The sequence below is a fragment of the Ochlerotatus camptorhynchus genome, unplaced genomic scaffold (genome assembly GCF_037179485.1).
Source record: "Ochlerotatus camptorhynchus isolate MF236.1 unplaced genomic scaffold, CSIRO-AGI_Acam_v1.1 ptg000530l, whole genome shotgun sequence".
Taxonomy (NCBI): domain Eukaryota; kingdom Metazoa; phylum Arthropoda; class Insecta; order Diptera; family Culicidae; genus Ochlerotatus; species Ochlerotatus camptorhynchus.
In genome coordinates, this window is record NW_027041014.1 from 4,918,114 (window position 1) to 5,436,830 (window position 518,717).

Consider the following 518,717-nt stretch of genomic DNA (forward strand, 5'->3'; position numbering starts at 1 on the left):
ACAGACAAGCATACACAACACATTGAAAATTTATAATTGTAAACCCTACCGCCATCTGTCGTATATACTTTAATGGGCAATACACTCAACAGATGGTTGTAGTGTGTAAACGTCAAACGCTAGGGAATTGATTATGTGCACCACAAATGGCAGTACTACCAACTAAGAAACATTTAAATTGACCGTTAAAAACGATTTTTATGCACGTTTTAAGAGTGTTATGTCTGCTTTTCTGTGATCATACCTTCACTATCGCAACTTCGGGTAATCTGCGGAAGTACTTGCATTTTTCTCAGGCACTTTTGAGCTAACTGCAATTACTCTCTCATACTCGAAATGTGCCACGACCAAATTGGCACAACGACGCCCTATACGCTCTCTGACCGAAGCGCAGGGTGAAAAACTATGTTTTTAAGGTACACCATAATTCAATTCTGCTAAACAAAATTTACGATGTTAAGAGATACAAAATAAAATTTCATCATCAACGTTGTTTGAAATCAACTCAGAGACAACATTGTTCAAGAACAATTGTTTTTATTAATATTTATTATTTATAAATTAATTTGAGGATCACCCTTCTGCTAACAACTAGAGAAGACATACTTTCAGACAATTTGCACAGTAGTGGATTACTCCGTATTTTAAAGAATTAGCAACATGGGCCTACCCCAAGTTTCATTACTTTATAATTTATATGTCAAAGATATTGATAACTGCATAGATAATCGATGTACGCTTAGACAGTTTGCAGACGATGCCGTGGTTTCCCTGAGAGTTCCACGTGCAAAATTCCCTAAATAATCTGTCTTTTTGGGCAAGAAACTTAGGGATCGAGTTTTCACCGCACAAAACTGAATTGGTAGTGCTTACAAAGAAGCGGTTTTCAGGCCAACTGCGTTTGAATCTTTTGGGCAGAGACATTACTAAATCATTAACCTTCAAATACCTTGGAGTCTGGTTTGATTTAAAATGCACTTGAAACAAACAAAAGTGTCAACAAAGGATCAAATTTTTACGATCAATTTACGGGACATGGTGGGGTGCTCACCCGGAAGACCTAATTAAACTGTATAAAACGACTATTCTTTCAGTTCTTGAGTTTAGCTCTTTTTGCTTCCTCTCAGCAAAGAAAAGCCATCTAATTAAATTGGGACGCATGCAATATCGTTGTTTACGTATTGCCCTTTTTTTTTTTTCCTCTGTTCGGGGCATAAAACTTCTGCGAACAGTAATTTGATCTATTTTAGTATATCCCGTGTCTTTAGTTTAGTGCATGTCGTATTACTCCATCACTATTAAGAAATGATGAAGTATTCGATTTTGATACAGTTGTCATTCTTGCCTTCATCGCAAGGAATCGATTCTAATTGAAAGGTCCCGCTATTTATAACCATCGGAGTGTTGGAATACCCTCCAAAGGCGCACCCCTTTGTCAGTCAAAATTGAATTCCTTAACAACAAAAACAAGCTATGAAACCGATAGTGACCATGCATGAGAACCCTAGTCTTAACCACTTCAAACTAGGGAACAACGAATAGAAGATTAGGAATCACATAGATGAAGACTAACTAACTCATTTTTTCCTTGTTTCAAGATCATCCTCGGTCCAGGCAACCCGAGGACTTATCACTATCAACAAGGCATAAAAAGTAAAAAGGACTAAGATGTGTTCCTTTGATTACTGAAAAATCCTGTTCCCCTAGTTTGAAGTAGTCAAGACTAGGAATCGGTGGAAGATCTGCCCAGATCCGCTATCCCGTAACGTACCACGAAAAGGTGATCTACCCACGTTACGGGGCACGTATTGCCCTTGGTTGTATGCATTCAACACACAATATGAGTCTAGAGGTTCTAGCGGGAGTAAAACCTCTGCAGAACCGTTTCTGGGAGCTCTCATTAAGAATATTCATTAAATGTAACAACCTGGCGATTTAAAACTTCGAAGAAATGCTCGAATTGAGCATCCAATCTAGATTCGTGCGAATCTATCTTAATTATATGTCATCGGATATTAGCCTTCCGTGCTATAACTCCCCGAGTTCAGATTGACGGTGACGAAGTCGAGGTGGTCGATGAGTTCGTGTATTTGGACTCACTGGTGACCGCCGAAAATGATACCAGCAGAGAAATTCAAAGACGCATTATGGCAGGGAATCGTGCCTACTTTGGACTCCGGAGGACGCTCCGGACCAATAAAATTCGCCGCCGCACGAAGTTGACTGTCTACAAGACGCTGATTAGACCGGTTGTCCTATACGGCCACGAGACGTGGACTATGCTCGTGAAGGACCAACGCGCCCTTGGTCTTTTCGAACGGAAGGTGTTGCGTACCAACTACGGTGGAGTGCAGATAGATGACGGAACGTGGAGGAGGCGAATGAACCACGAATTGCACCAGCTGCTGAGAGAACCATCCATCGTCCACATTGCAAAAATTGGGCGACTACGGTGGGCTGGGCACGTCGTAAGAATGCCGCCCGACGACCTAGTGAAAATGGTTCTAGAAAGCGACCCAACAGGAACAAGAAGAAGAGGCGCGCAGCGGGCAAGGTGGATCGACCAAGTAGAAGGCGACCTGCGGACCCTTCGCAGACTGCGAGGCTGGCGAAGTGTAGCCATGGATCGAGTAGAGTGGAGACGACTTCTTCGGACAGCAGTTGACAACAAGGCCTTAGCGTGATTGGTAAGGCAAGTAAACTATAAGCCCCTCGTGTATGCTTTACTAACTACAGATCCCCCATTGGCTATGATCTCTCCATGAAACAGGCTATTCAAGGAGTTCCAGATCAACTTCGACCCATCTCAATTCCCCGTATTTTTGCTGAAAAGTACCAACAAGTCAATTGCAATAGAAGATTTTTCACTGATGGATCACACATTGGCACACTGGCTTCGGTGTCTTCAATGAATACTCAACCGCCTTCCGGAAACTTCAGGAACCTTGTTCCGTTTATGTTGCTGAGCTAGCAGCAATCCACAATATTTAGGTGTAGAACCGGTTAGGATGACATCGATTACGCAGTTTGGTATTGCCCGGGTAATGACGCCTCCAGAGCACGACTGTTTGATACCCTAGTGGCCCGAGGTAGACAACCCTTCCGTGAAGTAAGAGATGTAATGTATTGTTATTGAGATGTAAAACAGTATTGATTCCGGCCTTAGTATGTTTACTTAGAGCAAGCTTTTTGCTCAGATATAAAGGGTGATCGGTCAAAATTTGGTCAAGGGAAAACGCGTGTAAATCGGTGAAATCGTTTATTTAAAAAATCAAATTAAATTTCTTTTTCAAGTTCAATTAGTATAAAATTCAGGAAAAATATTCAGTTAGGCTTCCGCTTTTCCAAATCCGAATTGCCGGGCCTTACGCTTGACCCCTGCCATCAGATTTTGTACAGCCACCTTGTCCACCTTCTTCGCCGCAGAAAGCCAGTTTGCCTTGAACTGCTGCTCGCCCTTAGCAGTTTTTTTTTTTTGGTCTTCTTTAGGTTCCGCTTGACAATAGCCCAGTATTTCTCAATTGGGCGGAGCTCTGGCGTGTTGGGAGGGTTCTTGTCCTTGGGAACCACCTGCACGTTGTTGGCGGCGTACCACTCCATGGCCTTTTTACCGTAATGGCAAGATGCCAAATCCGGCCAAAACAGTACGGAACAACCGTGTTTCTTCAGGAAAGGCAGCAGACGTTTATTCAAACACTCTTTCACGTAAATTTCTTGGTTGACAGTCCCGGAAGCTATGAAAATGCTGCTTTTCAAGCCACAGGTACAGATGGCTTGCCAAACCAGATATTTCTTTGCGAACTTTGACAGTTACATGTGCTTGAAAACATCTGCTACCTTTCCCCTTCCTTTTGCCGTATAAAACTCCTGTCCCGGAAGCTGCTTGTAGTCGGCTTTGACGTAGGTTTCGTCGTCCATTACCACGCAGTCAAACTTCGTCAGCATCGTCGTGTACAGCCTCCGGGATCGCGCTTTGGCCGTCGTATTTTGTTTATCATCGCGATTTGGAGTCACTACCTTCTTGTAAGTCGATAGTCCGGCTCGTTTTTTGGCTCGATGCACGGTTGTAGACGATACACCCAGCTTATTTGCGGCATCTCGGAGAGAGAGGTTAGGGTTTCGCTTGAAACTACCGGCAACTCTCTTTGTCGTCTCAGCGGCTTCCGGTTTTCGATTTCCCCCCGATCCAGACTTCCTGGCTGTCGACAAACGTTCCCCAAACACTTTAATTACATTTGTAACGGTTGATTTGGCAACTTTTAGCGATTTTGCCAACTTTGCGTGCGAGTAGCTCGGATTTTCGCGATGCGCGAGCAAAATTTTGATACGCTGCTCTTCTTGCTTGGACGGCATTTTGACAACTGAAGAGTGAATTCCAAAATCAAAATAGGAGCAACATTCTACACACACACACCTTCAAAATGAGGGGTGTTCAGGTTTTTTAAATGCAAAATTGAAAGAAATACGTCAAGTTGATATTGACCAAATTTTGACCGTATCACCCTTTATTCCTACAACGTGGCGACAAGTTCGAGTTGTATTCATACCAAAGGCTAATAAAAAAGACAAGTCTTCTCCCAAATCATTCAGACCTATCAGTTTGTCGTCAATTTTCCTTAAATTAATGGAAAAGACAAAAGATGAACATATCAAATCTGAAATTCTTCCAAAAATACCAATATAATAAATACCCGAGGGGCACGCAATAACCTTTAACTCCTACGCAAGCCTTTTTTAAGTACAATAATTACAGTTAACTACATGATTAAATACTTTAATTACGAGCGTCGGAGATTTTTTGATTTAATTACTTTTAAGTACAAATTTCAGCTTTAATTTCAAGTCGCATAAATTAAGTACATTAACTCCATTAATGTACAACGAGAAATGTACTTAAATTTCCCCCAGCGTATCGTTAGACCCTTTCGTTTATTAGCCCATGAAACAAAAATTTCACAGGCCCTTTTGATACGTTAAGGATAATGTCAGCTCTGATAAATTGTATCGCTACCGCTGCTATGACTTCAGAATAGACCCTATAAACATACATCTCCTGGGACCTACGAGGAAATCTACGTTGGATGATTGGTGCCAATTCACATGCAACAATCGGTTCGTGATTGGAAATGTAGTCGGATTTCAATACTGCCGAGGTGTTGGCAGGGCAATGAACTATATCCTGGATCACGCCCCTGTCAAAGCACCGGAGAATGCGACAATGAAAGGAATGTTTGTTTGTGCTACCTAGTTCAACCTAAGAAATAACGAATTTAATTTAGTGGATGCGAACGAAAACAGAATTACAAAAAATATGTTAACCTTTGCGCCTAACATCTAAATTTGCATAGATTTCAAAATTCAATTAGCTCTAAAAACATAATTTCTCAATATTTTTCTTTACAACAAATTGAATTTTGTCTTGAATCTATTGAAGTTTCTGAATACATCTGAAAATATTTTGATCAATTCATGGTTCCTGAGTTATATCGGTTCCCGTTGGGGTCACTTTTGGTCGGCATTCGGCTTTATTGTTCTGTAATAAGTATACACACGATGAACATCATGCTTTTTTTTCTCTCAAACTGTAATTGGACCAGTGGCAGCTATTTCGATGGTTCACAATCACATTGGGCATCCCGGAAATGTTCCGGTGCCCTGGGGAAGTGGCCAATTCTCAACAAGAACCAAAACCCATCATGCGACATATCAAACTTCATGATTTTACTAATCTTGGCCAGTAATGGTCTTATTGAGAGTCCATGGTCACACTAGCCCTCCCAGACATGTTCCGGTGCCCCCGGAGAAGTGGCCAATTCTCAACAAGAACCAAAAACCCATCGTGCGACATCAAAATTCATGATTTTCCAAACTTTGGCTGGTAATGGCCTTAATGAGACTCGACGGTCACACTAGCCTTTTCTGGCGTGTTCCTGTGTCCCCGGGATAACTTCAAACTTCATGATTCTGCACGGCTAATAATGGTCTTAGACAGTCCACAGTCCCATTTAATTGTCCCCCCCCCCCCCCCGGGTAAATATCCAACTCCCAATAAGAACCAGAAACCCTCGTGTGACATATCAAACTTCTTTATTTTACGAAACTCCATCGGTAATGACCATATTAAGAGTTCAAATTTGCTATCCCAGACAGCTGAACGGACACTGGAGCTGATGAATACTTTGGACATTCACACGCTGCGCTACTTCCGGGAAAAAATCGCAGCTGGTATGCAATTGTCTTCCCAGCACGGGTAACTTGAGTGTGTCAAGTTGATCGGTAACGATCATTTCGTGTCCTGTGCACATGGGACTCATCGTTTCCTATCGGTTTGGAGTTCTGCCCATAGTATTGTTTGGTTGACCCATGGAAAGACGAATAATGGGGAGGCGGATTTCACAAGTGCTATCGCGTCAATTGTGAATACGGATGTGATCATATAATGGCGATAATACAAATAAAAGCACACAATTGGTTTGAATCATCTTAGTGTCTGCAACCAAAACCTGATTATATTTTTTTTTTGGTAATGAACTCTGCCTTAAATCTGTTAATTATTATTAGTATAATAATATTAAGTTTGAAAGAAATATTGAAATAATCGAAGAATTCACGCGTAACATCAGAAAATTAAAGCAAATGCAAACACATCTTCCATTGAATCTGTTAATTCAGGCACAAGCTAATATCATCATCTGTCGAACTGTGCTGGAGCATGGCTTAAAATTCGAACATTTTTTGATCGGGAGTAAATTTGCCCGAGGAATTGCTTGAATTTAAGGAAATGTAAAATTTGAAGACTTGTCGTCACAACTAAGTGATTCCCATTTCATTTGTATGGCAATCACGGCCCTCATTATGAGTATCACTTCCTTTTCACTGTATATTGTCGCTAGAGTTGTAAACCGATATAACCCACTCGTGACAATCGATTTTATTCTAGTTCTGCATTAAAGCGCATTATTCAACGAATACAGTGCACTAGATACGACATTATGTTGAACGTACAAAACGAAAGTGAAATCGATTGTCGCGAGTGGATTATTTCAGTTTCCATCTCTAGCATGGTGCTCCAGGAAATTAAGTATAAGTATTCAGTATTCGCAGAATTGGACATGTTTGTAATCTAGTAAAACATTAATATGCGTATTTCAGGGTGTAAGAAGAGTTTTTGAATAAATTAATTCATTCGAGTATCTGTTAAGGGTTTTCTTCATTTTTTTTAAATAGTTCAAGAATGAGGATTTCGGTACGTTTTTAATAACATTTGTGTAGCTTTAATTACATTTATTACAGAAAATTAATTTTTAATTACATTAATTACGTAAGCAAATTGAAGTACGTGTTTTAATTACAGTAATTACACTGGCACTGCTTTGATTACGCGAAATTAATTTTAATTACATGACATACTTAATTTTCGTTTTTAATTACTTAATTACATAGTTAAACACCTTGTACTTTAAATCCAACGCAGTCAAAAAGGTTATTACGTGCCCCTCGTAAATACCCAATTTGCTTATCAACCAGGCAAATCAACAATTACAGCATTACACACTCTTGTCTCAAAAATCGAAAAATCCTTCGAAGCAAAGGATGTATTAATGGCTGCCTTTCTTGATATCGAAGGAGAATTTGATAATGCATCTTTTAAATCAATAGAAAGTGCCATGAAAAAAACGTGGGTTTAATGAAAGCGTAATATATTGGATAGTAGAAATGTTATTGAATCGTGAAATATCATCAAATCTTAGAGAGTCAACCATAAAGGTAACAGCTGCTAAAGGCTGTCCTAAAGGAAGCATTCTCTCTCCTCTTCTATGGACGCTAGTAGAAGATGAGCTTCTTATTAGTCTTGAATCGCTAGGGTTTGAAATTATTGGGTTGGCGGATGATATAGTGATAATAGTCCGCGGAAAATTTGATGAAATCATTTCAAGCAGAATGCAGATGGCATTCAATGTAACTACACTGTGGTGCAAAAATGAAGGATTGAAAATAAATCCTTCAAAAACAACTATTGTACCCTTCATCAAAAATACGAAAAGTCTTATTTTCAAAACTTTCTTTGGAAGGAACAGAATTGAAGTATTCTTCGGAAGTTAAATACTTAGGAGTAACTTTAGATAGCAAGCTCTATTGGACTGTACATTTAGAACAGATAATAAAAAACCAACCAATTCTCTTTGGATTAGTAGAAGGACGTTTGGTAATAAATGGGGGCTCAAACCTAAAATGTTACATTGGATTTATTTGGCTATAGTAAAACCAAGAATAATCTATGCACACTACGAAAAAGACATGTAAATTTCAGTGCCCTGAAACCGACACATGCAAGCGGCCCTTTTGACATAAGAATCAGTTGAAAAGGACGATTCAATTCAATCAAACGCACTTTTCGTCGAGTTGCGTACGCTTCGGTGTTGGAACACTTAATTTTACATGAAATGTTTGTTTACGTTCCATGATTTACATCAAATATGGATTACGTCACGTGTAAAAATAGTTATTTCTAAGCGTGTGCATCACTAGTTTGGCGGCCAAAAACAGTGCAAAAAACAGCTCAACAAAGACTTGAAAAACTGCAGAGGTTGACCACTACCTCCATAACTGGCCATAAAGCCTTAGAAGCTTTGCGTAATCTTCTTCCTTTACATCAATTCATTCAACTGGATGCAATGAAGAATGCTCTCAGACTCAGACGAACAAAAGAGCTCTTTGAAGGAGATCTTAAAAATCATATGAGCATTTTGAAAGAGATTCAATCAAGTCCACTAATATTAAAGAATGAAGATTTTATGGCAAAAACACATGAATTCAACCATCTATTGAATGTATTTGATACAAAACGCAACGACTGGGAAACTGGAGGGCCGTTGATTCGTCCTGGGTCTATAACATTCTACACGGATGGCTCAAAATAGGATAACAGGGTAGGGGCAGGATTAACAGGTCCCGGAATTAACTGTTCTGTAGCAATGGGCCAATGGCCAACAGTATTCCAAGCAGAGATATTTTCAATTCTAGAATGTGTACAAATATGTTTAAAAAGAAATTATAGGAATGCAAACATATGCATTTTTTCGGACAGTCAAGCAGCTTTGAATGCCCTTTAAATCAATGATCTACACTTCAAAGTTAGTGTGGGAATGCTATAATCAACTTCAGAAATTGTCCTGTCGTAACAAGGTAAATCTATATTGGGTTCCTGGTCATTGCGGCATTGAAGGAAATGAAAAAAGCTGATCAATTAGCAAAGCTTGGCTCATCCCAGCAATTTATTGGTCCCGAACCGTTTTTGGTCTATCGCCTTCTAATCCGAAAATGGAATTGAAGAACTGGGAAAAATAAGGTACATTCCAATTGGAATAATACCTCAACAGCTTCAACAGGCAATCTAAACGATTCATTAAGCCCAACGTTTTGAGAACGCAAAGGTTACTCAATCTTTCCAAAAAGGATTTAAGCACCTACACGGGACTAATAACAGGACATTGTCCTAGTAAATATCATTTAAAAAAATTGGAAAACTTAGCGACGAAAATGTCGCTTTTGTAATTTGGAGAGCAAAAGCTCTGAACATTTATTGTGTGATTGCGCTGCACTATTTAATAAACGATGCAGATTTCTTGATAAAGGCTCACCGTACCTGCAGAAATTTGGACCAGTATACCCAATAAAGTTGTAAACTTCATTCGAAGTGCAATTCCATATTGGGATAATGCCGATGATCAATGATGAAGACCACTCTACATAGTGGTTGATTATCAAAACACACGGCAAACAGTAAAAACAGGATACACCACAATAGATCAAAACACTGGTCGCAGTGATAAATGTCCACGACACGGGAAAAAAAAGAGATGTATTGGGAACCCGTGATCTTCCCTACATGCAGGCGATATACGAAGTCCTTTTTTTCTGATGTTAGAGTCTGATGTGACCATCCCCTCCTTTCCAAACAACTTCCATCCATTGTGTCCCAGTCTTAATATCCTCCTGTTTCTGTGCTACTTGCCCCTGCCCAGCCAGGATTTGGTCAACCGTCCGAGAGTAGTATCTGAAGGAGACTTCAGAAACCAGTTTCCTACCTAGCTCCCTCCAAACGAAATTGTTACCCATTAACCTCGAGCCCGCCACGAGTAATTGGTACCCAATACTAACCTAGAACTACTGCTGTTTAAAATGTAAATTCAAACATAACTGATTTTCGGCTGCGCAAAGTGTCACACACGACTGAGCCTAGTAAATAAACGAACTAGTTAAAAAAAAGGTTTAAAGTCGTGATGTCAATACTCGCCATCTCCAACCGGATTTAGTTACTAGTTAAGAAAACTAAAGAGGGTCTAGTACATGAGTGGAGCGGACTGGTAGGTTTTGAGCCAAACAAAATGTGAAAGACAAAGCCAACTGAGCAGCGCCTATTTTGATTGCATTGGCAGTGTTGTTAGAAATTACCAAGGCATAGATTGCCAAGACAGTTTTTTTAGCGGCGCCGGTAGTGATGAAACCAAAGGTCCTGACTTCAATCCCAGCAGGCGCCGGCGGGATTTTCTGAGGCATACAATCTCTGATCACACCAAGAAAAGTAAAGCCGTTGGTCCCCGGTCCATGAGTTTGATGGGTCGATAGGTAGGGTTCAGGTTTGGGAGCTGCCTCCCTGGCGTCGGTAACATTGGTGCTCAGCACGGAAATCAAGATCGACGAAAAACGAAATCAAGGAAAAAAAAACCCACTCTTTTCTTATACTCGACCTTCTCTACTCACAACAACCAAAAGGAAAAGATATTACAAGGGCAAAAACCACAAATCCTTTATAATAAATAATAATATAAATAATAAATCAAAAGCTCCTGGACCACTATACACAAAGTCCTGCCGTTTAACAACAATTTAAAAACCTCCATCCTCTTTTACTAACATTCGAAATGATAAGTTTAAGTAAAACCTTTCCTAAAACCCTTAAAAGTAAAAACCAGTTTATCCGATTCAAGCCTTACCAGAGTCTGCTGAAACATTTCCGGTACAGATTTGATTGAATGATGCTCAAACGGTGCAGTTTTGGAGTATGTTAAGTTAGCAATCAAATTCAAGCAAATTAATCGAAACATAATAAAAGACAATGGAAATACAGGAACTTCAGTCCCTCCGAATAGATAACTGAAAGTAAAATCATTCAGATCTGTTCTGACAAGCACTCTCACTTCACCACCCCCGCTGGCTGATAAATGATCAAGCGATGTCAGTTCCGCTACTCCGACAACAACCATTAATTCTGACAATTTCCTTTTACTTTCAACACCCGAGAACACGTGTTGCGCAGCTTCATTACATAATTTACTCCATCATTGCATCATCAGCGCTGCCCTCTGCCGCCATCGAAAGCTTCTCGTTTATGCAAATTGCGACCGACTCATCCGTCCCACTGCAAGCAATTGAACTTCATTTTCACCCTGTGTCAGTATCAAGTGCCTATACCGCTCCACTCGTTGAAACAAAGTGATCTGAGTGATCAACAGCAACGACAACGAGATATTGAGTGTTTACGCCCCGGAGGGAAAAATAATCCTAGTTCAGAGACAATGTAGACAGAAGCCTATGTTGATCGATATTCGCAGATTTTTTTTACTAATCGCAATCATCAGATCGATTACTCACTTGACCCCCCCTGTGAGTCATTTCGTTAGTCCTACAAAGCGTTTTTATTACACTAAGCTCGAGCCACGCTGCTACCGGTGTCACGTAGGCCTATACTTTTTTGTTCGCGCTCACTCACAAACAATACAGATCTCATTTATAATTACATTAACTGGCTGTTAACAGCTCTGCTTTTTGTTTAATGTTCTGGCTTATTCGGCAATCGAGATCTGAAACAATAGCGGCCCAAACAAACCAAGAGTGCGACGAACGGTGGAACAGGCAATCGAATGGAAAAGTTGCTCCAAAACGTAAAATGGAAGCCTTTTTTTAGAAACTGAGCCTATATAAATGGATTGTGGGTGAAGGGTGTAGAGAACGCGGGGAGGGTGATCATTTCTGTCAAACAAAGCCCATCAAGAACGATCTAACCGACTTTAGCGAGCGTTTCATGCGAATAAAGAAAAGGGGTTTTTAAAAAAAGTAGGAGAGATTTGTCATCATGGAAAAGTTTCCCTGCAGAACTCCAAACTTGTAGCTTGAATATTCCGCATCAAAGCACTCCATCAAATTTTGCCTTCCGGTAAATGTACTGTCAAATTAGTAAATCCTTGTGATCGCATTGGATTCCGAATCCATCAGCAAGCCCAGTTACAATGGATCGTACCCGAACCGGCCCGGTAGCCGCTCCAACGAACCGTGAGCTCACCGTGGGCCTCGTAGGAGCCGTCATCTCGCTCGCCATCACCATGTTGCACAACATGACCGATGAAATGAACGAAACTGCTTTGCTGCAAGCTATGGAACCCATTCAGCAATTGCTGTTGCGACTCGTGCGAAGAATTCAGATACTGTCCACGCCAGGGCTAGCGAACAGAACTCGCCCTGTTAGGCATCTACCATCGACAACTCCGAGGCGCACAGTACCCATTGCTCAGCCTCGCAAGCTTCCTAATGTTACCCGAACCAGGACCAGCGCGCCAAGCACGGGGTCATTTGCAATTCCACCTGGATGGCGTGAAATTTCCAACCTCGACAGCTACCTGGACGAGTCATCCGAAGTGGGTCTGGGAATGGGCAGTGAAGGTACTTTAGACCAAACACCAATGATGAGCGACTTCGAATACTCGCACGATCAAGACTACCATCCGTCGTTCAATCGAGATGTTGCTGCACTGGAAGACAGCGGTCGGTTTTTGCCTGTCCATCGAAGCACCCCTCGGGATCTGGAACAAACATACAGCAGAGCTGCGACATCGTCAGCTCAAGCGCTCCCGAGACGAGTTGAACTACTGCGGAGACCTGCACCCGACAGGAGGACCTTCCGCAAGGGTGATGGAACGTACGCTGTGAGAGAAACCATCAATACCACCAACCCGGATGGAAGCTTCCAACGGATCACGAAAACCGTTAGCGGACCGGATGTATCCATCATTCAAAACCTGAGCGAGAACCCAGCTGAGCTACCCTCTCTTAATCGGACCAGAACGGAACCGTCTTCGGATGTTGATGGTCCGAACAGAACTTTCGGCGTCAATCCAGCATCGTAAAATGAACAGTTGTTTGTTGATTTGGCAATTTTTGAATTATATTTTATATTTTTCTTCTGTTTCGACCGAAAGCTGAATAAATTGTTGGTGGGACTTTAACACTAATCTGGAACGTGAAGCGAAAAAAATAATAGTTTTTTCTAGTTCCGACTGGAAAACGTTGGAGACGACTTATGCCGTTTGGAGACAACTTTGCTACACTTTGACAACGTTGTACGGGACACGGGGAATAAATTCAAAGACCTTAAACAAATGGATGGCAATTTCACGCTAGAGCTAATTCGAGCAACACTGGATCTGAATTCTGCCTATTGGAGGCACATGGCCCAAGAGCAACGACCAAAATTTAATAATGGTGAATTTTCTAAGCATACATATCTAGAGTAACTTTTCTAGTGGTCGTATAGTAGTAATGATCATTGGAAAGTCCCAGGCAAAGTCAGCGGTGGTTTATCCAATCGTGTGCGATTTAGTTTCTAATAAGTCAAAGTCTATGATTAAGTTTGGCATGGAGCCAACCACACTGGTGAGATCAGTTAAACTGATTCCTCACGCAAATCAAACTTTCCATAGAAGAATATTTCTACGCCAAACGACGAATCGATCAGACTCGACCCCGCCGATTGCCATGATGTGTGCATGAATATTTGACTTATGTTTTCTTATAATTTTGGTTAACAAAGTCAAAATTGTGATGAAATCTTAAATAACAGCCAATATTATATGTAGTTATTTTCCGAATGCGTTCCATTAAAAAGCTTACTGAAAGCATGACAATTCCAAAAGAGGTAGTATTTTTAATATACATTCAAAATAAAAATATTTAATAATAAGGGTGAATGTGCCACATTTGGCACTAGTGTGTTAGCCATTGGACTATAATTTGAAATACACTGAAGTCTTTTTACGCGGTTTTTAAAAAAAACTTTTTACACGTTTAGTGCCGCTGAATCGCATTTTACGCGGTACATTTTCTCGACAACGATACAACCTATCGACTTGATTCCAATCACATTATCCGTTTCAAGGTATAGGTAATCGAATGGCATACTTTTAAAAAAATCACAATTTTTGGTATAAATATAGAAATTTTTAAAATATGTTTATATGGACCATAGCATGCTATAATTAAGAATGGCAACAAAATCCGATTTATAAAAAAATATTTAAGCATGTGAAAAATCAAAATCTCGGTAGTTTTTTTACGCGGTTTTTTTTTTACGCAGCACGTATCCCCCGCGTAAAAAGCGACTCCAGTGTACAGTACTTTCCCGCTTTTGTCAGCCCCATTTGAAATTTTAGGCTGACAAAAACGGGAAGCTGCCAAAAGCGAGTAATTTTCTTTTTCAATATTTTAACCATCAAAATGCTTTTGAAATCAAGTTAAACCACTATTTACCCTCCCCTTGGCTAGTTTTTGCACCTTGTTGCTGGTGGGTGGGCTTAATTTCATGCTTTTTAGTGGAGTGTTAGAGATGGTAGGTTTATGGCCGGCGTTGCTGGCTTATGCCGCGATAGAATGGCGCCATGGGCAGGCAATAGGGATTACTAAACTTCCCCTCTCTGATAAACCACTGCATGAGAGAACCAAAGATCTAGTCTAGCAGTGATAGTATCACACTTGTTACTCCTGAGAGCCGCGTCGTACTACGCTTATGTATAGGCACTGACGTTGGGTGCGATACTGGCGGGTTTTGCCGCAAATCACTCTAAATTTTTTTACGCAGATAGATTTATTTCAAAAAGTGCCCAATAGTGCTCCTTCTAAATACTTGCGTGACAAGCTTTCATTGTTGTTTTAATTGAGGTATTACTCAGGGAACAGTGTAAAACACCATTTTTGCACATGGTATTGTAACTAATCTTACATGTGCTTCATTTTGATTTGGGATAAGTGTTTGAACTATGACTCGGGATTTCCACTGTGGTGTGATTCTATTGTGACATATCTACCCATATGTATTTTTGTGGTGCGACATATGTAGTGGAAACGTGAGAGCGTAATTGGAACATTTACCCTATACAATATACAATTTAAAATTAGCTTGGAAACTAACTTCAAAGTGAAGCATTTTAGTCACTTGAAGGTGTCACCTGGGACGAACAAAGATATAATTAATATATGTCAAAGCCAGAAGTACTTGAAACACGTTAAATTTAAGTTTAAAAGCATGGGTTATGATTGTGTACGTAGATTAGAGATTTCAGTTATTTATTAAATAAACTTCAATTAGATGATTCAGAAAGTTCATTAACATAAGAGATAGGATGCGGGGGGTCCGCTTAGGGAGGCGACTAGCCTTTGAAGTTGTATAATAAATCTTCCTATTTAGTGTATTTGTTAATTGCAGGCAATGTCAATAGCGAAAGTCATATCTTCAACCAGGCGCTTACGAACAAGTGAAGTTGTAGGAAAGATGTGTTAAATATGTTTATAGGTTTGAAATAATAATTAGGATTGTTGTGCTTTAGTTTTCGGTAAGGTATGATGTGTCAACAAAACCCTTTTGACCAAATTTTTAAACATCAAATTGATTGAGTGATTTATTGAAAGACATTGCGTTGCAAATATTGACAAGTCATACATCTAACATAGTAGTAGCAAAACTAACATAACTACTAACACTAAAATGATCCCGAAACTAACACTTATCCATTGCAATTTTAGTTATATATTAGTTTTATTTTCCTACTAAGTTATCTATGCTTCTTTCTAATGTTTGGATCAAGTACAACTAATACTAATCTACCTTTATGTATGTTTTACTCCCTTTTAACCCATTATCTTTATGAATGGCGAATCATATGACGTGAGACACGTACAAGCTGGAACTCGAAGAAATAACGGGATTTCAATTGACTAAGGAGGAGGAAAAGAATTACTTCGAACAGGATATCAAACAAATTCAGGACCAATCCAAATGAGACCAGAAACCAACAAGGCCTCAGGGCGTTATATACTCGGAGAGGTATTTGATAAATAAATAAAAAAGTGGTAAGTTAAATCATAGGGGAGCCAAGGATCATGAGAGGTAATTGTCAATAATTCATTAATTAGTAGAAATCTCGATAACTTTTTCAAGGGAGCGTATCGGATTTTGTAGGCGGTGCGTTTGGTCGTCGATTTGGCGTAACTAGTGGCTCGCCCACGCATGCTAGCACTATCATCAGATATGGGAAATTTTCCTCTACCTGCTAGTGGTGTTGGTAGGCGTGTGCGAGCTGCCGGTTGCGCCGGATCGACGATCGGATGCATTGTTTGCAGGAGCTGGTGCTTCCCTTTGAGAAAGTAATCGTAACAACTTCTCAGCGGTAAATAATAGAGACCTAGAAATTGTCTCCTGGGCCTGGTGATGGCCAGATCAGCAACCGATTATAGATAAAAAAAAAACACCACGGAAAAAAACAAACGTCAGTTTCAAGCACACGCACAGCCTACTCTCCTTTTCGAAATTTTCTTGACTCTGAAGCTTGAAAATGTTCAAAATTATATATTGTATTGTACTGTAGATAAATGATTCATAAACATGGTATTGTCTCTTGCATCACAGTTTGATTTAAATTGATGCAATATCTACCACATCAGCAATGAATGTTGTAGCCAAGAAAATATTACAAATTAACTTAAAAGAAACACGCACGTCAGCCAAACACTATCACACTTACCCGCTCAATTCTATTAAATATCAGGCATAACATTTGAAAACGGCACAAAAGCTTTTGTAAACAAACTTTTTAAGGCCCTTTACACGCGAACCGAAGTACGCTCACGCAAACCAACAACATCATCGGATAGGGGCAACTCTCAACTTTCCGAAAGTGGTATTGGTTTGCGTAGGCGTACTTTGGTTCGCGTGTAAAGGGCCTTAGAAAGTTTGTTTACAAAAGCTTTTGTGCCGTTATCAAATGTTATGCCTGATATAATACCTACTAACCTAACACACCGTGCACTGCATACAATCTATGGAAGCAATAAATCATTTACCGACAACTTACCACACAGTAAGGACGTGTTTCGCTTTGATCCGAAAGATATTTGTTAACCGCCTTAGCCCATCGCAGTTATTTTCATCGTCGTTAAACCCGCCGTAAAATCGTCGCCAAGCTGACCAAATACTGGCACTATTCTCAAACAGTGAGGAAATTTACAATTTACGAAAAGTTCCACCCTCTTTAACCTACCTGTACTCTAGGTTCAGAAGAAACGTGCTCAACTTTCCACGAAATCCACGAACCCCTCATTTTATCTGTCAAACTTTCATATCGAATCAAAACAAACATAGTGTAGTACTAGAATTTTGACTTGAATGGGGTACGCTTATAGTCAAGTAGTGAGTCAATTTAAAATCGTTCGTTTCCACTGGTTGCTTGAACCCTCTTTTCGTAACAAGATGTCAGAATGACAGACAGGTGACACTGCCAAACAAGAAGCACAGCTTTCAAAAGCATAATTCAAGCGTAACTATTCAAATCGACGTATCTGCTTTTGTAAACAATCACTTCAACCGTCGATTTGTCTTAACTGCTAATTCACCAACGCAAACAAAAACCATCATCAGGTAGGGGAATCTTTCCCTTACTAGCTGATGTTGTTAGTTTCTGTGAATGAGCTAGCAGTTGCCACAAATCGTTGATTGAAGTAATTGTTTACAAAATCAGATACGTTGATTTGAAGAGTTGCGCTTGAATTAGAAACCAAATTTTTATATTCTTCGGAGATTTTTCCTTCTTATGACCATGAGTAGTTAATTTCGTTTATTCATTTATTTGATATGGCTCAATCAAATTAACTTTACAGAGCCGAGGATTCTTGTTCACTATACAAAACATTTAAAAACTATAGTCAAAAGGTACCACACATTACTTTCCCCTATCCAATAAGCCTCCTCCATCAGAACGGTAGCCGCTTCCAGTAGATTCATTGTATGGCCATATCGCTAAAGGGGACGCAGAGTGCTTCCATTGCAGCAATGGACGCAAAACGTGGTCAGCACTTACACACTAATCACTAAACGGTTGCTTCCCAAAGTCGACGACGCATCGACCGAAAGAACTGCTGATGAAGAACTATGAGGAGGACCGCACAATAGTTGCTTCCGAGTAAACAGACGATCGTGTGACACACATCGAGAGAGGCCTGCTTTTTTCGACAGCCGATCGAACACTGATGAGCAGTTCTTTCGCGTTTAACTAATTGAGCAGTTCCAAAAAAATCGCGAAGAATTTTTTTTATATTTGAAGTGATCTTTTCCGATTTGCATGAAACTTTGCGAAATTATTTGTTATGGAAAATGACCACCCTTTTTGCTAAAATTCAGCCATATAAAATCTTGTAAAGTTTTCAAAATGGCATCCTTGAAATATTTATTAAAATTGTTGTTTGGAAACGGCATTTCTGATCGAAATGCCGTCTGAGATAAAGTTGCAGAGAAAAATAGTGTCTTTCTGAGAAAAAATATTTAAATTGTTTCCTGAGCATGAACAAATATCTCAACAAAAAGCTCAAAACTTTAACCAAAAGATCTTGTTCTACGATTTTTGTCAATTTCAAGTGTCCATAGTTTTGAACATGTCAATAGTTGCACAATTTAAAAATTTTTCGAGATATTTAGGTTATTAACATTTGTTTTAATTTTTTACCTGTAATTTTTAAGAAAAAAATCACTTTTTATTTGTATTATTTTCCAAGAAAAATAACATTATTCTCAAAAAATTTATTACAGTCGTCATATAATTCAGAAGTGCCGTTTCGTGCTGTTTGTAAAATTTCAAAGACGTCATTTTGAAAATTTTCCTCGACATCCAAAATGGACGAATTTCAGCAAAAATGTTAATCATTGCCCATAACAAACATATGCAAAGTTTCATGCAAACCTGAAAATGTCGAATTTTTTTCCGATTCATCATTTAGGGTGGAACTATTGTCATTTGTTTTGACACTGTACCAGGAATTGGAAAATATGGAATTAAGTATTCAAACGTAAGGGTAGAAGCTTAAATTTAATTCTTTATGGATACTTTCCTTCTTTTAAACATGAGCACTCATTTGGAGTTTAACTGAGCTACGTAGTTTTACCGCTATCAAAACAACACACTTAAAAATAACTACTTTTACACGAGACGTAATCCATAAGGAAGGTAAATCATGGAATGTGAACCATCATTTCATGTAAAATTAAATGTTCTCAAACCATATATATATAACCAATATATACGCAAGTCGACCAAGAGAACGTTTGATCGAATTGATTTTCTCGTTTCTTTCAACTGATTATTATGTCAAAAAGGCCGCTTACATGTGTCGGTCTCAGGGAACCAAAATTTACATGACATTTTCGTAGTGTGAAGTCATCAAATTTTTGAAGCCTTAGCTCCGATTTTTAAAATTTGATGCCGAACTAAAATGTAATAATTTCATGATTGTATCCTTCTTTAAGTCATATGATTGCGCATTTTTCATTCGTTTACTCATAAGAAGTTCTTCTGAAGTGAATCAGTATTCGACCGACCGGCATTCGGCCTAATGTTGATTACGTTACAAGTGTTCAGATCTTTTTTTTTTAATGATGAAGCACAAGGAATAATAAATATCTATCAATGACCAAATGGCAAGCGATCAACAAAACCGAATGATAACGCTCTGTCAGAAATGGAAAGCAGTAATGATATATCTTCCATTTTTCATAACAAAACTGTGGTTGACATATAGCTCGATCGGATCGGTAGAAGGACTGTGTCCGCAACTGTGTATATTACAACAAAGCAGATAAGCAATATATCATTATCTTTCTACAACTCCGATCAAGCTATATTACAGAAAGAGAGTTTATCGGGGTAGAAGAGGCAAGAGTTTTGTCTGTTTCGTTGCTTGCTTTATGTGTTTGGATTCACTGGCGTCATATGATCGAGCATTTAGATAATTTATATAACAGAAGCGGTGACCCACTTGGTGATGGCACGGTCTATGCTAAATGAGGCGAAAATAGCTGCAGCAAAATAGTGACATGAGCTGAAGGATTCTACGGTGTGTGGTGTTCGGACATCGTTGACTTTAACTCAGATGAGCGTTTTTACTATTCCAATTATTAGTATCACCTAGTTTACCGATTCAGGACCATTCGTTTCCTTCCTTCAAAATCGCATTCTGGTTGGCACGGTACGGTCTAAGTCTAAGTCTAAGCCTTGCCTTTGTATACCAACAGTGTCAGAAGGAAGCGCCTGAGTATCGGGACCCATTCCACAAATTCACCACCAAGTACCACCATCTCGCTACAACAAATGTTTGACCAGACAGTCGTACAGACATCGCCTATCAAATCCCCATGTTGCCACCAGGATCGGCGCATCATCGTCTGCCAGCGCCGGAATATTATTCAGAATCCCGTCGCCTACGCTCATCGGATTGCAGTCATCGCTTGCGTGAAGTTACGAGACAGTCAGATCCACACCACGCTACTCACACCAGAGTATATGTTTTAAATTTGGCAAATACAGTGTTGAAAGTCAATTTGAAAAATCATGTCATGTCATGATGTCATCATGTCAAAAATCATCAAATCACACATTCTTAAATCTTCCTTTTTTTTTAGCGATTCGTTAATGAATCAGAAGAATATCATCCAATGCTAACCTTTTAAATACTTCCTGCTTTCTAGGGAGGAAATCTGAGAGAATATTACTAAAACTTACTGATGCAACGTTTCCTGAACATCTATAAAATTCCCTTAAGTTTAAGAAAATTTCCTCAACTGCTACAAACGAAGTGGTGCCAATGGTGTAGTGGTAAGCATGATAACTTCTCACCCCAGCAGGCCAGGATTCAAAACTGCTATGAATTTCCCTAAACTGAAAGGAAGATGCCAGATGTTCTAAAAAAAAATCTGATCATTTGCGAAATTCTTTGATCTTCTACAAAATTCCCTGAACTTTTTCAACATGCCCTGAACTTCTATGAAGTGTAAGTTCCTCTACTTGCTACGCAATCCACAAAACTTCTGCAATTTAGCTGCACGTCTACGCTTCTCGTTGGTTTTCCACGAAGTTAGACGCACGACATTTCCTCAACTTGTACGGAATTCTCTGAACTATTTCAAGCCCATAAGATTGCATCAAATAGCCCTGAAGTTATAAGAAGATCTCTGAATGTTAATGGGTTCCCTGGCATTAAGCAATGCTCCCTTAACTTCTTCGAAGATCTCCAAACTTGTATAAAGTTCCCAATTCCTCAAAGTTTTCTGAACGTTTCCAAAGATTCATGAGTTTCTACAAATTTATATTAAGCTCTACGGAGCTTCCTCTCCCATGAGGAGGTAGTAAAAATTGACTTGGCGTTCTAGGATACCGGAGCCCAACAGACGGCACTCGAACTGACGGTAGAACATTGTGTGGATTTTTCGGCACCCAAAGCGATGAAGAAGAAAAGGAAGAGAAGAAATCCAGCTAAAAGAGACAATGAGCCTACCAAATAAATAGTATGCATTAAGAACTGATGAAATAAATACAAGTTTTCCTCAATTTCACGTGACATAATTAATGCATGACTGTTCACTAAACTGACCCTGCGGAGTTGGGTCTCGGCATGAACACAGATGTGCGAAGTGTTCACATGGGCGTGAAAAAGGAGATTTCTTCCTCACTCAACTTCCTCAATCGAAAAAAGAACACAGGTTTACTAGACCTGTCAATTTTAACAGAAATGTTCGGAATGCAACGGGTCAATCGAGATTACTGTTTGTCATGGTGATTTGAAATTCTGTGCAAGTTTTCAGCAAAATCAGTAGACGTGTTTTTTTTATCAAAGACAAGTAAACTCGAGCCATCCAAAATGTTCGTTATTTTATAAATTGCTGTTATGGCTCAAGTTAACTTGCCTTTGATAAAAAAAACACGTCTACTGAAGATTCATATTTCTAAAAAAAAAGTCATCTATCAATGAAACAGTCATCGGTCGTCATTGAAAAGCAATGCAACTATGTTCTGTCTATCTAAAAGAAACTTTTATTGACTCTGTTGTATTGTGAATTTTAGCTATCACGGCCTCTTTTATGATTTTTATCTCGCAATCTATGGAATCCACACGAAAACTATGTATGAACGAAATTTTTAAAACAGTATGAGGAACATTATGCCGCAGACTACACATTTTTATATCATATGGGTGGAAAGTTCGTAGAACAAATACTTTAAAATTCTTCACTTTTTAAGATATCTTCGAGCATGAAACTATGTCAAACTTCAATCAAACCATTTTGAATAGTCAACCTGTGGTCAGATTGGTAGATAACACATTAAGCTTTGCTATGAAAGTTGTTACAGCAGTTTTCGTTGTTTCAGTCTCGAGATAGAAATATTATAAACCGTAAATTACCTTAAAAACATAAAATTAACTTGAAGCACCTCTAAATCATCACCGATTTTGCTGAAAATTTGCACAGAAGTTCAAATTAACATGACGAACAGTAATCTCGGTTGACCCGTTGCATTCCGAACATTTCTGTTAAAATGAACAGGTCTAAGGTATACCTTGACATAACGTAGTTTTCAATTTTGATTTCCATCGTCGATAGCTCAAAAATAACAATTCAATCATATAAATTGGCATGACCAATAGGTGGAGGATTGTCTCATATATCCGATGGTTGTTTACTTTACTTTGTTTGATTTAATGATTGTTAGCTCAGCGATGGAAGTCAAAATTGACAGTTACGTTATATCGAGGTATATCTGTATATTCTATGACGGGAATAAAAATAAATGCTTCTAATGCAAGATGACGTCTGTAGGAAAACAAAGTGAACGGAAATCAAATCAAGGAAAAAAAGGTGTCCACATAATGAGACAAATAACAGACTCACCTCTAATCAAAAACTGGCATTCGGAAATTTGGTGCCCAAAAAAAAACCCGAAAGTTAAAATATGACAAACGATTGAAGTTTATTCGATCCAATAGCATAGAAAAAGACGATGTGATATTTTTAAATTGAGAGTTTTGTTTTCATCGAAAGTTTTAGTGGAAATATATTCAATATAGGACACACGAATCATGTAAAAAATTAGACTGATCAATTCCTTTGCATCGGACATATTTTAACAGACATGAATTATTGACATTTATTTTGTTGGGAGCGAACTGATAGTTAATGAGATTTATGACAACATATATTTAAATATGAGCTAAAAAATCGACTAAGCCTTCGAAAGTTAATAACAATATTCGACAATGTAAGGTTCACCGGGGGAAGTGGATACAAGAAAATGCATAGTTCAACTTCAACTTGATGTGCAACTCTTAAAAATGCATCGATTTTTATTCTGTTGATTGTAAAATAAATGTGGAAGTGTTGTGCATAACACAATATAAAAATAAAATCATTAAGATTACTCGCTAGTGCTCACCAAAGATTTAAAAAAATTGACTCGATGGTCCACTTACCCCGATGGTTCGGAGTAAGTGGAACAGCGATATGTTTGTAATCATAATTGAGAAATAACGATTGTGATTGATATAAAATGCATTCAGAATATCTCAAACACGCTTAAATGACTTATTTCTTATGAAATCATTTATAAGTACGTAAGAAAAATTAAAATAAAGAAAGACAACCCAGTTCTAAAGATTTTTTTTTTAGACTTTATTAACGAGATTTTTAGCCCTTAGTTCTTAAGAAGTACACCGATGAAAATGGAAAAAAAATACAATACAAAGTTTGACTTCTACTTGATGTGCAACCTTCAAAATTGCAATATTTTAGGTTTCTTTACTGTAAAATTAATGTGTGACTGTTACATATAACATACACACAATATCTCATTGATTGCATTAGGGTCTGCTCACATATTACGTAACGCAAGAGGGTGTAGCTGTAGAAGGGTATCTGACAACGGGGTATATGTCATGAATTAGCTGATATGAAAAAAGTGACGAGCGAGTATGGGGAGTATTCAAAATCTAACCTTTCAACGTTAAATAGTTTATGAACAAGCCTTTATACACAAAAAATACGAGATTTTTAAAAGCTGACTTGCTCATGCATTTACATTGCCGATATGGGGTAATTGGTTCATCGGGAGTTTGTTATCATTGAGATTGTGGAAGAAATAATATACAATTAGAATTAAAATATCTCCAAACACCTTTATAGACTTTTAGCAAATCAAATTATTTTTCTAGTCGATAAGCAACTAATCCTATCCTTAAATCAAATGTTCTTCAAAGGGAGACCGCAATAGTGTGCCGATTATTATTTGAACGTTCCAATACGCTTCTTCGCAGAATCTTTGATAGTCTTTTTTGAGTTTTTCAATGTCTCCAAAGCATCTGATGAGGTGATTACTTCGGCTCCCGCGCAGATCTTTCGTCGTTTTTCTTTCGAGGCTGATGAACTCTGGTTAACATATTCCAATAAAACTTTTTCAAAAGATCCATCAGCTGCAGATGCGTTTTCTACCTGCACACTGGCATGTTGTATGTTTACTTGGCATGTTAATTCGTTCGTAGCAGATGTTGTGGCACGTTGAAGTCGATTAAACCTTTCAAGTGCTCCTGGTTCGTACTTCTCATCAGGAATGACTTTGTCAGAGAAGGGGAAAATCCCTGCTTTCTTGAACCCGCTGATAATGTTCGTCTTATCGAATTGGTTCCACGCTTGAGAAATAAGTGTAGAAAATACTGATTTTGAAGCCTTGACTCCGTAGTTTTTGCGCTACCAAGCAATTAAGAGTTCGTCATACCTTTGCTTAAGGGATTTGAAAACGGAAAAATCCATGGGTTGAAGCCAATGGCTTGTGTGAGGTGGAAGTTTCAATATCACCACTTGCTCTTGCAACGCTTTTTCCATCAGCCTGAGACTGGTGTGGGACGAATGGCCGTCATAGATTAGAACAACGGGTCGTTCTTTCGGGATCGCATTTAAAAATTAACGCTCGAAGTAATTGTTAAATGTCTCAGTATCCATCCATCCGTTCGGCGTAGATGCGTAACTTAGGCCGGGAAACTCGTCCTTTTTCGAGGCCATCCAGCTGGTCCAAACGTTTTTCGCTTTAAATATGATCAGCGGAGGCAGTTTTCCACCTACTGCATTAGCACCCATCAATACAGAAATATTCTCCTTAGCAGGTCCTGCTGTAACGCGATGTGCTGTTGTCCCCTTTGCTCCAACAACTTTCACGCGCGTTGGGTCAAGACAGAAGCTTGAATCATCCAAATTGTAAATACGATCGGGAGGCACTCCCCGAGTTATCTTCTGGAGCAATTGAAAATAATCAGCCATGATAAAAGGATCAATGCATCTCTTGCGGGCGACCTCGACAGCTTGAGGCTTCTTTTGAGACAAACCATGGCGTTTCTTGAAGCTGTAAAAGTATTCGTCTCCAGGCATCGAATTCTTAAAGGGGTTTGGAACATCATTTTCTTTTAAGTACCGTGCAATAGCCTGCAGTACTTCAGACTTGGATAAGCCAAACCCCCGTTTTAATGCATGAGGTAATTTTGGCTTCTTCGTCTATGGGAATCGCAGTGGATCTCCCGTAGTACTTTTTACGCCTCTTTGGCCATTCACTCGCTTGTATAGGGTTGATCTTAGGATTCCATAGCATCTTGCAGCATGTGACAAAGTCATTTGTTTATTTTTCACAGATTGAATGGCAGCATCTAACGTAACTTTAAAATATGTAGACACTGGCCTTTTTCTAACGTATGTCCGGGTCATTGTCGCTGAAATAAGATAAACAATAAAATAAATAATCAATTACAACAATTAGAATGAGAAAAACCCACAGACAATGGTCCATTTTTATGTAAACACAGCATGTCCCACTTCCCCCAGGGCTATCAAACATTGGGGGAAGTGTATCATTGCAAATTTAATTTCTTTGATAGTTTGAAGCATTGAATATTTGTAGTGATCCCAACAACCACATCATAATAGTTACCAGCAATACGAAACAACTGCAAAAACTGGTGGTTGAAAACTATACGAAGCTTTTTATTACGATGTGAGCCAACTTTTTGCGGAACTGAGAATGGCGTATCAAGGAATTAGCTACGTTAGTGTACGTATGCTCTCGATATCATCGTAGTGTTGGTGTTAGTAGGTCACTAGGATCCAATACATCTTTATTATGCAATTATTAGTACAAAATTTCAACAGTAGAATTTTATAAAATGAAATGTTCCACTTACCCCGATGGTACACTTCCCCCGGTGTACCTTATAAGTATAAGCATTTAAGATGAACAGGACGAAATCAATTTTAAATTGAATTGTAGATGCAATTCGCAGGTAGATTAATATCAATAAATGTTGCAAAATATAACCGTTAAAAATCATAATTGTATTTCTGATCATTGGCGTAGCTACTGGGGATGCCAGGAGGGCCAGGCCCCCTCCAGAATGATCTAGGCCCCCTCCAGAATTATCAAGGTCCCCTCCAGAATTATCTAGGCCCCATCCAGATAAATTGTCTAGCTGCGCCAATGTTTGTGATGTTCTTAAAGAAAACAACAAGCATCCTGATTGGCTCGTAAGAAATAAAATAGATTTCACAAATTTTTATAAACTATCATATTTTGTTTTTAATTATATTTTTTAGATAGATCAAAATAATATCAAAATAATATCAAAATATGAATTATTCTTCTTCTTGTTCGCATTTCAAGATTATTGCTTAGCGCATATTAGCATAATGCGTGCTCTCAACTTAGTGTTCTAAATGCACTTCCACAGTTATTAATTGAGAGCTTTCGATGCCAATACCAATGCATGAATTTGTATATTGTGCGGCAAGCACAATGATACTCTATGCCCAGGGAAGTCGAGAAAATTTCCAACCCGAAAGATTCCCTCGACCGGACCGGGAATCGAACCCGCCGCCTCCGGCTTGGTAATGCCGTGCCTTTACTGACTAGGCTATGAGGCCCCTTTATCAAAATATGAATTCTACCGAAATTTAAAAAAAAGCATATCCAAATATGTTATGAACATGATGGAAGTTTTACTCAATGTTACTATATTTCTTCCATAAAAAAATAAGTGTTTCTTTACAACTTTTTCTCACACGTCATTTCGATCAGAAGTGTCGTTTTCGTGCTACAATTGACAAAAAGTCGATTTTGAAACAAAATTAAGTGCCACATTTTAGCAAAACTGTGAATGCCCATAACACACATTTATGAAAAGTTTTATGCAATTCGGAAAAAGGTCGAGTTTAACCGATTCGTAATTTGGCGTGGAACTGCTCCAATTCACAATGCTTCCATAGTCATCCCCATACAAATTTCAAACCATTTGAGCAACCTTAATCTAATCTAATCTAATCTAATCTAATCTAATACAAACGCAGCCAGTACGAGAAAGCATCCTGGAAAATGATTAGGTTAGATGAGGTCAAATCATTTTTCTTGTCTAATTGATGTTTACAGCATATGTGAGATATCCGGAGTGATTTGAGATTTGGGCGTAATTGCATTTGTAAACAAACACGTCAATCATCGATATCTCGTGAATAAAAGCTCAATCTCGAAAACTAATAACGCTATGAGATAGAAGAATGATTCCGCTATCATTTGATATAGTTTGTTTATGAGATTGAGCTTTAATTCAAGAGAAATCGCAATCGACGTCTTTGTTCACATTAGCAATTACGCCCAAATCTCAAATCACTCCGGATATGATATAAACATCAATACGGCCAGGCCTACTGCGCTGTATTTGCCGCAAAGATGATTCTTGGAAATGAAGGGGAACATTTCTTGAATCTACAGGGGTAGAAGGATGCGTGGACATACCTTACCAAACGCTCCGAGTTACTATGTGTAGTTGTGTGTAATGTGTAAATATTTGTACAATATTGAATAATCATAGAATAATGCAATGGAAGGATCTTTCCGAATTTTCTCCTATGTACCACAACACATTGCTTGTTGAGCAGAAATACGAACCACTGTTTGATTCACCGATTTGTTTGCACTTTCCCTTCTGTTCTGTGATTCGTGCGGCAATTTCCTTTCGTAGATCGTCCTTGGCCGGTTTTGAACTTTTCTTTAGTATGTCCTGATTATGGCACTTTTTGCTCGTTTTCACGCTGTAAAACGACAATAATCAGATTCAGATTCAGATCCTCCACATTTCTGGTCTACCAGATTCTCTCGAACTTCTACCAGTGATCGATGTTGTCTAAAACACCGGAGGGAAAACACGACACCCGAATTATTCGCAAACTTTATCAATTTAATGAGAACACCGCTAAAAATCTTGATTTTTCAAGTATTACACAACCGAAAAAGAGTTTTAAGACGGAAAACAAGCTAGTAAAAATCGTGACAGGAGCGCAAGAAACTCTCAAACCATTTGAGCAACCTTAAGGAAAACAATTTAACACTGTTTTAAAGCTGAAGTACTCTTATGAACATACATGCAAAAAGGTATGATTCTACACATTATGTGCAGTCATATTCACGAGTTGTCTAAGAAGCGATTAATTTTACATAAGCTGTAATAATGAAGTTATTAAATGGAAACTAAATTTTCGATTTAACCTCCTTGCTACTTTGATCCATTCACAGGGTATTATCCCATAAATCAATTGATTATCTAGAAAATAATTCAATTTAAAGTCAATCATAAAGCGAAATGAGAAAAGTTCTTTTTCCAACTCAACTTAGTTATCAGAATGTGTACAGAAATTTAATCTCATCCGAAACAAGTTCCAGCTCAAGATGATGCCGCAAGACGCTCAAGAAGGCAAATCCAAAACAGCTTATAGTATATTAAATTAGCGCGCTAGGGAATGATTATTCGCTTGATCGATTGCACTGACATTGTCCGTCGCATGGATTAGCCGATATGCCGGGCAGCTCAATCGATCGAACCACATGGCCGTATTATGGATTTTTTTTATTTATTGCTTCGATCTCCCAGCGGTTGAACCTGACAGCACTACTCCGGCTTCCGAAGATTGTCGCCAAAGCTATAAAGCATTGATCACGTTTGACCTTTCCTGTCAAACAGCCAAATTGATTCACAAATGTAGCATTCCAATATCCCTTCTTGCGCATAAGAGTCGTATCGGCGGGTGGTGACGTTCGCAAGAAAGCAGCCCTCGGGGCTAATTGTTCCCGAAACACCAGATTTCAGTGCCGATTTTGATGAACGACTCAACAAAAGAATCGCGATCGAATGCCTTCCTACACGGTCGGTCAGCCTGACCGATGTTTGAGTTCCGTTAACTCAATTTGAAAAAAAAAACGTCCCTCATGGACTGAGTTAAATTTGAGTTATATCACTCATATTTGGGTAAATATTTACTCAGTCTATGAGTGAGCTACGTTTTTTACGAATTTGAGTAAACGAGACGCAGATACGGTTAAGTTTCAACGGCCGTGTGGCACGATCGGTACCAATCTAACCGTCGCGGCGGCCAGAAAGCTATTTTTCAACCTCGAACTAATGGATTCTCGAAAACTAAAATCGTGATTCCATCGTTTGCCCTTGTCCCGCCGCCCAGGACAAGGGCGACGGCGATGCCGTTTTCAAGCATGCTGAAAACGGAGGGATCTTTTGTTTCCTGATGAGGGCATGTATCTGACAGGTCCCGCTGACGCAAGTCGGTGAATTTTCTTTTAGCAAGCAAACTAGCACCGGGGACAAAGACTCCCGATCGCGGGGTGTTTCGCAAGGGGGCGGAGCTGATCGCTGATCTCACAGGTAATTGCTATTATCGAATTGTATGGGCTTTTCGCTGGGAATCGATCGATACCTTTCGACAGGCTGATGACTTATTCCGACTACGTCGCATTCGATGATTTCGTAGTTTTCATATGAATAAATCCGAAATTTCATCATTGACGCAAATTACAAACTTCATAATTGGAATGTAATCTACGGCACCCCCCGGAATGAGTTCTAACTCCGACAACCTTTGTATCGGAAGAACAATCGATTGATTGTTATGACACTCACCACTCACTCATCAAGCTTGAAGAAAATGCAGTACCAGATCAGTTGGAACCTTTCTCCGATCGAAGGACACACTTTCCAAATTACTTTATCGCAGTTCATCAAAAAGTACAGACGTAGTTTTTTGGTTGAAGTGTCGTTCGTGTGTAGCTTCCAGCTGGTTCTTGTGTGTGCTGCCTTTGATCGGTCTTTGTCCAAACTGTTTCCGCGTTCAAAAGCAGCTGCTTTCTGTGTGATTTTTTTCCGTTAGTAATTTGTTCAGAACCAGAAGAAAACCCACCCTTTTTCACCATGTACAACAAGTTCATGAAGGCTCTCGATCTGGCCATTGAGATGCGCAACTCGCCACAGAAAGCCATGAAGTGCCTGCTGGAGGAATTCTGCCGCGTGGTAAGTGAACATTTGATTTATCCTTTCTTATCCACTTTCTTGCATGCCGGGAACAATAGACGACGAGCGTTCATGATGGGAGAGTTTTTTTTCCTGAATTGGTGCGCCAAAATGTGCCATTTGCACTGAAATTTCTTCGTTGGCGGAAAGCTTCTAAGCGGATGCTTCGTTTGGAAATTGATAGTATTCATTGCAAATCACGTAATCTTCTATTGGTTTTTTGAGAGGCTCAGAATTCATGCAAATAAGAGAGGAAGCTAATATTTGTAACCAATTGCCTGTCAGCATTTGTTGCAATCTATTTCTCGTTCACGGATGAAATTCACCTAAGTTTTCGGCAGAAATTTTGTAAAGAAAGTGATTGTTTCATTTGTTAGAGGTATCATAATAATTTGAATAAAAGAAACTTTGAAGCCATTTTGATTTCCTCAAAATGAAGTCCGTCTTTGCTTTTCGGTAGAACAAAGGAACGAAGTTTTCCGAACAGTGGTGCGGATTAATAATAAAACTTAACTTTAACGGTTAAAAACCAATAATTTTCGCTTTTCTTAGTAAGAGGTACAGAAGAATCTGTTTCTGTCCATATTTCTTCTATTAAACTTTATTTTTAAAAAGTGCATTAGGGAAAACAAAAAATTGTTCGATACACTTTTCACTCATTTGATGAAATTTATGATCATAATAATAAAATGCCCCTTGTCCTCTGATTTCTATAAAATTCATCAAACCTAAAATAAAATCATTAAGTGTACTTACCACTCCCCTTGGGATCAAAAATGGCTGATCATCGATGGAAAACTATGCAAAGAAATGAGTGATGGAGTCGTGGTGCCAAAAACGCAAAGTCACAGTACCACGAGGTTAAATTCTAGCAATGGCTTGAATTGCCCAAAAAATATCTTTCATATATGACCTTCATTGATTGCAAATACATTGTCTTTGTCATCATTATTTGACTTTCGATGATGAGCGCTTCTTGGAATAATTTAAAACAAAATGTCTTCGACAAAACCATTTTAAACTATCGTTGCTCAATCACCAAACAGCCATTTTTTCTCCTTCCATACAAAATTTCTTTGTAATCGAAGCTGTAAAGTGAACAATGTAATTAAGAAGTTTACTTGTTTGTTGGAAAAATGTGATTGCTGAATAACAATACAGTTTTGTGGCATTTTAAACTACTGTCACAATAAGTGTCTTGCGTGTTTGGCTACAGGTCTAAAAATTTCAAATTCTAATAGTTAAGACAAAAAAATAGATCAAATTCCCGGATTAATTTAAAGTTAGATGTATTGCAACAAGAGCTCCGAAGCTTTTCTGCTTTCATTCAAGAAGAACTCACCAATATGTTATAGGATTGGATTAGATAGATTACTTTATTAAAGATACTTTCAGCCGTAGGCTGGTTCGCCTATGATAGAAGGGTTTTTGTTTTAGCTAAAATAGTGTCCCACTAAACAAAGTTTTTCCTCGAGAATAATGATCATATTTGTTCTATAAAAAATAACAGATGAAACTGGTCAAAAGATTTAAGAGTAGTTTAGATGAGAAGAGTTTTCATCTTTATAGTAGATGCTCCAGTCTCGGTCACAGATTTCTATTGAAAAGGTAATCAGGCGGGAACGCAAAATGCAACTTATCCACATTCTAGGCATCAATATGGCTGATAGAAATGTCGTTCATTAGGTCTAATCTACCGAGTGAAACGTGAAATGCAGGCACTAAATGACCGAAGATGCAATTTGCTCTCGTTTAGGGTTATGTCATCATCGGTACTTGAGACAAGTCAGCTCTATTTTCACTAAGACTTCCTCTCAGCGTTGTCACGTCAGTTTCAGGGAAATCTGGTCCTGTTGAAAGATAACATCTGTAAAAATGTAATTATATATTGCATTAATGTCGTTTTTGCTATTATTCGATTTCTTAATCATGAAAGATATGTAACTGACGAATAGAATACATAAAAGGGGTCCTAAATGTAAACCTTGAGGTACTTCCAAAGTGAAATCAAAGGAATTTGATATCTGTCCGTCATATTTTACTATTTGATGGCGATTAGTTGAATAAGATTCAAGCCATTTGAGGAGTGCGGAATGAATTCCATTTTTTTAAGTTTAAAGACAATCATGGGTATGTCAATTTGATCAAACGCTTTGCTGAATTCTGTATAAAAAACTTCTAAATGGTTTCCGTTATCCATTGCATTCAAGGAATAATTAATTATTCCGAGCAAATTCTGAGTTGTTGAAAGCCGTCTTGCATAGTAGTTATTCTGTTTTTAATTTGAAGAAAAAGTTTTTCATGTACAATCGTTTTTCAAATACAAGAGATAATAGTTATACCACGATATGTACTAAAAACGAGTTTTCCCAAATTTTGAGAAGTTTCCGGATTCCAATTACATATTTGAAATCCAAAATAACGAAGCAGTAAGTTCATTTGTTGAAGATTTCATAAAAACAGAAGAAACCCCGTCAGGATCAGGACCTTTAGATGCATTTATTTTTTTAAACCAATTACCAATTTAATTTATAAATATATAACAATATTTTTCAAATCTTTTTTGCTAATATTGCTATTGAAATACAATTTGTATTCCAATATCTCTAGGAAAAAAAGTTCAGTGTATTCATTTATTTTTGTAATCATCAGAATTGTTTCAAATACCGTCGGACTTTGTCTGTAAATTTCTGAGTGTTTAAAATATTTAAAGAACATCTGTTAACAACGTAAAATTTTCCCAAAGTTCATTCATTATTGTTTCTTGAATGCCCCACATTATCAAAATAATGTTCACAAGCCTATGAGCAATAAGGCTGATGCAAATATTAAATTTGTTTTATGTCCGACATCTTTCAAATTGGTCGAGGGGGAGGGCAAAAAAAATAAAGAGGGACAAAAAAAAATACGTCAAATTTTATTTTTATTTTTCGAAACCAAAATGAAAAGCACATCTGAAGTAACAATTTATTTACACCTTCTTCGGTCTGCCCCTAGCTCGACGAGTAACGGTAGCTGATCCACAGTTCTTCTTCTCGTAGCAAACTTTGCACAACAAAACTTTACTGTCGGAAGTAACAGTGTTCTGATCAGCGCATTCAGCGCATAAATCATAATATCCTGGAAGAGATGGCCCTGTTTGGTAGTAGTGAAGTGAAACTGCATCGTGACAAACCAGTTTTGGATTTTGAAACACTTCTGGGAACGAGTCCAAACTAGAGCCGCATACATAAAGCTTTTCTTCAAAGAAATTCTCTAGCTTTGAGAGCGTTTCTCTATCAAGCGCGTATTTTGAATACAGCAAACGTGGAAAGTTGCATTCAGTGCAGAATACGATCATTCGTGCTCTAGTGTGTGTCAATGGAAACGGTGCTTTCGGAAGATCATTGACTTGGTCTTGCCGGGCTGCATTCTTACTAGGAACATCTGCATCAGTTGGTTATTGTCCATAAACCAAATGGAATTCGGCAAACTTATCTCCGATCCCCGCCGGTGTTGGAAGCCACGCAATCCTGTCGAAAGTCGCTTCATCCAGCCTTACTGGCGCATGAGCTTTACAATTTACGTCCTTGCATTTCTTCACCTGCATTGCATAAGTAGTGCACCGTACGTGCTTTTCAAAAAAGTCCTTCACAGAATTAACTTTTAGTACATCCGCTTTGGTTAGCTTTTTGTCCATGTCTATCTCGGGCCAGACGTCTGATATTTTTCGCTTCAAACGATCGATCTCTTGATCCGTGGCCGCATCACCAACCACAACATTTTCACCTTTGTACACTAATGCCTCAAAACGTTTTGTCAAAAGTTCCCTCGCATCTTTGGTTCCGTCCAGCGCCATCTGACGGTAGTCGATATTAGGATGCTTGCTTTGTGCATCTCTCCATTGCTTTTTGGACAACAGAGACCGTACTTTTGGTTCATTTTGACCTAGATGGTTTCTGGCCAAAGAGACACCCATCAAAGCAATGTTAGCAACGTTCATAAAACGTTCCGCTGGGTTGATGACCGAAAAATTGGGAGGAGTTCGAACTGCACACAAAAAATCAAGATCCAATTCGAAGAATAAAGCTAAATAGCTTAAGATCACTTGAATACTTGTGACGTTGTGATCCGGACCACCATCGGTGCCGATAAACATCATTGGTCGGTCATCAACGTCCTCATCCGAATGATCCGAAAAGATGCCTGCGTTAATGATAAGATTAAGTAATAAAAATTTAACAGATATTTAAAAGATATTACCCGCCATAACTTTCAAAAACTTGAATTGCTTAGCACCGTAATGTTGATCTACATGAGCTTTGTGTAGTGTTCGTTTTTGCAATCCAAACTTCACGTTGAATCGACCATAATATCTGCTCCCTACTACTGATTTGCTGTTTCGAGGAACAAACTGGATTCGAAAATATTCATACGATGGAATAAAATTGTTGTCGGAATCCGGGAAAAGCTCTTCTATTCTTCTCTCACATTGTGACATCAAATCACGTAGAGAAACACACAATGGTGATATCCAAGTTGTTTCTCCGTTACGTCGTTCGTCAGCAACGGTGTAATCGTTTTCAGCTAGCACGTTTTCCACCGCTTTCCAGAAATGCTCAAATTTTTCTGCTTTCGACTCTTGAGCCTGTTCGACCAATGTCAAAGCATCAGAGAGCTCATACCCTTCGTCCAATAAAAGTTTAAATTCAGCCACAGTATCATCTGTGTCGTCCTGTGAGAGATGATCATCATCTAAAATTAACAAAGCATGAAGCATAAAGGTAAAAAACAGTAACATGTTACAGTCTGATAGTACAAACTAACCTGCTATAAACGATATCAGCTTGCTGACGTTTTCCATGGACCATTGTGCTGTATTGACGTGTTTAACACGTTCTTCAATATTTTTCTCGATGCGAGCGATCGTGTTTGCCAGAGCAGTTTGATCGTCGTCTGGGGATTTCCATACAAACGTTGCGCCAGGTTTGAAGGATCGATAAACGTAGATGGTGAACTCAAACGCCAAGCCAGCAATATAGTTGTATTTAGCGCGACGTTCGGTAGGTGCAAAAAAAACTACGTTATGCTCAACGTAAGGGGGTGCCGACTCTAGTTCCGTTTCCAGCGCTGCGTAAAGAATCTTGCTCATGTTTTTCCGGTCCGGTTTCGCTGGTACCTTCTTAAGCGAACGATTATCCCGATGAGAAATGGTTTCCTCTTCCACTTTCCCACGTACTTCCGCCCGATTGATATGGGCAATATATTCTGCGATACAAACTTTCAGTTGACACACGTTATCTAAAACTGATCTCCATGCTGCTGCCTGGATGAATGATTTTGAAGAAAGGAACTCAAGTTTGTTGAAGTGCTCAATCAAGTCAAGTTTCTTGAGCCGCGGTAAAGTTTTCTTTTTTTGATCTCCATGATGCAGCTTCCGAAATGTGTCTTGATTTTCAGGAGCAAAATGCAGCCTCTGTGGCATTTTTGATACACCTGGCGCTGACGAAAACTTTTCCCAATGGCCGTCGAGGTACTAAAGTACCGAAACTACGGTGGACATAAAAAGTTCCATTTCAACCTTTTGGAACGTTCGGAATCCCAAGTCCAGATCCTGAAGATAATCAACTGTGTGGTTATAAATACCGTCTTGACCACGATTTTCCGATCGTTTATCCGGCAGTTTGAGGATGGATGCATTGTTCATCAACGTATCAAAAGCACTAGGAAGTGGCTTCTTCACAAGAGGGATCATGGATTTTAAGATGCACAGTACTTTTGTGCAAGAGCCAATAGCAAGAATAGCATCATCCATTGTGGTAGTCAGTGAAAGTTCGAAGAGATGTTCCTTTTCCAGTGACTTTGATCCGGCGTAGATAGTTTCAATTTTGACAGACCCCATCACCTGACTGATCAAGTCGGAGAAAGATTTATCTGCCGTGGTCGAAACGATCGATTGATTGACCAATTTCCCGTCTCTTTCGATCCGGATGGCCATCGGGAGCTTTTTTTCCTAGAAAGAAACATTGATGTCAGTTTTTAGGCTATAAAAAGTACACACAGCTTACCATATTGTGATACACGGGCACGCAATATCATTTGTGAACGAAGATTGAACTGAAACACAACTTTTGATCTACGAAAAGCAATTTGGTCCGAAAGAGTACACTTTTTTACTGCGTTTATCAAAGCAAAATGCAGCGGAGTGCTTACTATAGATCAGTGCACCGTGTCTAACCTCTCATTTTGCTTCAGAGTAAAAGAGATAGCGAAAAGAAACCACCTAAAAACGACAGCACTTATGCGTGAGAGAAGCGTCCTGCGAATTTTCGTGCATTGACATAACGAAAACGTCATTTTTAGTCACGGTTGCTGTTGATGACGGGTAAACGATAAAAACGGGCAGTTTAGCGTAAAACACGGCAAACCAAAACAACTCAACAGTCGAATTTTTTCAACACGGCAGACCAAAACTAGGACAGTTTTCGTCAAAATACTTAAACCAATTTTTTTTTGCCCCCTCAATATTTTGACATTTTGAAAGGGGGGGGGGGGGGTGACATAAATAAAAATAAAAATTTGCATCAGCCTAATGATTTATTAGCTTTATGTTTTATTCTTTTTAAGTTATGATAAGAAAATCCATCTGAAGTCAACTACAAATATCATTCTAAATCAATTTGTCCTTTCTTTTTGAGCATGAGCATTGAAGACCATACAGTTCAGTAGTTGTTACTTTGCTACGCCGTGTTTCACCAGAATCATGTGAATGAGGCTTGGGATTAGCAATCCATTCTCAGTGTGTACAATCGGTGAATCCTTATTTTTAAGGTCAATAATGGCACCGGCCACGCCTTCACGGTCATCGGGGAGGGCAAGGATTGTTATTTCGACACCCGTTGCTTGTAGGGACCGAGTTTACCTCTGCATCTCCACGGTTGACACGGGAAGGTCGTTTTTGTTAGTAGGAAGGGTGGATTAGATCTGGATTCACATTGGAAAGAGATACGACCCTTTAAAGCCTGGTAAGCAAATGATGCGACCCTATCACCTAAGTAATGTAAAGAGGCTTGGGTTCTAACCCACGATCTTCTGCTGAGTAAGCAAAAACGGTCGCTCTAAGGCCACCCTTTCCCTTACTTCCCAATAAACTACGACCGAAGACCGTTCATTATCGGTTCCAGGAGGCTATTAAAATCAAATTACATCCCCGAAAGCAGTTAACAATGTCTTCCGAACCGGATCAAGTGCACGTCACTTTTATCTGAACATATGTGTCCTTTGTTTAGTGCATGTTGTAGTACCTCATTACAATGGAAAAGTAATGAGGTTTTCGTTTTCGATACAGTTAAATCATGCATACTTGCTCATTAGACTGATGAAAAGTTTCAAACGTTTACAAATCAGGTCCTGATTAGCCGCCCCCAAAATTAAAACTCATTTGGTAAGAAACTGACTTGGCACAAACTATTCGAAGTTTATATGGAAATTACTATGGGAAAACCAAACTTTTTGTTCATTGTCTTCTAGCCTTTTTCCATATTATACTGTTAAAAATTTCTATTGCTATTCTTACGGAAATTTTTATCAGCTACAACTTTGCAGAAAATCGTTTTTCAGCCAAACGTCAAATTGAATAGTTATTAATTGCTTAAGAGATTGATAATCTTATGGCAAGATTAAGCAACTGTATTGTGAACAACACTGTATTCTGCTGTGTGACATAGTAGCCATGATTTTTGTCCTCTATTCTACGCGCTATAAACACCAATGTTGCCTGCTGAACAGTTGAATGAGCATAATCATAAGACATCAGTGACTTGAATCAATAATAACTTTTGTTCCTTACATTTGATTGAAAAGTGGTTTTCAACAAAGTTGTAGCTGAGAAAATTTGCTACAACAACTGCTATCATTTGTAAAAGCATAGTGATGTGGTGAACTGTTCGATAGATATGAACAAATACATAAGCTTTCCCATAGTAATTCCCACATAAACTTGAAATGGTTTGTGCCAAGTCAGTTTCTCACTAAAGTAGTTCAAATTTTGAGAGGCAAAGCAGGACCCAATTTGGAACCATTTAAGCACTGTGGAGCGAAAATTTCAAATTTTGCACCAGTCTATTGCTCATCCCACAAGAAGCTTTATTCAATTGTGATGTTTTGCCCTCTTATCAATCAAAAAGGCTCCTACATGAATTGTGATGTTCGGCATCATTTGAAAAAATTATGTGATCTCTTCAAATATGCAACTTCTCAGCAATCAAAATAGGTCTTCTTGGCGAGAAAAACAAGCGATGATATTGATATTTGACCATGCATCGGAACCCTGCTCCGAACTTTTTCTTGTATCCATTCTCAAAACCGACGTTCACAACAGTCAACAAGATGAGCATCAGGCGTACCACGAAAACTTAATTTATTCTCCCAGAAATACCATGGAATTTATTCCATAATTCTTAAGGACCAGTGTTGGAAAAAATATAAGAAATTCAAATCTCACCAAAGACGTAGACAAAAATTAACAAGCAAACAACTGCGGTTGACATTGCAAACTGTGATATCGCAGCTCGGAATATCAAGCTAACAAAACTCACCAGCTTCAAAGATCACCAAGCTGTAATGAGATTAAGTTTCATGATTTTGGCTTTACACCCGAACGCAACCGAAACTTCCATAACGGCTAGTTGCAGTCACTTCGTGTCTGCCATCGGGGCAGAGGTAGCATTATTATACCTTCTCTTTCAAAAATAAAAAAAAGAAGGTGCAACGGAATCATTTTTGCGTCTATTCAACTCTCAGCACGATGTGAATAGCCTCGCAATATCAAAGGAGCTTGTAAAATCAATATCAAGCACGATATTTTGCTCCAACATCACGCTTGATATTGAGAGCGTATAAGAGCGGAAAAAATCAATTTGCTGATGATTATGCCATAACTGCTAAGGACTTTATCTCAGAATTATGTTGGATTTCTAGTCAAAACATCTCACAATTTTTCCAAAAAATTTGTAGATATTCACGATAGAATTTCATGTTTTAAAATTAACGCTAAAATTCTTTTTTATATTTTCTTCTTAAGTTCATAGGTATTCGCGTCAGAATTCTATGCAATATTCTTTAATCTGTTTGAAACCTGAAAATTCCCGAGCATCGAAAATTGTCCAGAATCGACTATAGTGATGTTTGTCTCTTCAAATCTTAGATCTTGAAAACATTATAAAATCCATCTTGTTGAGTATTTGTCTCGATTCCTTTAATTTATTCTAAATCTAAGATCACAACATATTTGAAAAGCATAAAATATTTAAAAAAAAAACTTATTTCCTATGACTCTAAACAAGTGTCAAATCCTCAGAATCATAGAAAGTTTCTTAAATCTAATGTTTTTTTTTATTTTTGTCAGTACAGACTACGGAGTGTTAAAACGTTTTGTAGCTCTGAGATTCGCAACAATTTTTCCAAGCTCTCATTTGTATCAAGTTCAAGATTTATTTAGAGAACAATTACAAGAAAACACAACAAAATGGGTCGAAGGTTTTAAAGTTTTATGAAAAGTTGCCCACAGGTTGATAGTTTTACAGGAGTTAGTAATTTAAACTGTGGTTTTGAACTGCTGCAAAAGTCGGTATAAATTCGTAAACATTCGTTCGAAGAAGACAGTAGAACAGGGATCGGGTGCTACTCAATTTTTTGCGAGTAAAACACACGCTGTTGCGAGACTGCACTTTCATTTCCAAAGAGACGTGAAAGAGCAGTTTAAATCGTGCAGCACATTTCATTCTTCTTGTGTTGGAGAGCTGCCGCTCCAACGGTGTGAAGTCTCTTTCTCTCTCTCTTTGTTTCTCCGACAGTGTACTTTTTCAATAACTGTAGCGTTGTAGGATAGCTAGCATCAGTGCTGTTAATTTTCATATCATTTGATTGAAGATGAACCAATACAACTATTAGATCGATTCAGAGAAAAAAATCTCTCGTGCCCATCATTTGAAGAGCCCCTTTCTCATTCGAAGCTCATTGTCACTGTCAATTGAGTCCCCCACTATCATTTGATATACGACAGTGGAGTGTGGAAGAAACCCAGCAAAATGGTCCCAAACAGACAAGTCAGCCCGATGTCGGATCAATGTAAAGCTAATTTAGGGTCGATGTCGTGTTGTTGTTGGATCAGTTTGGGGTTTATGTCGGGTCAATGTCAGGTCAACATCGGGTTGGGGTTTGCTAGAAGTCAGGTTGGTGTCGGGTTGGCTTAGATTTAACCAGAGCTAACCCCCTTGTAAAGAAAATTACACGTCGATCTTAAAAACATCTCTTTGGAAAAGCATAAAAATTTGCATTTTGCAAAATATTCTGCACCCAGCCTAAAATAAGCAGCCATTCTTGTAAATCTCTAAGCCACGTCTCTCCCGATTGAAAAGTGCTACTCCCGTCATAACACCGTGCACAACTCGATTGTGCTATACGCAAGTAGCACCTGAGCTTTCCAACTGCTCTCTCCTAAATATGAAATCTCTCTCTCTCTTTAGTCTCTTTCTTCTTCCAAATATAAGGGACGTGCTCCCTTATTTTAGAGAAGCACCAGTGTTTTTTGCACCACTCTGAGTTTTTAGTCGATCCCTGAGTAGAAGAGTGCTCAGTAGACCGAAAATCTAAGCCCTATGTCTTTCAGCGAAAATTTCTGCACAATCCTTTTTATGGTTCTTCTATTCAACACCAAAGGCCTTAAAATTACTTAAATTAAATTAATAATACAGATGGAAAGCTTACAAAACAAAGTTGAATACCACTCACTACCTTCATGATAAATTAAGAGCTGGTTACTCACTGATGTGCGCCCGACCATCTCACATTTAAGGAGCCACTATAATTGTAATTTAGAAATCCACACGCAATATCGCTCCCTCTAACTAAAACTAGGCTACGGATAAAACTTGTAAGACAATCTAAATGCTAATCAAAACTCTACGACGTTTCAGTCTTAAGATTTAACCTTTCTCAGGGGTCATAAAGTTATGCCGTGTTTCGTTCAGCTCAAATAGTTTTACGATCCCAATCTTAAACTAGCCCTGATAAAGATCTCATCCCCTGGATCGACACGTTGACGATGATAACTCAGTTGTGTCATTATTGTCGAGATTTTCAGCCGCAGGCTGGTTTAACTTCGAGATACGACGATGACCTACCGATGATAAAGTTGTAATCAACTCTTTTCTTGTAGTCTGAAAACCGAATCAAATTCTACGAGTTTCGAAATACCCCGTATGTCTATACTACTCTGAAGATTTCGGTGCTTTCCCGAAGGTAGTGGAATGGTTCTAAAGGTCTCTTATATTCAATAGACTTCAATAGCTTCCCTGATATTCTCAGAACTTTTTAAAATTATCGCAATTTTTTTGAAGTTTATTGAACAGCCTTCAAATTATTAGGTCTATGCTGCAGCTTCCGAAATTTACCAGCAGTTTTTGATACATACTTTCTTGAAGCTAATGAAATTTCCTTTAAAAGCTATAAAATTCTTTGGATTTGCCTGGAGTTTTCATTCCTTCATGAATTTCTCGGAACTTAACTTACCTACCAAAAATTTCCCTGATATTCATGGAACTTCTAAGAAAAACCCCCAGATTTCTCCAGATTTTTTTAGAAAATTTCTGGAATTCTCGGAACAGGGAAAATTAATTTAATGTCGGCCCAAATGCCCCTAATTTCAAGAACAACATGTGAAAAGGACACACAAGCTTTTTGTAAACACACCTTCTTGTGTCCTTTTCTCGCCACCCACTTGACACTCACGCAAAATATCAACATCACTGGGTAAAGGAAACATTCCCCTTTTTGATGATGTTGTTGGTTTGCGGTTGGCGATAAAATGGCCTACAAAGGCGTGTATGCCCTTTTCACACGTGACTCTTGATTTGGGCCCATATATAAATTCAGCATTCAACTAAATTTTCAATAGCGACCAAAAATATCCATTAGTACCGTCCCAATGACGCGTTCATCTAGATAAAATTCATAAATAGCTGATTTTTAGCGATGGGCCCAATCTTAGATCCATAGGCCAACATTACAGCCATTTCCCCTTCTCTATAATTATTCGGCAACTAATTAACGGAGTTCTTCGCAATGCTCGGAACATCCCTGAAAATTACGAAATTGCAGTTCTCTGGACTTTCCTGAAATTTCCGGCAATTCAATGTTTACCTAAAGCATAAATCCTGAATTTATTGAATTTTACATTTACAGGTCTTAGTACTACTTACACACTAAAATTTTGTTTCCGTGTTCGGTAAATTTTAAAGAAATCAGAACAGCTGAACGTTCGGTAAAACTTTGACCTTCATTTTAAAGGCTATTGTATTTTAAAATAATATCAAAACATGTTCAACCTTGTTTAAATGATCGAATCCTGTCATTTTAGTGGATATTTAGTTTTAAAGTTGCTGAAAAGCAATTGAATTGAATGGTATAAATTTTAACGAAAATTTCAACTGTTCAGATTTCGGTAAAAATTACAAAAGTCGACGATAATTGCTAAGTGTTCAGTATCCTCTCTCAAAAACTACAGATCTTTAAGCTTCCCCGACAGCATGAACTTAAGATCTTTACATCTCTGAGCTTCGCTGGAGATTATTGAATATTACTCTATCATTACTAAAGTTCTGCAGACTTCTCTTCATATGCTTTTTTGACATCTCAGAAGTGAGGTCATAGAACTTCCTTAAAGTTACTGCAGTTGTTTTGAAGCTGGTGGCTCCACCTTGAAGTTGAAGCTGATATGCTCAAATTTTGACTTATTATCCCGACGTTCATGAAACTTTCCCAAAATCCTCGGTATTTTCTTCCATTAATCGAAAGTTCTTTCTAAAATGTATGTGAACCCTCTTGAAGTTCTCGTTACTCTTCTGATGAATTTCTCTAAAAGTTATCAAACTGGCCTAAAGACCTCTGAACTTCTCGACGTGAATTTCTCGCAACTTTGGTGAAGTTTTCGAAATTTTTCTAAGGTACTCTAATCTGCCCATAAATGCATAAAAGTACTATGTGGAAACACAGCAAGCCGAGAAAAACGCGGTTTATTTATTTTTCCAATAAATCTTATGCCTGGGACAACCAATTTCGGTGTTTTTTTTTTCGATATGTTCAGAACAAAACAGTTAATTTTATGGGCATATAATCAAACTCATGTACAGGCATGGAAAATCATTTGCATTCATTTCATACATTCATTTACATTCATTTACCTCTAACTTTTTTCATCAACAGTATTCCGCAAAATGATGTATAGATCTTTTATAGGTTTTGTTATCAGCTACAAGTTTTGCTCATAACTCAAATCTGTATCTCTTATGCATCACGAACTAGAGCGGGCAGAACTTGTTACTGTTTTTCAGTGAATGTAAAATACATTCACTGAAAAACAGTAGTGGCTTCTGTTCGCTCTGCTTCGTCATGCATAAGAGATACGGATTTGACTTAATAACAAAAGTTGTAGCTAATAACAAAATCTACAAAAGCTTTTTACATCATTTTGCGGAAAGCTGTTGAAGAAAAAAGTTAGAGGCAAATGAATGTAAATGAATGCACGAAATGAATGCAAATGATTTTCCATGCCTGCTTATGTAGTTAATTATCGATTCCAGAAGATAACTAATTGCCGGCGCTGGTTGTGTAGTGCTCTCTCACCCCAATGGGTCTGGGTTCAATCCCAGCCGAGGTTGGTGGGATTTTTCTGAGGCATAAAAATCTCTGGTCACGTCCTTCGGAAGGGAAGTAAAGCCGTTGGTCCCGGTCCATGTGTGTGTTGAATGGGTGCGATATCCTACGCAGGTGTGGAAGCTGCCTTCCTGCATATTCGATTGCCGTCAATCGATGGCAATCGATGTCCGTCGATGATTGGCACTACAGAGATCGACGTTAAATAAAAGAATGAAGAAGATGATAACTATTTGTTTTCCAAAAAGTCACATGGGACTGTTATGCATCTATGGGCAGTAAACTTCCCTGATGTTTTCAGTAATTTTTTAAACTTCAAAGTTCCGCAATTTTCCTGATAATCATGTTCTTAGAACTGCTCGACGCTACGTAACTCCCTTAAAGATCTTTCAACTCAACGTAAGTTTCTGCAACTTTCCTGAAGTTAATGACACTGCCCTGAAGCTATTGGATTTTTGTAGAGTTTTTAAAAATTTTCCTGAAATCTATTGAACTGCCCTGAACGATCGTAAAACTTGCCATTAGTTTTGGACGTTCTTGAAGTTTTCGGGAGTATCATCAAGTTTTCGAAACTCCCTCTTAATTCTTAGAAATTCCAAGAAATTGTCATCCTTGAAGGTTTCCGCATTTTTTTCTGACGCTAACATAAAGTTTCAAAAAATGTCCTAAAGTTTTCAGAACCTCAATAAAAATCCCCACACTTTTCCTGACTTTCATGGGACTTCCAACTTATTTCAATATTTACGAGCTTTGTTGTTGGAAAATCTGTAAAGTTCCTGCATTTTTTTTCTGAAGTTAATTGAACACTCTTAAAATTCTTAACTTTTCCTGAAGTTTAAGAACTTCTCTAAAAATTCAAATTTCAAAAGTTCCTGCAATTTTCTTGAAGTTAATAAAACTGTCGCAAATTTCTTTGTTCTTCATCTTAGTTCACGAGACTATCTTGAAGTACATATAACTGCCCTGTAATTTTAGGAATATGCCCTTAAAGATCTCAAAATTCAGTACTTTTCTGTAATTCTTACCTGAAGTTTTTTTTTTAAATTATATGAATGTTTTGGATATTCTCTAAGTTTTTTGGAAAATCCCAGAAGTTTTCGAAATTACTCTAATAAGTTCCTACTTCCCTGATTTTTTTCTGGACTTCCGCAAATTTCTCAGAGCTACAAAATTTCTGATATATTCCTCTAATAAGATAAACTGTCCTGAAGTTACACGTAAATTAAAAATGATTAAAACCCAACCAGCTATTATACATTCACAGACCAGGACTTATATTTAGAAATGTTTGGATTATATTATTTTCAGCAGGCTAGAGGCTATACAATTTTTTTATTCGAGCGGCTGTTTTTATCACTAGAGTCTGACCAATATGTTCACACTTTGAGAGCGCCTATTGTAATTTGGCATTCAAACATTCCTTAATGCCTTTGTAAATTTAGGTACCTTTCTTCACAAGAGCACATGGGCATTGCGCATAAGGCGGCTCAAAGAAAATATTTTTTCTCAGATGAGGGCACACATAAAGAAAAAGGGTGTCCATAGTTTTCCTTAACCATTTCGGAGCACTACTTTTATAAATTAGCATCGATCAAGTTGCACAATATCGTAGGTGGTACGAATTCAAAACTATTAAGAACAAGACGGATATCTATCACTGGACAGATAGTAAATAGGAAATAATTACTATCTTCCAGATAGAGACATATCCCTATCCAACAGCTAAGGATTGTCCTGGCCACGTCCTTGAAACTGGTAGGGATAGGAAAGGTATGTTAGTCCAACATTTACTTAAGAGCGATGCAGAGAACTATACGACCCCTCATAAATGGCCCGTGAATTTACGAATTATGTTAGTAGGGAAGGTAAGCCTTAGGATACACCCAGTCAGTGTTGCTGGCAAATGTAGATTTTTGTTTTATAAATGGTGAAAACTTACTTACTCATCCTCTCTCACAAACCACCCACACCATCCAAAACCACCATCATATAGGGGAATGCTCCACCTATCCGACAGAGCCGTCATTTTATTAAAAAAAAGTCGTAGGCATTTGATTGTTGTAAATAAAATGGGAGCACTGCTGGTCACGGAAGTTGTTCACAACATTACGGGCTGTTAGACTGTATATTCAGGAATATAGAGACCGATTTATCCTTGCGATTTCAAACCAAACAAGGTGTAAGAAATACCGGGTTGCCGGGACGGGTATTTTACAAACAATCGCAGCTTGCTCTATGACCGGCACAATTGGCACACCTGCTGCACACTGAAAAAGATGACCCAAGATTGGAGCGCGGAGTCACGAACTCTTTGGGATTTCCCATAGTAATTTCCATATAAACTTCAAATGGTCTGTGCCAAGTCAGTTTCTTACCAAATGAGGTCAAATTTTAGGAGGCTAAGCAGGACCCGATTTGGGACCGTTTGAGCAGTGTGGAGATAAAATATCAAATTTTGCATAAGTCTAGTGTTCATGTGAGTTGATTTTGAGTGACCTGCAAAATTGGGACGATTTTCATATTATTCGATATTACCGCTATTTGACTGACAAGGTTGTTTCAAATAAAATTACTGATTGAAATGACTGACAAGGTTCTGTTGAACCAACGGCGCCGGTGGTGTAGTGGTAAGCGTGATTACCTCTCACCCCAGCAGGCCTGGGTTCAATCCCAGTCGGCGCCGCCGGGATGTTCTGAGGCATAACATCTCTGATCACGCCTTCCTTCGGATGGGAAGTAAAGCCGTTGGTCCCCGGTTCATGAGTTGATGGGTCGATAGGTAGGGTCCAGGTGTGGGAGCTGCCTTCCTGGCACGTCGGTAGCATTGGTGCTCAGCACGGAAAACAAGATCGACGGAAAACAAATCAATGGAAAAAAATATATCGATGTAATATTTACTGTTGATTTTAACACCAGGTGCAATGGAATGGAACTTTCAATGTTTTGGAGAAACATCCCCAAACCATCACCATGGAAACATTCTGGAACCTTTGAACAGCCAGTTTGTCTCGAAGAATATCAGCAAGATATGCAGCATATACCCGGCCATTTTGCTGGTTGTGATGATCCTGTAGCAGGAACATTTTCTCATCCAAAAACAGAATCTCGCAATCATCGTGCCGTTTGAGCAGTTTCCGACATCTTTCGACTCTAGCTATATTTTGCCATGCACACGCTGTTTTTTGTAAGCATTCAATCCGAGATCATCTTTCAAAATACTCCTGATCGTTGGCTGGAGTCCTGACACTGCGTTTTCGGCCTGGTCTGGGAGAGATTTTCCACGAACCGGTTTCCTTGTACCGTTTAATGGTGCGAAAAATGAATCTTTCGTTTATTTCGAGTGGTTTCAGCGTCTTTAAAATAGAATACGGTCTATGATGCTTCAAAAACAGGCTTATCACGAGTTCCCTTTTCGCGTCCATGATTATCACGAGTATCAAACGAATGGAAATTCAAAACAAACATGCATGCCGTGTTGACATTTGAACACACTCTAAAAGAAAAATATGCAGACATGTTAACCCATTTGATACTACAATTGCTTAAAAAACACTGACAGGAATTACCTTTCACCCTGTACATTCAGTGACAACTTTCATAATTTGTACATTCCAGAAAGAGCTACTGTCAGTTTTTTTTCAAGCAGAGAGGTATAAACTTCATTCATCGAAGTTACCATCTTTTAACGCCCATTTATCAGTATATCTTGCATAGCAGATTTAGTCCAAGTATACAATTCCATAAACATTCATCAATTCGTTAACGGTTCCCATATTTTACGGAAATGTTGATTCATTAACATAAAATCAACACCGTTGATTAACGGTTAACGGTTAAACAAATATTTGCCCATCTCTATAAATTTGTATATTGTGTAGCAATTATACTCCATGTCCACACTTTATCAAGGCTTTAAAGCATTCTGTAAGTCTAGGTCATGGTCTAAAATAATGTAATCAAACCAAAATTGTTACATAGGTAGACAACCAATGAAGTTATTGCAGACAATAAGGACGAAATCGACGCTTCATTAATGAGATCAATTGCGGTATTCAAGAACCTTTTATGTACAACCTTTCATTTTTCGAATGGGTGAACTTGTAACAGAAGTCTTGAAATAATTTCGATGTTTGCTCAAGATTTTCATTCGCAATTTTTGTTCAACTGCTTAGTGAAAATCGTTAAAATATTAATTTGTTGTGCACCAATCGATCATTTTAATCATCGAATAAATAGGTAGAAATCTATGATTTCATTTTAATAATTTTAATTATTTCCTGTATTTACTAATAACGGGACAAATTAGCTCGATCCTACCCACTGAAAACTGACGATATCGTTCGGTTGATGCACAGTACCCCAATAGTGTACAATCCACTACACACTCTTCGAACAAAGATCTAGAGCGTCAATTAAGTCTTAAAACAAAACATATCGAACTCAATCACGTAGAAAAAGCTATCAATCAACAAAGTTGTTCGCACCGCTTCCTTGCTAAATTAATTCATCCGATTCCAGTAATAACACATTTGAACAGGTTCCCCCCCACAGCCCGCTCGGTGTTTACCAACACAACGCTTCCTTCGCAGCACTTCGCCATTAATTAGCCTTAGCAGACTTGACCAATAATAAATCGGCACTGACCGAGTCCTTAGCGTCCATTCCCAAGGAGAGAAGGGTACAATCGCGTGGCTCGATCATCGCCATCGCTTCACATTATAGCCCATATCTTGACGATCGCCACCAGCCGAGAATGATTAATATTCAATTTGATGACCAACCACAACCGATCGTTTGAATCGAACGAAGGGAAGTACGATGGCCCCCGACCGTCCGACACGGTGAGAAGCATCAATCGTGTGGTCACTGTTGCGTAAAGTTGTAGCTTCTTCTGGGCAGAATCACAGTGCCATTGTGTACAGTTTACTTTATGCACTTCTTGATTTCGACCCAGATGGTCCATTTCAGAACTTGGGACTTCCAGTCGAATGATAGTTTTTTTTTCTGATTTGAGTCATAGTCAAGAGATAAAAAACAAACGACCATAGAACACCACCGGCCTATGCACGGGCAGTGGTGGAAGCAAGGAGGTAACCGTTTTTCGCAGTTTTCCATTATATAATCGACCCCCGGCGCTGCTGACTCTGACTGACTGGCTGAGTGGTCCGCTAGCTATAGCTTCAGGTTCAGGTTCACCGTGTGCGCTTGAGTCGGCGGGCGACTGAGATTTTCCGCAAAGTTGCGCACGGCCAACAGCGCAGCCAGCGGTTGGACAATCAGTCGGGCAAAATGTACGGCACTGTGTTTTGAGGTTAAGTTCATTGCAAGCTCAGTTGTTGGTTGTGGTGGTTTTGTAGTCGCACCGTTTCTTGGTTGGTTGCCGGCTTGGTGCGGTGCGAAGTAACAATTGCGGTTTTATGAGGGTTCTGATCTAGACTCAAAGAATGCTTTAAAACATCCATACTAATTACAAACAAATGTTTGGGGATCCAAAAACCTCTTAAACGATCTACGTAGTTTATGAACAGCACCTAAGATGTATTGGATTATCATCATTAGCAGCAAATCTGTCAGTCAAGTCCTGAAATAAACGTTTTGGATCTGGAATAATTTTCTACAACAGCGGCATCATCGTTATATTGCAGAATATATTTTAGGAATTCACATTTCATTGAGTTGCAAAAGCAGTATTAACATGTTCTGAAAAATGTGGAATTTTTTTTTCCATAAAAAAAAAACTAGATATCTGTATGGTGAAGCCAAACATGTTGTCGCATAAGAGCAGCTTGACCAGGAATTCACCGTTTTTCCACAGCTGAATCGACTTTGGAAATCACCGTTCACCATTCGCCCTCTAGAGAGAGAGCCGCGGGATTTTCCCATAATTTTGTACAGACCGCTCCGAAGACATGATTCCATCGCAATTATTCCCTTGAAGAGGTAATTTGGATAATCGGATAGATCGCACCAAATGCGTGACAATATCCTGGATTTCCCCAAAACACGCTTATAAACGCCAGAGGAATGGCCACGTTAGTCACGTCAAAGTTCCCGTGTCTTCCTCCAGTCTTTGAGTGCAGAAGCTTCTGCGATGTCACAACGGAAAAATAAAGCAAAACATGGCCATCAGCATCATGCTTTTTCGAGTAGGGGAACTGTGGGTAAGACGAACGATGGTTTGGTGGCCAAATTATTGAATTATTGGTATTTAAGTGGGGAACAAATTGGTTGGTGGTAGGATCAATATCATAATGATGTTGAACCTACTACCAGTTGATTTGTTTCATCCAGCTGGAGATCCATAGCCAAAGTGCGGGATGCTCACTATGTCCCACCTGTTTACTATGCCCTTCCTTCCCCTACTCTTAATTTAAAGCATTTAATGCATTTACACAATATGAGACTTCATACATGTAAAAAGATTGAATACAGTGCCTTCCCGTTTGTGGCGCTCATCAGCTAATTCTATCCTCAAATTTGTTCTAGTGCTTTCAGGACAATTTTTCATGAAATTCAATAAAAGGCCTAGTTGACGTTTGGCTTCGTATTGTTTTATTAAGACACTTGAGCCTATCTAAACAAACGATGTGAAAAAACAAGAATGGTCGAGTGCCGTTTTTCTCAATCTGTACAGGAAGCCCTCAGGTGGGTCACAGACATTCACACCTCCTGGTCATACGTTTTTTTTTTTTTTTCGTGCAATATAAAGCGTGTACCGTTAAAAATTCGCACACACAAGATTCATAATCAGAATTTGAGTTTTTATCCGATTATCACCAAATTTTATTTTGGCATTTTGGACACCTGAAAACTTTTTCAATAATTTCGCGTGTGTTTATTAGTGCTGTGTTTGGTTATTTAAAAAAAAATAGGATCGAAAGAGTCTTTAAGATTACCGCGAGTGAACATACCGGGCTTTTTCTTCCCTCGCCGCTGCCGTGAAACGTTGCGAAAAAGCAGATCTCCGATGAATTTTCTAATGTACGCTGTTGAATCGTGTCCGTTTGGGTTTAGTTACAAGTGCACAACGATCCGGAAGCCGGAAGCTGCAAAATAAGTCCAGGAGGTAACGGTGATATCCAGTGGAAGTAGGTTATAATCGAACTTGCAAATTTTCTCCTGCAAAGTGCTGCTGCCTGCAAGCCAAAATGGGCGCGTATCTATCGGAACCACTCACAATGAAGGATTCGAGCGCTTGAAACACTGTTGGACAATATCCCATCGATACTGAAATATTTGTCCCAGGGCCAAATATTCCTGCACCTGTTTGTGTTCTAATTTTTGAGCCATCTGTGAAGAATATGATTGAGCCTTGACGAACGCTAGGACCACCGACTTCCCAATCCGAACGCAACATTTCACATACGTTGAAGGGAGTGTCATAATTGTCCTCTGGTTTCATCCAGCCTCCATTCATACTCATCACTGGTCCTCTTTGGAAGTATTGTAAAATGCTTATGTGATCAACCAGGTCACCAGGCATGACTTTTTTTTAGACCTTTTGAGTCTTAGAGCACTTTTTTCCGCTTCTAGTTGCACGTATTCATGCAAGGACAGTAGATTGAGAGTTGCATCTAACGCTTTTGATGGGTTGCTGCGCATCGCACCCGTTCTAGCAATACATGCTAGACGTTGTAGTTTTGCCAGCTTCCTCTGTGCAGTAGCCTCTTTCGTTTTTGGCCACCACACTAACGAAGCATAAGTTACTTTTGGACGGATTAGTGATGTGTAAGTCCACATTGTCATTGTTGGTTTCAAACCCCATTTCTACCAACAGTTTTGGAGCATAACCACAGGGCACTGGTTGCTTTGTTGATCACAGAATCAATCTGAGCATTCCAATTCAACTTGGCATCCAATATAACTCCTAGGTATTTGACATGTTCACTAAGCTGGATCTGTTCTTTTCCAAGCTTGAACTCCTTTAGGTTGAACTTCCTCTTTCTAGTAAAATGAACGATTACTACTTTTGACGGATTAATGTTTAGACCCTTCTTAATACACCAAGATTGGGTAAACTTTAGAGCTTGTTGCATTCTTTCTGAAATGGTAACGTCAAACTTTCCTCTAACTACGATGACTATATCATCCGCAAAGCCCACAACTTCGAAACCTTTCGCCTCTAGGCTTCTTAGAAGATCATCTACAGCTAAAGACCACATTAGTGGTGAGAGGACTCCTCCTTGAGGACAGACTTTCGTTGCCTTTACTGTTATAAATGAGCTTCACAGCCCAGAAGTGACTTTTCTTTTTCAAGCATAGTATGAATCCAGTTGACGATGTGCGTGTCGAAGTTCCTTTTCTTCATGGCGTCAACCATAGAAGAATAGGATGCGTTGTCAAAAGCTCCTTCAATATCAAAGAAAGAACAAAGTGCGATTTCTTTAACTGAAAGTGATTTTTCGATTTTAGTTACCAAAGTATGGAGAGCAGTAACTGTTGGTTTTCCAGATTGATACGCAAACTGAAAATTAGATATTGGATGCGTTAACATGTAAGTTGATTTTATGAAGTCATTCAACACTAAATGCTATTGGCTGCGTTTTATCACGCCTCCCGTTTTTTGGTATGAATATAACTCTTACCAATCTCCATTTTGATGGAATGTAGTTTAATCTTAAACTCGCCTTATGCATCTTAGTTAGAAACGGAATCAGCATTGCTTCACCGTTTTGAAGTAGTGCCGGGAATATGCCATTCACACCCGCAGATTTAAAAGGCTGAAAAGATCTCACAGCATTCTCTCTGGCAATTGTGAAAATTTCATCAGCTATATCTGGTATGGTGTTTTCTGTTGTCTGAGACATTGGCGAGGTCTCTATAGAACACATTTCACCATCAGAATCAGAAATATCTGATTCCACACACAATACCGAACCTGGAAAACGTGTTTCCATCATTAAAATTAATGTTTCAGAGGGAGATTTGGTAAAACCTCAATCATGACATTTAAGATTACCAAGTTCAATCGTATGGTCTTTCGCAAGAGTTTTCTGTAATTTCGCGACTATAGGAGTACTGTTTATATTTTCACACATTTGAAATCTAAGAGGCGATTTCCGTATTTCATTAGGTATATGCAGAAATTGAAATTTCTGCCCGTAATTCAGCTGCTGGAGTGCAAATTTTTGACAATATAGCTAAATCACCAAGGTACGGAACTTCCCTATAGACAATGTACAAATATGACCATAAAATCAAGATTCATCATTCAAGATTCCATCTGATTTCATTAGCCGTAAACCTTTTGAATGCTTCCTGATCAACCAACAACCTACCAAATATCCAGTGAACTTTACTATACGGAGATCTTTCAAATATTTCCTGCTGTCTGAAAGAATATCCTGTAACTTATGGAAGGTTTCCTGAACATCTACAAAACTTAAGTTTTACAAAATTTCCTCAACTTCTACGAAGTTCCCTGAATTTATTCCAAATTCCATATTTTTTTCAATCTCTCTAATTCTACAAAGATCTCCGAACATCTTTGCACTTCTGAAAAGACACCTAAAATATCTACAAATATTCTTGAGCACCTAGAAAGTTCCCTGAAATTTAGCGAAGTTCCCAAAACCTCCAAGAGGTTCATGGAGCTTTTTTGAAGTAAGATTTCTGACAAACTTCAACGAAGTTCCCTAAACTGAAGCGAAAATCTCTGAAGTTCTTAGAAGTTTATTGAACTATTTTTAGATCTTTTACAAAATTCCAGAGGCGTCGTGTGCCTCATTTGTTAACCTGTGCTCCAAACTTTGTTCGTTATAGCTTACCACCACATATTAGTTTTTGTTTTATTTTTCAATGCTCTATGAATTCGAGGAACATATTCTCAATTATTATATTAATCATTACCTAACGTAACGTTTGAAGGACCTATCATCTTGTGTAAACAAAACTTGTATGGCCCTTTTCACGCTAACCGAAGTAGCAGGAATTTCAAAACTTAACTAATTCTTGTTTTTATCACAAGGCTAACTCTTTCGACTGAAGTGTAATGAAGAATATCCGTCTAACACTTCCGAAAACATTGTTTTATACAAAACAGTGTTAAAATCTAGAGAAATTTCATGAAGTTTACTGAGTAGCAAACTTGTATTAATCAACTCTTTATTCATTAGAACAACACTATCAGAATGAAACAGGGAAAGCTAATAAGTTTTGACAGGCGCACCGGCGCAACCATCGGTAATTGAGAGATTTACAACTGACAAGAGAATGAGAGCGAGATTTTGCGTTCTCATTCTTCATTACTCTCTTTGCCTGCAATGAGATATCCAAGTGCACAGCGAGAAATGCACGCTTTAGGCACCCATACATCACAAATGTTCTTCTAATTTAAACTCACACATTCAAACCGGTCTGCAAGTATGATAACGTCCAAAGCGTACCAGGCTGCTGTTTCCGTGTTGCTCCCGTTTGACGCGTGACTGCTGAAAGTTTCAATTACAACTAGCAGTGTTGGAAAAGTTTGCGATATTTCACGAAGTTCACCAAGGGAAAAGGTCACGAGTCATAGTGAGTTTTCGCGAACATTCCCATCACTGACAACTAGTGGTGCAAACCGCCATGTATTGCGGAAAATATGTGGTGTGTTTCAAGCAGTGATAAAAGGTCTGCTTGGCTTACATCAGGCATTTGACCATTCACAAACATACCACCGCCTCCCAAAAAATCTCGCTTTTAGGTGCAATATTTAATGAGTTTTGTCATGGTAGTGATATCGACATGCTTAGAAATCAATGGATTAGGGATTTGGCAGACCATCCGAACTGAATTCAATCCTTTTTGAAGCAAACCAAGGTCGAAGATTTAATTGATCCACATTATAAAATAGTGTATTCATGGTCACTTGTGGTCTGGAGTAAAGAAGTACAGCTATAATGTGACCATAAAATCTATACAAATCTAAGCGCTTTTCATTAAATCATTTACACAGGTTACACAGGTTGCACATGGGGACGCGACGCCAATGCAAAATTCCCTGAAATTTTTAAAAATTCCTTACGCTTATATGAAGTTGGCCGCAGCTCCTCAAAATGCTACGAAATTCGAAATTTGTTTACAAAGTTTGCAGCACTTCTACGTTTCTTGTTGATTTTCTGCGAACATGAACAAAATTTCTTGAACTTGTACGTAATTTCCACAATTATTCCAAGTCCGTGAGGCCAAAAAAAACCTTAAATTATGTAGAGGCAAGGTTGCTGATACTTGCATCGTACGACTCAAAAGCGCTTACCGTCTCTGAACGCGTTTGCAATAACGAAAGCAAAGCATACATTCCTGAACGAACCGAATGATGCCATCGATGTGAGTCTTCGTGAGTGACCTGTGTGCGAAGAGTGTTCGTGCTGCCTTCCATTCACTCTCGTTCCATTCTCATCGTTCCTTACGAACTGGTGTGATCGGATAAGAGTGCAGGCCTCAATGAACGTTCACGGTGAGTCAGTTTAATACTCGCGGCGAGTGCTACGAGTTGCAGATATCAGCAAGACGAATCATGGAAATTAAAAAAAAGGAAGATAAGTGACGCGGACACCACTAGGGGTGGTGTGTTCCTGGGTACGTTGCAAATGGGAACGGAGCACAACCTTCCCATATGGTATCCCGAATGGGAAGGTGTCTATTTGCTTTTGGACCATCTGTGGAAGGCGTGCGGTCTGAAAATTTCCCGGAATACTCTGCCTCCGTTAATCCAGAGAAGCGCTGAAATAATGCGGCAAATTGTGTCTGCAAAATATTTGCAGAAGGTAATTTGCCTAAAAGTTGATGAAGTTTTTGAGTAATCACCGAAAAACTAATGGTCAGTCAAAAATACCACTCTCAAACTTTCACCATGGAAGAGTAAGAAGTTTTCTTCCATGACAAAAATCATTTGACAAATTTTCTTTAATTTTCTTGCCATTCTCCTATACTGTGAAAATGTTCGTGGATATATTTTTTCTGATTATATTTGTTTTATGGATTGCTGAGATAACTTCTCTATATTTTTACATAACTTTTATCTACGCAAAGGCTAATGACGTTTCCTAACTCAAAGTTAGGTTCTCGCGCATACACCTGATCTGTACCCACAGTAGTGTGCTTGCTGAATGAAAAAAATGATTCACTCCAGCGCAGCGTCAAGCGTCCAGCTCAGTACATTGCATCGCCGTGAACGCTCGTGGCGAGTGGAATCTTGCATTCTTTGTGAATATTACCCAGAAACGAATAGTAATCGAATTGAATGGACCCCGGTATACTCGTTCAGTAACGAACAAGCGGATGAGTGGCAATTGTTGTTTTGCCTAAAGTCGTAACTCAGCGACCCACGACAGAATGTAAAAGAAGCGCAAAACCGAATTATTTTACATCATTCGTGGGAGATATATTCTCGTGCACCAGAAGAGAGCCGCTCTACTGTAGCACTACTTCAGCAACAGCGAGAGAGATCAATAATGGGCTTTGGGAGACGAACCAGCCCAGGGCTAAAAGTCTCCTTAATAAAATTATAAAATAAAAATATAAAATAATGGGCTTTCCTGAAATAAAATAATGTTCCTTTAACTTCTACGAAGATCCTCAAATTTAAATGAATTCTCTACTTCTACGCAGTTTTCAGAAATTTTCCAAGTTCCTTTTTTCTACGAATGTTTCTGAAGGTCAATGAAGCTCCTACAATTTATACCAAGTTTACTTAATTTCTACGATCTTCCTTGAACTTCTTTTTGAAGTTTTATGAAGTTCCATTAAGTTTAAGAAAAATCCCTGAGCTCACGGTCAATTTGTAGAGCCTGAAGACGATTTATTGCCATCGATTTGATAAAATATAATTTCTCAAAATTGTTTCTTCTAGTCCAGAACATAACAAAAATAATTATGATAAAGGACTTTTAAAAAATCTTTGTTGGCCGGCACCAAAAATTCTGGAGGGGGCCTGGCCCTCCTGGCACCCCCATTAGCTACGCCAAATAACAAATAAACACAAATTTTCAAGACGCTAGAAACACATTAAAAAAGCCAGATTTAAAGATGTCGTACACGCTTGTAGTGTCATATATAATTATCAATTTCCAAGCGCCTTACCTTAACAATGTAAAAGAATCAAAGATTTGACTTCCATTGGAATAAGATCAAAAAAATTTCAGCCTTGATGGTAAGGTTCAACAATTAAGCAACATTTCTTCACTGATTGATCAGTCCCAGTGGACATTCAGAGCAGATTAGAGCCACCGATTAAACTAGTTCCGGACGCATCACACACAAACCAACCTGCTTTTCGAGCAAGTTTGATGCAACCTTGAAACCACTAAATTTACGACAATACCTCTCTGGGTTATACAACCGTTGCAAACTAGCAATGCCAACTAGCAAAGCACATGTTTACCGTTAAAACTCGCCACACCCGGCAGATTCATTCACTCCAAATTGATTGTTTACGAGGAGATCCGGTCCTGCTGATAGCATTGTACTGGTTCCAATTTCATTCATAACATCGCAGAAATCTAATTGAATCAAAGTGCTCTTTTTGTTCTGTTCATTCACAACAAATCAGGACCGCCGAATCGTTCTCACACATCTCCGTCGTGTATCTATATAGTTAAACGAAGTGGTGATGAAGGATGATACCGGCCAGCTGGAGAGGCACACCGTCTGTCCCTCGCTTGTAATAATTGGAAATAAATTAGTTACCCATTAGAATAATTACGCTTTGTTACTTTTCATTCACTTGCAATTTCACGCGACCACCACCGGCGCTGAAAGTGCTGAACGAGAGTAAGTACAAATCAGTTCAGGGGAAGAGCGCTAATTGCATTCCACTGTTAGGTTCTCTCAATGGAAAATATTATTCTAGAACAGGGAGAAATGTTCCTTCATTATAGCGTGCGCAAGGTTGATAGGACGACTTTCAAACGCATTTACTTTTTTTTTTTTCTTTTGCGCTTTGCATCGAGTGATACAATTTGCGTCGCACTCTAATAGGACTGCGTGGTCTTGAGAATACCCACTTAAAACCCACCCCGGGGGGTTTTTTGGGAAGGAGGCGAGCGCGTAGGAGAAGTTGATTGCTGCCAAATCGGTTCGCAGCTGGATGACATTGTTTTGGAGGAAATTGAGATCCCGAGCGAGAAGAGGAAAAAAACGGCACCGCTGAAAGGTGTCTCAGATAGAATGGGCACAGCAAAAATTGGTTAGAGCCAAAGTGGTCCTATGTTTTTTTATGAACTCACTCTAACATTATGTTTATCATCAAATGAAGGTTTCGATGTAAAAACATGTCAAACATGTCAAAAATATGTTTTGCAGTCATGAAAGTTTTTCAAATTTAATTTTTTGTTATGTTCAGGGCTGGAAAGTACCTCAGAGCGTTAGCAAATCAACTTTGTGCATGCATCTCACAACACTCGACAAAGAGTGTGTGTGGTTCTCTCATTTACTTCGCACACTCTTTTCCAACTAATCTGTGAGAAAGCGATCCACACAATGAGCGGTACACTCCGTGCGGCGCAGGGAGCGAATATAATACAACAAGCGATAATGTCTTCTTTGAATTCTTTGCTGGCTTTGCTCACCACGACGCAGAGATGCCAGATTTTTTTCTATGCAATTCCGTAGATTTATTCAAATCTACGGATTTCTACGGATTTTTTTTAGTCGAAGGTGATAATTTTTTAGTTTTAAGGTGTTATTTTACGTTAAATGATAAATCGATGAGAGAACTTTTGAAAAACTACTAGGGCAGCCCTCTGGGGATAATAAATGTTATTTGTTAACTGCAGCATGGCTTGTGTTTTGTGTAGGAATAGGAATTTGAGCGAGGTTCTCTCTGTTTATGCTCTTTAGTATGACTATGATTGCCCTGAAAAGAAGCTTTTGATATGAATTTTAGTTGGGACATGTTCAGAAATTTAACTCTTTTGGAAAATCTTGGTGGCCCTGAAAAGGGCCGATGGTAGTACAGGCATGCAGCTGTAGTTTTTGGCATACTTTCACTGATTGCTTCCCGGGGATCCTTGTTAAGCCATAGCAAGATGTGCGCGTGAGGACGTCCACGGTGCTGAAATTCAATCGTGTCAACCAGCTTGATGAAGTACACACAGCACGTGACTGGATCATCATTGACCAGAGTTGTTCTTTGTAGTACAGTTAATTCCTGGATTGGATCTGCTAAGTCATTGCCATTGTGTCCTTCTGACAATCGATGTGGCCATTTCATCTCATTTGCACTGAGTGTGAGAAACATCGTAGGCTTTCCCAATTGTCGCATCATGGTGAACAAATTTATCTTCCTTTGTTACCAATACTGTACTGAATTCGGTATTGATTTGAGGAAGGATAAATTTCGCTCAATGCACTGCTCCATGAATAAGGCGGTCCTTAAGGTTGACACGTGTGATTTTTACGGTCCCTGGGAACTTAAAAATGCATTGCAAGCCTTCGGAAACTCTAAGGCGAATAACTTTCATTGTCATATACAACAAATGTTGTCGTTTGGCCACACGCCTGTCTTGACGATGAGTTTCACTGGATGCAATCATGAAATATGTCACCCGAACCCCTGGCTTGAATTACAGTAGATGGCCGAAACATATGGCAGGAAAAGCCGTGTTCGTCATATATTAATGACAAAGGAACCCTGTTTTGCGCGGGAGCGATCTCCAGGCATTTGGCCTCATTCCAAAGGAGCGTTTCCTGTTGCCCAAGCAGCAATTCTGTCTCATTATCCACGGCAATGGTTTCCAGCTCAATTTGAGGATCCACTACAGGGGTTTCAAGACCATGGCGATCTGATCAATTGTGATCCCGTAGCGGTGGTACAGTGGTGTCGTAATCTAATAAGAAAGCCACGCTTTAACCGTAGTTTCCTTTATAAAGCCGGACAAGTACGACGACTTATGGATTCCCAAGTAACAATTCAAGCTGGAACATTAAGAACAGAAGCTGATTATTGGTTGATTTAAGGTGTACAAAGCTGATTAACATCAGGCTGAATATATAGTTGGTTAATAGTGCATGAAGCGAATTGTATCCCCATAATCCAACCTCAATAGGTTAGCTGATCCAAAGCTTGAACAAGCCTTATTTAAGCTTAACACAACTCCACAAATCAGCAATGCGTAACACATATTTTGATAGCTTGATTTGTTAAATGTCGTCAGTGTCTGTGTCACTCGTTACATGTCCGGCATTTTAATTCTACTAAATTCACTGCCTACCTTTCTATTAACAGGCAGTGGCAGCAGTAGAGACAAGAAAAAGGAGATTTTTAGGAATAGCTCCAGGTAGATGTAGGCTGCGACGACGTCGGAAGTATACATTTATAATCCTGTATTTTGTCTGTTATATTGCACTGAAGTTTCAGACCGCATTCCAAAAATATTACTCAATTATGGTACTAAATTAGCATCCAAATGACCATCAACATAAATCACGCACTTCTGTCCACATTGTGTTAACTGCACTTGAAAATGAGAGGAATGTTTAACTGTCATCAGTTGTTGCTTACAATTCTGCATTGCTGTATAATACTCTTTCGGTTGCTGTTATTCAACTTAAATTTGACATGCTTCAAGTTAATGATCATATCTTTTACCTCACATATGCCTAAATGGCCCAGTAGGTATGGTTGACGCCTATGAATCAGCGACTGCCGGTTCGAATCCCGAAATGCAAAGGTAATTTTTAGACTTATATTAACAAATATGTTAATTCAATTAGTCAGCAACAAGTTAAAGCAGTTCCCATATAAATGCATAAGATAAGATATGAAGCGGTCCGCCATTATTATTTTTGAAATAAAACTAGAAGGCTTAACAAGGGTTGGAAAAGACTGTTCTTTAATGCCTTAAAAAGCTTATAATGTATTTTACTGTTAAGATTTTGGCTGATTTAAATCACCAGATTTAGATGTTTAAAAGTTGGACAAAGGTTAACGTGGTCTATGTACAGCAATTATTCAATCTAAGGCTGAATTGAAATCGATGAACCAACACTTGTTAAGCATCAAATTGTTACCTGGGTTACGTGCTTTTTGATGAACACGCTGAAGGCCTGATCATCATCGTCCTGACGGGGAAGAGAGCGTCGTCTCTCTTACATAACACAAACGGTTGAACAACATTCGAGCAAAAAGAAAATTATCTTATAACTATCGTATGACATATGTGATTTCATTTTAATTCTTCAATTTGGTGTAAATTAAACCATTTCTGATCTGCTATTGCTCGTTGCTTGCTATTTTCAGAATTCACACAAGCACAACAGTAGCAGTTCTTATGAGAAAAACTAAAATACAAACATTCGTGACGGACTTCAGCGACAGTGTCGTATGACAGAACCTATCGTATGACATTTTAGTTTTGTACTGTAATTTGAATGCTTGTTTTGCAAGTGTCAGAAGCAAAGGCAGTCGATTATCACAGAAAATGTGTCGACTGCGGTGATCGCTTACAAGACTGGTCTCGACACGACTTTTATTCGCCTTCACACGGCACCGTAGAAAACATTTCAAGCTGAACATTGCATTAGGTCCTAAGTAACATTGATCGATTCTCTTCGTCGACTTTCTCTTTCGTTAATAACATGAGCACATAACCGTTTCTTGTTGTGTTTGTAGTATTAGATGCTAGATAAAAGCTTCTTTTATCGATCTGTGTGCTGAAAATACCTGTAAATGTCTTTAAATGGCCGTGGGGATACAAAGAGAAAGTCGACAAAGAGAATCTGTGAATGTTACTTAGGACCTAATGCAATGTTCAGCTTGATTTCTCTTCAAGCAAAGATTGACAGTATATTATGGGAACTTTCGGCGGAGTGAAGAGATGCCATGTTTCACGCACAGTCTGACGTTTGCTTACGGGATATTTCATAGGAGGGAAGAGCTACAGAGTCGCCGTCAATGCCAAACTATTCTATCAAAAAGCGGATAAGTGAGCAAGAAAACGGTTGACAAGCTGCAGGGATGTATTTTACTTTATGCTTCTTTCCCTTCAGAATCAGATTATACTCTATAGATTGTAAAATTCGATTCTGAAGAGAGACGTACACTGAAGAAAAAAATCCGTAGAAACTGTACCGAATTCCGTAGATTCTGCCTACGGATCCGTATTTCCGCAAAAAATTGTAAAATCCGTAGATCTACGGAGATTTCCGTAGATCTGGCATCTTTGCCACGACGGCATGCATAGGAGATGAAGAAGAGCATAACGAATAAGAATTTTGATTTTTTTTTTTCTGGGTGTCCCATTTGCAATCCTACACTGAGTGACGCTCTTTGCGTTGGAGCCGTAGGAGCGATGGCCACGCATTGAGCTTTCGTTATTTCTGGGTGTGTGTCTGTCTTCTCTTCTCCGCTGCTTTCCACATGCGCAGAGTGAAAGACAAACAAACGTTGTATTTGTGTGATTCTCACTTTGTTTATTTTAGAAAATCAGTACATTGCGCGCATTGAGTGATCAGAAGACAGCCCTGGTTGCATTTGCACTATTGTAACCGATCATCAGTATTTTGGTTTGGGGTTACTTTGATTATGCTCGATGAATGTAGAAAAACATGCGTGAAACTCAAACAATTTAGTTCAAGAAACATGAAATTTTGAATGAGTATATAATCAGAAAACATCGTGAGCAATAAGAAAGCAACATTGAATTTGAAATGTGAAAATCCGCCGATATTAATTATGGGCAAATCACCCACGACGCAGCTTATCAATGTCCAACTTACCCTTGCAGCAGCTTGAATCCAAAATGACCTTTCACCAACTGTCAGGTAATGTGTATGAAAGGTCATGACCTACCTAGTTATTATCCATCTCATATCTTCCCTCTCCTTCGGTATAAAAGTTATAAAAGTTTTTTTTGTGCAACATTCATTCCTCTTGCTTTAACGATGATAAGATTGGTAAGCGCGAGATCGTCGGCCACTGCTGGAACTGTTATCCAGTATATGCTGACCGTTGCCAACCATTAAGTTCAACTCCCCCATTAGAAGGAGAAGGGTGAGTAATGGCAGAAGCTAAAATTCCTACTGACGATAGTAGAAGCATCAATAGACCTTCAGTTACTTCCTAGTGTTAGCCTTAGCTTTTGGGTACTGAATTCATCTATGTTTGCTAAACATGTTTGGGAGAGTCAATCGACTGCGTCCATGGTTTTGAACTTTTGAACAGTATTAGGCTGTATAAACAGGAGATCCTGGAAATCACTGAGATTGTTTAATAACAACACAAAAATAAATAGTGCTGCTCTTCTTCATTCCGTTTATCCTCATCGTCCATCAAATAATTTCCAGCAGCATGCAAATGCGTATCTAAAATCTAACGGTTGTCAACGTTAGATTACTACCTCCTCTTTGCATGCACTCAAAAAATTCCACACGTTTGATCGATGTGTTTAAACACTTGATTTTTCAAATGCACAATCACATTTACTTTAAGTGTATTTCACCTTACTTCAATGTGTTATACACGGTAATTTCTAGTGTTTCAAACTTTGAAATATTGAAAATCTTTCACTATCGATTCAAGTGTATTGCATATTGAATCACACTACTGTTCTAAACAGATGGATTTAAATTTTTTTGCATTTCAATGCGATGTGAATTGCTTGCTCAGAAAGGTAAACATCGAAAACAAGAGTTATGACTTTATCCTATCAACCCGCTTCATATATGAGAACAACCGTGGCACAGTGGGGTCGAACGAAGAATCCGGCAGCAGCACACCCCAACGGTCCATGATCGAATCCCTAATCAGACACATTAAAAAGATATGTGAAAGCTCTGGCTTCTGGCAGGTTTGTTTATATATTTGTCGATTCATTTTTAGAGTCGGCAAAGTAGAAGTCGATAAAGTAGAATATTGTAGAACATTGAACTATGATGTGCAAAGCTATTGATATCATCATGTGAGGTACATAGACTCCAAGTGTGTCACGATTCAAATCCATTTGTTCAGGCATGATTCATAGCATAAGATTCACACATGAAATGGATGTGTTTCACAATAAGCGCAAAATTAAGTGTGAGACACATCATGATGACGTGTAGAATTTTTTGAGTGTGTGCTTGTTGTTCCTTCATAACTTTCCTCATTACTTGGTTTTGCCGGAATTGCATACTTATCCCCTGCTGGCGGTTCCGATCGCGTTTATAAATACTGCGATTCAGATTGACTCCGTCGAGGGCTTCGTTACCTCCGGTGTGGTTACCTTCATAATTCTGTTAGCAGCATTAAGAAGGACTTACTCGTTTTCTCAGAACTGGCGTCCCGGTCGCGTTCTCACGTGTGGCTTTGCCACGGCGAGGAGACGATTTTTGCAAATCCGTCCTCACTCGCATTCAGAACGGCGTTCAGAAGTCGCGTTCTTATCCTATTTTCCTTGCAAGTGGGTGATTTGCCCTTTTATTACCTATCGGGTCTCCAAAATTCCAGGTTCGTCTCCTAGCAGGATTGCCAGAAATGTGAAAATCCGCCAATATTAATTATGGACAAATCACCCACGACGCAGCTTATCCAACTTACCCTTGCAGCAGCTTGAATTCAAAATGACCGTTCACCAACTGTCAGGAAATGTGTATGAAAGGTCATGACCTACCTTGTTATTATCCATCTCATAGGAAATACATTTCGTAAGTAGTGGATTAAAAAAAATGATTTTGATATGTTTGGAAAATATGTAACACATGCCATATAAAAACTCTATACCACAGACAAACAGACATAACACATTGAATATTTCTCATTGTAAAACATCGTCGCTAAAACATTACCGCCATCTGTTGAGTACACTGTGGTGGGTAGTACGCTGAACAGATGGCGGTAGTGTGTAAACGTCAAACGCAAGGGAATTGACTATGCGCGCCACTGGTGGCAGTACTACCAACTGAGATACTTTTAAATTGACCGTTAAATGCTTGTTCGATGAACAACTTGTGAGTGTTATGTCTGTTCGTCTGTGTCTATACAATATCAAGGGAAATACTCTAAGTTAAAATATGGAACCAATCTTTCCCATTAGGAAAAAGTTCAGAGAGTAAATTTAATCACTATATTCTACTATCAAAGCTACCCGCATTATCAAAGATACCCTGTTTTACGGTAAACAAAATTATAGAATTCAATTGATTTTCTTGTGAAATGGCGTCAAAAAAAACAAAAGGCTGATTATTTTTGCTAATGATGCTCAGTTTTGCAGATTAGGCCTTCAAAAGTGCCTTAAAATCAGACGAAAATAGTCACACAATGCAGAAAAATGTGCGTTTTTCAAGATTTTTTTTAATGGCCATATCTCTCAACCTTTGGTTGAAGGAATATTTGATTCGTGATTCAAGCAAATATGATGTAACAACATGATCCATTCATGTCTTTTACATACATTGCTATGTCGACTCGAAAAATATTGCTTGACGCACCATCTAGCGTTGAAAAAGGTCAGCAACCACATTGTGCCGGAATTATATTCTTCACAGCTTGGGCACATCCATCGGCATACCTTCGGCACAATCTCGTATGCATTAGATTATTTTAAATAAAATGAGGGTAATGCTGAACAACTGTCATTGAAGTTGTTCAGAACATTACGTGCTGTTTGACTGTATGTTCAGGAACATCTTCTAATTGAATATACCAGAGAAACTCAGACCAGCAGTTCACTTATAGATCTGGACTCAAGAGGAAGAGGCAGTTAATCAGACCTCATTAGTACCCTTAATTCAAATAATGCTGCAACTCTCACAAAACAAACTAAAGAAGTCTATTCATTACCCTCTATAGTTGGTCTCCAACAATACTCCCCACCGGTTCCAACTATTTCCGGCCGAAAGGCTAGGGTTATGGTCTGCGTTTGAGGGCATTATAAAACACTAAAACTGAGGACGGGGCCTATTACGGATGTCACTTCATGGTTAAAACTTGTCACTTGTCGTCACGGTGAAGTGATTCCCATTTGATTCCCAAAATTTTGCACACCCGCCACTTCCCGCGTCATCCTCAATCCGATTTATCCTTGCGATTTCAAACCAAAACATTCAAGGTGTCAGAAATACCGGGTTGCCGGGATGAGTATTTTACAAACAATCGCAGCTTGCTCTATGACCGGCACAATCAGCATACTTGCGGTACACTGACAAAAAAGATGACCCAAAATTGGTGTGCGGAGTGACCTACCCCTTGTCAGGAACAATCATGCAATTTCATTCGAGGGGCACGACAAATAACTAATGTAAAAGTCAAATTGTTTTCATTAATTACATTTTGTATATTACATTAAAATTTGTCAGACGTATCCGAGGGGGGCAACACATTGGGACCTTAAGTCTAGATGCCCAATAAATCTCACACTAGCGAATCAATCTTCGAAAAATCTTCTTTCATTTCTCGCATCTACTTGCATCGCGCATCATCTTTTTGTAGGAAATCTTCAGAATCGTCATCAACCTTCTTTCTATCTACTCAGCGTGTGCGCAGCTAGCCACAGCAAAATACAATCTTTTCTGCATCGTAGATAGAGTCGTCCCCCTCGGACGTGTCACTGTTGTCAACAAATAAAATAATATGCTGAAATATATTCATTTAAAATATAATACAAATTTTCATTAGGTTTACCCCTCGAGAAGGCAACTACATTGGTAGCAATTTGGTCACAGCGGCGCATTCATTGCTAAAAATTAGCTTCGCCAGCAAAGCGAAATTCCACTCCAAAATACTGTGAAGAACACAAAAAAAAGGCAAATTTCTGAAACAAAGGTTTCGTGCAAAACAAGTCAAATAACCACTCAATTGGGTTCTTTAGTTTTAAAAAATATATCGGTTTTTATATTTCATCTGAAAGAGCTTCGTTTTCTGAGCAGAGCGATATTTTTTTCGAACCCACACGCTTTCATCTCGTTTATTAAATCAAAATTTAAGGAAAAAATAACTTCACTGTTTGACACTAAACTGACAAACTGACAGCTCACTCCCATACAAAGTGACACGCGCTAATAAGGTGATTTTCGCAAATGTAATCGTACTTATTTAAAATAGTTCCAGTGTACCAAAGTTGATGAAATTCTGGGTTTGGGTTCCATTTTGAATGCAGTTACAAATATGAATTTACCTCAATACCTTTAAAGAACCCAATTGAAAATGAAGCCTAGAAAGGATGATACAAAGCTGGCTATATATCGTCAACATGATACCCATCGAGATATAGAAGCATTATTTTTTAAACGATTTTTCCCGCGTCCAACTTTTGGTGTGTACATTCTTTACTGCCATGCGAATAATCAGAGATCGTTCTTAATACGCTGCAATGCCACACGACGACGAACGGGTTCAAGTTCAGTCGCCGCAAGTGTGTGAAAACCGAACATGAGTCGTTAGTTTGCATGCAAAGCAAAACCTGCAACTCACGGTGATTTCGTGGTTCGTTGCATCAAATCCAAAGTGCACAGACAAGCCTCTTTTGGCTCTAGGAAGTTTGTTCGTTCGGTTGATTGGATTTGGTGTAATTTCACCCTCTTGAATCCTGACTTCGAAGATCAACTTTAAGGACCAATTCGAGCCAGCTTACCGACTGATAAATGTCGAAACACCTGACAGAAGACCCACTTGACCGGAATCCCTATCGGCCAGTTCTTCCCCGGTAGAACCCAAACAACATTGTTTTGGAACCAGCTGAGCTGCGAACATCCCGATGAAGTCATCTTGTGCTGCGCCATCACAATCGCATTCGAGAGGCCAGTCATCATCAGTGTGACGCCGAGTGCCTGGCCTGCCTACTCTGCTGACTGCTGCTGTTATGTGAATGGTCATCAATTATGGGACCGGTGTTTGACATAAGTCGGGCTTCGTACAGTACCTACCTACATTTGTGCAGCGCCCTGTGGGGGTAAACAACACAACGCACGGAACACGTGAAGCGTGAGGTCAAGTGTCATTCCGGATATCGATTTTCATTTCGCCCCTCCGGGGAACAGGAGGGTTGCATTGTTTGGACGAGACCGTATCCGGGCCCCTGCCCTGTGCGGTCGATTCAATATGGAGAATCCACCCGTCTGGTGGTGACAGCAGGTAGAATGGGTGGCGTTTTGAGTTTGCGAAAGCGGTTATTCGGTTTGGCAGAGACTGCAGACTGGTATCGATGAAAAACGGATGAAAATGTTCGATTGTTAAAGCCTTGATTTGATGAAATGTGTTTAGTAGGTTCAAGATTATTTAAATTTTATGTTGCAAATATTTTTGCTACCATGAGTTTGAGCTGAAATGGGTGATCCCAAAATGTTACTTTTATGTTTGACACAATTGTTATTTGCTCAATCCCTTTGAAATCTTCACGGAGCCGAGGGACTTACAATTTTATAACTCAGTTCTTGATTCTCGCCTGCAACGCTTACTTACTCCTTGTCTTTATTAAGGAGATTTTCAGCCAGACGCTGGTTTATCTCCGAACAATACCGTTATAGGGGAAAAGGTGGTAAAATGAACATGTTAAGCATTTCCTACCATTTTTCCCAAATTAAGAAATGAAACACTTAGCTAATTGCTTCTGATCAATTCGTCATACATGTTTGTTGATATCGTTGGTAGTAAATTGCCAAATTCAATATTTCATTAGTATTTTTTCGTATTTTTGAATTCAGTTAAAATGAACATATGGGAGTGGTAACAACCGGTGGAAACTAAAGATGTTAATATGGCTCACACTTGACTAGCACATAGGTTCCAAGTACATCGATTAACGTACCCCATTCTAGTCGAAATTCTAGTACTACACTATGTTTGTTTTGATTAGCAATGAAAGATTGACAGCTGATTGAAATAGCTGAGCACGTTTCTTCGGGACCTTCTGGTCTTAGAGTTACCTCTATGGGGGTAATATTAACAGCTTGTGAGAGTAAAATGATCATTATCTTCATTTGACATCATTTGCTGGAGATCAAGCAACGAAAATTGTTTGTTTGATTTAAAACAATATTAATATATCTGAAGAAACAAATCCACATCGGAGTTTGGTTTGGTTTTACGGCCACATTTATTTTATAAGTTTAAAAAGAAACATTTATGATTTCATTACCAGTTTTGAACAAAGGAAAATCAAATTCTAGAAATCGGACCGTACTGTTCTTTGATCCACGGAAGAACATACTTACTTAAGATCCTGATGTAGACCTCCAGGTTGACCTTGTCGCCTTCTGGAATGAACACCGGGTCCATTTTTTGCCATCGGAAGCCACAAATCCAAACACCATAACGCTAGCCGGATGCTCTCGTCGGTGAACAGGAAGTTCAAGATTTTCTTGCATCTTTGACTAGTAGCTCCCGGATGCGGTTGGTAATCAAGTGAGTTTTTTCCGTGCCCTCGCAATCTTCCTTTACGATCTTCCGTGCCGTAAAGTCACTGATCCCGTGTTCCTTTGCCATTTTCCTTATTGAACGCACTGGATTCACCCGAATCTTCCTTTTGACAGCAGCGATAACGCTCGGAACCCGAGCTGACCTCGGACGACCAGTGGCCACCTTCGCGGATAGTTGTCCTTTCTTTTCTCGGGCTAAAACCCTTTTGACGGTCCACCGGGACACTGCCACGGTGATTGAAATGTCTTTTTGCGACATTTGCGCGTGGGACAAATCACGAATACGCTGCCACTTTGTCATGGTTCAACTGTCAAACTACGTAAATCTTTTTCTTTTATACACAGCCTACTACGGTATGAGCTATAGGTTACGTGAATGCAGAGAAAACCAAGGCATTGTATGCACAGGTGAAACGGGAACCTTATTTGTACGCATACGGTATTTCATTAATTTGTATTTTTTTTCCATTCAAATCTTAGAAATGATTCGCTTTATTTTCGATACAATTTCTAAACAAATGCAACATGTTTTCTCTACATATAAATAAGAAACATAACCAAAAACCAAACGTGACTCAACGCTTGACTGGACAAACCCACAAGAACTGCATCGACGGCAGTGAACGGAGCCAACCAGCCCCAGCATTCACCATGTGGTCAATCTCGGGCTGCTTGTAGACGGCTCACAGACAACTTTTGACACTGACCTTCCACCATATCTTTACTGCTAAAGCTAGCAGCAGTGCAACCCGCCCGCCGCGCATGCCCCTTCTTCTTGCTGATCGACTCAATGTGACGTGTGTCACCATTCGCTCGTTGCGTTGCCCACTGTCCAATCAGACAACTGACCGTATAAATCGTTTTTTCCGCAAAAACTGCGACTTGACCTGATCGTGCTTTGTCAGCGCACCTGTTTGTAGTGCATTCGGTCAGCACCTACCGCTTCCTACTCGCAGACTCATCGGCAACACACTCACAATCATGAGCCATTACGGACGCTTTAAAAATTGCGGTGGTCATTCATTATGTTTGACTTCTTCCTGATTTCGGCCCCTCCCTTCCGCTTCACCCCAGCCCCAATTCTCGTGTGTGACTTGTGTTCTAAATGATGCTGGTAATCGAACTACTTTGAACCAATTTAGAGGCTAATGAGAATTGAGCAGCTGACAGTTTCAATTAAATCTATCTTGTACCACCTTTTTTATGAATTCTGAAGATGATCTGTTCTGCGTCTCTCACATGGTTTACAACTCTTCTTCAGTGGTTGTGGTGGTGGTGAGAAAAAGAAACGGAATCAATTTTCCAAAATTTGATGGCGGCAGTCCGGTGTGCGGAATTGCTTTCAAAACATCCCAAATCGCGATATGCTTTGATCAAAAGTCTTCCCACTGAAGTGCCGTTGAACTGTGCAACCGCGAAAAAGCGTAAACATCAAACCGCGCAGCAGTGTCTTCATTCCGTTGCTCACGTGAATTGACTTGGTAATTTTGACATGCTGTTGTGCGGACTTCGACATTTGTACCCTGACGAGTGTGAAGGTCTTACCGGCGATCATCCATTATCATCATCATCACCATCATCATCGTCATCGCCATCATCATTGACATGATCCAAATGAGTGTCGTTTCAGAGTTTTTCCTTTGGCGATATGTGTATTGCATTACATCTATTGGTAGAGAATCGGATGGCGATGAAACTGGTATTTTTTGCTAAAATTTTCCACTTTTCAGCATGAGTCTGCTGAATTCTGTAAATCTTTTTACTAGGTCCGGTGGATGAGTTGCTCTTAGCAAATAAATGTTTGGTGCATTGTCTTTTATTTTGTTCTTAGATTGCTGTAAAGGAGACAATATTTGGTGGAATCGGTAGGCTTACGAAATGTGTTGATATGGCTTAACTTCCAGTTACACTAGCAGAGCAATATCACTCGAAAAGCCACTTATCATGAACAGTTCGGTCCAGTTCAAACGATTTAGCTGTGGAAGACATTCAATGGAAAACCTCATTGAGACTAGGATTGGATTAATTGTGGGAACTTCCCACAAGACCACTAATGACATATCAACAGCATGTTTCTCCTGATGAACGGGTTTCCAACTGGAATGGTAGTGAATACATGCGATTTCTTATGAAATGGGTCTACACACTTAAAAATTTCACCGACTTCGGTAACTTTTTCTGAAAGCTCAAACAGCTGAACTGCTCGGTAAAATTAGGCAACGAAATGTAATTGTTTTAAAGCGAATTTAAAGCAAAAACTCCTCTCAAATTACAAGATTTGATCATTTGACCCCGGCCAACGTTTTTGAAATTATTTTCGGCCAAAATGAAGGTCAAAGTTTAACCGAACGTTCAGCTAATAACACTTAAATTGTTTTGCCCAGTTTCCAACAGCCGAGAAGTTCTGCAATTTATGTTGCTGAGTTCAGTAAAACAGCTGCCGAGACTCAGCTAACAAGTAAAAAGTAAACGTCGAGTTAATCGGCTGTTGGAGATTTTACCGAGCAAGATTTAGTGAGTTGATATTTCGGTAAAAAAAAAAAACGGCGCCGGTGGTGTAGTGGTAAGCGTGATTACCTCTCATCCCAGCAGGCCTGGATTCAATCCCAGTCGGCGCCACCGGAATGTTCTGAGGCATAACATCTCTGATCACGGGAAGTAAAGCCGTTGGTCCCCGGTTCATGAGTTGATGGGTCGATAGGTAGGGTCCAGGTGTGGGAGCTGCCTTCCTGGCACGTCGGTAGCATTGGTGCTCAGCACGGAAAACAAGATCGACGGAAAAAACAAACCAAAGGAAAAAAAAACATCGGTAAAAAATACCGTAGGGTGTGCAGTTTCCTGAATCCAACGATTTGACACGAAAAGATTAAAAACCGCTTTCTGTTTCTTTTTCGGGTGTTTTGCTTTTCGATTTTTCAGAAGAAAATTCAAAGGAAACTATATTGAGGTGTCGTTGAAATTTCTATTGAATTTTTCAATTGAATTTTGAGGACAATTCCAAGGGAGTTCTGTAGTGAAAACTTGAAATCCTAAGATGTTCTGAAGAAAAAAAAATGCCTTAGGAATTTTAAGGAGAATTTCAAGTAATATCTAAGGATTGCTTCTAGAATAATTCTGAGTAGAATTCCAAAGTAATTTTGAGGACCTTCTGTTTCCAAGGGAATCCTAATAAGAACTGCGCATTCAGAATGGTTCTGGGAGAAATTACATGGGAGCCCTGACTAGAATTCTTGAGTAGTTCTTAGGTAAATTGCAAGCAAGAGAACTTCTAGTGAATTCTGTTATGAACTCCATCGAGAATAATATGCGATTTAATCCAGATTTAAAGAATTAAATGTTGATACTCCGTTTTGTACACACCAATAGAGGACAAAACTTAGTAAGCACGCCATTTTCTCTCGCATAGTACACTGTACCAAACCACCGTCCTCTGTTCGAATGAAACCTCAGGCCATTCAAATCGAAACATCGAAATCGCCTTTTCGAATGATAGCTGCAACCGGATGACGGTTGTTTTGAAATCGGATGATTTTCCTCTTGAATACAGGATGAACATTGTTATGAAAAGGGATACGGCCTTCAGTTGGGATGCGTAATGCTCTCTGCAGAAAGGTAGTAGTCTTAAATTTAAAATTGATTTGGTATTGGTTCAACCCCTTAACGCAAATCATTCAAAGAACTTAATTTTGGGTAATTTTTTTGGTTCCGTGTGGATGTGGCACTATCGCCTTGAGGGTGTGCTGTAGATTCTCAAAATCAATTGAACATTTTTCTGCTTTCATGTTCTCTGTAGAATGATTGTCGTCCCAAATTGAAAAGCATTTGGCATTGTTGGTTCATCCCCTTAGCGAAAATCATTCAAAACGATGATGCAAATAATTAAATCGTACGTCATTTGCTGATCTGGGTCAGCGCACGAGGTGAAAGCACAGCCATCGCCTATCAGCGCTGGTACAAGCCTGAGCAAAGCGTGAAAACCGAAGGCTATCAATGACGTGAACTACAGAAGATTTTAGTACTCATGATGCAATAGCTGTTTATGGCTTTTCATTGTGGTATTGTATGCCAGAATAAACAGACGATTTATAAATCAAATATGTACCTCTTGCATGTCATACTATTCGTAAAAAATTCGTCCTCTGAGCGCTGTATGTTGTACAGCCAAATGTCAAATAGCCATCGTCCTTTATTAGGATGGCAGTCTTTTATGGATACTCATCAGCTGACGACAAATTCAAACACAAGGCTGAAACTTAAAAGCATATTGTTAAAGGGCTCGAGTAATGCAATAATCATTCGAAGTATTGCCGATGTTTTCGTTCGGTGTAGTCCTCGGTTGTCTACACTCCATTTCTAAACCACGGGTAGAATCCACCCAGTTTGGTCAAAACTGAACATATCGATCCATTTGCCGCCTTGCATACATGACACTTGATACTTGGTATATCTCCGAACTTAGTTTACCCATTTTTCCAGTAGGTTCAGTTTTCAGTTCAGTGGGTATATTCTACCCAAAATTCAAAATTGTTCAATTGTATATACCGTAGATTCACCTTCGAGAGTTCATTTGCTACTAATGAAGTCGTCATTAGTCTTCCGTAAAGTATTCAATAAGAACGCTTCCAACTATACCTTCTTGATCTTGTCGCTTCGACCGCCACACACTGTCCGTACTTTGATCGACAAAGCATGGTTTGGCATATGTCGGTCTGTCAACCCCTTTCACCGATGCCAGGCGAACCAACAAATCAAAGACATAATAATAACCATATTGGGAGGTGACTGACCTCCCGGGTCACCTCGTGTACGCACTGCTCCGGCTCTGCGGTGCGTGTGCAAGTGCAAACGAGTGCCCACACAGTTACCAACGGCCAATATACGGAATTCGGTGACCGTCATTAAATGTGCAAATTTCGTACGAGCCGCATTGCATCGACCAGCAGTGTGTAAACAAGTTACTATTTCCGGGCACGAGTAGTGTTGTTATACTTATAAGCTGTTGGCTGTTGATGGTCACCTCGAAGGCAGTGAGTGCGGGCGTCATTTGCTCGGTCGATCGCCAGAATCTACGCATATGCGCGAGAATGCAAATTTTGGGATAGCACTTGATTACGTTTGATTTGTTGCATAGGAACAGGTGTCTTGTCAGTGCGACAGCCGGTTATATTTCAATATCAATTAGATCAGATCTCGTTTGCGCAAACCACTTGTTGATGCGAATAATCACTCGATTGAGTCTTAAATAAGAACGAAGCAGAGTGGAATGGTACCGACCAGGAGGCAGCGTATGTATCTATATTCAACCGAGACACCAGCTGGACTTGTTTTCGTACGAAGGAAAGAGGATCACACAACATCCAAACAAACTTTCCACTCTGGTGGGATTCCCAGCGAATAGCCCCTTTCCGAAGAGTGCAGTTAGTCATACCGGGGATGCCGCTCGCATTGAACGGTGAACGCACTGTAGCGGTGGGATATTTCTGTCATAAAATTGTCCCGTGTGCTTCATAATTACTGAAATCAATTCTCGCTAAAATTAGCCCCCAAACAGGTTCAGTCCGTCGTATTTCAATTTTTGAAACCTATAAAACTTGGCCAAAAAATAGCACATTCTCGCCCGACGCTGCCGGGAACCGGAGAGACATCAACAAATCAAACGACGAACCCGCCTGTGGCGTACATAAAACCCGGCTTCAAAAAACCCGTTCCGCTCTCTCAGCTACGGCACTCCTTCTTCTGTATCTCTAAGATAAGACCATCTTGGAATGCCTGCTAATAAACTGTGGCCGGCCTCTCTTCGCAGCAACCGTTCCTCCTCAGAAAAACACACGAGCCATGATCTCAAATGAATCTGCGATAAAGCCGATCATCGACGACCGACGGAAAACGTCTAGACCTTTCCAGCTGTAGGAGTAACCTCAGCTAAGTCCTACCTGCCATAGTCGAAAACCGACGACGTGCCTTGGGTTTAAAATGGAAACTTTTGGCAACCGATGAGACGCCACCGATAAGCTGGATGATGCGCACACGTTATAGGAACGTTATGTAATTCATTCGCGTGACTGAATTTCGAGAAGTTCCCCGATTGGGGAACGAACGAAAGAATCATGTGACCGAAATTACCGATACAATTGCACCTTTGGTTGGATGGTTGAATTTCTCCCAGCACCCAACCAGTCAGCTGGTGACGTCAATGGTTTTTGACGAAACTGACTTTGCAGAAGAGAGCGTGCAAGCCAAGTTCGAAAAACCACCTTTGGGCTGGAATCCCCCGGCAATCGAGGCTGCCATATGCACGGCAGAAGTGCGTAGTTTCAACGACAACGATGGAAGAAAATACTGGTTTTAGACGTATTTGCACATTTGGCAGCGCAGGTGGAGAGCAAGCGCGTGGAGGAGGTGGAGGAAAAGGAGAACATCACACTAATTAGCGCCATGTTTTAGTTACTTTATTGGATGGCTTGTGGGCGTTAGGCAGTGCAATGCATTGCAGTGCACTGGACGATGATTCATTTTGTTTTGTACTGTTTGTTATTTACTTGTAGAAAATACAAGCGTAGCCTGGTTTTGAAATAGTGATGAGCACAATATTGGATGAACTCTCGATTAATTTTTGAATAGGTCCCATCTCCATTTGTTGATAAAAAAAAAGTGGTTAACTTGATTCGCTTTCTACCGCAACTTGAGTGGTAGGGTTGCAGTGATGATGCATACAAGTTCAGCAATTAAATTAGATATGGTAAGCAGTGTTGGGAAAATATCAACAAATCAAATCTCACCAATGCCCAAGATCACGCTTGATTTTCGTAGACAAAAATCAACAAGCAAGCAACTGCGAATGATATTGCAGCTACGCTGGGTGGGAGATACCCCTCAGCATCCCTCTCCAATTGGGGAGTTTGGTAAAGAGAGGTGATCAACCCGATTCGTACCTTCCTCAAAGTTGTCCTTGCTCGCTTTCCACTCTATATATATACAATTTTCACACTGTCGAACTCTAACGGAATTATCAACTCTATACTTTCATCTCCTCATCTATCGTATAAAATGACAACTCTAACTCTGTGATTTGATACTTAGCTCTTGAACTGTGTGAAATCGTTAACTCCACGCTGAAGTACAAACAAAATAGTAAAAGAAAAAAAAAACACTCATTATTAGAAGAGAAAAAAAAACACTGGAATAACATTCTGCCGAATTCAAAAAATGGTGAACATTGCCCAAGGAATTTTTCAAGAGCTTTATAGAAATCTGGCAAGTTCTAAAAAATCATGTTAGTTCAGAGCTCTTTATGGCAATTTACAAAACTTCAGGAAAGCTCCGAATACAGATATTTCAAGACCTTTAGGTAATTTCTATAATATTCAGAGAAGTTTCAAAAACATCAGGCAAGTTTCGTGAACTACAAGAAAGTACAGAACTTCTGAAAACTTTAAAGAACATAAGGGTTAGTTGAGAACTTCAGAGCAGTTCCAAGAACTTCACAAAAAATTCATGATCTTTGATGAAGCAAGATGAAGATCAAAACCTTCATGACGGGTTCATGACTTCAAAAAACATATTCAGGTGCTTATCAAGATCTTCAAGAAACTCCAGGAAACTTCAGGTAAATTTAAAGATGCTTAGAAAGAGAGCTTCGGGAAAGATCTGAAAGCTTCACGGCAGTTCCATTAACATCTGAAAAAACTACAAGGGACAGCCCTACGGGGTTGTACCAACAATCAATACGAAACTAACGATTTCAAATTGGCTCACTACTTGACTAGCATATTGGTCACAAGCAAATCGACTAACGTATCCCATTCTAGTATAAATTCCAGTACTACACTAAGTTTGTTTTGATTCGCTATGAAAATTTGAAAGATAAAATGAGGGGTTAGTGGATTTTCCTGAATTTCGAGGGGTGAATCGATTAGCTTGGGACCAGAGCTGAGCCAAAAAGTTGAGCTTGTTTCTTCGGGACCTCCTGGTCTTAGAGTTACCTCTTTGGTTGTACGGAATGGTGACGTAGGACTACGTGGTCTTATATAATAAATCTTATTTGTTAACTGCAGCAGGATCTTGTGTTTTATGTAGGAGTAGGAATTTGAGCGGGGTTCTCTCTGTGTATACTCTTTAGTATAACGCGCTTGGCATAGATGGCCCACAGCGACTCACGAAGAGCTACTGATTCCGATCAATAGCGGTGCGGCTTCTTCCTTCTTCTATGGATGCTCATGTAGGTTCCAGCTCGCTGCTTGCAGGCAGCATTTCGTTGTGTACTGGAGAACAATGTTCAACGCCACGTGCCGAAAGCACTGCTGCTGCTTTTGCTGATGCTGACGACCGGAAACCACCACACACGGTGACTGGAACTGAATCTGATCAATGGTTGAGGCCAGTCTTGACAGCTAGCTGCTTGCGGGGAGCCTTTCGTTCTATACTGGAGAACTCCACCACTCACCACACGGTTTTTGAATATACACCGTTTGGTGAGACCGGATGAAATTCAACTTTGAAATCTGTGTTAGGGAAATCGATATTCGCAGGCAATCGGTGATAATTGTAACTATCATAGCAACAGTTTTACATTCGTGCAATTTTCAATTGACATTTTGAACAATGATAAGAACTTAACTTTAACAGATGTGTAGAAATATTTCTAATCGAGTGGTGATAAAATTAATGAAACTGGTCCAGGGGCAGCTGAGTTATTAACGTTCAAAATCTTTCATAATTTCGTTAAATGTTCCATTTTTGGTTTTCACAAAGTGTACCCCCATATAGAAATCACAGACGTAGTCCTACATCAAAATTTGTCATCTTTAGGAATGCTCCGAGAACATCAGGAAAATTTTTAAAACTTCAGGGCCGTTCGATTGACTTCAAAAAAAGTTACAGAATATTATAAATTTAGCAACCAAAAAGTCCAGAAATGTCATAGCAGTTGGCAAATCCAAGAATGTCAGGAAAATTGTGGGGGCTTTAATGTAAATGTCAGGACAATTTTAAGCACTTCATGTTCGTTCCATTAACCAAAGAAAAATAACGGTAACTTTCAAGAAATTCTGATAATTTTTAGGGAATTCCAAAAAATTAAAGGAAGTTCCAAAAACTTCAGAACAGTTCTGAGAATGTCCAGAACTACGGGGAAGCTTTAAAGTCCTTTATGCTAGGTTCCGACATCTTCAGGGTGGCTTCATAGATTTCATGCAAATTATGAAAACTTTAGTGAAGATCAAGGGGCAGGACAGTTCCATTAAATTCAGGGCAATTACAGGAGTTTTTCAGAAGTTGTGAAAACTTCATTTGAGTTTGAGTATCTTGACGCAAAGATTACCGCAACGAAACTTTTTTTTTTCAGGATTTGATTTTTGAAAAATTATTGCAAATATCAAAAATCGCGTTAAGGGAAGTTAATTTTTACGTTGAGGCAGTTCTGAAAACTTCAGTACAGTTGCAGGAAAATTGCGGAAACTTCAGAGAAATTCCGAAAAATTAAAGGCTGCTCCATTAAATTCAAAAAAATCGCTAGAACCATCAAGATGTTCCAAAAATTATGGATATCGCAGAGATCGTAAGGACAATTAAGAGAACTTAAGAAAAAAGTTCGGAAACTTCACAGAAACTTCGATAAATTCACGGAACAGCAAAGAGCCTCGGGAAGTTAAGAGAGGTTTAACGTAAAAGGGGACGTCGTTAATTTCCAAAAATTTAAAATTAGATCATTCGTTCAAACCCAAAATTACGGTCTTGAAAATGGTTTCATTGCATTGCAATTGCATTGCGCAACACAGTGAGCACATTTTCATTAACAGAATTTCGGTTTTAAACGATAAAACTGCTTTTGACATCAGAAGAGTAACGAGAGCTTCAAGGTTTTTTTCCTTTATTGTAGAGACTTTCAGCCGTGGTCTAGTATTTTTCTGTCTTCAGGGATGGCTCAAGAACTTCAAGGTGGTGCACAAATTTTTTGAAACTATAAAGAAGTTCCAATGAATGAAAGCAAATATCGAGGTTTTCGGGGAAGTTTCATCAACAGACGGCGGAATGATAAGAAGAGTTCCTAAAACTTCTAAATATTTTGGGAACTTTTAGGAAGCTGTTAGCACTACAATGCGATTCCAACAGGTTCAGGGAAACTGCTGGAGTTCGGAAGAACTTCTAAGAAGTTCAGGAATATCCAGAGGGAAGTTAAATAAAACTTCAAACAAGTTCAGAGAACTTGAGCAAAGTTGAGCAAATATTTAATAAATTCCAATACCTCCAATACCTCCTTGATTAGTTTTCCGTCGATCTTGTTTTCCGTACTGAGTACCAATGCTACCAACGCCAGGGATGCAGCTCCCACACCTGGATCCTACCTATCGACCCATCAACTCATGGACCAGGGACCAACCAGAGGCCTTAAAAGCTGTGATAAAACTTCTGGATGGAGCAGACTTTTCTGAAATTTAAAGTTGAGCTCCGGAAATTTCAGGAAAGTCCAGAGATTTTCCAAGAAGTTTAAAGATATTTAGGACCATTTCAATTATTTCTGGACAGATACAATGACTTCAGAAGAATCAGGGTGGATTAAAGATCCTCAGGGCAGTACAATTAAGTTCAAGTAAATTACGGGTGTTTTACAGAAGTACCGAGAGACTCAGGGAATTTCCGAAAACTTCAGTAAAGTTTCAAAGAATGTCCAATGAACCTAAGAAAAATGATGATAGTTTTAGACAGTTTCATTTTTTACAGAGAAGTTTCGAGTGCTTAATGGAAAATCATAGAACTTCAGAGCAGTTCAAGATGTTCCGAAGAATCATGAAAAATGCAAGAATTTCAGAAATGTTAAAAAACAGGCAAATTGCGGAGTCTTCAGGGCAGACCATGAATATCAGGAAAACTGTGAGAATAATAGACAAAATCTGAGAAGTTTTAGAAAATTTAGAGAACAAACTGAAGAAACAAATTTACATTATATTGCGAGAAATTCAGAGATGTTTAGAGTTCCGTGAGTTCCAAATAATTTTCGAAAACTACGGGATAAAATAACTTCATAGTCGTTCAATTAACTTCAGGAAAGTTGCGAGAACTTTTAAAAATTTCTAAGAAATTCGAAGAACATTCGGACTGTTCCAATAACTTGAGAGAAGCACCGAAAGCTTCAGAAAAGTCTTAAATGTCTTGAAGAATTAGTGATTTGTTTCTTCTTAAATTCATTATTCAAGATTGCAGTTTTATCATCGCCAACGTTTCGATTCCTCCCTTAGCTCAGTCAGTAAAGGCGCAGGACCTCCCTTAGCTCAGTCGGTAAAGGCGCAGCTACAAAGCAAGACCATGCTGGAGGTGGCTGGGTTCAATTCCCAGTCCGGTCTAGAAATTTTTCGGGATGGAAAATTTCTCGACTTCCCTGGACATAGAAGTTATGATTGGACTTGCCACACAATTATACCAATGCAAAAATGGTACAGGCATCGAAAGCTCTCAATTGATAACTGTGGAAGTGCATCTAGAACACTAAGTTGAGAGCACGCAATAAGCTAATATGCGATATGCAATAAGCTTAAAATGCAAAGAAGAAGAAAAAGAAGAAGAAGTAGAACGTTTCGATTCACGGATTGGAATCAGTATGAGCTATATCAAGTGATCTTGATCAGCTGGAAAGTGGCTGTCTTTACCAAAGTTGTTCAGATAACCAACGTATTTTCAATGGTGAGAAGATTAGTTCAGCATTCTGCAGCTACACGGCAGTAGTGTGCATGTCAAATTTTAAAATTGGTGGGTATGGGAAATTGCTGACTTCAGCAAAGTTTAAACAGCCTTCTACATGGTGGACAGATCAGTTGAAAATTGACTCGCTACTTGGCACTAAAGTGTACGTGAACTTCCAAAACGGGCTATAACTCGAGATTTTGACCACCTGGCAAGTTTCTGTCTTCGGAAAGTTGTTCAAGTAACCCGTTTGAATGGCGAATAGATTAGTTCAGAAGATAAAGGTATAGCAGGTACTGGAGCTTCCCATGTACACAAGTGCCACGTAGTATGATCTAATCTGTTCAAGGCTTGAAATGATCTGGTTACTTTAAAAACTTTCTAGATGGTTAGAATTTCAAGATATAGCACTTATTTAAAAATCGCAAGTGCATTAGCTCCACTTAATGGAAGAATTTTAAACTAAAATCAATTTGAAATGCTTTCCCGAGAAACAAATTGATCCGATTGAATACTGAATGTCGAAAATAAATCTTAATAATTTGTCAAATCTTAAGGATTTTCCAAAAAAAATATCCCAATTCGAGAGCTCAATAATTTATCAAAATCTTGAAACATTGTCATAGTTCTTGAAATTTTTAGCAAGTGAACATTTTTCTATGTTCGAAATAATGTTAAAATTCCACAGAATAAGTGTACACGTAAACTGTCAGATTTTTTCCCAGATTTTTTTTTTTTTTAATTCCAGTCCAGGAAAATTAAAACAAAATCTTAGTCTCAGGTCTCAATTGTTTTCCTAGTTCTGAGAACATAGACATATTGCTGAGTTTTAGGATTCATAAATTTCCTGAAAACCTTCCATTGATTTTGTGTCTCGAAAAGTGTATCTTTTCTATCTCTGAAATCTGCAAACACAACAATTTTCAAATGTCATGAGAAACTTAAAACTTAAGTTAACACAAATCTTAAGCACCAGTCGTACGGGTCTTGATTCAGCGTTAATCCGCAGTTCCAAATAAATCGGATCGAGCCTCCGATCATGAATACAAGCAAGAATAACCTGTCGCCGTTCACCCAGTTTCAAGAACCATTCATCTACATTCTTTATAATAGGGGAAATGCAGGTAATGTCGGCCTAAGTGTCCCTAATTTGGGCCCATACATAAATTCAACAATCAACTAAATTTTCAATAGCAACCAAAAATATCCATTAGTAACGTCCCAATAACGCGTTCATCTAGATAAAATTGATAAATAGCAGACTTTAAGCGATGGGCCCAAATTAGGGACATGTAGGCCGACATTACCTACATTTCCCCTATTTCAAGGAGAACCTCAACTGAGCAACGTCGCTTAAAAGGATTTGTTTTTGTTTCACGAATTACTTCTTACGGGTGCGCACATCCAGATCAATTACCTACTGCATCGAATATTTCACCACTTCTACAGACAGTTTAACTCTTCACACCCCTCCTAGAAATCGATTCACTTTCGAAATTGTCATGCCCCAACAACAAACAAAAAAAAACCCCCTCCAAATCAGGTGAGAGGAACAGAACGCATTCTGAAAGCCATTTTTCAATCAAGTTCTTAATACCCTCACTTGTCACGCTCCAGTTAAGCCGCCGCGCAGCGCTCTCGAATGCATTCGCCGGGCCAGGTGACAAGGACTCCAAATCCTTGAAAGACTCGTCAATGCCAAGTCCATATCCCGCTCGGGCACGACCACCGACCTGTTTTACCCGCACGCATTACTTCCACATCACGATCAATCTTTGTATGCTCTCCGGCTCCGGACGCCAGTCGACATTCCTTCCCCCCCATTCTCGAAGAACGCTAACAACGATATTATGTCACACCGCATCTGAGATGGAAAACCACCGCCCGAGAAGATGCATCCCATTTTATTCGTTCGTTGACTCACACACCGGAACGCATAACACTTAGCACCACAAATCCAGACGGTCAATCAGACACCACCACCAGCGGGAAAATCCCCTCGCCAGGAAGATTCCATTCCCGACACTCTAAGTTCGATGGTGGGCATTTTCCTATTTCCTAGGAATCCATTGGACCGAAATCCGAGCGCTGAACTTTACGTTGACGCATCTACCTACACCTGAGTACAGCTAGTATAGAAATCCTTCTGGTAGTCGCAGAATTACCAGTGGCAAATCATCCAACGAAGCAAAATGTTTCAAGAAAGCGGTGTTTCCCCGGTGAACTTGTTCCCCAAAATGAAACGACGGAGAGACGCGCACTCTAGAGAGAACCCGCCGTCGACCAGGCCGAGCTGAGAGCGTCAGTATTTTGTTGCAGAGCGTGACGCACAACGTGTTTGACTGCGGCGATGGTGACTTCAATGAGCGAATGGTGCTACACACACCTCCATCCAACCCGTCCGACCGGGGGAGTTCGATGTGCGATGACGTCGCGACGGTGGGTGTTTTGTGTTGATACACTTTTTTTTTTTGGTGATTTGCGATCGGAGGATTAGTGCGACCGTATCAGCTATGGGACCGGACTGGACTACAGCTGCCTACAGAAGGGGCCCCAACCGGGAAGCGAGAGGGAAATTTGGAGCTCTAGAGCACCACCACCGGTGGCGAAGAGGTGCGAATGTACACGATAAAGTGTAATCGAAGGGGAATGTGGGGTGTGACGATTTGGATGGCTTCACGCAGAGCATTTTTGAATAATGTGGATCGCAACTAATGTGTTCTATAAGCTAGGGTGCAGCACGGCTTTCTAGGACAGATTTTTTGACGTAGGACTACGTCTGTGATATGTATATGGGGGTACACTTTGTGAAAACCAAAAATGGAACATGTAACGAAATTATGAAAGATTTTGAACGTTAATAACTCAGTTGCCCCTGGACCAATTTCAATAATTTTATCACCAATCGATCAGAAATGTTTCCACGCATCACAATGCTTCCGACTGTTGATTTTCAACATGCAACTATTGAAAATTGGTAAATGTCAAGCATTGTCCAAAAGCGTCGAAATAACTAACTGCTTCCCCAACACAGTCATCAAAGAATCGTTTCTAGACGAAACATTCATCAGAGAGTCGTTAGTAGACGAAACAAGTCGAATTGGCATCGCCAAATTCAGAACCAAACGCCCCCAACGACCTCACAAAATGCTCTCCAGAGAAGCAACATACCAAAATCACGATGCATACTTTACTTTCAATCTTAACTGATTGACGTTTGCCAAAACTAATCATTATCGGATGCATAACTTAGTGACTACCGATGTAACTGCCCACCTATGAACATGTGCCATGAAACTTGAGTTTTTCTCCCCTGTACCCAGGTATAACAAGCAACAACGTAACTACTACTATACCACCATTTATTCCAATCCGAAGGATGGCCTATGTCATCGAAAATAAATCTCCAAGAAATATCAACTGACGCCTTTGGGCTGGTTTTACCATTCATTTTCTGAATTAGGTGATTTCTAATACCTGCATTTCTTGATTCTGTCAGGACGGAAATCCCCACATCCACAACTTTATACTGCCCGGTAATGGCAGTTAGGTAGCAGAAGAGTTGACCCGTCATTTATTCTTGTCATGCGATGCTTAAGTGACACACAACTATCCGGTAGCCATTTCTGCTCTAGAGAGGTAACCACTTCAATTCACTCATGAAAACGAGCACAGAGAATATTCGGCAACACGCCTACTAGGATTCATTTTTAAGTGATTTCGGTTTTCCCTATTGGTTATTTTTGTACTGATGAGTGGGACGAGACTGGATTATGGTTAACGTTTCTTAAGAACTACCTGATTAGAAATTTTGTTCTATGGAAGCTACCGGTCACGTTGCAAAATTTCATTAAATATGTAAAATTGAAAACGAATTACTGAATTACTTTTAATTTGGAAAAAAAACATCGTGAGAGTACTTCAATGTGGATTGGCAGAGCCGAACTCCTGTTTTTTTTTCTTGGTTGGTGGCATTTTTGTGCGCCCCCATTCCAAAATGAGAGCGGATACATTGGGTTGATATTTTACCATTTTATGATATTTGGATGCTGAACATTCGGAAGCTAGTTTGTCATATTTCAGATAGCATTTATAGCACTGTTTATCGAAGTTTCATGGTCCATAGAACTCTCATAAATCCAAAAGTATTCTTTGGCTACAGAGGGCAGCCACAATCACTCAAACAACTCATTTTCAGACAATTATGAGCTATCACATTTATTAACCTTTGCGTATCCAACGTCTGGTTTTGGAAATTTGATTCACAAATGACATAGGGAATAGGGGGTCTAAAATTGGTCAAAAATATGTCAAAAATCATCATGATCAATAGACTGATGCAGCATTTGAAATGTACGCTCCAGCGTTCTCAAACAGTTCCAAAATCGGGTCCTGACTAGCGTCTTAAAATTTGAACTCATTTGATAAGAAACTGCCTTGGCACAAACCATTCGAAGTTTATATTGAAATTGCTAAGGAAGAATTTAACTAATTGTTCATTGTCTTCTAGCCTTTTTCCATATTCCACAGTTAAAACGTTTTAAAGCTATTCTTATGAGAGTTTTCCTGTGCAGAAGATCGTTGTTCAGTCAAACGTCAAATTCAATAGTTATCAATTGTTTAAGAGATTGGTAATCTTATGGCATGATCATGCAATTGTTTTGTGGGCAACACCGTATCCAGCAGCTATGATTATTGTACTCTATTCTACGCGCCAAAAACAACAATGTTGCCTGCTGAGCAGTTGATTGAACAGAGTCATAAGACGGCAGTGACTTGAATCATTAATAACTTTTGTTCCTTACCTTTTATCGAAAAGCAGGCTTGAACAAAGTTGTAGCTTCCTACAAACACAGCTTATCATTTTTGAAGCAAACAGATATGATAATGTAATCTAGATATGAACAAAAAATATGTTTCCCCCATAGTAGTAATGGTATTTCCCAAGTCAGTTTTTTACTAAATGAGTTCAAGTTTGACGTGACAAAATTCCCGCATTTTCAAAACTCGACCAGTGATTTTGAGCTGTTTTGAGAGTCCACGACCACATTGACCATCCCGACCTTGTTATGGCCGTTTCTCCACATTAATCAAAACCTACTGTGTGACATATCAGACTTCATAATTTTATTTAATCTCGACCAGTGGTCACAGTAGCATGTCCAAAGTGAGTTCCAATCAACTAAAACAATAGTCATTATATTAATTTCGTTCACCATAATTGGGAATTCGTGTATTTTATTGGCTTAGGAGTAATCAGCTGCGAGTTTGCCCCCAGCCTTATCTATTGTAAGCATTCACAAGAATTTCTTTAAAATAATCGAGGAAGTCCATCTTGGGACTCCCGATCTCTATCCCAAGTAACAAAAAGTTCTGATAAAAGTCTATTTGTGGCTTAAGCAGCTTGGTTGAAGGTGGTCTATAGAATTCTAAGCAGCCTCATTTTTAGGCCTCTTATAAGAACTTGAAAGTTCCGGTACCATGATTGAAGAGCATTCTAAGCAGCTTCTGGCGGAACATGAACGGAACTTTTAGAAAATAAATTTAAAAATATTGTTGTCCTCTACACCAATTCTAAATTTAGTTCGCACTTTTATGAAAGTTATTTCTAAAGGCAGATATTTATGTGTTTTTGATTCATCAGCATTAGTAGTAGAATTGGAACTGTTTGAAGAATTAAACCCAGTCCCTTCTGCACACGAACCGCTACGTCATCTGAGATATATTGAAGTGAGCTGTTGTTCCACCTACTATTGGAGTTTTCAGTGCCAGCTGACTACTTGAATATGAAACACACCACCTTGATGAATTTTAAATTGGTGTTTGCCCGCATGGTATTCCAACACACTTGTGGCGCAGTGGTTAGCAATCGTAGATCGCATACCGAATACACGGGTTCGAATCCAGGAAATTACTCTTTAATTTTTTTAAGGTTGGAAATAATATTGATGCACTGCATAAATAAAAGAATTATGATTTATTCGGACCACTGATCATTCTATATTTACGTACATTAAATTTTGAAACTAATAAAGACTTGTGCGGTTTGCTTCACGGGGCTTTAAAGTTCTGTCGGAACTTTATTTGAACTTTACGGAACTTGAAAGTTCTGTCGGAACTTTATTTAAAATTTATGGAACTTGAAAGTTCTGTCGGACTTTGTTTGAACTTTATGAAACTTGAAAGTTCTGTCGGAACATAGAGAATCAATAGTTGGAGGTCAATTTTAAGCTACCATTTATAATAAGTAAGAACTGGAACTTTGTCTGTTATCTCAATATATGTTGCTCTACTGAAATACAGTCGGCCAGAGCTCAATTCATCCATGTTATATTATTATTGGCTACTATTCCAACTAGTGAAAAAATAACTGGTGTTAAGGCCAAAACTGGTTCACTTACCCTACACCATAAATTTAATTTGGATTTATCATAAGAACTTCCATCGAATTTTCCTCATAATTCTCCTGAAAATAGAGGCAGAACTCTTTTGTAATTATCTTCCAAATTTATTTAAAATTCATCTAAAAGTTCACTTGTAACTCTCCTCACAATTTCGAGTTGATATTTCTCGACATTGATTAAGTTTTCGCCTCTTCTCTTATGCTTCGATCTCCCTTTGAGTTATTCCCACATTTGCTTAGTAATTATGTTAAATTAATCTTTAGAATTTTCATCTCACTTTGAAATTCATCTTAGAATTCAACTGAAGCTCTTCTGGAAATCTCCTTAGCATTTACCAGGGATCAAAAGTTCTTCAGAATTACCATGGAAGCATTACATAGATTTCACATGAAGTTTTTCTCATAACTAAAATGGATTTCCTGTCAGATATCCCTTAGAATAAGGCTTGTTCGCGACAAAATCTGAACGCGTTAATTTTGGAATAAAACAAATACTGCAGTCAGTTTGTTTAATTTATTTTTTAGCATCGTTAATCATTTAAAAAAAAAAAAACAACTTGTCATTACCTAATAAGGCTGCATCAAACATTGACGAACTTTCAAGTTTACTCCAGCCATGAGAGTCAGTGCAGACCTTTTTGTAACTTATTTTGCTGCTTTTGTCCAAGATTTTCAAAATATTTCTTTAGTTGTTGCTTGTTGTATGCACTGGGAGAGCTCGCTCTTCACGAGAGCCCAATATCGCTCGATAAGACGTAACTCCGGGCAGTTATGTGGACTAGCCTTCTTCGGTACAACATTGACTCCGTTTGCTTTATTTCGTCAAATATTCATTCTCGTCAAATATTCGCTTTGCAACGTGTTTTGGCCGTCACATTCTGCCGACTTCATTCCTTGTCAATGCTTCGAAATATGTATGAAAGTTGCTGACATTTTTATTTTTCGAGCAACAGTACGTACCGAAAGATCTGGCTTCCTCCGTAATATTTGTATCACCTTCACGTCCTTCTCGTGGTTCCTCAAATCCGTTTTTGTTCTGCTAGTTGTTGTCAAACGAGTATCGAACGATTTTTAAACGCTATGAACAGTGCTTGTAGGAAAACCAAGCTTTTTGGCAAGTTTTCTGATCGACAGATCCGGATTATCATTGCGGCTCTTCTTTCGACGCCATTTTCGACTGAGCTCTTCTAATGTAAACAAAGGATGTATTTTCAGAAAGAACAGACATATGTAGGTCCACCACTCCACCGCACGAAATCTTTCACTAGTTGATGAGATATTTGAGGAGATGTATGTGCAAGGGGTGTCCAGATTTTGTCGCGAACAAGCCTCAGTCCTTGAAATTTCTCTCTAACGATCGCTTCTACATATTGAAAGCCCTCCTCTCACACTCCAACTTGAAAAAGTGGTGTAGGCATGTCAAAACATTTATTCGATCTCGTTGAAGACTTTTTCTTAAAACATCTGGCACCCCTGCCCTGAGTACTCAAGTGTGATTTGTATTGGTATGAATTAAAGATGCAGACCCTTTTTCCCAAGAACACCAGAAACATGTTCTAATGTGGCCGATGGGTTTGGTTATTCAGTTAGCATGTTTTTAATGTATCTTTGATTATAACATCAAAATCACAGAATTTAGACGCTCTGCCTTTGACATATCGATGTATAGAATCATAATAACACTACATCGACCAAAAGAGTCATCGACTTGTGGAAATATCGACTTCTGGAGATGGTAAAACAATATTATCGTGTCAGAGATCATATATCATACCGTATGCGTGATATTGTTTGCACCATCGTACAAATAAGGTTCCCGTTTCACCTGTGCATACAATGCCTTGGTTTTCTTTGCATGCACGTAACCTATAGCTCATACCGTAGTAGGCTGTGTATAAAAGAAAATGATTTACTCAGTTTGACAGTTGCACCATGACGAAGTGGCAGCGTATTCGTGATTTGTTCCACGCGCAAATTTCGCAAAAAAAAAACATTTCAATCGCCGTGGGAGTGTCCCGGTGGACCGTCAAAAAGGTTTTAGACTGAGAAAAGAAAAGACAACTATCCGCGAAGGTGGCCACAGGTCGTCCGAGGTCAGCTCGGGTTCCGAGGGTTATCGCTGCTATCGAAAGGAAGATTCGTGTGAATCCAGTGCGTTCAATAAGGAAAATGGCAAAGGAACACGAGATCAGTGACTTTAGATCGTAAAGGAAGATTGCGGGGCAAAGTCGAGAGCACGGAAAAAAAAAACTCATATGATTACCAACCACATCCGGGAGCTACGAGTCGAACGATGCAAGAAAATCTTGAACTTCCTTACGCGAAAAAATCCGGTAATCCTGTTCACCGACGAGAGCATGTTAACCGTCGATCCCGTATCAAATTCCAGATCCGACCGGTATATTTGTTCTCTTTCGGTAAAAGGCGTGGCTGACGAGCACAAAAACGTGTATCTGACCAAGCATTCTGCTAGCGTTATGGTGTTTGGATTGGTGGCTTCCGATGGCAAAAAAAAATGGACCCGGTGTTCATTCCAGAAAACGACAAGGTCAACACGGAGGTCTACATCGGGATTTTTAGTAAGTATGTTCTTCCGTGGATCAAAGAACAGTGCGGTCCAAAGCCAAATGTTGTATTTCAACAAGATGGGGCTCCGTGCCACACCTCGAACCGCACTCAGAAGTGGTTGCAGGAACATCTTCCGTTCTGGGCGTAGGATATGTGGCCGCCATCCAGCCCCGATCTTAATCCGCTGGATTACTCAATATGGCGCGTCATGAAGGCCAAGGCCTGTTCTAAACGCCACCCGAGTACAGCAAGCCTCAGACAAACATTGACCCGTACCTGGAGAGAAACGGATCCAGACTACATTATTAGAACCTGCCGTGCATTCCGGAAACGCGTGGGGAGGCTGTAATTGCAGCAAGTGGACACTCGATCGATGATTAACATAGTTTAACACTCTGAGAAACATCCCCCTGTGACTAAATAAAAAAAACTCGAAAACGAAATTTTTGAGAATTTTTTTAATTTTGACATTGAGTAATTGTGCAAACATTATCACGCATATGGTATATTATCATGTCAAAGAAGCGGTTTGTGGACTAAACTGGGCTACAAATAAAAAAAAATAGTGCGACGAAATATTGTCAGGTTTTGATTGCCTTTTACATGGAAATTTTGTAATGTAATTCAACTTTAAGTACACCATTTTATTCAGATTGAATGTAAACTTTGTTAAGTACAAAGATGATAGTTGTTTATGAATAGTTAACTATAGAAAATTGATCAAAGTTTAGCCGTAATAAACCAATCACGTGCGCGCTTGCTATGACTATCGAGAGAACAGAGAGACAATTTGGAACCACTCAATACTCAATGTTTTTTCTATTCATTGACCTACATCAGCAAGAATAAGAAAAAAGCTGGGGCTTTTCTAAATGCTTAAGTAACATAGAAAATTTGACTGCAGTTTGACACTGCACGGTTTGACTGCAGAATTTGATGAAATTTGCTAGCTGAGCTTGACCATCCCATAGAGATTTTTGAGTGCTAATGAAAATCCGAGGAAAATACATAACAAACCGCTGTCAAACCTATGATGACAGATCAAATTTCATACATTTTTTAGTTTAGTCAGAAAACAATAATCAACAACTTTATACGGCGAGACCCGCTAGTGTACTGTACATGCGTTGAACGTCACTAATCTCTAGATTGATATATTGATTTACTCAATTACAACGTTTGCCCCTTTATAGATTTTTAATTGAGCAGAAGTAAAGATACAGTGCATTAGATTTAGTTGAAACTGTTGAAAGTCACTTTTCCGTCATAGTTCTACAACATAAAGATTTGGGATGTCAGTTTCACTCTGATTTCTAAAGTTGTTTTGCCATGACTAACATTAGCAAGTTTCCGAAAGTTGGGTGAACATGTTTGGAACCTAATTATGAATAATAAAGGAACTGATTTTCTAATTTCAAAAATTAAATCTTAACTTTAGGATTTTCTCAAAAACCGCCCAATTTAAATGAAAATTGATAGTGAACTGTTCATTTTAGAGTAAAATGCCTTAACCAATTATTAAATTTTATTATCGTTAATATATTACTGAATGCAGCAAATATAATCTCGTAGTCTTACGATAGCAATCCGGTCGTGCTGTGGACAAAACCCTTTTTTTTTTGCTTTCTACAAGTCCTCAACACACACAAAAATGCTGAAAATTGTATCAAGTTTTATATTTCGGAATATGTCCAGGGTTCCAATATCTGATATTAAGACAAATTCTCCGAAATATTATATTCTTGATATTCTTTCCAAGTGCTAGAGCCTTGAAAATGCAAAAGGCTCAGAATCGAAATAATGAAAAACTTTCAAATTTTGAAATATTACACATTCATTTTTGTCCCAGAAATTTTAAAAGTTCACCAATTTTTAAAATGTATTTAGTATGTTCAATATCTCACACAACTTTCATAGACCTAGCATTAAAATGTGTGTGACCATGTCTCCCTAGAAAAATTATCTAACGACGGCAATGTTCACCGAGTTGGCAGAAGCATGCAAAATCAAACTAAAGCCAAAATAGCTTGAATATAATTAAATATATAAACACCCATCGATCCCCCGCATTCCCCTTTTTGGCGTGTTTTCCCATCGCTTGTTGCTGCTGCTGTTGATTCTCCAACAACGCCAACGGCCTGCTTGTCGTGCGGCATCCTAAGAGCACGGTGTTGATGTGTTATTGTCGAATTTGGTCAATAAGCAAAGCGAACAAAAAAATAATAATTCCATAACAAGAATCTCAGCTTGTAGACTGTCAAATTTGCAACACTACCTGTTCTGCTGCTGGGCGCTAGTCCGAGTTTGTAGCATGAGAGAAGCATGGACGGAAACCGCGAGAGAGCGAGTGCGAGCGAACGAAGCCAGTCACGTGCTTGCTTCTCGGCTCCGTGCGGGTTCTCTCTCCCTCTCCGTCTCCGTCGTGCAACATCGCCGCTCGTCGCAGGCGGCGGCAGCGGTTGTAGCACGTCCGGGTAGGGGGGTCAACCCGTCGACGACGTCGGCTCGCGCCTCGTCGGTCGGTTAGGTATTTAAACTGATAGCAACCTAAACGTATCATGCATTCATTGGTTTGCTTGCTTTTTGCAAAGTAACAGAAGAAGAATTGTTCGTAATTTTCGCTAACTCGAGTCCCTTCAACAAAAGGAAGCAGTTTTGCTTGAAATCAACAAGTGAATATAAAAGTGAAAAAGTTTTTCAAGTTCAACGATAGACAAACGAGTGCCAGTCACAACTCGTGGTCAAAGCGGAGGATAAAACAAATCGGCAAGGATTATTCTACCGACGAGCCTAGCAGCATTAGACGTAACAATTCCAACAATTCGACAGCAATTTCGCGCTGAAAATCACCTTACAAGTGTTTGAAAGTGAAAGGCACCTACTTTGCAAAAGTTTCAGCGATTAACTCAAGCAAGAGAACATTTTGCGGAAAAAGTGATCAAAGCAGAAAAATAACAGCAGCTTAAACAGCTCAGTTCTTCAAATCTTATACAACAGTCAACTAGTAAAACAAAAATAACACATACCAAAATGATGGCCGTTGCTGCTGCCCAGAAGAACCGCGAAATGTTCGCCATCAAGAAGTCCTACAGCATCGAGGTAAATATAGTGAATTTCGATCCTTTCAGAGGGGGCACAAGTGAGTGATCTGAAAAATTCCAAGTTCTTCGGGGGAAAAAAAGAAGTGATTTGTGTGGTAAATTAGTGATTTCCGTTCCTTGGAAAATTTTGCTCAATAGTAGTAACACGCACATTGCGTGATTAGGAAAAAATCCCCTCTCGTGCCTGGTGTAACAAAAGATTGTCTTGACCGCAGCTACTTCCTACTTTGAACCGGACAACTCAGCTCATTAATCAGCACGGCTGCTCGGAACTCCCTTCCCCTTCTCCCTCGCCACACCACTCAGAACTAACTAGCGAAACTATTTCCTTTGTTCTCCACACCTGTTTCACGTCGTGTGGAGCGATCGATCGATCATTTATTAATCTCAATGATCATAATCTTCCGTACTACAAAGTTTTCCCTCTCACATACCGATGGCTGGTGGGTTGTTGATTTTATATAACCGCACTCAGGCTCGCACGAAACCGCAATTACAACATTACCGGAGACTGCTTGGATCTCAGAATGTTAGAATTAGCACGCCAGGTTCTACCACCGCCCGCCGTAGCTCGATCTAGATCAATGGTGATCGTTTGGAGTGGTAATTAAGAAACATCAATGTAGCGATGATGGCATAACCAATCACGGTGCCCCTCACGGTCATCCAGATCGCGATCGCCATCACGAGAGTACGAAATAATTGTAAATAATAAAATCTCATTTAAGCCACCGCCACCACCGCTACGTTCTAGGCCTTTGATGCTGGTGGCAGAGGTAGATCCGATTCACTTTCATTCGAACGGTGATCTCCACGCTGAGAATTGCCCCGCTTATTGGTGCGATCAACATTGGTGCAGTTTCGAACTCAGAACTCAAGTCGAAACCTAAATCCATCCCTGATCGATCGGTAGCATTCTGCACGCGATCGCTAATGTATGGAAATGAGATGCCAATTGAACAGCCACCCCCCAATTGATGGTGCTACCGAATGGGCTACCGCCGCTGCACCACGGCGATCACACTCGATCGAGCGCTGTTCACGCGGTGAACGGATAATTGGAAACCAGTTAAACGCCGCAGATTTGACATCGTACACTGCCAAACCCCATAAGCCAGCGCGCTCCGTTTGGCCCAGTGATCGTGATCTTCGGAGAAGGCCGAAACTGAACGATCATTGCAACAATGTTCTAGAAGTTTATTTTTTTTTATTTTTGCGCAAACTTTGAAGAGGTCAACAAGTCCATTAATCCATCTTGGAGACCATGATCGTTCCAGGGCCTGGAAGTGCAATCTCCTGTACGGTAGCTGACCAGCTCTGGACAAACAGTGCCGCACTTGCATAAGCATACTTTTCGGTTACGTCCATTTAGCACTGTTTGTTCCTGTGTCGTCCAGACGGCGATCGGTGGCCGCCCAACAGGTAGTAAGACGATCAGCCAATCAGACTTGTTCTTCTTATGCTGTTGCTTTTTCGTGGTGGCACTCCTCCGGCACTGGAACCTTTCACCACAGCCGGTGGCGATTATCCAAAATTGGCACAGAGCAAGGTCTCCCGTTGCCACCGCCAACCTGTTACACCACAGCAAATACTCGTTTGCGAGCGCGATCGGTTTTGCACCACATTGGCATTGAATTCGTGAAATGTGATCAAACAGGTTGACCCCTCGATTGCCAAGTCCGACGAACTTCTAGAAGTCTAGAACCGCCCTTGCGCGCGCCAGCAGTTAGAACGAATGATGTGGCATAATTATAGCTGACGATCAATGGTGATGATGAAGCATCCTTGAGCTTCCGCGTCCTGGGCACACACACACACACACACACACACACAAACAACTGCTTACATGGCTCATTACATCGGAAAGTGCCTTATTTTGCCAACGATCATTACCATAGAATGCGGTGCTAGTTTTGCAGTAACGACAGGTAATTCGTTGTTGTTGTCGGTTGTCGCTACCTGTGTTATGCACACTCGATCGTTCCGATTTCAATGTCAATAACACTGCAACTGCACCTGGTGGAGCGCCGGCGGGGATTTTTACAACGTTGTTATTTTTACACACACACACACACACACACACACACACACACACACACACACACACACACACGCTCTCTTTCAATCATGCTGGACGACGACGACAACGGCGAAGGCAGCGTTGATTGATGGGTTGTCACTTGGGACGAAGTCCAGTCCTTTGGCAGGCAGCGGCATGCGCCGGGTGGGTTTTCAATAGAATGCTAACACGCACCGGTCATTGAGATGTGCCTACTCCGAACCACGTCGACGAAGAAACGGACGGTGTGTGGCCTTAGAAAGGTGTTAGAATTTGCATAACTGGGTACCAAAGCCGTTTGAAGGTGATTCTTCAATGGTCTGGGGTGGATGCGCTGGGATGTGCCCAAATGCTACAACAGGGCATACAGTTGCTCGAACTGAGGCTCTTTTTTTGACAGTTCAAAGCAATATTTTGGTTTGGATCCGAGTAGTAATTTTCGATTCACCGATAAAGCTCAATTTTGTCCACTCATAGGAATCAATTTTGTTGTGGTCAACAGTAAAGGCCCAAGCGTAATGACAGTGGAAGCGCAACGGCAGCGGCAGCGAAAAAGCCCAATCTGAGTAAGCCTACTTGTCGGATGTAAAACTGGTTTGAACCTAATGGACTTCGGTTAGGCATCTTGATGTAATTTGTGACCGCAGACAAATTTGTCGTTTCCGATCCGCTACCGCCTACATTGCGTTTGGGCCTTAAGGAGCTACGACAAAACCAGCTTGCTTGGATCGTTTTTTTATTCCAATATTAAAATGAAACTAAAATAAAGATTACCTTCGAGTATACAATTCTAGTGACAGGATATCTTCTAAAGCAATTTTGTTGCAAAGATGTTTCCGTACTGTTAGTATTGGGCGATATTTTATAAAAAAAATCATTAGAATTGAATAGTTTACCTTCATGGTTTGACTATATCAAACAGCTTTTTATCTGTTATTCAAACAAAAATATGCAATCTATTTAGTTAAGAAGAAGTACTAGATGCTTTATGCCCATTATTATGCTATCAAAAAAATGCATCTAGCGTCTCTGTTTACAAACTACTCTAGACAAACATTTGAAAAGGTCCAATCTTCTTTGATCGATTCTCTTCATCGACATTCTCTTTATATAAACACGGCTATGCAAACAGATTTTCCACACAGTTCGATGAAGGAGGTTCTCGTTTAGCCTCCAGAACGACATAGACAACAGAGCAACTCGATGAAGGGACTCGATCAATGCAAATAGGACCTTTTGAAGTGTTCATCAAAAGTTGTTCGAAATGGTTGCGTCTCGCCATTGCCTTCAGAAAATAGCTTATCACGCTCACTGATTGAAGGCAAGTCATCACGTGAGTTGCTCATTTATGTGACGCTTCACTGATCGTTTGTTATCGTTGTTTGACTGCGAGCAAGCAGATCTAATCGCTCAAAACGAAATTAGCGCTGGATTTCAATTTCTGAATTTATCAAAATGAAAAGGACTTGAGAACAGAACACTTTACAGTTAAAGTGATCGCTTTATTACCTGTAACCCATCCGCGATGGAGCTTCTGATTTAAATCAAAGAAATGTTCAATTCTAGATTTTAATCAAAGCTTATTCAAACATATCTCCTTATGAATATAGTTTCCCATTCACAAGAAGACTTAACTTGTGCAATTGTTGAGTTCGTTTCCTGTATGGTTTGAATAATAAAATCTTCGTTCAAAGTTCAGCAAAACTGTTGTGAAAATTTCAAAAACCGATTTCGAAAGCTTTATTCGGGATCGCCCAATGCTAATGGAAATGAATCAGCATTAAATTGTATCCTGAAAAGTTTACTACAAGCTCCATTTCCATCTAAAAAGGTCTCTGTTGACTTAATCCATGAACATTTATGATGTGAAATAATCATTCTTTTTTCCTCAATTATGGGCTGTTTACACTAACGCTCAGCCAGTTCAACCAACTAGCACGAATTTCAGTTGTTCTTGAATTCTCATGCTGGTAGACGCTGACGATCTGTTTACATTACTCTGGTGACTTTTTAGTACAGTTTTTACAAACAGTCAGTGTTGGCAATATCAACAATCATATGGTATTTTTACACTCTCATACGCTCTCAATATCACGCGCGATATTGGAACAAAATATCATGATTGATATTGATTTTACAAGCTCCATTGATACTGCGAGATTATTCACAACATTTACAAATAAAACTGAGAGTTGACTCGACACAGAAATGATTCCATTGCACATCGTTCTGTTGGAAAGAGAATGCATAGTTTGCTATCTCTCTTTACTCTTCCCCGACACGAAGCTACAGCCGCCAGCAGTGACGGTAGTTTCGGGTCGCATTCGGGTGTAGAGCAAAAATCATGAAACTCAAACTAACCACGGTTTGGTTAGAATTGTAGCTGGTTTGTTTTGTTAGCTTGATATTCGTAGCTACGATATCACAGCTTGTAATATCACAGACAAACAGACGTAACTCTTTGAAAAACTTGTTCTTGAAAACATAGTATCTCAAAACATATAACCTCAGTAACGACATCTCTCTGGCTTCTCGCGGAAAACAAGCTTGCTCGCTAACTCGTAAATAATATTGCATCAAAGTTCTATAGAATATATAGAAACGTCAAAGTGATCCGATGCCAGCGCTGCGGCGAGTAGTTCGCGGAACTGATAATATTCAAATCAACCGTTAAATGCATGAACGAAGATACACAATGAAGAGTTACGTCTGTTTGTCTGTGGTAATATCAACAATCAATACGAAACTAACGATTTTAAATTGGCTCACTACTTTAGTAGCCTATTGGTCCCAAGCAAACGATTAACGTACCCTATTCTAGTTGAAATTCTATTACTACACTATGTTTGTTTTGATTCGCTATGAAAGTTTGACAGATAACATCAGGGGTGTGTGGATTCATGCAGAACATGCAGGGGTGAGTGAAATAGCTTGGGACTGGTTGGGACCGTTGTTCTGGTACTGAGTGAGCCAAAAATAATAATGATTTTCTTCGGGACCCAGTGGTCTTAGAGTTACCTCTATGGTAATATCATCCGCAGTTGTTTGCTAGTTCTCATTTGAGATCGCCCAATTCTATTCGAATCTTTTAAAATACGGTGATCAGTAGTTGCTAAATTTTGCCATCATATCTTCAATCAAATCAACAATAATTCATCCCTAGAGTCGTTTTCAAATCCACTCGTGTCATTTCATCGAAAATCGAAAGTCGCCCAATCTTGCTTGGAGAAATGTATTTTTCGATGTATGTATCAAGATACATTATAAGCCAATTCAATATTTAATCACATCCAACTTTTTTAGTTATTGGGGGAACGAAACTACTGCGTACATGGCTTAGAACTTTTGTAGTAACCGACTAAAATTAAAACATCATCGCTATCTCGGTAGCTGATGTAAGTGATTGCATGAAATACCAAAGATCGATTATAGATCGCCCAATCCTTATTGAGGCGAATAAAATGTTTACAGGAAAATGATGTTGGAACTCATCAAGATGCAAAGTTTATAGATTTTCTCAGATTGATTTGTAGCACGAGATCTTTTTTAAAGGATCGCCCATTGCTAATAAATAACCCACTGACTCTACAATGAAATCTATTATTTTTTTTATGATTTCTTGAAATCTAATAGATGAGATTGTCATTGTGGCACTAGATTAAAGGAGTACAACGTTACTACAATAACTTCTTTGATATACTTGATTCAAATTCAACACTCACTAATCGATTAAAAACCATCGATTTAAATCCTTGTGTCGCCCACTTTTACTTCAAATCTGAAATAAAACTCATCAACAGTTTAAACGTAAGAAAAATAACATCTACCACACGATATTCCTCTCGCACCACTAATCCGGTGTCGTGAGTTAGCTGCGAAATTATGCTTGCGATTGTGATGCAAGAGAAAGCGCGCTGCCAGCCAAAGCTGTGCATCTGTTTTCAGTCGAACGGGCAACATTTTTGCAGATCACTTATGGCGGTAAGCTCCAACTCGGATTAACCTGGGACGGGACTTGACAATCGGGCAGCGATTTCGAGCCAATTTGCTGTCAAATCCGAGCCAGTTGCTGATTGGTCGATTTGACAGTAGCAATCGAGGAAAAAAGGACAGAGGGATCACATAAATCTGACTGGCAGTGATGTCGGAATCAATGTTGACGTCAAAGACGTTTGTTTGGTTATATTTGCGAAAGTAAAGTTGGTAAATAGGATCCACGGTGTGCTTTAAGCGATGGATATTCTTGTTTGTTTGTGGTTGTTTTTATTGTGTTAAGCTAAAATGATGTGCAAGATGCTAAGCTGCGGTAGAAAGTCCAAATAAAATTAAAATAGAAGAATCATTCTGCAATCCTGGCATCATTGGTCAACTCCGTCTAACACCATGCACTAATTTTCGACGCGCATTCATTAAAAACATGAAGAAGAGTGAGAAGCTGGATTGTCAAGTCACGGGGATTAACTTTTAATACCGACCCTGACTGGATGATCTGCAAAGTGTTTGCTTAGAATCGTGTTGATTAACTCTGATGTCGACTTCAAAGCAGCCGGACATTCTTGAACGGAATTTAATCCGAGGTTGGAGCTTACCACTATTAATCCACTTGGATTACCCGCTAATCTGGCTCTCTTTAATCCGACGACTCGGTAATCCAACATCACGGACTCTTATTGAGCTTTTTTTACATTGTGAGGCTGGTAACATTGCTTTGTATGGATTTCACTATCGGATTATTGGATCGTCGTACATTTTCATTCAATTCTAGACCATTCAGTCCGTAAAGATAACTTAATCGATCGAATAATAACAAAACAAGAGTGATGTTTTCGCCGCACAAATGGAACAATCAACAAAGTTTCTGAGCATGCATAAGGGCGTATAGCTAAGCGAAACAATTTTCTAGAATTTGTTCAAAAGCAACAGCAAGCGGACCGAGAAACGTTAAATCTAGCGAGTTATTAGCAAAAGAGAAAACCGACGAAGAGAATTGATCCTCGCGTTTACACCCTTATGCATGCTCACTGTCGAATTGTTCGAGATTTCTCGCTCAAATGACCATGATCGATTATCTTCATCGACTTTCTCTTCCGATCACCATGGCCGTGTAAAAGACATTTTTGGACAAGCTGACATTTTTGGGCATTCTGAAATTGTCCGAATACGACAGGACAAAATCGCTTACTCTTTCACACTTGAATCGCAGTGCTGAATGCTAGAAAAAGTAGTCTATAGCAGTCATCCTAACCTCTATTTTCATCACATTGATGTGAACTACGCAGAAATTCTTGATTGCTGCCCCCGAGTCCACCATCGAATACGAACAATACGTCAGGCAACGGTAAAGTAATCAAGTTATTAACGACACCCGGTTCCCTCTGTCAGTCAGACCTTAAAATTAAACTAAATCATTCAAAAAGTTATTTCATTCTCCAGATTGGGGCATCAAATTAACGATATCCAAAAAATTCAATTAGCACTCCAACCGAGACAATCCAATTTCCCGCAGTGCAAAAGGAACGGACCACCGATCGGAATCAATAATCCGTGAATAAAATCCACCATTCCAAAACTATATGATACGTGAAAAAGCTTCCTTCGCTTCGATGAAGTCGAACGCTATCCTTTGCTGACTTAATCCCATCAGTTCCGGCTTGTTCAAATGCCATTAGCCCGATAAGCTTCGGATTACATCAGCCAAGTTCGCTAAGTAAACAAAAAATCATCCAATTAGCAATCGGAAAATTTCCTGCTCGACTTGAGTGCAAAAGGTGATTACCCTTACAATCTCCTTCGGTTTTCGCACCATCGATCTGCAGTGAACCCAATCATGACCCACTGGAGGACTGGCTGGGGGTGACCTACAGCAAAATTCCAAATCAGAGCAGAGCTCGGCTTCGCTCGATCGACCGCTCGCTTGCGTTCAACCCTTAGCTCAGTTCTAAGGCAGCTCATAAATCGCGCTCCTATAAATAGTAATTGCTTTTTTGAAGGTGAATGTCAATTCCGCCTCATCCAGCCAGTCAATCCCCGGTGAGTGGGCTCATGACTCATGAGATTTTTTTTATTATTATTATTTTCAAGTTGAGCTACTTGCGCTCATTTAATCTACCTGCTCCGCAGGGCTGCGGTGGTGTTCCGGTTGTGGTGTTTTTAGCACGCAATTATCGCTCAACAAACTGCCGCCACTTCCGCATTTGCACATTCTGTTCTAGCCTAGATCTAGGTTCATTGCAATTCGATCTAGATCCAGCTGATTTCGTCATTGTCGGATCTCGATCCAATTGGTCGGTTGTGCAATGCGTCGCACTGCAGCGACGGCGATTATTTCGCAACACTAGTTTGCTATTGACCACTCCTAGAGTTTGGTTTTCAACAGCCATAAAATGCACCGCGACACACAACTGGAAATGACCATTTTCGAGGATATGCGGTGCAATAGAAAATCACATATGCTTAGGTGAATTGCAACGGACGATCAGTCGATCGATGACAGTTGGTGGCACGTGCTGTGTGCATCATGCAAGCTTATCCATCAAGGATCCAAGAAGATCGGGTTCGTCGCTTGTTGTTGTTTGTTTCCGAACACTGTCACTTTCAATTTTGCCAATCCTACCACCTTGAACTCCAGTGGACTAACCTCGATCTTTTCCGGTTTCTCTTTTTTTCCAGAATGGTTACCCATCGCGTCGCCGTTCCCTAGTTGATGACGCCCGCTTTGAGACTATTGTAGTCAAGCAAACCAAGCAAACGGTTTTGGACGAGGCCCGCACTAAGGCCAACGGTAAGTGGATATGCCTTTCACCTGGTTCTAGACTGCACGGTCTCCCCGCTTTATCATTGTCATTAACGTTCATTTGGCCGATTGGCCATCGATTGCACTATGTTCTCATTATTTATCCTGTTTCTTTATTATTTTTCCGCTGTTTTTTATTTTGCTTTTGGTTCCTGATTTTCTGTTCCATTTGTTTGTGTGTGACACCCACCGCTCCTGGCACGAGTAGAAGATCCCAGCTTGGAAGATACCGTCGCCCAGGCCGAAGAACAGCAGCCACAAGGTAATTTGAAAGTTGTTCCCAACTATATTGCCACCGACCTTAATTCCCTCGACCCTTCCTGATTCCGTCGCGCACCGCCGCTCACCTTCAACGATTCTCGGTTCAAGCGCCAAAAGGACTTGCCCGTTTCCAATATACGTAGAAGCAGTAGCCGTTGTATTTTGCCTCCTCCATTTCTTGATCACGGTTGATCGCATCTAAGGTCAGCTCGCACCGGACTGCGGACCACGGAAACCGTACGCGCCACGCTCTGAAGCGGAAAACATCGTGAACCGCGCAATTGACACCGGTACCGTCACCGCTTTTCGGCTGTAATTTAATGTTTATGGTGGCCGCTGCCGTTGTTTTTAAATCTCCGGATCGTGATCGCGCTCAAACCCCTGGCATTCCGCTTCCTTATTAGATGGCGTTTCCACCGTTTGAACTTTTCGAACGCATCGGTTTTGTTTTGATTCCATCCATTCGGGCTTCTTGTGTAGGATCCAACTTGATCGAAACGAGCGAGCTTTACCTTTCCCCATTCATTTCCACGTAAAAAAAAAAACCTACCCCATTCTTTTGTTTATTGGATTCAGATTTTGATTTTGTTTTCTTTCTTTTCGTTTTATTTTACTTTCATTTCCCCCACCACACTTCCGATGCACGTGGATGTTGCTTGTTGCTTTCTGTGTAATTAGCTGACGATCTTCCGTACAAATCGGAAGAGACCGAGTCCAACGACAATCAGGATGAAATTGACGGTAAGTGTTTGTAAAATTGTGGCTTGACTTTAGTTGGGAAATCGCTAGAAATCCATCCCAGAAAAATCGCTTATTATTTTGAATTGTTAAACGGTCCTTTTTAGCACAAATCGCCCAATGTTTAAACGACGAAGCATTGTTTAACAAATCATGGTGGTTCAAAGAGTACTGAGTTCCAAAAATTAAGCTCTAAAAACCTACCGATTTTCAGCAAGTGATTTGCATTCTGAGTTCCCTCGAATCTTTCATTGAATTCTTGTGTCAGTTCTAGTTTTCCAAAATTAAATCGTTCAACCAATTTTCGATGTATGGCTAAATTAACTTTTCATTAAAAATATCAATAATGGTGCAGTGTGTTCACGGTATTATTTCTATAAAGTTCCACTTTTACTGAAAAGAACAAAATGTAGGAATTACCTCACCGCAAGAACCAATGTTTGACGAGAAATTGACGATTTTTTGAAAATCTCTATACTGCACGGTGCACTCTCTGACGTTTATAACATTCAAACTTGCGTAATCCCATTTCTAAGTGCGAAGTTTGCTATCCTCACTTCCACTTCAGCCAAACATTTTGTTTTGTTATTGTTATCCTCACTTTCGGACCATCAAAAAGGCTTTCCACGAGACAGTTGCGATCAGCTGACTTTTTTGTTTACCAAGAAATTTTGATAGATCACAGTAGAACTGACAGCTTATTGTCATATGAATTTCTGCTTTGTTTATGCATTCAGCATCATTAACACCAGATTTCTAGCTGTCAGTTCCACTGAAAAACGTGTCTTTGATTACCTTATACTCGTGCGCATAGAATGGACTATAGTACTCGTTTATCCATCACTGGCGGGGCGACATCTGTCGACGATGGTGGAAATTATAACTCAATCCTCAAGTGACAATTTGTGAGAACTAAATGCATTATTAGGATCGAACGTCGAAGATCGCTCAACATAGTGCACTTACAATAGCAACTAAGAAGATAGAGTTGGAATCTTGCCGTTCAAGGTTCCACTGGATGTGGTTTTCTAATGCCTTGTTGCATGGGAGAGAAAGGGTTGAACTCATATAGGTCGCCCAATTCTATGAGCTTTTTAGCAATAGTTTAAAACAAATCACGAGACAATTGACGGATGCACGGCGAATTATGTGTTCACTCTCTCGAGAAAAAAGCTGCGGGCAATGTTGAACAGTCACTTTTCTCGAGTGAGTGAACGAAAAATTCACCGTGCACTCGTCCATGCTGGCAGTTTTAATGCAACGCTGCAAAATTTGAAGTCTTTCCAAGTAACATGCAGAGAATTATCACATCGTCAAAAAACATATTTTTGAGCAAAATAAGTGATGAATCTTTTGCAAAATTGTGCTTTTTTGCCCTCATAATATTGAGCTTATCACAACAAAATATCACGCTTGATATTGATTCTACAAGCCCTTTGATACTGCGAGACTACTCATCACATATGAAATTGCAGCTAAGAGTTGACTCAACGCAAAATTGATTCCGTTGCACATAGGTTTGACGTAGGACTACGTCTGTGATTTCTATATGGGAGTACACTTTGTGAAAACCGAAAATTGAATATGTAACAAAATTGTGAAAGATTTTGAGCGTTAATAACTCAGCTGCCCTTGAACCAATTTGAATAATTTTATCACCAATCGATTAGAAATATTTCTACGCATCTGTTAAATTTAAGAGTTGTGCAACTGTTGCTATGATAATCAAAATTATCACAGATTGTCTGTTTTCCCTAACACAGATTTCAAAGTTGAATTCCATCTGGTCTCACCAAATGGTGTTTATTCAATCACCGCATGGTGAGTGGTGGTGTTCTCCAGTACAAAACGAAAGGCTGCCTGCAAGCAGCGAGCTGCAGCCCACATGAGCATCCATAGAGGGGGAAGAAGCCGCACCGCTATTGATCGGAATCAGTAGCTCTTCGTGATTCGCTATGGGCCATTTATGTCAAGCGCGTCATACTAAAGAGTTAACTACTGTTGATAGATAGAACCCCGCTCAAATTCATATTCCTACTGCACAAAACATAAGCTTCTGCTGCAGTTAACACATAAGATTTATTATATAAGACCACGTAGTCCAACCAACAATCAATACGAAATTAACGATTTTAAATTGGCTCACTACTTGACTAGCCTATTGGTCCCAAGCAAATCGATTATTTACCCCATTCTAGTCGAAATTCTAGTACTACACTATGTTTGTTTTGATTCGCTATGAATGTTTGACAGATAAAATGAGGGGTTAGTGGATTTTCTTATGTTTCGAGGGTTGAATCGATTAGCTTCGGATAGTACCAGAGCTGAGACAAAAAGTTCAGCACGTTTCTTAGGGACCTACTAGTCTTAGAGTTACCTCTATGCTACAACCCCATAGGGCTATCCCCTGTGTTTTTTTGAAGATAGAAAATTTTGCTATCTCACTTTACTCTTCACCCATGCCAGACACGAAGCTACTGCTGCCAGAGGCGATGGAAGTTTCGAATTGCGTTCGGGTGTACAGTAAACATCTTGAAACTCAAACTCACCACACTTTGGTGATAATCGTAGCTGGTGAGTTATGTTAGCTTGATATTTGGAGCAACGAAATCACAGCTTGTAATATCATTTGCTGTTGTTGAAGTGTTGATATTTGTCCTCGACAATCAAGCGTGAACATCGTAGAGACTTAGATATTTTCTCAACACTGGGCAGAATTATTGTTTTTCATTAAATGATCGATCCATACATAGCCATTATCCACTTTAAGTTGGATCGAAAAGGCTGCACATAACTGAAGCTTGCCTTGTAGTAGGTATTCAATCGAAATCGACTCTTATAAAGAGCAAAGTCAGAGTAATTCCAATGAAATTCAATGAGGTCTAATAGACCTTTTTGACATTTAATCGCCTTTCTCTATCTTGCACACATCTAGCGCCTTTCTCTATCTAGGGTGAATGGACGGTTTGTTTTCCCACTGATCTGTTTCCCTTTTGATCGCACTCGTTCAATTTAAATGGTGCAGTAGTGTGCGCCGATTAAATGTCGAAAAACTCTAAAGGCCGGCGCGCAATAGATATGTTTTCAGGTTTTTTTGACAGTTAGCCCATGCTTTTTTTTTTTTTTTTCCTTTATTAGAGAGATTTTTAGCCTAAGGCTAGTTCATCTCTTACAGTTAGCCCATGCATTATCTGTCAAAAAACCCGAAAACGTATCTATTGTGCGCCGGCCTTAAAACTTCGAACTTGGAAGTTGAGTTTTGCTAGCCATTCGAATATTTTGTGAGGATTGCCCAATTCTAATCTGACTGATTATCTGCCAAAAATAGATCTCTTTGCATAAGGGCGTATAGACGTTTTTGACGTTCAATCATCTTTCTCTATCTAGCACACATGGATGAATGGACGGTTTGTTTTCCCACTAATCTGTTTCCCTCTTTAAATGGTACAGTAGTGTGCGCCGATTTAACGTCAAAAATCTCTATACGCGATGATCGATTGTCTTCATCGTACAACTACACTCCCGATCATAAGTTTAAGGACAACCCCCGAAAAACCATGCAAATATGTTTTGTTCAATGATCTCTCATTTTACGTTCAATTTTCGATCTCCAAAGGTTATTTGAATGGTATGAATGGAATAGCATAAGTGTTCTACTACTACTTTTATTTCAAAATTTGGTCAACCCAATTCTGAGAAAATCAGTCACGATTCTTCAGAGTAAATTTTGAAAAATATTGTAACTTTGGGTGAACTTTTAGCACACAAAATTTGAAAATAATATTGCACAATTTGCCAACGAGGAAAGTTCCATTCAATACCTTTCAAATGATCTAAAGAGAACGAAAATTGGACGTAACATGACAGAGATATGAACATAACAAATTTGTCATGTTTTTTTGGGGGTGTCCTTCAACTTATGATCAGGAGTGTAAGCGAAAAAAATTCTAGAATTTGTTCAACGCAGAGTTGTAACAGGTTGTATTGGCTATCAAAGGCAACAGCAAACGGACCGAGAAACGTCAAATCTAGCGAGTTATTAACAAAAGAGAAAATCGATCATCGCGTTTACGCCCTTATGCATGCTCACTGTCGAATTGTTTTATTAAAAAAAAAATCAAATCGACAGTGAACGTTCATGAGGGCCCAATAGCAATGATCGATCCTCTTCGTCGATATTCTCTTTTGTTAATTATTCGCTTAGATTAACATTTTTCGGTGCGTTTGCAGTTGCAAACAAGCTTATGCAGCACTGCATTGGACAATTTTAAGTCAATTGTTTCATGTAGCTGTAGAAATTTAAAGATAAAAATCGATGAAGAGAATCTATCACTGCGGTTAGGCGCTTATGAACGCTCACTGTAGAAATAAGCTTCACTTTGTTTAGCGCTAAAGGAAAATGTTCGAATGATTATGAATCGAATGAATTTCTAAACGAATTCTTCAAAAGTTCTACTTTGATCGATTCTCTTCATTGATTTTTTCTTAAGAAATCCTCGGCTAAACAAACACATCGACAGTGAGTATGCATAAGGGCGTATACGCGATGATCGATTCTCTTGATCGATTTTCGCTTTGCATTGCTACAGCTAAGCGAAACAATTTTGTAGAATTTTTTTTTCAATGCAGAACTGTAACAGGTTGTATTGGCTTTCAAAATCAACAGCAAACGCACCGAGAAACGTTCAATCTAGCGAGTTATTAACAAAAGAGAAAATCGACGAAGAGAATCGATCATGGCGTTTACGCTCTTATGCATGCTCACTGTCGACATTTTGTGCTATTTTCGTCACACAGTTTGATAAAAGAAATTCTATTCTAGCGTTCAGATCGTCAAATACAACAGAGAATGTTTTCAACGAAAGAGAAAGCCGATGAAGAAAATCAATTAAATCCGATAGGACCTATTGAAAAATTCTTTTAGATTGCCTAGAACTCAATCATCACTTGGACTTCATAGGAAAGCTAACTCGATTACTCGCTCATCTTTTCAAATAGACCCTTCATCGACTTTCTCTTTCGTTAATAACTTGGTTACAAAAACGTTTCCTGACGTAGTTTTCGCATTGGTTGTTGGATCGTTAGTTCTTTCAGTGTCGAAAATGTATCCGCAAATTCCACGGCCATGCCGATCCAAAGAGAAAGTCAACGAAGAGAATCGTCCGGTTCAGTTTGAAATCCCACGATCTTTAAGCATGCTTCTGAAAAATTATTCCGGTGCTATTTGCTTGGAATCGCCAATATGCCGATTGAAGACTTCAATTTTGATTCTGGAGCTGAAATTTTACCCTTCAGATCGCCCAATACTACTGATCTTTGTACGGCAAATTAATCTTACTCATATTTGAGTTTCGTTCACTCGAATTCGCAAAATTTTGGTCACTCATAAAATGAGTAAATGTCACTGATATATGTGAGTGATATTTACTCATATTTGAGTCAAAATTAACTCATTCTACGAGTTTTCTACATTTTTCGAGTTTGAGTGAACGGTTCTCAAATATGAGTCAGATTAGTTTACCCTGTTGAAATTTACTGTTTCTTAACGTTCAATTTGCTTTGATGCATTTTCAAAAATTCAAAAACAGTTTTATTTTATTTTCGGCTCATTATTTCAGATTGCACTTTGTGTAAAATAGCAAAAAGAATAGAACGACACGAGCCTTCTGCAATCTGAAATGATACGTCCAAAAGGAAAATGCTTTTGAATTTTTTAATTGAAAATGCATCAAAGTAAATTGAACCTTAACTTAAAATTTCACATCTATCAGAATCTATCCACGAAAGTCAATAATTTCGCCGGACTCTTCCCAATAGTTGGAGTGATTTTCCTATTCGCCAAAATAATAGTCATAATTTACGTTGGCGACTTGGTCTTTCATGACTGACCAGTTAAATTACCATTAAATTGCAGACTGGCAGCACTGCTGCTGAATGATGCAATCGACGCGCTAACTGCAATTTGATCTCAACTGAATTAGCAATTGATTTGACCATTGCTTCTAACTGCGGTCGAAAATCGCCGTCGCAATTGATTCTGAAGTTAATCCCCTAATCAGAAATTCCAAACACGCCGCAAGCCGTGATTCCACAAAGCAAAAAAAATCGCACTATTCTCGACGAGGACATTTTTCATTCCGTTCTCGAAACCCCCTTCAATTCCCGTAAGCTTGAAAGCTAGTCCATTGCTGGAAATCACCCCACATTTGCGCCTAATGGGTCGTGAAAATTATCACCCATATCTCTCTTTATGTCAGCTTTCCCACGGTGTCTACGACGTCATTCGTGACGACTCTCTCTCTCTCTCTCTCTAACTTCCCTCCCTCCCTCCCTCCAAGCTGCTTCAACAACCCCCATCAACTGATGATGTGTGATTTCATTCGCTCACTTTTCAGACGCTGGCCTAACGGAGGAGGAAGTCGTTCTGCAGAACGCCGCTTCCGAATCGCCCGAGGCCGAGAAGGAGTTGGTCCGTGCCGCCGTGGTGGTTCACCTACGTGACGGCATGGGCTCTCTGGGACGTATCCTGAAGGCCGTTGAGACCTACCACGGAACTGTGGTGCACCTGGAGTCGCGCCAATCGCGCAGCGACGGAGTCATGTTCGACGTCCTCATCAAGGTCGACATGGCCCGGTCCAATCTGCTGCAGTTGATCCGTTCGCTGCGTCAAACCGCCTCGTTCGGCAGCGTTAGCCTGCTGGCCGAGAACAACGTCAACGTCAAGGCCCCGTGGTTCCCGAGCCATGCCTCCGAGCTGGACAACTGCAACCACCTGATGACCAAGTACGAACCAGATCTTGACATGAACCACCCCGGTTTCGCTGATCAGGTCTACCGTGCCCGTAGGAAGGAGATTGCCGAAATCGCTTTCGGTTACAAGTAGTAAGTATCCGAGTTGGAGTTGGAGCTGAAGAACCCAAGGCCAATTATTCTAACGGAACGCTTTTTTTTTTTGTGCAATTACAGCGGAGACCCAATCCCACACATCAACTACACCGAAACCGAGAACAAGACCTGGTCGGCCGTGTTCATCCGCGTTAAGGAACTCATGACCAAGCACGCCTGCTCCGAGTACGTGACCGTGTTCAAAAAGCTCGAGGAAGAGAAGATCTTCGTCATGGAACGCATCCCACAACTGCAGGAGATGAGCGACTTCCTCCGCATGAACACCGGCTTCACACTGCGTCCGGCTGCTGGTCTCCTGACCGCCCGGGACTTCCTCGCCTCGCTGGCGTTCCGCATCTTCCAGAGCACCCAGTACGTCCGACACATCAACTCGCCATACCACACACCAGAACCGTAAGTATTGGACTGAGCAGCCTATCTGTTCTTGAGGTTGATCCTAGAATTTACCGGGGAAGGTCAAGAGAGTGAAAGAATGAACTGCTTCTAATCCCATCATCATGATCTCTACGGGACAGCGTCGTCAATTTATGACCGTATTGTGGTTGACGTCGCACAAGAGCTAATACATGTACTAAAACCCGCAGGATGTTGGCGGAAGGTGGCGGAAGGAGCAGCGGAACGACACAAATCTAGCACAAGAAAGCGCGTTATGATTGCTTGAGTGTTTCCATTCATCCATTCCTTTTGGCCACGAGTGAGTGGTGGCAGCAAAGGCGCAATTTTTCGCAGTCTTTCCGACTTGGTCTTCCGTTCCGTGTCTGACTCTCTCCCTCTCTTTCTCTTTCTTTCTGCGTCGCTCTGATGTAATGTCGGAAGTGGTTGCGGGAAGTACGTTTGAGCGATGGACCGTCGTGGGCGCGGATTGCGGATGGAACGAAGAATTTCAGTCGATTTCTAGTTTTGATACTCGAGATTCTTGATTTTGATTGTTGATACTTGAGACTTGACTCTCGATGCATCATATCAGACTTCGTCCCCAACAGTCCAGAAACCGGTCCCCGCACCGTAGATCACACAAAACACTTCTTCCATTTTTCCACCGGGGGACCACTTTCCCATAAAGCTCCCGAGCGCATACAAAGGAGTCTCATAGAGAAGTCAAAATAATAGAATAAAATGATTTTAACGGAAATCACCCGGCACACACACACACACTCCATTATGCCACCGTCTCACTTTGGCTTTTGATGTCCTCAAAGTCCTAAACTTTTTCCCTGTGAGCAACGTCGTAGCTGTGGAAATGATTTCCCCCTGGAGCGAAAGCTCTGCACTGGAGAGCACTTTCTTCCGTTCCAGCAGCGCCACAGCAACAAGTGTCGGCCAACAACTATAATGGAAGCGAAGGCGAATAATTGCCGCATCCCAACCGTTCCTGGTAATGGCGCAAGCGATACAAACTCAATTAGCTCTCGGTGCTGCTGCTGCTTCCAGGGTGAACTTTGACGAAAATCGATGTTCTACATAAATTGATTTGTGTCCCACCGTCGTCGTCGTCAATGACAGCATTCCCCCCATCGCTCTCTCTCTCTCTCTCTGGCAAATTCTCGTGGGGATCCATCCTCGGAACCGATGTAATTTCCCTTATCTTATCCGATTATCATTTTCCATTTTTTTTTATTACAGCGACTGCATCCACGAACTGCTGGGCCATATGCCACTGCTGGCCGATCCGAGCTTCGCTCAGTTCTCCCAGGAGATTGGTCTTGCCTCGCTGGGCGCGTCGGATGAGGAAATCGAGAAGCTATCTACGGTAAGTTCAGTTTCATCGAAAAGGGGAGGTTAGGAAACCAAAGCACCGCAAATCCGCTGGCAGCAATGAATTTGATTTTCAAAATTTGGCGTCGAAACGGTTTACGGATTTTTTTTGATTTAAACTCTTCAAGGGTTGAATTCATTTGGACTTGGATCACCAATCGGATGTTTGCTCGTGGCTAAAAACAGAAACGCTGAAAACACTTCCGTTCGTAGCTTCTGCCCGGAGAGCGGTGACAGTTTGGAATAATATTGGTATAATAATATACCATTTGGTGGATTATTTTAACTTTTGGTTAAAATTTGACAGATGGAAAGTTATCGATTAACCCTGCTATCCGAGCGTGGTTATTTCTGACAGACAAGAAGTTAAATTTTGACGACCGTGGCTCGAAAACCGGTCGATCGACAGCACGGGGATTTTCGAACATAAGAAATAACTTTCGAAATGTCACTTTTAACTGCGAGTTAAATTTAACTCGGCAAATGGTTCACAGCCTTAATAAATCAGTAATATCATGTCAAAAGGGCCTAGCCCGAAACGTCAACAACAGAGGGTTTTTGGAAACATTCTAATTTATGATCGAAGTGTCAAATTTAAGTGAAAATTCACCAAATGGAACACAACCTGAACGTCAGCTTCGCATGAATGACAACACACACCCAGGGAAATTAACAATGTTATCTGATGGAGCAGAATTTGGCTCGAAAAAACTGCTTTTGAATTTCCAAAAATTGATGATGTCATATTTGACCTAAAAATTACTGTTTACGATTTCAGTTAGGTAAATTTGAGTTGTTGTTACTGAAATTTAATTTTAGTCCACCATTCGACACTGCCAAAAATTATATTGTAGTTAAAGATGAAAATCTTTAAATTTTTCCCGCAAATTCCAAATTTAAGCTTCACACAAGATGACAGTTGGCAGTGTTGCCAATTTCAGTTCCGGTGAAATTTTCGAATTCAAACAGCGGATTGATGTAAATGGCCGTTTGTGCTCAATAATAAGATATACTATTCAAGATATTCGAGATTTAAAATCTCAACAAATTTCATGTCACTGCGGTGCATTCATTATTTTGAAATCACCTCTTAAGTGAGGAGGTTCTTACAAAAGCATAGTTCATCATCAAAACCAAATCAAAATTACCGTTTTGTTGACTATTGGAATCTTGAACAATCGAGCTCAAGATAAATCGATCCAATTTGAACTTTTTGAACCTAGCACTGGGTGATTTCCAAGCGATAAATTCGGTTCAGTTTAGTCAAATTTGAAAACATTTTTGATCTGAAATTGACAAGCTTATTAATTTAATGGCCAATACGCTTCATTTGCTGTTAAACTATTGGACACCATTTTTGACCAATTGAACTTACGATAAACCTATTTAAGTTGAACTTTTTACAGAAGCACTGGGCGATTTCGAAGTGATAAATTCAGTTCAGCTAGGTTAAATTCAAAAATGAGTTTGTTCTGAAACTGACAGCTCTATAAATTTGATGATCAATAAGCTTAATTTGCTATTGAACTATTGGAAACCATTTCTGACAAAGGTGAACATACGACAATGACTTCTATCGAAGATTTCTAGGAATTCAAAGCACGCCTACGCAATCCAATACAACTTTCGGGTAGGGGAAGTCTTCTTCTACTCGATGGTGATGTTGATTTGCGTGGGCGAGCCTTGATTTTGTAGAAATTATCGAGAGAAGTCATTGTTTTCAAAAGCTGTTACGCCCTAATTCCAGCTCTATCTAGATATCTGAACTGCTGAAGTAGTACTGGGCGATTTCGAAGTGATAAATCAAGTTCAGTTTGGTTAAAATTCTAAACATTTTTTCAACTGAAACTGACAGCATATTAATGTAATCGCCAATAAGCTACAATATGACAATTGACTATTGGACACCAGCTCTGGTCAATCGAAATTACGATAAATCCTTTTAATTTGGACATTCTGCACTAGTATTGGGTGCTTTTGGAATGACAATTTCACTTCAGATTGGTTCTATTGGGGACTCAGATAGGTTCGACTCCCAGTCCAGTCTAGAACATCTTTCGGGTTGTAAATGTTCTCGACTTTTCTGGGCGGAGACGGCCTCGGTGGAGTGGTTAACATTAATATCTCTCACATCGTCATATCCCATTCCCGAACGAATAACCCAAGAGTGTGGAAGTGACCTCCCTGTTCATAAGAGTATCATTGTGCTTGCCCCACAATATACAAATTCATGCATTGGTTGGCAACGAAAGCTCCAAATTTATAACTGAGGAAGAGCTTCAAGAACACTAAAGTTAAAGTAGGCAAAAACTCAAGTATGGGCGCCAAAACCAGGAAGAAGAAGTGGGTAAATTATTACATTTTTCAACAGAAACCATCCACTCATTAATTAATTTGGCAATAAGCTACGATTGCTATTAGACTCTGTTTACTATTGGAGACCGATCCCTTTTTATTTTAACTTTCTGCATAGACCTTCACCTCGATTTTAAAATCGTAGTGCCGCCAAGGGGCGCAAAAATTGATAAACTTTTGGATATCGACTTAATTTTTATGAAAACTGCGAATTTGTGTTTGCTTATAAACAGACCAATTGAGCGGAAACTAATTCTAGATTAATTTTTGAATATGCCCTATCTCCATTTGTCGATCAAAAAATTGATTAACTTGATTCGCATTCTATCGCGATCAGCGCGGTTTTTTGACCATTATGATAACTACGATCTTAAATTTAATATTTGAACTTTCGATTGCTTGCATCAATTTTGCAAATCCGCCGCTCAGTTCAAGGTAGGAAGAGAATCAAATTAATTGGATACTTTGATCGACAAATGAAGATAGGACCTATTCAAAAAATCGTTTACATTGGACGTTTCTAAATGAAAATCAACACATCGCTTGAAAATGTCCGGTTTGCAAGTTAGAAGACTAAACCATCCATAACTTCTTAAAACATTTATTTTCTACAAAAAAAATACGGATCGCCCAATGCTGAAATAGTTTTAAGAAAGTTGAAAAACTTAGATATTATCCCCTCAGCTGACCGCTACTTTAAAATGTAAATCGCGATGGCTTACTCCGAACGAACAGTTATTCCTCCAGATATGATTGTCAGAGATTGCTATTTTATCCACTAGAAGTGGGCGATCTTGGTTGAACATTATCATAATCAACCTTTTTATCACTTTCGGGATACTTCTCACATACATTTCCGTAGCCAAATTCAGTACGGTCGGATCTCGCTGCTTGAACGAACTACGATGAGTGAAAAAATTTCGTTAATCGCACTGAAACGTCAAAATCCTAGCTTTCATGAAGCGTATGGTTCAAACAAAATTATTGAACCAGGATACACATTCAGAATTGAGCTAAGCAAATCACCCAAACCTGATTTGTCGAGTCCTTTATGAATGGGTCCTATGTCCATTTGTCGATCAAAAAGCGATTTACTTGATTCGCTTGCTACCGCAACCTAAGGGGTGGATTTGCAGTATTGACAAACAATCAATAGTTAAGATATTAAATTGAAGATTGTTATTATTATTGTGCGGCCTCGGTAGAATGCGAATCAAGTTAACCGATTTTTTGATCGACAAATAGACATAGTACCTACTCAAAAAGGACTCCAGATTTGAACATGTTAAGACCTTTCAACAAGACTACAAGAAATACATTTACAGATCGCCCAATGATGTATTAAGTAATTCTTTGAAGTTTATACATCTCAAGAATCATCTTCAAATATGACTACTAAGCTTAAAGATGATACCAGCTTCGTTCCAACGATATATAAAAATGCACTAGAATCAGACATGACAGTCAGGGATTGCGAATTGTTCCACTAGGATTGGGCGATCTTCGATGAAAATTAAATCAATATTAATCGATTTTTTGTTCATCTTTGGGATATTCCTTACCTATATATTTCCACTGCCCATTCCGGAATATGATAATATGATACTAGAGTAGATCAGTCCACGAACATTTGCCACACTCTTCTCCCACCCGTAAATTGTGACAGTTTTGGGTGGTTTGTTTTGGCTCCCATTCATTGCCATCTCTTTTACTCAGAGGTTAAATTATAGGGAGCAAAAAGTGAGGTTAGGATCCGTGTAGTCATCCATGCCAACCACCAAATCGAGGCCGAATTTGAATCAACACGCACTGGAATTGTGTACGTTCGCCTTTACAATTGTTCACGATCGACATACCCTGTAATGAATATCTTTCCAACAGATGATTTAGCAATGTTGATGTGTAAAAGCTTTACCTCATGTTAAACAGAACGGGTTCAAGACAATGGCAAAATTAGTTCTTAAAGTGACAGCTGGCAGACTACAGTTACCTAACAACATCGAATAAAAATCGATCATTCCGCAGTCAAAGCGTCAAAGGTACATTGTATGCACGTTCGAAACCGTCTCCTCGATCAGAACGACGACCACCCACCCTGGAATCCAATGACCTGTTCAGTAGTCAAAACAACCTTGCTTCGCAAAACCCATTAGATTGATCCCACCTTGATTGCGATCAATTTGATCCAATGGCGATCACTGCGCGTCCTAATCGTTCATCCACTTCAAGTCCAATGACCTTTGCTCGATCTCTTCATCTCCGCACCCCGATGAAATTCGGTGGGCGGGCTGCCGAGCGGAGATCATCGAATTCGCCTTCAATGATCGGGCGGTGTTTGGTGGTGATTTTATCAAAACTTCCCACCGACCCCACCAACCGATTGGCTGACATTGAACGTGCGTGCTTGTGCTTGTGCACTTACACACACACACGGTACTAGGTTAATCGCGTATTCCGCCCAGGTCCGGTGATTTATGGTGCATACGCGTAGCAATTGAACCGTATACGAGCCGTGCATGCAAGATAGGGGGCACCCGGTGGCAATTATGATGGAATCGTTTTTTTTTTTATTAGTAGAGCAAAAATGCAACCTTTTGTGAGCCGTATAAGCCGTTGATCGCTGCTGGACCAGTTCAACGAGCTTGGTCAGGGGCTTTGTGCTAATTCGCTGCTATCGGTGACCGGATCATGCGCGTGGTTTCGGGGCTGGTTTTATTGCAACCGCGGTGACTTCCGTGATCGATCGATCGGTTGGTTGACCCAAATTGGTGACGTTCTATGTTTGGTTCTCTATTTGCAGGTCTACTGGTTCACCGTAGAGTTCGGTCTGTGCAAGGAGAATAACGAAATCAAGGCCTACGGTGCCGGTCTGCTGTCGGCTTACGGAGAACTGCTGCATGCCATCAGTGAGAAGCCAGAGCACCGCGCATTCGATCCGGCCAGCACCGCCGTCCAGCCCTACCAGGACCAAGAATACCAGCCAATCTACTACGTCGCCGAGAGCTTCGAGGATGCCAAGGAGAAGTTCCGCCGCTGGGTCTCGACCATGTCCCGGCCGTTCGAGGTCCGCTTCAACCCACACACCGAGCGCGTTGAAGTGCTCGACTCCGTCGACAAGCTCGAAACCCTCGTGTCACAGCTCAACACCGAAATCCTGCATCTGACGAATGCGATCGCCAAGCTGCGACAGCCGTTCTGCTAAAGACAGCTGCACTAAGAAACTATGCTGTGAATTCCCAGTCGTCCATCAAATGACATCATCAGAGTGCCATCGGGTGCCGTCGGCCTTCGAAAATTGCCGAACCCGTCCCGTCCCCTGGCACTCGAGACCAAAACCCCCCAACGAAGCAAATGACGAACGACAGGACATTCCAGAAGGTTTTACTTTAACTACTACACACGATCAACAGCCAAAAACTGCAACAGGTCAACAACAGTATTCTCACACCACTCTCTCTAATGGACCCATCCTGGGACGCCAGGATGGAGCAATACCCCTTTGATCCAACTCCCGAACCCCACCCGTGACGCAACAGATCAACACCCCAACAACCTCGAGGCAGCTTTCGTTCATATTTTCCGGAGAATATGGACGCACCAATGAAGCAGGAGATCAACCCTGGCCTTTCGGGGCCGGGGTGGACGAAACACTTTCAGGCCAAACTTTTGGAATTCGATCAAAATTTCGCGATCTGAGTGTTCAGCGAAATCATCACATCGCAAGTTCCAAAGAACTACCACGAAATTTCCAGACAGGCACTAGAACCCTTGTTGCGACCAACCCTTCCCCTCCCCTTGTAACGTCCTCTATTTTATATTTTCATAAAATATCCCTATTGTACATCGATCATTGTAGAGTAGAGATACTTTGTAGTAAACTATCTTTTATTTAAAGATTCGTAATTTAAGTATTATTTACTATTTAAATTAGAGGTAAATCTTAAATTATTTTATTTTTGAGCTAGAACGTGTTGCAGCTTCTTCTCTCAGACGACGCGGAGTGCCACTGCTCTGGTGTGGGCCCCTTGTGGCTCCGGGCTTCTTGACTAGGGGGATCCCCCGACGCGCGCCCGGCTGGAGTGCCTTGGACTCCTTGGAGCCAATCATGCAGTGGATCTTTCCACGCTCGCGAAAGAGTGACTGCTTTTGTGACCAAAAACCATCATCCGGGAAGGTCCACCCGCGGATTGTTCCTCGGAAGCCAACCATCCAGCCTCCGTCGCGACGTTGATCCTCGCAAAAGAGCGGTCCGGCTTTTCACACGAACACACATACGGCGATCACCGGAGCAAGCCTCCCACAAGATTAGCTAGCGGAACGTGCGCGTAAAACGTTAGATTAGTGAAAATGAACAACAGCAAACGAACAGCCAAGCCTGCAACCATCCTCGACTGTCATTAATCTCAAATGTTTGTTTGTTATTATTATTTTTATACGAAGCAAAAATTATATATTTATATTTTTTTTTACCTAAGCACCCACACATTCAAGCAAAACTCATGACAACAAAAATCCTTGCTATATACACACACACACACACACAACAGCAGCAAAACGCTATCAAAGCGGCAAAAACTATATATTTCAGTAGGTGTCAAAAAATAAAAACTTGTGTAAAATGTATTAAGTAAACTAAACTCACTATAAATCAGATAATAATACATAAAGAAAGGCAAAACATTCAAGCACGGAGAAAGTGAATCAAACAAACGAAAAACGTATGTGTCTGCGATATTGTATAAGATTTTAAGAAGAGCGCTTGTTTTTATCCCAACGCGCAAGCAAACAAAACGAATGATGATGCGAAGAATGAATCCGGTTGATGTGCAAAAACACACCGAATTTTAATTGTGAAGAATGAGATAAATAATCAGTGGAAAAGCAAAAAAAAAAATCACCCGTCTTTATTATTTCTCTTTTCCCTCTACCTTTAGTTCTCTCTGTTTTTTCTCTCTCTCTCTCCCCTGAATTGGAATGATCAAAATTAGACATTGCCAAAAGCAATGGTTTCAGCTTCGGTTCCGCCCCCACGTTTAAAAAAAAATACTCAATTTTTGATATTCTTGGACTGTCATTGACTAATTTTTGAAAACTTGCTCTGCCATTTTTTTTTTCATCGGTCATTTGTTTACAACATATTTTGGAGTTATGCACTAGTTTAGGCTTAGAAACTGCTCATGCAAATGAAAAATAAACCAGCATATACGAAAAACATACAAGGCAATTGTGGTTGACAAATAAAAATGCAGCATACCTACTGATAGATACACATATTTGGTGGTGTTTCATCATCGTGGTCGTCGTACGTAAATGGTGTTTTAGAATACGAGAAGAGAACATATTTACGCTGATCGTTGGAGCCATTGTAAGGAGGATATTTTAAGGCAGAAAATATATAATTGAATCAATAAAGGACGACAGCAGTTTTCATTCCACAATCATGTCCGGTTGGCCTGGCTCATTAGAGCGGTAGAGATGTTTTCACGTTCACATTTTCCATCAAAATAGACAATAGCTTGGCTCATTGAGAGCTCGAAACAGATCGCAACTATTTGCAAGTTCATTCTAGGCGTTCATTCCGCCGATCTAAGCTTCTGTGAGTTGCTTGTGACTCCCAGTAGCAGCATTGCCAGATTGATTTTAAACTTATCGGTATCGATGGTTTTAAAAAAATCGCGTAATTGGTATCGTACTATTCCAACAGATATTTAATTTTTTTTTTTAAGCTTTTGATGGTGAAACAAAGATTTCAGACTGCAAATGTCTCTTTACTTGGAAACCATTTGTTGAAATTCGTGAAAAAATAACTAGATATCTAAGAAAATTGTTTGTGGCACTCAGTGTTGGGAAAATATCAAAAAATCAGCTCGGAATATCAAGCAAACAAAACTCACCAGCTGCAAATCTCAACAAACTGTGATGATATTGAGTTTCATGATTTTTGCTTTACATCCGAACGCAACCGAAACATCCATAATGGCTGGCAGCAGTCACTTCGTGTGTGCCATCGGTGAACAGTAAAAAGAGATAGCAAACTATACTTTCTCTTTCTAAAAAAAAACGATGTGTAACGGAATCATTTTTGTGTCGAGTCAACTCTCAGCTTGATTTTTGCACGTTTTGAATAGTCTCGCAATATCAAAGGAGCTTGTAAATAAAATCAACCATGTTATTAACCAGAACAACCGCAGTTTGGATCTTTGTTTTGTAAGCGCCCAGGACATGGCTCCTTTCTTATGCGAGGCGCCCACTCCTCTGGTGAGACTGGATCGTCACCACCCGCCGCTACTGGTGACTTTAAGTACTAAGCTGATGCATGATTTTAATATCTCACCTGCCACCGTTTCCTACGATTTTCGCAACGCCGACCATGGTAGTATCGCCGAGTTACTCTCCAATTCAGATTGGGACGACTTATTGGACACCGTTGACATTGAGTCCGCCGCTCAAACTATTTCAAATGTCTTGGCATATATCATTGACAGACACGTTCCGAAAAAGATTCATCATCATACGACCCATCCACCATGGCATACGAGCGAATTTCGTTGACTGAAATCCAGAAAGAGAGCCGCTCTTAGGAAATTCACCAAGCACCACACACTATCCCTTCAACGTCACTATTCAGCATCAATCACGAATACAAACGAGTTGCGAAACGGTGCTTTCTTCAGTATCGACGTGGATTGCAGAGAAGGCTTAAGTCACGTCCCAAGCAGTTTTGGAAGTTTGTCAACGAACAACACCATGAAGCTGGTCTGCCGTCGTCTATGACACATAATGGTAACGTGGCCTCATCTACGCAAGATATCTATCAGCTGTTCTCTGAAAAATTTGCTAGTGTCTTCACGGACGAGAGACTGAGTGACTACCATACCCGACTGGCTGCCAGTTACGTACCACTCTCTGGCCAAACCATGAGCAGAATTGACATCAATCCCGAGATGTTTTTCAGGGCTTCCTCGAAACTCAAGTCGTCGTACAATCCGGGTCCTGACGGAATTCCATCGGCGTTCCTCAAAACGCACTTGGACAGTTTGTTGTCTCCACTGCTGCACGTTTTGCAACGGTCTGTGCACGTCGGAGTTTTCCCATCCTGATGGAAGCTAGCGCACATGTTTCCAGTACATAAAAAAGGCAACAAACAGGACGTTGGCAACTACCGTGGCATTCTTTTGCAATGGTTTCAGTCGTACCTCACCGATCGCTATCTTACTGTTGTCATTGGTGATCACCAGTCCCGTACGTTCGCTGCCACATCCGGCATACCTCAGGGTAGTCACCTGGGACCCCTGATTTTCCTGATTTATTTCAACGACGTGAATCTGGCAATTGAGGGCCACGATTATCTTACGCAGATGACCTTAAACTCTACCTCCGAATTCACTCAATTGAAGACTGTTGCTTCCTTCAACGTCAGCGGAATGCTTTTGCTGATTGGTGTATTCTGAATCGTATGGAGGTTAACCCGTCCAAATGCTCGGTTATCTCTTTTTCGCGCAAGAAAGAGACTATTATGTTCAAGTATGTTTTGTTAGGCACTGAAATTGAGCGCGTCAGCCAAATTAAGGACCTAGGCATAATTCTGGATACAAAACTCTCTTCCAAGCAGCACATCTCGTACGCCGTCGACAAAGCTTCCAGAATTCTAGGGTTTATCTTCAGGATTGCCAAAGACTTCACGGATATCTACTGCCTTAAATCGTTGTACTGCTCCTTGTCTCGCTCCATATTAGAATACTGCTCGGTTGTCTGGACTCCTCACTACAACAACGGTGTCGAAAGAGTTGAGTCTGTTCAGCGACGGTTCCTGAGATATGCGCTACGTAAACTGCCGTGGACGGATCCCTTCCGATTGCCTAGCTACGAAAGTCGTTTGCAACTGATCCATCTGGAGCGCCTGTCGGTCCGAAGAGATACAGCAAGGGCATTGCTAATTGCGGATATTTTGCAAGGACGCACCGATTGCCCTGCCCTCCTTGAGCAAATTGACATCAATGTTCAACCCCGAGCCCTACGGAATAATTCAATGCTGCGTCTGCCCATACAGCGAACTAATTATAGCATGTTTGGTGCAATCGGTGGTTTACAGAGACTCTTCAATAGGATCTCCGCACTGTTTGATTTTGACCTGACTCGCCAGCTGCTTAGCCGGAGGTTTAGTTCGTTTTTTTCTACCTCAGTTTAGTTTGTTTAGTAATGTTCCTTTTTTTACGAGATGACTATCTATGTACTTATTGATGGTTTGTTTTAGCACTTTTCATGTTTAGTTTAAGCTACATCATTGGGGCAAATAACGCCTGTTGATGTTCAGTCATATAAATAAATAAATAAATAAATAAATAAATAAATAAATAAATAAATATCAAGCATGCTTTTGTGTGCCAATATCATGCGTGATATTGAGAGCGTATGAGAGCGTAAAAATATCATTTTATTGATGATTTTGCCAACACTGGCTGGCACTTTAGTGCCACTTTACCAGAATCTGAGCGGCACACTGACAAAAGCGGAATTATTCGACGATAAATTAGTTTTCATCCGTTTCGGACTCGTCGAACGATTAACAATGGAAGAAAAAAGTGTTTTCACATTTTCCCTGTTACAAGATGTTAATTTACCAACAGAAAATGTGTAGCAGTGAGCACGGAGAGATCTTCAGGATGATTGGAAAGTGGAGTTAATGGTCATGATGCTGCCAATTGATGTAGATCGTCCTCAATCACCACATCAAGGTGGTTAAAGTGGAGACTTTTTTTCATTGATTTGTTTTCCGTCGATCTTATTTTCCGTACTGAGTACCAATGCTACCGACGCCAGGGAGGACTGGATTCATGGACCGGGGGACCAAAGGCTTTACTTCCCTTTCAAAGGAAGGCGTGATCAGAGATTGTATGAATTATAAAATTCCAACGGCGCCGACGGGGATTAAACCCAGGCCCTTTGGGATGAGAGGCAATCACGCTAACCACTACACCACCGGAAGCGGAGACTTGTAGCACAAACGAAGTGACAGACGACTAACTGGCGAAGAAATCCATTTAAATAATGTGGTTCACTGTAATAGAATTTTCTTGGAAGCTTATGCCATCATCCACCAGATGGGTTAGTTTTTTTGTTTTGATTTGTACAAAGTTGATTTTGTGTACAATGATTCTTTGACAGTGTGCAAAGAGTGTATCATTTTGTCATTTTTTTTATGCATTTCAGTTTTGAGTAGAGTGAAAGAGATAGAACCAAAACATTCTAGTACATTTGGTGAAAATGCTAGTTCAATCTAGTAGTAGTGTTGCCATGTGGTACAATCCAGTAGTAGTGGTGTTGCCATGTGGTACACTGAAAAATTGCAATAGCAGGTGCGTCACCAAAGTTTTCGAGCCGCTCCGTCTGTCACTTCGTTTGTGCTTGTAGTCTGCTTTTCGTAGAGCCAGAGATTCATAGAAGCAACAATCAATACGAAACTAACGATTTTAAATTGGCTCACCACTTTAGTAGCCTATTGGTCCCAAGCAAACGATTAACGTACCCTATTCTAGTTGAAATTCTATTACTACACTATGTTTGTTTTGATTCGCTATGAAAGTTTGACAGATAACATCAGGGGTGTGTGGATTCATGCAGAACATGCAGGGGTGAGTGAAATAGCTTGGGACTGCTTGGGACCGTTGTTCTGGTACTGAGTGAGCCAAAAATAATAATGATTTTCTTCGGGACCCAGTGGTCTTAGAGTTACCTCTATGATAGAAGTGCTTCTGTAAATATCGCAGTTCTAGATGGAAGGTTATTTTTTTTTAACAATCCGAATGATGTATTACAGGGCATCGTTGTACTCGATCCATGTTATCCGTCTAAAAGTTCAAGCACAAACGAATTGACAGATGCGCCTCAATATTTGATTTGACGCACTTATATTTGAAATTTTCGAGTGTACACTATCTACTCATATGTACAAGCTTAAAGTAGTTGACGCTATCGGGGTACCGCCTGTTATCTCTTTTTCTCGAACGAAAATTGAAAGGGAGAGACTGTTGTCAAACAACACCCAACAAACAATTCAAAGCCACAAATAAGCATACATATAAAATAAATGCTGTATAACAGTGCACAATGCTGCACAGCAAAAAATAAATTTTAATATTTCCATCAAGAGGATGCACTTCAATCAACAATCAATACGAAACTAACGATTTTAAATTGGCTCACCACTTTAGTAGCCTATTGGTCCCAAGCAAACGATTAACGTACCCTATTCTAGTTGAAATTCTATTACTACACTATGTTTGTTTTGATTCGCTATGAAAGTTTGACAGATAACATCAGGGGTGTGTGGATTCATGCAGAACATGCAGGGGTGAGTGAAATAGCTTGGGACTGCTTGGGACCGTTGTTCTGGTACTGAGTGAGCCAAAAATAATAATGATTTTCTTCGGGACCCAGTGGTCTTAGAGTTACCTCTATGCTTAACGTTTGTTGATATGCTGCGTGTAAACAGACATGTAGAAACTATTGGACTGTCATTTAACTTTGCACTATAGGAAAACATGAATATCTCATTTGAATAGTTTCCTTTGATTTTTGAGATTTAAAGATTGTAAACAGATTTATCCCAATCATTAAATAATCATATAGATTTGCCTTTTTAGAAATCCAACAGCAAACATTTGTTTTGGCATGTTTTTCTGGGATGAATATCGCTCCCAATAAAATACATCTTGCATGATAGTTCTTTATAAATTATTGAAACAATTTTCAACGATGTTATCCTACACTTTTTAAAATGATTAGTTGAACTAAATATTGCTAACAACAATGATACTGTATTGAAAAATCTTGGTTTGTTATTGTTTTATAAGATAAGGGGTTCCGGAAAAGAATGTATTGAGATTGAAAAAAAAAATGATTCTACTGCAATATTTACTTTGCTATGATTCTAAGTGTAAGCCTTCTACACGGCTAATTCAGATTCCAGCCCTAGTACTCGAACTTCATGAACCACTTCCATCAACTCATATAATTTAGTCATTATTTTATTGCACACAGGTGCATTAAGAAAGATCTGAACAAACGACACCACTGAAACGGAACATAAATTTGTCACTGTGATTTGTCTTCACTCTAGCAAAACGAGCATAAAGTTGCACTAAATTCCATGTCGGGAGAGCTGTCCTTACTTCATGCTATTTGAACGAGCTCAATCTTGAAGTCAGCCGTGGCCCAGTGGAATCGCGTGCAGACACCGAAAGCATCACACCTCAACAGTTGTTGATCGAATCCCAAATCAGCTACAATAAAAAAAAGAGACAACTGTGAAAGCTCCCACTGCCTGATGTTTATTTTTCGATTTATATTTAGAAATCGATTAAATATATGTGTCAAAAGAAGAAGTAAAATTTCATGTGATTTTCACATAAACTTTACTTCGATCGATTTATGACACATATATTATATTGTGGTGAAAAGTAAAGCTTATGCTTATGGGTTTCAAATCCATGTCAGTCAATTATTATAATTTGACCGATTTTCATTTATCATATGACAATCATATAAAAGTTATCAAATAATCAGCATTGTAAATGTATCAGATACTCATATAGAATTTACCTGACACATTTTCAATCATATCATTTTCAATGGATTATCTTATAGCGCAAATTTATTAGACTTCCACATAACAGGAATATGTCAAATTGGTTCAGTGTACGCGCCATAAACACCAATGTCGCCTGCTGAACAGTTGATTGAGCATAATCATAAGACATCAGTGACTTTAATCATTAATCATTTTTGTACCTTACATTTGAGGTAGATATGAACCGAAATTATGGTTTCTCCATAGTAATTCCGAAATTATGGTTCCCCCATAGTAAAACTTCAAATGGTTTGTGCCAAGTCAGTTTCTCACTAAATGAGCTCAAATTTTAGGAGGCTAATTAGGGCCCAATTTGGAACCGTTTGAGTACTGTGGAGCAAACATTTTGCATCATCTAAATCGTAGTAATCGATCATATCACTCACGACAACAAATTCATTGAATGATCCTTTCCTTGGAGATTGGAGAGGTGAAGGGGTAGAATTGGTCTCATGTAAAACAACGATGAATGAAATAATAAATCCCACTGAACCTTGGAACGATTGGGAGTGCCGATAGGTATTCAGTTTCAAGCAAGCTTATATTGAATGTAGAGCAGCTCATATGCTGTATTCTAGCACAGACAAACAGACGTAACTCTTTGAAAAACTTGTTCTTGAAAACATAGTATCTCAAAACATATAACCTCAGTAACGACATCTCTCTGGCTTCTCGCGGAAAACAAGCTTACTCGCTAACTCGTAAACAATATTGCATAAAAGTTCTATAGAATGTATAGAAACTTCAAAGTGATCCGATGCCAGCGCTGCGGCGAGTAGTTCGCGGAACTGATAATATTCAAATCAACCGTTAAATGCATAAACGAAGATACACAATGAACTGTTACGTCTGTTTGTCTGTGATTCTAGGATAGCTCAGATGGCAAGGCAAGCGGCTGGTCATCGGAAGGTACATGGTTTGAAACCCATGCAACGGACATGTATATGTATGTAATAAATCAAGAGCAAATTTTCATTACGTCGAATGTAACAAAGGTAAACAAAGTCGAGCTATCAGTGTCAATCGATGCTCCTGCTATTTCACTACTGTCCGAATATAGGATCACATCCCATTTTTAAATTTATTTACCAGTCGAATTGCTTTTTGACGTAATCACCTTCCGATCAAAATAGTTTTCGATGTTACTTAAGTCACCAGATTTCTATGGAGATGCCGTTTGCCTTAAGTAACAGCACTGGGAAACCCGTGAAAAGTGTACTTTCGTCGTTTCGCTTTCTCATTATTAAAGTGAATAAATCGAACTGTTTGTTGCTAAGATGATTTCGGTGGTCCTAAAATGATGAATGGGCTGCACGTAAGCAGACGTAATTGATAATTCTCCAGAATATCCTGGTAAATACACTTTGACTTAAGTAACAATAGGGGCCACCAAACGACGTATAATAACTTTTGACTCAAAAACCAGTATTTCTTAGCATGAAATCTAGCGATTTGCATTTGTATGATTAAAACCCGGCTAAATATGTTAAACATTGCTATCACTATGAGATTACATATATGTGTTTAATTGGAAATAGGAATAACTTTTCGGTCATCAAAACAAAACTTTATTTTTCTCGGATCGGTGCGAATGTTACTTACGACATAATGAAAATTTGCTCTTGAAATATTATATCTGTGTGGTGCGTGCTTCGCCAGAAATAATGAAAACAATCATTAGAAAAAATACAACTCTGTCTTGTCTCTACCGTTCCGTTCTTTATTTCGGGATAATTTTCCTGTAGTTAAATAATTGTTTAATAAATGTATATTATTATCATCGCTGATAATCGCTGTTTAATGAAGCAAAAATGTCCAATAAACGCTGATTAATAAAAAAAAAATTATCGAATAAGCTCTGTTACATCTCATGGAAGTCGAATAAAAGCTTCTCGACATACCTTAACCAACACCATATTGTGGTTGAATAAATTCTCCAGATTTGAGTGAACAAAGCCTTACCAGAAGTTATTATTAAGAAGTATAGATGAGCATGAGCATGATCATGATTGACCGCCTACGGTTCCTACTCTGTTATTGCCAGATCAGCGGTAATTACACAGAGAACCAATAGACGATGCTTTGGACTTGCAATCATCCTCAATGTATAAAAACTGGTGATCTCAAACTAGGCAATACCAGCGCCGGCCGCGCCCGAACGCAGGTCAAGAAAGGAATGGGTAGGAATGTGTTGACGTGACACTCGCTTTGATGGAAGCCAAGAAATCCTCTGCACTTCCACGAGGAATCACTGGTATGTTGGGTTAGTGGGTAGGGTTTGCCGCAGGGTTCGTTTTGGTAAACGATAAGCTGAATTGATGGCCTAACGATAGGGAGAGGTTACTGTATAAATAAATAAAAAGGAATGATCACCCAAATAACCAAGCTGAGACATCAACACGAACCTGTCAGGGCTATGGTGGAAGCTGCATGAAATATGAGCATGAGCATGATTGACCGCCCACGTCCGCTACTCTGCTATTGTTAGATCAGCGGTAATTACACAGAGAACCAACAGATGATGCTTGGGACCAGCATTCATTCTCAATGGGTAAAAACTGGTGATCCCATACTTTTAGAATGCAATACCAGCGCCAGCCACGTCCGAATGCAGGTCAATTAAGGAATGGGTAGGAATATGAAAAAGTGAATATTTATAATATAAATACAAAATTCAATGATTTATATTAATTATTATAATATAATTCTAGAGATGTTAAATCATCTAAGAGCTAAAAGCAATCTTAAATAATTTAAATTCATGCATCCATAAATGAAAACTAAAAAAAAGTGTATTGTTATTATTATGTAAATCTAATGTAATTCTAATGATGTCATATATTTATTATTAAAAATTGTGCATGTATTATTAAGCATGTAGTTGAATAAAATCGTCAAGAGGTCGTTTCTTCAATAGGCGATTGTTTGTTGGGAACGAAAGCACATTGGGGGAATTTCAAAATGATGATGAATTTGTTACCGTCATTTTACGGTGTTTTCAAGAGCATCAGTTCTCAGAAAGGCACGCCCACATAATCAAAAACCATTTGCAAAATAATGCTTACTATATGCAAGACTTATACCGTATCAGTACTACTTGTCTTATCGTCCATGAATAGTTATATCTTATACTCTCATCAATTGTATACGACCAATATTTATACATTGATGATGATATACGCCATAACGTTCATTAATAATTCTAAACGTTCCATGCGAGGGAATTCGTTCACGGAAAATGCTTAATAACTTAAGTCGAATCATCACACAAATGATTATGGTTTGATATAAACTCTAAATATAATCTTGTACAAAATCAAAACATTGGTCACCGAAGCGAGTCTAACTTGCGAAGATAAAAACCGTGCCCTTCCGAAACCGAAAGTGAAGATTCTGGATTGCATCCAAATGCAATCAGTGTCTCTCATTGGCACGAAAAAAACGTACTCTCTGTCAGACTCGTTCTGTATGACCTTTTCAGGATCGGCGCTACCTGACTACGTCGTAATTGGGAAGGTTCGACTGCCTGTACGCTTGTTTGTACCGCTGGTAATGAACTGCTCAATACGCAAGCAACTTGGTCTTCTGCTCCAACAAACCGAGCTGCGATCAATGTGGCGAGCTGCATGCAGATGGTCCTTGCCGGGCTACCCCAAAATATGTTTACTGGATACTCTGCATGCTTTGGTTGATTGCCCGAAGTACAAACAGCAGGGAGAAAAACTTAAGCGGTTTTTGCAAGCTCGCTCCAAGAGGTCACTTGCAGAAAAAACACCGCTTCATCTTCCCAAACCACCACAAAAACCAAAAACCAAACACTTTAAAGGCAACACGAGAAAGCGATTAAAAAAAAACATCACTCAAAATTCCCGTAAGACCCTCTCGTATGGACTCCCAACCTACCTTGACAAATTTAAGAGGTAGCGGAAATGTACCGAAACCCCCACCACCGGGATTTAAATCTTGTAATTTTAACAAGGACTTTCCGCCATCATCTAAAACCCCAGATATCCCAGTTTTTCAGCCAGAAAAACAGCTGTATAATCAGCAAGAACATGATGTCATGCTCACGTTTTCTGGGATTGTGGAGAGCATCTTCAATATATTAAACGTCTCTTACTCAACTAGGAACATTATTAATTTAGTGCTTCCATTCAGTGTTGGAAAAGTTCGCGATATTTCACGAAGATCACCAAGGGAAAAGTTCGCGAGTCATAGTGAGTTTTTGCGAACTTTTCCATCACTGCTTCCATTTGTGAAAACTCTTTTGAAGCAACTAGCTTCTAGGTGGTCCTTCCTTGCATCGATCATATCCTTTGATGGATAATTTTTCGAATGAGGTCGGGGATATGATCTTTGTTCTTCAGTGGAACTGTAGAAGTCTTATACCGAAACATGACACATTCAAATTTTTAGTTCACAACTCACTTTGTGATGCATTTGCTCTTTGTTAAACATGACTTTCTTCAGACACCGATCTCCCTTTCCACGATTTAAACATTATTCGCGTAAGGCGTCTAGCATCAAAGTTGAGGAAGTGAATCTATTACATCTCAAAACCAAACGCATTATCTTATTCTGCAAGCGCTGTAATCTCGATATTTGTGTTGCATTGGCCAGAAATAAAATGGAAGGGCAAAAGTCAAGATGACTAGAGATGATTGATTTGTATAGCTGTATTTTACTGGCAATAGTTAAATCTTTTTTCAGTCGACATAGAATTCCATACTTCTTGGAAATTTTCTTGATGACATTGTCAATGTGAGAGTTGAACTTAAGTGTGTCATCAATAATCACGCCAAGATATTTAATCTCCCGAACGCGATTAATAGTTGATAACAACAGAGACGTTCTCATTTACGCGATTCCGCGAAATTACCATAAATTTAGTTTTACTTGTATTCAGTTTTAACTGCTTATACTTCAACCATCTACTTAGACCACGCAAATCTTCATTCAAGTGTAAAACGGCATCATCTTAATCCTTAGCTGCAATGAATAATAAAGTATCATCTGCAAAAAGATTAATGTCGCAAAATCGTGAAACACGTCGTAAGTCATTAATATACATAATAAATAACAGGGGCCCTAATACACTTCCCTGGGGCACTCCAAGGTTATTCCCCACGGGACTGGAAACAGAATCATTAAAAACAGTCCGTTGAGTTCTGTCAGACAAATAGCTTTCAAACCATTTATATGCAGCACTCGGAATTCCAAAGCGCTTGATTGATCTTAACAATAAGGGCCTAGAAATTGTTTCAAAAGCGCGTTTAAGATCAAAAAAAAACAGCAACAATCGTATCTTTACACTTCAAGTTATGTTTCCACTTCGCTACTACCGAATTCAACGTGGTTTCACAAGAATGACCTTCCCGATATCCCTATTGTTCTGGTGTCAACAAACTGTTACTATTTAAATACTCCAACAGCTGGCCTTTAGCAACAAGTTCTAAAATTTTCTCTAACGTGTGCAACATGTTGATGGGACGAAACTCTTCGATTTTAATAGTTCCAGCAACTTTTTGAATAGGGACCACTAAGGATTCCTTCCAAATTAGTGGCACATGTCCAGTTTGTAATGATTCATTAATAAGGTCCAGCAAGATGTGGCCAATGACATGTAAGCAATCTTGAATAACCCTAGCATTAACATTATCTACTCCAGCTGATTTTCTTAATGAAAAACAAATAACTCTAAGTTCATCTAATGTAATTGGGTGAAAAACTTCAAATCTACAACTACTATTAACTGGCTGTTTTATTTCCTCTGGTTCATCGACCAATTCAATAGATTGATTAATCAATGAAACACTGTCTACGAAATAATCATTAAACTTAGCTACAATTACTTGTTCTGACTGTTCTAATGTGCCATTAAAAGTTATGGACCGCGGTTTGCAATTACTAGGTTATAACAAAGATTTCAAAATTTTCCATAACTCTTTGCTGTTGTGTTCAGTCTTCCTTTGAACATAGTCACAACGAGTTTTCTTTATCGATTGTAAATACTTATTACGCGCGATTGTGTACCTAGTCCAACGATTGTCATTATTTACTCTGCAAAACGTTTTGTACCATTTGTCGCTTCTCCGTTTAAGACGCAAATGATCCAAATTTACCAGCTGTTCGAGTTCTTCAAAGAAACAAACTTTTGCTCAACTAGTTGATTGGTACACGTTTTCAAAGCGTTATTAAGAACAGCTGTAGATTCATCTAAATTTCCGGCCACGAATGGAAAAATCCACGCTCCTCTCAACAAGATTCGAAACAGCTTGCTTCGAATATTTCCTCCAGCACTTCAATTTTACATAATTATGGTTTTCGTTAACATGGTCTAAGAAATTAATCACTAAGGCCTCATAATCGCTTATTTTCAAATCAGTATCCGTAACTGAACAAATGGAATAAAAATTGGAATAAACGTGGTCAATTAAAGTTCTACTGTGCCTGGAAATACACGTTTATTCATTTACCGTTTGCTTTAAATTAAAAAAACTCAGCTAAACGCTTCAAATGATTCAAATTATGGTTATCACGCCAATTAATATTAAAATCACCAGCCAATATATTTAACTTACTAGAATCAAGGAATGTCTCGAGCCAGTTCTCTAAAACTTCAACAAAACGCTGGTCACTAGAACTGGGAGAATGATACAAAACACCATAATTACCCATCTTCATGCCACGTACATCTGTAATGCCCAAGAACCAGTTGCCATCAATAACTTCGTTGGTACGAAGGTTGAATTGAACTGATTCTTTGACATAAATAGCAATAACACCAGTGGGTCTAGAATGTGATAAACAAGCAGCAACAATATATCCCGGAATACTATACTGATCAAAAGCTTCAGTTTCTATAATATGAGTTTCAGATAAGAAAACTAAAAGAGGACGTTTTTCCTCAACAATCTGACGTAATGCTACGTAGTTTGTTGACAACCCCGCAGTATTTAAATATAAAAAAAATGCATATCATCGGCATCCCCGGAATAAAGACAAAGCTGGGCAGGTACAAGTAATCCAGTAATCTATTTATGAATTTGACGGATGATTCAATACTTTGCGGCCGGAAGTTCTACGATGGAAACGGAGGTAGAGACCATGCGCTGGATTTGAAGCGGGGAACGATTTTAGTAGAAGTTATGCATGACATTCACAGCTACCAGGAGGATACGTACCTAATACAGATTATAAGATCGTTAAATAAAAATCAATACACATTAATACCTGCCTTTAGAAATAACTTTCATAAAGGTACGAACTAAATATAGAATTTGTGTAGAGGACAAAAACCTTTTTAATTTATTTTCTAAAATTTCCGTTCAAGTTCCGGCAGAAGCTGCTTAGAATGCTGTTCAATTATGATACCGGAACTTTCAAGTTCTTATAACGACTTAAAAATAAAGCTTCTTAGAATTCTATAGACCACTTTCAACCAGGCTGCTAAGGCCACAAATAGCCTTTAATCAGAACTTTTGGTTACTTGGGATGTCACGGTGAAATATAATTCCATTGGATTTTCGTTTCAAATTTCATTGACATCAAATAAAAACAAAACGTTCAGATAAGGGGTGCAATACAGCAGCTGCTTCTCTTTAATCATCCAACTTATATTCAATTATAAGGTAAATAGTTTTTCATACGGAAAATGGAACATAATCAAACTATTTCCTTTATCATTGGGCGAAAAAGTCTTCGTGATAATCTGCATTTTTGTAAAGTAACTATACCTAACCACCCTTTACCCATACGGTAGTTTTGTCTGCTGCCATATGTTAGATCATCAAAACAATGTGTTGTGCAGTACGTTTATAGTTTTTTGGGTGTTGTCATGAATCTTTTAATTGTGATTGGTTATCGTGTGATATGATTCTACAAATCTTCTATGTTCAGTGTATGATTATGCCGGCGTTGATCATGAAGAATTTAAATGATTTCCAGCTAATTATTAAGTATTATTCCATTAAAAAAAAACTGAGCTTGGTAACATTACTCATAATCAACATGTTCAAGACAGAACTTAAAATATAAAATAATATTATTTATTTCACCTGGAAAAATTACCACATGTATGCTTAAAATTTAAACGGATTGGTGAATTTCAAGTTGAGTACTCGAGAAACTTGGCATATCGGTATTTTTCCGGACGATTTGTTAGAGTAAAAATTGAGAAAATGTATTCTTGTTGTCGGGCAAACCAAACACTTTTATGTTTAATTTAATGCACAAAATGCTTAGGATTGAATTGGGCTTCTACACTAAAACAAATCGACATGTACCGTTTATTGGATCCATCGTATAACATAGCAATGTCAGCAGATGTATTCATTCTATGTGATGATTGATAGTTTCCATTGGATTATCACTTAAAAACTATGACTGCGATATGGAATGATTTCTATCGTAATTTCACATATTTAGTACTTGATAAAACTTTGCTTCGAACGTGGTTAGCGATAGGTAAGATGTATATGAATATTGTCTGAAATATTTCATGGTGAAAAACTGTTGATATGTCATGGGTGGGAACAGACATCTAGAAACTAATGGAAAATCATATAAGTTTGCACTATGAGAAAATTCAGTAAAATTTACCTGTTTTCATTATGAATACCCAACAAACATTGGATGCAGAATAAGAGTTTCTTCCAAGGGGTAAGTCACTCGGCACAGCTGCTATTGTATTAACGCTATTTACAGTTTACCGCATTCTAGCGGTACTGTGCCGAACGATTATATTTGTACCCTGATTTGTGCCTTTATGTATTTGAAGTGTATGAAATTGATCAAATTGATCTGGTATATCTGGCAACAGTGCTTCTGTAAGGAAGATTTTGACAGCTGTTTATTTACTAAGCACAAATTCGCTTCAAGATTCGCTCCCGCGGTGGAAATCGTCGGCCTTGAATCGCGTTAAGGAAGTGAACCAGTCTTTTTTCTATAATCGCAAACGCATTTGTTCATCCTCATCTGATAAGCTAATCCGTATATTTTAATCTAGATTTTCTCACGAATTTCTTCAATCAGCTGCAGCACACAAATACTATGTGAAGGAACGCCGGAGACAACGAAAGTAATCGGGCTTCGATCCGACCCATCCCAATTAACATTGCAAGTTTTATGGAGGTTTTAAAGCATGCTGCTAGTCTAAATCACGGTCTACAGAACCCTTATAAAACCGAAATTGTTACATGGGATCAGCACCGGATAAAACTGATCGGTTGAATGTCGCTGCTGGAAAATTTCCTCTCCATATCGAAAGGGGAAATGTGTGAATTATATCCGAGTGTTCGTTTTTCGATCAACCCCGCACCAAGACACCATATTCAAACCTCGAAAAAGTAATTCTTCTGCTATAACGACTACAACAAGATGGGATCGAGCACATCCTTATGGAGGACTCGCACACGCGCTACCGGATTCGGGACGATGTGAAGATGGCTCTGCAACGTGGCTTTCTGGACATTGACGAGGCTATGCTGAATGAACGGAAAGCCGGATCGACGGTGGTCACCGTTATGATAAAGAACGATAGGCTATACTGAGTGTGATAGGGATTCGCGGGCGATAAGCTTGATGTGCTTTCGATCGACCACAATCCGAAAAATACCAGTGAGTTGGAGAGGATAAAACGTGCTGGAGGTAACCTTGAGTATAAAAGGGGCTATCCATATACCACATTGACAGCTCATGGGGAGTGGGTGGTGGAGTTTATCTTATGTCCCGGTCCTTACAAATTTTAAAATTTTTAGATGGATGATTGTAGCAGGAGAGAGTGTCTAAAACCTGTCATAACGTGTCCACATGAAATATGGACAGCCTCTAGAGTGAATCAGGGCATTGTGGGCATATCTGAATGTGAAAAAACGAGTGGCTAGCGAGTGGTGGTTTTATTGTTCAATACTAATCATCCAACTTGGGATGTTAAGTAAAAATTTCCTAAGAGAAAGATTCCCCTTCGCTTCACATTCGTTGGGCAAACATGTGATATTATTTGAAGGTAACTATTTTTAGTCAGTTACTTACCACATCTATGTTGGAATGTTCCATTTTAATCAATAAATACCGTTTGCTTGGAAAAATGTGTCTAACGAAAAGAATTCGATTCACGTTTGTTTACGTACACGCAACATCAATGACCGTTGTCAATAGCAACCCAGCTAGTGCTCCCAGTTTATTTTAATTATAATCTGATACATGCGAAAACGTGCCGGTAATGTGCCCCAACTATGCAAAATCTATTTTCGGCACATTGTGCTGAGTGACTAACCCCTTGGTTTCTTCAGGAAAAAATATGCTTCTTCAGCTAAAAAATTGCTTATTCAGCCTTTGTTCAGCACAAATTGTTTGTTGAGTATTGCTCACTAAAAGATATTTCTGATTGCATCTGAAACTGGACTGTCCCAAAAATGCAAAGTGTGATAGAAGTGCAAATCGTTTTGATGTCTTGGGAGCACTTATTGCTTGCATCATAAGGAATAAGTGCACTGAAGACACCAAGACGATTAGACGTAAACTTGCAATTTTATCACACTTTTTAATAACCCTAATAAAAATAACCATAAAAGAGAGCTTAACGACGTGTTTGGGGTATCATCCAAATCATTTGTGGGATAGTTTACCAATTCGGGATACAATTCGTTTAAGGTATTTGTTTATTAGGGAAGTGAAAACGCGCTTATTAGTCCAATTTGGTGTGAAATGCGCAATATATATTATAAGATAATCATGTATATTTTATTGGAGTTGTTTTAAACGATTTTTGACGTTTGTTGATATGTCGTGTGTAAACAGACATGTAGAAACTATTGTACTGTCATTTAACTTTGCACTATAGGAAAACATGTATATCTCATTGGAATAGCTTCCTTTGATTTTTGAGGTTTAAAGATTGTAAACAGATCAATCCCAATCGTTATTCAGACACATAGATTTGCCTTTCAAGAAATCCAACAGCAAAAATTTGTTTTAGCGCTCCCAATAAAAAAACATCTTACATGATTGTTCTTTATAAATTATTGAAACAATTTTCAACGATGTTATCGTACACTCATTAAAATGATTAGTCGAACTAAATATTGCTAACAACAATTATACTGTATTGAATAATCTTTGTTAAGAGGTTTCGGAAAAGAATGACTTGAGATTGAAAAAATTGAATAGATCCATAGGCCAACATTAGAGCCATTTCCCCTATATGGAAAACGTTCACTTTAAACAGCCATCTTTCCTGCGCAGTTCTTCTACTCTCCTCGAGATGTCGCTACGATCCACCCGGCAAGGGATGATTCATAGCCGTGTACTTCGGCTCAATTCATCCATTTGGCAACACTTCCCCGCCGCTGTCATCGCGAGTGCAGTACTTGTCACTTGCGTATACGCGAAAAACAGAACCGTGAATGTCCGTGAGCTTAAATAATATTCCCCGAATGATAATGGTAGGTCGTAAAATTACCTAGGTAAATGGCGATTGTTTTGCTTTTCGATTCGCAACTTATCGAGACTATTTTCTACGCAGGCGAAACACAAACACTGCATCACGTAATGTCCGGTGCATCAACGCGCTTCCAGGGCTCGTCGTAGGTGGTTACCAAAAAGTTTAGTCAATTATGGTGTGTTGTGATTGTGCAAAAGTGAATTCGATCCAAGTGCCAACCAAAGAAGCGTTTTTTTCCTTTCTTTCTTCCGATCCTAATTGGTTGAAATTGTCTTACTAGTAGAAGAGCTGAAGTGCAAGTGTTTGAAAAGTGGGTGGTTGTGAAGGCGGATTCCGTTCGTAAAGGGGTACTATTCGGTTGTGAGTACCTGTAGGTAATAGTATTTACATTGGATCAGAGCAGACGTCGTCGCCAATTGCGGTGTTTGTTGGAAATGACGTTTCGCGATGTTCTCATCGACGTCGAGTGAGTGAGGAGATAGATAAACAGCTTAGCATCCAACGATGATGATCGATTGCCATGGGAATCGACAGTGGCGCGATTGTGACAAGTGTGTTTTGTTAACAGAATCCGGATCTTGCTCCCTTCAGCCAAAGAGTCGGTGGGCATGCTAGAAGAGTTTAGCAACGAAGGTTTGTTGTTGACGTTGACCGTGAGGGCACCAATGTTGCGTTCGTCTGGAGGAAGATATTTAGGAAGATTTGCATAATTTACGTCTCCTAAATTGTGGTTTAGTGCTTCTTGTCGTGTCTTCTCCCCCCTATGTATGTCATGCGATACAAGGGGATCCGTGTGTCGTCTGTGTCATCAGACCGAAATTGTGATGTTGGTGTTAGTGTGTAAGCGTTGTGCAAGGATTTCCACGTCGTTCAGGAAGGAAAATAATATTCGTCTACGGGTATAAGTTGCACAATTGAATGTCTAATTCACGTCTAAGCAAGATTTATGGCAGTTTTTTAACTAGTGAACAACGTGATACCTCAATTGATGTTTGAAAATTGTTTTACATAATGTTTATACTAAGGCCCGTACGCGATAAGTCTGTGCAGGGCAGTGCGTTGGTGTTGGTGTGCAAACGGGTAGTAGTGTAGTGCAGCGCCCCGTTCCAATCAATTATTGTTCTAAGCACATAAACAATGCACAGTTTCGGCACGGTCAGTGCTTAGAAGAAGGAGTGCTCTCCAAAGTGAGCCGGATTCCCGTCGCAGTGATAACAGCCAAGAACCCTAACCCGCAGTAAGGAACGATTACGGCGTAGACACATAATGTCAAACTAGAAGGCGATTGCAGTCATCTTCATCGTCGTCGTTGTCGTCGCATACACACATCATCTGGTTTTTGCTGCTTGTTCGGGTAGGTAGAGGGTTTTATAATACAGAACGGGAATGTGATATGTGACATGCAAACCTTTAGGCAGCGCTCACACACGGGGGAGCGAGCGAGAGGGCACGATAATCGCTGGGTTTCTTATTCCCGTGTTTGGCTCTCCCGTTTCGGTTTCGCATTTTATTGCCTATATGGGAATGGTCGTGTCTTTATTTCTAACCTATCTCAATATTTCGGAACGTTAGCGCGTATTCAAGAGTTTCATTCCGTGCAGTTTTATTTTTAGCCCTCGGGAAGGTTTTTTTAAATTTATTTTTTTTATTTATCTCACTACACATACACCAAAGCGCGATTGATTTCGACAGCAGTGTTTAAACTTTTCCGATTTTGTTGTTGTTGTATTTCTTAATCCTTTCTTTTCGGTGTTGGTGAATGCAGGATGATTGCATTGTAGAAAAATTCTTACCCGGTTTGTAGACGTGATATTTATTTTTCTACTATATACAAAGCAGGTGATTGCATAATCTGGGAGCAGGCCGGCCTAATAAATAGGTGGGACGCGGTCGCTACAAGGTGCAATTATTGACAAGAATGATTGAAGTGCCATGCTGGTAGGCTACTTCAGAATTGGATCATTTTTTTTTGTATTAGCCAAATAATTAACTAAAGCAATCAGTACATCATATTACATTACGTTACGTTTCTTGTCGAACAGTACATCTTTTTAACAAAACTTCATGATGGCAGTCAGATTTTGACGTTGAACTACGTCTTTGTCCACTATACTGGGGTGCAAATCAAAAAATATGTATGGTGAAGTAGTGTTAGGTTTTGAACGCTTATAACTTTGTCAATTATAGATGAAAATAAAATCTAAATACGCCAATAGATAGGATATTACATTACAAATATGCTGAAATAATTTTTTTTTTAATTTTCCATAAAAAAACATTTGAAAAATGTATTTGTTTTTTTTTATGAAACTTTTTTTTTTCAAACCCAGTCGTCATAATCGAGTACCACTTGGTGGTTGCATATCGTTCTGCTTGAACCTGAAAAGATATAAAACAGCGCTGCTGTCGTGCCTCTGCTCATTACCGCTTCGGACGGCGTGGCATTTGGTCCTGCAGCAAGCAGGAGCAAGTCAGCGGACAAAGGTGGATCACGGCGTGATCACCTTCTCACCGGAGTACTGCAAACTAACTCAAAATGCTTGTCATCTGGGAGCCAAGTCAAACTGTCAAACGGAAGCCAAACATTCAAAAGAGCTCAGAAGTCTCGTAGGTAGTTACTGTTTGAACCACAAGTAAACTGCCGATACTCGCATAATTGTCCCATCTTTGCTTGATTTCCTATTCATATGGGACAGTAATGCTTTTATGGGCAGTAAAGGTGTTGGCACCTACTGGAAACAAATTAAGAATTATAATTATGAAACGGTCGAAACATCAACCTTAGCAGGCAGATAATGTAAATCATCGAGCGTGATGCTCGAAAAAGTGTTTTTATTTGATATTAATAATGCCAAAACTGGGTTGCTGAAACAAGAATGTAATCAAACTTTATAAGAGTCATGTGAGCTTTGTGGTGATGGTGCACTCCCATCACCATGTATACGTTATTTCTGGGGCAGAGGAGGAGGAGCCAAGAGTTCATTTGACAGCATGTATATACAATTTCGTGAGCTGTTTTAGCAAAACAATTTGAAACTTCGGAAGATTTTCAAGATGTTTTCTAGCTCACTTGAAAAATAAAATCCGCTGAATTTGCAGTACTCAGCTTCTCACAACCAGCGATGGGCTGGAATGAGGCTTGATTCCCGTTTAACTAAAGTTTAACTTAGTTACTTTCAGGATTTCTTTCAATAATCTTATCCTAGTTTAATCCGGTGTTCTCTACAAATTTTCTACATGTCGAAATATTCTGCAGGACACTTTAAAATCTCGTGGTAAACCTTTTAGAATTTAGAAAAGTTCATCCCAAAATTTTCTTGGATTTCATCTCAGAATTCTATAGACATTTTCCTCACATTTTTCTTGAAATGCTTCTCAAAATGGAGGATCTCTTGGAATCCTTTTGAATCGCTCCATACAATTTCCTTGAAAATTTCTTCTGAATCTCCTGGGATTCTACTTAGAGTTTCTTTGGAAATATGCTCAAAATTTATAGCCTAACACTCTACATTTCTTCCAAATTCTCATAAATTCCTTTGAAAATTCTCTTGAAACCAACTTTAACTTTTGCAATTATTATTCATACTTCGTTACAACTCTTTTCTCTTGGATTTATCGATCGATCAATATTTAAGAGATTTTCAGCCTTTCCATCATTAAGTTTGTCTCATTGTTAATTCACTATGAATCCCCATCCAACTTTTCTTGAAATGCTCCTTTAAATTCCTTCCGAATTTCGTTTGAGTTCCTTTGAATAGATCTATCTTGGGTGAGGTGGTGTGGCTGACGACTGACAGCAAGCGCTGCCAAACATTATTAAGCGTAAAGCTCAATCGTGACTCTTCGATTGTTGGTTTACGTTCGTAAATTCTTGAATTATTAGACGCAAGCAAAATGAACCAATTTTTTATAAAAAAAAAAGTATAAAAACAGCTGCAACTATGTAAATCATTAACTTCACGCATGAAGTAATGCAAGCATGATTAGTTAAAGTACATAACTCTAGATGGGAACTTACCATCAATCATACTGTCATTGGTCGTAATGTACAGTAGCAACACTGTCCCTATCCGTGCCTCCTCGAGATCGTTTAGTTGACGATGACAGGAGCACATATAGCGGTAAAGGCAACAATAGCTGCAATTTCCAAACCTATCGACTAGATGCTTACGTCAGATGGCGACTTGAGTGTGAAACAATAGATAGAACAATAGTATGTTCTGTCCGTTCTAGTTCGTAATGTATAAGAGATACAGATTTGAGTTTTTGACAAAAGTTGTAGGTAATCGTAAAATCTACAAAAGCTTCATATATCATTTTACGGAATTCAGTTGATGAAACAAGTTAGAGGCAAATTAGTGTAACTGAATGCACGAATGCGCTACCCGCCGATTATCCAGTCGGGTGGCAATTACAGGTTTAAGTTCAGTGCATTCAGCGACAAGAACTATCTGCACTTTGGATCGATCATCTGTGCTCTGGGTCCTACTGCTCCAATTCTAATTTAAACAGAAATCTCACTTCAAATTTATAGACGCCTCATTGGTGGTAAGGCCACAGTTGTTTCCCTTCACCGCCATCGTTGCCCAGTAGTTGTACCAGGAGTTCTTATCATTTGAGTTTTCCGTATCCAACCGCCACCACTGCATGATCCAATCCATCCAAATTATTTTTGTATTTCGGTTCAGTAGTACACTCCATTTGCGTAGCAGCTGAAAGACTTGTGACCGGCATCGATAGCAATCGACAGCTCTCGGGAGCCTACAATTTCGAATTAAAATGTGAACCGAGACGTGAATTACTGGTCTGAGTTCCTTTACTATATTCAATCAAAGTATTTTTCTGAAATACACCGTCAAACAGTACGTAATATTGTCAACAAGTTCAATGACAGATTTCCAGCAGTGCTCCCATTTTATTTAATATTCAATCCAATGCCTACGAGATTGTGCCGATGAATGTGCCGAATCTGCTTTCGGCACACTGTAATAAGTGACTTACCCCTTGACTACAGCCCACTTTTAATACAGGGTTTTGACTACCTGAAAAAACTGGGAAAATCAGAGAATATCAGAGAATTCATTTTTAGACCTGAAAATTCAGGGAATATAATAATTTAGATGTAACACCTAATTGCGTCTGACAAAATTTTAACTTCGAGTAGATTAGTGCGTTGGATCGATCCAGCTGTGTCACACAAAAATCCATCCCTTGAGCACCTTTGAATAAATGCAAGAATGGTTGGGTTTAGACAAGGTAAGCCTTTGACCAACTCAGTTTAATTCAATTGGCTTGAAGAGTTGAGCCTGGTTCAACTTTTTTGAATTCAAGTGAGTTGAACAAGTCAGTTGAATGGACTTGACTTGCCTTGTCTAAACCCAGCTTTAAGAGAAAATGAGGATTTTTTCTGAATACTTCTAATTATTGTTCCTTATTGTGTTCTTAACAGCTTGTTTAGCTCAGACTATTTAGGATAATGGTCTTGCTTGGGATGATTTTTTTTTTGATTGCTTGGAGTAGCACTTTTATGATTGATTAATAATTCAAATATACGTAGACAAGCATTGCCTTGACAGCATAGACTGGCTTTATTGAGTATTCTAGGTCGTCATTGGAAACCTAGTTAGCTCGTAAAATTAGATTCACAGTGAAGTTTTAGTATTGTAATCTTGCTGCTACTGAAATTTTGATTAAATTAACTTACAGAAAACGCTGTTTTTACGATTTGCCACCGGAGGAATCTGCCCACGAATTAGCTTTTGGTTAAGCGTATTTTCCGGAATAATTTTCTTGTGGAACTGAATCTCAAAATGTGCTCAAGGCAAAACAAATATAAAGGAATTAGAAACAAGTGTTTCATATGTACAATGCAGTGTGACCAGTGAACTTGGAAAAACCGGAAAAAAGCTGGGAACTTGAAGTCGCCGTGAAAAAACCGAAAGATGACTAATCTGGAAAAATATACCTCGTCCTCTCTTCGAAAACAGTAAGATTTCAAGACCCGTCGCCTAGACTAGATTTTCAAAATGCAGTCACTTTGAAGAACTATTTAGAGAATTAAAAAATAAAATCCAAGACACATTTGGGCAGATTTTAGAAAGAATTCTAAACCCAGAATTCTGCCAAGGTATTGCAGAGAATATTTTCTATGGAGCTTCAGGAAAATCTCTAAGAGAGTTTTTACTAGAACTCCCAAGAGTGAAGAGGATTCCAGGTGAAAAATATCAAGGGAAGCCAAGGGGTAGGTCACTCCGCACACCAATCTTGGGTCATATTTTTTTATCAGTGTGCCGCAAGAGTGCCGATTGAACTGGTCATAGAGCAAGCTGCGATTGTTTTTAAAATACCCATCCCGGCAACCCGGTATTTCTGACACCTTGAATGTTTTGGAATTATAAGTCGGATTGAGGATGATGCGGGAAGCGGTGGGTGTGCGAAATTTTGGAGTTTTAAAATTGTGTTCATAGGATAATAAACCTAGCTTTTCGTGATGTGAAAAGCAACGGTCGGAAAGAGTTGGAGCCGGTGGGGAACATTGTTGGAGACCGACTATAGAAGATGATGTATAGACTTCTGTAGTTTGTTTTGTGTGATTTGCACCTGGATTTGCAGTATTATTTGAATTAAGGGTACTAATGGGGTCTCATCAACTGCCTCTTTTTCTTGAGTCCACTCTAGAACCTAAAATCCGTATTTAGATCTTTAAAAGAACCGAGAAGTGAACTGCTGGTCTGAGTTCCTCTGGTATTTTCAATTAGAGGATGTTCCTGATTATACAGTCAAGCAGAACGCAATGTTGTGAACAACTTGAATGATAGCTGTCTAGAAGTGCTCCCATTTTATTTACAACAATCCAATGCTTACGAGATTGTGACGAAGGTGTGACTTACCCTTGAGGGAAGCGAATTTTGAGGGTCCAATTCCAAAACAATTAGTCTGCGAAAATCCATAAGAAAATTCCGAGGATAATTCCAAGCGCATTTTGCATAGAATTTCTAGAGAATTTTAATGAGAATTCCATGTAATTTCCAGAAGAATTTAGAGGAGAACTCCAAGATAATTCTGAGCAAAATTTGAAGACAATTCTCGACGGGATATACTTCCCTCTTAGTTGTCTACCATTTTGTCTGGAAGGTTTCTCCCTGAACTCTCTCAGGTATCGCCAGGTAGTGTCTGTCTTTTGACATCCTTGCTGAAAATTATTCTGGCTCTTCCTAGAATTTTATTTTATTCGTCCCAAAACCATTCTGGTTTATGCTGAAAGATTATTCTGGATTTCTACTGAAGTATCAGTATATCAGTAGTATTCTTCTAGCTTCCGTTTTCTCAAGAAAGCTTATTCCTTTGAGTTCTCCCAGAAGTAGTTTTCGACTTCCTTTGAAAGTATCTCCAGACTTGCCCGAAGGTTTATCCCAATTTACACTGGAAGCTTCTTCTGAGATTCTAGGTAGGAAACACTAATGGAATGCTAAACTGATGGTTTACGGCTGCTCTGATTAATCCACTTATTCCACTTCGATCCTTGTCTGGACCCTACCCTGCTTGACCCCTCTGGACATCGTAGAATACCTTGGTTAGTCTGTAAAACATAAATATCTGAATCCATCGCACGCCAAAGTCAAAGTACTTAATTATCTTAGATATAAATAGTTCAGCCTAGGGGTAATCATCATTATAATGAGTTCAAATCTTACCGGGATAAGTCACGAATGATCCAAGAGTGTTAAAGTGGCCATTAAAAAAAAAAAAAACAATAAAGATCTGAACTCCAGGCATTCTGGGAATTCTCATAATCCAAACCAAAGATATTATGATGATTTACGAAGGTTTACCCATTCTATCATTAAGTCGAATCATCGTATACCTTGTTGTGTCTGCAGATCTTCAAGAACACATCTCCGGGATGATTTGGATAATCCAACAATGTTATTTTTAAACACAATTGATAATTTAAAATGATGCTATGAACGGAGACTCAAAATGCTCAAAAGTGGAAATCGAACTAGATTTCAATTAACCTGTAAAATATTTGGACAAATTGGAGAATGATAAATATTTTGGCAACACATCTTTGTATCCCACAAAATTTTGTGTGGATTAAAGAACTTTAAGATCCAATGTCAAGGAAGATCTGAAGAGCTTTCAATACTGCGTTCAGGTCTCTTGTATTGATATATGCTATTACCGACATATCAAAACAACAATTAGGCTCATTAAAGCTGTCGGTTACGAACTCTACAGTTCCACAGCATTCCGATGGATGACTGCTTGCCTTTTCCAATAATCACGTCCTCTTCAATCGATAGTGGAGGTTTGTAATGTGCAGTTGATTACGATTCCTTCAAGTGTGCTGGGTGGATCGCTGTCTAGTGTAGTCATTTCTGACTGTTTTGTTGGCATTTTGTTTGTTCCGAATACTTCACACGTTGAGCTTGATTTTCTGTAGTGGAACAAAGATAAACCAATGAGGATGTTCCGGAAGAGGTTTTGTCTGGAATCTTGCCTTACATGCTGATCCTGAAGAGAATTCCTAGGTGATTGTGAGAAAATGTCCAGGAGAATTTCAAAGAATCTCTGAGAAGCACTCAAAGAAAATTCAGACGATAGTTGCCAAAAGTATCCAAAACTCCCCAAATCCAAGTAAATTTTGACAATAGTCCCAAACCCAGTGTTGGCAAAATCATTCATCAAATGATATTTTGCCGCTCTCAGTATCACGCGTGATATTGAAACAAAATGTCATGATTGATTTTACAAGCGCCTTTGATATTTATTTATTTATTTATTAATTTATTTCTTCATCAACAGGCTTCTTGGCCCCAATGATGGATAAGTTGTTGCCAATGAACTAAATTAATATATATTATAACTACACATACGTTTCAAATTATCTAAAAACATTAGCACGTAGCACGTCACGCGAAACGTTAAAATCAAATTGACTGGCAGCCCGGTTGAAAACTCTGTGTATCCCAGTAATGACACTGTTCATTCCGTAATTGGTGCGGTGAGGTTGAGGTCGTAGCATCGCATTGTTCCGTAGAGATCTTGGTCGCACATACAAGTTGATTCGTTCTAGGATTTCAGGACAATCAACTCGACGCAGCAAGACATCAGAAACAAGCATAGCCTTAGCAACGTCTCTTCGTGTACTAAGTGTATCCAGGTGAATTAGCTGGCATCGGTGCTCGTAGTTTGGGAGACGAAATGGATCCCGCCTAATCTCTCAATTCCATTTTGGTAGTGAGGGCTCCAAACAGTCGAACAGTACTCCAATGTCGACCGAACTAATGCACAGTAGAGCGCCTTTAGACAGTAAATGTCCGTGAACTCTTTTGTTAACCGGAAGATACAGCCTAGAGATTTTGAAGCTGTATTCACTATGAACGACACGTGCTGCTTAAAGGTCAACTGGGAGTCGAGGATAATTCCCAAGTCCTTGATTTCGTTCACTCTTACCAGTGGTACTCCAGAAAATGAATAATCGTGGAGTTTTGGATCTTTGAGTCGAGAAAACGTAATAACTGAGCATTTTGCAGGATTTACGGTCAAGTTGTTGTTGTAGAAACTGAGCGTCAGCCTCACAACGAATCTTGAAATATAGCTTGAAGTCATCAGCAAACGAAAGCCTTGGTCCATCCAGCACTGCATTGACATCGTTGAAGTATAAAAGGAAGATGAGTAGTCCAAGATGACTTCCCTGCGGAATGAAATAAAGCTGAAGTGGATTCGCCGATGACTACTTGCGAGCGACGACCGTTCAAATAGGACTGGAACCAATCCAAAAGAGTTCCATGAATTCCAAGCTTTTCAAGCTTCGCTACAGCAATTTGATGGTTGACCTTATAGAATGCTGCGGATAAGTCCAAATATAGTACATCCGTTTGTGCTCGTTCAAGCATACTGTCTGTTACGTAAGAAGTGAGACATAAAAAATTTGACGCGGTTGAACGACCGGGAATGAAACCATGCTGGTCTGGGCTTAAACATTGCTTGCAATGAAAGAATAATTGGTCCGTCACAACAAGCTCAAAGAGTTTGGTAACAGCGCATAACGAGGATATTCCGCGATAATTATCAACATTCTTCCTATCGCCGTTTTTGTGTACAGGGAACATGTATGCACGTTTCCAGCAGGACGGAAACACCCCGGATGAAAGCGACAAGCTGAAGATCACTTGAAGTGGCTCGAGCAAGCTGTCAATGCAGTTCTTCAAAAACACCGACGGAATTATGCTATGCTATGCATCGTCCTCAATTAAGTGTACCTTTATGCCTCGACGAACAGCTAGGAGGACACCACCACCTCGAACTTTATTACTATTAAGCGGACCACGACGGCAACGGAATACTTCATATTGACGATCTAGAACTTGACTCGAAATAGTGTTCTGATTGAGCCACGCTTCAGTTAGTACAAGAATATCATAACAGCAATCTGAACTGGCTGTCAAGTAATCGTCACAACACGAATTTAAACCACCAACATTCTGATAATAAACGGTGAACACATCATCCCTGGGCTCGTTAGCGTTAGAAGAAAGTTGTTCTGCGAGAACATTGCTATCGTTACTCAGTTGTTCGGGACCCGATAGTGTAGCGGCAGCACTAGAAACCAAAATATTATCAGGCATAGTTGACGTCCAGGGTTGATTGTACTTACCTTCGATTGGAGTTTGGAAGACCCAATCGTCCATCTCAAACACAAGCCCGGGACGACTGTTGTACGCTGGCTGGAAGGGCGCGACTGCGTTGAGAGAACTAGGGGCTTCCATTGTACTTGTAGAAACCACGCGTCCCGGTGATGAATGAAGATGAATGATTCTCGAGTGACTTCCGTCTGTATGGCAAACTGGTGTAGAAGTAGCTGTAGTGCGATGCGATAGAGTAGTGCTGCAAACGGGATGGAATTCAGGGTTCGAAGAAGCTCTAAATAAATCGTACTTGCCTGAGTGAGCAAGCTGGATAGCCCCGTCACCAATTCCGAACACAGGAACGGAACGACTTGAAAGGCTGGAACAGGCTCCTAAAGATGTAGAACGGCAAAGCTCGACTGTGTCGGGTGGTTCGGGGGCTTCCATCATGCTGTTTGCGAGTCTATTCACATCATGTAAAAATGAAGCCGTGAGTTGACTCGGCGCAAAAATGATTCCTTTGCACATCGTTTTCTTAGAACGAGAAAGTATAGTTGGATATCTCTCTTTACTCTTCACCAATGGCAGAGACAAAGCTACTGCTGCCAGCAATGACGGTAGTTTCGGTTGGCGTCCGGGTGTAAATCAAAAATCATGAAACTCAAACTCACCACAGTTTGGTGAGATTTGCAAGCTTGATATTCGATATTCATATATTTCTGAAAAATTCGAGACCAATTTTGAAAAATTTGGAGGGAATTCAGAGAATGGAATGATAAAGTAAGAGCTTGTATCCTAGACACGACCGTAGATTTGACGTAGGATTACGTGCTCGGTATCAATATTCAGCGACTGTGTCAGGGATGCCAATTATTCCCATCACGAAAACGCCTTGTTTTCTGATGACAAAATCACGCGTTTTCGTGCTCACAACGCATGGAATTTTTGGTTTATTCAATAGATAATAAAAAAAAGCGAAAATTGGTTGGAGGAATTTCTTGCTAAAATTTTCCAATCGCAAATATAAATTCGAGATTTTTTTTTGCTGTTTTGCATCGTCCTGGAGAAACCTTAATTCGAAGTGCTTCTGGTTAATTGACAAGCTTATGTGGTATTCGGTCATTGCAAAAATTTCTACGAACCACTTTAATACTGTTACGCACTTGACCACAAATGTTTGGTTGCTGGGTACATTATCAAACAGCTTTGGGGGTGATGTGGCGTTCAATGAAATTAACTCTTAAACAACAATAGTTTATAGTGGTCCTGAAAAGGACCGTTCTGTTGTGATGGTTGAGTAATGCTGAGCTATTAGGGTGTTCAACACAGATCAGGCTGGCGAGCTGTATGTTGTTTGGAACGAGGGTGACACGCTTGGCATAGATGACGGCTAACGACCAGCAACTGAATCCGATCAGTAGCGGTGCGGCTTTTTACTCCTTCATTGGTGAATCGAGGGCTCTTGAGGGCAGTCTTGATAGCTAGCTGCTTGCGGGGAGCCTTTCGTTGTGTACTGGGGACAAATGTACAACGCCACGTGCCTTAAGCACTGCTGCTCCTGCTGCTGATGATGATGACTATCACCGCTCACCACACGCGGTGATTGAATTAACGCCGTTCGGCTAGACCGGATGGAATTCGGTTTTGTATTAGGGAAGCGGTTTTTTTTTCAGGCAATTGGTGATAATTTTGATCACCATTGCAGCAATTGGATATTAGTGTAATTTTCAATAATGACCTTTTGAAAATTGAAGTGTTCATTTTAGCAGATTCGTAGAAAAATTTCCAATCCTCACAATAAATCCAAGGGCATTCACACTGAAAAGAATTTCAAACGAGTTCTGATAAGACATCCAAAGGAATCTCAATCTGATAATAGTAACACAGAAATTCCAAGGCGAGGATAGCTTTTTGTGAATCATGAGGAAGACTCCTAGAGACTTTTAAGGAGAATATCAAAGAACTTCTGGAAACAATCTTTTGATACTTTTGAAAAGAAACTCATTGAAATGATTAAAACTGTCCAAGAAAACTTTTGAAGTGGATTTCACTCGAATTTAGACAGAATACTCGACAAATACTGGGGGTTTGTTCCATGGCAATCGACAGGAAAATTATTTGGGCAATTCATAGTTAATTCTGGGAATAATGGCTATTATGACATTACAAAACACATTAAAGGGTGATACGGTCAAAATTTGGTCAAGGGAAAACGCGTGTAAATCGGTGAAATCGTTTATTTAAAAAATCAAATTAAATTTCTTTTTCAAGTTCAATTAGTATAAAATTCAGGAAAAATATTCAGTTAGGCTTCCGCTTTTCCAAATCCGAATTGCCGGGCCTTACGCTTGACCCCTGCCATCAGATTTTGTACAGCCACCTTGTTCACCTTCTTCGCCGCAGAAAGCCAGTTTGCCTTGAACTGTTGCTCGCCCTTAGCAGTTTTTTTGGTCTTCTTTAGGTTCCGCTTGACAATAGCCCAGTATTTCTCAATTGGGCGGAGCTCTGGCGTATTGGGAGGGTTCTTGTCCTTGGGAACCACCTGCACGTTGTTGGCGGCGTACCACTCCATGGCCTTTTTACCGTAATGGCAAGATGCCAAATCCGGCCAAAACAGTACGGAACAACCGTGTTTCTTCAGGAAAGGCAGCAGACGTTTATTCAAACACTCTTTCACGTAAATTTCTTGGTTGACAGTCCCGGAAGCTATGAAAATGCTGCTTTTCAAGCCACAGGTACAGATGGCTTGCCAAACCAGATATTTCTTTGCGAACTTTGACAGTTTCATGTGCTTGAAAACATCTGCTACCTTTCCCCTTCCTTTTGCCGTATAAAACTCCTGTCCCGGAAGCTGCTTGTAGTCGGCTTTGACGTAGGTTTCGTCGTCCATTACCACGCAGTCAAACTTCGTCAGCATCGTCGTGTACAGCCTCCGGGATCGCGCTTTGGCCGTCGTATTTTGTTTATCATCGCGATTTGGAGTCACTACCTTCTTGTAAGTCGATAGTCCGGCTCGTTTTTTGGCTCGATGCACGGTTGTAGACGATACACCCAGCTTATTTGCGGCATCTCGGAGAGAGAGGTTAGGGTTTCGCTTGAAACTACCGGCAACTCTCTTTGTCGTCTCAGCGGCTTCCGGTTTTCGATTTCCCCCCGATCCAGACTTCCTGGCTGTCGACAAACGTTCCCCAAACACTTTAATTACATTTGTAACGGTTGATTTGGCAACTTTTAGCGATTGTGCCAACTTTGCGTGCGAGTAGCTCGGATTTTCGCGATGCGCGAGCAAAATTTTGATACGCTGCTCTTCTTGCTTGGACGGCATTTTGACAACTGAAGAGTGAATTCCAAAATCAAAATAGGAGCAACATTCTACACACACACATACCTTCAAAATGAGGGGTGTTCAGGTTTTTTAAATGCAAAATTGAAAGAAATACGTCAAGTTGATATTGACCAAATTTTGACCGTATCACCCTTTAAGTATCTTGGTCGTCCTGCGGGCATACATTCCACAGACTGATTAGATCGTCAGCAAAATAACTTGAATTTTGTCGATGCAAACTTTGTATTTTGCTGTATTTAATTAATTTGTATTCCCACGGTAGAACTTTTACACCTTCGGTGGGATTCTACGCGTCTGATGAATGGACATTTTTCTCAAGATCCGGTACATGGTACAGCCAAAACAGCCAAATGCACAATCATTACTCTCAGCCGTGGTCTCTCACCGATAAGATTTAAATACTCGATCAATCAATCGCCGCTTGAATGAGAATGGATTCATCTTAGATAGATAACTGAGGTTCAACAAGCACATATCTATGGCAATTGTAAAGGCGAATTCGATGCTCGGATGCCTCTGTTGCATGCTGCACAAATCGACGATGTGCACGTCAAGAATACGTTGTCCTGAGCTCTGGTTCGTATTTCTTTTATTATTCCGGACTGGTAGTCTTACAAAGAAGTCATCTCCACGCCACCAGCCCCGCTGTCTGCAGACTAATGCCACATAATGAGCTTATTTTGAACTATTCTCGCGTCACTTCTCAAATAGACCAATGTAACATATCCACCATTTTGAGAAAATCGAAGTTGAAGTTTGACAGATTATTATTTTAACTGTTCAGAAACAATACATTTTTCAATATTATTTTTAATGTAGTCAGTGAGTAATAACGTTGAAAGTTCAGTACAAACGGTAAAATCACAATTTTACTTTGAAGTTAGGGCGCTTTGACTATTCAAGTTGTTCATCGGACTTGCTACACATGTAACATTGGACGATTTTTCTCAATGGCATATTCAATGAGTGTTACATTGGACGTTTTGTTCTACATGATACTAGATTCTCTTTCACAGATTTCAGAGTAGAGTACCTAACTTTAGACTGGCCCCGCCTTTAGACGATGAGCACCAATCATGTTAGGCAATCCGAATGACCGAAGTAACAATCATGTACCCATCATTTCAAACTGTACATTAGACAATGTTTGAGCTATGATTATCTTAAATAAATGAAAGTTAATTTGGATGGATGTTTTTGTGATAGAAGAGCAATAGTTTGTATCGCTTAACTCGATTTGTTTACATTTGTTACTTAGGACCTTTTGAAAAGTGACGTGACTATTATCTACGCATGTACTCCAAGGTCTGTAGAATGTTATAACCAACACAAAAAAAAAATCTGAATTTGTATGTCTTTTCAAGTAAACTAGCAAATTGCAAGAAATGTTGCTTACAAAGATGGACGGTTGCAACCAAGATTTAGAATATTTCATGAATTGTCTCATAACGATCTACAATGTAAGCTTGAACGATACAATTGTGCATCATATTTAAAAGAAATTTACACAACTTTTTCGAACTGAGCAAAATATCCTACCCCAATTTAAATTTGCTGTCACGTATACCATCTGACAATTCCAGATTCATCGCACGTCAGTCACTATTGCAATTCACTAACCGGCATTCGTTGTACATAGAGGCCACCGTGAATTCCTCCCTATCGCCGCCCCCGGCCTGGAACGGATTGGTGTTGGTAATCGAATAGCTTCGGCAGCAAGTGTAGTAGCAGCAAGTACATAAAGCTCACCAGCAGCGGCACGATGTGAAATGATTTAATTCTAGGAGGTGGCTAGACCGCCGCCGCTTCACTTCTGGAACCTCCAAGTTCTTCTGCATCCACCGCTCTGGTTGCTCCACATCGCTATTTCCTATAGCTATGTGTGCATGTTTATTATTATTTTTACCAACTTTTTCTTCCTCCGTTGGTTGTTGTTAGTGCTGATGGTTGCTTGGGTGTGCAAATAATAAAAACAACGACGACGAACGACCCAGGATGATGATTGCGAAAAATGAAAAAAATGTGGCAGTGAAACTAATTCACTGTCAAGTGTCAATTTTTGAGTTGATTAGCCAACCGAGCTTAACGGGGCGGCGCTACACTGCCGCCACCTCGGTCGGGCCCGTTGCTAATAATTTAGCTCTTATCAGAAAATTGATCCGTTCTGCTAGGCGGAAAGTGGCTTACCTTGACTTTCAAATTTCCAATTCGCGTACATTTGCACTCACAGCGAGTAATTAGATACATATGATTTTGACCGCCGTCGTCACATGTCCAGCTCTCTCTCGCTGTCTTACTCTGTTTCAGCTTTAAGAAGACTCTCGTCAATACACGTTGCCGCGCCCGATGGTGACTGTATGGATTGTGGAAATGCACTATGCGGGTAAAATGCAAGTACGTGGTGCAAGTCCATGAAAAGTGCAGCAAACATTAATTAAAGTACCAAGGAAAAACAGAACAAACTTTTGCCGGTAGCCTACCCAGGCCCCTTGCTCACTCCTCCCTGGATGACAAATGGATGGATGGCCCCATCGACGACAGAAATTTTGCCGTCCGGACGATCGGTGATGGCGGTGGCCGTGGCTTTGGCGATGTTTGATTGTGAAATTGTTATTTCTTCGTTTGAGTTGGTTTTAATTTTCTACCAGAAGCGTGCTCAGGAGAAGGGACATGAACGCTAAAAAATGACATGAACATCAATCACAAGCAACATCTTTCACATAGCGGCGCCGGTGGTGTAGTGGTAAGCGTTATTGCCTATCATCCTGGATTCAATCCCAGTCGGCGCCGCCGGGATTTTCTGAGGGATAAAATCTCTGATCACGCCTTTATTCGGCGTGAGTAAAGCCGTTTGTTCCCGGTCCATGAGTTGATGGGTCGATAGGTAGGATCCAGGTGTGGGAGCTGCCTTCCTGGCGTCGGTAACGGTAAACAAATCAAGGGAAAAAATAAACTTCTCACACGAATGAAACGAAAATTTTAATCCCGCGATATCTTCTCGGGAAATCGATCCCGATAATGGAAACACTATTCTTCATGAAGCACCGAGCTTGGACGATCATCGGATGGAGTAGTTTTTTTGTGCTGTAATAGGTTCGTTGGCCTAGTGGCAACCCTTTTTGCCAGGAACATTGACATTGATTCGCTGCAAAGATCATTCACAAAAAGTACGAATAGAATACATCCGTTGTGTTTCTCTTGGAGGACTCCTGATTTAATGATAAACGGATCCGAAGGGGCCGCTCCTAGTCTCACAGACGCACTACGATTTTTAAGGTAAAAGAAGATACAATGCACAGTGGAGATTATAGAAGAAAAAAGAATTATTATTGGATTTAGCTGAAATCCCATTTACACGGCTGGTAGCAGGTCACTTTTTAGTGGCTTGGTCACTAATTTTAAGTCAGTCACTAAAAGTCACTTTTTATACCAAAAAGTCACTAAATACATTTCGACTACAATGTGCAGTCTTCATCAGTGTCTTTCCTACTTAAGAACTTATCTAAATCTATCAAAATATACGTATCTGTCATAGATACCAAAATTATTTAAGTGGAATTAAATGGAAGATAACCCTTTTTGCTGTTTTATTTATGCATTCCCCAAACAACCCAATTTCATTACTTCATTATGATGGCTACCAAGCCTTTGGGATTTTCCTTATTAGAGAGTTGTATAGAGTTTTTCTCCTTTAGTTTACTTAAATCTTTGGTTTTTATTAGTTAGGTAGGTTCCGATTCAACACATTGTAGTTTCATTTATATACCTGTGATCTTGACTTTTTTTACTTAGGAGATGAGTACTTAAGGGGGTTAGATTTTGATAAGTTCTTTAGTGGGAATGACACTGATGAAGACTGCACAGTGTAGTCGAAATACGTATCTGTCATGGATACCAAAATTATTTAAGTGGAATTAAATGGAAGATAACCCTTTTTACTGTTTTATTCCTTTTCTCGAAAATAAATTCTGCACCTTGGAAACTTTTCAAGGACATTGATCTGTGCTAGATCAATGCAAATTCCAAAGAAAATTTGAAGTGAGTATCAAAGGAATTCTACGGATGATACCAAGATATTTGAGAGAAGAATGCCAAACTACACACTAAGAAAGTCTCTAGTAAATTTAGATGCTCTGAGGATCGATTTGTTCACCTCCGCTTAAATCTTAAAACTGTTTAAGCAAGGGGCTGTTAAGCCAGCATTTTTCTGTTGCCTGCTATTTTTCACTCACACACTTATAGCCAACGCAAATCGAACACATGCGGTGTAAGCGACAGTTGTAAAATATGCAATACAGTCGCAAAGTTCGTTAGTGTTGCTCAAATTTATTACGGGCCATAAAATTATAGACCAGTTAAAAGGGTACTGTCAAATTTGTGAAATCCCATAGTGGAAACATTTGATGTCAGTCCCGTGGTTTTAAGGCTTAAGCGGAGGTGAAAAAATCGGCCTTGAAACTGACACATACGAGCTTCACTTTTGATATTAAATGATTAAAAACGCAAAATTCAGCTCCCAAACAACTATTGGAAGAATTTTAAGATAATTGAGAGACGAGCTCCAGGTGGATTGTAACGAGAGTTCTTAAGGGGGTAGTACACTTTGAACGTCCAAAAAGTAAGGCATTTTCGTTAATGTTTTTAAGCAATAAAACACTCAGGGAGGGCAAATATGTTATAACCCATTTATTAGTCGTCCTTCAAACTACAATTTGTATTTTTTGAACTCGATTGGCGTCTCCCCGTGGCCGGTGCACCAGGTCGCGCGGACATCGGCGTGGGAAAATACTCCTTTCCATGTGATCCTGGAACATAAATCGAACAAAAATTCTGATTAGTAATGAAATTTGGGTTAGAAATACGTATTCCGATTTTTTTTAATTAATTTTTTCAAAAGTTGTGGCCTTAGGAAAAAAAAGTCCATTTTTTCACCCTAAAAATGCTTACAAAATCGTGTATTTCGTCGATTTCGATTTTATCAAAATCGAAAATGTGGATACGTATTTCTAAGCAGAATTTAATTCTGAACAAGAAAATCTAGGCGATATCCAAATTTGATGATAACTGGTTAGAGTTATTTCCCACGCCAGTTTGAAAAACCCCGTTTCGAGATAAACGCGTTTAAAGATAAAATTGCTCTCTCAGCGCGCCGGTACACCGCTTCGTAAAGCGGTAAGGAATATTCTGGCGGACTTGGAGTCTTTTCTAAATTAAAATATACATCCCAAGGAACATTTTAAGCCAAAAAAAATGCATTTTTTTTTGAAAAATCAAAGTGTACTCCCCCCTTAAAAGAATTCCATGACGATTGGATGAGGATTCTGGGTCCAAATTCTAATAACTTTTTAAAATAAGTTCTGATAAATTATTTAAGCCAGTCTCGTGAACTCCAAAGGTTTCCAAACTCAGCGAACAGTAAAGGAATTCTGGGGCGACTTCTGAGGCTGATTCCAAGAGAATCCTAAAGAATTCGAATGACATTTCAAGAAAAATTCCAATGGAATCAAAATGGAAGTGTGAGAAGAGTTTCAAGGGTATTGTGAGATGGATTTTTTATTGAGAATCTAAACTCTAAAGAGAAAAGTTCTTAGCGAATAATCAAGGTTAACTTACCTAGATACATACAAATTTTTAAGATTTCGAACGCAGAAACAAATTCAAAACTATGAAAAAAACACTGCAGGTGTAGTAATGGTCTATTTAACCCTATTTAACCTAGTAGCTTCATTGGTTTATACATTCATGTTAAAATCAATCAAAAGAAAATTATTCAAATCGATAGAGGAATTTATAAAATGTAATTTTAGGTTCCATGACAAAAAATGGAATTTATTTCAACATCAAACCGTATTTGAGTTTCTGAGTTACCATATTTATTATATATAAGTCATATATAGGTCACTATTTTCGTAATTTTAGTTACTAAAGTCACTACTATTATATCGCATCTGCACTACCAGCCCTGCATTTACATAAAAGGATCATTCCGTGCATGCAAGTGCTACACTTTGAGCCTATTCTACCCTTAAGTTCTATGAATTATCTGAAAATTCTTGAATCAAATGATTTTTTTTTCAGGTATGGAATACCAGAGCTCAAATTTTGCGTCTGCTTTTTTTCGGTCTTTAAATTAGTCTAAAAAACTTTCTGAATATTTTATATATTATAAACATTATTTTTCAAAATGGAGTTAGAAATCCACTCCAGTTACACTTATTTGACACATGAGGCTTGTTTGACCCCATATTCTCCTATTAATGTCTCAATGGTTTCCCAACGGTCACCTACTAACTATTAGAAACATAATTGGTTACTTATAGGGTGTCTCAGAAAGTATAAGCACACTTTCAACTCGCCGCCATTTCCACCCCGATGATTTTGTTTTATTATTATTATTATTATTGTAGTCACTTTAACACTCTTGGGTCATTCGTGACTTATCCGATTGTTGTTTACTTAGCACTCAACAAGTTTTTGTGCCCAAAGTGCATTATTTTTACAAAATCATCAACATACATGGAGGAGCGCAAACAGATCGTGCACAAAAGGCGTACTATTCGCAACCTATCAGTGAGGAAGTTGCCAAAAATGGAGGAACATCGAACGTCCAACGTGCCAAAGCAAGACACGGGCTGAAAACGTCCAAGAAGCAGAAGAAGCCAAAACGCATCCGTCAAACCGAGGCACAGAGGAGTAACTGGAACAAAAACCTGACCAAAATAAGAAAACAAGATTTTCTTGATTTTTCATGCTTCTTTATTTTTTTTTATATATTTCAATATATGTAGCATAAAGTAACAACGGAATAAAAACGTTTTTGTTTACAAATTTTGAGACGTGTTCAAAAACTGAAGAAATTCGAAGCTTCTTGTTTTCCAAAAAGTAACCATGTAATAATTACGCCTACCAGATATAAACAATTTGATCAAGAGACAAGTATTATAATAAAATGGGTACTTTGGGCTCTCTTCTAACAAGTTATGAGATAAAAACCTTTAAATTTAAATAATGTCTTATTTTTTCAACAATATGAAAAAAATGTATTTTTTTTGTTTTTTTGTGCTGTTTCAGACTTGAAAAAGTTGTAGAATCTTGCGCGATCAGATCATATAATCTATGGACGAATGAAAGTTCACGTTATTATGAACACATTGGCATTAGAATCTCGTCCGGAGTCGTCCGGATTGGCGATTGCGAGCCATTTGAAAATGGCATGTTTTGCATCATTTCGTGGCAAAATTTTATCCCTTTATAAGGTCATACTTCCAGAAAACTTCCGTAACACAACGGTTTTCTGCGGATACCTATGACAAACTTACCGAGTACTACTTCTTTAATCTAGTACATCAATTGTGGTACTAGATTAAATTACACTTCAGTAAACTACTCCCGGTTGATACCCATGGCCAGTATGATTTTACTAATGTTGCTAAGGTTTTTAATCTAGTACCTCAATTGATGTACTAGCATAAAGGAAAACCATGTGACATTAGTTTATCTTTATAATTTGTGTGTGTAGCAAGAGTAAGGTTTCTTTGCCTTAATAATTCAATGTTTATCACAGACTGTTTACGCCATAAAGTATTTAACTTTTGAGGTAGATACTGTAAATTTTGAAAATTAGCGAGTGCCATTTGGTTGTAATACTCTCTCATACACACACACATTTACCCATTCGATTTTACATACACATAGGTTCGTTCAAGCTAAACTAGCAGAGCGTCATATCTGGCGATAACGATTGAAAATAAAGCAGAATCTGTGCACGGTAACCGTAAACTACTCAATATTGAATACAAAGATTATAACTTAACGAACGTAAGAAATCGCAACTTGTGTTATTAAAACTTTCGTTATTTTTTATTATTTTTTTATTACAGGGCAATGATTCTAGGATAGTTTCTTTACTCTTTTTTGTTAAATAATCCTTATATTAAGCAGAAGAATAAAAAAAAATCCTACTTTCAAAACCAATTACTTTTTTTATTCCTATGGATGATGAAAGACCAGATATGCACTGCTAATTAGATGGATTTTAAAAGTTAAAGTTAACAGAAGTCTTAAAACCTATAAATATTAAATATTTTAATATATATTAGCAGAAAATTGCTCAAAACAAGTGAAGATAATTTTGGCCAGGTTTTTGTTCCAGTTACTCCTCTGTGCGAGGGCTCGAAAGCTATATGATAGCCTTCTGTGTGGAAAATTGGCGTGTCTTATCATGGACGTCAAATTTGACTACAAGACGCTTCCGAAAGACCAATACCTACTACACAGTCCGTGATGGTCAGGAAGTTGACGATGCCGATAAGTCAATTTTTACCGAAAAATTTGGTAAGAAGGCCATGGTTTGGCAAGCGATTTGTGAGTGTGGAAAGTTGCAGGGCTGGTAGCAGGTCACTATTTTGAAGCCAGTCACTAAATAGTTACTTTTTAAACTAAAAAGTCACTAAAGTCACTATTTCCCTAAATATAGTCACTTTTTCACTACTAAAATAGGGTGAAATTTAAAAATATCAAAAAAATGTTTAAATTGAGTAGGGGAATTTACGTATTCTCGGCAACCTAAGCAGCGACCTTCTTTCTATAGCCTTTTTCTCTAAGGAACGCACACATATGCAGTATTGGTTTGTTTACAATCTTTTGCTGCCAGATGCTCTAACAATTTCAGTCGAAAGAATTGTCAAAAACTGTTTTGAAACGCTTTTACAAAGCTCCAATCTTCTCTAGTGAGAGCGAGTATTGTCGGCAGCCAGTTTTTCTTCGGCAACCGTTCCATTTGAACTGCATGTAAATCTGCTGTTCTATTATCGGCAACTCGAAATCAGCTACAATTTGTAGTGCGTGTGTTTCATTTCAAGAAAACCTTGCTAGATTGCTTTTTCTCAGTGGTAAAAATATAGTCAAATTGAAGCTGAAAGCATAAAGAATCGTTTGCATGCATTCAGCGAAGTGTTTTCGTAAGAAAATCCAGTGAAAATAGTGTTTCAATTTGGGTTGCCGAAAATAGTCTGGCATGCCGAAGCCGTCATTTCCCCTACTTGGCGCTAAGAAAGTCTACATCAGTTTTAGAAAAAGTATACATATCTGTTAAAACATTGAAATTTTTACCCAAGGTGCCAAGTGAACCGCAAAACGTTAGAACACCAGGAAAACTATTGGGAAATGCCTTCAATTTAGATTAAAAATCGGAGAAAATATACCTCCATTCCCAGAAAATAAATTGTTAACCTTGGAAACTTTCCAAATGTATTTGTCTGTGATAGATTTTCAAAAGTTTTTCAAGGATAGTTAATAACTAAATCCAAAGTAAATTTTAAGAGAATTTTAAAGGATTCTAGGTATGCAACCAAGATATATCAAAGAAGAATACCAAAGTACAGACTACGAAAGTCTCATGTAAAATTAAGTGCTCTGAGTAACCCAGGTTAACACATAACTTGGCTTAACACATACGAGCGTCGCTTTTGGTTATTGTTTAAATTATTAGAGACGCAAAATTCAGATCTGAACAATTTTGGAAATAGTTCCAATTTAACTGAGAGTGTATTTTAACGAGTGTTCTGAGAAGAATTATATGATGATTGGATGAAGATTCTATGTCCATTTCTAATAAGAATTCAAAATTAGTACTGAAACTTTGAAAAAAAGAGCTCTGCTAAAAATTCCATGAAAATCCCGGGAACTCCAACGATGGTCCCTGCGGATAGTTCTAATAGAATTCTGGTGTGATTTCTGAAGATACTTCCAAGAGAATTCTAAAGAGTTCAAACTAAATTCCGAGAAGAATTCCAATGGAATCGAATTTCGAGGGTTCAATATCAAAGGAATTCTGAAAAGAGTTTCAAAGTTATTCTGTGATGGATTTTTGTTTTGAGAATTCTGAGGAAATACTATGGGAATTCTAAGGAGAATTCGAATTGAATTTCCAATTGAATGCAGGGGAGAAGTCCAAGATTATTCTAAGCAGAAATATATTTACCATATACATGGTTACTTATTAAGTATTTACAAGTTACTATTTCCGTAATTTTAGTCATCAAAGTCACTACTATTATATCGCATCAGCGCTACCACACACTTAGAAATACCTAATTTTACACGTGACGGAATCCATCTTTGACATACAGGATGAGACGTAAACAAACATGTAATATAAAATTAAGTGCTCCGAGACTGAAAAGTGCGTCTATTACGACTCAATTTTATGTCAAAAATGACGCTCGTATATGTCAGTCTCAGAGCACCTAAATTTACATGAATTTTTTTAAGTGTGCAGCCCTGAAGTTGTCAGAGCCGTTTGTGACGAAGCAAACGATGAACACTGAAATTTACGTTCGGAGAGTATTTTAATCGGCGTCTGCGGCCCATGATCTGTCAAAGACACCGTAGCTTGGTACAAAGCAAACAAAGTGCAGTACGTGCCAAAAGAGATGAGCCCTCCGAATTGTCCGGAGGCTCGGTCGATCGAAACTTTTTGGGCCCTTTCCAAGGGATATCTACGGAGTCACTTTAAGGCAGCAAATTCAATCGAAGAATTTGAAAAAGACTAGACAAAAGTGGCCAAAATTATCGCCAAGGAATCTGTGCTCAAGCTCATGGGCAGCGTCAGATCAAAAGTTCGCTCCTTGGCATACGATTGTAGGAACTGCGGATTATTTTCATCCAGTGAAAGAGAATAGAGTAAATGGATGTAATGTCGGCCTAAATTCCCCTAATTTGGGCCCATACATAAATTCAGCAATCGACTAAATTTTCAATAGCGCCCAAAAATATCCATTAGTACCGTCCCAATGACGCGTTCATGAAATTGATAAATAGCAGCTTTTTAACGATGGGCCCAATCTTAGATCCATAGGCCAACATTAGAGCCATTTCTCCTATATGAAATAAGAATATGAGTTCATTAACATAACATTGTTTTATTCCAATAATAAACTATGTTTATACATTCTGGGACACCCTATGTACTAAAATTTACTGACTAGGCGGTACTAATGGATATTTTTGGTAGCTATTGAAAATTTTGTCGATTGCTGAATTTATGTATGGGCCCAAATTAGGGACACTTAAGCCGACATTACATACATTTCCCCTGTGTATAACATATTTGGGATTTCAGCGGTAGTCAATTTTAATCCTTTTGAATCTGTCCGGTATGCTCTGGACACTTTCCTCAACAACAGTCTCTGAATTCTGTGCAGAACACTTGCAATTCACTCCTATTTCATCATTACTTTCTTAATAATTCCAGCGAGATTTATTTAATATCTCTCCGTTGGTTTTCTTTAGAAATCGCTTAGAATATTCCTCGGAATAATAATGGAAGAATTTAGAAAATTTCCTTCGATTTCACCTCAGGAAATTTTCCTCAGAATTTCCCTAACATTCTTCTCAAAAAAAACTTAAGAGAGTCTCTTGGGTTTAACTTGGAATCCTCTTGGAATTCTCTTTAGTGTTCACTTGGAAATTTCATCAGAATTTCTAAGAAACACTACTAATAGTTTCATTGGAAATATACTCAAAATTTCCTGCTAAACCATAGAATTCCCTCAAAATTCGTTTGAAGCTATTTTACAAACAAGATTAACAATGTTTTAAGATTTTTTTATATGTGTCAAGAATTAGATTCCCATGGAATTATAATCCATATTTTCTTGCAGCTCAACGTGTCATTTTGATCGATTGATTAATCAACAAATAAAAAGGTTTTCAGTCCGTCATTATTAGGCGTAGTTCCAGGATTGTAGTCATTGTAGTCAAGTTATCCGTAAGGTTAATTCATTTTGAAAGAATGAGGCTCCGAATTCCCTTAGAACGCTCCATGAAATTTTACGCATAATCTCCATAATTGTCACCTTTACTCATGTACTTACAGTTAAACAATACTTGAAATTACCTGACATTTCTAGTCAAATCCCATCGGAATTCTCCACAAAATTGCTCTAGCATTATCCATGAAAATCCCATACAATTATCCTCAAAGCTCATTTGGCATTCTCATCATAATTCTTTAGGCTATGTGTGTGTATTCAATCTAATGTAATATCTAATTTTCACTGGTCGGTAGTGGTATTATGGAAGAAAGCCTACATCTACAGATTCTCGTTTGCGGTAACTGCAGACAGCTTTAGTCCAGAAGTTCGTTTTGCAGATCCAGCAACCCATTTCAGAACGCTTATGGTTATTGTTTATGTGGGTAGGCTAAGGGAATCATAGGAGTAGTTGACTGGACAAGGGTTAGTGGGGTAGCCAGTCCCTTGTCACGTGAAGACATAGCTCCACATTGTCGTATGTCTTCCGAAGGTCTACAATGAAATTGGTTCAGCTACAATTGTATAAAATCGTAACTGATAGATCTTGGGCGTAAATCGGTCATAGTTTTACCGGTGACCTTTGTTCGTGTTGTACGATTTCTGTGGGTTGGTGACAGAAGTTTATTATAGTTTCTGAAGCTATTGTTCTAAACAGTGTGACTGCAGTGCACGTTCGGATTATTACGTGTATTCCGCTGATTAGTTTGTGATTAATCTGTTTTAGAGGTTACAGGCGCGAACTTTTCTGATCGGTTTCCGTATCGGTTATAATTGTCGCTGTTTATAATGTGTTCTGATTCAAAAAGTTCGATGAAGGTTTTATGGTGATGAATTTGCATTGTGAAGAATGCCATGTTCCCTATTTATATATTTTATGTGGTTGTGTGCATTCCTTTTCTTTCTATTCGAAATTTTCCAAAATTTGTTTAAGGTTGTGTTGGTGCTGCCATGGTGGTTGTATTTGGTGAGCTTGTTCCAGTTAATAACAAACAAAAACTTTTAAGAAGTTCTATTTATCTCAGAAAAACTAGATCTAGATATCTTTGGGGAATTCCAGAGATCTTAAGGAGAAGTCCCCGAAACTTTAGTCCAGACTAATGGATTGGTTTCAAAATCTATAAGCGTGAGTTTAGACAAATTCAGGATAGTCCCATGATGTGCTGAAATAAAATCAAGAACCCTTTAGATGTTTCGAGAATTTGAGGGAAGTACAGAGTACCGTCAGAAAATTTATGAAAACTTCATAAATATTTCAGGAACTTCACAAAAATCCAGAGAATTTCAGGGAAGTTTAAAGTTTTTTACGAGAATTCCATTTATTTTAAAACAGAATCATTATAATTGAGAGCTTTAAGGAAGCTCCAAGAACATCAAAATAGATGATATAATTTAAAGGCAATTAAAAAAAATCAAGGAAATTGTAGAAACCTTAAAGAAGTTTCAAGAAAATTTCTGGGAATTTCCGGAAACTTCAGTTTTCTTCAGAGAAAATTTCTGGAACGCAATACAAATTGTATGGACATCCGGAAAATGTAAGAGTATTTCAAGGGTTTTAGATCATGGAAATTTCAAGATCTATTAAATTTCGAAAATTTAGCTAAGTTGATTAGATCACATCAACGAAACTCCAGCAAGTATTGCATGCCCCGATATTTTCAAAAAATTTCAGAGAACTTTTTAGAAATTCAGATATTTTTAGATTGTTTTATTATATTCAGTGAAGTTCCGAGTACTTCGAGGACGATCAGATAACATCAGAAAAATCTCATTAACTTAAAGAAATTTGCTGCGACTTACAAGGAGTTCCTTGGAATTTAATGATTGATCTGAAAACTTTAGAAGATTCAGGGTAGCTATGAGAGAAGTATTGCGAGCATCAGGTAAGTATCTGGAACGCTTCTCTGAATTCTCTAAAAAATATCACAAGAATTTAGTTAGAATACTTCTCGAAATTCCATTGAAATAAACTTCAAAATGTTCGTTGAAACTATCCTCGGAATTCAATTTTCTCTTGATTTTCCTAGGAATTGCCTTAAAATTCTCCTCAGTAAGAAATCCTATCGAAAGATTCTCAGAATTTTCATTGAATTCATTTCAGATTTCCTTTCCTTTGAATTCTACTCACATTGAAAGTCTCCTTAGAATTAATTTTCATTTCTCCTCACAAATTTCTTAAATTTCCCCCTCTTAATTTGTTTGGCAATCTCTCCGAGAATTATTTTCCGAATTTATTTGAAGATCTCCTGGAGTTATTCTCAGATTTAATTGTAATCCTCATTTTAGCATCCCCTTCGTCCTAAGTATTCACCAAAAAAAATATGAGGACTTATGCTCCGATTTCATTGTCTTTCACAGACGTCATGCAATTATCCTTAGAATGCCCTTGGAATTTTCATCTGAAGTTCACAGGAGGAGACATTCCTAAGAGTTTTAATTAAAATTTACCTTGAATTCAATTCAGGGTTTTCTTGAAATATTATTCAAAACTATATCAGGCTTCACATAAAATCTAAAATTCCTCAGAACTACCATAAAAGCAGATTGCACTTGTTTTTCTCATAATTTTTTCCCAGAACTCCTGTGGAATGAGGTTCTTAGAAATTATAATAAAATACCATGAGCCTTAAAACTGTGCAAGGAATTTGACGCAGTTCAGAATTTATTAAATTTGTGGGAAATATGTATATTCTACATAAAAAAAAATGTTTCGAAGCTTCTGAATTTTTAAAATGTATTTGTGACTGAAGATCAATCCATTCTGGGTCTTTAAAGTTCAATGTGTAATGTTTTAATTTTAAAATGCATTATTTTCTTTGGAATATCCGTAGTAAGAAATTTTTAATTTTCCTGAGTAATGATAAGAATCCCTGAGACTTCCAGGTATTTTCAGGAGAAATAAAGTTCTCTGAAAATTCCCGGTTTTTCATGTTTTTCCAGGCATTGGACACTTGGAGGTTAAGTCATGAAGTTTCTATTGAATCTTTTGCTATAAAGGTTTCTATCGTACATATTTAGGTGTTTATGAGATTCTGAGTCTAAAACATCAAAATTTTTTTTTGGTGTGCCATCTGAACGACTAACTTTCTTCGTTTAGGTCACTTTTAAGTCACTTTTATACAACTATAAGTCACTATTTGGTCACTTATTTCTTCAAAATGGTCACTAAAATCACTATTTTTGACAGCATTGATCGCTACCAGCCCTGAAAGTTAGATCTAAATCCAACCTTTGCATGATGATCTTGAGTTCCTAGTTGTGTCTTATAAAACTGTAACACCAGCGTGGAAAATAGGCTGTGTCCATCTCCGCGTACTTTCTTAACGAGCATCACTCCATTGTCGTATGGCATGTGCTCCATTTTACTGCTCTCCTTTCACTTTTACTTTGTTGACTCCATCGTACCGAAAAATATATAGATGTATACATTATTAGCAATGCTCTGTTATAACCACAACGGGATGGCTGTTCAGAATGGTTAAATTTAAATTTAACACGATTTAAAGTACTTCAATGCAGTATTCAATTTTTTGACTAACAATTAACACACTTTTCAATATGTTGTCCTAACTAATTTCTGAAAGTATTTACTTGTGTTTTATACAGCTAGTATCAATATTCCGTCATACCGTATCTTCAAGTGATCTTTGCAAGCGCCACATTAGGCTTTTTGAAACTACATGTGGTGAAATACGAAACGCACCTTTCAAAGTGAATTACACATAACAATGAACAATGTCATCACGTACTCACACATGAAATCTGCCTCGACCAACCTAGTAGAACGCGCTCTAACCCTCACTGAACCAAAATGCAGGGAGATTCGCTAAATAACCTGTAATTCTGAGTGGTTATATCATAAGTTCTGAAAAAATCATAACGATTTGTTGACAGATACAGCATTTTGAACTCGCTTTCTGCACACATCCTGTTGCGTGAATGAACAGTTAGCATGCTTTGATTGAACAATGAAAATAGATTTCGGTATCGTTGATGTTCTGTAGGTATTGATAGTTTAAAGTTTGAGGAATTTTACGGTTTTATTTTCGTAGAAGGGCCACAATTGCTTCGATGTTAAATTCTGAAGTCAGGAAATGCATGACCGATGCATTAAAAAAAAAATGAGTTGAGATTCTGCATCGCGTCTAGTAAAGGTCTTCGTGTCTCAACCGAAACTAATATTTACGAGCTTTCCGCAGCCGATTGCGAAGATTCAGCAGTTATCCGTTCCCCCAAGGTCCAAGGTTGTTTGTTTTCTGGACGAAGTGTACGTCTCCTCAAAGGGACATTTTAACACGATAGAATCTGGTCCCAGCTACGTCCAATGTGCCAAAACCTTCAGTCAAATAATGTGCGTGTGTGTGTGTGCCGTCGGCATAACCTACTTTTTTTTCGGTTCCCTAAGCACGTCCCAGTCATCCCGTTATACTGCCCCCGATAATGAATTCATCAGTCGCATTGAGCACATAAGTCCAGAATATTTTTGTCTCAAAGTTTTGATTAACACCTCGTTGCCCCGTTTCGCGTTATCTCTCTCCTACCCATCGCACATTCTGCTACTTTGTGCTCCACCCTGATTACATTTCCCGAAACAACGAAATGCCCCAACGCTATCTGCATTGTGGGTCGCGCAAAAAAAAAAACATCCGAGCCGATCGTGATAGTCGAACCGAAATGAAACAGCAAATTGTTATCAGGACATTTTAACTAATTACTGCTTGTGACCATTCGGCGGCCGCCAAGAACTGCCGTAATCGCGCAAGAAGCTTGACAAGCGAGGCCTTGAAGGTCCGTGCCTCTGTCTATCTATCGCTTGCTCGGTGTTCGCAGAATGTAAAAATGCGCGGCGTGGTCATCGCATTGATTCGCGATCCAAGTTGTTCGTACAGAAAACGAACGAGCGAGCGAACCACTGATAAGATTACACTTGGAGCCATAGGTCAGTACGAGTTTAAACGGTGATTCTGGCATGCACACAACGGCACCGGCCGTCGTTTGTCTGGATGTCTGTTTGGATCGACCAGAGTGCGATAGGGAGGAGGACTACGGGGACATCAGACGTCCAGCTCCGTTCCCCAGAGATACCTCATCGCTATGCAATACATAATAGCAGATGGACGGGAATCGGGAGAGTGAGTGCACGGCCACGGCGATAACGACGACGACGGCGGACGGGTGCACTGAGCAATGTTTTACATTTGTTTATTTATTTCAGCGGTTCCTATGTGTGGGTCGGTGTCTGTACGGGTTGTTTGCAATAGTCCGTAACCTATATTTGCGCTGATTCTAGCGATGTATAAAGGTGTTAGGCCGGTTGAGGAAGCTAATACTAATTCACTCACAACTAGAAATGAGTTTCAACTTTGGGATTGCCAATAACTTTTCCGGACCACTCTAATGCGGTACATAAGAACCGGAGTAGTACGTGGGACCGTGCCGGTATGTGAATTCTAGTGGATGTCGTATGCATGGGAAGCAAGTCGCCGAGAGACGAAAATCGAGGATGATGCCAGACGCGTGGTGGGGCATGCAGGCAAATGCACGGCGCAATATATAGAACATTCATGTATAGCACCTATATCGACTCGTTGCCGCATACACCTTCGAGAAGTCACGTCGATATGAACAACTACTACTCATTAGAATGCACGGAATTAATTTTTCCCACTTGCATTTATTACGACGCAATGAATTGGCGCTCTGGCTGACCACCCGTCCGGTCGATGCAGTTTTTTGCTTTTTCGATGGTTGTTTCGTGAAAAAATCATTCGAAGATCGATGATGGTGGCCAGAATCGACGATGGGACGGGGGGAGGTGCGTTGTTCCCGAGTAGAAGATGAGGCATAATGTTCTATAGAATTGGATGTTTTTCTGTTTTTGATGAAAATTAAGTGGTTTTCATAAAGAATTTTACCAGAGATGTTTCCTGAAATTCAGTATGGGAGATCAGAGAAAATCAATTCCAGTTATTACAAGCAGTTATCAAGAATTCACGTAGCCCAGACGCAGTCTTTGGAACTTTTATTTTAAAATTTACACTTTACTTTCTACCTTACACCGTATGAAAAATCCATGTAAATTTTTGCGAAATATAGCGCACACGTTATTACTGCTAGGCTCGGCGTAATTTTTCACTATATTTTATATACATTTAAGCGCAAAATCGGATAAATCTTCAATATTTTATACAAGCTTGTAAGCAATGTCGAAGTTTATGCCAACTATAGTTTAAAATTAAATGAGAAGAGATTCCACGCGACAGTTAAAATTCAGAAATTTGGTGTGTGTGTGCTACCAAGAGAGTAAACTATTTAGTCTCGCACACAATTCTCTCTCTCTCTTACTAGCTCAATCTATCACTATGTATTTGGATGACTCACGATTTATCATTTCCCTCTCACAGACTTCAGGATAGAGTATCTGGCACTGAAAAAGATGTCGGTACAATATTTATGCATTTGTCAGGGTGGCAAGTCAACCAGGAATACCTGGAAACCAGAAAAAAAGGCGTCATTTTATTTTCATCATGAAACGTCGGAAATTTTTATAATCCACCAGAAAAATAATCTTTTTTAAATGATGTCAATAGTTTCCCAGTTCCACAAAAGTGGATCGGCACATGTTTCAAATTTAAAAATTTTGTTAAAAAAAACTGCTACGTAACAACAAATGTTCTCCAAGTTGAACAGAATTAACCTCAACTAATGGTTTAGAAAACTGCCGGTCATGGCATGTTTGTCCCATAGCACAAATCAGCAAGCCGAGAATAACTTGTTTTTAGGTTTGCTTTGTACCATTGCTTCTTATGTGATGGGACAACCAGTTTGCCTGTTTTTCCAAACTTGCCCAGAACAAAGCTGCTGTGTTCATCCTGTATTATCAACGGAAAGATAATTAGTTACCATTTCCATTAAAAAGCTCAGTTTTGTAAAAATGCAAATGGGCCCGACTTGCGATGAACGGCAGTAGATGTTTTGGGTGTTTATCGTTCTTTTCATGATGTTTGTTTTCAAATCAATTGGATTGACAATAGCAAGTGAAAATTGAAAGATTAATATTCTGAGTTGCTTTCAAGTAAATTTACTGATTGCTAGATAGGCCAAATCAATCAGTAATACTGTAGATAGAGATAATTAATATGTTTGAGTAAATTTTGTTTCATTTAGAATTTGGTCGCACAAAATGGGTCATTTCTCCAAGGGGAAATAACATACAAAAACGCTAAGGGTATCATTTTGTAGGTTTTAGCATTATTTAGCTTTAAGGGAAAAATACAAGAAAATATATTCGTCAGCTTTTCGGATAAATTTTCGAAATTTTCGCTGAATACCTCCCATCATGTCTTGCACAGTAGTACTGTTAACCTTATCTGCCATCTATTTCCCCTACTTCTCCAAATTAGACGGTGTTTTGATTGTTTCGCCACATTTCTTCAATTTGATAATTGTCCAAAAATTTTCGATGGGACGAAAATCTGGACAATTTGGTGGATTGATGTTTTTTTTTTCAATAAAATCAACATTATTTTGCTTATACCATTCAATGACGTCCCTGCTCTAATGGCAGCTGGCTACATTGGACACATTCCTCCTTGTAAATTTGTTTATTCACAGTTGCTCCAGTGATGAAAACGTTTGTTTTCTTTCCACAACTGCACATGCCTTGCCAAATCATCAACTTGCGAGCGACTTTATCTGCAAAGATAAATTTGAACTTACCCGGAGCATCCTCATCCCGGAGTTTGTCCAAAGTCCATGTTTACGTAAGTTCCATCGACCATCATAATACATCCATTATACTTGGTCAGAACTTGCTCATACAGCTTCCTTGCACGGTCTTTGGAAACCAGGTTTTGTTTCAGCATCCCTTTAGGATGTTTGCTGGCATGATATGACCGAAAACCTTCTCGCATACTGTGCTGTGCGCCGCACTGAACCTTTTCGCCAAATCACGTCCGGAGATCTCGTAATTTCCGATCATCTGACGATCCAACATTAGTGTTTCCCAGTAACATTTAAGCATGGTATTTATAGTCGATTTTGGACATTTGAGAACCTTTGCGCTCATTCCTATGAATCCTGATTAAAATGCCAATAGATTGTTGCTACGACACCTAAAGACGCTGCAGCAATTAAAAAAAAGCGGCCTAAATATGTTGAATCTGAGCCAAAACCGACTCACTTACTGATTTTAGATCTTATCGTGCAGTCGATGAGAACGTTTTTCATATTCTTTCAGTTTCTCGCCTGTTTCGTGCTGCTGCTGCTGCTGCTGTCAGTTCCGAGTGTTTTTACCTTGATTTGTTTTCCGTCGATCTTGTTTTCCGTACTAAGTACCAATGCTACCGATGCCAGGAGGCAGCTCCCACACCTGGACCCTACCTATCGACCCATCAACTTATGGACCGGAGAGCAACGGCTTTACTTCCTTTCCAAAAGGCTGGCGTGATCAGAGATTTTATGCCTCAGAAAATCTTGACGGTGCCGAGTCTATTAGCAAGTATCTGCTTAGTAGATTCAACACTAGTTCAGATATTTTTTGAAGTTCTATATAACATTCTAGTGTAATTCCCGCGCTATATTACATTCAAAATATTTTTGTTTTTATTTTACCTGGCATGAGCGACAGGAATCGGAGGGATGATATTTAGCGAAGCGGTCTACTTTTGTGCGAAATGTTTAATATCTAAAACTTAAAATTGGCTTGCAAAAACTATATTTTAGGAATCTTTTGATAATTTATTCAGAAATCTGTATAAATACAGTTTTACAAAAAACATCAACATTTAATAAGGCTCAATAAACTGCAGTAGCATGAAAAGCTTATTAGAATAGCTTATGTTTTTTTCAGATGCTGAAATTCTGTTGGGGTTTTAAATTGTGCAAAATCCTGTTTGTTTTAATTTTTGTTAGGTATATCGGGGCGTTCCTTTGCTCAGTCGTTAAAGGCGCAGCTAAAAAGCAAGAACATGCTGGAGGTGGCTGGTACTTGCCACACAATTATACTAATGCAAAAATGGTACATACACTTATCCAGTCAGTCATTTTTACCGAGTTTTGGAATTGCGGAACTGTTCGGTAAAATTTTAAAAAATCAGTGAAAAGTTCAAAGTTGAGAAAATATGTTACGAAAATTTGCAGACTTACTTTTGTTAACCCCGTTTAGTGATGAAAAATAAAATTTGTCGATTTTATCGAATCTTTACGAATAACGATCATTTAAACATCCTATAAAAAAATCAAAGTGTGTAGGCATCGAAAGCTCTCAATTAATAACTGTGGCAGTGCATATAAAACACTAAGTTAAGAGCACGAAATAAGTTAATATGCGATAAGCAATAAGCTTGAAATACGAAGAAGAAGAAGAAGAAGAAGAGCTAAATCGGTTTGAATTTAAATAAATTTCCAATAAAATCGATAGAAGCATTAAAATACTCTATTTGTCATAGTGTTCAATAGTTGGCTACGAGCATGATTTATAAAACTAGAAATTTTTCAAACTATTGACTAGGGGATCCGGGAAAAAATCTAGATTTTCAAAATGGAACTTCAGTTGCCACCCCGTAAAAAGTAGACCTGTGCGCCGCCGCGCCACGCCGCCGCCGCCGACGATTTCCATACGCCGCCGCCGCCGATGAAATTGAGCCGGCGCGCCGCCGCAGTAAAATGGTTCACGCCGCCGAATAAATTTATGTCACGCCGATGAAATTGAAATTAGAACTTTTGTGCACGCTCGATCGTGGCTACTAAAAATTGAGTGAAAACCCACTCAATTTAATTGAAACCAGATCTACTCTGAATTGAGTAACATAGCCAGCACCGAATTTTGACTTTTTAGTATTTAACAAAGGCTAGGCATTTGTTGATAAGTTATTTCTACTCATTCCCATAAATCCAAAATAGCAGCAGAGATGCTCAAAGCTGTCTCCATGCTATCCACTCAAATGTTGCATCAACTATTCTGTAATATCTGGAACCCCGCGACTTTTCCCGCCAACTGGATGCAGGGCGTCTTAGTGAAGGTCCCAAAGAAGGGGGATCTGACTGTGTGCGACAATTAGCGAGGCATCATGTTACTGTTTTCAAAGTTCTGTGCAAAGTTATCCTGAATCGAATACAGGAGAAGATCGACGCGATACTGGTGGCAGCAGGCAGGATTCTGTGCCGGAAGATCTTGTGTGGACCATATTGTCACGCTCGACATCATCCTGGAGCAGGTCAATGAATTCCAATAGTCCCTTTATTGGGTATTCATTGACTACGAAAAAGCTTTCGACCGACTCAATCACGAGAATCTGTGGAGCGCCCTGAGACGCAAGGGAGTCCCGGATAAAATCGTCAACCTCATCGAAGCGCAGTATCAGCAACACTCAATACGATACTAACGATTTTAAATTTGCTCACTGCTTGACGAGCCTATTGGTCCCAAGCAAATTGATTAACATAACCCGTTGTAGTAGAAAGTCTAGTACTACACTATGTTTGTTTTGCTTAGCTATGTAAGTTTGACAGATAAAGTGAGGGGTTCGTGGATTTTCTCATGTTTCGAGGGGTGCATCGATTAGCTTAAGACCGAAGAAGTACCAGAGATGAGCCAAAAAGTTGAGCTCGTTGTAACCGTTCTGTTACAAAGGTTCAATACAATATTTTAAATATGCACCATGTGATCGAGCATTCAAATAAATTTGTGTAACACTTGCGGTGAAACCCACTGGGCAGACGATACGGCCATGCTTAACGGCCGACTGCTGAATAAGGCACGCATGGCCGCGGCAAAATGGTGACACGGAGTCACGGGTGATGAGCTGAAGGGTTCTACGATGCTTAGAGAACGGCCATCGTTCACTTTATCTCAGGCGAGCGTGTAGACCAGAAGTGTCTGTGGAATACATTTCAACAGAATACAGTGCGAGTAGTGAATCAAGGTGAAGTGGAAATCACCAATTCAGCTGATTCAGGACCTTTCTTTTCAACCAATCAAATGGTTTTCTGGTTGGCGAGTCAAAGACCGCCATTGCACGCTACGGTCTAGGTGACATTGAGTTACCTTGACCTAACCGTAAAGGACATCGTCCTCGGGCTGAAGGCCTAAACACCAAGGAGAATTTCCCTTCCCGGTTCGACAGAGGGCGGCCTTGCCGTCGTCGACCGGCTTCGTCAGAAGGAAGCGCCTGGGCATCGAAACCATTTCCACAAACCGCTATACCAGCCCCGGTAAAACCAACCCGCCATCGCACTACGGCCGACGTTCGGTCAGCCTCGCTTCGTCCGCCATTGTCGGAATTATACCGGAATTTCACCGAGCGGTGGTACCGCCATCTTGCCGACAAGATCGGCCTTTAAGGATCTTTCCGGAACCACAGCGAGCGCTCGCTGGTCTGCAGTCGGCGTAGTCGCCATCGTCATCAAGGGTATGTGCCACGAAAATCGAACACAACACCACACAATCCACACTATCGGTAATTGGAGAAATACAGTGCTTAAATTGATCCGCGTTGTGTTTCAGTTTAATTGAAAGCTTGAGTGCCTTTTCATCCGCGTAGCCCCTCCAGTTTGCCCAGTAGTGCGCCGACTCTGAGACACAGTTCAAGGAGTCTCGTGCTGCTGAGTTGTTGTCGGGCAGAACATAAGTTTCATCGTTTCTTCAGGACCTTCTGGACTTAGAGGCTTTCATGTGCACAGTTCTGCAAAATGGAATGAACCGATCAACAATGACAGAACAGCCGACTGAGAAGAGTGAATGAATGTGGTTTACGAAGCACTGGAAGCCGTCAAATTAGACGCTTAAAATTGATGGAAATACCCCTAATATTGTCAATGGCGTTTACCTCGCGATCTGAATAAACACAGACCAACCTTCTCCAGAAATCGCGTTTCGATGATGATTCGAATAAGATGCATCAGTGCCGACAGGTAACTTCAGATGCTGTCAGTCAGCTGGAAACTGACTGCCTTCCGAACATTAGCAGCGGTTTCATTCGGCGAAAGGGTCAACTGTTCCTAAAAATCCAAGCAAGTGCAAATTAACTTTAATCGCCCTTATCGAGGATGCCACGAAACTTGTTGATCCAACGCAGGAGTAGAAGCTCGGTGCAATGGTCGCGCAACAAAACTATCGAAATATAAACAAATTTTGATGTTTAACTTTTTCCAGGCACCATTAATGCCGTCATAAAATTAAACGGAATTGGATCAAGCAAAATGACCTTAGATAAATACAATTAAGTCTGAAAATTATCTTCATTAAAGCCAAATTAAAACGTTTTGTATTTGCTAGCGATTTCAATTTTTATACCACCGCCATATTGCTATTATTTTTTTACTATCTTCGTTTTTCAAGATGTTTTTCCATGAAAATAACTTTAATCTCATAAATTCATCATTGATCAGTAACATAGATTCCGAAAATCATTTTACATCTCGGCTGGACGTAATGATTCATATAAATTCTGTAAACTATTGAAAAATGGTTAAAAGTAAACCATTGTCTAAAGATGGTGAAAATCGATTGATTTTTTTAAATTCTTATACTTTCTCCAACCGAGACATCAGATGCGAGTATCTGACACCTCTGATATTTTCTGTTCTACTATATAAGCGTCCAACAAGGTCGCCCGTTTCATCATTGTCAACAACATCAGCCCAACATAACGGCCCTTTTCAGGGCCACCAAACTTTCGCAAAAGAGTTATTAAGGAATATTCCTAAAATATAATATACACAATTAAGTACAACACATAACAGACGTTATCCAACGCCAAACCTGCGGTCGTATTTAGTATACAACCCTTCCAACTTTTTTTCAATCTTTCGAAGCATATTTCACATTAGATTTAATCTGTCACCCAAAAATAGACCACAAAATGAGAACGATTTTGATAATTTTGAAAGATTCATTTTTGAACATTGAATTTGGCAAGACCTGATGATATTTATGTATCCCTTTTTATCTTGATTCATGTTTTATTTCCCGTGCGGTTAGCAAGCTTCAAAGACAAATGACACAAATATTGATGCCAAATGGCTTTTATTGTAGTTTTAATTAGGATTTAAAATGGTTTTTAATGCTTCCGCCATATAACCTTTTTACAGCAAATCAATCTTGAAGTGCCTCGAAAATATGCCCTTCAAAACCTTTTTCGGGGTGGGCCAACTAAATGGATGAAATAAAGGCAAAGCTGTCTTGACCAGGGTTTTATTAATGTTGTTTTATAGTAGCCTTGTAGTATTTCATAAAACGTCAAATGTTACTTGGGAAGGATGTATACTATCACCGCTACTGTTCCTCATCGTAATCGACGAGATCATGGTGGGTGCAATTGACCGTGTACCGAACCGTGGGCTGCTTTGGCAGCCTATCATCATTGACCATCTCAACGACTTCGATTTGACTGATGATGTTGCTCTACTATCACAATAGCGCTTTGATATGCATGCATGGTGGCCTCACAAATGGATCTCGAATGCCGAGCTCCATCCTCGATGTCATCTGAAGCCGATAGCAACAGAAATTCGAGAGCGAAAGTGGAGGTGGGTCGGCCACACACTTCGACGGGGCGGACACGAAATCTGAAAGCAAGTGCTGGATTGGAATCCACCAGGACATCGCAGCAGAGGCAGACCCAGGGGCTCATGGCGGCGGAGCCTCAACAAGGAAATAAAGCAAGTCGATAGGAATCTGACCTGGACCCAGGTCAAGACAAAAGCGAGCAGCCGCCCAGGATGGAAGTCTTTCGCGTTGGCCCTTTGCACCTCCGGTAGTGTAAGTAACTATCCTTGGTTGATACCCTTTGTTTCGCATCAAGGTATTCTGTGTGCCCGCCACCAGCACGCCAAGTGAATGAGTTTTCAACATAGCTGGACTGACCGTATCTGCACGACGCATCCACCCTAAAATGTGGATAAAACAATCTTCATTCATAAAATAGCAGCATTTGCAAAATAGAGTTTTGCAGTAAGCGGTGGCTGTTACGTAATGCAACAGATTGCTTTTATATACTATCCACCCCTACATACGTACTTCTCTTATACTTAATAAAAGGGTTGTAATTTCAATTATTATTAATTACAGTTCCCAGTCCTATCAGGCCTATTTTAAGAATCCCACCTTTTAAATTTGAAAAGGAGACTACTTATAACTACTATTTACAAGTACAACTAACCTACAACTACTATATACACCTAGTCTACTATATACAAATTGCTCATCAAAGCATGTTCTGATAAATTACATGTAAGGGAAAATTTACTCATACTATGAGTGACCTACACGGTAAGAAAAAATACTCAAAATTAAGTTAAAAAAAACTCAACGTTGGGTTCTATCATTTGAGGTCCGCCGTTGAGTGAATCAGAAAAGCGGCGTTGGTTAAAATTTACTCAACTATTGAGTAATAATAAATTAACTCAAATATAAGTTTATTTTCATTGATATTGCTTTTATGCGCCTTTAACCATTTCATGTTCACAAGCGTTGATAGACGAGTGGTCAACACACGGGCCCCGTAATCTCAACGTCCATGGTTCGGTTCCAGTCTGCTCCGTTTTATTATTTTTTTGTCAACTTGGTCAACGCCAGGATTACTCAAAATTGAGTTTTCTTCTTTAACTTAATTTTACCTAGCCCCACGGAAGCCACGTGATGAGTGAAAGGAACTCAATTTTGGGTACTTTTTTCTTACCGTGTACGTTTTAGCGATTTTGAGTAATCCGAACTCAAATGTGGGTAGAATTATTAAAGTATTTTTTTCTAAATCATTAAAAATAAACTCACGCCGACCAACGCCGCCACGTCGCCGCCGCCGAAAGCAAACGGCGTGACGCCGCCACGCCGCCGCCGCCGGCAGAAAACAAAATATCACGCCGCCGCCGAAAATATTTTGATCGGCGCACAGGTCTAGTCATTTCGTACCAAGCCCCATCATGGACTCTTGAATGCAAACGAGGTGGAAACTATCAAGACGTGGATGTTCTTTTGCCAAAAGACTAAGTCCAGCAAGCGTAGTCAGTCGACTAAGTCAAAGGCGCAAAGACAAGAGATGGGTAGCTCGAGGGGCCCAATAAAAAAGGAGTTTTACTCTTTAGAACAAGACTGATTTATTCATCAAAATGGTGTCGCTTACATAGGGTTAACTACCCCATTTCCAGCCTATTAATTATAACCCGCACTTAGTCTTTCTTAATCTAGTTTAGTTTAGCACCAAACGGAATGTTATCATTACTGATGGCTTCCAAATTTATTTACCTTTCCGTACATACCGTAAGATTTGAAAACGAGAAACCAATCGTTGAGATATTGTCAAAAGTCCAACACTGCTTCTTGAAGCCAAACTCGGCCTACGGATTTTAAGCTCGGCCTAACGCATTGAAACGCAATTGAAACGCCAATGAATTCACTTCGGCCTATCGGATGAAGATAAAAATTGATTCGGTTGGAGCGCTTTTTTTGTTTTTGGAAATAATGGGTGCAAACCTTCATACCACGCGTTCTCATTGACTTCGTTCTGTAGCTTATTAACTAAAGTATCGTACCAAACGCATAATTGACTTGTTAACTCTGAAATCATGGATTTATTTGAAGTTTTCTGCTCGATAGGCCCAAAATGGGCGATTGGGCCGGAGTAGTTCTCTACCCTACTAGTTTTTATGTCGCATCCTTAATGCATCAATGCATCGTTGTACACCATTTAAATCGATTTAACGAATGCAACTTTTGATTCGGTTTATCAGCTGATTACAATTCTACAATTGTTTTTATACACCCACGAACTCATATTTCATGGGTGGGTGTATAATATTTCATGGTTTGTTAGATTGCGATTTTTTGGTACATACGGGATATTTTGACTTTCCAAGAACGTCAGTGTTTTCTTAGCATAATGCGATGATGCTTCATCCGGCCAAAACACGTAGTTTCCGTCTGCGTGATATTTTTGAAGAAATGGAATATTGATTTTCTTCAAACATTGATTTTGGTACACTTCTTGGTTCATAGCGAAACCGCTAGGCTTTAACCGAAGACAACATATCAAGAAGACTGGCAACTCTTCAATTTTCTCATACGACCGCTATGAGAACGACACAATCGCGTCATCTGCCGCGCAAAGGTAAATGCTTTGAATGAATTTGATAGCAAAGAATACAACCTCAGAAGAAACGTTTGTTTATTTGCTCATTTTTCTATGCAGTACTTTCACCTTTGCTTGAGCGCAGTGCTACTGTATCTGTCGCTTGGATTCAGGCAGAGTTGCCAGTCTTCTTCATTTGATGTCTTCGCTTTAGCCAAGGTTTAGGAATTCCTCTCTCTGATATGGCGATACAACATCACTTTCTACTCAAACTTGCGTTTGAACTAGAATCTTACATTTGGAGATGTTTTACAACTATTATCTGAATAATAACGATCATTTCCAGGAATGTGAGATTTTGAGAGAGGAAAGTAACTTTCATCATCCAAAACGAGACATTTTCCTGAGTAATTTCTTGTCATCCAACGGCATTGGGTTTTCACGTTCGAAATTTGTTGCTCGGTGTATTCTGGACCTATTGATTTCTTTCGACAAACTATTCCTATCCTCTTCAACGTTTTACAGATGTGAGGTTGCGTGCACTTGAACTTTTTCGCGGCGTCCCGCTGACTTATTGAATCTTTGTTGTTGAACGTATTGTGTAGCGATCGAAGTCCTTTTTTTTTGTTCATTTCCACTACCCCTCTTTCGAACTGTAGTCAAGGATGCCAGAATACGATAAACATTTTACACTTAGGAGAATTAATGTAAATTTAGGTGCTTTGAAACTGACATATAGGAGCGTCAATTTTGACATAAAATTGAGTCGTAATAGACGCGAAATTCAGCGCAATCAAACGTAATTTTGAACTTTTCAGTCTTGGAGCACTTATTTTTACATGACATGTGTGTTTGCGCTCATCATGTCAAAGATGGATTCCGTCACGTGTAAGATTCGGTATTTCTGAGTGTGCATATTATCTGATTTGAAATGATCCATCGTAAACTTTTTCCCACGATTTTCGAGTGTACAATGCGCTCAAGAATTGTCAGAAGTGATGCCATTTTGAACACAAATAACAATTTTTGTATAGTTTTGTGGAGACTGAAAGCCTCCTAAATAAAGCTAAATTAATTAATTAGTTTTGTGGAGAGAGAGAAAGCATTGATTTCCATAAGCTGTCTCTTCCTTTTCTTGTTTTGTGGACATTTGTGGTTTGGTATGAGAGAGTTGAAGCTTTTTTCATTTTTAGTTATCACCCGTTAGACGGTCCGCTTGACGAAGACCAACATGAACTAGTCCAGTTTTTGGTAGAGCTTACTGCGCACTGTCTTCTAAAAGCATGTTTATCCTTTTCGAGAAACTTATCAGTCTCGCGAGATTTGTAGCGCTGTTCGAGCTCCTCCGGACTAACCCGCAGCCGTAGCAAGTATATAAAAAAAATCCCCACAGAAGGACCGTGAAAATGAAGTTGTTGTCGCCATTTTTAATACACATCACATATCATCATCCCCATCATGCAGATCTGCATCATCTTAAAAATTAAAACACTGCTACTGGTGCTTCTGCTTCGGCCACCAGGTTGGACCCTACTGGGAATTCACCTCTCACAACTAGTGAGATTAATCACTCAGCGGCGATGATGCTTCGAGCAAATCAAAACAAAACAACAATCGAGTAGCCGCCCCTCAAAACTCCAGCACTGATCTCACTTTCCACACGATTTCGAGCTGTTTCGCTCTCTACCATACGCACATAAGCATAAGCTTTTATCACTGCACTGTTGTGTGTTTCGACACTCCGGGAATCTCGTGCCTTTGGTGTGCGGTTGATCTTTATCAAGCACACTCATTTTTTTTTTTAAAGATTATGGATTGAGAAAAACTAATGAAGATTAAAAAAACTCATTATTGGATATTTAGTTCTATTTTGAGTTTTTGTTAAGCTGTTGGGCATAATACATTTTTCGAAATCCTGGATAAAGAATAAAAAAAAACACAACTTGGAGAAATTTTCAAAATGTTGGAACTTAGAGAAATCCATAAATTGTTCAAGATTGAAAACAATAAATTGAGCTTTGGGTAATTGACAAGGCTTTTGCATCTAAATACATTTTCAGTATTTTGGCACCATAGCATTCTGAATTACTTGAAAATTCTGAATTGCCCTATAATTTCATAATGTTGAAGTAATTCTTCAAATAGTTGATAGGGAAGTGTAAGGCGAATTCATTTTGAATTCAAAAAAACATTTCAAATTAATGTTGAGTAGAGTTCCACTGATGACGATTGCATGGAGATTGTGTGGAGAAAGGTAGCAACATTTTGAACAGAAAGCACATAATATTCTTAAAATGACTTTAAAGGAATGCTAATGACAAATTCAAGGCATTACTGGGATAATTTGTAACGAAATCTGATATGAAATCAATGCGTATGCTGAAGAGAATCGATAAAGGAAACATGAGAATCATTAACATGAACTTTCTATGGCGTTGAATTCTAATTAAATGTTAAGATTGTTATTTTAAAGGATTACTGCGAGCAATTTTTAGGACGAAAGGCCATTTTGACAGAGTACTTAGAAAATACTGAAATGAATTCCACGACATTTCTGACCCTAACCTTCAAAGCAGTTCTAAAGCTTATGATCTATGTATGTCTGAGGAGAATGTCAATGTCATGCTAAAGATTGTTATCAATAATATTCGAAGGGAATTTTACAGATCAAGATGGAGACAAAATTAAGCTAATTCTTGGGAATTGTTACCAGTTGGAGAGAATTTATTATGGAATTGTAGAGTGATTTCTAAGAGAATCTAAAATCTCTTACTAAGAGTGGTATGCTGAGAACGCTTTGAATGTAATTGAAAAAAAAATGTAGATCAAAAAATTCAGAAAAGAAGTTTGATAAATTCTAAAATGATTCAAAGGAAACTCTTGAAAAAAAAAGTCGGAGATATCCTGTGAATGGTTTCAAGAAAATTCAGACTAACAAACATTTAGCATGGTATGGGACACAGGAAAAATCAATTTTATTGATATCGTTTGCATTTTCCGAGTCTCAACAACCAAACGTCCACTTTTGCTGAAATCTCAGTAAAGCAGATTGCCGAGCACAAGGCTCTGCAAATCTCGGCAAAAATTTCGAGATACAACAAAAAAAAAACATGAATTGTGTATGACGTTGCAAACTGCTGTTTCAATTTGCATTATAAACAGTAAACTACACAACAGTTCCTGCTCGGGTAACCACCGTGCACCGTGACTTTACGGCGTCATCCAACCGTCTAACGCTTTCCGAAAATGAAACCCTCTTAAAGTGGCTACCAATACGAGTCCTCCACCCCCACCCCATCTCACCCATGAACAACGCGACGACGACGACCAATCAACCAGAGAGTTTAATTTCCTTTGACTTGAAAATCGCAACAGACGTGCTGCAGTCAGCTTGACTTACAATCCGAGCCAGCGGCTAGACGTAACAGAGGAGGTGATTATTTTAGAATCATAAAACGAGGTGATGAGTTTACACTTCTCGGCACATTCGGAAAATATCAGCGAGGATACGAGAGATCACCCTCCGGGATCCAAGCCGCCGGACAGTAGTTGTTGGATTGTTTGTCTGGCATTGGGTATCCCCTTTCCAGACTATACAAAGTATTTGGAACAGGTCAGGATCTGCTGGCAGAGGCTCATCGCGACTTGGCGTAAGAATGCACTTGTGCATATTGCATAAGTTGGCTCGTATTTGGAGAGGTGATCTTCTCGTCGTTTCCACATTCTCGAACCTCGAGAAGAAGGGAGGTTGGATGCTGGGATGGGATGGGATGGGATGAAACTACCTCTCACTTTTAGCTAACCCAAACAACAAACGTGTGCAATTAGATGGCGGTGGATTGTTATGATGATGGTGGTGTTGGTAGCGTAAAGCAGTGATGCTTGATTTTGCATGAAGCGACCAGACGTTTTTCAATCGGGTGGGCAATTCAACCATACTAGCGTTAGTGAGTGGAAGCGAGTTTTTTTGTTGTTGGGGAGGATTGGAACGGGAATGGTTGAAAACCACTGGTCTAGACGGACGGCACTAGGGTTGAAGTGTTGTTATTTTTCCCTCGGTTTCTTTTCGCTTTGCCATGCTTGATTCCGTACCGGTCACATCTAGATGAGCCCCAGCGGAAGAATATAAGAATGCTTCAAAGCAGCGCAAGTCAGAACCATGACCTTGCGGTGAAGGATGTACTTTGAAAGGACGTTGTATGGCTGCGTGTATTGAACGTAAATAAATTAAGTCCTTTAAAGCCGAGGCGACCCGTTCAAGGTCTTGCAGAAAGTCTCCCGGTTAAGTTGAAATTACTTTTAAGGGAGAAATGGGGTTTCCAGGATTCCAGGATTAGGTCACAAGAACCTTAAAATTTTCATCATCTCGACAAGAAAAAAAAAACATATGTTGTCGATAATTTTTGAGGAAATCTTCCTGAAATTTCTGAGATCACATCCAATGGAATTCTGAGAAGAATTCCAAAGGTATTTGGAACAAGTCTTAAGGAAAGATGAAGAGAATTTTAGGGGAATTCATTGCAAAATTTTAAGATAGTTCTGAAATTCAGAGTAAACATCAAACGCAGTCAGTTTTGAAGTTAATTTCAAAACTATTTCTAAATACTGTCCCAAGGTTATTCTGAAGAGTTAACCAAAAGAATATCCCATAACAATTTGAAAGTGAAATCAAAATTATGTAGGCATACTTAACTGATTTTTGTGGATAATTAATAACAATATCAACATTGAATTGAGTTCCAAGACGTGCTCCAACAAGCCTCTAATGATTCGTCGTGGTGCTACTCTTAAGCTTGATGCATGAGAAAGTGGAATTCAAATGTTTAACCAATGCTACCGACCCCAGGGAAGGCAGCTTCCACTCCTGGACCCATCAACTCATGGACCGGGGATCAACTGTTATTCTTCCCTTTGCGAAGGAAGGCGTGATCAGAGATTTAATGCCTCAGAAAATCCCGAATTGAACCCAGGCCCTTTGGAGTGAGAGGCAGTCACGCTCACCTCTACATCACCGTTGCCGCTAGAGTAAAATGTTTTGGTTGTTCTGAGGAAATTTGCAAATTATGAAAACGGATTCCTGGTCCATTTCTAATCTATATTCCAAATATGTTCTGAGAAGAGATCTAATGATAATTCCATGAAAATTCTGATGGTTTTGAATTCAGAGGATAGTTGCAAATTAATTCTAGTAATCGGAACATCCCTGAAAATTATGAACATGTCTTAAAGTCTCAAAACTTCTCTGAAGTTCTCTGAATTTCCCTGAAGAACTCAGAACTGATGTTTTCGAAAATTCCCAGCAATTCTAGTTAACTTTGACTATATGTTTTTAGTATTACTTCTACGTGAAGTCAACGATTTACATAGTTGAAGATGCTAATTTCAAATAACAGACTGTAGTGGTAATTTTTAATACGATAGATGGAGTAGATGAAAGCATAGAGTTGATAGTTCCGTTAGAGTACGGCAGTGTGAAGATTGTATATAGATATTAGAATAGCGAACTAGGACAACTTTTAAGGAAGGTACAAATCGGTTTTTTCATCTCTCTTTACCAAACTCCCCCTTTGGAGAGGGATGGTGAGGGGTGTCCCCCCCCCGCCACCACTGACAAAAAGATATGAAAACCGACCCGTTCAAGTACCAACTGTGTGTTTGAAACAGTTCTACCGATTTTTACCGAACTTCAATTGTTATTTGAAGGAAGGCATCCAGTCGTAGGTTTGGAAATTGCAACTATTGTTTACCCCTACCACGATATGTGCTCCTGTCATCGTTGACTTGACGATCTCGAGGGGACACGGGTGCGGTAGGTGTTGCTACTGTACCTAACCTTCCTTAAAAGTTGTCCTAGTTCGCTATTCTAATATCTATATACAATCTTCACACTGTCGTACTCTAACGGAACTATCAACTCTATTCTTTCATCTACTCCATCTATCGTATAAAAATTACCACTACACTCTGTTATTTGAAATTAGCATCTTCAACTAAAAAAAATTCTAGTTAAGTTAATTGAACTGAACTGGGGTTCACTGATCTTCTCTGATGTTCTCAAAGCTACCCGAAAGTTCGTAAAATTCTCATAAAGTTCTTCACTTGAATATATTCTCTAATCATTCCTGAAGTCCTCGTTATTCTTCTGTTTCTGGAATAGCCCTGAAATTACTGAAACTGCCTCTCTTTATTTTTATCTAGTTCGGTTATTTTGAAAGCTCAATCGCGTTAGCTTTACGGAGCCGATAATCCATTGTTCGATGTTTGTTACAAAATTCACTTATTTCTATGTCTAGTAGCCGAATATTCGTGACTTACCTGAGGTTAGAGAGGTACATTTTCGAAGGACAGGATCAGGGGAAAAGCTTGGAGTGAAGTTTTGTTGTTTCATCAGAAATGTCGCCAGTATGAACGGGGTTCCTAGGGTGCCTGGCCCTCTCCAGAATGCTCTCTTCCCGACGTTTTCTGCACTTACTTGAATTGAAGCTTCCGTGGAGTTTCCGAAATTTTTCTTAAGTTTTCTTAACCTCGGATGTTTTCTGGAATATATTTAATTTAGGAACATCTTGATAGAACTGTTTGATTGCCATTTTTTCTTTTTCTTGATTTGTTTTCCGTCGATCTTGTTTTCCTTGCTGAGCACCAATGCTACCGATGCCAGGGAAGCAGATTCCACACCTGGACTCTACCTATCGACCCATCAACTCATAAATCGGGGACCAACGACTTTACTTCCCTTCCGAAGGATCAGAGATGTTATTCCTCAGAACATCCCGGCGGTGCCGACTGGGATTGAACCCAGGCCTGCTGGGGTGAAAGGTTATCACGCTTACCACTACACCACCGGCGCTCCTGTGATTGCCAAATTTATCTTCATTTAGAATCGAGTGATTTTGATTTTGTCGATCTCTTATTAAGCTTTCGATTTCGCTCTTATCGTTCTCAACTTTTAATGTATATACAGGGTGCGTGACGAATTTTTGCAGTAAATTTCAAATAGTAATTTCTCATGCTTGTGCATCATGATTTAGATATATTTGGCAGCACTGGATAGCTTATACTGTTAGGTGTAAGATTTAAACAAACAATGTTGAGTAAACGTAAAGATGTCGAAACAAGAGAGCAATCTGTCAGCCGTTGTCGCTTTGTTGCGCGCCGGAGTATGCATGAAAGAAATAATTCGGTCGGTAAATGTGTCTGAAAGAACAGTGTATAATATTAAAAAAGGCTTGGGAAAGTGATAAGACGGAGCACCTGCTCATACTGCTAACAAAGCACAGAAATGGCTTACGGAAAATATTTCGTAAATTTGGGAGGAAGAAATTTGGCCCCCAAGCAGTCCCGATATCAATCCGTTGGATTATTTAGTATAGGGCGTCGTCCAACGGAATACCAATAGAACCCCTCACACCACACTTAAGTCGCTAAAAGCTAAAATCAAGGCAGTGATGACATCTATGGATCGAAACATTTTAAAACGTGCATACTGCAGTTTCCGGAAGCGTCTAACTACAGACGTCGTAAGGGAAGGCAATTTTTTTGAATAAATTTACTTACAACTTCCATATGTTGCGAAAGAAAATAAATCGCACAAAATTCATTGCTAGAATAACTAACTGGTGTATTTTTTCTCAAATATGCCATTTACTGCAAAAATTCGTCACGTCACGTCGTTCGTGTACAAAGTGATTCGGAGTAACTGCCACTTTGAAAAAATAGACAATGGTCATAACGATTGCATGCAATTTTTATATCAGTATATTACAGATATACTACATTATATAACATTCAACTTAGCATACTTTAATTCAAATCTCTCTCTATCTCTCTCTCTTTACCATAATTTTCAGCCAATTAATCACATTTGGCACGCACGTGTTAATCCCAGCACTTTTGGGAATCCTGGCGATGCGTCTAAGCTCTGATAATGATCGAATTTGTAGTATGCACCTTTGCACCTCTATAATGATGCTAGAAATAGATGTTTCATTCATTCGAAGAGATTTCAGTTTCTAAAAGAAAACACACGAATTTATACAGATATATAACATCCTCTATTTTCACGTCCATGGCTGCTTGAAATCGAAAACTAATGAAATTTAAAATCTTACTATTAATACAACCTGACATTTGTACACATTTTAAAACAAAAATACTTGAACATATATTCTTTTTACCTATTGAGAATCGCAGAGCTGGTAGAGAGTCACATTTTAGTGACTTGGTCACTTTTTTCAAGCAAGTCAGACTTTTTACTCCTTTTTTAAGGCCAAGTCACTAAAATCACTTTTTCTTGTAATCAGTCCCTATTTTAAACTTTTTTTTTTTAACACGAATTTATGTCAAGATTGATCATTCTTCTTGCATTGTGTAGGATTCCCGAGCAAAGTAAAATATCAAATTGATAACAAGTTCTATTACCCGGTTATCACTTTTTGATAACTGAATATGTTATCATTATGGTTGAATTAACAGTCAACATCACAAAAATTATAACAAAAAATTGCTCATTGGATATCACAAAAATAACTTATTTTGTTATCATTGATAATATCTTGATAACAAATTCTGTAAGCCATACAAATTTATTCCATAAATTTCAAATCATGTTATCATTTTGATATCAAAGCCTTATGCTGATAACTGAAATATGATCAGGAATTAAAAGCACTATTTTTTATTGTTTCAATGCGAATAATATTTAAAGTTTTGAACTAACCTTGCATCGTTAATAAGTATATAGTGAATTTTTAATGATAACAACGGACAACAAAATTGATCATGGCTGATAACTAAATAAGTTATGCGATAACAACTGAAAACAAAATTATATCTGGGATAACAAGACTTGTTATCTAGATGATATCGGGTTGTTATTCTACTTTGCTCGGGTAAGCCTACATTTTGTTCTAATGTTTGAACAATCCGAAGTTGACGACCTTGTACAGAGTTTTTTTTACGTTTAATCGTCTTTCTCTATCTACAGGGTGTCTACTTATTTGGCTAAATAAAGTTCCCTGAGTTTTCCAGGTTTTTCCATAACTTTGGCGGATAATTTCTAGGTTTATAATAAGAAAGTTATTTATGAAATGCGTTAAAAATATGTTTTTTTTTTTGTAAAACAACAACAACAACAATAACAATTAACGCAAGACACGAAAATCAGTTTTAAAGAAACAGCTTTACTTCATTTTAGTAAGTCTAAGATCACAACATTTTTAATGTGTTGATGTTTCGTACTAGCAAAATTGTGGAAATTTTTAAGAATTTCTATTTATCTCTGAAAAACTAGATCTAGAGATCATGGGGTATTCCAGAGATCTTAAGCGCAAGTCCCCCAAATTTTAGCCCAAACTTTAAAAATTTATAAGCGTGAGTTTAGACAAATTCAGGATAATTCCTTGATGTGCTGAAATAAAATCGAGGACTCTTAAGATGTTCCAAGGGATTAAGTACAGAGACTTTAAGAAAATTTATGAAAACTTTAGATATATTTCTGGAACTTCACAGAAATCCAGAGAATTCCAGGGAAGTTTAAAGGTGTTCACGAGAATTCCATTTATTTTAAGACAGAACCGAGATTTTCATTAGAATTGAGAGCTTTAGGAAAGCTTCGAGAACATCAAGACAAATCATAGCATTAAAGGGCAGTTAAAAAAAGGAAACTGCAGAAACCTTAAAGAAGTTTTAAGAAAATTTCTGGGAGTTACCGAAAATTTCTGGATCGCAATAAAAATTATATGAACATTCGGAAAATGTGAGAGAATTTCAAGGTTCTGGAAATTTCAAGATCTAAAAAGATCGAAAATTTAGAAAAGTTGATTAGAGAACATCAACGAAGTTCCATTAATGAAAAAAAATGCGAGGACTTTTAGCAAGCAGCAATATTTTCAAAAAAAAAATCATGTGAACTTCTAAGAAATTTAGATATTTTCAGATTGTTTCGTTATATTCAGTTAAGTTTCGAGTACTTCGAGGACAGTCAGATAACATCACAAAAATCCCATTAACTTAAGGAAATTTGCAGCGACTAACAAGGAGTTCCTTGGAATTATGGGATATTCCAAGAATTCTATGATTGATCTGAAAACTTAAAAAGATTCAGGGAATTATAAATATATTTATCAGAAGTTTTGCCGGAACATTTGTTAAATTTAGAGAGATTAAGGTTGGATTTCCAGGGAAAATTAGCGATTTTAGACAAAGTTCCGTAAGCGTTTATAAACTTTATAAAACTTAAGGAAAATTGTAGAACTCAAAGGTAATTCAATCAATTCCAGTAAAATTGTGGGTTCTTTTAAAAAAAAATCCTATGGGAGTCTAGAGAATTTTAAGGAAATTCTGAAATATTTTGGCAGTCTTAAAAACATCAGGAAACTCTACACTATTGAAGAAGCTATTAATTAGTTTCGAAAATCTACAAATCTTGAGAACTTCAGTGCAAATATATAGTATGTTAATTATTTCTTTGCAGGAGCTTAAAGAAGTTCCTGAAATTTCAGAATAACTTCGAAATGTTCAAAGAAGTTCAGGGATCTTCAGAAACATATGGACATTTCAGAAGCATTCCAAATAAGTTCAGTAAAGCTCTAAAAACAAGGGGAATTTTATGGGAGTTCAGTTCTATTCAGTGGCGTCGCGTATACATGTGCAACCTGTGCCCGACACAGGTGCAAATAATATACAATCATGCGTTTAGATTTTTATAGATTTTATGGTTATTATCAGGGTTACTTCCACTCACTTTGTTATAAAAAAATGTTTTTTTGGAATTATGGAATCATTGGATGCTATTATGAAAGTTTGTACTTGTCAGAAACAAGAAAAGGTTGGAAGGTATGTATTTGACACATAAAACCTGTCAATTTCGCTTTCAGTGCGTCACAATCAGCGAATTTATGACTCGTGAGCGTTCACTCAGAGTGAGCGCTCACGAATCGTAAAATCGCTGATTGTGACGCACTGAAAGCAATAATGACAGGTTTTATGTGTCAAACACCTAGTTTACAACCTTATCTTGTGACTTACAGATACTAACTATCATTATAATATCTAATAATTTCATAATTCCGAAAAACAATTTTTTATAGCAAGTGAGTGGAAGCAAGTCTGGTTATTATAGCTATATTTCTTACTCGGAGTATAATATAATACTCCAGACCACAAGGACCATGAATAGGCTATTTTATAGTGTGGCTCTATCAAATCTTCGGTCTTGGTTCAAGAAGGTGATTTCTAAACATGTCGATATCACTATTATGACGAAACTCGTTAAATACCGCACCTAAAAGCGAGCTTTTTTGGTGGCGGGCGGCAAGTTTGTAAATGGTCAAATGCCTGTTGTGAGCTAAGTGATTACCAGACCTTCTATTTCCTGGAGATAAAATGAAATCATGCTAGTAACATACCACAAATCGTCCGCAATACATGGCGGTTTCCGCAACTAAATAGTCCTATTTGAAACTTTCAAGCAGGCTTGATGGAGCCTCACTCGCGAGTTTGAAATGAGCCGAGTTTAGCATTTTAGAAGTGTAGAGTGTAGATTAGAATGCCTTCTGCCAAATAATTCCACTGAGCTTCAGAGCTTGTGAGCGAAGGGGAATAAAAATGAAAGTGAGGTTTGTTGCCATTCTATCCATGTTTTCTATCACACGCTCTTACTCTCACTCTGGGTGAACTCTGAGCTTCTTGCGTCGAACAAAAAGGTCATCCGGAGTCGAGATGTTTTTAAGACAGGTGGGCAGGAACTCACGGTCTCCCAGTGTTGGTGAGTTCTTTGCCGTTAATGTTCACGAAAAGTTCACTATTTTGTTATACAGAAATTCAAAACAAACAATTGGACAGTTTTTGACCTGTTTCGTACGACCGAAAGGTGTATGCTGGTCACTAATGCCGTGCCAAACTGATTTCCTACGCAATTAATCAATCTTTGATGTGAATTTCGCTTATAAACACGAGGAGCATTTCTTATAGCAAACTTGCCATAGCAAAATGGGCATGGTTCATTTAAGTAAACAAACTAACACTTCTTCCGACTGTGGCACCTCTCTTACTCGCCTAGATCCGGAGTCTCGGAAAGCGCACCTCACGTCAAATCATCCTCTCGCTGAAGTTCACTCTCCCTCTTTCTCGAGGAGTTTTTGTTTATTTCTTCCATATTCCTGCCGCCACTCTCACTCGAGGCGAGGGCTGTCTAAATTCGCAGGACAAGAGTGTTTTAAAACCTCCAGTGAGTTTGAGGAGTTTCAGCAAGCCTGCTTTCAAGCAAGCACGCGCTAAACGGGAGCAACCACAGCAGTCTGGTACGCTTTGGACGTGTATCATACTTGCAGACCGGCTTGAATGTGTGAGTTTAACTAAGAAGAACATTTATGATGTATGGGTGCCTAAAGCGTGCACTTCTCGCTGTGCACTTGAATATCTGATTGTAGGCAAACAAAGTAATAGAGAAAGAGAGCGCTAAAGCTTTCTCAAATCTCGATTACTTTTTCGAAGGGACCCAGTGTTGGTGAGTTCTTTGCCGTTAATGTTCACGAAAAGTTCACTATTTTGCCATACAGAAATTTTTTTTTTGGCGAATTTGGACGGTTTTTGACCTGTTTCATATGACCGGAAGGTGTACGCTGGTCACAAATGCCGTGCCAAACTGATTTCCTACGCAGTTAATCAACATTTGATGTGAATTTCGCTAATCAACACGAGGAGCATTTCTTATAGCAAAACTTGCCACAACAAAATGGGCATAGTTCATTTTAGTAAACAAACTAACACTTCTTCCGACTGTGTCACCTCTCTTACCCGCCTAGGCATTTGATCATCGATTTGGCGTAACTGGTAGCTCATCCACGCATGCTACCCTAGTAGCACCCTTGTTATAAATTGGTCTTGGAAACTTATATACGACTTATTTCAGTTATAAACAAGTTGCTGCAACTTTTTGGGACAGAATTGTGCTACTTGGGTAGCACTACCATCAGATAGGGGACATTTCCCCCTACCTGAGAGTGGTGTTAGTATGCGTGCGTGAGCTACTAGGTACGCCAAAGTGACGATCAAATGCACTGTTTACAGAAGCTGATACGTCCCTTTGAAAAATTCATCGAGAAATGTTAATTTTTCCCGCCTTCCCACGTAGGAGAGAACATATTACTCGCTCTCACTCTCTTGCCAATTGCAAATCTCTCAATTACCGATGGTTGCCGGTTGCGCCTATCAAAACTGGAGAGCTTTCTGTGGTTGATTCGAATAGTGTTGTTCTGATGAATGAAGTGTTAATGAATTCAAGTTGGTTACCCAGGGGACTTCATGAATTTTCTTGTATCAAGAAATGTTTTCGGAAGTGTTTGACGTATATATTCTTTATTGCACTTCAGTCGAAAGAGTTAGCGTTGTGATAAAAACGAAAATAAATTTAAGTTGAGTTTTGCAATTCTCCCCTTGCTGATAGTATTCTTGGTTTGCGTGGGCCTCCTTCAGTTCGCGCGATAAGGGGCATACAAGTTTTGTTTACATAAGATGATAGGCCCTGTTACGTGAGGTAGTCATTAATATAGTAATTGAAGAATAAAACAAAAACTAATATTTCAAGACCAAAACTAATGTTTCTAGACTGTTAAAACGCTACCAGAACTGAAAAGTGTCAAAATGAGATAAACCAGTCGCTGAAGTGTTGATTTCTTCCGTGCAAAGGTTCATTAGAAAAGGGGTGCTCGAGTTTCACTATTCTTATGATATTTCCGGAAGTCGATGGTCGATTGGTTTAAGATATAAACAAAAATATCGATGGCATTCTGTTAAACGATCAAAATGAAATCGATTCAGCCATTTGCAAGAAACGTGAATGAGTCATTCACTCAATTTGTCCTATCAGTTATATGAATCTGCTCCAAATAATCCAACTCTGTCGTAACATTTTATGATTCCACTACAAACCAGCGAGCAGCAGGTTGAGAAAACCAGTTTCGCCAGTATCGGTTTACTGCTGATATCACAGCGTTTGTGGAAAAACACCTCAAGCAAATACGAAATACCTCAGAAGGCACGTCTCAAATAACCTTGCTCTCACCAATCGGTATGAAACCAAAAATATGCTGAAGGTGCTTCCCGCTTGAATTTCCAGCTAGTAACTGAAATTAATTGGCATATTCAGACCAACCCAATCCAACCTGATCGCTGATAACTGCTGACACTGGCTGCCTACCGTCGAGTTGTCTTTTCCTCGGGGCTTCCTTACCCAACCCTCATCAATAGGAAATCTGCGGTTGGCAGCAAGAAAATGTACGAATATTTGAAAACGTCAGTCAAACTGAGTCAACACCTGAAGCGAGAGCGACCAATTATATGAAAACCGTCGAATTTTCTTGACTGACATCCACCAACAGCAATTGGTAATAAATGCACAACCGTGAGTCAGCAAAAATTAACGTGCAAACAAAGAAGTGTATCAGTTTTTTTTTTTGATTCGATTGAATTTAGAAAAGCATTATCAAAGTCACTTTATCGTTAGTAAATACACTACCGAACAGCACCGGAGGGAGGAAACGTGACCGTTGAGTGCACTCTGCCGTTACCACACTCTATATTTCGAGAGACTGTAAGTACGAATGGTGTTCGTCCGTGTAACAGCAAATCACTCATATTTTAAAGTCAACTTATCACCTCGTGAGGGCTTCAATATGTCCACTACTGACAGTTGCTGCTACTATTGCCCGTTACATTGTTGCACGTGGATGACTGTAGACGATTCATACCACGCTTTTGAGGCGATAATAGTTTGCAATGATTAAGGCAAATTGTGGCGCATTGATGATTCTTTGGAGTGATTAAATATTGATTCGGATTCTATCACTTGACCGATGCATGAATGAATCGGGGAGCTGCAGTGTCATTTGTGCTTCTCAAAGGGCTTAGCTGCCAGATAACAGAGACTTTTGATTAGGCTAACTGTTTGCTTACAAAGCTTATTAAACATTTGCAGCAACTCGACTTTCGAGCACTTGCATAGTTTTTAATTGAGAGCGGACATTTTAAAGCAAACCACTTCTCGTGCACTTTTGAAACCGGAGAAACTGCTTACCACACGGATGAACAATTGTTTAAACTTAATGCCAAATGTCACACTGACATTTTTTTGCGAATAATAATCAGACACTCTTCTCAAAACCTATAGAAATTAACGTTGAGTTTAAATAAACAAATCAAAAATAATGATCTACGAATAGCTTGAATTTGTAAACTAGCACATCTCTGTGCAAGTCCACTTGTTCTGATCAGAACGTCACCTACGGTAGTAGAAGCTCCACCACCGACACCGCTTCTGCTGACCTTTTCGCTGACTTTTTCCGAAGTGTTTTCGAACCCGATCAAACTCCTCCACCGCAGCAATACATTGATCAGCTACCAAGATACGACATTCACCTACAGCAGCTCATTCTCAGTCAAGACGCTATTCTCAAAGCCCTTTGCTCAGTCGATCCATCGAAAGATCCTGGCCCGGACCGTATTCCACCGTCTTTCGTCAAGAACTGTGCAGCATCGTTGGCCACTCCCGTTATGTCTTTTTTCAATCGATCGCTTAAGGATTGCGTTTTTTCGGATGCCTGGAAGCTCGCCTTAATTACACCATGCTTCAAGTCCGGTAACATGCACAAAGTGGAAGATTACCGACCTATCTCGATCCTGAACTGCTTGGCCAAAGTTCTCGAAAGTCTTCTGCATGAGAAGTTGTATCCAGCTGTTCAACCCATAATCTCAGAGTTTCAGCATGGATTCATGAAAAAGCGCTCGACAGTCTCTAACTTGATGACTTACACGAACACTCTTATAGGTAGCATCGAGAAGCGTCAGCAAGTGGACTCCGTTTACATCGACTTCTCTAAGGCTTTTGACAAAGCCATTATGAAGCTAAACCGCCTTGGTCTTCCATCGTGGATCGTTTGTTGGTTGAAATCATACTTATCACCCAGGAAGGCTTTCGTTAAGGTACGTGATTCCAGATCCGAGGTATTCCATATACAATCGGGGGTTCCACAAGGGAGTCACCTAGGACCTCTCATTTTCGTTCTGTTTATTAACGACGTGGGTGATATGCTAAGTTCCTGTAAGTTGCTATAAGCGGATGATCTTAAACTGCACCGTGTGATCAAATCGATCGTGGATTGTTGCGCACTACAAGCTGATATAGAGCGATTGTCATCCTGGTGTCAGATGAATGGAATGCTCTAGATACAGCAAACAACACAAAACGTCGGAGCCCAAGTAACATTGCAAGTTTTATCAAGGTTTTAAAGCGTTCTACAAGTCCAATTCATGTTCTACAGACCCCTCATAAAACCAAAATTGTTACTTGGGAGTGTACGTCAACTGTATTGAAATGTGATAATTGTTTGAAAATGAATAAAGAACGTAAAATGAACTTGGACGTCAACCATGCCGTGTTTAGCTCGGAATGTTTGCTCTATAAAAGACTTTTTGAACAGATGAAAAGCAGCTTGCGTTTCAATAAAAAGCAGCCGAGTTCCAGGAATGTGAATCAATTCGATTTTTTTTTGCATTTGAATGTTGCGGGGTTGTCAACAAACTACGTCAGATTGTTGAGGAAAAACGTCCTCTTTTAGTTTTATTATCTGAAACTCATATTGTAGAAACTGAAGGTTTTGATCAGTATAGTATTCCGGGATATATTGTTGCTGCTTGTTTATCACATTCTAGACAACCTGGCGGTATTACTATTTATGTCAAAGAATCAGTTCAATTCGACCTTCGTATAAATGAAGTTATCGATCGTAACTGGTTCTTGGGCATGACAGTTGTACGTGGCATGAAGATAGGTACTTATGGTGTTTTGCATCATTCTCCCAGTTCTAGTGACCAGCGTTTTATTGAAGTTTTTGAGAACTGTCTAGTCATTCCTTGATTCAAATAAATCATATATATTAACTGATGATTTTTTTTTTGGCGTGATAACTATAATTCGAATCATTTGAAGTGTGTAGCTGAGTTTTTCAATTTAAAACAAACGGTAGATGAATATCCGTGTATTTCGAGGCACAGTAAAACATTAATTGACCACGTTTATTCCAAATCTGAATCCATTTGTTCAGTTACGGATACTGACTTGAAAATAACCAATCATAAGACCTTAGTGATTAATGAATTAGATAATATAAATAACAACGATGAATTAGTAAAATTGAAGTGCAGGAGGAAACATTCGAGACAGGCTGTTTCGAAACTTGTTGAGAGGAGCGTAGATTTTTCATTTCCGGCCGGTAACTTAGATGAATCTACAGCTGTTTCTAATAACGCCTCGAAACCGTGTACCAATCAACTAGTTGAGCAAAAGTTTGTTTCTTTTAAAAACTCGAACAGCTGGTCCAATTTGGATCTTTTGCGTCTTAAACGGAAAAGCGACAAATGGTACAAACAGTTTTGTAGATCAAATAATGACAATCATTGGAATAGGTACACAATCGCTTGTAATAAGTATTAACAAATCACAATCGATAAAGAAAACTCGTTGTGAATATGTACAGAACAAGTAATTGCATCTAAGTTTAATGATTATTTTGTCGAAAGTGTTTCATTGATTAATCAATCCATTGAATTGGTCGATGAACTTAACGAAATAAAACAGCCAGTTGATAGTAGTTGTAGATTATTTGAACTTAGAGTTATTTGTTTTTCATTAGGAAAATCGACTGGAGTAGATAATGTTAATGCTAGAGTTATTCAAGATTGCTTTCATGTCATTGGCCACATCTTACTGGACCTTATTAATGAATCATTGCAAACTGGACATGTGCCACAAATTAGGAAGGAATCCTTAGTGGTTCCTATTTATAAAGTTGCTGGAACGATTAAAACCGAAAACTTTCGTCCCATCAACATGTTGCACACATTACAGAAAATTTTAGAACTTGTTGTTGAAGCCAAGCTGTTGGAGTATTTAAATAGTAATAGTTTGTTGATATCAGAACAATCGGGATATCGGGAAGGTCATTGTTGTGAAACCGCGTTGAATTTGGTATTAGCGAAGTTGAAAGATAAATTGGAGGGTAAATATACGATTGTATCTGTTCTTTTGGATCTAAAACGTGCTTTTGAAACAATTTCTAGGCCCTTATTGTTAAGATCAATCAAGCGCTTTGGAATTACGAGTGCTGCATATAAATGGTTTGAAAGCTATATGTCTGACAGAACTCAAAGGATTGTTTTTAATGATTATATTTCCAGTCCCGTGGGGAATAACCTTGGACTGCCCCAGGGAAGTGTATTAGGGTCCCTGTTATTTATGATGTATGTTAATGACTTCCGACGTGTTTTACGATTTTGCGACATTAATCTTTTTGCAGATGATACTGTTTTATTCATTGCAGCTAAGGATTTTGATGGTGCCGTTTTACACTTGAATGAAGATTTGCATTCTCTAAGTAGATGGTAGAAGTATAAGCAATAGAGATTTAATATAAGTAGAACTAATTTCATGGTAATTTCGCGGAATCGAGTAAATGAGAACGTCTTCGTTGTAATTGATGATGAGGCTATTGATCGCGTTCGGGAGATTAAATATCTTGGCGTGATTATTGATGACAACCTTAAGTTCAACTCTCACATTGACAATGTCATCAAGAAAATTGCCAAGAAGTATGGAATTCTATGTCGACTGAAAAACGATTTAACTATTGCCAATAAAATACAGCTATACAAATCAATCACCTCTCTTCATCTAGACTTTTGCCCTTCCATTTTATGTTTGGCCACTGCAACACAAATATCGAGATTACAGCGCGTGCAGAATGAAATAATGCGTTTGATTTTGAGATGTAATAGATTCACTTCCTCAACTTTTTATGCTAGACGCTTTAAAATGGTTGTCGGTGGAGCAAAGAATTGTATATTTGACTATGGTGTTCATTTTAAAGCAGTTAACGGTTTGCTTTTGATGAGCATGAGCATGATTGACCGCCCACGGTTGCTGCTCTGTTATTACCAGATCAGCTGCAATTACATAGAGAACCAACAGATGATGTTTGGGACTAACATTCATCCTCAATGTGTAAGAGCTGGTGATCTAATATTTAGCAATACCAGCGCCGGCCGTGTCCGAATGCAGGTCAACTAGGGAATGGGAAGGAATGTGTTGACGTGGTACTCGCTGTGAAGGAAACCGAGAAATCCTCTGCGCTTCCACGAGAAATCACTGGGATGTTGGATGTGGGGAAAGGTTGCACGCACACGCAGGGATCGTTTTTGGTAGAGCGATTATAATACACAAACACACACACACACACACACGCGCGCACACTCATCATATTTCTATTTTTAGATCAGGACCCACACTGTGGTAAGTGATGCGATCGGTGTTAAAGAAGAATTTGTTTTCATTAAAATCTAGTGGGTATAGAATAAGGCAAAGTGAAAAATTGCAAGGAAGGGGACGGGCCTGGGATTGAACTCTCGACCTTCTGCTCAGTAAGCAGAAACGGTAACCACTGAGCTACCGAGCCTCGTCTTAACGGTTTGCTTTTCTATTGAAGATGTAAAGTTCTTAGGCCTTAATGACTTTGGAAACAAACATTTGTGAAAACCGAAATTGAACCATTCTTTTCCGGGTTTTAATTTCTCGTTATTCAAAATTCTCATGATATGAATTCCTGAATTAAATTGGAATTCTGCTTTGAATTATCATGGAATTCGTCTTAAAATTAATTAGAAAACAGTCCGCGGAATAAATAGCTTTGAATTATTTTTGAAATTTCCTTGAAACCCCTTCCAAGAATTTGATAGGAACCCTTCTTAGAATTCCCTCGAACCTATTCGGAGGCTTTGAATTCCTTTGAAATACTTTTCATGTTTTTTAACTGTATTCAAAACAGCAGAAATTTATTTAGAAGCCCCTTGAAGTATTTTAAAGATTTTCTAGTTATCAGCAATTTTTTGCAATCAATTTTGTTGGAGCTCTATGATGAATCTTTCACACTAGGGTTGACATTATCGTCAGATTTCTCATCATAATTATCTTGGAATTCTTCTTAAAATTCATTTGTCATTTTCCTCACGATCCCCATACCAATCTCTTCCGAATCACGTAGGAATTTCCCTTGAAGTTTTTTTTTTTCATCTCCTTTTTAAATCTTCTAAAATTGCCTAATAATTTATTTTAAATCTTACATTCTTCTTCACAGAAATCCCTCCAAATTCATTTAACAATTTCTAACGACTTCATGTCAGAATGATTCTGAAATTCTGCTCAGAACTTCTCCTGCAGAAATTATATGGGAATCCTCCTCAATATTTGTTTGAAATCTACACTTTGAATATTTTTTTAATTTTACTATTAATTAAAGGGTTTCTCCGCAAGATTCTATAGATTGTTCTGTAATTTGTTATAACCCTTAAAATGCTTCCAAGTCTCAGAGCCTTGACAATTATAACTCCACGACTCATAAGTATGATTTTTTTTTTTCAAATCTGTGATCCTGATTTTTTTCAAAATCTCACATTTTTATTATTTTTTCTTCAAATCTTTCATCTTGTTTCAGACTCTACAAAAATTTCAAAGCCCCAGAATCTTGGGGATTTTCTTAAATCACTTTTTTGTGTATCCTTTCAGTTAATTCCTTTCAGTAAATAACCTTTCAGTAATATTCTTCAAGTATTGGTCTATTGGATGTGGGTTTTAAATTTCATGTACCATGTTTAGTTTCACGTTGAGCGAGTTCCAACGTCAGTAGGTTTCTCATATTTTTTCGTGTTTAACTTTGTGCATCAGCTGGAAGATTAATATTTATGTCAGTACAGAGAACGGAGTGAAGACAGATTTTCTTTATCCGATATCTCTAACAATTTCCTCTAATTCTCATTTGTTTCAAGTTTTTTTTCTGATTTTTTTTTAATTAAATCTCTGATTTTTCACAATTTTGTCTTATAACCTATTCATCCATATAGCATTTGGCCTAGTGACCTTAACATTCCGAATACGGTGGGTAAAAACTTTACGTCGACTACGAAGCCTCCGAAAAGCGTGTAACGGCAAGTTTGTAATAGCATTACTTAGCCATTTCTAGATGAATTTCAAAAAGTGTGGTACCTCTAGAATTCCTAGGGTCTTTAAATTATTTTGCTCGTAAAAAGATTGAAAATAAGGTTGCCTACTTTTCTTAAAGTGAAAAGAGTCTTTACACTTTTTTTTGTAAAGTTGTGTTTATGGGTTTTGCAATTGGCTTAAGATCTATAATTTAGATTATTGGACACAAATGTTCATAATCAGCCAGAATACAGTCATGGTTCCTGTATATGGATCCAGAAGACAACGGAACGGTCCTCGAAAGATCCGGAACATCCGTAAAAGTGGTCAATTCACAAACCTGATCCTAGAGCTCCGTGTTTTTTTTTCGAAAACATTAGGAACTGTGGTACACAGCAAAAAAATAATTTTGATATCACGTCAAAGTGGATACACTACAATCATGTCGAAAATATGGTGTAATATTACTTGCTAAAAAGGACAAAATTATCATTAATACAATGCATGAACTGACATTACGCTGCTTTTACTGCATTTGTTTATTTATGTGGTCATAAAATTTACATGAAATTTTCGACATGATTGTAGTGCATCCACTTTGATGTGATATCAAAATTATTTTTTTGCTGTGTAAGATAAGAAAGAATTTGGGTCGTGACATAAACATGGACCTGAATGGTCATGGGATCGTCTTCTGGAAGATCCGGAACATCCGTAAAAGTAATCCATCTATGAAACTAATCCTAGAGCTCTGTGGTTTTTCGAAAATACTTGACACTGTCATATATACATTCGTTGGGGGTTGTAACAAAAACATGTACCTAGACCGCCATCGGACCCCGGAAGATTTGGAACATCCTTAAAAATGGTCAATTCACAAAACTAGTCCTAGAGCTCCACGATTTTTTCCGAAATAATTTGGAACTGTGTTATAAGAAAGAATTTGGGGTCGTAACATAAGCATGGGACTGTTCTCCGGAAGATCCGTAAAAGTGGTTCATCCATGAAGGTTCCCCCAAACTGGCGCGTTTTTTACGCCGCGGCAGCGGTAGCGAATAAATCGTGCTAACAGCGGTAGCGAAATTCGCGTAGGTACCCACACCGGAGCGGCAGTTTTTTTTCGCAGCGTCGTAGCGATCGTGAGCAATGAATTCGTCGTTGGATGAAGAAGAGGTGCTTTTGCTAGTTTCTTTACAAGTAGAGGAAAATGCGTTGAAGTATTTTGGAAATTTCCTTAATTTCGTAATATTTGTTTACAGTTTTGTTTAATATTACAGATTTCTCACCACTGGTGATCACGGAACTTCATGGAATTTTAAAGAAAGTTTGTAAATCTTTAGAAAAAAAATGCAAAACTTAACTTCCCCTGGAATGCATATCGTCAGAAAAAAATTGCAGATCTTCGTGAAATTTCATAGACAGAACATCAGGGAAGTTCGCAGAACTTCAGAGAAATTTGCAAAACTTCAAAGAAAGTTTGTATATCTTCAGATAAATTTGCAGAACTTCAGGAAAATTCTTAGATCATCAAAAACTTTGCAGAATTTCAAAGAAGTTCGCAGCATGATAGATCATCAAATAAATTTGCAAAACATAAGGGAAGCTCACAGAACTTCAGGAAAGTTCGTAGATCATCAAAGAAATTCAAGTTGAAGATTGAAAAACATATCTTCCGAGGAATTTGTGAAAGTTCAAGGAAGTTCATAGAATATCATAAATTTTGTAGAACTTCAGAGAAATGTGAAGAACTTCATACCTGTGGCGTATTGAGCTGTTGATTATTTTCAGAAGAATGATCATACTGAAGTCTTGGGAGTTTACGATAATTTCTGTGTATGCTGGTATCTTTTTAGATTTTTTCGAAGAACTTTGAATTCTATTGAGATGAATTATCTCAGGAAAAAAAAATAGTTCGGCTAAATGCTTCTCCGGAACTCACCTTTCCATTCATCTGTCATACTCCTAAACAATTTAATTGAATTATTCTCAAAACTGAATTTATTTCTAAAATCTCTTTAGATTTTCTCCATCCTTTGGAATTCAACTAACAGTTTCTAAATTCTCCGTATAAATAAATGTAGTTCTACTAACATATTTCTTAAATTTAGCATAGCATATGCTTGAAAAATTGTATGCAATTGTACAAATCGTGGGTGGTTAACTATCCTCACAAATACCTTAGATTTCTCCTCCAGAAGCTTCTTTGAAGGACAGTGAGTTTATAGCAGTTTACCGATCTTTGTACAAGTTGAGCGAATTCCAAGTAGAGCAAGGAATTTTGTAGAAGTTCTTGGAACTACATAGAAGCTCTACTAGAATTTGGAGAATTTCAGGGGGAATCAGGGAGTTTTGTAGATGGGAATATTATAGAAATTCCAATGATATCTTGATCAAATTTCAGGGAGCAGTAAATTAAATTTATAAGTTCAGACATCTTTGAAAAAAAATAGTTTCGAGCCAGTTCTATTAAGGTTTCCGTTTTTGCCATTTTTTATCACCTGACAATCACTTTCGGTACAAAAACCGCGCTTCTTCGGCGGCAAAAACGCTGCAGACAGCGAATCGAAAGTGAACGCAAAAGAAACGCTACAAAAACGCGTGAACAGCGTCAACTTGCCGCGTTGGCTTGAGCGCTTCCGTAAGACGCCATGCATTTAAAACGCCGCGTTAAAAACTGTATTCTGGCTAATTATAAACATTTGTGCCCATTAATCTAAATTAAAGCCCGTAAGCCACATGCAAAACCCATAAACACACCTTTAAAAAAAACGTGCAACGACTCTTTTCGCTTTTAAAAGGTAGACGACCCTATTACCAATATTTTTACGTTCAAAATAACCTACAGACCCTAGGAATTCTAGAGATACCACAAGGTTTGAAATTTATCAAGAAATGGCTCAGTAGTGCCATTGCAAACTTGCCGTTACACGCTTTTCAGAGGCATCGTATTCGGAGTGTTAATCTCTGTTACTCACTAAATTCTAGGGTTGTGAAATCATAAGATGTATCGAGCATAAAAAGTGATAAAAAATTATTTTTCAAAGTATCTCGAACGATCAATGATTTGTTTGGAATACATTAAGTACTCATAGAGTGGAATTTATGCTTCCAGCATTAACAGATACTTTATATAATTTTGCTTTTATTTTTCCCACAAATAACCTCCGAAAATTTACAATTGACCACGTTTTTAAGAATGCGTTCAATTTCGTTTTTTGTTAAATATTAACAACCGGGAAATTTTTAATATTTGAACCGGGAAATATCCATGAATTTCAAAATCGAAATTCGCTGGTGATCTTTTTCTTCTAAGATAATTTGTAACGCACAAACTTCTTAAGTCGGTATTGTTTTTAAGGCGTTCGGCTCCGTAAAGTTTTTTTTTACATCAAATCTTACCAAACTAATAAACTTCAAAAAAAAAATTATTTTTAAAGTTCACAAATTTGCATTTTTAGGAGAAAATCTAAATTTTCTGAAGTTCCAGGTTTCTTCCATTGTTTGCCATTTTGCCAGTTATTTTTGAAAATTTTTTGGCAACCTTGCTGACTGCTCATTTTTTGATAGCTCATTCTGTGTCAAGGTCATCGATGCTTCACAAAAAACCCAGATTGACCCATATGTATGTGTATGTGTGGCTTATATCCATCAAACTTAACCAGTGTTAAAGGCGTTAAAATCGAATTTACACTGAGTTGGTCGACAACCCGTTACCTCGTTAATATTGAATATCGTTTTTATCTAAGCGTTGAGAAGAAATGGAAAGTTGTACTCTTCCAACCCATTTGTCAAATCGAACACAAAAATATTCTATTTCGTTCCGAAAACCATCCGTAAGGTTGGCGTGATTCCCACTATTTGTTTGTTTGTTGTTTGTCTTGTAAACAAACCTCCCCAATCCTTCAAAAAGGAAACTAAGATGCCCTTAAAGTTCTTTCAAGTGCTAACAATCGAGTAATTCAGAAATAGAACTCAGTGCAAAATATAAACATGTAATTCGATCCATTTAGTGAGTCTCTGTGGGCCACTGATGGATATGACCACACCATCATGCTATGGCCACCGGATTCGGGACTCTGCCAGCGTACCCTCCTGCACAGAGATTCGGTAATATTCCACAATCGTCACAAAAGTTGTATTAACAATCGACGGTTTTTTCTTCTTCTGTTTCTAGCAAGTAAACACCCTGGACATAACCCCAAACGGTACGATCCTGGCTGCTGGAGGCTACCAGCACATCCGGCTGTACGATATAAACTACAGCTGTCCGGTTGTGGACTACGGAAATGCCATGAAGAATGTGACCCGCGTTGGGTTTCAGGAGGATGGCAAATGGATGTTCACCGGTGGGGAAGACTGTCGGGTGCGCATTTGGGACATGAGTTCTCAGAATCCAATTTGCGAGCGGATGTTCGATTGCGCTTCGCCGGTTAATGCGGTCTGCTTGCATCCGAATCAGGTTGAGTTGGCCGTCGGCAGTCAAGGGGGAAGCGTCTACCTGTGGAACGTGAAATCCGATGTGCACGAACATTTGATTCCGGAGGAGGAATCTTCGATTCAGGACATTGCCATTAGCCCGAACGGGCAGTACATGGCAGCGGTTAACAATAAGGGAAATTGCTACATTTGGACTTTGTCCAATAGTGTAAAGAGCGAGGCGCAGCTCACGCAGGTGGTTCCGAAGCTGCAGATAAAGGCTCACAAAAAGCACTTAGGTGCAAGTTTAGTCCGGATTCGAGTCTGTTGGTGACTTGCTCCGGGGAAGGAATGGCCAGGATCTACCGGACCGATTCGTTCCAGTTACATGCGGAACTGAAGATTGAAAAGTTCTGGATGTGGGATGCCGCGTTCAGTAACGATTCCAAGTATTTGTTTACTGGTAAGCGTGAATTTTCGGTTCGATTTGGAATTCGGTCTGTTAAATGCGTGTGCGGTCTTTGTTCTAGCTTCATCCGACGGCCATGCACGGTTGTGGAAAATAGAGACGGAATCAATCGAACGAGACTACCACGGGCATCTCAAAGCCGTTACGGCACTTGCCTTCCGAGGTGGATCAGCGAAAACGTAGATCAACAACATTTGCAATGGACGTTATGAATTTTGTTTTCAGTTGTTTATGGAATACTCATAAGAGCGAGTATATTTACCAATTTATTCATATCTGTTAAGTTTGTATGAGTCATTTCTAATGACACTGATGACGACTGCTGCACAGTCGGTCGTCGAAAAATTGATTTTTGATCTTCACATTTACAAATTTACAAATCCAAAGGTTGAAAATAGTTTTATACATTAAACGGACAACGAACAATCCGTCTCGTCACTGTACCGCTTGAAGAACTCGTTGATATTGTCGTCCCTTCGGAAGCTTGCCAATTTGTCGAAACTCTTAGCTCGCTCACTCAAATTTAACACCATTGTGGTGTTAGTTTGCGTGATCTAGTTTCGACAAATTGACGTTTGAATCTTAGTTGACAAAAGCAAGTACGTGTATTAGAAATTTAATCCTTGAATGGATTAGTTCGATTATCGACAAGTAACCGGACATCCCTAGTTATGGTAGATTATTTGACCTTTGTGAGTGTTTGTGTTTGATTTCACACAAGTGCTTCATCTGCGACTGTTGCAGCATAACCTGATGTAACCGATCGATAATGCATTTAAAATTACACAACTTACAGTCAATTAAATTCTACATACGAAGTCGACATGTTGACTGCAATTGTTCCGGTTCAAGAAGTATATTTACGACTGAACTGGTCAATTTCCACCAAATGGCATCAATATTTCACCGCCGATAAAAACATCGATCACAATCATCCGTCCGCCATTAGTCGGTGGGAAATTGCTGCAACAATGTTGCTGACGACGACGACGGTGACGGTTGATTTATGCCCTGCCGTGAAATATGCCAATTAGCTGCAATCTGTCATGCAATCGAATAGGTGATGTCGCCCAATAATCATTTGTCCACCCGCCCTTCTGCTATGAGCTTTAAGCACACACCACCATCCCGAACCAACGCTTTTTATTTGAAAATTCATTTTCCCACCGGCGGAGGAAAATACAGACTCTAAGGGCTGGAGTCTATAGTTCAAGCTAAGTGGTAACGTTTGTGGGGTTCTCACCTAGTCACTCTCATCACCAGCCCAGACTAAGTTGTGCGGGAGGAGCAATGTTCAAATTAATTGCTTCATATTCCGATCTGTGTGTATACAACTCAACTTCAACCGCTTTCACATGTCGTGCCACGCGAGTTGTGTTCTATTTGCTAGACGTCGTCGCCGCTCCAAACTATCATCAGCTCGGAGCGGCACTTATAGCACAACACAACACGCCATACAATGTAGACACAATGTTGCAATCAGTCGTGTGCTGCTCATCGGTAGTACCAGCGAGTCATCCAGTTCATGGCAGTTCTTGTGCTTCCTCGATGCTAAATGGGAGGCACTTTATCGCAGTCCGACATCCCCCACCTCCGCACAAACATTTCTATTGCTTGCTTTAAAGCAACTTCACTATCAAATCTCCCCCACAATTGCATTTAACCACCACGCAACAATCGGCCGTATCGGTTGCGTGTTCAATTACTACCTGTATCTGCCAGTGCGGTTTGGTTTGTACATGTTCTAATTTGCGCACAGATCGGAACATCGATTGCAATTATTAAAGCTGCTGGCAAACACTCTAGACAGAAGAACGCTTCACTCGTAGCTGATGGGATTTTCGATAATGCGAGTTGAAGTGTTATGTCCGGATGTGTGGTTTTGCATCGGGCCAAAGTCGATGTATCTATTATGAAGTGACGATGGTTGCACGATCAAATAGGAAGCATAGAATCATTTAACGCACTAATTATTGCGTCTGAATAGGAGCTGTTTTCCTTTCCCACCGTTGATCGTTTGGTTATCTAAATTACTAGATCAATGCAAAATTCGAATGCAAGCTGGATCGATAGATGGGATGCGGCAGGAAAATGTTGGCATTGTTTGAGATTACAATCAGTAGTTTAAGAAATTAAAGAAGCAATATAAAGCTGATAAACTTCGGAAAGCTGATCATAGCAGTATGATTGACGTGCTGTTTAGCATAGACTGGGGAAGCGTCCTGGACCATGATAACGTTGAAAACGTTGCGAAAACATTGTCACATGTCTTGGCATATGTCATTGACAGACACGTTCCAAAAAGAGTTCACCGAAAAGGGTCACACCTTCCTTTGCAGACGAACCAATTGCGAAAGTTGAAATCGACCAAGCGAGCGGAACTAAGGAAATTCACCAAGTATCGTACGCTGTCGCTGAAACATCATTACGTTAGGCTCAATCGTGAGTTCAAGCGAGTTAGCCATCGATGCTATTCGCGATATCAACGTGGGATTCAGAGTAAACTCAAGTCACACCCGAAGTCCTTCTGGAATTACGTTAACGAGCAGCGCAAAGAGTCTGGCCTACCATCGTCAATGATGTTCAACGGAGAAGTTGCTTCCACCTCTCAGGAGATCTGTCGCTTGTTTTCAGACAAGTTTACCAGCGTATTCTCTGATGAGATATAAATCGACGTCGAGATGATTTCCACTGCCGCACAACATCTTAAGTCGTCCTTCAACCCAGGACCCGATGGTGTCCCATCAGTATTTCTGAAGAAGCATATCGCCAGCTTGCTGACACCGTTGCAGCATCTATTCCGCATGTCCATCTCGAGTGGTATATTTCCATCCTGTTGGAAATTTGCACATATGTTTCCTGTTCACAAAAAGGGAAACAAACGGGTCGTGGATAATTACCATGGAATCACATCGTTGAGCTCAGTTTCGAAGTTATTCGAGTTAGTCATCATGGAGCCCCTGCTCTCTTATTGTAGGCAGTATCTAAGTAGTGATCAACACTATCTACTTCCACTAATCTACTTTGTCTGACATCGTATGTCACGGAAAGCATGACAGAACGGGCTCAGACAGACGTAATTTACACCGACTTGTCGGCTGCATTCGATAAACTGAACCATGTAATTTGTAATTTGTAATTTATTGATAGCATAACAAAAACCTGTCAGTTACAGAACCATAAATCAGGTCAAGGAAGCAACCATTTTGAATCAGTTTAGTGGGGAGTTAAGAATGAAATTAAAGTCTAGGTCTAAACATTTGACATTTCTTAAATCGACAGCTACTATTGGTATTAGCCTAGAGAATTAATCAGCTCTGTGGAGCGCCGCTTTAAGCGACGTGAGAGTCCGTTGCTGCCTTGTAGCTAGTGGTAGTGCGTTCCAGGTGGACGCTCCGAATATTAGAACACTTTTTCGGGAACTTGTGGTGTGATGCGGTAGGACAAAGGATCTAGCTCGCTCGTTCCGACTGGGAGGCTTCCATGGTAGGCCCCGTACATGAAGCAGCAGATACGACGGTGGTAGTTTTCCTGAAGATCGCATCCGAGTATGGTGTGTCGCACTTCTCTGGTCGTGTCACGCCCTCGGATACCATACACGAACCTCACCGACGACTTGAAGCATCGATGCAGCTGAGCCTTGAGCGCGGTGGACAGTCCTGGGTAGTACACGACGTCGCAGTATGCGAAGGACTGCATCACCACAGCTTGGACGAGCTTCATACGAATCTGTCTGGAAAGCACTCCCCGGAAGCGCCTGAACGTACGAAGAGTATTGTAGATCTTTTTGGTGACTTCGTTTATCTGGTCGGTCCATTTCAGGTTGAGTCCATAATGAGACCAAGGTTGGTAACTTTGTTCAACAAAGTAATGGTTTCATCACAGAAGCGGATGTCATTTTGAGGGATTATGGCCCCATCTCTAGAAAAGACCATAGCTTGCGTCTCCTTTGGGTTGGGAAACAGACGATTCTCAGTGGCCCAACGTTCGATAGCGAGGAGATCCTGGTTGATTGCTTCGACGAGCCTGTTAATTTCGCTTGCGGGGCCTGATATGTAGATTTGGAGGTCGTCCGCATAGAGGTGATACTCGCATTTTAGCACACCAGGCAGGCTGTTGATGTATAGGCTAAACAGCAGGGCGCTCAGACAGGATCCTTGTGGCGTACCGTTGGTGAGATTCCGGGGATTCGAGGGAGTACCACCCAGGTCTACAACCTGGCTTCGCTGCGCTAGGAAAGATGAAATCAAATTACACGCGGAGTTTGAAAACCCGAATTCCCTCCTCAGCTTCGTTTCAAGTAGAGCATGTCTGACACAGTTGAATGCCAACGAAAAGTCGACAAGAACCATTACTGTGCACCTGTTATCGTCAAAGTTGTTGAGGATATCGTGAGCAACCTTGACTAGAGCAGGTCGTGGTACTGTAGTTTTTCCTGTATCCTGACAGGTGTTTGGCAAGAAGAGCGGGTGTGGACATCGAGATGATCCGTTATTTACGACAGTAGAATCTTCTCCAGTACCTTAGGCACCGCAGGTAGGACACTAATGGGCCTGAAGTCCTTCGGTGAAGTAGGGTTCGATGATTTCGGTATCGGGGTAACGATGGCCTTTTTCCAGACGGAGGGGAAAGTTTGAGCATCGATAATCGCATTGAACAGGTGAGTCAGGAGGGGGAGGATAAATGGGCAGAGCAGCTTGATGAATGAGATGGGGATTTCATCCGTCCCTTTCGCGTTGGTCCCAATCTCGTAAATTTTCCTGGTGACTTCGTTGACGTTAGTGCGCTTGAACTGGAATTGGCCGTCGGCCACATTTGCGGGTAGTCGATCGGATTCTGCGTTCGCTTACGAAGGTACAGCCCTATGCTGTAACATGTGATGGCCTTCAGCGAAGAACTGATTTAGTCGGTCAGCATCAAATTCCTCCATGGCAGCATTCTCTTCTTTGCATTGTTATGTACCACAGCTGCTTAGCAGGAAGATCCATGCCAAACTGCGAATCAGCATACCGTTTCTTAGCAGCACCAATTAGGGTGCCGGCCCTACTCTTTTTGGAGATGTAGTCTTGCCATTGAGCATCTCCTCTGACACGATTCGGATTTCGCACATAGAGAGAATAGGCTAGGTCCCGTAAGGTGATTGCAGTTTGGATTTCGTTCGTTATCCATGGCGTGCGTTTGTCACGAACACTAATTATCCGCTCCGGAGCATGCTGGTTCAAAAGCGAATAAAGTTCGCTAGTGAGAAGTTGTATTTTGATGTCGATGTCTTCTTCTTGGTAGATGTGCTGTAGGTCTTTTGCCTGGAAATCAGCTTGCAGCCGTAGGGGATCTATCCTACCGAGATTCCGTACTTTCATACGACGAGGTGGAGCTTCAGGTATGCGCACGTCAGCGATCAGATACACAGCTTCGTGATCGGAAATGGAGTTCGCGTTTACAGCTTTGGATTTTTTGATGAACAGTGGGTGATCGGTTACCATTAGATCAATGGTAGTAGAGCTGTGTTCAGTGATTCGGGTGGCCGACGTGGGTAGCACCGTAAGATTGAAGGTGGTGTGAATCCGTCTCAAAGAAAGTAGGTTCGCAGTGGGTTGACTCGCGTTGATATTGTAGTCACCAACCAGGAAGATCCTGTCAAAATGGTGTTCCAGCAGATCGAGTAGAAGCTTTTCATATTGTTGGGCAAAAAGTGCGTTGCAACCAGAGGGGTTGTATACCACGACGATGCACGTGTTGGTATCGCCAAACCTAGCTTGGATGGCCAGAAATTCAAGCCGTTGGTTGATAGGAATGGTTGCGATGCAATTGCGATTGCTAAGTTAGATAGACTCGGGGTAAATGGCAACCTCCTGCGATGGTTTCGCTCTTATCTCAGTGATCGCCAGCTGATGGTAATCGTTGGTGAATGTCAGCCTGCTGCTTACCCATCCACGTCAGGGATACCTCAAGGAAGTCACCTTGGCCCGTTGATTTTCCTGTTGCACTTTAACGACGTGAATCTGGTCCTCGAAGGCCCTCGTCTATCGTATGCAGATGATCTTAAAATCTATATCCGGATCCGTTCTATCGATAACTGTCACTTCCCCCAATGCCAGCTCGAAGCGTTTGCTAACTGGTGCAACTTGAACCGAATGGAGGTCAACCCCGCCAAGTGTTCAGTTATCACCTTCTCTCGCAAGAAGGAACCGATCATGTTCAATTATGTACTTCAGGAAACAACTATCAGCCGTGTCAACCACGTAAAAGACCTGGAAGTTATTCTGGATTCCCAGTTAACGTATAAGCAACACATCTTGTTCATTGTCGACAATTCATTTTCAGGATTGCAAAGAATTTTTCCGATATATATTGTCTCAAATCGCTATACTGTTCCCTGGTGCGATCCACCCTGGAATATTGCTCCGCAGTATGGAACCCAAGCTGTTATAATGGTGCTAAAAGAGTTGAGTGCGTTCAGCGTCGATTTCTTCGATTTGCTATGAGGAAGCTGCCTTGGACAAAAACCCTTTTCGTCTACCCAGTTATAAAAGTCGATGTAAACTGATTGAGCTGGAGCTTCTACGTACTCGGAGAGACACTTCGCGGGCCCTGCTCATCCCGGATAGTTTACAGGGTAGAATTGGTTGTTCTACCATCCTGGAGAAGATCAACGTGAACGTCCAACCCCTAGCGCTGCAAAATAACGCTATGTTAAGATTACCTCAGCATCGCACTAACTATGGCATGAACGGTGCTATAGACGGCCTTCAATCGAGTTTCTTCAATGTTCGATTTCAACCTGACACGAGAGATGCTACGCGGCCCCTTTTCCCGTATTTTCTCTGACGCATTAAACCGTTGAATGACCATGTATTTTATTGTATTGTGTATTTTAGTAAGCTGGACTATGTATTTCAATGTTATTCACTTTAACATCATTGTTGCTACACTCAGCCTGTTGATGTAAACTAATAAATAAATAAATAAATAAAAGCCTGCATCGTGCTCTCTTGCCGTGCGGATCTATTTGCTTTTTGCTGAAGGAAGTGTTACTACTACGTAAAGCTACAACAAATTTAAACAGCACTTTTGAGTGCTCAACCTGTAAAATTTCTACCTTGTTCAACTCTTATTCCTCTTCGATCCTTGTTTGAACCCTACCCGAGGTAATCCTTCTTGGATATCGATTTGGAAAATTCCTCTTCGATCCTTCAGATTCCTATAGTAATCTGCTTGGAAGTCGATTTGGATAAAAATTTACTGCCGCCATGACGCCTAAACGCAAAAGAAAGGGGCAAACTCTTGATATCCCCCTTCTGGTGAAATTAATTTGAGTAATCAATTTGATTTGCTCATGGATGATGAGAATGATCCATCATCCAAGAACAATTCTAGTAAACTTTCCCGGCTTAATGCCAAGAAGGAAAAGATTCCCCCTATTGTGATAACCACTTCCGATTTCTATGCTCTTCGCATGGAATTTTTGAACTTCGTGAAAGTTATGTTTTCACTACAATCTGGACGTCGGGGTGAATGCCGTGTATTGGCTGAAACCTTAGACGGATTTAAATGTCTTCTCAAGTATCTTACTAAAAAGAAGCACAAATTTTTTTACTTACGACACCAAAACTGAACGTGTGTTCAAGGTTGTCATGAAAGGACTGCCCAGTGGTGAATCCCTGGATCAGATCAAAGATGAACTGGCAAAATTACTTGGAGTTGTGCCACTCCAAGTAATCAAAATGAAAATGAAATCCCGTCCTGGCGATTCACGCAACGGGATTTCTAATGATTTTTATTTAGTTCACTTCAAGTCTAGTGAACTAAACAACCTTAAGGCCTTAGAAAAAGCTAGCCTTATGCTCCATGTCCGAGTGAAGTGGGAACACTTCAGGAAGACTGGAGGAAATTTCCAAAACCTCACCCAGTGCCGTAAGTGCCAGCTAAATGCATGAATTGTGGTGATTCCTCTCACGCAAAGGACGACTGTTCTGTGAAGGAAGATCCTAAGAAATTTAAATGTTCGAATTGTGGTGCAAAAACCACAAATCCAATTTTTGGGAATGTAAGACTCGCAAAGCGATCCTACAATCTCGTTCTAAGTGACAGGTAGGAAACGCTTCACGTTTCCGAACAGGTACCAATTACTCTGCTGTTAACAACGGTCAGCGAGGAACAAATTCTACATTCGTACCCGTAGGTACAATTATCACCTCTGCTTCAAATTTTTCATCTATACCTACTCCTTTCGCTGCTAACAATGTTCAGCGAGGTAATGAAGCTACCTATGCTGCTATTGCAAGGGGTAGAAATCAAAATACTAACCAACGTAATTCTAACGGAAATTGTGACAATTTTGACTTAGGAAGCATTACTGCCCCTAAAATGGAATTTTTACAGAAATCATTAATTGAAATGATTTCTGATATGCCTAAATCTAACTCCATGTTTAATGCTATTCAAACTGGGGCTAAAATTTGCAAATAATATTGTCATGACTTTGAAATTCAGTAATGGATTTTAACTCATTAAATATTTTAAATTGGAATGCTCGATCTCTTAAAGATAATGAAGACGAGCTATTTAACTTTTTGAGAGTTCATAACGTGCATATTGCCGTTATAACTGAAACGTTCCTTAAACCTGACCATAAGGTTAAGAAGGACGCAAATGATTTCATTTATAGAAATGATCGTATTGATGGACCCTGTGGCTGCGTTGCCATCATTGTTCATAGACGAATCAAACATAAAATTCTTTCTTCATTTGAAACCAAAGTTTTTGAAACTTTGGGAGTTTCTGTTGCAACAAAATTTGGACAACTTACGTTTATAGCTGCCTATTTGCCATTCCAATGCGTAGGCCAGCAAAAGAACTTTCTCAAGGGTTACCTTCAGAAACTTACCGGTCATAGGTCTAAATTCTTCATTATTGGTGATTTGAATGCAAAACACCGCTCATGGAATAATGCTCAAAGCAATTCCAATGGTAATATTCTGTTTGATGATTGTTCAGAAGGTTATTACACTATTCAATATCCAAACAGCCCAACATGCTTTTCTTCTGCAAGAAATCCCTCCACTATTGATTTAGTCTTAACTGATTCATGTCAACTTTGTAGCCAACTGGTTACCCATGCTGACTTCGGTTCTGATCACCTTCCAGTACTTTTTGAAATATCCCAAGAAATAATTTGTAATCCCAACAGCTCTACTTTCAATTACCATAGAGCTGCTTGGGAGCAATATCGAACATTTATGGAATATAACTTCGATCCAAACATTCCTTTGCAAACCAAAGATGAAATTAATTATGCTCTTGAATCTCTGACTACTTCTATAGTTGCAGCAAGAGCTGCCTCAGTACCAAAATGCGAGGTTAAATTCGATTCAATTATAATAGACGACGATCTTCAGCTCTTGATCCGTCTTAAAAATGTCCGTAGGAGACAATATAAAAGAAAACGCGATCCTGTCATGAAAGTTATCTGGCGGGATTTGCAAAAACAAATTAAAAAACAAAACTTCTGAAAATAATGTTTCTAAATTAACCCGAGTTCCAAACCCTTTTGGAAAAACCTCACAAACCTATTCCAGTGCTTAAAGAAGGTGGTACAATTTTGATCACAAATTTGGAAAAAGCTCAGAAACTTGCTAAGCAATTCGAGGGTTCCCATAATTTCACTTTGGGTCTTACTAATCCTATTGAGAATCACGTTGCTCGGGATTATCTCAATATTTTCTCTCTGGAAAATATTTTTGATGATTCCTGGGGGACTGATTTGGACGAGGTCTTTAGCTAAAAAGCTTCAAAATATGAAAGCTCCAGGTGATGATGGAATTTTCTACATCCTCATTAAAAACTCCCAGAGAGTACCTTGTCTTTCTTGGTAAAATTATTTAACAGATGTTTCCATTTGGCATACTTTCCTGATAAATGGAAAAAATGCAAAAGTTGTTCCTATTTTGAAGCCGGATAAAAATCCAGCTGAAGCTTCTAGCTACCGTCCACTAAGTTTGCTTTCTTCAATAAGTAAACTTTTTTAAAAGATAATTTTGAATAGAATGATGCTTCACATCAATACGAACTCAATTTTTGCAGATGAGCAGTTTGGAATTCGCCATGGGCATTCAACTACTCATCAACTCTTAAGAGTTACAAATTTATTTCGTTCAAACAAATCTGAAGGCCACTTAACTGGAGTTGCTCTTCAAGACATAGAAAAAGCATTCGACAGTGTTTGGCATGAAGGTTTGATTGCTTAATTGAAAAAGTTTAATTTTCCACTTCACATTATGAAATTAGTTCAAAGTTATTTAACTGACAGAACTCTGCTGGTAAATTATCAAAATTCAAAATCTAATCGACTACCTGTTAGAGCAGGAGTTCCTCAGGGTAGCATTCTTGGGCCTATATTGTATAACATTTTCACTTCGGACCTCCCTGATTTGCCTCAGGGTTGCCACAAATCTTTGTTCGCTGATGACATAGGCATTTCCACTAAAGGAAAAAGTCTTCGTGTTATTTGCAGCAGACTGCAGAAAAGTTTAGATATTTTCTCTTCTTATTTACTAAATAGGAAGATTTCTCCCAACGCTTCCAAAACTCAACTTATAATATTTCCACATAAGCCTAGAGCTTCGTTTTTGAAACCTAGTAGTAGTCACATAGTCACTATGAACGGAGTTCCAATTTCGTGGTCAAGTCAAGTGAAATAGTGGACTTCTAAAAATCACATTGAGGGCATTCAAGCCAAATGTAGCAAATATATAAAATGTTTGTATCCTCTTATAAACAGGAAATCCAAACTTTGCCTGACGAATAAACTTCTAATATTTAAACAAGTTTTTAGACCGGCCATGCTTTACGCTGTGCCAATATGGTCTACTTGTTGCACTACCAGGAAAAAAGCACTTCAAAGGATTCAGAACAAAGTTCTGAAGATGATTTTGAAGTTGCCTCCCTGGTACAGTACTACCGAAGTACATAGAATTTCGACTGTTGAGACTTAAGAACAAATGTGCAACAAAATAATTAATAATTTCAGGCAAAAATCGTTGCAATCCTCAATTACAACGATTAATTTTCTTTTAACTTAGATAAGATTTAGTTTTAGTTTTCAATTTTAAGATTTTAATTGTTATACTGACATGCAGGTTTAAATAACCTGTTTAAAATACGGAATTGCCAAGACAGGAACAATGTAAAAACACTTATATATATATATCATAACAATTAAGGCTGGTAAGTTGCTGTAGTAACTGGAGCACCTAGGTTAAAATGAAATGTAATTTATTTTGAATTTGGAACAATGTAAAATAAATAATAAATAAATATTATCTTGATACCAACAAATACTATCAGAAATTTGTTCCCGCAATATTATTTCAATACCGAATTGAGCAATTACGGTATCAAATCAATGAGAACTACTTAAGTATCGGTCTTCGTTCGATATGCAAACATCAAGATTTGTTTTTAAAATAATATTCGGCATGCTATTCATTAGTATTATTTAGAGATATTCAACTTCTTTTCATGCTAATCCATATCAACTTTAGATATCAATACTAAAGTTTGTATCCGAACAGTGCTCAATCGCCTCCAAATCGGGTTCTGATTTAGCCTCACAAAAGTTGAACCCATTTGGCTGAAAACTGATTTAGTACAAGTGTACTAGTTTATACGGAACGGAAATTACTATGGAAAATCTGAAATTAGGGAGGCTCATCAGGACCCAATTTCAGTCTATTACACAGTCTGCACGATCTGCGATGTTATCCAATACAACTGTTATTAGTGGACAAGTTTTTTTCCCTTTTGTATCAGGCAACAACGGTGAACGCCTAAAATAATTTAGCAGATCAAGTGAATTGAATCATCGAAACCGTGGTATAGGGGAAATGGCTCTAATGTTGGCCTATGGATCTAAGATCGGGTCCATCGCTAAAAATCTGCTATTGATCAATTTTATGATAAATTCTAGATGAACGCGTCACTGGGACGGTATTTTTTGGTCGCTATTCACCCATATTCTTGTTTTAGTTCGAACCGTATTTTCCATACATTTTTTTTTTGTATGGAAACTACGGTTCGAACGAAAACGAGAATATGGGTGATTGAAAATTTAGTCGATCGCTGAATTTTTGTATGGGCCCAAATTAGGGGCATTTAGGCCGACATTACATCCATTTCCCCTATGTGGTATTATTCGGTCAATGAATTCTAAAAATCCAAACCACATCAACCATAACACGAGGAAACCTTTTATCGATTCTACTCTACATTCCATTGCGTGCTACTACTGGACTAGCTCAGAAAAGCAACATTAGATACCGATGGATTAAGCTAATGAACGACACCGTTGGGCGCTACTGTTCTCCATTGACGGTCGTGGTGGCATTGTGCTTCCCTCAAAATCCACCGCTATCTAGCTTCATCTACATGTTCCTTCGCCTGAACGCACTACTGCTATTGCCTTGGGGGGATATTGTTAACTATAGATTTTTAGTTTGTTTACCTGGTCCGTACGCTCTGCCTTGTGTGACCGACGCGGATGATGTGAATCTGACAAGGTCAGGGACACGAACATTTAGAGTCAGTTCCAGGTACGGAACAAAGCAGCAACGACTTTCACCTAATGGATCCTAGATGTCACTGCCCGCAATGGCTATGAAGATGGACGTTCCAATTTAGAGATAAGTTCTTTATGATAGGGACAAAACTGGAATTTCTTCAACTGTGTTCGCGTGTAGGGTTTTAAGAGTATAGGTACTCTTCCGTATGCCGAAGTTGCATTGAAACTCGTCTGACGAAATTGGAATCAAAAAGCAGTGTTAGATTTTCAGCAATATCTCAACCGTTTGTGATTCTTTATCAAATCTAACGTTACATACGGAAAGAAAATCAAATTTACAAATCATCTTTGATAGAAACAATCCATTTCATGTTCTAACCCGTTCGAAAAAAGAGAGTGATAAAGTGCGGATTGTGCTTAGTAGGACGGAAATTAGATCTTAACCCTATGGGAAACCAAACCGCGTGTGTCATGTTGTGGCTCAAATCCTGTCCTGTGATGAATTTTAGTGGTTTCTAGTTTTGCTTTCCCGCCGTGCGGTTTCAAAACAAGTTGCATATCAGGTAGCAGCCACTACTCACGTCAACACTATGTTTGTGCGATTGTTTTGACGCGCGCAAAACAATCCCTTTCCTGGTAAATCAGTCTGCAGGATGACCACGCAGAAATCCGTGCGCCAATTTATCACTCGCTACAAATTACCCCTCGTTTAAATGGGTCTCGAGTTGGTCGGTTAGCGAAAGTGGACCGCAGGATTATGCATGTGTATTGCGTATAAGTATATCAGCTAATTTCCACGGTCATGGCCTTGCATGGGTTCTCCCTTTACTGGCTGTCAAACCAAAGCACTCTCGCACGATAGATGGTTGGTCAACAACAACAACAACAACAGCAACAAGTAGGAGAGTAGGAGTACAAATAGAAGCTTTGTAGGCATTTCTCGGTATGATATATTATCACTCCCAACTGTCGTTTGTCCGAGGAGAGGAAATCGGTTTACGTGCCAGTAGCTAATATGGTGTATGCCACCAAGGATGGACTGCTGTTCACAGAGTACGTGCCGTTTGTCTTAATACCTTGGAATGATTTATCGTAATTGTTTGAAAGAAATTGAAATTTTATTACGGTTGAAGGCAGTCTTTAATTGCGTCTTATTTATTCATTTGTACCTCATCCTATGTTTTGATTCATGCCAGATCATAGATCACTGAAATTACTCACCATTTATGACATGAATGAGAGGTTGGCTCGATGGGTTCAGTTGAGCCGGTTTACCACATTCAATAATTAATTTTGTGTAGGCCTACTGAGCTATCGGTTCAAATAAGTTGGAAGCTCAGGAAGAAATTTGAAGGCTTTTTGGGAGATTTTTTAAATTGAACACGGACAACGATTTATACCAAATTGATAACAAGTTCTAATATCCGGTTTTCAAGGTTTGATATATCAAAAAATGCTCGTTGATTTTTTTTATATAATTACATTATTTGTACAGGCTCAATCGAATAAACTTTACCGAGCCAGGTTATCATTTGCGTTGTACATTATTAATGTCTTAAATCTAAAGTTCAAGGAATCGAATCGAACAGCGTTCGGGTGCGGCAAGTGTTGGTATTGCCTAGTTTGAGATCACCATTTTTTACACATTGAGGATCATTGCTAGTCCCAAGCATCGTCTATTGGTTCTCTGTGTAATTACAGCTGATCTGGCAATAACAGAGTAGCAACCGTGAGAGGTCAATCATGCTCATGCTCATGCAAGTTCAAAGAATCGAACCGAACACTCGAGGTCTTCTCGCGTTTAATGAATAACAATGTTATGGATGGGGAGAGGGAGATTTTAAATATGAATTATGATATATTTCTAAAACTTATAATTGCTCATTGGATATCACAAAAATAACTAACTTTGTGATAATTGAAATCATCTTGATAACAAATCCAGTGAGTTATTAACATTAATGCAACCAATTTCAAATTATGCTATCGATTTGATAAGTTTTTCGCTGAAACCTGCGCAAGTGTAAAGCACCATCTTTTTTCTCAGCATGCGGAATTTATTTAGAGTTTTGAACAGACCTTGCATCTTTCGTAAACAAATACAGCAACCCGATTTTGTCAGCCCCTTTTTGAAAATCATTTCTAATCTTCTACGAAACCCATGCGCCTTCTCAGTGGTCTTATTAGACCAAAGTATACCTTAAAAATCCCTCTTGAAGACCAATAAGAAAGATTTGGAATTTCCGTCATTGAATTATAAAAGTCTGATGCGCGGAGGGGCTAACAAAATCGAGACATCACTGTACTACTTTTTTTTCGTGATATCAGGCTTTCATGATCAGCTGATGAACACAATTAGTCAAGATTTAGTTATTAAGTAAAAGTAAATAAATATGGCGAAAACAATTAAAAGTAAATTATATTTGGAATAATTTGTTATTTCTAGATAGAGCTGGAATTAGGGCGTAACAGCTTTGATAAACAATGACTTCTCCCGTTAATTTTTTGGAATTCAAGGCACGCCTATACAAACCAACATCGAAGTCTTCCCTTACTCGATGGTGATGTCGATTTGCCAGGGAGAGCCACGACTGTTCGAGAAATCATCGAGAGAAGTCATTGTTTAGAAAAGCTGAAACGCCCTAATTCCAGCTCTATCTAGATTTATATGATTTCAGCCTGTTAGTTTACCTTTATCATTCCTGCAATGTTGGGAAAAACACAAATCTCATGCATGAGTTTATTGGTCTCCGACTGCGCAATAATCACCAATGAGCTTTCCGGATCGAAAATTCCTTGCTATATATTATGGAATTTTGCATTGTTATTAGTGTTTGTCTTGCATTATTCGATAGAAAACTTTGCAAAAATAGGGGAAATGGATGTAATGTCGGCCTTAATGCCCCTAATTTGGGCCCATACATAAATTCAGCAATCGACTAAATTTTCAATAGCGACCACAAATATCCATTAGTACCTTCCTATTGACGCGTTCATCAATTGATAAATAGCATATTTTTAGCGATGGGCCCAAATTTTAGATCCATATGCCAACATTAAAGCCATTTCCCCTATATGTGCGTGCTTTTAATTGACGATCGAGCGGTTGGTTTTACCTTGGAATGATTTTTTTTTTGCGTGTGAGCAGTGTTCGGAAAATCATTCTCAAATCTCATTCATTGAGTCTCCTTGCGAGAATAAACTCACATGCGAATGTGGCAACAAACAAAATTAACGCTTGAGATTCTCATGCATATTCACGCACTCACACTCACAACGCCGATAAAACCTCTCAATCGTCAATTTTGTTAGTTTTCCAACCCCTGATGCACAAGCAATAGTAATAACATTAAATAACGCCAAAATATAATTAAATGAATTTTTGAACCTGAAAACTCATCGGTGATTTTTGCGACGTTGAATTTTGCAAGGCTCATAAACTCATGCATGAGTTTTGAGTTTTTCCGAAAACTGCGTGTGAGTGTGAGTGCGGGAAAATGCATGATAATCTCAAGCGTGAGTTTTGGTTTGTAGAATCGCATGCGAGTTTATTCGTCATGAGAGTTAAATGAATGAGATTTGAGAATTTAAGATTTTACGCACACTGTTGCTCTGGATTTTTGAATTAAGGTGGCGGGGTTGTTAGAACCTTCCGACGGTCCCTAAAGTTTTAGGAACGATTTTGATGTTCCCACAACATATTTAAAACTCTGCCCAATTTCTGAAGCCTCTGAAACCTCTCAAAAATTCCCAAAAAATCATTTAATGTGTTTGCACGCGTTACCAGGTACGTCCTGAGCTTTATGAATATCTACAAATTTCCTGATCAGCTATGAAGATCGTACACTGAGAAAAAATACTACCCAAAATTTGAGTTCTTTTTACTTAATATTGACTTCACCTTCTCACTTGCGCTCGTTATTGTTGTCAAAAAAGGAACGAGAGATTCGACCAACGATATAGTTCAGCCCAATAAGTTACTTTTAAGTAAATTGCATATTCTCAAATTTACGTGAATTAAACTTTATTTTGGGTAGAATATATTTAAGAGTAGGTAATTTTTTTGCTGGTGTTAAATGGAAACTACTATATGCGATATACTCAAATTTGGGTTATTGGGCTGAACCCCGGATTTGAGGGAAAAGTACTTAATTTTGGGTAGCTTTTAATCTCCGTGTAGGTTTTCTCTGTGATTTGCTTAAGATCTAGGTCTGACGAAGACGCATCGTAGTCACTGCATAAGCTACTAACAGTATCAATATTTCCTTGCGCTGAACCAAGGTTGCAAATACTCATTTCAGCTAAAACAATGTATTTTTGAATTATGAAATAATTAGAAGCTATGATCATATTTTGAATTGGTAAGATACAAGAAGAGGTTGAAAAGAATGTGTTTGACATATTAAACCTGTTTATTTCACTTCATGAGAGTCACAATCAGCGATTTTTCACACACTCACTCACTCACTAACTCAGCGATCAGCAAATCTCTGATTGTGACTCATAGAAAGCAAAATTTACAGGTTTTATGTTTCAAACGCATACTGTGGAACCTCTTCTTGTAAGTTACACAACATGTCATCATACCAGCTTTTGGTTTTATTATTCCGAAAAACATTATTTTAGCTGAAATGAGTATTTGCAACCTTGTGCTGAACAAACATTTCTCAGATTCTATCCAACTTGTGAAAGAAAAAAAAATAAATGTTTAGGACGAGTTTCAGGGTACTATGTTCTCGATGCTTTTCAAAGTTTCAATCAATTTGTCTGAATGCCATGATATTCAACCTAAGCTGATCAATTCAATCATTTCATACCATTTGAAAAATATGTAGAAGATGAAATATATAACGGCGCCGGTGGTGTAGTGGTAAGCGTGATTACCTCTCACCCCAGCAGGCCTGGGTTCAATCCCAGTCGGCGCCGCCGGGATGTTCTGAGGCATAACATCTCTGATCACGCCTTCCTTCGGATGGGAAGTAAAGCCGTTGGTCCCCGGTTCATGAGTTGATGGGTCGATAGGTAGGGTCCAGGTGTGGGAGCTGCCTTCCTGGCACGTCGGTAGCATTGGTGCTCAGCACGGAAAACAAGATCGACGAAAAAAACAAACCAAAGGAAAAAAAAAAAAAAAAGATGAAATATAAGAAAAGGGATTGAATAACAAATCTATGATGATGGTTTGATTTTCCCCGTTGATAATTTTGTTTGTTTTGATTACATAACGGAATTAGCTTATTCTCACACACACACACACACACACACACACACACACACACACACACACACACACACACACACACACACACACACACACACACACACACACACACACACACACACACACACACACACACACACACACACACACACACACACACACACACACACACACACACACACACACACACACACACACACACACACACACACACACACACACACACACACACACACACACACACACACACACACACACACACACACACACACACACACACACACACACACACACACACACACACACACACACACACACACACACACACACACACACACACACACACACACACACACACACACACACACACACACACACACACACACACACACACACACACACACACACACACACACACACACACACACACACACACACACACACACACACACACACACACACACACACACACACACACACACACACACACACACACACACACACACACACACACACACACACACACACACACACACACACACATATGACATGTTTGTTTGTTTACATTTATCTGCTGCTTACTATTCTATCCATTCCAATCGACAGAATCGTCTAAAGTGGGTTGAACACGTTTTTACAACGCTCCAAACTTCTTAGGTGAGTGCAACTATTGTCGGCACCCTCTTTTTCATCGGCAACCTATCCATTTGAACTATATGTTAACCAGCTGTTCTATTAACACAAAATCAGCCGTATTTTGTAGTGCGTTCGTTTCATTTGAAGAAAAACCTAGCATACCAGGTTTGCTCAGTCTTAAAAATGTAATCAGATTGAAACTGAACGACTCAGGTGAAAATTTAGTTGTTTTTTTAAACTAAAAAGAGCATTTAAAAAACACCTTCGAAATTTTCGTAAAAGTTCATCAAAAACCTGGAAAACCCAAGAAATTGTATTTATTGAAATGAGCAGACACCCTGTAAAGAGCTTGTATGCCCTTTTAAAGATTGTAAGGCCATTTAAGCTTTTTGAAGCTATCCCACATAGAACAAAATTCTGAATTTTACTGGTGATGTAAACATCCATTCATGCAGACAACCTTTTCACGTAAACTAGCAACTTGCAAGAAGTGTACCTTACAAACATGGACAGTGCATTCCAATGTATGGAATATTGCATAACATGTCTCATAAATTTACACGACCTGTAATGTGAACTTGTATGATATATGACGCTCCATTTATTTGCATCATAGTAACGGAAATTTACACTGATTTTTATCTGTGTAAGCCATTTTAGTATTGAAAAGCCATGTTAGTAACTACAGGCTAGTTAAGCGATTGTGAGGCCAAATGCAAAGGCAATTTTGGCCTTACAACCAGGGATGGAAAATCATTTACATTCATTTCGTGCATTCATTTACATTCATTAGCCTCTAACTTTTTTCATCAACAGAATACCGTTAAATGATGTACAAAGCTTTTGTAGCTTTTGATATTAACTACAACTTTTGTTAATAACTAAAATCTAAATCTCTTATGAATGACGCAATAGAGCTGGCAGAACATGTTATTGTTTTTCAGTGAATGTAATTAACATTCACTGAAAAACAATGGTGGGTTCTTATCGCTCTGATTCATCATGCATAAGAGATACAGATTTGAGTTGTTTACAAATGATGTAGCTAATATCAAAGCCTGCAACAGCTTCAAACACTATTTTACGGAATTCTGTTGACGAAAAAAGTTAGAGGCAAATTAATGTAAATGAATGTAAATGATTTTCCATCCCTGCTTACAACATCTGCATTAAATATTGGTGGGTCTCAAGCTTATGGAATTTCTCGAAGTGGGTCTCAGCCGGTAAAAGTTCGCGAATAACTAATACTAAACAGTTTATGTTCTAGGTTATATTTTTACAAAATGTATCAGGTACAGAACTGATATGTAATGTTAATCTAAACTAATACTACCTACAACATCTAGTTATGCAAAGTGGATGGATTGTGTTTGATTATTTCAAACGCCCATTTTCCAATGTAAAGATAAAATCCGACGACATCAATGTTATACTTTGTCAAAATTATGTCCCTTAGAGAAAATATTATAGGCCTGAAGTCGTAATAAGTTCCTTATCAATCTCCTTCTTAGCCTTATTTAACTCAGCTATATGTTCCTTGACGATGAAGGGCAGGGAAAGAAGGAGGAAATAGAGCATGGAAGAGATGAAAGGATGCGGGAAATCGAAGAATAATGGTGTATTCAAATCAGAATCTGACCCCGCGCGTCAAATATCGCTCAGGACGGCATTCTTCTTAAAGGTAACATAAATTGTGGAATCAACATTATTGAAAATGTGTCCGTATTGTTGTCGTTTGAGTTTGGTGGTGGCTGCGATATTTGCGGGTAGATGCGTGTTTGGTGATGACAAAATTAAGGATTGTATGTCCGCAAAACTCGAGACAAAACTCTTAGAATTTAAATTTAAAGTGAAACCTAGTAACTGCCAAGGCAGTCTACATCCTACCAAACCAAACCAAAATCCAATTCGAATCTAAAGGGGTTTCACAGGTAACTGACCTTTCTTTTGAATCATCCCCTATCCTACGGGTAGGCAAAATTCTGAAAACTAGTTACATAACCCGTTCCCTTATGATTTTTCATCTCGAGCACCCCTTTCGAAATGATGCTGCCTGGTCATTCCATTCGCAGCCATGTCCATCGCTAGTGGATCGAGACGCGAGCTGATGACCCTTTCCCGGCATCCCCCTGTCAAGTCAGCTTTGCGCAGTGGCAATATCGTAACCAATGAGGCACAACCGAGGTGCGATTATTGCTAGTTGAAAACTAATACCAATACCCCGCCTTGGGGACGTGCAATACCGTCCACTACGGCAATTTTTGACAACTCCGAAAGGGGTCATAATTTTATAAATAATAGTAGTTAAAGATGGCATTCCTGACTGTAACTTCAACTTTGATCTGATTGTTTCATAAGCAGTTTATGGCTGGGATTTTCCATATGTCACTCACTCTAAGAGCACCCGCACCAATGCGTTGCTTAAGCTATTTTAGCAACCTCCACCATAACGCAGTAACCGCACTGGAGGTTGCTATTCAAGTGCGGGAAATAACAATGTGCCTCTCGGTGAACAGCGGGTTGACAAATATAGCAGCGTTGCTATCTATGAAATGTTTGTTTTGTTTTTCATTTGTAAATTATGAATGAATTTGTATCTGGGACAAAAATGTGGACCCAAGGGACAGCAAAGCATTCCTATGGAAGACCCGAAACATCCATAAATGTGGGAAATTAGTAAAAAAAATGATCTAGATTTTTTTAATCAACTTGTTGTTATTCTGCATGGATGAATTTGGATTTGAAACCAGTATGTGCACTCTGATGGCCATGGAACGGGCCTTCGAAAGATCCGGTTCATCCGGAAAGCGGGCCAATTAATTTTTCTATTGTTCAGGAAATTTTAATCATATTTATGAAATTTCCTGAACCCGCATTGTTTCTAAAGCATCGCAAAATTCATGAAATTCTTGACATATCCCATAACTCCTTAGAATTCCTTGAAATATCCTGCAATTTTCCTGAAATAAATTAAACTGATATGAAGATCTCTAATCATCATAGAACTTCCCAAGCTATAATAAAACTACCAAAAAACCTATATACTTCTCTGAAGGTCTCTACACGTTCTTGAAGATTTCTAAACATTTTAAAAAATCTCGCGATTTTCTTGAACATAATCTGATCGTTGCTGAAGTTCCTGCATTGTTTTGCAGTTCTTTAAACTGCATTGAAAATCATGGAACTCCCTTAATTTTTTTTTTTTATATCTTTATTAAGGAGACTTTCAGCCGTTGGCTGGCTCGTCTCCGTCCCTTAAAATGATCTCACATGTTCCTGATGCTCATGTAACAGCTCTCATGTTTCTGAAATTTAAATAAAGGTCTTGGTACATTGATGAAATGTTTGATGAAGTTTCGGAAATTCCCTTAGTTTCTTTGAACTTCTTAGTTTTTTTCTAGTTCTTCAATTTCCTTGAAATTAGTTGGACTGTTCTTAGTTTCTCTGATCAGTCCTTCTTCTCTCGAAGCATACCTGAAGTACTCTCAATTCTATTGAAATTTTTGGTATTACCCTGAACTAAATAGAACTGTCAAAATAATTCTCGAAGTTTTTCTGAAGTTTATTAAATTGACCGGAATTTATCGGACCTTACCCATACAAATCTTAGAACTTCCCTGAAAGTCTGGAATTTCTTGAATTTCACGAAGTTATGGAGTTATTGGAAGTGCTGTTAATATCTCTGAAATTCCCTAAAGCTCTCTGGGCTTACTTCTTTGAGGTACTTGGAAGTTCTTTAAAATGTCAATTCTTTTTCTCAAGTTATCTCCACATCTCTGAAATTATTTTGACTTCTCTAAAGTTCTCTGGATATCCATGAATTTCTCAAATTTTCTTAAAAGTTCCTGTAGTTTCCTGAAGTTTTTGGAACCACTTTGATGTTTGCCTGAAGTTCACAAAAAATTCCAGAAGCTTTCGGAACTTACCTTTTGTTCCCACAGTTTGCCTATAAAACTTCCTGAAATTCTCAGTACTTCTTTTCATTCCTCAGACTCTCCTGAAGATCATTTTTATTTCCTGAAGTTTACGGAACTTTGCTTATGTATGCTTATGATGATGTTCCTGGAATTGTTCAGATATTCATGGAAATGCCCAGAAGATTTTTAAACTTCCCTTTTAACATGGATTTTCTGCGCAATCCTGAAGTTTTTTTACTATCCTTAAATTTTCGGAACTTCCTAATGGTTTCCTTTATTTTACTGAAATAAATGGAACTGCCATAAAGTTCTCGAAACAAACGTCCCACAAGTTCTCACAGTTTTCCTGATATTCATGGAACTGCTCTAACATTTTCAGAACTTACCCGAAGTTCACGTAACTTACTCATAGGTATCTAAGCTTAAATTTTCCTGAATTTAATGGAACTGCCCTGAAGCTCTTGATCTTCGCTGAAGTAAATTTTCCTGAAATCTATTAGATTGCCTTGCTTAAAGATCTTTTAACTTCCCCAAATTTCTATCAATCATAACTTCTTAAAGGTTTAAACGTTTTTTGATTATTTTTTTCCTTGGTTTGTTTTCCGTCGATCTTGTTTTCCGTGCTGAGCACCAATGCTACCAACGCCAGGAAGGCAGCTCCCACACCTGGACCCTACCTATCGACCCATCAACTCATGAACCGGGGACCAAAGGGTTTACTTCCCTTCCGAAGGAAGGCGTGATCAGAGATGTTATGCCTCCGAACATCCCGGCGGCGCCGACGGGGATTGAACCCAGGCCTGCTGGGGTAAGAGATAATCACACTACACCACCGCTTTTTTTGATAAATTCACAAGCTAAAATATGTAATCTGGTAATCCACATGGGTATCCGAAAATGCCTTTTAGGTTTTTGGTGCGCAACTTTTATAAGATGAGCATACGAAGATCAATATTTCGATCGTTTTTACGAATTGACCACTTTTATGGATGTTCCGTTTTCTTGAGTACCGGTGTCTGTAGTTGGATTTTAACCTTCAATCTTCAATCTTCGTGGTTAGATATATCAATATCGATGAAAAAACAATAACGAAACTCTGTGATCAATTTCAGTTCCAAGTTCCGAACACGTAAATTCACAATCGTGATAGCAACGACCGGTGCGTAAATAAGTTGCTAACTAAAATAGCAATGGCTAAAGTTGTCAAACTAGCAGCCCGAATAGCAACGCATCGGTGCGGGTGCTCTAACTAGCCAAGATATGCTTACCTAGCGCACACAACTGGATAAAAATGACTTTCAGGCAAAGACCGGAGGAACAGAGTCAAGCTCAAAAGGCATTCATAACAAGTAAAAGTGGCTTCTACGGTAAACCCAGAAGTCTCGCTTAACATTTGAAAAGGGCCTAACCTCGTTGATCGATTCTCTTCATCGACTTTCTCTTTGGTTTACCACGGCAACATAAACGAATTTCAAGCTAAGCTCGCAGCACAGTTCGACAGAAGATGATGTTAGCTTGCGCCTGAAACAACCCACTGAATGGGAAATTCATTTGCAGGCAGATTACTCGCGAAAGAGATAATCGATGAAAAGAATCCACCAACAATGATAGGCCCTTTTCTATCAATAGGTATCCCATGCCAAATTCAGAAGAGTGTTCTAGAATATTTCCAAAAGACATGTGTAGTGGTAAGCGTGATTGCTTCTCACTCCAAAAGGCCTGGGTTCAATCCCATTCGGCACCGTTGGGATTTTCGAAAGGAAAGTAAAGCCATTGGTCCCCGGTCCATGATTTGATTGGTCGATAGGTAGGGTCCAAGTGTGGAACAAATCAAGTGAAAAAAAGATTCCAGGAGACTTCCAGATCTAATCCAGTGGACTTCCACGACAAATACAGCAGCACGTTTTGAAAATTTCCAGGGCAAGTTCAGAGGACTTTCAAGGCGAACGCAAACAGTCTTAATTTCTGAGAATTCCCTAAACAAGTTCACACGACCTTTAAGGCAAGATTAGAGATCTTCTTAGGTTTCATTTTTTCCGAGGATTCCCATGGCCAGAAAAGTTCAGGATTAGTCCAAAGACAAGTCTAGAAGACTCTATGAAAAAGCTCAGAATGGATCAAGGACAAATCTAGTCTGCTGAACAAAAGTGAAAATGTCCCGGAGACATTTACGGGAAGTAAAAAAAAAATCAGAACACATCCAGTGGACTTTACGGCCAAGCTCTGAGTACTTCTACGTCAAGTACAAAGCGATGAAAATTTAGAACACATTGCCGGCCCAGAAGACTTCCTAAGCGAATTCCCAGGACTTCCAGTACAGAGGATTTCCAAAGCTAGCTTACAAGACTTCTATAGCAAGTCAAAATTCAAACGTCTTCTTCGATGATTTTCAGAGATAGTAAAGAGGACTTCAAATGTAAATCCACTAGACGTGCTGGAAAATCCTAGATAACATTCAAGACAAATCCAGATGATTTCCAGAACTAGCTCAAAATACTTGCAGGATAAATTTGAAACTTTTTCAGGGCAAGCCCCAAAGACTTGCAGAAGTACATTGGACTATCAGAGCACTCCCTGGCAATTTTAGGCATGCATATTTTTGAAACAAATCATCTGGTCTTTCAGAGCATGCCCAGATAATCAACCCAATCGCAAATACGACATTGACATTCGTAAATTATTGCTAAATGACAAAATATTTAAGATTCCGTTCAGAGATTTAAATTAGTTTATGCAAATTACTTTACCTCTGACCAATTTGTCTGAATTTCTGCGACCCACCTAAGAGCAGCTCTGCAGATAATGTCGGCACTGCTATGAAGCATATTGAAAGTGACAGTCGGAGAAAATCACATGTTTATTTTAGGAGAGTCCCTCTGTTTGGGGGAATGATTGTGAAGACAAACTTGAAATCATTAGTGCAAAAAGTCCTGTAGAGTTCTAAGTGAATTAGCAAGGAAGTTAAAATCTAGAAAAAATAGTTAGCATTTCGAACTTAGAACAAAAAATCCAGGAATACTACTTTTTTTACAGACACATTTTGTGTCATATGTGAATTGTCTAGGATAGCGATTGTTAATTATTAGCGTGAGAGACATGGATGCTTATTACCACGCCGGACACAATCCCACGAAAAATGTGCAGGGTGTCCAGCCAACCGGGAAAACCGGGAAATCCGGGAAAAAACCGGGAGTTCGGATTTATCGGGAAAAATGCGGGAAACCCCAAATTGCACCGGGAAAGATCATATATACTCATCCCAAGTAATAATTTTGATGTTATATTAGTCTTGTAGGCCATAATTTGGTCTTAAAGAATCCTTTAAACCTTTAAACTTACTGTTAATATTACTTGGAATCAAACAACTATATAGCACATTCATCATTATATTTTCTAGCTTACAACTTTCATATTATTATTTTCTCTCACTCGCAATCTGTTCGCGACCGGGTCAAGTGGTGATTTTGTCGTTGTTCCTACTACGATAGCTAAATTTATAGAATTTCATATGGTGTCATTAGAATGTATATAGTGTCATTGCTTGAATACTTTTGCTGCAGTTTTCCGAGTGAAGTAGTTCTAGTAGTTCTATATAGTTCTTTTCTCAATTCCAATCCCCAACTGAGAATAACATATTTTGACCTTACTACATATCACATACTGTATTCTTTAGGGTCAATGTTAAGCGAAATAATAATCTATGCTTCAACAAGGATTTGGGTTTTATCATGCAATAAAACTTGTGATGAGGGGTATTTTACCATATTTAACTGTTTCAATTAAACTGGGAAATCTAGGTTATACAACTGAAAAAAAAACAAGCTTTTAAATTCTTAAATAGAATAGTCAGAGTGCATTTGTTTCAAGTCCGTTATCTTCAAGAAAAATTAGGATATACAATTCCATTGCACACTAGGGACAAAATCGAAACAATGTGTTAAAATTCAATAACTTCGGTGCTCGCTGGGACAAGAGACTAAAAAATAGTCTTTCTTATAGAAAAAAAGTCTCAGAAATCGATTGAAGTGGGTTTCATCTTGGGCACGATAGGGTAAGCTGGGGGTTTTCACAGTTTTGCCCTAAAATCTCCTATTTTGCATGAGTTGAATGCTGTATCTCAAGATACCGATGATATAGACGGATGATTTCTTCGGCAAAGTTAATCAGGAGGTTAAGGACTGTTGGATGATGGACAGAACAATTCGGAATTCTTCCGCTAGTTAGTGCTATCTATGATCTTCTCTGGCTATTACGTCCCAACTGTAACTTAACGCCTGCTCTCAACTTAGTGCTTTAGATGCACTTCCACAGTTGTTAATTGAAAGCTTTCCAAGCCTGTTCAATTTTTACATGCGTATATTGTGTGGCAAGTACAATTATATACTATTCCCAGGGAAGTCGAGAAATTTTCCAATCTTTAATCCTAGACCAACCGGGATTCGAACCCAGCCACTTCCAGCATGGTTTGCTTTATAGTCGCAGGCTCTACCGACCAAGCTTATGGAGGAACTTGAATGAAAATTAGTAAAAGCGTGGAAATGCGTTAATGTAAAGCAAGACATACTACTGATGAAATCTGTTTTTGTTCATGTTACTAAATAATCAATAGCATCAACCGTGATTAGAAGAAGATTTGTCTTTGATATTTGTATGAATATTTTATAAAAATCCTAAACAAAAACTACCGACTCTAAATTTTACGAAAAAATGCTTGAATATATTTAATTCATCATCACTTATTTTATCAGGTCGAAGACCAACCCTCAGGATCCAGGCCTTCGAAAAATACGCGGGTCCATTCAAGGAAACCCAAAGATCCCTCGTCACAATCATCTCCTATTTCACCTCCTTTTGCCACTCCGGATTTGGATACCAGTTCCAACAGTCAGCGAAGACCGTCAACCCTAAAACCTCGAGGTTGAAAGCGCAAGGAGTTTAGCCAGTTGACAAGATTTTCGAAATACAGACGCAGTATCGGACTTTTCAAAGAACAAGGTCTTGATAACTTGGCTGTATTCAGCCAAAATTGCTGCCATAAAGGCTGCTAATCCAGCAACTGCTCAAATCTTACAGCACTTGTTGAGCGGCGGTGAGCAAAAGAGATCATCGAATCCGTTGACTCTATTCGTGGAACATCTCTGTGTTCGGAGGAGTCATCTTTGGCGATAAAATCAAAACTTGGGTTAAGTAAAACCAAATATGGAGAGCTGGCTCGATTCACTAAGAAGCATCTAGGTATGACAGTTTAATTAACGTTTATGTAAAAAAAACTTAGTAGAACAATTTTTTGTTTAAAATAGGTCAAGTTTCTAAATCTTTGATCAATTTTAGAGATATGCATTGTTATTTGTCCCATATAGGTATTGCAATTTTGCAGCCCTGGAAAAAAAAGTAGCTGAATTTAGAAATACCATAATTCCACCGTTCTCAACTCCAAACCGAGAAAAAGGATACTTAACATCAAGCGTTTCAATCCGTGATATGGTTATATGCGATTTGACACGGATTCTACAACTGGATGATGTAGCAGACAGGATTTCAAAGTTAAACCAGAAAGTGTTGACTTGTAAATTGCATGTCACGGTTGGTCTGGACTCTGCTACAGGTTTTACGCACTATAACCAGACAGGCTTCTTAAAAGAGGATGATGCTCTTCTCTCCGAGCATTTTAAGAGCCTTTTGTTAGTATCCGAAAGAGTAGAGGATATTTGGTGGAACCCGAATCCCCAGTCAGATTCGTTCTGCAGAATACGCTCTATGAATTTGACTAAAGAGACCAACTCGCTTACCAAGTCCATGTTTGAGCAGTTTTTTTTTTGCAGAGGTTGATTCCTTGAATCTGGATCCGGTGGAAGTAATTTCCGGTGATGTAAGTGTGTGCGTTTATATTTCGGCAATGTATACAATGATAGATGGGAAAGCGGCCAATGCAATTGTAGGGAATCAGGATACACATGTATGTTCGCTTTGTGTTCCGAATGCTGATCCCCATATTGGTCCATCGTTTTTTCATTCACGTCTCAACTTCGTTGAATGGTTGATCAAAACTGATGCGAAAAAATCCGTTCCAGACCACCCGGCATACACGAATCCCCTAGTTAAAAAAGGCCCGTGAAGTAGCTGATGAACTAGAACGGGAGTATGGCATGAACATCAACCGTCCTAAGATTGGTGGGTCCGGAAGCTGCAATAACGGCAATATGACCCGCCGTTTATTGGCAGAACCCAGAAAATTTGCAAAAATCATCGGCGTTCACAAGGACCTGGTGGAAAATCTGCGGCTCATCAGTTGCCTGGCGCTTTCTTCTAGAGTATTGTATCCTACCAAAGTTATGGAGTTGTATAACACTCTTGAAAAGCAGATTTTCAATGAATTCCCATACCTAATGAAATTGCCACTATCCATACATCAGTACATGCATCTAGCAAATTTCATTGAAAAATTGGTAAGCTTAGATTTAATAGTATATCGAATTACAATCATGAATGTTTTGTTTTCTTTTCCTTCAATTGAAAAATCCTGCCTTATACCATGAACTTTGTTCACGAGCAGTCCGGTGAATGTTGCCATAAGGTTTATAAATACATTCAGAAAATTTGACCGACATGATGACCGAAGCTTTGACTAGGTCTGACTTAAAGCTTGCCTGTTTCTTTAACCAGAGCAGACAATCGAGAAGTACTGATGCCAGGTTCGAAGAGAGGCTGGACTTTTTTTTTTTTTTAATTCTTTATTTAAGAGATTTTTAGCCTTAGGCTAGTTCATCTCTAAGAGAGGCTGGACGAATACACCTTGAAACATGATGACAGCGTTTTTTTTTATCTAGTTCGTATATTTGTAAGGCTCAATCGCGTTAGCTTTACGGAACCGATAATTCATTGTTCTTTGTTTGCTACAAAATTCACTTAATTCTATGTCTAGTAGGAGTTGGAACGAATACAAGATGACAGCGATGAAAACCATGGAAAAGCGGATGACTCCGGTGAACTCATCGAAGAGAGTGACGAAGAAGATGATGACCCCGGTGAACTTAACGAGGAAAGCGATGAAGAAGACATTTGAATGTTCCGTTGGATAAGTACCACAGATGTGTCCCTGTGGCTCGCACACACACACACACACACACACACACACACACACACACACACACACACACACACACACACACACACACACACACACACACACACACACACACACACACACACACACACACACACACACACACACACACAAAGAAGAATACATGAACATACAGTAGCACAAACATATTCATTTCAAATGCTGACTAGCGTCATCTAGCGAGAGAATTCCGGATTGTTCCTTGACCTCCTTATCAACTTTGTCTAAAAAGTCAGGATCTTGAGATACAGCAGTACAAACATATTAACTTAAAATGCTCACTAGCGTCACCCTGCGGGGGAATTCCGAATTGTCATCATCCAATAGTCCTTGACCTCCTGATCAACTTTGCCGAAGAAATCATCAGTCTAAATAGTCAGGATCTTAAGATACAGCAGCGCAAACATATTCACTTCGAATACTCACTAGTGTCGCCTAGCGAAAGAATTCCGAATTGTTCTGTCCATCATCCAACAGTCCTTGACCTCGTGATCAACTTTGCCGAAGAAATCATCCGTCTAAATAGTCCGGATCTTGAGATACAGCAGCACAAACATATACACTTCGAATGCTCACTAGCGCCGCCTAGCGGAAGAATTCCGAATTGTTCTGTCCATCATCCAACAGTCCTTAACCTCCTGATTAACTTTGCCCAAGAAATCATCCGTCTATTTCATCGGTATCTTGAGATACAGCATTCAAATCATGCAAAATAGGAGATTTTAGGGCAAAACTGTGAAAAACCCCAATTTACCCTACCCTGCCCAAGATGAAACCCACTCCAATCGATTTCTGAGACTTTTTTCTATAAGAATGACTATTTTTTAGTCTCTTGTTCCAGCGAGCAACGAAGTTATTGAATTTTAACACATTGTTTCGATATTGTCCCCAGTGTGCATTGTCTCGAGATATCACAAATTTTTTGAGGTTTCGAAAAAAAATAAACACTGGTTCCGATATCTCTTCGTCATCTTGAAAGTTTTCCAAGCCTAATATGTTGAGGAATGGTCTAGGAAACTTTCAAACCGCTAGAGATTTTTTCAAAGGCGTGAATTTCGATAAATTTGTGAAGGCCGGAAGCAAACATCGAAACATCATGTAGTAGAATCTTCTTTTTTCAGAAGTTCTCAATCAAATTGTATTTTCTACAAATCCGGAATAGGCAAATTTCTAATCCCAGATTTTAGATAAATTCTTTGTTTAAAATCATGAAATATTTTCTATATTTTAGAAACATTAAATTTTTCTCGGACTGTGAACTTACATTCTAATATATCGTAAGTTATTCTACGCTTTCTTAATTTGTTTGAATTGAATATCGCGAAATACTAAGTACCAGCATTAAACAAAAAAAAACTCCTATCTCTACAATGTATACCAGAACCTTACAACTTTTTTGAAGATCGAGATTTTTCGAGAAAATTTTCCTCGTTCCAGGATAATGATAATTATTGATACGATCCAGAACACTTGCCTAGGTTCCAGAGATATGAAAATTTGTCTATGTTTGAAGTTTTACAGAAGTCTCTATATTCGAGATCTTTAAAATTGCTTGTATTAAAATTGATAAATTTGAACATTTTTCTCTGCGCCTCAATTTTTTTTTTCAATTTCAAGATTTCCTAATAAATTCCTATGTTCAATCTTTCACATCCCGAAGTTCAACCGATTCGCGGTCTGAATCTAAATTCAACTTATTCAATGGTTGATTTCCAAAACATCGTGGCAGAAATGTGAAGAAAAGGAGGTTACAAAATAACTGATTTTACGAAAACAAATTTATAAGATCATTCAACTATTTGTTTTATTTTTAAATAAATCTTGTAAAATGCTCATGGTGGTTTTGGAATTTATAATTTTTGTCAAAGCGGATCGAAATGCTCCTTAGTATGTAAATCATTGTGTGCATTTGTGCATTTTTACTGAACATTTCAGCTGATTTCATGGAACTTATTAACCTTTCTACAGCAGCTTTTCCGATGATATATGGTACAATTACACTTCAAAATGGTGCAAAGCGGTGCATACTAAAGAGCATTTTCAAATGCTTAATGTACAGTTTTACAGCGTACTTTAAATATTTACTGAGCATTTTAAGATTTTTAACGTATTTTGATCAATCATTTAAGGAGCAACCCGATCTATTTTAAGGAGATTTTTTTAACTTAATAAGGATAATTTCATCTGTTTTATTGAGCAAAAGTAGGGCTGCCATTGTAAACCTCGTTCTTGTAGAACTTCGAAAACATTTTTAATGTTACTTAAAATTTAGCTTTTTCCATAAAACCGGGAAAACTATCCAGTGGCCACCCTGGCATTATGACTCAGTTCCTCGAGCCGTAGAACCCGCCTTTTGATGAAATTAAAAAAAATCTGGCACGACGATAAAAGTGCACCTTTTATGCCTTCAAGTACAACTATAGCACTCTCGATCGAAAGCGTCCTTAGACCCATTTAAAGAGAAATCCAAATTGATAATGGTTTCTGGAAAGCTTTTTGACGTGTTCGATGACCGCCACTGCTGAACCCCGGACGTCAGTAGATTTTTACAGTAATCGTTTTACGTCCATCAATTGCATAGACACGTGTTGTTCCCTATTACAATTCACTTACCCATCTGCCGAATGCAGAAGGAAATGGGCGCACGGAAAGTCCCCTCACTTCAATTACCACGAAATTGCACTTTTGTGCAACAAATTCTGTACGGTTTCCAACTGCAAACAGACCACTTTCCATCAAATCAGCAATTGTATCGCATTTCGAAGAACGTCATTCCGGGCGAGGGCAAAGAAAACCAGTACATATCAACCGTCAGCACCTCGGGGGAAAAAAATTATCTCACTGTGTCACGTTGCACATCCTGTAAAAGAGAAAAGGGTTCCCATTCCGGCTAAGCACCTGGCAATGCATACAAACACATACACACTCACTCACTCACTCGAGAGCTCCAAGAAATAAAGAAATCGGTACAAACAAATTTGCTGCGTGTGCTGGAATCCCGCCAACCGACAATGGGACTGCAAACGAACTACTTTAGGTTCCTATAGGTACTATGCGGACTCCCGGGGAGGTCCTCGCCTTCGAGCATGGAATTAGCCTGTGTGTAGAGCATGTGTAGCTCATTAGCTCATCATTCTGATCAAGTTTCATTCATCAAAGTTCCAGCATATTTGTTCCACCCTTCTAACTCCAAGTGGGAGTATAGGGGAACTGAGGGTAATCCGCGCCACGGGGTGATACGACCGACGGTCTTTTTACTCGTTTTTTTCAAATGCCAATTGACAAGAACAGCACCTCATCTAGTAATTCGAATTTATGTTGGAATCGGCATTGCACAACGCGGTTGATCATACTACCCCGAGGCGCGTATTATCCCACCTTACCCTACGTAGTGACAATTTTAACCAAGGATTCGGTTCGAAGAACTCGGTCCTATTTGCCCACCGGGAGGTCTAACCTCCGCATCATTCGCCACTGGAAAGTGATGATTCTGAAGGTTGCTCTCTTGTTTGCTCTCTCCTATTATTTTCAGGCAAACGATATAAATAGGATCGGAACTATCTGCCGTCATTAGCCAGGGAGGTCGATCGGCGCAGGACTTCTCGACAACCGACGCATCCAGTGCGTTCCATCTTCATTGAACTGTGAAACGGATTTCATAAAGCTAACCAACCGTGCCGTGGGTGGTGGCGTCGGCGGCGGCACCATCATCATGAAGGGGGAAACTAACCTTAAATCTTCACCACCCACAACTACCACCACCACCAGCAGCAACAGCAACAACAGCATTGTTGCAGCTCGGGGTTCGGCTGCTGCTGCTGCTGCTGTTGCCATCGGCCCCAACATCAGCGTTTTTCCCGGGATGTTGGCGCAACTGCAGCGTCCACCGCGTACCATTTCCAGTGCCAGCTATGACTCCGAGAGCGATGATAACATGCAGCGAGGAGGGCCCTCGTCGGTCGCGACGACGGCCACCGATGCCAGCGTCAGTAGGATGGATTCCGATGGCGAGAAAGCAGATGTCGGCAGTGCTTCCAAGTAAGTGACCCGTTATTAGAGGTTTTACATAAGCAAAAGGGAGGGACGGGGGGGGGAGGGGTGGTTTGAAGAATTTGTGTTTAGGGAATTTCCTGGGACTGAACGGAAGGTCGATTAGAAAATGGAAACTGCATTTGATGAACAGTTGTGGTAATGCAGCAATGGTCCGAATTTGTCAGCCCGTTTTTGAAAATCTTTTCTTATGTTCTGTGAAACCCATGCAATGTACCAGTGCTCTTATTGCACCAAGGTATACCTAAACATTCATCTTGAAGACAAATGGGAGCGATTTTGAATTACAGTTATGTGAAATTTTTGAAAATAAAAGCAGGGCTGTGGAGCGGATAGAAATCGATCGTCTCCGACTCCGACTCCAATTCAACAAAATACAATTACAGTTTAACTTATCTTGAACAACATCTGTCGTCACTTCTAACAAAATATCATGATATCATGAAAAATATTCAACAACTATTAACTAAATTGATCACAATTTTTCTCAAATTTCAGCAAAAGTGACGCAGCTTTAGTATGACCGATCACATTCTAACCGTTAATGAGAATGATTTAAAAAAATTGGCCACAATTTTAAAATAAATTTGTCGCATCTTTAAATGAAATTTATCACAATTTTGAACGAAATGCACAGCTTTCTTCGAAATTAATCACAACTTCCAACACAATTGGCGTAAGTTCGAGGGAAATTCTTTACAAATTTCAAATCAAAATAAAGTGTGAATTGGTCTCAACTAAACATTTTATATTTTTTTCCAAAGCCGAACCGAACTTCCAGTAAAATTTTCCAAACTGTCAGAAAACAACAAAGTTTTCACATTTTTTGTATATTGTACTGATAATCAAAATAGCGGCGCCGATGGTGTAGTGGTAAGCGTGATAACCTCTCACCCCAGCAGGCCTGGGTTCAATCCCAGTCGGCGCCGCCGGGATGTTCTAAGGCATAAAATCTCTGATCACGCCATCCTTCGGATGGGGATGTAAAGCCGTTGGTGTCCGGTTCATGAGTTGATGAGTCGATAGGTAGGGTCCAGGTGTGGGAGCTGCCATCCTGGCATCGGTACCATTGGTCCTCAGCACGGAAAACAAATCAAAGAGAAAAAATAAATAAATCTTGAATGTTTTCAAAGTGTCAAAATCCCAGAATTAGAAGAATGAAGTCTCAACCATTTTTAAATTCAATTTTAAATTTAATGTTCTAAGCATGACATCTTTAAAAAATCTATGCTTCAGAATTTATATTTTTCCTTTAACCATGTGTCCACAATCTCAAATTTCCTCCATAATACTTCTGAAAATCTTCTTCAGATGACTCTCTGAATCCACTCTGAAATGCTCTTCATATTATTAATAATTCTAGCCTCCGAAAATACTCTCGATTCCCCTAAAAATACTTCTGACAAAATCACTTGAAGTTCTCCTCAGCAACTTAGTATTCTTCTGAAATTCTCATGGCACTACCGTAGGAATTTCTTTTTAGTTCTTCTCAGAATTTCCATTAATGTTTTGAAATGCTACGCATAATTTTTTGGAGCTCTCTTTTGAAATTATCAACGGAATATCCTTGAAATATTCCTCAGAATTCCTTAGGAATTTTCCTCAATTCTGACGTAGGACTACGTCTGTGATTTCTATATTGGGGTATACTTTGTGAAAACCGAAAATGGAACATATAACAAAATTATGAAAGATTTTGAACGTTAATAACTCAGCTGCCTATGGACCAATTTCAATGATTTAAACACCAATCAATCAGAAATATTTCTACGCATCTGCTAAACTTAAGACTTTATCGTCTTTCAACATGTCACTATTGAAAATTGTACGAATGTGCAACTGCTGCTATGATAATTGCGCAACTGTTGCTGCGAAAAGCGATTTCCCTAACACAGATTTCAAAGTGGCGTTCTCCAATACGCAACGAAAGGAAGGAAGAAGCCGCACTGCTATTGATCGGAAACAGTAGCTCTTCGTGAGTCGCTGTGGGCCATCTATGTCAAATGCGTCATACTAAAGAGTATAAACAGAGAGAACCCCGCTCAAATTCCTATTCCTACACAAAGCGCAAGCTCCTGCTGCAGTTAACAAATAAGATTTATTATATAAGACCACGTAGTCCTACGTCACCATTGCGTACAACCCCATAGGGTTGTCCATTGTAGTTGTTTTAGAACTATCTTCTTAATTGAGAAATCCTCTGACGTGAGCATGACGACTTGAGTGTGAAACAATCGATGGAACTGGTTCCGCACATCTAAGGTACGTGAGCAAATCGGCGATCATCTCTTTTGCCAGTGGTGGCGGGTGGGGAGATACCCCTCACCATCCCTCCCCAACAGAGGAGTTTGGTAAAGGAGATTCGTGCCTTGCTCAAAATTGTCCTTTGCTCGCTTTCTACTCTCTATATACAATTTTCACATTGCCATACTCCAGCGGAACTATCAGCTCTATACTTTCATCTATCGTATTAAATGACCGCTTTAAGTCTGATGTCTGACGTTGAGCATCTCCAAATATGTAAATCGTGAACTTCACGGATGGAGCAATACAAACATGATTAGTTAAAGTAATGAAGACAGTTTTTTATTTGTCGTAGATTAATATTTGAAGTCGTGGATTTCTTTTGCGAAATCACCGATTTTGCGGATCACATTTGTAAACTTTTGTACCAGCCCTGAATTGCTCAAATCAAATCAATGCTGGAATCGGGTCAATTCGATTCGCCTCTAATTTTTCATAATGGCGTGTTCGATGATTTGCAATCAAGCATAGCTATAAACGGCTTCTCTTACCCAAATGACGTCTGAATGTAGCAAAACTTATGGATTTTTCAGAATAAAATCCAGTGTTGGGAAAAATCACAAATCAAATCTATTTTTAAACTTTTCCATAAAATAAATAAAAAAATACTTTTTTACATATTTTTTGCAGAAATAATTTTTTCACTACAACTTTTTCTCAGACGTCATTTCGATCAGAATAGCCGTTTTCGTGCTACAAGTTTTTGAAAAATTTCAAGGGTGCCATTTTGAAAATTTTACATTATCCAAAATTTTAGCGAAAATGTGAATCATTGCCCATAACAAAAATGTTATATTAAATTTTTTTCCTATATATTGTGCAAACTGTTTTGAACATTTTCTAAATGTTTTGCAGTAGGTAGGTTTTAATTTTGCACGTTCTAGTTTAATTTTTCTACCTGTTATTGATATGTTTACTTAGGGGAAGGGTCACTCACCAACACACTCACATAAGCAAGCAAAGCAGCAACTGCTTCAAAACGAGCACAGATGAGTGTCGTGATTGTCGGGAATGACCAGATCGGTGATGGATCACAACAGAAGGCGACATTCACCAGTTGCTTTTTACTTCTTTCGTCAACTTGATGGATGGTCATGGAGAGAGCACATTGATAGGAATGTACAAAGCGTTACTACCATCAGCTGTTTGGCGATCGTGATTGTGATAGGTCACAACTCTGATCAGGGCTGATAACGGGTCCTTAGAAAATTCTGAGCTAAATTCCAAGCGGATTTCGAGGAGTATTCTAAGGACATTCCGGTGTTTTAGAATAATAAGGATAAGGAGAATCCCAGCAGCATTTCGAAGATTTTTTGGGATTTCTTAGCAGATCTAAAAAAATTTTCCTAAGATGAAGTAATTAAATTGGGTTGTTAGCGGAATGCTTAAATAAAACAGCAAAAAAGGGTTATCTTCCATTTAATTCCTTTTAAATAATTTTGGTATCCATGACAGATACGTATTTAAGTGGAATTAAATTGAAGATAACCCTTTTTTGCTGTTTTATTTAAGCATTCCGCAAACAACCCAATTTCATGACTTCATTATGATGGCTACCACGCCTTAGGGATTTTTTTATTTTTTTTGGTATTTGAATAGATTTTTCTCCTTTACTTTACTAAATCCTTTGGATAACTAATAGGTAGGTTCCGATTCTACACATTGTAGTTTCATTTTTGTACCTGTGATCTTGACATTTTTACCTATGGGATGAGTACTTTTTTTCAAAATTTCTTAATCAAGCTAAGAGTTCCTTATCTGGCAGGTAATCTGCAGTTGTGGGATTAAAAGCGAAACTGGGACCATGAACCAGCAAATTTATCATGAGGAATGCCTAAGGAAAAGATGGATCCGGCCAATACTCTCCGAAACTAAGGCCAATTGACCTGAAGGATTTCAAGCGGAAATGGAATTTGGTAGCCAAACAAGTGCAGCAGTTCCACACAGATTCACAAATCGTTTCGGATCGACCTTTTACGATTATGATGAAACTTTGCATTGTTGTATGTTATTGCCCAACATGCCATTTTACATATATGGTTCCCTAGTTTTGCACACGACTAACACTTGAAAAGGGCTTATGCAAAAATGATACGCATCAATAGGAAAATATGTATCTCGTGAACGATTTGCTTAATCGAGATTGTGTCTTTGAAGGAGTCGTGGACAAGTATTGTGCCTTCCAAGAAAAAATGTAAACTGTAAAAAATTATAGATTTTTTTTACAAAAAGAAAAATTAAAATTACTCTAATTCCATTTTTTTTTATTTTTTTTTATATTTATTTTGTAGTTTAGATAAAGTAATACCTACTGACACTGTGCATTTGCTGGGCAAATCATAAACAAAAAAGTTATGAATTATTGAAAAAATAAGTATTTTTTAAAATACCACCTACAGTTATCGAATATATAGTGTTAATATTAAAACACATTAAATTTACAACAAAAAAGGTCAAAATGCTTAAATAGTCCAAAGTTGTTATTTTCGAGATACTCGTAGGTTGAAATTCACTTATCGCATAATTTGAGCAATTTTCGCTCTTTTGAGATGTTATTCGTGAGTGTTCAATCTTGAAAATATTTTTAACAAAAAGCCCAATTAATTTCCTTAAACTTTGCTGTTCACAGTTTTTTAATCATACGCACGAGTTTAGACATAATAGTTCATATCTAAAAAGCGTGACGTGTTAGAGAATAGATTTATTCTAGACTTTAATTCAGTACACCATAAGAATTTCAAATATGGTAAAATAACTATGTTATTGAAAGTCGTTTTACAAAGTGTTGTTAGTTTTTAATCTAGTTGTGCAAGATCTTGCTAGGGGAATTTACGTATTCTCGGCAACCTAAGCAGCGACCTTCTTTCTATAGCCTTTTTCTCTAAGGAACGCACACATATGCAGTATTGGTTTGTTTACAATCTTTTGCTGCCAGCTGCTCTAACAATTTCAGTCGAAAGAATTGTTAAAAACTGTTTTGAAACGCTTTTACAAAGCTCCAATCTTCTCTAGTGAGAGCGAGTATTGTCGGCAACCAGTTTTTCTTCGGCAACCGTTCCATTTGAACTGCATGTAAATCTGCTGTTCTATTATCGGCAACTCGAAATCAGCTACAATTTGTAGTGCGTGTGTTTCATTTCAAGAAAACCTTGCTAGATTGCTTTTTCTCAGTGGTAAAAATATAGTCAAATTGAAGCTGAAAGCATAAAGAATCGTTTGCATGCATTCAGCAAAGTGTTTTCGTAAGAAAATCCAGTGAAAATAGTGTTTCAATTTGTGTTGCCGAAAATAGTATGTCATGCCGAAGCCGTCATTTCCCCTATATAAACTTTTGACGAATGCTTTCAGATAAGAAATCGATGCCTACCTTTTTTGGATGACTGACAAATCAATTTGCATGATTCTATTTCTGACAGTTTTCTGATAATGTTTAAGTCACATTTTGTTAATTTTTTATAATGAGTTTGGTCACTTTTGAGTCACTTTTTTAAATGATTTTAGTCACTAATTCAGTATTTTTATTGCTTAATACTGCTATCAGCCCTGTGTTAAGAATCCTAAAAAATAATTCAATGAACCTTGAGATAACAGAGAATTTCAGAATAACATGGGATTCAGATAATCCAAGCATAATATTTAGAAAATTCTGGAATGATATTTACAAAATCCAATAAAGTCTATCAATAATTAGTTTCATTAATTTAACATATTGCCGAGGATTTATCAAACATTGTCAATAATTATTCTTCCTAAATAAGCGCTTGACAACAATGTAAATACAATCGGCTTTGCATTGGGAGTTGATGAAAAAATTGGAAGTTCTACTATAAGCGAATACGTCCCAACATTTGATTGGTTGATAAATGAGAAATTGGTGAAATTGTTTAGAGTGAAAATTTTACCCTCCGTTCCCCTACGTGAATTCCGTAATACGATTTGCGTCAAAAGATGCAAAGAAATTTTAGATTCTTCCAACATCCCGTTTTTGTTTCGCGTCTGTCATGCAACTTAATCATCTAACACATTTTAATCGTTGCATGCGAGATTACCAGAACAGGTTCCCTGCTTATGGCATCCTAGTAGCACAAAAACCACCAATTCATTCTGCCAATCACAGCCGTATCACGGCGATCAAAACAAGGAATCCAAATTTCGTGAGCCCATCCATCACCGAATCCGACCCGAAGACACGAAACATCGCAGTCGTTCATGTGCGGCTATAAGACCCGAAACGAGCATATCATTTGTTTTGTTTTTTTTTTTTTTTTTTTTTTATTCTCAGCGCTTTCGTTCTCTCTCACCTTCTGGTAATGGCTCTTTTCTACGACTACGAATACCACACCTCGAGACCCTCAGCAAAATTCCTTTGCATGTTCTAGAGGCGTCATACTCCGGTCGGAATCCTCTGAATATGCCGGTTCTGAAAACTGTCTTCCACTTCCATCGTCAGTTGCTCCGATAGTAATTATTAACCAGTTCACCAATACACGAGCTTCCCTTCCGCGCTGCAAACAAGAGTGCTGGTAGGTTATGGACAGCACACTTGTCTAAATATGCTACCTTACCACCCCACTCCCCATTTATTGAGCGTCGGACACTCGGAAATGTAGTGCGATAGTAAGGGACCTGTTTTGCGCCACCCGTCCACACCTGCAAAGCAGCGAAACGTTTTCACTCTCGCACTTTCTGCTTATACTCTAATGGTATTACAACAATGTTGTAAGTACATATCTGCCTTCCAATCCCCCCCCCCACCCCCTCCCACTAGGTCGAATCAAAAGAGAGCTCTCTCGGCTGTTCTCAGGGCACTCAGTAAGATAGTGCACCTGCGGAACCAGTCGGGTGGAGCTCTCATGTAATTTTTTTTTTCGCTCCGTTCATAATTTGCTACATTGTAACACATTGTAAGCGATGACGACAGAGCGCTCGCTAGGGGTGCTCCGTGTTGTAATGCTCTGCGGGGGATTAATGATGAGATTTTGATTTATTTATTTTTTGTTCTAGATGTAATTTTATCATTGTAAAATTCTATGATTCTACATCTCGATGTTAAGAAAACTTCACTTTAAGCTTTACTAGGGAAAGTAGCGGAAAAATGAATTTTTGAATTCACCTTTTCCGATTTGTATGCAACTTTGTGTAATTGTTTGTTATGTGTAATGACTTACATTTTTGCTAAAATTTTATCATTTGGATAATGGCGTCATTGAAATAAAAAAAAAAAATGTAGCGCTGGAACGGAATTTTTGATTGAAATGGCGTCTGAGACAAAATTGTACCGAAAAATGTTCTCCTTCTGGGCTAAATAAAAATTTAATTTATTTTAAGTTTTAAACTTTAAAAACTTTTCAAAAACACAATTATTTCAAAATGTATTTTTCCCGATTTTTGAAATTAATAAATTGTTACTTCAAAAGTAAAAAGCTTATGAAAAGTGCAAACTTTCGGAATGTTTAAAACCATATGTATTGTATCATACATATGAACAAACTTGCCCGTTTCTATCTAGACGCATATAATTTTCAAAATTATCTGGATATTTTAGTCAAAATCCTCTTCAACTGTGCTCAAACATTAGATTTGGTATTCTCATCAAAATTCTCTAGGCAATTCTTCAAAGTGTAAGAATTCTAAAATGTTGTCCAAGTCCAAGAGTCATTGTGGGAATCAATGGCAACAAACTTACCCCTCACAGGAACTTGACGATCACACGTCTCGTCGGCCACGGATACGGCCTGGTGAAGTCCTTCCAGCGCCCGATCGATGTCCTTTACAATGTCAAGTGGCGGATTTTCGTCGATGTTCCAAACTGGGCCCAGTTGACGTAGTGGTAGTCTTTTCATATGATTGCAGCAGGAGCTATGGTGACGCCGACCTCAGCCACCACCGGTTGGTGATCGGAGCTTAAATCGTTGATTGCCACTGGCTTGGATAGCCCGAAGTTCGTCAGGAAGAAGCCCAGTGTGGAAGGGTTTCCCGCTGGAAAGATGAATGTCTGTTCATCCGGAAATTGCTCTGTATACAGCCCATATTTTTTTCCTCTGTTCGGCATCTAACACCACTGTGACCAGTAATTTGATCTATTGTAGTCTTTCCCGTGTCCTTAGTATAGTGCATGTCGTATTACTCCATCACTATTGAGAAATGATAAAGTTTTCGATTTTTTTACAGTTGTCATTCTTGCATTTATCGAAAGGATCCGACTCTAATTGAAAGGTTCCGCTATTTATACCCTTCGGAGTGTTGAAACACCCTCCAAAGGCGCGCCCCTCTGTCAGTCAAAATTGGATTCCTTAGCAACAAAATTAATGTATGACACCGATAATGATCATGCATCAGAACCCTAGTCTTAACCACTTCAAACTAGAGATCAACGAATAGAAGATTAAAAATCACATACTAACTCATTTTTTCCTTGTTTCAAGATCATCCTCGGTGGACAAAGCCGAGTCTTGTCACTATCAACAAGGCATAAAAAGTAACAAGGACTAAGCTGTGTTCCTTGGAATGCTGAAAAATCCTGTTCTCCTAGTTTGAAGTAGTCAGGACTAGGAATCGGTGGTAGATCTTACATCCCGTAACGTACCACGAAAAGGTGATCTGCCCACGTTACGGCCCATGCTGCGAGTGGTCGAATAGTAGGCTACCGTTCTGGTTCCGTTGGTAGTTGCGCCATGCTTCGTGGCTGGTATTTAAATCGCCCCCAATAACGAATCGTGAGCTCGTGCGAGTGATGTTGGTCAGGTCATTTTTAAATTGGATGCCTAATCCATTACTGGCAGCACACTGACGAGGGCAGTATACGGCGATGAACCGGATGTTTCCGGTTGGCAATTCCACCTCCACACTAAGGGCCTCGATAATAGAAGTGCGGATGTGGGGCAAGGTGTAAGACAAGATCCCCTTGTTGATGTTGACCGCAACACCACCCCCCTGGAGTCGGATTTGAGATGGGTCTCTGTTAGAAGGCCCACGTCGATATTGTGCTTACGGAGGAAGTCAGCAAGCTCGAACTTTTTAGCTCGTACAGAGCAAGCGTTCCAAGTGGCGATAGTTAATGGTTTAGACGCCATACTGAATAATAAACTTACCGAGCACTTGGATCTGTTCGGGCTTGTTGCGGCACTGACGAAGAGCGCTGGTCATGTGGACGAAAATCTTGATCAGCTCATCCGCAGAGAAGATATCGGGATTAGCGTTTCGTGCTGGTGGTTGTCTCCATAATCCAGGGGAATGGAGAGCTTTGTCCAGCTGAGGGATCAGACGTTTCTTGACGGGGCCGGATTGCACCCGTGGATTTGCCTGACCGTGCTGCGTAGCATGAAAAGGCGGGAAGTCCTCCACCCTGAATGCCGGAGAGTTTTCCTTCTTTCGTTCTGGTTGATTCCTCGTGGACACCTGCTTTCGGATCGGCTTGAAATTCTCGCGTTTGGGGCACTTTTTGTCGGACTCATGATGACCGCCACCACAGTTGGCGCATTTTATCTCATCCGCCTAATCGACGACACACTTAGAGATATCGTAGTTTTGTGTGCTTGATGTTCCGGGTGCCGTGCCCGAAATTCAGGCAACGCTGGCACTGGGTGACGTCGTGACGGCCGTCACGGTTTGGCTCCCATCCCACAATGATGGAGTTTGAGGAGCGGATAGCCTTCAACGTATTCAGCGTCACTGTTCCCTTCTGAAAGTGTACCAGGAAAAGATAATCCGGGTACTTTTTCGTGTTCTCGTCCCTTCGCGTAATCCGGTAGACGGCAGTTGGAACCAGCTTGTACTGGTCCTTGATTTGATCCGAGATGAACTTTGGGTCGCAGCTCGGTAGACCTCGGATGACCATCTTGAAGGGCTTCTCACCGGGAATATCGTGGGTGAAGAATTCCGCCTTGGAATCCTTCAGGTGATTTACGGCCAGGTTGTATTCCGCTCTCGTGTGGAGCATCACCTCGGTGCCGATTCCACTGAGTTTGTACTCAGCTTTGACGCCCATTGACGCGAAGCTAGCGTGTTGAGGGATGCATTTTTTACCACCAGCGGTGGTAGCTTCACTTTTGTAGCACTCTGGCTGGAATTTTCGCCTTCATTGGCGACACCGAACATCGGTATAACCGGTAACATCATCGCGACTCGCACAATCGGACTGGCGGTTCCTCCTCCTCCTCTTACTTTGCTTGTTCGTTGTCACTGGATGGGCGTTTGTTGCATCGGTAGGTAGAGTGGTGAACCTATTTGAAATAAGCACACCACCCGAGCTTCCTTCAACGGGATCTTCAATCCGGTGCTTGCTCCTTGAGCGATTTTGTCCCATCGTGGAACACACTCTCTCTCACACAAGAGATGACCGGACAACTTTCAGCGCGAAAACTTAGAATGAGTTTGTGTGGCCTGCAGAATGCTTATATGTCTCCGGAATGTACGAAACATTTATCAAATTAAGATTTCATGGGTTTTCATATCAGATTTCTTTTGGAACTTTTTTTTGGAACTGCTTCTTTTTCATTCTCTCAATTATTTTCAGAATTCCGTCTAAACTTTTTATTTAAATTCCTCTCGAATTTTTCATTAAATTCCAGTTATAATTTGAATCACAATTGCTTTCATATTTTTCTAAAATTCTGTTACAAATATTTTTTAATTCTGTTGAATTCACTCCAAAACTTCTTAGCACTATCCTCTGGAGCCTCCCTTAGCTCAGTCGGTAAAGGCGCAGCTACAAAGCAAGACCATGCTGGAGGTGACTGGGTTCAATTCGCGGTCCGGTCTAGGAATTTTTCGGGTTGGAAAATTTCTCGACTTCCCTGGGCATAGAAGTATGATTGGACTTGCCATACAATTATACCAATGCAAAAATGGTACAGGCATCGAAAGCTCTCAATTAATAACTGTGGAAGTGCATCTAGAACACTAAGTTGAGAGCACGCAATAAGCTAATATGCGATATGCAATAAGCTTGAAATGCGAAGAAGAAGAAGAAGAAGAAGAAGAAGAAGAAGAACAAGAAGAAGAAGAAGAAGAAGAAGACTATCCTCAGATGTTGTGAGTTTGAACTTCCTTGGAATTTAACTCAAAACTATTGCTCTTTAACCTCTCCTTGACTCAGCCGAACATTTTAAATTCTGCTGAAGATTCTTCTGGAACCAAATCAACTTCAGATACAGATTTCATCCGAGTTCTTATAACCATCCTTTTGAATTGCTAAGAAGTTCTTGTCAGCATTGCTGTGGAAGTCTTGTAAGAATTTATTCGGAGTTGTGAATTTTTTGATATTTTTTGGAATTATTCTCTGAATTTTTTTTGAGTTCTTCACAGAGATTCTTTGAAATTCTCCTACACATTTCCTCACAATGCCCTTGGCAGCTCTCTTCAGAATTGCCATGTAGTTCTACTACTATCTTTAAATTGCCTAAGTATATTCCTGAAGCTTTCGTCACAAAGCCTTTCAATTGCTTGTCATAATTTCTTTCTAGTCACCTCGGAATGCTTTAAGAATACTTTCCAGAATTTCCCTCGGACTTCTCTTTGGATGATGCCAATTCTCATCGAAATTCCATTTTAATTTTTGTGCTGTAAATTCATCCAAGTTTAAGACATGTTTGATGTTGCAGCACTATTCCCAAGCGTACCAACCACCGATGCTTTAAGTAGCCTGCGTCGGCATCTGGAACGTCGTCGAGCGCCACACAATCACATTGAGGCTTATCTGCTTGTGGCCGAGGTATACATGAATCAAATTTTTTTCACTTTCAGAGGGAAATTGTATAAGCAAACGTTTGGTCTAAGCATGGGCAGCAAACTTTCGCCTCTCCTGGCGAACGTCTTCATGAGTGACTTTGAAGTCGATGCTCAAAAACAAAAGTGGTTCCCACGTGTGTGGAGGCGCTATGTAGACGATGTTTTTGCACCAGTTAAAGAACGCTACCTAGAACAAACCCTTAACCTGCTTAACTCCGGGACAGTTCAATCAAATTCACGGTAGAAAGAGAAGTGGATGGGAAATTGCCCTTTCTGGATCTAATGATCACCAGAAAGGAATACCTACGACACCGTGAAATTCGGTATTTATCGCAAACCGACGTCCGCTGATCGCTACATTACTTCCGATTCCAACCACTTTGGCGCTCAAAAGCAAGCTGCTTTTCACTCCATGGCACACCGTCTTTACAACGTACCCATGAAGGATGACGAGTTTGCAGACGAAAGAAACCGTATCTACAAAGCGGCTGAAGTGAATGGGTACGAAAAGGAGTTCGTGAACAAAATTCTCCGAAAACACAAACGGAAGAAGCACCGACAAAATATAACAGCACTAGAACCGATGGGAGAAGAAGTAAAACTGTTCTATCCCAAAATCACAAACCCAATCAAATCCACACTCAAGCGACAAGGACTTCAGGTAGTACACAAGAGCGACAACACTTTGCGTGACCTGTTGTGTAACCTGAATGATAAGGTTCCGCCGGATGAACAGTCCGGAATTTATCAAATTCCCTGCAAGGACTGTCCTTCGGTCTGTATCGGACAAACGCGCCGCAAAGTAAAAGTTCGCCTAAAACAACATAAACATGCTGTAGACTACAAAAACCCAATGAATTAGCCGTTGCGGTACACACAATTAGCTTAGACCATAACATTGACTGGAAAGGTGCAAAAATCATCAAAACCGTCGGAAATGCTTCAAATCTAAACGCATGGGAATCATCATTTATCACCAATACTGCCTTTTCATGCTGACAAGTCTGAGAATACAGTAGCTACTCTTCTCTTCTTATTGGACGTGTACGGAACAACGTATAAACATCCTGAGTAATCAGTTAGACATTGTCCCGTAGATGGGCATCATCACGCCCGAAACCGGTCGACAGAAAGGTAAATTTTAATTTATTTTAACGTTGTAAGAACGATAAGTGTTGTGTCTTGTCTCGCATCGCGTCTTGTGAGTGTTTAAGACATATCCCAAGTTTTATTTCAAGCTCAAGTTTTCTAAAAGAATTTCATACTACAATCTGTCACTTTCTAAAATTCAACCGTTTTAACCATGGCGTTCAGCGTTTCAGCAGCTTTCTGATAATTTTCATGATTCTGTAGCTCAGAAAACTTCTTAAGTATTGATGCGACCTTGGAAATCTTTCGAGATATCCAACTTCAGAATATTAACTTAATTTTAGAGCTCATAAAATCTGTGACAGTTCTTTGGAAACAATAATTTTAATGTTTCGTGATCTATTTTTTTTTTTCAAGATCTAAGAAATTAATTTGTTATTGATGCAATTAATTATAAGGAAAGTCGCTCAGTAAAATTTTTTTTAATTGCTTTGGCTTTTCTTCCTTGGCTGTTTTCGCCATCCCCTTACTATGTTGCTGAGTTTTGCTAGCACTTAACGAAGAAACTTGCAATATAGCCCGCCATGCCTTCAGCTGAACACCACTGATTTACAGTAACTCCGCACCACTCAGATCTTAACTGACTATGTTATCTGAGGCCCACAACGTAGTTTATGAACACCGTATTACAAATAGAGATAATTCTACTGATCTGTTGGCTAAAACACGCTATGTCTGAAGGCACTTTTTTTGCAATATTCATGTACCTCATATTTTTCTTCACAAGATGTTAGCATTGATCCTAACAATCAAATCTGTGATGGTTTTAAAATATTTCATCTTTGGTTTTTAGAGAAAAAGTGTTTTGAAGTATACTTAGTCGTATACAAAGGCGTATACGAAAACTGTTACGGATCGAAACAAATTCAGCTGAAAATGATTCAAAATGGGACTAAAGTTGTCAAAATACTGGTAAAGTAAGATTCCCTTATCGGTATTGTACACAGCAAAAAAATAATTTTGATATCACATCAAAGTGGATGCACTACAATCATGTCGACAATTTCATGTAATTTTTATGACCACATAAATAAACAAATGCAGTAAAAGCAGCGTAATGTCAGTTCATGCATTGTATTAATGATAATTTTGTCCTTTTTAGCAAGTAATATTACACCATATTTTCGACATGATTGTAGTGCATCCACTTTGACGTGATATCAAAATTATTTTTTTGCTGTGTAAGATATCGTAGCTTTGTCATAATCTCATAATGTTTAAATTAATAAAATAATTAAACAATTGTGTAGTCTCTAAATTTACTGTTATTCAGCCATTCCATTGCAAAACGATATAGTGGTTCTTAGAATTTGGTAAAAAATTGTAATTTTATTCCTTAAAATATATATATTTTATTTTGTGTCATCAGGGTGACCATTTCAACGTTAGAGTAGTCCAAAAAATCGTTTATTTTTTTTTCAAATGCCTCTTTTTTAAATGTATAACTTTTGAACTATTGGGCTGATTTCAAAGATCAAAATATTAATTGAAAGGTAATTAAAAATTCGTGTAAAAAATGTTATAAAAAAATGGGATTTTATATTGAAAAACATTGATTCCTGGTCTTCCTGCGACGTTAAAAAAATAAAAAAACGGCTAGTTTTTTGCCTGCTTTTGGCGACAAAGTGGTTTTCACTACACGCAGGACGTTTCATAGAAAAAAGCTGCGTCAGACATAATTTGCAAATTTTTATGAATTTTTTTTTTCTGCTGTGATTTTTTGTAACAAATATCTACAAACCCACACATCTTTGACTGTCGAGTTTGGTTTGAACTTCTTGTTAACATCTTTCTTCTGGATATTTGTGAACCGCAATTTTCATAAACTGCTCCCTTTTCTATACCGGTAAACGGCAATGTAACATGCGTGAGTCGTATTCATCGTGTTTGGGTGGCGAACTCCCATTTTTGCCCTGCTCATGCGATCACAGTTCAAAAGGGAAGCGTAAAAGAGAAAGAGATATCACAAGAAATTATCTCTACTATACCTGTTTTCTAAGACATAGAGTAGGAGTTGTTCAACCAACGACCCGATGAAACAGCTTATAGAAGTTACATTCAAATTCAAAGCCCTGTTTTTCCTTGATTTCCTTGAACTTTGATGAAATTCTTCGAACTTTCTTGATGTTCTTTGACAGTCTCTGAGTTTAGCTTTTTTTCCTGAAATTCTCAGATATTTCTTAAAGTTCACAGTACTTTCCTAATGTTATTAAATTTTCACATACCATCCTAAAGTTTGCCAACATTTCTTCACGTTTAAAGAACTTTTTGCAGAGCATCATTCAAATTCATATAATGTTTCTATGGTTCACAGAACTCTCTTGAAGTTCGTAGAATTTACCAGAACGACATTGAACTCCCCAGAAGCTCACAAAACGTCCCTGAAGTCGGCAAAATTTTCTTGAAGTTTATAGAGCTTATCTGAAGATCAAAGCACATCTTTAGTTTTAATAATATTCCTGAAGTTTGTAGAACTTCCCTGAAGTTCAATGAACTTATCTGAAAGTTGTTGAATTTCTCTGCTTTATTGGAGGAAATTATTTAAAGTTTGCAGTACTTTCCTAAAATTCATCACAGTTCCCTATAGTTCGCAGAATTTCTTAGAAGGTCGCTGAACCTTCCAGAAAATTTCCATGCACAAAATATGGGAACTGCAATGAAGCTCTAGCAACTATGTAGTAATTCAAGGTGAGGACTACCTAAACTCACTGGACAAGAGTAACTAACCTCATGTGAGTTTCATTCCTCCTCCTTCCTGTTAAACGATTTTTAAAAAAATATCGTCATGGTTGTCAGAATTTATTTTCGATCTCGCCGTTGAGTGAAACATATCTATTTATTTTTAAAAATCCAAGCAAATTTTCCGCCCCTCAGGATGATTTAGTGGTAAATGCCACCTTCGTCAGCTGCTGAATACATGACACAAAACTTTCGGATACCTACTATCTCCTTTATTTAGCTCCGGTAAAAATCTTTCAATGATCGTCGCTACTAAAGTGGCTCAATTTTTTTACAGAACCGCTTTTCGAAGCACGACAAGCGAGCTATCTATTTTCTTCATGAGATTTTTTTTAATTTTTCCAGATTTTCTACACGATACATCCATAAAAAAGACTCGAAATAGGGTGAAAATCAACGCCTACTATGATTACGTGGCTGTCTCGAACTGTCCTGCTCGCTTCTTTCTCTTTAACTATTATGAGGGAAGAGAAATTAAACAAGATATTGTGCTACGAACAAATATTAATTGATTTATCACAAAGCCGACAAAATCAATATGGATCTTAACGGTGCCGGTGGTGTAGTGGTAAGTGTGATTACCTCTCACCCCAGCAGGCCTGGGTTCAATCCCAGTCGGCGCCGCCGGGATGTTCTGAGGCATAACATCTCTGATCACGCCTTCCTTCGGATGGGAAGTAAAGCCGTTGGTCCCCGGTTCATGAGTTGATGGGTCGATAGGTAGGGTCCAGGTGTGGGAGCTGCCTTCCTGGCACGTCGGTAGCATTGGTGCTCAGCACGGAAAACAAGATCGACGGAAAAAACAAACCAAAGGAAAAAAAAAAAAAAAAAAAAATATGGATCTTACTTGGGAGTCAAAGAAAACTTCTTTAATGCCATTTGGATTAATGCAATCAATTTTGAACCTTATTTGACTGCATTTGTATGCTGTTGTATGGTATACGCCTTCATAATCAGCTTTGTAAACTTCAAAACACTTGTTCTCAAAAAACCCAATATGAAATATTTTGAAACCATCACAGATTTGATTGTTAGAATCAATACTAACATCCTGTGAATATTGACTCCCCGTTCTCGATGCTTGAACTCTCAACTGCTCTTCTTTCATGCAACAACTCGGCTCCAGGAATGGATCGAATCAAGTTCAACTTGCTCAAGAACCTCCCAGACGTCACTAAGAGGCGCTTGTTGAACTTGTTCAATCAATTCCTGGAGCACAACGTTGTTCCGGACGATTGGAGACAAGTGAGAGTTATAGCCATTCAGAAACCCGGTAAACCCGCGTCGGATCATAACTCGTACCGTCCCATCGCGATGCTGTCGTGCATTCGGAAATTGTTGGAGAAAATGATTCTTTTTCGTTTGGACAAGTGGGTCGAGGCGAATAGCTTACTCTCAGATACGCAATTTGGATTTCGAAGGGGCAAAGGAACGAATGACTGCCTAGCGTTGCTTTCAACTGAAATCCAATTAGCCTACGCTGAAAAACAGCAGATGGGTTCAGTTTTCTTGGACATTAAAGGGGCTTTTGATTCTGTTTGCATCGACATCCTTTCGGACAAACTCCATACCAGTGGGCTTTCACCAATTATCAATAATTTCTTGTACAATTTATTGTCCGAGAAACAAATGAGCTTCTCTCATGGTAACTCGGCAATTTCACGAATTAGCTACATGGGCCTCCCTCAGGGCTCATGTCTGAGTCCCCTTATGTACAACTTCTATGTTAAAGACATTGACGATTGTCTTGCCGAAAATTGCACGCTAAGGCAGCTTGCAGATGACGGCGTGATCTCCGTTGTTGGGCCAAAAGCACCGGACCTGCAAGGACCATTGCAAGATACCTTGGACAATTTGTCTACATGGGCAATGAATCTGGGTATCGAATTCTCTCCGGAGAAAACTGAGATGGTTGTTTTTTCTAGGAAGCTTTATCCAGCACAGTTGCAGCTTCAACTTATGGGTAAAACAATCACTCACAGCATGTCTTTCAAGTATTTAGGTGTCTGGTTCGATTCCAAATGCACTTGGGGAAAACACGTTGCGTATGTGAGTCAGAGGTGCCAACAAAGAATCAATTTTCTTCGTTGTATTAACGGCACTTAGTGGGGAGCCCATCCGGAAGATCTGATAAGACTTTACAAAACCACCATTCTATCGGTTTTGGAGTATGGTAGCTTTTGCTTCCAATCGGCGGCGAACACCCACATCTTGAAGCTGCAACGGATTCAATATCGTTGCATTCGAATCGCACTAGGTTGTATGCATTCGACGCATACAATGAGTCTGGAAGTACTTGTGGGCGTACTTCCCTTACCAGATCGGTTCGCGGAATTGTCGTTTCGGTTCCTTATCCGCTGTGAAGTCATGAACCCGTTGGTGATCGAGAATTTTGAGAAGCTGCTTGATCGAAATCCGCAAACACGATTCATGAGCTTGTACTACGAGTACATGACTCTGGAAATTAGCCTCTCCCCGTTCAATACCAATGAAGTATCCCACGATTTCAGTTGTTATTCCGTAAGATTCGATTTCTCAATGAGGGAGGAAATTCAAGGAATACCAGAGCCCCATCGCCCCCTGATTGTACCATCCATCTGCGCGAACAAATACCGCCACGTCAATGCCGAGAAGAGATTTTTCACTGATGGGTCCACAATAAATACGTCCACTGGTTTTGGTGTATACAATGATCTCCATAGTGCCTCATATCAGCTTAAAAAACCATGTTCGGTATACGTTGCAGAACAAGCAGCTATATTGTTTGCGTTAGAGCAGATCTCCTCACGTCCCCCTGATCACTATTTCATTTTTTCGGATAGTCTAAGTTCTCTGGAGGCTATGCGTTCTATGAGGCCGATGAAGCACTCGACGTATTTCCTGAACGAAATACGATCGTCACTGAGTGCTTTATCAAACAGCTCACATATCATCACCTTAGTATGGGTCCCTTCTCATTGCTCTATCCCGGGCAATGAGAAAGCAGACTCGCTGGCTAAGGTGGGCGCTATGGAAGGCGACATTTACGAGCGACAAATCGCCTACAATGAATTTTTCACAATTGCTCGTCAGCAAGTCCTCATCAACTGGCAACAAAAGTGGAATGATGGTGAACGGGGAAGATGGTTACATTCGATCCTCCCACAGGTGTCGATCAAACCCTGGTTCAAGGGATTGGACGTGGATCGCGATTTTATTCGGGTAGTGTCCAGGCTCATGTCCAATCACTACTCGTTAAACGCACATCTCTACCGCATAGGGCTTGTAGACAGCAGTTTGTGTGCCTGTGGAAACGGCTATCACGACATTGAGCATGTTGTCTGGTCCTGCACCTCACATCATGTGGCGAGATCCGAACTAATTGAATCCCTCAGGGCCCGAGGAAAACAACCTTATACACCAATTAGAGACGTTCTAGCTTGCCGTGATCTCGATGTTATGAGATTAATTTACGTATTTCCTAAAAAGTGCTAATTTGTGTATGTAGTAGTGTTTTGTGTTTTAATTCTTTCATTCTTTCATCACTATCCCAACCCAAGTCCCCTCTTGTATCATTTCAGCTGTGCTTTCAATGCTTCGATATCCACAGCACATGCCCGCCAATACAGTGCAGTGACACTAATCCGTCGAATGAAGCAGAAAAAAGATTTACCAATATCCCTTTCCCTTTGCCCCTCTAAATAAATGTATTTATTAATCTCGAGTAAACCGCGCGTATTCGGTTGTAAAACAAATTATAAAAAAATACATGTAAATTAATTTGGCTCCGCAAAGCTACCACATTTGAGCCTTTACAAATAAATGGATTATAAAGAAAGAAAAACATCATGTGAAGAAAAATCTGAGGTACAAGAATGTTGCAAAAAAAGTGCCTTCAGACATAGCGTGTAACATAACCATTATAGGGTCGGTTTCGCTTGATCATTTTAGAACGAATCGACATAGTTATGGGATAATTCGGAAATATTTATCGAATAATAACCCATATGATCTAGTTGGCTTAGTGGAAAATATTCTTGTTTCGCTCTTGAAACATTAATCTGACTGTAACAATTTTCTGGCATTGCTCTTAAATTCATTCGACCAAAAACCCCAGCAACCCGTCTCCACGGATTTGAAAATCAGTTTACTTCCGACAAAAATTAACGTCAACAATAAAAAAATCATGCCCCCGCAGGAATCGTCGCAATTGCCACTGCTACACTTCATTGGCATTCGAGAATTGTATTTTCACTCTCTGCATCGCTTACCCGTCGCCAAAAATAACTCCCCCATCACGAGTCAATTCAATCTGCTCCGCTTTTTTACCGCTATTCAAAAATAAAACTTGAACATCCCCATGTCCGACCACCCCGAGTTTTCTCCCCCTCCCAACGAAGCGTAAATCATCCATCTTGAACATGGTTCCTCCACAAGCCTCGTCGTCGTCGTTGTCGTGGGCACTCATTCTCCCGAAATCTATTACTCACTGCCAATCCTAAGCCCCCCCACCCACCCTTCCCCCTTTTCCGGCTTCATCTAGCATTGCTAGAGCACTGATCGTCGCCGTTGTCGTCATTCGCAATCCACCAAAACTGTTTGGGCCCCATCACCCATCAACATCAACACAACAAAGTAGCGGTGTAGCGATTCAACATAAGGAAGACGACGTCCTCCGTCGTTGTCGTCGTCGTCGTCGTCGTCGTCGAATGAGAAAGAGAGCCCCACCGACCGTCTTCGTCTTCGGCGGTTGTGAGTGAGTGGTTTTGGGATACGGTGGGGACGCACGATAGCCAGTATACTTCTGCTGCGCCGCCGGAGGCAGGCTGCCTGGGTGTTGTACGAAATCAGTAGTCCGTCAGTCAGTTGGTCTTAGTTGATGAGCAGCAGCAGCGCTATACACGGGTGCCGGAGCCGGTTTCGGCTTGTTCAGATAAAGTACCTACCTCCTATCGGATCGGTTTCAAATTTAGGTAGTATCGGAGAAATATTTAACGGAAGACGCGCACGCTCCTCGCCCGTGTCCGCTCCGGTTTCGGTTATTCTGTTTCCGGCTTTTTCGATCGCGTCGGTGTCGGCAAATTTTTCCAGAATTCGCCGGGTTTTCCTGGAGGCGTTGCTCGAGTGCGACAGGTGCTACTACGGCTGATGCTGGATTTTGGGCGGAATTTTCGGTGAGCGAGAACGAGTGAGAGCTCCCCCGCCCCGGAGTGCGGTGGCCACTTGTTGGACCTGCCTGTCTTTTTTTTTTTTTTTCGTTGGTGTGTTTTGAAGTTTGTGCATCGACGGCTGAAGTTCATCCGTCGGGAATTCGAACGCAGTTGGTTCTCGAAGGGGGGACGGACGTCGGTGTGTTTCGGTGTGCGGTTGGATGTGCTGCGATTGATAAATTATCGCTTGGCCTTTTTGCGCGGATTTTGTGTCTCGGTTTGGTGCGCGATAAGAGCGGCAGAGTGAGTTCAAGTTGCGAAAAAAAAAATTAAAGGTGAAGATTTGGTATATCATCATCGACGAATACACGCGATAATCGACCGAGAGGGGTTTGTGTCGATTTTTTTTCGGAGTGTACGCGTGTGGGTGTTTTTACTCGGTTGACGAGAGTGAAGCAAGAAATAATCCTCCGAGGAAGAAATTCGCCACAGAAGACGAATAGAAGAATATAGATGGAAAAATTTCCGCGTAAATTTAGCTATTGGCAGTTGGCGAATTTTTTTTTTCTTTATTTCGCTGCGTTTCGCCTTGAGGTGTGTCGAAGAGGGCAACGATTCTCCACGTGGGATTAGCCGATGAAAACAAATCTTGTGCGGAAGAGCGCAGGAACGAGAGCGGCTCAGAGAGAACGAGAAAACCGGGTATTTCTGGTGGTGGTCGTGGTGTTCTTTTTTTGATTGTTGCTGCTATTGGGTGGCCACTGAGTTGCTGCTGCCGTCGGTGTTTGGTGGAAAGCGGAATGTAGTTAAATGATATTTTCGGAGGTTGTAGGAGAAAACGATGATACTGACCCCCACGGCAAGTGCGGTATGTGTTGTGTTATCGGTTGTCAGGCTCGATAATTGGAGTGTGATGAATAACAGAATAACATCGGTGCTGAACTGTCGAACGGTTTCTTGTAAATATGTACTGGCGTACGAACACACCTAACTGAAGGCGAAGAATTGATGGATAAACCGAAGCAGACAAGTGCGTACGACGGAGGTTACCGGTATCAACTTCTCTCGAACGAGTTCGATTAATCAATAAAAGTAAATGCATAACGTTGAGTCACGTATTCGCGGCAAGGACAACTCTTACACTAAGCAACGGATTTGTTTTGAATTCTTAAAATGCTTGCGAAATGCAAAATTCAGCAATCCATTTCAGTCTGCAAAATTCGATGCTCGTGGAGCACCATCGTAAATTTCTCTTTTACGGGGGGAATTTCATAGGAATGGGATTGGTTGTAGATACTACCCACTCGTGGGCGGCCGCCGTATGCTGTTTTAGTCATTTATCATATCATATTTGGGTCATTCTAGCGCTGAAGTGTTGACAAATCAGGGCTGCGGAGTTGGTAAACAATGTTCCGACTACTCTAAAATTTGTCTGCCGACTACTGAATCCTACTACGAAGCAGAATATTGAAAATGTGACTGACTGGATTGTTTTTCTTGGACAGTAAAATTTAACCATGTTTGACTATATTGTGGTCCATTGAGCAGGGCTGGTTGCATGTCACTTTTTAGTGACTAGGTCAGTCACTAAAAAGTCACTTTTTTCACCAAATAATCACTAAAGGCACTATTTTATTAAAATTTAGTCATTAATGCCACTTTTTTTACGACCGTCGGGATTTTCTGATGCATAAAATCTCTTATCATGCCTTTCTTCGGAACGGAAGAAAGCCGTTGGTCCCTGGTCCACAAGTTAGTTGATGGGTCGATAGGTAGGGTCCAGGTGGGCGAGCTGCCTCCCCCTGGCATCGGTAGCATTGGTAGCAAATGAAGGATTAAAAAACACAGATGGGAACGTTAACTGTTCAATCGGTGTTGACGGCATGACTAATATTTTAATTTTCTTTTTCAACTTCGTGATCAAGACATTTAAAAAAATATGTGTCAAAATTCATAGTAACATATAAAAAACTAAACTAAACTGCTTACTCGTAACCGCTCGATCGGTCCTTCTTGGTGGCTTGCTAATACAGGCATCCGTAATTTGGCATCCACTCTGTCTTATGATGGTTTTATAACGACAATGAAAATCCATTTAGATTTAAATAGAACATTTCAAAGTGTTTAAACATTCCTGGTTAGTAATTCAGCTTTTTGCTGTTTTGAAAACTTTTTATATTCTGGCGAGAAAGTAAAAATCTGTCTTGTTTTACAACTTAATTTAAAGCAGTTTTCAACCCCTCCATAAAACTGTTCTGTAAATCAACCATAAACTCTTTTCGCAACTTTTTATTAATGTCTTGATGAAATACTATATAAACGTGTTCTATAATTATTAAAGCTACGATAAAACTATTCGGGTTTAAATGAGAGCAACAATCATATAAAGACTGGACTCGGAAAAAATGAGACACACAAAAATGATCACCAAAAATTCTTTTTAAATCGGATACTTCTAAAATTTTTGGCATAATTTATTTATTGAATTTCCTCCCCCAAGTTGAATGCTTGTACATTTCTCTTAACACTGCTCATGAGATCTTGGGCGAGGCTTTGTCCATCTTCCTTACACAATTTCTCCCAGTTTTTCTTCAAAGCTTCATCGGTTTTGAATGTTTTTCCGCTTTTCCTCAACTTCTTCTTCATTATCGCCCAAAACTTTTCGATCGGACGAAGTTCTGGTATATTTGGCGGGTTCGCCTCCTTCGGGACCACATTAACGCCCTTCGCTTCGTACCAATCCATTACAGGCTTGGCGTAATGGCACGAAGTGAGATCCGGCCAGAATAGCGTAGGCCCACGGTGAGAGCGGAGGAAGGGCAGCAAGCGCTTCTGCAAGCATTCCTCTCGATAAATCTGCCCGTTTATGGTGCCGGTTGTAACGAACGGCTTGCTGTACCGTCCGCACTCGCAGATCGCCTGCCATAACAGGTACTTCTTCGCGAATTTGTCCATCTTTCTCTTCCGGAACTTTTCCGGAACCTCCATGCGGGACGTACCGACAAAAAACTCGAGGCCGGGGATTTGTTTGGTGCCCGCCTTGATGCATGTCTCGTCGTCCATGACGAGACAGCCTGGCTTGACCAGCCACGCACGGTACAGCTTCCGCGCACGCAATTTGGCCACCGTGTTCTGCTTGTCAGTCCGGTTTGGCGCCTTCCTGACCTTAAAAACACGTAGCCCAGCCCGCTTCATGGTCTGCTGGACGAACCACTTCGACGAATTGACCTTTTTGGCCACGTCTCGGGTGGAAAGGTTCGGGTTATTCTTAAAGTACTGCCTTATATTCCGTGCCTTCTCTGGGTATTCCGTTTTCGGTTTTCGGCCGCTTCCAGCGCGCCGCTCGATGGTCTTCGTCTCTTGGAACATCTTCACAACGCGGGACACGGTGGAATGGTGGACTCCAAGCCTCTTGCCGATCCATCTGTGCGACTGACCAGGATTTTCGATCACCGCGTCCAAGATTTGCTGGCGTAGCTCTTCTTGTTTCGAATGCATCTTGAAAACTAAATGACAGATCGCGATACATAACACTCTAAACTAGTATTACCCAAAATTTCATTAATTTTTACCCACGCGATAAAAAGTTACACCCAAAACAAAGTGTCGCATTTTTTCCGAGTCCAGTCTTTATTGTTGCTTTCTTGGCTTTTTAAAGTGTATCATATCATTCCCAGGGCTGGTAGCAGGTCACTTTTTAGTGACTTGGTCACTATTTTGAAACCAGTCATTAAAAAGTCACTTTTTACAGCAAATAGTCACTAAAGTCACTAATTCCCTAAAAATAGTCACTAAAGTCACTTTTTCACCACTAAAATAGAGTGACATTAACAAATATTTAAAAAAAATTAAATGAGTACTTCGCACTAAGAAAGTCAACAGTAGTTTTAACAAAATATACATATCTTTTAAAAAATTGAAATTTTTTAAACTAGGGTAACCAGTGAACCGCAAAACTTGAGAACACCAGGAAAACTATTGGGAAATGTGTTCAATTCCGATTGAAAATCCCAGAAAATAAATTGTAAACCTTGGAAACTTTCCAAAGGTATTTGTCTGTGATAGATTTTCAAAAGTCTTTCAAGGATGATTAAGAACTTTAAAAAATCCAAAGTAAATTTTCAGAGAATTTTAAAGGATACTAGGGATGACACCAAGATACATCACAGAAGAATTCCAAAGTACAGACTACGAAAGTCTCATGTAAAATTAAGTACTCTGAGGACGGATTTCTTCATCTCCGCCTAAATCTGAAACCAGCTTTACCTATATAATTAAACTTGGCTCAACACATACGAGTGCCGCTTTTGATTATTGTTTAAATTATTAGAGACGCAAAATTCAGCTCGGAAACAATTTTGGAAATAATTCCAATATAATTGAGAGTGCATTTCAACGAGAGTTCTGAGAAGAATTCTATGATGATTGGATGAGGATTCTAGGTCCCATTCTTATAAGAATTCATTTTTTTTGGAACTTTAATTTAAGGGAGCTCTGCTGAAAATTCCATGAAAATCCCGTGAACTCCAAAGATGGTCTCTGCGGCTAAAAGAATTCTGGGATGAGAATTCTAAAGAGTTCGAAATAAATTTCGAGAAGAAGTCCAATGGAACCGAATTTGGAGGGTTCAATCTCAAAGGAATTCTAAGAAGAGTTTCAAAGTTATTCTGTAATGGATTTTTGTTTTGAGAATTCTGAAGAAATAACTATGGGAATTCTAAGGAGAATACGAATTGAATTCCAACTGAATGCAGGAGAGAAGTCCAAGATTATTCTATGCCGAAATTTTTGAACTTTCTGAGATTAATTGCATGGAAATTCTAAGGAGAATTCAAATAAATTTAAAATCGATTTATGGAAGGAGCTTTCAGGGAGTCCCTAGAAGAATCAATCAAAAATCGAAAATAATCTTCTTTAACTAATCATGTGTTATTACTTCATGCATGAATTTGATGATTTGCATAGTCGGAGATGCTTAACGTCAAATATCAGACCTAAAGTGGATATTTTATACGATTGATGAGGAGATTAAATTATAGAGTTGATAGTTCCGTTATAGTACGGCAGTGTGAAAATTGTGTATACAAACTAGAAAGCGAGCAAAGGACAATTTTGAGGAAGGTACGAATCGGGTAGTTGTTTACGTCAGATGGAGACTTGACTGTGAAACAATCGATAGAACTGTTTCCGCACATCGGAGGTACATGAGCAAATCGGCGATCCTCCCTTATGCCAGTGGTGGCAGGGGGAAACACCCCTCACCATTCCTCATTAACGGATGAGCTTGGTAAAGGAGATGCTCTACCCGATTCGTACCTTCCTCAAAATTGTCCTTTGTCCGCTTTCTACTTTCTATATACAAATTTCACGCTGACGTACTATAACGGAACTATTAACTCTTCCCTTTCATCTCCTCATCGATCGTTTAAAATTTCCACTTTAATTCTGATATTTGATGTTAAGCATTTCCAACTACAAAAATAATCTATTCCAAGAATTTTGTTGATTTTTCTGCAAAGAATTTCAAGAATGCAAACGAGAGGTTGAATTATTCTAAAAAAGTTCTTGAGATTATTCTGAAGATATTCTGTAAAAAGTTACTGAATTATCAAAGTTATCTTCCTAGATATCAAAATGTTAAAGATTTCGAACGCACAATCACATTCAAAATCATAAAAAATGGGAATTACTATATGCTAGTCATCATGTATAACGTAAGCAAAAGTAAATTATTCAAATCACTTCAAATGCTCTTCACAGGAGATTCCGTTGTGAAATTCGCTTAAATTAGAGGAATTTATTAAATTTGATTTTAAGTTCCATGACATAAACATTTTATTTCAATATAAAACCTATTTGAATTTTTAAGTTACCATTTAGTATTTACATTACTTATTTAGTATTTACAAGTCACTATTTGGTCACTATTTCCGTAATTTTAGTCACTAAAGTCACTTCTATTATATCGCATTAGCACTACCAGCCCTGCATTCCCAATTACTCTGTTTACAAATTGATCTTAAAAGATGGATCCTCATACTGAATAATAGCAAAATGTATGACAAGAAAATCTTGAAGGATAGACGAAGTAGGATCAAAAATTCAAACAATGCTAACGACCGAAGGGAAGTTGATTTCAACTAAATGTATTTCTTTAGAATAACCGGTACCATCAATGACTGAGCATCATGGCCAGTGCTGAGATTTGCCATTGTCATTGACAGACTTTCGCGCGATATTGACAAATTTATATTTCACATAGTCACTGATAAACTTGATCCTCAAAAAACATTTTTTCGTTAATGACAATGATGCTTGTTCACTTTAACGGCTTCATGTAATTTTTTTTTTGCTCAACTAATTTAAATTCGTATCAAGTTTAGCTAATACAAAAATCTGCACATGTTCGTCACTGACAGCATTGTCATTGACAATTGACATGATTTGTTTGACGATGACTGTTAGCTCAAATGAGTGACCAAAGCAGAATTTTGAACATCGCCGTGTATTGTCGAGACATGTTCGAAGGCGCTATATGAAACAGTCTAAAAACTACAAGGGACAGCCTATTGGGGCCCTATGGTGACGCAATGTAGGACTACGTGGTCTGGTCTTATATAATAAATGTTATTGGTTAACTGCAACAGGAGCTTGCATTTTGTGTAGGAATAGTAATTTGAGCAAGGTTCTCTCTGTTTATACTCTTTAGTATGACTATGATTACCCTGAAAAAAATCTTTGGATATGAATTTTAGTTGGGACATGTTCAGAAATTTAACTCTTTTGGAAAATCTTGGTGGTGGTAGTACAGGCTTAAAGCCTTTGGAAGATGATGATGCCGTGTAGGCAGCTGGATCAGCAAATCCCTTGGAGGCGAACCAGCCCAAGGCTGAAAGCCTCCCTAATAAAGATAAATAATAATAAAGGGTGTCCACGATGAAATTGCCACACTATGAAATTGCTCTAACTTTTTAACCGTTGGGTAGAATTTAATGAAAATTTAGGTGGATTTAGTTCATAGTGCATTATTTACATCCTGCATGTTTTAAAGTCCTGTGATCAAAACTCGCGGAAATGGAGTCGAAAGAACAGCTCGTGCGTGATAAAATCTAGCGCATTCATCACGAGAACAAGGATCTCTCGCATCGTTCCATCGCTAAAACGTTGGGAATCGCGAATTCCACGGTGTCGCGAGTGATTAAGCGGTTCGAGGAACGGTTGACCACCGATCGGAAGCCCAGAAGTGAAGGAAAAGTTATTCCGTACAACACCAAAAATCACAACCGCGTAGTTGGGGCCTTCAACCGAAATCCGAACGCCTCCGTTAGGGATGTGGCTAAGAAGCTGCACCTAAGCCGACGTTTTGTCCAGAAGGCCAAAACTAAGGCTGGGCTTCGAACGTTCAAGGTACAAAAGGCCCCTAATCGCGACGAGAAGCAGAACAAGTCCGCCAAAACCCGTGCCAGGAAGTTGTACCTCAACATGCTGACGAAAATTGAATGCTGCATCATGGACGACGAAACATATGTGAAGGCCGACTTCAAACAGATCCCCGGCAACCTGTTTTTCACGGCCAAGGATAAGTTCAGCGTTCCGGAGCATGTCCGCACTCAGAAGATGTCCAAATTTGCGAAGAAATTCCTGGTTTGGCAAGCCATCTGCACGTGCGGGAAGCGGAGTGCACCTTTCGTGACCCAGGACACGATGAACGGACAGGTGTACATAAAAGAGTGCATCCAGAAGCGGCTGCTTCCTCTCCTGAAGGCCCACAACGTCCCAACAATCTTCTGGCCGGATTTGGCCTCATGCCACTACTCCAAGGACGTGCTGAAGTGGTATGCGGACAATAAGGTCAATTTCGTGCCGAAAATGTTCAACCCTCCCAACACTCCGGAGCTCCGCCCCATCGAGAAGTACTGGGCGATTATGAAGCAGCACCTTCTTAAACGACCTAAGGTAGTGAAGACAGTCGAGGAACTGAAGAAAGTATGGGTTTACATGCAAAAAACGGTTGATTCACAGGTTGTGCAGAATCTTATGGTCGGGGTTAAGGCCAAGGTGTGGGCATTTGCGTATGGACTGTAAATAAAATACGAGTAAAATGGTAAAATGAAGTTTAATAGTTATTTCTCAATCCCTGAAAATTTGATGGCAATCGGATGAAAACTCGAATTTTGCGAATCAATTTTGTATGTGGCAATTTCATCGTGGACACCCTTTAATCAGCAAATCGGACCGGAACATCCCATATTATTCGGATCAATGATTGGGCACTCGCAAGAGTCTCGGCCCGTCTGCTGCTGGACAGGGGTTGAACTGGTGTCTGCGACAGGTTGGAAAGCCGCAGAATATCAGTGTCCACCCAGCTAAAGCTCCTCCCCTTTTTACTTGGTTACTAGAGGATCACTAATTTATTGGTGAGAAGTTTCTAATAAGCCCTCCCAGTTCCTCTGATTCTATAATTATAATTACTAATAGCGAATTCGTTTATTATTCAGTTCCAACCTGGATCGGGTATCAAGATTGGGTCTGCTTGTTTTCTGACAAACGTCAGTTTGTTCGTTTGTTTTTAAAACCTAGCTCAGGTTGAGGTTCGCACTGACAAAAAGTTCGGTTTCGCACTGGGTTGGAACTGGTTCCAACCCCGATAATAAACGAATTCGCTATAAGTCTACATGAAGCAGCCGATTTCATCATAGAAGTTCTATTAACAACCAAGAATTAATCGTTAAAGGCATACTGAAGCATTATGAAGGTGATATGTTTCACTATGGGAAATCATCATAGTTGCTGATATAAAGATACTAAACATAACCTTTTGCTTCTGAACCGTCAATCTCCATGTCCATGGGGAGGGTGTCCAGATAAATTAGTACTTTTATTTATTTTCTCTACCGCGCTAAATCAAACGAGTAGAAATAAGAAGGGATCCCAACTAACAATTTTAGCTGTAGATTAGCTTATACAGCAAATTTCTGCCTGCATAAGCTAGTCTACAGCTAAAATTGTTCGTTGGGATGTCAGCTACACGATCGAATAATTGAAATTTCGATAAATATTTAATCGAATAGCTGGACAAAATCTTTACGATTAATAGTTAATCCAATAATTGGACGTTTATATTACATGTAGTGTAATTTCATTTTTTTGGTGGTCATTCGAAAATGTCGAACAGCAGAATTGCAACCAGCAAGTGTTACCCAAGAACCAAAAGCGGTGTGATTGCTATGACGACGACTGAATTAAGGGGCTTAGAATCAAAGGGGTGAAAGTCAATTACCTTCATCGATTTACTCTTTTGATAACCATGGCTTAACTAACCTATTTCGCCCTATTTCTGCTATACTCTACTATCATCCAGAACAACAAACGTATCAATGAATGTGTTTGCCGTCGAGTTATTAACGAAACAGAAAGTCGATGACGAGAATCGATCAAAACACTTCCAAGTTTGGTTACAAGATAACAACTCTGGAGAGTATTTTGCGTGGTCATTGGGGGCGTGTGATTCTGAATATGACGATGAGTGTGCAAAGTATTACGCAATTTCATACTCCTAATTTGCACACACCCGAAGATTAGAGGCGATTGCCACTTCGACTTGTTTCGTCTACTAACGACCCTCTGATGACAGTGTTGAGGAAGCAGCATATGCTTGTACGTAACTGGTGGATTTGTTAGTTATTTTGACGCTTTTGGACTATGCTTGACATATACCACTTTTTCAATAGTTTCTTGTTGAAAATCAACAGTCGATGCGTACAAATATTTCTGATCAATTTGCGATAAAATTATTGAAATAGGTCCAGGGGCAGCTGAGTAATTAACGGTCAAAATCTTTCATAATTTCGTTACATGTTCCATTATCGGTTTTCACAAAGTGTACTCCATATAGAAATCACAGACGTAGTCCTACGTCAAAATAGACCAGCCTTACCCAGATCTTGCGCATAGATGACGATCGGAATAACTTGCATTAGTACCAACAGAAAACCACTGAACCTGACAGTTAGTGGAGGTTGGCTGTTTTCCGATCCATAGAAATGATTTTTATTCAGCGAAATCGTCAACTCTTCGAAAAAAAAATCATTCAAACGTTCATAAACTGCATCGTTTGGTGGTGCACTTTGGGAAGAAGGGGATCTTTTTCGGGAACGATTGAGCTTACAGTTGTTCCGCTCCTGAGTAACTGCTTGCAATCCATCGGGAGAAAATCGCCTGGAAACCTTGTTGCAATGATCGCACAGTGCAACTACCGAAAGACAAAGTTTGAGTTTAACTTTTTTCAGACAACTTTGCCTGCATAAATCTGAACGCGTTAGGATCAAGTCAAATGGTACCAGTGTTGCCACAATTTTTTTCACATTTCAATCTGTATGTTCACCGGTAAACGTTTGTTTTCAATCTCTGTATGGCTGACAAAAATCTGTTTCATTTCTTTATTATGGCCTAAGTGCGGGTCTACAAAAATCTCGCATGAGTTCATTCGAGGTTCAGGAAGAGTTTGTTCAAAGGCAGTCACAATTACTTCAAGAAGCATCGAAAATTTAAAAATCTCGTTCAAAATCTTCTTTCAAAAGCTTATTCTAGACGCTTGCCCGTCGCTCTGCTCCTCTGACTAAAAAAACACGGCCAGGACAGTAAATTTGAGTAGCTACGCAGTTAAGTAGCATTTTTCTAGGTTGAGGAGCATTTCATAGTTTTAATATTTCAAAAACCATGCACTCGTTAGTGTCTTTGTCACAATAAACTGGAGATTTAATTTTTTATTTGCTTGATTTTTCGATTATTTTGCATGTTATGGTGTGTTTACAATTTTGTTATTCTAGTTTTAAAACGTTAACGTGTCTGATATGGCTTTGATTTAAAAATCCATGTAGAAATAGTTAATTTAATAAAACCTATTTTTTAGGATCATAATCAGTCACTTATTAAAACTTTATGTAAAATTTGATCCAGTAAAAGAAAATTGGTTTCCTCGGCAAAGTTGCTTCAAATAAATAACTCTCTACAGCTCGATATTGAAGGGATCACCGAGTTATAGAATTACCGAGTTACAGAAGAACAATCCCAAACGATATCGTTATCACAGTAGCCATGACATTTATTTTTACTATGGTTCAATAGTTTTACAAACTTGTTGAACATTGTGACGGTCTATGCCACATAATTAAGCGAGTGACATTTGGGTAGTCCTATGTTAATGAGTTCTGTATTAACTTTTTAATTATTTTTAATAAACCGTCATAGTTGTAGAACCGTTTATTTGAAGCAACTTTACTCACTGTTTTATATTTAATTTTATTTAGTAGTTTAGCTTAGTAAATAGAATTTTTCGTTTTTTAATGCTTTATTAGCGAGATTTTTAGCTCGTTGGCTAGTTCATCTCGCAGAATTTCCTTGGAATCCACCAAAGAAAACCATTAAAACAATTCCGAGAATGTGATTCTTCTGAAAATATTCTCAAAATGTTAATAGAAACTCTTCTCCGGAATCCTGGCAAAACTTTCCTCAGAAATGTTCCTGAGTCTATTTAAAAATCTCTTTGAATTGCCGTCCAAATTATGTTGGAATTATTCTCACATCTTACGATCCCCATAAAATTTCACTGTCTCGTATTGATTCCCTATGAAGTTTTTTTTCGCATGAAATTTTTCTAAGAATTATTTTGGAATTTATTCTAGAACTTTCATTCTTCTTCCCAGTATATTTTTGGAATTAAACTCAGAATTCCTTAGGACATTCTCTAAATTATCTTGGAATCCTGTCAGATCCCCTTAGGATGTTCACCAGAATTTTGTAATTATTCTTCTCAGTATTTCTTTTGAATTAGATCCTTTATTACATTTAAATTCTGTTTAGAAATTTCATAGGTATTCTCCTCTCCGTTCAGTAAGAATCGGTACAGCAATGAGCTCTTCTATTTCCCTCCGGGGGATGTTTTTCAATGTTTCGATTGTGTAAGAATTAACTGCAATAATAATTTTAGGAAGCTGGAACTGATTAAAAAAGAGGACGCATCTTGCAAAGAAATGCTTCGATAATTGGTTCAGACCCTCCATAACTATTTAATAAAGTTATCAACTCGATTTTTTCAATCGAAACTGTTTCTGTCTCCAGTTCTTCGATGATAATTGAATTATCGAAAGTTGAACACATTTCTACCACGTTCAATGTTAAAGGCACGCGAACTAAACGGCGAATTTGGGTTTCGTATTGGACTGCATTGAGGAACAAATGGCTCGACTATGCTGGGTGGATTAGAGACTTCCGTGTTGCTTTCTAACGTGGGTCCCGGAGTTTCATATCCGTCATAAGTGGCTTCCCGCATTAAGAAGGCGCTTTATTTTTCATCTTCGATTGCTTAACCATTGCTCCGTTGTCTGGAACAAGCAATACCTTCAACGATGCATCCCGGAAATGAAGACACAGCGAAAGGTGATCTCCAGGAGTATCCGGATCTGTCCCGTCCGGCAATGAACCTCAATATGCCGAGTGTTTTCAATTTCGGAAAAACACGCTTGCTGTTCGCCCACGGCCAATGAGATCCACTCGAATTTTAGTTCAGTTTACTCATAATCGCAAAAAGTGCAGGAACTCAGCGATTAGTAAATTTGCCTCATCTTTTCCTGTGGCAAGCCTTAAAAAATATGCCGGAAAAAGATGAAAATTGACGAAAATGTTACGCAGTTTAGGATAATTACCAATAGGCTGAGAGAATCCAATCTATACTTTTCTCATATTCGGGATTTTTTCCTGGAAAATCCTTGAAAAACATAAGGCAAATTTACTCATCGTTGACTTCATGCACTTTTTGCGATTTATGAGTAAACTGAACTCAAATTTGGGTTGTTATCATTGGCTCCGTATCCTGGGAGTTGATGGAAGGTAGAATACGAACCTTCTTGAGCGCGTTGTTTTTAGTTACATGAATGGTGGCAAATGGTGGGAAGTTCTCTTCACCCACCGCTACATCTTGACCATGTTTCAATCAGTTGAGCTGTTTTTCTCTTGGAGATAAGTTATCATTATTTAATCGCATTAGGGTGATTCCCTGTAGCATCCTTTTTCGTCTTACGCTTCGCAATTTCACATGTACAAATAATAAGATTTCTGGGTATGTACGTGCGTCGTAAATCTTGAGTTGTGTGCTCTTGAAATTGCGAGGTGTGATGCAAAAATGGACTCTACAAGGAAACCCCTTAAAACAATCAGCTAAATAAGTTAAAAGAAAGCCAGCAAATACCATTTGATGGACGGCACCACCAACAGGCTCTTCGGAGGTGGGTGATTTATTTATTTTTATTTATTCCTGGTAGATGGTTACTTGAGCTCATAAGATTCACAAGATTGCGTTATGCTTTTTAGCCAAAATAAATCGAAATTAATGTCATAGATTTACCTTATGAAAAATAATTTTGACAAAACATGATGAAAGGGGCAAAATTGGAATCGAACCATAGGCTTTGGCGTTATGAGACCAACGGTTTGACCACTCGTCTATGAACACGTGAAAAGTGGATGATGTCGATAATTTTTCATACACTGAGGCAAATCGAACTAAGAATTTCATAAGGCTCGACTTATGAACAACATATATGAATTTCATAAGCGTGACTTATGAATGATTTTCGGGTAACATGAGGTAGCTCTTAAACGCCTTTAACCATTTCATTTTCCCAAACGTTGAAAGACGAGCGGTCAACACACGGGTGCTCTAAACTCAACATCCATTGTCCGGTTCCAGTTTGCTCCGATTAATTAGTTTTTTTTTTATAAACATTCTTTTTCATAAGGCAAATCAATGAAATTCACCCTCATTTCTTATGGCTTAAATTCATAAGTGTTTTATTAACGAATTCTTACGTTCTTTTGATTGCGTGTAAGGCGCCCAAAGAAAATTTATACGAGCAGCAGGCGTGTTTCCTGAAATCGAAAACACTCGGCTCTGGTCTTTGCCGAAGTCAAAAACACTCGGCTTCGGTGTTTTCCGAAGTAACATAGTTTTGGTGTTTGCTATCGAGCACTGGCACGAAGTGCAAAATTCAATGATCTTGGTGGTGTGTAAAAAAGGAAGTACGCAGTGTAGTGTTGTGTTTGCCTGCCACGGATTCCCTGAATAGGATTCCTTTCGGACATAAGTTTGAATCAAGAACGACGTCCCGATGTTCAACATTGATGCCAACTTTGAATGAAATGTAGTTGAATTCCATTTTTCACTAGTGGAACCATTTTCACAGCATCATCACAAACCAAAACTTCCTTTGCCTAGCTTGGAAACGGTGGCAGCTTTCACGAACGGATGGAAACGCGAAAGGTAAATCTAGAATACGTCTTTGGACGTGGTTTGGACATCACCACATTCCAGAGACCTTGTACCTCCGATGAGCGGAGATCATGGAGAATCTTCTAAAATTGTCTGCTTCTGATGTTCCTAATTTCTTTGGGACTGCTATTTGCGTCATTTTCTTCCATTCGCTTGGTATATCATTTCCTATGTACCCCTCCTGCATTATTTCTACTACCTAAACTCGCTATTGCTTTTTCACATTTAATATATTCCGCAATATACGATCTGAATGTATGGATGTATGGATGTAGGATACCCTCAGTTTGTTCAACTAGTTGACTCCTTTCCCAGTCTAAGATTATTGGAATTATCGAATACCAAATCTACTGTTGATCCGTTTGAAATGCGATCAGTATCCCATAATATAATATACCTTACTATGAAATTAGTGAATTCCGATGACCCTTTCTTCTCTGTATGAACATTTGGTTTTGAACCCAAAAACTGCTTTTGAATTTTTTTGAAAACTGTTCCGCGTTCCCTGGCACCATAATACAGAACCTGCTATCTCCGGCCGGGTATATTTATACTCTTCTCAATGAATGGATCGCATCATTTCGCAAATGACCTTCTTCAGTACCAGAATAAGGCACTTTGAGCGATAACGTTTCATCATTGCCAAAAAAAAAAACAAATGAAAATAAAAATACAACCACTTAGCGCAAGGGACCATGCATGAATGACGTAGCACATTTTTGACTCCCTCCCTCATGCCTCGTAGCGTATTTTGCTATACCTATTACATGCCCGGCCACAACTATTGAGAACCAAATGCTACGCCATTTATGGATGTTCCCCAAACATCTTGACCTGCCGGTTCGTACATGACCAATGCGATCAGCTTTCATTGGTCAAAAATTCGCTAGTAATGAAAGAGTAACTCATTTATCGCTTGTCTGTCAGCGAAACAAATTCCGACGAGCAAAGTGATTGCCCCTTATCGCCGAACAGTCCACCAATTCAGCCGTTATGCGTGTCGCTTGCAGTTATCAAACATCCTACATAAACACAAAAGCGATAAGCTGCTCAGAGGTCACCTGGCCGGAATGAATGCTGTGAATGAACCGCGTAACCTTCTTAGCGAGCGGTTTTTCTTCCAGAACGACTTGAATCCACAAAGCATCTGCCGTTCTCATACCCAATCATCCCTTGTTCCGTTTCGTCCATCTCGATGGGGTGATGTTATGGAAACAACAACAAGTGGAACGTTTTTCATCGAGTGTGTGAGCCTCAGGTGAGGAGGCTTCTGTTTCATCATGGGCTTTGGAATTGATTTGGTTTGGTCCCGTCCAAACACAACCCCACAGCGCACACGTGCTGGTGTGAGTTTAGCCTAGCGTATGTAGATTGTTTTCCTTTCACCACCATCGGAGAGGGTCGATCGGCGAGACCGAAACCGAGGCAGACAAACAAAACCGAGAAGAAGCTAAACTGACGTCACGCGGATTTCGATTGGATTTGCTTTTGGCGAGCTTTGAGCAGACCAAAACGTTCGCATTTTTTGCTGTCTTCCCCTCGTGCCGTCTCAGTTGCTAATATTTGTTCGCGTTTTTCAAACAACCTGCCTTCTTTGGCAGAAAGAGAGGGACGACACGCTCGCACAGCATTCCTTCGTGGCATCCGATTGGGGCAAATTGCGACGAACGACCAAGTCCAAATCAACCGATATCAATTTACCGCTAATTTCGGTCAGATCTCTGTTAAAACTTTCCCCTTGAGATGTGGCTATGCTGCTGCTGCCTCTCCGCCGGGGACAACTGTGTATACCTGTGTGCGTTGTCAGTCTGTTAGGTGGTTTGTTTTTTTTTCTGGTCTATCTGTGGTTTGCAAACCACTCCAAGAGACCACCAACCACCACCGGCCGAGTAAGCATACAAGCAGTGATGGATAGCTCGTTTAGGGCTTTTTCGTTTTGTTTTTAGACTTTTTATTTGTTCCATTTGTTACATTTAATTTTAACCTTGGTGCTGTAGCTATTAGGAGTAACTTAACAGCTTTAACTGTTATGATATATATCTAAATGTATTTACATTGTTACTAGAAGAATTGAAAACAGGTTTTCTATACCTGCATATCAGCTGTATAACAATAGACATCTTAAAATAAATCTTGTCCATATATAAACGGAATTAATTGTTGCAATTGACATTTGTTCCAAAGGCTCAATATTCGAAATTCTATGTACTTCGGTAGTACTGTACCAGGGAGGCATCTTCGGGCTTTCTCATTACTTTTCATTATAGAATGCTAACGTGAAATCCAGTTGAATTTTCAGTTAACCCATCGTAAAATACATAAATAGTTAAATGCTATTAAGGTGATACTCTAAGAAAGCCTTAGCGTGAAATTTTAAAGGCACAAATGTCAACTTCCACAAAAGATACAAATTTGAAATTGCTACTCCTTGTTTGCTGTGCTACTACAAACAGAAAGTAGTAATTTCAAATTTGTATGTTATGTGGATGCTGACATTTGTGCCTTTGAAGTTTCACGCTAAGGCTTCCTTAGAGTATCACCTTAATCTCCCTCTCAAAATTCAAAATTTCCGCGCCGCTGAGCCACACTCTGTGTTTTCACTGAAGGTGCACTTGAGAGTGCTCTCGAGCGGTGAGGAAATTTTGAATTCTGATAGGGTGATTAAAGGCACTAAACTATCTATTTTAAGATGGGTTATCGAAAAATTCAGTTGGATCTAACGTAAGCATTCTATATTAAATTTATTCCCAAAAGAGTGATCCATCCCTGCATACAAGCACATAAATCAGTCGATGTGTTCTCAGCCGTGGGTTGGTTTGGCTTGGCCTTGTACATTTCTGTGTATACATAGGGAGGCATAAATAGATCATCAGATGCTTAGTTTGGGTTTTGGGCTCTCTAGTGAAAGTATCGGTTCCATCCCAGCTGAGTACAGTTTGAAGACATGAAGAAACATTATGTTTGCCATGAGTTGGTCCTGATTTGATTACCAACCCATGGCTGCAAGTCTCGTAACAAAAAAATAAACTAAACTTTGATTTGGTTCACAATCGCACATACAAAGTTGTAAAATTGCAGTTACTGGAATTGCGTCCCACTTTGCGAAATTCCATATACTTGTGGCCAACCACTATTGGAGACAGATTTGCGCAAATCAACGCGCTATCATTGTAAAACGCGCCAGGTGATAGAAAACCAACTAATTTACTAACTGCGGATGACTATTTGGAGCATCTCAGATGGATCAATTTAGCTGTACTACAGTCCCCCTAGGATTAATGTAGCCCCCTCTAGAATTGTTACTACAATTATTTATTTTGCAGATTCAACCTTCTCCGATCTGCATGAAGCTTTGCATAAATGTTTGTTATGGTGAATGATTGACATTTGAACTAAAATTCGTTTCGAAAATGTCACTTTCAATCGAAACTCGAAAGTATCACTTCCAATTGAAATGACGTCTGACACTAAGTTTTAGGAAAACATAATCTGGGATTAACGGCGCCGGTGGTGTAGTGGTAAGCGTGATTACATCTCACCCCAGCAGGCCTGGGTTCAATCCCAGTTGGCGCCGCCGGGATGTTCTGAGGCATAACATCTCTGATCATGACTTCCTTCGGATGGGAAGTAAAGCCGTTGGTCCCCGGTTCATGAGTTGATGGGTCGATAGGTAGGGTCCAGGTGTGGGAGCTGCCTTCCTGGCACGTCGGTAGCATTGGTGCTCAGCACGGAAAACAAGATCGACGGAAAAAAACAAACCAAAGGAAAAAAAAAATAATAATCTGGGATTGAACCCACAACCTTCTGCTCGCCGAGTAGGCACTGAACCATCGAGACTATTCAACTAGATCTAACATGGCTGGATCTATGTGCTTAGAGCTATGACAAATACCTACAGAGATCCATGGCGCTAATGTGCATCGTTTGCCATCGAATTTTATAGATAGATGATTTGCTAGGTTCTCCAAATTATCATCAAGCTCAGATCGGATGATCTAGTACCATGATAAACCAGAAAAACCTGGAGTTCTCAGGGAATTTTAAAATCCCTTTATCAAGAATTTTTTTAAGAATAGAATATATTGAAGTACGCCAGAGAACCTTCTCAGAAATTTTAAAATATTTTATAATTCAACAATTTTTATCTTCCTCGTTATTTGCTTTTGAACGTAATAATTCTGGCATGGATTTATCTTCAGTAGCAACATAAATTCTTAGGCTGGCTTGAATTGTGTATTGTTAAGGTTCCTGAACATGGATCATTTCTACAGATTTTAATCCTAAAATCTTAGACCTAACAAAATCAGATTTAGACAAGTTTTCAAGAATCTGGATCGAAACAAAATATTCAAGGCTAAGGACTTAGAATAAATTCCAAGAACCCAGATTTTATATAAATTAAGGGCCTTGCAAACGGTTCAATGCTTATGAACTTCAATGAATTATTTGAAACGAGGATCTGCAGGAATAATTTCATGGGAATTCAGGGGAAAATATCAGAGGATGATTTTTTTAGGAATTTGAAATCTGAGGATTCCTTTCATATTCGTTCTGAGGAGCTCCAGACTCCAGGTGAAACGTAAGGAGAATTCTTAGGTAGTTCCAAGGAAATCCTGATCCTGAGAAGGATTCAATGTAAATCTACAAGAGAATTCTGTGGAGTGGGCGTTCAAGACTTACATCCAAACTTTTCGAAACCCGCTTAAGGACCGGATGTACAGCATTGGTAATACAACGTGAAAAATCACTCGTGAAAAGTCGCTCCATAAAAGCTAAAAAATGCTTTTACTTTTCAGTATCCGCATATAAATCTCTAATGTTGGCTGCTTGTTTATTACAAAAGCAGAGTTTATCAGTCAAATTAGTGACTTGATTGGCCAACTCCGTGAGACATTAGAGTAATTTTACTGAATCAATTCTTATTTGACTACCAATTTTAAATTTATTATTTCTTGAAGTACAATGAACCAAATTAACTAAAAAATTTATCTCTTGCAGTCAAGAGATTTTAAACCGCATAAAATTTACGTTCTATCCATTCACGAAAAAAAAAAGTTTAAATTTTTTTCGTTTCCGGTTATTGATTAAATTTTCTGAAATCTTGGTTAAGGTTGGTTAAGTAAAACTCAATGGACTTACTTAGTTTGAGCATGATTAGCTGAATATGTATGAAGTTTGAGCAGCTTTAGTAACAGATCCATGTTGTTGTTGCGTCACGCAGATTTTCGGTCCGTGATCTTTTCACTTAATTATAGTAAATTTCATGATAAGTCCATATTATGTGTACCAATTAAAAGTAGATATCCTTTGTGTTTCAATCAAAAGCTATGAATATAGTCACTTATAAATCCTACTAGACGTAAAACACTACATGACGGCAGGATGACCACTCGACCGGGAAATAACCGCGAATCGAAACGAACCACTTAACATTCCTTAGTTCGGGATTGAAAATCATTAAACAAAATCCTAAGGCACTTTGGCGGAACCTCGATGATTTTCAAAGTCCTGAGGTGGTTTTACCAATCAGACTTAGGTTGACACAGGTTGTCGACTATCTTGACAAACTTGGAAACTCAGGGAATCTCAGGGAGTTTTCTTTAATTTCAGGAAAATATTGCGCAATCCTTATTAACGGGGACATTTCGCCAAATGGGTCATTTCGCCGAAGAGCAAAACATTTTTTACGGTATTGAACTTTTCTCAAAACTCAATAAATTTTGAAATCAGTCTCGAAAAAAGATTAAGAAGGTTCGATTTTTTTTTGAATGCTTGCTTTTTTGAACATCAACAGTTCTTTTGAGTTGTACTGATTTATATATTTTCTAAATAATCAATATTTATAGCAATGATTCCTTCTTTTAGTTTGATTTATGTTTAAAATTCGGTAAAATGACCCATTCGGCGAAACGTCGTTCGGTGAAATGACACAGCTCTCTGATTAATAACTGCATTAAAAACTATAACGGTATTATCAATCATGTGGGAAAGTGAAACAGTTAATTATTTTAGGAGCCTTAGACCTAAACAATTTAAATCCTGGGAAAAATTTATGGGACTAGAAACACGTTTTAAAGATTGTGATTGATTGTGGACTTATATTTTTATTTAAATTCAAGGCTTGTAAAACAAGATTCGGGATAATTTGAATTTCTATAATTTTCCGACCTAGATGCCTGGCAGAGTGAAAGCTGGTGACCAAGCTGACCGGCAAAAGGAACAACAATTATTAATCAAATCTTTTGTCCGCGTGGTTGCCAGCTTTCACTCTGCCAGGGGCCTTATACATATTTGTAATATTCTAAACCAGAAAGATTGCCAAGGTTTTCTCACTGATGAACTAAAACCGAGGTTGTGAGACATTTTAAATTGGTCGGATCTCGGACAGCAGCCGAATTACAATCTTGGATTATGGGAAAATATCGAGTTCCAGAGTAATTCCAAATTTCAAACCAAGATCCTGAATTTAGAAAAACAAAACAATATCAGGAGCTTTCAAATATTAAAGAAATCCCAGACATAGCAAAATCTCGAAGTTGAAGCAATTTAAAAGATTGTCGAGCTTGTCTAAAATATCAACACCCCAATTTTTTTTTTTTTAACTTTATTAGAGAGATTTTTAGCCGTTGGCTAGTTTATCTCTAAATACCCCAAATTACCCCAAATTAAGAAGAGTGTTCAATGTTCTGAATTTGCCAAATTTTCATGATACTGAACTCGAAAAAAATATTATGATCCCAGAGGCTTTAGATACCCTGGGGTTCCAAAAATACATTGAGTACTCGCATTTGAAATAAAAAATTAATTCTGGGCGTAGAATCATCAGCATTATCAGTTCCAAGACCCACACAAACATTTTCCTTATAGGACTTAAGAAAATGAGAAGATCCCGAATTTGTACAATTATTCAATTTTCGTAAGCAATGAAATTTTGAACACTCCAAGAATCCTAGTTTGAAATTAGATCTAAAAGTTGACTTTATGCGAAGACAACAAATCAAGAAGACTGGCAACTTTGACAGAATCCAAACGACAGATACAATGGCGCTGCGCTTGAGTGAAGGTGGAAACATCGCATAGGAAAATGAGCAAATGCACAAACCCTTCTTCTGAGGATATAATCTTTGCTATCAAATTCGTTCGAAGCATTTACCTTTGAGCGGCAGATGACGCGATTGTACCTGTCTCATAGCGTTCGCATGAGAAAATGGAAGAGTTGCCAGTCTTCTCGATTTGTTTCTATTCGCTTTATGTCAAATTACTTATATTTTTTTTTTTTCTTTTAAATCTTAACTTGATTGAAGCTTTTGCCTCTTGAATCAATTCAATTATCAAATATATTATTTAAATTCGCTGTATCGGATCTGTTATTGGTTGCAATATCCATTCCCCACACCAAATATCAAATTTTTATGATAATTACAAACAACATGCTCCATGGTCTCAACATCTTTCAGCTAGTATTTAAAACTTATAAATCAAGAAAATCTAAATAGGTTTCTATAGCGTAGGTGTTCTGGTGAAGGTTTTACAGCTACGGTATGTGGCTTTTGCTCGAATAATGGCGGATTTACAAAGTCATAAATTTTGATCCTTTGCACTTATAATTGCGATAGTGTTTTTTGAATACTAGAATCCATAAGAAGCAATAATTTCCTCTCTTATAGAAACCTAATTCAGCCACAACCACATCTATAAGAAATGATGCCTATAACTGTATGACGTGCTTTATAATTTACTTAGTAATCAAACCATTACAACATAATTTTCCTGTAAAGTATAATTGCAAAACTGTAAATTCACTTATAATTTAAGATGTTTCATTAATTTTTTGATTTTCTTCGGAACCATCACTTCAACGGTGCATGGTTTTTTTCCCAGACTGGAAAATCAGGGAATTTATTTTTCATTTTTCAGTTCATACCCTGAATGACGTTCGAATCGTGTCGTGCGAGTCAGACTTGCCCTTTTTGAAGAGTTTGCTTAGACTAAGATCTTAAGCTTTTGTTGTAAGTATGAAATCTTAAAAACTTTACGATGTCGCAGTTAAAAAAATACAAATCCTGAATCTTGAATTTTCTGTAACCGGGAACTCAAATATTTTCAATTTCTGAATGAACCTGGTCATTAATAGATTTCTAGAAGATAGTTCTACATTGGGACATATGGGAAATTTTGTCAAAAAATTTCTTGGGGTCATGCTAAGATGTCTTCAGAGTTGCTTTCAGAATTCCCCTGAATAATATTATGATTGTCTCTGGCATTCCCTTTGAATGTAACAACTCAAGGCGGGAGTAGCCGTCAACAATGCTGATGATGGTACAGCACGCAACAACCACCCTACTGCTTTCTCTCTGAGATGATCACGTTGGTCATGACGAGAGGAGCAACACAATAGTTGGGTAAAGAAGAACTGCATTATAACACACCATCGACTGGAAATGCTCTCGCAACGTGGGGCTTTAGGTAGTGATGAAAACGTCGCTAGAACTATTCCACAGCCGCAGTCAGTTTATGAGCAACAAGAGGGACGCACATTTTTGCCTGTGGACTTGGAGACATACTTCAAGTCCCCGCGTACATCGTACGGGCTAGGCAAAAATGTGCGTCATCTTGAAAACTGTCGCTTTAATGGCCCTTCGCTCATTTTCAACTTCTATTCAATTTTCATACTGCCGTACTCTAACGGAACTATCCACCTACCCTCTTCTAAAGATCATTCTCTAGCTAATAAATCATCACACTAAAGCTTCATGTTAGCATTTCCAACCAACTCTGATTCCCTTGAAGTTTTTGGCCAAAGCATCCTTCGTAATTCTCTGCAAACCAGTTTAGGAATCCCCTTCAGGAAACTCTTCAAATCTATTCTGCAATTATCTTATTATTCCCAATAATTCTCGCAAGAATGCCCTTCAATTTTTCTCCATAATTCGCTTGAAAAGTTGAAATTCAGCAATTTGTTTTAGATTTTCATCAGAACCCGTTTGAATTTCTTCTAATAATGCGTTGAGTTTCTTCTCAAAATTTTCCAACGATCGTCTTCTGCTTATTCGCATTTCAAGCTTATTGCTTAGCGCATACTTGCTTATTGCGTGCTCGCAACTTAGTGTTCTAAATGCACTTCCACAGTTATTGATTGAGAGCTTTCGATGCCAATACCAATGCATGAATTTGTATATTGTGTGGCATGCACAATGATACTCTATGCCCAGGGAAGTCGAGAAAATTTCCAACCCGAAAGATTCCCTCGACCGGACCGGGAATCGAAACCGCCGCCTCCGGCTTGGTAATACCGTGCCTTTACTGACTAGGCTATGAGGACCCAGTTAATTTTCCAACGATACTCCTAGGAATTTCTTAGCAATTATCTTATGAATCCCCTTGAAAACTACGTAGTTCTATCTCACAACTACTAACCGAATTCCTAGGATTAAAATTTTTCTGAAATTATAATCTATGGCGCAAGTAACCGTTTAAATTTTATCTTGATCATGGTAGAAACTCGATATTTCCTGTAATGTTACAGGGGGATTTTGTTTAAACCGGAAAAGCTATGTTAGACATCTGGGAAAATCAGGAATTCAAATTCTTTAATCCAGTGGCCTCCCTGCCCAAGTACCATTGCAAGCTTTATTGTGGTTTTATAGCATTCTACAAGTCCAAAATGTATGGTCTACAGAACCCTCATGACAGCAACATTGATTCTTGGCTGGTGACGGGTCTTGAAAACAGTATTTTTTCTTCTTAAGCTCTGTTTCATAGAAGTTTTCCGACGATTAAAAGGTTTTGTAACTACTCAGATCAGGGTGTCGACTATCTGGAAAAATCTGGAAAATCAGGGAATTTCTCAAGGAATTTTCTTAAAATTCAGGGAATTATTTCTCAATCCTTATCAAAACTGCATCACAAACTGTAATAATATCACAATCAAAGTGAAATAATGTTTTTAGAAGGCTTAAACTTGAACTATTTAAATCCAGCGAAAAGTTCTTGGACTAGAAACATTTTTTTAAGGTTCCAAAACATGGCCTATTTATTCAAGGTTCTGGAACGTATTTCACTATCAAGGTTTCGGACTTTAGGGAAATTTTGAAGATAGTGGACTTAGCTTTTCATTAAAATCCTAGGCTTTAAAAAATTCTCTGTATCATTTGAGTTTCGATGAATTCTGGACTTATAAATATTGTTAATACATATTTTAAACCAGACAGATGAGCAAGGTATCGTACTCATGAACCTTTTTTTAATTTTAATTTAGTCTTGTTTAAGACCCCAGTCTGAAAATAAATACCAAGGATGTGGGTAATTTAAGATTTATCGGATGTCGGACTTGGAAAGAGCTAATTGAGATCTTGGAATATGGAAACAAAATTTAAGGCCCAGAGTAGAACTAACTTTCAAATAAGTATCCTGGATAAAAAATAAAACAAAATCAAGGGTATTGTAATAAACTGACGGCAATTTTAAAAATTCAAAAATTTAAAAATTTAAATGTCCCAAATTAGTAAGAATGCTCAATATCCTGATTTTTTTCCTTGTTCTATGATCCTGCACCTCGAAAAAATATTATGAACCCAGAAATTCTAGACAAAGAAATATTTTCAAGATTATAAATTACGGCACTTATGATGCGACTTTTGATATCCTGAGGTTTGGAAAAACTACTTAAAATATAATAAATCGAGATACCGGATTTGATTAAAAAAATCCAGGCATAGGCAAATTTAAAATGATCAGCTTGAAAAAAAAAACAAATTAAAATTTGAGTTGTAGAACTCGAGACAACAGATCCGGGATTTGTACAAATTTTCAATATTCGTAACCATTAAAATATTACAGAATTTAACCCACCAAGATCCCGAGTTTGATAAAAAAAAAATAGATCTAGAAGTTGAATTCTCAAATCGCTTAAAAAATTTACTTTAAAGTCTAAACTGGATTGAAGCTGTTAAATATCTAAAATCTTGTTCCGAGATATTTGAGTTTGTTCTCAAAACTTTCAAAGCTTATGAATCTAGATAATTTGAATGGTTTTATGCATGGGTCAGTGTTCTAGTGGAATTTCTTTAGCTGTCGCTATAAATCGATGGAGACGCATGGTAGTCTAGTCGCATAGAAGTATTGAGCGAAAACCCAAAAATTGATTACTTCAAAAAATTATAACTCGAAAACGAAAAAAAAGGATCGTTGATTTTGTGATATAATGTGTTTTTGCCTAAATTTTCGAGTAAAAATATAAAAACATATTGCGGCCTCTATCAAAAAAAAAAAAAAAAAAAATTAATGTTTTTCAATACAAGATCTCAATTTTTTTAAATCATTTTAGCTTTTTTTCTAAAAAGTTGTTTTAATTACCTTTCATTTGATTCTTCGATCTTTAAAATCGGCTCAGTGGTTCAAAATTTAAGTCATTTAAAAAAAAATCGATTTTGTGAACCACCCTAACATGGAAATGGTCATCTTTATGACAATTTGTAGTCATACAGGGAATCAAACTCAACGATTCAGATAAAGATAATGGCATTCTCATTTTGGTTACACTCATGATTAGTACAAATCCATAAATCACAATGGACAGTTCTGGAAACGATAATGCATTATCATTTGTGAAACAGATCATGATCATTTGAAATAGCGATAATCTCTGATCATCATCATCAGCTGCCTTCACTGAAAATTCCCCATGTAAAACAAGGCTAATCAAATACCCATAATATGGGTATTTTTGAAATCCAATATAGTGGCCTTCTATTTAAAAAAAAAACTGTCGAAAATTGATGTCCGGCTCTATTTGGAATTCCAAGATGATGGCCATCGATTTCAGAAAAACTGTCAATTACCCCTTATTTTCGGAACAGGGATGACATGCAGATGTAGAATATTAATATCTGCCGCTATTCGGGAATCCAAGATGGCGGCTTTTGCTTTTAGAAACAGCTGTACCCTACAATATGCGTATTTTTGAAACCGGGATGACATGTAGATGTCAAAAATCTATTTCGGCCGTAATTTTAACTAATTATTTGTCATTTTTTTCTAAAACATCTACTCATTATTCCAGCTCCAGCACGTTATTCCAGTTCCAGAAATACCCATATTGTAGGGTATTTGACAGTTTTTTTTTCCGAAACCAATGAATGACGGATTTCAAAATTGCGCCCTACATTGATTTTCAACATATATGTGTCATCCCGATCCCAGAAATATCCACATTGTAGGGTATTTGACCTTTAGAACAACTATTCTGAAGACAGAAAGTTCCTAAATTTCGAGGTACATTACAAAGTGATTCAGTGTTCACTCGGCTGTCGACAAAAGCAGGCCACTCTTGATGTGTGCCACGCGATCGTCTGTTTTCTCGGAAGCAACCATTGTGTGGTGCTCCTCATTATTCTTCATTAGCAGTTCTATCGGTCGATGCGTCATCGACTTTAGAAAGCAACCGTTTAGTGATGAGTGTGTGAGTTCTGACCACGTTTTGCGTCCATTGCTGCAATGGAAGCGCTCTGACCCCCGTTGGCGTAACTGCCATACAATGAAACCACTGGAAGCGGCCGATGGAGAAGGCGTTTTAGTTGTACCTTTTGACTATAGTTTTAAGATGTATTGTATAGTGACCAAGAATCTTCGGCTCTGTAAAGTTAATTCGTTTGAGCCTTATCAAATAAATTAATAAACAACAATACAAAGTGATTGTTATCATATCAGTAGATTATCGTTTTTGTTGCTGATCATGATGTGTGGCACAAATGATAATCCATACTGTACACTGATCATGATTCCGTTTACTAGTATTTTGTATCGTCGGTTAGCATCGGAAGATAGCATTTTCTTAATTCCCTGATATAACATAGACTTTTTATATGCTTTTGGTTTTATTGAAATCTGTCCTGTCCGATCTGGGTTTTGCACAACAGTTTAAAATTGTGATTAGGTTTGTAGCTGACTGTACCGTAACTTAGGACTTCCGAATGCTACACAGACAAGTTCAGTATTATGTCACTACGCGGCGCTAGTATACAATCTATACGCTGTAATTCAAAATGCTGATCATCTGGGAAGTTAGTGTCTTCAGCAAAGTTGTTCAGGTGACCGAGGCATTCCAGATAGTTGACATATTAGTTTGGAATTCTCACACTATGCGACACTAGTACGACTGAGAAATTACTGTACAGACAATGTCTAGTGATCCTGGTCATCTAGAAAGATATTTTCCACGACATTCTTCTTCTAAATGCTATTATTGATGATTTCGGAACGGTGACGACAGGGATCGACAGGTAATCGATGTTCTACATCATTTTTGAATCCAAGATGGCGATTTCTGGTTTTTAAAATCGCTTCAGATACGACCTTATAAAAAACATTGCCATGGAAACAACTTTCTAGATAACCAGGATCACAATTTATTGCCTACATAGTAATTTCTCGAGCTTAAAACATTTTCTACACACAAGATTTTCAAATTTAACTATGTCCCAGAATCTCAAAAAAAAAAAAAAAATTACATGACGAAGATCTTAAAAATTATAGCTAAGCTCGTGATCCTTATTTATTAATAATCCGATGTTACTTATTTCTTAGTTCTTAGAAGTATCTCAAACATAGATTTTGAAAATTTCCCAAAGTCCCAGAGTGTTGAAAACGGTTTCAAAGAATAGTCATAGCTCAAACCTAAACTATTTTAAATTTAGCCTAATGACCGATTTGGACTAAATGACATTCGGTGTAATGGTCCTACCCCTTTTTTCAACTGCTCAGTACAAGAAATGGTCATGACTCTCTAAATTTTCCAAAGTCCCAGAGTGCTGAAAGCAGTGTCAAAGAATGGTCATAGTTCAAATTAGTTGGATTGTTCTAAATTCGACCTGATGATCCATTCGGGCTTAACGGCATTTGGTCTAATGACCCTACCCCTTTTTACAGCTGATTTCATGCAATCGAAGCGAATAAAAATCAAAAACGGTCTGAAAATCCCTAGCCTTTAATGATTGAACAAAAGAAGTTAAGGAGACTTTACTAACATAAAATTTAAAGCGATTCGATTCCAAGTTTAACTAAATTTGGATCGCCCCAACGTAATTGGTAATGTTCAATTCAGTTCAAATTTTCAATTAAATTGTGAAAACATGGGACTAAGTTGTCGGAGATCTTGCTACCCATTCGAGAACATCCTGCAGTTCATAAGTAAGTTGTGACCCAATGGATTGAGAAACGCTGGTTTAAGCGATTTGGTGTTCTTATAACCCTGTATAGCGTTGGAAGGTTGTTTTAGCCTTTCAAGCTGATATTGAAGTTTTAATATGTAACAACGACCATCAGGCACGGCCCAGACCTATAAGGATTTTTTTTTTATTTCGATGAAAATCCACCTGTTGGAACGGGAATCACTGCTCCGCTTAACCTTTGCTATTTTTCGTTTGACGCACAAATCAGAACATTTGTTTTATCCGTTTCCAGAGTCAAAGCAAACACATCTTAGATCTATTTGCACTCACACTTGTCCCTCATTCTGAAATGAAAAAAAACCACTTCAACTGCTTCATTTAGAAAGCAATGAAAATGTTCATCAACCGAAGTATCTATCAATTATGTTGCTTTCATACCAACCAAAACCCCCCTCCCCTCCCCTCCTCCCCCGAGGACGCAAAGCCTTGTTTGTGTGGAACTGAATTCGTAGAAATCTTCGATTGTGTCGCAACTGCTGCCAAGCTGACTGCAGCTCTCGGCGAGCACAACAAGAATATGTACTACCACACAAAATTGTGCTTTGCCTCCCACTCATCAGTAGGCATCATCCCCGTCTGGGTCTCTGAAGCAAAGCTTAACCGAGCTGCGCGCCACCTAGAGGCCGTTATGAGGAATCGATTTTCTCATAAAGAGCTATCCTTCGCGCTCTCGCTGCTCAACAACAAGGCCCAACCCGAAGAAAATTGCCGATGATGGTTTTCCAAGATTCTTGGAAGACCCCACCATCACCACCACCACCACCTTATCCAGCGTCGTATTAGGGCGATCCCTGTTCTCTGCCATCAACAGGAGAAGAGCTCTTGCTCAGATTATTGATGGATGATGCCTGGGGCGTGTTGTTGCTTGCCGCCCAAAGTTTCAGCCATCCACAAAGTACTCGGTGTCTGTCATCGTAGGATCTCGAACACAAACGCACGTACCTACTTGAGATGATGGGAAAGAGACGGATGCCAGCATAGGAAAAAAAAAATCATCCCACTTCTTGGAAGCTCTCGGATCTCTATGGCTCCGAGATGGATTTTATCGGCGCGCAAAGAAATGCGTGTCCCTTTTCAACGCGTTAGAGTATTCCAACTGGCCAGCCTTTAATGGGACTGCTGCCGCCGGTGGGCCGCGTTTTATTTGGCAAGCTGTTTGTGGCAAATATTGATATCACCATTAAATTTCTGACAGACAGGAGCCTTTTGTGCGTTCGTCTGATGCTTAATCGATCATCGCATCGCTGAAAATGAAGTTGATTGATTTTTCTCTGCTGCTAGGAATTAAAGACGGTTCCGTGCTGAATGGTCCAGGCATTGAAAGGGTTCGATCGCAAGTTCGTGTGACATATGCTAATTATAAGAGAGAGATAGAGAGAGAGAGAGAAAAATGTTGCAACTTCGCTGTCGAGTAATCGCCGTTTCCCAGGTTCGAATTGCTTTCAATTAGCATATATTTAGGAAGGAAATTTGTACCCAATTTCAACGTGTCATGACATTGTCCAGTGTAATGTGGTACAATTATACGACCACCACCACCTCCATCATACATATGTATGAGTCTCTCGCCGGTCACGGTCTTGTGAGTTGAGGTGGTTGATGTGGTGATATTTATTTCCACCTACAGTCCAAACCGAAATCAGGTGTCAATATCCCACGTGACCGTTTACCGCGAGTGATGATTGGAAGCAATTAGATACTTTACATACATGGCTATGGGATTGAACTGTGAGTAATCGATATGGAATTAATGGTTTACAGTGGTTAACATTTCTGGGTCACGCGAAAAAATGGAATGGTTTCAGAATTCGATCACTGCTAAAAAATCCGTATTGCTGCTTTGGTCAGCACTTCATTGTAATCCCACGCATTTTTAAGAAATTTCCTTCAAAATGGCCTTGGAGTCCTAATCTGAACTGTCATGGACTTCTCTTTAAATTACGATTTGAATAATTTTAAGCTATCTTATCATATATTACCAAAAATACCATGAAATTTCCTTCGGCATAGAACTAAGCTCCTTATATCCCATAGAAGTTTCCTCGAAATTCTGCTAGAATTCTCCTCAGAATTATCTTGAAATGCTCCCAAAATTCCGACGGCACTATTATCAGAAATCCAATTCTTTTGAATTATGCTCAGATTTCTCCTACAATTTTTTTCCTAGTTCCCTCAAAATTTTACTCGGAATTCCTTTGAAATTGTCATAAGAAATCCTTAGGAATTCTCTTCAGGATTCCCTTCGAATTCCGATCAGAATTCGTTGGATTTCTCCTCAAAGTGAAATTGACCTAGTGAGTAAATAAAAATTTCAAAAATAGATTTCTATGAGACAACACGTCAGATTGGAAAAGGCTCTCGTCGTTTTGTGCGGAAAAATAAAAGGAAATCATCAACGAGAGCTCTTTGCAATTTGAAGTGATGTCTCAGAGAAAACCACTTCTGAAATGTTTATGTACTCACTAGGTCACTTTCACCTTAAATGACAGGCATGCATTTTCGGGAACGATAATCGGGTTTTGCCAACACCGGTTGGGTGGAAGAGTTGTGGTCCAGTGAACTATTGGAAAGCGAACTTGCGCATGATTGGAAATGATGGATGATTCATCCCAAAAAGGTCATTCTTTGCCTTCGTTGCTGTAATTTTATTATTTATATTTAATTTTGCCTGATAATCATCGTCATATTCACCAGATTGGAACGGTGATGGCTCAGCATGATCAAGGTGAAATGGGGGCTCGGTGGCCTATTCGCAACCGTTTTTGCTTGTTGATGAGAAGGTAGTTATCAGACCTCATTAACCCTTCTTGTGATTATCTTCCAATAAAGCGAGTATCACGCCAACAAGTTCCTTCCCTATCGCTATATGATTGGGTTTTGGTCGTAATCGGTACGGGAATTGCACAAAATACATAAGATCTCTGTGCTCACTAGCACTTGCTCATTGAGGATGACCACTACTGTCAAACATCGTCTTTTGGTTCTCTGTGCAATTACAGCTGTTCATGCTCAACTTCCGCCTGAAATTCCCCTCACAATCTTGAGAATTGAAAATCTCATGTCCATAATCTCAAAACGTTCTCAGTCTCTAAGTTTTACGGATTTCTGGATTTCGCAATAAGAAAAAGTCCAGCTGCTTGAATTAGTTCCAACATCTTGAAAACTATTCCTGAATTCTGAGACACATGAAAAGTGGGAGGGTTCTTCAAGTCTGGGATTTCAAATCTTTTTCCATATCCGGAACGGTTTGCTGAAGTCCCAGAATCCTAAAAGTTTTTTGTAAATCCTAGAGCTCCCATACCTGGACCCTACCTCTATCGACTCATCAAACTCATGATCCGGAGACCAACGCCTTTACTTGCCGAAGGAAAGCGTGATCAGAGATGTTATGCCTCAGAACATCCCGGCAGCGCCGACTGGGATTGAACCCAGGCCTGCTGGGGTGAGAGGTAATTACGCGTATCACTTCACCACCGGCGGCATTGACTTCAGCACCTGATAAGCAATAGTTTTTGGCAACTGCAACTAATTAGGAACAATTTTTACATTCAACTTCTATCCAACTTTCATACTTCCGTACTCTAGCGGAACTATAAACCTACCCTTTTCAGAACTTTTTCTAACTAATAAATTATCCCACTAAAGCTTCTTGTTGATATTAGATAGCAATTCCAACTAACTCGGATTTTTTTTTAGTTTCTGCTTGAGAGAAACGGTACTTAGCTTCTAAAACTTATTAGGATTTATTCTACAACTTATCAAGATCATTTTTCGGTTTCTGAAACTTAGGAGGCTCGATTTCCTGCTTTTGAAATTGGATCAATTTTGAGTGCATGAGATATTTCAATTCAGTACCACCAGGTAATTGCTACCAGTAAGATCCAGTAAGATGAAACCTGGATCCCGAATGGGGTTTTATCGCATACCAATAGGCATTTTAACGCATCCCAACAGGGACTTTAACAAATCTTGTTGATAGGGATTCAAATGAATTCGGATAGAGGTTTCAACGGATCATTGCAAGCATTCCGATGGATCTTAATAGGATTCAGTGGATCATTACAGGAACTGCAACGTATCTTGATAAGGATTTAAACGATCTCTGACTCGAAATCCAACGGATCTGAAGAGGAATTCCAATCGATCTCAAATTGTATTCCAATCCGAACGAATAGCGACTAGGATTCCAACAGGAAATCAAACAGATCTGAAAAGGGATTCCAATGAATCCTGATCCGATAGGGATTCCAGGAATGGGAGGGACCAAACCCGATAGCAAATCAAATAGATCCCAATAGCAATTGAAACCAATCTGAAAAGGAAATCCATTGACATTTATATTGACTGTAATTTTAAGGGATTACATCAGAGATTACTGGGCCTCCCTTAGCTCAGTTGGCAAAGACACAGCTACAAAACAAGACCATGCGGGAGGTGCCTGGGTTCGATTCCCGGTCCGGTCGGGTTGGAAAATTTCCCGATATCCCTGAGCATAGAGTATGATTGTACTTGCCACACAATTGTGCTATTGCAAAAATGGTAAAGGCATCGAAAGTTCAAAATTAATAACTGTGGAAGTACATCAAAAAAACACTGTGTTGAGAACACGCAATAAGCTAATATGCGATAATGATATCCAGTGGATTCTGACAGGAATTCCAACACATTTTGGCATGGATTTTATCGGATTTATTTTAGGGATTTTAACGGATCCCGATAGAATTCCAATAGATCCTGATAGAAACTCAAACGGATTTTGACTAGAACTTAAATGGATTCCGACAGTACTTCTAACCGATGTGATTATGGATACCAATTAATCACAACCGGCACTCCAACGGATCCCGACAGATATTCCAGTGGACCCTGTCAGGGATTGGAACCTATCTAAGAAAGGATTCCATAGGATTCTCACAGAGACTACGGCAGATACCGAACGGAATTTTAACGGATTCCGTCAGGAGTAAGATCAACGAAGTTCAAGATTTCGACAGTAAGTTCAACCGATCTGAAAATGGATACCAATTAAACTTAACTGGAACTTCAACGGATCCCGACAGGTATTCCAATGGGTCCTGACAGGAATTCCAACCGGTCTAAATAGGGCTTCCAATGGACCCTGAAAGATACTTAAACGGATTCCGATAGAAATTCCAACCGAACTGAATAGGGATTCCAACGCATCTAAAAAGGGATTTCTATTAATCCTAAAAGTGGATTAACCGGATTCAACCTTGGAGGATTCCAACGTATTTCGAAAGACAGTCTAACCGACTTGAATAGGGATTACAGCGGATCTTAAAAGGGATTCCAATAGATCCATAAAGCAGTGCTGCAAAATATCAATATCAATACTCACAAAATGCTGAATTTCATTAGCCACCAGATGTCAGTATTAGTTCAGACAGTTGAAATATCAATATCATTCACCTCAATGTCAGTGCTCAAATGACATTGACATCGTAAAGGGACCACTGATATTCTAAATTCTAACATAAATGTGTCTTATATACGGCAGCTAATTGAGTTCCGATGTTTCGAAAACTCATCAGTAATATTAAAACAATGCAACGGTTATACAAACAAGTTGATTTACTGAGATAAAAGATTTCGAACTTTTCCTTAGTGATATTCATATACTAATATCAACATGCTTACTGCAAATATCAGTGTCGGAAATGAAATTCAGTGCTAGCTTACATCAATTGACATTGTTGACAGCACGCATCACTGTCCATAAGTGACTTAACCGGATTCCAACTAGTAGCATTACAACGGACTCCGACAGAAATTTCAACCGATCTGAATAGGGATTCGAACGCTTTTAAAAAGGGATTCCAACGCATCTAAAACGGGATTCCAATGAATCCTATAAGTGACTTATACGGATTCAAACTAGAAGGATTCCAACGGATTTTGACAAACATTTCAACCGATCTGAATAGGAATCCCAGCGGATCTAAAAATGAATTTCAATGGATCCTAAAAATGACTTACGCGGATTCCAACTAGTAGGATTACAATGGATTCCGACAGAAATTCCAACCGAATAGAATTGAGTTTCCAATAGAGCTTGACCGGAATTCCTACGGACGCCGAAAGGTGTTTCAACGGAACCATGATAGCGATTTCATCGACTCTTGACGAGAATGGCAACGTATTTGAATAAAGAATCTTACAGGCATTCAAACGGATTCCGACAGTTGTCTCAGAGGAGTTATGATTTATTGAGAAATAAAAAAATAAATACGTCATTTTAATCATTTTTGTGGAATTCAAAATGGCTGGATTTTAGCTCAAATATGAATCAATGCTAAGTTTCATACAATTCGGAGAAGGTCGCGTCTGATCGATTAGTCATTTGGTGTGGAATTGCTCTGCTTTGCTGTCAAATCTCGGGTTTCTACTCGGTCTGCTAATTTGATGACCCGTTGCTACGTCCACGGATTGCTAATTTGATGATCCGGATTGCGTTCACGGGTTTGTTTGCATTTTACATACCCATTTAGCACGCTGCGGTGCGAGTCGTTGGGTTGCGGTTATAGGAATTAAAACCCCCTTTTAACGCCCGCGGTAGAGATGCTCCGACTTTTGTTTATCCGACAGAGTGAACTAATCCATGCAGTCAGTGATGCCACATACACAGATTTTTTGTAAGCATACAGGTTGTAGGTTCCTAATCCATGAGCAAAATAATGCCTTACCATCAAAACGGACTCAAAAAGTGAGGAGAGGCGTTCTCCAGACGATAACGAAGCTGAACAAATTCGTTCGTTCAGATGATCTCATAGATCTTGAGAAGGAACCATTTAGTCATAGTTATTCTTCATGCCTATTCAAGTAAAAAATAAAACAACGGCAATCTAGAAAAAATCATTCATGAACTTTGCGTTCAGTTTTTTTCTCGGAAATTATTGTTAAACAAGCTATGATTAAATAAAACTAACCGCTTTCCTACCATTCCCCAGAGTGCCAAAAAATTCAAATTTGAGAGAGAAAATTCTCTCTCAAGAGCTCAATCTCTCAACATGCCATGTATTTTGATGACACTCGATTTGTGAATTCCCTCTCACAGACTTCAGTATAGAGTACCAGGCACTGAGAAAGTTGTTGGTATACTTAATTATGCACTTAGATTAATATCCAAAATCCCTTCTTTTTGCAAACTCGGCACAACAAATGCTTTCTAAACCCTGCCACATTAATAATAACGGCGGGAAATTGTGTGTGTCAAGTCTGCAGAAAAAGAAGGGGTTTCGGATGTGAACCTAAATGCATATATAGAGGTAGGGGAAACGCTCCTATAGTTGCGGTACGTTAGAAGCGTTAGGTTCCTATAGTTGTGTACGGAGTCTCCATACGCAACTATAGGAACCTAACGCTTCTAACGTACCGCTACTATAGGAGCGTTTACCCTACCAGACATTTTTTGCATTGACAGGTACTTCATTGTGTAGTCTGTGAAAGGGATTTCTAGGCCTGTTAACTGCACTATCCTCTGTTAACGAAAAGCAGATTATGCGTTATTCCCGATAGATGTCACTGCAAACAACAGCAGTGACATCTGACGGAAAATTAATGCAGAAGCTTGATTAAACGGTTTATTGGGATAGGGGATCGAATTGATGGTCGCGGCTCAGTAGTATTCCAACTGAAGGGTCAATTATTAGGCGCTTTGCTCTGAATTCTTCCATTCAATACTTGCTAAACAAAATGACAAAATGCGAGTGCAAAAAATAGTAAGCAAGCGCTCGTTTAACTGCTTTGAACAAACAACATTTGAAATAAACGTAAGAACCAGTTGGCAGAAGACTCCTGTTCAGCAAGTCGCTGTTTCCCGAAGCTCATTTTTCAAACGAGGAAGTCATTAGTTTGAACTGATTTATCGACATCGTACATATTTACCCGAATAAAAATGCACCATCGAAGAACAACAATGAATTTTATTGTTTTTTTTTCTATTTTTGAGATTTTTTACATAGAATGTTTTGTGAATAAGATCATTTGACAAATACAATGCAACTACAATAATGTTGATTGTTATTGATATTAAAATTGTAAAGTTCTTTTTAATCGGGTTGACTTCTGGATTTTAGCATTCGTCCGGCATCCTTTTGCTTTACGTCAGAACATCTTCGAAAAACAGTTATGAACAGTTACTCATGGTTATGCTTAATTTTCGACATTTAGCTCGGTTTCTGTTTTCTACCACCCAGAGTGGCAAAACTATTTCGTTGTTTCCTGTGAGATTAAAAGTAATTATCTTTCGCAAATTATTTGTCCGTTTCTTTGCTACCGAATACGTGACTCTATTCCAACTGTGACGTACATTGTGTTGAATAACAGCAGCAGCAACAATAACAACAACACTACCACCATCACCACCAGCAACAACAGTTTAAATTCCGTGTTTCTGAAGCAAACAAAACTGATAATATCAGCATTTCTTGCGTTAACCACCTAGCAGCAGCCTGCAGCTAAAACCGTCCAAGAACACCTCTAACCATCATTAGCCTAACCGTCGGGAGTGCGGTTTCCGCATCGGTTCAATTAATCATGCCTATTATTAGAGACATTTACTGTGAGAGGAACAAGTGCCAATACCAACCTAAAATGTAGTATTTCAACTATCACCAGACGAAAACAAAAAAGAAACCATCATATAGTGCAAACAAAATGTATTCGACAACATCAAGCTCAACGAAAAATTCCGGTTCCATCTAACCGTACTAAAAAAAAAATCTACCAAAAAAAACGGGTTGTTGTCGTGCCTCCACATCGACGACGACGACGACGGGCCGTTTGCTAGTGCGAATTTGAAATTTTGCGACGGAGAGAAATCTGTTCGATTAAGTGTCAAGTGTCAAGCCGGTTTCCGCAATCGCGAAACACGGCATCCAGTTATGAATCGCTATTGGTGAAACAATCGTAAAAATTAAGACCACGCGGCTTCAAACTGGATCCAACAAGTGACAGTAGTGGCAAGCGACAGTCACTAGCCGCAGCCGCCGCCGTCGAGATGAACGTCTCGCAGGGTTACCCGGTCAATCCGGAGGGAATCGCGTATCCTTCGCGGTACTACCACCACCGGGAGGATTACCTGCATCACCGCGGTGGTGGTGGTGGTGGTAGTGCTGGATCGGTGGCAATGAATCACCACGTCGGCGCGGATGATGGTCCGTGTTACGATCCGTCCACAATGGGATCCTACCCGGAGACGGGCGGGAATCCACCGTACGGGTATTCGCCTTCGCCGTACGACCCCGTCGACGGGCGGTTCAACTTTCCTGCGTACCACCCGGCATCGAGTGGACCAGGACCAGGTGGTAATCCGAGGGGACATCCGGAGATAGCGATGATTAATCATCGGGTCGGGGCGAGCTACGGCCATTCGTTGCCGTGGTATGGCGGATCACCGCGGGCCTACCCGATCCCGCCGGAACACATGTACAATATGTATCATTTTGGCAGGTAATTGATGCTTTGTAATTGACTTTCTTATTTGCGGTTCGGAAACTGAACGCAGCTGTCGGTTTTCAGTGTAATCCTTGGAATGACGGCGTAGTACTCTCTTGTATTTTTCTTATTTCAATATCCCGGCGTGGCCATACTTGATGGGAGAGCTCTAGTGTTTGTTGCAATAGCGTTAAACAGCGCCGAAGGAGGAGGGTACAACCAACGAGACCGCCGTCGCCGGTTGGTGAAAAACGTTGCACACTGGTGTATTGAGAGCAAGGTTGAAAGGGGGCTAAAGTTAAGGTCGTAGTAAAAATCTAAAGTTCAAAATTTCCTCGACCGGACCAGGGATCGAACTCAAATTCGCGATACTGCAGTTCTTTCATAGACTGAGTAATTGTTCCTGGATTTCCCTTAAAAATCTACTCGGAGATTTAGATAATCGTAGCAAACTTCTATCAGTCTATGAATGTACGCGTAGATCAAGTAAATTTTTTTGTCGATTTTCCTTCCGCATATGTTTGATGAAAATCAATGACCAGTGTTTTTGCGATTTTGAGAAAATGGAGCTCTGAGTTTCTAAAGTGAAACCACTTGTCAGTTTGTTTGTTTTCCAATTAATTCAGAAAGTTCGAAGTATTTTTAAAATCGTACTCTTTTTGCCTCATATCAATAAGAACTATTTGCCATCCCAAGGATGCTTCTTATGCGTGGAATTTTGACTTAGTTGTTAACTGAAAATCATGACAATACTTATTGAAAAATGCATTGGCGTCCCGTAGCCTCACTTTTTACCTGTGAACCAAATTTAATGCCATATTCATACTCCAATCGGTTGAAAAATACACTTAATCTTCTAGTTTACTCGATATCTATCCGTTGCACACTGGGCCAGGAATACAATCTAGCGGAGCAAAATTAATAACTCCGAAACTAAGCATTTTCGCGACTTGGTGTCCTCATCATAATAAGGACCATCAATTAACATAAACAAATAGTTCAAAACTCTTCCGCAAAGATGGCGCCACAATCTAACAATCTTTGATCAGCTGGAGATATTTTAAATACTTCCTAACCGATCTGCCATCTTGAGAGAGCCAGTTGAATGTTTGGCCAGTTTAAGATCTTCAGATTTCCTGGTCAATCTGAATTCACTAATATCTGACCAACCAGCAATCTTGAGAGACTATCTAGAGACGTTATTTTAATTTTATGAACAGTTGAATATCTTAAGAATAATAATTGATCAACTTCAGGTCTTGAAAAATATCCAGAGGTCTTTAAATCTCCGACCAGCTGTATATCCTTTATATACTCTCTAATCAAACTTCCGTCTTGGAAGGATGTTTTAAAGACGTCGTTTGAATTTTTTGAACAGTTGCAGATCTTCTGAAGATTACTTGATTAAGTTTAAAAGTCTTGAATAATATCGAGAGATATCATCGCAAATCCGTGAATATCAGTTATACGAAGATTCCTGTACTTTCAAGAAGTTTCTTGAACTTAATCTCAGTTCCATGAACTCAAAGCCTTTATAAAGTTCTCTGAATATGTAGAATATTCGACGAAATCTTGGGATTTTCGCAGTTCCCAGTACTTCAAACATTTGTCCAAAGCTTACATCTTTTAATTTTTCGATAGGTACAACTGAATTCCTACCCAGCTTGCTGAACTTGTACGAATTTCAAATAATTCATGCGATCGTAATCATCGTCCACGAAGTTGTTTAACATTCTACGAAGTATCCTGAAAATCTATGATGGTCCCTGAAGTTTTACGAAGTTCCACGAACTGTTATGAGTTCAGTTCTCTGAAATCAAATGGAGTCTCTTGATATCTAAGAAATGCCCTAATGTGACGTAATATTTGTCAGCCAAATTTCCTACAGATTATGATGATTGTGGTGGATGATTTCTCTCATGAATGTATTTGTAAAAACTATTTTGCCGTGCTTTAGGATTACATAGATTACATTCTAACGGGAATAGGTAATGCATACCTTTCAACGTAACGAATGACAGCCAGGGAGAGCTATGGAAGTCAAGATAAAAGTCGCCGACATATGAAAGTTCCTCCAGAAGGAGTAAGCATTTTACAAGATTCCGCTCGCTAATCTAAGGAAGGACTCTTAAAACTGCAAATACTGAGTCTTTTCATCAGTTGAGACTAGTACTACGTACTTCCAACCATCTTAACAATGCATTTCAATGGTTTTTCGATCAACTATGAATGATGAACATCTCACGACGCTCAACCTGATTTTCGTCTATGTACCATCTAGATACGCGATTATAAAATTTAATCAAAATGTTCACGGTTTGTTTCACTACTAGGTCGTATTTTTCACAAGTGCTTCTTGTACAACGATCATATACAAAAAGTGATGTCTGTGTGCAATACTTTCGAAAAATCAGAATGAATGGCAAACGAAGGGAAGATATATATATTTCATAAGATGTGAAAGTTCTGTCTTCAATGTCTGCTACAGATATTCCAAGAAAGATTTAAAGGGGTCTCATATTAAAAAAAAAATCTCGGGATACACGTGATCCTGGGATTCTTAAATTAATTTTCCGGGATTCGGAAATCCCAGGAAATGTCACAATGGAAGCTCTACTTACTACCACTTGTAAGAAACGATTTCTGTCTTTGAAACTCATTAATGACGACTTTCGGCTACTGTAACTTATTACCCAAGTAACAATTCAGCAACTATTTGGCATCCACTCTAATTTATGATGGTTTTAAAATGGAAATGAACAATCCATTTAGTTTGAATACAGCATTTCAAAGTGTAAAACACTGCTGTTTAGTAATTCATCTGTTTGCTGTTTCAAAATCCTTTTATAGTCTGGCGAGAAAGTCGACGATTGCCTTGTTTTAAAAATAAATTTAAAGCAGTTTTTGACCCCTTCATAATACTGTTCTGTAATTCAATCATAAACTTCATCAGAAATTTTTTATTAATGTTTTGATCGAATAATCTATCAAAGTTTTCTATCATTTTAAAAGCAACAATAAAATCATTAGGTTTTAAATGAGAGCAAAAGGTATATTTTAATGCTTTTTAGTCTTTTTAAAGTGTATCATAAAATCCACAATTACTCTGTTTACAAATTACACTTAAAAGATATGGATCCTCATAGTGAATAAAACCAAAATTTATGACAAGGAAATCTCGAAGGAAAGACGAAGTAGAATGACAAATTCAAGTGATTCTAACGATCGAAGGGAGGTCGATTTCAGCAAAATTTACTTCTTTAGAAGAACCATCACGACCGGCTGAATCGGTACCAATAGGTGACGATCGGAATAACTTGGATCAGTACCATAATCAAACTCGATGAGTCTCATCGTCGCCCACTGGTCACCCACCATAGCCGGTCGAACTCCGGACGAAGCTAGAACAGCACTACCGTTCATACTGGCGAAAACGCTCTGATGAGACAACGAAACCCTACCCCAAGCTCCTCCCCTGATCCTATCCTTCGAAAATGTACCTTTCTAACCTCGAGTAAGCCGCGAGTAATCGGCCCAACTCCTACTAGACATAGAATTAAGTGAATTTTGTTACACACAGTGAACAATGAATTATCGGCTCCGTAAAGCTAACGCGATTGAGCCTTCCAAATAAACGAACTAGATAAAAAAAAAACCATAATCAAACTACTAAACTGCCAGCAGAGATTAGCTGATTTCCGATCCATGGCAGCGATTTTATTCGGTGAAACTCATCAAAAATTTCATTCAAGCGTACATTCCTGTGTCGTATGATGGTGCACTTCGGGAACCATCCGGAAAAAAAGAGATCTTCTTCGGGAATAAGCTGTTCGAAATTCTAAATATAATACAACAGTATCGCACACTTTCTGAGTAACTGCTTCCAATCCGTTGTCTGGAAGAACGCTGCATCGCACAGTGTAACTATAGAAAGATAAACAAACTTTGACGTTTAATTTTTTGGCGGCAGCTTTGCCTCCATAAATTCTGCCATAAATCTGAACGGGTAAGGATCAAGCAAAATGGTTTTAAATAAATACAATACAGTCTGCAAGTTTTCTTCACTAAAGCCTTTTTGAAACCTTTTTTAATTTGTTAGGGATTTCTTGAAAGCAAAATAACTTTTTCACAAATGGTCCAAACAATATTATATTATATTAAATATTATAATACATCAAAAATTTAGCTTTTTTCGTTGACATTTAGAGATAGCGAATGGGATCTAAGTCCAAAATGTCGAACGATGAGCTATTTCAAATAAAACATAGGCTTCTATAATTAAACACATAATTTTGTGACTGAGGGCTACATTTGGTCCATTTTGTTCCCGCCTATGGACTTACGCTTACATATTGATATATCGAAATCACTATCCTTGCGGCGATAGTTGCAGCGTGAGTAAATATTATAATGAGAGAGAACAAGAAAAAATTAGAGAGAAAGAGAGAGAGAGGGAAAAAACGAGCGAGCGAAATAAAGCTAAAACTTATTACAGAAAAACTCTTCCTAAATACACGCTACGAAAAAGACATGTAAATGTCAGTGCCCTGAAACCGACACATGCAAGCGTTTGACATAAGAATCAGTTGAAAAGGACGAGAAAATCAATTCAATCAAACGCACTTTTCGTCGAGTTGCATATGTTTCAGTTTCAGGACACTTAATGTTACATGCCATGTTTTTTGTTTATTAATTTATTTGATGAGGCTTAATCGAATTAACTTTACAGTGCCGAGGATTCTTGTTCATTATACAAAACATCGTAAAACTATAGTCAAAAGGTACAGCAAATCAACCCTTTATCTTCCGCTATCCAAAAAGCCTCCTCCATCAGAACTGGAGCCGCTTCCAGTGGTTTCATTGCATGGCAGTTACGCCATCGTGGGGCAAAGCGCTTCCATTGCAGCAATGGACGCAAAACGTGGTCAGCACTCACACACTCATCGCGAAACGGTTGCTTTCCAAAGTCGACGACGCATCGACCGAAAGAACTGCTGATGAAGAACAATGATGATGATAACGGCGCCGGTGGTGTAGTGGTAAGCGTGATTACCTCTCACCCCAGCAGGCCTGGGTTCAATCCCAGTCGGCGCCGCCGGGATGTTCTGAGGCATAACATCTCTGATCACGCCTTCCTTCGGATGGGAAGTAAAGCCGTTGGTCCCCGGTTCATGAGTTGATGGGTCGATAGGTAGGGTCCAGGTGTGGGAGCTGCCTTCCTTGGCACGTCGGTAGCATTGGTGCTCAGCACGGAAAACAAGATCGACGGAAAAAAACAAACCAAAGGAAAAAAAAAAAAAAAAGAACAATGATGAGGACCACACAATGGTTGCTGTCGAGTTAACAGACGATCGCGTGACACACATCGAGAGTGGCCTGCTTCTGTCGACAGCCGAGTGAACACTGACATGCCATGTTTGTTTAAGTTTCATGATTTACGTCAAAACTGAATTACCTCTCGTGTAAAAATAGTAATTTCTAAGTGTCTAGTTAGGAAAGAATTTCGAGCTAAGGTGGTAAATTTTGGAATTTTGCATGGCAAATGTGGTTGAAGTGGCCTAGATTTCCACCGAGGGGAGAGAGACTGTTTTTATGTATCTAGTTCATTTATTTGGAAGGCTCAACAGCGTTGGCTTCACGGAGCCGACAATTCATTGTTCATTGTTTGTAACAAAATTAACTTATTTCTATGTCTAGTAGGAGTTCGGCCGAATACTCGCGGCTTTTCCGAGATTAGAGGGGTACATTGTTGAAGGATAGGGTCATGGGAGGAGCTTGAGAATGGGGTTTCATTGCCGTTGTCGCCAGTATGAACGGTAGTGCGAGAGAATGCGACTTGACTGTATTTGAAATGTGATCTGACTAACTGCTCACGAACTGCTTGTTTACGATTATACATATATTTAACATATTGTATTGTTAATTATTCTTGTGTCGACTTATGTTACCATTGTAATCATTGAGTCTTGGCGTCTGAACGGGATCATCTGGAGATCTCCAGATTGTTTGTATAAACTCAAAGGTTTTAGATAAAAGCACACGTCGCACACGTGCTATCTACGTTAAGTTCAATTAATTGGTTTAGTCATTATCAATGAAAACCATCCCGATGTGGAACGACAAAGTCACCTCCACTCTCTATGTTATAGATTAGGGGAAGTCGAAAAAAGACGTTTTTCGTATGAACGCTTATATGAAAACAGTCGATTCGACTTGGATCCATAATGTGGCACCAGTTAACACTTTTATGGATGTTTCGGATCTTTCGGGGGCTAGAATGTGCACAGCAGTGAATTTCTGAAAAAAATCTCGTAACTATAAATTTAGGTTTCATGAAATTGTAATTTTAATGGATGTTCCGGACTAGTTACCGGATATTCCGAAGGATCATCAGGGGTTCAAATGCTGATTGCACACGTAACTCTTCAAGTACAATAGAAAACGTTTTGAAAAAAAAGTAGAACTTTAAAAGGAGTTTAACAAATTAATCACTTTTACGAATGCTCCGGATCTTCTGGAGGACTCGCATGTAACCATGGGAGGTCCAAATGCCGAATGCAAATTGTAAATTACGTTTGAAACACAGTAGTAATCTATTGAAAAAACGCTGAACTTTAGAATGAGTTTCATAATTTGACCACCCTTGCGGATGTACCGGATCTTTCGCAGGACCATGGCCCCCATTTAGTCAAATAATTTTAGGCAGTACCATATTTGTCTAATCATAGCTTAATCGCAGGCAAACAGACATAACACTCATAAGTTGTTTATCGTGCAATCATTTAACGGTCAATTTGAAAGTATCTCAGTTGGTAGTACTGCCACCTGTGGCGCGTATAGTCAATTCCCTTGCGTTTGACGTTTACACACTGCCGTCATCTGTTCAGCGCCCCACAGTGTACTCAACAGATGACGGAAATGTTTTAGCGACGATGTTTTACAATGAGAAATATTCAATGTGGTATGTCTGTTTGTCTGTTGTTCAACGGTCAACTTTAGTGTAAATTTTTAGAGTAATTTCATCTCAGATTAGCTGGGTTGTAGCCGGTCCCGTGTGGCCTTAATAGCCAAATGGCATCAAGACCCCTTGCAATGGCAAAATGGAGCATGTATCTTGCCATTCGTGTAAGTAGAATGAGAATCTAAGTAATAATGCCCATTTTATAGCAATAACACTCTTGGGCCTAAAAGGACCCAGAGAGCGAGGATGCATTTTTTTGGGATTCAACTTAAGTTAGGAAAAGTCACCAAATTTCAAGATCATTCAGCTTAGAGTTCCTGAGATACAGTCAATTGAATAGTGCATTTGGGTCGAAAAAGACCCGAATACCGTCGCAAGGTTAAGAACTCATCCCCTAGGTATACCTTGTACCTGTGATCTTGACATTGTTATTGATTAAGGGGAATTAATTGTTTATCATTAGAAACGGCTTATATACCTTATGGTGAGGATGATGATGATGATAGTGGTCTACCACTCATTGTAACACGGAAACCAGTCCAATAGCTGTGGGTTCTCTTCACTGTTGAACTTGATCTAGCTTAATAACCTCTGATTGGCATCAGAAAATCGCTGTATGAAGGGCCTAAAAACGAATGAATGGATTGATAGGCTTATTCGCTCTTTCTTATTTTTTGGGACAGTTAAGAATCTCCTTCCAACAACTCGATCAGCCAATTGGTCAGAAAACGAGCCATTCAACAGGAAGATGCCCTAATGAATAGGGAGAAGAGCGCACTCTTTATCCACGAAATGCTAGAAACAGGGAGTTGACATTTTCACTCCCCCCATCCAAATCGCTTCAAGTGGGTGCCCTGATGGTCCCTCCTCATCCCGATTTTTCTATACATAATAATATGTAATATAATAATCAGATAACCAGAAGCATAACGTCTACAAAAATATGCGAATCGATTGAAATCTGCCGAAAATAAATGAGGGCTAAGTTGATTCTTAACATACAAGCGTAGATACATAGGTGAAGGATAAGAGAAAGGAGAGTCAAAGGTTTGGCAGAATCAGAAGTCGCCGAGATTTAACGCGCATTTTTAAATATTGTTGATCCAATTACCTATGACATAAATTTGCACTTCATCTAGTTATGATTATTGTGAAATGTAAGTATTCGTTTTAGACTTTTTTTCAAAATAATGCTGGTGATTCGGAAAACTTGTTAGTGTAATTCTGAGAGCAACGTTCAATGGGGTCCGGATAGAAATTGTCTTCCGAGGCTCTTAGAATCTTTTGCGCGATAACATAAAATCTGACATATTCCCCTTTGTTATGATCATTTTGATATGTTTGATGAATATTTAAGAACCTAAGCTAATTACCTTTCTTATGAATCATTAAAGTACTAGTGAAAGAATAATTGTTCTCGGTGAAGAAATTTCCCACCGGTTTATTCTTCTGAAATCCATTCATGTTTTTAAACCGCCGACCCTTCAAACCTGGCCCTTCCGCTGCGACAGCACCGTTCTGCACCGACTGCACGCACTCATTAGACATTCTGCAACAATGTTGCATCGAAAAGTACCATCGCGTCCCTTAAGCGGAATGCACTCATATCCATTTATATCGCCCTCAACGGTAAAACCGCACTTGAAGGACGCCCCTCACTCCCCATCTGGGGTACTTACTGTCCAACTAGGCAGCGTGCAACCAACCACTTTTATTATTCAAATGACGGGGGTTGCACTATTTTTGCCGCTTCCCATTCCACAACAAGAGAAGAAGCAAATGCCACTTTCTTGACACTGCCAGATGACACGGGTGAAACTGTTTTTCAACCCGCCGTCGCCGCAGCAACCGCCGCTCAAATTCCCCTCGGAAATCCAAACACAATCAAAACACAATTACCAGCGAACGTTATTGCACTTGGCGTAGCGAGCGATTGGTAGTATGTACCAACTAGTACCACCGTCAACCAATAGTCGATTGTCAATCGAAAAAAAAAACTTCTAGGCTTTCTACTCCCCGGAGAATAACTAAGCAACTGGATCCAGTGGTGGCAGCAGTTGTTTGCTCTGAAAATGGGGAAAAAATGTCATCAAGTGGGTCTTCTTTTTGCTAGCTATCGGTTTCGGTTCGGTTGGATCGCCAATCAGAGCAGCAGGTGATGATCGATCGAGTGTAACAATATGCGGCGCACAGAGGGATATTTCTTCTAATCTAGCTGGCCAAAAGTCAGTTGTTAAAATTTTGCCAGTTATTTTTTTTTTCATTGCATACACAAAAGATAGTTAATTCAGCGATCAGTGATAGTTTTGCATATAGAAATACACAAAACGATAAAGTTTTTGAGAAACCCAGTGCAGAATTTACGGTCGTAATTCGTGTATTTTTCATCAGTTCAATTTACTATCCGCCATGTTTTTTTTTTGTTCGGTTGCGCAGTGCCTTCATCGGCTAGCGTGTGTGAATGTGTGTGTGTGCGTTGAAGTCGCAAATGCAGACATTGTTTTTTTTTATAATGAGTTTACTTTTCCAGGCTCATTTGCTGTAGCTTTGCGGAGCCAATAATCATTGATTATATTACAAAAATACTTAAAACTAACGTTAGTAAAGCGGGGGCTGATTACTCGCGGCTATCTCGAGGTTAGGGGTAACAAATTGTAACAAATGGATGGCAGGGTAGGGATTGTGAGCACAAGGTTTGGAGAGAAATGTGCTTTTGATCTCGAACCAAGCGACACTCTGATGAAAAAGACACCGATGGGCAGCTAACAACTTGGGAGACCACAAGCTGATACTAACTACTAAATCCTCAGAGCTATCCTTTTTAAAAACACATAAATTAAATTCAAATAGTCGAGATCTCGGCTCGCCAAGACATCTCTAACGGGTATCGCGGGTTGTTTTCCTCGGGCCCTGAGGGATGTGGATAACTCAGATCTGGCAACACGGTGTAAGGTACATGACCAAACAACATGCTCGATATCGTGATAACCACTGCCACACGCACATAAATTGCTGCCTGAAAGCCCAATTCGATAGAAGTGCGAGTCTAACGAGCAGTGATTGGACATAAGCTTTGATATAACGCGTACAAAGTCGCGGTTTGTTCGACACCTGTCGGAGAATAGAATGTAACCATCTTCCCAATTCACCATCATTCCATTTTTATTGCCAACTGATGAGGACTTGCTGCTGGAGAAAAATTCGTAGAAGGCGATTTGTCGCTCAAAAATATCGCCTTTCATAGCGCCCACCTTATGCAAACATTGTAGCCTGATCTGAGTATTTTATGGACTGATGAACACTACGAGGAATCAGCTAAGTATCATATACCTAACAACGTCTGATTTTCAGCACCCCATAATTCCAATAATTCGGTGTATTCATTCATGAAAGTACGAGTTTTAGTTTTAGTTTTTGATCAATTTGCAAATTGTTGTGCAACAGTATAGATATTTCGGAGTTTATGTTTGGTTGTCGGATCCAGTTTGACATCCAGTTGCTTTTTAGTTTGATCTTAGCCCAACCAGCGGAGGCGCAACTAAAAAGTAGCCCAAGTATTAAAAGCCCAATCAGCGAGTTTCGCCTGTACATTTCATATATTTTTGAAGCGGTAAACTTGGGAGAGCGATTGAGTTTAAACTTATAAAACATAAGAAATCCGGCTGAGATCGTTGGCTTAAGACGTGTTGATCGGACATCCATATAAAATCCTTCTTAAGAGCAGTTGTTGTCGTCGTCGGTGAGGTCGCCGCCGGGACCAAAATGTAGAAATGTTTTGTGATATAAGGAGCTCGGTGGCCTAGTGGCGACCGATTCTGCTTTTTTTTACTGAGCAGAACATTATGGGTTCAATCGTAAGTCCCTTCACATTATAGAGTTTTAGTGTAAATCAGATTTATTCTTTATATGAGATAAAGCGTATTGAAATGAGAGTAGTGAGTACGTAGAAGAAATAATATTCAGCTTATAGGAAAGACTTGCTGATCGGAAATGTATGACAAATCCTTCTCAAGAGTAGTTTTTACCATCGTCGGTAAGGTCGCCCCGTTTCGTGGGTAGATCACATTTTCGTGGTACGTTACGGGATGTAAGATCTACCAACGATTCCTAGTCCTGAGTACTTCAAACTAGGGGAACATGATTTTTCCGTAATCCAAGGTACACATATTAGTCCTTGTTACTTTTTATGCTTGTTGATAGTGACAAGACTCGGTTTTGTCCACCGAGGATGGTCTTGAAACGAGGAAAAAATGAGTTTATTAGTCTTCATCTATGTGATTCCTAATCTTCTATTCGTTGTTCAATAGTTTGAAGTCGTTAAGACTAGGGTTCTGATGCATGGTCATTATCGGTGTCATTCCTTGATTTTGTTGTTATGGAATCCAATTTTGAATGACAAAGGGGCGCGGCTTTGGAGGGTGTTTCGACACTCTGAAGGGTATAAATAGCGGGACCTTTCAATTAGAGTCGGATCCTTGCGATAGATGCAAGAATGACAACTGTAAAAAAATCGAATACTTCATCATTTATCAATAGTGGCGAAGTAATACGACATGCATTAAACTAAGGACACGAGATATACTACAATAGATCAAATTACTGGTCGCAGTAGTGCTAGGTCCCGAACAGAGGGAAAAAAAGGTCGCCGTCGGGACCGAAATCTAGTAACAGCATGTTGAACAGGAACTTGGTCGTATTTTTTTTGTGAAATGAGGAGCTCGGTGGCCTTGTGGCGACCGAGTTTACATACTGAGCAGAAAATCGTGGGTGAATTACCATGCTGATTCATATTGAAAACGTAAAAACGTAAAAACGTAATGAAATCCTCCTTTGGAGGGACGGGTATGTAAAAAAAGTTGAGTTTTAGGAAAGACGTATTCATCGAAAATCTATATCTAAACCTCCTCTAGAACTGTTGTTGTCGTTGTCGGTGAGGTCGCCGCCGGATCGAAACTGAGTTACAACAAGTTGAACGGAAACTCTATCGTAGTTGTTTTGTGATGTAAGGAGCTCGGTGGCCTAGTGGCAACCGATATTGCTTACTGAGCAGAAGACCGTGGGTTCAAACCCAGCATATCGTTTACCAAAAAGAATCCTGCTCCAAGCCCAACCCTATTATCCAACATCCCAGTGATTTCTCGTGGGAGTGCAGAGGTGTTCTCGGCTTTCATTAAAGCTAGTATTAGAGGAAATAGCTTTAATGTTGACCTATGGATCTAAGATTGGGCCCATCGCTAAAAATCTGCTATTTATCAATTTTATTTAGATGTTGCGTCATTGGGACGATTGGATATTTTTGGTCGCTATTGAAAATTCTGTCGATTGCTGAATTTATGTATGGGCCCAAATTAGGGACATTTAGGCTGACATTACATCCATTTCCCCTACGTCAACATATTCCTACCCATTCCTTTCTTGACCAGCATTCGGACGTGGCCGGCGCTGGTATTGCCTAGTTTTAGATCACCAGTATTTACACATTGATAATGATTGCTAGTCCCAAGCAATATCTAGCTGATCTGGCAATAACGGAGTTGCATCCCTAATAAAATTGATATGATTATTTTGCTTAACGACTTGTTCCGGGTATCATCCAAACCATTTTTGGAATAGTTCGATCATTTCCGTTATCGTTCGGGTATGGTATTTTTTCATTAGGGATCCTCGGGTCGGTCAATCATGCTCATGCTCAATATTCTGTGATGGCACCTATTGAGCATTACCCAAGTAACCATAGGCACGTTATTTCGGCTTTTTGGCTATATACGGGTCTCATCAGAACTTGCAAACACTGGTATAGCCGTTGTTCAGCTGTATATAGCAAAATGGGTGAAAGAACGTGCCTTTGGTTACTTGGGTAATGCTCAATAGGTGCCATCACAGAAGATTGAGCATGAGCATGATCTCGTAACATAAAAATATCGTCAAAATAAGTAAATCTTACACAAACAGAACAAAACTGCTTTTACTGAAATCAATCTTTGCATGAATGTTTATAGGTCGTTTTTGTTTTGCTAGTCATGAAGATATGTGTATACAATTTGATCAAAAAAGGCAGGCCTTATATTTAGAAAAGGTAGGTAACCTTGAAAATTGATTTCTTTTTTCAATTTTGAATCACATTAACAACTTTCTGTGTTGAGAAAAATTGTTACCAATTAATTCAACTGTTTATCATTCATAGGTAGAAATGCACTGATAAAACTAAATTGGTAAAAATATTAGTTAAAGGGAAAAAAGTATGCTCTGAAAATAATTATGATGAAAGTATTGTTTATGCAAAGATACAAATTTGTAGGGAGTCATGAAAAGTTGTCTTTAGTTAAAATCAAAAATAAAGAAACAAAATTTAACTTAAAACATTCAGATACAACTATTTTCAATTTTCACGAGTGTTTTTCTTTAAGTGTACATTGATTTATTTTTCTATTTATAGTATACGCTGTTCTCAACAATTCGTCCTTTGACAGCAACTTTATAAGATTTTTTTTAATGAGCACATTTTCGAAAAAAAAAACTTCTTCATAAACTGATAAGCGTGTTTGGCAAGTTGGTATGGTTTTATATTTTTGGCCAGCTAGGATGGAAAAATATCCCCCTGTGCGACATTGCCCCGTTCGTCTTTCCTCTTGGGCCGATCTGGGTCCGACGTTTGGGTTGTATGTACTGCCGATGTTATGAATGCAGTTTGATTGGTTGGTGAATCCGTTTTGCCTTGTGCAACTCGGTTTTGCCTCCTGCGGTTGTTTGTTGGGTGGTTTGATTCGGGGAGTGCATTTCCAGGAGATGAACTTCGTTCGAGGCACGTGGATGGGTTATGTTGGGCGATTTTACTGATTTTCTTTTTCGTATGACGGTCACCAATGTACGAGGTTTATTGCTTTACTTTTCATCGAAATCAATCAAACTTCCTGCTACCGACTGTTGAATATATGGGCTAGCCAAAATCTGCTAGACTTTGTTTACAAACATTGATCTGTTTTTCTCAATTGTCTGGAAGAGCTAGTTGAGATCCAAGGCCAAGTACCCTTGGCTTAACAAAACAAATAAACATGTGTGCTTTTCTTTTCGAAATTCGTGTGCCTATCGGTCTGTTTATGGAGTCATCGCGTCTACATGGTCCAACAGTGAGATGATACAGCATATTTGATAATCTTTGGGATTAGTCGATTCAGTGAGCTAGGCAAAACAATTGCAGTACCTTTTTTTTCTTATTAAAACCAGACAGGAGAGGATCTTCAGAAGTTGCTCTTAAAGTGCTGCTTGATTAAGCAGCCAAAAAACAGAAACCCTCCAATCTACGTCGACGAGGATGACTTTACTAAATGCGTCTACGTCGCGCCAACGTATGGCGATGCGGAATTACCACACGGTGGCACGAGAGCGAACATAGACAATCATACAGTTGGTTTCTTTTGTTGTTAATTTTTTTTAAACAAACATAAAGTTGAATAGAAAAAGTATTTGGGCAGAATAAATAATTCAACACGCATTGTTTCAGCTCCTAGCAGCGAAACATCGATTTCCATGAATAGAAGATATTAAAGGTTCTCCTAGGCGTGTTGGAGTTCAGGTCTAATTATCTGCTAGATTAATTACAACTGGACCAATATTCTAGCAGATCAAACCATTAATTTGGTTAAAGCACATTATTTGCCAACGAAATTTGGAACCTTAACGATGCGAATAAACTCATCAAACTGACTATCCGAGTATACGAGAATATCAAATCAACAAGTTGTTGAAGTATTACAATTGGGACGAAAGATGGTTTTAAGTTTGATTGATACAAGTTATACCTCTTCATCAAAAATAATATAAAAAAAAACTACGGACCATAACTGAGTAATAGCAAAGTCAGCAAAAATCATAGCAAAATAATATCACATTTTGCTATTATATGTCTTCAAGTATGTTGTTGAAATCAATCAATTTAATGACATATTTGTAGCTTATTATGCCATTAGATCAAAACTCATGATACCAAAATATCATAACAAGAACAAACTTTTTTTTTTCCCTTGATTTGTTTTCCGTCGATCTTGTTTTCCGTGCTGAGTACCAATGCTACCGATGCCAGGGAGACAGCTCCCAAACCTGGACCCTACCCATCGACCCATCAAACTCATGGATCGGGGACCAACGGCTTTGCTTCCCTTCCGAAGGAAGGTGTGGTCAAAGATGTTATGCCTCATCCCGGCGGCGCCAACTGGAATTGAACCCAGGCCCTTTAGAGTGGGAAACAGTCACCCTTACCACTACACCACCGGCACCACTAAACTATTAGCTTGTTATAGCGCACAACTTACCAACAACATAATAAGATATTGATAGTAAAATTTGATATTGTTTTGCTCTGGTTTTGTTATTTCTCTCTACTCCGGGTGTGTCTTACGTTCGTACTGCTGTTCTCGCCAGTTTTTTAATTGAACTTGGATTCTCTTGATTCAATCCCACGGTAAATGACAATGCAAAGAAAGAGCATACAAAAACATTCGGTCGCTCATGCCCGGTTTAAGCTTGTGCTGGTTTCCTAGCGCTGATGAGTCAGCTATAAGCAAAAATGGTCATCAGCCTGATATAAACGGTTTATTCAGAAACTGTTTTTTTAAGCACGTCAGTTTCAGGTGCTCCTGAATTTGCAAGCTGATGGAATGAGTTGACACTATAAAAAGAGGAATAACAGCTAGAAGAAAAACCATGAAAAAACAAACCGCTTAAGATGAAATCAATTGCCACTACTAACAACAGATGTTGCTGTTGGAGAGCAGTTCCACGCCAACTGACGAATCGATTTTATTTTCCCTCTTAGAATTCCATGAAACTTCGTATAACTCATTATAGCCTGCAAAAAGATTAATTTCGCAAAATCGTAAAACACGTCGTAAGTCTTTAATATATACAGTAAATAACAGCGGCTCTAATACACTTCCCTGGGGCAATCCAAGGTTATTCCTTACGGGACTGGAAACAAAATCATTAAAAACAGTCCGTTGAGTTCTGTCACACAAATAGCTTTAAAACCATTTATAGGCAATACTCATAACTCCAAAGCGCTTGATTGATGTTACTAGAAGGGCCTATAAATTGTTGCAAAAGTGAGTTTTAGATCCAAAAAACGGTAACAATCGTATCTTTACGCCCCTAGTTACCTTTCCACTTCGTTAACACCAAATTCAACGCGGTTGCACAAGAATGACCTTCCCAATATCCCGATTGTTCTGGTATCAACAAGCTATTTCTATTTAAATACTCCAACAGTCTCAAATCTCTGCTTTTCTTTGTGATTTTCCTCCATCGTGAAAATTTCCGCGAATTTCACCATTAAACATTTGCCCTACGATGCTCGGTTCATGAGTTATAAATTTGCAATGTACGGGAAAACCCGAAAACTTTAACTAAATTTTTCCCGGAAAATTTACCTTCCCATATTTTTTTGAATTTTTATTTCGTTAGGATTAGGATAGGGTGAAATTCCACAGCATTCTGGGAACCTTCGGCCCATTGTTTCCTTTGATTTTTTCCGTCGATATTGTTTTCCGTGCTGAGCACCAATGCTACCGACGCCAGGGCGGCTAGATCCTACCTATCGACCCATCAACTCATGAACCGGGGACCAACGGCTTTACGGAAGGCGTGATCCGAGATGTTATACCTCAGAACATCCCGGTGGCGACGCCCGGGATTGAAACCAGGCCTTCTAGGGTGAGAGGTAATCACGGCTACCACTACACTACCGACGCCGCTGGTCGGCCCATTTTTATCGACAATAAAAAAAATAAAAAAAACTACAAGGGACAGCCCTATGGGGCTGTAAGCAATGATAACGTAGGACTACGTTTTCTTATATAATAAATCTTATTTGTTAACTGCAGCAGGAGCTTGTGTTTTGTGTAGGAATAGGAATTTGAGCGGGGTTCTCTCTGTTAACACTCTTTAGCATGACGCACTTGACATAGATGGCCCACAGTGACTCACGAAGATCTACTGATTCCAATCAATAGCGGTGCGGATTTTTTAAACCTCCTATGGATGCTCATGTTGGCTGCAACTCGCTGTTAGCAAGCAACGTTTCGTTTTATACTGTATTACACCACAAGATATTAAATAAACACCGTTTGGTGAGACCGGATGGAATTCAACTTTGAAATCTGTGTTAGGGAAACCGCCTTTCGCAGGCAATCGGTCATAATTTTAATTAACAATTACAACAATTACACGTTCGTGCAATTTTCAATAGTGAAATTTTAGAAAAACGAAAAAGTCTTAATTTTAACAGATACGAAAAAATTCCTATCGATTGGCGTATTAAGAATTAAAATCCATCATCTCTGGATCTAAATCAGACCAGTTTCATGCCGCGACCGACTATGGTTTTGGAAATAGCACGCCAATGTTGCTTAAAGTACATGGTATGTTAGATTTAAACATATCCAGGTAGAGCTGAAATTAGGCATAACAACCTTACCGTCGGGTAGGCGAAGTCTTACCCTACCTGATGGTGATGTTAATTTGTATGTTCAAGTCTTGACTTTCAAGATATCATCGAAAAAAGTAATTGGTCACAAAAGCTGTTACGCCCTAATCAGCTTGCGTGGAGCCTTTCTTTGTGTACCGGAGAACACCACCACTCACGAAGCGGTGATTGAATAAACACCGTTTGGTGAGACCAGATGGAATTCACCTTTGAAATATGTGTTGAGGAAATCGCTTTTCGCAGGCAATCGGTGATAATTTTAATGAACATGGCAACAGTTGCACATTCGTACAATTTTCAACAGCGGTTTTTTGTAAAATGAAATAGTTTTAAATTCAGCAGATGCGTAGGAATATTTATGATCGATTGATGATAAAATTATTGAAATTAGTCCAGGGGCAGCTGAGTTATTAACTTTAAAAAACTTTCATAATTTTGTTACATGTTCCACTTTTGGATTTCACAAAGTGTACCCCCATAAAGAAATCACAGACGTAGTGTATGCCTAATTCAAATATCTAAATTGCACAACTGGAACATTTCCAAATACTGGGGAAAACCCGGGAATTTTCTAATCGAGATTTACTGGTCGAAAACCATCATACAATTTGAACAAAGAAGTTTATTTTTAAGTACATGGGAAATCTCAGGGAATTTATTTTGAACTAAGTAACATTGCAAACTTTACAGAGGTTTTATAGCATTCTTCAAGCCTAAAGCATGGTGTAGAGAGTCCTCATAACACCAAGATTATTACTTGGGTAGCTATTGAGTATCGTTTGAGTTCGAAGCTTGTTCTAGAGTAACTATCTTCTAATTCCTTTACCGAGCGTAATCTTTGATCATTATTATTTTCCGAAACGTATGTAGGTCGTCCAATCTTTTTTTTTTACGAAGGACTACGTCTTTGATTTCCATATGGGGGTACACTTTGTGAAAACCGAAAATGGAACATGTAACAAATTAAGAAAGATTTTTAACGTTAATAACTCAGCTGCCCCTGGTCCAATTTCAATAATTTTATCACCAATCGATCAGAAACATGGCTACGTATCGATAACAATGCTTATGAATGTTGATTTTCAACAAGAAACTATTGAAAAACTGGTAAATGTCCAGCATTGTCCAAAAGCGTCGAATTAACTAACAAATCCACCAATTACCTACATGCATATGCTGCTTCCCCAGCACAGTCGTCAGAGAGTAGTAAGTAGACGAAACAAGTCGAAGTGGCATTCGCCTCCGATCCTCGGGCGCGTGCGAATATGGAGGATGGAATTGCGTAATATTTTGCACACTCATCGCCATACTCAGAACCACACGCTCCCAACGACCATACCACTGTGTGATGGTGTTCGGTCGTCGAAATTAGTAGCAGCAGTGCTTTCGGCGTGTGGTGTTAAAAATTGTTCTCCAGTAACAACGAAAGGCTGCCTGCAAGCAGCGAGTTGCAGAGCCCACATAAGCAACCATCAAAGGCGGAAGAAGCTGCACCGCTATGCTATGGATCGGAATCAGTAGCTCTTCGTGAGTCGCTGCGGGTCGGTCATCTATGCCATGCGTGTCACTCTCGCTCCAAACGACATACAGCACGACAGCCTCATCCGTGTTGAACACCGAGCTCAGAAGTACTCAACCATTACTACAAAACGGTCCTTTTCAGGGCCACCAAAAATTTGTTAAAGAGTATTATTTGGACATTGGTCAAGGTCATCAGCTCCCGCAAGCAGCTAGTTATCAAGGCTCAACCTGGTCTCTATAGACGGTGTGGAATTGTAGGCCCGAATGTATTGGTGAGATTAATCATCGTCCGACCATTTTCCAGAACACGCTCGAAGGAAGTGTTATAGAATTTGAGAGAAGTGGGAATAATTCGCTTTGGGTGTATATTCAGTCCCCTGAAAGCCAATAAAATCAAATTTGTGAGAATAGCTCTCACGAGCTTGAGATTGATCTCTCGAAGTCCCTCCTTTTTACATATTCTACACACTTAGAAATACCTAATCTTACACGTGACGGAATCCATCTTTGACATAAAGGCTGAGACGTAAACAAACATGTCATGTAAAATTAAGGTGATTCCTTGTAGAGTCCACAAATGGCCGCCACGTAGGCTATACATGCACTTCCACTTCAAAATTTCAATTACACAAATCTCGGAAGTCGGTGTCCCATTTCACCTGAAATTGCTACTTCATGCATGCTGCAGTGTGGCAAACGTGGAGTAACAATTTGAATGTTGCACGTGCCGTAGAAGCTGATATTTGTGCACTCAAAGTTTCGAAGTGGCTCCGAGAATAAAGATGTGAGTCTGAAAAGTTTGAAAGTACGTTTGATTGAGCTGAATTTCGTGTCAATAATAACTCAATTTTATGTCAAAATTGACACTCGTATATGTCAGTCTCAGAGCACCTAAATTTACCTTAATTTTTCTAAGTGTGTACACAAACGATACTTTCGATACATTCATATAATTCGGAAGGAAATCCTGTGAGGGGTTAATTGAATATTTATACCAAAATGCACAAAACTTAAAAATTCATAAATAACAAAAATTCAAAATACACCTTTTTAAGTCGGGTAGACGAATTGAAAATACTCAAGTTGACAGTCCCTTGGATTCTCTTCATCAACTCTTTGAAATAAATACTACAAATTTGATACGCTTACAAATAAAAAACGGAAAGAGTTAAGATAATTGATGATTGATCAATTAAAAGAACAAAATGTTCACATTTGTTCCGTCCACTAGCGGTTCTACGTCAAGCTTCCGTTCGTGCCCCTAGGCACAGACCCTTCTACTTTTTTTTTTAAATCTTTATTCAAGAGATTTTTAGCCATAGGCTAGTGCATCTCTACATCTCTGGTCTTTCAATCGATTCATCGAATTGATATTTAAATATACTGCCCATAAAAGTGAAATATCCCATATGGGTAGTACAGTTAGGTATTTTAACGTAGGACTGCGTTGTGGACTATATTGGGGTGCAATTAAAAAAAAATTGTGCGAAACAGTGTCAGGTTTTGAACGCTTATAACATGGTCATGCATGAATGAAATTCAATTTTAATTACACCATTTGATTGAGATTGAATGTAAGATTTGTTTGGTATAAAGATAGATGATAGTTGTTTATCAATGGTTAACTATTGAAAATTGATCAAAGTTTGCAGCCGTAATCAACCAATCACGTGCTCGCTCGCTATGCTTTTCGAGAGAACAGAGTCCCAGTAATTTTCTTTTCTTTGCTTTTTTTCTATTCCTTGACCTACATCAGTGAAATACATAAAAAAGGTGGGGCTTGAAATGCTAATCTAAATGCTTAAGCAAGGGAAACGTAGAAAATATGATAGCAGTCATCGTTTGACTGCCGAGTACTATAAAGGGGTGTTCGTTGCGTTGTACTCTGAAAATGAAACTCACGCAGAGAGTGAGTAATTGTTACTCAGTTGTGAGTCAATTTTACTCATTCGTATGGAGACATTTTTAAAAGGGTAAAACGTCTTTATCAATTAATTGGTAAAGAGCTTGTACGCTTGCTAATTGGTTAATAACAATTGTACCCATTTTTAGAACCCTTAAGACCATGACTTTTCCCTTAGAATTTGGATAATTTATGGATTATTTAATGAAAGATATAGGGAAAATGAATCTAATGTTGGTCTATAGATCTAAGATTGGGCCCATCGCTAAAAATCTACTATTTATCAATTTTATCTAGATGAACGCGTCATTGGGACGGTACTAATGGATATTTTTGGTCGCACATCCATTTCCCCTAAAATGAAAATTCAAGAACACAAACTTTTCTATATTATATTCCGCTGTGATATATTACTCTAGTGCTGCCCGACACTGCTGTTGATGATGTTCCGTCATGCGGTCTTTCATCGCTCGTGGAACACATGGCTCTCCTGGGATCTCCGTGCTGATTAGGCCCTGCAAGTTTCAGATTACTTTATAGATGTCAGCAGAAAGAAATAAACTAAGAAATACTTACTTTTCAAACAATTTCCCGAGCAATTTGCGACAATTTGCGACTGAAGCGAGGACTGGAAGACTTTCAATGCTACCAACCGTTCAGCACTCGTGTTTAATTTTTCAGTTACCGTGGGGTCGTAATTTGTGATTTGCTCCGGTCCATTTCACATTGTCCCAAATTAGAATAAATTAGAACGGCTCTTATATTTGAAATGACGTTTCACATTCATCTAGTGATGTCAGATTTTTATTCGAATAATTGATTAATCGAATAACGAACCAAAAAGTAAAATATTTGTAATCGGTTGTATCTTGCCAAGTAAGCATTAAGCAGACATTATCCCAGTCATGGTTGATCTAGTAGAATAAATGATTTGAACTTCAGTTTGATTTGGAGAACCTAGAACATCTAGTATACATGGGAATAGGTCATGCATGATCCACATAGTCACTGTGAATCTGTCTGGAAGTACTTATTTCGATACTACCGGTATTGCATTTGCCGTACCTATCTCTGGAGATCCCTGCGTGAACCCCACTATTGACCTTTAGGTATACTCCAATCGCAAAAAAAAAAAAAACATTTAATTTGACCGTAAAATAATGCCGAGTCAGCATGAGCTCACCAGAAAACATCGTTCGAGCAGCAAACCGATAACAACACGTCACGTCACGCTGCGAAGTTCCCAGACCCCAAGTCCGGAAAGTATTCTCCATGTTCAATCAGGCTTCATGCCCAGTTATCTGCGCCGTTGTTGTTGCGAAAACACTGTGATCAAGCATTCGGTAATAAGGACCCCAAAAACTGCATCGAAATTAGCTGCAGCAGTGAGTTGTAACGATGCGCGAAAATCGACTTCTCTGACGTCATTCCTCTTTGAAGCTCTCACACAGTCTGCACGCACTGGTCTTATAATGAACATCGCGCAAATGTTATGGAATTAGAAAAATCGGAATTCCCCCGCGCCGCCAGCACATAGTATGTAATTATATCGAGGCTTTTCTCCGATCAGCCAAATGGAACCACTGCTGATGAAAAGTAAATCCTCCTCGGAGCAGCGCAGATTACCGGGCTGGAAAATAAAACGCAAGCTTATACCGTATACGGGAAAGCTGTCAGTTGTGGATCAAGACAGTACCGCTCCGCTGCTCCGACTGTCAAAGCCATCGTAAAAAAATGAAAACAAATTCAATTTCGTGTTTGTAATTTTCAATCCGGTACACCTTCCTAACTAACGGGATCCGTGTTATCAAGTGTCGGATTAGCGGGGTGATACTGTAGTTTTCGCGAATTTATCACCGTCACCGCCGAGGAGTTCATTGAGCGGATGATGTATAGAGAGGGGCGAGGGTAAACTGAAGGCCTGATGTGAACAGTGGCAGTAGGTGTGATTAGCGCGAAACCAGAGTAAATTCAATACACTCGAAATGGTGAACGAACTTTAGTGACCAAATCGGTGCGTAGGTTCAAAATAAAAACAAACTCTCGGTCATCTTTCACCGGCACCCCTACTTGGGTCGTATCTCGACCATCGTCGAGATAGTGCTTGTCAATTGGAAGAAGCCAAGCGCTTCATTCGCGGTATGCTATACACGCGCACAAATTAAACCGGTGGTATTAAGAATCAGAAACAGCACAGTGTTGCCAGAGATTCTTATTTTTTGGCATTAGAAAATCATTCGAAAAGGATTGTGAGTTTTTTTTTCAATCTCATTGGCAACATTGCTTCCCATTTCATTCCGTCCAACGCGTCAATGTGCGTCGTCGTTGTCGTCGCACATTGAACCATTGGCTTGTGGCCTTGAGAATGATATGGTATTGGTGGAAACATACCCAAACCATACCGTCAGTTGCTGCTACATACATAACATGGCGAGAGGGTGGCCTGGGCCTGATGGGGATGCTGACGGCACTAAATGGACAGCGCGCTGTTTTCGTAGTGTTCCGTCGATTCGCGCGGGTATGAGGTAGAAGCAAGAAGCAAACAGGTAAACAAAACCCGGTCGAATCGGAGAAAAAATGTACATATTTACGCGCCTAGCTATCGTCAATTGAATGTGCGCGAGAAAGGAATGGAGAATGAATGGCATGGACAAAAAAAAACAAACAAACAAACAAACAGGGTAGCTAAATAAATGGGTAATAAATAGAACGTTCAAAGGCGATGACGGTAGTGGCGGGTCGTGGGGCCAATGATTAGACGAGATTTGATGTGTGTTTTTTTTTTTTATTATTGCTGGTAAACGGTAGAATGTCAGATGTTTACCAAGATCAGTGTAGAGTTCGATTTACGATCTTGCCTAATTTTTTAAGGTCGAATGTAAATTTTATCTCACACCAATGTAAAAGCCAGGAAATATAAGTAACATTTAGGGGAAATGGCTCTAATGTTGCCCTATGGATGTAAGATTGGGTCCATCGCTAAAAATCTGCTATTTATAAATTTTATCTAGATGAACGCGTCATTGAGACGGTACTAATGGATATTTTTGGTCGCTATTGAAAATTTAGTCGGTTGCTGAATTTATGTATGGGCCCAAATTAGGGGCATTTAGGCCGACATTACATCCATTTCCCCTATTCGTAAAGTGTTATGAGTTTTGTCTCTCTGCATTAACAAGCGCCACAACTCGATGTCCACTAGCTCGATGTTCTGTATTCTTCATGTTGTGGTTCATGATTTCGTAAGGTATTTATATATTTCTGAGATTCCCTGCCTCCCTTATAACGAAACGTAAGAAGATTTATTATTTTAATCCTATGTAATAAGGGAATGGTCATGGTCTAACTCTATAATTATAACTATAACCCTATACGAAAACTGGTCATAATTAAATTTTTTGTTCAAAATTGTAGCCAATATACATAACCTTGAGGTACAGGGTGTGTGACGAATTTTTGCAGTAAATTTCAAATAGTAATTTCTCATGCTTGTGCATCATGATTTAGATATATTTGGCAGCACTGGATAGCTTATACTGTTAGGTGTAAGATTTAAACAAACAATGTTGAGTAAACGTAAAGATGTCGAAACAAGAGAGCAATCTGTCAGCCGTTGTCGCTTTGTTGCGCGCCGGAGTATGCATGAAAGAAATAATTCGGTCGGTAAATGTGTCTGAAAGAACAGTGTATAATATTAGAAAAGGCTTGGGAAAGTGATAAGACGGAGCACCTGCTCATACTGCTAATAAAGCACAGAAATGGCTTACGGAAAATATTTCGTAAATTTGGAAGGAAGAAATTTGGCCCCCAAGCAGTCCCGATATCAATCCGTTGGATTATTTAGTATAGGGCGTCGTCCAACGGAATACCAATAGAACCCCTCACACCACACTTAAGTCGCTAAAAGCTAAAATCAAGGCAGTGATGGCATCTATGGATCGAAACATTTTAAAACGTGCATACTGCAGTTTCCGGAAGCGTCTAACTACAGTCGTCGAAAGGGAAGGCATTTTTTTTGAATAAATTTACTTACAACTTCCATATGTTGCGAAAGAAAATAAATCGCACAAAATTCATTGCTAGAATAACTAACTGGTGTATTTTTTCTCAAATATGCCATTTACTGCAAAAATTCGTCACGCACCCTGTAGATTGAAAACTTTCAGGTCTCAGGTGTTATCTGAATCTTTACCCAAACGGGAAAGATACACACCAGTGTTGCCAGTGGTGACGTGGACAAAAGTGAATTTGAACCCTCTAGTAAGAGCATATAAACTTTTATTTCGTAAACATTCACATATGTATATAGACTGGTGCAAAATTTGACTTTTTCGCTCCACAGTGCTTAAATGGTTTCAAATCGAGCCTCCCAAAGTTACAATTCATTTGGTAAAAACAGACTTCGCACAAGCCATTTGAAGTTTACATGTAAATTACTATGGGAAATCTCAACTTTTTGTTCATTGCCTTCTAGTCTTTTTCCATATTGAGCTGCGAAACAGTTCGATTGCCATTCTTATAGAAAATTTTCTCAGCTTTAACTCAGTTGAAGATCGTTTCTATGTGCAACGAGACAGGAAAAAGTTATTAATTATTTAAGAGATTGGTAAACTTATGACATGATCAAGCAGCTGCTCTGTAGGCAACACTGTATTTTGCAGTGTGGCATAGTAGCCATGATTTTTTGTCCTATTCAACGCCAGTAACCCCAATGTTGCCTGCTGAGCAGTTGATTGAGCATGATCATAAGACATCAGCGTATTGAACCATTGATAACTTTCGATACTTGCATTTAATCAAAAAGTGGTCTTCTGCAAAGTTGTAGCTGGGAAAATTTCCTACAAGAACATTACATGAACAAAAATCTTGGTTTTACCATAGTAATTCCAATACAAACTTCAAATGGTTTGTGCCATCTCAGTTTCTCACCAACTGGGTTCAAATTTTAGAGGTTAGTCAGGATCCGATTTGGAATCGTTTAAGTATTGTGGAGCGAAAATTTCAAATGTTGCATCACTCTAATGTATATGTTAATGTTAAGGTGATGTAATGCTAGACTGGCCCACATTTATGTGGGGGAAATCTTTTATCATTTTTTTCAACGGGCCTCCCCTAGATTTGTGCCATTAAGTGAGACCACTCTATAAAAATTTCAGCTCAATAGGATGTAACACGAGCTGGCGCTTCTGATTTAAAATTTATATGAGGATACTCATATCGCTCATTTTCAACTTCTATTCAACTTTCATATTGCCGTACTATAACAGAATTATCTACCTACCCTCTTCAGAACTGTCTCTTACTAAAGCTTAATGTTAGATAGCATTTCCAACCAACTCTATTTATTTTGATTCCAAGCACATTGTGGGGGCATATGGAAGTTCCAGAATTTTTAGAACAACTTCGAAAACTTCCCAGAAGTGCAGAGATCTTCATAGAAGTGGAACTTAAGGTGAAGGTTAATGCTTTTTCGTTGATACTGACTCCACACTCGTTCGAACCACACCCAAATTCAAAATGCAACAAAACCAACAAGCATGGCAGCGGCGCGATTACCTCTCACCCCAGCAGGCCTGGGTTCAATCCCAGTTGGCCCAGACGGAATAAGATCTCTGATCACGCCGTCCTTCGGAAGAGAAGTAGAAGCCGGTTCATGAGTTGATGGGTCGATAGGTAGGGTCCAGGTGCGGGAGCTGCCTCCCTGGCATCGGTAGCATTGGTGCTCAGCACGGAACAAACAAGCATGACAAGTTGGGGGCGACCCCGGCGTACTGGTTAGCCAAAATCACGAGTTCTAATCTCACCCCCGGACAAGTCACGGATGACCCAAGAGCGTTAAAGTGACTGTAAGAATAATAATAATAAAAAAGCATGGCAAGTTATCATAATGTGAAGTATTAAAACTTTTACCATATTCGTAAATGCAATATTATTGTATAATTATAATAATGCTACTACTGAAATGGCAACTTCAATTTCAAGAACTAGGATACAGGAAAGGCCTGCCGAAATACAGGGAAGTCCTACTGAAGTTCAGAAAAGTCTTGCCGTAGTTCAGGGAAGACCTGGCGAACTTCAGGGAAGTTCTGACGAAGTTCAGGGAAGGCCTGCCGAAAGTTCTGCCGGGTATTCCTGCCGATGTTCAGGAAAGTCCTTCTGAAGTTCAGGGAAGGCCTGCTAAAGTTCAGAGAAGTTCTGCCGAACTTCAGAGAAGTTCTGCCGAAGTTCAGGGTATTCCTGCCGATGTTCAGGAAAGTCCTTCTGAAGTTCAGGGAAGGCCTGCTAAAGTTCAGAGAAGTTCTTCCGAACTTCAGGGAAGTATTGCCGAAGTTCAGGGAAGTCCTACTAAAGTTCAGAGAAGTTCTGCCGATGTTCAGGGAAGTTCTGCTGAAGGGAAGTTTTGCCGAACTTCAGGAAAGTCCTGCCAATGTTCAGGGAAGGCCTGCCGAATTTTGGGAAAGTCCTGTGGAAGTTCAGGGAAGTCGTGCCGTAGTTCAGGGAAGTCCTGCCATTTAAATGCTTAGAAATCAGGGAAGTCCTGATGAAGTTCTGGGAACTCCTACCGAAGTTCAGGAAAGGTCGGGGAAGTCCTGTTGAACTTCAGGGAAATCTTGTCATTTCAATTTTTGGGTGTTGGTTTATTTTCACAATGGTGGATCCAAGATGGCGAATGATTTTCAAAATGGTGGATTTAAAATGGTAAATCTTTGATAAAATGTTCGATCGCTCTAAATATAATACTGTTGTATGTTGAAATTTCAATTCCAAAATGTTGGATTTTTTTCAAAATTTTGAATTAGCGATGGTGGGTCTTTGAGAATATAGTCAATCTTTCAATAGTATAGTTATAATTATTTCAATATTGATATAACAATAACAAGTTCAAGATAGAGGATGAATTTCAAAATGACGGTTAATTAAATTAATGATGGATCCAAGAAGGTGGATAAATTTCACACTAGTGGTTTCAAGATGTCGGGTCTTTCATGAAAAAATCGATCATCCTCAGTGAACCCAGGCCTGCTGGGGTGAGAGGCAATCACGCTTACCACTACACCACCGGTGCCGCTTCTAAAACCGTTTAAGATAAAGTTCAATTTATCTAGATAGGGGAAATGGATGTAATGTCGGCCTAAATGTCCCTAATTTGGGCCCATACAAAAAATCAGTAATCGACTAAATTTGCAATAGCGACCAAAAATATCCGTTAGTACCGTCCCAATGACGCGTTCATCTAGATAAAATTAATAAATAGCAGATTTTTAGCGATGAGCCAACATTAGAGCTGCTGAAAGAAATAATGTTGAGTTTAGCTGCTAATACCTGCTAACCTGTAAGATACACCCCTTTAAAGTTAGTGTTGAAAAATTAGACGAACGGATGTAAGTCCTTAAATCAAAGAGAAAGCGATTTATTTTTTGCACTTAAAACTTTGTAGAACATTGAAAAAATTGGAAAACTCAAACTAAAAAGTTATGGTAAAAAAATGGGTTTTAAGGGGGTACTAGCGTTTGTACACCATTTTCAACCTATAACTTCGTCCACTTGAGAGATAGAAAATTAACGGCTTCGACAAAGTTTATTAAAATGATTTCATCTACAATGTTTCCATAGATGTTCATCAATGTTAACAAGACATAAAAAGTAATTTTAAACAAAAAAAAAAACACTGCAATGAAGTATTTAAAAATTGAAGAAACACTCTAGAAGACATAAAAATACTACACTCAATAGTTTCGTCGCAACTGGCCATGTACCTCTTTTTTGATTTCGTCCCACTGTGCGTTTTGTGGCTTTTTTTTTTCGCTGGTGACTGCTTACACAAAAGTCAGTTGATTGTTTCGGAAAACGAAATCTAATGTTGCGTTACAACAAAATGGTTTTTATTGAAATAATCCATTTTACAGGTTATTGTCTTCGGAGAAAATGTTGCTAACAATAGTTTGAAACGATCTACGGAACCAAATATAAACTTTGATACTAAATACTTGTGTAACTGATGAGCAAAATCAGTGACCACTATGAGAATTTGAACTTAGCAAATGGTTTTCAGAAAATTTATACAGTAAAACAATCTTGTTAAAATTGCCACAGATAGCCATTTTAGCTCTTCAGTTTTGCACGCGATTTTTTTTCGATTGATCGTTGCGTTATTTTGAAAAAAAAAAACTACAAGGGACAGCCCTATGGGGTTGTACACAATGGTGACGTAGGACTACGTGGTCTTATATAATAAATCTTATTTGTTAGCTGCAGCAGGAGCTTGTGTTTTGTGCAGGAATAGGAATTTGAGCGGAGTTCTCTCTGTTAACACTCTTTAGCATGACGCATGACGACAGCGACTCACGAAGAGCTACTGATTCCGATCAATAGTGGTGCGGCTTCTTCCTCCTTCTACGGATGCTCATGTGGGCTGCAGCTTGCTGCTTGCAGGCAGCCTTTCATTGTGTACTGGAGAACACCACCACTCACTACGCGGTGATTGACAGGATGGAATTCAACTTTGAAATCTGTGTTAGGAAAATCGCTTTTCGCTGGCAATCGGTGATCATTTTTATTATCAAAACAACAGTTACACATTCGTGAAATTTTCAATAGTAACATAATAAAGTCGTAAGTTTAACAGATGCTTAGAAATATATCTGATCGATTGGTGATAAAATTATTGAAATTGGTCCAGGGGCAGCTGAGTTATTAGTGTTCAAAATCTTTCATAATTTTGTTACATATTGCATTTTCGGTTTTCACAAAGTGTACCCCCATATAGAAATCACAGACGTAGTCCTACGTCAAAACAATCGATGAAGTGAGTCATTCTGAACCGATCCACTTTCACCTTAAGAGAAGATCCGAGAACTTCAGAAACTTTCATGAACATTAGCAAAATACAAGAGCATTTCAAAAAAGTTCAACAAGCTCCAAAAATAAGGGGGATCTCAGTGAGAGTTCAGTTCCATTAGGTACAGAAAATTTTAAGAAGTTCCCATATTTTCAGTAAAATTCAGAGATGTTAAGAAAATTATAATAATTATAAATTCAGAAGTTCACGGAAGCTCTCACATGTTTAGGACACTTAAGGGGGTAGTACACTTTGAACGTCCAAAAAGTAAGGCATTTTCGTTAATTTTTTAAGCAATAAAACACTCAGGGAGGGCAAATATGTTATAACCACTTTATTAGTCATCCTTCGAACTACAATTTGTATTTTTTTGAACTCGATTGGCGTCTCCCCGTGGCCGGTGCACCAGATCGCGCGGGTGTCCTCGCGCGGAAGTTGGAAAACGGCGTGGGAAAATACTCCTTTCCATGTGATCCTGGAACATAAATCGAACAAAAGTCCTGATTAGTAATGAAATTTGGGTTAGAAATACGTATTCCGATTTTTTTAAATTAATTTTTTCAAAAGTTGTGGCCTTAGGAAAAAAAAGTCCATTTTTTCACCCTAAAAATGCTTACAAAATCGTGGATTAAAAATCCATTTTTGACAAAATCGAAAATGTGGATACGTATTTCTAAGCAGAATTTAATTCAGAACAAGAAAACCTAGACGATATCCAAATTTGATGATAACTGGTTTGAGTTATTTCCCACGCCAGTTTGAAAAACCCCGTTTCGAGATAAACGCGTTTAAAGATAAAAATTCTCTCTCAGCGCGCCGGTACATGTTTTAGGAAATCGCTTCGTAAAGCGATAAGGAATATTCTGGCGGACTTGGAGTCTTTTCTAAATTAAAGTATACATCCCAAGGAACATGTTAAGCCAAAAAAATGCATTTTTATGAAAAATCAAAGTGTACTCCCCCCTTAAATTAATTTCAGGGCCGTACAGCAAGCTTCATCAGCGAGAACTTCAGCGAACCGTTAAATAGAAAATACATGATCCTTAGGAAAATTTGAGGAAACTGTAGGAAGTCCGAAACGTTCAGGGAAGTATAAAAATTTGATGAGAAGTATTGTGAGCATCAGGCTAGTTTCTCAATATACAAAAGAACTTCAAGGCAGTTTCATTAACTTCAGGAACATTTTGGGAAGGTTCAAGTAGTTCTGAAGGCCTCAGAATAGTCCATTCCTTTTTCAACGAAGATTTCTCATGAAAATTCACTTGGAGTTCTTCACTCTTCAGCTTTCGCTTTGTATTGATGATGATGAATGAGACTACCACTCACATAGCAAGGTGCCTGCACATAGTTACAGGACGACTTAATCAAGTCCCACTAGCAAAATCATACTCAACTTATCGCTGTGTGAAAGGCCAAAAATGGAGGAGCGGACCCGTAAGCAGAAGCACTTGCGCGAAACCCACAGGGTATAAAAGAATCTTCTTCCCTTAATCAAGATCATACAATCTGCAATAGGACGAGCCATTCTTCTGAAGGATGCCTTATGAGTGAGGAGAAGAGCCCGCCCACTATCCACGAAATGCTATCGACAAGGAGTTTGCAATCCCACTCTCTCTCTCTCTCTCTCTATCCAATTCGCTTCGCTTCGTGCCCTGATGGTCGGTCCCTCCCAATCCCAGACATAAAGGAGGTTGTTATGGTTCAACATGAGGAGTATTCAGCTATTTATTGCCGGTGATGTAAGGTTTGTCAAACAGTAGTTTGTTAGGCCCAATAATGATTTAAAACAACACAAAAATCAGTTTCAAATTTAATATCATCGATATCTGTTTGATCAAAAATTTTGAAAATGTATTGTTGATTGTGAAAATGAATTAAGACTGCATACTTTTCAACATAAATTAATTGTATCTTACCATTGTGAACCATGCTTACATTTTATAGATCTTTCTGTATTGGCTGCACCTGAAGAAATAGCCCACAATATCCTCTCAAATACTAAAACAAATAACACACACACACACACATATCCCCACACGCACGCGCGTGCACACATCATACCATCATCGACAAAAGTTTAATAAAAAATTGAATAATTGGAATGAGGTCCTTAGAAATTATAACAAACTTCCATGAGCCTTTAAAACTGTGCATGGAATTTGACTCCAGATTCTTGAAAATTGCTTATTATAAGTTTTAAGTGCAGAATTTAAATAAAAAACTTGTTGAAATTTAAAATTTGTGGAAAATGTACATATACAAAAAAACATTTCAACCTCTGATTCGGTTGTATTCGTACACCTTTGGGTCCCGCACCGTCTGGGTCCGCTGTTTTGCAGAGTTTCGGAAATTTCTGAAGCACTTTCGAAGTAGTACTTGATGTGTGAAGTTCCATGAAAACTACGCTGAACCCTGGCAATCAAGTTGCAAGTTGGAATTGACTGGCGTCCAGTTGGAACGAATAATACCACGATGAATAATGTCCGGATTCCCTTCTTTCGGCCCATCTGTATTCCCCTTCACGGCCTGAGCCTAATGGCTTGTGTTGATCTCTTTTGGTTTGCAGTTTCTTTCCCATGCACGTGTATTCAAAAAGTTGACTGACCTTCTCGATTTTGCTCGGTCCTAGATCAACAATCGCAGCGCTACCTTATCCCATCTTTTACGGCAATTTAACTGACAGCCGATGGATTGGAAAACAACTCATGTTTCCGGTTTCGGAGTGTCCGCTACGATTATTTCTTACATCCAGCCAGCGGTACAACTTCGAGAAAGAATGGATCGTGGAATCTTATTGGCATAGATAACTTTCTCGCAGATTCCGCTGATCAGGCCTTGAGTCTGAACTCCAGGAGTGAACCCAAATCGTGATTAATTGGCCAGCTGTAGGGGGTACCTGCCGTATCGAAAGTCGTTGACTCCGTTTTGTTTTTGCAGATGTTGCCCATACATAAATATGCTCATTAGTTTTCAGAGCGGAAGGTACGTTTGAATCATCTATCAATTATCGACCCGTGGCTCTTTGGTGGAGAAACAATTCTCGCTCAACTATTCAAAAGGACCCATTTTCTCTGTTCATCGCCATGGCCGTGTAAAGGCATTTGCGTATATTTTTGACACACAGTTAGGTGAAAGAAGCTACGATCGAGCATCCAAATTTAACAAAAGAGAAATTCGATGAAGAGAATCGAGCAATGTACACATTGGTCCTTTTGAATAGTTCAGCGAGGATTCCTCTGAATTACATGTATCGAAGCATTTGGATCTATTCCGGTTAATAGGCAATTGGCAAATCGGCGAAGAATGTGCCAGTACTTTTGGGTAGCGAGGCATTTTGAAATTAGTTGTGCTCTGTTTTTTTCATTTCTTGTGTTTTGTTTTGATTTTTGCTTTTAAGCAGCTTTGGCTGACGTTTCAGGCCACACTGATGTGATGGTCTAATGGGTAGCATCTGGTCGAACTTTTGAGAAATCTACGAATTGACGTCGGAAGAAAACACGCCTCTTTTCTGGTCCAGCTGTCGGCATGGGTGATGAAATGTAGACCAGTTCGTGGGGAAAGGATCAAACCAACAATAGTGGATAGATGTAAATTGCATGTCCATTCTGTCGCACTTCAAACCTACTGAAACCCTAACAATTAAGTCACACCATCAACCTCGGCAAAACAAACAAACCACCTGTTGAACAAACACCCCACCGACGACGACTATTGTTGTTGCTGTTCACCCAGACCCTATCAGCACATTTCGCCAAGCTGCTCGCAAAAACACCAACCTACGTGACCAGAGTGGCACTTCCTTGGAACCTTCCATCGTCGATCACGGTGCAATCCAGCGGACGTGACTCTATAGCCCTAAACGAGCCCCAACCACGAGCGTGGAAAACCCCAACACCCATCAGCGTGCGTGCTCTCTTGCTAGCCACCGACCACCTCTATATAGAATGTTTTCCTACTCTCCTTGAACTATGTTATTGTTGGTATTACCTCCACTCACTTTACCCAAACCCCTCCCCCTCCCCCACCTTGCAAGCCAGACACCAGCGCTTCGAGCGAAAAGCACTAGTTCTGCAACATTGTAACCTTTTTCCCCGGCAGCCAACTGTAAAGCAAGATAGTTTATCATCTATTTGTTTAGCGCCTCCCCCTCAAAAACCGATTCCTGTTTCCACTTTCAAGGTCTGAACGGAAGGGCCACTGCGATCCAGAGCGTGCGCCGGAAAGCATTTGTTGTTATTTCGTTCGCTAATTATTTACATGTTCTCACCTCTCCCGGTTGGGACTGGCCATGGTCACAATAATTCGACTGATGGGTCAGTACTGCATAAGCGGAAGACTGCTGCAAGCTGGATCTGGTTGGGAAAATTGATTTTCCTCGTCCATAGCGATGCTATTTGTAGATATATAGGTAGTGCATGGAAATAGGATGTGGTAGTGTAGGTTCGATAAATGGGAAGCGATTCTTTTTCCCCCGAAGGCCTTTCGTGTGTAGAGCACTGACGAAAAATTGTTCACACCTTCACAGAACCTGTGAAGGTGCAGAGTATTAGCGTTTTTTGCTTTCAGATTTCAGGACTTTCCAAGTACCAGAATCATCGAACAATGCTCAAAGAATTTTCAGAAATTTTTTTCACAATATCGATATCCTATGATTTTCTCCATTGTAGATCACGAAAATTAAATTTGTTCCAGAATTTCGTATATTTGCTTATGTTCAAGATCTTCAAATTCGCTCAAAATATTTTTTTGGTATAGTTTTTAATCGCAGAAGTATATTTCTAATTTGATTGATGAGCGTTTTAGTAGAAAAATTGTTAACCTTTTTACGTTGTTTACTGATTTATTTGCCAAGTCTGGCACTTCGGAAAAAATCTAAGTTTAAAATTTCATGATTTTCAAATGCTGAAGACACCAATTGCTTAGTTTCGCTTATTAAATTTATCCCGCTAGATTGCATTTCTGACCTATAGTGCAATGAAAGTGCGTTGGTCACCAATTGATAATTTTCTGAAGACACTAGATGTAATTCATGAAAATGTATAGTACTTCCTCGGAATTTTCCTCAAAATTCTCTTTCAATTCATCATAGAACCTTAGGGATGATTCTAGAATTTCCCTTGAAACTATAATACCCTATGAGTTATTTTCATAAATCCCCTAGAATTTCTTGAAATCGTCTTTAGTTTTTGTTCGGAATTCCTCTCAAAACTATCTAAGAATTCTCCTTAGAATGCTGTTGAAGTTCTCCTCACATTTGGCACATTCCTTTAAGACCCCCTCCGCACTCTCTTCAGAACTACTTTGAAATTCTACGCAGGACTCCTTTAAAATTCTGCTTAGAATTTACGTAGAGTTATCTCAACGATTCTCATGGGATTCTTCTCAGAATTACATTTGAGTAATAGTCTGGACTCCCTTGAAATTCCCCTTATAGTTCGCCGGAAATTCAACTCGTTTTCCTAAATAAAAACTTCTCAGAATCGCCTTGGAATTCTATTCAGAGCTACCTTTCGATTTATGCTTGGTATTCTGGTCAGAACTCATTCATTTTTCTGAATTCGCTAGAACAGATACCTACAATCCTAGAATGGCAAGTGAAAATAGAAAACCCGGAAAAAATGGAAATAGTCATCACTTAGTTTTCACAAGGAAAAACCGGGAAAAGTGGGGAATATGAAAAATCTATCACGAAAATAATCATGATTCTATGATTCAAATAGATTATGAATTGCCTCCCTTAGCTCAGTCGATAAAGGTGCAGCTACAACCCACACCATGCCGCGTTTCAAGCTTATTACTTATTGCATATTTGCTTATTGCGTGCTCTCAACTTAGTGTTCTAAATGCACTTCCACGGTTATTGATTGAGATCTTTCGATGCTTGTACCATTTTTGCATTAGTATAATTGTGTTGCAAGTAGAATCATATGCTCTTTGCCCAGGGAAGTCGAGAAATTTCCCAAGCCAAAAAATTCCCAAACCGGACCGGGAATCGAACCCAGCCACCTCCAGCATGGTCTTGCTTTTTAGCTGTGCCTTTACCGACTGAGCTAAAGAAAGCCCCAAAGTTCCCTTGAAATTCTCATCAGAATTTCATAGCCATTCTGTTCACAATCCCCATGGATTTTTACTAAAAATTGGAATGAAATTTCACTCACAACTAAAACTAATCCCCTTGAAATTTAGATGGAATGCTTGTCCCAACTCCCAAGGACTTTGCTACAATTCTCTCGTGGAATTTTCCTAAGAGTTCCAGGGAATGTGATTCTTTTGGAATTTTATTTAGACCTCACTCGAAATTCTGCCAAAAGCTCTTGAAATTTTCCACAAATTTCTCCAGAAATTCTCCTTAGAGTTCGCTGGAAATTCACCACACTATCCCATAGAAATTCTTCCCATAATTACTTGGGGATTCTGCTCAGAACTACCTTGGATTAATCCTCTAAATTCTTCTCCATTGGATTTCTTTTCTGAATTTACTAGAAAATATACTTACAATCGCCTTCAGAATTACTTTGGAATTTTCCCTAGAACTCTATTGAAATCCTCCCTAGAATTCATATGGATTTCTCATCGCAATACTTTTGGAATTCTTTTCACAATTCTCTTGTAATTATATGCTTGGAATTCACCCCAAATCTCCCTTGAACTTTTTCTCAAATGTTCCTAGCCATTCCCTTCAGAATCCCCCTGGATTCTCCTCAGAGTTGGAATGAAATTTCACTCACAACTAATCCCTTTGAAATTCACTTGGAAAACTCCAACTCCCTTGGTCTTTGCTACAACTCTCTCGTAGAATTCTGCTCAGAGTTCCATGGAATTTGCTTGAAATTTTACCCAAACCTATCTGGAAATTCTTCCAAAAGCTATCGAAAATCTTCACAGGATTCTCTAGAAATTTTCCTTTGAGTTCGCGGGAAATTTACTTCACCATCCCAAAGATCAGATTTAAGTTGGAATTCTGCTAAGAGATACCTTCCTTTGACATTTTCTTGAGTTCACCTTTTGATTTCTTCTCTGATTTCGCTCCATTGGAATCTTCCCAAGAATTTACATTGAATGCTCTTCGCAGTACCCTTTCCATCATTCCCTTGTATTTCTAGTCAGTACTCTGTTCGAATTCACCACAAAGTAGAATTCTCGTCATAATGGGAATGGAGTTTCACGCACAACTAATTCCCATGAAATTCACAACTTCCTTGGAATTCTCAGAGTTGCAAGGAATCTGATTTCCTTTCATATTTCTTTGAATTTGATTGATTTCTCTGTCTTTAACTTTTAAAGCATGTATAATTTACGCAATTCCGTAATTGAGAGCCCAGCGTCTAAACACGATTTAGTGGTTCCTTATCGCAAAATATTAGACCCGTTTTTTTTTATTTTGTCATAAGGGTGATTTTCAAAGCCTATAGCAGAAGCAAAGAATAGGTATAGATTATATGACTATGTTAGCTATGTATCAATGGAGACGCATGGTATTCTAGTCGCATAGGAGTATTAAGCGAAAACCCAAAGCTTAATAACTTCAAAAAAATATAACTCAAAAACGAAAAAAAAAAAACACATCACTGGTTTTTCGATATGTTGTGTAAAAAAGCCTACATTTTCAAGGAAAAATATAAAAAAAACCTTATTCCATCGATGTTTTTCAATACCAAATCCCTATTTTTAATACTATTAATTTTCAATTCCCAGTGGTTCAAAAGTTCTAATTTCTTGAAAAAAGTTATTTTTGGAAATCGGCAGCAAAATAAATTTAGATTTTATGTTATTTCACTCTGCAACTCATGATCAAATTTTTGCTTTCAACAGCCGTTTTTGCACTTTGATTTATTGGAAAATATCTAACCCATCACCTTGAAAAATAAGGCATTACTCAAAATGGCCGAATTCTTACACAAACTTGGTTCATTGCCCCTAGTGATTAGTTATGTGAATTTTCATTGAATTGTAAAAGGTAAAACGTAAAATTTGTTTATTTTTTCGCTATTTGGCCTGGAACAGCTGAGCTAAGGTGATTAATTTTTTGTTTTGTTTATTAAATTGATTTGATTTGATAAGGCTCAATCGTATTAACTTTACACCGCCGAGGGTTCACTATACAAAACATCTTAATACTATAGTCAAACGATACAACACAATAAACACTTTATCTCCCGCTACCCAATAAGCCTCCTCCATCAGAACGGGATCCGCTTCCATTCCATTTCATTGTTTGGCAGTATCGTCAAAGAGGGGCAGAGCGCTTCCATTGCAGCAATAGACGCAAAACGTGGTCATCACTCACACACTCAACACGAAGCGGTTGCTTTCCAAAGTCGACGACGCATCCACCGAAAGAACGGCTGATGAAGAACAATAACGAGGACCACACAATGGTTGCTGCCGAGTAAACAGACGATCGTGTGACACACACGGAGAGTGGCCTGCTTCTGTCGACAGCCGAGTGAACGCTGAGGTGGCCTATTGGAATGCATTTTTTTTTGACGTAGGACTACGTCTGTGATTTCTATATGGGGTACACTTGGTGAAAACCGAAAATGGAACATGTAACAAAATTATGAAAGATTTTGAACGTTAATAACTCAGCTGCCGCTGGACCAATTTCAATAATTTCATCACCAATCGATCAGATATATTTCTACGCATATGTAAAACTTAAGACTTTATCATTTTTTAAAATGTCACTATTGAAAATTGCACAAATGTGCAGCTGTTGCAATGATAATTAAAATCATCACCGATTGTCTGCGGAAAGCGATTTCCCTAACACAGATTTCAAAGCTGCATTCCATCCGGTCTCACCAAACGTTGTTTATTCAACCACCACGTGGTGAGTGGTGGTATTCTCCAGTACACAGCGAAATGCTCCCCGCAAGCAGCTAGCTACCAAGGCTGGCCTCAACCGCTCAATGGATTCAGTTCCAGTCACCGTGTGTGGTGGTGTCCGGTCGTCGGCATCAGCTGCAGCAGCAGCAGTGCTTACGGCGCGTGGCGTTTAACATTGTTCTCAAGCACCGATTGATTGATTGATTTATCTTTATTTGGGAGGCTTTCAGCCTGAGGCTTGTTCGCCTCCAACGCAAGCACCGAGCTGCAGCCCACATGAGCATCCATAGAAGGAGGAAGAAGCCGCACCGCTACTGATTGGAATCAGTAGCTCTTCGTGAGTTGCTGTGGGCCATCTGTGTCAAGCGCGTCATACTAAAGAGTATAAATAGAGAGAACGCCGCTCAAATTTCTATTCCTACACAAAATACAAGCTCCTGCTGCAGTTAACAAATAGTATTTATTATATAAGACCACGTAGTCCTACGTCACTTTTGCGTACAACCCCATAGGGCGTTTGTTTTTTAATCGATGCACCCTAATGCAGCATAGATTCTTCTGGCTTGAACTTTTTGGAAAATACTTTCTCCTCCACAATCTACTTAGTTGCTTCCATCTGAACGGGATTCACAGCCAGTGTACAATGGCCCAAGCATTTAGAAAGACAAAAATGTTTGCGCCCAGACCGTCAGTTTTAGTTAAATAGTGTTTTGGGGAAAGTTTCTTCATATATTTTGGCCAATCTTTTTATGTCAGTTAAATTAGGGTGGTCAATTAAATTGGTGAATTGAAAATAGAAACTTTTTTGTTATTTGGGATAGACGAATGCAGTATTCAGGATGGCTAGTGAACCAGGAAAACCGGAAAAAAGTCGGGAATTTATTTTCACCAGGAAAAACCGGGAAAAAACCTTGAATTTCATAAGTCCACCAGGAATATAATCTTGTTTGTATAATTTAAATAGGTTTTAAATTTTATGCATGTCAAAGTTTATTTTTATAATCAGGTCAAAACATACCATTTTGTTCAAGCTAAATCTTTCACACAACTAAACATTTATGAACAAAATTTACCCTGAGAATTTAGTAAAAATATTTTGTATGATTTGTGCTTAATTGATAGCAGACTTAAGCAGTGCCGCCGCGTAACTACTTTGAAGGTCCTGTTCAACATGTTCAATACAAAAGTTCTGTTTCTAAAAACTTCAGATAAGGCATTCGAACTTCATGCAAGCTCTACAAAATTCGGGAAAGTCTTACAAGTTTCAGGAAAATCCTGTGAACTACTGTGATGACCTACGACGATCAGGAAATCTCTCCGAACCTTCAGAGAAGTTCTACAAATTTCAGAGAAGTCTTACGAACTTCAGGGAAGTCCTTTAATCTTTGGAGAATAACTACGAATTTTACAGAATTTTCTACAGATTTAATGTAACTTCTACGACATTTAGGCATTGCTTAAAACTTAAGGATAATCCTATGACACTTATGGATTTTTTCCGAGCTTCAGAGAAGTCTTCAACACTCTTGGGAAGTCCTCTGAACTTACACACTTAGAAAATTTTACAGAAATTTGTAAAATTTAACCGAAATCTCAACAGCTGAACGTTCGGTAAACAGTTTCGCAGATTCCTTGTAATTTTTCACAAATATCTGTGATTTTTTCACAAATATCTGTAAATAATGACAGGAAAACTATAAAATTGTTTACCGAACGTTCAGCTGTTGAGATTTCGGTAAAATTTTACAGAAATCTGTAAAATAATCTTAGTGTGTAACATAGTTCTCCAAGCTCAAAAAAGTCCCTAGAACTTCCGAGAAGTCGATTGAACTACAGGTAGTTCTACGAAATTCATGGGAGTTCTCCAAACTTCAGGGAATTTCCAAGAAGTTAAGGAAAGACCCACAAACTTTTGGAAAACCCTTCGATATTTAAAATTTTATGAACTTCAAGGAAGTTCTTCTCAATTTAGGGTCCTCATATATTCAGTTAAGTCCTTCAAACTTCAGGGAAGTCCTCAGATCTTCGGGAAAGTTCTTCGAACTTGAAGGAAGTCTTACGAACTTCTGAGAATTTCTACGGACTTAGTGGTACTTCTACGATATTTAAGAAATTCCTATGAATTTAAAAAAAAAACTCCGAGCTTCAGGGAAGTCCTAAGATCTTAAAAAAAAGTCCTTCGAACTTCGGGGAAGTCCCATGAAATTCAGGCAATACAAAACTTCAATGAACCCTTCAGGAAAGACCTTAACGCTTCAGGGAAGTTCTACGAACTTTAGGGAGTTTCTATGAACTTCAGCAGTCGGTCTTTTTAATAATAAGAGTTATTAAACCAGCGTTGTTTATGAAATCTTTTAATCATATGATTTTGAAATCATGTTGTAATCAAAATTCCGCTAGAAAAGATCCTTGATCGTTGACAATTTGCGGAAAATTTAAGCAAACTGGAAATCCGTAAAATTGTTAGAAGCAAATTTTTGTCAAGTAAAAAAATGAAGTGCTCTAATCTTCATAAAACTTTTTATTAAGTTCATGGAACAGGCACGTAGCCATGGGGGGGGGGCTATGGGGCTGAAGCCCCCCCCCCAAATTATTATAATCATGTGGAAAAAAACTGATCCAAGATAATGGATATCTGTTACTTGTACTGTACAGGTAATAGATATCCATTACCTGGGTAAGGTTTTTTTTATTTTTCATATTATATTAAAATATTTTATGGACGAGGCTTCAGGCCTATAGCCCCCAATGGGGCAATGGGACTCGGGCTGTTCCTATATAGTGTGCATGAACAATTTATGTTTGCAGCGATTCTGTTAAAGATCATGGGACCATCGAGTTTTTATGAAAGATCAGCCTCGTTTCACTTCCGTAGGAACTAGGGTGTAGACCCAATTTGTAGCCTTCTTAACATAATCCGCACTGTACTCCTCTTTTTCAAGCAGGATTTCATACAAAATTGAATTTTGCTGCAACAAATGACTTCTTAATTTATTTACCTTTCCATATGTACCATTGGATTTAATAAAGAGTCACACATTGTGTCTATTTAGATTTTAACTCTTTAATTGTTCAAAATTCAAAATAAATTACTTTTCGCTCAAGCCACCTTGTAACTTATCTGCTGTAATTTTTATGATATAAATCTAAGTGATTTTACATTGTTCCTGCCTTGGAAATTCAGTATTTTAAACAGGTCTTCTAAATCTGCATGTCAGTATAACAATTCACATTAAAACTAAAAACTAAAACTATATCTTGTCTATGTATAAAGGGAATTATTCGTTGCAATTAAGGATTGCAACGATTTTTCCCTATAATTATTAATTATTTTGTTTCTAGATAGAGCTGAAATTAGGGCATAACAGCTTTTGTAAACAATGGCTTTGGTTGATTTGTGTTGGGTATGTTGGGTGTCTTGAGTTGCTAGAAATTTACGAGAGAATTCATTGTTTATAAAAGCTGTTACGCCCTAATTCCAGCTCTACCTAGATTTGTTATAAGGTCTCAACATCAGAGTTGCGACCTATCACAATCACGATCGCCAAACAGTTGATGGTACTAACGCTTTGTACATTCCTGTCAATGTGCTCTTTGAAGCTCTCTCGATGCCTATCCATCAAGTTGACGAAAGAAGTAAAAAACAACTAATGAATGTCGTTTTCTGTTGTGATCCATCGCCGATCTGGTCAATCCCGACAATCACGACACTGATCTGTGCTCGTTTTGAAGCAGTTGCTGCTTTGCTTGCTTATTTGAGTGTGTTGGTGAGTGAGCCCAACAGCTTCCGTTTCATGTTGCCTGCTTTGTTTGTAACTCACACAGTCGCACCTGCCGAGACGAACTTGGAATGCGTAGGCATTGTTTTCATTTTCTTCTGTCGCTTCGCTTTTTCGCATCATCGTACTGTTTTCGTTGTGCTTTTCATCATCAACAGCGAGTGCATCGTTTTGCTTGTGAGCAGCGACCATCACTGATGATTATTGTTGGCCATGGCTCTACCTCTCACTGCGTGACAAAACGATCTGTCAGCGATAGTCGGTTGATGCGAAGACGAGTGTCACGTGAATGTAATGATATTTTGCATCACTGGGTGGTTGCAGGTAAAGGTGGAATACGAGCTCTGGTGCCGGACATCCATAAATATTAACAAGAATTTTGAGCCATTTGGCCTGCTTGATTAATGTGACTCGACGTATTTTCCAACAATCAATGTTTTGTTGAAGATTTTGGTGACACTCCCGGTCACTACAGCCAGTGTGGAAAGATCTTTCTCCACACTGAAACGAATTAAAACTAATGGGAAATCAACGACTTTCGGGCTTGGCTATAATATCAATTAACTGATTAGAGTAAAGCTAGAAAATTACTTTTGTAATAACCAGGTATAATGTAAAGGATATGGCTCTACGTTGTACTGTACGTTGCCCCAGATTAAAACGAATAAAAAAAAAAATAGAAATGATGACACATGGTTTTGACCGATTTTGGTTAAGGTAAAAAAAACAGTTTATCATTCGATGTTTAGTGTGCGCACATTTTATAAATAATTGAAGTTTTTATGTCATAAAATTAGCTCCCCCCGAAACCAAATGCTGGCTACGGGCCTGTCATGGAACTGTCCTGAACTGCCCAAAGTACGGAACTTTCATGTAGTCCTCGGAACTTACAAAAGTTTTCGAAACTTATCTGAATATTTTGGATAGTGCCTTAGGACATCGTAGATCGATATTTTTGATTGTATTGATCAAAAAAAAGCAATTTACCGTGCTGGTTATTCATGGAGTATCCAAGAATAAAGGGCGAACACGAAATTATTGCGACACCGAAAATGTCATGCCAATTTTCTTATAATGTTTAGAATCAAACCAAAATTTTAGGGTAGTTTTATACATAATTTTACCTCAAAAATCAAAAGAAAAGTTAATCGATGGAGCCTTGAGTGTAAAATTGAACGCATTTTCGCTTGATGCCCTCCATCAAAGTCTTTACAGTGTCATTCGGTACCAATTTCTCAGTTTTTTTTTTTCATTTTCTTAACATGTCCTTCTCGTCTTTGACTGTCTTCTTGCTCTTCCGAAGTTCCCGCTTCATTATTGCCCAGTACTGCTCCACCGGACGCAGCTCCGGACAGTTTGGCGGATTCATGTCCTTTGGAAAAAAAAAATGGACAGAATTGGCCTCATACCACTCCAGGACACTTTTAGAATAGTGGCATGATGCCAAATCTGGCCAAAATAGCGTCGTCGTGCTGCTGCAAGAACGGCAAAAGGCGCTTCTCGAGGCACTCAGATTTGTAGATCTCGCCATTTACTGTGCCCTTTGTCACGAAAGGCTCACTCCTCAGTCCGCAAGAGCAGATGGCCTGCCAAATGAGATATTTGGAGGCGAACTTCGACATATTCTTCTTCTTAAATTTGTCGTCCACATCGAACTTGCTCTTGCCGGTGAAAAACTCCAACCCCGGAATTTTCTTAAAATCGGCTTTTATATACGTTTCTTCGTCCATCACACAGCAGCCATATTTTGTCAGCATCTTCTCGTAGAGCTTCCGTGCCCGAGTTTTAGCCGTCGATTGTTGCCGCTCATCGCGGTTTGGGAAGTTCTGTACCTTGTATGTATGTAGTCCAGCTCTCTTCTTTGCATTCTGGACGTAGCTCTGCGACATGCCGATCTTTTTAGCCAAATCACGGCTTGAGACGTTGGGATTTGCTTTAATCATCCGCTTCACCTTTCCCTCCGTCTTTTTGTTCTCCGGTCCCGGTTTTCTTCCAGCTCCTTTGCCGTGGTCCAACGTCAACCACTCCTGGAACCGCTTCAACACTCTGGAGACGGTTGAATGGTGAATGTTCAACATTTTTCCCAACTGCCGGTGCGACAGGTCAGGAAATTCCAGGTGTTTGGAAAGAATTTGTTCTCTCAACTTGCGTTGGTTCACCTCCATTTTCGTTGAATCGAAAAACACGACTTCGAGTTTGACAGCATGTACACAATACACATCAATGAGAAAGCGTGCAAAATTTGGTTGATTTTTACCCAATGGTAAAAAAGTTATGCCCTGTTGAATGTGTCGCAATAATTTCGTGTTCGCCCTTTATATACCATACCATGGCACCTCAGTAGGCCTGGGTTCAATCCCAGTCGGCGCCGCCGGGATGTTCTGAGGCATAACATCTCTGATCACGGGAAGTAAAGCCGTTGGTCCCCGGTTCATGAGTTGATGAGTCAATAGGTAAGGTCCAGGTGTAGGAGCTGCCTTCCTGGCGTCGGTAGCATTGGAGCTCAGCACGGAAAACAAGTTCGACGGAAAACAAATCAAGGAAAAAAACGACCTTAGTACAAATACACATGATATAACGCTTTTAACCGCAGCTTCCAGTTTTTTTAAGATTGGCAGTTCATCTGAGTGCGTACTGTTGAGCACTTCGCTTACTGTTCCACTTTTTGATTCGTCGATTTCTTTTGCACTTTCACTTCTGTTCTGTGCAGCTTGTTGGTTCCGAAATAGTTACTGACAGTGCTACTAGAAATACTTTTAAATATTTTTAAGATCAACAATTTAAATCAGCTCTAATATTTTTCAAATGACCAGTTCCGAAAATACCGGTATTTTCACATGCCAGTACCGGTATGTCGATACTAGAAAATCACCCGGTTTTACCGGAACCACAACCCTAATTGAGATCATTTTAAGTGCAAGGTTAAGTAAATAGCTTGAAAAAAAAATTAAAAATAGAAGAAGTTGAATAGAATTGATACAGGTTTTGAAAATGTATGTACTATCCCCTTAATTGTTAATCGCCCACAACACCCCGATGACAAATTACCGATGGCAGATTAAATCCTCAAGTACACAATAATCATCACTTCAACTGACAATGTAACGAACAAAGCTCCCGTCTGCACTGCCTGCCAAGGTGGCCCCTGGAGTTCGGATCACATCACCCTTCTCGATCCCTGCTGCTTCACACCAATGTAGAGCCGTAATAAGTGTCACCACACTTCAGCAGCACCCACCAACATCGAAGATTACAACCGATAAGATTGAGCTTTTCCCCAACCCATGCTCTCTCGCCACCACCCTTTAATGTTAGTGGTGGGGGGGGGGGGGGAGAGGGCGCCTTCCATACTGCAATTTGTTATTTGTTTACCCACTTAGTCAATGCTGGGAGCCTGGGTGTGTGTGACTAGAAGTATGACTTAGCTCTCGCTCTACTGCGGCAGCAAAGGGTTTGCCCGCTCAAGGTGATTGAAAGCATTTGGCCACGTGGGGCCACCCTGGGCTACCTCCAAGCAGGACTGACCGGGTCAGCATCAGCATCAGTGCAGTTTATAATTTGCCCTACCGCATGCATCAAGTGGCGCGACATCGGTCAACAGTACGGCCATTTGCCGTAAGTCGTACCGAAGTGATTGATTTCCGATTTATGCCGACGGGTGCTATCCATCGGAGCGCAATCAGCATTGGCATTGTTGCCACGGATTTGATTAATTATCGATAGGTGGAGAACGTAGCTTGATCGCTTGCGCTAATCTGTTTCCCCCTGTTTTTCTGTTTGATTTCAGATACGACTGTGATGACTCCAAAGCTGCTTGTAAAATCCTGTAAGTACAATTGTTTGCTACCACTACTGCTCGAAGTGTAATAAATTACCGTCCGCGAGTATTTGTTTTCTGCACACTTTGTTGCAAGCCGGGGGCGGTGAGAGCCGGGTGAAAACTATTCCCCGCAGAGAACTTTTCCTCAAATGATCGAGTGGGAGGAAAACCGCTTTTCCGGGATGCTGCGTAGTTGTTGTTGTTGTTGTTTATTCCCGCGCGCACGCTTGGGAAAGAGCCTGGAACTAATCCGGCCGTCAGCTGGTCGTTGTTGGTGCGGGTACATACAAATGCAATAACATGGTTAATTAGCCGTAACTTGACAGTAAAGGGTAACTTTGCGATGCAAAAATAATTTTCGCTACGTTAACATTGTTGCTGCCGGTGGCAAGTGTTTAACAAAGTGGTAACTTTTGGAAAATCTTTTCAATGTGGGTAGCATTAGGTTTTCAGCAAGGGTTAGAAATAGTTCAATGGATCTTGTTGGAGTTTCTTTATTTCAAGTTGATTCTGTAACATCACAATTCCCACTGCATTGCTGTGGAATTTTCCATTCGTCTCACTCCGAAGGACGTTCGTTGAATGATGCCCTGTTGAAAAAAAAACATCTCTCGCCCACTGAAACGTCTTCATATATTCGTTTTGGCTGGCATTACATCGTAAAGCCTTACTTCCAACCCTCCCATGTCATGTATATGTACATTCATATGACATACCATTTGGAAAATTTTCACCCCCAAAATAAAAGTCTAATCTCTCAATTCGTTCAACGAGAATGCTTTAGTATCAGTCTCGTCATTTCTCTTCTATTCGACAAAAATTACCCTGTTTTGCTACAGTGCAAATTCGATTCTCGGTCATGGATCGTCGAGATACACCTTTTGATCTTGGGCCCGCAAACAGATGGAAGCGTCTCGAATTTGTGTGCCATCATTTTCATCTTCATTCACCGATGGGGGGGCGTGGATATTCGGTATTAGATATAATTACAGATATATCACTTATTCTGTAGCTGAATGCCGCTCCTTTTTTTGAAGGGTTCAACATTTTGAACCGTGTAGCCGGAATACCTTTTGCCGGAATTGAACTGTAGGCCCCCAACGAAGAACGCCGTCGAGGTTCAATTGTCATAACGTGAACGACCAACGACGAAGACGGGGACCAGATCCTTTCCGGGCTTTTTATTTGTTCGCGTCAAGGACGTATCATGACGACGGTGGCCCGACGGCAAGAGGGCTTGCGTGTCCTTTTCCAATTGTGTGTGATCCAATAGACGCAAAGATAGGACATTTTCCTGGAAGGGAAATTTCTGGGCGCGGGTATTCTTGGGCGTAGGAAAGACGATTTCTCGGAAGAATGTGCTTGCTTCTGTCTTCTTTTTATCTGATACGAAATGCGATGGAACAGATTTTCTGAGGGTTTTCCAGTTGACATGGAGATAAACGCGGAAGCAGGAACATAAAAAGGAGAGTGCTCCCTACTTTACCAATGCCTAGGGGAAAGTGGGGCAATGTGGCCACTCGATTGGAAATCAACTTACTGAACACATTTTACAAAAAATCTGATGATGGCTTAATGCTCGAAGCCTACTTCAACTATCCATTTAGTTTTAGTCTAAAAATTACTTTTCGCTTGTGCGAATATTTGGAAATTTTTGAATTAGCTTAAAACGCCAAAAATGTTAATCAGAAAATAAGGTCTATCAGTAGTATCTTATAACTTATCGTTAAGATTCGTTCAGCAGTTGTATAAATGGTCATTGGTTTCTTATATGACACGATGTTTTTCTATTTTTCAATAAACAATAAAGTTTTTCTTACAAAATATTACTTAAGTCCATTCGAGGCAATATGAGTACCACTGATATTTCAAAAAAATTCTACTTGAGTTCTTCAATTTTGTATTCTGCTATTTAAAAATATGAATATATCATGTGAAATCACGGTTTGAAGCAGCTATTCTTCTTATTTTCGTCTTCTTCTTCTTCTTCTTCTTTTTATTCTTTGCATCTCAAGCTTATTGCTTATCGCATATTACAGGGCTGATAGCGAGTCACTTTTTAGTGACTTGGTCACTTTTTTCAAGCCAGTCTTTTTTTTTAAGGCCAAGTCACTAAAGTCACCTTTTCTTGTAATAAGTCACTATTTTAAACTTTTTTAAACGTGAATTTATTTCAAGATTGATCATTCTTCTGGATAGGCCTACATTTTGTTCTATTTTTGAACAATTAGAACTTGATGACGGTATAGAGTTTTTTTACGTTTCATCGTACTTCTTTATCTACAGCGTGTTCCCTGAGTTTTTCAGGTTTTTCCATAACTTTGGCGGATTTCCAGGTTTATAATAATAATGTTATTTATGAAATGCGTTAAAAATATGTTTTTAAGCCACGACAATCAGTTTTAAAGAAACAGCTTTACTATCAAATCCAATAAACACTTACTGCATTTTAGTAAGTCTAAGATCACAACATTTTTAATGTCTTGACGTTTCGTACTAACAAAATTGTGGAAACTTTTGAAGTTCTATTGATCTAAGAAAAGCTAGATCTAGAGATCTTTGGGGAAGTCCCCGAAATTTAGCCCAGACTATTGAGTTGGTTTAAAAATCTATAAGCGTGAGTTTAGTCAAATTCAGGATAGTTCCATGAGGTGCTGAAATAAAACCCATAAGATGTTCCGCAAGAAAACTTATGAAAACTTCACAGAAATCCAGAGAATTCCAGGGAAGTTTAACGGTGTTTACGAGAATTCCATTTATTTTAAAGTAGAACCGAAATCTTCACTAGAGTTGAGAATTGTATGGAAGCTCCGAGGACATCAAAACAGATCAGAGAATTAAAGGACAGTTAAAAAAATTCAAGGAAATTGCAGAAGCCGGAATTTCCGGGAACTTTGGTTTGCTCAGAGAATATTTCGGGAACGCAATAAAAATTGTATGAACATCCGAAAAATGTGAGAGTATTTCAAGGGTGTTATTTCATGGAAATTTCAAGAACTAAATAAATCGAAAATTTAGCTAAGTTGATAAGAGAACATCAACGAGGTTCCATTAATTTAAAAAAGCGAAAGCTTTTAGCATGCACCGATATTTTCAAGAAATTCCAGAGAACTTCTAATAAATTTAAATATTTTAAGATTGTTTCATTATATTCAGTGAAGTTCCAAGTAGGGGAATTTACGTATTCTCGGCAACCTAAGCAGCGACCTTCTTTCTATAGCCTTTTTCTCTATGGAACGCACACATATGCAGTATTGGTTTGTTTACAATCTTTTGGTGCCAGCTGCTCTAACAATTTCAGTCGAAAGAATTGTTAAAAACTGTTTTGAAACGCTTTTACAAAGCTCCAATCTTCTCTAGTGAGAGCGAGTATTGTCGGCAACCAGTTTTTCTTCGGCAACCGTTCCATTTGAACTGCATGTAAATCTGCTGTTCTATTATCGCCAACTCGAAATCAGCTACAATTTGTAGTGCGTGTGTTTCATTTCAAGAAAACCCTGCTAGATTGCTTTTTCTCAGTGGTAAAAATATAGTCAAATTGAAGCTGAAAGCATACAGAATCGTTTGCATGCATTCAGCGAAGTGTTTTCGTAAGAAAATTCAGTGAAAATAGTGTTTCAATTTGGGTTGCCGAAAATAGTCTGTCATGCCAAAGCCGTCATTTCCCCTACTTCAAGGACGATCGGATAACATCAGAAAAATCACATTAACTTAAGGAAATTTGCAGCGACTTATAAGGAGTTCCTTAGAAAAATTGTAGAACTTAAAGGCAATTAAATCAATTTCAGTAAATGCTGGGTTCTTAAAAAATATACTGAGGCAGGGCATTCTAGAAAATTTTGTAACACTCACTCCATGTTGTAAATAGTAAATTAGTCATAAATAAAATAAGAATGAAATATATCGAATCCATATGCCAAAAACTATGCCAGTAGCAAAACGACACTGATCGATTTACTATAAAAATAGAATGCCTCGTGAGTAAAGGCCGAGTCCAGTGAAATCTTCGGGAAAGTTGGGAAAAGAGAGAGTGTGGCTACACCCGACTTTGAACGAAGGACCAGCGATCGCAAAAATCTCTCGCATTGCCGATCTAGTTCGAAGAAGTTCGCGGGAAAATCGAACTTCCGTTAAGTTCGGCCGAGGTCACCTTCCCTAATCTGAGGGTAACGGTTTCGCTTCACTTTCGTCCGAACCGCAGATTGCAGTGGAAGTGTTTCATGTTGTTCGCGTGATAGTTTCGTTTTGTAAAGTGAGTTAAAGCAACGTGGTTGTACTTTTATACTTAAATCCTAATTTCTCCTCGTTGATTGTTTAGCTATAGTTATAAATCAATACGTAGTGTGCGTCTTAGACTAGGCTTTGTGTGTGCGAAACATAAGCTAGACCAGGTAATGTGCTCGTTAAAGAAAATCTGTGCATTCTAGATAGAGCTGGAATTAGGGCGTAACAGCTTTTGTAAACAATGACTTTTCGGGATGATTTCTAAAAAGTCAAGGCTCGTTCACGCAAATCAACATCACCATCGGATAGGGTAAGACTTACACTACCCGATGGTTCCGTTGGTTTGCGTGGACTTGCCTTGAATTTCTAGAAATCTTCGACAGAAGTCATTGTTTACAAAAGCTGTTACGCCCTAATTCCTGCTCTATCTAGCATTGTGCTTAATGTTCTTTTCACCAGCCGACGGCTACGTTTACGTTTCCAACGTCATCATCTGCATCCCCGGGGCGAATAATCCCGGCAACCGTCACTTTGTCCGGTGGAAAGCGATCCGCATCTACATCGCTGAGCAGGGCTTCGTGGTTCGTCCACCCACGTGGAAATCGTTGGCCAACGGTCGAACGCGCATCGATTGAAGTAGCATCGTCGCTGCGCCAGTAACAGCAGCGCAGCAATCATCAGCAGCTAAATCAACTGGTGAGGCCGTTCTGTTTTTTTCGTTGAGTGTGGCGTCCGGCGAGGGCGCCACGGACGACCTTTTTTGCCGACCATAAGGTCGAAGAGCATGAATTGCTAATATTTGGATTAGTCCAATAATTGTAAGGTTGGGGTGTCGGCAAGACAAATGTCCGCACGTATCGTCGTATATGGATGCCCACCCAACCCATCAATGTTAGACACCCGGGTGCTAAGCTTTGCCGTTCCCCGCTTGCTGCATCGTCGTCAGGAAGAAACACAAGAGCACTGCGCAGATAGAAGGTAGTTACGCACACAAGAATAGGACTAGGTAGAGAAAGATAATAAAGAGGAGTAGAAAAATAAAAGCAATGGAAATTTCGTGAATGCACGCTCTAGTTATAATAAAATCTAAGCTTACCGTTTTCCGTTGTGAAATAAATGTTTGATTTGATTTCGATGTAATGTTGTCCTAAAGGGTGATACGGTCAAAATTTGGTCAATATCAACTTGACGTATTTCTTTCAATTTTGCATTTAAAAAACCTGAACACCCCTCATTTTGAAGGTGTGTGTGTGTAGAATGTTGCTCCTATTTTGATTTTGGAATTCACTCTTCAGTTGTCAAAATGCCGTCCAAGCAAGAAGAGCAGCGTATCAAAATTTTGCTCGAGCATCGCGAAAATCCGAGCTACTCGCACGCAAAGTTGGCTAAATCGCTAAAAGTTGCCAAATCAACCGTTACAAATGTAATTAAAGTGTTTGGGGAACGTTTGTCGACAGCCAGGAAGTCTGGATCGGGGGGAAATCGAAAACCGGAAGCCGCTGAGACGACAAAGAGAGTTGCCGGTAGTTTCAAGCGAAACCCTAACCTCTCTCTCCGAGATGCCGCAAATAAGCTGGGTGTATCGTCTACAACCGTGCATCGAGCCAAAAAACGAGCCGGACTATCGACTTACAAGAAGGTAGTGACTCCAAATCGCGATGATAAACAAAATACGACGGCCAAAGCGCGATCCCGGAGGCTGTACACGACGATGCTGACGAAGTTTGACTGCGTGGTAATGGACGACGAAACCTACGTCAAAGCCGACTACAAGCAGCTTCCGGGACAGGAGTTTTATACGGCAAAAGGAAGGGGAAAGGTAGCAGATGTTTTCAAGCACATGAAACTGTCAAAGTTCGCAAAGAAATATCTGGTTTGGCAAGCCATCTGTACCTGTGGCTTGAAAAGCAGCATTTTCATAGCTTCCGGGACTGTCAACCAAGAAATTTACGTGAAAGAGTGTTTGAATAAACGTCTGCTGCCTTTCCTGAAGAAACACGGTTGTTCCGTACTGTTTTGGCCGGATTTGGCATCTTGCCATTACGGTAAAAAGGCCATGGAGTGGTACGCCGCCAACAACGTGCAGGTGGTTCCCAAGGACAAGAACCCTCCCAACACGCCAGAGCTCCACCCAATTGAGAAATACTGGGCTATTGTCAAGCGGAACCTAAAGAAGACCAAAAAAACTGCTAAGGGCGAGCAGCAGTTCAAGGCAAACTGGCTTTCTGCGGCGAAGAAAGTGGACAAGGTGGCTGTACAAAATCTGATGGCAGGGGTCAAGCGTAAGGCCCGGCAATTCGGATTTGGAAAAGCGGAAGCCTAACTGAATATTTTTCCTGAATTTTATACTAATTGAACTTGAAAAAGAAATTTAATTTGATTTTTTAAATAAACGATTTCACCGATTTACACGCGTTTTCCCTTGACCAAATTTTGACCGTATCACCCTTTATTAAAAATTAGAATGAGAGGAAGAAAGTGTCTTCACGTTGTTTCGGGTCCGTGTAATTCTGTTGTTGTCTTCCGCGTGGTCGGAGTTTGACTTTTATGTTGCGTACCTCTTTCGCTGCAACTGCGCCTCTGGCGGAAATAGGTGGAACTACCGATGAGGAAAGCTTGACGTGTAACGTCGTTTTAGGTTTGTGTGCTCTCTTACCGTGAGCTTTGCGGAAATATTTCGAGGTGTGAGATATTATGCTGTTTTTGCAATAAGGGTTTCTACCCGTTCAATTTCGGTGGTAGTGAAGCTGGCTCGATCTCTTCTTTTTAGGAATATTACTATTGGACTCGCCCTGGGGCAGTCTCATCCGGGCAAACTCAACATGGCATGCAGTCTCCTTTACCGGAGTGGCGCTTAAGACGCATACTTAATCGAGATCGAGATACGAAAACCTAAAGAAGCTCCTGAAATTTCAGAATAACTTTGAAAACTTCACAGAAGTACAGAGATCTTCAGAAACATTTCGAGAACTGCATAAAAGTCTATGGAACTTAAGGAAAGATCCGAGGACTTCAGGAACTTTTATGGACATTTCGGGAGCATCTCAAATAAGTTTAATAAAGCTCCAAAAACAAAGAGAATTTCAGGGTAGTTCAGTTCAATTAGTTTCGCTAGATTAGCGGGAAATTTCAAGAAGTTCTCAGATTTTCAGAGAATTTTAGAGATGTTAAGAAAATGATTGAGGTTTTCACATAAGTCCAGAAGTTCACACAAGCTTAAACATTTTTAGAACAGTACAATTAAATTAAAATTGTTAGTGTAAAATCATGTTTAGTAAGAAAATTATTAAATTTCATGAGTAATGATAAGATTCCCTGATACTTCCAGGTATTTTCATTTTTTTATGTCACTTTTTAGTCACTTTTTTACAACTATAAGTCACTATTTGGTCACTTATTTCTTCAACATGGTCACTAAAATCACCATTTTTGTCAGCATTGATCCCTACCAGCCCTGATATTAGCATATTGCATGCTCTCAAATTAGTGTTCTTAGATGCACTTCCACACTTATTAATTGAGAGCTTTCGATGCCTGTACCATTTTTGCATTAATACTAATTAAATATTGTGTGGCAAGTACAATTATACTTTATGGGCAGTCGAGAAATTTTCCAACCCGAAAAAAATCTTAGAACCCTGCATTATTCTATTTAAAGATATGAATGTAAATAGCATGTGAAATCACGTTTGGAAGAAGCTGCATTGGTAAAAAAAATCAGTCATGCACTAGACTGAAAAATTAAAGCCTTAACTACCTACTGTCTATACTTCTTAAATTTATTTATTCTACAGAAAATAATTGCTTCTTTTAAATATTTTTGCGCTAAAACAGTTCATTGTTGATCCTTCTTGAATCCTCATGAAAGCAGAATGTTCTTACCGGTTTTGTACTAGGGTGCTCAGTAGACTGATGCAAAATTTGACTTTTTCGCTCCACAGTGCTTAAATGGTTTCAAATCGGGTCCTGATTAGCCTCCAAAAGTTACAACTCATTTGGTTAGAAACAGACTTCGCACAAACCATTTGAAGTTTACATGTAAATTACTATGGGAAATCTCAACTTTTTGCTCATTGCCTTCTAGTCTTTTTCCATATTGAGCTGCGAAACAGTTCGATAGCCATTCTTATAGAAAATTTTCTCATCTACAACTTTGCTGCAGATCATTTCTATGTAAAACGAGACAGGAAAAAGTTATTAATTATTTAAGAGATTGATAAACTTATGACATGATCAAGCAACTGCTCTGTAGGCAACACTGTATTTTGCAGTGTGACATAGTAGCCATGATTTTTGTGTCCTATTCAACGCCCCAGAAACACCAATGTTGCCTGCTGATCAGTTGATTGAGCATGATCATAAGACATCAGCGCATTGAACCATTGATAACTTTCAAAAAATGGTCTTCAGCAAAGTTGTAGCTGGGAAAATTTCCTACAAGTACAGGTGAAAGTTTTTGAAGCAAACGGATATGGTGAATTATTAGATAGACATGAACAAAAATTTTGGTTTTACCATAGTAATTCCCATACAAACTTCAAATGGTTTGTGCCATCTCAGTTTCTCACCAAATGGGTTCAAATTTTGAGAGGTTTGTCAAGATCAGATTTGGAATCGTTTAAGTATTGTGGAGCGAAAATTTCAAATTTTGCATCACTCTAGTGCTCAGACTACCCCGGTTCCGATCACAAAACGATTTTTTTTAAAAATATTCTCTCCTAAGATCCAAAAGTTTACTCTTAATATTCAATTTGTATTCATGATGTAAATAGGGCTTGAAACTATCAATTTGGATAAATATCATTCGAATTTCTCACTAAATTTGGTATCATTAGTGATGATTTTCTTAAGGTGGACAAACTGCCCCACTTTCCCCGATGTTACTCAATTGGTAAGTAACGAGTAAGCCGAGAAAAGGTCAGTCCTGTTTTCCTCACAATTAGATTAAACGATTTTTTTTTCTAAAATAGCTACGAAAAGGACACTTTTTTTCGAATGATAAATTGCAGTCAACTTCCGATATCTTTATGTATAGGGTGTACCAGAAAGTATAAGCACACTTTCATCTAGCCGCTATTTCTACCCCGATGAAGTTTATCAGCTGTTCATCGATGTGTGTTGTTGTTGTTTACTTATTACTCAACAAGTTTTTGTGCGCAAAGTGCATTTTTTTACAAAACCATCAAAATGCAAGGCATTTTCCCGGAAAATCGCAAACAGATCGTGCACAAATGGTGCACTATTCCCAACCTATCAGTACAGAGATGTGTGTGTGTATTTACAATCTAACTCCCACTGACTAGCAGTGGCATTATGGATAGAATCCTCCTGCAACCATATTTTATATAAATAATTGCAAGAAGCTTAAATCCGGGAGTCAGAAGGTCACAGCTCTATCGCAACTCCAAAAACCCATTTCAAGCACGCAAGCATTCCGAAGCTATTTTCGTATCCGATAAGCTGCGCTCCAATACATTTCAATATGGGAATCATTAACAATTTACTAGAACTTTCAATCAAGCTGTATTGCTTGATTGCCCCGTATTTAATGAGTTGGAAATGTATGTACTATCACTAGTACTAGTACTAAAGTCTGGAACGCGCAAAAATTGGTCAACTTCAAATTGGTGAATTTCTGTTAAAAATGCATTTAAAAAAAAAAACTTGAACTGCTGCATTTGGAAGTCGAATGTATATACAATGGTTTCTATGATGAGTTTTCACCGTTTGCTCTCCAGTTTTCAAACTGACGTCAAAGCAAGAGGAGCAGCGCGCAGCAAGAGAATCCGACGTTCTCACACGCCAAGTTGGCAATATTGCTGGATGTGGCCAAATCGACCGTGACAAACATTTTAAAAGTGTTTGGGGAGCGTCTGTTGACCGCCTGGAAGCGGCGGCAATCGTAATCTGGACGTGGCAGCGACAACGAAGAAGGTGGCGGTGAAATATAAGTGGAATCCTGACCTCTCCATCCGGGACGTCGCTGGCAAGCTCAATGTCTCCCGTACAACTGTGCAGCGGGCCAAGAAACGAGCCGGGTTGTCGACGTTTAGCTGTATACAAATCTGCTCAAAAAGTTCGACTGTGTCGTCATGGACGACGAAACTTATGTGAAGGCGGATTTCAAGCAGCTTCCGAAACAGGAGTTTTATACCGCATCAGGAAAATGGAAGGTGGCTGAAATTTTCAAAACCATCAAACTATCGAAGTTCCCGAAAAATATCTCGTCTAGCAGGCCATATGCACATGTGGTCTAAAAAGCGGCATTTTCATTACTACGGGAACCATCAATCAAGAGATCTACGTCCAGGAGTGCCTGGAAAAGCAGCTGCTACCATTCCTAAAGCAACATAATAGACCTGTGCTGTTCTGGCCGGACTTGGCGAGCTGTCACTATGGGAAAAAGGCAATCGAGTGGTACGATGCGAACAACGTGGTTGTGGTACCCAAAGACCACAACCCTCCCAACAGCCCAGAACTCCACCCTATCGAACGGTATTGGGCCTTGGTCAAACGAAACCCCAAAAAAAAACTAATAAATCCATGGAAAACGAGCAGCAGTTTAAATCTAACTGGCGTTCGGTGGCGAATAAGGTCGATGAGACCACTGTGCAAAATTTAATGGAAGGGGTTAAGCGGCACGGCAGTTCGGGTTTGGCAAACCAAAAGAATAAACGAACAAAACTTTAAATATAAGAATTGAACTAACAGAAGAAAAATAAGAAGATTTTTGTGATATGATTTTTGACTGAAAGAAACGATTTTTTGTCGACCAATTTCTGCGCGTTCCAGTCTTTAGTATTCGTAGTATTCGGAAATTAAGTATGAAAATATTATAAAAGACACAATGGAACTAACTCACCAAATCTGGCCAAATGAACCCAACAAGCTGGGCTGATGTGTTAGACGGGAAGTCGCAATTGTAGACGGTTCGCTTCACGGGGTAATCCGGTTTGTGGTGGAGTTGGCACGGAATGTCCCGAATGTAGTCTTGAAACACCTCTTGGCCGTCAGACACATTCCGCACACTGTGGAACTCGATTCAGGAAATTCAAGTATCCGTTCATAACCAATATCACTTTACTTTTTTTTTAAATCCGGAACAACGCAAAATCCAAAAATGTGATGGGAAGAAAATTGCTCGCTTCCATCTACAATCACAGCAATCTTCGATCAATCTATCAGTAGGGAGGTTAGTGAAAATGGAGAAAGTAAGCAGTCCAAACCGCCATATGGAATTTCAGTGAAGTAGTTACCTTCGAGGTCACACCGAAATCTGACCGTAAACCGGGACCGGGGGACAAAAAACTAGACCGGAAAGTCACCCAAGCTTTCGTCAATAAGAAAAGTTCGAGATATGGCCAAAAAACTGATAACACCGAAGTGCAATGTCCAACGTGCCAAGGCAGAAAATGGGCTGAAAACGTCCAAGGAGCAGAAGAAGCCGAAGCGGACACAGAAACAAGCCGCATCCTTCAACCCGAGGGTTCGGAAGCTGTATGATAGCCTGCTGTGTGGCTGGTGTGGCTTGGTACAAAGCAAACAATATGTAATACGTGCCAAAAGAGATGAATCCTCCGAATTGTCCGGAGACCTGGAATATCGAAACTACAGGAACACTGCCTTAACCGAATCCAATCGAAAAATTTGAAAAATATTGGACAAAAGTGGCCAAAACTATCGCAGAAGGAATCTTTGCTGAAGCATATGGACAAAGTTAGATCACAATTTCGCTCCTTGGCATACCATTAAAAGAACTGTGGATGATGTACATCCAATTGCCCTTCGTGTTCCCAATCCACAAGAAAGGCTGCAAAAGGACTGTTTCAAACTACCGTGGAATAGCTTCGTTAAGTGCTACCTCCAAACTTTTTGGGGTGATTATACTCGGAAAATTGGTTCAAAGTTTTGCACACTGTATCTCGACGGTTCCACGACGACCAATCATCATTTGTGAAGTAGAACGTGGCCATCAAGTAGATGCCATATACACAGACCTCTCCGCAGCATTTGACAAAATGAACCATGACATTGCGTTGACTAAATACGATATGATAGGTGTTCTCGATGGCCTGCTTACTTGGCTCTACTCCTACCTGACTGGTCGAAACATGTCTGTCAAGATTGAAGACTATTTTTCTTCATCCTACCCCGTGACATCCGGCGTTCCCCAAGGTAGCCATCTTAGGCCATTTCTGATTCTGATGTACTTCAATACCATCCTGAAATGCTTTAAACTATCGTATGCGGACGATCTGAAACTCTACTTCGTGATAAAAGAACCTAGTGATGTCGTTTTCTTGCAGCAACAAATTGGAAGCCTTCACTAAGTGGTGTCGTATTAATCGCATGCCACTGAATGTCTTGAAATGCTCTGTAATTTTCTTTGGCCGTATATTCCGTTTCGCCAAAAAATTCAAAGATGTATACTGCCTAAAAGCATTACTCTGTTCTTTAGTGTGACCTATTTTGGAGTATTCGACGGTCGTGTGGTCTCCATACTACTAAAATGGAACCATGCGTATTGAAGCTATTCAACGGAAGTTCATTTGGTGTGCTTTAAGGCATTTTCGCTGGAATGACCCTAGAAATCTGCCTAGCTATGAAAGCCGTTGTATGCTTATCAACTTAGAGCTTTTGGATGCGAGACGCAACGTAGCAATGGCGAGCTTCGTCGGTGATCTTCTTCAGGGATACATTGACTGTTCTACACTGCTGAGTAGTATCGACATCAATACCTGCCGCCGTAATCTACGATCGCATGCTTTCCTGAACCAGCGCCTCTCACGAACAAACTACGGATGGAATGAGCCCATGCGGAGGATGTGTCGCATCTTTAACAGATGCTACAATGTATTTGAGTTCAATGTTGCCCGTTTTAGAAATAAGTGCAATTTCAAGAGTATTTTATGTTAATTTGTCTAGAATAAGAATACTGTCATTGGGGTGAATATTTTACCTGTTGACCATAACACAAATAAATAAATGAATTGAAAGAGAATACTATCGATAGCATATATATGTAATATATTTTTTTTTAATAATTAAAATAACGTTGTTTTATTGCAATAATAAACTGTGCTTATACTTTCTGGGACACCCTATAATTCCACTTGCCAATGGAACTCGGGGCCTCCCTTAGCTCAGTCGATAAAGGCGCAGCTACAAAGCAAGACCATGCTGGAGGTGGCGGGGGTTAGATTCCCGGTCCGGTCTAGCAATTTTTCGGGTTGGAAAATTTCTCGACTTCCCTGGGCATAGAAGTAAGATTAGACTTGCCACACAATCATATCAATGCAAAAATGGTACAGGCATCGAAAGCTCTTGATTAATAACTGTGGAAGTGCATCAAGAACACTAAGTTGAGAGCACGCAATAAGCTTGAAATGCGAAGAAGAAGAACATCTAACTTAATGAAAGCCTAAGTGATTTTTCGTAGCTTTTAGCTTTCGGATTTGAAACATCGTCGCTTGTAGTGGCTTGCTGACTCAGCAGAAAAACGCGGTCCCAGGAATATTCATATTAAAGAAATTTATAGTCAAATCGCTTGTTTATCGTGTATCGTCGATGCCGGGCTTGAATGGTTACAAGAACTCGAATAGCGGTATGATGTGATATGAAGGGCTCGGTGGCCTTGGAGCAACTGTTTTGCTTACTGAGCAAAACATCGTGAATCTTATCTCAAACCCATCCATATTCAAGATTTGTTAATCGTTTTATTTGTTAATATGACTACATAGTAATAACAGCAAATCGATGATTAAAACAGAGCTCGTTTGCCTAGTGGCAAACGTTTTTGCTTACTGAGCAGAAGACCGTGGGTTCAATCCCAAGCTCTTTCGCGTTATATAATCGTTTGGACATCAATTTAGCTTATCGTTTATCAAAACCAACCCTCTTATCCAACATCCCAGTGATTCCTCGTGGAAGTGCAGAGGATTTTTCGGCTTCCATCATAGCGAGTGTCACGTCAATACATTCCTACCCATTTCTTTCTTGACCTGTGTTTGGGCGCGGCCGGCGCTGGAATCCCTTGTTTGAGATCACCAGTTTTCACACATTGAGGATGATTGCTAGTCCCAAGCATCGTCTATTGGTTATTTGTGTAAATACAGCTGATCTGGCAATAACAGAGTAGCAATCGTGGGCGGTCAATCATCCTTATGCTCATGCTATAATTCCACTTGCCAAAAGGCAGCTATGTAAACGTACCATAAAAACAATGCTCCTTAAACCGTTGAAAATCGCTCAATAACTGTGTCGCTACTTAGATTTAAAGTCCTGACCATGTTTTGTTTTAAGCAGAGGAGAGGAGCGACGGGCGTGCATCTAGAATGGGCTTCCAAAAGAAGCTTATTTTTCAATGTTCTTAAGAAGCTGGTCCTGAAAGCTTGTCTGAGAATCTTCTTAGGAATTTTTTTTATCTTCTTTTAGAGGGTTATGCTAGACGCTTACCCGTCACTTCGCTCCCCTGACTAAAAATTCACAGGGCAGGACAGTAATTGTGATTAGCTATGCTGTCATTAAACGATTTTCAAAGGCTTAAGGAGCATTTCATCGTTTTGATGAATAACATTTTCTCTTTGCAAAATCTCGAGGTACCACTTTTTTTTTAAATTAATTTATTTGTACAGGCTTAATCGAACAAACTTTACCGAGCCAAGTTATCATTTGCGTTATACATAATTAATGTCTTAAATCTAGCGTTAAAGGAATTGAACCGAATACTCCTGGTCGTCTCGAGGAGATTTACATTTATAGATGGGGTGTGGGAGAAGGAGGTTTGAAATATGACTTACGATACAAATATTTCATTATTTCTAAAACATGAACTTATTCCTGTTCAACTTTATATCAGCAGTGTAATTATACAATTATTACAAAAAAAAAACAAATAACAAACAAACCACACACACACACACAAAATACAAACTAAACACAAGTTAATCAAATTGCAATCTATGGTTAATATTCTTCAAGAAAACATATATGAGTTTCATAAACTCCAGATCGCGTCTACACAAAATATCCCGAACTGGAACATTAGGTTGTCTGCCTCGAGTCCGAAGGGAATCGTACAGCTCAGATCTGCTTGCACGATGCTCAGCACAGGACCAAATTATGTGATCTTCGTCCTGGTAACCTTGTCCACATTCACAGAGATTGCCGTCCCCCGTCCAACACGGAACAAGTAAGCGTTTAACGAATAGTGATTGGACATGAGGCGAGACATCACACGAATGAAGTCCGACCTACCTCCAAGTAATCTTCGACAAGTTCCAAAGGTCCAACGCTAAATCTTCACAGATGTTTCAACAGTATAATGGAAAATTAGATGTTCTAACCCCAAGTTGTTCCTGAGTGCATCCTGTATGTCTTGTTATGGTTTTGAACTTGAAGAAAAGTTCTTTCCCTTTCGGAATCCAGAAAGTTGCTTCCATTCCGTTAACATCCGCATCCAGAGCTTTCGCAAAACTGTCAATCTCGATGGTCCGGAAGGGCCTCGTGCTGCCATTTGGAAAATAGAAGTATGGTATATATTTAACTTAATTTACGGAATTTACGAATAATAATTCTAGCTGTAGACAATTACTAAAGCCCTCTGAAATAATAATGGCTATTGATTATGCAGACGGGTATCGATGCTGTTCCTGGTTTTGACAAGCGCTGAGATCCCATTTTTATTTATTTTTATTCTTGAAGAATGTTCAATTTCAAGGATTTCAAATAGATTTCAAAAACTGATTTCCTGAATAAAATGTCTTAGCCCAAACGAAATCATTTAAATATCTTCAGAAATTGTTCCTTTGAAGATCACGGTACAAGGTTCGGCACACAGATTAGATTTTGAAATCCGAAGAAAACCCACTCCAGATCACTCTTTGATATGTATCGGTATAAGCAAAACAAGTTATATCACCATGTTGCAGATGGAAATGTACCGAGCTCATAAGAATGTGACGTTTCCTATGAATTTCGGTTAACACATTATACGTTATATGATATTTACTCATGCTTCAAGCACGATTCTCGTCTTTCTGCGAAGTGTGACAGGAGGGGGGCTTGTTCGCGAAACATCCATCCCTGTTTATTTTATTTTTCTACGTAAGCGATTCGAGTGACAATTTCCTGCATTATTCCTTCGAAACCAACGCCTAAATCCGTTATCCCATTCACTTCGTGTTGCTTTTAATCTTTGCTGCCTAGGTACGAGGAAAGAAAAAAGTGCGCACTTAAAGCAAGAATGGCTGCCTTTTGAACCGTGGCTCTTTCGTTTCTGCCTGCGTGCCTGTAGAAAATGAAGACGGATAGTTTCCCGGAATTTCCGGAAAAACGGAGCTTTTTGCTTTTCCGACAAGAAAGGAAACCATCCACCATTAATCAAATGTTATTAATTAATTGAAACTTATGAATTTGGCTTCATTCAACGACCCTCCGGCTGTGAGTGAGTGCTTGAATCTGGTCGAGATCTTTTCGTCCGGGAACAGTCAGCGAATTTTCCATCGAAAAACCAAATCGCTTCGATGAGCGACGGATTAGAAAAGCATTTCATGTGGAATCTTAGGGTTTTGTTTTTGCTGATTGGGAAGATACAGGCAAGATGGAAAAGTATGAAAAGGTTTTCCTTTTAATTAGTAAGGGTTTCTAATTGGAGGAATTTCCTTTCCGCTGGATTCTTCTGGCAACAATGTTGCCGACAGTCTCTGCGGCGCATTTGGTGCGTTGCAATTTTATTAGAGTCGGAAAAATGCTGACTCGGGGCAGTAGTCAGAATCGTGCATGAGTCAAAACTCATGAGGCGACACATACAATCACATTAGAGTTCAATAGCAAACCGATGGGCACTCGTTCCGGATTGTTCCGGATGTCCGGGTTTTGCATTTACCCTCATAAATCGCAGCAAGAACAATGCATAAACTTCAAGGCTTATTTCAGTAATCTAGTGAAGCAAATAAGGAGAGGTTTGGAGTCTAACATACGCAACCTTATCTTAATGTGGATTTTAGGGCGCTTCGAAATAATTCCAGTCAGGATAAGTTGGAAAATTTTAACGAATAAAGGAACAATCAAATTGATTAAGCATATACAAAAAACTTCTTGAATAAATACTTAACGAAAAATTCCAGTGACTTTTTGGAGCCTCAACAGTAAGGTTAGTAGATTTTGAGAAACAATCCAGGTAGTCGAATATCTGGAAAAACCTGGAAAATCAGGGAATATCAGAGATTTTTTTTTTGTTGGGGGGAGTTGAAGCACTGCGTCCATTATTTGAACTTTTGTGGTATTTTACTTTTGGACCTTGCAAATCAGGGAATCTTAGGAAATTTTATTCAAATTCAGGGTATAACCAAATAATTCCACCTATAATCGAATACGGTATGCCAATATCGGAGAGTTGTTCTGCATCATGTTAAACTTTAAAAAATCCAAAACGAGATCCTAAGGATTATCCTAATCAGTCCCCCACGGACTCAAAATTCTGAGGTTCACCGCCTGGTTGGAATTCAGACATCAGAAGAACGGAGAATGGTCATCCCATTCAGAGACACTTGCCTTAGGTCAAATCAACAGATCATTAGGGATCTAGCACGTTAGGCTAAGTTGTTTGTACATGGGTAAGTTATCAAATTTTTAAATTTATACAAAACACACCCCACAAAGGGGTATTCTATAAACTAGTTGAATTGCGTAAATATTGAATTAGAATAACCAATGAAACAAAGAAGATGAACCAGATAGGCTAATCAATTGAAATATTTAATAAATTTGAAATCATAATCAACAGAAATAAACGTAATTTTACTACTTCTAGTTACTCACAGAAACTTATAACTAAGTATGGCTGACTGCGCCAGTTTCAAACAACTTAACTACTCGGTGTAGTTTGAGGATGGTTGTTCATTTAAAATTTTAAATAAAGTCGCGAACTTGTGATTAATCAATGCATAATGTTGCAATTATTACCCTTTTAATATTTCGATGATTTTGGGCCCAATATGAGTTTAGCTCCCGCTGGGTGTTGGCCTATTGAACTGAGATCCTGAGGGTAGATAAAATTTAATTTCCCTAGACGCTAGACGTTGTTAGTTGTTACAAAATGTAACCTTCGTGTGGGGATGGAATTAACTTATACATTATTGGCGCTGTTTTTACGATTTTCCACCGGACGAACCTGGCCGCAAATTGGCGTTTGGTTAAGCGTACTACCTGGAATACTTTTTTTTTGCTGACCTGGATCTCCAAATGTGCTCAAGGAAAAAACTAAAAGGGGGACTACAAGGTCTTATACAATAAATGTTATTTGTTAACTGCAGCAGGAGCTTGTGTTTTGTGTAGGAATAAGAATTTGAGCGGAATTCTCTCTGTTTATACTCTTTAGAAAGACTATGATTGCCCTGAATAGAACCTTTTGATATGAATTTTAGTTGGGACATGTTCAAAAATTTAACTCTTTTGGTAAATTTTGGTGTCCCTGAAAAGGGTCGATGGTAGTACAGACTTAAAACCTTTGGAAGATGATGATGACGTGCAAATCGTACCGGACAGTCCCATATTCTTCAGTTCAATGATTGGGCACTCGCAAGAGTCCCGGTCCGTCTGCTGCTGGACATCAACTGGTGTCTGCGACAGGTTGGAAGGCCTGCTGAATACAAGTGTCCAACCAGCTAAAGCTCCTCCCCTTTTTAGTTTTTCTCATTAAACTCCTTATCTCAACAAGTTGGTAATGTATGATCCTGTGTCACGTCATGGTCATGCCTGTTCAGATAAATTTGTACTTTTATATATTTTCTCTACTTCACTAAATCAAACGAGTAGAAATAAGAAGGGATCTTGTTTACGCGCTAGAATAATTGAAAATTCGATAAATATTTAATCGAAATCTTTAGTTAATCGAATAATTGGGCAATTTCATGTTTTTTGTGGTCCTTCGAAAATGTCGAACAGCAAAATTGCAACCAGCAAGTGTAACCCAAGAACCAAAAGCGGTGCGATGCTAGTTTTCATTGCTATGATGACGACTGAATTAAGGGGGTGAAAGTCAATTCTCTTCATCGATTTCCAGTGTTCACTCGGCTGTCGACAAAAGCGGGCCACTCTCGATGTGTGCCACGCGATCGTCTGTTTTCTCGGCAGCAACCATTGTGTGGTCCTCCTCTTTGTTCTTCATAAGCAGTTCTTTCGGTCGATGCGTCGTCGACTTTGGAAAGCAACCGTTTAGTGATGAGTGTGTGAGTGCTGACCATGTGTTGCGTCCATTGCTGCAATGGAAGCGCTCTGACTCCCGTTGGCGAATCTACCATACATTGAAACCACTGGAAGCGGCTCCCGTTCTGGTGAAGGAGGCTTATTGGATAGCGGAAGATAAATTGTTCATTGTGTTGTTCTTTTAACTATAGTTTTAAGATGTATTGTATAGTGACCAAGAATCCTCGGCTCTGTAAAGTTAATTTGTTGGAGCCTTATCAAATAAAATAAATAAATTAATTCAGCGATTTCCTCTTTTGTAACCATGGCTTTACTAACCCATTTTGAACTATTTCTGCTTTGCTCTTCTATCATCCAGAACAACAAACGTATCAATGAATGTGTTGTCATCGATTAAGAGAATTGTTAAAAATCACTTGTTCCAAGTTTGGTTACAAGATTACAATTCTGGAGACCTTTTTGTGTGGTCGTTGGGGGCGTGTGGTTCTGAATATAGCGATGAGTGTGCAAAATGTTACGCAATTGCATCCTCCCTAATCGCACACGCCCATAGATCGGAGGCGAATGCCACTTCGACTGGTTTCGTATACTAACGACTCTCAGATGAGAGTGTTGGGGAAGCAGCAATGCTACATCGACATGTTTCGTCTAGAAACGATTATCTGATGGCTGTGTTGGGGAAGGAGCATATGCATGTACGTTATTGGTGAATTTGTTAGTTATTTCGACGCTTTTGGACAATGCTTGACATTTACCACTTTTTCAATAGTTTCTTGTTGAAAATAAACAGTCGGAAGCATTGTGATGCGTGGAAATATTTCTGATCGAATGGTGATAAAATTATTGAAATTGGTCCAGGGGCTGCTTAGTTATTAACGTTCAAAATCTTTCATAATTTCGTTACATGTTCCATTTTCTTTTTTCACAAAGTGTACCCCCATATAGAATTCAATCCTATGTCAAAAATATAATGGGATTAAAGACAAGTGTTTCATGTGTATGAAACGCTAGGGGCTGAAAATGTTTGTCCCTAGCGTTGAGTTCGAAAACAGTCAGAATACAATTTCTAATGCTGAAAAAATTGCCATGCCAAGAACCTCTTCTCGTATCATGCAGTAAGATCGAGGTTAGAAACGAATCATGAACTTGCTGAAACCTTTAAACGATTAAGCAACCCTTTTTTGTAGATTTATATTTCGAATGGTTGCAGTTTCATTCGCCATACCATACCGATATAACTTGAATAGTTGATGTACCAGCAATCAACATTTCAGAAATGTTGAAGCCGTCACGAGGTCTTATTATTTTGTCCGGTACTGTAGTTGTATTTGTTAACTATCTATATGTTTCTGAAGAACTGTAATTGGGCACTTGATTTCAGAGTAATACATGATTTAACCGGAATTTTTTTCAATGTATGATAGATCACAATAATTTCTAAAAAAAAGACTTGAATCGTCTCATACTATTTTTTAATAAAATGTCAAAATTATCTGTTCAAAGAGTACCTTGGACCACCTATTAGGCCACTACCGGATGTTTTGGAATACCATGGTCCAATTTTCGATCGGACAGTTCATGGACATGCGACACATCAAATCACGATGTAAATCTAAGAGAGCTTTTTATATACGCTTTGATCTCTTGATTCTGAACAACATAGAAAAAATCGCAAGGTTCTAGCACAATTTTTATAATGTGGCCACTTTATCGGTCAATCCAGATTATCCGGTGAACCAGGATATGGCCACCATATTCCAAAATATGTATTCCAAGTTAAATACGCTTTTATCTCTTGATTTTGAACAACATAGAAAAAATCGCAAGGTTCTAGGACATTTTTAATAATGTGGCCACTTTATCGGTCGTTCCGGATCCTCCTTTAGGCCAGTAGAGTTTTCCTGAGGGCGTATACACCATATATACTTAGTACTATCAATTTCCATTAATATACGTTAAGTAAAGTCTAAAATTATGTCGATAGATAGTGGCATTTCCTACATTACCGGGAACTCGAGTTGATCCCGGTATCTATCTCGATACTCAAAAGTCTCCGGCCAATGCCACCACCAATCGATTCAGGAGAGTTTTTCCTTTGAGAATATGTTGACATGTTGACTGAAACCGTTTGGCAGCTGGGATATTCAATTTAGTCGTGGTTTTGTCATTTTTTGCCCACTGTGCACTCCTTCACAGTTTTAGCATAATGGCATGGTGCCAGATCGGATCAGAACAAAGGGTTTTCTTTGTGGCTTTTAATGAAGGATAGCAATCGGTTCTGCAGGCCCTCTTTCTGGTAAATCTGCTTGTTGATTGTGCCTGTAGTGACGAAAGATTTACTCTTTCGGCCAGACGTGCAAATTGCTTGCGAAATAAAGTATTTTTTTGGGAAATTTCGACGCTTTCGTCCTGAAATACTCAACTGAAGCATTTTTGGCCATAGCAGAATAGAAAGCCAACACTGGAAGCTGTTTGAAATCCTCCAAGACATAAGTTTCATCGTCCATAACAACGCATGAAAACTTCGTCAAATATTTGCAGTCCAAACGTCGAGCCCGTAATTTTGCTATCAAATTCTGTTTGTCGTTGCGGTTTGGAACTGTTTTTACTTTATAAGACTTCAGCCCCAAACGCTGTTTTGATTTTTGGACAAAACCAGATGACATTCAGAGTTGGTTGGAAATGCTGACATGAAGGTTTAGTATGATAATTTATTAGCTAGAGAATGATAATTTATTAGCTAGAAGAGGGTAGGTGGATAGTTCCATTAGAGTACGGCTGTATGAAAATTGTATAGAAGTTGAAAATGAGCGAAGGGCCATTAATGCGACAGTATAAAGTCAAGCGCACATCTTTTGCCTAACCCGTACGATGTACGCGGAGACTTGAAGTATGTCTTCAAGTCTACAGGCAAAAGATGTGCGTCCTCCTTTTGCTCATAACTGACTGCGGCTGTGGAATAGTTCTAGCAACGTTTCATCACTACCTAAAGCCCCACGTTGCGAGAGCATTTCCAGTCGATGGTGTGTTATAATTCAATAATTGCATTAGAATTATTCTACTTTACCCAACTATTGTGTTGCTCGTCACGTGACATTCTTATTTTACGAGCCACCGTTCGAACAGAGAGATCCGGGTTTTCCTTCAATATCCTCTTCACCATGCGGTCCACGACAGGATCAGCACTTAAAATGTTTTCATCACTTCCCCGGTTTCCTCTCGACCGTCAAACGTTCCGAAAATGATTTGACAAGTCAGGATTTGCATTCCGTCCGTACAAAATCCGCTCGCGCACGTGTTTCTTATTCGTGGACATCTTGAACTCTAAACATGGAGTCCATCTGGATAATTCCAAAAACGAATCCATGGGCGATCTCAGCGAACTTTTGGAACGTGGAACAGAGATCCTTGTGATGAAATACTTCAGTACTTGCAAACATTTCATTCCTAGGGAAACTAAGTCTGAAAGAAAAGCATTTTAAAGAATTTTTGACCTGACATGTTATGAAATCCATTTTTTAAATAGGCCTATCAACTCACCCCTACACCAAAGAGCTCTCATCAAGAGCCCCCTGCGCTCTTGATGAGAGCATTACCATGGTAATGGACTCCTCGTTAAGATAAGATAAGATTATTTGAAAATAAATAGAAGAATTAGAAGGAATAGTAACATATGCTGATAATTTGGAGGTGCGTGTGATGAGCTATCTGTATAACACACAAAGTTAATAATGTTGGGATGTTACCAGTGGAGCTAAGTTCCTTTAAAGGGATCCCTTACATATAAATATAAATGATTCAAAATATTTATATATACATCTTAATAGTGAGTGTAATACAATGATAAAAATCAGGGTAATTCTTAAAATATAGTTTACAAATGTATATCAAGAGTTATCATTATTTTTTCTTGTGTTATGTTGTTTCAAACTGGTGTTAAATAACAAACGATTGTTCAAATTATTCAAGCGTTCCGGAAGTACGTTATATACAGATGGACCATAAAAGGAGATTCGTATTTGACCAAGGCGTGTAAATGCCCTTGAACGAATTGAATTATTTGCATACCGAGTGTTGTGCTCATGATTTGCGATCTCTAAGATGAGGTTACGATGCATGTTCGGGTTTTTAGCGTATCGTATATAAACAAGCAAGACTGCAATTTACGCAAGCTACGTAATGGGAGAATACTGTGTAAAGTTGGAAAGTAGAATACAATTGCCGTAGGCGAAAAAATATTTTTACGCATCGATTTTGCAATACTTAAAGCTTTTTCATCTTAGTTTTGTAAGCATGTCCCCCAAAAAATGATTAGATAATGCAAGTGAGAGTGTATACAACCCTGATAAAACGTTAGAAGCGCACTACTAGGCACAAATTTGCTATCACGATACATTAAGCCACAAAGAGACGAAATTTTCCTTTGGACGTGTTCTATATGATCACCCCAAGAGAGCGTAGGATCTAACGTCAAACATAAGTATTTGAAACTGGATACTTTTTCTACTACTTTAGATCCAATTGACGGACTATTGTGCGGAAGAATTGTTTTCCTTGGTGAGTGGAACACCATATATTTAGTCTTGGATAAGTTTAATGAAAGTAAATTTGTATCAAAGTATCCCATGAGAACTTGCAGATCATCGTTTATGCATGAAACAATAGATAAAGAATAATGATTAGGGCAAAAGAGTGCTGTATCGTCCGCAAATAATTTGGCTATTCCTTTAAGAGGTAAATTTCCAATATCGTTGATGTAGATCAGAAATAAGAGGGGCCCAATATTACTTCCTTTAAGAAGTCTTACGTTTACTGGCCGGTGTGAGCTCTGTACATCTTTCAGGACTACAAACTGTTGCCTATCACTTAAATAACTACAAATAATGTCATTTGCCAGTCCACGTATGCAATAGAAATCTAATTTTTGCGAAAGAATATTATGATTAAGAGTATCGAACGCCTTCTTTAAATCTACAAAGAAGCCTCCAACGATACATTTATTAACAATTTGATTCAATAAAAAATCGACAAGCTCAACTATTGCCGCATAAGTACTACTTCCTTTCCTAAACCGGTATTGGAATTTATACAAAACGTTAAATTTGTTACAGAATTTTACAAGTCTATTAACTATCCATTTCTCATAAAAATTATTGACAGTAGAGAGCGTGGAAATGGGACGATAATTGCAAGGGTCAGATGCATCAACAGCTTTAAAAACAGGCACCACTTTTGCCACTTTGAGACAGCCAGGGTATCTCCCATGCTTCAATATGCAAAGCCCTGTAAAGATATTTGAAAATGTATTCAGGTTATGTTTAATGACACTTGCTGTAATATTATCAGGTCCACAGCTTGTTTTTAACATTTAAATCACTTATTAAAGACGATACCTCCACCTCCATGGACCCGTCCTTAAAACTCACTGACATAGCAGTCAAAGTTAATTGAACTTTTGATCACAGTTCACGAAATCCTATTGTTTACGCTAACCGTTCTTAAATCCTGTCCATAACCTTCTTAATGCATTGGGCAAAATTTACACAGTGCTCCCAGGGCAAAAATAACCCCAGGAAGGTCAAGTTTGCTCAATTTCAATATCAACTCAAGTCAACGGCTCTGCTACTTCTTAAAATTGATGACTCGATTGATACAATGATTTTTCGTTTCCCAGAAATCAATATTCAATTATCTCCCCAACATGATGGTTGCTTTTTGCACGCTTCAATAAGTCTGTTATTTCGCAATTTCTGCCAACATAAAACTAGCCAACCAGAAGTCGCCTCGTTACGTCGCTAGTCAAAGTGATACTGTTTTGTTTTTCCCCGTCCCATTTTATGCAAAGAAGAATTCCACCTGTAATCCATCTCACACGCAAGTGGGGCCCTGAATTAAATATGAGCCCAAGTTATGCATACCGGGAAAAATCCCAACCCCAAGCTAATCGGCACAGGCAGGCACGGAACAACATCGTACAAAAATCCAGATAACCCACTAAAAAGCATTTCCCGGTTCCGATTAAAGCTAGAAAAACAACAACAGCAACCGACTGGTGTGTGAAGACACGGTTGGGACTAAGCCGGCACAAAAACAAGATTTTATACTAAAAACGTCAACCGGTGGCACCTCTCGTGAGGGATCGGTTTCTCCTACTTTTGTTTTTTTTTTTTGCTATATTGCTATCGCCGCAAAACGGAACTCTAAGGCGAAAGAAAAGCGCTTAAGCTAACATCCTTAAAGGAAATTCTCCGGAGAGCTACCCCCTCCTCTACCGCTTTTGTTGTCACCGGACAGAAAAAAAGCGAAAGTGAATCTCGTTTTCCTTTTACTCCACTCTGCGAATCGATTCCGGCGAAAGCCGGGACCGCGAACGTTCCCAGTGACATAATATGAATAAAGAGATGTAATCAGTTTACCACTTACGCGCGGAAGGCTCTCGAAAACTGAAACGCGATCCATGTTGTTCAACTATCAGAACCGTTCGCCCGACTTTCAAACTACGTAAGAGTGGCAACATTTTTTTTTTTTGATGCGCAAGGTAAAGTTTTCCATTCGACCAGAAGCCTAAATTCTCGGAAGTGTTTGGAAAATTCTCAGCCCCGTCTTTTTCCGAGAAATACTCCAAGCCCAATTATGAGCAAAGCTGCCCACGGGGGGTTGAAGAAGAGAAAGAGGGACCATTTCCAAGAACCTGGAGGTCTACCTGACTTTGCTCTCTCCCGGGAGGCTGTCGGTGTTTAGAATCAGGCAATCTGCCATCCGACCTCTCAAGTGCCCCCCCATTTTCGTTTACTTGGTAAAACAGTAGACAATTATGCGTGGCCATGGAAAAGTTTTCATGAATTACAGCCTTGCTGCGCCCTGAAAATTGTTTACATCAACTACCGAAAACAGCTACGTGAGGCGTTTCGGAGTTTCGGCAAAGATGGACAAGGTGGCAACAGACATTTATTTTCCACAGATTGATTCAGGTTGAGGACTGCGGATGGTTGTTGCTTCTTCCCAGAATATGATTGGCCATTTCGAGCTTCGGTAGTCAATGGAAAGTTCAGTGCTGACCTTTTTCTCAATTCGTTTATTTTATAGACTCAAATGTCGTAAAAAACAACCCAACGGAGTCGGGTAACAATAAATATTAAATATTCAAAAATTCAAATAATTATGAGTTCTTCTTCGTGGGCGGTGTCTTGACTGTGGTTTTTTTTCCCGGGGTAAGGTTTAAGCTGAATTAAAACTGTCAGATTTGCGTTTGGTATGGCTTTTATCAATATTCATATTGAAGATCTCTCTTAGCTCAGTCGGTAAAGACGCAGCTACAAAGCAAGACCATGCTGGACGTGGCTGGGTTTGATTCCCGGTCCAATCTAGGAATTCTTCGGATTGGAAAATTTCTCGACTTCCCTGGGCATAGAGTATGATTGTACTTGGCACACAATTATACTAATTCAAAAATGGTACAGGTATCGAAAGATCTCGATTAATAACTGTGGAAGTGCATCTAGATGCGAAGAAGAAGAAAGAAGAGCTCCGTCATTCGAACGTTGCTTGATTTTGTGTTAAATTCATTATAAGGATATTTTCGAATTTACTAAATTGTTTCTTCAGAACTCATCGATGCATCCCTGGATATATTTGTAAATTTGTGAAATATTTGCAAAGGGGACTCAACTCTGCACATCTCAATCTGTGCCGAATTCTTTATCAGTGCCGAAAGCCGTGCCCCGCGTTGTGCCGAATGTGCAGAAGTGTGGCCATCAAGCAGTCGGTCTAAGTACCCTATGAGTTTGGTAACCCTGCAGTTATGACTTTTGGGCTAGTTTGTTTACATTGTCAAGTTCTCACGGATTTACAAATAGTTCGAGAATTTGTGTGCATATTGCATAGTGAATACGAGGGTAATCACTGTGCCTGTCCTGTTTATAAGTAAATCCAACATCAAATAACATGCATGTGAGTCTTTTTTTTTTGTAGAACATTCATTCCTCTTGGTTCAACGATGCCAAACGAATGAGAATATTGACCTACGCTAGATCGTCGGCAATTACTGAAAATTTTAGCCAGTATTACGTTGAACCTCGAGGTTCAGCCTCTTCACGAGAAGGAGAAGGGTGCCTGATGGCAGAAACTGTCCATTCATGAGAAGAAAGTTCTGTACCGAGCATCATTCTGGTAGACTGGCAAGTAGAAGATGTGCCTCTACATTATCATCGTGCTATTCGGGCAATGATACAATCTAGAAATAACGAAAGATTCGATCTAAAATTCCCACCGGCGATAGTAGAAGCAGCAATAGACCTTCAGTAACTGACTGATTGGTGGACCATCAATCATACCGAGTGGTTCTCCTTGAGAAACTCCTGTCGTTGTGCACCGGATTCTGACATCATTCATCAATGTTGAAATTGAAAATTAATTCTGCAATTCTCTTTACCTATACATTTAGCTTTGGGTCCGGATACCTTCGCCACCTGGGACCTATTCTGCGCGGCATGGTGACTCTGACTAATTTATTTGGGTTTCCCCCAAAACATAACTATGGACATCCCTCAAATACCCTGTAGACTTTCCTTAGAGGTCCATCTCCCAAAAGGCATAAGGGCACGGAGAGTCTTGTCAATTGTGCAATCTTTTATTGTGATTTGGGACAACCTCGAAAAAAAAGTAAGTGTTTGTATCCAAGACACGACCGTAGATTTGACGTAGAATTACGTGCTCGGTATCAATATCCGGTGACTGTGTTAGGGAAACCACTTTTGACGTAGGACTCTGTCTGTGATTTCTATATGGGGGTACACTTTGTGAAACCGAAAATGGAACATGTAACAAAATTATGAAAGATTTTGAACGCTAATAACTCGGCTGCCTCTGGACCAATTGAAATAATTTTATCACCAATCGATCAGATATATTTCGACGCATCTGTTAAATTTAAGACTTTATCGTTTTTTTTTTCGGAATGTCACTGTTGAAAATTGCCCGAATGTGCAACTGTTCCTTTGATATTTAAAATTATTACCGATTGCCTGCGAAACGCGATTTCCCTAACACAGATTTCAAAGTTGAATTCCATCCGGTCTCACCAAACGGTGTTTATTCATATTATTATTTACGTTGTGCGGGGTGGTGTTCTCCAGTACACAACGAAAGGCTGCATGCAAGCAGCGACCTGCAGCCCATATGAGCATCCATAGAAGGAGGAAGAGCACCGCTATTGATCGGATTCAGTAGCTTTTCGTGAGTTGCTGTGGGCCATCTATGTCAAGCACGTCATACTAAAGAGTATGATCAGAGAGAACCCCGCTCAAATTCCTATTCCTACACAAAACACAAGCTTCTGCTGCAGTTAACAAATAAGATTTATTCTATAAGACCACGTAGTCCTACTTCACCATTGCGTACAACCCCATAGGGCTGTCCCTTGTAGTTTTTACCATGACAAAATTACGCATTTTCGTGCAAAAATCGCACAGAATTGTCGGTTTATTCAATAGATAATAAAAAAAGTGTAAATTGATTGGAGGAATTCCTTGCTAAAAATTTTTTAATCACGAGGCATTCGCAATCAGTCATATAAATTCGAGATATTTTGCTTTTTATAGCGTCCTGGAGAAAACCTTACCTTAACTCCAAGTGTTTCTGATTAATTTTCAAGGTCATGTGGTATTCGGTCCTTGTTAGAATTTTGATGTATCTCATCAATACTGTTACGCATTTGACCAGAACAGTTTGGTTGCTAGGTACATAATCAAAGAGCTTTGAAGGTGATGTGGTTGGCAGCAAGACGAGCGAATGTTCTATGAAAATTAAATCTTCAACAACAAAAATGTATGGTGGTCCGAAAAAGAACCGTTTTGTCGTGATGGTTGAGAAATGCTGATCTATTAAGGTGTTCAACACAGATGATGATGGTGAGTTGTATGTTGTTTGGAAATATGGTGACACGCTTGGCATAGATGGCTCACAGCGACTCACGAAGAGCTACTGAATTCGATCAGTTGCGGTGCGGCTTCTTCCTCCTTCTTCGGTTAATGGACGCTCATGTGCGCTGCAGCTCGCTTCTTGCGGGCAGCCTTTCGTTGTGTACTTGAGAACAATGTTCAACGCCACGCACCGAAAGCACAGCTGCTGATACTGCTGATGACGACCGACCGGACCGGTTCGGTTCGGTGAGACCAGATGGAATTCGATTTTGAAATCTGTGTTAGGGAAGCCGCTTTTTGCAGGCGGTGATAATTTCGATCACCATTGCAACAGTTCGACATTTGTTTAATTTTCAATAGTGACCTATTGAAAATTTATAAATTTTTCATTCCAGCAGGTTCGTAGAAAAAATTCCAATCGATTAGCTTGTTTGGAATTGAAATCCATCCGCTATTGACAGAGTTATATGTGGTCAAAACCTGACCACTTTTCGTAACGCGGTCGATTTTGTTTTTTTTTTAAATTGCACCTCCAATATGTTGCCGAAAGACGTAATCCTACGTCAAAATTAAACTGAAAAAAATGTCCAGCTTACTTTGAATTTGACAAGGTAGTAAACCTTAGCATCGCTTTTCAAAATGTGAACACAAAGCAGTGATGCCGTTTTATATTATAATCTGTGTCATACTTGTCATCATGTGCTCTAACATTCCGATCAGTATGCTACGAAGTGCTTCGGCACAGTGTGCATAAAAGATTATCCCTTGAGTATTTGCATAAAGTCTGCACAATTACTTTTACTTTCAGGATTTCCCTCAATAATCTTATCACTCTGTCCAGTATTCCCTTGAAATTGTCTCCAGGAATTCTGTGCAGAACACTTTTGGAGTTCCTGCCAGAAAATTCATCATCTTGAGAATGTGTTTATTCTCATCTTAATTTTCTTAAGAATACGCTTGGAATACATGTCGCAAATATTTTAACATCTCATTTATAATGAAGAAGCGCTTTTCCCAAAATTCGTTTGGATATATTCTCAGAAATCTTCTCAAAACGCCCTTAGTATCTTAGAATTAGGTCGGAATTCTCTTGAAACTCTCCAGCAAACCGGGAAAACTCAGAGAATGCTATGGCAGAAGCGGAAAACATCAATTAACCTTAATATATGTTCATTCAAATTATAAGTTGTATTATATTTATTATGATCGCAGTGGTTTTATGTCCCGAACAGAAGACTACAAAATTATTTGTTATAAACCCTTTGAACTTTTCTCGTACCTAGAAATTCTCTTCGAAATTCTCTTAAACATATCCTTGATATTTGCTTGGAATCCTTCGTAGAATTCCTTTAATATTATCCTAATCCTAATATTATTAAATTTTGAAATTATTCTCAGAAAACCATTTTAATTTTCATTTGTAATGCTATGAATTCTCGTCAAAATCGTTTCCTCACGATCCCCATAAAATTGTCATCAGAATTCTCTTTGATTTTCTTTTCACAACTCCTATGGAATTATTCTATGAATTATCGAGAAATGCAATTCAGAACTTCCTTTCCTCTCCCCATAAATTTCTATGAATTCATCTCAGAATTCCTTAGGACACTATATCGGACTTATTTTGGATTTCTAGTCAGAACTCCCTTAGGATATTTACCAAAAAAATGTGGTAATTCTTCTCGGCATTTCTTTTGACTTAACATTTTACCACACACCATCGACTGGAAATGCTTTCGGCAACTGTGGGCTTAAGGTAGTGTTGAAACGTCGCTAGAACTATTCCACAGCCGCAGGCAGTATTTGAGCAAGGTCAGACGCACACTTTATGCCTGTAGATTTGAAGACATACTGCAAATCTCCGCGTACATCGTACGGGTTAGGCAAAGAGTGTGCGTTTGACTTGCACTGTCGCATTAATGGCCCTCTAACGGAACTATCTACCTAACCTCTTCTAAACACCATTCTCTAGCTAATAAATTATCACACTAAAGCTTCATGCTAGATAGCATTTCCAACCAACTCTCCTTTTGAATTATTCTCATAAAAATTACATACAATTAGAGTTCTATAGAAATTGCAGATCCTTGAACACCTTCTAGAACTAAAATAGTTGTGTTTTTTGAACACTCCGAACACGATGCCTCCGGTATAATGGCAAACTGGCAACGTTTAAAAAATCACACGATGAAAAACGTCTTCTTTTGCCAGGTTGTTTCTTCATCGTCTTCTATTTTTTCTCCTTGACTAGTCTTCGTCATCCATGTTCCGGTTTGCTCCGCCGTGCTCCTCTGCTGCGCTCGATTTTTCCATTCTCCTTTGCGGTTCCTCGTCTTCTCTTTTCCTTTCCTCCTTCTAATTATGTCTTCTTTACACCTCCTTCGGATTTTCTTAGCTTTGCCGTTTTTTTTTCATTTTCTTTCCTTCCCATATACTTCTTCTGCTTCACCTTCTTCTATATAACTATTCACCTTTTCTCGCTTTGGTACATTTCCATTTTCCAACAACTTTCTTCCGCTCCATCTTTTTTCATCGTCATCCTCACATGTCCTGTATTTTCTTTTACACTTTTCTTCGTCAGCGTCCGTTCCTTTATCCTCTTCATCTTCTTTCGTTATCCTCTTCATCACCTTCCGTAATTCTCTTCATCTTCCTCCGTTATCCTCTTCATATTCGCCTTGATTTCTACTCCTACATCTGCTTTCCTTCTCCGATACTTCTTCTGCTTAATCTGCTTCATCCGCGTCTTCACCTTTTCCCGCTTTCTTCATTAACTGTCGCACATTTTCAACTTTCTTCCGTTTCATATTCTTCTGTTTCCTCTGATGTATCAAATTTATGTATTCATGTCTGAAAGCATTGAAAAAATATCCTTCTCAAAACAATTTTTCAAAGGATATGAATCATTCTGCGGCTGAAAGTATCGGTAAATGGGTACATACAAAATAATCTTTAAAATAATAAATCAAAGAATTTCAACATTTGTTAAAAAGAAACATGCCTCTCACTACTTGAAATTAACATTTTTTTTTAACATGTTTAATTATCCTTATTCACTTTCCAGAATCGTGAAATTTTATTTCCCCAAACCCGGGATTGTGAAAACCGGCGAAAAGTGGAAGTTAGAAACTTCCGGGCAGTTTCATAGATTTTAGACAATGTGCGAGAACTTTCAGGGAAGTTCCATTAATTTTACGAAATCTGCAGGAACTTTACAGAATGTGCCAAACTTTCGGGGGAATTTAAAGTTCCTTAGGAAAGCTAGTTAAAAGTTCAATTAATATCAGGAAAATTTGGGAAGCATTGGAGATGTTCATATAATTTTTGGGAAAATTAAAAGAAAATCAACGATGCCCGAGGAAGTTCACAGAAGTTTAGAAAACTTAAAACAAAGCGAACACATCACCAAATGTTCTCAGAAATTCACGGAAGTCCAGAGAATGTCAGGGAAGTTAAGGGACCATTCAGGTTCAATTTACTATGATACATTTTCCAAAAATTCAAAAGCAGTTTATTGGTTGCATCATTTCAGATTGACAAAAAAAAATACTCGCGTCATATTATGTAAAATTGCAAAAAGAATAAAATAGCGCAAACTTTTTGCAATCTTAAATGATGCGTCGAAAAAACTGTGTTTTTTTAATTTTTCGAAAATGAATCATAGGGGAAATGGACGTAGGCCAACATTAGAGCCATTTCCCCTAGTCGATGATTGATCATTGATGATTGCATTTATTCTAATTTTATAAAAGTTAACTAAATTTTGATTAGAAACAAAATTCTGAAAATTTTTATCAAGAAAGTTTAATTGAATTCTAATTTTAAGGAGTCTCAGATAGTGCAGTTAGAAAATGCATGGTATTACATAAACAACATTCGGAAAAAAATATGCTAATTTTATTTCCAATTTTCTTCAAGTGCTTTCAATTATTTCCACTAGATCTCACCCTTTGTTTCTTATTTTAACACTAAATGATAAATTCCAGCATTATTTCAATTACATGTCTTGCACGAACACAAATTTTGACCAACACTGTAAATACTGCTATATACTGTTCAGCGATATTTCAGTAGATGAGGTGCCTTCTTAATACGCTCATGCCAAGCAATCTCATTGATTTGTTTGACTTCCGAAAGACTCCATCAAACGGGGATTATTTGTAATCAATATGACGACTGCTCTTTCTATGTTTTGGCCCCATTCTCGCCCCTCCTCAAATCGTTCCTCCGGCAGTTACATCACGACAACAACATCGTTTTCATCAATCCCATTAATGAATCGCCAAATTAATAACGTTTGCGTGATTTCCCTCTCGCCTTGCCGCAGAGAGAGAAAAAAAAATCCATTCCATCGTATTTCAAAAGAATTACACTACCACAAGGTCTCACAGAATTCAATCTAACAGAGATCTCCGTTTTCTTTTTCTTGTCTTCTTCCAGAAATGGCCGTGAAGCGCGGAACCGAGCGGAAAAGAACCGCCGCGACAAGCTCAATGGCTCGATACAGGAACTGTCGGGCATGGTGCCGCATGTGGCCGAATCGCCCCGCCGAGTGGACAAGACGGCGGTGCTCCGATTCTCCGCCCATGCCCTCCGGGTGGACTACGGTAAGGAAGAAGTCAAATTCGATGGAGGATTTTTTTTTTGTTATTTCTTCTAAGTTTATTGATTAATTTGTGCGAAGCAATAAAATCGCATCGAATGGGAGCGGGAAACCTCATTCGAGTGGGCTACCCCGTTCAGGGGAACGGTGCGGAACGGGTGCCGGTTGGTAATAATCTAAATAGTCGCGGGAATTTTCCAATGTTTGTACGAAATTGTGGAACGTTCGGAACGCAACGGAAACTTGGTACAATACCCGAGCAAAGCTGAAGATCAAATTGAAATCAAAATTTGCTGTTATGATGTAACTTATATTGAATACTCCAGTTGATCTCATTTTGGTTGACTTAACGGTTAACACAGCAAAAATGAGAGCAAAATTTTACACTGTTGAAGCAAACGGAAAACTAATCCTGCTTTCAATGAAATCAATTTGATTACTGATTTTGCATTCATAATGTTTAACTGAATACGGGCCTAGAGTAAATGGTTACCATTCATGTTTCTCAAGCTGAAAGACTTAGGCTCCAATCTCACCGCGGGCAAGTCACGAATGACCTAAAATGTGTTAAACAAATCAGATAAACGATAATCATTAGTTCAACGACAGATGAATTTCAATTAAATTTTAAACAAGACGTAAACAGCAGAACTTCAAGTTAAGTTGCTTTCATTTAAAACGTCTTGACTGCATAATGAAAGCACAATATGATATCAGACTTATGTCGCAACATTTGAAATCAAAATAAGTTTTCATTATGATAGGAACTGCACACTTTAATATCGATTTGCTTTCATTTTGTTAACCGACTTTGCTCGGGTAAGCTACCCCTGGTGGTAGCACACGTGGTTGTTCATACGCTACCCCTCCTCTGGTGTGGACAATGCACAGTGGTTATTAATATTAGAAGTTTATTCTTCAGGGAAATTTGGGATTTCCTGTTTATAAGAGGATAGAAACATTTTATATATTTGTTACATTTGGCTTGAATGCCATCAATGTGATCTTTAAACGTTAATTTTTGGTTTAGTACTAATCCAAGATATTTCACTTGGTTTGACCAGGAAATTGGAACTCCGTTCATAGTGACTATGTGACTACTACTAGGTTTCAAAATAGAGGCTTTAGGCTTATGTGGAAATAGTATAAGTTGAGTTTTGGATGCGTTGGGAGCAGAGCTGGCAAATGTCATGTACTCACGCGATATTTACAAAGATACTTCTGTCACTATCATTGGATGAGAAAACGATGATAGAGATTTTCTTCAAAATTTCATCGAATTTTTTATCATGACAGAACGTGATAGTGCTGTGATCATCGTGATTACTAGCTCATTTAATGCAATTAAAGTTACTTATACCGAGGAAATCTTAATAATGTATACCGATAACATACGGTTGTTTGCTTAAATTCATCTAAATCAGTTAGAAATGTTGATGTCAAAACCACATAAGAATGATTCTCATGAGTGCTTTATCATTGAAAAATGACAAGAAAGCTAATGCTAGGTAGTTTCGTCTCGTAATAGTGAGAGGATCTGTTTTCTCATCGTCACATGACGGCCGTAATATTTACCAGCTCTGGTTGGGAGAAAAGACTTCTTCCATTAGCGGAATTGCCTGTGTCATCGACGAACAAAGATTTGTGGCAACCCTGAGGCAAATCAGGGAGGTCCGAAGTGAAAATGTTATACAAAATAGGCCGAAGAATGCTACCCTGAGGAACTCCTGCTCCCGCAGGTAGTCGTTCAGATTTGGAATTTTGATAATTTACCAGCAGAGTTCTGTCAGTTAAATAATTTTGAACTAATTTCATAATATAGAGAGGAAAATTAAACTTTTTCAATTTAGCAATCAAACTTTCCTGCCAAACACTGTCGAATGCATTTTCTATGTCTAGAAGAGCAACTCCAGTTGAGCAGCCTTCAAAAGTGTTTGAACGAATTAAATTGGTAACTCTTAACAGTTGATGAGTAGTTGAGTGCCCATGGCGAAATCCAAACTGCTCATCTGCAAAAATTGAGTTCGAATTGATGTGAAGTATCATTCTATTTAAAATTATTGTTCCCCGAACAAATTGCACTACACTTTCTTTTAGCGGTGGAAACTATTGGTTCCAGATCAGCTCAAGCTGGAATATTTATTTCTTGTTTAGTATGTGCACGTTTTAACTAATTAAGGTAGATCAACTTACAATTTAGTGTAGGCTTCGTAGTTTTAGATTATATCCAATTTGATTTCCACTAGTAGGGTATAGTTTAAGATTTAGCAACTAATTAAGTTCGAACGCTACGAGAATCCGTACCATCACCATGATTGAATAATTGCCTGTTTGGATCAATTTTAGGTTAAGTTCAGCATAGAAATAGAATAATCAATTTATAGCTTACGTTTAGAGATTAGGTATAGTTCTGTATGTAAATAATAACTAGTATTAGGAATTCACTTGTTGAATAATTAATTTTAACAAATTTTAGAGGTATTTTTCCAATTAAATTAACGTTTTGGTATATGAGACACCAGTCCAGCAGTGAATCCACTTCAGTTCGCCGTTCACACGAGCTTTTTCCTTTTCCTCCTTTTACCTGTCATTCGTCACTCCTTTCATCGGCCGCCACTGTCAAGGTTCACCGGTGCTATCGGTTAGATGACCAGCGTTGCTAGTTAGCGTAGCAACAATTATCTTTTCAAAAAGTTTTCTTTTTGAAGAAATCAAACATATTGGACGGTAGCTAGAAGCTTCAACTGCAGACACTTTTGCATTTTTTCCATTTTTCGGGATGTATGCCAATTAGAAACACATGTTAAACAATTTTTTGGGAGTTTTTTTATGAGAGTATAGAAAATTCCATCATCACCTGGAGCTTTCATATTATGAAACTGTTAAGTCATAGATCTTAATTCGTCCAAATCAGTGCCCCAGGAATCATCAAAATCATTTTCCCAAGAGAACAAATTCAGATAATCCCGAGCACCCTGATTCTCAATAGGACTAGTAAGACCCAAACTGAAATTATGGGAACTCTCGAATTGCTTAGCAAGTTTCTGAGCTTTTTCCAAATTTGTGATAACAATTTTACATCCTTCTTTTAGCGCTGGAATAGGCTTTTTAGATTTTTTCAAAAATTTTGTTATCTTCCAAAAGGGTTTGGACCTCGGGTCTACTTTAGAAGCATTATTTTCAAAAGTTTTGTTTCTCAGGGTAGAGAATCGTTTTTAATGTGTTTTTTGCAAATTCCGCCAGATAACTTTCATGGCAGGATCGCGTGTTCTTTGATATTGTCTCCTAGGGACATTTTTAAGACGGATCAAGAGCAGATCGTCTATTATAATTATAATTCAATCGAATTTATCAGCTCTTGCTTCAACTATAGAAGTTGTCAGAGATTCAAGAGCATAATCAACATCATCTTTGATTTGCAAAAGAATATTTGGATCGAAGTTCGATATTTGGTAATTGAATAGGAAGTGTGTGAGTGGTTGCAGTCTCCATGTCAACGATGGCCTCTTCCACGTCAGGTTTTGAGGAGATCGCATATCCTAATCCCTTGTAGAGAAGTGTCAATTGTTCTTCTGAAAACTGCTGCGTCGAGCGATTTACCACAAAACCTTCGACGGATTGAACCACAGCTGTGTTAACTGAACTCCCCTTCTTAGATCTTCTCATCATCAGGGAAACGTCTTCGTTCAATTTCGAAATCCATAGGAAACCAACAAATACAAATAGAGTAATACCAAGCACTTCATATCATTCCCATCAACACAAAATGGCCGCTTTTCACCACATGGTTCACAAATCAAAGAAAATAGCTCACATTTTCGAAATCGCTAAACTTATTGGGTATCAAGAAAAACAATTCAAGCAGTAATCGATAACAGAACAAGGGATCATTTTAGGCGTATTTCGACAACTCTTACACCAGTAACTGAGGGCTTAAAACGACTATCGGCGAATTTCGACAAAAACATTACCAAACCATTGATTTCGAAGTTTAGAAGTTTTGGCCTAGATTTAGTATTCAGCAGCAGGACAAATCAGCTGAAGTCACTGTTAGGATCAACAAAAGATTCAATAAATGTCATAGGGAAAGCCGGAGTCTACAAAATCTCTTGTCCAGATTGCAATGAAATCTACATTGGTCAGACGAAAAGGACTTTGGAAACAAGGTTTAAGGAACACATCGCAGAGGTAAAAAAGTCTAACAAAGAGATGGATAAAGGACTTCATTAAGAATTTAAATCCCAGTTACAAAGGGGCACAATTTGACAAAGGATAACATTAATATCCTGCGGAGTGTATCTTCGCCTTAGAAACTAGACGTAGCTGAAAGTTTAGAAATATTTAAACAAAATATTTATTTTTGGACGTCCATCAACATTGCTTAATAGAGATCAAGGAAACGGATACTCGAGACTCTTTAGTATGCTACCAAAAACCACACATCGTAGCATGCCTCTACCTGTTGGAGACTGCATTCAGGTACCTGGTTAGGTTAATTGTGCCATGGCAGTGGATACCTGCTGATTTTAAGTACCTATTGATTAGTTTATAACCCGTAGATAAAAGATGGATGGAGAGATTGATTTGGTGTTGAGTACTTGGCACTGATGAAGTCTGCAAGTAGTAGATGAAATACGCGTATATGTCAAAAGATAAGCAATTATACGGAATTTAAAGGAAATAAACCAATACACTCAAAACTCTTCAAAATATTACCATTGGAATTGCTTTGAGCATTATTCCATGAGCGGTGTTTTGCATTAAAATCACCAATAGTGAAGAATTTAGACCTGTGAAGGTCACCCTTGAGAAAAATTCTTTTACTGGCCTACGCATTGGAATGGCAAATAGACAGCTATAAACGTAACCAAATTTTGTTGCGACAGAAACTCCCAAAGTTCCAAAAACTTTGGTTTCAAACGAAGAAAGAATTTGATGTTTGATACGTCTATGAAAAATAATGGTCTCGCCACAACGGCGATATGCACGTTATGAACTCTCAAAAAGTTAAATAGCTCTTCCTTATTATCTCTAAGAGATCGAACATTCCAATTTAAAATTTTCAATGATTTAAAACCCATTACTGAATTTCAAAGTCATGACGATATTGTTCGCAAATTTTACTTCAGTTTGAATAGCATCAAACATGGAGTTAGTTTTTAACATTTCAGTAATCATGCCAATGAATGCAGGTATAGATGAAGAATTTGAAGCAGGGGTGATATTTGTAACTACGGGTACGAATAAGAATTTGTTCCTTCAGCAGAGGAGGAATTTATACCCGGTCCGAAACGTGGAGCGTTTCCTACCTTTCACTTAGAACGAGCTTGTAGAATTGCTTTGCGAGTCTTACATTCCCAAAAAATTGGATTTGTGGTATTCACAATTTCTTAGTATCTTCCTTGCATTACTGGCATGTAGCATTTTTTTTGTTACGTGACCCCATCCCTGGCACTTACGGCACTGGGTGAGGTTTTGGAAATTTCCTCCAGTCTTCCTGAAGTGTTCCCACTTCACTCGAACATGGAGCATAAGGCTAGCTTTTTCTGAATCTTGTCCAAGGTTTCAGCCAATCCATGGCATTCACCCCCACGGCCAATTTGCAGTGAATACTTAAATTTCACGAAGTTCAAAAGTTCCGTGCGAAGAGCATGGACATAGGAAGTGGCTACGACAATAGGAGGAATCTTTTCCTTCTTGGCATTACGCCGGGAAAGTTTACTAGAATTTCTCCTGGATGATGGATCATTCTCAACATCTGTGAGCAAATCAAATCGATTGCTCAATTTAATTCCATCAGAAGAGAGATAAAGAGATTGCCTATTTCTTTTTGCGTTTAGGCGACATGGCGGCAGTAAAACTTTTATCCAAATCAACTTCCAAGCAGATTACTATAAGAATCTAAAGGATTGAAGAGGAATTTTCCAAATCGATATCCAAGCAAGATTACCTCGGTTGGGGTTCAAACAAGGATCAAAGAGGAATAAGTGTCGAACAAGGTAGAAAATTTACTGGTATATTGAGAACTGAAGCAGTAACACTTCCTTCAGCAAAAAACAAATAGATCCGCACGGCAAGAAAGCAGCGGGTTTTCTCAGTGATGTTTTGCTTTTTATTCCGGTTTGGGACTTTTTGCACCTTGTAAACATGTAACCCAGTACGCTTCAGTGATTTTTGCACAAAACCGACTAACACCTTGGACTTTTCTCTTGATACCGCCCATTAAATTCTGCACAACTTTCTTCCTAACTTTTCGTTGTGCTGCAGACCAAATGTCCTTGAAGCAGTCAACAGAGCTTGCTTCTCTTCCATCTTTCTTAACCCTCCGTTACTCACGCTGTTGTACTTTGTACAACACACATGAGTTTTCCATTGCCATTTTGTTGCTGACTTACCAATCGATCTGAAACCAACGAGTATTCCTCAAAAAACTTTTTATGATCGAAACAAGCTAAATTTTGATTACAGTAAACACCTAAATATGCGGATAATAGGGAAAATGTGAATGGAAACCGCGTAAACTGTGACCATACTACGTGGGATTCGACTTAATTGATTGCAACATGGAATATATCGAAATCCTGACCAGATAGAAAGTTACGCTCTCCGACAAAGTTGTTCAGGAGATCATAGCCTTGTCGCTGGCGGACAGTAGTTCAGAATTTTCTCACTACGTAGCGCTAGTATACATGTGAAATTCTCGCATATGATATATCTCGAGATCCTGACCAGATAGAAAGTTACTGTCTTTCACAAAGTTTTTCAGAAGGTCTATTGCTTGGTGCTCAATAGTTCAGAATTTTCTCACTACGAAACGCTAGTATATACGGGAAATTCTCATTTAAAATATCTCGAGTTCACAACCAGATAGAAAGGTACTGTCTTCGGCATAGTTGTTCAAGAGGTCAAGGCTTTTTCGCAGATGGACAGTAGTTCAGAATTTTCTCACTATGCGGCGCTAGTACATACGTGCTTTTCTCGCATATTCAATAGCTCGAGATCTTGATCAGCTAGAAAGTTGCTGTCTTCGGCAAAGTTGTTTAGGGGGTCAAGACTTTTTGGCTGGTAAACTGTAGTTAATAATTTTCTCACCACGTGGCGTTAGTATACATGTACACTTCTCGCATATGCTATATCTCGAGATCCTGATCAGATAGAAAGTTACTGTCTACGACAAAGTTGTTCGGGAGGTCAAGGTCTTTTGGTTGGTGAACAGTAGTTCAGAATTTTCTCACTTCATGGTGCTAGTATGCATGTGAAATTCTCGCATATAAAATATATCAAGTTACCAGTACCAGATAAAAAAAATACTGTCGTCGGCAAAGTTGTTCAGGATATTACAAAATTTTTGCACGTGGACAGTTGTTCAAAATTTTCGCTACTGAAATGTGAAATTCTCTCGAGATCTTGACCAGATAGAAAGTTGCTGTCTTTAAACAAAGTTGTTCAGGAGCTTAAAGCCTATTTTTGGTGCACAATGTTTCAGAATTTTCTCACTACGTGGCGCTAGTATACACGTGAAATTCTCATATAAAATATCTCGAGAATCTGACCAGACAGAAAGTTACTGTCTTCGGCAAAGTTTTTCAGAAAGACAAGATCTTTTCGTTGGTGGAGTAGTTCAGAAAATTATCACTACGTGGCGCTGGTATACACGTGCAATTCTCATATATGCTACAGCTCGAGATCCCGAACAGCTAGAAAATTACTGTATTCGGCAATGTTGTTTAGGAGATCACAGCTTTTTTGCTGGTGAACAGTAAATAGTTCAGAATATTTTCGGTATGCGGCGCTAGTGTGCATGTAACATATTTTTATATGCTATAGCTTAAGGTCGGGAAGTAATTGTCATCGTCAAAGTTGTACATGCAACAAAGTTCTTCCGGATGGTGAACATGAAAATGTGTTTTGTTCAAAACTCTCTCATTTTACGTCCAATTTTTGATCTCCTTAGGTTATTTGAATGATATGAATGGTATAGCATAAGGGCTCTACTACTACTTTTAATTTCAATTTTTTTTTTTCAAGTCGATTCTGAGAAAACCAATTATAATTCTTCAGAGTAAATTTTGAAAAATAGTGTTATTTTGGGAGGACCTTTGCTATACAAAATTTGAAAATGATATTGAGTACTTTGTCTCTTCGTATTTTCATTAAAAATTTTTAGCATATTCTAAAAAGAATGAAAATTGGACGTTTTTAGGGCGTGTCCTTAAACTTATGATCGGGAGTGTACGGTTTTATAAATTTCTCAATTAAACTGAGCAAAAGTGCCTCTCTCTCTGAGTTAGTCTTGTTGTCCGTGCACACGTAAATACACGGATTTTTTTTTATTCTAGACCCCTCAATAAGACATTTTTAAATTAGCCTAAAATGAAAGAGAGACTCTAAACATTCATTTGGTAGAAGTTTCAGCGATATTGATCCTTTAAGATAATGTTTCCTATCTGAGATACGTGTTACCACTAATTTATCAGAGGTATACAAGTGGAATGACTCACCCCAAGTTATGGTATCCACAAATCTGCATGAAAATCTTCACCAGTGAAAGAAATCCAGAATATATTTGTCTTAGCGGCACCGGTGGTGTAGTGGTAAGCATGAATACCTCTCACCCCAGCAGGCCTGGGTTCAATCCCAGTCGGCGCCGCCGGGATGTTCTGAGGCATAACATCTCTGATCACGCCTTCCTAAGGGAAGTAAAGCGAAGTATATGTGAAAATTTCACGTATATACTAGCGCCACGTAGTGAGAATTTTCTGAACTACTCCACCAACGAAAAGATCTTGACTTTCTGAAAAACTTTGCCCAAGACAGTAACTTTCTATCTGGTCAGAATCTCGAGATATTTTATATGAGAATTTCACGTGTATACTAGCGCTGCGTATTGAGAAAATTTTGAACTATTGTGCACCAAAAACTAGGCTTTGATCTAATCAACAACTTTGTCGACGACAGTAACTTGCTATCTGGTCATGATCTCAAGATATATCACATGCGATAATTTCACATGTATTGTAGCGCTACGTAGTGAGAAAATTTTGAACTACTCTCCACCAGCGAAAAGGTTATGATCTTTAGAAAAACATTTCCCAAGACAGTAGCTTTCTATCTGGTCAGGATCTCGAGATTTTCCGTGTTTAGTTAATTCAATTAAGTCAAATCCCACGTAGCACATTTTCTCTTTTATCCGCATTTTTTGTGGGTTAACTCTGATAAAAGTTTAGTTTGTTTAGTTAAAAACAAAATTTTTTAAGGAATACCAGTTGGTTTCATATCGATTGGTAGCTCGGCTGCAAAATGGCAATAGAAAACTCACACTGTTGTACAAAGTACTCGTGTTACTAAAGTTGGCGCGAGTAACGGAGGGTTAAGATGCCGTTTAAATATTGCCCAGTATCTTTCGATAGGACGCAGTTCAGGGCAGTTTGGGGGATTTTGGATTTTTTTTTTCAACAAAATCGACTTGTTCCTTCTTGAGCATCTCCATAGTGAGCAGATGTCGGATCCGGCCAAAAAAATGGAGGATCCGTATGCTTTCGGTAGATGGGTAGAGTCGTTTTTTGATGCATTCACCATTGATTGTGCCCGTTGTGAAATACGAAGAACTCTTCAAGCCACAGAAGCAAATGGTTTGCCATACCAAAACCTTTTTTCCAAATTTTTCGGTTCGGATGTATCGCACATCATCAGACACATCTGTCCTCTGCTTAGCGTTGAAAAATTGCGGCCCGGGAAGTGTACTGGTATCCAATTTGACATACATCTCGTCGTCCATCAAAATGCACCGGTTCGGCTTTTGAAGGAGAACGTCATTCAAGTTCCGTTACCGTATTTTCGAAGAAGCTTTCTGTGAATCCGTCCTTTTGGGTGCTTTTTGCTTCTTGTAGGTTCTGATATTGTAACGTTTTTTGATATTCTGCACAGGTCCGACGCTAATATCCAATTTTTTTTTGACAATTTCACGAACGAAAAACGGGTTATTTGATTTCAAAATGCGTCCTCTTTAGTGGAATAATCTTTACTGAAACTTGTTATTTTGTAATCCTATAAATGAGTAAACTGAGTAAATTTGTGCCAAAACCAGTGATAAATGACCTATAAATGATCACTGCTGTTAAAAACTGGATCACACCAAGGGCTAACAAAGGCACAACTGATGCTAAAACTGGTGCTGACACTAGAAGCTTTGAATAATTTATTAAGATTATTGTGATGCAAATTCAAATCGTTTTATTCAAACTTCAATTCAGCGGACGTTACATATACTTTTGTATTACATTATAAAACTACGTACTTTGATCATGAAAAATATAAAAAAAAACAGTAAAGTAATCGCATATCAGTCCCATTCTGAAATTCAATCGTCTAGAAATTAAGTTCCAGTTCTGCTTTTTGAATTGCCACATTTTTCGCTGTTATAACAAACATGGTAGCTCAATTGCAACTGATTTTAACTTGAAAAATATCAATAAGCTCACTATGAGTTTTCAAATATTTACATGGACATTTAACTTCGTAACTGCGACTGCCATTTTGTCAATCCCTGCTTTTTCCATACGGGACAGATATGCGATTATAGGCAGTATAGTTTATGATCATATGAAAGAAGCAAAAATTCTAAAAAATTGGCCGTTTTGAAATCCATTGGTCATATTTCATCGAGTAGATGTGATTCGATGTGTCGCTTGATATGTGTATGATGGATAATAAATTTGACCATATGGAACCATAGTCCGGAACATATGGAAACGATTCCAAGGGAGGCCTGTAGGCATGTGGTTGTTCTCTATCGTTTCCGGGAGTTCCACGAAAATAATCAAAATGTTGTCGCAATGATAAGTGCTAACACATTCTCGAATATTAAAAAAAAGGAAGGGTCCTAGGGGAGAGTACCGCCCAACAGATGTAAAAACCTCTCACCAGAATAATGTAAAAAAAAACTTCCATCGCATCTCAGAGATAAACATTTTTGAAAATAAAAAGTTCGTCCCGGGTTTTTACGGGTTAAACTTATTTCCTATCCCTTCGCAAAGTTTCATCCAAACCGATATTTCAACTCAGCTCGATACAAACAGCTGTCTCATCTGACCGAATAGCCCAGTCTTAACAAGTTTTCCCTAGTAGATTGCAATTGTCCAAAGCCCATGCCATCGTTCATATAAGATATCTTGTCACCACTAAAATTCCGACCCCCCGTGTTCGTTCTTCTGGTTTCAGTTTTCGGCAGAGACCAATCGGAGCAGCAACTGCAGCTTCAACAGCAACACCAAAAGGCAGCAATGGTGCAGAAAACCGAGGTGCAGGACACGCTGTATCGGATGCTGAACGGGTTCCTGATGACCGTAACCTGCCGAGGGCAGATCGTGCTCGTTTCCGCGTCGGTCGAGCAGTTTCTGGGACACTGTCAGGTGAGTGGTTTAGCCTAGGTAAAGAAAAACAAAATAAATGCAGGCTTTCTAATTGAGCTGTTTTATGACGCGCCCGATCAAATGCTGATTAGATTCGAATTTCTTGTTTGTGGTTTGAAAGGTTGAACGGGTTTAGTCAGCCCACTTGCATCATTTTTTGTTTTGTCACTCATGTAAACTGGTTCTTAAGTGCACGGTGAACGTTAATGGGCGTTGTTATCAAATTGGCTCAACTGGGTCAATCTGAATCTGAAGTGTTTTTTTTTTGCAAGGCATCTCCTACGTAGAACAGGTCAGTGCTAATTGGTAATCTAGAAATCAAATGACATGTCATGAACAGTAGCTACCAATCAATCATCGGGCGACATTTATGGTATCTACGGTATTGAAAAATGTTTAACCTAATTCAACAAACAGCTCCTGGTGCGATTGCATCTCAGTAGCAATGCAGAATGGTCTTGATTGTCAACTCGAGTTGCAGTTTTTACAACTCTCGAGGTAAACTGGCTGCGGTATAAGCTGAATGTTTGTTTTTTTTTTGCAGTTTGGTTATTAATCCTGATATCAAGATCACAATCTCCGAACATTTCGATTGTCATTGCAGTTCCGAGCTAGTCGAAAAAACTATGTCCTTCGTATGATATTGCTGTCTGCTTTTATTACCCAAGTAGCACGCATATGTCACACAAAGTTGCAGCAAATTGAAAGCTCTTAAATGAGTCCCATAGCATTAACCTCGTCTGGTTTTTGACAAGTATACTGTGCAAAAAATAATTGCAAGGTAACATTTTCGCACAGACCTGAACATTGAAAAATCAAACTTATTACAATGCAGTAGCTGCTTTCGAATAGTATTCGTAAGCTACACTACTGAATTCGAGGTTAAGAAAACTTTAAGAAGTTCACCAGAAAATATGCGAAAATATTACTGCAGTCGTGAGCTAATGCAATGCATTAAAGTAGGTCGCAATAGCCAAAAGTTTGATAAACGCTGGTCTTGGACATCTCAGGCCTTCTCGTATGCACTCGTCACCCGGTTCGCAGTCTCCAGATCGGCAAACTGTTTCAGCAGTAAACACCGTTGCAATTTCTCGATATACGTTTTCCTTTTACTATGCATATTCTCACGTCACTTAAAGTAAAATTTTACGTAAATACAAAATCACTTACGTCACGCGCGTACGGTACACCGGTTGAGAAAAGCACGTGCTATGATCGTTTAAAAACAACATTCATTGTTCAAATTCAGTACCAGCATGCATATTCCGAAAACCTAAGTTACGCGAGCGGAAACGAGTGACGTATTTTTATAAGGAATTTCACATTTGCATCCCAGCAGTGCGATCTATCGTAAGCAAGTTTGGGTACAAGAAGCGCAATTGGCGATTATGCGTCATTTTAGATGAAAATATTTCTGTACTATTGACGCCAAAACTGGCACGCGTCTTGTGGAGAAAAATACTCGAATTTGCATGACCAAACTGGCTACTTCTGTATTTGTTTACTCGTTTTGTCGATGCTGCATGATATCGGGTGATCAAACAATGTATGCCAAAAAGCTGACAATTTTAACACTTTTAATTAATACACACACAAAAGCAAACAGCCGCCCAGGACGGAAGTCTTTCTTGTTGACCCACTGCAGGATACTTGTATTGAGTCAATGAATACACAATCAACGTGATTGTTATGTTCTGCAGCATAATAATCACTTTGATCGCGTGCCGATATATTGTGGCTTATTGATGTTAAAGAATAGATTTTCACAGTTTTTATTTTACCCAAACAAAAACTGAAGTCAGTACACAAGGTGGTTTGTTCAGATGGTAAATAGTGTTGAGCATTTCGAGGCCAAATGGAAAAAAAGAAAATTGAATTTCAGATTCGACCTTCTCCGATTCGCTTGAAACTTTGTATAATTGCTTTTTATGGTCAATCATTAAAATTTGAGCTAAAATTTGGCCATTTTCAATCTCGCAAAATGAAATTCATTCCGACATTTGTTAGCCAATCCTAACTCGAAAACGTCACCTTCAATCGAAATGACGTCTAAGGCAAAGTTATTTGACCAAATAATTCGTTTTCAAGAAAAAATATTCTACAATAGAGTATTACTTGAAATTGTTTACGCATCTAGTTTTCCCAAAAAGGAATTGTTTTATTAAATTAAAAAAAAAATCCAAAATAGTGTTTCAAACTTTACTAACAAAAAATGACTCTTCAATATACATTGAGTTACGGCTCCGAAAAGCTAACGCAATTGAGCCTTGACATGTAAATGGATTCAACGTTTGGTTGTACTTTTGAAGTTTTTATATACATTTTTTGTTAGTTAATTTTTACTCAGAAAACGATTTTGAAAGTCTAAACATGTTTTCAGTACTTGCTTTTGGAAGTTTCCACAATCTTTCCCCCCGGAAGTTTACATGCCTTTCTAAGCAATTTTCTTTAGCTCCTTGATGGATGCTGCTTAACTTCTTCTTCTTCTTCTTCTTCATCATCGTCGCATTTCAAGCTTATTGCTGATCGCATATTAGCATCTTGCGTGCTCTCAACTTAGATGCACTTCCACAGTTATTAATTTAGACTTTGAAACAAATTTCTCAAAGTACTCAGGGCAAACCAAGGGAAGAACAGACGAATTGACACTTACCCGATCGTAGATAGCCTCACAACGGTAAAGCAATTCACTTTGCAAAATATAATTGCAACACTCGGTAGCTAGCATGCTGCGTTGCGGCCATTGGTCGGATGGGCGCCGTCAATCAGCAGATCGACCACAATAGTGGGTAAACCACGAGGGAGAGATAGATACTGCACGAGCAAAGTCCAGTATCAAAATGACAGCAAATTGAAATCAAGTTTTGATATCAACTTCAAACTGAAATCTTAATTTGATTTCAGTTTACGCAATTGACAAATTTGATACCTAATTTTTTTTCATTGTGCTGTACATTTGCTCTTCAGAAATATGTTGTTGCGGGTTTGTTTTCATTGCCTTAGCATAACATCAAATTGAATACTTGTTTTGTTATCAACAGGAAATTTATATCAAATTTAGTTTTCAGTTTGCTCTCGCTGATAGTAGAAATAGATTTCAGTGTGATGATATTTTAACTGTTAAAACGACCAAAAAATGACAGCAACCTGAGTAATCATTATCAGCGAAATCACAACATCAAATTTAGATTTCAATTTGATCTCAGACTTTGCTCGGGTGGTTACTCACGTACCTTACCGTGCGATATGCTGATCGCTTCGCAGGGTGTTTGTAGTGGTGTGGGTTGCGAACTACCAACAACTGGGGTCGGGTCACGTGGTAAAGGGTGAACATTATGTTAACAGCAATTAGCCGATCGCGTTCGGACTGATGATTGGCGGCTGCTCACTGGCAAGGCCGCGCCTGGATTTCGAACGAGGATTCATTCACAAGTCTTCTCATCCGTGCAGGATGGCATTCACCGACTACACGGGACCGTATGTTGACGGACGGTCTATTTTCACTCGAGATCACCCGATTTTCTTCTGTGCGCACTAGAGTGGAATTTTATAGGTAGGGAAAGGAACTAACGAAATCGGGCACGTGTCGAATGCTTCGATCATTAACGTACCCAGGCAATCCGATCAAAACCACCACACAAAAGGTTCAAAGGACACCACTCTACCTCTTTCACCTCCTAGTAATGTGTCATTGATAAGTCACAATCTCACCACCTAAAGTTTTTTTTTCCGCACTCAAACTGCCCGATGTATTTTTTTCGGAGATAATTCTCCAATCAATAGCCCTCAAGTAAAAAACCGCGTAGTCGAACTTACTGGTGATTTTTCCAAGAATCAAAAGAGGCTCTCTCACTAGGAGGAATACCTTATATATCCTCTTCTCTCCTGTCGCTGATCTCTCTCGGTAATCACCCACTTCCTGTTGATGCCAGAGTTGTAGACGCCATGTTTCGTGCAGATGATAACACCATTCGTGCTCTAGAGATTCAGCAGGATTTGTGTTGACGGTTGTATAAAACTAGATTTATAGTAAGAGATGAACCAGCCCAAGGCTAAAAATCTCTCTAATAAAGCAAAAAAAAAATAAAACTAGATCCCTATCTAAGGCTTTTTTTGTATAATGCTTATTTGGGAGTAATCTAGTCGCGCCATTGATTAGTATTTATTTATTTGGAGGAAAAAGCCCACACTAGTGGGCGCAAAACCTCATCATTTCAGTACCAACAGATAACATGGAATCCTACAGATACATTTGCTTGAACTAAGTCCTAAACATATAAAAAGATATTAATGATAACATAATTAACATAATTTAAATACAGAAAACAGCAACCGCCAGGAAGTTAAAAGTACATTATAAAACAGGTTATTATGCCTAACACGGGAGATATTAAAATCAAAGCAGTTATAACATTTGTTGAAAATCTTGCACATGCTAGACAAAGGCTCATTAGCGCCGTAGTTTGTGTGAGAACGTAGATTTACGTGTCTGATATTGACATTCAACTGCTGCAGAAGTGTACCGCAATTAATGTCCGATCGTAGGAGATCAGCGATGAAGGTAGCCTTAGAGACGCCTCGGCGAACACTAAGTTATTGTAGGGACATCAAATTACAGCGACTTTCATAACTAGGGAGATTGAAAGGATCACTCCAGGGTAGCCAACGAAGAGAGAAACGTACAAATCTTCGCTGAATGGCTTCAATACCCCGTTGCTGTAAAAAGGAGCCCATACTTACTACGGAACAGTACTCTAATGTGGAGTAGACTAGCGAACAATAGAGTGTTTTTAAACAGAAAATGTCCAAAAAGTCTTTGGCGAAACGAAAAATGAAACCAAGTTGAGAAGATGCCTTAGCGGAAACATAAGCCACATGGTCCTTGAAGGTGAGTTTTGAATCAAGTAGGACGCCTAAGTCTTTAATGGTAGATTCACGGCTTAATATTTGCTTCTGCAGGCTGTAAGCATAACAGATAGGTGATTTTTTCCTGGAAAACGTTATAATGGCACATTTAGAAGCATTTAATACCATCTTGTTCTTGTCACACCAAACAGTAAAAACGCCCAGCTGCTGCTGAAGAAACAATGCATCAATTCGATCTTTGAAATCGTCAGCATAAGACAGCTTCAGGCAACGGATCGAAAAATGAACGTCATTCAGATACAATAAAAATATGAACGGTCCCAGATGACTGCCTTGAGGTACACCAGAAGAAACAGCGAACGGTTGAGAAAAATGATCTCCAACCTTCACTGACATATGTCGACCGGTGGGGTATGAGCGAAGCCAATCAAGAAGGGAACCGTGAAAACCAAGTCGCTCTAGTTTGGCCACTGCAATCTCGTGATTGATTTTTTTAAAAAGCAGCAGAAAAATCGGTGTTGATAGCATCCACTTGATGACCTCTTTCCATCTCGCGTATGATTGATGATGTGTATTGAACGGGATTTGTAGTGGTCGACCTCTTCGGCATAAAACCGTGTTGTTCAGTTGCGATATAACTAGAGCATGTGTGTTTTAAATAATCTAGCACCAATAGTTCAAAAAATGGGCCTCCCTTAGCTCAGTCGGTAAAGGTGCAGCTACAAAGCAAGACCATGCTGGAGGTGGCTGGGTTCGATTTCCGGTTCGGTCTAGGAATTTTTCGGGTTGGAAAATTTCTCGACTTCCCTGGGCATAGAAGTATGATTGGACTTGCCACACAATCATATCAATGCAAAAATGGTACAGGCATCGAAAGCTCTCAATTAATAACTGTGGAAGTGCATCTAGAACACTAAGTCGTGAGCACGCAATAAGCTAATGTGCGATATGCAATAAGCTTGAAATGCGAAGAAGAAGAAGTTCAAAAAGTGTTGAGACTGCACATAAAGCAGGGATACCACGGAAGTTGGACACCGACTGCTTATTACCTTTTTTGAAGACAGGGAAAACAAAAAAATCCTTCCAGCAGTCGGGAAAGATCCCAGAATCCAAAGAGAGGTTGAAGATGGATGCTAATTCAGTCAAGTCTAGAGAAGTTTTGGGAAGTTCAAAGGTCTTTCAAGCAGTTCCAATTCACCAGGAAAACAAGTAAAACAATAGGAAAGCTAGATTTTTGGAGAAGTTATAAGATATTGAAGAATTTGTTTCGAAAATTGGAGGGATGAACTTCATTTGAAATCTGATAACTGCGTTAATTATTTAAGTTATTTTCAGGAACATTTCGGGACCTTGGGAGTCTAAAGAATTCCAGGGAAATTAAGACATTTCAAGGAAACTTTTAAGAAACTACACATACATCATCAATTATCAGCTCAATTAGTTGGATGGCTGCCGTGCAATTCGGAGTATTCCTGTGTCTTGTTTATTGTTTATCAGTCTACAGGTTAAATGTTTACCCCAATGACACCTGTTCTACAACTAAATACAAAACTAACGAATAACATAAATTAACATAAAACTTGTTTAAAACTACGCTTGTTTGTTTCTCGTGACACGTTGAAATCGTACACATAATAACACCGGTTGAATACACGGGACATGCTTCGCAAAGGTTCGTGAAAGCCATAATTAGTTCTTGCCGGAGGGATGGTGATAAACGAGTGCGACCGAAGATTGCGACGACGTGTGTTGATGTCCAAGAGACTAAGAAGCGTAGGACTGTCAATGTTGCCTTGCAGAAGATCCCCAACAAAGCACGCTTTTGCCACGTTGCGTCTTGCTTCTAGTAATTCCAGATTTATAAGTAGACAACGGCTTTCATAACTGGGCAGGTTGAATGGATCTCTCCACCTAAGATGACGTAGAGTTTCATTCTGGTAATAAGGAGACCAGACGATAGACGAATACTCCAAGATAGGGCGCACAATTGAGCAGTATAAAGCTTTTAGGCAGTAAACGTCCTTGAACTTTTTTGCAAAGCGAAATAAAAATCCTAGTTGCGATGAGGCTTTAGACACAACGTACGCGACGTGATCCTTGAAGGTTAATTTTGTATCAACCAGAATCCCCAGGTCCTTGACTGTCGAATCACGTTGTAGATTCACGCCTCCCAAAGCATAACTAAAATGGAAGAGTGATTGCTTGCGGCCAAATGAAATAACTGAACATTTGGACACGTTCAGCGATATTCGAATAATATGGCACCATTCCGCGAAGGCTTCCAGTTGTTGTTGCAGAAAAAACGGGTCTTGTGGCTGCTTAATCATGTAGTAAAGCTTCAGGTCATCGGCATACGAGAGTTTTAGGCATTTCAAGATGAAATTGACATCGTTCATATACAGCAAGAATAGAAACGGCCCCAAGTGACTTCCTTGGGGAACACCGGACCAAACCGGAAAGGAGGGTGAAACGTGGTCTCCAATTTTGACGGACGTACTTCGACCGGTTAGGTAGGATCGAAGCCAGGAAAGCAAGTTACTGTTCATTCCCAGCTTGTCGAATTTAGCAACTGCGATTTGATGATTCATTTTATCAAACGCCGCGGATAAGTCTGTGTAAATAGCGTCTACTTGTTGACCATTTTCTATTTGGTGGATCACGAACGAAGTGAAACAAGTCAAATTAGTTGTCGTCGAACGGTTAGGCATAAATCCGTGCTGATCAATCGAAATGTAGTGTGCGTAGTTCTGAACCAGCTTATGCAGAACGATCACCTCAAACAGCTTAGAAGTGGCGCTCAACGCAGCTATGCCCCGATAGTTAGAAACAATCCGCTTGCAGCCTTTCTTGAAAACTGGGAAAACATACTACTGCTTCCAGCAGTTTGGGAATACACCAGATAGGTTGAATACTCTTGCTAGTGGTGTTGCAAGTGTATCCGCGCAGCATTTGAGGACAAGCGATGGAATCCCATCCGGACCACATCCTGTGGAGGATTTTAAATCCTTTCCGGCTGATATAACCATATCGTTCGTGATCACGAACTGTAGCCCAGAGGCCGAAAGTTGAGGAACATTTCTGGTGGCGACGGCTACATCCTGCGGGAAATTAGTGAAAACATTGCTGAATTGAGAACGGAACAGGTCGGCGATGTCATTGGTGGAATCAGCTTCGAACAATCCGTTGGTCATCGTAGAGGGCAGTCCGGATTCCATCCGTTGGTCATCGACGTAACGCCAAAAACTTCTGGGATTTGTCTTGAAGCGCCTTTGCAAATGGTCCTGATATGCGTTGTACAAATGATTATTAAGTTGGTTGTATTCAGTGCTCGCCGTCATATATCTCATTCTCGTGGAGTCCGTGCGATACTTGCTATGTCGTCTGAGAGCTGCCCGCTTCACAGTCCTAAGATGCTTGAGGTCAGCATTTGACCAGGCTGGCTTAGCCGGTTCGTGTCTAGACTTCACGGGAACGAACTGATCGATGGCATACCACAGGATACCAGATATGGTCGACGCAGCGAGGTTGGCATCACAATTTTGAAGCACCTCGTCCCAATCGACATGTGCGAGGAACTCGTTCTGCTGTTGAAGTCAGCCTTTCTGAAATCATAGGCGATGCTTTCAGAGGTATCTTGGAAGCGTTGGTGTGAACTTATCTTGAATTCCATCAGTACAGGAGGATGATGCCTGCAGATTTTAACGAGCGGTGATGAAGCTTGCATAACTGTGCTGTGCTCGCAAAGTTTCTCACTGATCAAGCGTACGATTGTTTTCATTTGCAATTCCACTCATTTGTCTGAGTCCAGCGGTGCTATACGCATCAAGCAGCTTCCGTGATGCCAGGCTAATCGAGGATCGTGATGTAATCGGGTACAGAGAACCATGTGGACTACGCTGCCAAGAGCGGCTCAAGTTGAAATCGCCTAGGATGATAACGTTGTCTCTTGGTCCTAACTGCGAAACCACCCAGTTAAGCGAATCGATATGCTTTTCGATCAAAGATTCATCGTTTACTCGATCAGGGGGAATATACACAACGCATACTCTACCTATGCATCGACAGTGGCAATTGCGATCCATATTTGCTCAACCGCCGAGCCATCAGGAGGGTCGAGCGTACGGGATTTAAAACTCGAGCGAACAGCCAGCAAAACACCACCTCCAGTGGTTTTGTTGCTATTCGAAGGCGACCGGTCTTGTCGATAAACGGAATATGATTCGCCAAACAACTGATTCGTTGAGGTATGTCCATTGAGCCAAGTTTCGGAAAGTGCGTAAACATCATAGGAACCGTCGCTGAAGGTCAATTGGTACTCGGCGAGAGAGCTGTTGATCCCACCATGTATTGCACGATTCAGGTATCGATAGCTGACAAAATTGATTGCAGTCTATGAATGGTGCTCTAACCTGTTAGTATTTTTAAGTTTTATGGTGAGCTGACTACAGATAAGTTTTACCCACATCCCAGAGAGAACTTAACTGTGTGTACATGCAGTTATAAAGCCTGTCCACCTTAAAAATTGGACACTTTTCTTTCAGTGTAGTTTTTGAAATATTTCACGAACCGCTGAAACGTTTCACTTATATGACAGCTGAAGTTCTCCACTTTGTTTCGTGGTACAACATGTTTACATTCTTGTTCAGTTTGGAAAAAAAATGGCGTCGAATAAAGTGGAAGTACGCAAACGCATTTTGTACGAACGGCAGCAAAATCCAACATTGTCGGTACACGATCTCGCCAAAAAGCTAAAACTGCCGAAGAGTACCGTGTTTAGTGTGTGTAATTCGTTTGACCAGCCCTTACCTGTGGATCGGAAGGTTGGAAGCGGAACAAATCGAAAAGTATGCTCTCGACAAATGGACCAGAAGGTGGTAGCCATTAATGAGAAACATCCAAACCGTAACAGGGTGTCGACTACCTGTAAAAACCTGAAAAATCAGGGAATATCAGGGAATTCATTTTTGGACCTGGAAAATCAGCGAATCTCGGAGAATTCAATCGAAATTCAGGGAAATATTTCTTAATCACAGAAGTATGACAAACTTTGCTAGTTTCAAACAACTTAATTACTCGGTTTAGTTTGAGGATGGTTTGAAATTTTAAATAGAGTTGCGCATTTGTGGTTGCTCAATGCTTGATATGGCATTTTTGCAAGTTGAGAAAGAATTACTAAAATAAAAGGTATTTTAATGATTTTGCGCCTAATATAAATTCAGTTACTACTGGGTGTCGACTCATTCCTGAGTTAAACTGAATTACTGAGGGTTGATAAAAAATCTATTTCCGTAGACGTTGTTATTTGTTGCAAAATATAACCTCCAAATGGGTATGTGCGTCTCTTAATAGATGTTACGCATGATTGCGTCTGACGTAGATCCTTTGGGCGCATTGGAGCGCTTTTTAACAAATGCAAGACTGGTAATGAGTTAAGAGAAGAAAATGATTTTATTTTTTTCTGATCACTTGTAGTTCTTGTTCCTTATTGTGTTCCTAACAGCCTGACTAGCTCAGAGAAGAAACTGAAATGAGTATTTACGATAATGGCCTTGGAATAGCACTTTTATGATTGCATAATGATTCAAGAAACGTACAGTAATATTGCCTCGACAGCATAGAGTGGTGTTATTCAGTATTCTAGTTCTTCATTGTAAATCTGGTTATCTTGGAAAATTATCTTCTCAACGAAGTTTTAGTATTGCAATTGCGATAAAATTAAGCTACTGAATTTTGGAGGTGAAAGCGTTGTTTTTACGATTTCCCACCCTAGGAATCTGGCCGTGAATTAGCGTTTTGATAAGCGTATTATCCGGAATATCTTGTGGAGCTGGGTCTCAAATTGTACTCAAGGGAGAAAATTATAAAGGCATTAAAGACAAGTGTTTCATATGCAAGATGTAACACTGCTTCTAAGGGTGAGAAAATCGCCATGCCAAGGACCTCTTCTCATATCATGAAGTTAATCGAGCAAATTTGCTGCAAACTTTAAGCGATTAAGCAAGCCTTGTTTGTAGATTGATAACGAGATGGTTGCAGTTTGCTCCACACATCACTATTAATCATGAATTGAACTGATTCCCTGGCGCTTACAATTTGTTAATTAAGAAAAATGCGGTGCCTTCCCGTTTTTGGCAAAACGCGATTTCGGTCTTTTTTGCATCCTATAAAATGTATCGAACGCTTTATTCAATTTGAGATTGGCGAGAGGTACATGGGGTATTTCATGAAAAAATGTCCCGAAAGCACTACCCAACAAAAAATTTTGGCTGCAGACTAGCTGATACAGCCAAAATTTCCTTATGCAGTTAATTTGTGCCTGTAATAGGCTGGTCTGCAGCTAGAATAGTTTTTTTTTTTTTGGGTAGTACATATCTGAGGAAAGTAATAGCTAAAGAGGTCGTGTTGACAAAACCATGTACCTGGATTTTTTTGAAAATTACTGGAAAATCGGGGAATATCAGGGAATTTGGTTTTCTTCATTGAGTCGACACCCTGCGTAATGTGACTCGCATAGTTGGAAAATCAAAACCATATGTACAAAAAGTGAAGCAGAGGCATGGGCTGAAGGCGTACAAAGCTAAAAAGGTACCCAATCGTAATGATAAGCAAAATTTCACTACAAAAAGCCGTGCTAAGGAGCATTTCACCCAGTTTTTGCTATTTCTTGTATCATAATGGATGACGAAGCATACGTGCGCGAAGACTTTCAACAGCTTTCGGGTTTGGCTTTTACTGCAATGCAGAAGAATGCCATTGCCGAGATGTTCCGGACAAAGAAGCTTTCGAAATTCCCCAAAAAGTATTTGGTTTGGCAGGCCATATGTAGTTGCGGCCGGAAATCCAAAACGTTCATATCTATCTAAATGCTGTTGCTACCATTCATCGGAAGCCACGACACTCCAGCTCTGTTTTGGCCTGATTTGGCCTCTTGTCACTATGCAAGATCCGTCCTAGAATGGTATAATGCACCAGGGGTCAATTACGTGCCAAAGACAGCTAATCCGCCAAACTGTCTAGAACTTCGCCCAATAGAAATGGTGTTCTCATCTAAAACATTAGCAAGTAACCAGCTTTGAATTTACCATGCCAGCGCTGATGGAGAAGGCTTTGCGAAGGACAATATTTTGCCTACGCCATAGATTCAACATGGCGTCCAATGTTTTTGTTTTGATTATTTTGATCATCGTTAAACACCAGCTAAAATAATTCGAATTACACCAGTAATGCAGGTTTCTAATGAATCAGCACCGACGTTCCGTCCAGTCCCGTCACCGAATACTTCCAGAACTACGGGGAAGTTTTATGATCTGATTTCAAGAAGCAATCCAATAAATTCAGGAAAATTTCTGAAACTTTACAGAAGTTTCCAAAACTTCAAATGAGTTAAAATATTTTAAGGAAAGTAACGTGAAGTTTGAGGTGGTTCTAAAAACCTCAAAGTATTTCCATGAATACCAGGAAAATTTCGGAAATTTCAGGAAAGTTCTGAGAGCTTCTGAAAAATTTCTAGAGTTTTAAGGCAGGAAAATAGCGATTACATTCAACCAAAGTGTTTTGTTACTTGTTCACGATTTTCAGAGTTGGGAGGAAATGCTATACTAATATCAAAATGAAATTATATTTACCTACTACTCCCAACTCTACCCATCAAAAAGTTTCAAAAATGAAAGATATTCCTGAAAACATCAAAGAAGTTACTTGAGAAAAATTCCGGAAACTCAACAGAAGCTCCTATAGATCCAAGTGCAGAAAACGTCCGGAAATTAAGAGATCTTCAGGGCAGCTTTATTAATTTCAGAGCTATTTCAGAAACACTATCAAAAGAATAATGAGAACTTCAGGACAGTTCCAAGAAATATTAGATAATATCAGACTGGTCCACACATTTGATAGGAACTTTACAGCAGATCTGAGGAATAAAAGCAAATAACGAGGATTTTGGGGAAGATTAATGAACAAACTGCGCGATAATAAAGTAAGATCTGAGAACTTCTTTAAAACTTCGACCTCTTCAGGGAAGCTTCGAGAATTTCAAGGCGCTTCAATCAACTTCAAGGAAACTGCTGGAACTTTTGAAAAGTTCCAGGGCTGTTACAACAGGCGCGGATTTCGCGAATTTCGCGGATTTCGCGATTTTCGCGGATTTGAACTTTCAGTCGCGAAAATCGCGGAAACATTAAATGATGTCGCGAAAATCGCCAAGGGACTGATGTGCTGTCACAAAAATTGTGGAATTCATTGTAACCTTTCCGTCACGGATTATTTTGCTGTCATCAATTTTGTTGTTCATTTGGCTCTCAATTTTTTACCGGTTAAAACCAAACACCCTGCAAATAATCGAGAAATGATCTCAATTCCATAAGTCACACCGGATTTACACGGAAATTCCCTGAGGTCTGTCCAATGCAAGTCATTTTCCTTTTTTTTCCAAGGTGAACATAGCATTTTTCGTTGTCAAATCATAAACAAATTGTATATATGCGAGTAAATGCCATGTATACCGGATATTCTAGGTTCTCCAAATCGTCCTGGAGTTCAGTTGATTTTTTCTACTATATAAACCAAGACTCCAATAATGTCTGTGGTATCGAAATATGTCCAACCAGATTCAAAGTGTGAATGTAGATTGTACCCGACCTATTGCTACGTATACAAGATGTTATAGGTTCTGAAATCATTCTGGAGATCAGATTATGTTTCTACTAAATCACCCAAGCCTAATTCAATATCTGTAGTATCGAAATATGTCCACATAAATTTGCAGTGTCTATGTGGATCATGCCAACCTATATTCGTGTATGCCAAATATTTCCTAAGGATGTCCATATCGATATTTCGATACTACAGATCATAGATCATCTGGTATACGTGGAAATAATTAAACATTTTCCATATAGCCACTACGAATCTGTTTGGACATAATTCGATACTACAGACTGTATCCCAGTCATGGTTGATCTAGTAGAATAAATCACCTGAACTCCAGAACGATTTGGAGAACTTAAAACATCTGGTATACATAGCAATAGTTCATGCATGATTCACATAGACACTGTGCATCTGTCTGGAAATATTTTGATATTAAAGACATTGTCCCAATCTCGGTTGATCTAGTAGATCAAATTATCTGAACTCCAGGACGATTTTAAGAATTTACATCTGGATTACTCGGAAATATATCATGCATGATCCACATAGACACTTTGAAACTGATTGGACATTTTTCGATACTACAGACATTATTGCAGTTTTGGTTGATCTAGTAGAAAAAATCAAATTTGTAAAACCTATAATTTCCAGTACACATAGTAATAAGTCGTGCATGATCCACAAAGTCACATATATATGATTCGGTTATGATTTGCCAACGAAAATACAATGTCTCACCATTGGACAGACCCCAAGAAATATCTGTGTAAATACAGAACCGCGACGTGACCAACAAGTGTGACTTATGAAACTCTGGTAATTTCTCGATTATGTGCAGGGTGTTTGGTTTGAATCGGTCAAATATTGAGAAAACTAGCGCCAAATTAACTACAACATTTAGGACAGCAAAATACGTCAGAGACGCAAAGGTTAACTTTTTTAAATAATGCTTCATCAAATCTAGGCCTGTATTATTCAATAGAAACATTCATAAACTAGGGGTGACCCCGGCGTAGTGGTTAACATCCATACCTCTCACGCCAAAGTCACGAGTTCAAATCTCACCCCCGGACAAGTCACGAATGCCTCAAGAGTGTTAAAGTGACCATAATAATAATAATAAAAAAAAAAAACATTCATAAATAACTGATTTTTTTTCAAAGGATACAAACGATACTCCTTTAGGTCAGTCGGTAAAGGAGCAGCTACAAAGCGAGGCCATGCTGGAGGCGACTGAGTTCGAGTCCCGTTCGGTCTATTAATCTTTCGGGTTGGCAAATTGCTCTACCTCCTTGGGCATAGAATGGTACAGCCCTAGAAAGCTCTCAAATCAATGTGAAGGTACTTCAAAGAACACTAAGTTCAGAGCAGGCAAAATCTAATATGCTATATGCTATAAGCTTGAAATGCCATGTAGTAGTATGCAAATGGTATTTTTAGGTAATGAAAACAGTTTTTTTTGTCGCGGATTAGTATTTGAAGTCGCGGATTTCTTTTGCGAAATCGCGGTTTTCGCGGATCAAATTTAGAAAATATTGTAACAGCCCTGAAGCTCTAATAAATTCAGGGAAGTCATTAAAAACTTCTGCGAAGTCCACAGAACTTGAGAAAATAAATTAATATTTTATAGAAATTCCAATAGCCACAGCTCGTAGATCTTAAAGGCAATCCCAAAAACTTCAGGACAGCTGAAGTTTAAAGATCTGTATGCGTATACTCCTGAGAAATTTAAAAAACTTCATACATATTTTGGGAACTTCACAGAAGTCCAGACATGTTCAGGGTAAGAGCTTCCAAGTCGCTTCGATAACATCAGAGATGGTCAATGAGTTTCAGTTCAGTTCAATAAACTTAACTAAAAACTCAGGGAATTTCCGAAAACTGTAGTTCTGAGGTCCTCAGAGAATTCCAGAGAACTCCAGAAAAGTTTTGAGATTTTTAGGCAATTTCACAATTTTCAGGGAAGTTCCGATTACCTGAACCAATCAGAGAACTTCAGAGCAGTTCCATTAATTATTTGCAGGAACTTCCAATTGCCGAGGAATCATGGAAAATTGCTTAAATTTCAGGAATATTGGGTACTCTAGATTGGTATGCACTTCCCTCAATTACAATTATGGGCATTCTTTTAAGGGACACATATGCTAAATCTGCGAGTAACCAGTTCTAAATATACCGTGACATCACTGGATACGTCTCTTTGAAAAAGTTATCGAGAACTGAACTGTTTGAATACATGATCGAACAAAATACGTCAAATACACCTTCGTATGACAGGTGCAAACCTGTCCAAATCCGTCCGTAAAACTTATTTATTTTGGCATTTCTAATGGCAAAATAGTGAATTTTCCATAAACTTTAACGGAAAATAACTCACCAATACTGGCGGAAACTGCGTTTTTTGCCACCCATTAGCCATCCATCTAAAGTATGGTTCACTTAGAAGCCGCACACTTTATTTATTCTAAAGCAGCGTCTCTAGTGGTCGGATTTGGAATGTTTTGACAGCGATTTGTTTTGAAAGTACACGTGTTTCAGTGGTGAAAGTTTCGTCTCGATACGTGCAGTATTAAAAGGTGTACTAGATGGAAGTCGAGAAAAGAAAATTGTCCGGGAACCTGCCTGAAATCCATCTTGACATAGGTTTCGTCCTCCATGAGAAGGCATCCTCTGTACTTCCTCTGGACATTTCTGGCCACTAGATTCTGCTTCATCGTCCTGTTCGGTTGCTTGAAGGCATGGAATGAACGATAACCTGCTCGCAGACGGATCCGCTGGCATCGTCTTTTTTGGCGACATCCCGATCCGAAAATCCTGGATTTCTCTTGATCGGCCTCAAGTCCCACGTTGGGCGCCAAAATGTAGCGCGCAAAACGCGGCTAACGGTTTTCCGTCTTCTGAATCGTTCCCTGGCTTGATAAACGGACGGCTTAAGTGCCACCTCCAAGGAGGACCGTCCGTCGAGTCTTGTTTGTCCGGCTAGAAACCCGACCTCAGGGCGGGTTTGTTCAATCAGAACCAAAAATTTAATTTCAAAACGAAACTGAAGACTCAAGCGGTACGATGGATCGAGATTCTCCACACAAAGAGGTCGCCTCAATCGCGATGAGATAATAGTTGATGCTACCGATCGTTCTACACTACCGGTGATAAGTTTAAGGACACCCCAAAAAACCATGCAAATATGTTTTGTTCAATTTTCGATCTCCAAAGGTTATTTCAATAGTATGAATGATATAGCATGAGGGAAGGTCCATTAATTATGTCACGCAAATTTGGCCCATTTTCAACCCTCCCCCCTCCCACCTTTGTCACATTTTTTAAATGGACCTTAATTGTTTTTTTGTAAGGCTCGTCACAGTTTCCAAAACCTCCCTCCCCCCTAAAAGTGTGACATAATTAATGGACGATCTCTAAGTGTTCTACTGCTAGTTTTATTTCAAAATTTTGCCAACCCAATTCTGAGAAAATCAGTCACGATTCTTCAGAGTAAATTTTGAAAAAATATTGTAATTTTGGGTGAGCACACAAAATTTGAAAATTATATTGAACAATTTGCCTACGAGGAAAGTTCGATCCAATACCTTTCAAAAGATCTAAAGAGAACGAAAATTGGACGTAACATGACAGAGATATGAACATAACAAATTTGTCATGTTTTTTTGGAGGTGTCCTTATACTTATGCTCGGGAGTGTACCTACTCACGAAAAACAACACTCGCCAGTATCATCACCGGAGGAACTCACTTATTCAAAAATCCCCGCCGATCGAGACACGTGAGTGCATTTGTTACTCCAAATGGCAAAACTTTAAACCTACAAAGTCCTCTGGTCATCCGGAAGGCCGTGTAATTCATGCTTTCCTCCTTCAGCGGAATCTGGAAGTACGCGTCCATCAAATCAATGAAGTACTTCGCGTTTTCCAGCCGTTGAAATATCTCCAGCATATTCCTGATGGGGTAGCTGTCCTTGACCGTCATGCTTCTTGCTGCTGGTTAACTCAAAATTTGTCATCACCTGTACCAAGTCCTGTCGTTCCTCGTCCGTCAAATCGTGCTCGACTTCAACAGTATCCACCGTAGGCTCCTGTGTTTCCTCCGGGATTTCGAAGGTTGGAACGTCCAGCGTCGTATCGTTCCCTGATGACGGAATTTTGGGAAGTTCTCCTATCGGTTCCAGGATGAAAGCTATGAGCTCGTCCGTGTCATTAAATTGACCTATCTGCTCTGGTCCGTTACGCAGGTCTGCCATCGGTGTAATACCAAAACTTCGCCAAAAATAACATCCTAGAATAGGTTTCGAGATCTACTACTACTGTTGGTACCACCCTTGTGATGCTTTTGTAGGGTTGAGGTACCCTAAGCATTTATATTCAGTGTTGGCGGCTGTGCATACTCTCAATCTGGTCGGATGAAGTCGCAAACCATACTTCTCCGATAACTCAAGATAATTCACAACACTTATCCCGGCACCTGTGTTTAATAGAGCTGTTAGTTCTGTGTCGAAAACGTTCACACGTAGATAGGGACATCGTCTTGTCTGAATTTTGATGGTATGAATGCGGTCGATAGGGTCAAAATGTGGTGTTGCTTCGGGAACTTTGTTGTCTTCTGGAATGTTCAGGTTCCCTGACGTACATCCCCTTAATTGTTTCTCTGGTTCTGCCTACCTGGTCCGCAGTAAAAGATTCACCTCTGTGTTGTTTCCGCTCGTGTATCCGTTGTCGAATTCCTTGATCCTGATTTGGATTCCCGAATCGAAACCTGATTTTCTCCTCGAAGTCATCTCAATCCTCGAATTCGTCCACGTATGTAAAGAACCAGTCCGAGGCCTGACCTTCCAGAATTATGTGTAAACTCCGCTGAGAAACACCTTCTTGTTCTGCTATCTTCTTCAACTTCTATTTTCTATTGATGCTGTTCTGTTGTCCCCGGAAAAGGAGAGCTTCCAGTGCTCAATCCTTCGAGATTGCTGAAAATTCCTACCCCTATGTCCATCAGATGTAATGGAAGTTCTTGCACTACATCGGTCACCGCCTGTTTCTGAACCGTTCGTCATCTCGTTGATGCCGGTTCCGTTGGCTGCCAGTTCCTTTATGCCTGCCGCCTCCGATATTCATCACCCTGAAGTCCTCGGTTGGTTCGCTGCGGTTCTCCGTATTCGCTACTGGATTCGTCTATTGTATATTACTGGTCTCGTTTTGACCTAGAACTCTTGCCTCCTCGAGTATCCTACCGTCTACTACTCCGTGTACTATATCTATTGCAATTTTGATCCACCGTTTCAAACTCACTACTGTCGTTCTCCGTATCAACGTCTCTAGCTGGCATCTTCCTAGTTCACTTAACCTGTTCCGTGCGTTTCCGATCTTCCGATTCCTTCTGATGGTCGTGGCTACCCTGGGGTTTCAGTTTTTGTAGAATGGTCTCATCTCTTCGTATGGTACTCTCTGCTGGGTATCCTTCTTACCGTTTGAGGGTACGTCCCAAGTAACAATTCAAGCTGAACAGTGAGAACAGAAGCTGATTATTGGTTGATTTAAGGTGTACAAAGCTGATTAAAAGCAGGCTGAATATATAATTGATTAGTAGTTGATGAAGCTAATTGCATCCCCATAATTCAACCTCAATAAGTTAGCTGATCTAAGGATTGAACAAGCCTTATTTAAGCTTAACACTACTACACAAATCAGCAATGCACTACAAATATTTTGATAGCCTGATTTGTTAAATGTAGTCAGTGTAACTCGTTGCATTTCCGGCATTTTAGTTCTTCTACATTCACTGCCTACCTTTCTAATCCCAAGCAACGGCAGCAGTAGAGACAAGGTAGAGGAGCTTTTTATGAATCGCCCCAGGTAGAAGTGGGTTGCGACGACGTTGGAAGCATTAACATTTATATTTCTGTGTTTACAATTCTGCATTGCTGTATAATACTCTTCCGGTTGCTGTTATTCAACTTAAATTTGACGTGTTTCAAGTTAATGATCATACCTCTTTCCACACATATGCCTAAGTGGTCCAGTAGGTATGATTGATGCCTGTGAATCAGTGACTGCCGGTTCGAATCCCGAAATGCAAAAGTAATTTTTAGACTTATAATAACAATATGAATATGTAAATCCAATTAGTTAGTCAGCACCTTGTTGCAGTCCCATAAAAATATATAAGGTATGAAGTGGTATTAAATTATTTTATTCTTAATAAAACTAGAAGGCTGAACAAGGGTTGGAGAAGACTGTTATTGAATGCCTTAAAAAGCTTATAATTTATATTACTGTTAAGCTTTTGGCTGATTAAAATCACCAGATTTAGATGTTTAAAAGCTGAACAAAGGTTAACGTGGTCTATGTACAACAATTATTCAAACTAAGGCTGAACTAAAATCGATTGAACAACACTTGTTAAGCATCAAATTGTTACCTGGGGTCCTGTTTATGTTGTGATGCCGGATTTTTCGGAATTGCACCCATTCGTTCCTTCGTACTGATTTGACGTATTTCCATCTCCAGCTGCACCTACATCGTCACCTGAGGGTTTGTCGGTCAAACTCCATAAAGTCTCCTTAATCGATTTAAGGAGTTCTTTGCGATGAAGCTCCATTTCTTTGTCAGCCGTCTCCCCCCTTTTAACCCGAAGGTAATAATGCCTTAACCGGGACGCTAACGACGGATCTTCTTTCTCCTCGAGTGCCTGTTGAATTTGTTGAACACGATTCACGATCATGTCAACCTCCTGCTCAAATTTGTACGGAGGTCTGTACTCCCTTCTCTCTTTCTGATCTGTTTGAAACAGCCTACACAGCAACCGAAGTTTTGTGTAATCATCCTTTCCAATCTCCTCTGAATGATTTCGCAACTTAAGCTCATAATTAATTTCAGCGTGTGAATGCTGCATTTTGTAAATTTACGGACTTTCTCTTGATCGGCCTCAAAAGCTTTCAGTTCAGCTGCCGATCAAAAGTTCCAGCACGGCGTTTGATTTGAACCTTCCGGGCCACACTCTTGCGATCACGGAACCGCTTGAAAACATCTCTCAGGCCAATTTTCAACTTTTTCGCGATATTTCGAATTGACCACGTCGGGCTTTCGGGCGCAGGATCAATTTTCTTTTCTCGTTTCCATCTAGTACGACTTTTTTAATACTGCACGTCTCGAGACGAAACTTTCACCACTGAACACGTGTACTTTCAAAACAAATCGCTGTCAAAACATTCCAAATCCGACCACTAGAGGCGCTGATATAGAATAAATAAAGTGTCCGGATTCCATGTGAACCAGACTTTAATCGCATTATTTTCCTCCCTTTGCTTGCTGAGTGCTGGCGTTCCACCTCCACGAGAACCCTGCTGTAGCGAATGAGAACGACCCAAATTTGAGTTTAGTTCACTCAAAATCGCCAAAAGTGCAGGAACTCAGCGATGAGTAAATTTGTCCCATGGTTTCCTGTGGAAAACCTACAAAATCTGCCGAAAAATGAGAAAATTGACAAAGTAGTACCAATAGACTGAGTGAATCCAATCTTTGCTTTTCTCAAATTCGGGATTTTTCCCTGGAAAATCCTGGAAAAACCTGGGAAAACATGAGCAAATTGACTGCACTACTGCTGAGTTCCTGCACTTTTGGCGATTATGAGTGAATTAAGCTCAAATTTGGATCGTTCTAATTCGCCGTGTAGAGCATGACAGCGAATTTCCGCTACTTGGATTTATTATAAACTCCCCGTTACATTTTGTAATTTTTATATGAAATGGAGCACTTAATTCAATTACAGAAAATAGGAGTCACTCAACAGTAACAGTTACCTGGGAAGGGAATAACTCACAAGTATAGTTCTGGACCCACTAGCCCATAGCCAAACAAAACACAAATTGCGTATCATCTATTACAACTAACCAGACAAGTCCTACCGGTACTTGAATCCAGAGCGCCGGAAAACGTGCAAGATCTCGCTTCACTCGGGGCACACGTCTCTGTTCCGTGTCGAGTTGACTGCTAGTAGCGCACGTTACAATTTATATTACTACGCAAATATTTACCCATCGCCACTTAGTACTGTATTTAATTAAAGTCGGGAGCCTGCTTTCTGCAGCGCAGGCAATAAAACTTACAATGTACGCGCACGGCCTTACGTAAGCACACGTTCTCATGCAGTAACGAGGAACCATCAGGCTAAACATTACTTATCACACAGCAACGACTTTTACATGATTACAGTCAATTGTAACGACAATTTGATAGTACGGTCATCGACGAACTGACGCGACAGCTCATACAACATACACGGCCAATGAGATCAATGCAAATTTGAGTTCAGTTTACTCATAAATCGCAAAAAGTGCACGAACTCAGCGATGAGTGAATTTGCTTCATGTTCTTCCAGGAAAATAATCCCGAATACGAGAAAAGTAAAGATTGCGTTCTCTCAGTTTATTGGTACTACTCCAAGACTTAGTAAAATTTTCGTCAATTTTCCTCATTTTCCGGAAGATTTTTGAGGAAATCATGAGGTAAATTACTCATCGCTGAGTTCCTGCACTTTTTGCGATTTATGAGTAAACTGAACTCAAATTTGGGCTGATCCAATCCTTTCCCAAGATGCTATATTTAAAATACGTTAAACACTACCGCTATCTATTCATCCGATCGCGTCGCATCATGAGCAAGGACACGAACACACGTAGAATTTATGTTGCCTTGGTTTGCGTCTCACCTCGTTTGACAGATTCATTCATTTGCCTCTAACTTTTTTTATAAACAGAATTCCGTAAAATGATGCATGCAGGCTTTCGTAGCGACCAGAACCCACCATTGTTTTTTAGTGAATGTAAATTACATTCACTGAAAAACAATAACAAGTTCTGCCCGCTCTAGTTCGTCATGCATAAGAGATACAAATTTGAGTAATTGACAAAAGTTGTAGCTAATATAAAAACCTAGAAAAGCCTCATACACCATTTTACGGAATTCTATTTATGAATAAAGTTAGTACAAATGAATGTAAATGATTTTCCATGCCTTCCATTTGACAAATACAATTGTGGTCAAACGAAATACTCCATGTGGCATGTCGGTTCGTCGGTTGACGGTGTGCGCTGACTAGTACTGATCCATGATTTTCCCGCCTTTATTTCCGCAGACCGATCTCTACGGCCAGAATCTGTTCAACATGGTCCATCCGGATGATCAGAATTTGCTCAAACAGCAGCTGGTCCCTAGCAACATAGTGAATCTGTTCGATTCGACTGGCGTGCCGTCGACGTCAGGTCGGTCCTCCACATCAGCATCGGCGGCGACCCCCAGCGCGGACGGGAGCAGCGAAGATCAGCAGCGGAGATCCCAGGAGGAGGAGGACGAAATCGATCGCAAGCTGCGACAGGATCGGCGGAAATTTTCTTTGAGGTAGGCATTGGCTGAAGTTTTGATTGAAAATTGGAATGTTGATTGATCGAGTATGATTCTAGACTTGCCCGAGCGGGACCGCGATCGGAGCCAACGGCATATGAACTAGTCACGATTGATGGTTGCTTCCGGAGGGCGGATTCCGCTCCACGTGGTGAACGACCGAGTGGTCCCTCCGGACTGCAGCTACTGCGAAGAGCGCGGGGCCGGGACGACGGGATTTCACTACATAGCATTAATGGGAATGATATTGTAAGTACCTGCGATTACGAGGTTTTGTCTTAGATTAACGAATCCTTTCCACAAAAACAGGTGCTAGTTGCAATGGTACGCGTGCAAAAGGTCCCAACCATCTGTGATCGTTTGATTGAGGCTTGCAGGTATGAGTACAAAACGCGTCATCTTATTGACGGAAGGATAGTGCAATGTGACCATCGGATATCGGTCGTGGCGGGATACCTGACTACGGAGGTCTCCGGACTGTCGCCATTCACCTTCATGCACAAGGACGACGTCCGGTGGGTCATCGTGGCCCTACGGCAAAGTAAGTTCCCTTCGAAAAAACGCAATCTACCGTAAAACACCCACAACACAATCATCTACTTTCAATTTCAGTGTACGACTACAGTCAAAACTATGGCGAATCCTGTTACCGGTTGATGACCCGGACCGGAGACTTTGTCTACCTGAAGACCCGCGGTTACCTGGAAGTGGATGACGCTTCCAAAAAAGTGCAATCCTTTGTCTGCATCAACACCCTAGTCACGGACGACGAAGGCCGGCAGCTTGTGCGGGAAATGAAACGCAAATTTTCCGTCATCGTGGAGCAGGAAGAACTGCCCGACGAAAGCGACGAACCGGCCGTGGAAAATCAGAAGCAAATCGAACGAGCCGTACGGAATCTGCTAACCAATCTACACTCAGAAGACGACGAACCGGTTGAACATTCAGCAATTCCATCCATCGCATCGCATGATTCGGATGCACCCGGAAACTCGCAGCTCGCCATAATTGCACCAAGTTCGAAGGAGGTCAAGTCGGCCATCGTCAAGAGCATGAACGTGATTGCAATAGCTTCGAAGAAGCTGTCCAACGGAAGTAATTCCCCGTTGAGGGATTCTGGATCCAGTCCCAAACCGAGGAACCACTCCAGCAGTTCACCAGGGAACATCACAAGTGCCGCCGCCATGCAACGTCCTTCCGTACTACAGAAAGCCCAAAGTCCCGCCTCGGAATCCCGAGTGCCTCCCTTGCACGGCTCCGATCATGGTTTCATTCAGCCCTTCTCTCCGGCCGGCAGCAGCAGCAGTAGCAGTAGCAGCGGTTCCGTTTTCTCTCCCGCATCACATTTCCAGCGGAACAGTCGAAGTCCGTTCGGTGGCAGCATTCCGCCGACTTCACCGCCCGCCATTGCTGCAGCTCCATCGCCGTCCGGTTCGCGGATCGTTGATAACTCGGCAAACAGTCATGTGCGGTCTACCAGCGTGCTGAAGCGAACCTACAGCAACAGCAGCATTAGCACTTCCGATGACACTACCGTCGGTCATACGGCCGATTACCTAGTGCTCAAACGATCCAAAGCTAGTCCCCCCGGTCTGGATGTCTGTATGAACAGGCTGGCCAATCCGGCAACAGGTAAGCAGCACCCGGTGGGATCTTTGGCGGACCTAGGTTCTAAGAAATTATGTCTTTGTAGATCTCATTACTATGTTGCCCGATGCGATTCACGCGGTCGATCAGTCGTTGCTGACGATAGAGAGCGAGACGGCCATTATTCGGGGGCAGGTCAGCGGTTACGAGGACTTGCACAGCTCGCAGCAACGGTTGGACAGGATAGCGGTGAGTTGAATGATTTGTGTTTGATATTTCCAACGGAAATCTCCCCACGGTGCAGGATAGATTTTGTTTTGGTGTGGTTAGCTGCGTGCACGTTGAGTAGATAGAATGGAGATTGATGACGATTCGACATTGGCAAACTACGCAAAGGGAGAGTGTCGCTACTTGGTAGCAAACTACTCATGATGGGAGGAGTCTGTGTAGCTTACCGGCGTGTGCAAAAAGAAAGGCAATCAAAATTTAATTTTGTGATTGTTTTCCAAACACAGACATCGTGATTATGCATTGCAGCATTCTCTGTATATTGCTATTGGTACAGTAAGTGCTTCAGTGATTACACTCCGCGTTGGATAGAGTCCATATTCGAAGTGAATCAAGTGTTTATTGAGAACTTCTGTAAAAATCTTCAAAATGTCTCAACACATGGCTGCTAAATATCTCCGCGGTTATCGGAAGTTGCTGAACGCGTTCGATTGTGTCGAGCCAACAAGAAAGCGGCCAAAGTTAATCCTAATTTTAGGATTTTTTCAATAACCGCCCCATTTCAAAAAATTGAATAATGAATTGTTCATTTTGGAGTTAAGTTTCCAAACCATTTATTTCGTGATTAATATAGTAGTGAATGGAGCATCAAAAACAATCTCGTAGTTCTACGTTAACAATGCGGTCGTGCTTTGGAACAACCCTTAAATTTTTGCAAAAAATAAGTGTGTACACGCTATTTCTAAACAACCCCAATTTTAGTAGGATCTACTCATATTCGTCAAAAGTAGAGCTACCCAAAATTTAGTAAACAAAGTTGGGACTGAAAAGATTACGAATAGACAACATCGACCTGAATCCGAACGATGTTGCTCCTTTGTTATCTTGCCAGGTCCAACTTTGTTTACTAAATTTTGGGTAGCCCTACTTTTGACGGATATGAGTAGATCCTTCTCAAATTTGGGTTGTTTAGAAATAGCGTGTAGAGCACGGGACTGACATCAAATGTTTCCACTGTGGGATTTCACAAATTTGACAGTACCCTCTTACCCTGAGTACTGCGAACTCAGCCGATTTTATTTTTCAAGTGAGCTAGAAATCATCTTGAAAATCTTCCGAAGTTTCAAATTGTTTTGCTGAAACAGCTCACGAAATTGTATATACATGGTGATGGGAGTGCACTTGCTCACAAAGCTCACATGACTCTTATAAAGTTTGATTACATTCTTGTTTCAGCAACCCAGTTTTGGCATTATTAATATCAAATAAAAACACTTTTTCGAGCATCACGCTCGATGATTTACATTATCCGCCTACTAAGGTTGATGTTTCGACAGTTTCAGAATTATAATTCTTAATTTGTTTTCAGTAGATGGCAACACCTTTACTTGTGGTTCAAACAGTAACTACCTACGTGACTTCTGAGCTCTTTTGAATGTTTGGCTCCCGTTTGACAGTTTGACTCGGCTCCCAGATGACAAGCATTTTGAGTTAGTTCGCAGTACTCAGCTCTTAACTGGTCTGTACATTTATGGCCCATAACAAACTTGAACAACACATACCTACAAACTTTGTGGCTGTATTGCATATTTTACAGCTGTCGCTTACAACGCATGTGATTGTTTTGCGTTGGTTGTAAGCAACCGGTGGAAAATAACGATTTTAAATTTGCTCAATACTTGGCTAGCAAATCGATTAACGTACCCCATTTTAGTCGAAATTCTAGTACTACACTATGTTCGTTTTAATTCGCTATGCAAGTTTGACCGATAAAATGAGGGGTTCGTGGATTTTCCTATGTTTCGAGGTGTTACGGTGGCGAACAGAAATGAACACCGGGTTGTGAGCAGCACAAATTTTGGATAGGTGCAGCTTTAAAACTTTCGGTGCTTTCACCAGATGAAAGTTTCTGTTCGCTGGGTTATGTTTTCCACGCTATGAGAAAATTTCGTGTAGGTTTTCAATTTAGATTTACTAATTCATAGGCTAGACCAATAACTAATTTACTAATTCAAATAGATTAAGAATATAGGATTCACACTTTTCACTAGAATCACTAAGTATTAACTCAAGATTGTTTTGCTGACCGACTATCCACTTCTTCCTTTCATTTACGATGTTCCTTCTCTCTCTTCGTTCGCTCCTGTCATTCGATGACAACAGACAGTTGAACTCCGCGGTTCGGTTCGGGTGACACTACGCATCGCGACTTGAGGCAGTGATCCCAGCGCCAACATCCTCCCCCCCGTAACACTGGCCACCAGTTCCAGTTTTACCACTATCTACTATGTCCAGAATAGCTAGCTTTGCGACAGGCCTACGCAGCAGCCCCTTCGCAGTTCTTATGATAGCCTGACGGATCCTTCCGTCACCCCCAGGCACAACCTCCATCACTCGTCCCCTGATCCAGCTGTTCCTCTTGCTGTCCTCCACGATCAGCACTAGGTCGCCGGTAGCGACAGCCCTCTCATCGCCGAACCACTTTGTTCTCCTGGTCAGGGTCGGCAGCATCTCTCGAGTCCAGCGCCTCCAAAAACAGTCGAGTTGATGGTTGATCAGGTTCCAGGAATTCTTCACTGCTACCGAGCTATCGGTCGGCTCCGCTACTGGTTGTCGCACCCCAGTTGAGTTTCCTAGCAGGAAATGGTTCGGAGTCAGTGCTTCACTTTCTTCCGCGTCCAAGGGCAGGTAAGTGAGTGGACGGCTGTTGACGATCGACTCCGCTTCGATAACAAACGTATTCAGCGATTCGTCGTCGAGCTTCCGGTCACTACTGTTTGCGCCCATCATCGCTTGCTTGATCGAACGCACCATGCGTTCCCACGCTCCGCCCATGTGGGGTGAAGATGGAGGAATGAAGTACCATTTAGTTGCCGTATTAGTCACGGTCGCGGCAAGACCTTGTTGAAGCTGTCTCATCAGCACCCGCTCAGCGCCGTGGAAGTTTGTTCCGTTGTCTGTGTAGATTTCGGCTGGAGCACCACGACGACCCACGAAGCGACGGATGCTCTTGAGGCAAGCATCCGTTGACAGACTGTACACTACTTCGCAGTGCACTGCTCGAACAGTGAGGCAGGTGAAGAGCGCTATCCACCTTTTTGCGTTGCTGCGACCGACCTTCACTAACAATGGTCCAAACAAGTCCAGGCCAACGTAGGTGAATGGTCTTGCGTATGAAGCTAAGCGGGCCGGAGGAAGTGAGGCCATTCGTGGAATGTGAGGTACTGCTTTACGAATTTTGCACATTGTGCACACGTTGACGATTCTCCGGACAACTGTTCGAAGGCGGGACACATGATACCGCTGCCGTATCTCATTCACTACGGTCTCCGAATTGGCGTGTCGATACTTCCTATGATAAGCGTCTACGATCAGATCCGTCACCCGGTGATTGTTGGGCAGGATCGCTGGAAATTTCACTTCGTTGCTTACATTTCCTGCTGCTCCGATTCGCCCATCCACCCGTAGAATCCCGGTGTCGTCGATGAACGGCGTCAACTGATACAGCACACTGTGCTTGCTCAACCCTTCTGGGTGTGGTCTCGGATGATTCTGGTTGTTTGAGAGGATTGTCAGTTCTTCGCGGTAAGTCTGCCCTTGTACCATCCGAATCAAGGTCGCTTCTGCCTGTCGTAGTTCCTCTTGAGTGAGGTAGCCTGTATGCTTCGCTTCACCGTAGATCATCCGTTTCACATTTCCCACGTATCGGTGCACGTAGGCCATTGCTCGATGCATCCGCTCCAATTTGGAGAAGCGATCACAATCTATTACTACTGGGAGCACGACAGTTTCGACGTGAACGTTACAGCCACGTAATTCTTCCTCGACGACCCCTTGTGACATCTTCTGTTTCGGCCATTCTTTCTCAGGCCGTTGCAGAAACGGTGGTCCTTGGAACCAGACTCCTCCGACGTCCATGGATGGCCCGCTTCCCCATTTGGTTGCGTAATCCGCTGGATTCTGCTTCGACGGTACCCACCGCCACTCGATCACATCCGTCTGCTCCAGTATTTCACCAATCCTACAGGCCACGTACTGTTTGTACTTGCGGGGATCCCCTCTCAACCAGGCTAGCACCGTCGATGAGTCTGACCACAAATATCGCTCCGTAACTTTCACAGTATGGGATTCATGAACGGACCTCAATAATCGGGTCCCAAGCGTAGCGGCCTGCAACTCCATTCGCGGTATCGATAACGGTTTCAACGGCGCCACCTTCGTTTTCGCCATCACCAAAGCACATCTTGGTGTCCCGTCTGCATCGACTATTCGAAAATACGCCACTGCTGCATACGCCGCTTCGCTCGCGTCGACGAACACGTGTAATTGCAGCTGACGGTAGCTCTGCTCGGTGGCGTTCGGGAAATTTGTATGGTCGATATTCGCTGTAGCAGAACAGTCCAGCTCCGCCAACGTTCCCAATGTTCCTCGCTTATCTCCTGATCCCACTGTGTTCCAGCACGCCAAACATCTTGCAGCAGAATCTTGCCCTGAACCATGATGAAGCTTAACAATCCCAGCGGATCGAAAAAGCTCATTAGACACCGCAGGACTTGCCTCTTTGTGGGACGGGAGTCGCTGTCCACGATTTGCTGTATGTCGTCCTTCATCTGTGCGCAGAAGCTCAAGGCGTCTTCCTCTGTCAACCACAGCATACCAAGCACCCTGCCGTATTCCATGGTTTTATCCATAAACATATGCCTGTTGCTAGGGTCCGTAGCCTCTCCCAATCGTTGCTTTACATGGATACTATTCGTTTGCCAGTTCCGCAGCAGGAAACCTCCTTTACTATGGATTGCCTTCACTTGCTCCGCTATATCTGCTGCTTCCGCTTCGGTACCAAAGCTGTCTAGGTAATCATCGACGTAGTGATTGGATATGATTCCTTCAACGGCTCTTGGATACTCTCCGGCAAATTCTGTCGCATTTCTGTTTTTGACATATTGTGCAGGCGCTGGGGAGCAGGTTGCACCGAATGTCGCAACGTCCATGACGTAGATGTCCGGTAAAACGGTCGGATCCTTGCGAAATAGGAAACGCAGCGATTGTCGGTCCAAACTACGCATCCACATTTGATGGAACATCTCTTTAATATCGGCGGAGACTGCCACCGCATACTGTCGGAACCTTGACAAAACTGCTGGCAACGACGTAAGTTGATCCGGGCCTTTGAGAAGCAGTGTGTTGAGAGATATTCCGTTAACTACAGCTGCGGCATCCCAGATGAGACGCACCTTCTCCGGTTTCTTTGGATTCACCACTGCTCCCAGTGGTAGGTACCAGACCCGTTTAAGATCGGTTGTCTTCAACTCTTCCTCACTGGCTCGATGCGCGTAGCCTTTCAGCTGATATTCTTCTATCTGACGGTGAATGTTCTCCTTCAACAATGGATTCCTAGCCATCCGACGTTCTAGGCACTCGAGTCTTCGCAAAGCCATTCCGTAGCTCTCCGGAAACTCAATTTCATCATACCTCCACAGCAAGCCGGTCTCGAATCGATCGCCTACGCGTACAGTGGTTTTTTCCAAAATTTCTTGAGCTCTTCTGTCTTCGGCCGAAACCAATTCGATCACTGGTTTGGCACCGACGTCCTCGAGGGCGAAATAGTCCTTCATCATTTCGTGCAGTTCACGGTCACAGTCACAAGCATGGAAGTTGAGTGTATTTGACAAGGGAACACCACCTCCTCCGTATATGCACCAGCCGAGACGAGTTTTCACGGCGACCGGTTCGTTGATTTCACCCTCTTTCACCTTCAACGGAATGGTAAGTCGCAAGTTATTGACCCCAATCAGCAACTGAGGGACCGCGTTCTCATATCCAGCAAGCGGAAGACCTTTGAGATGTCTGAACTTGTCCACGAAATCGTTGATGTGCAGCGTCTGACCCGGCAGAGCCAGCTTCTTTACGGTACGAACATCCTCCAGTTTGTAGTGCTTTCCATCGTTAGCGCTTGATACCTTCAGCTGTAGCTGCTTCGAGTCTGCTTCGATTCTAGACACATCACCCGTCCAGGTTAGGCACAATGGTGCCGCTTTTCCGCTGGCGCCGATGTCGTTTGCGAGCTCCTCTTCAACGAGTGTAAGGGACGACCCATCGTCCAGAAAGGCGAAGGTCTTCACCGTTTTCTTTGGTCCGTAAAGTGTTACGGGAATAATGCGAAAAAGTAACGATTGATTCGACATACGATGCGCATGGTTGCCAGCGGATTCGATATTTGAAGCTGGCCTCAGCGTTGTCGCTCTTCCGGATGGTTGATTACTACGGTTAGAATGAAGCAGAGGGTGATGCCGAAAGGTACATCCGTTGATTCCGCATTGACTGGCATTCCGGCAACTTCGTCTCCCGTGCGCATTTAAGCAGCTGCGGCAGAGTTCGTTGTGTTGCACTTCCTTCCAACGATTGTCGATGGAGAGCGCTTTGAAACTGTCACAATCCCGAACACGATGTCCACGTCGTTTACAAACGCAACACTGCTTCTCCTCGTTCTTCGGCTGCTCCGGCTGGCTTACATGTGTGTTGATTGTTCCCTTATGCTTCATCCTTGACTTCTCCACGTTGGCACCTTTCCCGAATCCTCCTGTGAACTGCGTCACCTTGCTGGCCGACACCACCACGCCATTCATGAAGTCCCCGAAGGTCTTGAGGTTCACCGCCGGGTACCGCTGCATGAAATTTGCCCACTCCATCTTGACGTGGGCGGGCAACTTTTCCACTAACTCCATCAGCAGACACGGGTTCGTAAGGTGTGCATGTTGACCCGCTGCCTCCAGGTGGTCACACAAGCTTTGCACCGCCATCCCAAACTCGATGAGTGTTTCGAGACGTTCCGCCTTGGGCGCTGGAGTTGACCGCACCTTTTCCAACAGCACGTTGATTAACAGCTCCGGACGTCCGTAAAGCAGCTGGAGGGTGTTAATAACTTGTGGCACTGATTCTGGTAGTAAAAGACGGCTTCGCACGGCTTCATACGCGGCACCTTTCAAACACCGTTGCAATCTGGCAAGATTTTCCACATTCGAATATCCACACGCGGCGGTTGTGTTCACGAAAGAACTGACAAAGATCGGCCAGTCCGCGGGGTCACCGGCGAAAGGGGGTAAATCGCGAGGCATTATTTGTCGTGCGGCTAACTGCGAAGGGGCAGGTACCGGGTTTGGTACCAAAGAAGTGGGAGGTACACTTGGTGCCGGAAAAGTTAGAGGCACACTTGGTGCCGGAATAGTGCCGGGCACACTCGGCTGTATATGGCCAACATTGGGACCCGTTGTTGGAGGCAACTGGGTTTGATTCCATCCCAAAGGCAAAGAGAGAAGAACCGTAGGGGCGGGATGGCCTAGTAGAACAGGCTCAGTCCCAATTAATTTTGCCTGACTCGGGTTAACGAGAGTCGGACTAATCCCCAATTTCGCTAGCATATCCGAATAATCTTGACTCGGTTGAGCAACATCCTTATGTATAGTAGAATTAAGTGGTGGCTTACCTGGTGGAATTACGGGGGGCTCAGAGGGGAAAGGGTTACCAATAAATGTCGTCATACGACTTTCGACTCGCTGATCCGGAACCGTCTTGGGAATCGCGCCTGTTTTCCGCTGCTGATTCCAAAAAAGCTTCGATACTTCCACTAAGGTTTTCCGTCGTTGCTTCTGCTGCGCCGGATTGTGATCCATCGGCGATAATATCACCTTCTCCTGCTCCTTCACTGGGTTGACTTCCGTCTGACACCCCGTTGGATTACGGCGCTCGACCGGTTCGTCGGACTTCGGTAATCCTCCTGCGGCTTCCTCACCTGGCGCGATTTCCGAGGAATGCTGTTGCACCCATTGTGTCACACGTTGTTGACTCGCTCGTCGACTCACCCGGCTGCGGTTGCTTTGGTTGTCCCGTTCTTCGTCCAACTGTTCCTCCAGCAGGGTATATTTCTCCTGCATGAGCCTCTTCTCCTGCTCGATGGCCCGCTTCTCGGCTTCCAAGGCGCGCTGCTGAATGGCGCGCTCCTCCTCCAGTTTCTGCAGCTTCAGGGCAATTCGAGCTGACCGGTTGGTCGACTTAGTGTTGACTCTCAACGGCAAGCAATTGCGGCATGTAAATGCCCGCTCGGCGACCGATTCCGTCACCCCCGCACAGCTCATGTGCCACCAGCTGTCGCACTGGTCACATTGGACGAAATTGTCGAACGATACGGGGCGCGAGCAGCTCACGCAGCCTCCCGATCGATTCCTGTCCGGCGTGTGGGATGACTCAGCATTATCGCTGGCTTGTTTCGCACTCATGTTAGTGAACTTAACCGAAAGTTTTAAAGTGTGTTACGGTGGCGAACAGAAATGAACACCGGGTTGTGAGCAGCACAAATTTTGGATAGGTGCAGCTTTAAAACTTTCGGTGCTTTCACCAGATGAAAGTTTCTGTTCGCTGGGTTATGTTTTCCACGCTATGAGAAAATTTCGTGTAGGTTTTCAATTTAGATTTACTAATTCATAGGCTAGACCAATAACTAATTTACTAATTCAAATAGATTAAGAATATAGGATTCACACTTTTCACTAGAATCACTAAGTATTAACTCAAGATTGTTTTGCTGACCGACTATCCACTTCTTCCTTTCATTTACGATGTTCCTTCTCTCTCTTCGTTCGCTCCTGTCATTTGATGACAACAGACAGTTGAACTCCGCGGTTCGGTTCGGGTAACACTACGCATCGCGACTTGAGGCAGTGATCCCAGCGCCAACACGAGGGGTACATCGAAGAGAGTACCAGATCTGAGATAAAAGGTTGAGCACGTTTCTTCGGGATCTTCTGGTCTTAGAGTTACCTGCACTGTTACATGTTTTGTTGTATCAGCGAAAAATAAGGCGATCCAAAAAGCAGAAATCTAACTAATGTTGTTTTTTTCATTTTTCATGACCAAAGTCCGTAGTTGTATCGTAGAGGTAACTCTAAGACTAGAAGGTCCCAAAGAAACGTGCTCAACTTTTTGGATCAGCTCTGGTACTATCTTCTGTCGCAAGCCAATCGATGCACCCCTCGAAACATAGGAAAATCCACGAACCCCTCATTTTATCTGTAAAACTTTCATAGCGAATAAAAGCCAACAAATATAAATATAGCCAATTTCAACTAGAATGGGGTACGTTAATCGATTTGCTTGGGACCAATAGGCTAGTCAAGTAGTGAGCCAATTTAAAATCGTTAGTTTCTACTGGTTGGTTGTATCATGCAATATGAAAGTGATGTCAATTGGTAGTGAATAACATTGTTATCTTAAAATTGGCGAAAATCCATATGGGACTAATATGCGATTATATGCAGTGCACGTCGCCAGCCTCGCAATAGTTACGTAAGCACTTTTTTTTAGGATTTTTAGACCCCCTCCCCTTTAGTCGCTATATTCATAGTTTGGCGGATAGAATCTCGGGAACCAATAGAGGTGTCAAATAGCGGAACCAATCGAGCAGATCATGACCAACAACAGAAAAGAGCATGATGTATTGTGAACAAAACTTCGGAAACCCTTTTCTTGTGAGTCAAGGCTCGCCTACGCAAACCAACACCATTTTTGGTTTGGGGAAAATTTTCCCTATTCGATGATGCTAGTAATTTGCGTTAGATTGGTAAGGAAAGAATAATTAACGGTTTGTTTATAAAAGTTGATAGTACTTTTTCAATTGTTGGTCTACAGTATATTGAATTGGTTCCGCTTTTTGATAGAACGAAATTCTATCCGCCAGACTATAAATATAGCGACTATAAATACAGCGACTATATACTCCCCCATTGCATATAGAGGGAAAAACGTAAATATGTATTTAAATTCAATAACTTCTGTGGCAAAGGTCCTTTTCAGGTATTTTAAAATAAAACCGCCTCTACCCCAACTTGCGCTATCCTGCTCAAAGTGAAACCAGTTCTATTCGATTCCTGAGATATTTTTTCTGTAAGAACCATTATAATATATGATCATGTTCCTTCAGCGTGAATTTTGATAAATTTTTACTTTTTTGTGCCCAGTGTGCTTTGTAAGACTTAGTTATATTGTACACCCCCCCCCCTCCCCTTATCGTTTTAAAAATCTTACATCGAATATTTGAATGGTCTGTATATGACTTGTTCATGCTAACGTAAGATGTATCTGAGACCCCCTAAGAGCTTAGGTAATTATTTAATGCCCCTGACTAGCATTTTCTGAAACACACATTCTGCTACATAAACTTCAAACTTTAACTAACTTCAATTTTCCACCCGCAGGAAGAACAACAAGAGCAACGAGAAATCCTACAGTCAATTCAGCAGCAGTTCACCAGCCAAATTCGGTCCAATGGCGGCGGAGTCGGTAATGGTGGTGGTGCTGCCATGGTGGCAGGCAACGCCGCAATCGCCATCAACAACCTGCTATCCAACGATTCCGTGGACGATCTGGTCGATCCAGCGGCCATCATGATGGTGGGAGACCTCCCGAGCGATAATTCCAACCTGATGGCCGAGCTCGACGACAACGGTAGTCTTCTGGGGGTCGGCGGTGGTTCCCCGATGGAATATTTTGGCTCCGTAAATACCCCTCTGATTTCGCCCACTACGACGGCCTCCGTCATTACGTCCGGCCGATCCGTGGCCGGCGGCGGTACGACAGCATCGTATTACCATCAGGGTGCAGATTTGCATCCGAGTTAATGGCAAGTTCGTCGCACGGTGTTGGTGGCGGTGTTTGCATCAACGCAATGTTGCTACTGCTGGAGGGAGAATGACGAGCGAGCGAGCGAGCGAGCTTATGGGTTCAATTCTGATGTCCCGGGTGGCAATGAGTGTCGTAGTGTGTTTGTGTGTTTGTTACAAATGGAACAGAAGAGAGTGTTTATATTGATACTTTTTAGAGAGTCATTTAAGTCCAAGAAATACAAAGAAATCATGCTAATCTAGTTTACACGAAGTTGTGCATATAGTTTTACGTGTTGTGTAAATCGACGATTAAGGCAAACGTGAGTGATATGAGTTTTTTTCACATTGAAATTGATAGTATTGTTCCCATCCACAAAATTTTTCCGCGTTACATTATTAATGAGATACACATACCTAGGAGATAATCGATGGCAAGAGATATAGCGAATGAGTCTTAACTAAGTAAACAAATGGTACTGTAATCTGTAAGTTTGTTGGTAGTTTTTAATGAGAAAAAGTGTTTTATTATGATCCATATATATTTTATTTAGTTTTTAATTTCCTAGCTTTAAAACATTTGCAAAACTAAAATAAACCCTACACAAAATGCAGGATAAATGGAAAACAAAATTGTTTAACTAGTGCCCCGTGCACGTGTAACATTAATTTTATCTGTACACTTTATAGGAAAAATGCCCGTTTCTAAAAGGGCACCAACAACTTCTAAAACTTCTACTAGTAAAATTCCTTTCTGCACGAAAATAAAGGAGGACTATTATTATTAGTATTGCCTATAATCGCATTTCAGTCCCATATGGAAAGCAGGCATTGGGAAAATGGCAGTAGTTGTTACGAATTAGAGGAATCAGAGATGAATTAATGCAATGTTTTGTTATATCAGCGAAGAATAAGGCAATTTAAAAAAAAAGAACTGTGCGATTGAATTTCAGGATGGTACTGATACACGATTACTTTGCATGATGGGACAAACTGACTTGATGTTGTTTCTACATTTTCCATGATCAAAGTCCGTAGTTGTATCATATAATATGAAAGCAGATGCCAATTGATAGTGGATAGCGTTGTTACCTCATAATTGACGAAAATCCATATGGAACTGATATGCGATTATAGGCACTATAACAGTAACAGTTCTACCAGCCACAAGCGAGATGCGCAGTGCAGAAACTCTGACAAAAACCAATAGCGAAATATTACAGTCACACACACAAAACGCATACACCTATTATACTTACAACCATTTCTAAAAACGAAAGATAACAAGCTGGCATCAGTTTCAGGAGAGACGGATTCGTGGATACCAATTACAAAACTTGTCTGTAATGTTTACTTTAGTGTTTAAGATAACTAAAAACCAACCAACAACCAACTCTACCAATCATCCGATGAATTCAACAACTACAAATGGAGAAAATAAAAACGAAAATGAACTATGGAAAAAAATTTGGTGGCATATTAACCAATCTGGTGAACGTTGTTTGTTTGCTAAGTAAAAGCGGAAAGAACGCCCATCAACTGTACTGACCGGAAGTTTTCCAGCTCTTTGCCTTCGACGCAGCGTCGTACGGATTTGTTTTGATCATCGTTAGAAAACGAACCTGGCAGAGCAGCCGCTTAACAATTTCCATGAAAATGCGTTCTTTCGTGAATTTAAACAAGTTTTTCTCTTAGATGTTGTGATATCCCCAGGATCATCGGTATTAAATGCCAGTCAAAACACTACGCTTTATTCATTTAGATTATCAAAACACACCATCTTTATTCCACCTTCGTCGCCTCCGACCCTTTATGCCCAACTCTCTCAGAAATCTCTCTCCCACTGTTGCACGCTCAACCAGAATACCACATCCTCCCCATTAAAATCACATCACTTCAAATATCGTTGTTCACAGTATTAAGATATCTTTGCCTCCGCTTGATTTCTCTTGTGTTTCTGCGTTTGGGTAAGGACTGTTCATCATTACCTATACCATGAGCAGGAGAAGCTTCTGTTGTCATCGGTGGTGTGTCGTCAACGTTCAGTTCCTGCTCGGGTTGCACAGAAAAGCGTGACCCTAATACTTCCTCTGGTGCAGCTAAAAAAATAAAATAAAATGGAGATTGAGGAATTATCATGCAATTTCAATAAAGCATCTATTCTAGAAGAGATATAACCGTGAAAAAAATGACTTACTCATCTTGCGTTTCACGAATTTCTTCAGAAATTTAACGTTACGATCATAGACCTTATGTGTGGTTAAATCTTTAATTGTCGCACGCCCAGCTCCAGCAATTCCAATCACTTCATGCAAAGCATTCTTCCGCTTTATCACGTTTCGCCTGACTGACCAAAACAATGTCCCCCACCTGGATGTTTAGCCTAGAAGCTTTACGCCTAACATCTTCTTTAACATTGTGATTGAACTTGGATGATAGGTCTCGGTCTCGTAATTGTTCGTCCATGATTTGCTGATAATCCGTTCGTATATCTGGCAATAAACCTCTCACCGTTCTTCCGAACATCAATTCAGCTGGCGGTATTTTTGTAACGTGATGTGGCCATGTATTAAAGGCTACTACATAATCGGCTAAGGCCTCCTTCCAATTCTTCTTTCCCAATCTCGCAATGGTAGTCATCTTGTTGATACCTTGCATGCTTCTTTCCACTAGCCCATTTTCTGTTGGGTTCAATGGAGTGCTGTGAATAAGTTTTACTCTCCAGACGCTCCGTAGCCATATTTTGAGATCAGTGCTATTAAATGGAGGACCATTGTCCGCTTTCATTGTTTTCGGTATGTAGTATGTATTGAAAACCCGGCAACGTCTTATCCATCGGCAACGCAACTAAAAACCGAGAATAGTTGTCAGTGAGAACAAGGGCTTTCCAATTGTTTATGTCCGACGCCGTAGAGAAATCCATAGAGACATAGTCCCATGGATTCTTTGGTAGTTACGTCAACGTGATAGGCAATGGGTTACTTGCTGCAGTTACCAACTGGCACTCCGGGCAGCCTCGGACAAAATCTTCCACCTCCCGATCCATGCTCGGCCACCACAATCCTTGCCGTAAAACATTTTTCATAGTGGACATTCCAGGATGGCTGCGGCGAGTACGCAGTGCACTTGGTAGAATCATTTTCTCCTGCTTCATCAACAATTCACCTTGCACTTACATATCTTGTTGGAAAGCTTGATACCTTGCAATTTGTTTTGGCCATTTGATAACAGTCTGGAGTTCGTTATCTTTGATCAATGTTTCTTTCACTTCAACCGTGGTCAAAGCTAGTAGATGATCATTGATAATTCCTGGGTCCGCTGTAACTGAACATAGCTCATGGAATTCCTTATCCATACCAAACGGCGGATCGTCGCGCCTGCTGCCAATTCTTGAAACCGCATCAGCAATGTTCTCATTTCCCGATACATGCTCGAACTTAAAACAATAATGATCCATCCGCAACATCCAACCTTTTAGCTCTAGACAAAATCCGTTTCCCGACATCTTTGCCTTTCGCTTTTGTCATGAACATAAGTGCTTCGCTGTCACACCTCAATGTGAATCTTCTTTCTAAAAGGTAGTAAGCTAATCTCTCCATTGACCAGATAATAGCCAACGCCTCCCTATGCAACTGCGGATAACGGCACTCTGCCGTGGTCAGACCTTTTGACGCACAGGCGATGATCCGACGATTTTCGGTATCTGCTGTATCCTGTACTAAGACTCCTCCGATTCCCCAAGGTAATGCATCGGTGTACAAAATGGTAACATCGTTTTCATCAAAATACCCACGTTTTAACAAATCATTCTCAGCTGCATCCTTCATCGCGTCAAAAGCAATCTGACGCTCTTCGTTCCACTCAAATTTAGCATCGACTGACAACAAATCCCGTAGCGGTTTGGTTTTATGCGCAAAATTACTGATAAACGGGCTTATGAAGGTCATCATACATAGGAAGCTTCGAACTTCGGATGTGTTTTTGGGCCTTTCGAACGATTTGATATCTGATATTTTCTGCTTTGTAGGTAGAATACCGCATCCGTCGATAGTGAACCCCAAAAAATCAACTGACTGTTGGTTGTACATCGACTTCTCTTCATTTATGGTGCGGTTATTTTTGAACAGCGTTTCTTTAACAGCCACCACATTTTTCCTTAGCTCATCCATCGTCTTGCCATAAATAAGAATATCATCGAGATAAACTATAACGTTTTTGAATTGGACCAACAACTTCTCCATCACCCGTTGGAAATGTTCGGGTGCACATGACAGACCAAAAGGCAGCCTTTTGAAACGCATAAGTCCATTCGTGGTCATGAAAGTTGTGACATGGCGTACACTTTCGTGTAATTCAACATGGAAATATGCGTCTTTTAAGTCCAGCTTCGAGAAGAACATTGTCCCTTTTGGAATGTCTGACCAGATTTTCTCTAGCGATGGCATAGGGTAAGGTTCCCGAATTATTGCTTTGTTGACGGCCCTATAATCGATAACTATCCGGAAATCATTTGTGCCTTTTGGTACTAGTACAAGAGGTGAGACGTGTGTAATAATATCATGTTCCTTATCTGCTCGCTCGATTATTCCCTTCAACTCCATAGTCCGCAGCCTATCGCTAGTCGTCCATTTTGAACTTGACAGGGTCGGAAAGAATCTTAGGAAATTCTCGAGCATCCGTCACCAGACTGAAGGTAGTTTGAGATTTTTGAACATAATCACTCCTATCTTCATCTGTTTTGGAAGGGCCAACACGGATAAGGTCCAGCTTCTGTGACGTTTCAAATCCGAGCAATGATAGTTGAGTTCCCCTTACAACGAAAATTTTGGCCAACTGTAATGGTTCCCTACGATTTGCCACTCCAATGTAGGCTCTAAAAGAGCACTCGACCTCGAGAGGACGTTGATGGGCATAGGCTTTCAAAATATCCTCTGGGTACGCTACCAAATCATGAACCACTGATCTACATTTTTTCTTGATCATGTTCCAACTATCGACTGTTATTGTGTTCACATTAGCACCAGAATCAATTAAAAACTGGATGCATTCAGTACCGATTACGCAATCAACAAGCCTAGGATGTTCCAAAAATCGTTGAAGATTAGGGTTTTGAGTAATCAACTGCAAACAAAATAGAAGTAGAAATAGAAAAAAAAATCATTCATACCCAGCGAATCCAAACATATAAAGCAACCAACGATACAGACAAAACGGTTGCTACGAATACCATGACAAACTCGCTCTATAACATAGGTCGATCCGAGTGGTACAAGGATAATGATATATTGCTTGCCTGCTTTGTTGCAATATACATGGATGAGGACATAGCTTGATATGAATCGAGAAAAGACATAACAAAAAAATTCCCATTAAAACACGTGTATCATCTTCAGCTCTACTTCGTGAAGCAGTTTGCCAACAATTTGCTCGTTTCCTTCTACCGCCCCGAGTGAGTTGTGTCGCACGGACTGCTTGTCATGAAAAGGAACGAAGAAGATTATATCATTATTGCTTTGAACTTCTGACATAGCGTTATTATTCGGTTCGTTGATCGCTTGTCATTTTGTCATTTGGAGATATTTTTGATTCCTTGTTCATACCATATCATTTATTGTTATTATTATATAGGCGTGAGAAAACATTCAACAAGATAAGTAGGCTCTCAGTTATTATTTTGAGGATATTTCATTATGTACCTGGTTAATTACTTCAGCTTCGGCCTTCACTTCATTGGCACGGTCATAATAGTTGGAGTTGGTAGTTCTCGGTGTGCGACAGAACTCAGCATAATGACCCACTTTTCCACAGGAGTAGCAGTTCACCCGAAAAGCTTTACATCCTTTAGGGCCATGCAAACGTCCACATTTCGTACAAGGTCGAACATCATCTTTACCTCAAATATTTCGCTGCTGTGGATTACCGTGACGATAACGGAAGTTGACTCGTTCTGACTCCTGCTGCCTTTTCCGATACGGTTCAAACCGACGTGATCCCAACTTTGGCTTTAGTGAATGCAAAGCGTTAACTGGACGAATCTCAACATCTTCTACACCTTGGCCCGAACTCGAGAAGCTTGTTGAGTCCTTAGGCACTTTGTTCAGCTCAGCTGCTTCCATCCGGATGTAGTCCAGATGCTTGCCGTGATTCGTTGAAGATCATTCTCGAACATGTCAGACATCTCATAGAGTTTGTCTGCTATTTCTGAAATCGATCGCCTCAAGAGAGCTTGCACAAATTCTTCTTCGCGTTGTTGGTTTTTGAAATCGCAAAATTTTGCTTGGGCCTATAGCCGCAACACTCAATCTCCGAACGAGTCATTCGCGTTCATACGCATCTCACGAAACTTCAAACGTTCTTTAGCAGAGTCACACGTCTGATCGAAATATCTGTTCACTGCGGAAACAGTATCGATGTTACTTACCTTACCAATCAGGCTAAGGCCTTGTTGTCCTCTGCTGTCCGAAGAAGTCGTCTCCACTCTACTCGATCCATGGCCACAGTTCGCCAGCCTCGTAGTCTGCGAAGGGTCCGCAGGTCACCTTCTACTTGGTCGATCCACCTTGCCCGCTGCGCGCCTCTTCTTCTTGTTCCTGTTGGGTCGCTTTCTAGAACCATTTTCACTGGGTCGTCGTGCGGCATTCTTACGACGTGCCCAGCCCACCGTAGTCGCCCAATTTTTGCAATGTGGACGATGGATGGTTCTCCCAGCAGCTGGTGCAATTCGTGGTTCATTCGCCTCCTCCACGTTCCGTCATCCATCTGCACTCCACCGTAGATGGTACGCAACACCTTCCGTTCGAAAACACCAAGGGCGCCGTTGGTCCTCCACGAGCATAGTCCAGGTCTCGTGGCCGTAAAGGACCACCGGTCTAATCAGCGTCTTGTAGACAGTCAACTTCGTGCGGCGGCGAATTTTATTCGACCGGAGCGTCCTCCGGAGTCCAAAGTAGGCACGATTCCCTGCCATAATGCGTCTTTGAATTTCTCTGCTGGTATCATTTTCGGCGGTCACCAGTGAGCCCAAATACACGAACTCATCGACCACCTCGATTTCGTCACCGTCAATCTGAACTCGGGGTGGGAGGCTAACATTGTCTTCCCTAGAACCTATTCCTTTCATGTATTTTGTCTTTGATGCGTTGATGGCAAGTCTAATCCGTCTAGCTTCAGCCTTCAGTCTGATGTACGTTTCCGCCATCATCTCAAAGTTCCTTACCATAATGTCAATGTCATCGGCGAAGCCAAGGAGCTGAATGGACTTCCTGAATATCGTGCCACTCGTGTCTATCCCAGCTCTTCTGATCACACCTTCTAACGCGATGTTGAACAGCAGACACGAAAGTCCATCACCGTGCCGTAACCCCCTTCGAGATTCGAAGGGACTCGAGAGTGCCCCCGATACTCGAACAACGCACATCACTCGATCCATCGTCGCCTTGACCAATCGCGTCAGTTTATGCGGAAGTCTGTACTCGTTCATAATCTGCCATAGCTGATCTCGATCGATTGTGTCGTATGCGGATTTGAAATCGATGAACAAATGATGTGTGGGCACGTTGTACTTGCGGCATTTCTGTAGAATCTGCCGAATCGCGAAAATTTGGTCCGTGGTAGCGCGGGCACCCATGAATCCCGCCTGGTATTGCCCCACGAACTCTCTTGCATATGGTGACAGACGGCGGCATAGAATTTGGGAGAGTACCTTGTAGGCGGCGCTCAGCAGTGTGATCGCGCGGTAGTTGCAGCAATCCAACTTGTCGCCCTTTTTGTAGATTGGGCATACAACACCTTCCATCCACTCCTCCGGTAATATCTCCTCCTCCCAAATCTTGGCAATTACCCAGTGCAGCGCTCTAGCCAGTGCTTCACCACCGTATTTTAATAGCTCACTTGGTAGTTGATCTACACCAGTTGCTTTGTTGTTCTTCAGCCGACCGATCTCCTCCTCAACTTCTTGAAGATCAGGGGCCGGTAGCCTGTCGTCTTCTGCGCGTGCTCCAAGGTCTGTTGCCGTGCCACCTTCGTTTTCTGCTGCTTCACCGTTGAGGTGCTCGTCATAGTACTGCTTCCACCTCTCAATCACCTCACACTCGTTCGTGAGAAGGTTACCGTCCAAGTCCTTGCACATATCGGCTTGCGGCACGTAGCCTTTGCGCGAACTATTTAGCTTCTCGTAGAACTTCCGTGTGTCGTTTACGCGGTACAGATTTTCCATCGCCTCGCGATCTCGATCTTCCTGCTGACGCTTCTTCCTTCGGAAAACCGAGTTTTGTCTGTTCCGCGCTTGTCTGTATCGCTCCACATTCAATCTCGTGCGGTGTTGTAGCATTCTCGCCCGTGCTGCATTCTTCTCCTCTACTAACAGTTTGCATTCGCCGTCAAACCAGTCATTTCTTCGGTCCGGGATTGCAGTACCTAGTGCCGCTACAGCAGTACTACCTATGGCTGAACGGATGTCCCTCCAGCCATCTTCAAGAGAAGCTGCGCCAAGCTGCTCTTCCGTGGGTAGTGCAACTTCCAGCTGCTGCGCGTAGTCCTGGGCAACTCCGGTGTCCCGTAGTTGCTCAATGTTGGGTCGTGGCGTTCGACTTCGACGTGTGTTATGCACCGTCGAGAGTTTTGAGCGCATGCATACTGCAACTAGGTAGTGGTCCGAATCTATGTTCGCACTGCGGTACGTGCGGACGTTGATAATGTCGGAGAAGAATTTCCCGTCGATTAGAACGTGATCGATTTGGTTTTCTGCGTGTTGGTCAGGTGATCTCCAGGTGGCTTTGTGGATATCCTTGCGGGGGAAAAAGGTACTTCGAACTACCATACCCCGGGAGGCTGCAAAGTTCACGCATCGTTGGCCGTTGTCGTTCGATACGGCATGCAGGCTGTTTGGCCCGATTGCCGGTCTATACATTGCCTCCCGTCCTACCTGAGCGTTCATGTCGCCGATGACGATTTTGACGTCCCGTTGCGAACAGCCGTCGTACACCTGCTCCAGCTGCGCATAGAACGCTTCTTTCTCGTCGTCGGGTCTCCCTTCGTGTGGGCAGTGCACGTTGATGATGCTGTAGTTGAAGAAACGGCCCTTAATCCTCAACTTGCACATCCTCGCGTTGATCGGCTGCCAACCAATCCCGCGTTGGTGCATCTTCCCCAGCACTACAAAGCCGGTTCCCAGCTCGTTGGTGGTGCCACAGCTCTGGTAGAAAGTAGCCGCTCGATGCCCGCTTTTCCATACCTTTTGTCCCGTCCAGCAAAGTTCCTGCAGTGCTATGACTTCGAAGTTGCGTGGTTTAAGTTCGTCATAGATTAACCTATCGCAACCCGGGAAGCCGAGTGATTTGCAGTTCCATGTTCCGAGTTTCCAATCGTAGTCCTTATTTCGTCGCGTAGGTCTGTGCCGATTGTTCCGATCCGTATTTCTTTCTTCGGTATTTGCAACTTTGTTTTTTTCCAGGGCGGCTTGTTGGGCCTGCCCCAACCCCCTGTCTCGCCGGGGGACCATCGTGCACAGCTCTGTTTAGAGTCCCACGCTGGCACTAGGACGGTGATCAGCCGCTCCTAACATGGAGAACAGACGCCGTTTTGAGCCGCACCTCCATGGTGAACAGACGCTCAGGTTTGGTGAAGCATTTCCTCTATCAACGTACTATGGATACCGCGCCAGTGTTCGCGTCGCACCTCTTCACTTTGCTATTGCCGGACTGGCAACATTGCCCAGGCTACGCCACCCAGCTGTGTCCATGTTTCAGCTGGTAGTCTTTTGTTATCATATGACTCGAGGAGGCGTGAAGTAGGAACTTGCTAGGTATTCCGCTCCTTCCAGGTTGTCAACTCACCATTTTGTAGCCCAAGTATCGATGTAAACATCAGTCGAATCCTGATTAATGAGCTTCTCTTGCAGTTCGATAATGCTCAACAAGTAATTGCCGGCAAAGATTTTCATCCCCGTGAGTTTCTTGCTGGGACTTACCAGCGCTTTACATGAGACAATTCTCTCAAATTGATCGCGGAAGCGAACCCATTCCGTTTTCCGCTTGTTAGTCGGCAATGTTTCGTCGAAATATTTCAACGGCCACGTACCCGATAACCACTCTGGAGTATTTGGAGCTTTGGTCATTGCGGTAGACAGTGAAAATTTCTGCTTATCTACTGCCAGTATCGGAACGCGAACTCTTCCATCCTCCGCATCTGAATCATCCGCTGATGCACGCTCACTTTCTCGCCAAACACCACTCATCTTCCGTAAACAAGGCATTTTTCCAACTGTTGCACAAATAAGAATGCAAATGAGTTAGATGCTTAACGACAAATATCAGACTGAAAGTGTTCATTTTTTTTTTCGTTTCCGTTTTTCTCAACAATTGCGGTGCGTGCTTCATAAGTATATTTTCACACATCGACTCAGCCTGGTCTTTTCTACAAAATCCAATCATAGGTTTAAAAGGGTGGAGTGGAAAGCCAACTTAGTAGAGCAGTCGAATTGAAATTTCCACATGAAAAAAACGGTCGTTTCTGGCTGGACGTCATAGTCGATACTGGTGTCAACGCAACGTTGGAACTGCGCCCAGTCGGCGCAGTGATAGTTGCGTCGGTAAACCGCTCCACGGAGGAACCCACTTCGGCCACCATCGGATAGTGGTCCGCGCTGAGTTCTTTGTAGGCCACAGGTTGTGAGATGTTGTGGCCCATGTTTATTGATGAAGATGTCGATGGTTGCATGAACTTCGGACCGACTCAGCTGGGTAGGAGTGTCCGAGGCCAAGATGGTGTAATGCAGAGACGTTGAATAGAGACACGCATAGACTGAAACAAGAAGAACCAAACGAACCATCAAACGCTGAACCAAACGAGCAAAGTAAATTAACATTACTGTTCGCTCTATTCATCAGAAAGAAGTATCATTGAGAACATGATGAAAAAAGTGTTTAGTTATTTTCACGAAATATTTCTTGATAGAGCTGGAATTAGGCCGTAACAGCTTTTCTAAACAATGACTTCTCTCGATGATTTCTCGAAACTCAAGGCACGCTCACACCAATCAACATAAACAACGGGAAGGGGAAGTCTTCCCCTGCCAGATTGTGACGTTGATTTGAGTGAGCGAGCCTTGGCTTTCTAGAAATCATCGAGAGAAGTCATTGTTTACAAAAGCTGTTACACCCTAATTCGAGCTCTATCTAGATTTGATATCTGTTATTTATTTATTTATTGTTGATTCAATGAAATACAACATTTATTAGTGATAAAAAACAATTTCGATTCGGGACGTTTTATTTTGTTTTATGGTAATAAAAATGATTGCGCTGCATGCAAAACAGTAAAATATGACAAAAGTTATACTGTCATGGAGCGTCGTCTTCGCATTATTTTTGCAAAAAGTTGCCGCGCACTTTATTTTTATTCAGTTCCAGTCGACCGTTCAAATTTTCTCAACAGCATTGTATGAAAGTCATTTGAAACCACTCGAAGAAACATGGTTGCCAGTGGCATTGCCAAAAGATTCCTCAAAAACCGTGCTGTTGTTTTGACAGAAATTTTCTTTGCGCGTCTCTATCAACGTCTCTGGTGTAATGCCCCTCTTGCAGGTTCAGGATGGTATCGTTTCGATTGCACCGACCATTGCCCCAAGCTTGGTGTTTGGCGTTTAGGTCGCCAGCGACGATGAAGTTCCCGCTCCTACGGGAGAGTTTGACGATGTCTTGCCGGAGGGCCGCTGACGACCCATCGTTGTTGTTGACTTGTTTGGTGATGTGACCGACAGGAGTAGAAACTTCCACCCCTACGGCTTCGATGGTCTCCAGCTGAAGGCAGATGTTACTCCTTAGGGCAATGACTACTCCTCCTTCCCCAGAACTGGTTCGATCTAGCCTCACGAGCCGGAAATGGGGAAGGTAGACATTCACCCATATTCTTGTTTTCGTTCGAACCGTATTTTCCATACAAAAAAAACTTTTTTTTGTATGGACTATACGGTTCGAACGAAAACAAGAATATGGGTGATTAATTTCGGGTTTCAGGTGGGTTTCAGTTCTGACGACAATGTCGATGTTTCGTTCATTGAGAAACTCAACGAACTCGATGTTCTTGATCTTGAGCGAGTAAGCGTTCCAATTTACAATGTTGATGTAAGTCGGAGGGCGTCTGTGTTCTCGTTTGTTTGAGAAGGTAGTGCATCATGCCGCATATGTCTGACGACTTGAGCTTGTCGGATGGTTAGGCATCCCAGCAGTAAACGATACCGATGTAGCAGCAGCAGGAATTTGGTGCCGGATTTAGGATCTGCGTCCTCCATTAACTCGCATACATCAGGTGCTCAGCACAATTGTAGCAGCGGGTGGCCATGTGGCAGTTTTTTTGCACCATGCCCGAAAAGCAAGCAGACGGGTTTTGTACCGTTCCCATATCACCACGATGTGGAACAGCGCCCGAATATTCTGCAGATCCAAGATACACGTTAAGTTCTTCTCCAGGTGGACCAGATACAGCTTGGCATGGTACTTGCGAGGGACGTCATGTCGATTCATCTTGTGAACCTGGATCGGCTTGAGTCCGTTCTCCTTCAACTCTTCAGACAGTGTGTCGGGTTCCATGTCAGGGAGGCCACGCAGGACTACCTTGAGAGGCTTTTTAGCCTCGAGGTCGTGGGAGAAATACTCCACATGTTGTTGCTTCAGCAACGTCACGACGGCCCTGTAGTGGTTCATCGCTGGTACTCTTTTGTAGCTTGTAGCTTTCAGTGCACAGGCGCATGGTGCATTTGAGACCTTTACTTATGTAAAAGTTGATTTTATCCCGCAAGCCTTCCGGGAGTCCTTTTAAAGGCTTACAAAAAGTAAATTGGTACGCACTAAAACACCTGTAATTCTTGATTCAATAAGTTTAAAAAGTCCACTAATGGTTGCTTTACAGTACTTTTATTAAAACTTCAAAGTTACAGCATTACATGGTTATATTTCTCCGAACGAAATCTCGAACCTTCCTCTTGATGGTGCCCATCAGCGCAAGCACAGTGGAACGGACACGGAATCAACGCATTTCGTCCATTTTGCCCACATTTACTGGATGTCCTTGACTGCGCCGCCGCTTCGTCGAAGTCGCTGCTTTGAAAATTCCCAGTATTTTTCGATTGGTTGAAATTCCGGGCAATTCGGAGGATTTATTAGCTTGGGGACAAAATCGATCTTGTTGGCAGCATACCACTCCAGAACCACCTTAGAGTAGTGGCAGCTGACCAAATCGGGCCAAAAGATGACTTTGCCTCTATGCTTGGGATGTCATCGTCGAGGATGTGACGAATGGTTCCGTTTTCAGGCCACAGCTGCAAATCGCTTGCCAAATCATGGCCTTCTTTGCGAACTTGTCAGCAAACACGAACTTGAATCTTCCCGGCACATCCCCACGTCCAGTCGGGATGTAAAACTTTTGACCGGGAAGCTGCTTAAAATCGAGTTTGACGTATATTTCGTCATCGATCAAAGTGCAGGCCTTGTGTTTCGTCAAAACACGGTCGTACAAGAGCCTTGCACGCTTTTGACGTAGGACTACGTCTTTAATTTCTATACTGGGGGTCACATTAAAAAATCAAAATTCAGACATGTAACGAAAAATCCCAAACACGGACGTAACGATAGAGCGCAAATTGAACACACGACACATTGTGCATGCTCTCATGAGCGACCTCTATACTCGGTTGACCGCTCACCATTTCACCAATTACAGGAGGAAAAAAAGCAGCGGTAATAAAAACGCTTGCCAAATCGTTTTCTTCGTCATTTACTTTCGAGCAACAGACGGATAAGCGTCGGACACGACGTATGAGTGGAACAGCACGCATCGCACCAATACAAAGACGACGACGAATGTGCCCACATCGACCGGAGGAAAAGGCTTCTCGCAATAGGCAGCATGACTGGACCACCGTCATCCGGTCGGCATCGACTTGCACTGGTGTGAAATAGTCAAGTAGCGCTAGTTGTTCTTTCACAACAATCCAATTTAATGCTGGTCGGAGCACGTCTTGGTCTGGTGTGATATCATAGAGGTAACTCTAAGACAAGTAGGTCCCGAAGAAACGTGCTCAACTTTTTGGCTCACCTCTGGTACTATCTTCGGTCCCAAGCTTGTCGAATCACCCCTCGAAACATAGGTAAAACCAATAACCCCTCATTTTATCTGTCAAACTTTCATAGCGAATCAAAACAAACATTGCGTAGTACTAGAATTTCGACTAGAATAGGGTACGTTAATCGTTTGCTTGGGACTAATAGCAACAATCAATACGAAACTAACGATTTTAAATTGGCTCACCACTTTAGTAGCCTATTGGTCCCAAGCAAACGATTAACGTACCCTATTCTAGTTGAAATTCTATTACTACACTATGTTTGTTTTGATTCGCTATGAAAGTTTGACAGATAACATCAGGGGTGTGTGGATTCATGCAGAACATGCAGGGGTGAGTGAAATAGCTTGGGACTGCTTGGGACCGTTGTTCTGGTACTGAGTGAGCCAAAAATAATAATGATTTTCTTCGGGACCCAGTGGTCTTAGAGTTACCTCTATGCTAATAGGCTACTAAAGTGGTGAGCCAATTTAAAATCGTTAGTTTCGTATTGATTGTTGGTGATATTCTTGCAACTAGGAACGCTCTGACGAAAAATACTCCAAAAGGGAGGGCCCTAATTAGCTATTCTGCAAGTTTTTTAGACAGACTGTAATTCAGTGAACGTGATCAGTTGCAATTCCGTTAGCTGTGAGGACAGGCGGCACAACTAATTTGAAAGACCCAGCAAGTGGACGCGGACATTGCACACTGGGGACAAAATCGAAACAATGTGTTAAAATTCAATAACTTCGGTGCTCGCTGGAACAAGAGACTAAAAAATAGTAATTCTTATAGAAAAAAGTCTCAGAAATCGATTGGAGTGGGTTTCATTGAGTCAGTAGATCAAATAATCTGAACTCCAAAGCAACTTGGAGAACCTATAACATCTCTTACACCATCAATTACAACGAAAATGATGTGCATTATAGTCATGGACCTGGGTGCATAAACTTGCAATAATTATAAAAATTTGCCAAAAAAAATTTCATTCTGTTAAAAAATGTCAAAATTAAGCGGAAAATATGAACCTCACTGTTTAAAACTTCTTCTTCTTCTTTTTCATATTACTTCTCCGAAAATGTATGGTTACGTCACTTCGGTTCTTTAAGAAGAATGATCGGTTCTTTAAGAAGAATGCAGAGTGGCTTGAAAGCATATTCGAGGTAAAAATCCCTGGGCGTGCTTAATTATAGAAAGCAGCATAAATTAACGAAGAAACGTTTTTAATACGATACCGTCGAACATTAAAAAAAACTAACAGTTCGGAAAAAATGTACCTGGTGAGCGAAGTGCTAAATTTTCAAAAAACAACGGATTCCAAACCAATTTAAATTGAACTTGAATGAAAATTAGTAAAAGCGTGGAAATGCGTTAATGTAAAGCAAGACATACTGCTGATGAAATCTGTTTTTGTTCATGTTACTAAATAATCAATAGCATCAACCGCGATTAGAAGAAGATTTGTCTTTGATATTTGTATGAATATTTTATAAAAATCCCAAACAAAACTACCGACTCTAAATTTTACGAAAAAATGCTTGAATATAATCCATCATCAATTATTTTATCAGGTCGAAGACCAACCCTCAGAATCCAGGCTTTCGAAAAATACGCGGGTCCATTCAAGGAAACCCAAAGATCCTTCGTCACAATCACCTCCTATTTCACCTCCTTTTGCCACTCCGGATTTGGATACCAGTTCCAACAGTCAGCGAAGACCGTCAACCCTAAAGCCTCGAGGTCGAAAGCGCAAGGAGTTTAGCCAGTTGACAAGATTTACGAAATACAGACGCAGTATCGGACTTTTCAAAGAACAAGGTCTTGATAACTTGCTGTATTCAGCCAAAATTGCTGCAATAAAGGCTGCAAATCCAGCAACTGCTCAAATCTTACAGCACTTGTTGAGCGGCGGTGAGGTTTGGGCAAAATAGACCATCGAATCAGTTGACTCTGTTCGTGGAACATCTCTGTGTTCGGAGGAGTCATCTTTGGCGATAAAATCAAAACTTGGGTTAAGTAAAACCAAATATGGAGAGCTGGCTCGATTCACTAAGAAGCATCTAGGTATGACAGTTTAATTAACGTATATATAAAAAAAAACTTAGTAGAACAATTTTATGTTTAAAATAGGTCAAGTTTCTAAATCTTTGATCAATTTTAGAGATGTGCATTGTTATTAGTCCCTTCAAATTGTCCCATTTAGGTATTACAACTTTGCAGCCGTGGAACAAAGTAGCTGAATTTAGAAACGCCATAATTCCACCGTTCTCAACTCCAAACCGAGAAAAAGGATACTTATCATCAAGCGTTTCAATCCGTGGTATGGTTATATGCGATTTGACACGGATTCTACAACTGGATGATGTAGCAGACAGGATTTCAAAGTTAAACCAGAAAGTGTTGACTTGTAAATTGCATGTCACGGCTGGTCCAGACTCTGCTACAGGTTTTACGCACTACAACCAGACTGGCTTTTTAAAAGAGGATGATTCTCTTCTCTCCGAGCATTTTATAAGCCTATTGTTAGTATCCGAAAGAGGAGAGGATATTTGGTGGAACCCGAGTCCCCAGTCAGATTCGTTCTGCAGAATACGCTCTAAAGAAACCAACTCGCTTACAAAGTCCATGTTTGAGCAGTTTTTTTGCAAAGGTTGACCCCCTGATCAACTTTGCCGAAGAAATCATACGTCTAAATAGTCAGGATCTTGAAGTACAGCAGCACAAATATATTCACTTTCAATAATCACTAGCGCCACCTAGTGGAGGAATTTCGAATTGTTCTGTCCATCATCCAACAATCCTTAACCCCCTGATCAACTTTGCCGAAGAAATCATCCGTCTAAATAGTCAGGATCTTGAGATACAGCAGCGCAAACATATTCACTTCGAATGCTCACAAGCGCCACCTAGCGGAGGAATTCCGAATTGTTCTGTCCATCATTCAACAGTCCTTGACCTCCTGATCAACATTGCCGAAGAAATCATCCGTCTAAATAGTCAGGATCTTGAGATACAGCAGCGCAGACATATTCACTTCGAATGCTCACTAGCGCCGCCTAGCGGAAGAATTCCGAATTGTTCTGTCCATCATCCAACAGTCCTTGATCTCCTGATCAACTTTGCCCAAGAAATCATCCGTCTATATCATCGGTATCTTGAGATACAGCATTCAAATCATGCAAAATAGGAGATTTTAGGGCAAAACTGTGAAGAACCCCAACTTACCCTATCGTGCCCAAGATGAAACCCACTCCAATCGATTTTTGAGACTTTTTTCTATAAGAATGACTATTTTTTAGTCTCTTGTTCCAGCGAGCACCGAAGTTATTGAATTTTAACACATTGTTTCGATTTTGTCCCCAGTGTGCATTGGAATGAGAAGCATTTCCAACAGCAATGACATCCTTCGAACGTTTGACTACAATTATCACCTGCGTAATGCTGCTGCCAACCCAACCAAGCACGCTGTCTTTGGAGATACCCAAGTACACCAGTTTGTTCGCTTCAATCCAAAGTGGCAGTTTCATTTGCAACGGAGATGGTCACTACAAATTTGGTAGGACCCTGAAGGACGTGCACATCGGAGGCTCTCTGAGTAACTTTACCATCTTTCGGACGTTCCACTACAGCCGTTCCGTTAGGCTGACTACAGCATTGATCACCTGCAAAATTTCAACCGATGTACAATGGTGTAAGCACGCCATCCCGAAAGTACCAGCAATCTCTTGGGTCCCAAATAGCCTTTTTCAGGGCCACTATATTCCTACGCTATAGAATTTCTTTTAAGATCCCTAGATGGTGGGTAAAACAGGTTCACAAAATTTAAATATTTTTGAACCATGGAGAAAAATAACAGCAAAGAACCATCAATCAGTGCCAATAGCAGTGCTCGGAAAATCACTATCAGCTTTGGTTAATTGAGTCTCCGTGAGAGAATAAACTTGCCTAAATCATCCAGCTCTAAACCTTCCCGCAGACGTCAATTGGTCATGCGTTTATGCATTTTGTGTTAGCAACCGGTGGAAACTAACGATTTTAAATTGGTTCACTACTTGGCAAGCCTATTGGTCCCAAGTACATCTATAATCGTAGCCCATTCTAGCCGAAATTCTAGTAATACACTATGTTTGTTTTGATTCACTATGAAAGCTTGACAGATAAATGAGGGGTTCGTTGATTTTCCTATGTTTCGAGGGGTGCATCAATTAGCTTGGGACCGGAGATAGTACCTGAGCCATCCACTGAAACAATTACAACATCATTATCAACAAATAGCGCCAAAAGGCAACAGGGATTAGTACCTATAGTTCCGTACTCTCCAACTCCAACACCCGATGGACACCAAGAAAAAACAACAAACGGTCCTTTTCAGGGTCACCATTTGAAAAACAAAAGGCCCTTGTCAAGACCAACAACCAACAAACAAACGGCCCTTTTCAGGACCACCAATTCAGAAGTTAAGATAATAGATTTGCGAATAATTAAAAGAACTAGGAGCAAACACGTTTGTTCCGACCACTCACGGCCTTTGCACTACATATTCCAGATCTTAGATGTAAAGTATTCATCACCTATTTCTCTTACCATCGACCTATAGGTAAGTAGTAGTAGTAAGAGTTACCTCTATGGTAATATCATCATTCAGACAAACTTTTAAAATTACAGGTATCAATAATCATTAATTTTCATCAGCTACACGGTAGCCGTCCCAAACGATCAAAAGGACACTAGAAAAAAACAAATAACGGTCCTTCTTAGGGCCACCATTTGAAAAACAACCGGTCCTTCTCAGGGCCACCAATTCAAAAACGGAAAGTTAAGATAATAGATTATCGATCAATTAAAAGAACTAAATGCTCAACATATTTGTTCCGTCCACAAGCTGTCCTACGTCAAACTTCCGTTCGTGCCCCTAGGCACAGACCCTTCTACTTTTTGGCCGCGAAATTCTGTTTCATGTGCCGGTTCGGATGTTTACTGGCTTTGTACGACTTGTATCCTTCCCTGGCAAGGATGTTCCGCAAAAAGTTTGCTTCGTACCTGTCGTATCCTAGATTTTTTTTTCACATTAAAAACTCGACTTGCTTCCACAAGACTAGTTCACAGAATGACGCCTGAGCTCCCTCCAGTTTTTCTCCTTCAAACACACATTCAAGATCCCCTTCACTTCCGGGTAGTACTTTGCGTTTCTTTTTCATCGCTCGTTTCAGTTTGCGTTCGAAACCATGGAGCTACACTCAGATAAAATATACACTGATTATATTTTAAAGAAATGTCATATGTGTATTATTAATATTATTAATGTTTTTTTATTATTGTTATTATTATTATAGATCGATCTAACTTGAATGAAATATTAATTATTATTGCTATTTTATTCTCGTTGAATATGATGTTTTTTTTTTGTATATAAATAAATAGCATATACATAATAGGTAGAAACCATCACACGATTAAATATAATGATAATCCAATCAAATCTCAACATTGTAATAGTATTTATTTTCTATCGGTACCCTAATAAAAAATAACCATAAACTAACGATAACACAAATAATAGAACTATTCCGCAAATAGTTTGGATGATACCCGGTACACGTCGTTAAGCAAAATAACCATAACAATTTTATTAGGGTATATAAATATACATGCGAGTACTGTAGCGAATATTCATACCCATAGTTTTCGAGAAACTTACATAGATCATATCAACCGTGTATGTACCTAAATCTCCATTGTGATGTTGTAATGTTTCTTATTAATCTCGGCTCACATATTCTATGTATTTTTGACAGCTGACTCGGACCTTCGAATTCTGACTAATCAATTGTCAAAATTAACTTGGTTTGTTATTGTTGGTCTGTCTTGATCACTACAGTACCTTCTGGCCACATCTCGGATCGAAAGACCGGGGTTGGCTTTAACGGATCTCAACACCTTGTTGACATCTGACGATCCCTGGTTCCAGTTTGTTTCGTAGGCCCGCTCAGGGCTTCTTTGTAGGTTTTGAGCACTCGACAAACTGTTGTTTTCGGCATCTTCAGCACTTTAGCCAGGTTGGAACCGGACCACTCCGGATTTTCAAGGTGTTTTTGCACAATATTTTTTCTTCCTCCGAGTTTCATTTGACGTTATTTCTGAACGCAATCGACTACTTTGATCAAACTTGCACCAGTTGTTCTCTATAGAAGTATAAACAAACCACTGTCAAAGATTTTCGACTCCAAACACTAGAGGACACTTTTATTCAGCCTTTACGTAGCACGGTGGAGCTTTCTCCATCTTTTCCACCTTCGGTTCATCACCAATAGCTTCTTCGAAGCCATTTGACTGGCAGTGTCCAATTGGGGTCGTTTCCCAGCCGGAATAGCTGTCGTGTTTCCTCATCCAAACACCGCGAAAAAAGAAGCGCGAACACTAGCGAACATGTAATTATGTTGACATAACGGGTGTTCAATAAAAAATGTGAATGATTTCAATACCTTTCTGTAATTAAAGTAAAGAGCGTAATTTTTTTTTTCTCTCCAAGAGAATTGCTCTTTGGACTCCCTAAAAATGGGTGGCGCATGTTTCTTTTCGCTTGGGTGCTGTCAGTTCAATCTAAGATGGCGTCGAAACAGCAAGCACTCCGCAAGCCAGTTGTACGGTTTTACGAAACGCATGGCCATTGTGGAAAAAAGTTTACGGTAGACCACTTTCGAGACGAAAACGTGCCCGTGAGTACAGTTTACCGGATCCTGGCATTCCTGAGCTTGGAGCGGAAGGCCGGTAGCGGCCGTCCGGCGAAGATAATGACGAAGAAGAAGAAGAAGAAGGAAGCGTTGAAAAAGCTGTTCGACAACAAGGATGAAACGAGTTAGTCACTGCTCCCATACCTTGATTCACCGAACCCTCAAGATGGAGGGCATCATCTGTCGGAAGAAAACTCGGTCCCCCTAAGTACACGGACGAGGCGATAGCGACCGTGAAATTGCCTGTGGATGATGAAGAACTACCGCGGGACGTCGTTCGTGCTGGACGACGAAAGTTACTTTCCGCTCTCGAAGACCCACATTCCCCCTCAGTGCCCTAGTGTACAAAAATAATTGGCGGGCCAAGGATACGAAGCAGTTGACCACGAGGGTCCGGAATTGTATCCGGAAGATGGACGTCAGTGCCGTCCAGCGCTCTTGTGAGAGCATCGCGACTAAGTTGCGTCGTACGGCTCCTTCTCCAATATTCATTGACGGTTTTTTGAAGAATAAACATTATGTGTAAACATTTTTATTAAAAGACACTGAATTCGTCGACAAAATTTTTTTATTTACTAGCTATATGACTGAAAAAATCCTCATTTTTTATTGAACACCCGTTATTTATAAAAATCCGGTAAATGTCTGCAATGTGAAAAATGCCTGCAACAAAAATGAAACGACTGCAAATTAACAGACATGTCTGAAAAATTGGACAACACTGCACACTATTAAAAAGTAATGTAAATTTCCGCGCCCTGAGACCGACACATGCATTGCCCAAATGACATAAAAATCAGTTGAAAGAAACGAGATAAATAAATTCAATCAATCGTATTTTTTGTCGAGTTCCGTATGTTTCGGTTTTGGAACACTTAATTTAACATGACATGTTTGCTTACGGTCCATAATTTACGTCGAAGATGGATTACGTCTCGTGTAAAAATAGTTATTTTTAAGTGTGTGGATCACACCGAATGAATCGTTACCATGGCACCGGGGTGTATTTGTGGTAGCCACATTCTAGATTTAAATGTAGTAGAGCCCGGTGCCGATGGTACGAACGAACGCTATGGTATCAACAATCCCCCCTATTCTGCGAGTCACGTGACTCTCTGTCACCGGTGAGGTGACAATAGTCACCTCGTGTGAGGTGACTCTCCATTTGATTTACATGGAGAGTCACCAACAATCAATACGAAACTAACGATTTTAAATTGGCTCACCACTTTAGTAGCCTATTGGTCCCAAGCAAACGATTAACGTACCCTATTCTAGTTGAAATTCTATTACTACACTATGTTTGTTTTGATTCGCTATGAAAGTTTGACAGATAACATCAGGGGTGTGTGGATTCATGCAGAACATGCAGGGGTGAGTGAAATAGCTCGGGACTGCTTGGGACCGTTGTTCTGGTACTGAGTGAGCCAAAAATAATAATGATTTTCTTCGGGACCCAGTGGTCTTAGAGTTACCTCTATGGTTATACCAACCGGTGGAAACTAACGATTTTAAATTGGCTCACTCCTTGACCAGCCTATTGGTCCCAAGCAAATCGATAAACGTATCCCATTCTAGTCGAAATTGTAGTTCTACACTATGTTTGTTTTGATTCGCTATGAAAGTTTGACAGATAGAATGAGGGGTTCGTTGATTTTCCTACGTTTCGAGGGGTGCATCGATTAGCTTGGGACCGAAGAGAGTACAAGAGCTGAGCCAAAAAGTTGAGTATGTTTCTATGGGACCTTCTGGTCTATAGTTGTAGTCTTGCAAGGTGAAATTTACTTTGGTGCGATGTCCAACAATTCGATTGCAAAAAGGTCTCGTGATTACATTCGTAATGCCATTAAAAAAAATGACGCGTGCTTTTTACAATCTCTTAAGTTTTTTTTTTCGAAAATGCATCTAAGTAAATTAAACCTTAATCCAGTACCGCAATCGACATACTACCATACAGGTAACTCTAAGACCAGAAGGTCCCGAAGAAACGAGCTCAACTTTTTGGCTCAGCTCTGGTATTTTCTTCGGTCCCAAGCTAATCGATGCACCCCTCGAAACATAGGAAAATCCACGAACCCCTCATTTTATCTGTCAAACTTGCATAGCGAATCAAAACAAACATAGTGTAGAACTACAATTTCGACTAGAATGGGATACGTTAATCGTTTGCTTGGGACCAATAGGCTAGTCAAGTAGTGAGCCAATTTAAAATCGTTAGTTTCGTATTGATTGATGATAAGGTAATTGATTCTGGTTGGACCTATCCAAAAACTGATGATGGTTGGACCTATTTTTTCAATCGCTAGTTTAGTCAATTTTCGCTTATTTTTTTATTTTCAAAGATCACTTTACTATCATAAAAAAACTATTTTTCTTCAATTTGCATGGGTGTTTTATTGAAATAACTTCAAAACAATTGGGTTTTTAATGTGTTTACAAAACAGTTCACTTTCCACGCATTAGCTCGTCATCATGCCTTACTTTCAAACATACAAAAAAGGAACATTTACTGCTTTAAGGTGTAAACAACACGTTAGTACGCCATTTATCCATTGGTTTCACTAAAATGTTTGAATAATTGACGAAATTCGAATAGATAAATATGATGATGGTTGGACCTATGTGTTTCCTAAGACGGCCGCTAGGTGCGCATCTGTTTGTTTATATCCTTCATGCAGAGCTGATTTGAAATTCGATTTCGCGTTGGCCGTGTGTTCTTCGGAAGTTTCTTCGATTGAAAAAAAATGGCTAAAGAAAAGAGTTATACAAAATCTTCAAGAGGCTGTTCTTTTAGTAAGAAATAAATCACTCACCGCATATCAGGCACATAAAAGGTACAATATTCAGAAAACGACACTTCACGCAAAAATTAAGGGAAGCCACCCGAAAAATTCCTAGACCGGACCGGGAAATTGAACCCAGTCACCTCTAGTATGGTCTTGCTTTGTAGCTGCGCCTTTACCGACTGAGCTAAGGGAGGCCCCAACGAGATCTTGGAAGCTGCTAAAGACCTTGCGTCACTAGTTCACATGTGGTGTGATCTAGTGACGCAATCTTCATATGTCTGTAAGTTCTGATATTGTCATTTTAAGCCCCTGAATTCCCCGGGGGCACCCAGAACATGTCCGGAAGGGGCCAATGTGGTCCAAGGCACTCAATATTGTTATTGATCTTGTTATCGAATTTGGAAGTAATGTGAAGTGTCGCATGATAGGTTTTATTCCTTCCATGTCAAAGTTAGGTCCATGTTCCATGTACTCTGAAACTTGTTCCGGCCATATCTCCGGAACCAGTTGACCGATTCCAACAATATTCGATAGCTTTCAATGGAATCATAATACCTATAGTTTGAAGTTAAAAAAAAAATCTAAATCGGATCAGTGATTTCCGAGAAAATGAGAAAATGCGTGGAAAGTTAATTTTTTAAAAACGTAGTGAAACTCAAATTTGTTTATTTTTTTTAAATAACAAATTCATAAAAACTGTATAAAAAGGGTTTTTTTTTATGATACCAATAAGCTCTAAACATTTTTTTTTAACAAATATGGGCTAAATAAGCATTTGCAAAAATAGGTCCAACCATCATCATTTTTTAGGTCCAACCAAGATCATAATTCTTTGCTGATTAAAAACGTTTTATAAAATCATTTGTTCATAATATTTAACTTTTAATGTTATTATTAGAAACAAGAAAGGTAGATCTTTCCCCTAATCAGGCATTTTTCGTAATTATATGTCGAATTCAAAAAAAAAAAAAAATACGACATGAATGTTGACGTCGTGTGAAACTGGCCTAAATAGGTCCAACCATCATCAGTTACCCTACTACGTTGAAGGAGTAAAACGAAACTACAATCTTGTCTGTCATAAGTATTAAGTCCTTATGATTCTTAACGCTAGCCATGTGTATTGCGCTGGATCGTTATGAGTCAGATTACACAGTAGCTGTGGATGCTTTTTCTAACTTGGTACAAGTTAGAATTTTGTTCAATTGATATCAAGTCGACGTAATGTAATGGAACATGATTCCCAGATATGATCAGTGTTGGCCAGGGGCCGTGCCCCCCACAAATCAAGGCCTGCGAGAGTCACACAATTGTGCTATCCATTGTCGAACGGTTGAAAGTCATCTAGAAATTTCGGTTCGTAAATCCCAGTCCTATCCTGATTTCAAATATGGTTTTGCGTTAAAGATTGTTATACCGTTCAGTTGATGGGAAGTGGCTTTCAAGAAACGCTTAACGCATCAACACACCAGTTAAACTTCATTCTTCAAATGCAGTTTTATTTCTCATAATAGGTTTCATTATTGGGTCTGCTGATGTCTCTCTATTTCCACGTGGTTCTACTAGAGTGTTGTGTAGTGGTATTATTGCATCAGAGGAAATTTGGTTGTTGTTTTCTTTTTTTTTAAACGTCGTTCATTTGTGTCATTATAATCATTTGCTTTTGCTTTCTATTATTGTTCGAAAAAAAAAAGAACTCCGTATGTATTTGCTTGTGTTTGAATATGGTGTGAAGTTTGAGTGGTTTGATAAACTTTTCCCTTAGTTCTCTGTGTAGTAGCAGCAGAAGTAGTAATTTGTGGTGAGATTGTGTTTTACTGTGACTGTGAATCGATTGATTCGGATCTTTCTTTGTTTTTGGTTTTCCTTTTGTTTATCATATGATGTATAATTGGGCTTTTTTTATAACATTTAATACTAAAATCATATCAATTTTACGGATCATACAATCATTTACCTCAATGTCTTTAGTTGCTGTGAATGTCAGAATATAAATGATAAAGCATTTTATTCTATACATAACAGTTTTTGAGTATTTGTTTCTTTAGTTTTTTTTTTATTCGAATGAATGTGTATGTTTTTCGTGTTACTCTGGTGTAACGTTTTAAATTTTTGCTTGGATTACATATGATGATAACATTGTTTTTCGGTAATATCATGAAATATTTATGATTTAACTATATATACCTTGTTGAATGCCTTATCGCTCATTCGCTCGCAACTCGCTCTATTACTCTGAAACTCATTCTGCCACATCAGTGCGGCTCACTCGTTTGCAATTTTCTGACTTTATTGTATTGAACTCTAGCTCTCAAGCACTTGCATCATGGCAACACAAAACCCGCTGGCCAATAGCAACGAAAAAGAAAACAGGCAAAACAAACTTAAGCGAAAACGTCAATCAACGGAATGACAGTTCGTATTTTTCAGTATCACTTGGATTGGAATATGTTTTTAACTGCATTTGCTTCAAAGTTTCAGTTTCGAAATGCTAATTTTTGATTATAAGTGGTAGCAGTGTAGAAAAGAAAACTTACAGTCCTACATCCGGTATGACCTTAGAAAGACCTTAGGCAACTTTCCGATGCGTTCAGCTGAACTTTCGTTTGTTTTTGTTTATGTTGTTGTTCTGTTGCTGCTCGTTTCAATCCTCTTCATAAAAATATCATTTTTCTTCTGCTGTCTGCTTTACAAATTTAGTCTAGTATGTACAGAAATAATTAACCTTACATTCAGTTTCTATCAAGAATATACTGCTTGTTTGCAATCATGTATTATCAGAGTTTTTCAAACTTTCGAGAACGTGGCTCTCCTTCCGATGTGAAATAATGTAAACAACAATGAGCATTGTTCTAGCACTACATCCTTTCTAGCATCACTAGCAGTTGACAACAAAAGTTGTTCGAGAAAGTAGGCTGTGATTTTTGTTTTTTTTTTTTTTTTATTATCTGACTACTTCGATTGATGAGTAAGCTGATGGAGTGATCTAAAAGCTCTGTCGTTAAATTCACAGATACGAATGACGAAATGAGTTTGAATGGAACAACTTTCTGGAAGAATCTCTTTGCTTGCACTCAGTCTGAATGACCGGTTCCCTTTTTAAAACTATTGCCTTCTTGCGAACATCCGAAATTTAGATATAGAGAAGATAAAGATAGGATATTTTTTTTCAATTTGCATGACTAGCGACTAAACTGTATGCTCTGCTCTTCTTTCTTTTCCTGGTAAATGCTTCAATATCAAAAGGAAACTATATAAGCCAAAAATTGTTTCTTGTGTTCCATGAATGAGATAACAATACTCTTTGGTTGAATAGTTCTCTTCTTGCCTTTAACTTCTTCTTCACCGAACGAATGTGGTTGTGGATCCTGCTTACTCTATGTAGATGTCCTCGATTGGATATGCAGTTTCTATGAACTTCTGATAGAATCGTTGAAAAGCCCTCCTGAAAGGAAATTAGAATCAGATCGCATTGCGCCTTGACGGTACAGGCGACAGAACTTACCCAACAGCTTCGGCGACGGGTCGCGTCGATTCAGTGCCCTGGAACACGTGGCACGCGAAGCGCTGCACCGTCGGATGTTTGGTGATGAATCCAATGTACCGGTGGTCCCGCGGGTGAAACGCACAGAACGACACGTTCTTCAGCGAGTAGAAATAGTCGATGCAAGGTCGTTTGTCCTTTTTGTTCTGAAATCATCGAAAACTCTTAGAAATGTGTTTCCCGTATAACGTCTTACCTCCAAGCACTCACCCTCGACCGATCGACCATCCGCAGTCCCTGGTCCGAAATCTCCAATATACAAGCTTGTGCTTTCGGTGACTCGGTTCCATCGCCGACAATCTTTCTCACAGCCTGACAGACCACCCCGGTGCCCTTGTGGGCCAGCGTTTCCACCGAGCCCAGATACCCCAGCAGATACCGTTCCCGCTTCATCTCCACCGTCGACGGGTCAAAGTCGTTATAGTCGAGATCCACGGCGTAGGCCGATGGGAAAATGCCCTGCCTGCCGGTTCGTAGATTCACCCCCTCGCACCACAAATCTTCTGCCTCCTTTTGCACGTAGATCGGATCACCAATCTCCACCTCGATCTCATCGTGATGCCGTGGGATGAATTTGTGCAGCCCCCGGTGAGTCGCTTCCAGCATCTCCAACTGACTGAACGGCACTCCACCGTACGGAGGCGGGAAGGGCGACGTGGCGGGGGAAGCAGCCTGTGGAGCCGGGGGCGACATACTCTTGAAGTCGTTTGGAGAGTGTGCCGTACTGTGGCCACTGTCCACGTCCCCCAGGCTCTGAAGCCGTTCGGAATCCGGGCTGGAGTCTTCGTCGAGCAGATAGCTACATTTCAGCGCCAGGAGCGAGTTTTGCTTCAGGAATGTGTGATGCGGGGTGGACTTTTTGGTGGCATTCAACTCATCGGCCAGCGATGTCTGTCCGGAGGACAGGAGCTGCAGTACGGAAGCTGGAGGGAGGGGATAAGTGATTATATTTTTGGTTGATATTTATCTTCTTTGCTTATGTTTAGGGACAGTGGAAATTCGCGACAAAAAAGGTAATTTGCGACATATGTGACATAAGGCCTGTACTCGAAAAAAATGCACCAGACAAAAGTGTTCGCCAAAAATTTATTTTAAGTCGGATTTTCTTAAAACTTTTAGGGAATGAACTAATACATATGGATTATGTTTCGGCATAATTACTTTATTCAATTTCCTTTCCATCGCTGAAAGCTCGCACCTTTCCCTAAAGACCCCTCATTACATTTTGTGCAATTGTGGAGCCGACCTTTTTGGTCACTTGGCCTTCATTATGGCCCAAAATCTTTCCACCGGACGAATCTCTGGTGAATTTGGGGGGCTGGCGGTTTTTGGTACAAAAACAACGTTATTGTCTCTGTACCAATCCAACGTCGATCGCGCGTAATGGCATGATGCCAGGTCCGGCCAAAATAATGTCTCGCCTCCGTGGGACCGCAGGAAGGGCAACAGACGCTTCTGGAGGCACTCGGTGCGGTAAATTTCGCTGTTGATGGTACCCATTGTTTACTCAGTTTATAGCATTTGCATATGGCCTGCCAGAGCAAGTATTTTTTGGCGAATTTGTCCACTTTCTTCTTCCTTATGTCTTCCGGAACATCAAACCGTGATTTGACAACGTAGAACTCCAGCCCTGGTATCTGCCTCTGCCTTGATGTAGGTTTCGTCATCCATAACCACACACATCGGTTTCGTTAACCACTCACGAAACAGCTTCCTTGCGCAGCTTCCGGACCTTGAATACACGAAGGCCAGCTCGTTTCATGCTTTGCTGAACGAACCAGGCGGAACACTTTGCCTTCAGAGCCGCGTCGCGAATCGAAAGGTTCGGATTACGCTTGAAATAATCCAACACCTTCCGGGCCTTCACAGGATCAGCTGTTTTCGATTTTCTTCCACTTCCAGCCTGCCGCTCGGTCGTCTGGAACTCTTTAAACGATTTTACCACCCGAGACACAGTTGTATCAACAATCAATACGAAACTAACGATTTTAAATTGGCTCACTACTTGACTAGCCTATTGGTCCCAAGCAAACGATTAACGTACCCCATTCTAGTCGAAATTCTATTACTACACTATGTTTGTTTTGATTCGCTATGAAATTTTGACAGATAAAATGTGGGGTTAGTGGATTTTCCTATGTTTCGAGGGGTGAATCGATTAACTTGGGACCGAAGATAGTACCAGAGCTGAGCCAAAAAGTTGAGCACGTTATTTCTGGACCTTCTAGTCTTAGAGTTACCTCTATGGTTGTATGGGTGATTCCCAGTTGTCTTCCGATCCATCTTATGATCGCAGTCGGATTTTCCATGACGGCGCGAAAAATTCTCCGGCGATTTTCTTCTTGTTTCTATGACATCTCAATAACCACTGAACCAATTGTTATGAAAATTTGCACATGTAAACAATTCACTCCAAACTAGTTATACCCTGATTTACATCAATTTTTACCCACGGATAAAAATGGTGCATTTTTTTCGAGTACAAGCCTTACATACGGCAATATTGAATTCAAAAAAATCATAAAAAATATAACATTTTCTTCATTTAAACAACAATTTAACAAGAGTTATAGCTCGAGAGTTTAGTTAGATTAGTTTTTAAATATTTTTCCGTCAGTTTTATTTTATTTTAGTGAAATTAGGGTTGTCTTCGAGAGGAGCGTCACATCTAAATCGCAATTCTAGATGCTCGAAAAATCTCACACCAGCGAATCAATCTACGAAAAATTATCATTCATTTCTCGCATCTCCTTGCATCGTGCATCATCTTTTTGCAGGAAGTCTTTAGAATCGTCATCAATCTTCTATCTATCTACTCAGCGTGCGTGCAGCTAACCACAGCAAAACAACATCTTTCATAAATCGTATATAGAGTCACCCTCCTCGGTTGTCCCTATGATTAGGGAGTTCACAATATCAAGTTTAAAGCAACTTAATTAATAAATAAATCATTTAAGATAAAGAAGCAATGCGAAATTTCAATCCTATCCCTCACCGTGCAACATTTTGAAATCTGCATCATCAAGCCTTTTTTCAAGATGGCGGGTTTTAAAGGCCTATATTATTGAAAAAAAAGAGTTGAAACTGACAAGATGACAAATGAACAGCATCATTCTGATTCTGGTCAGTCCCAACATTGTTTACTCAATTTTGGATAGCCCTACTTTTGACGGATATGAGTAGATCCTACTCAAATAGGGTTGTTTAGAAATAGCGTAAACCCTGCGCTGCTTTTGTCCACAAAATGAGCAATTCGCATATTCTTGATCTATTCCATGGACTGCCGGTAATCTGACAACTTTTAATCTGAACACTATAGACCTGTGCACGGGTGAACTTTAGTTCATCTACTGAAAAAAAAAGTTGACACAACAGCGGGGCCCTGTTTACTAAAAATGAACACATGAATAATGCTCGCGTAACATTTGAAAAGGGCCTATCAAAGGTCCTTTTCACGAGAACCGAAGTACGCCCACACAAACCAAGAGAACTATCGGGAAGGGGAGAATTTCCTCTGCTCGATGGTGTGTTAGTTTTCGTGAGCGTATTCGGTTCGCGCGAAAAAGGCTTAACAAGTTTTGTTTACATAAGACCCGTTTCAAATGTTACGTGAGTATTATTCATGTGTTCATTTTTAGTAAACAGGGCCCCGCTGTTGTGTAACTTTTTGTCGAGTGAGTGAACTCAAATCCATCCGTGCACTCGTCTATTCTGCACGTCGTGCAAACCCGGGACGGTACTTGACAATAGACCTTTTTGACGTTAAATCATCTTTCTCTATCTAGCACACATGGATGAATGCACGATTTGTTTTCCCACTAATCTGTTTCCCTTTTGCTCGCACTCGTTCGATTTAAATGGTGCAATAGTGGGCGCCGATTAAACGTCAAAAAGCTCTATAAAGCTTCTCACTCTTCTTAATGTTTTTGATGAATGCCCGTCGAAAATTAGTGCATGGTGTTCGACGAAGTTGACCAATGATGCAAGGATTACAGTATGATTCTTCTATTTTTATTTTTATTTGATTCGGAGCTTCTACCGCAGTTTAACACCTTGTGGTCATTTTTGCTTAACACAATAAAAACAACCATACACAAACAAGAATATCCATCGCTTAAAGCACGCCGTGAACCCTATTTTCCAACAACAACAACATATTTATCAACAATTAACAACGCCATTGACGTCAACATTGATTCCGGCATCACTGCCAGTCAGAGGGGTGTGATCAGCAACCCCATCATTGGACCCCATTATTTGAATGAAGTATCGTTCATCGAACACGCATGCACAATGTATGAGTTGGCTCGTGTCTAATCTGTTCCGGTCTAATTATTTTTATCTACACGGAGAAAAAATACTACCCAAAATTTGAGTTCTTTTTACTTAATATTGACTTCAGCCTCTCACTTGCACTCGTTATTGTTGTCAAAAAAGGAAAAAGAGATTCGACCCAACGATATAGTTCAGCCCAATAAGCTACTTTTGAGTAAAATGCATATTCTCAAATTTACGTGAATTAAACTTAATTTTGGGTAGAATATACTTAAGAGTAGGTAATTTTTTTTTTGCTGGTGTTAAATGGAAACTACTATATGCGATTTACTCAAATTTGGGTTATTGGGCTGAACCCCGGAATTGAGGGAAAAGTACTTAATTTTGGGTAGTTTTTCATCTCCGTGTAGATAATAAATTTCTATGGTTTTGACAGATGGAATCGCTGCACATTTGAATCCAGCGTTATGGATTCTCGATCAAGAGATAAGTTTAAGTTTCATGTCGGTTTGTCAGCGGAGGAAAAAAATTCTCTGAGCATTACCTTTAAACATCTCATTGGGTTTATGCATCATTCTCATTCGTACAATCTCTATCAGAACTGGTACAAACATGAAGAAAATGTGGAAAACCGAAAATATAGGAAGATCAAGCATGGATGATTCCCGCATGGTGAAAAAATACTACCCAAAATTTGAGGTCGTTTTACTCAATTTAGAGTTGAACCTCTTACTTGCACTCGTCATTGTTGTCAAAAAAGAAACGAGAGATTCAACCAACGATATAAATAGTTCAGCCCAATAAGTTACTTCTGAGTAAATTTCATATTCTCAAATTTAGGTGAATTAAACTTATTTTGAGTAGAATATACTTAAGAGTAAGTTACATTTTTGCAGGTGTTAAATGGAAACTACTATCACAGACAAACAGACATAACACTCGCAAGTTGTTCATCGAACAAGCATTTAACGGACAATTTAAAAGTATCGTAGTTGGTAGTACCGCCACTTGTGGCGCGCATAGTCAATTCCCTTGCGTCTGACGTTTAAACACTACCGCCATCTGTTCAGCGTAGTGCCCACCACAGTGTACTCAACAGATGGCGGTAATGTTTTAACGACGATGTTTTACAGTGAGAAATACTCAATGTGTTATGTCTGTTTGTCTGTGCTACTATATGCGATTTAATAAAATTTGGGTTATTGGGCTGAACCCGGAAATTGAAGGAAAAGTACTAAATTTTGGATAGTTTTTCATCTCCATGAACATTTCAAAAGGTCCTATCTGCTCTGATCGATTCTCTTCATAGACTTTCTCTTTTGATAACCATCACTATGAAAACAGATTTTGCGCTATTTTTACCACATAGTCTTGAGTATTCCTGCCCCGTAGAATCAATGAAAAAAATAAAAAAAAAAAACAAAGTTTTGAGAATATACCTTACCGTGCACAAATTTGCAATCTTCATCATTAATCCTTTTTTTCAAGACTGCTGGTTTTAGAGGCATGTTAGGTGCTAGATAATAGCTTCTTTTATCAAAATTAGTATTGAAAGTACCGTAGATCCCAGCTTATATGAACGATACTCAAGGGGTAAGTTATTCAGCACATTGTGCCGGGTACATTCATCGGCACACCTTTGGCATACCTTCAGCACACCTTTGGCACAATCTCGTAATCATTGGATTGTTGTAAATAAAATGGGAGCACTGCTGGACAACTGTCATTGAAGTTATTCACAACATTACGTGCTGTTTGACTGTATATTAAGGCACATCTTCAAATAGAATATACCAGAGGAACTCAGATCAGCAGTTCACTTATAGATCTAAATACAAATGTAGGTTCTAGAGTGGGCTCAAGAGAAAGAGGCAGTTATTCAGACCCCATTAGTACCCTTAATTCAAATAATGCTGCAACTTTTACAAAACAAATTACAGAAGTCTATTCATCATCCTTTATACTCGGTCTCCTACAATGTTCTCCACCGATTCCAACTCTTTCCGGTCGCTGATAGACCGTTGCTTTTCACATCACGAAAGGCTAGGTTTTTACTATCCTATGACACAAAATACCAAAATTTCGCACACCCGCCACTTCCGGCGTCATCCTCAATCCGATTTATGTTTGCGATTTCAAAGCAAAACATTCAAGATGTCAGAAATACCGGGTTGCTGGGCTGGGTATTTTACGAACAATCAAAGCTTGCTCTATGACCGGCACAATCGGCACACCTGCAGCACACTGACAAAAAAGATGACCCGAGATTGGTGTGCGGAGTGACCTACCCCTTGACGATACTTCATTCTTATGAACGGGGTTCATGTTTAATTTAAACTTCTAGTAATCCTATGAGCATCAAATAAACGTGATTCAAATCAATCTTCTGAAAAACCTCCCAGATAACGCTAAAAGACGCTTGCTTTAGACTTATTCATTTCCTTACTAGAAAACCAGAAAACCAAAGTCCATTCAGGCGACAGGTCAAAGTAATAGTAGCCATTCAAAAACCTGACAAACCAGCGTCTGACCATAACTCATACCGTCCGATTACGATGCATTCGTGCATTAGGAAATTGTTGGAGAAAATGATCCATCGGAGACTCGATCATATGAGAATATGAGAAAAGTAAAGATTGGGTTCTCTCAGTCTATTGGTACTACCATTAGGGTAACTCCAGAAGGTCCCGAAGAAACGTGCTCAACTTTTTGGCTCAGCTCTGGTACTCTCTTCTGTCCCAAGCTAATCGATGCACCCCTCGAAACATAGGAAAATCCACGAACCCCTCATTTTATCTGTAAAACTTTCATAACGATTCAAACCAAACATAGTGTAGTACTAGAATTACAACTAAATTGGAGTACGTCAATCGATGTACTTGGGACCAATAAGCTAGTCAAGTGTGAGCCATATTAAAATCGTTAGTTTCCACCGGTTGGTACAACTCCTAGAATGTTTAAAATTTTCGTCAATTTTCCTCATTTCCGGCAGATTTGTGAGGTTTTGCACAGGAAACCATCAGGAAAATTTACGCATCGCTTAGTTCCTGCACTTTTGGCGATTATGAGTGAACTAAACTCAAATTTGGATCGTTCTCATTCGCCGTGTGGGTGTTGCGCCGCTGGAGCGCGCTCCCTCCAAAAATCAATACGAAACTAACGATTTTAAATTGGCTCACCACTTTAGTAGCCTATTGGTCCCAAGCAAACGATTAACGTACCCTATTCTAGTTGAAATTCTATTACTACACTATGTTTGTTTTGATTCGCTATGAAAGTTTGACAGATAACATCAGGGGTGTGTGGATTCATGCAGAACATGCAGGGGTGAGTGAAATAGCTTGGGACTGCTTGGGACCGTTGTTCTGGTACTGAGTGAGCCAAAAATAATAATGATTTTCTTCGGGACCCAGTGGTCTTAGAGTTACTTCTATGCTCCCTCGTTCGTTCCTTTATCAGCTATTTTACGTGACGTCTTGATGACAGTTCCTGGCGGGCCACTCGAACGCGCTCGAGGTATTGTTATTGTTTACGTCTGATGTTTTTGATTTGATTTTGGTCGTGTTATGTCAACAAATCGGCCCGCTGGTAAACGTCAAAATAGGTAAAGAAAAAAACACGCTTTCCTGCAACGCTCCGCTCAACGATGCACGAACACTGTACCAAACCACCGTCCCCTGTTCGAATGAAACTTCAGACCATTCAAATCGAAACATCGAAATCGCCTTTTCGAATGATAGCTGCAACCGGATGACGGTTGTTTTCAAATCAGATGATTTTCCTCTCGAATACAGGATGAACATTGTTATGAGAAAGGATAGGGCCTTCAGTTGGAATGCGTAATGCTCTTAAATTGAAATGCATTTGGTATTGGTTCAGCCCCTAAATGCAAATCATTCAAAACAATGATGTAAATAATTCTATCGAACGTCATTTACTGCTCTGAGCAGACAAACGAGGTGGAAGCATAGGCATCGCTATCAGAGGTGGAGCGAACATCGGTAAAGCGTGGAAACCATAGATTGTCTATTTCGTGGTGGAGGAAGTTTCCTCTACCAACAAGTAATTTTTGAATCCATGATGAATGGCTGTTCATGGCTATTCAATATGGAAATGTAAACAATCAAATTGATAATCTAATCTAAAGCATTTGTAAGTCATCTTATCCTTAAATTGTTGTCCTCTGAGCCCTGTATGTTTTACAGCCAATTTTCAAATAAATATCATCCTTTATTTAGAGGACAGTCATATAGATGCTCATCAGTTAATGACGACCCTAATAAACGAGAACCATACATGAACGATATCAGAAATCGTCCAACCATATTACATATGATTTGGATGATATCCCGAATAGGTTGTTAGGCGCTTCTTATGGTTATTTGTTATTCGGGAAATTCAACCATAATAAAATCATCCGAAATTTCGATACAAAGGGCTCGAGCAATACAATAATCAGTCGAAATATTGCGGATGTTTTCGTTCAGTGAACAGAACAGTCATTCAGCTATACAAAGTGTCAAAAGATTTCATGGTGGTGTGATCACGTGCTTTAACCATAGAGGTAACTCTAAGACTAGTAGGTCCGGAAGAAACGTGCTCAACTTTTCGGCTCAGCTCTGGTACTCTCTTCGGTCCCAAGCTAATCGATGCACCCCTCAAAACATGGGAAAATCCACGAACCCCTCATTTTATCTGTCAAACTTTCATACATAATAAAAACAAACATAGTTTAGTACTGGAATTCCGACTAGAATGGGATACGTTAATCGTTTGCTTGGGACCAATAGGCTAGTCAAGTAGTGAGCCAATTTCAAATCGATAGTTTCGTATTGATTGTTGCTTTAACTCTCGCATTTCGTGTCGAAGTGTAGATTCAATAGTGATTAATTGTTGTTACGTTGTTGTTTATAAACGTTCATTTGTAACCAAGTCGGGTAGAACAATATTCGCGTTCGGAAAGCGTCGTAGGACAATATCACGGAACATCACGGACTCCTGAAGCTGACACACTCGTCTAGGAAACGCATCAGACGATAAAAAGAACAGGATCGTTCCTATGTTCTCGAGTATCGCTAATTCATTTGGGTATGGATACTCGCTTTGCTAGAATTTATTAGGTTGTAGAATATCACCTTGTTCATTTACAGAACATTTACATAAATTGGGACTAGACCGGTACGGCATGCCAGGTCCTTGAAATCGGATCAGCAGGTTTCAGTTGCGGAAAACGGATTTCATCGAACATCATTCGTAATCTTGTTTGGCAACTCACTTTGGGTCGTTATCCGACATTGTTACGATATGCCCAGCCAACCGTAGTCACCCGATTTTCTCATTCGATCTAAATTTCTTAACTTACAAACCTGCTGCAATGCTACTTAATGATTCAATTCTTTTCTACGGTGGTTCAACAATTTCCGAGCTAAATTCAATCTTTTCAAAATTAGTTTAACATTTTTAGAAGTGAGACCAAATCAAAAACGATTTAGGAAATTCCAAATTGCGGTGACACTTTTCAAAGCAGATTCAAAACTGAGTGAACTTTTTTTAAGTTAGTTCAAACTTTCGAATAAGTAATCAACATTTTTCTAACTGAGTCTAAACTTTTCTGTAATGTTATTCAATTCTTTTTTAAAGGTGTCAAAACTTTCCTGAAGTGATCCAACATATCCCGAACCCAAGCTTTAAAGAATCGATCGAAGATTTCTTGCTTTGATTCAACTTTTTCCGAACTGAATCCAAACTTTTCAGAACGGGTTTGACATTTTCCTAAGTGAGCCCCAGATTTTTGTTAATTGCTTAGGCTTTTGGCAAGGACACAATCTTGTTTAGGTCATCTAGCTTTCCTAAAAGCGTAGAAAGTTTTCCGAAGCTCCGATACTTTTTTGAGCATACATATTCCAAACGGAGTTCAACCTATTCTGAAGTGGTTCAAGACCTTCCTTAGGAGGTCCAAACTTTTCTGTTGAGTGATTCAATTATATTTAATGTTAGTCTGAGCTTTCCTGAAGTGATTTAGTTTACTTTTAACGTAGATTCCACTCCCCTAGACCCCTTCCTCGTTCTTGTGAGATTCACATCCTTTGAAAATTAGGCTGAGATTTTATAAACCTTTGTGTGTTCATACCCAACGGTAGATTTTTTTAAGCAAGCACAATTGTGGAGAAAACTGGGTTTACATCCACAAACGTACTTATTTTTATAGAAATTTGGGTTTCTTGATCAGCCAAGTTGGATTTCGGCTCCGTCCTTTGAAAAACAGGCTTGAAATCTATAGAATAAACCTTTGTGAGTTCATACGTGATGGTAGATTTTTTTGAAGCCAGTTTGGATTTTGGTTCTATCGTTTGAAATTTGTGGTTGGATTTTATAGAATGGAACTTGCTGTATCCATACGTGCAGGACGAACTTGGTTCATATTCACAGAAGTTGGTATAAAAAAAAAAAAAAATCTGAACTGATTCGAACTGAATTATGCCTCTTATTTTTGTATTATTTGTAATAGAACTTGCAGAATCCATACGTGAGAGTTGAATTTTTCAATAATTTTGAAAACCGAGTTTGGGTTTCCTGTTCAGCCAAGTTAAATTTTGGCTCCTTCCTTTGAAAAATAGGCGTGGATTATATAGTATTACTGAATACAGTCGTATTTTCATAGAAATTTGGTTTATGGTTCTGCCAGGTTGCATTTCGGCTCATATCTTTGATAAATAAGATTATATTTTATAGAATGGACTTAACTGAATCTATAAGTGTTGGTTGAACCGGGTTTGTAATTCCCCAGTATTTTTTTTAGAAATTTGGATTTCCTTTTCTGCTAAGTTGGATTTTGATACCGTCCTTTGAAAGTTATGCTTGGATTTTATAGAATGAACCTTGCTGAATTCAAACGTAGTTATGATTTTAAGCCAGGTTTAAATTGACAAAAGTACGTATTTTCATTAAAATTAGCATCTTCAACTATTAAAATTTAGTTTTTATGTTCAGTCAAGATGGATTTTGGCTCCTTGCATTGCAAGGAAGGTCCACCTGAATCCATACGTCTAGTTATATTTTTTGAAGCACGCACAAATTTGGTGTTGATCATCAGCATGACATAAGCGGTAAAATACCAAAGAATAATACAAAAAAAATTGCATGCAAAATACTTTGTTAATAACAAAAATTTATATTTGGATACCTAAAGACTACCTATGTATTGTTATGGTAAATTGCAATTGCATAATTTGGTTTTCGAGTGGTGGAGTTATTTGGTATTATTTTTTGGTATTTTACCTCTTAGGGAACATGCATAAATGACGTAGCATTTGAGGGGGGAGGTGAGGGTTTCAGAATTTGTGACCGTCCATGTATTGGATATAGCCAAATACGCTACGAGGGGGGGGGGAGAGGTCTAAAATTGATCAAAAATATGCAACGTCATTTATGGATGCTCCCTTATGTCAAGCACATTCATACCAATTTAAGGTATCGAGATATTCGTTCCTGCTTGGGAAGCAAAGGTTAAAAAGTAATGTAAATGTTTGAAATATACGGTTTAGATGTGATGTGAAACGAATTTTGAATGTTTTATTTTTTATTTGACTGGTGCGAGCATTGAGCGACAATAGAAAAACTTGCGATTTTTCTGGCCTTATTGTGTTTCACTAAAAAAAAAAGTCTAGCCCAAATATTCCCTCACCTAAGCAACTACATACTTACATTTTCTATTTTTTGGTATCTCCGGCAGCTTGCGCCTTCGCCGTTCGACCTGCCCGGGTATCCACGGCAAGGAACTGGTCCGCGCCAACTGTGCCGACGTCGTGTTGCACAGCGCCAGCTGCATGGAGCATTGATTTTCCTGAGCCATCGTTTCTGCGTGCAAATCCTGTTTGCCAGTGGTATTAGTTTTGAGTCCGTCGCCGATTTCGTCATCTTCGGCGGCACTGCTACTGCTGGTGCTAATGGTCGAGATGTTCTGAATGATTTGCTGCGTCTTGCTGGGGGTTGCCTTCAGCACCGAGTCCGTATCGCTCATCAGGTCCTCATGGTCCGAGCCATCGCTGCTCTTGGACGATGGTGTGTCCTCATCGAGATCCACGTCCGGGACGAGGCTGTGGATGGAGAGTGGAAGTGAAATCAAATTGCGAGAATATACGCTTCGGTTGTTGCAAATTTGGAAACGCCACCGGCTAATGGACTAGGGATGTTAATTAAAAGCCAATTTATTTAGACACCTCCGCTTGTCAATATCAGGTGAACGAACGTGACGAAGTGTTTATGGTGTGGAATTGTAGGGAGGATTAGGTACAGTGTGTCTCAAAGTTTAGCGTACAGCTGTTCATAGGAGCTGTATGTGGACATTTTAATAGACAGATTTTTGAGATTTTGGCTTCTGGCTTATCAAATATTTATCGTAGGGTAGAGAAATAGTTCGGCATAATTTCCCATTTTAAACCTTTCGAACAAAACATATCAAATATTTTCATGATTTCGGCGTAGCCAAGTCAATTATATGTTTGGTAACTTACATTACATCAAAAGTTGCCAAACAAAACCTATAAGAACTCACACCCATTTTTCACAACAACGACAAGCGCTCCGACCGAATCCATTTTACCATTCCATTTTTAACATTTTGTCTGTACCTCTAAATTAAAGCTAAGTTCTTTGTGAAAATCCTTCAAAACGGGTATTAAATCAAATTCGAAATATGTCTCAACTAAGAGGCAGGCGTATCAAGAAGACATTAGCATGTACACATATTTAAGAAAACATCGTTTTGATTAATTATTAAGATTGTAAAAATTGTCTAAGATCATATTGACCCCAAGATACAGATAAAGGGTTAACTTCATTCGTACGCCAAAGTGTATTCAATGGTGTTTCAATGTGTTGGGACGGAATCAGAAGTTGTAGGCCAAGTTTGGGTGTTAGATTTTGAAAATATCTTATCAATTTGTGACTCTAATCTAATGGTATGTATGGAAAGGTAACTCAATTTGGAAAACACTTGTAGTAGCAACATTCCATTTTGTGTAAAAATCCACTCGAAACAGAGAGGCAAAGTGCGGGTGTGCTTAGTAAGCAAAACATTAGATCTAGGTCGGATTGGGACTATCTGGTTGAGAACACTCAGAGTTATTTTGAAAAAAAAAAACTACAATGGACAGCCCTATGGGGTCGTACGCAATGGTGACGTAGAACTACGTGGTCTTATAATAAAAGTTATTTGTTAACTGCAGCAGGAGCTTGTGTTTTGTGCAGGAATAGGAATTTGAGCGGAGTTCTCTCTGTTTATACTCTTTAGTATGACTATGATTGCCCTGAATAGAACCTTTTGATATGAATTTTGGTTCTGTCATGTTCAGAAATTTAACTTTTTTGGAAAATCTTGGTGCCCTGAAAAAGGCCGATGGTAGTACAGGCTTAAAGCCTTTGGTCAAGAGTCTCGGCCCGTCTGCTGCTGGACAGGGGTTAAACTGGTGTCTGCAACAGGTGGGAAGGTCGCAGAATATCAGTGTCCACTCAGCTAAAGCTCCTCCCCTTTTTAGTTTTTCTCGTTGAACTCTTTCTCTCAACAAGTTAGTAAATCTTAGCCTATAGCAGAAAGACGCTTAATACTTTTTTCGGCGAATTTATGATCCTGTTTCACGTCATGGTTCTTCTCTATGCCTGTTCAGATAGATTAGAACTTATATTTATTTTATCTACTGCGCTTAATCAAACGAGTAGAAAGAAGAAGGGATGTCGGTTACGCGCTCGAATAATTGAAAGTTCGATAAATATTTAATCGAATAGCTGGAAATATTTTTACGATTAATCGTTCATCGAATAATTTGACTTTTAGGCATCCCTAGAAAATAGTGTTATTTCATGTTTTTTGGTGATCCTTCGGAAATGTCGAACAGTAGAATTGCAACCAGCAAGTCTAACCCAAGAACCAAAAGCGCTGCGATGCTAGTTTTCATTGCTATGACGACGACTGAATTAAAGGGCTTAGAAGCAGAGGAGTGAAAGTCAATTCTCTTCATCGATTTCCTCTTTTGGTGACCATGGCTTCACTAACCTATTTCGCACTATTTCTGCTATGCTCTTCTATCATCCAGAGCAACAAACGTATCAATGAATGTGTGTGTGCCGTTGAGTTATTAACGAAACAGAATGTCGATGAAGAGAATCGATCAAAATCATTTGCTTTCAAGTTTGGTTACAAGATAACAACTCTGGAGAGCATTTTGTGTGGTTCTGGATATGGCAATGCGTGTGCAAAATGTTACGAAATTTCATCCTTCCTATTCGCACACGCCCGAATATCGGAGGCGAATGCCACTTCGACTTGTTTCGTCTAGAAACGATTCTCTGATGACTGTGTTCGGGAAGCAGCATATGTATGTATGTAATTGGTTGATTTGTTAGTTATTTCGACGCTTTTGGACAATGCTTGGCATATACCACTTTTTGAATTATGAAAATCAATAGTCGGAAGCTATCGATGCGTAGAAATATTTCTATTCGATTGGTGATACAATTATTGAAATTGGTACAGGGGCAGCTGAGTTATTAGCGATCAAAATCTTTCATAATTTCGTTACATGTTCCATTATTGGTTTTCACAACGTATACATTGAAAGTACAGACGTATTCCTACGTCAAAACTCATTTTCTTAAAATACAATTAACCAAACTCTTTGAAATTTTGCTCATGTGTAGCCATAATAAAGATCAACAAGCCAATAATTTTACTAAAATCCGCCCACTAAAAAGGTGAAAATCGAGTGTTATACTAACAGTGTTCTAACGTCAAACAGGCTCTGCCAATAAGTTCAAAACTATACCGATAAATAAAACAAATCTCGATGAACATTTCAAATGGTCCTATCTGCTTTGATCGATTCTCTTCATCGACTTTCTCTTTTCATAACCACTGCTATGCAAACAGATTTCTCGCTAATTCTACCACATAGTTTGATAAAGGAGGTTCTTATCTAGCGTCCAAAACGTCAAATACAACAGGGAAAGGTTTTGCAGCTGAGTTATTAACGAAAGAGAAAGTCGATGAAGAGAATCGATCAAAGCAGATAGGACCATTTGAAATGTTCATCGAGAAATCTATCAATTCACAGTGTTTTAAAAATATATTCATTCTAGTGTAGGCGCAATTTTGCGATGCACTGTAGGTACAATCCCAGTGCAGCGTTTAAGATGGAGGAACGATGTTGGTTTATTGGATGGGAAGTGGAAGATGGGATAGATTATCCCTGGCAGATGATATCAACATACATGTATAGGAGAGTAGAATAGAGCATAGGATATCGAGATACGGATGGCACAGGCAGGTCTGAGTTGTTCTCGATGCGCTATTTTGTACACTTGCTGGATGAAATGAATGCATACATAGTGATAGTAAAAGAAAACTTGTCCTGTCGTTTGTGTGGCGTAATTGCGACTCTAGTGACCTAGTTTGTTTCTCCTCGGCATTGTCCTCGGTAAAGTGAGGTAGGTAATAGGAAAATATTCTGTTGCAGATAGCTTTATTAAAATTTTGATAAATTATGATTTTTTAAACAGAGCTGGTAATGTTGAAAGAACCACAGATCAGCTTTCCAACAGCGTTCTGAGTGGCCGATATTCAATTATACCGCCGCAACGGATATCTACAATCGACCGATGCTGTCGCCAAGAAAACACCAATTCTAAGCAGAAGAAGATATCTTACCTCCCACTCATTCATCCACACGCCACAACGGTGATAAACATGATACAGCACGAAGGAACACTGAGATGGTTGATGTCATCGGAGGAGGTACTAAATTTTCCGAAATCAATACCGTGCGACGACGGTTCGACAACTATAAGGCGTCTGACGTTTTTCAGGACCTTCGCAATCCCTTGCGGGTATTCGAGAAAATTCAGACACCCCCACAATTGCTCGCTCAGTGCAGATGGTGTAAGGCGCGAGCTTTGCTGTGCTCTCGGAAATGTTCATGAATAGATAGATGTCGATTGTTTGCTCTTCTGCTAAAGGCCGGTTACTTTACTGCGATGAAAAGAACTGTTCTGTGTGACTTCCACGACTATTTAGGTTAAACGTGAGGCTGTGTGATGTCACTGCTGCAGAGAAGTTGAACGAAATTCAACGAACGGAACAATGAACAAACATGTTCGGTCTGCTGTGGCGGAAAAGTTCTTTCTTTATACAGCTTTCCCCTGACGAACGCGTTACCTGCTGAGTTCTATGATTTTCTGCGAGTGACACTACTCACATGCAGACCGACTGGTTGATAACCCGCCGAGAAAAAACGATGGGTAGAACTCAGTGGGTAACGCGTTCTTCTGGGGATAGCTGTATACACAAAGGGAGGGCATTTGTTCCACTTGAAATGAGCCTTTTTGGATGTTATTTTCATGCTTCGAATTTAGGCATTTATGGCGTTGACTTTTTAGTTTCAGGGTTTCCAGAGTATGTCAGCAGAGATGTCATACATTACGGTACGGTACGGTACGGTTGGATAAATTGTCCTCTTGGAATTTCGAGTTTTTCGTAGCTTTTCCAACCCTTTAATCTCCGAATTAGGAATGGGGAAGCTATGGATAAAAATTGCCTTCAAATTAAATGACTATTTCACTTTTCAGGGACTGACTAATCGCAATTTTTTTAAATCCGATTTGGAACCAGTTCCAACCCAGTTCGAAAAGGAACTTTTTGTCGGTACGAACCTCGAAACGAGGTAGGTTTTAAAAACAAACGATCAAACTGAAGTTTACCAGAAAATAGGCAAGTTGGAACTGAACCACACACAAATTCGGTATAAGTTTTACGCCTATCATCAATGTAGGTTAGGTTACTTTATAAACTGACATAAGATCAAGCCCTAGAAACTTCCTCAAAGTACCGAGGCTGCAAAATGCGTGTCGATTCATGATTGACATGGCTGGTTATCAACAATGCAATTATCAATCGTTATGATTCAGCCACCATTCGAATGTTGACAGGATTGGTCCTCGGCAATTAGATTACCAAATTTTAAGATTGATCCACTATTGTATGTAGGTATGACTATCTTCTTATGAACGAAGCAGACAGGGATCAGATTTGACTTATGGTTGGCCAGTCGGCATGGGAAAACCCGTGAGAGGTGGCTCTGCGGAAATTCAGATCCATCGGGAAAACGGTCAATTCCTGAATGTAGACCTAGATCTGCGATTTTTTTTCTAAATTGGACGCAATGATGAGTATAGAGCAAATATGCAATCACCATGTCGATTCTGTTACCGGGTGGCTATAAAACGGTCCTATGGATAAACGAAATCGCCGGGAACAATTCCTAAAAGTAGACCTAGAGACCTGCGTTTTTTTTTCTTAATTGCATACAGTCATGAGTAGGGTAGAGAACTACTTCGGCCTAATCGCCCATTTAGGGCCTATCGAGCAGAAAACTTCAAATAAAACCATGATTTCAGAGTTAACAAGTCAATTATGCGGTTGGTATGATACTTTAGATAATAAGCTACGGAACGAAGTCAATGAGAACGCGTGATATGAATGTTTGCACCTATTATTCCCAAAAACAAAAGAGACTCTCTGACCGAATCAATTTTCACATTCATCCGATAGGCCGAAGTGAATTCAATTGCGTTTCAATGCGTTAGGCCGAGTTTAGAATCCGTAGGCCGAGTTTGGCGTCAAGAAGCAGTGTTAGACTTTTGACAATATCTCAACGATTGGTTTCTTTTTATCAGTCTTCAAGGTGCAGCATAGCACTGATGTGCAAGCAGGCTTTTGCACTTACCTGAGCATTCGTTCTATGTTCACGCATGCACTCAGGAAAATGATCTTGCATCCCAGCATGAGTGCAATGTTTACGTTCGAACATCGCTTGCTTCAGCGTTTGAAAAACATCGTTCGTACTCAAGCGCAGCAAGTCGCCGTTAGTTTTCGGACTCAGCTTTGCTTTCCGTTGTTATTGTGTGAATGGCAAACGCGATACATTTTCAGCATGGTGGAAAACTAATTTTTATCCGAATATCTATTATTGGAAAGAAGTTACTGCCCCGGAAGCGGCTGTTATTGTGAAGCTATCATGTGCTATCAGCTATCAGCTGCCGTAAGTAAATTTCAACAAATCCCATAAATAATTCTCCAACTGGTTATTTGATGTTGTGTTTCACAATAATACGAATTTTATTATTTGGTTCAATAAATAATTTACTAAATAATTTTCTACTAAACCTTGACAAAAGTGGACGAACTTTGCCGTTTAGTTCAGAGGACGTTTTAAATATGTCATGCACAATATTTTCAAATTGTTAACTGACCTCGTATGTCACGCATCTTTCCATACTTATCATGTAAGGCCCCTCCCCACTTTTTGTTCCCTCTGCATATCGTTTTACTCCATTACTATTGAGAAATGATGAAGCATTCGGTTTTGATACGGTCATTCTTGTTTTCATAGCAAGGAACCGAGTTTAATTGAAATGTTCCTTCGAAGAGTTAGAGCATACTCTAAAGGCATGCCCGTTTGTCAGACAAAATCGTAATTGACAGACATACAAAGAAATACCGTTGTACTCCTTTAATAGATTACCTCAAAAGAGATACTAGCTTAAAGAAGTACAACGGTAGTACAATGTAGTATGTCTGTACAAGGTATTAGTTACAAAATCAAGAAATGACACCGATATTGACCATGCATCAGTACCCTAGTTTCAACCACTTTACCAACTTCACTGATGTGCATTACTTAAGCATTCTCTCATACACACACCTCAACAACGTTCATGTCCGCATATCGTTTGCTTCAACGTTTAAAAAACATCGTTCGTATTCAAGGCGTTGGCGTTGGATAGAATGAATGATATTAAAAATAATTATAAAATGGAACAATTCAAGCTCGGACCATGAACTTTTAGGGTATCTGACTAGCATGTTCACCTCTCGTCTGTTATTACTCTGAAAGATGTGTTGGCTAAAGGCGTATAAGAAGCGTTCATCGATTTCGTCTGCGCTTTCTGTTGCAACATAGCAAGCCTCAATGTTCACACTTGCGTGCAGGTACGAAGTATCACGTTCGATGTGCAGAGTACACCTGAGTTCGAAAGGTAACACGCGCGTTCAATGAACGTGCACTGAAGAAATTGAAACTCAAGCTCAACGCCGTCTATGTTTCGTGAAGACTGCTTTTTATCAAAGCTTACGATTTGTACGGAAAGGTAAATACATTTGTAAGCCATCAGTAATAATAACATTCCGTTTGGTGCTAAACTGCGCTAGATTAAGAAAGACTAAGTGCGGGTTGTGCTTAATAGGCCGGAAATGGGGTAGTTAACCCTATATTGAAAATATGCCATCATATCTATTCCTTAGACGGGTAGCCAAAAAATGGCCCTATATGGATTCCAGAACCATCGGAAAAATAGTCAATTCATGAAAGAAGACCAAGAGATCCTCGATTTTTTCATAAAATTAAATGCAATTTTGCATATAATCATGAGCATAGAGGAAATATGCAACCACCATATAGATTCTGCTTCCGAGTCGCCAGAAAAGGGTCTTGTGGATATCTGTAATCACCGGGATGCTTTTTTTTTTGTTTATTAATTTATTTGATAAGGCTCAACCGAATTAACTTTACAGAGCCGAGGATTCTTGGTCACTATACAATACATTTTAAAACTATAGTCAAAAGGTACAACACAATAAACACTCGATCTTCCGCTATCCAAAAAGCCTCCTCCATCAGAACTGGAGCCGCTTCCAGAAGTTTCATTGTATGCCAAATTGTTGTACGCCAACGAGGGTCAGAGCGCGTCCATTGCAGCAATGGACGCAAAATGTGGTCAGCACTCACACAATCATCACGAAACGGTTGCTTTCCAAAGTCGACGACGCATCGACCGAAAGAACTGCTGATGAAGAACAATGAGGAGGACCACACAATGGTTGCTGCCGAGAAAACAGACGATCGCGTAGCACACATCGAGAGTGGCCTGCTTTTGTCGACAGCCGAGTGAACACTGGATCACCGGGATGCTACCGGTGGTCGAATAGAGAACAGTAGTACGTGCGGATCTATTTGCTTTTTATTGAAGTGTTACTACTAAATACCTAAAGCTACAACAAATTTAAACAGGAATTTTCAGTGCTCAATAAACCTTTAAATTTTCTACCTTGTTTGACTCTTATTCCTCTTCGATCCTTGTTTGAACTCTAGCCTACCTGGTAATCCTTCTTGGATATCGATTTGGAAAATTCCTTTTCGATCCTTGTTTGAACCCTAGCCTACCTGGTAATCCTTCTTGGATATCGATTTGGAAAATTCCTCTTCGATCCTTCAGATTCTTATAGTAATCTGCTTGGAAGTCGATTAGGATAAAAGTTTTACTGCTGCCATGGCGCCTAAGCGCAAATGAAAAGGGCAATCTCTTGTTCCCCTTTTCGATGAAATTAATTTGAGCAATCAATTTGATTTGCTCACGGATGATGAGAATGATCCATCATCCAGTAAAAATTCTAGTAAACTTTCCCGGCTTAATGCCAAGAAGGAAAAGATTCCCCCTATTGTGATAACCACTACCGATTTCCATGCTCTTCGCACGGAACTTTTGAACTTCGTGAAATTCAATTTTTCACTGCAAATTGGCCGTCGGGGTGCATGCCGTGTATTGGCTGAAACCTTGGACGAATTCAAATGTCTTCTCAAGTATCTATTTATTTATTTATTTATTTTCACCAACATTTCTTAAGAATATTTATAAAAAAAAATCTGCTATTCTATTTTTACTTCTTATGAGTTATAATTCCGTATGGAGTTAAAATATTGTTTTAGTTTATGCCGAGTCATTGAAAAGTCAATGGTTTCGCAGTATTGATTGTAAGACGCCAACATGCGATTTAATGGCCCAAATTTTGCATAATTTGTGCGATGATGGGTTATAGCAAATAAATTTCGATTTCTGAGTTGTCGAGTAGGTGCATAAAAATTTAATTTTGACAAAATTTCTGCTGACTTAATGCGCTGCGAAACGACATCGTTTACAAACGAAACCATTGCATATTCACGTCGCTCTTTTAATGTTTGTATGTTTATAAGCATGCAGAGTGCTTCATATGATGGAAGAGGAAATGATGTCTAACCTAATTTACGAAGGGCATATAATAGAAATTGTTTTTGTACTGATTCTAATCTTTCTTCGTGCGTGATTGAAAATGGAAACCATATAATGCTGCAATATTCCCGTATTGACCTCACATAGGCAATATATAGTGTTCAAAGTGTTTTTTTTTTTTATGTTACTTCATACGCGAAGTTAACGATTTTCAGAGTTGGTTGGAAATGCTAACATGAAGCTTTAGTGTGATGATTTATTAGCTAGAGAATGATCTTTAGAAGAGGGTAGGTGGATAGTTCCGTTAGAGTACGGCAGTATGAAAATTGAATAGAAGTTGAAAATGAGCGAAGGGCCATTAAAGCGACAGTTTTCAAGATAGACGCACATTTTTGCCTAGCCCGTACGATGTACGCTAGAACTATTCCACAGCCGCAGTCAGTTTATGAGCAACAAGAGGGACGCACATTTTTGCCTGTGGACTTGGAGACATACTTCAAGTCCCCGCGTACATCGTACGGGCTAGGCAAAAATGTGCGTCTATCTTGAAAACTGTCGCTTTAATGGCCCTTCGCTCATTTTCAACTTCTATTCAATTTTCATACTGCCGTACTCTAACGGAACTATCCACCTACCCTCTTCTAAAGATCATTCTCTAGCTAATAAATCATCACACTAAAGCTTCATGTTAGCATTTCCAACCAACCCCAATATATAGTGTTTTAATTGTGCAAGGGTCCTGAAAGTTATAGCAAATGCGCTTGATAAAGCCTAGCATGTTATTTGCCCTGTGAATAATTGTAACATTTTTCTACATTCTGCTTTCCTAATGCAATTGAAATGTTTGATAGTGTTTTTTTTCTGCTAAATGATATTAAGTTGCATTTTTTTTACGTTCAGTTCTAATAGACTTTTTTTACACCATGTGTAGAATATGTGTATTTCATTCTGGAATATATTGATGTCTTTATCATTTCTTATTTCCAAAAAAAAGCTTCATGTCGTCGGCATAGATTAGCATTCTTTTTTTGAGAATGAAGGAAATGTCGTTTACATATACAATAAAAAGAAGAGGTCTCAAATGAGAGCCTTGGGGGACTCCTGAGGTGACTTAAATTGGGGTCGATTTCTTTCCATTGAATTTAAAAATTTGTTGGCGGTTAGTTAAATATGATTCAAGCCATTTAAAGAGTCCTGGCTCAATTCCAAACTTTTGACGTAGGACTACATCTGTGAATTCTATATGGGGGTACACTTTGTGAAAACCGAAAATGGAACATGCAACAAAATTATGAAAGATTTCTAACTTTAATAACTCAGCTGCCCCTGGACCAATTTCAATAGTTTTATCACCAATCGAACAGAAATATTACAACGCATCGATGGCAGTTGATTTTCCACAGTGAAAAAGAGGTAGATGTCAAGCATTGTCCAAAAGCGTCGAAATAACTGACAAATCCACCAATTACGTACATGCATATGCTGCTTCCCCAACACAGTCATCAGAGAATCGTTTCTAGACAAAACATGTCGATGTAGCATTGCTGCTAACCCAAAACTGTCATCAGAGAGTCGTTAATAGATGAAACAAGTAGAACTGGCATTTGCCTCTGATCTTCCGGCGTGTGCAAGTAGGGAGGATGCAATTGCGTAACATTTTGCACAATCATTGCCATATTCAGAACCACACACTCCCAACGACCACACAAAATGTTCTCCAGAGTTTTAATCTTGTAACCAAACTTGGAAGCAGGGTTGCAAGTGATTTTGATCGTAACACATTCATTGATACACCCAACCGGTGGATGTAAGATTCGCTTACAATTATGTGTGATTCATCATCAGAGGATGTTAGTGGAGACCGCATGAACCGAGGATGCGATATACCTAGCTGCGGTCCGATGTAAGAAAATTGGAGACCGAAAAATGTGGAGTGTATTAGTGAGTTAAATTAATTATGTCGAAAAAAATAGAAAGAAGGTTGCCGACAGGACTCGAACCACGGACGTTGTCTATCAGACCTGTGCTTTCTCCACTGCTCTCTCCCCCTGCTTCTGAATATGGTTAACCTAAAAGCAAACATGAAGCGCTCATTTTCTCGCATGCTCGACTTCGTATGCTTTTTCTGCTGGAGAGATTCGAGACAAGTGTGTGCGTCGTTCTACAATGTTCTACAATGTGCGTCGTTCTACAAGCTTACTGGTATAGTCGAAAGCGTAGATGGAACACGAAATAAAAAAAGACAAAAAAAAAACCATTACATCGCCTGCATGGTCAATTTCTAACATTCGTTGCGATGTTCATGAACAGAAGATGATAGGAAACGGAACTAACATTCATTGTAATAGATTTTTGGTTTGCGTGTACGTTTGTTGTTCTGGATGATAGAAGAGCATAGCAGAAATAGTGTGAAATAGGTTAGTGAAGCCATGGTCATCAAAAGAGGAAATCGATGAAGATAATTGACTTTTACCCCTCTGCTTCTAAGCCCTTTAGTTCAGTCGTCATCATATCAATGAAAACTAGCATCGCATCACTTTTGGTTCTTGGGTTACACTTGCCGGTTGCAATTTTGCTGTTAGACATTTTCGAAGGATCATAAAAAAAATGAAATTATACGATTAAAAATTAATCGTAAAGATTTTTCCAGCTATTCGATTAAATTTTTAACGAATTTTCAATTATTCTAGCGCGTAACCGACATCCCTTCTTATTTCTACTCGTTTGATTTTGCGCAGTAGAGAAAGTAAATAAAAGTACTAATTTATCTGAGCAGGCATACAGAAGAACCTTGACGTGAAACAGGATCATAAATTCACCGAAAAAAAGTGTTAAGCGTCTTTCTGCTAAAGCTTAAGATTTACCAACTTGTAGAGAGAAGGAGTTTAACGAGAAAAACTAAAAAGGAGAAAAGCTTTAGTTGGGTGGACACTGATGTTCTGCGGCTTTCCAACCTGTCGCACCCAACAGTTCAACCCCTGTCCAGTAGCAGACGGGCTGGATGGGATTGTCCGGTACGATCTGCTGTTCCAGCAGCCAACATGTCATCATCATCTTTCAAAGGCTTTAAGCCTATTTCAGGGCCACCAAGATTTTCCAAAAGAGTTACATTTCTGAACATGACCCAGCTAAAAATCTTATCAAAAGGTTCTTTTCAGGGCTATCATAGTCATACTAAAGAGTATACACAGAGAGAGCCCTACACAAAACACAAGCTCCTGCTGCAGTTAACAAATAACATTAATTATATAAGACTACGTAGTCCTACGTCACCATTGCGTACAACCCCATAGGGATGTCCCTTGTAGTTATTTTTTTCAATTTAAAGAGTAGTATTAGAATGTCAATTCGGTCAAATGCCTTGCTAAAGTCCGTATAGAGGGCTTCTACGTGGTTTCCATTATCCATTGCATTTAGTGTATAGTCTTCAAATTCAAGTAAATTTGTCGAGGTCGAACGTCCTTTAAAGAAGCCGTGTTGCATTTCAGTAATTCTATTTTTAGATTTGGAATGCAAGAGATAATGCCTATTCCACGATAATTACGTACGTCAGCTTACTGGCCGGATTTAAAAATATGTACTAAAAATGAGCTTTTCCATATTTTTTGGGAAGGTTCCGAATTCCAGCGACATATTAAAAAGCCAAAACAATGGAGCAGTGAGTTCCAGTGCTAGACTTTTTAAAAATACTAGAGGAGTTCCGTCAGGTCCAGGAACTTTTGAGGCGTCTAATTTCTTTAAAGCCTGCAAAATATCCTGCACTTGAAGTTGATTGATGCCAATGTTCCTTGCACATTCTGGATAAAATGCAAAATAATCGCGGTCACGATCTTCTTCGGAAAATGTGGTGTTGATTTCTTGAAAAACAAAATTGCAAAAAGATTACATTTTATCCGAGCAATCCCCAACACGTTCGTCAAGATGCATTATTGATGGAAAATTGTCAGAATTTAATTTGGTTTTTACGTAATTGAAGAAGTTCTTTGGACAGGACTTTATTTCAAGTTCAGTTTTTGAATTTAATTCATCAAATGAATTACCGACGGCTAAATCCAGTTAATCGCATATCTCCAAGTATCTTACTGAGAAGCAACATAATTTTTTTACTAACGACACCAACACTAAACGCGTGTTCAAGGTTGTCATGAAAGGTCTGCCCAGTGGTGAATCCCTGGATCAGATCAAAGATGAACTGGCAAAATTACTTGGAGTTGTGCCAGTCCAGGTAATCAAACTGAAAATGAAATCCCGTCCTGGCGATTCGCGCAACGGGATTTCTAATGATTTTTATTTACTTCACTTCAAGTCTAGTGAACTAAACAACCTTAAGGCCTTGGAAAAAGCTAGCCTTATGCTCCATGTCCAAGTGAAGTGGGAACACTTCAGGAAGACTGAAGGAAATTTTCAAAACCTCACCCAGTCCTGTGAAGGAAGATCCTAAGAAATTTAAATGTTCAAATTGTGATGAAAACCACAAATCCAATTTTTGGGAATGTAAGACTCGCAAAGCGATCCTACAATCACGTTCTAAGCGACAGGTAGGAAATTCTCCACGTTTTCAAACAGGTACAAATTCTACATTCGTACTCGTTGGTACAAATATCACCCCTGCTTCGATTTCTTCATCTATACCTGCTCCCCTCGCTGCTAACAATATTCAGCGAGTTAATGGAGCTACTGATACGGCTATTGCACCGGATAGAAATCAAAATACTTGCCAACGTAATTCTAACGGAAGTTTTGAAAACTTTGACTTAGGATGCATTACTGCTCCTAACATGGAATTTTTGCAGAAATCATTAATTAACATGATTACTGATATGCCTAAATCTTACTCCATGTTTGATGCTATTCAAACTGCAGTAAAATTAGCGAACAATATCGTCATGACTTTGAAATTCAGTAATGGATTTTAACTCTTTAAATATTTTAAATTGGAATGCTTAAGGTGATACGGCACGTCATGCAACAATGGCTGTCCCTACAATCATTAAATAAATATATTATGGTATGCGTACGAAAGACATCTTCCTACAAAACAGTAAGTTACTAATTATATACCTTGAAAAATGGGCCTGAATTGTATGAATAAGATCTGGATACATATTTCTATACTTTGCCACCAAAATATTTCCATTTCATTCACTCATTGGTAATATTTACATTAAAAAGTACGATCAGCCGATTTTGCTCTGCTCAGGGCATGAAATTTCAATAACTGTTTTCACTAGCTTTCACTTCTCAGAACCACACTAAAAACAATTACGACACGTGCTTCTACAAGAACTTTCAAGTTAATTCACTTTTAAATACGATATTTACTTAAATAATATCATTTGCATCGTTAAAAACGCGAGCCGCGAATAATTTTGCAAGTTGAAACTGTTTTGATTACCTTTTTTCTACACACCGCATTATGGAGGTGTGTATACAAATCATCTATCATCGTATTCAGTGTTGTCGATTAAATTGAAGCAAAGTGTGTAAAAACAATGCTTTTATTGCTTTTTAAGGTGGTTAAACGGTTAAACTGTGTGCAATTTTGAAACCATCACTAATAAATGTTTAAAACAGTTTCTTATTTTGTTTCTCAAGACAAAAAAATGATAGTAAATGATCCTAGAAATCTTCCATAGAAAACATATGTGTCGTTCTGGTTGCACTGCTCGAAGCCATCAGCTGATATGCAAAAGGCGGCAAAGGATGATTCAAAAACCAAAACATACACTATAAGAAAAAATATCCAGCGGCCAGTTCATTTTTGCCTACTTTTGACTTTGAGTATAATCGTATTCACCTACTTTTGGGTACAACTAACTATTTATGGGTAGGAACGAATTGTCAGTTCCATACTAATTGAAAACAATCAAATGAAAACTCTTCGACCCACATTATCTACTTTTGGCTTCCTGCAATATAGTGCCGAGATTTGTGAAATTGAGTCACTTTGGGATCTTTTTTCTTACCGTGTGCCTGGAGGTTTGAGCTCTGGAATCACTTTTGGAGAGGTCGTATGTAACCAAAGTGTGATGTTGAATCAATCAACTGCTATGATGACTTGACATGTTGGTCTTGGTGGCTAGGCGCATAATTATTTTCTGTATAGGAAGGGGTGTCCTGGGAGGTGGTAGGTCGATAATATTGGCAAATTGAATGGAAATGTAATAATAGTCTCTGTTACACATTCGACCTAATAATAACGAACTCTAGCAGCTAGGTTTACGGTAGTTGCGGTAGTGCATGATGTACACTCACACCACTACAGCATCAATGATAATCAATTCACTGACACATAGAAAGGAGAGAAAAAAAAGCAAAAAAAGCGTGACGTATCGTATCACCTTAATCTCTTAAAGATAATGACGACGAGCTATTTAACTGTTTTGAGAGTTCATAACGTGCATATTGCCGTTATAACTGAAACGTTCCTTAAACCTGACCATAAGGTTAAAAGGGACGCAAATTATTTCATTTATCTAAATGATCGTCTTGATGGAGCCTGTGGTGGCATTGCCATCATTATTCATAAAGTCTGGAACGCGTAAAAAATGGTCAACTTCAATTTGGTGTATTTCTGTTAAAAATGCATAAAAAGAAACCTGAAATGCTGCATTTACTATGGTTGCTATGATGAGTTTTCATCGTTTGCTCTTCAGTTTCCAATATGACGTTCAAGCAAGAGGAGCAGTGTGTCAAAATTTTGCTCGCGCAGCAAGAGAATCCGACGTTCTCACGACGAAACCTATGTGAAGGCGGATTTCAAGCAGCTTCCGGAACAGGAGTTTTACACCGCATCAGGAAAAGGGAAGGTGGCTGAAATTTTCAAAACCGTCAAACTATCGAAGTTCCCGAAAAAAATATCTCGTCTGGCAGTGGCAGGCCATATGCACGTGTGGTCTAAAAAGCGTCATTTTCATTACTACGGGAACCATCAATCAAGAGATCTTCGTCCAGGAGTGCCTGGAAAAGTGGCTGCTACCATTCCTAAAGCAACATAATAGACCTGTGCTGTTCTGGCTAGACTTGGCGAGCTGCCACTATGGGAAAAAGGCAATCGAGTGGTACGATGCGAACAACATGGTTGTGTTACCCAAAGACCACAACCCTCCAAACAGCACAGAACTCCGCCCTATCAAACGGTATTGGGCCTTGGTCAAACAGAATCCCAAAAAAACTAATAAATCTATGGAAAACGAGCAGCAGTTTAAATCTAACTGGCGTTCGGCGGAGAATAAGGTCGATGAGACCACTGTGCAAAATTTAATGGAAGATGTTAAGCGGGAGGCACGGCAGTTCGGATTTGTCAAACCAAAAGAATAAACGAACATTTTTTCCTTTAAATATATAAATTGAACTACCAAAAGAAAAATAAGAAGATTTTTGTGATATAAATTCGGACTCAAAGAAACGATTTTTTTTTTTTTTTCCTTTGGTTTGTTTTTTCCGTCGATCTTGTTTTCCGTGCTGAGCACCAATGCTACCGACGTGCCAGGAAGGCAGCTCCCACACCTGGACCCTACCTATCGACCCATCAACTCATGAACCGGGGACCAACGGCTTTACTTCCCATCCGAAGAAAGGCGTGATCAGAGATGTTATGCCTCAGAACATCCCGGCGGCGCCGACTGGTATTGAACCCAGGCCTTCTGTGGTGAGAGGTAATCACGCTTACCACTACACCACCGGTGCCGTTAAACGATTTTTTTGTCGACCAATGTTTGTGCGTCTTTAGACGAGTCAAACATAAAATTCTTTCTTCATTTGAAACCAAAGTTTTTGAAACTTTGGGAGTTACTGTTGAAACAAAATTTGGACAATTTACATTTATAGCTGCATATTTGCCATTCCAATGCGTAGGCCAGCAAAAGAATTTTCTCAAGGGTGACCTACAGAAACTTACCCTTCATAGGTCTAAATTCTTCATTATTGGTGATTTTAATGCAAAACACCGCTCATGGAATAATGCTCAAAGCAATTCCAATGGTAATATTCTGTTTGATGATTGTTCTGCAGGCTATTACACTATTCAATATTCTAACAGCCCAACATGCTTTTCTTCTGCAAGAAATCCCTCAACTATTGAATTGGTCTTAACTGATTCATGTCAACTTTGTAGCCCATTGGTTACCCATGCTGACTTCGGTTCTGATCACCTTCCAGTAACTTTTGAAATATCCCAAGAAATAGTTTCTAGTCGCAACAGCTCTACTTTAAATTACCATAGAGCTGATTGGGAGCAATATCGAACATTTATGGAATATAACTTCGATCCAAACATTCATTTGCAAACCAAAGATGAAATTAATTATGCTCTTGAATCTCTGACTACTTCTATAGTTGAAGCAAGAGCTGCCTCAGTACCAAAATGCGAGGATAAATTCGATTCAATAATAGACGACAATCTTCAGCTCTTGATCCGTCTGAAAAATGTCCGTAGGAGGCAATATCAAAGAACACGTGATCCTGCCATGAAAGTTATCGGTCGGGATTTGCAAAACCAAATTTAAAAGCGATTCTCTGCCCTGAGGAACAAAACTTTTGAAAATAATATTGAAATTAGACCCGAGTTCCAAAACCTTTTGGAAACTCACAAAATTTTTGAAAAAAAAACTCAAAAGCCTATTCCAGCGCTTAAAGAAGGTGGTAAAATTTTGATCAAAAATTCGGAAAAAGCTCAAAAACTTGCTAAGCAATTCTAGAGTTCCCTTAATTTCAGTTTGGGTCTTTTTTTTTCCTTTGTTCGGGACCTAAAACTACTGCCACCAGTAAATTGATCTGTTGTAGTATATCCCGTGTCCTTAGTTTAGTGCATGTCGTATTACTCCATCACTACTGAGAAATGATGAAGTATTCGATTTTTTACAGTTGCCACTCTTGCATTTATCGCAAGGATCCGACTCTAATTGAAAGGTCCCGCTATTTATACCCTTCGGAGTGTTGAAACACCCTCCAAAGGCGCGCCCCTTTGTCAGTCAAAATTGGATTCCTTAGCAACAAAATTAAGGTATGACACCGATAATGACCATGCATCAGAACCCTAGTCTTGTCACTATCAAACAAGGCATAAAAAGTAACAAGGACTAAGATGTGTTCCTTGGATTACTGAAAAATCCTGTTCCCCTAGTTTGAAGTAGTCAGGACTAGGAATCGGTGGTAGATCTTACATCGCGTAACGTACCACGAAAAGGTGATCTACCCACGTTACAGGTCTTACTAGTCCTATTGAGAATCAAGTTGCTCGGGATTATCTGAATATTTTCGTGGGGGACTGATTTGGACGAAGTAAGGTCTATAACTGAAAAGTTTCATAATATGAAAGCTCCAGGTGATGATGGAGTTTTTTACTCATCAAAAAACTCCCAGAGAGTACCTACTTTGTCTTTCTTGGTAAAATTATTTAACAGATGTTTCCATTTACCATACTTTTCTGATAAATGGAAAAATGCAAAAGTTGTTCCAATTTTGAAGCAGGATAAAAATCCAGCTGAAGCTTCTAGCTACCGTCCAATAAGTTTGCTTTTTTCAATAAGTAAGCTTTTTGAAAAGGTAATTTTGAATAGAATGATGCTTCTCATCAATACGAACTCAATTTTTGCATATGAGCAGTTTGGATTTCGCCACGGGCATACAACTAAATAGTCTATGTGTGAACTTCATGGTGAGGATTTCAAGATAAAGCCTATAGATTCAAAAAGTTCACATGTAAACTAGCGCCGCATAGTGAGGCAATTCCTAATTTACTTGTGCACCATCACCATTTGGAATACCTTGATCATCTTACTTATAATGCCGGTTACATAAGCTTCTTAGAAGTTCAGAGCCTAGTTTTATGAATTGACTACTTTTACGGATGTTCCGGATTTTCTATTGGATCCCCGGGGCTTTTAGTTAGAAGTTTTGCATGAAGTTCCACATATGTTATGTTTCAGTGATAGACCTCTGCGTGAGTCTGTGATGCCTAATAATTAAACCGTAATAAGTTTGGAATTCGGTTCTTCTTCTTCTTCGCATTTCAAGCTTGTTGCACATCGCATATTGCTCTCAACTTATGTTCTAGATGCACTTCCACAGTTATTAATTGAGAGTTTTCGATGCCTGTACCATTTTTGCATTAGTATAATTGTGTGGCAAGTACAATCATACTCTATGCCCAGGGAAGTCGAGAAATTTTCCAGCCCGAAAAATTCCTCGACCGGACCGGGAATCGAACCCAGCTACCTCCAGCATGGTCTTGCTTTGTAGCTGCGCCTTTACCGACTGAGCTAAAGGAGGCCCTTAGGCCCTTCGGTTGAACATGACTCAATTCACAATTAAAAAAATGAAATGTATGAATTCAAGGATATTTAGACAATAAGCCATATCAGATTTTGTGAACAATGATTCAAATGTCAATTTTTGGAATCTACTAGTTCAACTACACAAATTAACTTAAGTTTGGTTATGTTTGCTTACCCCAATAGTTATGCTAGTTTGCTTGGATTAGCTAGCAGTTTCGGCAAATTGGCGTTTGAATGTTTGTTTATAAAATCAGTAACGGCTATTTGTCAATTTGTAATATAATACTTAATATTTCAACTACAAGACCACAGACAACTTGATCAATGTTGATCTGTGAGCTTGCATAAATCATGAACATTCAAAGTCGCATTACTGATTTCATTCTCTCATGAAGGATTTGTTTTTGATTTTGCAAAAATGTTTAAATGCATCAACTTGATACAAGTCGTCCGCCACGTAGAAAATATCCCAAATAAACAAATCCAATCCACAAGTCGTCTGAGGACGAAAATAATTGGACCCAACTTCTCCATTACTTAAACTCCCACGTTCCCTTGAAGACGACAGCTGTCGAGAGGCTATAGAATTTTTCCGTGATTGTGATCCAACAAATCATTATTTCCCTTCCCGGAATATCGCTTTCAATGATAACATCAACAACATCAATGACCGATTATGTTTTGTGCCAAATCGCATTACATTTTGGCCATCAGAGGATCGAGAGAAACCGTGTCGTAAAAAGGGTAACACTTCATGCATTTTGATTTCGAACTTTCCAATCGCACACCATCTTATTCTGGATTGAGTTTTTATAGCAAGTGGAACATAGTTTTTACTGTCTTCTCTTTTATATGTTTATAAGGCTATCAAGAGGCTGAAACGGAAGGCAACGAAAAAAAAAACAGAGCTGTCAAGTACACGCAGCCTGTCAACGTCGATGAGCATTCGATATTTATGCGATTAAGAGGGGGAGGGGAGCTTTGCCTGCCTCCATAATAACATAAGTTTTCCATTTGCTCACTACATCCCACGTTTACAACCGAGATGAGCAAGCATTTCGCCTTCTGTTTTGAGATTATTTGTAAATGTAATTACTATTTCCGATTTCCGGAGCTGTGCGGATGGGAACCAGCATAAAAATAGCATGAATCACTACGTCACGAGTTCATGAGTGTGCGTTTGTCATTAAAGGTGCACGAAACAGGGCCAACAAAAAACTCGCTCTGAAGGTTAATCCTGCCCCATAAATACATCACTGCATGTCACTAAATTATTCCATGGAATCGATCCCGTGAACCACTTTCCGCATTGAATTCGTCGTTTCCAGCTTGAAGTGATAACCAGGGAAATCTTTTTCGAGTGTGGGCGGATGTTGAAATGGAGAATAAAATAAAAACTACTGGGTACTCACGAATAGAAAGGAGCTGGAGCCTTGTTGTAGGGCGGCAGCTTATCCAAGTTTTGGCGAAATTCCTCGAAATCCGCGTCGGCCATCCTGCTGCACGGGAACCGGACCGGAATCGGGAGGTTCACTCCTACGCGAACGTGAACGCGAAATCTTCACACCGGAGGCGCCTTAGCAGTCTTTTGGGGTACGATTTTCGATCCGCGACGGGCAAAATTAGCACATTTGTAATCGGAAGGATGGAAAATCTGTCGATTTTTCAACCAGCACCACATACACGCACATACACACACACGCGCGCGTCCGCTCTCTTTCTCCGTTGTTAGCTGGGGCCAGTTTGTCTTGCTAATGCTTGCTTGGTGTCCGTCGTCGGGAGGGGAAAACTTCTTCCGTGCACTTGGGGTTGAGGCGCTCTTACAGCTAGCGTTTACTCAACGGGAAAATCGCTATGAAGTGCAATTTGTTTGCTCATCGTATGTGCCTTGGGGTGGATGATGAGAAGAGACAGATAGTGAGAGCAATACAAGGATAATTTTGCATGGGGGCGTGAGAGTTGCTCTCTTTTGCGAGCGAGGTTACTGGAAAAGGGATTGATTGGATTTGTAATCAACAGAGGGGGGTTCCATGGATGATGCAATGAAATGGAGATTTTGGAGGAAACCATGCATGCACACAAAATAATTCCAGCAATACTACATTTATGGACGACCCTCAGATTTGCACTATGAATGCAAATTGACAGACCAGACAGAGAGCCGGACGGAAAATTCCTGCATGATCAGAAACACTCACTGGGAATTGAGGCGCCTTCGAGTATCGATTGCAAAAGAGAGCAACAGAGAGTGGCATGTGATGGCACGATGGCATAACTACGCTCAGGTACCTTCGCCATAGTATGGACGGATGGTGGCTTCAGGTTACTCACCACACATGCGCCATGTGAGTCATGAAGGTAGTTGTAAATAACAATGTGATGTTGTCACCGGGATCGAAGGGACTGTTTGGCAACAGAGTAAGGAAGGGATGAAAGGTGACTATTTGTCATAATTTGACGGATTGTGACAGACTGAAACGGTTTCGTTCCGGGCTACAAGAGAGGTTTCTTGCAGAATTCGGTGCTATCAGTCGAAAATACGGTTTTCAGTTGCCGAAACGGTATAATTTTCAGTTTCAATATAGTTTGTTTTGTTAAGCAGTATAGTAAGATGTCAGTTTTGGCAACAGGCCACTAGACACATCCTTTGGTAATTTTTACCGAACTTTCAACAGCTGAATTGTTTGGTAAAATCAGGTATTTTAATTCATTAGTTTTTAAGCTTCAAAACAATGAAAACTTTACCACAATTGCAAGACTCAAGATTGTTTAAACACGGCTGCCAGTGTTTTGAAATTAAAATTGAGTGAAACAGTCAAAGTTTTCCCGAACATTCAGCTGTTTAAGGTTCGATAAGAAATTACCGAAGTCGGTAATAATTTATAAGTGTGTAATGTGGGCCTCAGACAGCCTAGTCAGTAGAGGTACGGTACTACCATAGAGGTAAGACCAGTAGGTCCCGAAGAAACGTGCTCACCTTTTTGGCTGAGCTCTGGTACTCTTTTCGGTCCCAAGCTAATCGATGCACCCCTCGAAACATGGGAAAATCCTCGAACCCCTCATTTTATCTGTCAAAATTTCATAGCGAATCAAAACAAGGATAGTATTGTACTAGAATTTTGACTATAATGGGGTACGTTAATCGATTTGTTTGGGAAATCGCTCGGGTTGGAAATTTTCTCGTTCTCCCTTGGTATAGAGTATCATTGTGCTTGGCACAAAATATACAAATTCATGCATTGGTGTTGGCATATAAAGCTTTCAAGTAATAACTAGAACATTAAGTTGAGAGCCGGAAAAACACTCGTTACAGAAACTGATCCAAATTCAGCTGCTTTCTTGAAGAAACAGGGGTCCCCCAGGGATCAGAGATCTCTGTCACACACTTTTCTTAATTGCCATTAACGGCGTCTTCAGCCAACTACCCAAGAACATCCACATTTTCGTGTATGCAGACGTTGTAACGGGGCCCACCACAGTTCGGACCAAGAAGCTAGCGCAAGCTGCGGTTACAGCTGTCGCAAAATGGGCCGAAACTGCAGAATTTCAGCTTTCGGCGAAGAAGAGCGTGAGATGCCACGTCTATCCATCGCGGCAGAGTCAGCGGAACCGCCATCTTGTGTGTGCTCATTGGCCGCACGCTATCATTTGTACCTCACTTCCACGAGGTCAAGAAGAATTGCAAAAGCCGGATCAATTTGATCAAAACAATCTCGAAGACCCACCGATCCAACAATCGGCAGTCCGCTTTCGTGTCACGCCATCATCGATAGCCGGCTGCTGTATGGGACCGAGCTAACGTGCCTAGCATCGAAAAAAACAAGAGGACATTCTAGGCCCGACCTTCAACAGCAGCATTCGGATCATCTCTGGCATCCTGCGTTTCACCCTCACCGATTTAGCCTGTGTGGAAGCAGGGGTCCTTCCGTTCAGGTACCACATCATGAATGCCACCATCATCAAAGCCGCATGATTCGTCGCCAAGACAATTGGCAACGACACGATCTTCCTCCTCGACGAGGGAAATAGAATCTTTCGTACGATCGCCAACGTCGACCTCCCCCAGGTGGCTGGGATCCACAGGCATGGAGAGAAGAGTTGGCTCTCTTCCAGCATTAATGTTGATCGCCGAATTAAGAACCGATTCAAGGCAGGAGATAATTCCGTGGCCCTGCGTCGGTTGGTAGCAGAACTAATTGGTTCCGACTACGCCGATCACACACACACACACCGGTACACTGATGGTTCCCGATCCAGATCGGACGTTGGCATCGAAGTATCCGGAAGTGGTATACTAGCTAGCAACGGCCTACCACAGCCAAAATGCTCCGTTTTCTCAGCAGAAGCAACCGCAATTTTTCATGCGGCCACATCACCAGCGAATCAACCAATCCTTATCCTGGTTCACTTCGCTGGATCTGGACCATCTGGCTCCAGGTTCACGGACAAGTACCGCTGCAAGACGTCAGGTGATGGGTCAAATCTACCTTACAGAAAGCTTGGAACGACCAGTGGTTTAGCACCAGGGGACCTTTCATCCGGAAGATCAAGGGAAGCACGGAGGCGTGGACCGACCTCCGGCATCTGCCGGATTAAAGAGTCCTATCGAGGCTTAGGACTGGACACTGCCGGCTATATTGCAACTTCGACGGAGGACCCTTCCGTAGGAACTGCGTGATCTGCGGGGTTCCGGTGACCGTCGAACACGTCCTCTGTGTCTGCCCGAGTTCGAAAATCTCAGGGAGATCTACGGGTTCACTTCGAGCACCCGGAACCTCCTGGGAGATAACTTGCCTGCTGCCGACGCCCTCTTAATATTCTTTAGACCTCGTGACGGTGCCGTTTTGTTCAGATTAATGTTACGTGTTTTAATTTGTAATTTCTCTGTTCCATATGAAAAGTCAGGAAGGCTGTACCTCACAGCTTTAGTAGCCGGAGGGCCACCACATAGGACGAGTCGCTCGGCCCTCATGATGGTACCCATCCGTATTAGTCAATCAATTAAGAATCAATCCACTGTAAACGTTTGAACGTAAGAAATCAATTTTGTACAACAACTCCGTAGGAGTTTCTCCTTCTGAGACCTCACACTCTCGACTAAGAGATCAACTAGCCTTCGGCTAAAAATCTCTAAAATAAAGATTAAAAAAAAAAAATACGTTTTCCACTACACCACTGGAGCCACTATGCCAGAAATGATTTCTTTCAGATATTCTCCCAAGTCAGAAGAATGATGTCGAATTATTCAAAAGATTTTGTGTCAAACGATGATTTCAGCGAAGTCTTCTGGATATTTTTGCGGACTCTAGATTGATCAAGTATTAGCATTGATCAGCAAAAATCTGCATATTTTTTAATTATTTCAGATTGATCGAGGTTTTATTTTCAAGATCTGCAATCGTTCAACATTCTCCCAAATATTCTTTCCGAGACAGCAGTTATATCTAAAGTTATTCAAAAGATCTCCAGCTGATCGGTATCGAAGATTTCAACAAAAAACCTCTGGACAGTTTTAGAGGACTTCCCAAAACATTTCGAAAATTCCGCAAATATCTTGAAGTGTTTTTGTGTGTAGTTTACTTTCCTCCGGATTGAACTCGCGACTCTACGCTAATTGAATCCCACAGTCAGTCTATTCGAGCTATAATGGAGATCGCTACAGCTGATGACGAGATGATAATCATCAACGACTTCAATCTACCGGCAATTTCTTGGCGATCATCTTACGGTGGATTCCTGTATTCAGACCACGACCGTTCTACATTTCACTCTGGAGCTGTTTGCCTTTTGGATCACTACAGTATCACCACTCTGAAGCAAATCAACCACGTGGTTAATGGGAACAATCGTAGCTTAGACCTTTGCTTCGTCACCGTTCAGGATACTGCTCCGCATTTGTCTATGGCTGTTCCACACCATCCTCCTTAAGTTATTGCACTTGAAGGCAACCAAATTCCTGAGGTCATTCCACACCCCCTAGAGGTCTCCTATGATTTCCGAAATGCTGACCACGACAGTATCGGGGAACTTCTTTCGAATTTGGACTGGCACAAGATACTCGTCCCTGCCGATGTCAATGCAGCTGCCCAAACCCTCTCGTTCCGAAAAAAGTTCCTAAACAAGGTAATCATCATCCTTGGCAAAAAAGTGAACTCTGTATGTTAAAGTATTCCAAAAGAGCCGCGCTAAGAAAATACACCAAGTACCACACCCTACAATTCAAGGACCATTATGCGAGGATCAATCATGCGTATCAACGAACCAGCCGCCAATGTTATCGGCGTTATCAACGTGATGTTCAACGGAAGCTTCGATCTCACCCGAAAACTTTTTGGAATTATGTGAATGAACAACGAAAGAAGTCTGGCTTTCCATCGACTATGGTTCTGAACGGCGAAGAAGCTTCATCCCCTCAGGAAATTTGCCGTCTGTTCTCAACCAAGTTTGCGAGTATATTCTCGGATGAGAACCTACATGACGTGCACGTTTCTCTAGCAGCCAGTAATGTTCTAATGTCTGGTCAATCTTTGGCAGCTATCAACATCGACCTCGCTATGATAACTAGGGCGGCTCGTAACTGAAGTCTTCATTTAAGCCTGGACCTGACGGAGTTCCTTCCGTCTTTCTCAAGCAACACATCGATAGCCTGGTGGCTCATCTCTGCCTTCTGGTCGAAATGTCCCTCTCCAGTGGGGTGATTCCTTCCTGCTGGAAATCAGCTGAGATGTTTCCAGTGCATAAGAAGGGATGCAAAAGAAACATCGACAACTATCGCGGCATCACATCGTTGTGTGCCATATCTAAACTGTTCGAGTTGGTCGTTTTGGAACCATTAGTCTCTCACTTCAAGCAGCACTTGAGCGAAGACCAGCATGGTTTCATGGCAGGGCGGTCGACTATTTCCAACCTTCTGTGTCTCACCTCGTACATGACGGACAGTATGACAGACCATATGCAAACATATGTCATCTACACTGACCTATCAGCCACCATCGCCAAACTGGATAGGCTCGGTATAAACGGCAGTCTCCTACGATGGTTCGCATCCTATCTATCTGATCGTCAGTTGGATGTTGCAATCGACGACTGCCGATCTCCTTCGTTCCCTGCCACTTCGGGTATTCCGCAAGGTAACCACCTCGGCCCGTTGATATTTGTTGTGTCAATTTCGTCCTCGACGGTCCACGACTGGTTGTAAATCCAACAAAATGTTCAGTAATCACGTTCTCACGGAAGAAACATCCAATTACATTCAGTTATATCCTAGAAGGCATTGACGTACATCGGGGTAATCACATTAAGGATCTGAGAGTCATCTTAGATTGTCAACTCACATACAGCCAGCATATCTCGTACGTGATCGACAAGGCATCCAGAACGCTCGGCTTCATTTTCAGAATAGCTAAAAGTTTCACGGACATCTACTGTTTGAAGTCGCTTTACTGCTCCCTCGTCCGGTCGGTGTTAGAATACTGCTGCCCTGTATACAAATAGTAGAGTCTATTCAACGACAATTCATCTGGTTTGCCCTTCGAAGATTGCCTTGGAGGGAGCCTCATCACCTTCCAAGCTACAAAAGTCGATGCCAGTTAATTCACCTGGATCCTTTGTGGAGTCGAAGTGATACTACAAGGGCGCTGTTTGTGGCATACATTCTACAGGGCAGAATCGATTGTCCTTCTATTCTACAACAAATCGATGTTAACGTTCAACCACGAGCACTCCGTAACAACGCAATGCTAAGGATACCTTTTCGTCGTACAAACTATAGTTCGTATGGTGCTATCAATGGGCTACAAAGGGTTTTCAATCGTCTTGCTTTCTTCTTTGATTTTCACTTGGCACGCGAGACGCTGCGTCTGAGAGTCCGTGATATATTTTTAAGAATTAGGAATTAAGTTGAACTTCACGGCCTTTGCAGCTTGTTACTTCTTGACTATTTTGTATTTCCTAGTATTGCTTAATCCATCATTAGGACTAAAACCAGTCTGTTGATGTAGAACCAAATAAATAAATAAACAAGGCTCCGTCATCTGCTTCACAAGTTCACTGAAGCTCCAAGGACTTTTTTAATTTGCCAAAGATTCTATTAGTGTTTTTCTAGAATTATATAAAATACCTTGAACATTCTGTGTACTGCTCAAATGTTCTTGTAAACTTGTCTGAAGCTCCGGAAACTCCTATTAATTTACTAAAAATCGTTAGCTTTCGGAGGGTCACAATACCGATTAGCTGTAACGATGAGCAACGCGATGAGCGAGCAATCAGCGATCATAAAATCGCTGGTTGTGACCTTCTGAAAGCAAAATTGACAAGTTTTATATGTCCTACCCAAACTTTACCACCTATTATTGCATCTTACAAATAAAAATTATCATTATAGTATCGCATAGTTTCATAATTTCGAAAAAAAAAATAGCATTTTTACTGTAATGAGCAATTGCATGCCTGCTTACAATACAGACGTACTTGTTATACAATACATATGCAGCTGGACAAGACAATGTGAATTTGCATTGAAGTCGTTAAGGCAGACATTAACAAATTTAACGTCATTAAGCACCTTGTTCATAAAGCAACATTGTGAAATCCATTCGTCATAATGCAAAACTTATGAATTATTTGGTTGAGTGTAAGAATGACAATCTGAAACTGTTATAGGGCTACTGTCTTACCTGACTGGGCTACAAAATGGTGAGTGACAATCTGGAAGGAGCGATATACCTAGCTCCGGTCCTCACAAGTTCCTACCTCACGCCTCCACGAGTCATATGATCACAAAAGACTGCCAGCTGAAACATGGACACAGCTGGTTGGCGTAGCCTGGGCAATGTTGTCAATCCGACAATAGCAGAGTGAGGAGGTGCGACGCGAACACTGGCGCGGTAACCATAGCACGGTGATAGAGGAAATGCTTCGCCAACCCGAGCGTCTGTTCACCATGGAGGTGCGGCTCAAACAGCGTCTGACTGGCATCCAGCGGCTGAATAAGAAATGCTCTTCCCCGGAAGCTACACCTAAGATGGCAGCCCCATCACGGTGGATAGGAGACCTTAGGCCAACCACCTACTGTCTCTGAAACCTTTACAATTGTTACAGAAACGAACAGAGAAAGACATCGAACTGATATAACGGCAACGACTTTTAGCGCAAAACAACGGACACGAATTGGATCATGGAATGTATTGACGTTAGCCCAGCAGGGTAAACTGGCACAACTCGCCAACGAGGCGCGACGCATGAAGCTAGAAATCCTGGGACTGAGTGAAGTTCGTTGGCCAAACTTTGGAGAACACAAACTGCCGTCGGGACAGGTACTACTATACTCTGGTATTCGAGGTGAAAACGCTCCCCGCCATCGTGGAGTTGGTCTCCTACTTAGCGTCCAGGCAAGTGCTGCGCTCATCAAGTGGGAGCCTGTTAATGAGAGGATAATCGTTGCCAGATTTAGAACACGGGTTCGTAACCTTACCATAATCCAATGTTATGCGCCAACCGATGCTGCCGAGCTACAGGACAAGGAAAATTTTTACAGTCAATTGAATGCCGTCGTGGATAAGGTTCCAAAGGGTGACATCAAGATCTACACTGGCGACTTCAATGCGAAGATCGGCTCCGACAACACGGACTATGAGCGTGTCATGGGACGCCATGGTCTCGGCGAAATGAGCGAGAACGGTGAGCTGTTTGCAGAATTTTGTGGCAATAACGACATGGTGATCGGGGGCTCGCTCTTCCCCCATCGGTCAGTGCATAAAGTCACGTGGGTTTTCCGTGATGGACATACCGAAAATCAGATCGACCACATCTGCATCAGCCGAAAATGGAGACGGAGCTTTCTTGATGTCCGGAATAAACGCAGCGCCGACATCGCGTCTGACCATCACCTTCTAATCGGTGAAAACCGCCTACGCATGGCGCGGATTCAGCGACGAGAGGAGATACTCGGGCGGCGGTTCAACACACGCCGACTTGAAGATCCAGCGGTAAAAAGGTCTTTTGTTTTGTTTTGTGGGTGAACTCCCTGGCCGACGAAGGGAAGAAAGCCGCAAACACTGGCGATATACGCCTCCTCTACGATATCTCACGACGCCTGAGTGGAGCAAGGATGAACCCGAGGATGCCAGTGAAGGACACGACTGGACAATTGCTTACCGACCCCACTGACCAGCTGAAACGCTGGTTTGAGCACTTCGAACAACTTCTTCAAGTTTCGACGGCCAACCAGCCATCAACATCTCGGCATGATCCGCCTAGGGTGCGGCGCATCACTCGCGTCAATTCCGAGGCCCCATCACTGCAGGAGATTGAAGCAGCTATCCGAAGCATGAAATCCAACAAGGCTACATAGGTCGATCGCATATCAGCAGAGATGCTCAAAGCTGACCCCATGATATCCGCACAAATGTTGCATCAACTGTTCTGTAATATCTGGGACACCGCGACTTTTCCGGCCGACTGGATGCAGGGCATCTTAGTGAAGGTCCCAAAGAAGGGGGATCTGACTGTGTGCGACAATTGGCGAGGCATCATGTTACTGTGTATTGTTCTCAAAGTTCTGTGCAAAGTTATCCTGAATCGGATACAGGAGAAGAACGACGTGACTCTCCGACGGCAGCAGGCAGGATTCCGTGCCGGAATATCTTGTGTGGACCATATTGTCACGCTCCGCATCATCCTGGAGCAGGTCAATTAATTCCAAGAGTCCCTTTATTTGGTATTCATTGACTACGAAAAAGCTTTCGACCGTCTCAATCACGAGAATCTGTGGGGCGCCCTGAGACGCAAGGGAGTCCCGGATAAAATCGTCAACCTCATCGAAGCGTAGTATGAGGCTTTCACGTGCAGAGTTCTGCATAACGGAGCCTTGTCCGACCCTATCCGGGTAGTCGCTGGCGTGAGACAAGGATGTATACTATCACCGCTACTGTTTCTCATCGTAATCGACGAGATCATGGTAGGTGCAATTGACCGTGTACCGAACCGTGGGCTGCTTTGGCAGCCTATCACCATGGAGCATCTCAACGACTTCGATTTGGCTGATGATGTTGCTCTACTAGCACAACGGCGCTCTGATATCCAGAGTAAGCTCAATCAGGGTGCCTTCCATTCATTTTGACTAAAAACATGTTTTATTAAATTATGGAATATTAAGATATTATGATGATATTCTGTATGTGTAAGTAATAAGAAAAGATTGTAAAGTTTGTGTTTCACACATCAAACTTGCAAATTTAGCTTTGACAGAGTCACAATGAGCGTTTTTCTGATCGCCTCTTCGCGAAGAGTGAAGAGTGAAGAGTGGGTGAGATAAATTACAAAATCGCTTATCGCGACTCTCATGTAGCAAAATTGGCAGGTATTATGTGTCAAACACACACTTTACAATCTTTTCTTGTTGTTTACATAATCAAAATATTTTCATAATATCTTATTATTCCATAATTTCTTAAAACATTTTTTTAGTAAAAATGAATGGAAGGCACCCTGAGCTCAATGACCTAGCGGCGGGTCTCACCATCAACGTCAACAAGACCAAATCGTTGGATATCAACACGGGCAACCCTTCCAACTTTACGGTAGCGGGGCAAGCAGTGGAGAAGGTCGAAAGTTTCCAATATCTTGGCAGCCAAATAGCGTCGGACGGCGGGACCAAGAGCGACATAGGTGCACGAATCAAGAAGGCTAGGGCTGCCTTTGCGAGTTTACGAAACGTATGGAGATCCAACCAGATAAGTCAACGCACCAAAATTTGAATTTTCAACTCGAACGTGAAATCTGTGTTGTTATACGCCAGCGAGACGTGGTGTGTATCAGCGGAGATCACTCAAAAGCTGCAGGTCTTCATCAACCGATGCCTGCCTCACAACTGGATCTCGAATGCCGAGCTCCATCGTCGATGTCATCAGCAGCCGATAGCAACAGAAATTCGAAAGCGAAAGTGGAGGTTGGTCGGCCACACACTTCGACGGGGCGGAAACGAAATCTGCAAGCAAGCGCTGGATTGGAATCCAGCAGGACATCGCAGCAGAGGCAGACCCAGGAGCTCATGGCGGCGGAGCCTCAATAAGGAAATTAAGCAAGTCGATAGAAATCTGACCTGGGCCCAGGTCAAGGCAAAAGCGAGCAGCCGCCCAGGATGGAAGTCTTTCACGTTGGCCCTTTGCACCGCTGGTGGTGCACAGGACCCTTAAGTAAGTAAGTAAGTAAGTCTTACCTGACTCATAACGAATATACGTTGCATCCTGGAGTGAAGATCACCATAGATAGCATCACTAAACGACTTCGTTCTAATTGATGCAACCAGTGCTGAGATTTGACATCAATTGTCATTGAAAGACTTCACGTGATATTGACAAAATTATTGGTTTCCTATTCAAGCAATCAATATTTGATGCGAACTTTGCGAATAAACACACTTCTAACAGTAGAAACTTGCCATACGCATTGCCAATCGTTAATTTTCGTCAACAAACTATCACAATCGTGCACTGTGCCACCAATATTTGAATTTTTCAACTTAGTTTGAACAGAAGCAAACCAGTTCAAGGCTGAATGATGAGTGCTAATGAATTCTGTAAACACGCGATTTTTTTCGGACTTAAGGCTCGTGTAATCTTCAGTTGTAGCCAGATATCATGCAGATTTAAAAATAAACAGTACAATATCACTAACGGGTGAGAAAATCAAAGCAAGGTGCCGTCAAATTTTAAAATTATCAGTTTTTATTTTATATTCAAATGAATGTAGCTTCTCAGGATTTATATTATCGTTCCTACAAGGCTCACAAGTCGTCACGGCGCTCATTTCAGCCAAAACCGAATAGCATCGCTTAGTATAATAAAATCCATTTCCACTCCCACAAACGTATTCCTTATCACATGTTCTGCGAAGTCAGTTTCCAAGTGTTTATCGATAAACCTAATACTATTTACCACTTTTCTTCGCATTTCTTCATCATTGTATAAAATCACTATTTATTCTGCCGAGGAGAAAGCGATAATGTATGCTGAAGTGCGGTCGGTTTTATTTCATTCTTCAACTCCTTCGCTTCCACTCACTGGTCTTCAAATTGAGGAAGGTGCTATTGGAGATAGAAATATGAATTTCGGATGGAAAAAGACTAAGATTCACCAATCAATCGAACTTGGAACCTATGGCAAACCGAAATAAATTGCAAGCAACCTTCCAACCGACGCCACCCCAAGACGGAAGACACCGAACGGTAGGCAAACATCAATCACTGCTAGAGTAGAGTTCACCGGGAAAATCAGTGAGAGAACAAGCAAGAACGATATCAAAAGACAAAAACGGAACCAGCATTCCGCACTACGGCGACGACGTCGACGCATCACTTGTTGCTTGCTGTGTTTGCCCTCACTGATTCTTCTTCTCAAGCGGCCGGTGGAAAATGAAAGATTTTCCCGCCCCATCCGGGCTAGGGGGGGGTTGATGCTGCTGGTGGTTCACCATTGCATGAATTAAGGATTGAAGTGCGGGACTCACTCGCATGTCCGTATTAAGTGTAGTAGAATGTCGGCAGATAACACGCAAAACCTATCTGGGAAAAGGGGCAAGGAATGAGACTTGGGCACACAAACGGTTTTATTATAAATCCCTCCATACTACCAGCAGCATCAGAGCAGTGACAAGTGGCACAAGCCGCTTGGTAAACGGTTTGTGAGTTTATTTTTAGATTCGTTTTCTAAGCGCTGGGAATTTCGTTCGTTCTTTGATTGAAAGGGGTAGGGTTTTGTTTGTGTCTCTTTGTTGCACCGAGTTTCTCTTTTTCTTGTCGCCATATAAGCAGCCATGCAAATGTTTTTTTTTCCCGTCAATCCTGTTTTCCGTACTGAGTACCAATGCTACCGACGCCAGGGAGGCAGCTCCCACACCTGGACCATACCTATTGACCCATCAACTCATGGACCGGGAACCAACGGCTTTGCTTCCCTTCCGAAGTAAGGCGTGACCAGAGATTTTATGCCTCAGAAAATCCAAACAGCGTCGACTGGGATTGAACGCAGGCCCTTTGGAGTGAGAGACAGTCACGCTTACCATTTCACCACCGGCACCGCTCCATGCAATAAGTCTGGTACAATTGTTTTTACATTAGTTTAACTTATAAGCAAGGGAGTAGTTGTGAAAGTTAGCCAAAGCTATAGTTTGTCTTTTTCACGCATATGATTAAAATGGGCTCAATGTGTCGAAGTTGCGCGATACCCTATTATTGCTGTTGGAGGAGATTCATGTTGTTATGTATCTATAGAAGATGGTGGAATCATGAATTTATTCATCAGATGGAGTAGATAGCATGAGTTGGGTATCTGACGGATGCATCGATAAAAGTGAGAATGGATTGTTCCCGAGTGGTGAACGTTAATGACCACTTAAGCAACATGCGATAATTGAAGTAAAGCTAACAATCTTTAAATTCCCCAACTTAGTATCCTTTGAGCACTGTTTCACAGTTGTCAACTGAGAGTTGCATGGTTTTTTGGTAGGCATGGTGGTAACTAATTGTCACGCCAGCTGACAAAGCGAACAAAGTTGACTTTTTCTAATTTCCATGCAATTTCCATAACATTGCACTATGGGTAATCATTTGAAATTATGCTTGTATTCGGTCATTTTAATTTGGCCTCATTTTTGACAGCGGCGTGATAGATATTTTTCATAAAATCATAGCTCATAAACGTCTCTTCTAAACGGCTCCGTTAGTGTAGTGGTAAGCGTGATTACCTCTCACCCCAGCAGGCCTGGGTTCAATCCCAGTCGGCGCCGCCGGGATGTTCTGAGGCATAACATCTCTGATCACGCCTTCCTTCGGATGGGAAGTAAAGCCGTTGGTCCCCGGTTCATGAGTTGATGGGTCGATAGGTAGGGTCCAGGTGTGGGAGCTGCCTTCCTGGCACGTCGGTAGCATTGGTGCTCAGCACGGAAAACAAGATCGACGGAAAAAACAAAACAAAGGAAAAAAAAAACGTCTCTTCTAATCAGAAGTCAATGACAAAGCTGTAGGAAGATAGATATCTTTTCCAGATATGTACTGTATTTTTGTTGGTCTTTAACTAATAAAGAAAGCTTTAAATTTGAATAGAAAAAACAATCCCATTAAGCTAAAACTTGATTTAAGGCAGAGTTGCAAAAAATCAAATTCAGTTTGCTGACGCTGCGAGAATTGAGTCAATACGGAATTCAATATGCATCTTTCCACGATATCAACCCAATGAACGACAATGCAGTGTCGGTAAACTGTATTCAAATTGGTCTATAAATTGATCCAACTTCGGTCTATCAAAGATGACCCTTGATCGAAGATCCGGCATGTGAAATCGAGCTTCTTTTTCACTCCTTATCATTCATACGTAGACACATTGTTTACGTCACCTACAATTCTCGCGTCAGAACCAGGGCTGGCAAATGTCATATTCAATGAAAGACCTCACGAGATATTTTCAGAGATACTTCTGTCACTATCATCGGATGAGAAAAAGATGACAGAGATTTTCTTCAAAATCTCATCAATTTTTTTTTGTCATGACGGAACGTGACAGTGCTGTGATCATCGTGATTACTAGCTCATGTATTGCTATTAAAGTTACTTGTACCAAGGAAATCTTTAAAATATATTCCTTCTACCAATTACCAGAGTTGGGAAAATATAAAAAAAATCAAATCTCACCAATGCCCAAGATTGCGCTTGATTTTTGTAGACAAAAATCAACAAGCAAACAACTGTGGTTGATTTTGTAAGCTGTGATATTGCAGCTCGGAATATCAAGCTAACAAAACTCACTAGCTGCAAATTTCAACAAACTGTGGTGAGATTGGCAATCTAACGATAGCATAAAGCGCCACTTGTGACAAATAGGAGAACTAGAAAACTGATGATGGTATCATAATTTTGCACGGCGAGGTAAGGGAGAATATTTTAAAAACGCTTTTATTTAACGAATAAAGTATTTTCTATCAATTTGGTTGTGCATACAAGGTTAGAAACGTTCAGATCTAAAGATCTAAACGAAAACTAAGAAAACACATAAAATTTGAAAACTATAGGTCTATCGGATACCTTTTGAGGTTTCTTCCCCCGTAGCAGCTTTTAAAAAAATGACAAATATTTTTTTTCGGATAATAAATACTTTTCAAGTTTTCTTTTCGGCCGGCGCCGGTGGTGTAGTGGTAAGCGTGACTGCTTTCTAACACCCCAATGGGTCTGGGTTCAATCCCAGCCGAGGTCGGTGGGATTTTTCTGAGGCAGAAAAATCTCTGGTCACGTCTTCCTTCGGAAGGGAAGTAAAGCCGTTGGTCCCGGCCCATGTGTGTTGAATGGGTGCGATATCCTACGCAGGTGTGGAAGCTGCCTTCCTGCACATTCGATTGCCGTCAATGAATGGCAATAGATGTCCGTCGGTGATTGGCACTAGATTGCGGAACAGAGACCGACGTTAAATAAAGAAAAGAAGAAGTTTTCTTTTCTATACCTCAACGTGCAAAATTTTAAGACCATCATCATTTTTTATTTCTCCTATTCGCCACGAGCACTATCGTTAGATCGCCAATTGAGTTTCATTATTTTTGCTTTACACCCGAACGCAACCGAAACTTCCATAACGGCTGGCAGCAGTCACTTCGTGTCTGCCATCGGTGAACAGTAAAAGATAAAAGAGATAGCCAACTAATCTTTCTCTTTCTAAGAAAACGATGTATAACGTAATCATTTTTGTGTCGAATCTACTATCAGCTTGATTTTGCACGTTGTGAATAGTCTCACAATATCAGAGGAGCTTGTAAAATCAATATCAAGCATGATATTTTGTTCCAATATCATGTGTGATATTGAGAGCGTATGAGAGCGGAAAAATATAATTTGATTGATGATTTTGCCAACACTGCCAATTACATATGGTTACTTGCTTAACTTCACCTAAATCAGTTAGAAATGTTGATGTCAAAACTGCATAAGAATGATTCTCATGAGCGCTTGATCATTGGAAAATGACAAGAAAGCTAATGATCGGTCGTTTCGTCTCGTGATAGTGAGAGGACCTGTATTCTCATTGTCACATGACGACCGTGATATTTACCAGATCTGACTCAGCTGACTCAGAACTGATGAGGAAGAAAGAGACAGTGTTTTCATTCTGGTTGATCCAGATAACATAAACCACGATGCGTAATCGATCATCTCATGACCACACTTATAACGAACTGTCAAGTCAATACTAGATCAACATGTGAAATGGGCCTATGTTCCAAATGTAAACAATGGCTTTAAACGACGATTTCTCGCGGATTGAGACTCATTCAGGCGAACCAACAGCAGCTTTTGGCAGAGTAATACCCCGTCTTGTAATGAGCACTAGGATACATAGGATTTCCAGTGAAAACTAGATGTATGAGTGCTCATTGCAAGACAGCGTATATCACGTGCTTAATGTGAACGGGGTATAAGTTTGCTCTATCAAATTGTGTACTTAGTTTGCGTGGACATGTTGTGATTCATGAGCAATCGTGTAAAGTCATCTTTACATTCGGCTCATAGAACCATTATCACATGTTGCTCTAGAAGCATTTAATAGTCCGAATGGAATAAATCGGAATTTTAATGCACGGCCGATGAGATCGACTCAAAATTGAGTGGTTTTTCACTCATAATCGCAGAATTGTAGGTCGCTCATGACTGAGTAATATGTTCCACGGTTTTCTTCGTAAATCTGCTCGAATATGAAGAAAATCGACGAAACTCAGTCTAATGGACTGAGTGAAACCTCTCTCGATTTGTCACATATTCGAAACGTTTTTTACTGGAAAAACCGAGGAAAATTTTACTCAGTCTTTCAGTGACCTGCGGTTTTGTGAATTTTAGTGAACGGAACTCAAATATAACTCAAATTCGACGGTCGTGTGCCATATGAAGTTAAATTATATTTCAAAAACATACTGATTAATTCTAAATCTTTTAAAATGTTGTTGGCGCACAAGGAATTATTGTCATGAGGTATAGTTCATTTTACGCGATGACAGCAGCCTGACATAACTGATAATATTGTTGTTAATTCTCTCCGCAGGTAGGTAACTGTAAAAGTTCAATAATTAATTGAAAAAGCAGTTCATCAGAAACGTATTGTGAAATGGTGTTTCTCCCAAAAACCTATGAACAGAATCATACACAGTTCGAAAAAGTAGTGTAAATTTCTGTTCAATATGATGCACATAAATGGAGCGTCACATATCATAGATGTTTACATTATAAATCGTGTAAAGTTGTGATACAATTCACGAAAAGTTGCAAATATTGTATACAAAAGCCCATCTTTGTAAACAACATTGCTTACAAGTTGCTTCACAGTGTTCAATCGGCTGTCGACAAAAGTAGGCCACTCTCGATGTGTGCTACGCGATCGTCTGTTTACTCGGCAGCAACCATTGTGTGGTCCTCCTCATTGTTCTTCATCAGCAGTTCTTTCGGTCGATGCGTCGTCGACTTTGGAAAGCAACCGTTTCGTGATGAGTGTGTGAGTGCTGACCACATTTTGCGTCCATTGTTGCAATGAACGCGCTCTGACCCTCGTTGGCGTACAACAATTTGCCATACAATGAAACTACTGGAAGCAGCTCCAGTTTTGATGGAGGAGGCTTTTTGGATAGCGGAAGATAAAGTGTTTATTGTGTTGTACCTTTTGACTATAGCTTTAAGATGTATTGTATAGTGACCAAGAATTCTCGGCTCTGTTAAGTTAATTCGGTTGAGCCTTATCAAATAAATTAATAAACAAAAAGATACAAGTTGCTTCTTTGCGTGAAATGAAATACAAGTTTACATGAATGAATTTTTACATCACAATTAAAATTCAGAATTTTTTGCTGTGTATTTCAGTTAATTAGCCAAACATTGGATCACATGCATTTTAGCAATTTTTGGTTTGCTTGTAGCAAATGCCAAAATTTCAATCAATTCAGGAACCACTGCAATGAATGTTTATATTAGTTGGTTATGTTGTTTATTGTGTCGCCAGCTTTGGATGGAAGAATCGATCAGCTGCATGCATGACGATTGTAAACATTAATGTTAGCTATAAATGGCAGAGTGTTTTTCTCACTGGCTGTTTTGTATTACTTAACATGAGTGGCATTTCTAAATACTAATGAAAAATAACTCAACTGTTGAGTTATTTTGTTTTTTTTTTATGTACGAGTATACACCCTTTGGACATGGAATTTTCACGCAAAGATTGGCACTTGGCTAGGGGATTTTTCGGTAGAGCGACCAAATAAGAAAAAAGTTGCCATGTTTCACGCATCCAGTAACGTGCTGAATAAATTAGTTTCTCGATTACTTTTTCAAAGGGACGTATCAGCTTTTGTAAACAATGCATTTTGACCGTCGATTTGGCGTAACTGGTAGCCTTTGAAAAAGTTATCGAGATTTGCTAAATAGGTCGAAGTGAGGGGCTAGGCTGACATTACATCCCGTAACTCCCCTCGGAGCAACGGGAACTCGGTCGGACCGGACGAAATCGGCTACCCGCTGCTAAAGCACCTTCAACCCGAAGGCAAAACGAAACTTCTCGACCTTTACAATCAACTCTGGACCGCTGAAGAATACCCGGAAAACTGGAGAGAAAGCCTTGTTATACCGTTACCGAAAACCAATGCACTATGGGCAAAAATGGGTCCAAAATTACCCAAAATTCAATATCTCAACAGCACGCTGAATTCCGGCCATGAAAAACAACTTTTCCGAAGGGAAATTGTCTGGGGAATCGATTGCACGTGGTCCCATAGACCGGAGAGCCTTGCAGGTATGTGTTTTGGACCATTTTACCCCATTTCCCCCTACTTTTTGGAGGAATTGTTTTTCACAGCTCAATTTTTCGTAAAACATAAGCACTTTATGCATGGTTTGAGAATACTATGTCTTTAAACAACAGTTCATGAGATATTAGGGGAATACGGGTTACACTGTATAGGGGAGTAAGGGGTCAGTGTGAAAATACAATCAATGTTTTTCAATACAAAATCAATTCTTGTAAATATCAAAATATTTTTTCTGAAATTTTTTTTTAATTAACTTTTATTTGGTATTTTGAGTTCCGTCATCAGCCAAACAGTTCAAAAGTTATAAAATTTTGAAAAAAATCGAAAAAAAAAAAATTAACAGCCCTAATATATAAATAGTCTCCCTAATGACAAAATACAACATATGGGTCTAATATGTTGCGATAAGGAACAAAACTACCAATTTTTACAAAATTCTGAGAACCACTATATCGTTTTGCTGTATACAGACAACAAAAGCGAAAACTCTTTTAAAACAGATAGCAGTAAATTAAAACTTATTTAACCCCAATTAACCTTAAAATTTCGAAAAAAAAAATATTATTATTGCAGGCAACCTTTGGGGTAATTCAAACAATCGCATCGTTCAACATTTATATGAATTAAAATAAATTTAGCGAGGGTTCACTTTTACCCCTTACTCCCATATATAGTGTACCCCATTTTCCCCTAATATCTCATGAACTTTTGTTTAAAGACATAGTATTCTAAAACCATGCAGAAAGTGCTTATGTTTTACGAAAAATAGAGCTGTGAAAAAACATTTCCTCCAAAAAGTAGGTGAAAATGGGGTAAAATGGTCCAAAACACATACCTACAAGGCTCTCCGGTCTATGGGACTACGTGCAATCGATTCCCCGGACGATTTCCCTTCGGAAAAGTCGTTTTTAATGGCCCGAATTTAGCGTGCTGTTGAGATATTGAATTTTGGGTAATTTTGGACCCATTTTTGCCTATAGTGCAATGTCGGGACCAAGGACATCACTGAGTTCCGTCCCATTGCACTGACTCTCTGCATGGCCAAAGTCCTGGAACGGATGGTCAACAGGAGGTTGAAGAAATATCTTGAGGCCAAGGGGCTGCTTGACCATCGGCAGCACGCCTTCAGGCACCTACTTCGCCACACTTGGGAAAGTCCTGAAGGAGGCACAGGACCAAGGTAATCACGCGGAGATCGTCTCGCTGGACATCTCCAAAGCGTTCAACCGAACATGGACACTAGCTGTATTGAAGAAGCTTGGTGATTGGGGCCTGAAAGGACACATCCTTCACTTCGTTCGGAACTTTCTGACCGACCGATCTTTTCGGGTTTCGATCGGAAACGTGCAATCCGGAGTGCCACAGGGTTCGGTGATCGCGGTCACCTTCTTCCTGGTAGCAAAGAATGGGGTCTTTGACCAAATACCCAAGAACGTTTACATCTTCGTCTACGCGGATGACGTCCTCATTGTAACGGTCCCACCCTGCAGATGACGAAACTGAGAGCGCAAGTGACAGTCTCCTCGGTGGTCAGATGGGCTGACTCTGTTGGTTTCCAGCTTTCCGCCGGTAAGAGCGTGCGCTGCCATATATGTACCACCAGGCATCGCAACAACGGACAGCCCATCATGATTAAACAACAAGCAATACCGACCAAAAACACCGTGAGGGTGTTGGGAGTGCTCCTCGATCGGAATTTATCCTTTGAGCCGCACTTCCAACATGTAAAAAAGGACTGTCGCAGTCGGTCCAAACTGATTAAGACCATCCGCGTAGCTCGAGCCATCATCGACAGTCGCTTACTGTACGGTGTAGAGAGCCTTGCCGCCGAGAAAGCCGTCCAGATTCTGGAACCGGTGTACAATGGCTACGTTCGAACAGTCTCCGGTCTCCTGCCCTCTACCCCGACCGACGCCGCATGCGTTGAAGCCGGTATCCTACCTTTCTCGCTAAAACGTCGGGAAACAACAGGATCGTTCTCCTCGACGAGGTGAACCGACTCCTCCGCACGGCCGCCAACGTAGATCCCCCTCCAGTAGCCAGGGTCCACTGGCACGATGAAAAAAGTTGGCAATCGCACAAGAACAAAATTACCAGCCGAATAAAGGACCGCTTCAGGGCAGGAGACAATTCGCTGGCTTTACGCCGGACAGTTGTCGAAACTCTCGGGGCGCACTATCAACACACTTAATCACGGCTTCCCTGTTCGGTATTTTTTTTTACAGTTTTCGAACTGTAAATCACAAAAATTACCGAACATACAGCTATTCTCAATAAAACAACTGGCGATCAGTAGCTCTTGCGACAAACTAATGAATACGGTAAGAGTAAGTACTGAACTTATCGTAAAATAACAGCTTTGCGGATAATGACTAAAACTCAGTAAAATAGAGTACCGAGTTTTTTGTATTCGTTATGTTTTACTGGAGCAGTCATCAAACGAAATTCCAACATTGCTGATACTGACAGTAAAGCATATTTCTTATGTCATCCTCCTCGATTCAACCTCACACTTGACGTCGGAAATCTTCTCGTGAAAACAAGAAACCATTGTGAAAATCAGTGAAACATCTGGAAGTCAACACAGGATTGCATAAACTACCCCGAAATTTATCAGTTTCTGCACTCTTGCATTGACTTTCAGATGTTCAAGTTAGTTTGAATTAAGAAATTTCACTAAAATTTCCTGTTATAGAGCTTCAGACTTAGGCACCCAATCCGGCACATCGAAAGAGCCACCACCCGGCTAAGCCACCGGGAAACTCTGACCGCTCAACCTGGACTAGTTAAAACAGCATCACTGCTAATCCGCCACTGAACTCCGTCCCCAAATACAAATAACTATAAATTCGAAATGTTTTAATCGAATGAACCCAAACAAATAATGAAATAAAAACATTTTTGGTGAATTTACTGACTTATTCATTAGAAAAATAAAATAAAAATGCTGAAAAACTCAGCAAAAAACTATGTAAACAAATAAATAAGACAGTAATACTAGTACTGACTAACACGGTAATTTTTGACAGTTCAGAGATTCTGCGATTTACGGAGTTTTCAGCAAAAGCAAAAACTACTGGGTTGATTACTGAAAACTCAGCTGTTTAAAAACCCAGTAAAATTTTACCGACTTTGGTAATCTAAACTCTGTGTGAAGGTTATGAAGATAGGTACACCGACGGCTCTCTCTCTCCAGGAGCGGAGTGGGAATGGGGGTCTCCGGAGATGGCCTGCTTGTGAGTAGATCGCTTGCGACCCAATGCTCGGTGTTCTCAGCTTAGGCAGCGGCCATTCTCCACGCGGTTAAGTTACCGGCCAACCGGCCGATATTAGTCGTAACTGACTCACACAGCGTGATATCGGTCCTAACAACAGAAACACCGAAGCATCCGTGGATCCAAGGGACGGTAAAGCATGCGCCGCCTAACACTGTATTCATGTGGGTACCCGGTCACTGCGGCAGCCAAGGGAACGTAACAGCCGACCACCTCGCTGGCTCAGGCCACACTGGACCCAGGTCCACCGGCAATGTACCCCTGGCAATGTACTCCAAGATGTCAAAAAGTGGATCAAGCGGACGGTTCGGAGAGCCTGGGACACCGAGTGGAGGAACAACAGGACACACCACCTTCGTAAGATCAAGGTGACCACCGGAAGGATCGACCAAACCTAAGAGAACAACGGATGGTGTCAAGGCTGCGCACCGGGCACAGCAGAGTCTCCTACGACTTCGGAAGAACACCGTTCCGGAGGACCTGCGAAACCTGTGGAGTGCCAGCCACCGTGGAGCACATACTCGTGAACTCGGCTTGGAGTCAATCAGCATTCGGAACCTGTTGGGCGACGAGTCCCCGGAAGCAGCCACCCTCACCACCTTCCTAAAGGAGGCGAGCCTTTACAACAATATCTGAGTGTTCCTTGTTTGTATTTCCAGTTTGTTGACCCTTTGGCAGTTTTCTACACCTTTTCATTCTAGCAAGATAAATGTAGGGTAGAGAACTACTTCGGCCTTATCACCCATTTTAGGCCTATCGAGCAGAAAACATCAAATAAATCCATGATTTCAGAGTTAACCAGTCAATTATGCGTTTGGTACGATACTTTAGTTAATAAGCTACCGAACGAAGTCAATGAGAACGCGTGATATGAAGGTTTGCACCCATTATTTCAAAAAAACAAAAGAAGCGCTCCGACCGAATCAATTTTTATCTTCATCCGATAGGCCGAAGTGAATTCATTGGCGTTTCAATGCGCTCGGCCGAGTTTAGAATCCGTAGGCCAAGTTTGGCGTCAAGAAGCAGTGTTAGACTTTTGACAATATCTCAACGATTGGTTTCTCTTTATCGATTTGATAAGATAAGATAAGATTTTTACGGTACATACGGAAAGGTAAATAAATTTGGAAGCCATCAGAAATAATAACATTCCGTTTGATGCTAAACTGCGCTAGATAAAGAAGGACTAAGTGCAAGTTGTGCTTAATAGGCCGAAAATGGAGTAGTTAACCCTACCACAGCCAAGATTGGAAATCTCCTTCAGAGAACTCAATATTTTTTTTTTCTTTTCTTTTTTTTAACTATCTTCAGAGATGAACTAGCCATATGGCTAAAAATTTCTATAATAAAGACCAAAAAAAAAACATCCCGTAACTCTCTGAGGGGGAGGTGACTGTCAAATACGAACAATCGTTGCCTACCTCGTATAACTGGTTCCAAACGACAACAAAGCCATAAGCAACGATGGTTTGTTTATGTTTGGAACCAAATTCACATAGGGAAAATCAATGAGCGTAAACAGGTGAGCCTCAGTAAATTTGTCGTCTCTTTCATTCTCCGGCTGATAAAATGGATGACGAAGTTTGACGTCACACTCCTTCCAACGAAAGAGATGACCAATGAGCCTTACACATTTACATCTCATTGATGGATTTTCAGTAGGCTAATTTGACTGCACATCCCGCCCCTGGTAACTCTATTTCACACAATATTTCCACACTCTTTCGTATTTGGATTCAATGAGAATGAATCAGGAAATAATTTACGTTAATCTTGTCCTGTCACAAGGACTGCAAAATTCATTAATTTCACTTGATATTTACGTAATGAATGTTCCAAGCATAAGTGCCGCGTTGCAACAAACCATTTTGCTCACTAACATAATGTAAACAGGGCATCACCGTCTACCAGCATGAAATTTCAGGAGCAACTGAAATTCGTGCTAGTTGGCGAGTACATTAGCGCGAGTAAATCCGCACAGATGTAAACACCCAATTAACCTTACTGAATCAGATGTAAACAGGTATGGCCCTGTGAATTTGTTGTCTCTATTACTCCGCTGCTTTACAGAGCTGGCGTCACACCCCATCAACCAAAATCAGCGGGAAAACGAAAGAGACGAAAAATTTACTAGACCATACCTGTGTTGAAAGCAGTGCGGTGGTGTTAGCCGGCGCCGGTGGTGTAGTGGTAAGCGTGACTGCTTTCTCACCCCAATGGGTCTGGGTTCAATCCCAGCCGAGCTCGGTGGGATTTTTCTGAGGTATAAAAATCTCTGGTCACGTCTTCCTTCGGAAGGGAAGTAAAGCCGTTGGTCCCGCCCCATGTGTCATGTGTGTTGAATGGGTGCGATATCCTCAAGTCCCCGGCAAGGTGACAGATAACCTTAGTTTCACGTACCCACTCGCAAATAGTAGATGTCGCTACATGACGTAAACAAAGGGATTGTCCCTTACCGCCGCAACGGTATTTCTCTATGGAAAACCAACTTTTTGTTGCACCATGTGTGGATGCCAAACAACAGACAAGAATGTCATATGAAAAGAGCTAATTTATGATTTTCGTGGCGAAGTGAAATAAATCCATACAAATTGAACCGAGTTTTATCTTCTTATATCAGGCATAACATTTGATAACGGCACAAAAGCATTTGTAAACAAACTTTCTAAGGCCTTTTGCACGCGAACCAAAGTACACCCACGCAAACCAATACTACTTTCGGAAAGGTGATAGTTACCTCTATCCGATGATGTTGTTGGTTTGCGTGGGCGTACTTTGGTTCGCGTGTAAAGGGCCTTAGAAAGTTTGTTTACAAATGCTTTTGTGCCGTTATCAAATGTTATGCCTGATATCATCGAAAACTTTGGTTTTTTCGGTTAATTTTTGTTCTTGAATTTGATTATCCTTCAGATTATTGCAGTCAGCATAGTTGTGCAATGAAGGCTTGTCCTGGGCCCTTGAAAAATTACTTTCCCGTGCTTCTCTTACGAGGTACGTAAAGTAATATACTGAAATTGAAAATTAGTCAAATTGCATGATATATTACATATTAAGCTTAAATGCATTTAAGGCCTTCTAAAGCCATACAAAGTTCATCACAGTACTCTTTTAAGCTAGTTCCTCAAATTGTACATTTTGCAGTACTAGCTGCGTATACAGTATCTCCCCACTCTTTAATCCGACATCACGGTCTCTTATGGAGCTTTTTTTTACATTGGTATCATTGATTTGTATGGACTTGACAATCAACATTCATGTTTTGTTCATCATCGACGATAATAGCAATAGCGTCGAAATCATCGATAGTATCCTCGCTCAATTCTCATTTGTGTCGATTAATTCGATGACAATCACATATTTTCGTTTTACAAATCATATGTGTAAACATCTGGTTCTGTTCTGTTCGCGATATATTCCACATAAAGTGGATCACTGTAAAGGTTCGCATTAATGCGGGTTTCTCGCTGAAATTACTGGACTTCCTAGTCACTAATGTTAATTTTGACGCCGGACGCGCGTTCCGATTTGGTGGGCGCGCGACAATGAGATGAACTTTAAGCGTGGATTTTATTTACTGTACATCATTTCCGCATTCGCCCTATTCAGATAACCCTTCTGAAACTTGTGAGTTTGACAGAACCACCAGCACCAAATTTTCGGGGTACACTGGAAATGTACTGGAGTTGTCAAGTTGCCCCCGGGTTGGATATCCTACGCAGGTGTGGAAGCTGCCATCCTGCACATTCAATTGCCGTCAAGGGATGGCAATCGATGTCCGTCGGTGATTGGCACTAGACTGTGGAACAGAGACCGACGTTAAATCAAGAGCAAATTTTCATTATGTCGTAAGTAACATTCGCACCGATCCGAGAAAAATAAAGTTTTGTTTTGATGACCGAAAAGTTATTCCTATTTCCAATTAAACACATATACTCTCATAGTGATAGCAATGTTTAACATATTTAGCCGGGTTTTAATCATACAAATGCAAATCGCTAGCTTTCATGCTAAGAAATGCTGGTTTTTGAGTCAAAAGTTATTATACGTCGTTTGGTGGCCCCTATTGTTACTTAAGTCAAAGTGTATTTACCAGGATATTCGGGAGAATGATCAATTAAGTCTCCTTACGTGCAGCCCATTCATCATTTAGGTGATTAGGTTAAAAAGCAATTCGACTGGTAAATAAATTTAAAGATGGGATGTGATCCTATATTCGGACAGTATATAGTGTAATAGCAGGAGCATCGATTGACACTGATAGCTCGACTTTGTTTACCTCTGTTACATTCGACGTAATGAAAATTTGCTCTTGAAATAAAGGAAATGAAGATGAAGTTCGGTGGTGTTGACGTACGAGAACAAGGATACAAACAGAAAATCATAACTAAAACATACCGGTTTCTTCGCTGCGCTGCGCACACTTCATATTACGACACTGAAACAAATCGACATGAACCGTTTATTGAATCCATCTTATAACATAGCAACGTCAGCAGATTTATTCATTCTATGTGATGATTGATAGATTTCATTGGATTATCACTTAAAAACTATGACTGTGATATGGAATGATTTCTATCGTAATTTCATATACTTAGTACTTGATAATACTTTGCTTCGAGCGTGGTTAGCGATAGATAAGATGGTGAAAAACTGGTAATATGTAATGGGTGGGAACAGACATCTAGAAACTAATAGAAAATCATATAAGTTTGCACTATGAGAGAATTCAGTAAAATATACCTGTTTTCATAATGAATATTGCTCACTAAAAGATATATCTTTTAAGATAATTATGTTGATTTTATTGGAGTTGCTTTTAACGATTTTTGACGTTTGTTAATATGTTGCGTGTAAACAGACATGTAGAAACTATTGGACAGTCATTTAACTTTGCAGAATAGGAAAACATTTGCCTTTTTAAAAAAATCCAACAGCAAACATTTGTTTTGGCATGGTTTTCTGGGATGAATATCGCTCCCAATAAAATACATCTCACATGATTGTTGTTCATAAATCATTGAAACGATGTTATCGTACACTCATTAAAATGATTAGTCGTACACTCATTAAAATGATAAATATAGCTAACAATAATGATACTGTATCGAGTACTGTATTGAATAATCCTTATTTGTTATTGTTCCATAAGATAAGGAGTTCCGGAAAAGAATGTATTGAGATTGAAACAAATGATTCTACTGCAATATTTACTTTGCTAAGATTCTAATTGTAAGCCTTCTACACACACTTAGAAATTATCGCCGACTTCGGTAATTTTTACCGAAATCTGAACAGCTGAACTGTTCGGTAAAAGCTACTTTGAAAATAAATCTCTACTAAAATGACAAGATTTGATCATTTAAACAAGGTTGAACATGTTTTGAAACTATTTTCAAATTCAATTGCCTTTAAAATGAAGGCCAAAGTTTTACCGAATGTTCAGTTGTTCTGATTTTGCTAAAATTTACCGAACGCGGAAACAAAATCTTAGTGTGCACGGCTAATTCAGATTCCAGCACTAGTACTCGAACTTCTTGAGCCAGTTCCATGAACTCATATAATGTAGTCGTTGTTTTATTGCACACAGGAGCATTAAGAAAGATTTGAATACACGACACCACCGAACCGGAGCATAAATTTGTCAGTGCTATTTTTCTTCACTACATTCCATGTCGGGAGAGCTGTTCTTACTTCATGCTAATTGAACGAGCTCAATCTTGAAGTCAGCCGTAGCCCAGTGGAATCGAGCGCTGACACCGAAAGCATCACACCTCAACAGTTCTTGATCGAATCCCAAATCAGCTACAATAAAAAAAGACACAACTGTGAAAGCTCCCACTACCTGATGTTTATTTTTCGATTTATTTTTAGAAATCGATTAAATAGATGTGTCAAAAGAAGAACTGATTTTTATGTGGTTGTCACATAAACTTTACTTCGATTGATTTATGACACATATATTATATTGTGGTGAAAAGTAAAGTTTATGCTTATGGGTTTCAAATCCATTTCAGTTAATTATTATAATTTGACCGATTTTCATTTATCATATGACGATCATATAAAAGTTACCAATATTCATAATATATAATATTCATATAGAATTTACCTGCCACATTTTCAATCATTTTATTTTCAATGGATTATCTTATAGCGCAAATTTATTAGATTTCCACATAATAGGAATATGTCATATTGGTTCAGTGTATACAACTGGCAGAGAAAAACAGGCATAGCACTCGCAAGCTGTTCATCGAACAAGCATTTAACGTCCAATTTAAAAGTACACCCAACCGGTGGATGTAAGATTCGCTTACAATTATGTGGGATTCATCATCAGAGGATGTAAGTGGAGACCGCATGAACCGAGGATGCGATATACCTAGCTGCGGTCCGATGTAAGAAAATTGGAGACCGAAAAATGTGGAGTGTATTAGTGAGTGAAATTAATTATGTCGAAAAAAATAGAAAAAAAGGTTGCCGACTGGACTCGAACCACGGACGTTGCGACTATTAAACCTGTGCTTTCTCCACTGCTCTCTCCATGCTTCTGAATATGGTTAGCCTAAAAGCAAACATGAAGCGCTCATTTCCTCGCATGCTCGACTTCGTATGCTTTTTCTGCTGGAGAGATTCGAGACAAGTGTGTGCGTCGTTCTACAATGTTCTACAATGTGCGTCGTTCTACAAGCTTACTGGTATAGTCGAAAGCGTAGATGGAACACGAAATAAAAAAAGACAAAAAACCATTACATCGCCTGCATGGTCAATTTCTAACATTCGTTGTGATGTTCATGAACAGAGGATGATAGGAAACGGAACTAACATTCATTGTAATAGATTTTTGGTTTGCGTGTATCGTAGTTGGTAGTACAGCCACCTGTGGCGCGCATAGTCAATTCCCTTGCGTTTGACGTTTACACACTACCGCCATCTGTTCAGCGTACTACCCACGACAGTGTACTCAACAGATGGTGGTAATGTCTTAGCGACGATGTTTTACAGTGAGAAATATTCAATGTGTTATGTCTGTTTGTCTGTGCTACTGGTGAAAAAAATCACTGTGCGCAAATGAATGCGATTTTTTCTATATTACTGAATCCCAGATGAAATGAATATCCTGCGCAAGGTTGCAAATACTCATTTCAGTTAAAACGATGTTTTTTTTTTAATTATGAAATAATTAGATGCCATGATCATATTTTGCATTGGTAGGATACAAGAAGAGGTTGCAAAGAATGTGTTTGACATATTAAACCTGTGTATTTCACTCCAAGAGAGTTGTTCGCAACAGCGAATAAGTTTCGACACGACCCTGCACCGCCGCTGGCACTGTAAACGTCCTGAGTTTACCGACCGTCAATGCATCAGCAGCAGAAAAAATCTCCCTTCCTTCCTCCTCATCCTTTTTTTTACTAACCCCGAGATAGCCGCGGGAAAACGGCCTCCCTACTAACATGACAACAACCAATCACAATCAAGATTGTATTTTATAGTACACTTTTCTATCCTTTTTGCGTTGCGCAGTAACAGCCAATCAGCAGTGGCTGATCAAATATTAAAATGTTTAAAAGTAGAGTACGCACCAAAAACTTTGTCAGTCTTTCTTGCATCCTGAAGAATAAAGCAACCACAACAAGTAAAAAGGTTTCTCGCAGTATTACCTATTTCAAGAAGAAACGTCTTCCAGTTTGCTTGCTCCTGCTGTTGATTGGTTTCGTCTGCTTGCTGTTTGAAGTTCCGGTCGTCAGCGTCCTGCTCTGACATGGTCCTACTAGTTGTCTGCTGCGTGTTTCCACATTATCACTTTTCCAAAAGAGTTTATTTCATCGGAGTTCTTTTCAGAACTTCCGATATCGTGTGGTAAGTGGCTTCACCAGCAGAACTAGTGCCCACTCCGTTCCGGGAGCAGCAATCCGTTCCATCGCTTGTCGTTGACAGTGGGCCAACGAAGCATAGTTCGTGTTCATCGTTGGCAGTGGCCAACAATCAGTCTGTCCGTCGATCTCGTTGGCAGTGAGCCAACAAGAAAAATCGTCTTCGTTCGTGTCTGTTGGCTGTGCCCAACATAGTGGTCCGTTCGGAACCGGATTTGTGAAGCGTATACAGTCCGCTATTGAAGTGAATTTTTTCTCGCGTCACGGTAGCAAGTGAAGAAGAACATGAACTTTTAGTGAACATTGAACGCTACCGTCGATGCTTATGTGACAGTAACAGAACAGTAAAGTTATTTGCTAGAACGCAAAAAGAACTCCAAGAGCTCAAGTGTTAGTGCTCCTGCTTTTCATCTGGTATCATCGTGTGACGTTCGAGAATTGCTCTCTCCGTAGCAATTACCATTCCTTTCCGATGCCAGTGGATCGTACCCCATTGAAACCGCTTAAGCCAACCATGGAAGAAATCAAGCCGCTCATCCACCAACGCGGTCAGGTAAAGGGCAAGGTGACTGCGATCGCCAATGCCTTGGAAAAATGCGAAAATGATCCTAGCCAGGTGAGTCTTCCGTTTCTTAAAGTTTACGCCAAAAAGTTAGAAGCTCATTACGCCGAATATTCCGTTTTACACAAGGAGATTATTTGTTCCATTCCTCCTGGTAAAACGGATGATCAAGATGAAAAATTGAACGAATTCGACAAACTTCATACCGATTGTTTGATTCGGTTGGAGTTTCTCATGGAAAGTTTAAGTACTCCTACCAGTGTCTCCTTTACCAATGCCGCTACGCCAGCTAGTGCCACCCAAGTGATAGTACAGCAACAGCCGCTCAAGGCCCCAATCCCCACTTTTGACGGGCGCTACGAAAATTGGCCTCGTTTTAAATCCATGTTCCAAGACATCGTCAGCCGATGTTCTGATTCGGATGCGATCAAACTGCATTATCTAGAAAAGGCACTAGTTGGTGCTGCCTCCGGTATTCTTGATGCCAAAACCCTGTCTGATAACAACTACAACCACGCGTGGGAAATACTAACCGATAGATATGAAAATCCGAGGATTATTATCGATACCCATATTGACGAGCTTCTAGCTATGAGAAAGATGTGCAAAGAGTCTCACAAAGAACTACGTGATTTGGTGGATACGTGTACGAGGCACGTTGAGGGTCTTAGGGTTATGAAACAATCAGTTGAGGGTACAACTGGGTTAATTATCAATAAGATTTTGACTTCTTGTCTCGACGCATCCACACGTAAGCAATGGGAACGCTCTCTTGCCCATGGGGAACTACCGAATCTTGAAAAGACACTGACATTCCTGAAGGATCAGTGTCGTGTCCTTGAACGTTGTGAAGCGGATCATCCTACAATCGTAAAATCCCATCCTGTTAAACCATCTCAACCAACCGCTAAGCCCAATAGCGTGAAGGTTCACGCTACTACATCCGACAGTAGTAGTGAGTCTTGTCAGTTCTGTGCTAAGAGTCACTTTAATTACCAATGTCCCGATTTCCATAAACTGCCTGTGTCGGATCGAGTAACAAAGGTGAGAGAGTCCCATTTGTGTTTTAACTGTTTGCGGCGTGGACATAGATCCATTGCTTGTTCGTCTAAGAGAAACTGCAGCAAGTGTAACAAGCGACACCATTCTCTTTTGCATGGGGATGGATTCAAACGTGAAAGTAATGTGAATTCCAACAACCATCCCGTCCAGAGCAAAGGTGAGAATGAACGGGTTTCCCTTGTGGTAACTCCCCAAACCCCGTGTGATGATTCCGCAAATTCCTCTACTGTGTCTACCCAGCCGTCCGTCTGTTCTCTGAGTGTTGCCGTCCCTAATGTATTGCTTCTAACTGCTGTGGTGAGCTTGGTTGATAAAAATAATAAGCATATTCCATGCCGTGCCTTCCTGGATTGTGGTGCTCAAACGAATCTGATTTCTCTTCCCATGTACGAAAAGCTTGGTCTCGAGGGAGTTCCTGTTTCCATTGACATTGTTGGAGTCAGCAATATGCGCACCAAATCCAAACGTCTAGTAACCGTGAGCCTCCAATCCCTCTACAGGGACTTTCAGGTAGATCTCAAATGTTTGGTAACTCCAAAGATCACGAATGCTCTCCCATCCAAACCTGTTAATATCAGTCAGTGGAACATTCCTTCTGGATTTCAGTTGGCTGACCCTAATTTCTATGTACCTTCTGATGTGGATCTGTTGATTGGACTAGGCCATTTTTTCAGACTATTGAGGACTGGACATCTCGTTCTTGGTGATGGTCTTCCAGAGTTGCGTGAAACCGAACTGGGTTGGGTGGTTTCCGGTGAAATTCGTGATGAGTCTGTAGCATGCCTAAGCCCGCAGCAAATCAACACCGTTACTATCGAATCGCTCAACGAAATGATTAAAAGTTTCTGGGAAATTGAAGAAATCAGCAATGTTTCCCAGCGTACTGTTGAAGAAGAGGAGTGTGAAGAGACTTTCCGCAGCACTCATCGTCGTGATCCTACCGGTAGATATGTTGTGAAGTTACCATTCCGTGAAAATGTTTCTCAGCTCGATGATAATCGTTCGTTGGCTCTTCGTCGCTTTTACTTTCTAGAAAGGCGTCTCCTTCGTGAGCCTGAGCTTCACGCGCAATATTCGAAATTTATCGAGGAATATGAAAGCCTAGGGCATTGCAGAGAAGTTCGTGAGTCAGATGATCCTCCCAGCATGTTGAAGTATTACTTGCCACATCATGCTATCCTAAGGCCGTCGAGTTCAAGTACCAAGTTACGAGTTGTTTTCGATGCATCGGCAAAGCTCCCCTCCGGAACCTCACTAAACGACGTTTTGCAGGTTGGTGCAGTCGTCCAATCTGACCTTGAGAAAATTATCTTGCGATTTCGGAAACACACATACGTGTTCACTGCTGACATTGCTAAAATGTTCAGACAAGTTTTTCTTGATCCTTCACAGGTCGCTTTCCTTCGAATTTTCTGGCGTTCAAAGCCATCGGAAGCTCTCAGAGTTCTCGAGCTACTAACCGTGACTTACGGTACCTCCGCTGCTCCGTTTCTTGCAACCAGAACGTTGCTTCAGTTGTGTATTGATGAAGGTGACGAGTTTCCGCTGGCAGCGCATATTATTCGAGAGGATTGCTACGTTGACGATGTTCTGTCAGGTACTGACAGTATCGAGAAGGCCATCGAATGTCGTCAACAAATTCGGAATTTGTTGCAGAAAGGAGGTTTCCCAGTGCATAAATGGTGTTCCAATGATCAAAGGATTCTCGAAGGTGTTCCCGAATCTGAGCGTGAAACTCTTGTCCAATTGAACGAAATATCCGCCAATGAAGTCATAAAAACCCTCGGTCTTCTTTGGTGTCCAAATAGCGATGAATTTCTATTTGCGATCAACCCTGATCTTTCCGAGATGTCACCCGTTACAAAACGAAGTATGTTTTCAGTAATCGCGAAACTGTTTGATCCACTCGGCCTCGTGTCCCCAGTTATCATGCTTGCTAAGCACCTAATGCAAAGAACATGGACTCTGAAGATTGGTTGGGACACGCCCCTTGAAGGTGAAATTCTTCATTCTTGGTTGCAATTCCGTTCCTCCTTGGCTCAGGTTAAAAACATTCGAGTTCCAAGACATGTATTGGTTCCTCATTTTGAGTATGTTGAATTACATGGGTTCGCTGATGCTTCAGGGATCGCCTATGGAGCTTGTCTTTATGTTCGTTGTGTCCAACCAAATGATGTGATCACGGTGAGACTTCTTCGTAGCAAGTCGAAAATTGCCCCTATCCATGAACTGACGATTCCTCGTAAAGAGCTTTGTGCTGCTTTACTGCTATCGAAGCTTGTCCAAAAAACCATTCCTGCCATGCAATTAAACTTCTCGTCTCTGTTCTTGTGGTCAGATAGTCAAATTGTTCTTGCATGGCTCCGAAAACCCCCATCGATGTTGCAACCATTTGTACGCAATCGTGTTTTGGAAATCACGGTCGAGAATGGTCACAATGAGTGGAATTATGTACGTTTCCCGGGGACAGTTACCAGGAGTTTTGAAATCAAATTCGTTATGGTGGGACGGTCCTGATTTTTTGAGATCCACTTCTTTCAATCAACCTGAGGTTGAAAATATTCCCGATGAACAACTCCCAGAATTTAAATCCGCTCCGGTAGTTGTGATGCCTGTTCTAAATTCTGACGATCTTCCTTTATTCAAGAAATTTAGTTCTTTCCGTAAATTACAACGTGTACTAGCGTACGTACAGCGTTTCATAAATAACTGTCGAACGAAAATTTCTGAGAACCGTGTTAAGAAATGTCTCGCTACCATTGCACAGTGGTCCAGAATGCAGATTTAGGTGGAATGATATGTTTTGAGCCTGAAATTGGAACTTTAGACTAAAAGTCTCTTCTACAAAATTGTTCCTTATAGTTAGGCCCTCATTTTTA

At 39.8% G+C, this 518,717-nt stretch overlaps 3 protein-coding genes, 1 non-coding gene and 1 pseudogene across 13 annotated transcripts; 4 read left to right on the forward strand and 1 right to left on the reverse strand.

Annotated features, from left to right (window-relative positions):
- Positions 1 to 30,231: 30,231 nt before the first annotated feature.
- On the forward strand, positions 30,232 to 118,046 carry LOC135713047 (tyrosine 3-monooxygenase-like). 2 transcript variants are annotated; one of them, XM_065236129.1, is made up of 8 exons: positions 30,232 to 30,528; positions 102,005 to 102,116; positions 102,337 to 102,390; positions 103,068 to 103,130; positions 109,523 to 110,009; positions 110,094 to 110,426; positions 111,657 to 111,783; positions 116,944 to 118,046. In XM_065236129.1, the coding sequence occupies exons 1-8, from the start codon at positions 30,430 to 30,432 to the stop codon at positions 117,343 to 117,345; spliced, it is 1,677 nt and encodes a 558-aa protein (XP_065092201.1). In that variant the 5' UTR covers positions 30,232 to 30,429; the 3' UTR covers positions 117,346 to 118,046. The 2 variants fall into 2 exon arrangements, with proteins under 2 accessions (XP_065092201.1, XP_065092203.1); XM_065236131.1 differs by lacking the exon at positions 30,232 to 30,528 and adding an exon at positions 92,725 to 93,274.
- A 19,110-nt stretch (positions 118,047 to 137,156) lies between these two features.
- LOC135713046 (basic helix-loop-helix ARNT-like protein 1) lies at positions 137,157 to 425,323 on the forward strand. Of its 9 annotated transcripts, none has more exons than XM_065236128.1 (11): positions 137,157 to 138,569; positions 237,971 to 238,476; positions 343,645 to 343,683; positions 377,469 to 377,635; positions 388,852 to 389,042; positions 411,695 to 411,957; positions 412,020 to 412,209; positions 412,270 to 412,501; positions 412,573 to 413,592; positions 413,654 to 413,796; positions 424,023 to 425,323. In XM_065236128.1, exons 2-11 carry the CDS (start codon positions 238,151 to 238,153, stop codon positions 424,443 to 424,445), a joined length of 2,994 nt encoding a protein of 997 aa, XP_065092200.1. In that variant the 5' UTR covers positions 137,157 to 138,569; positions 237,971 to 238,150; the 3' UTR covers positions 424,446 to 425,323. The 9 variants fall into 9 exon arrangements, with proteins under 9 accessions (XP_065092200.1, XP_065092193.1, XP_065092195.1 ...); XM_065236121.1 differs by lacking the exons at positions 137,157 to 138,569; positions 237,971 to 238,476 and adding exons at positions 259,233 to 259,361; positions 296,557 to 297,563; XM_065236123.1 differs by lacking the exons at positions 137,157 to 138,569; positions 237,971 to 238,476 and adding exons at positions 259,233 to 259,361; positions 296,560 to 297,563.
- LOC135713005 (protein LST8 homolog) lies at positions 204,027 to 205,232 on the forward strand (annotated as a pseudogene).
- LOC135713075 (U4 spliceosomal RNA) lies at positions 225,538 to 225,678 on the forward strand. Its single transcript, XR_010518701.1, has one exon. It is a non-coding gene; the product is annotated as a U4 spliceosomal RNA (small nuclear RNA).
- Positions 425,324 to 449,523: 24,200 nt separating the features above from the next.
- On the reverse strand, positions 449,524 to 484,981 carry Aplip1 (JNK-interacting protein Aplip1). The gene is made up of 5 exons (XM_065236134.1): positions 484,648 to 484,981; positions 463,569 to 463,960; positions 451,800 to 452,512; positions 451,551 to 451,735; positions 449,524 to 451,490 (listed from the first exon to the last, which is right to left on the reverse strand). The coding sequence occupies exons 1-5, from the start codon at positions 484,728 to 484,730 to the stop codon at positions 451,418 to 451,420; spliced, it is 1,446 nt and encodes a 481-aa protein (XP_065092206.1). The 5' UTR covers positions 484,731 to 484,981; the 3' UTR covers positions 449,524 to 451,417.
- Between the last annotated feature and the right edge of the window lie 33,736 nt (positions 484,982 to 518,717).

Coding starts and splice junctions, on each gene's coding strand:
- LOC135713047 (XM_065236129.1), top strand. CDS start 30,430: ATGTACAACAAGTTCATGAAGGCTCTCGATCTGGCCATTGAGATGCGC. Junction 102,391..103,067: donor CGAAGAACAGCAGCCACAAG/GTAATTTGAAAG, acceptor CTGTGTAATTAG/CTGACGATCTTCCGTACAAA. Junction 111,784..116,943: donor AAATCGAGAAGCTATCTACG/GTAAGTTCAGTT, acceptor CTCTATTTGCAG/GTCTACTGGTTCACCGTAGA.
- Aplip1 (XM_065236134.1), bottom strand. CDS start 484,730: ATGGCCGACGCGGATTTCGAGGAATTTCGCCAAAACTTGGATAAGCTG. Junction 451,736..451,799: donor GGATGGTCGATCGGTCGAGG/GTGAGTGCTTGG, acceptor CGATGATTTCAG/AACAAAAAGGACAAACGACC. Junction 451,491..451,550: donor CCCGTCGCCGAAGCTGTTGG/GTAAGTTCTGTC, acceptor ATTTCCTTTCAG/GAGGGCTTTTCAACGATTCT.
- LOC135713046 (XM_065236121.1), top strand. CDS start 297,112: ATGAACGTCTCGCAGGGTTACCCGGTCAATCCGGAGGGAATCGCGTAT. Junction 297,564..343,644: donor AATATGTATCATTTTGGCAG/GTAATTGATGCT, acceptor GTTTGATTTCAG/ATACGACTGTGATGACTCCA. Junction 377,636..388,851: donor TGCCCTCCGGGTGGACTACG/GTAAGGAAGAAG, acceptor TTCTGGTTTCAG/TTTTCGGCAGAGACCAATCG.